Source organism: Sarcophilus harrisii, chromosome 5 (assembly GCF_902635505.1).
Source record: "Sarcophilus harrisii chromosome 5, mSarHar1.11, whole genome shotgun sequence".
NCBI classification, from domain to species: domain Eukaryota; kingdom Metazoa; phylum Chordata; class Mammalia; order Dasyuromorphia; family Dasyuridae; genus Sarcophilus; species Sarcophilus harrisii.
In genome coordinates this window covers 18,522,556-19,099,271 of record NC_045430.1, presented here as the reverse complement: position 1 = coordinate 19,099,271, position 576,716 = coordinate 18,522,556, and the positions used below count along the sequence as shown (strand labels likewise).

Sequence of the window (576,716 nt, the reverse complement as noted above, 5' to 3'; positions counted from 1 at the left end):
GTGAATGAAGAATTCAATAATGTTCAAGAAGGCAAAAATGGAATGCTGTTTCACTATGGAAGATGATGAGTGCCAGACAAGAGTTTGAACTTTTCCTTAGTATGATAGGGAGCCCTGGAAAACTCAGAGCAAAGATTTGAGCTTACACTTTTCTGTATACATACACAAAACACATGCATATTATATATTTGCATATATACATAGATGGAGAGAAATGACAGAGAGAGAGAGACAGTCAGAGAGAGAGACAGAGACAGAGAGAGAGGAGGGTGGTTGGATTGGACAGACACACACACAGAAAGATGAATGGACAGATGAATGAATAAACTGATGGATGGATAGATAAATGAAAGGATAGATAGATGATAGATAAGTATAAATAGATAGGTAGGTAGCTGGAGGGATAGATGGATGAAAGGATAGAGACTGATAAGTAGAAGGATAAATAGGTAGATAGATAAATAGATGGATGTGTAGATGGATGGAAAAATAAATAGATGAATAGGTAAGTAGATGGATAGATGGATAGATGAAAGGATAGATTAATGGATAAAAAGATAGATGGATAAATAGATAAGGAAATGATAGATGGAAGGATGGATAGATAAACAGATTCATGATTACATTCTTTTGGTTCTTGATGGCCTTATCAATGGGTTCTCTATTACTATCAAAGACAGAACCTTCTTCCCAGTTACTCAAGCCCCCAACCACAGTTGTCATCCCCAGTTCCTCAGTGTCCCTCATCCTGCACATTCTTGGCCAACTATATGACAGCAGCATTCGTGTAACCAAAGGTTCAGAGAGTGGGAATACAAGGGATACTAGATGCCTTTCAGTCCAGCTTCTTTTTGTATGGAGGGAGAAACTGAGGCTCAGAAAAGAAAAGAATCCAGGTGTTAAGTACCTAGACAAAGATTAGAAGGTAGATTCTGTCCATAATCCATCATGCTCCCACCACAGCAGGCTGCCACCAATGTCCTGAGCCTTTAAGATCAGACCACAGCCTTAATCCATGAGGAGAGGAAGCACATCCTCGGGAGACGAGAGTCCTGGGAGTCAGGAGACCTGAGTTCAAATCCTGGTGTGAGCTTGGGTAAGTCACTCAATTTCTCTGGGACTCAGTTTTCTCCTCTATGAAATGGTGGGATTGGATTAGATGGCCTGGAAGGTCTGTCTCAGCCAGAAATTTATGAGCCCGTGAATGGCAGATAGAGCCTTATGTGCTGGAGTAGAGACCTCCGCACTGGAGCCTCACCAACTTGGTCTTGAGATAGTCAGAGGGCTCCTTCAATGTTGGACTTCTTCTGATCTGTACCATGAAGCTGGTCCTAAGAGGGCACCTCCTTCTCAGGCTCACGGCCAGGCGCCAGTGGGCTGGCGTATGTGAGCACTGGTGAACCTGAGAGCTCTATGGAAACATCAGCTGTTTTCCTCTGAGTCCTTTCCCCTTCTTTTAATGGTATGGCAGACACTCTGCAGGCAAGGATGTTTTCTGCCCGTGGGATTGGAGAGTAACACATATGTGCATGTGTGTGTATCTAGCAATCTCTCATCTATCTCACTATTGTCTCTTATCTATCTTTCTTCCAAGTGCATCCATCCGTCTATTCATCTCTATTTATCCATACACTTCTTTACCCATCATCTGTCTGTCTATCCATCTGTCTGTCCATCGATTTATCCATCGATTCACCCATCCAGCCATCCAGCTGTCCAATAATTCATTTCTCTCTCTGTATCTATCCATCCATATCTAGCTATTATCTGTCTGTTTGCTTATCTATCCAGATCTATCCATCTATCCATCCCTACTTATCCATCCATCTCTTTACCATCTATCTATTCTTTTGTATTTAATTTATTTTTTCACAGTTAAATTTACAATTTAAAAAATTTTTGAGTTCTAAATTCTCTTGCTTATCTCCATCCACAATTAAAAAACCATATGTGAAGTTGTGCAAAACATTTCTACCATCTTTTTATTTATCTATCCATCTATATCTATCTATCCATCCACCCATCTATCCATATCTATCATCTATTTATCTATCCATCCATATCCATCTGTCTGTCTGTGTCTGTATGTCTATTTACCCACCCTTATCTATCTGCCCATCTATTCATCCATCCTTATCTATCTATCCATTTATTCATCCATCCATCCATGTTTATCTATCTATCTGGCTGTCTGGCTGTCAGTTTCTTCATTCATCCTTTATCTATCTATATCATCTATCTATCTATCTATCTATTTCATCTCTCTCTCTCTCTCTTTCTCTCTCTCCTTTCTTTCTCCTCACACACAATTACTTAAAATGCACACATTTTTACACACTCAGAAGAAGACAATGAAAAAAAATCTCTTGCCCATTTCCAGCTGTAACTACATAGTTACTGCAGTATATGATTATCCACTCCACAGAAAATTACTATTTTGGCTTTTACTAAGGAATGGTTTTTCATGCTGCAAAGAATTATGAGAGAACTGAGCTTAGGGGAAGAGCATTCAATGAATGATTAACAAAGAATGCCTGCTTTTCTCCATTCTGTACAGTTATCTGGCATACTGATTCTTTGAACAGTGTCTCAGTGAATCCACAAGTATTTCTGGAGCATCTAGTATGCAGGGGGTTAGAGAGGATAGAGAGGTGACTTCAGAACCAGGGAAAGCTGGATTCAAGACCTGCCTCTGACAAATCTTGGCTGTGTGATCCTAGGCAAGTTGATCAATTTTTAATTGCTCTTGGAAACTTGATAAGAATATAAATTTACAGAGAAGGTGCTGATCTGTATTGAGGGGGTTTCCTTATTGAAGCATTCCTAATACTAATGAAATTAAAGGTCCAATCATTGTGCTCCAGATCTGACCGTCTATTCTGTTCCTGCAGCCCCCTCTCCAGATTCCTGGGTACTTCCTTGGGTCTTCAGGGAGTCATGGACCTTGCCCTTTACTCTATTGCAGCACCCTTAGAACATCTGGTCTTGACAGCCACCTTGCAGATAAACCCCAAATCTATTGAGAGGTTTTATTTTGTTTTGTTTTTCTCTTCACCCTAGGGAGCTGGTGGTGTAGTAGATAGAGTGTTAGTCTTGGATTCAGAGAGATCTGACTTTGAATCTTGCCTCAGGTACTTGCCATCTCTGTGACCTTGGGCAAGTGGTGTGACATCTCAACCTCAATTTCCTCATCTATAAAATCAGGATTACAATAGCACTTTTCTTATAGGGTTGTTGTAAGGTTGGAATAAGATAATGCAATTTGCAAACCTTGAAGTACTGTATAAATGCTATTATTATTATTATTATTATTATTATTATTCTAGCCCTTACAAATGAGAAGAGCTATAGGAAATTACAGGAATATAGCTTTAGAGAAGAAGGTCCTAACAGGTAGGGGGGGTTACTGGTAAAAGTCACCCACAGAAGGTCAAATTTGAGCTGAGTCTTGAAGGAAAATTTGAACAATGAAGAGAGAATAGAGAATATTCTGGGCATGTGAAACAGAGGAGGAACTTTGGATAACTCTAATTATTTTTCCTGACATTTGCCCTGCAAATGTCCCTCACCATTATTCCTTCTGCCCTCTGGCACCACACAGAACATGAGATAATCCTTCAAATACCTGAAGAGTGTTATTATATTCCCCATTGTCATTGGCACTGGGGCAACTAGGTGGCACCATAGTGGAAAAGCCATTGGGCTTAGAATCAAGGAGACTCATCTTCCTGAGTTCAAATCTAGCCTCAGATATTTATTAGTTGTGTGACCATAAGCAAGTCACTTTATCCCATTTGCCTCTGTTTCTTCAACTGTAATGAGTTAGAGAAGGAAATGGCAAACGACTTCAGGATCTTTGCCCAAAAAATCACAAATGGGATCACAAAGAGTTGGACATGAATGAGAAACTAAACAACACTGTTTTTGAGTCCAATATAGTCATTTACAGATGGGGAAACTGAGGCCTAGAGGAGGGAAATTGCTATTACTATAGAAGTGGGTTACCTCCTGGGCCACCACTCTATAGGATGGAGAGAATTGAATGTCAGAATTTGCAAAAAGCAAAGCAGCAGTCAGCATTCAAGGCCCAGGTTTCCCAAAGACAAAAGCTGGAGAGTCAGAAGTAGAATCCACTATAGTATTCTGAACACAGAGCAGGAATTGGAGGAAGAGGAAAGAAGCTAGGTTGAAAGCCCAGGAGTAAGGCAAAAGAGGTCAAGAGAAACAGAGAAAACAGACAGCTGGGAACCTCCAAACACCCTGTAAGGTTGCACATACTCAATTGTAATGTCTTTCTTTCCAGATCTAACCTATGCTTGCCACTCCCATTCTACCCCTTAAAAAGGCAATATTAGTAGTTAGAAGGAGGATGGAAGATAAGGGAAGGCAGAATTGAAGGGGAGTTTACACTAGTATGAAAGGCAAAATGCCTGAATCAAAGTGGAAGGATGTAAGCAGCTGTGTTTATTGCCCTGGGGAAATATTTCTATCCACAGGGAGGCTACAAATAGGCTACATATTAATGCAATAGAATGCATGGTAGTCAACAAACATTTATAAAACACTATGTGTTATGACTTTCTGTATTGATATTCTATTTTCTTTCTAGCACATGAGAAGGATTGTGTCTTATCTGAACCCCTCACATCCTTCAGCACCCGGAACAGCATTTTGCATGTAGTAGGTGATTAATAAGTGCGTGTTATGTTGAATCACAGTGACCTTTAGACTGGCTCTTATTGCCTTGGGAAGCACTGATCAGGTATACAGTTTTTGTCAAGCTTGAACATAGATTCAAGCGTCAGAGGCCACTAACTACAGTGTTCAGACCTCAAGGCAGTCAATAGCTTAGCAACATGAGATGTTCTAGGGAGACACAGTTGGAAACGCCCTATACTGGTCTTCCCACCCTGAAATGAAAGATTATTAGCAAAGCACATACACGTACACACACATGTGCACATGTCCATATACAAACACATGCCCGGGACCTTAAATAATCTTCTATTGTTTATACCTAAGACCTCTCCAACCCACCTCTGACACTATATATATCTTGATTTTATATATATATATATATATATATATATATATATATATATATTAATATATATTTATATACATTCATTTTCCTGGACCCTTCTTCCCTCTTCCATGACCTCCTATTTCAGGGGTCCTCAAACTATGGCCGACGGGCCCAGATGCGGCAGCTGAGGACGTTTATCCCCCTCCCCCAGGGCTAGGAAGTTTCTTTATTTAAAGGCCCACAAAACAAAGTTTTTGTTTTTACTATAGTCCGGCCCTCCAACAGTCTGAGGGACAGTGAACTGGCCCCCTATGCAAAAAGTTTGAGGACCCCTGTACTATTTTCTGCTTGTGTATATCTTGAATATAGATGGTGTTTTGCAAATTGTCTTCCTCATTAGAATTTGAGCTTCTTAAAGGCAGGAACCTTGATTTTTGTCCTTTCTAAGTATCCCCTGTGCTGAGGGTTGCATATACCATCAGAAGCTGGCATGGGGCCAGCTAGTTTTGCTTAACTATTTTTCTTTTTGAAAAGGAAAGGTTCTGTTAGGGGAGAGAGATACCAGGAAATGTCTCAGATATAAAACACAATAAAATTTTTAAAAAAACTTAAAAAATAACATTCCTTGCTTTTTTTTTTTTTTAAACTTTGAGTCTAAGGTAGAAAAGCGAACTAATATGTATTTAGGCAGACTTTCAACACTAAGAGTTGAAAGTGAGTGGTTAACCTGGAAACCCAATTAACCTTTTGGTTAATTGGTGTTCTTGCTTTTATAATACTGGAAGACGATAAATTATCCCATGGAAGAGTCATGTAGCACAAAAGCTGCTGAGGTTTCCAAGGCTGACAGAACTAAGAAAAGAAATCACAGTAATGGAACGCACCCAATTTCGATGTATTTTTCGACCTTCCCCCTAAATGACGGGTGCTGTGCCAAACTCCCATCTGAGCATCTTCCAGAAACGCTCCCTCCAGACCAGCGACCGCAGCATTGCAATGATGACTAGACCGGAGCTCAGAGAGTGCCTCCATCTTCTTCTGCAGAATCCCTGTCCTCCTGCCTTCCTAATTAGAAGCCAAGTCTTTCGGAATAGGTGGTATTTGTGTCTAGCCGGCTGCTCTTGTTTCCATGTACACAGACATCGGGGATGGCACCTTGTCCTGGCTATGCAAAGGACCAGAGGAGAGTGGGATAAATTGGCAATTTGTAATCTCCTGGTTAATTCCCCGTTTTCTGCCAGTGTGTGGCTGACCTGTGAGAGCAGCATTTCCTAGCTGCTAATGATCTGCTTTGTTAATCTGTGCCCTCCGTTAACATTTTGCCTTGGGTTCCTCTGAGGAAGTCATTAGCTTCCAAAAAAAATGCCCTCCTTGTCTTCAGTCCCAATTTCTCTTTCCCTGGCATCAGAGAAAGCAGGGTCTCCAGGGACTTGTCTCTGTAATAAGAGAGGGACCCGAGAGAACCCAGCTGGGTACCTGCCACCCATCCATGGCACCAGAGGGTGAATGGCATAGAACTCCCCGAGGAGGGAAGATGCCTCCGGATGCACGGCTCAGAGTTTGCTGGCCGCAGAACATGGCGTCGAGGGTTTCAATGGGGAAGGAAATAAATGACAGCGACATTGTTTGTCCCCTTTTCTTTCCTCTTCACTTCTCCCTGTAATGGAACAGCTGACACTCTGCACTTGGAGTTCCCTCCAGGGGCGAGAATGTTTGACAGTTTCATTCTCCAAATTTCCATGGTCCCCAACCGCCCTCAGCATCTTTCCCTCCCAACCCTGTTCCTTTTCTTAATTTCCCCATTTCTGCTAATGACATTGAAATTCTCCCACTCACCAAGATGTCTCTGACAACTTCCTCTCCCTTAATCCCCCCATCCCCAATCAACTGTCAGCTACTATAGATTCAATCAATCAATCAATGAACAAAGGGCTCATTAACTATGCCCTTGCTATGTGCCAGGTGCTGGAAATACAAACACAAAAATGAAATAATCCTGCCCTCAAGAAACTTGGAGAAAAGCAGGCGGTTCAAATCCTGTCTTAGACATTCCCTAGCTGTGACACTGAGGGAGCCACTGGTTCTCTCTTGTCTAAGTTTCCACATTTGTAAAATAAGAGAATTCGACTTGATGGCCTCTAAGGTCCCTTTTAGTGATAATAGATAGATGGAAAGAGAGAGAGAGAGAGAGAGAGAGAGAGAGAGAGAGAGAGAGAGAGATGAATGGATAGATAAATGAGTAGATAAGCTGGTACGTAGGTAGGTAGAGAGGTAAGTAGGTAGCTAAGTTGATAGGTAGGTAGGTAGATAGATAGATAGATAAATGGATGGATGGATGGATGGATGAGTAGATAAACTGGTATGTAGATAAGTAGGTAGATACATAGATGGATAGATGTATGAGTAGATGGATGGATGAATAGATGAATGAGTAGATAATCTGGTAGGTAAATAGGTAGATAGATAGGTAAGTAGGTAAATAAGTAGGTGGATAGATAGGTAGATAGATACTTAGGTAGATAGATGGATGGATGGATGGATGGATGGATGAGTAGATAAGCTGGTAGGTAGGTAGATAGGTAAGTAGGTAATAGATAGATAGATGTATGGGTAGATGGATAGATGGATGAATAGATGAATGAGTAGATAATCTGGTAGGTAGATAAGTAGATAGGTAAGTAGGTAGGTAAGTAGAGAGGTGGATAAATAGGTAGATAGATACTTAGATAGATGGATGGATGGATGGATGGATGAGTAGATAAGCTGATAGGTAGGTAGATAGGTAAGTAGGTAATAGATAGATAGATAGATGTATGGGTAGATGGATAGATGGATGAATAGATGAATGAGTAGATAATCTGGTAGGTAGATAAGTAGATAGGTGGATAGATAGGTAGATAGATACTTAGATAGATGGATGGATGGATGGATGGATGAGTAGATAAGCTGGTAGGTAGGTAGATAGGTAAGTAGGTAATAGATAGATAGATAGATGTATGGGTAGATGGATAGATGGATGAATAGATGAATGAGTAGATAATCTGGTAGGTAGATAAGTAGATAGGTAAGTAGGTAGGTAAGTAGATAGGTGGATAAATAGGTAGTTAGATAGATAGATAGATAGATAGATACATGGATGGATGGATAGATGAATGAGTAGATAAGCTAGTAGATAGGTAAATAGATACATAGATGGGTGGATGAATGGATGGATGGATAGATATGTGTATATGTAAACATATATACATATATACATGATAAATATATGTGTGTGTGTGTACATACATATTTATTTATTTGAGGCAATTAGGGGCATAGTGAATAAAGCAATGCAGTTGGAGTCATGGAGAACTGAGTTCAAATCCTACCTCAGACACTAGTTGTGTGACCCTGAACAAGTCACTCTTTGCCTCAGTTTTCTCATCTGTAAAATGAGTTGGAGAAGGAAATGACAAACTACTTCAGGATCTCTGCTAAGAAAACCCTAAATGGGGTCATGAAGAACCAGACTCACCTGAAAAACAACTGAATAACAGATATCACTTACCTTGCTGGATTGTTGCGAGGATCAAATTAGTTAACATTTGTAAAGCCCTTGGCATATTACCTGGCACACCATAGGTGCTTAATAAATACTTATTTCCTTCCTTAAATAAATTAAGGATCTTAAAATATAGAAAGAAGATCATCCCAAGCTTTGGGGAGCACATAGATATACAAGGGAAAGAACAGAGATGAGAAATGGAATGTGCAGGCAACAAGAAGACCACTTTGACTAAATTATAGAGTGCATGAAAGGGAGTAATATATAATAAGGTTAGAAAGGTGGGTTGGAGTCAAGTTGTCAAGGACTTTTAATACCCTCCAGAGATATTTGAATGTGATCCTAAATCCATTTCCTCAGACACAACCCTAACTCAGGTCCTCATTATTGCTAGCTAATCTAAAAGATGCTCAGTAGTTGGGTGATCTTGGGCAAGTCACTTAACTTCTCATAGATTCAGTTCTTTTATCTGTAAAATGGGTATGATAATAGCAACTACCCTAAAAAATCCTTATGAGATCATATGAAACAAAGTCTAGGAAGTGCTTATTCAACTTTGAAGTACTATACTTTTATTGTTGTTATTATCATTATCATCATTGCTCAGGCTCCACTCTTCTCCTCTACTCTAATGTACAAAGTCCTGTTAGATTAATCTTCCTGTTTTATAACTATCTCATTACATCACTCCTCTGTCCATACCTTCAATGACTTAAGCTCGCCTACTGAAATAAAGCCCAGCCCCCTTAAATTGGTCTTCAAGGTCCTCCACAATTGGATTCTCAGCTTTTCCAATCAATTATATTATTCCTCTCTATGCTCTTGTCCAACTCAGGTATTATTATTGGGTACTTAATATCTATTTGGTGAATTGAATTAAATTCCATTACTTTACCTTGTGATTCTCAGACCCAAAGGGAAAATCTCTTCTCTTTTTCTCTTGCTTTTTCAAAGAATGCCTGCTCATCAAAGCAATCGTATGTCCCTGAAAAGATGACTTTTTTCTCAGACATCCTTGAAGGATGGTTCAAAGGCACTCCCTTGGAAAATGAAAAAAAGGAAAATGTCCAATTTTTAAAGGAATAAAGTGAATCAAAATGGGAACCGAGTCATCTCTTGGTGGCCTTTTTTGTTCTTTAAGCGTGTAGTCCCTCTTCATAATGAACTTAATAATAGCAAGTTTGGGTGAGAAAATTGCAATACCAATAATAATGTCTGCTACTCATTTTGTTGTTCTGTTGTTTTTCAATCATTTCCAGTTCTTTGTGATCCCATTTGAAGTTTTTCTTGGCAAAAATACTGGATGATTTGCTATTTCCTTCTTCAGCTCATTTTACAGATGAAGAAACTGAGGCCAACAGTTAAGTCACTTTAACTTACCCAAGATCACATAGCTAGTGAGTGAATTTTACTCACCCCAAGTCCAGTGCTACTGCACCACCTAGTTTTTAAATTTACAGAGAACTTAATGAATACAATTTAATAGGATCCTCAAAACAACCTTATAAAGCAAATGTTGCAGATGATAATTATTTTATTTTTGACTAAATCTATGATTTGACTAAACCTTATAGAGAGTTCTAGATAAGAAATCCCACCAATTAACACCTTAGCAACATACAGCTGTCTGAGACTCTTAAGCAACTTACCAGGGATAATATGTCAGAAGTAGAACTTGAACTCAGGTCTTCCCGCCTCTGAGACTGGCTATATATTCACTATGCCTTTGAGATTTAGAGAAAAAAAAAAGCAAGTGACATCCTTTTCTACAACTGTGTTGTTTTATAGAGAATATGGGAGTAGAATAGACAGTTGATAAGACAATAGACCTATAGCCAAAAAGGCTTCAGTACATCTTTTCCAACCCCTTTATTGTACAGATTTGGAAATTGAGACTGGATTTGACTATGAACTGAGATTCAGAGTATCATAAATATAGGTCTAGAAGAGACCTCAGAGACCCTTTAGTCCATTCTTCTCATTATGTAGCTGAGAAAACTAAAGTCCAGTTCTTCTCAGGAAACTTGCTGGGAATTAAGATCTTGCATGTTTCTAGGTCCAGAACCATTTTTTCTACACCATAGCCATTCATCTTTGCACAATGACTTAAGGTTACAAATGATTTCTCAATTACCTTATAAGATTACTAGGGCGAATATTACTTAAATACTAAGCTGAATCTGTGAACGCTTAGGTATGGACCCTCCTTCCCTTAGTGTAGATTTCAGTCTTTCCAACTTTTCTCAGACTTTGGGATTCTTGTTCATGTTTTTTAATGAATCTTCCATAGATTCTCTATGGAAGATATAGTTGACATACTAAACGACATTCTCTGCTATTAGTAGATAAATCTCATGGCTCTCAAAGTGTCATTTGGGCTGGTGATTATTATGTTTGCTTGATTTCTCCCCCCCACACCCCTTTTCTGGTCATGCAAATTCATTATTATGTTGTTTTGTTAGCAAATCACCACTGGGAATAGTTTCCACCCATTTCCATCCAGCATTGCATTATTCCATTGTCCTTTGATAAAGAAGAGAGGGTCTCCTTTTTTGTCTTCCTGTACCCAATGCTTGGACATTATAATGATTTAAAGTGTGCTTTTGGTGGATTGAGTAGCAATTGGGTTCTTCTGAGAGGGTGATATTCTGTTTCATTGACAAATAGCATCAGCTTGGAAAGATTTTGATCTTGAACTCTTTTGATCCCCATTCTATAGATGAAAAACCTTAGAAGCACAAGCTGGTAATTGTTGGGGTTGAAATTTGAATGTTGACATAAACACAGTCCAATTTTCCATTCATTCAAGGCTTGTTGGAGACACTTAGTGGATACATCTATTCATTCTGTTTAGGAAAATATCTGTCCCAGGTAGGATATTTTCTTTAAATGTTAGATGATAATTTGATTCCTCATATTTTCACATTAAATCTTTTCATTCTAATCACTGGTCACACAGTGGAAGAGGAAAAGCTGGCATAAAATAGGTGCTTAATAAATGCATGCTGATTCACTGATTGCATTTGGCCTACATCCAAAATCTGCTGCTTATTACCTCCTCTTCCCCTCCTCTTCTTATTATCTATGTAATCTTTGGCAAGTCAAGTCAACATTTATTAACACCTATTATATGCTACACACTGCTGGAGATACAAAGAAGGGCAAAAGACAGACCCTTCTCTCGTAAAGCTCACAATTAAATAGAGAAAACAACTTGCCAACAACCATATAAAAATAGGGTCTATTCAGGACAGATTAGATTTAATTGTTGAAGGAAAGCTCTGGCAGGAAGGAGGTTTGGGGATCAGCCTCCTTTGGGTCTCAGTTTCCCCATCTGCAAAATGAAGGGCTTTGGGATGATTAGCCTCTCTGTTTCTTCCAACTCTAAATCTCTTCATTCAGCCTCCGCTTGTCATTATATTCCGACTTTCCAAGTCTTTCTTGGGTTTCACCCTCTAGAGCCAATCTGGCAAGTTCTAGGGGACTCTTTGTAATCAGAGGAGAAGAGGGGAGAGAAGGCTGTCCCAGCTCTTGATGAAACCCTAATGCACATCCTTGAAAGAAATTACTTGCTGTTCACTGATTCCTTTACATTCTCAAAAGAAAAAAAAAACTAATCTTTTTCAAACAAAGGCTATTCCCATAATGTGCCTTAGCCAGATAATTAAAGTGTGCATATATATTAATTATACTTCCCATTTCTCTCTCTATCTCAGCTGTTTTCTCTCTTAGGGCAAGTAGTTGAGATAGGACTGATAAAAAGTCTAAAGAGGGTCCTCGAGGAAGGAAGGCTGTTTCCTTCTCCAGTAAATTTCCTTCTCCAGGAATATGCAAGTAATTAAGTCACCTCCATCAGTCAGTAACTAATTTTTGATGAAGTTGCAGAAGCAGCTCTAATAATAATAAATGGGTTTGATTGTCAAAGGACCAACTCTCCCCTATCCCTCTAGGAGAGAAAGTGTGGAGCGGCTAAACCCATTCCTTTTCCATGAAAGCTGGTCCTCCCAGAAGGAACCTCAAAGCCCTCTTGTTCTTTCTTAACATGGCACGGAATTGGTTCACTTTATGGAAATACCCCTGGATCTGTAGTCAGACAAATCTCACGTCTGCCACTTACCAGCTGTTTGACTGTAAGTAAGTCTCTTAAAACCTTCTGAACCTCAGTTTCCTTACTTGTAAAATAGGATGGTCGAGATGCTTCTAGCTCTGAATCTATTATTTATGAACCTCCCCAGGTAAAGTGAGGAGTTTGATTAGATGATCACTAAGATCTCTTGTAGCTTTAGAGCTGTGATCAAAGGGTCTGGGTTCAAATCCTGACTCTGCTCCTTTCCACCTCTCTAATCTCGAGTAGATCACTTATCATCTCTGGGTCTCAATTTCCCCAGTTGTAAAATGAAAGATCTGTTCAGGATGACCTCCTGAAGTCCCTATTCTTATTTCTCTTTGGGATGAGGCAGTAACGCATTCCACATGAGCTGAACCCCTAGGCTTGGTCTTGACAAGGGGGAGCTCAGACTCAGACAAACACCAGCCCTAAAGCAGAGATGGTTTAGAGAGGTCTGTCTGTGCATTCACATCACTGCTCCAAAGAGAAAGAAAGGGAGAATGGGCAAGAGGAGATGGTAGAAAGATATTTAGCCTTAGCTGGCTCACAGTCCACACCATGTGACCTTTCCCCAAAGAAAGGAGGATGGGTGCAGCAAAGGAGACAGAATATGTACAAGGAACCCAGACCCTGAACTTTAATGAGGCCCATCCGGGGCAGCAATATGGTGACATGTACCATGCAGATCCCAGGGAAAGACTGCTCCTCCAGAAGGAAGGAGTTGCTGTTTGAATTCCGAGGGACTATCTGTCCCTAAGGGGATTTCTTTCTCCTTGTGGGGGAACCTCACCAGAATTGCTTTGCAAGTCTAGAGAACATTATAGATCCCCAAAAGAAGAGTGATTTGACTTCTATCAGTCCTAATTTCTTTCCCACATTAAGGCTCACCCAGGCAGTTACTATAAATCAGAAGGATCATATAAGTTTCTGGAGGATTTAGGGCAGACCTGAAGAGAGGATTTTCTCAGCTCTTTAGGGTTCAGCTAGAATGCAAATAAAACCTGTCCTCTACATGATGTTTGTTGAGTGCTTGATTACAAAAACTACAAATGAACAAACTCATCCATTTAAATAAAGTTACTATTTCAGCTCAATTCAATAAACATTTATTAAGTACAAGCTAAATGTTGGGCAAAAAATAGTCCCTTGACCTCAAGGAGCTTACAATCTAACGAGGGAGACAGAATGCAAACAAATATATACAAAGCAAGCTATATACAGGATAAATAGGAAATAATTAACAGAGGGAAGGCACTGGGATTAAGAAGGGTTAATTGAGGTTGATCCCACACAGCTATTGTAAGGATCAAATAAGATAATGGAAGAAAAGCAGTCTGTGAATCATAAACCCATTTATAAATATCAGCTATTATTATCTTTGGTCATTTTTAAATAATTTCTTTGTTTAAAATAAAATCACCTTAATTTCATCTCTAATTCCTTTGGACCTTATTGTCTGCCAATGAAAAGTAACAGGCTGGGGTTACATTAATATTTGAATTCCATGAGGTGCCGTGGTCTAAAGAATTCATCCCCTTAGGAAGGCACCAGACTCCAGGTAACAGCCTCTCCTGGCTAAACTTGGTTTGTTGCTGGAAATCAGACATGGCTCCTTCCTTGGATCGTGCAGGAACCCTTTCTAACATGGCTGAATCTTCCAGGATTTGTGTTCTGTTCATCCAGCCGTCTTCCACCACTCACGTGCATCTCCGTTCCATAAGGAGGCATCAGAAGTAACTGAGTTGTTGTAGATGAACAATGAACTAGGTCTAGAAATAAGGAGAAAGGCAGGATGGATGGATGGCCTCTGGGAAATTGTGCATCTATTTTAAAGGCCTGAAGTTTCTCTTAGAAACAGAAACCTGCTCTTTTAACTCCTATATTCTTTTGGCATTAAAAAGACAGGGTAGTGGATAAAGCACCAATCCTGAAGTCAGGAGGACCTGAGTTCAAATCTAGTTTGAGATACTTTTTCTTTTTAAATAAGGCTTTTTATTTTCAAAACATATGCACAGATACTTTGAAAACACTGACCCTGCAGAGCCTTATTTCCGATTTTCTCTTTCTTCCTCCCACCTCCTCCCCTAGATGACCCCTCAGACACTCAACAGCTTCTTAGCTGTGTGATCCTAGGCAAGTCATTTAACCCCAATTGCCCCAGCAAAAGAAAAAAAAAGACAGGCTAGTTCTCAAATAAATCAACCAGCCAGCATTTTAAAAGAATTTACCATGTGCCAAAAAGAGAGTCTTTTCCCAGGTTTCACTGGAGACCATGAAACTGGTTCTTAATGGGTTCTTAAATGCCATGGAAACAGGAGATAAGCTCTAGCCATTTCTACGATGCTGGAAATGCAATCCTGGCATTCGAGTCTGTTTTCTGAGGCCAGTCTAGTTTTGCATAGCCTCCAAGGGTCATGGATTTAGTAAAGGGAAGAGCCTCGAAGGCTGCTGTGATGTTTATATTTAACAAAAAAGGAAACTGAGGGCCACAGAGATGAAGATCATAGATTTAAACCAGGAAGAGACCTTAGAGGTCAGATAGTCCAACTCTCTCATTTAGCAGATGGGGAAACTGAGGCACAGATACTTGAAGTGATTTACCTAAGGCCACACAAGGAGGATCACAGGGTCATAGATTTGGAGGTGAAAGGGACTGCAGAGGCCATGTAGTCTGTCCTCCTCATTTAACTGAGGAGAAAGTGTCTTACTAAGGTTATACAGTTAGGATCTGGTTCTGGATGGGGACTGAGAGGCTATGTAGTCTAAATCTCTCCTTTTATTCAGGAGGAAGCTAAAGTTGAGAGAAGAGAATTGACTTGCTCATTGCTTTTATTATTCCCATTTTATAGAAAAGGAAACTGAGGCTGAGAGAAGTGAGTTGATTCAGCCATTTCTGTTATTATTCCCAGTTTACAGAGGAGGAAACTGAGACTGAGACAAGCAAATTGATTTGCTCATTGCTATTATCATTCCCATTTTACAGAGAAGGAAACTAAGTCTGGGAGAAGTGAGTCGATTTGCTCGTTGCTATTATTATTACTATTTTACAGGGAAGGAAACTGAGGCAACATTTGAAGCCAGCACGTCCAGCTCCATGCTACTCACCATGATGCTCCCTTGAGGATGGACACTTTGTCAATGAAGTTGATCATGGTTACTCAGGAAAAATAGAAACCCTCATTTCTGGTCCTCATTCGGCTTCCCCTAGCACAGCAGAGAGCAGGCAGTAAAGGAGGTGGAGAGCGCTAAAAACCACCCATTTTAGATTGTCTATAAATATGGATTCAACTTCTGTTATTTGACGTGTGAGATCCTTGTTCTGTAACTAACGAAAGAGCGTATTCCTAGAGGACCTGGTTCAGATCAATAGTGACATCCTTCCTATTAAACCAGAAAACAAAACAATGTGGTCACAAAATGGAATGATGGCGCAGGGGATCTCCTGAGAGCAGCAGGGAAAAGAGTGGTTCTCCCTTTGCATCCCAAAGCAACCTGAAAGACCGTCCCATGGCCAAATTCAAACCCGGCCTTGGACACTCACTAGCTGGGTGACCCTGAGCAAGTCATTCACCCGATTTGCCTCATTTTCCCAGTGAATCAATAAATGGACAAATCTGTTTCATGTCTCAAACATAATAATATAGGAAGAATCCCTTTGCCTACCTTAATGCCCTAGACAAATGCTAGCTACAATGGTGATTATGATTCTTGATCTGTTTATGGTCAGGGACAAAAAGCACTTTGACTATTTGTTGTATTTGTACAGAACCTTTTTAATCTAATGTAATCAAAATTATTGCATTTAATGTAATTAAATTAAACACCATAATTAAACACTAAATTGGAAATCCTAAAAATTAGAGGTGAGATTAATACAATTGAGAATAAAATAGCCCATTGAATTAATAAATAAAACTAGTAATTGGTTTTATGAAAAAACAAATAAAACCGATAAATAATTGGCTAATTTGACTTTTAAAAAAGAGACAAGAAACCAAAACACTAGTATTAAAAATGAAAAAGGTAAATATATCACATTGAAGATGAAATTAAAGCAATTATAAGGAGTTATTTTGCCCAATTATATTTCAATAAATTTAACATTTAAGTGAAATGAAAGAATATTTACAAAAAATATAAATTGCCCACATTAAAAGAAGAGGAAATAGAATATTTAATTAGACTTATTTTAGAAAAAGAAATTGAACACGCCAAAAATAGCTTCCTAAGAGAAAAGCACCTGGATCACATGGATTTACGAGTGAATTCTATCAAACATTTAAAGATCAACTAATTCCAGTATTAAATAAATTATTTGGAATGATAGGTAAAGAAAATATCCAAATTCCTTTTTCTGAAACAAATATGTTACTGACACCTAAACCAGGCAGAGTAAAAACAGAAAAAGAAAATTAGTGAATATAGATGCAAAAATCCTAACTAAAATACAAGCCAAAAGATTACAAAAATATATTACATTATAATCAAGTGGGATTTATACCAGGAATTCAGGGATGATTTGGCATGATAAATTTTAAATTTTACTTCACGTTATTGATATTTCCTGAATTACTTTATTTTCTTAAGTCTAAACAATCAGCAAACTTATGAATCAATCTTGATTCTCAGTTTGCTGATTTCAGAAGTATAAATGCTCACAATGAAAATTTAACAATTGTCTCTGAAGTAGGTTTGAGCTGATTACAGCCTACCCCAGCCAGGCTTGTACTGGAAGTCTTTCCAGCCTAGTGGGATCCACCATGGTATATCCTCTGTGGCTTTAGACATCAGGAACCAATCATCCTCCTATTGGGTAAAAATCTACTGGGTGAATAACTTCATGGCAAGGAGCCCTGCTTCTGCTTCCTCAATCGGTGCTTTGGCCCAGGGAGAGAAGGGCAGGGACAAGAACCAGAGACATTTGGGAGGAGAGGCTTGGAGGGGCCAGGGCAAAGTACCTGGCTACTTAGATGCTGTGGCTCAGGTGAGGACGGGAGTCCTTGACACAGTCCTGACCTGTGGAGGTCTAACTACAGAGCCTTTTGTTCAGAAAGCCTGAATGTGGCACTAAGCATAATAACTGGTATTTACAAAGGCCTTCAGGGTTTATAAAACATTTCATGTACAGTAACTTATTTTAAGCCTCTCTTGGCTCTGGGAGGTTTCTGGAAAGTATTAGGTCCCAGAAATGAAACTTTTAAAGGGTCACACAAAAAACTCTCCCTAGCATCTCTGAACAATAACTTTACTTCTTATTTATTCTGTACATAGCTTGTTTTGCATGTATTTGCATACTGTCTCCTCCATTAGATTGTAGGGTCTTTGAGGGAAGAGAATGTCTTTTGCCTCTTTTTGTATCCCCACCACTCAGCACAGTTCCTGGCATCTCGTAGGTACATAATAAATATTTGTTGGATAGAATTAAATTTAATTAAACTCAAGTCTCAAAAGTATGTTAAATACAGCATTTTTTCCTTTATATTACCATTCCTGAGAGCAGAGATTTAGAGATGGAAGAGGGCCATATAATCTTTGGTCCTGAGCTGAAAGGGACCCCAGGGATCCTATTCTCCAACCCCCGGATTTCACAAATGGGGAAACTGAGGCCCAGAGACATGAATCCACTTGTTCAAAGTCTCACAGGTGATAGAATTGGAAGGAAAATCCTTCCCTCTCATAATAAATCTGGTGATCATTTGTATCATAATGACTCTCCTAAGAAGTCATTTTTCTTTAGGGCTTAAAGTTCATGAAGGACTGACTCAAAATAACAGTACCGGGTGGGTGTTGTGAGTATTATAATTCCCATTTTAAAGATAAGGGAATGGAGGATGGGGTATGGGATTTGATCAGCATCACACAGTTGATAAAAAATCAAGAACAGAATTTGAACCCACATCTTTAAATTTCAAATCTAGGCTTTAAGATCTTACTACTCTACTGTTATTGCCTCTCCTGAAAGCTACTGGGTAGAGCTGGGGCAATTCACTTCTATTAAATCCAATAAATATTATTAGGCGCCTACTAGGTATAAGGCATTTTCCCTCCCTAGATTTATTACTTCTGAAATAAAGGGGTTGGGCTGAGTTCCCTTTCATTAAAAAATAATAATGAAATTTAATTTGAAAAATTCTTATTTAGAGAGAATTGTCGGAAGATATTAATCTTCTGTGGCTCTCCCAAATTCTATCTCCTTCCCCCCAAAATTAAAAATGTGCTTCTAAGGGAGCTTTAATGTGGCAGTAAAATTATAAGTCAGGGTAAAGCAGTGGTCCAGCCTAAGACAACATGGGCCGGGAGACTGTGGTGATCTCAGGGTGCTGCTGCAGCCAGATTGAAGTGCAGATGGCCCTGAGCAGAATGGGCTGAATCAACAAACAAATCCCCAGGGACCACTGAGTAGCAGTAGTCTCACCTTTAGGAGTTTTCATCCCTTGGATAGTTAGAGGGGTTATGTAGTTGATGAACAGAATGTGGGTGGGGAGAGGGCCCTTTGCTAGAGCTGGATGCAGGGTCCAGCCCACTGACCAGTTGGGGTCCCAAGCTATGTCTTCAGGTAAAGAGGAGCCAAGACACCCTATGAGTTTAGTCCTAGAGGAACAGGTCAGCTGGCTCTGGTCATTCCTAGGAGAGCCAAGTCCCTGCTTTCCCTTCTGGGGCATAGGTGAGCTAATGTTTGCAGCCTTTGCAGCTGTTGGAGGGATCTCAGGAAGCAAGAGTGTTTGGGATGACCCTAAAGCTGGGGACACTGGTCAAGGATCAGAGGCAGAGAGGAGTACCTGTAGTTATTCCTATAACAAGGCCTGAGCCACAGAAGCAATGACCACCCTTAGCCTTGGATCATAGAACACTGGAAGAACCAAGAGGTCAAAAGCCCCCAGGTAAAGCTTAGAGAATAATTACATGAAAAATCTGAAGCATGAGTACAAGTAGAGTTTTATGGTAACATAAAGTTATCAACCAAGAAATAGACTGCCAAAAACAGAGTAAGAGTAAGTAAACTGAGAAAGTACTGAAATAAACATAGCTATTATAATAATAGAGAAGATCAGAGTCTTCTTTCAGAAGAAGACAATTGTAAAACTTCAAAGAAAAATGCAAAATCATCACAAGCCCCAAAAACGTTTTGGGAAGAGCTTAAAAAGGATTTTAAAAACCAAATTAGAGATTAAAGAAAAAAGGGAAAAAATAAAAGTAATGCAAGAAAAGCAAGGAAATTATAAAAAGAAAATCAATCAATTGGAAAAAGGGATCCAAAAACTTACCCCCCCCAAAAAAAAAACTTCTTAAAAATTAGAATTGGACGAAACTAATGATTCCATAAGATATCAAGAAATAATAAAACAAAAATCAAAAGAATGAAAAAATAGAAGAGAATGTGAAGTATTTCATTAGAAAACAGATTAATCTAAGAATTGTTAGACTCCTCAAAGTTATGATCAAAAAAAGAGTCTAGACAGTACATTCAAGAAGTTAAGGAAAATTGCCCTGTAGTTCTAGAATTAGAGAGAAAGATCTAAATTGAAAAAGTTCACCCCTCACACCCTACAAGAGATCCCCAAATGAAAATTCTCAAAAACATTATAGCTGAATTTCAAAGCTCCCAGGTCAAGGAGAAAATATTACAAACAATTAGAAAGAAATAATTTGAATATTGTGGAGTCACAATCAAGATAACATGAGATTTAGTTTCTACATGAAAAGGCCAAAGGACGTGACATATAATATTCCAAAGAGCAAAGGAGCTGAGTTTGCAACCAAGAAAAACTTACCCAAAAAAGGTGAATATAATCCTATAAGAAAAAACAATGGATATTTAATGAACCAAAGGACTTTCAGGTATTTTTGAGGAAAAGACAAGAATTGAACAGAAAATTTGATTTATAAGAATCAGAAGAAACATTAAGAAGGTAAACACAAGGAAACTAATTATAGGAGATTTAATAAGGTTAAACTGTTTACTTCTTAAAAGGGGAAAATGATATTTGTGACTTAAGAATGTTACCATTACTAGGATAATTTAAAAGAATATGCACAGATACAAAGCTTGTGTTTTAGTTGATTATGTTGAGATGATCCTAAAAAATAAAATTAGGTAGGGAGAGGTAAAATGGAGCAGATTGATTCATATAAAACAAGTGGAAGTGGAAGAACTGTTGCAGTGGAGGGGATCAGGGGATGGAGTGTGGAGAATGTGGATAGTATGGGAACTTTATTCTCCTCATATTTAGTAGGATGTAAAAATCTTAACTTACAAAGAAATAAGAGGCAAAAGGACAGGATAAGGAAGGATTTTTAAAAGGTGATGCAGATTATAGAGATAGTGATCAGAAATAAATTAGATTTCTAAGAATGGATAGCAGAGAGGAAGTTGGAGAGAAAGAGACACACAGAGAAAGACAGACAGAGAGAGACAGAGACAGAGAGAGAGAGAGAGACAGAGGGAGGGAGGGAGGAAAGGAAAGAGGGAGGAAAGGAAGGAGAAGGGGGGAACGGAGAAAGCTGGATCTGAAGTCCAGAAGATCTGCCTCTGACACTTACTAGTATTTCAGGCAATTAACCTCTTAGAGCCTCAGTTTCTGCATTCATAAAATGGAGATAGCAATGTACATACACATATATACATACACACCTACATATATATATATATATATATATATATATATATATATATATACATACATACATACAGATAAGTAGGTACTCTGTGTGTATGTAAATATATACATATACATGTAGGCAAAGTACATATGGTGGGAATAGGTGGCAGGGGGAATAGAATGTGGAGCTTGAAGTCAAAAAGATCTAAATTAAAATCTAGCCTCAGACACTTCTGAGTGGAATGATCCTGGGCAAGTCATTCAACATTGTTTGCCTCAGTTTCCTCATCTGTAAAATGAGTTGGAGAAAGAAATGGCAAATCACTCCAGTATCTTTGTCCAAAAAAAAAAAAAAAAAGCAAATGGGGTCATGAAGAATTGACATGACTGAAACAACCAAACAACAAAGTACATATAAAACAGCTTGAGTTAGGGAGAGTCTTAGTACCGGGGGAGATCAGGATAGGTTCCATGTAGAAGGTTGCACTTGAAATGAGCTTTGAAGGAAGGAAGGGATTTTAAAGATCTTAAAGAGAGAGTACGTTCCAGATGTGGTTTGTGCATAGTCTGTACAATGACATGGCAATTCAAGATGGAATATGGAAGGCTTGTGCGAGCTGATACTGCCATGGAGCAAGGAGAGAAGTTTTCCTAGAGGAAGAAGAGGGTTCCCTCTATTTAAAGGCTGGCCTGGGGTCTGACTTCTAATCCCAGTCCTTTAACTGGATGCATGTGCAACCGTAGAAAGACCAAAGACTTTACTCACTGTGCAAAGCTCCAAGGGTCATTTGGCAGCCCAGGCCAGCTTCAACACAGCAGCAGCCTCCAGACCCATCTCTCTGTCACACCCTCCCGCACCCAGAATTCCCCCGTGAGGGAATGAGGTCATGCCATCCACCTGTCATCCTTCCCTGACAGCTGGCTGCATGATTCATTACGCTGGTGCATCAGCCCTGCCAGTGCGGTCCACGAAAATCCTGTAAGAACCCTTGGCTCATCTCTGCAATTTCTGGATCTGTTTCTACTGCTCTGCTGTTCTGCGGAAGAAGGCGGTTATTTCTCTGTCTCTGCATGGAGCCGGGGTTCCTTCCTGGTGAAGACTGTAGAACTGAAACAAGGAGGGGAGGGTGAGATCCTGGGCAAATGTCAGTAATTTAGGGTCTGAAAAAGGTAAAAGAAGGGGCTAAGTTAGGCATTAGGGAGGGAGTTTCCTATTCTGGGAGTTCCCCATACCAAAACAAATCCCAAGCTCAGTCCCTATCTTTTCACTATTCAGAGTTTCTGCCTCTGACCATAAGCAGATTATGATAGGGATCATAATCGTCATTGCAGCTAGCATCTGTCTACTGCCTTAATGTTTGCAGAGGGCTTTCTATGTTCTTGTTTTTGACCCTATGTCCAATTTGTTGATTTGCCCAAGGTCCCAGAGCTAAGTGTCCGAGTGAGGATTTGAACTCAGATTTTTCTGATTTCGTGTCCCAGTCTATCACTCCATTCATTGTATTGTTTAGCTGCCTCAGTCATATCTTTAGAGCCGAAAGAGACCTTAAAACACTTAATCTTGAAATACTGTATGAATGTCAATCTATTACTATTATTTGTATTAAATGCATGTGTGTGATCTTTTGTTGTTCAGTCATTTTCAGTTGTGTCCAACTCTGGGACCCCATTTGAAGTTTTCTTGACAAAGATAATGGAGGGGTTTGCCATTTCCTTCTCCAACTCCTTTTACAGATAAAGAAACTGAGACAAAGGGAGTGAACCTTGCCCAAGATCATACAGCGAGTCAGTGTCTGAGACCAGATTTCAGCTAAATAAGTCAGATCTGACACTCTGTTCACTGTGCTACCTATGCCATCATAGATCATATTATATATTATGTGATATATTGCATAATAATAATAATTATTGTTATTATTGCAGTTGTAGTTACCAAGGATTGGGATCCCTGCCATAATGTAAGTCCTTTGAGGGCAGGGATTGTTTCTGCTTTTGGCTTTGTGTCTGAGAGCAAAAAGAGAGAAAAAGCACAGAGAAAAAAGATGCTTAATATTCATTAATTTTGTTTTGTTTTGTTTTTATCATGGGTTGGACTTAATTACCAGTCAATTCAGAGTCTTTGGGTTCCCTGATCCAAGAGGCTCACCATTTTGGTGTCAGATAGGTCCAGTTGACTTTAATCAAGCAGTTCAGAACTCCTGAACTGAAGTGACCCATCAGTCTCAGTCTCTGCTTACAAAGGGATCAGTCATATACCATCATGCTCAATTTACAGATGGGGAAATAGAGGCTGAGAGAATCGATTTGCCCAAGACCACATAGCTACTAAAAGGGTCTTTCTAACTTCAAACCCAGCTGCTATCCACCATACCCACTCTCTCCATTTAACCCCTTGGGGTCTCTGGTTCCTCAACTGTGAAATGAAGGGGGGGTTTGATGATCCCATAATACCTGGGCTTAGTGCACCTGCCCTATGCCCTGGGTAGGACCTTGTTAACAGCATCCTCCAAACTGTTCTATGGCGTTGGGGCCATCCCTGGCAGTTTCCCAGATCAGCAGCACACGAAAGCGGAAACCCACGTGCCACCTGCAGTGTTGTGTGCATATAGATGAGCCAGGATTTATACTTTAATAACAGAAAGTGTCAAAGTCACAGGCAGCCAGTCCGTAACTCTCAACATATGAAAAACAATGTGGGGGCCCTTGGAGGTCCCTCTGAAGGCAAACTCATGACGAAGAACTTAACCTGGATCCAAATCGAAGGGGGAGGAGGAGTCGTTTTCCAGGAGAAAACGGGGGAGACTCTAAAGGAGGGGTTCTTAACCTGGGGTCTGTGAACTTAAAAAAAATTGGACAATGACATGTCAATAGAATAGATTACCTTTGTAACCCGATGGGCTTTATTTAATGTATCTGAAAATATGATTCTGAGAAGGAGTCCATAGGCTTCCCCAGATTGCCTGCCAGAGGAGCTGGGGTAGAGGCTGAGCTTAGCGGCCATCCAGTCAATAAAAGGGCACGGGCATACTATCTATTGAAGCCTTAGAAAGGGGAAGAAGAAGGAAAAGAGTGTCTAAATGCATTAGGGGGGCTCTCCTTTGCAGCCCAAGGGGAATTACATCTCCTGTCCTGGCAGATACATTCTCTTTTTTTTTTTTTTTTAAGGCATTAAAAATAATCTTTTTTATTTTTTTTTATTTTTTTTTTTTATTTAATAGCCTTTAATTTACAGGATATATACATGGGTAACTTTACAGCATTAACAATTGCCAAACCTCTTGTTCCAATTTTTCACCTCTTACCCCCCCCCCCCTCCCCTAAATGGCAGGATGACCAGTAGATGTTAAATATATTGAAATATAACTTAGATACACAATAAGTATACATGACCAAAACATTATTTTGCTGTACAAAAAGAATCAGACTCTGAATTATTGTACAATTAGCTTGTGAAGGAAATCAAAGATGCAGGTGTGCATAAATATAGGGACTGGGAATTCAATGTAATGGTTTTTAGTCATCTCCCAGAGTTCTTTTTCTGGGTATAGCTAGTTCAGTTCATTACTGCTCCATTAGAAATGATTTGGTTGATCTCGTTGCTGAGGATGGCCTGATCCATCAGGACTGGTCATCATCTAGTATTGTTGTTGAAGTATATAATGATCTCCTGGTCCTGCTCATTTCACTTAGCATCAGTTCGTGTAAGTCTCTCCAGGCCTTTCTGAAATCATCCTGTTGGTCATTTCTTACAGAACAGTAATATTCCATAATTTTCATATACCACAATTTATTCAGCCATTCTCCAACTGACGGACATCCATTCAGTTTCCAGTTTCTAGCCACTACAAAAAGGGCTGCCACAAACATTCGTGCACATACAGGTCCCTTTCCCTTCTTTATAATCTCTTTGGGATATAATCCCAGTAGTAACACTGCTGGATCAAAGGGTATGCACAGTTTGATAACTTTTTGAGCATAGTTCCAAACTACTCTCCAAAATGGTTGGATTCGTTCACAACTCCACCAACAATGAATCAATGTCCCAGTTTTCCCACATCCCCTCCAACAATCATCATTATTTTTTCCTGTCATCTTAGCCAATCCTGGCAGATACATTCTCAGAACCATTGGCAATGACTTTGGAGAAAACCCAGGGAATGAGACTCAGAGTCTTAGGAGTATAGATCTAGAGTAGGGGACTGGAAGGGGCAGCAGGATGGAGTCAGGAAGACTCCTCTTCCTGCATTCAAATATGACCTCAGACACTTACTAGCTGAGTGACCTTAGGCAAGTCACTTCACCCTGTTTGCCTCAGTTTACCTATCTGTAAAATGAACTGGAGAGGGAAGTGGCAAACCATTTCAGTATCTCTGTCATGAAAACCACAATTGGGGTCACAAAGAGTAGGATACCACTAAAAACAACTGAAAAGCAACATTGGAGCTAGCCTGAGAGGAAGCGTTCCAGAAATGAGATGCTAGTTTAGACAAAAACCCTATAAAGAAAATCCTGACCCTTTAGAAAGCCGTGACAAATTCACTTGGAACAAATTATGCTAAACTAATCTTATTAATTTTTAAAAATAGGATTACTAGACAGGCAAAGCTGCATGTTGTACTTCGGTTTTAGCAAAGCATTGGACAAATTTTTCATGATACTCTTTCAGATTAGATAGTGATAAAATAGGACTTTTATCCTGCCTTTGTGGTTAAGGAGATGATGCTGTTCTTTCCTTTGTATTAACGGTTATTATTGTTTTACTAGTGAAGATGAGACACAATGTGGTTTAGTGGTTAGAGGGCTTGTCTGGGAGTCAGGTTCACCTGGGTTGTTCAAGGTCTGCCTCTGGCATATCCTGGCTGTGTGACCTTGGTAAATCCCAAGGCTCATGGGAGATCAGCTCTTCCTCTTCTCTGGCTCAATGAGCTGGAAACATCAGGAACTGATTGGCTGATTGACAAGAGGAATTAGCCTGAGATCTTTTTTTCCAAGAAGTCATTCCAGACATGTCCTCCTTTTATGAGCTGTATCTCCATCACTGTAAGCCCAGAAAATAACAATATACATTTTTAAAAATAAATTTATCTTGCTATTTTTAATCATCTACATTTCTCAACATATTCTTTTCCCTCTCATTTAAAGGAGTTTTTCCTTCTCAAAAGAGAAAGAAACATCTAAACAAAATCAACTCACAGATCAATGAAAGCTGAACTTATATGCACTGTTCCATACCCCTAGACCTTCATCTCTGCAAAGAAAAGAACCCTTTATTAGTCTGGTGTTTCCAAAGCAGCAATGAACACCCTGAGACCTTTTTATTTAGAAACTATTGAGGAAGATGGATTCAGTGATTCTGCCTTGTCTTGTTATTGACGTGTTATCAATCAACAAACATTTATTGAATATTAACTATGAACTAAATAGCATCAGACCAGCTGTCAACCAGAAACAATCAAGTAAAAACATAAAAAAAATTACAGTCTGGTTTGATGCTGATTGATGGCTCAGATTGAGAGAGAGCTCCTGAACCTGGAGTCAGGAAGACTCCGAGTTCAAATCTGGCCTTAGACACTTCCTAGCTGTGTGACCCTGGGTGAGTCACTTAACCTTGTTTGTCTCAGTTTCCTCATCTGTAAAATGAGCTGGAGAATGAAATGGCCTCTGCCAAAAAAAAAAAACAAAAACAAACCACTAGGGTCATGAAGAGTCAATTATGACTGAAAAAGACTGAAAATGAGAGGGTTGAATTCGATGATCACTGAGGACTTTTCCCACTCAGATTTATGATGTAGGATGCTCTGCCTTAGTCATTTTCATTTTCTGAGCCTGATTCTCTTCCTCTGTAAAATGAGGGGGTTGGACTAGGTGAGGGAGAGATCCTCTAGATTGATTTTTCACTAATCCTATAGTAATAGGGTTATGAGTCACAGAACTTCCAGGCTCCAAAGAACTGAACTTAAGGCCCATCCACAGGGCAGTGGGGAGGGCAAGAGGAGAGACAGCATGGTACAAACAAGGAATTACAGAGGAGAATTGGACAAAGAATGGCATCAAATACACGGGAGACCGAAAAAGAGGATTCATAGGTCCATCCCTTGGGTGAGGGATAAACAATGAGCTGGTTCTGTTCTACTGCGTCTTCTGGAGGAAAGCAGGGAGAGCCCCTGCCCAGGACACTGATCTGTTACTTTCCAGGATGAACTTAACAATCACTTAGGATGAGTCTGCTGGGCTACAAGGTGCAACTGGAGTAAAAGCACAGCATCAATAGTAATGATTTCTTGGACCAAGGATAACAACTGCTACTCTGTTATTATTACCATAGCAACTATTTCTGGGATTGTTTTGGGATGATTTCTGGGACCCCATCAGAGCAAACCCCTTGTCCCCAGTCCTGACTGCAGGGGAGCTTTCTGGGATGTTGGAACAGCTGAAATGCAAGTCCGTGGAGGTAAAGCTAAACTCTTCCATCACCTGCATATAAAGTGTCTCATTTCTTTTGTAAACGACAAAATCACAGTCCTTTATGTGTCACTAATATGCGTCTCTGAAAAATGACACAGCTTTCACCATTCCAAGGCAGTTGTTTCTGCTCCAAGAAAATATAAATAAAATGATTTAAGTCACGGTAATGATGAAATATCACTCCATCATTGGTAGAATCAGAGTTAGTTCTTTCCTCCCTCCCTACTAGAGCCTTCCCTTCAAGGTTATATAATTTCTACCTCTTCTGTGTTTTTTTTTTTTGTGTGTTTGTGTGTGTGTGTGTGTGTGTGTGTGTGTGTAGGATTGGATTTATATATAAGGTTATTTATAGGATTGGATTATGCATTTAAGATTGTTTTGTGTATGTGTGTATGTATGATTGGAATTATATTTAAGGTTATTTATAGAATTGGATTATGTATATAAGATAGGTGTGTGTGTGTGTGTGTGTGTGTGTGTGTGTGTGTGTAGGATTGTTTTCTCTCCTGATTGAATATAATGAGATCTAGCTGCCCCGATGCTTATTGATTGAGTTATTGATGGGGATAATTTGCCTCCCAAATATGTCCCCCACCAAAAAAAAATCCCACTTTGCATTTCCATCCCCTCCCTCACACTGTTTCTTATGCCTGGAATACCCTTCTTCCCCAAGCTCCATACCTTGCTTATCTCTTAACTGACATTCTACCTATTCTTTATAGATGAGGGGCTCATAGGACAGGTGTTAATGGTGCAACAAAATGGATGCTGGATTTGGAGCACAGGTAAAACCAGGGTGGTGCAAGCTACCCTTTGTCTCAGGGTACTAGAATTGAGAGGGAGCCTTAAAATTTGTAGTCTCTTCTTCAGCAGATAGAAACAATTGGTTTTAGTACCTAGTATGCAAGAGTAATTCGTTAAACTAGGAAGCTTGGGGACTTTCCTTCTCTTCAGCCTCCCATCCTTAGGTGATTTTCCTTGGCCAAATTAAGAATCAGTTCCAAACTACCATTCTTAGAGAGGATGACCCAACTTATTTTGCTATGGCTTCACTCAACATGTCTGACTCTTCAAACCAACCAATTCATACCCCTGTCCACAGCCCTCCTCCTGACCCACATTCTCCTATATGTACTACTCCCCCCCCCCCCCCCCCCCCCCCAGTAGGATACAAGCTCACTAAGGCCTGGGTCTCTGTTGCTTGTTTGAATTTGTATACTTAAAACCTAGTAAACTCTGGGCCTGGAATCAAGAAGACTCATTATTATGAATTCAAATCTAGCCTCAGACATTTGCTAGCTGTGACCCTGGGCAAGTCACTTGACCCTGTTTGCCTCAGTTTCCTAATCTGTAAAATGAGCTAGAGAAGGAAATGCAAACTTTAGTATCTTTGCCAAGAAAACCTCAAATGAGGTCACAAAGAATTGAATATGACTGAAACAACACAACAAAAACCCTTAACACAAGCTTTTTCATTAATTCATTTGTTCCTTCATTCAGGTCCATGACCTGATTCCCTGGGCCCCATGCTCACCCAGGAGGCTAGTATCTCATGCGGGTCATCCCCTCCTTTTCTGAGCTTCTTAAGACACTTGAGGAGAGTCATGTAGAGTCAGAGGTGAATCAGGAATGCTTCCCTTCTGTCCAATCAGACAAGCCACATCAGCCATTCTCTCCTCTCCTCTTTGATAGCTACAGAGCTGACATCTGCTTGGGTTGGGGGGAGGGAGAGTAGTATGAACAGGGGGAGAGGGGAGAGATAGACAGGGAGACATGCAGAGAGATAGGTAAGGGGATGGGGTTGGAGAGGAAGGGAAAGAGAAGGAAGAGAGACAGAAATGAGAGAGAGAACAGAACAGAAGAGGAGAGGGAGATGGAAAGGAATGGGAGGGGAGGTGGGGAGGAGAAGAGGGAAGGATGAGGGGGAAGGGAGGAAGAGAGAGAGAGGAAGATGGAGAGAGGAAGAGAAGAAGAAAGAAGAAAAAGAGGGAAAGGGGAAGGAAAAGGAAAAAGGGAGGGGGAAGGAAAAAGGGAAGGGGAAGGGGAAGGAGAAGGAGAAGGAGGTGAAGGAGAAAAGAAGGAGGAGAGGAGGACAATGGGAAGAGGAGGAGGAGGAGGAGGACAATGAGAAGAAGAGGAAGAGGAGGAGGAAGAAGAAGAGAGAGGGTGGGGGGAAAGGCAGAAGATTGAATATACAGGCCATTGAAAGACCCTTTTATTGGGAAGGGTAAACAGAAATCCTTATCTGTCTTCTTCCCTCCCACAGAGAAGTGATTACAGTAACCAGTCCAGTCCTGATGGAAATAGCCTGTGCATAGATTGATGTTGAGGAGGTCCCCCCATAAGCTCCCCCATGCCCCCAAATCTCATTTCATTTCATCTCAGATTTCATCTGTCCTGGGGAGATATACAGAAAGGACATAAAGGTCCACCCATGCACAAATAGACAGTATGAAATAATCCAAGAAGGAGAGTGTGCAGTCTACATTGAAGAGTCGAGGAAGTGCTAGAATGAGGCAGCCTAGAGCAGGGAAGAAAGAGGGCTTAAAAATAAAGTAATTAGCTTTATCGATGTTGTGTTTTTATTTATTTTATTCAATATTTCCCAATTACATTTTAATCTAGTTGAGGAGTAAGTTTTGCTAGCAGTGAGTTTGATACTTTGATAGATGGCTGCTGAAGCCATGACCTATGGAGACAAGTGGGGTCAGTTGATCGCATAAAGTCTTGAGTACTGAGTAGGGCAAAGAGCCAGCTACAGCTGCTCTGTGCTCAGGACCAAGGCCAAGGGGTGGGTGGGCAAGGGCTAAGTCAGGGGTCCTCAAACTTTTTAAATAGGGGGCCAGTTCGTTATCCTTCAGACTGCTGGAGGGCCAGACTATAGTAAAAACAAAATCTTTGTTCTGTGGGCCTTTAAATAAAGAAACTTCATAGCCCGGGTGAGGGGGATAATCGTCCTCAAATGCCACATCTGGCTCGTGGCCCGTAGTTTGAGGACCCCTGAAAGTGATAAGGAAGCAGATTTTGACTTACCATAAGGATGTACTTTCTAACAACCAAAGCTCTCCAAGCCTGAAATGAGCTACTTGAGAAACTTGGTGGGTTTCCATCAGTGGGGGTTTTCAAGCTAATGATCACTTGTCAGAAACATTAAGGAGGATATTCTTATTGGGGAGGAGGTAGAGGGCATTACATCTATGAGATGATCTTTGATCCTTTCCAATTCTGTGAACTCAGAGGTTACTATCCTTTATATTAATATCTCTCAAATGACTCAGACATTATGGACCCTATGTTCAATGTACATGCTGATGTTAAATATGGCTAGAACACACACACACACACATACACACACACATATATGTATATATAGTTGTCCATGTGATGTGATTTCAGAGTTATTGATAAGATCTCTACCGGTATCACCCCACCCCTTGCTACGTCTCCACAGATTCAGAGGTACCTCACATTCTACAGTTTGATTTCCCTTGCTAAAGACTTTGTTCTATATTCTTATGAACCTCCCCTTGTAATGAGTGTCTTAAATTTAATTGATCATTTATAGTGAAGTGTGAGTGAGTTTATTGAATATTCCCAAGAGAAAGAGCAGTGAAGGGGATACATTATAATGAGTTTTTGATGGAGGTAGTTGTGAGGGGAATGGAAAAGGAATTCAAGGTAGAGGAAAAGAATGAATAGGAGAAGCCTGAGGCCTTGAAAGTGGCAAGTGGATTATGGGACCGAGAGAAATTGGGGAAAAGAGGCTGAGGGCTGAAGACAAACTATATCAGATTCACAATTTTTCCTAGAGTCAGGTCTGCCATAACGAAAAGAAGCAGTGGCATGACTGTCTCCAATAATAGGAGCATAGGTTTAGGGCTGGAAAGGGCCTTCAAAATTATCTTGTGCAAGCACTATATTTTACAGATGAGGAATTCTGATATTCAGAAAAGTTAAATGATTTGCAAACGGTCACACAGCTGGTATCATAAGCAGAATTTGAATAAATATCTTTCAGCCCTTACCTATAATAGCTCGCCGTACCCTACTACCTCTTCTTCTTTCCATTTTTATTGTTAGAGTTATGGTACCTATTGACTTCCTGTTTCTGTTTACTTAGTTTTTCATCAGTTCATATGTTTTTTCATAGTTTTTTGAACTCTTCACTTTTGTGATTTCTTATATAATATTCCCCTATATTGCTATTCCATGATTAATTTAGTCTTTCTCCAATCAGTGGACATCTACCGCTATGAATATTTTGGTGTATGTAATTTTGATCTCTTTGTGTTAAATGCCTAGCAGTGAGAGCTCTGCATCAAAGGATATACATACTTTATTCACTTCATCATAATTCTAAATTGTTTTCCCAGAGAGACCCATTAGTAACTCCACCAACAATGCATAAGTGTACCTGCCTTGCTACATCTCTCCACTGTTGATTCTTTCTATCTTTTGTCATCTTTGTCAGTTTTCTGTGTGTGAGGTGAAAACCCAGAATGATTTGGATTTGTTTTTTCTTTATTAGTGCTTTGAAGGAACTGTTCATATGCTTGCCAATGAGCTGCAATTTTTCTTTTGGGAACTGTTTGTTGACTACTCATCCATTGTGGAATGGCTCTTGGTTTTATGTGTTTATATAAGTTCCTTTTATATCTTAGACACCAGACCTTTTTCAGTAATAGTTGATAACAAAAATTTGTTTCCAGTTGACTGCTTTCCTTCTTATCATTTTTGTTGGAACAAAAGCTTTTCAGTCTCGTGGAATTAAAATATGTTTCATCTTGGGTGACTGCCTCTTTGTATTCTTCGTACGGTTAAGAAATCTCCCCCTAGCCATAGCTGTAAAAGGTATCTGATTTCATTAATTTTTTAAAAATGATATAACTGTTTAATATTAGAGTCATATATCTGTTTGGAGTTTATTATGGTATATGGTATAAGATCTGGTCTAAACCTAATTTCTACCAAATGACTTTCCCATTTTTCTATCAGTTCTTGTAAAGTAATTTATATTCATGAGATTATTGAACACTGGGTTATTGATTTAGTCTGTTTCATTGGTCCACTTTTTGGACTCCATGGAGTCAAGGGGGATATGGTAGTAAGCTATGTCCCTGCTCTTTCTTCGTTCATCCCCAAGACGTCCTCTTCCTAAGACCAAAGAGGGTAGTGTCGGGGGCTGCATCCTCTCCAGGATTATATGGAACTTTCAATTGAAATCCATCCAAAGGACATTAATCAACAACCCTGTCTAAATCAATTTTCACTTAACCACCTATAGGGTTATTTCTTTGTAGTCTTTTTAAAAGCCACAATTTGATCTATACTCATACCTCACTTGATGCTCTTTATCTGCAGAGCATCTTAAAATTATGGAGTTTTCGAGTTGGAAGGAATATTAGATGTCATCTAGTCCAAGCTCCTGCTGAAATGAGTCTTTTCTATAACATCCCCTACCCAGACTCTTGAATACTGGGAACTAGATGCTTTCTAAGGTGATCACTCTCATTGAGTGTTAAAAATTTTCTTCCCCCCCCTCGATCTTTCTTTCTTGTAATATTTTGGTTTTTTCCCCAATTACATGTTGACAATTTTTAATATCAACTTTAGAAAAAAATTGGGTTCCAAATTTTCTCTTTCCCTGGTTTAACTCTCCCCTGCAGAGACAGTAAGTCAGTTTTAGGCTTTAGGAAGTTATTTCTTATAACTTAAAAAATCCCCCCATTGACTCCATTGTTTAGTCCTTCTTAATCTAGGGTCTGTGAACTTTATTGTATCTTTCAAATATTTTGGTAATTATGCTATAATATACTTGGTTTTCTTTCTAATCTTCTGTATTTTCTTTTATGCATTTAAAAGACATTTTGTGAAAAGACATTGTGAAAAGACATCTATGGGCTTCATGAACCAAGGGATTCATGAAATAAAAAAAAAATGAAGGATTCCTCCAATCTAGAGTCACAGTGTCAAAATTGAATAAAAAAAGGAGGCGGCACCAAATTGTAATAAATATTCCTATGAGGCATATTGATTCAAAAAATCTCAGATTAACATTATCTATCTTCTGTTGTATTTTAAATTTATTTTATTAAAATATTTCTCAATTACTTTTTTTCTTTTTTCTGAGGCAATTGGGGTTAAGTGACTTGCTCAGGATCACACAGCTAGGAAGTGTTAAATGTCTGAGACCAGATTTGAACTTGGGTCCTCCTGACTTGAGGGCTGGTGCTCTATCCACTGCACTACTAGCTCCCCCTCTCAATTACTTTTTAATCTGGTTCTATGATATGAGTCTCATGCATTTGCATCACTTGTTTGATACTTCTGGTCTAGAACCACAGAAAATGACTCTAATTTCTTTCCCCTATGACAATTCTTGGTGAATCTGAAGGCTTTAAGCCTTCTCTTTTCCAAGCTAACTATTCCTATTGCCTTCAACTAAACCTTACGTGGAGAACTCATATGATCATAGGGCTATGGTTCTTAGCACAATGTTTTGTACATATTAAGCATTTAATGGTTTTTCATTGAATCATTTATTTTTCTTCACTCGTTTATTGATTCATTCTTTTTTCATTCACTCATTGATTCATTCTTTCTTTACTCCTTCATTGATTCATTCATTCACCATAGATATAGAACTGGGTAGAGATAATCCAGTTCTACACTTTTTCATAAAGGAGGAAACTGAAGTCTAGAGAGATCGTATGGCTTATATAAGGTAATATAGGTAGTAAATTAAAGCAAAGAAATTCAAACCTAGGTTTTTTCCCCTCTAAATCTGCTCTTTTCATAGTATTTTATAAACTGAATTTATGCAAATCAACTCTTATTTCAAATGCTTGGTGTTGAAGGAATCCTGTGGTGAACTTTTTTTTTTTTAATTAAATGAGAAATGTTTTTGAAAGGCACGACCTAATTTACTTTTTGGCAATCCAAGGAGCTCATATCAGATTTGTTTTAATCAGGGCATCCTTGTATTTCAAGTAACTAAAAAGACATGTCAGAAGTAGCATGTTAAATAATCATTTAAGAAAGAAAAAACAGCTTTAAAGGGGAAAAAGGGGAGTCAGTTGTACAAACATTTTCCTAGCTGTGCCATTTAAAATAGTCAAAAGCTGGAAACAAAACATGTATCCAAGAATTCAAGAACTACTAAATAATTATGGTTGGTTAATGAAAAGAAGGCGGGATTTCTTCAAATGAGAGTTCTGTACTCCAGTGGAATCATAGGTCCTGCCCCTATTCTCCATTTTTCAGAGAGGTAGCATGGTTTAAATGAAGGAGGAAGAAGAGGAGGAGAAAAATAAGAGGAAAAAAGAAGAAGGAGAAGAGATAGAAGGACGAAGAGGGGAGAGGGAGATAAAGCATACAAGGTGATGTAGAAGAAAATCAGTAGACTGGAACTTACCAATTATAACTCTATTCTTATATATATATATATATATATATATCATATATATTTGTTATATATTCTTATAATGAAACCTAATACTTAAAAAGAGCTTTAATGTTTTCAAAATACAAATATTATTTTAATTGATTCTCACAATAATCCTGGGAGGTCAGTACCATTATAATCCCCATAATTCAGTTGAGGGAACTGGACATGATGAGGTGATTTGCCCAGGGTCACATAGAACATAAGGGTTTATGACTGAATTTGAACTTGGGTCTTTCTGACTCCATTTTCAGGGTTCTACCCAATGTGCCATCTAAAATGACTCATATATATGTACACACACACACACTGGACACACAGAGTTTCCTATAGTAGAATGTAAGCTCCCTGAGGGTAGAAACTGTTCCATTATTTTCTTCATATCCACAGTGTTGGACACAAAGTTTTCAATGTATTTTTTTCCTGCCAGTATATACACATAGTTTCTCTTCCTTTGAGCTTTAGGATTGGAGTTAACCCCAACTCTTGAGTATAGTAATTGTTTCCCTTCTTTCCTAGCATGCCTAAAACAGAATGTGGTAGCTGTTTAGTAAATGTTGATTCCTTTATATGAGAAGACAAACAACAGTTGGTGGAGTTGTGAACTCATCCAACCATTTTGTGAAGCAATTTGGAACTATGTGCAGGCAGATATAAAACCATGCATACCTTTTGACTTAGCGATATCACTACTAGTTCTCTATATCCAAAAAGTCAAAAAGCAAAAAGGAAAAGGATTGAGAACACAGAAAAATATTTATAGCAGCTCTTTTCTAGTGGCAAATAATTGGAAATTGAGAGGATGCCCATCAATTGGGGAATGACTGAACAAAGTGTCTTGTGTGATTATGATGGAATACTATTGTGCTATAAGAAATGATGAATAGGATGCTCTCAGAAAAAGATGGAAAGACTTAGAGGAGCTGATGCAAATTGAAATATACTGTACACAAAGTAACATCAATATTGTAAGAGGATCAACTCTGAATGACTTAGCTATTCTCAGCAATACAATGATCCAAGAAACTCTGAAGGACTTATGATGAAAAATGCTATCTATATTCAGACAAAGAATTGATAATGTCTGAATACAGACTGAAGCATATTTTTTTTTACTTTATTTTTCTTGAGGGTTTTTTGTTTTGTTTTGTTTTGTTTCCCCAACACAACTATTATGGTAATGTTTTGCACGACTACACATGTATAACCTATAAAGAATTGCTCACTTTCTTAATGAGGAGAGATGGGAAAGGAAAAAATTTGGAACTCAAAATTTTAAAAACATGTTAAAATTGTTCTTATAAATAACTGGAGGAAAAATAAAATACTAAATAAAAAAAGAAGACAAGCAAATAAAAAGATAGAAAGAGGGTTAAAATGGTAAGATTTAGAATAGGAATAGAAAGGGCAGAACAAGAGCTTCCTTGAATGACTTGAAAGCCAAGAGATTTGGGAGAACATTTTTCCCCTTCTTTTATATGCTCATTGGATGATTTCTGCTCATGCCTATTAATATATGATAGAATAATTAATATATAATTAATATATCATAAAAGATTAATTTTTTAAAATTATAAATGTTTTTTTTAAAGAAACTAATGCCTTTATGCCTCTAGCTTTAGCAAAAGAGATATAAACAATTCAGAATGTCTCATAATTCCAAGTTTCTCTTCATTTCTCTTCCTCTGGAGACCCAAGCTCTTGATTTATCTGATTTCCCAGCATGTACCCATCACTTGGGTCTTCTGAGACTGCAGACTTTTTTCGGGCTGCTTCATGTAGGTTATCTTTGGGGCCTCCAGATGGCTGCTACCACCCATAACCATCCAGTCCGGTGTGGTAAAACAAAGCTGTGAGACACATAGAGTCAGATCCTGGACATGAGGTTGGATTCTTGGTTTTGCAAAATTATAGTAGATGAATCTTTGAAATTTGTTCATTTGGATGAGTTGGAGGCATTTCTTTCAAGCTCCGAGATATATCCAAGGCCAAAATATATCCCAAGATATATCCACTATATATATATCATTATGGCAGTGGCTGACATTTAGAAGGTAGTGTTTGTAAACCTTATTCAAAAGCATTTATTAAGCTCTTGCCATGTGCCAAGAACTGTGTTAAGTAAGTAGTCCCTGGGGAAAAGGGCGAAAGAAAGCAAAAAGAAAAAAGAAAAGCCTGTCCTCATGGAGTTTACATTCTAGTGGGAAAAACTGGGAAAATTTTTATTTTGTATTTAGAGTAGATGGACAATAACTTTAAGAGGGAAGTAAATGGGAATGTGGCAGAGACCACTTACAGAAGGCGGCGTTCAAACAGAATCTAAGCTAAGAGGAGGAAATAAGGAGAGAAAGCATTCTAGACATGGGGTACAGCCAAGGCAAAGGTATGGAGAGGAGAGATGAAGTGACGTATATGAAAAACAGAAAATTGATCAATGTGGCTGGATCATAGTTTGAGGAAGGGAGAAAAGTATGAAGGGAGGCAAGAAAGACAGGAATGGGCTAGGTTTGTGAATCACATTTTATGTTTGATCCTGGAGGAAATAGTGAGCCACAGAAATTTACTGAGGAAATTACATCGAGGTAGAAGAGTAACCAGTTGTTGTTCCCCCTTCATAATGGGAGCTCCCCAAGGGCAGGAAGCAGCTTCCCTTTCTATTTGTATCTACAGGGCTTAGCACAATGCTTTAAAGGTAATAAGCATCGAATAAATCCTTTAAAAATCATTCATAAATTCATCTTGAACATTTTTCCCATGTTGCCTTGAGCAGGGATAGTCTTCTTTATTGGGTGGGAACCAATAACTGGAAGTCAGAGGCTGGAAGTGCAAATCCTATCTGAGCCCTTTGTTCCCTGGTCCCTCATTTCAAAAACAGAGAAACTGAGGTCTGGAAGGTCTAAGTGACTTCCCCAAAGGGGCAGACCTTAGATCCCCCATCTGTAAAATGAGTTTAATAATAACTCTTACTTCAATGGACTTTTTTGAGAGGATCAAATGAGATTTTACATGTATACATAGATATATACGCAAATTATACATACCCACATACACACATACCTCTGAAAACCTTGAAGTAGGGCAATTAGGAGACACAGAGGATCACTAAACCTGGAGTCCAAAGGAACTCCTGAGTTCAAATCCAGCTTTAGACACTTACTGATTGCATGAGGGAGTCAGTTAACCCTGTTTGCCTCAGTTTCCTAATCTGTAAAATGAGGATAATAATAGAACCTCTCTCCCAAGGTTGTTGTAAAGATCAGTTTAGATAATATTTATAAAATACTTAGCACATATTACAGCAATAGTCAGTGCTATATAAATGTTAGCTTTTGTTGCCTCTGTAGTGAGGGGGGAAGACAGGCTTGGGGGGAAGGTTATCTTGACATCAGTACATTTGGAGCAGTGAAGGCCTTGGGCTGAGTGAGTTGGGAGGCTTGCTTCCTTTCCTTAGGTGTTGACATACCTTGGATTGGAAAGGACAAGGAACATACTTCTTGCCAAATGACGGCAGCCATTCTAAATGAAGAGAAGAAGATTGTGTCCATACCCTGAGCCAAAGCTGCAGTGGCCTTGTCCTAGTTCCAGTTTTTTGTATGAACCACCCTAGGCATTTGCAAACATCCTTGTGACTAATGTGTCCTCATTAATCTTCGGTTTTTAATTTGTTTTCCTCTTTTCAATGAATTCTTTGGAACAATTTTGTGAATGGGCTCGCTCCTAGAATTTTACCACACCTTGGGTTTCCTGAATTGGGACAATGAGTCTAGAGATTGAGAAGGTCCCCACCCTCCCTGACTGTACCTTGGCTCTTTGAATTAGGGGAGTCTCTCCCCTCCTTTTCATAAATGTGTCTCCCCACTGAAGTCTGACATCGGATAAGACCAACACCCAACTTCAGAATGGTTTTCTGTGTCCTTCAGTTGAAGTTTTGCCCTCTTCCTATGAAATGCAGGTTGAGTCAGGCTTCCCGGTGAACAAGCCCTAACAAGCTCGGCCTCCATCATGCTGGGAGGAAGGTAGTATCATCCATTGACGCTCTCCTGCCCCAGGGATGTCAAGACCCAGCATCCCCTTGGAGCAGCTTCTCGGTAGCTGACTAATAAGATACCTGACACTAACCAGGATGTCTTGGATTTATTTACTCTAATGGAATGCCCACAGCCTGAGGCTCAGAAGCAGCTCTGCCTTAGGTGGGGATTTTTTCTTCTTTAAGGTAGAAAAGACTTTCTGCACCACTGTGGGAAAGATGGAAAATTAATTATAGAATCATCAAGCTTCAGGAAAATGTGAGATGTTGTCAAGTTCAATGTCAGGACTTCAGGTGGGGCCACGCCCAAGTCCATTAATCATAGGTATGAATCTGTTTCATTTTTAAATATCTCCAGAAAAGGAGAGTATGAACTCAGACCATGAAAGAATTATCCTGGCTGCCATATATTGATATCTTTCATGTAGCACAGGGCTAGAAGACAGACCTTCAGGGTTATCAGGATCCCAGATCTAGACCTGAAAGAGTCCTGAAGATCCATCTATTCCAATTCCTTTGGTTTACAGAGGGAGATGGAAGGCAGGATTTGAACCCAGGTCTTCTGACTCCTGTCAGTGGTCTTTCCCTTGGATCCCAGTGCCTTGAATCTTGAATCCTCCACTTTCCAGCCACATGACCATGGGTGAGACATTTAATCCCTGTTTGCCTCCCCTTTAAAATCTGAGTAGCATTTATCCAGTAATAAAAATGGATATTTATACATTGCTTTAAAGTTGCCAACTTTGCCAACTTTGTATCTCTCTCATGTGAATTTTTCCAGGAATCTTGTGAGTCAAGTACTAAAAGTATTGTTTGCCTTCATTTCCTAGTCAGCAACTAGACCAAGAAGTCAGGTGACTTGACCATCATCACACAATTTGTTGGTGGCAGAAGCAAGATTTGAAGACAGGTCTTGTGATTATATTTTTAGAAATGGAAGAAATTTTCAAAGCCATCTAGTCAAAACCAGATGAGGAAATTGAGCCATAAAGGTTAAATCACTTGACCAGGGACCTCTACCTAGTAAGTGTTGGATATGAGATTTTAACTCAGATCTTCCTGAATCCAAGTCCATCACTCACCATTATACCACACTGCCACCAAGACATCTTGGCTTTCCACCAAGCTAACGTAAGCAAAAAACTGGGTACCTTTTAAAAGGCCATAAATATGTGAGCTAATTTATTTTTATTTTTGCTAGCCCAAGACCGAAAGCATTTTAATAAAGAATTCAGTTCTGCTGCAGAGGCGTCAAGAATGAAAGCTAGGAATCAAATTCGATGTGAATTGAACATCTGACTTATTTCTTCCTTTTGCTTTAATAATGATTTCTTCCTCCTGAATTGATCCCATTGGTAGCAGTTCCCCCAATGACCAGGGGCCTCTTGAGTAAAGAGCAGTAATCATTAGATCCTTTTTACTGGTATCCCCAGTGTCTAGCACAGTTCCTGACACATAGTAGGTGCTTAATAAATATTTATGGACTTAACTCTATATGCCTTTCCATCGTCCTCTGTGTGACATTCATTCTCAATTCTGCAGAGACTGATATATTCTTCACTACCGGTAGAATATTGTTGTTCAAAAGATGAGCCTTTGCTTTCAAGGGAAGCTGGGAGTCAGTAAAGATTGGGAATTTCCCCAAGGTCCCCCAGCTAAACTTGATAAATACACCAAATCGGTGCCTTTGTACAAGTCACTTGTTAAAATATTGAACAGAACGGGACCAAGGGAGCCCCAGAGCGCTGGAGGCCTCCCTCTAGTCAGACACTGATCGATTAATAACTACTCTTTGGGACTGGTCATTCCATCAGATTGAGCCCAGCCATCACATTCAGCTCATAAGGATACTGGGAGCAACTCTGTGAAATGTCTTGCTGAAATACAAGTAGGAGATGTTTCCTGACTTACTAGTATAGCAATGCCATCAAAAGGGGATCTCCATGTATAAAAACCGGGGCTGGGATATACATTGTATGAAAGGAGGTTCTATCTATCCTGGTACAATATTCTTTCTTTCTTTCTTTCTTTCTTTTTTTCTTTCTTTCTTTCTTTCTTTCTCTTTCTTTCTTTCTTTCTTTCACATTGTATGAAGGGAGGTTCTATCTATCCGGGTACAATATTCTTTCTTTCTTTCTTTCTTTCTTTCTTTCTTTCTTTCTTTCTTTCTTTCTTTCTTTCTTTCTTCCTTCCTTCCTTCCTTCCTTCCTTCCTTCCTTCCTTCCTTCCTTCCTTCCTTCCTTCCTTCCTTCCTTCCTTCCTTTTTTTCTGCTGAGGCAATTGGGGTTAAGCGACTTGAACACGGTCACACAGGAAATGTTAAGTGTCTGAGATCACATTTGAACTCAGGTCCTCCTGACTTCAGGGCTGGTGCTCTAGCCACTGCTCCATCTAGCTGTCCCTAATCTATGATTTTCTAAGTAAATAAATGACCAGCAGTGATGCTTCCTGCACAATTAAGTGGCCCATTTTCTGAGTCTGACATCAGGAGCCTAGGAAGCAATTTGGAGAGAGGCTGGGAGCTTGTAAGAGTAGTTATTATTTGATACAAATTAACTCTGTGAGCAAAAACGACCTGAGAGTATGAAGGAGTCGGTTGCCAGAGAAACCTCCTCCTGATTGGAAAGATGGGAAAGATACTGCCATGGGATTTTGTGCAGACCCGAGAGAAGTAGCGAAGCTCCCATCTTTCTCTCTGTTTTCTCACAATGGATGGAAGGATGCAGGTTACAGGGAAAGGTGGCCAAAGTCCCTCCCCGGGAGGAGCAGAGATCCTGTTCTCCTTCCAACTGAGTGAGATTGGGTTGTTAAATGCTCCCTGGCTAATTAGGAGCATCAAGGAGGTAAATGAGCACCTTCTTTCTGATAGGTTGTGAGGAAGTAGTTAAATGACTTTTGATGCTTCTCTGAAGCCCCAAATAAAGCAGCCAACAGCCATCAGCACACTGTATATGCCCCAGGGGGCTTCTAATGCTAATAAAAGATTCAGGCTGAATTTTCTTCTCAGGACTGGAAAAATACCAGAATTGGATTAATCAGTGATAACAGCAGAAGTTTAGTATATAAGTATGTGACATATGGATAGGGTGTCTGTGTGTGTGTGTGTGTGTGTGTGTGTGTGTGTGTGTGCTCATATACACTACTGCTCAGTAGGTCTTCCAGGTATCATTCTAGATACTAACTTCTTAATCTATAGAAAACCAGGGTATCTCTTTAACATAAATTAATCTCAGATTATATTTGAGCACCAAGTTGGGTGCTCTTTTGCTTCCCATCAGTCAAATGGTCCTGTTAGGATTGTTAAGGTCTCTTTGCCACTTGCGTACAGGATTTTTCCTTTGTACAGATGGAGGAAAGCCAGTCCCACCAAAGCTGGGAGAAGTGAAGCCCTCTTTGACTGGGTTCTGAATTTGTGCTAGAGGGTCGAAAAAGAAAATGTTGCTCTGAAATATTTAAGGATATAGAATCTATGGATTGCTGAGCTCCTGGGAAATTTCCTAGCTCAGCTTAGTGCTCTATATTTATATTGCACAGGCAATCAACTTTCTTTAAGCACATGGTTTATTAAATGTGGAAGAATTACAAGAAAACTGTCAAATACCCCCGCCCCTTCCATAGGGCATGTGGCCCAAATATCTCCCAAAAGGGAATATCTTTGCTGCCATGCGAGACCCAGATTCTGGTCTTGGACTCTAATGGGGAAGATGAAATGATGAAAAAGGAGAAAATTCTCTCTTTTTTAATCTTTTGTGAGGCAATTACAGTTAAGTGATTTTGTTCAGGGTCACACAACTAGAAAGTGTTAAGTGTTTGAGACCAGATTTGAACTCAGGTCTTCTTTGCAGGGTTGGTGCTCTATCCACTGAGCCCAAAGGAGAGAATTCTCAAGGTCTGAATGATCTTGGGATCTTTTTGCTGTTCCCATGAGTTTCCCCAATTTCTTGCCTATAATAGATTGTTTCTATCTTGGAGTCTCTGACTCCATTCCCAGGTTGTGCCTTAGCCTGTCCTCTCAGGATGAGCCACAGGAGCAGTGTCAGACATCCACCCCTACCTGCAAGACCCTAAGGGGAAGTTTCAAGGACAAAAATAGACCTTCACATGTACCCATGTGGGTAGAAAGCTGAGGGGCTTCTCACCTTCTCCCATATAAAACCATTCTTACAGAATCCCATCAGGGCTGCAGAGTGACTCCCATTCTCTCTAACACAACTATATCTTGGGAGGAAATGTCTAGGAAATCATAGATAGAGTTTTTAAAAAAAGATGGAAAATGCCCCTAAGCCTCCCGGGGAAGGGGGGGCAGGAAGGATGGGAAGCCTAGAAGTTATAATAGAACAATATCAGCAATGCGTTTGTCTTTGATCATTGAGTTTCTTTTATCCCTTTAAATACCACGGCTCAGAGCAGAGACATCTGTCTTCTAAATAGAGATTTAATAAAAGCAGGTAACCATCCAGGGCGACCAGGTTTCAATAATTGCTTAAACATTCAATTCCAGAATCTCTCTGGGCCTGAAGGCTCAAGTCGAGGTTATGGCATAAAACACTTGAGCTTCAAGTCAGGAATTAAATTTCTTTCTGTTTTAGTAAAAGAAGAGCAGGGAGGAAACTCTAATAAATGAATTTTGGATGTGGAGCCAAAGCTTTCCCTCAGGGCCACACTGAGGAGCCCTCCTTTCCTAGTGGTGCTGGGTTTGGGTCAGATCCTGGCTACAGAATGGTTAAGGTTAAAAATGAATTAATTAACCCTAATTCAATTTCTTATCAGCCATGTGACTATGGAAGATCACTTAATAATTCTGAGTCTCAGTTTCTTCAATTGTAAAAAGGGGAATTGGAAAGAAACTGCCATGTTTTGTACAGTAAATAGTACAGCACTCACTGCCTACCATACAAAGCTGTTGGGAGGAAAGTGTTTTGTAAACTTTAAAAGGGCTATAAAAATAGGAGTGATGTGATTTCTTTTTCAGTTCCTGGAACCATAAATTAATTTATTATAGCTTTTTATTTACAAAACATATGCATGGGTAATTTTTCAACAGTGACCTTTACAAAATCTTCTGTTCCAAATTTTCTCCTCCTTTCCACAACTCCCTCCCCTAGCTGGCAAGTAGTCCAATACATATTAAATATGTTAAAGTATATGTTAAATACAATATATGTATACATATTTATACAGTTATCTTGCTGCACAAGAAAAATAGGGGCCATAAATTTAGAATTGGGAGGGACTGATGCCAGAGGGCCCCTCCCTTTGTAGATGAGGATCACAGGGCAAATTGACTAACCCATTGAAGGTGATAGGGAGAGTTAGAAGCAGAGGTGGGATCAGAATCCATGTTTTTTGGCTCTAGATACAACCTACTTCCCATTCCAATTAACAGGCATAAATTAAATACTTTCTATGAACCAGGTGCAGCTAGGTGGTGCCATAGAGCATAGAGCACTGGGCCTGGAATCAGGAAGACTCATCTTCATAAATTCAAATCCTATCTTAGTAGTTGTGTGACTAGGCAAAACACATCACCCTGTCTGCCTCAGTTTTCTCCTCTATAAAATGAGCTGGAGAAGGTAATGGAAATCCACTTTAATTTCTTTGCAAAGAAAATCCCAATGAGGTCATGAAGAGTTGGACGCAATAGAAATTGTTGAACAACATGTATCAGGTACTAGTACTAGGCAAAGAATACAAAGACAAAAATTTTTTTAAAAAGCCCTCAAGGATCTTATGGTCAATTACATCAGTTCTAAAATTCTTAAAAAATCCCAATTGGCACTTGGCCAGTCCCTGCTGTATGGTCTGACTTTCTTTTAGTTCTTGTTTATCACCATAACATTTCATTCCCAGGGGTGGACTTACTGGTCTTTGAAGTTGAGCCTAGCATCTCACCAGATAAAATCATAAAAATGTAAACAACTCATTAATGTAGTGATTTCAGGTTTACAATGTATTGTTCTCATAGGAGCCTTGTGAATTTGTAGAGCAAATGGCATTATTATTTATATTTCTATATTATATTATTTATTTATACAAATTAAGAAACTGAAATTCAGATAACTTGCTTCACTTCACTTCAATTCAATTCTGGTCCAGTTCCATTCAGTTAAATTCAACAGATACTCATTATTCATTTCTTCTGCATCTCCTCTGTATAAGAGTAGGAGCTAGATGTCAGTGATCCAAATCAAAAACAACAAAAAGGTCCCTGCTTTCAAGGAGATTACATTCTACAAAAGTAATTTGCCTTGAACGGAACCTAAGTGAATAGAACCAAGAGAAGACTGTACAGAACAATAACAAGATTATACAATGATCAGTTCTAATAGATGTGACTTTTCAACAATGAGATGATTCAGGCCAATTCCAATAGATTTGTGATGGAGAGAGCCATCTACACCCAGAGAGGTGACTATGGGAACTGAATGTGGATCACAACATAGTATTTTCACCTTTTTGTTGTTGTCTGCTTGCTTTTTTCCATTTTTCCCTTTTTTGATCTGATCCCTTTTTCTTGTGCAGCATGATAAATGTAGAAATATGTTTGGAAGAATTGCACCTGTTTAACCTATATTGGATTATTTGCTGTCTAGGGAATGGGGAAAGGAAGAAGGAAGGAAGGGAGAAAAAATTGGAACACAAGGTTTTGTAAGAGTGAATGCTGAAAACCATTTTTGCATGTATTTTGAAAATAAAAATCTATTATTTTATTTTATTTTATTTTATTTTATTTAATAGCCTTTAATTTACAGGATATATACATGGGTAACTTTACAGCATTAACAATTGCCAAACCTCTTGTTCCAATTTTTCACCTCTTACCCCCACCCCTCCTCCCTAAATGGCAGGATGACCAGTAGATGTTAAATATATTAAAATATAACTTAGATACACAATAAGTATACATGACCAAAACATTATTTTGCTGTACGAAAAGAATCAGACTCTGAATTATTGTATAATTAGCTTGTGAAGGAAATCAAAGATGCAGGTGTGCATAAATATAGGGACTGGGAATTCAATGTAATGGTTTTAGTCATCTCCCAGAGTTCTTTTCTGGTATAGTTAGTTCAGTTCATTACTGCTCCATTAGAAATGATTTGGTTGATCTCGTTGCTGAGGATGGCCTGATCCATCAGGACTAGTCATCATCTAGTATTGTTGTTGAAGTATATAATGATCTCCTGGTCCTGCTCATTTCACTTAGCATCAGTTCGTGTAAGTCTCTCCAGGCCTTTCTGAAATCATCCTGTTGGTCATTTCTTACAGAACAGTAATATTCCATAATTTTCATATACCACAATTTATTCAGCCATTCTCCAACTGATGGACATCCATTCAGTTTCAGTTTCTAGCCACTACAAAAGGGCTGCCACAAACATTCGTGCACATACAGGTCCCTTTCCTTCTTTATAATCTCTTTGGGATATAATCCCAGTAGTAACACTGCTGGATCAAAGGGTATGCACAGTTTGATAACTTTTTGAGCATAGTTCCAAACTACTCTCAAAATGGTTGGATTCGTTCACAACTCCACCAACAATGCATCAATGTCCCAGTTTTCCGCATCCCCCAACAATCATCATTATTTTTCCTGTCATCTTAGCCAATCTGACAGGTGTGTAGTGGTATCTTAGAGTTGTCTTAATTTGCATTTCTCTGATTAATAATGACTTGGAGCATCTTTTCATATGACTAGAAATAGTTTCAATTTCTTCATCTGAGAATTGTCTGTTCATATCCTTTGACCATTTTTCAATTGGAGAATGGCTTGATTTTTTATAAATTAGAGTTAATTCTCTATATAAAAAATCTATTATTTTAAAAAGTGATCCATTCAGGGTCATATAGTTAGCAATTTAGTGACATGTACATATACATATAATTTATGTTATATATGTATATGTATGTATATAATTTATATGATATATGTATGTGTGTATATATAATTTATATTATATATGGATGTGTGTATAGGTATGTATATAGATGGATAGGTAGATAGATAGGACATAAACCTAGATATTTTGTCTCCAAGAGTAATGTTTTTATCAATACAACATGATGCTTTCCTACTTTATTAAAAATTATAACAATCCCTAATATTTCCCTGAACACAGGAAAACAAAAAGTTTTAAATCTATATTCTATGAAAAACCTTAGAGTCCATGGATATATTTTAGGGACCCCATGAAATTGGACAGGGAAATAGTTGCACCTTTATTTTCACTATTCTGTAATTGAAATATCTTTAATTGTTTTAAAACATGATTCTGAGATACATAGTCCCTAGGCTTCATCAGGCTGCCAAAAAAGGTCTACATGACAAAAGTTAAAAGTCCTATAGAATATGATCCATAAATGTAATTACTGATTGACTAATTTTTTTCGATACAATGAATAGAAAAAAATCACTTTTTCTTTTTAAAAATATTTTTAAAAAGATTATAAACTTAATCATCAATAAACACAAATATTTCCATACACAAAGAACAAAAATAGATGGTGTATGGAACCATACCATTTTGTTACAGTGTATTTTTTAAAATAGTATATTAAATTTAACAAGATAATAACAAAATTGCCAGTATTCTTCTCCAAAACCTATTTGCCATTTCATCTTTCAGGCTTAAGAGAGGAGATATTAATATATTAGGGTCTAAGTCCCTGACCCAGACTAATAGGAACTAATCTTTAAGTTTTCATTTGTGTAATGATGATAGTTAGAATTTATATAGCATTTTAAATACTTTGCAGACATTTTCACTTTTTAACCTCACAATGACTATGCAAGATGGGTGTTCCCCATTTTTTGATGGGGAATTGAGAGTGAAAGAAATTGCGATTTGCCCAGAATCACACAGATAGTCAGTATCTAAAGTGGGATTTGAATTCAGGTCTTCCTAAGCCCAAACTCAGCACTTTATGTCTTGTACTAGCTATATATCTCTGATATTTCTTCTTCCCTCCCTCTCCTTCCTTCCTTCCTTCCTTCCTTCCTTCCTTCCTTCCTTCCTTCCTTCCTTCCTTCCTTCCTTCCTTCCTTCCTTCCTTCCTGTCTTTATAGCTCTGTCTCTTTTTCTCTGTGTCTGTCTCTCTGTCTCTGTCTTTGCTTCTCTCTGTCTCTGTCTCTCTCCATTAAGACTTAGGAGGTACCATTCAGAACAACAGTAAGAGTAGGAGACTTGATTTTGAGTCTTGACATTCTGCTCTTTCTGCTCCTTCTGCTCTTCTCCTTCTGAATCTCTTTCTCCTCCTCCTTTTTTTTCTCCTTCTCTGTACCTCCTCTTTTTCTCCTCCTCCTTCTTTTCCTCCTCTCTTCTTTCTTCTCCAACAAAGGAGTTGGATTAAATCAAGCAGCTCTTAAGATTCTATGATCTAAAGCATTAAGGGAAAATAAAAGTTCTTTCTTAAACAAATTCATTCCCTAGTAAAACCAGGATAACATCATAGCCTTGGGAGGAACCTGGATGCAAGAATCCAGACATTAAGCTTCCCCCCGCAGGCAGACACCTTCTCTGTAAGGCAGGGGCAAGTGGGAAATAAAGTGCTGGTCCTAGAATCAGGGCATACCAATCCAATGCTGGAAGTTCCAGAGTCTATATCTGTAAAACAGGAATATTAAGATTTGTGGCACAGTTTTTCTGAGGTTTGAATGATACTATGTAAAGCCTTTTGCAAAATGGAAAATTGTAGAGGGCCCCAGATAGTGGGGAACTCTGGATAAGATATAAGACCCTTCAGCCCAGAGGGAACCTGTTGACAATGTCTGGTTCGGCTCCCCATCTCCCCTAAGGGTTCTCAGCTTTCCTGAGAAGTCAGGGAGGGTGTGTCCACTTGTGTTCTACTTGAAGCAAGGGATACTTACAGTAAAGATGCATTTACATATCAATAGCAGGGGCTTATAGTTAGCACTTGAGCAGTGTGCTGTGATGATGTAATGGTTCTCTAGTTGGCACATGCTCAGTGTGCTCTAGTGATGTAATCCTACTAAGGTATTTAAGGGCTGAGAGGACTTGAAATAAAGGACTCCATCTTTGACCATCCTCGTGGGTCTCCTGCCTCCTTCACTCCCCAACTAAGACTAAGGACTCGGGCTGCTCCCAAGATCCTCCAGAGAGCTAGTCCAGATGGTGATATTCTAGAGCTAGTGGGCTCTAGAAAGCACACTACAGAAAATGTTCCATAAAATATCAGCAATTTCCCTGTTGGAGACTTTCAGGGGTCAGCAGAGATGGTCCAGGAGTATCTCTGGGCACAGGAAGTTCTGTGAAACCCCACTCTGAAATAGCAGCACTCCATTGATAAAGCATTCAACCGATGTCTCAGTCTTCTATTACACAACTTCTTCACATCCTCTCAGGACCACTCAACCTGGTCTACTCATTCCCTGAATATAACCTGTACTTTCCCGCCTTTGCTTATATTGTTCTTTTCTCCCACAAACCCTATCCCATTTTCTCAACATACCAACCAGAAGAGACTCTTAGAAAATTATCTTTTCCAATCTTTTTATTTGACAGATGAAGAAATGGAGTCCCAGAGTAATTAAGTGATTTGATCAAGATCATAGAGGCAATATTTCTTTATCTCCAAAAACTATTGCCCTGGCCTGCCATTCTTCAAGGACTGGCTCAAAGACCACTTGGCTTTGTAGCCTTCCCAGATCCTTCCTTCCTGACATCATGATCCTCTTCAAGAATGGAGGACAAACAACAGTTCTTTGAAGAACAGTAGTTTGTATATATATATATATATATATATATATATATATATATATATATATACATATATATATATGCACACACGCGCACGTACACACACACACACACACACACACACACACATACTATTGAAAGTTATTGATTCAGTATCCCATTGTTCCCAGCCCTGCTTATTAATCAGCATGGGACAGGAAACACTTAGTCTGCAGATTTTTATATTAACTGCTTTTTGCTACCAACTCTATGCAAATTGTCATATTCTTGCTACCTTGGTAAGGAGGAATTGAGAATCAAGGGCTCAATGTCTTCTGCTGAGGTGATCCTATCTGAATAGTCTTAGAGTTACTTCTAAAAGCTGTCCCCTCCTTGAAGCCATTGGTGATCTTCGGTGATCAGCCCATAGCAATTTATTGCTACTTTGACAACTTTTAATAAACTCCTTTTAATTCTCTTTGCCTTGAGTTTTGTCCAGTTGGGGTGACAAGCCCAAATGAAGAATTTTTCTTTCACTAACACATATAACACACACACACACACGTGTCACCATACATATATGGTGACATCACATCCTAGTGATGTTTGCAGCTGTGAGTAATCTGTGAGCAGCAGTTGGGTGCCTGTAGCAAACAAAAACTACTTCAAGTTCAGAGATGTGGCTTCTGAGCAGGCTGAAGAGTGAGGACCAAGTTTCACAAAGTGGAAAATTACTGCCACTCCCTGGAGCCTCATGTAAAAAGTAGATCATCAGATTAACCTCAAACCAAAAAAGAAAATCCCTTAATTCACCAAAACCTTTCACTGCCTCAGAAAGGAATTACACATTAAAAGCTAATGGAAGAATTTGCTTTCTTTTCTTTTTTCCCCCCAGAAGACATTTGGGAGTCTCCCTGACAACAGATACCAATTTGTTTTTATTGCCCTAAAGACATCAAAGAATCTTTTGACCGAGAGGAAATTCAGGGATCATGTAGATTGTCCTCCCACTGGCCCAGTCGCAATAGCTCCCAGTTCAGATACACATCTACGATTTACACAGTATTTCCATAGTTTCATTTTATTTCTGGTCTCAGGTCAGTTTATTCTGGTTTTTGGTTTAAATGATTCTCAGAGATAAAAAAGAATCCTCCCAAAGACATGCAGCCCCAGATGGAAGGAGGATGTCCCTGCCTGTGCTGATGAAAACATGGCATTCACTCTCGACCCATGTACCACATGAACTATGCAAAGACTGTTGCTGAAAATGAAAATCTGACAATGTTACCCCTACTCAATAAACTCCAGGGGTTCCTGATTGCATCTAGAATAAAATTCAAACTTGCCTTTCCCAGACTGGCCCCCAGTGTCTGTCTCTATGGTACAGTACATTTCTTCCAGCACTCAACCTCTCCGTTTTGCCTTTGCTCTGACCATCCCTCATGCTGGTATATGCTTTTTCCTCTCCATTGCCTCACAGAATCCCTGACTTTCTTCAAGGCAGTTTAAGCACCATATCCTACAAAATGCTTTCCCCTGTTCCCTAGAACTCTGACAGCCAGTCCTTCCTGCCTAACTACTTTGGGATTTATTTTGTGTGTATTGTATATAAAACTCTGTGTGTAATATAGTATACCTAGAATGTTAATTTCCTTAAGAGCAGGGATTGTTTCTTCTTCTTCCCTTCCTCCCCTTCCTTTCCTTACTTCCTCCCTCTCTTCTTCCTTTCCTTCCTTCCTTCCTTCCTTCCTTCCTTCCTTCCTTCCTTCCTTCCTTCCTTCCTTCCTTTCCTCCCTCTCTTCCTTCCTTCCTTCCTTCCTTTCCTCCCTCTCTTCCTTCCTTCCTTCCTTTCCTCCCTCTCTTCCTTCCTTCCTTCCTTTCCTCCCTCTCTTCTTCCTTTCCTCCCTCTCTTCTTCCTTTCCTTCCTTCCTTCCTTCCTTCCTTCCTTCCTTCCTTCCTTCTTCTTCCTTCCTTCCTTCCTTCCTTCCTTCCTTCCTTCCTTCCTTCTCTCCCTTTCCTCTTCTTTCTTTCTTTTATTCTTTCTTTCTTTCTTTCTCTCTTCCTTCCTTCTCTCTCTTTCTCTTACTTCCTTCCTTTTCTTTCTTTCTTTCTCTTCCTTCCTTTCTTCTCTTTCTCTCTTCTTTCTTCCTCTCTCCCATTCTTTTTTCCTCACTCCCTCCCTCCTTCTCTCCACCTCTCATCTTTTTATCATTGGTTTTTGGCATATCAATTTATTATCCCAATAATAATAAATGTAGAGCCAAGAAGGACCTCAGAGGCTATCTGGTCTAGGGCTTCTTAAACTTTCCCCATTCCTAATCCCTTTTCATCTGAGCAACTGAAAATAAATCATAAAGAAATTTATTTTGAAACAATTCTTTGGTATAAGTACAATTTTGCCATTTTATATACTAACAAGATGGATATGTTTGTTTATTTTTACTCAAAGAATTAAATCTTGGTAGAATATTTGATGCCTTTTATTATTGCCAAATTTTTCATGGCCCCTACATTCAAGTTATATGACCCCATATGAAATCATGACTCACAGTTTAAAAAGCTTTGATCTAGTCCAACTCTCTCATTTTACAAATGAGGAGCCTGAGGCTAAGGGAAGCATAGATTCAAAATCTAGGGGGAAAAGACTAGGACATTGAAATATAAAGGGATCACTGATATTTTAGAAAGCCACTTGAGGCTGAATAATTTAGATAACCTAATAGCATATAAAAAGATCTGAGGTGATGAACTTGCCCTAGGAGCATAGACTGCCTCTATTTCTTTTCCCCAGCCCCTCATCTGCAAAAGACCCAGCTATATTTTGGGAAGTATCACCGTAAACAAAAGGGGAGTATTTCCCTGGGGAATCTTGAGTTGAGGCCAAATGATTGTCAGATGGAAAAGATGAATTTTTCTTACTTCCTACCAAGAGATAAAACTAAATCAAGGATTAGAGAGTTCCTCTGATCAAAAATTGAAAAGAACAGTCATGTTATGCTCAGTGAGGGTAGAGGATACATGTGGTAAAAACTGTGTGTATCCATCTATTAAGCAAAAATGATGTATCCTGTAGAAGAGTCCTACTGAGGGCACTGGTTGGGACTTCTGAACTACTGTCAAGGGATGTGGCCATTTACAATATTCCCCCTAGAATTCAAAGAGACATTTGTATACCTGAGGACTCCAGATGTCAGAATTGGGGAAGTGAGCATTAAGGAGTATTTATTAAACATTTGCTAAGTGTCAAGCTTTGTACTAAGCACTGAAGATACAGATACAAGCAAAAATAGTTTCTGCCCTCAGAGAACTTACATTCTGATGGATGCAGATAATGCACAAAAAAGGTTGACAGGTAGGGATGAAGGAACTAAGTCTGAAGGGACACTGACCAGAAAAAGAGAGTGAAAGACTGGCCATCTTTCCACAAAATGGAGACTCCAGGAGTAACTTACCAGTGGGAGAAGGGAACAATTCCTACAGTCTGCATGTTCCATTTTGGGAATACTGTAGGGGGAGTTGGACTATCCTAGGCACTTAGGGGAAGCCCACGATAAGACAACACAGCTTTGAAGTCTGAGTCAAGAGGAAGAGTGAGAGGAAGAGAATCCTATGGCCAACAATTCCTATGAAAAAGATACTGGGGTTTTAGTGGACTATGACAGTGTAACACAGCTACCAAGAAAGTTAATGGGATTGTAGACTGCCTTAAGAGAGGTATAACTTCCAGCACTAGGGAGATAATAGTCTAGTTGACTTCTAGCCTTATCAGACTATATCAGCTATATAGTCTGCTAGCTATATCAGACTATATTTTATAGAGAATTAGATTTAGTTTGGTGATAGGTACCATGTTTTAGGAAAGAAACTGATCAACTGGAGGATCGCTTCGAAAAAAAAGACCACTAGGGAGATGAAGGCCTTGAGGTCATGCTATATAAGAGTCAGCTTAAGGAAGGTAGGAATGGGTAGCCTGGAGAAAATAGGACTTAGGGTGAGACATGATAGCTGTTTTCAGGTATTTGAGATACTGTCTTGTAGAAGGGAGATTAGATTTGTTCTTCTTGGTCCCTTATGGTAGGGACAGAGTAGCTCGTAAAAATTACAAAGATAATGAGTAAAATTAATTTTAATGCTGAATCATTTTATTATAAATATTATAAATAATATAATATTAAATATAATAAATATTATAATTATAATAAAATTATAATTTATAATAAATATTATAAATTATTATAAATCATATAAATAAATATAATAATATAATAATTATAATTTATAATATAGATATTATAAACAATATAATTATAATTATAAATATAATATAAATATCATATTTCCTTCTCTGACCTCCCCCTCCCTCTTGCCCTTTCCATTTAGCTTTTAGAGAGACCTTTCATTCTAGTAAAGGATGTGATCCCATTCTAGTCTCTCCCAAAGCCAGTCTAGGCCTTTCTGTTTATCCCATAAACTTATCCACACTACCTGGCTTTTCCAATTAAAAGTTTGGGGTGATCTGACTCACAAAGGGAAAACTTAATCAGACAGATCCCAAATGGAGTGGTTTTCTTTGCTAGGATTGCTAGAGGGGGCTTGAATCTCAAGATTGAACCACATTCTTTGTTTTTACTCCTCTCTACAAGAGGAAGAGTTGAGTATTCTTAGCCCACCTTCTCATTAAATACCCACCAATCAGGGTTGCCTTTCACTTGTCAGGGGAGGTCCTTGTCAAAAGGAAAACACTAGATTCAAGACGTTCAGGTACTTCCTTTGCATCTTTGATTAGAGAGACACACAACACAGAAAGAGGAAGAGAGAGAGATAGAGAGAGAGAGAGAGAGAAAAAGAGAGAGAGAGAGAGATCATTGATTTCATTTTATTAATTGTTTGCTAGTCTAATTAATAAATTGATTTTTCATATTTGGAACTTTGTTTCTGGGAATTTTATATGCCATAATGCAGATGTGTTATCAATGTAAGGAGAGAAAAATCATTAGAAACAATGAGAATGGTCTTTGTTGGAATGGACTTTCTCTACAGATAGCGTGGGATTTCCTTTCCCTTTAGGTCATTAGTCAAACTAAGTGACTTAAGCCAGGTGATCATTGAGATCCTTTCTAACTGAGATTTTGAAATATAGTAAAAAGAACACTAGGTTTTTTGCTTAGCCTCTCTAAACCTCAATTTTCTCATCTATAAAAAGGGATACATCCTTCCTCTCAAAACTGTCCTGAGAATCAAAAGTGCATAAAGCCTTATATGAATGAACTATTATGATTAATGATTGCTTATCTTTAACAGGGTGAACTTCATGAACATTATTGTTTTAATCTTCATTAACTGAAGGTTAAACTTTAGCCAGACTTTCCTGGCCACCACTGATGTTAGCTGGAGCTCTGACATTAGTGGGGATGTATGCTGTCTCACCAGTGTCTGGTTAACCAAAGCTAAATAAAAAACCCTTACTCTGGAAATACGAAGCACCCTTCATTTGCTAGCTTTCTGTTGAAGTTTGTTTTGGTCACTTTTATGAGAGGCAGTGTAGAATAGGGGCTAATATGCGAGACTTGGAATCCAAGAGAGCTGAGTTCAACCCCCATCATTGTCATTTACTAGCTATTTTAACCTGAACAATTTCCCTTCACCTCCCTTAACCTGTTTCCTCATCTTAAAAAAAATGGGGCAACTAGATGGCCCTGAAGTCAGGAGGACCTGAGTTCAAATTTGACCTTAGACACTTAATACTTCCTAGCTGTGGGACCCTGGGCAAGTCACTTAACCCCATTTCCTCAGCAAAAAACCAAAAACACAAAACTCTCTCTATCAAGGTTATTGTGAGAAGAAAGTGAGATGTAGTAAAAAGGCTTTAAAGTGCATTCATGTTAGTCTTTTCTTCCCCATTATCAATATTATTTTTGTTATGCTAAATGACCAATAAAGATCTTTTTTAGCTTTACAAAAGATAATCGTTTGATCTACAAATGTTTGTTGACTGATTTACTGATTCTGTGCTCCCAGAATCTGAATCTGAATCCCGAATCTGCTTCTTGATAGCCACGTGACCTTGGATAAGCTGCTCCTTCTGTGTGTTGGTTTTCTTATATGTAAGATGGAATTGGGCACAAAGATCTCTGAAGCCCTTTCTAGTTTTAATACCCTCTGTTTTAGTGACAAGTACATAGAATAAAACTTATACTATTATCGTAGAGATGATCAATGAACCACACATATAGTTTTGTCTTCCTTTTACAAAATAAAAATCCAAACTTAACAGCAGCAACTTTTAAACCCTTAAATTTCTCTGTTTCCTAGTCTTGCTTTGGTCAGTGAGGTCAGATTAAGGATTACTGACTTTAATCCTTCTAGAAGGACTTGAGTCTGCTTGTTCTTTTTTTTCTTTTAAATTAAAATTATTTTCTTTTTCCAAATACATGCAAAGATAGTTTTAAACATTCACCTTTGCAAAACCTTGTGCTCCAAATTTTTCGCCCTCTCTCCCTACTCCTATGCCTCCCTTAGACAGCAAGCAATTTGATATAGGTTAAACATGTGAGTCTGCATGGTATAATTCTCTTTGCTGTCACTGGGACTAGAGGAAAGAACTCTTGATTAAGATTCAGGAGACTTGGTTCAAGCCATACCTCTACTACCAACTAGCTGTGTAACTTTGATCAGATTACTTGCCCTATGAAAAATACCAGGTAAATATTCCTTGTCCACTTTCCTTGTAATGTTGGGAGAATTGAATTGAGATCACGGAGATGGAAAAGTTCTGGGAAAATTAAAGATTTCTATGCAAAGTTTTCCCTTCTGTTCTGAATAACTTCCCTAATGTTCCACTCTGATCATGTCATTTCTTTATAAGCAAAGACTTTTATTATATAAATAATATATATAATAAGTATAAATAAAAGTCTTTGTATTATATATACATCTACTGTGGGCCAAGGGTTCTCAAGTCATTGAGGAAGATAAGAATCAGAGAAGGGAATTATCAGGGCCTAGTAAGCAGAGAGCCAAGATCAAAACTCAGGTTGGCAGGTTTCATAGCTGACTGTTTCTGCTGCTTTTTAGCTGTTTCTTGCAATTTTGTGCCTTCAAGGAAATCCTCAGGGATCCAGTCCTGAGATTGGATGGCCCTCGGAAAGAGGGGGCAGAGGCAACTTCCTCTGGACCCATTCTCAAAGACAGGCCTGCAGGAATAAATTGTCTGGAAGGGAGCTGTTCGTTAATTATTCAGCGATCAATTAAAAGATGAAAACTGAAGCCCAGGGATGAGAGGGAGCATAGGCTGCCTGGGGACTGAGCAGACTCCATGGAATGCACAGTCTGCTGGAGACCACTGAGTCATCTCTCACCAGGCCTTCTGGGAGGCTCCTGGCCTGCAAAATCAATTTGGAGTGGCTGTTTTCCCTATTCCGGGCTGCAAGAAATCTTCCCTCTCCCCTAAATATAGGCTTCAGGAAGACTGAAGTTCCCCCAAGTGGCAGGGTCTCCAGCAGGCTCCCAGACATGGAGGCAGGGGAAACATAGGGGAGCCTTCCTGGGAGGTCTGAATCACACCACAGAGGACTTTAAATTCATAGAGTAAAATGGATGTTTTCTGGATTATTCCCTGGCTGACTTGACGGCAGACCATCTGGTCACCATACTTATATAGCAGCTGGGGATGGATAGATCAAGAGAAAGAGAAACCCCTGGAAAGGAAGGAGTTCAATTTAATTACAAGCATTTATTAAGCACCTACGGTGTACTGGTACGGTCCTAGGCACTAGTGATACAAGGACAGCAGAAACAATCTCTGCTGTGAAGGAGCTGACATGAATCAGCAGTATAACAGGTGTGTATTAAATTTTACATGGAAAAAATGGACAAATGTGAAAGAATTCTTGATTTCAAGATTATACTCTACTAGAAGGAAGCAACCTTATACAAAATTGAAACAAAATGAACCTCTCTCTGTTACAATAAATTGAGTTTTAAGCCATGGATCTTTATCCTGAAGAAATCATAAAAAAGGAAAAAGACCTGCGGGTACAAAAATGTTTCTAGCAGCTCTTTTTGAGGTGATAAAGAATTGGAAATTGTGGGGATCATCATCAATGGGGGAATGGCTGTGGGTATATGGATGTAACAGAGTATAAGAAATGATGAATAAGTGTATTTCAGAAAAGCCTGGAAAGACATATATGAACTGATGCTGAGTGAAATGAGCAGAACCAAAAAACACTATATACAGTAATAGTAATATTGTACTATGATAGACTTAGTTCTTCTCAGAAACACATGATCCAAGATAATTCCAGAGGACTCATGATGGAAAAGGCCATTTGCATCCTGAGAAAAAATTATGGCGTTTGAATGCAGATCAAAGTATACTATTTTCACTTTTTTTTTTGTTTTTTGTTTTTCCCCTTTTCGTTCTAATTCTCCTTTCATAACATGCATGTTTAATATATTTAACATGATGGTATATATATAAGACTTTCAAATCTGGTCTCAGAAACTTCCTAGCTATAGGACCCTGGGCAAATCATTTACTCCTGCTTGCCTCAGTTTCCTCATATGTAAAAAAGGGATAATAATGGTAATTTCCTTCTAAGATTGTTACAAGGATCAATAATTTGTAAAGGGCTTACCATATTTAGGAACCATTTAGGAACCAAGGAGACCTTGGTTCAAGCCAGACCTCTATCACCAACTAACTCTGGAACCTTGATCCGATTATTTGCCCTATGAAAAATATGAGGTAAATACTCCTTGTCCATTTTCCTTTTAATGTTGGGAGAATTAAATTAAGATCATGGAGATAGAAAAGTTCGGGGGAAATTAAAGAATTCTATGCCAAGTTCTCTTTTTTATCCTTTATTTGGCTGCCTGGGTAGCTTTCTAATGTTCCACTCTGATTATGCCATTCCTTTATAAATAAACACTTCCCCTTCCTCTTTCTCCTCACCAAGAATTCAAAAGAAAAAATGCAGGCATCAAGGAGCTGATCATGTGGTCTCAGGGATTTGGCACAGGGAGTAAAGAAGTTGCCCTGATCTTCCTAGAGACCTTGGAAAAGTAGCTGGTGCTCATGGTCCTTTCTGAATGCCTCTGAAACCAATCCAAGAGCATTCCCTTTATCACAGCAAACCAAAATAGTTATGGACCATCTGTGCTTGGTCTCCAAGGCACTTCCCTAATATGTTATATCAATTAGTAAGATCCCTAATTTCTGCACATGGAGAGGTGACATCCTAGTCACTCCTTACATGCTCTAGACCATTTTGTGATTTTAAAGTATTGTTCTGAAAAAAGATCTATAGACTTGGCCAGATCATAAAAGGGCTCCACAACACAAAAATATAAGGGCTCTAAATACAAGCTATTTTAGGACAAGATGATTGACTCCATCAAAGCAACAGGGCAGGACTCTCAGACAGACTATCCTGAAATGCTTGATTGCAAGGTCCATGGGAGGTCGGAAGAGAGAGAGACAACAAGAACTTGAGGGGGTGGAGAAAGCAAAAAATCATTTCCCCCTTGACATTCTGGATCTTCCCAGTTGCTTCCCTAATAGAGTTGTTGTTCTTCTTTCTCGAAGAGGACCATGACATCAGGGAGATGATGCCATGACATGAAAGTCAATTGGATTGAAATGAGGGAGGACTGGGCAAGGTCACCTACCTCACTTTCCCCTTCCGAGCCATCTGCGTCCAGTGGCCAGATATAGATCAAGTTAACTCTAGATAGCATTGAATGCAATGGGAAACCTTGACCTTTTTAAGCTAAGGTCTTCAATAGGTCTTAGCCCCAATAAGGAGCTTCTGCAAAACCCACCTGTCTCCTGATGTTGCCTCCAGCCCATAAAGCCAAGTTGTGGGCAGCTGCAAAGCCGTCATCAGCTGATCTGACCCCCAGAGAGATCATCACCTTATGATGATGAAAATAAATGAATTCCATATTAGAATGAGCTCACGTAGAACCCCACTCACAGTCCTTCCTAGAATCCATTGTAATCAGGATTGTAGTTATCATTATTTATGTCTACCCATTGCTTCATCATTGTGTACAGGGGATTCCCGGGTCCTTGAAGCTTATATTGGTCACCCATGAATTCTAGCAGGTTTGACCAAGCTAGAAAGGTTTGGGACCAAGAGCAGACTGAATATCTGTTACCCAAGAGCCATTCTACCTAAATTGGAAGAGATCCATCCCTAAAAGAATAGCCAGTCAATGACAAATTCTTTTAGACCATATTGAACCTTGGAGTTCTGGAAACATTGTACAATGAATGATTCAGTGGAGGGATTAACAGCACAGATTGAATGATCAATTCACAAGAATATACAAAATGGTAGCCCCAAACCCAGGAACAGCAAAGAAGGATCTGCAGATCCCTCCAATAGGAAAGGCATCCATTGCTGGATCTGCAATGAAAAAAAAAATTAGTCAATACATTAGTAAGAATGTATTAACTGCCTTCTGTGTTCCAGGCACTATGCCAGGACCTGGAGCTAAAAAGGCGTGCAATCCCTGCCTTCGAAAAGATTACAATGGTGGCTTAGTGGATAGAAAGCTAGAAGTAGATTGAGGAAAGCTCTGACTTCAAGTCTTGATTCAGATTTTTGCTAGCTGGGTGAACAAATCATTTCATTTCTCTGTGCTTTATTTTTCTCACATATAAAATTATGTGTGTGTATCATTTAATCCCCCTAGAACTCTTATGAAATAAATAGAGATTATTACCCTCCCTTTCTAGTTGAGTAAATGGAGGCTTAAAAAGATTAAGCATCCTTCCATGGATCACACAACTAATAAATGACATAACTGGGGGCTTTGAAAAGATCTTTTATTTTCAGATATATAAATTAATTTTTTCCAACAACCAACTGCTTTTTAAAAAATACAATTGTAATTATTAACAATTATTACAATGCAAAATGCGTTAACAATTATTACAATTAAAATTATAAAGCAAAATTTGTGTCATTTCATTAGATAGTGCCTTGGCACTAGGAGGAGCTGGATTCAGATCTTCCCCCAATGTCTACTATGTGACCCATAGCAACTCTGTGTTCTAGGTATTTTCCTAAAACTAAATTTCAGGGAAGGGGCCAATCTGGCACCCACCTTGATACTAAAAACTTCCTTATCAGAGAATTCTTTATGCCAATTAAATCATAAATTCTTTCCCTCTAGGACCAAGATTAAGCCTTCATATTTGACCAGTGGTTTGTTTTTTGTCTTTTAGCCACTCTGACCTAATTTACATTTGTAGAAATCTTGTAAATACTATTTTTTAGCTGTTTTCTTCACTTTATATATCTTCATGCAAGACTTCCCTTGATTCTTAGAATTCTCCATATTTGTCATTCTTTCAGCACAGTAATATTCCATCATAATCATAGGCAATAATTTGTTCAGTGATTCTGAAATAATTGAGCAGTATTTTTTTCAGATTTTTTTAAATCTCAAGTAATGTTCTGAATATTTTTGAACCTATAGATCTTTGCTGGCTATTTGCAATGTTCTTTTGTCTTTGCTTCAGAATTCCAAATTGTTTCTCAGAATGGCTGCACCAATAAAAAATCTGATAGAAGGTAAGCTTCTTGAAGACAAGAACTATGCATTTTTGTCTGTGTATTCCCAGGGACCTTCAGAATCTCTGTCACATAGTAATGATCTATTATATGGCTTTTAATTGATTCTACCAATCTACAATCCTATCAGCAATAAGTCTTTCCATTTCTTAAGCATCTTTGCTAGATTCAAGAGTATAAGGTGATGCCTCGTGGTTGTTTTAATTTGCATTTTTTCTGATTATTTCTGACTTTAAACATATCTTTGAAGAGAATTTATAGTTTATATTTTTTTCTTTTATTTATGTCCTTTGTCTCCTAGGGAATGATACTTACTCTAAAGGGATTTCCTAAAGATTTGGAAGTTAGACCATAACTCAAAGTATTTATTTCCAATCTGTCATGGTTCTACTGATTTTAGGTGCATTGATTTTATTTGTGTAAAAGTATCTGTAGTTTATATAGTTATAAGATCATGGAATCATCTATCAGACAATTGATAAGCATTTATTAATTGATTTCTATGTGCAGGCCCTATGCTAAGCTCTGTAGGTACAAAGATAGGCAGATGACAATCCCTGCCCTCAAGAAGCTTACAATGGAATGGGGAACACAACAAGCAAACTAATATGTACAAACAAACTGTACACAAGATAAATAGGTAATAATTAATAGAAGAAAGGGGATTAAGAATTAAGAGGGACTAGGAAATGCTTCCTTTAGAAGGCAGGATTTTAGTTAAGATTTGAAGGAAGCCAAAGAAGGAAGGAGACAGAGATGAGGAGGGAGAGCATTGCAGTAATGGAGGACAAGTAGAGAAAATGGCGGGAGCCTGGAGATGGGATGTTTATTTTTGTGGCAATAGCCAAGAGGCCAGAATCACTGGATTGAAGAGTACATGTTGGGAAGTAAGATAGATGTAAGAATACTGGAAAGGTAAGAAGGAGGAAAGATGGTTATGAAAGGTTTTAAATGCCAAACAGAGCTTTTTGTATTTGATGCTAGAAACCAAAGGGAACCACTGGAGTTTACTGAGTTTATTATGGAAGTGACATGGTCTGTTCTCACTTTGGAAGCCGAATGGAGGATTACCTGGACTGGGACAGACATGAGCCAAGCAGACCCACTAGGGGCTACCACAATAATCCAAGCATGAGGTGATAAGAGCCTTCAGCAGTGTGATAACAGTGTCAGAGAAGAGAAGGGGCATATTGAGATGTAGCAAACTCCTACATTTTACAGAAGACGAAACTGAGGTCCACATGTTATAATAGCATGATAGATTTTGAACTTGAAAGGCCACCTAGTCCAATCCTTGATTTTACAAAGAAAGAAACTGAAATCTATGGAGGAAAAGTGAGGAACAGTTAAGTTACTCAGCTAGGATTATAGTTCTAGCACTAAAAGTCATTGAATCCAACCTCCTTATTTCACAGATAGGGAAACTAAAGGCCAGAGAATCTGACATGCAGATAATAATACTTGCTATGGTAAGTATTCCCTCCCAGCTCTAGAACTGAAATCTAATGATTCTGAGAAATCTAGCAGGTAATTGCTGCTTCCCAGGGTATCTCAGTGAATTTAACCTCTAGTACTATTCAACCATAGGTATTAAGAAAATAATCCAGATTGGGAGGAAGAATCTTGGGAAAAGCAATGGAGTTCACTTCAGAAGGCCTGGGTTTCAGCCCCCTGTTATGCTTTGTGATTTTGCTCAAGTTACTTAGCTCTAGGCCCCCAGTTTCCTCATCTGTTAAATGAAGAATTTGAGTCACGTGAACTCTAAAGTCTCTCTCAGCTTTTGATTTATGAGCCTACCTGTATTACTAGGGTAAGTCACCTTATTGTACTGGGCCTCAGTTTCCTTTTTTTTTTAATAAGCATTTAAAAAATTAATTTATTCCTTCTTCTCCCCATCCCCCATTTAGTAATTAAAAAAAATAATCCTGGAAAGAGGATGTTAGTTGGTGTAGGGGATAGAGTACCACCCAGAAGTCAGGAGGACCTGAGTTCAAACCTGGACTCAGACACTTAACACTTCCTGGCTGTGTGACCCTGGGCAAGTCACTTAACCCCAATTGTCTCAGCAAACAAAACAAAACAAACCTGGAAAATACAATTCTCAATATACAGCTGCATATTTGGGCAAATCAAATTTCCATATTAGCCATGTCTGAAAATATGACTTGTCTGTATTTTAATTTCATTAACTCTTTGTCAGAAGATTTCATTCTTTTGAATAAATGTGGTTTATCTCATTTTCAAAGTTTTTCTCTATAATATTGTTATCAGTGGAAACATGATCCTCTTAGCTCTTTTCACTCTGTATCAGTTCATAAAACGTTTCCCAGTTTCCTTCAAAATAATCCATTATAATAATTTCTTATGGCACAATAATATTCCATTACATTTGTATGATGCAATTTATTTAGCTAATTCCTAATTGAAGGACACTTCTTAATTTCTAAATTTCTATTACCACAAAAGTGCTACTTTGAATAATTTTGTATAAATATAGATCCTTTCCCTCTTTGATTTCTTTGGGGTATAAACTTGGTAATTATATAGGTGAGTCAAAAGGGATTCATATTGAAAATTACTTTCCAGAATGATTAGACCAATTCACAGTTCTACCAACAGTAGTAAATGGTGAGAAAATAGTTTACCTGTTTTTTCCCTAGTCCCTACAACATTTGTCATTTTTTCTTGTTCTATTTATGAGTCTTACAGGTGTAAAGTAGAACCTCAAAGATGCTTCAATTTGCTTTTCCTCTAATTATTAATTCTTACACCATGTTTTTCATATGATTATTGATAGGTGGATTCCATCCTTTTAAATCTTGCTGTTTATATCCTTTGATCCCTTTCTATTGGGGAATATTAGTCTAATAATCACTTCCTTATTTATCTTGGATATGAAACTCCAATCAGAGAAACTTGACGCAATGATTTTTTTTTAGCCAGTTGCCCATTTTCCTTCCTGATTTTTATTATTTTAGATTTGTTTGTTCAAAAACTCTAAAATTTCATCTTGTGTGATGACATCATAATTTGTTTATTCGTGAACACTTTCCCTATCCAGAGATTCAAAAAGTAATTTCTTCCTTATTTCTTGAATTTGTATCTATTTGGCACCTATCCTGGTGTGTGATGTGAACTGTTGGTCTAAACCTAGTTTCAGTCAGACTGCTTTCCAGTTTTTCCAAAATTTGTGAAAATAGGGAGTCATTCTCCCAATAAATAGGGACTTTGGGTTTGTTTGCTTCCATATGTTGAATAGCTAATCTGTTCCATTGCATTCCATTTTTTTGTTGGTATCTTCTCTCTGTCTCTATCAGTCTGTCTCTGTCTCTGTTTCTCTGTCTCTGTCTCTCTGTCTCTCTCTCTCTCTCTCTCTCTCTCTCGCTCTCTCTTTCTCTCTCGCTTCATTTTTCTCTTTCATTCTCTTCTTGTCTCCCTCCTTCCTGCCTCTCCCTCTCCCCTTCTCTTCACTTCCCTTTACCTCCTTTTCCCTCTCTCTCTCTCTCTTTCTCTCCCTCTCCCCCCATCTCATTTGAAAGATGACTGCTTTCTGGTTTGAAATTGGGTACCGATAAGGGCTCACCTGTTAAATCAGAATTTAACCAGGGTCCTTTCTGATTCTAGTTCCTAGATTTTGGTGAAATCTTTGGGATTTAAAACTGCTTTGGATAGCAAAGCATATAACCAGTTAAGTAAGTCTCTTAATTAATGTCCTAAAGTAAAGGGGAAAGTATATGGCTTGGACCCTCAGCTAGTCTGAGCCTCCCACACATTTCCTTTTGTTTTCTGAATAGGTCTTTAACTCTAATTCCCAAGGGAAATGTAATTCCCAAGGCTGGTGACCTGGAAAGAGGGGCTGGTTGCCTAACTGCTCCAAGGACTAAAATAAAGAGAGATATTGAGAGTCTGAAAACATTGCAGTTCAATCCAAGAAGGAAGGGTGTGTTTGGAGCTTGGGGATGGCAACAGGAGATAGGATGGGAGTGGGACATGCAGAGGGAAAGAGAACTGTGGTTATAATGTTCCTCAGTGTGTGGCTCAGTGGATGGACTTCCTCTTCTGGGTTAAAATTCCCCTAAGATGCTGCTTGTGTGTTCCTGAGCAAGTCACCTCCTTTATGGGTCCAGGAATAGTATTAGTACCTACTTCACAGGGCTGCTGTGAGGGCCAAATGAAATACAATGATAAGATAGGTAAGTGATCTCCCCAGATGAAGTAGTAACAGTACTGGGTTTCACTGTAGGTCTTGCAACTTTCCCACTCACTCATTTATTCAATAAATACTCATCAGGCACTGACTAACTTGGCAGTGAGGATGCCCTGGGCTCTGTCTTGCCTCTGACTCACTCAGATTTGTGAGCTGGGCAGATCAGCCTCTCCATGGCCCTAGCAACTCCCTAAACCTGTCAAGTATAGAGTGGGTACCTCTCTGCACTGGTAAAGAGAACGTACTCACCTGGAAGTTTCTTCTTCCAAGGAAAATGTAGGGCTGGTCACCAAGAGAACCAACAAGCAAGTGCTAGATCTGGGGAGGATTTTAAAAGGGGGGAGTCCCTTCCCTCAAGCAATTACCCTTGTGTTTAGGGGTTGGGTGATAGGCAATATACCCAGGAAAGTACAAGGATGATCATGCTTTGGAGCTAGAAAGCATCTTAGAGGTCACTGAATTAAACCTTATTTCACAGATCAGAAAACTGAGGCTTAGAGGAATAAAGTTATCTGCTCAAGGTTACACAGCTAGGATCTGCCTAAAGTAGGATTTGAATCCACAGCTTCCTGGTTCTATGCTATGTCAACTACAATGCGCCCTATTATCTGGGTGTGTGAAAGGGGATTGACTCAGTGAAAGGACTCAAGGAAAAGATGGGGGGGGGGAAGATCTCATCTCCAATTCTGAGGAACAAAGATTTCTTAGATCTTTTAGCATGACTGAGCTAAACCTTGAGAGAAGTTAAAGGTAGAAGTGGAGAGTTAATTTCAGGCAGGCATGGAGAGTGCTCTGGGCAAATATATAGTGGTGGGAGATGATCTATGGCTACTAGATCGAGCCACAGAGAGCTGGGCTTGTCGTCAAGAAGACCTGAGTTCAACTGTGGGAACATTTCATTCTGTTTCCCTCAGTTTCCTTCCCTGTAAAATGAGCTGGAGATGGAAATGGCAAACCACTGCAGCATCTTTGCTAAGAAAACCCCCACTGGGTCACAAAGAGTTGGACACAATTGAAAAGCAATACAGCAATGGGGGGTGTTGTAGCAAGACTGGAGAACAGCCACCAGTCCAGTTTGATTGGAATATAGAGTCTATGAAATAAGGATGGAGAGGGGGTGCAGCTAGGTGGTGCAGTGGATAGAGCACCAGCCCAGAAGTCAGGAGGACCTGAGTTCAAATCTGACCTCAGACTTCCTAACACTTCCTAGCTGTGTGAACCTGGGCAAATCACTTAACCCCAATTGCCTCAGCAAAATAAATAGATAGATAGATAAATGAATGAATAAACAAATAAATAAATAAGGCTGGAGAGATACTGTCTGATTCTTGATGACTTTGAATGCCAAGCAAAGGAATTTGTGCTTTATCTTTCAAATCCACTGGAAATCCTCTCTCTTTGACTAACTTTGTGGAATTGACTGATGTGACATTTTCCCACATCAGTTTGTTTGACTTTGGGGATTCACTCTTATATTTGAAATCTTGACTCTGGCTTTTAAAGCTTCCTTTTGAAATATCTAGTATCTCATGGTGGGGGAGGGAGTGAAGGGGAGAAAAAATGATCATTTATCTAGGCTGAAGGCAAGGTTGGTTTGGTGATATCTTGGTTTACCAGATACACAGCTTAGATCTTGGGAAGACCTCTATGACCTCTCTCCCTTGATCCCTTGGGTTTCTTTTGGAGTCCAGAGGACCCACTATCAAATTACTTAAGATGTATTGCCCTACATCCCCATCCCAAGAGGTCTACTTGACCAAAAGGTACCTGTCTTGTAAGGAACTGTAATTTATACTTGATTCTTTTTCTTCAAACATTCAGAAACTACATCTAGCAATTTTTCTACCCCAGGATAGATCAATTTGGAGAGAGAGAGAGAGAGAGAGAGAGAGAGAGAGAAGAAAAGAGAAGAGAAGAGAAGAGAAGAGAAGAAAAGAAAAGAAAAGAAGAGAAGAGAAGAGAAAAAAAAGAAAAGAAGAGAGGAGAGGAGAGGGGAGAGAGAGAGAGAGAGAATCTGGGAGACTGCTCATCTACTCTCTTGTAGTTTCCTGTTTAGCTAATTATTCTTGCTTACTTGATGCTAAGATCAGAGGGCACTCTCTACATCTCTGTGCCCTGTGTCAAAGGCCCTAGTTATTAAATAGGGGGCACACAGATAGAGACATGGAAACATTTGTCTCTTGGGCTAGTATACGTCACAGGTGTCCTCCATACCCCTGCCCGAGTAAGCTTCTTAGAATCATTCCTTCCCCTAAAAACGTCCAATGTTTCTTTATGACCTAACTGAATAAAACATTAGCTCCTGACTCAGTAGACTATAAAGTACTTGAGGGAAGGGATTATTTCATTTTTGTCTCTTTCAAGTCTAGCCTGAACCTCTCTTTCTAGTCAGCCTCAGGGTCTCACACATAAATGGAGAATCATTAATATTTGTTCAAATGAATTAAATAGAATCCTAGATCCAGAGGTAGAAGGAAACTCAGAAGTCAATTAGAGCAAGCTCTTCATTTTATAGTAAGGAAAACTGGGGTCCAGGGAGGAAAAACGACTTTATAACATCATATCTATAGAGCTGGAAGTGGTCTCAGAAGCCAGTTCCCATTTTACAGATGAAGAAACAAAGTTATCTAATTTACTTAGACTCATACAGAATCAGGGGTGGGTTTTGAACCCCTGATGGAGAAATCACTTGATTTTAGAGAAGTCTAGTCTCTAATAACAGACTGGATTTTCAGGTTTTCTGGGCAGGTAGTGCTTTCAGGTACCCAGGACCTTTTGTTGGATTTTCTGAAAGAGGGGCAGGGAAGGGGGCTTGTGTGGAGAGAAGTCCATAAATACCTGTGTTTTCTCACGCTGTTAAAGTAGTAGCCCAAGGTATCTCCGTTTCATAGACCAATGAAGCAGATTAATGGAATAGTGGGAGGCTGGTAGCAAGGGTACAGACTTGCTGCCTTCACAGTGGCCAGCCCCATTACTCCTTCTCTTCAAGCTGTGTCTTTGGATTCGGAACCACAGTCAGAGGTAGAGTTCACCTTGAGAAAGGACTGTGATCCTTCTTTCACTAAAGCTGCTTCCTTTTAGCATCCTCATCTCCCTCCTTCTTCAAGGGTGCATGCTGGTGGGAGGCGAGGAGCAAATGAGCTAATTGGGACAGGAAGGCAAAAGGAAAGGCAAATGGGAAGGCAAAGAAGGTTTCCGGGGATGAGAAAGACATTGCATTTGCTTCTAATTAGGTTCCTTGGTGGGTGATCTTTGGTGTAAAACCTAGGTGTGAGAAATATGACAGACTTCTGCAGCATGGATGGGACTGATGACATACACAGAGCTGTTCCCTGATATTAGAGAGCCCCAACATGAAGAAAGATCTGCAACTCTTCTATTTGTTTTTTAAATAATCTAAAAATGTAGAAAGAAATATATGACTAAAAATAAATACGTGACTATAAAAATATGACTGAACACTGTGTTATTCCTTTTAAAAATTTATAATATTTTTCCAATTACATGTAAAGTCAATTTTCAACATAAATAACTGAATATAAAAATATTAGACTGAACACCATGTTATTCTTTTTTAAAATTAATAGCATTTTTTCCAATGACATGTAAAGACAATTTTCAACATTCATTTTTTATTTGTTTTTTTTTGCAAGGCAATCAGGGTTAATGACTTGCTCATGGTCATATAGCTAACAAGTATCAAGTAACTGAGGTCAAATTTGAATTCAGGTCCTATTGATTCCAAAGCCAGGACACTTTTTCCTCTCTCACATCCCCAAGATGGCAAGCAATTTGATGCAGATTATACACATATAATCACATAAAACAGATTTCCCCATTAATCATGTTAATATCAAGGAATTCTAACAACTAAGCCTGGTGCTAGGAAAAAAGGTACAGTTCTCCTCTGTCCCTTCTTTGCAGAGATAGCGGACTGCATGTAGACCCTGCATATGCTTGTGTTTTGATTAATCAATGTACTATTAAATTCAATGTGTTGGTTAATTTTGCTAAATTGATTTTTTTTGTTATTCTGTTCTCCAAGGAAGAGAGAGAGAGAGAGAGAGAGAGAGAGAGAGAGAGAGAGAGAAATCAACAAAAAATTAAGATATCACTAAAACTCAAAACTACCAAAAAGATTTGTTTGAGGAGGCTACTTCTAGATTATGACAAACACCCTTTTAAGATCATTCTTAATTTCTTGTATGACTGAGCAAGTCACTTCTTATTTCCTCAGTCTTTGATTCTTAATATGTAAAATGAAGAGATAGGAAGAGATGTCCTCGAGGTCCCTTCTATGATCCTGTCACTCTATGCCTGGCCAACATAATGCAATTTCATCTTCTAGGGCCTCAGTTTCCTTGGCTGTAAAATGAGTCATTTGGACTAGATGATTCCTCCCAGCTTAAATAATGCATGAGGTCTATTCTGAAACCTTTTCAACTAACAGCTTATGATTATGATTATGATTTTTATTACATTTTAGTGGCAGAAGGGATCATGGATTTAGAGGGCATCTAGCTTCAGACTTTCATTTTTCAAAGGATGGGAAGTAACGTTCCAAGAGTTTGTGTGATGTGCTCAGGGTCACACAGCTAGGAAGCAGCCTATTCTGGGAGCAGCTTGCAAAACTTAAAGCCTGTTCTGAGATTCCAGAATTCTAGAATCCAGCTGGCCTGGCTCCCAGGTCAAGGCACATTTTTACAGCTCCTTGCTGCCCCTCCCTCACAGAAGGGAGAATGATCTGTCTCCCCTACAGTCAACTTCACCATATGTTCCTGACTTCTCCATTATCAAAGATGTCCCAATAGCTGCATTAGACCAGGTTCTAGGCCTGTTAAAAGGGGGGTTATAAATTAGGTGACACTTTATTGAAAATATAAAACCATAAGTCTAGAATAGATGCTCTTAAATTGGAGTCTATGAATTGTTTTTAAATATAGAGCATCCCAAAAGTCTGAGTATATTTAAAGCTACCAGAACTTTGACCAACACTTTGACACTCTGTATTTTGATAAATATATTGCAGTAGAATTGACTTTCTTTGAATTTTATTTTGTGAGTTTAAAAACATTATTCTGAGAAAGGGTCTCATTGTCTTCACTGTATTCTCTCTCTTTTTTTTATTATAACTTTTTATTGACAGAGCCCATGCCTGGGTAATTTTTTTTTTACAATATTATCCCTTGCACTCACTTCTGTTCCCACTTTTCCCCTCCCTCCCTTCACCCCCTTCCCCCAATGGCAAGCAGTCCTATACATGTTGAATATATCACTGTATAGCTTAGATACAATATATGTGTCTTCACCATATTCTCAAAGGGATCCAACATGTAAAAGACAGTTAAGAACCCTTGTAATAGAGCAGAAAGGGACCTCAAAGATCATTGAATCTGTTCCTATTTTAGAAATGAGGAAACTGAGATCCATGGTAGTTGGGACTTACCTAAAATAATAAGTATCAGACACAGGATTTAAATTCATGGCTTCTTAAGTCCAGAAACAGGTGTCTTTAATTATTAATTGACTGATAGCTTAATAGATAAGCCATAGATTGCCCCTTGACATTCATTAAGGTTGTGATTTGCCTACACAGTAAATCCAGTAAATTAACTAATTAATTAAATCAATACATATGGTTTTGGTCCAGACCTGTGATTGCATTAGGGTGGGAGATTCCTAGTGTGCAAATTCTCTATACTGGTGCATGTCAGCAAATTATCTGTAACTTAGAGTCTTAGTCTTAACCCCCTAAGGGTTAGAGTGGGGAGGGGGGAGTTAATAGTGACTTAACAGAGTGGAGCAGCTACTGTCAGAAGCCAGATTTAATTCCAGGTCTTCCTGACCTCAAGTCTAGCATGTCATCCATTATACTGGGCTGTCTCTCAATTTTCAAAGATGGTGTGTGTGAGTAACTAAGATTTAAAGAAAAATTGAAGGACAAGATGGAGGAAGTAAATGAAAAAGATCCCTCTCATCTTCTCCTCCCCCATTTTATCTTTTCTGTCTTTCTTTATCTCTCTTCATTTCTCTCTCTTTCTCCTTCCTTTCTTCTTCCTGTTTCCTCTTCTTCCTTCTCTCTCTCTCTCTCTCTCTCTCTCTCTCTCTCTCTCTCTCTCTCTCTCCTTTCTGCTCTCTTCCTCACCTCTCTACCTCTCCCTTCCTTTTTGTCTGTCTGATTATCTCTATTTCTCTTCTTTGACCCCTTCTTCTTTGACACTATCTTTATTTCTCCCTTTCTCTTCCTTCTTCTTCCTCCCCTCTCTTTCCCTCAAACCTTACCTGAGTGAGGATAAAGATCCTCAGAACTTACATGGATTACATATAAATAAAATTCTTAATTTTTAAAATTCCTAGTTGAAAAAAAATCAACTTCATTTGAGTTGAATCAGCTGAAGAAAGGAGAGATTATTTAGCTGGAAAAAGCAATTTATAGCAACATGCCTACTCTTCTATCTTCAAACATAATAGAACTGTGTAAATGGAGTAGAAATGTTCTATTATACCCAGAGGGAAGTTTTCAGAGCACCCACTTTTAGGAAGTGTTCCTTAAATAGAACAGAAGTCAATCTGTAACTTCCATGTTCTATTTAAGGAACACTTCCTAAAAGTTGGTGCTGTCCAATAATGGAATGAGTTGCTTCATGGGAGGAAGTGAGCTTCTCATTACTAGGATTGATTCAAACAGATGCTGGATGGCTCCTGTCCAGGGATAATGTAGAAGGAATTAATGTATTGGGACTCAGAGACTTCTAGGGTCTTTTCCAAGTCTGAGATTCTGTAAAGCAAAGGATCGTAATTCATAAGATCTTGGATTTAGGACTGAAAGGAGCCTTCAAGGTCACTGAGCCAAATCTCATTTTATAAATAAGGAAACCAAGGACTAGAGAGGTCAAGTGATTTGCCTAGCGTCACACATTTGTCTGAGTTAGGATTAGAACCCAGGGCTTCCCAACTCTGAGGCCATTGCCTTACTCGCTCCAGTAGGTTGTCTTAATATGACATTGATGAAGGACGTGTACATTTTCAGAAGAAGAATTCTTTTGAACCTAATGCAGCAGAAAATTCTCACAAATTCCAAGTTGGTCGTGTTTTCCTGTATCTTGACAATCTGGAGAGGTTTAATATATATGGGGGAAACTCGGTACCCTCAAGGTTATTGAATTGTCCCCCAAATAAAAGATCACCATGTTAGCTTCACTTGTATGGAAATGTACTTTGACAGTTGTCCTTGACAGAAAGAGAAAGCTTTCTCTTTGGAAACTGACAGAGGGTATTTAGGAGTGAGCTTTGGGTTTCAGACCCAGAGTGGTATTTCCTCCTGATGTAGATTACTCAGGGAATTTGTTCCTTTTTTGTCTCATCAGAGTGGTGAGCTCTTGATGAGGAAATCTTCCTTTTCAAAATTGGTACCTATCCTGCAATTTATAGCATCATAAATTCATAGATTTAGAAATGGAAAAAACCTCAGAAATTTAGTTCAACTCTCTCCATTTTACAGATGAGGTAAAGTAACTTATTTGCCCAAGACCACAGAGCTAACTTCATAGAATCATAGACCTCAAGCCATAAGAGACCTCAGAGGCCATCTAGTCCAATCTTCTCATTTTGCAAATGAGGAAACTGAGGCTTGGGGAAGTCCTAGACTCCTTTCCTGGAGCACTGAGAGTTTGTGTACTTTATGCAGTCATCTAGGTAGAATATACCAGTGATGTTAGTGGTAGGACTTGAATCCAAAGCTTTCTGATTTTAAGGTTAGGTCACTTACCAACAAAGGGATCGACAGACCCGAGTTCCAAATCTGTCACTTTTTATGATTTTGGATGAATCATTTGATCTCTTTGGTATCAATTTCCTTATCAATAAATTGGAAGATTAGGATGAGATTGCCTCTGTAAACTTTTCTACCTCTAGAGCAATGAGTTTATGAATCTGCTCTCTCAGTTCTTTGGGACTCAGTTTCCTTATCTGCCAAATGAAAAAGTTGGATTGGAAAGTGTAAAGAGGAATTACAAAAATAAATCCAGATGGGTCCCCTCATGGAGCTTACATTTTATTGGGAGCGGGGTGGAATAAAGACAAAGAAATGCCAGTAGCTACAGTGTTCACTTCACCTTGAAAAGAATCAAATGAGGGGCAGCTAGGAGGCACAGTGGATAGAGTACCAGCCCTGAAGTCTGGAGGACCTGAATTCAAATCTATCCTCAGACATTTAACACTTCCTAGCTGTGTGACCTTGGACAAGTCACTTGACCCCAATAATAAAAGAATCAAATGAGATAATATTGATAAAGCACCTAACACAGTGCCCAGCACATGATAGGTATTATATAAATGCTTATTCTCCTCTACCTCTTGAAAACAGAATAAAACCTCAATATTCCACAAAGAGAAGTCCTCCCTTCTCAGAATCTATATGTCTGCTGCCCCTATGTGCTTCCTTATTTGTTATTAATGATACTACCAATGCTGCACTCCTTGTCCATTATTGATTTTTCTTTCTCCCTCTTCTTTATCCTGCCATATATAATCAGCTGCCAAATCTTGGATAGAAAACTTTTTCTGAGAAGCTTGACTCTGAACAGGAAGAGAGAAATGTGATGGTAGCTGGATAGAGGAGAAAACTCAAAGGATGGCTTTTAATTCTTTTTTAAATTATTATTAGCATTAGAGAGCCCTGAGTATGTTTTATAGACAGATGGAGAGGGGCCTGCAGAGAGGAAGAGATTGATGATGGAGGAAAGAGACAGAAACAGAAACAGTGAGAGAGAAGAGAAGACTGGAGAGAAAAGGAGACAAATGGGGGAGAGAGAGAGAGAGAGAGAGACAGAGAGAAGAGAAGAGAAGAGAGAAGAGAAGAAAAGAGATGAAGAGGAGAGAGACAGATTCAGAGGCAGAGACACACACAAAGAGACAGGGACAGAGAGAAAGAGACAGAGAGAGAAAGGGCAGGGCAGGAGAGGATGGAGACTGGACCTGTGTTTGCATTGAATTTCTGAACAAGGGAGCCATTTCTACCACTGTAGTCTGCCCTCTTCTCTGCCATTAATGCTCTAAGAGAATTGCCTAGATAGAGCCTGGAGAAGCTGAATGTCCTGCCCAGGATCACTCAGATAGAATATGTCTGTGGTAGGAATTGAGCTCAGGGGTCTCCCTGGCACAGAGCCTTGATAACCACTCTGCAACACTGTCTGGATTAATAAATGCAAACCACTTTGCAAACATTAACAAGTCTTATCGTTATTTGTGGTGGTGATGATGATATTGAGAAGTTGGAAGAAATGGAAGGGAGGTGAGGGGACTTCCATCAAATGGCCTCCATCATCTCTGTCTCATAGAAGGATCAACCATCTGCTAAGTGATAAAATGTAAGCTTCTTGAGGGGAAGGGCTGTTCCATTTTTGCTTTTTTATCTCCCTTCTCAACATAATGTCTGGCCCACAGTCCACAAATATTCATTAAGCACCTACTATGTGCCATTCTCTGAGCTTAGTCCTGGGGATACAAAGAAAGACAAAAGCATAATCTCTCTTCCTGACTCCAAGTAAGGCTTTCTATCCACTTAGCTGTAACCAGGGTTACAAATACAATAAAAAAATTAAAACAAAACCCAGTCTCTGCCCCCAAGGACCTTCCATTCTAATAGAGGAAAAGTGGAGCGGGTAGAGAGAGTTGGGGGTATAAGGCAGCCACTTATCCTGATTGCCACTTCCACTGTCACTTGTCACTGGGGAACATAAGGGGATAAGTTAGGGATATAAAGGCTATAGAATCACTTGCATTGATTGCTACATCCATCTCCTCTCCCTGCCTTACACGTGGTAGGCATTTAATAAATGTTTGTGGAATTGAATTAAAAGACTTAGTAGATCATCCTTTTCACCAATAGAGAGTAGCAGATAATGTATGTCATTCCGCAGCTGCAGAAATTAAAGAAGCAACTGATCCCGAATGTTCTAAGCTTAGCACAGAATTCTGTAGCCAGAAAATATTTAGATTCAGGCTTGACAAGGTACCAGAACGATGGCTCAGAAGACAATGAACTTGTCAGGTGAGTGGGAGTCCAGAGTAACTGCAAGTGACCTTGAGGCTAGCAAAGCTCTTTGAATATGGAAACACTGAGCATTAAAAAGGAGCTCTCTCTCTCTCTCTTCCTAGGAGCACCAAAAAAACTTCAGTGCCTATTGTATTTGTGAACAAGAACTTTTCATAGATTTGCAAGACCATTTACACAGATTTTTAGCTGGTTTCCTCCTCTCCTACTCAGGAGGGAATCATTGGATTAAGAGATAAGAGAAATCAATGCCCTCAATTTACAGGTGATGATTCGTTAAAGATCATACAGCTAGTTAATAGCCAAGCCAGTATTTGAACCCAAGTTTTCTGACTCTAAATTCAAATAAAAGAGGAGCCAAGATGGTGGAGTGAAGGCAGGGACTCTGCTGAGCTCTCCTACAAACATCTTTAAATAATACTTCTAAATAAATTTTAGAGCATTAAAACACACAAAAATAGAGTGGAACAATTTTCCAGATGAAGACAGCTTGGAAGATCGGCAGCAGGGGTACGTTGAACCAGGGTAGGACTGGCCATTGTAGGCTCCATCAGCACAGTCTCTGCCCCAGCAAGCTACAGCCTCTGAATCAACAACAGCCAGGTGATCTCCAGACCTCTCAGGCCAGAGACTCTGAAGATACCTTGGAAGGTCAGTAGGAAAGGTTTGTTGCGCAAGTGTGAGGAGAGCCGGGCAAAGCAGGAGCAAGCTTTGGGAGCCACTGAATTAACAGTGGTTGCTGTGACCTCTCAACCCATAGGTAGGGGTCCAAATGGCTGGTCAGAGGGAGATTTCAGGGGCTTCTTTCCTGGTGATGACTCAGAACTCTGTTGCTCTGCCCAGACTCAGATTTGGATTGCAATGTTGGCTTACAGTACAGGTCCCTAGAAGGATCTCTAACAATAACAGCACAAAAGCCCTGAAGCTTAGAACAGTGTACTCTCCACGTTGGAAAAAGAGCCCTACTTTAACAAAGTCCAGTAATAGGCTGGGAAAATGAGCAAACAATAGAAAAAGACTCTCACCATAGAAAATTACCATCGTGACAAAGAAGATCGAAATACTCATTCAGAAGAACATAACAAAGTCAAAGCTCCTACACCCAAAGTCTCCAAGAAAAATAAGAATTGGTCTCAGGCCATGGAAGAGCTCAAAATTTTGAAAATCAAGTAAAAGAGATAGAGGAAAAATTGGGAAGAGAAATGATGCAATGATGCAAAAGGAAATACAAAAAGCTAATGGGGAAGACTGAATTAAAAAGCAAAACTGGCCAAATGGGAAAGAAGGTACAAAAACTCACTAAGGAAAATAATTCCTTGAAAATTAGAAGTGAGCAGATGGAAGTTAATGAGTTTATGAGAAACAATAAAACAAGCAAAATGAAATGTACTGTGTACAAAGTGATAGCAATGTTGTGGGATGATCAAATATGAATGACTGCTATTTTCGGTAATACAATGATCCAAGACTACTGTGAAGCAATTATAATGAAAAATGCTATCCATACTCAGAGAAATAACTGATTGTGTCTGAATACAAATTGAAGCATACTTTTTTTTTCTTCTTGAGGGCTTTTTTTTTTGCTGGGGAAAATCTGTTTTCTTTTGCAACATGACTTTTATGGAAATACTTTGTATAATTTCATTTACTTCACCCCTTCTCAATGGGATGGGGAGGTAAGGAGGAAGTGTGAGACTCTGGAATGCAAAGTTTTAAAAATGAATGCTAAAAAAAACCTTTTTACATGCAACTGGAGGAAATAAAAATATTAAAAAGAAAAAGAAAATAAGCAAATTCAAATAGGAGACACTAGAGTACTCTTTCTACCACCCTGTTTCCTCTTTTCAAAGTGTTTTTATATTTGTCCAGTGTTTTTTAGAACTCTTGTCCCAAAATTGTTAAGTCCTCTCTTTCCTTGGTTGACTGTGAGCACCTTAATGTCAACGTTTAAATAGGTTTCTTGTAAATTTGGTGTCTAGCATACATAGTAGGTCAGTTGATTGACAAGTATTTTTCAAATGGCTACTGTATGCCAGATACAAAGATAAAATAAAAAGTAGCTAAGATCCGCCCTTAGGATACTTACAATTTAGACATCCTTAATTTTTTCACATAAGCTCCCTAAGTCTTCTTTTCTTATGTTATCCAATTCCTTCCATCTTGATCAGTCTCTTCAGGACACACTCCAACTGGTCAAAATCTTTATTAAATAATTGAAAATTTTAAAATTAAATGAAATTAACTCAATACCCCCATTGTGCTCTGAGCAGAGAATAGAAATCAGCACCTCTTTTATTCAGGACACTAAGCCTCTCCATGAAGTTTAGGTTGGGAAGGACACTTGTGGGATAAGAGGGAGACCAAAGTTACTGGAGTAGAGGGATAGGAAATAATAATGGATAAACAGGATGGGATCAGATTATAGAAACCCCCTTGAAAGAGGAATTTGGGCTTAACATAAGAAACAGGGAGCCACAGAATGTTCTTTCTAGTACTTTGTCTTTGGACTTAGGTGAAGAACAAATTCTCTTATTTGATTCATTTTTCATCAGTAGGTTTCAAATCTTTTCTAAATTAAGAAGATCACAGGGCCTCGGTATGAAATCTGGAAGAGGAGATACAAGCAATGACTAATTTCTTGTCCCAGCCAAGCCACAGCTGGAGCTCTGCCTCTCTCATTCAAATCTCCTTGACCAGTGAGTGAAGTAGGTTGTTAAAGTGACTGGTGCCTGATGAGGGAGTGACAAAGTCCTTCCAGAAATGTATACCTGTGGCACTAGGACATGAGTCTGGGGGCAATAGGCCTGGTTCTTGATAAGTTTTGACATTGATTAGCTGTGTGACCCAAGCTAAGGCTTGAAATTACATCCCCTGCTTTGTCTCCCACTTCATTTCTCACTTCTTTTTCCTTGTTTTTATTCATTCATCAATGAATCAACAACATTTAGTAAGACTTAATTCTGTGGCAGGTACTGTCCTGGGTATTGGTGATATAAATTCAAAGGATGAAACAATTCTGATTTTCAAGATACTGATGGAGATAGCTGGTGGCAGAACAGATAGAATGCCAATTTCAACATTTTATTTACTATTTAATGCTGGGCAAATCATTTCTCTCTCTCAGTTTCTTGAGAGGAACTGAGGAAAATAATTGCATTGTCTTCTCAAGAGTTGTTATATAAATGTAAAGTGTTTTGTAAACCTGATGATACTTTATAAATGTGAGCTATTATTGTAACAGGGAAACTAAAATTAATCATAGTACTGAGCATTAATAGAGCACTTTAAGTTTTGTAAAGCAATTTACAGATGTAATTTCATTTGATCCTCACAACTACAATAGACAGTAGGTGGAATTATTATCTCTACTTTTAGATGAGAAAATTGAGGCACTAAGATGTTAACAAAATTAGTGTCTGACAGAATTTGAACTCAGGTCTATATTGAACTTCCTGGATTTGAGATAAGACCTCCATTTACATATATGAATATATAGAGAATAAATATAAAGAAAATAAATTACAATAAATCCAGGGTAGTTTTGATAAAATATAAGCTCCTTGAGAGGCAGGGATTTTTAAAAATTTATATTATAAATGCCTAGTATAAGTGTCCAATACATATCTTGTTGAAATGAATTGAATTTGAGGTCCAGCTTAAATATATCTTGTCCTTGAAGCACTTCCTCCTGTCTTCTGCATTATCGCTACCAAACTGAATATGTTTCTCTTCTCCCTTTTGAGGCCTTCAGTCCCAAAGTGCTTAGATTTTCTAGGGGATGCCAATAAAGATTTAATAACCAGCTTTCAAAAACTTAAGTTTAATCTCCCTCACTTTTGTAAATCTAGACAGCTACAAAATTATAAATCAAGCTCCAATTGCTACCTTTCATTGATTTTGCAAATGCTCACTCTGGAAAATTAATAGTTATGATGAGCTTATCAAGATATTTGGAGACACCCTGTTTCTCAGAGCTAAAGTCCAGCAAATATACTGTGCCCTGAATTTGACATAACAACAATCCTTTACACTCTGGATGATCTTGACTTCTGGCAAAGTATATTGATTTGACTGGCACAGGTGTTTACTGAGGGATTTATTATTTTCAAGTTAATCAATACCTGCTTAGATTTGTTGGAGCGCTCTCTTTTTCCCAGGGACCTGAAAGCCAAGGTGCCCAAAATCATCCTTTACACCTCCTGACACCTGTGCGTAAGTAACTGCCAAATGAACTTAGCCCAGGTCCTGCACTCCTGTTCCTGCCCCACTAACTCTGGTTCTGTACCCTGCTGAAAGATCATGAGTCACAAGTGTTCATCATCTTGATCCAAATTCTGAAGTCATTGCATGTGCAATAAGATTCTGTTATAATCCTGTACTACAAGTTGGCCCTTTCCCAATTTGTTTTCTGTTCTTTTATTAGGACAGGCCAGTAGTCTTAGCTCTCGAGCCTTTCTAAATGAACAGTGAATGATAATAATGAAAAAGAGCTAAAATAGGGGATGTGCCACAACCAATTGTTAATCAAAACAGAAATGTCTTTAACCTGTGGATGGCCAGAATCACCCAAAGTAGACTAAAGTTAGGAGAGTCAGGAATCAAACAGAAGTTTAATTTCAAAGTGAGGGAAAGGCTTGCAAGCAGAAGCCCCTTCTTCCCACCATCCATCGTCCACCAAGAAGGAGGGCTGAGAGTGCTGGGACAAAGGTGTGGCTTACATACATAAAAGATATTAATTGGCTGGACCATGACACAATCATTCTTAGATCTTGAGTAGCAGTTCCCATGGCAGTCTCATGAATGGATAATATAGGCATTCCTATATCCCATAGAAGAACTCTCCAACTTGATTGTTTCAAATTATTGTTCTTTGTGATTTCTTTCTTGCTTCCTTGCTTTCCCAGGAAAGTGTCAACGGCTAGATCTGAACTCAGGTTCTCCTAATTCCAAAGCTGGTGCTCTGTTCACTGCATCATTTAGCTGCCCCTAGCCACAGAATCTCCTGAAGGCTTATCCCAGGGTATGGAAAGTCTGCAACATGTGCTGGGGAACCCATCACATATCTAAAGGAAATCTCATAAGTGGTTGGAGTTGAACAATCAAATAAGTATCCAGAATGGTTTTTAATTGCACAGAGCTTGAAATCATCAGAAATCTCTTCCTGTCCCTAGGCAAGAAGTCACCTCACAAATTGACCTCAAATCAGAGCTGAGAAATCAGAGTTTTCAATGTAAGAGATGTGTGTGTGTGTGTGTGTGTGTGTGTGTGTGTGTGTGTGTGTGGAGTGTCTTTGTCTTATCTTCCCAAAGTTGGTTCTGTTCTCAGATGTTAATTATAATCATTCCCTTCCTCGAAAGTGTGCAAACTTAATTGTGTGAATTTAAGTCTGAATAATTTAAACAGAGCAGTTAATTTAACTTCATCATCTGCCCTTGTTTAATAAGTTCCACAAAGGATCCAAAGACATTAAATCCTGCAAACTATTGTAAAAGTTCATTGCCTTTATTAAGCATGAGCTTCCCAAGTGCTGGCTGCAAACAGGTTCATGGGAGAATGGTTACTCTAGTCCCCAAAGGGCTTAAACATCTCATTATTATTAAGCATTTAGGCAATAGCATTTACTGCCATTTTTAACTAGTTATAGTCTCAGCCTATGAAACTGGGCCCTAATGTTCCTTTAGAGAGCCAAGAGAGGAAAATGGCTTTAGATTAGTCAACAAGCAGACCTTTAACCAGGGTAGGGCAAACTATCTTTCCAGGCCACAGAAATTTAGAGGGCAATTCAGGAGGCATAAACAATTGAGCTCAGCACCTAGTTCCTAAGGACAAGGATCTCAGTATCTTATAGAAAGGTAATTTAGAAAGGGCTTGGTTAAAATAGGAAAATAGAATAATGACTGCCTTCCTCTCCCACTGAACTCTTCTTGTTAAACTCTTCTCCAGTCCAAACTAGACTAGCCTGGATTGGCTCTGCTCCTTCCCCTGCAGTCTCTATATAGAGGCCTTATTTGTTCCAGTATCTCTGTCTCCCTGATTTCTTTCTCTACTTTCTCTAGAAATCTTGGTTAACACCTGTAAAGCCCCAGATATGCCAGCCTGTCTTCAAATTCCAAGTGCCGTGATCTTTCCCCTACATCCTGACTGCTCAATAGGAAGAAGGAAAGTCAATTGGCTTTCTCCCAGTTTCTCTTTTTTCATTTTCTTAAATATTTTTCAAATTAAATTTTTTCCAGCCTTTCACACGCCATTTCCCCTCTCTAAGCTTTTGTATGGATTCTCTCCCTTGCCTGCAATATACTTCCAGCCTCATCTTAGAATCTTTGGGGGTTTTGTCTGCATTATCCAAGAGAAACGGCGGGGAATATCGGATATCTCCTTGGCTTTGGAGTCAAGAAGACATCTATTTTCTGACTGGAGTGGGGACGTGATCCTGGGTAAATCACCATCTCTTCATTGACTCCCAGAAAAGTCTCCAAAACTATAAATTGCAGAGATGCTGACAGTTCTATATTAGTAGTAGGGAAAATTATTTATTAGGAATGCCCTAGGCAGATAGGATCACAGATCTGGTGAAAACAGAAAGATATATCTATCTCCCCATCCTATCCATCTGTTTACCATCTATCTATCTATTAGTATATCATCTACCTACCTATCAATCTATCATCTATCAATTTCTCCCTCTATCATCTATTTATTTAAATATCTATTATCTATCATCTCTCTCTCTCTCTCCCTCCTTTTCCCTTTCTCCCTTTCTCTTTCTCCCCTTTGTCTCTATCTGTCTCTGTCTGTCTGTCTGTCTGTCTCTCTCTCTCTGTCGCCCTCCTATCTACCTCCCCCCATCTACATATCAATCTTTCTATCTATATCTATTTAACTATCTGTCATCTATTTGTCTGTTTATCCTTATATATATATATATATATATATATATATGCATATATATTGATTTTCTCTATAAAAGAACATAAGTTCCTTGAAGGCATGGTTTGTTTAATTTTTGTCTTTCTATCCTAAGCATATCATAAATGCTTAATAAATTCTTGTTGATTGATAGATTTATTGAGTGTTATGTCCCACATTTTAGGAAGGACATCAGTAAACTGAAGAGCATATAGAAGTATCTTGGTGTCAATCGAGTGTGAGTCAGGAGACCTGAATTCAAATCTCTCCTCAAATACTTACCAGATTGTGATCTTGGGCAAGTTGTTTAGCCTCTGTTTGCCTCGGTTTCCTCATCTGTAAAATGAGGATAATAACATTCATCCATAAAATGTGGGAGTTGAACTTCATGGCCTTTGAGGAGCTAGACAATGCCTAAGGTCTCTTTCACCTTTTTAATTCTATGATTCTACTATATAGGTCTCTTGAAATCCCATTCACTAGCCTTTCTGTGGACGTGTCTACATATTTATAGGTGATTTATGACCTTGGTCAATATATCTCTGACATATTTAGAACCATTGGGATTATGTCAGGCAGTATTTTTGACAGTTAAAGAATCTTGACCATTGCACCAGGCCGACATGAAGCATCCCTGGATAAATGCCTGCTCTGCCTTGTCTGGAGGACACTTTCTGAGCTTCTTGTTTGATGGAATTCCAGTTGCTAATTGTTTCCTTAAGTTATCTCAGAAGTGACTTGGAATCAAGCCATCGCCATCAGAAAAGAAAAAGAAAATGCCTCATTCTCTGGCCCTTCTCCTATGACACTTCTGATGGAATAACAATAAATCAAGATTTCCAACCAAATTTCATTTCATTTATGAACGTCATCAAGTTTTCAAACATTCATTAAGTGCCTAATACGTGCCAAGGCACAACTAAATGTTGAGGGCAGAAAGGAAGGGGGAAATAGTCTGAAAATACCCATCTTGTGATAATGTATGTGAAAGTACTTAGAAAAACAAAAAGCCAATTTGTGCTCAAGTCTGGACTCCATATTTTAGGAAGGACATGAACAAAGCAAAGCGTATCCAGACTAGAATGGTGAAAAGAATGGCAAATGTGGTAACTGAAGGAAATGGGCTTGTTTAGACTAAAAAGGAAGGAAGTTTTAGGATGGGGGAGGGAAAACTATTTTCAAGAATTTGAAGACTGATCATGTGGAAGAGGAACTGGTCCCATTTTACTTAGTTCCATGGGCTTAGTACTAAGAATAGTGAGTATAAGTTTCAGGGAGGTTGATTTTTTTCTAAGTGGGACAAAATGCTTCTTAATGATGAGAAGTAGCCCAGGAAATCATGATTGCAGATCTTTATGCAAAATCTGAACTGATACTTATCAGGAATTTTGTTGGGGGAAAGCTGGTTCAGGTGCATGTTGGAGTTGATGATATCCAAGACTCCTTAAGGATTTCACATTCTGAGATCCTAGTATAGGATGTTGGGACCGTGGATAACCCAAATCAAAAGAGACCAAATGATGACTTGTCCTTTCTCATCTTAGTCTCTGAACATCATCCAAGCTCAAGACCACTATTGGACTTTTAAATTTTTGTTGTTTTTATAGAAATTCACAATATTGCAGATTTAGAGTCAGAAAGAACCTTAGTTTTTCTATAATCCAATAGTATCCTTTTGCAGATTAGGACACTGAGTTCCCATTTGGCCAAAGTCACTCAGGTAGTAAGTGATAGAGTAAAGATACTACCCTGGGTCCTCTGCCTTCAAATTATAGCTGTCTTCATTATTCCAAGCTTCATGTTAATTCACCTTCCTGCCTTCAGTCCATTCCAATCTTTCTAATGATATGTTATTTTAATACATCAATGTATTTAATACATGACCCCAAGGATACGAACATTCCTTCCACCAGTGCCAATCACTGCCTATCCATTCTTTCTCATCTTGTCCTTCCATAAGTCACAAGATTACAGATTTAGACCTCGGAGGGACCTTAGAGGTCATAGAATCCAATTCACTCATTTTACATATGAGGAAAGGAGACTGATTTGCCCAGAGTCACCCTGTTAATAAATTTCTGAGGCTGAATTTGAATTCAATTCTTCTTGACTATAAATCCAATATATTGACCACTGGGCCACCTAGCTGCCTTCAAGCCGGGAAGCCCACCCAATTCTTTGGAAGCTTTCTTTTAGTGCAGTCAATCAATGAGCATTTATTAAATGCCTACTGCATGCCCATTCCTTTGACATCGAATGGAGGCCATTATAATATTTGGATTTCAAATTTAGTCTCATGACAAGGTAGAATTGGACTACTTTCTTTTCCAATCAAATATCTTTTGTATGAGATTTTTTTTACCACTTTAAAAAAATGAATTGCCATGATATTAAAAAAAACTGCATTTTTTCCATTTAAAATTCTCCCTCCACCCCTGTAGATCAAACACTTCAGTGTGCTCTTGAATAGGAATGTAAGTTATTATCATTAATTATGCAGGAGCTGTGGTTTATGAAGGAAATCATTCTGGTTGCTAGCATGTTGGATTTTTTTTTTTTTCTGAGGATACAGAGGCTTATGAAACATTTTATATGATTTGCAGATTTTCCAAACTTATTTGCTTTGATTTTCTTAGCTGGAAGGAGAGGGAAATTTCTGAAACTCCCTCTGGGCCAAATGAGGCAGGGAGGCCCAGAGGGACAGGTGGTTCTGGGATTATTGCTGACTTTTACTTTAAGTGCAAAACTTCCTTGGTGGTTGCCAGCACAGCATTATTGAAACTGTGCCTTAAACATTTTTAATTGTGCAATCTAATTGTATGGGTGGTGATTTTTTTTTAAAGAGAAGGCACAATTTCTAAATTATTTGAGGCCCTGAGAGATTGATAGATTTGCCCAAGATCATGTAGCTGCTTATGGGAAGAGACTGAATTAGAACAAAAATTCTCCTTGGTGGATCAGACCAACATTCATTCCATTCTGCTTGATTGAAGAAAGAGGAAATGACATTTTGATCACATAAATAAAGGATGACTTGTTCCATTCTGTGTGCCATATTGCAGCCATAAGCCAGTCTAGTGGAGATCAAGGAAAACTGCCTTGGTGGGAGGAGGATTGAGTCCCCTTTTTCTCATCTCCCCATTGATCAGAGGACAACTTTGTGAACTTTCAAAGTTAGAAAGATTTGTACTTCCCATGGATAGGAATATCCTCTGAGAGAAGTGTCTATACCAGAGGCTGAAAGTCTTACTAAGAATAAATTAAACCCCAAGGAAAGGCAGTTTCAGGACTCTATAAAGAAAACAACCCTCAGAGCCCATCAGTGAGAAGAACTTCATCAAGACTCACCAAAGAGAGAAAATATTGTTGATAATAAGATGCTGTGAGTTTGCCCTTTGGTGACGTGAACTTTCTAAGACTAAGTCTGTTCTCCCCAGGACCTTTGAATACAAGGGGCAACTATACCCTTGGTTTGGGAGGGTTTTTCTGTAACAACTATCCTTACTTATTCAATACTCATTTGTTATAGTTCAGTCGCTTCAGTCACGTCTGACTTTTCATGACCACATTTGGGGTTTTCTTGGCAATGATCCTAGAGTGGTCTGCCATTTCCTCTTCCAGCTCATTACAGATGAGGAAACAAAGGCAAATACAGTTAAGTGACATATAATCAGTAACTGTCTGCAGTTGAACTCGGGGAAATGGGTCTTCCTGAATCCAGAATTCCTGATTCCTAGCTGCCCTCAAATACTCATTTAAGTCTGGCTAACTAAACAATAGGAAACACACCAGATGGGGGGCTTATGAGCAAACTCTGAACCACTGAAAATTGTCTCTAGAACTCTGAGGGGAGAGTCAGCTAGCTTTGAGGGAGCCAGTTTACCGATAGTCATGTAGTTGGGGATGTATCCCCAAAGGGGTGCAACATATATCTTTCTCTTAATCCTGCTCAGATGATCCAACCAGCAAGTTGGAGGTCTTCTTATGGTTTTTAAACTATTTTATGGATCCTTAAGAAGCACATGGGCTTCTTTTTTCTCATAAACAGCTCACTGTTTTATATTATTTGCTTACCTCCTTTTCTGATTTAGCCTTATGGACTAAGAGAGTATATGAATGAATAAATGAATTAAAAAGCACTTATTAATCACTTACTGTATGCTAGATTTATACTGTGGTAGGTCTACAAAAAAAAGCGATGAATACTTCTTATCAATAAGTTAATATTCTAATTAGAGTAAGTTAAGACATGGGGGACCAATGGCCACAAAAGGAAGTTTTGGTTTCAGGAATCACAGGGATGGCTGATCCAAAGCCATAGCAGCATTGGTTTAATTATTATACCTAGATAGTTATCTAAGGGCTTGAATTATGTATTGTGACAGAATCCTTAGGAAGTTGACCTAGTTGAATGATTAAATGATAGATAAAGGTCTGGAGTGACTAGCTATATTGGGCTAGTCTTTTACTTTACCTTCAAGGCATTGTGGGTAATCTTATTATTTTTGTAAAACTTTTTCATTTTTTCTTTTTTTTTTTTGCTGGGGCAATTAGGGTTAAGTGACTTGCCCAGGGTCACACAGCTAGAAAGTATTAAATGTCTGAGATCAGATTTGAACTCAGGCCCTCCTGACTTTAGGCTGGTGCTCTATCCACTGCGCCACTTAGCTGCCCCTGATTTTTCATTTTCAAAACATATACATGTTTTCAACATTCATCCTTGCAAAACCTTGTGTTTCAATTTTTTTCTCCCTTCCTTCCCCCCACTCCCTCCCCTAGACAGCAAGTAATTCAATATATGTTAAACAAGTATAATTCTTCTATAAATATTTCCACAATTATCATGCTGCACAAGAAAGATCAGATCAAAAAGGAAAAATATGAGAAAGAAAACAAAATGCAAGCAAACAACAACAAAAAAGCGATAATACTATGTTGTGATTGTGGGTAACGTTATATATAACACTTATGCCCACTATGAATTTCTCCTTTGAGAATTGGTGTTTGTTGGTTCAGAGTCATATACTATGTTATGGCATATTAATTATATTATATTGTGCTATACTATTCTATTCTATGCTATGCTATACCATACCATACCATATCATACTACACTATATAGTACACTTCCGTACTACTATACTATATTATACTATACTATATTATATTATACTATACTATACCATAGATTCTTATGTTAAAGAGACAGCCTTTTATAACAATGAGAAATTTAGGACCAATTTAGCTCAATTCAACAGGCATTCATGAAGCACCTTTTGTTTGCTGGAGATACAAAGACAAAAACGAAATGCTTCTTGCCTTCTGAGAGTTTACATTCAACTGGAGGGATATAATCATATATAGAGATAATTAAAAGCAAAATGTATTCAAATGAACTTGGGTAGCATGAGAACAATTTCACAAATAGGATCCAACTTAATCTTTCTCTTCTTTTTAATTTCTGGAGCTGATTTATTGAGCAGTTATAAGGCTTGTCCGCCATATATGCACGATGGACTAATACCAACAGATTAATCTCCCATCTGTATATCATAATATGGGCAATATGCATTCTTTATCCTCTTTGTATTTCTTGTATAAATTGTTAGACCAGTATCTGTCTATATCATAAGGTCACAATACCCCCACAAATGGCTTTCTGAGTCTATTTTTTCCCATAAGGACTGAATCTGTTTTGCATCCTCTAGGCATCTTTCTTATTTTTCAATTGTGCACTCATGGAACGAATTACTGATCATACCTAGCTTGACAAAACTGTCAGTGGAAGTGACTGCTTCCCAAGGTTGAAAGCGTATTACAAAATTGAGAGTATGATTCTCTGGTGTTTAAGAAATGGGAGGGAGAGGTCCTTCCAGTAATTGCTGCATTGTTAGAGAAGGAAAAACTACATCAACAGTTCTCAAAACTAGTTGGTTTTTTCCCTCATAGAATAGTAATAGGTATTATAACAAAATAACCAGCACTCCCATATCCGTACATGTACATGAGAGTTCACATTATTTTGAGTCCACTTTTATCACATGTAAAGTGAATGGGTTGGACCCCACGATCCCTAAATTCCCTTCTGGCTCTATAATTCTGTGATTCTGTAGCTCTGACAGAAACTCTAGGCCAGTGGTTCTCAAAGTCTGGCCAGAGTATCCTTGGAATCAGAGAGTCTACAAATTCACAATTGGTTTTTATTTTTAATGTGATCAATATCTACAACTATAACCCACATAAGCAAAAACTCTTTGGACAGATCCTCAATCATTTTTAATAGGATAAAGATATCGAGAACAAAAGTTTGAGGACCCCTGCGTCTAGGCCCTGTGTTGTCATCTGGGTACTCAGATAACAGCAGAGAACCCTTGATCTCAATGTGTGAACTGATACTGAGCAATGTCAATAAAACAAAGAGAATGGTCCATATAATAACATTAGTTTATAAATGGAAAGGGAAAAAACATTTGAAGACAGTAGAACTCTTCACTCTGAGGATCAAACATTTAGAACTAGAAAGATTAATGCAGTCCATCATCCCTCCTTTTGGATATAGCCCCTTATCAGCAAAAGGGCTAATGAGATGCAAAGATTTTTCTGTCCAGAAAAAGGGTCTATAGGATCATGGCAGACAGAAGTCATTAGGAAGGGAAAAGGAAGTCCGGGAACTTTGGAACCCAGTTTGCACTTGCATGCTAGGTAGAGTCCAGTAAGGGATGAGTACTATTACCCCAATTAGAAATAATCATGAGCACTTGAAGCTTTGACTAACTCATTGACGCACTAAGGGAGTGATCTCCTGGCACAGAACTTGCTATCCCTTTGGAACTTGGTGAATTTGTTCTCTCTCCTCTTCCTCCCTTTTCTCTGTCTTACTGGTAACTCACAAACTGGCCTTCATATTCTAGGAAATTTCCTGCCCTGTAAAGAACTTAGTTGTTGACTGCATTTTTCTAATGGATTTTATGCCCGGGTAAACAAAAAATGAGTGCATTCTGAGTAATCACTTACTATTTTTTTCTTTAAAAGCTATGGTTTTTGGACCATGAAAGGAAGAAGAGGAAAAAGGATCCCCTCATCCAGGAGCCCTAGACTTAACCATGAACTATTTTGAATATCTGTGTGCATCTCTCTCTCTCTCTGTCTCTCTCTTTCCTCCCCTGTGTGTCTTTGCTCTGTCTCTGTCTTTGTCATACACACACACACACACACACACACACGGCTTTCATCCAGATGAGGAAACTGAGGAACAGAGAGATTGGATGACTTGCCCAGAGTCACACAACTACTAAGAGTCTAAGGTGTGATTTGGACCCAATTGTTCTTGACACCAACTTTAGTGCTCTATCCACGACACTAAGCTGCCTCTCTGTTCTGATTATTATAGAGGGAGGGAGGGTCAAGCATTCCTCCTTCCTTTCAGCAGAGGGCACCAGCCTGTAGCTTTGGAATGATCAAGCCAAAAGACCATAGCTTTAGAGCTAGGCAAGGACCGTAAAGGACAGCCCTCTGGTTTTGCAGATAAAGAAGCTGGGACACAGAATAGGTAAATCACTTATTCATGGAAGTACAGTTAGTGTCTAAAATAAAAATTGAACCCAGGTCTCCAAGTTCAATGTCCTCTCCACTGCAACATTGCTCTGTTAGACATAGCCAGTGTATTGCTTTATTTTGCTTGATTAAGATTCCATGGGAATAGGATGGGAAAACATAAGGAAGTCACTGAGAAGAGGCAGAAGTATTTTTTAAAAAAGAGCATCCCATGAGATGACTCTCTGGGGGACAGGGAGGAAAGGTATGCTAGAAGAAATTTAGTGATATAAAAACAAAAGATCTTAATACCAATTTCTAAAAGAGAGCATCAATAAAAAAAAAAAGGAAAAAGAAATGTGACTACTTTATTTTCTCTGGAGTTACTTCCTTTGAAATGAGGTGATAATGAAACTCCTTGACTTGTCTAAGGCACGAAGTCCTCTCCCCATCGTGGCCATTGCTTTGGGTACCCACTTCTTTGATTATTGTTCGTTTGATCCAGTCTGTATTTAGATAAATAAATAATGTTAAAAGAGCAAGCAAGAAAACAAACAAACAAAACATATCATCTTTCAAATTGCCTGTTGGTAATGCCCAAGGTACTCAAATATGCTTCAGAAAGTTATCTCTATTTGATAAATTCTTCCTCTGATGTCTTATTCTGGTATAAAGGAGACCTTAGGTTCTCTGAAGAATAAATTAGCAGAAGGAAAAAAGTGTGATCTTGATTGAGTTATTTTATACTCCTTTTCCTCATATTAGACGAGGTGGCCTCAAGTTCCTTTCTGTTCAAAAATCAATAATTCTGTGAAAAACTCCCAACTGTCTGGATCCCATTTTCCTCACCTGTAAAATGAAGCAGTTGGATTTGATAAACTCTACTTCCAGCTCCAGAACTATCATCTCCACACATCTGGGAAAAATTCATTTATAATAACACTTTCCATATATGATCTCATTTAATGCTCAAAATAACCCTTTAAGTCAGATGCTATTATTAATTCTCATTTTATAAGTGAGGTGACTGAGGTTGAAAAGTTAAGTGACTCGCTCCATGATCATATAGCTAGGAAATATCTAAGTGACAACTCAATGGGATTCATCCTCTTGATGGTGAATCAATAGCATTCTGAAGAAGACCATTATTATCCGATGGGTGACAATGATTTGAAAAATTTCAATATTGGCAAGAGCCCACATAATCTAACTAGGATTTGAACCCAAATTTTCTCTATTAGTGTCTATAGTTTCTACTTTCCCTTCCAAGGAGGGGGAGCCCAGTACCTCCCAAAGCTATCAATTGCACTTTAAAATTGCTCAAATTGTTAGGATGTTTTTTTTTTCTTGGCACTACCCTTAAAAGTGGAACAAACCCAATTTCTATAGGTTCCTAAATTGTACTAATGCAATAACATATCCATATCTGAGAACCCTATTCCTGGACCAAGTATGGAATGAGTATCTGATGTCTTTATGAAGGGAAGACATAGGTAAGTAACTACTACATGCCAGGAACTATGCTTTACAAATATTATCCCATTTGAGACTCGCAATAAGCTAATGAAGTCATGCTATCATTAGTCCCATTTTACAGTTGAGGAAAGTTGCATATATGTTGCTTCTCCAGCATAAGCGTATTGAGGATAGGGCTCATCTGGATTCCATCCTAGTCCCTGCTGAACTGGGAAGATCTTGAACATTTTACCAAAGGCTGGCCTAGGTGATCTCAGGCCCTTTTCATTTCTGAGATTCTGTGATCTGCCAAGGCTTCTAGAATAAAATTGAGCTTTTGCTGAATTGAATTGGCTCCCCAATGGAATATAAGCTCCTCAAAGGCAGGGATAACTTATATTTTTGGCTGTTTTTGTGTGTCTTAGTGCCTATCCAAGCACGTAGAAGACATTTAAAATTGTCTGTTGAATTGACTTTTCCCAAAATGAGGGTTTATGCAGCAAAACAGGCTGATGATACTTGTCCAAGGGGCAGAACTAGGAGCAAATGAGGTTTCAAAGAGGCCAATTTAGTCTCAATATGGGAGTTTGGGGGAAGCTTTTCTATTAATTGTTGTCATTGAGTCAATCCAATCATGTCTGACTCTGTGACCCCATTTGGGATTTCCTTGGCAGAGATACTGGAGTGATTTGCCATTTCCTTCTCCAGTTCATTTTACAGATGGGGACACTGAGGCAAAAATGGATCACATCATCTGAGTGGCTTTTTGAAGTGTCCTTTAATGCTAAGGAAATTCTGATTTTCTCCAGGGACATCTGAATCCAAGTAGTAGATTTATCCTTTGGGCTTCCCAGCAAAAACTTCAGAAAAGGCTCCCTTACCTTTTCAAAAAGGTTGTACTGACAGTTTTGTTTTAATGTTATACTCAAAAGTCTCTTTCTCTGGTACCTTCTTCCTCCTTCATAAGGAAAAAAAGGGAAAAGAAGAAATAAAAACCACTAATTAAAACCAAGGGACATATTCCATGGCATAGAGTATATATAGTAATTCAAAGTCATAGCTTATCTCTCCCTCCCACCCCAATTTTTCTAGTGAGAGGAAGGAGCTTCCTTTCCTCCTTGTTCTTTTCCCTTATTTTTTAAAATGTTTTTACCTCAAAGAAATAAGCAAGAAAAAGAACTGCAAAACTTCTCCCAATATCTCAGAGCACATTCTTATCCATACCATCTCAGACTCTGGGCTGAGATTTAGCCCAATCTCTACTAAGCATTTATCCCATCTGCTCCATCTCCAGATACCTTTTCTCAGCTAGCAGAATCCCAAAGGTCTCTCCTTGTTCCATGAAACATCAATGCTGGGCTGGCTGCAAAATTCACAGATCTGGAAAAGAATGACATCTGTACCCAGGCCCATTTCACAGAGACCTAAGTCAGTCTTAGTGGAAAGGAGGTTTGTGGCCTCTCCCCTTGTCAAACCGAGAGCAGAGCAGCCAAGAGAGAACACCTCTTATCTTTTGTCAAGGATAAACTCTCCAGGGCTCCAGGGGGAGAAAGACTTCCTTCCCCCATCTTTGACGGGTCCTTCTGCTCTGTGGAGGTTACTTTGAGCAGAAGCATGAGCCGCATCCCACATCTCCAACCTCCTTCTCCTGTGCCACATTTGGAGATCTAACTAATTACTCTGTTTTGTGAGTAATTGCTTCAGTCACAATATTTGGGCAACAGCAAAAACAGAATAGAATGGCGTCTGGAATGAGACAATCAGAGCCTGCCTGAAACCCACAATCAACATTGAAGGGAAGGATTGTCCTTGGGGAAAGGCAACATGAAGGGTATTGAAAACAGGCCTGCAACACTTAGCTGAGATTGCATTTAAAATCTTTTAAGGACCGCTCAAGCCAGTAAAGCCTTGAAAAGGTTTTTCACATTGAAAAGAATTCTCAGAGTGAATTTTCCTCCACAGATTCCCCCATTCTCATCGCCTTGACTTCCCCAAGAAAGGACATGAAATAGGGTTTTTGTTTTAATTGTGTCTTATACATTTCACGTTTAGTCTTGTGCGTCAAAGGGAAATGGGAGAAAAAAATGGGCACCTCACTTGTAAAAAGTGTGGAAATAGATCAGAACTGGATTTGACCCGTGAGGAAACCATTTATCATGGAGAGACAAAATGCCCTAGATTTGGGAGTCAGATGACCAGTATTGCTGCCACTTGGGATCTGTGTGACTTTAGACTTAATGTTTTTGGAACTCATCTGGAATGTTGGGGTGCGAGTTCTGGAGCTCATCTGGAATTTTGGGGTGTAAACTCTGAGTTTGACACCAAGTTCTGCTTGCTCCCTGTGTAACTTGAGAACTTTGTGTAACTCATTTTGTGATTGATAAAAAGGGATAAGCCATTAAGATCTCTAAACTGCCTTCAGATTTAAAATCCTGTAACCTCTTCTTGCCTAGAGCTATCCTTCACATCTGAAATGCCAGCCCAATGATCTCCTCCATTTAGTTTCCCTAAGACTCAATTCAGATCTTACCTGGGATAACCAGGGTCTTTACCCTTCTCCCAGCTATGAAAGCCTTCTCCCAGAGGACCTTCCATCTACTCTGGCATCTAAGATTAATTTATATTAGAATGCAAGCTCCTTGAGGGCAAGACAAAGAAAGAAATGCCTATTTTCTATCTCTAGCTTCTTATCCTAATGTCTAACAGTAAACTTCAATAAATGATTGCTGACTGACTCTCTTGAGCCTCATTTCTCACCTGGAAAATTATTGACAATAAAATGGAAACTCTTTGAGGATAGGGGGTGTTTTTTTGCCTTTCTTTGCATCTCCAGTTTCAACACAATGCCTGCTATCTGGTAAGGGTTCAATAGATGATGGTTGACTTGATATGATCATTGAAAGATAATTGAATGGATAATATTAGACGTTTTTTTTTTCTGCTTGATTCCAGAAGGGAAAATTGGGAGTTGTGGGTGAAATACCAGAGATGTAGATTTTGGCTACTTATAACTGTGATAGCTGTTTTAAAGAAAAATAGACTATCTTGGGAAGTAATGGGTTTTTCCTCCAGGAGGCCTTCAAGTGGAGGCTTGTTAGGGATGTTGAAAAGGGGATTTCTATTGTCACACAGGTTGGATCAGGTGGCCCTTGGGTCTCTTCCAACTTGGCTGTTTGGGGATGATTTTGTGATAAAACATATTGTTTCTTCCCATTTCTTCCTCTTTCTTCATTTTCTAAATCTATGATCCTATAATCTAGTTTCCTGCTGACTCAGTTTCCTCAGCTATAAAAGGAAAGAATGGATGGCTCTTGTGGTCCTTTCTAGATTTAGATTCAGAAGCCTTGCTCTATTGCACCAGGCTACTCTGAATTCAGAGGAGAGAACCCTGGGCTATGGGCGATTCTAGAATTCCTTTCCCTTCTCTCCTCCTTTTAAAAGACCATCTTGTCTTTAGCCTCAGCCTTCTGCCAGGAAGGAAGGAGAACTCAGCATGCAAGGTTGATGATGATGAATTCAAATTGCAGAGTTGTTAGCTTTTTTCCCAGGTCCCAAAAATCAATTTTTATTTTGAGGCCAAAATAAACAAGGAGAAATGGATTGGCAGGAGAATTTATGAGCTCCTGCTGGGAGTTTCCATAAGAAGAGTTAGACAGGGGTACAAAGAGAGAAGGACCCACAGTGCAATTCTGAGGGATCAATGACCAGATAAAGGGGATACACATGCTCCTCTAATTCTATTTCTACCCATCATCTAGGACCATCTCCAGTCATTCTGATCTGCATCTGGCCACTGGACCCAGATGGCTCTAGAAGAGAAAGTAAGTCTGGTGAGTTTGCAGAGCCCAATTCAATCCAATTGATTTGCATGCCATGGCATCACCTCCCTGGTGGCATGGTCCTCTTCGAGAACAAAGAACAAACACCATTCCTATTCATCCAACTCCTTCAGGCCTTGGACAGTGGCCCAAATTTTGGGACCTTATTATGATTCCCTTATTTCCCATCTGCATGCATTTACCTGTGCTGTTCCAGATTCCTGGATTGCCCTTCTTTTTCCTCAATCCTGTTGGATTCATAGAAATAGAGATTTTTGAAATCCAGCATCATCACTTTATAGAAACTGAAACCAAATGACTGAACCAGGACCTGGTTCATTTCATTAGTTAAAAATGTCCTTTCTCAACCAGCAGGACGATTTCAGATAGGAGATGACCTACATGAACTGATGCTAAGTGAAATGAGCAGAACCAGGAGATCATTATGCATGGCAACAACAAGACTATAACAATGATCAATTCTGATGGACGTGGCCCTTTTCAACAATGAGATGATTCAAACCAGTTCTACTTGTTCAGTGATGAAGAGAGCCATCTACACTCAGAGAGAGAACCGTGGGAACTGAGTGTGGATCACAACATAGCATTTTCATTCTTTCTGTTGTTATTTGCTTGCATTTTGTTTTCTTTCTCAGGTTTTTTTCTTCCTTTTTGATCTAATTTTTCTTGTGTAGCAAGATAACTGTATAAGTATGTATACATATATTGGATCTAACATGTATTTCAACATATTTAATATGTATTGGACTACCTCCCAGCTAGGGGAGAAGATGGGGAAGGGGGAAGGGGGAAGGAGGGGAAAATTTTGGAACAAAAGGTTTCTCAGGGGTCAGTATTGGAAAAATTACTTATGCATGTGCTTTGTAAATAAAAAAGTTTTAATAAAAAAAATTGTTTTAAAAAATGATTTTTCTTCTATCAGATTTCACCTAGCTTTTCTTGGACTTCTCTGTGTTACTCAGATATTGTTTCCTTCTCCAGTTACTTGTGTAGCAAATATTCTATATCAAGTCAAGAAGCAATTATCAAATATTTACTATGTGTCTTAGCACTACTGTGCTAAGAACTAGGGATACCAACATAAGCAGAAAGACAGTCCCTGCCTCTCAAGGAGCTTACATTTTAATGAGGGAAGATAACATATAAAAAAAAGCTGGAAAGATAGGGAGGGTGGGAGAAAGATGAAGATGCCAGACCTATTGTAGATAAAGTTTAGGAGAGTCAGGTGGACAACCTGGAGAAGAATGAAGAATGAAGAAGAATGGTATATATAGTGTGTGGCTGAAGAAGGAAATGGCAATCTATTCCATTATCCCAGACAAGAAAACCCTGTGGACTAATTGTCACAAACTGAACAACATCAAAATAATAAGAGCAGCTAGATGGCACCATAGGGTATAAAGCACCAGTCCTGGCCATAGACCCTAGATGTGGTACCCTGTGCAGATCATGTCATTACCCTGTTTGCCTCAGTTTCCTCAAACATAAAATGAGCTAGAGAAGGATATGGCAAGGATATGGACACTGTGTAGCGGTATCTCTACCAAGAAAACTCCCAATACTATATATACCACTTCGGTAAATATCCATTTCTAAAAGCTGACTTGGTCTATGTGGTTAATTGATATCATTTGATAATAAGGGAAGCACATTGATGGGGGCTCGTGAGCTATAATAATAGAAAGAAATTCCACAGTCACCTCCTGAATGGACTCGTAATGGGTCCCTTTAACTGGCAATAAGCATGAGTAATAATTAGGAAACTTCATAAATTGGAAGTAACATCTACCTCTTAAAAAAAAAAAAAAGATAAAAAAGAATTGGAATTGACTAGGGGCCTAGATTCCGGAGGCTTCTGTTCAGATCCTGCCTCTGACACATACTTCTGTTAATATGGGTCAGTCACCCACCTTCAGGAAACTTTTGGGATTACTTATATTATTATGGAAGTGTGGTTCATCTTGATCTCTGATCCTTTTTCAAAGGAGGATTGCCAGGAGAAAACGTGGTACTGGGTAACATTTAGCGTCCTAAATTTCCCTTCTGATATTAACTTTCTTTCTGATACTTATTGGGCAAGCTGTTTAATTTCTCTGGGCTTCAGTTATCTCATTTGTAGAAGCAGACTAGATGGCCTCTAAAGTCTCCCCACCCCCATATATATATATATATATATATATATATATATATATATATACATAATATATGATACCTGTCATATTGATATGGCAAGTTACCCTGTTTTTAAAGAGAACCAATGGTAACACATGAGAATATGTATGAACATATACAAGGAATTTTTTATTTTTAAAGGAAGGATTTTTTTTTTTAAGCTGCAAAGTGATCACGAAGAAAGAGGGGGTCTCTTGAATGTGAGTTTCATAAGTCGGATTGGGGCCTATTGCTTCCTGCTCAGCTCCCAGAAGATGACACACCCCAGAGCAGGTCCAATATTGCGCTGGGAGCCACGGGCAGCAGCCTCGGCTCTGGTGGAGTGTCCTGCAGCCTAAAAGATGCCCCGAAAATCATGGTTGGGATGCTGGTGGGCCGGAGTCCCTCCGCAGGGAGAGCAAGAGATTCCTTCGCAGCTGCTGCTCTCCAAGATCTAAGTCGCTCTGTCCGGGTTTCCGATTTCTTTCCCCAGGGGGTAAAACCTGCTCCTGAATTAGCCTCCCTATTCCTGGAACGCAGTTGTTTGTCTTGGGCGCCCGGGACGGGGGAAGGAGAAAGGAACCTCCCCGCCGGTGAGAGGTAAAGTTGGGAACCAAAATAGCCGAGGTGGCGGCAGAGGCAGGCGAGGAGCAGACAGAGCAGGGACCCTGCAGGCCAGACAGACCGGGCTGGAGTGTCTGCGTCCTCGCCTCTGTCTACGCTAACCGGAGGATGGCGTGTCAATCAGCCTCAGACCGAATGGGCAGCGGCCAACAGCAGCCGCCGCTGCACCTTCCCAAGCGGGCGCTGGGGCCTGATCCCACCTATCCCTGAGCGCCAGTGAGGCGCCTTCTTCCTGCCTCTTGGATGGAGGGGTAGGGGACCAGAGAGGCAGGGCTGGGGTGGTGGGTGCTGCTGCTGGTGGCGAAGGAACTGGCGAAAAAGGGAGGGGGGCAGGGGGGAAGGAGGAAGAGAGGTAGCTCATTAGCATGCTCCCCTCCCATTGGCTCTTTCCGCCGCCCTCCTTTCTATACGTCCTTCCCCAGCTGGCTGGCTCGCTTTTGCGGGTACGGTGGAGAGAGGGTGGCTCGCGCCGCCGCCGCCGCTGCTGCTGCCGCCGCCGCTGCTGCTGCCGCCGCCGCTGCTGCTGCTCTCCCCGCTCCCGTGCAGTGCAGGGCTCGGGCTGCGAGACTGCGCCCGGCGGGCGGGCCGGCCAGAGGTGCTGCAGCGGCGGCCGAGGCGTCTGGCTGCCGCTACCGCTGCTGTCGTCGTCCGGGGCCGCCGCCGCCGCTTTCCGCCTGAATCGAGCCGAGCTCCGGCCCCGAGGAGGACGCGCAAAAGACTTTTCGCTTTCTTTCTTCTTTCGTCTTTTTTTTTTTTTTTGGAAGGTGGCAAGTAACTGCGTGTGATTCCCACCCTCCCCGCCCCAGGCTGCTCCGGCCATCCTCCTCCTCCTCCTCCTCCTCCTCCCCTTGCTCGTGCGCCTCCGATCTCGCCCTCGCGCCGGGGCCGCGGAAGATGGTTTGGGGGTCTCCTCTGTGTGCGCAAAAGGAGGCGGCGACGGCCCAGGAAAGCGGAAAGTAGTAACACTTGGTAGTTCTGCAGTGGGGAGGAAAGTGAGCCTCCGAGGCGGCGGCGGCTGCTGCGGGCCGGGCTCCCCTGCCTCCCCCCTCCCCCCTCCTGCTGCTCCCGCTGCCCTCCTCACGAGCTGCCTTTCTTTTTCTGGCTTTCCCTGCCCCGGTTGGTTTTTCGTCGGAGCAGCATGAAGTGCAGCCGCGATGGCCAGGAGAGGTAAGAGCGTGGTCAGGACGCTGGAAGATCTGACGCTGGACTCGGGTTATGGTGGCGCGGCGGACTCGGTCCGCTCTTCCAACTTGTCGCTGTGCTGCTCCGATTCACACCCGGCGTCGTCCTCGTACCCTTATGGAGGGAGCTGCTGGCCGCATCTAGCTGACTCCATGCACAGCAGACACAACAGCTTTGACACCGTCAACACTGCCCTGGTGGAAGACTCCGAGGTGCTGGACTGCGCGGGCCAGCACTGCTCCAGGCTGCTGCCCGACCTCGAAGACGTGCCTTGGACCCTGCCCGAGCTGGAGGCGCTGCTGCTGCTGCGCCCCCGGGAGCCGCGGGCCGGCCTGGCGACCGCCTGCCTTCCGGCGCCCGCGGCGGGCCCGGGCCTGCCCAAGGATGCCCTGGCCCGCCTCTCCACGCTGGTGAGCCGGGCGCTGGTGCGGATCGCCAAGGAGGCGCAGCGGCTGAGCTTGCGCTTCGCCAAGTGCACCAAGCACGAGGTCCAGAGCGCCATGGAGATCGTGCTGTCCTGGAGCCTGGCCGCGCACTGCACGGCCGCCGCGCTCGCCGCGCTCTCCCTCTACAACATGAGCAGCACCGGCGGCGACCGCTTCGGCCGCGGGAAGTCGGCCCGCTGCGGGCTCACCTTCTCCGTGGGCAAGGTGTACCGCTGGATGGTGGACAGCCGCGTGGCGCTGCGCATCCACGAGCACGCAGCCATCTACCTGACCGCCTGCATGGAGAGCCTCTTCCGGGACATCTACGGCCGGGTGCTGGCCGCCGGCTCGCTGCCGTCTCCCCTGGCCCTGGCCCCCGGTCCGGCCCCGGTCCAGCCGCCGCCGCCCCCGCCTCCCGGGGCGCTGCCCCCGCCGCCCCCGCCCCCTCCGCCGCCGCCGCCACCCCCGCTGCCCCCGCCTCCCCCCCGCGTCCCGGCGGAGCGAGAGCGGGAGGCCGGGGCAGGAGCGGGGGTCGGGCCCGGGCCCGGGCCCGGGGCCGGAGGGGGCTGCAGTGCGGGGAGCAGCACCAGCGGGGGCAGCAGCTGCTGCGCGCCCCCCGCAGCTGGCGCCACTGCCCAGGCGGCCGCGGCCGTAGCCGCGGCCGCCGGCCACCACCTCGTCCACCACCACCACCACCACCACTACCACCAGCCGCAGCACCACCACCACGCTCCCCACGAGCCTCCCAAGTTCACCGTGGAGTCCCTGGAGCAGACTGTCAACAACGACTCGGAGCTCTGGGGGCTGCTGCAGCCCTACCAGCACCTCATCTGCGGGAAGAACGCCCACGGTGAGTGCCCAGGGGCCACCCCCACCCCCCACCTTCCCCTTCTCCGGACAGCCGGCTCTCTGCCGGAGTCTTAGGCACCTCAGGCACCTCTTGCCCTCCCCTTCCCGAGGTCTACACCCTCGCAGGTTCCGCGCCTTCCGGGGTCGGAGCGCCTAGGTGCCGGGGAGTGTGGTCACGCCCCCTCGGGAACCGCTGTGGCATCCCTCGGGCCGGCCACGCAGCTCCCGGGCCTCCGGCCTCCCGGCTCCTGCCCAGCGGGGGCGGGGCCTGCCTCATCTTTTGACAGGTTTGGGATTTTGCGGCAGATATTTGCTCCCTCTCTCCTCCCCTGCCTTCCCACCCCGGTGCCCAAAGCGACGTTTTGACCTTGAAGCTGACAGATTCGGGGGCGCCGGAGAAAGAGATGGTCTCGAATGAACGAGGGAGATGGCACGGTTGCCCTGCGTGCCCCCCTACTGTCTTTCCGGGCGCCAAGCTGGGAGGACCGGGGGGCGACAATCGGGGGGCGGAGTCAGAGCCAGAGAAGAGAGAAAGACAGCCCCACAGTGCTGAGGGACTTCTAGCTCCGCAGTGCCCCCTCCCCCCTTATTTGGGGACTATAAGGAGTCCTTATTTGGGGGACATTATAGCGCTGGGAAAGTGAGAGCATCTCAGAGGCTACCACTGACAGCCTCCAATCCGGGGGCTGTAACTACAGCAGTGCCCACTCTGGGGAAAGGGCTCTGTCTCCCCAAGATCCGGGTTGGAAAAAGGGGTGAAAGGAGAAGAGATGGACAGGGCGGGGGACAGCTGTGGCTGCGCTAGGGCTTGCGTGTCCAGCCAGTCTTTCCAGCAGGCTTCTGAAATTGTTTTCTCCTGACTTCCTGTATTTTGAAGATTAGCCATTGGCAGAACCTATGTTGGCATGGCAAGCCTGGGGAAGGAGGGGGGACTACGATCAAGTATGGAGATTGGGGGGATGAGCAGTATCTTTTTTCATGCTAGAGAAGAGGATAAGGAGAGAAAGAGACAGAGACAAAGAGAGACAGAGACAGAAACAGAGAAAGACACAGAGATATAGAGACAGAGATAGACATAGAGACAGACAGAGAAACAGAGACAGACAAACAGAAAGACAGAAAGAGATAGAGAGAAAGACAGACAGAGACAGACACAGAGAGAAAGAGACAAAGAAACACAGAAAAAGGGACAAAAACAGAGAGACAGACTGAAAGAGAAATGGAGATAGAGATGAAGAGACAGACAGACACAAAACACACACAGAGGAGGGAGAGAGAGAGAGAGAGAGAGAGAGAAACAGATCTAGAGAGAGAAAAACGGAGACAGATAGAGAAAGACACAGAGAGACAGACACCGAGATAGAGACAGAGACAGAAACAGAAAGATAGAGTTAGTTCTCAACTGTCTCACCCATCTAAGAAAGTCTGAGCTAGATACTTCAAAGCTTCAATTTTCCACAGGAAATGGTATAAGCGTAACCAGAGACTCCCCAAACGAAAGAAAACTTTGTTACACATTCAGTGGTTTGGCCAGAGGTTGCCTGGTGGGGACTGAAATGCTGTCTTTCTGGACAGATTTCATTCATGTTGCTGCATGTTTACCCTGGAGGCTGCTACAGTGATGGGTCTTAGTGCTGCATACCACCCCCCCAATATTTCCCATGAGTGTTAAGAGAGAGAGAGCCTGGAAATGTCGGTGCCCATGGAGAAGAAAGGTGCCTCCAAGATCCTAGAATTCTCTTGCTAAGGGAAGAGGGGAATATTTTCAGACTTTTTTGTTCAACTGTCAATCCATCTGAGAGCAAGCATTTAGATATGTAGTGAGTAAGCTTACTATATGCATGGCACTATGCTATCCTTCAGGGGAGGATTGAGGGGACATGGTAGAAGGGCAAAAATCCAATCCTTACCCTGAAAGCTTCCATTTCTTTGAGAGTACTGCAAGTACAGTCTTCCTCATCTGCAGGTGAGAAAGCTGAAGCTTAATAGAGTCAATCAGTGAGCATTTGTTAAGCTTTAATCCTGTACTGGGCATTGTACTAAGCAAAGAGATGCAAAAAGAAGCAAAAACACAAATCTGGCCTTCCAAGAGCTCATGTTTTGACATGAGTTTACTCTTCTTTCAAGAAGAATAAACTAAAGCTCAATCAGACAGGCAACAAGCATTTATTGAGCACTTACCATGTGCCAGTCACTGTTCTAAGTCCTAGAGATACCAAGAAAAGCAAAAAAAACAGTCTCTGTTCTCAAGGAGCTTCCATATTCTGGCAGAGTTTGGCAGGAGAGAGCAGGACCAGTTTGGGGAGTGGTTTGGTGGCAGAAAACCAAGACTTGACGGCTGACCAGAACTCCCATCAAAGCTGCCTTTCCCCCTCTTTGGGCAGTGCAAGACACATTTTCTGGAGACAAGGAATCTAGCTTGTCCTACCTTCCTGTCTTTTTCCCATTCCCATTTACTCTGACCTTTAAAATCCCAACCACTTGGTGAATTTCTGGGAGAAAGACATTAGAAGAGACTTTAGGGGCCAAACTTTCATTTTACAGATAAGGAAACAGGCCCAGAAATTGACTTTTCCAACATCATATAGTTATTTGGTATAATGACATCCTGACATTTTAAATGAAAATGTTATAGATGAAGAAATGGAGGCTTGGAGGTAGTGTTTTAACTTCCCAAGTTAGTGTCAGCTGGTTAATTCCAGAAACTAGACCAGGACTGATGAGAAACAATAGACTAGTGCATAGAGAGCTAGCTTCAAAGTTTGAGTGATGGCCAGGGAGTCACAGTCTGTCAGTGTGACTCTGAGTAAATGTGACTCAGTGGTCCAGGCAAGTCTTTAAGGCTAAACATTTTCAAGAAGGTGCTGATCTGCTTTGCTGCAGGAAATTTCTTTTCTGGGAGCTCCCTATGCTAGGTCTGATGATTTTTTAAAAGAAAGGTCTATTTCTCCATCCCCCGACTTTGAGCCATCTAGAAGACAGTTAAAATACTGTCTAACATAAAAGCACAGAGAAGAGAGATACCCATTAGAACAAGGAGATGGTTAAAAAGCTGACCTTGACTCCTCTAGTTTGACTCTGCTGGACAAATTATTTGAACACAAATGGCCTTGTCAGGCTGGGTTCCTCTCTGTTTTGATGGGCTTTGTTTAATGAAAGGCTGAGGGAGTGAGAAGCTGAAGGTCAATGGGACTTCCTTTGGTTCAGGCAATGCCTTCTCTGCAAATTAGCTGATTGTATTGGAAAGACCACTGGTCTGGCAGTTAGAAATCTTTCGATCTAGCCCTGGCTCTGCAACTTAACGGTTTTGGACTGTTGGGAAAGCCATTTTGCCTTCTGGGTCTCAGTTTCCCCATCTCTACACAATGGGAGGGTTGGACTAGATGATATCTTAAAATTCTGGATCTAATGTTGTTTTCCTAGACTCTTTGTTCTTTCTCTTTAATGAGTTTCACTTTTATAATCTTCATTTAAAAAAAAAACAGATTTTGTGTTTACTTTTTTTTTTAAGAATGGTTATAATTTAAGAAGAAGGAAGACCACAGAGTCGGTTAGGCCTGTTTGAGTTGGCGTCGTTTCCCACTCTGTTCTCATTACAGTGTATTTTCTCATGAAGTCTGATGTGTTCATTTTTAAATCCCATTTATCATCAAGGGTATAAGCTTTTCCTTAATTTCACCTTCCCCCACCTCCTAGCCAAACTGTTTCCTTGGATTTCTTAAGGCAACAGCTCCATTTGTCCAATATCTTCAGGGAATAAGGTTCTCTACACAAATGGGAAATGTATTAGCCACTTCCCTGCCTTATTAAGCAGAGTATAATGAATGTACCTTAACCATTTATGCTGATAAAGGCTCATCATTGTGGCCATCCAATATTGTACACTGCTGGGCTCTATCTATTAAGTATATAGGATACTTGGCTCCCACAGTCACTGGTCCTAGATTGCTTTTTTCATGTCTGTGCCTGATTTTTACAATTTTTCTTTCTTTTCCCTCCCTATAAGGTTTTCACTTGTTATCATCACTGTGTGTATACTCTTAGCACTACCTGTTCCTCCTCCTCCTTTTTCCTTTGATCAGCTAGTTAATCTTGAATTAAATATGAAATAAACATAAACAGGTTCTGAATAAAGGCCTGTGGGAGTTCACCTTAAATAAAGAATATTAATTTGTGAACTCTCTTCTGGATGTTTAGAGGTCATATTTTAATTTCTTCACTTAATAGTTGAAATATCTACAAACCTCTGCATAAAGTGAGGAACTATCACGTGGAGATTTTCTTTTTCCTCTAAATTTGTCAAAATTCCTGTTTCCTTTGTTCTTAGAATTATAGACTACCGGATAGAAACTTAAGTAAACATTGAAGTTTATTCTGAAGATCATAGAATACTGTGGTTAGAAAAGATCTTAGTGTCTTCATTGTGTCATGGTAGATAGAGGGATGGCCTTGGAATCAGATTAGATTCAGATCTTGCTTCTTCCTAGCTTACTAGCTGGTTTGATCCTAAGCAACCTTTGGAGAACTCAAAAAAGGGCACGGATATGAGATTCTTTGGAGATCTGTTATTATGACCTTGTCCAATCAACTGTATTCATAACTAAGGTGATCATTCCAGGTCACTGATGGAGTAAGTGGCAGACTTAAACACAGATCTTGTGACTCTTGGATCCAGGGCTTTGCTGCTGTCTTCCCCCACAAACTTAATTCAATCCCACAAGCATTTATACAACACCTACTAACGAGTGGGAGATCCAAAGACAGAAATGATACAGTTCTTGCCCTCAAGTGGTTTACATTTATCTTAGATGAGATGAGATGGACACTGATCAGTAAACATGAAATATGATTGAAATCATTTGGAAGATAAAGAGAGCACTGATTCCTGGGAAAATCTGGAAAGGATCTTTGTAGGAAATAGCACTTTAAGAAAAAGGTGCTGGAGCATTTAAGAAGGAAAGGTGAGGAGATGCCCTCCAGGCTTAGGGTGGAATGCAGGGAAAGGCTACAAAGTGGGAGATGGAATATGCCGTGGAAATAACAGTTGGATGGCATAGAAGATAGAACATTGGATATCAGATCCTACCTCAGACATTAGCTATAGCCAGTCACTTAACTTCTCTCAGTCTTCATCCATAAAATGGGGCTAAACTATCTCATTGGATTGTTCTAAGAATCAAATGGAATTTGTAAAGTGCTTTGTGAAGCTTAAAGCTCCATATAACTGCTTATCATTGTTATTATTAATAGAATATAGAGTGCTTGAGGGAGAATGTGTGATCAACTTTGAAACAACAGTTGGATGCCCTGGGAGAACATGGACAAAGGTCATATAGGATAGGAAGAAGTGGATGGGTTGTAAACTATGTTGTTGGAAGGAATTTCTAAATCTGTGGGATCATAAGTGTTGAGTTGCCCAGAAAGTTAGGCTGGTTCTAGATTGTAAAGGGCTTAAATGCCAAACAGAGGAATTTATATTTTAGCTGGAGGCAGTAGGGAACCACTGAAGTTTCTTGAGATGGAGAGGGATGGTGGTCAAACCTGTGCTTTAATTGTAACAGAAGATAAGATGGCTGGACAGGGGAGAAGATGGAGGCAGAGAGATGAATTAGAAATTTCCCTATGAGGATATCAAAACTACCTCAAAATATCAGTATCATTAGTCTATCTTTCTGAATATTTGTGAAGATACTATTAGAAATGTCTCTGTTTTGACCAACCCATTTATTTAACCTCCTCTTGTGGTTAGGATTAGCAGGTGAGACACACACACAGAGTAAGAGAGTCAGATAGAAAGATAGAGAGACAGAGGTCGAAAGCCCTTTCACCTTCCTTCCTTTTCTTAGTCTCTTCCTTCTCTCCCTTCCTCCCTTCCTTCCTCTGTTCCTTTCTCCTTCCTTTCTTTTTTCTTTCCTCCCTTCTTCCTTCTCTCCCGCCCTCCCTCCTTCCTTCCTTCCATTCTTCTATTCTTCCTTCCTTGCTTCCTCCCTCCCTTCCTTGCTTCCTCCTTCCCTCTCTCTCTGCCTTCTTCCCTCTCCCTTCCTCCCTCTTTCCCTTCTTTTCTTCTTCCTTCCTCTGTTCCTTTCTCTCTCCTTTCTTCCTTCTTCCTCTCTTCCTCCTTCCTTCCTTCTTCCCTCTGCCCCTCCCTCTTTCCCTTTCTTCCTCCCTCCTATCTTTCTTCCTTTCTTTCTTTCCTTAAATCCTACAGTCTTAGGATTTGAAGTTCCTCTTCAACTTCCCTGGCAAGTAGTTGTCTAGCCTCTGCTTTGAACACTTTGCTGTTATGAGCAGCTCACTACCTCATTTTATTTGATGTGATGTATGAATTTGTGTCATTAATCCAGACTTGATTTTAAATGAATTACTCTGTAAGTGGAGAGAAGAAATGCTCTAGTTTTTTTTATGGTCTTTTTACAGTCTCAGGATATTAAATCACTTTTGGAACATTAATTAGCCTAAGCCATCATCATCCCTCATATTCTCTCAGACAGCCTTTTATTTTCCTCATGCTTGCCTAACTATGTTCCCTCTCTGTCTAAAAACTCACTTGACAGTTGTCTTTGTCCCAGCTCAGTGTCCTGACCATCCTGCAGAATAGCCAGGCCAGGCCAGGTGTCACCAACCCTAGATGTGCACACGATGCTTTCAGAGCAGCCCTTCAGTGGTTACTCCCTTCCAGGAGCATGTTTTCTAATGAAATCATTGGGTAAAATTTAAAACTTTGCATCTGGGTCAGAAGAGGGTTACTAGGGGTTTTTGAACCCTGGTGTCATTTTGAAGGCCCAAGTAATTATTATTGTGACTCCTCACCGTAATCAAACAGCAGAGGTTCAAGGGTTCTGATGACTTTGGGATAAGAGGTGAGGAGGTTCTAATTGTGAGTTTTCTGTTGTCTGCCTTTGTGACATTGGGCCAATCAAGGGTTCTGATGACTTTGGGATAAGAGGTGAGGAGGTTCTAATTGTGAGTTTTCTATTGTCTGCCTTTGTGACATTGGGCCAATCACTTAACTTCTCTAGGGAGGAGATTATAAAGACAACATGTCATATCCTGGACAACATGTCATTTCCCTGACAAGGGATTCTGGCTAGATTAAGTTAATTATTAGGCATAAAGCACCTGGGTAAGTGACATGAATGAAACTATGATGTAAATAATAATCAGTGGCCCCAAGTCTTTGTGGGGTCTAAGACTGTTCTCAGTTGAGTTAGAGACTGTGTGGTCATCTCCCTGCCCCAGCACGTTTAAGGAGGCCAAGAAAAAAAAGTTGAAGTGAACAGAAAAGGAAAATCTCAAGGGGAAACAAAGTCACAAAATGACATTATGATGATAATAACAATAACCACAATAATAATACATTTAAGAGCATTTTAAAAGTTAATTAAAAATTTTAGTACAGTGCATTTTATTTTATTTTAATTTTCTAAGAATCTGTGATCTGTGAGCGGCGTATGTATGTAGACATTCTCTGTTAACTGTAATGTTTGGTCATCCAGAAAACCTTATCAAATAGTCACTTTAGGTATACAAGACACCAATAATCTTAAATAAATGGTTGGGTAAATATTGTGTTCTGAGTAAGAGAAAACTTTTGTCTACTTATTCCTCCCTCCCTCCTTCTCTTTGTCTCTCTGCCCATCTCTGTCTCTGTCTCTCTCTTTCTCTCTTGCACTCTCTCTTTTCTTCTCTCCCTCCCCTATCTCTGTTTCTTCTCTCAAATTCTTTCTCTCTTCTCTTCTCTCTCTCTCTCTCACTATCTTCTCTCTCCTCTCTAATTTTTCTCTTTCTTTCTCTGTCTCTCTTCTCTCTTTTTCTCTCTCTCTTCCCCTTTCCTGCTTCCCCCTCTCTCCATTTATCTATTTAGATTTATAATCTGTTCATCTATATATCTATATATATCATCTATCTATCTATCCATCTATTATCTATCATCTATCCATCTCTGTCTATCTATCTATCTATCTATCTATCTAATCTTCCATAACTGTCCATCTATCTATCTATCTTATCATTTAAAAATTCATTTTTCTTTTCAATCAGTTTTTAAGCATCTCCCATGTGCTGGGCACAGTGCTAGATGTGGAGAATAAAAGGACAAAAATGAAACTAAAAGGAAACTCCCCCCAAAAGTGTCACTTTGTTCTTCAAGTATAGGTCTGATCACTGTATTTCCTGTTCAGAGCACCTTTAGTAGCTTCCTATTGCTTCCAGGATAAAATACTGACTCATCTGTGTGGCCCCTAAAGCCCTTTACAATATGGTTCCAGTTTCATTCCACTGGATGCACTCTTTATCCCAGCTGAATGCGATCTCTGAATTTTTTTATTCACACATTTTTTAATATGTGATGCTGCACCCAATATTCACAATTCTAGTGTATTTGGTTTGAAAAACTTTTAAATTCTAGAGGTGTAATGGGAAAAAAATCAAAACCAGGTGGGGACAGGATGAGCCACATTATAGTCCTCATCCTCCTCATCCTCCTGACTGCTTCTGGGGGTTGTACTGATGATGCTTTCAGCGAATCCTACAAAAGATGAATTTACATGCCAACATTTTTATTCAATTACAAAAAGCAAGCATTTTCTCCACCTGTGTAAAAATTGGCTAAAATTAAGTAGTGTGATAGTGACCTGACTCTGGAAAGGGAGTTTCTATCTGAAAATATGCTATGATTTGAGTGGTACGGGCAGTAATCTGTACTAGGTGAGGGATCTTTCTGCCAAAGCTCATCAGCCTCCCTCCTTGACAGATTTTAGACATTTTCCTAGAGTAATAGCATGAAATTAAAAAGAAAGGGCCACATATTGACTTAGAAAATCACAAATTAACATGATCAGTATTGGATTTTTATATATTTTGTTAAACATTTCCCAATTATATTTTATCCTGGGTCTGGCAGTACTGGGGAGTTTTGCAAGTACATGTAGACTGGTCTCCACTTTGACCTCTCTGGCCTAGAGCACTCACAGGCTTAGTCATTTGCTTAGAATCACACAGCCAGAAGGAGTCTGACTGGTGCAGTGAGGAGAGAGTGGTGATCATAAAAAGCAATATAGCACTTTATAAATGCTTATTTCCTTCACTCCCCTTTACCCTACTTGAATTAAAATTTGCAGAGTGACTTCTGAATATAAGCTGGTGATAGTAACATGATGAGGGCTGTTTTCCTCCCTACAACCTGATCACTTTGAGCAGGGGTCCTCAAACTTTTTAAATAGGGGGCCAGTTCACTGTCTCTCAGACTGTTGGAGGGCCGGACTATAGTAAAAACAAAAACTTTGTTTTGTGGGCCTTTAAATAAAGAAACTTCACAGCCCTGGGTGAGGGGGATAATCATCCTCAGCTGCTGCATCTGGCCCGCGGGGCGTAGTTTGAGGACTCCTGAGTAAGAAAAGCTAGATAATGAAATGGACAACTTGTCCAGAGAAGTATGACCAAGAATGGATCCCCTCGCTGCAATATTGTGACTTTTATGATATGTACACCTATATATCTCTCATCCAAATACATGCTTCCTTTCAGGAAAGGAGGCATCCATTATATGATGGTAGAGTCAGCCAATAAAGAGATAAAGTAGGAAATTCCAGTGTGCCAAGGACAGAGTCCACAGAGTTTTTCCCAAGGGTATATTGGGATGTTCCTAGAGATAGCAAAGAACAAAGGCAACTCAACCTTTTAGAGAGAAAGGGCAGGATTTGAAGGTTATGGGGCTTCTGGGAATTGTTTTTGCAGTTAATTCAAATGAGATAATGTATGTAAAGTGCTTTCCACATCTTGATATCCTATGAGCATGTCAGGAATAAGGAGTCACTCTAACAATAAAAAAAAAAAGTAGATGAAAAAACCCAATACTTTTTCTATTGAAGTCATTAAGAAATGGGTCCTCCTCTTCCAAATCCTTAATAAACCCATTTCATTGACTTTAGGGGTTGGACACCAATCTACCACCAGAGTCTACTTCTCCTATTACACACACACACACACACACACACACACACACACAAGCACAAACATATATATATATATATATATATATATATATATATATATATATATATATATTATGTTATAGGTAAGGACCAAAGCCTAGATGGGAGTCAACTGCTCCACCATTAAATGTATGTTACTATAAAGTTTTATTGTTGCTTTTGTTTCTTGTTTCTATACAATGTTATCTCCCCTTAACAGAACCTCTCCTCCTACCACTGAACTATCCCTTATAAAAAAAGGAAAAAGAAGTTTGCATAAAATCAACTGTTAAAACTATTATTCTTGCTAGTGCATACCGTATTCCACACCCCTAGTTCTCCACCTTTCTACTAAGAAGGGGGAGTATTTCATCATTGTTTCTCTGTGACAAATTCGTTCATTACAATTAATGAGCTTGATTGCCTTTTAATGTTTTCCATTTTATTCTCACAGTCAACTTGTCTCTTGTTCTCTTGTTTCGGCATCCTTTTGTTCTGTACCCTTTTACAGAAGCCTTCCCCTCTCTCTCTGAATTCATCATCTTCATTGTTTCTTCTATAGTACAATTACATTCATTTTTATCACACTGTTCGATCAACAGATGCTCATTTTGTTTCCCGGTTTTGCTATCACAAAGAGCGCTGCTATGAATATTTGGATAGATGTGGGATCTTTGTGCCGCTGCCCCTATATTTATAGGTACCCAGTAATGATGTGAATAGTCACTTTTCTCAAGTAATTCCATGTGGTTTTCCCAAATGGCTGAACCGATACACAGCCCCACCACCACTGGCGGTAGGATTAGCCCTTGGCCATTGATTCCTGTTAGATGTGTAGCTGGCCGTAGCCCTGCCTGAGCCAAAGCTTTTCTCTGACATGGCCCCATTGTACTGGTTTGCTGTTCTTGTTATATAGCTCACAGCATATATAGGCTATAAGAGGAAGGAAGGTAGGGAAAAGAGGGAATTGGGGATGGGGAAGACAGACAGACAGACAGACAAAAAGACAGAGAGAGGAAGAGACAGAGAAAGAGAGAAACTGATAGAATGGTGACTGAGGGGGAGGCAGAAAGATACAGTTCAAAGAGGAAGAGAGAATCCGGTAGAGCAGAATTTGGGGGATGGTTAATAGGGCTGACTACATGAATGCCAGTTTCCTTCTTTGTACAATGAGAAAGGTAGGGTGCAGAGCAGGAACATTGAGTAAAGAAATCTTCCTGGCTTGATTTTTCTTAATTCCACCATCTTCTTTTTCTCTACACAATCCCTCTCCAGCTCTTCCTCCTGCTCATTCCAAGACTGAAGCTCCAAATTCAAGTCTAGATAATGGGCTTTTCCTCAGTCATGCTGATTGCGAAGGACTCAGGACTTTGTGCAGAGGTCTCCCAGATAGGACCCTCCACCACTATCTGGTTCTCCTGTTTCTCCCACAGTACAGCTGCTCCTGATTTTGCTGCTCTTTCCCTGCCCCCTTTTCTTCTCAACTTTTAGATAGGCTGTGGATTCAATGAAACAAAAGGAGAGTTGGCTACTTGATTCCTCAAGAGAGCTTTGTTATTATTGTTCAGTCATTTCTGACTCTTTGTGACCCCATTTGAAGTTCACTTGGCAAAGATCCTGAAGTGGTTTGCCATTCCTTCTCCAGCTTATTTTACAAATAGGGAAACTGAGGCCAACAGGGTGAAGTGTCTTGCTCAGGGTCACACAGCTAGTATCTGATGCCAGATTTAAATTGAGTTCTTCCGTCTCTCCAGGTTTGTATCTCTATCCACTGCCTGTGAGATAGCTTTGGGGTCTCAACAAACCAAGAGGGTAGTAGTGATCTTGGGGGGGTGTGATTTTAGGGGCTGGGATAAGGCCAGGGAGTTAGTAGTGAAATGTGTTTTGGTTTTAATTCAGGATTTGGTTTAGCTGTTTGCTCCCTGTGTGTGACTTAGTTCCCTCCCTGGGCCTCTATCCTTATCTGGAAAAGGAAGTTATTGGATTAAGTGGTCTCAAAGGTCCTTTTAATTCTGTGAATGCAGAGGACCCAGGGAAGGGATAATGAGACCAATACATGCCCATGTGACACTCTACAGTGGAATCCCAAAGAGGGCTTGGCTCAGACATAAAGGCCAAGCCAGTCAAAGATGGCTTTGAAGGTCCCCTTTGTGCAGAGGAAAGCGGGCGATGTCAGGTGAGAGATGGATGGGGTCTTCAGTATGGCAGTGGGGAAGGTCGGCATATGAAGCATCAATCAATCACTAAGCATTTCTTACTCACTTAATTAGATGCTAGGTGCTAGAGTTACAAAAACCAAAAGGAGATCACCTCTACAGTAGCCTCTAATAGCTCACTTTCCAATGGAAAGGCAGGAGGATCTGGGGGATCCCATGGCCTGGAAAAGAGAAGTTTAAAGGAGACATGATTTGTGTCTTCAAATTTTACACTGCTCTAGACATCTTAGGAAAGGTATTGATAAACACGGGGCAGTTGAATGGCACAGTGGATAAGGCACTGGGAAGGTTCATCTTCCTGAGTTCAAATCTAACCTCAGACACTTATTAGCTGTGTGACTCTGTAGAAGTCCCTTCACTCTACTGACCTCAGTTTCCCCATCTGTAAAATGAACTGGAGAAGGAAAAAGCAAACCATTCTTTGCCAAGAAAATCCCAGATGGGGTCATGAAGAGTCAGGTGGCTGAAATGATTCTATAACAATAACTGATAAATTGGGGAATGTCCAAAATAGGGCAGTATAGATGATGAAGGGCTTGACTTTATCGTATGTGAGGAGCAGTTGGAGAAACCAGGGCCTGGACAAGAGAAATGAGCTATCACGTGGGAAAGGGATTGCTAGATTTGTTCCTCGGTCTTTAGGGGGTTAGAATTAGGAGTTTGGTGTGGAAGTTGCAAGAATTTCAGCTCTATGTAAGGCTAGGAAAAACTTACTGCTACTTAGAGATGGCTAGACTACATTGGAGGGAGTGAGGTCTGCAATTGTTTGTCTCAGTTTTCCCATTTATAAAATGGGAATAATACTGTCACCTACCTCCCAGGATTGTTTGTGAAGATTAAATGAGATGATGATAGTAAAGAACATAGCACAGTGCCTGGAACATAGTGTTACATCAACATTAGCTATTATTATAATTATTAATATTATTATTGTTGTTGTCATTGTGGGTGTTCTGGTAGAAGCCACGCAACTTCAATCCAATCTTTAACAGTTATTACTGTGTGCCAGGTGCCAGGTTGCAAAGACAAAGGGGGAAAGAGCCCCAGCTCCTCAAGGAGTTTCCTTACAGGTAAACAAGCAAGTTCATACAAGATCATTAGAGGTGGGAGAGAGAATTGACAACTGAAGACTCAGGAAAAGCTTCACATGAACTGAACCTTGGAGGAAACTATGGAGTCTGAGAGGTGAGGAGGGAGTGTGTGCTTGGCATAGGGGACAGCCTATGCAAAGCATGGTGGTGGGCTGATAGAATGGTGAGTTTGGGGAACATCGAGTGGGTAAGTTTGGCTGCAACTGGGAGTTACTGGAAAAAAAACTAATGGTGTATGTGCAGAAGTGGAGACTGTGAAGAGTTCATGGCCATGCTGTGGAGGGTTAGCTTGAAGATCAGATTTGTTCTGCTTGACTCAAGGAGAAAGAACTAGGGAGCCATGGGAGAAATTGCAAAGAAGGACATTTAGATTTGAGGTCAGGAAACACTTCAGAACAATAAATGGCTTCGTAAAGAGGAGGAGTGGAGACTGCCTCAGGAGAAAGGGTTGGATTCTCACTGGAAGGCATCATGAAGAAACTGGACTGACACGAGGATTCTTTTTAAGGAATAAGTTCTAGACGAGATGGCTGCTGAACATTCTCTCCAACTCCCCCTCTTAGGATTGGCATAGAGAGCCAGTCTTGGAAAAAATAGAAAATTAGACTCTGAATCAGGGAGATGAGGGTTCACATCTGGCCTTAGACGCTTCGTGGCTGGGTGATTCTGGGCAAGTCATTTCATCTCTTCCTGCCTCAGTTTCCTTTCTGTAAAATGGGAGTAAACTAGCATCCCTCAAGGTTGTATGAGGACCAAAGGAGATTTGTGAAGTTCTTTGTAAACCTTAAAGCACTATACACACATGTACATATATATATATATATATATATATATATTTATACATATACATATACATATATATGATATGTATTATATATCCATCTACCTGGATCTATTTCCATCTATCTCTATCTCTATTCATCCGTCTATATCTATCTACCTCTCTATTTCTATCTATTTATCCATCTATCTCTATCCATTCTTCTATCTATATCTATAATCCATCTCTATTTCTATCATCAATCCATCTATCTCTTTCTATCTACCCATTCCTTTATTTTATCTCTCTCTCTCTCTCTTTCTCTCTCTCTCTCTCTCTCTCTCTCTCTCTCTCTCTCTCTCTCTATATATATATATATATATATATATAGCTATCCATCCATCTATTTCTATGTATTGATCCCTCTATCTTATCTAAGATATCTGTCTCTCTATTTCTGTGTGTCTCTATTTCTATCTATATCTGTGTCTCTCTATTTCTATCTATCCATCCCTCTCTCTTATTTATCTATCTCCATAATCTATCTCTATTACTATCTGTCTATCCATCTATCTATCTACATACATACATATGCACATGCTAACTATCCTTCTTATTATTAGTAGGGGTTTTTGTCTTGGGGAGATCTGGATGACCTCTACAGACCTTTTTAACTATAAGATTACTTAGTCCTGATTCTTTGAAAGAAAGAACTTGTGATCTCTTATCTGTCTAATAGAGGAGGCAGGACGAGGAGAAACACTAAATCCTTATAAGCTTCAGTAACCTCACGTTTAATGTCAAGGAGCCTTTATTTGTCATCTAATTACATCTCACTCTTGGCTAAGAGCTTCCACATGCAGAACCAATAATAGCTGTGACAATATAGATACTTAAATGTTGGGTAAAGGGACAAGGAATAGAAATGGGGCTGAGCTTCTGTAGGGACTGGGTCCAGATGGGGGAGAGAGAGAGAGAGAGAGAGAGAGAGAGAGAGAGAGAGAGAGAGAAAGAGAGAGAGAGATTGACAGAAAGAGACAGAGACAGACACAGACCGACACAGAGACAGAGACAGACAGAGAGAGAGTATGTGTATATATAAGAATGTGTGTATGAGAAAATGTAAGTATGTGTATATGTGTGTATATGGATGTGTGTGTGAATGTGAGTGTATGTGTATAAATAGGTATATGTGTGTGTGAGTGTGTGTGTGTGTATGTGTATATGAATGTATGTGTATATGTGCATGCATGAGTGTGTATATGTGTATGTGAGTGTGTATATTTGTGCTTATAAGGAACAGGGCTCTAAAGGTCAAGGTCAGCTGCAATCCTCTGCCTTGACAGTGACGGGATAGGAACGAATCCCAGGATCATACATTTGGGGCTGAAAGGGACTAGATCAGCCCCTTCATTTTATAGATGAAAACGGCTTGGAGAAAAGAATCACCCACAATCATATAGATAGTAGGCCAGGATTTGAACCCAGGTCTTTAAGGGTTCCATTCTTTCTGCTCTACAATCTACCTGAGACTGTCAGGAATCACTTTGGATCCAGTGACAGTATTGTCTCAGAGGAGCTTCTGTGGGAATAATAGCCAATCTTTAAGATTTAACATGGCCCCAAACAGTGGGTTAGGGAAAGAAGGAAGAAACCATAAATTCTGTCGGAAAGGGGAAGGAGCCAATAGAAATATAAAGGCAAGTGAACAATAGACTGAGAACTGGAAAGGAGCTTGACAAATCCAACCCTCATGTGTCATAGATATTAACAGTGGCCCGGAACTCAGTTTTCAGTTTCTGCCTTCCTGTTCAATGCTTTAATTGTTATAATCTACTTTCCCCTGGATTCTACTCCTGGCTCATCACCATTTAGCTATTGAGAGACAGCCCAGATCATGTGGCTAGAAAATGAATGCCTGAAGTGGGATCTGAACGCAACTCTTGTGACTTCAAGTCTGGTGCCATGTTGGATTGGAGAACCTGAGGTCCTTGATAGCTCTGAGATTCTGTGTTGCTGGGTCTTAGGAGATTCAGGGTCCAAGAAGTCAGTGCTTACTTATGGCTGATTTGCGTTTGGTTAGTCAGTCCACTTTTATTGAAGGCCTGTGTCTCGTTAAATGCCCATGAATGAAATGGACCCTAGAAATAAACTCCTTGCTAGAGATGCCTCATTTCCTACATGATATTTCTGACCCTTTAGCCATGTTCTCAGCCATCATCTTGTATCAGAAAATACAAAGCCCCTGGATCCAGCAGACCCTCCCAGAGGCTCATTTCAACATTCTCCCTTTAATTTGGCCTAAGCCAGTTTATTCACCCACGAGCTAAGAAGAACGTAGCTCAGATGCGCACTTCCCTCTATACCTGATGAAGTGTGAACTCCTTGACAAAATCAATTTTATGTGAATGCAGAAACAGTTCCCATTCAGAGTAAAGAGCATCAGCTCTCTATGGTCCTGAATGTTTGAAGAATGTTCTCATTTCCAGCTGAGGGTGACTCTGGGATATCGGATGCTTAGGATCATGGGATTGAGCGTTAGAAAGATCCTCAGAGATGATCTGATCCTATATCATTTTGACCGATAAGGAGACCCTTTCCTTATCTTTAGCCACCCAGGTAGAGTGTGACTGTGGGATAGCTGGATAGATAAGATCATAGGACTGGGAGTTGGAAAGATGCTCAGAGATGATCTGTTTATAGATGAGAAAACTAAGGCCCAGACATGGAGAAGGGACTTGCTGAGGGTCACAAAGGAAGTGTATGTCAGAGTCTGGTCTTTGAACCACGTCCTCTCTCCTTTGCTGTTACAGAAGACCTTTGTTTGTGGTATATAATATGCAGACTCATATTTACTATCATTTTGAAGATGTGAATCAATAAAACTCTATTAGAATGCCAGGAGCTATATAAGTAGGTTATTAATGCATCAATTTCACAAGTCATTAAACCAAGGATCAGGCAGCAAATCAAAGGCTAAGGTGCTGATGGACCCTCCTGACTCTTCAGTCTTTGCAAACAAAGCTGTAACTAGGGTGGACCAGTGGGAACTTTGGACCAGGACTTTAAATTGGAAGAGAGCACTTTCCTGAGGGGGCTTCTTCCCTTGGTTCCCTCCTCCTATTTCTAGTCTTATCTTCTTCTGAAGTAGAACTGTGCTTCTTCCTCTTGGAGATCAGACTTTCAGCATAGTAGGAACCTACAGGTGGGGTAAACATGCTTCTTCTCTTACCTTTAGGCCAGAACCAAGTGAGCCTCTTGACCCTTTCTCTGCTCAAATCAGCTAATGATATTGTAAGTTAGTCTGATAGCAAATGCTTCTCTAGAAACTCCTCCCTTCCTTCTCTTTGAAGGGCACACTAGGAATGACAGCTTTGAACTGATTATTTGTTTTAATTCTAAGGTTATGTCTGCTTGGGATTGTAGATCTGAAAATCTAAAGGTCATCTAGTCTAGCCACCTGCTTTAGGGAGGCAAAATATTATGCCCATTTTACAGATGAGGAACCTGAGTGATTTACCCAAGTCATCAATTTGGAAAATGGTAGAAGAGAGACTAGATCTCCTTCTATCTAGCAGTCTTCTTTCAGCTCTGTTTAATTTCATCTCATAAGCTTTCATTACTATTATTATTATTAGATAAGATTCATTATTATTATTAGATTAGATTCATCAGTGTAAGGTATTTTTTATGAGGAAGCTCCCTTTCCTAATGCAGGTCAGTAACTGTTTCATAACTTTATTATTATTATTATTTTGGCAAGGCAGTCTGTGTTAAGTGATTTGTCCAGAATCACACAACTAGTAAGTCGGATTTGAACTCAGGGCCACCTGATTTCAGGGCTGGTGCTCTATCCATTGTACCATCTAGCTGCCTCAACAATTATCTGAGGCCCTAGAGGCTGAGTGATTTGTATAATGTCACATAAACATTATATATTAGAGGCTGGATTTGGACCCATCCCTCCCTGATTCTTAATCTATTCCTTTACCCTATATTCTATGTTATATCTCCTGGCCATAATTTTTATTAAGACTTTTATTTTCTAAACATTTGCATAGATAGTTTTTAATATTTATCCTTGCAAAACCTTGTGTTCCACATTTTTCTCTCTCCTTTTTCCCTGTCCCTAGACAGCAAGTAATTCAAAATATGTGCAATTCTTCTATACGTATTTCCATAAATATCGTTCTGCACAAGGAAAATCAGTTCAAAAAAGAAAAAAAATGAGAAAGAAAACAAAAAGCAAGGAAACAAGCACAAAAAGTGAAAATACTATGTTGTCGTCCACATTCAGTTCCCACAGTCCTCTCTCTAGGTGCAGATGGCTGTCTCCATCATAAGACTATTGGAACTAGTCCTGGCCACATTTATTATTGACTTAGCACTGTGTTAGGAGAAAGACAAAGGTAAAAAATGGTCTCTGGTGGCTGGGCAGTACAGTGGGTAAGGAGTCAAGAATCCACGCTCAGTTACTTACTTAACTATAGGGCCACTTGGACAAGATATCTCTGGATGCATCAGTATCCTCAATTGTGAAATGGGACAATAATGGCATCTAACTCCCAGAGTTTTGGGGAGGATCAAATGAGATATTTGTAAAGCTCTTGGTGTTTAATAAATTCTCCTTCTCTTTTCTCCCCTTCAAAGAGTTTACATTCTATACATGATTCTTAAGCAAAAAACTAATTCAGTTTTTTGTTTGGGGGGGATGGTCTTTTTTTGGGGAAACGTAGCACCGATCAGCTCGACTAATCAATTTCTTCACTCCCTCCATTGACATTTTCACTACTGGGCAGATATTTTCCTGCTGGATTGATTCAGCCTTGTTCAGATAGAACTTCAGTGTCATTCCCACATGCTCGAAGAAACCTCATTTGTCTTGTCAAATGGTCCATCAGTTGAGGAATACAAAGAAGTAGCTAGAATAAAGAAAATGTAACCTGTTTCTTGAGTCTCTGAAGGCCATGTTGAAGTTGAGAGACCTGTGTGCTGAGGCTTGGGGCTCCTGGTTTAGATGACCTTGAGCAAATTATGTGACCTCTGTCTGTACCTTGGATTCCTCATCTGTAAAATGAAGGTCCTCAAGGTCTCTTTCAGTTTGGAGCTTATAATTCCACCCTACTGTTATCCTAAGTTTAGAGGAGTCTTATTTATCCGTCACTCACACTTTGAGATGTAGATGGAGACATCCGTGTTTGTAGGGATCACATCCCACTATATTCATCCGCATTTCTGCCAGAAGGAAATTGGACTTTTATTGACTTGGACGAAGAATTGGGTCCCTGTTTGTGTCAATACTCTGCTATTGCCCCATCATCCATCAGCAAAGATTAATGATTTTCTTCATCAGAAATCCTGAGATGATTTCCCCCTTGGAAAGCCTGTTCTCAGAATTCCGACCTCAGGCTATGGATTCAGAGATTGTAAAAAGGCAGTGATTCCTGGGTCTTGGAATCAGAAAGCTGGGTTCCAATCTTCATTCTGCCATTTTCTTCCATATGTGATCTTGACAAGTAATTCCCCTTCTCTGTGGAGTTTCATCATTTGTAAAAATGAGGGGGTTAACTAGGCTGCTAAGATTTCATCCAACTGTAGATCTTTGATTCTTTGAAGTCATTTGACCTTGGGCCCCAGTTTCCTCGTCTGTAAAATGTTGAACTAAATGGCCTCTAAGGTCCCTTTCAGCTCTAGATCTATAATCATATGATCCTGTAATAGCTGGTCTCAGTTTCTCATCTGTAAAGTAATACTAGATGATTTCTAAAGTTCTCAGGTCTAGAGCTATAATCTTATGATATCTGGCCTCAGTTTCCCCATCTGTAAAAGGAGGAGGTTGTACTAGATGGCTTCTAAGACTCCTTCCAGGTCTAGAACTACGACTGGGTGACTAGATTAATTCAGCCAGTCACCTCATTGTACAAAGGGGGAAAGTCTGAGCTCCCAAAGAGGAACTGATCTGTCCAGGGTCACACAGGTCATGCACACAATTGGCAAGGTCAGGGATAGAAATCAGCTTTTCTGATACTTGATTTATTGTTCTTTCCAATGCCCCAGAACTGCTTCCCCCTGCATCAGTTGCAAAATCTCCATTGCTATCTTGCCTGGCGATCATTTCCCAAGCTATTTCTGTTCCTGGGCTGGATTTGCATGTCTGTTTTAGGTTCATTCTCCATCTATGTGACTTTGGACTTTTGGAAATGTCAGTTCCTAGCACGTGCTGACCCACTGTCTCTGTGTGGAGGGTGATATGAATGCAATTATATGGGATGCCCAAGAAGAAGAGTCATTTTTGGTGGTGGCGGTGGCAGCAACAGCTTTTGTAAAACAACAACAATAACAAAACAAATCTTAGAATCTTAGAAGGAACCTCATAGATCGTTTAGGACAACTCCAGTCTACAGATTAAGAAATTGAAGTCTATGGAGATCGGGGTACTTAGGATCTGAATCATAGATCTAGAACTGGAAGGAACCTGTTAGACCAACTTATTCAACCAACTCATTTTACAGAGTAAATCCTTTTCAGCTCTATTCATTTCTACCTAAAATTTAAAATTTTATATAGAAGATACACCCTTTGTAAAGGTTTACTATGTGTTGGGCACTATACTAAGCCATATGTTCATAAGATCATAGTTTACCAAGCATTTATTATGTGTTTACTATGTGCTGGGCTCTATACTAAGGCAATAACATGGTCCTTGATGTCAAGGAGCTTCCATTCTAATGGGGATTTGGAAGACAATAAGCAAACAATTTTATATAGAAGAAATATACCCTTTGTAAAGGTTTGTTATGTGTTGGGCACCATACTAAGCCATGATGCAATAACATGGTCCCTGACCTCAAGGAGTTTCCATTCTAATGGGAGTTGGAATACAATAAGCAAACAATTTTGTATAGAAGATATACCCTTTATAAAGGTTTACTATGTGCTGGGCACTATCCTAAGGCAATAACATGGTCCCTGACCTCCAGGAGCTTCCATTCTAATGGGAGATGGAAGACAATAAGCAAACAGTTTTATATAGAAGACACACCTCTTGTAAAGGGAAGATAATCTCAGAAGGAAGGCACTGTGGGGATAAGATATGGGACGGGGATAGGAATGAATAGAGCCAAAAAGTATATCACTAAGGCCTTCCAGCTCAGTGTCCTGATTTTACAGATTTGGAGGTTAGTAGGATCATAGAAGTAGAGCTAGAAATGATCTTAGGGAACACTGAGTCCACTGACCTCATTTGACAGATGAGGAAACTGAGACCCAAGCAGTTTCAATGATGCATATAGGGTTACTCAGGTAGCATGCATTAGAATTGGAATTTGAACCTTGGTTCCAGGGCCATGTGCTTTTGACTGAAACCTGTTTTCTGATTGAGGATGCTTATTCTCTCTAAAACTGTGTCGAGATGCCCCATCGTTCAGCCTCTTCCTGAAGCTAATCCCTTTGAATCCTTATGTCTATACTCTGATCATTCAGTGCTACCCAGGCTTTTATTTGAGAAAACTGGATCTTGAATTGAGCAGGATCTAGAAATTTGACCCCTCCTTCCCAAGGTGGGACTTAAAAGTTTCTGGGTGCCTGCCGAGAAGTAAGGGAGGGGAACCTGGACAGTAGAAATGTCAGCATTGGGCTTGGCCCCGGCTCAGGATGGAGGGGACTGGAGGAAGGGAGGCAAAGGCTGCCGGGCTCAGAGTGTGCTTTCTGATGAAGCTTTGGATGTTTGCCAGGCAGATAGAGGGGAACAGGGAGAGGCAGAATGGGAGAACGGCTTGTCACTGGACCTTCCCTTCCTTGGCAGCTGTGATGGGGACAGCTGCATCCAGATAATTCTTCCCTCTGGCCCCAAGAGGTAGTGGGTGGCCAGAGACCAGAAATCTGAGCCTTCTACTCCCAACCAGGAACCCCAGTCCCCCTTTCCCATCAAACGGATGCGTGGTTGCTGGTTCCATTGCAGGTGATTTGATTCCCTTTTCAAGGAGTTTGGCAGAGGGGAGTAAACCCCCATGAAGCTCAGCTGCCTTGAATGAATGGTCTTTGTTACAACCAAAACATCCAATCCATCCCCCCCCACCCCAAGCTGCCAAAAGGATCATCATTTGGTGAACCTCCAAAAAACAAAAAAGAGGTATTCGGCTCTTATTTGGATACAGATGGAGAAGTTGGAAACTAGAAGAGATTTAGAGGCAATCCAGTGCAATTCCCTTATTTCACAGAAGAGGAAATTGAGAAAGATGAAGGCTCATCCAAAGTCACTTGTGTGGGAAGGGTCAGAGGGTCTTGATCTTTCAAGACCAATGCTGCTGACTTCAAATTCAGCGTGATGTCCAATGAGCTTCCTAAGATGATCTGACTCTCAAGCTCTGGTCCTACTCCATGATAACAACTCTTTGGTAGGGTTGAGATGGTCTGTTCTTGTAAGAGAAGATGACTTGTGGTGCAGTGGATGGAGCACCAGCCCTGAAGTCAGGAGGACCTGAGTTCAAATCTGACCTCAGACACTTAACACTTCCCAGCTATGTGACCCTAGACAAGTCACTTAACCCCAATTGCCTCAGCAAAAAAAAAATGGCACCTAAAAAATTAAAGTAAGTGAAGATCTTTGTTCTCTATCGCTTATCCCCATAGCTTTTGGGGGTTCATTGCTTTGGCAATCCTCCATTGGAGGTAGATGGTTTTGTTCTATACATATTTGCATTTAGGCATCTGGAAATCTGGAAAATAAAGCTATTTTGTATATAAGCTGTGGGATCTCAGCTTGAAGAAGATAAATCTCAGAGAAGGGAGCTGATTTGCTTTAGCTCACACAGCTTCTAAGTGCCAGCCAGAGGCAAGATTTGAATGCAGGGCTTCCTGACTTAAGGTCATCATTTTATCTAATATGCATGCTGCCTTTCTGGGAGACAAATGATTAGTCCTCCCATTCTAAGAAAAGGATCATGGGGTCTTAGATTAAATACTGGAAGAGACTTTAGAGAAGAATTGGTTCATCCTTATTATTTTACAGACAAGGAAACTGAGGCTTAGAAACATGTGAGCTCCTTGAGATCAGTGACTTCTATTCTCTCCTTACTTAGCTTAATGAATGCACAAAGCAGGTGCTTAATAAATGCTAGTTTCCTTAATGCCTTGTTCACTTGAAGTGACTTGTCTGGGGGTCACACAGGTAGAAATTGACAAAAATAGCATTTGGACCCTGAGTCTTCTGACCCCAGAGGGAAAATACTATGAAATTAGCACAGAAAAGTCAAATTTGTTCAGCTTCTCCCTGGAAGCTGATGAAATTGGCATCTCCTCAGTTAGGTTTCAAGGGAATGGGTACAAGGATAGCTTAAGGCTTCTCATGTATGTGAGGCTTCTCAGGTCTCCTTAATAGCAAACTGAGATTTTGCTCCCTACCAACTGTTTCCCAGAAATATGGCTTTAAGTTCGGATGCCACATGCTGGAACAGCCGGGTGAACAGCAGTGCCAGGATAGGAGAGGGTTGGGCTTGGGTGTGACTGGCAGCCATTCCTTAGTCCCAGTACAACAAATGGCGGCAGAGATCTCGAGGGAGATATCACTAGAGTGAGAGATTTGGTATTTCAGAGTGAGTGTGTGTGTGTGTTTGTGTGTGTGTAAGGGATCCTACTGCCATGAACATTAGCCTCTCTTCTGTACCTTATAGCTTCTGAGTTAACCAAGTTAACTAGAACTCTTAAGAGGAGAAATGACATCAAAAATCACAGAGCCAGGACTTTCTGATTATAAGATGGGCTTATTGTACTTAAATAGGACACGTTAAAAATAAATAAGAAGTAATTTTGAGATTCACAACTGGGAAGAATAGGGAAAGGTCTTTTCTTTTTCTTCCTTCCTTCCTTCCTTCCTTCCCTCCCTTCTTCCCTCCTTCCCTCCTTCCCTTCTTCCCTCCTTCCCTCCTTCCCTCCTTCCCTCCTTCCCTCCTTCCTTCCCTCCCTCCTTCCTTCCCTCTTTTCCTCCTTCCTTCCTTCCTTCTTTCCTTCCTTCCTTCCTTCCTTCCTTCCTTCCTTCCTTCCTTCCTTCCTTCCTTCCTTCCTTCCTTCCTTCCTTCCTTCCTTCCTTCCTTCCTTCCTTCTGTTATAATAATTGTCAAGATGAGACTGAGTGATTGAGAGTCAGGGAAGAAAAGGTTTAAGATAGAACAACCCAATAAGACTCACAGAACCAGGAGCCTGTGCTCCTTCTGCCAGGAGCATTTGAGCAAGCAGAGGTTAAAAGGCTTTGGCTTTGTGGGCCACTTCACCAAATATCACTATGAGGTAATATTTGGGGCTGATACAGAAAGGGCAGAGAGGCAACAAAGAGATGGCTTTTTGTTCTTTTAGGAAAGAAAACTCTAGGCTTCTGGGATCAGTCAGGGAAGGGAGGGAAAACTAAAGAAAAAAGAAGGATGAGAAGCCTGAGTTGGAAGAATCTCCTTAGCAGTCTCCATGGTGGGGATGCCCAACTTCTCCTTGAACATTCCTGGTGACAGGGACCATACTTCCCAGCCCCAGAGGCAGTTAGTTTCACTCTTGGGCAGCAATAATAATCATTTTTTTCCCTTAAAAATATATGCTTCCATTCCAATAAGCTTCAGATGGAAAATGCCATTTGCATCCAGAGAGAGAACTATGGAAACTGAATGCAGACTAAAGCATTTCACCCTTTTTTCCTCCTTCTGTATTCTTTTTCTCTTGTTTTTTTCTTTTTCCTCTGATTTTTCTCTCCTAACATGATTCATATGGAAATATGTACAAAATGAATGTATACATATAACCTAAAAATTAAAAAGTATAGGAAAAAAGTAGTGAATCCATGTCATTAATCAATTATTAAGGTATAGTCCCTTTCATTTTTTATTTTGCATTATGATCTTTTCTTGAAAATGTATTAATTTCATACATGAGATTTTTCATAAAAATCAGTATATATGCTTCCTTGTCTCTTATTGATTTGATGACTTCAGAAGTCATTAAGTTAGGAGACCTTGGAAACAGACGACCTGGACCTAATCTGGACCATAAGGGCATAGATTTATGGCTGGGGAGGGAACTTCAAGTCATCCCATTCAACAATCTCATTTTGTAGGAAATGAAGAAGCTGAGAAGTGATTTGTGTGAGAGTTCTACAGCTAGTGTGGGTCTGAAACAGGATTTGAACCCATCTCTTCCTCCTAATTCTCTTCAGCTGTGATCATTGCCCCAGGTGATCTCACTTGGCAATTAGGACACACCCTGCATTTCTTTTTCATAAATTCCACTCTTGGGGTCATTCCTTGTTTTTGAGTTTCCAGATGAGGGGGGTGATAATGGTATCCAACAATTCTATTGATGCCTGTCTTCAGGAACTTAGAGAAGGCTCCTCTCTCTGGACCTGACTCTGTGGTATAGTGGATGTTGTGATGGGTTTGGAGTCAAAGGTCTTGAGCTTGAATTATGATTCTGCCACTTCCTTACTCATGTGACTTTGACCAAGTCACTTCAACTTCTAGGCCTCTGTTTACCCAACTGTCAAATGCATGGATTGGACTTGAAGTCTCCTCCCAGCTCTAAATCTATGATATTATGATTCTTTTGGTACTTAGTGATTGATGTAAGGCAAAACTTCTTAAACTTAAGCATATTGAATGTGAGGGTCACAAAATTATGAATTATTATCAATAAATGTTTGATTTGTATATATATTTTACATGCATAAAAATTGAAAATTTCCCAGGTGAAAAGGGGTCACAAGTGGAAAAAAATTAAGAAATCTTGATATAAGGCAGTGTGTTGGGAGGGAGCGACAGATGTTTTTATGGAAGAGGAAGGGGGGATTGCCCAGAACCCGCCCTTCCAAGCCGAGCAAAACAATGGCCTATGTTCCCCAGCCTGGCCCAAAGTAGGTGCTTCATAAATCTTGTAGATTAATTTGATTGAATCAGATTTGGGGGTTTGTGGGTAGGGGATAGCTATAGAGTGTTCCCTTGATAGCTCTACCAATATCCATTCACTAGTCGAAAAGTAAGGAAGCATTTAGGGAAGGGAGTGGGGCAAGGAAGGACTAGGAAACATGGATTCAAATTTTGCTTTGATTTGAATTGAATCTTTAAGGTTCTTTCCAGTGTTAACATTCTACGAATAACCAATCACAAAGCATTTTGAAAATCACCTACTGTGTGTGATACAAATGTATTGAATGGAATAATCTCTGATCTCAAGAAATTCATATTCTAAGAGATGGGAGAGACAAGTCCACGTACAAATATATGTGGAATAAATATAAAGAGATTAATTACAGGGTAGTTGGGGGCAGTAGTAGTTGGGGATGGGGAGAACTAAGGAAAAGAGTCAGATAGAAGATGGTTCTTCAGCTGACCATGAATGAATGACTTGGTCCATGGCCTCAGGAAGCCTGAAATGTAATGGCAGCATGAGGACAGACCCATGAATAAGCCTAAACATAAAAATGGAAGGCCATTAAAAATAATATCTGCATATTGAGCAGCTGTTGAATAGAGATATAAATTGAAGCTTGTGTATAGACACAGTGGATAGAGTGCTGGGCCTGGATTCAGGAAAAACTGAGTTCAATTATGAAATCAGACACTTAATAGTAATATGTGATCCTGGGCAAGTCACTTGACCTGTTTGCCTTAGTTTCTTATTCTGTAAGATGACATGCATAAAGAAACAGCAAACCACTCTAAGTATCTTTGCCAGGAAAACTCCAAATGAAGTCATGATGAGTTGGAAGTGACTGAAAGATATAGGAAGAATGATAGAGATGTTACTAAAGGAACTGGTTTGGACTGGATGGCCCTGGAGGTTCCTTCTAGTTCCAAGACCCTGTGACTTTCTGTGAATTGAAACAAGAAGCATGAATCATGAGGGATGAGTATTGGATATGGATCCCCTGCTGCTCTAAACTTGGGCCAGTCGATTTTCTTCAGACTTTGTTTTTTCCTTTGTAAAATGGGAATGAATTGTCTTTGTTTGGACTATCTAAGTTTGAGGGTCCTTCCAGTTCTTATACTATAACCTATCTATAGCCTAATAGGAAGGAATTATCTGTTGGGACTCCTTCCCTTCTAATATTCCCCCATCTTAAAGTCGTTGGTCTCTATGTTCCCTTTCAGTGCTAGGTAGTTCTGCAGGTGAGGTGAACCTAGGAGGGATTTACTAATGAACTAACCCTCAGGGAGATGTTTGAAGAGGAGAAGGAGAATTCTAAGTTGAAGACATGTTCTGTGTAGTGGACCAGAGAGTGTTTCCAATCATTAAAGCCTCTCCTGCAATTAAATGAGATGTCAGATAACTTGAACTCTTTCAAATTGAAGATCCTGCTTTTTTCCTTTTCAGCCTAATAAAGAATTTGTCTGGGAAATGAGGGTGTCAGAAGAGAAGGACCTCTGAGTCTCTTCCAGGTCTCAGGCTGTGGGCCATCAATTTCACTTTCTTTTCCACCATCTTTAGCTGTGGTTGGTATAAAGGCAATCCATTCTGGGCCTATCAATGTTTGGAGGAGGAAGGGATGGATCTTTGATGTGCAGCTAGGGCTTGAAGCTTAAGGATGAGGAGGAGAAAGAGGGGGAAAGAGAAGGGGAAAGGGAGGGAAGGAAGAATGGAGGGAAAGAGAAATGAAGGAAGGAAGAGAGAAATGTATAGCAAGATAGACAGACAGACATACACAGAGAGAGACAGACATATTAACAGAGAGACAGAGAAAAACAGAGAGACCAATTCATACAGACAGACATAGACACAGATATAGCACAGAGACAGACAAGAGACACACAGAATGAGAGAAAGATAAAAAAGATAGACAGACAAACAGATAAAGAAAAATGTTTGGAGCAAGGAAGATTTGGGATACATGGGATAGATGGTTTTGAATTTCATTCCAGTCTTCCACTAGAACTATGAAAAAATAACTAACACAAACTTAAGAGTTCTCTGCTGATCTGTAACCTTCATTAATAATCCATTTGAGAATTTTGCCAGGGGGTAACATCAAATTCACTAGTCTGTAATTTTCAGAATGTCTCATTATCCCCTTTCCATTTTTCTCTCTTAAAAATCAGTCGATCCATTGACAGCCATAGAGCAGTCTTGGGTTACAACAAGGCTAATGGGTTTGGAGCAAGGAAGATGAACTCATATTCCGTTTCTGATACTAGCTGTGTGACTTTGGACAAGACTTTAATCTCCCTAGGCCTCAGACAACTCCCTAGGACTTATTTACTAAGCCATAGATGGACCGGGATGTATGTTAGTAGAGAGAGACCCTGTTCCCAAGAGGTCCCCCACTGCTAACAATTAGTTGCAAATTCACCTTAAAGAATTAGTGAGATTTTCTTGTAGGGAGACTCTGGAACCCTGCAGGGCCTGCTGGAATGTATTTCTATGTGTCTGTGATTGGTTTTCAATAAAAAGTAACCCACGGGACTCTATATATAGCACCTTTGTTGTTAGAATCCCAGATTTCCTTGAAAGATCAGCTAAAGTGTCACTGCCTACATGAAGCCTTACTTGATTCCTTAGCTTCTATAGAGTCTTCCCTCCTCACCCTCACCCTGCAATCTCCTGCCTTCTGATTACTATTTATTTTGTATATATAAGCGTGTGTGTTTTCCCTCTGGAGAATGGAATCTCTTTGAGGGCAGGGCCCATTTCTCATTTGCCTTTGTGTCTTTACAGTGCCTGACACATAGTAATCCGATAATATACATTTGCTGATAAGTTGCTTAATTTGTATTAACTTATCTGTGTCCACACTGTAACTCTCAGGAGATGGGGAGGAAGGACCATCTCCAATGACTAGCAACATTGTGTCTGGCACAAAGATTTCTCAGTTGTTTGATCCTCAGGAGGAATAAAGAGCATCCCAGCTTCTCCATTCTAGGCTCAGAAAGAACATCATTCTAGATCAGGTTTTTATGGTAATTGTTGTAATCTTCAATGCTTCTAAAAGTTAGTAGGAGTAATAACAGTTTCATTTTACACATAATATATTTCCTTTGGCAAAGCATGGCGTGTGCTATAAATCTCCGGCTGCCCTGCTTGTTCTTCCCAAGGGTGGGAGAGCTCATGTTGCCAGAATGCTTTACAGCTAACTCACTGAATGGTTTCCTTCATGAAAACCCTCGCTAGAGTTAGGTAGTACAGTAGGATCTCCCTCATTTTACAGAAAACAAACTGAGGCTAAGTAACATGTCCATAATCCTATAGTTTATGAGTGACATAGCCTGGATTTGACCTCCAAATCTAGTGTGTCCTTTCTACTGATTGCCAGGTCTATTTTTACTTTAATTATTGAAATAAAAGGAAGCATAGTAGAATGGATAGAAGGGCAGAATCAAGAAAACCTGGGTTCATACTCTTAGATGCTTAGTAGCTGTAGGACCCTGGGAAAGTCACAACTAACATGTCAGAGCCTCCATATTCTCACCCATAAAGTGAGAGGTTAACTAGATTACCACCAGAGTTCTTTTAGATTCTATATCTAGGATCCTTGGAATCGTGTGCTAAGGGGCAAAGCTGCCAAATCTGTCCCTTCAGAAATTGTCACTTTCTGATAATGTGGAAAATACCAGTCCTTTATAACTGGCATTTAGTCTAGCTCAGGGTTACTTCCCTTCCCCCCCTTAATAGTATTTTATTTTTCCAAGTAAGTGTAAAGATTGTTTTCATTTTTATAAGATTTTGAGTTTCAAATTTTTCTCCTTCCCTCCTCTTCCTCAAGACAGCAAGCATTCTAATAGATTATATATCATGTTAAGTATCATGTTAAACATATTTCCTTATTAGTCATGTTGGGAAGGAAAACTCACAACAAAAGGGAAAAGACATAAGAAAAATAAACCAAAAACAAACTAAAATAGGTGAAAATAGTATGCTTTGAACTGCATTGAGATTCCATGGTTTTTTTCCCTTTAGATGTAGTTAGCATTTTCCATCACAAGTCCTTTGGAATTGTCTTGGAGCATTCAATTACTGAGAAGGATTAAATCTATCAAAGTTGGTCATTATATATGGTTGCTGTTTTTCTTCTGGTTCGGCTCACTTCACTCAGCATCAGTTCATATAAGTCTTTCCAGGCTTTTCTGAAATCCTTCTGCTCCTCATTTCTTATTAGCTCAGGATTTCTCAAGCTGGAGAGTAAGAAAATTCTGTCCTTTTGTTCCTTCTCTTCATCCTTCATTTACTGAGGACCTCCTATGTGCAATTTACTATGCTGGCTGCTTAGAATACAAGGAAAAGGTTTAGAACTATGCCTGGCCTGCCCCTAAGGACCATGGGGCCCTTTCTAGGTGACTTGCAGCTAAAATTTTCCATATATTAATTCATCTGATAAACATTTATTAAGTACCTCCTATGTATTAGTCATTATGTCAGGCAGTGGAGATACAAAAAGAAGCAAATCCCTGATTTTAAGGAATTTACAATTTAATGGAGTTGTCTTCCCCATTCTAATCCTGAGATTAGGAGCTATCTCAATTCTCTGTTTATATTCCCAGGATTTAGCACAGTGTTTGGCATACAGTCGGTGCTAGATAAATGCTTTAGTCATTAATTAATAAAAGTTTATTGTTTGATTGATTGATGACTCAAGGATCAGTGAGCATTTAATAAGTGACAACCTGTGTATCAGACACTGAGCTAAAAGCTGAGGATCCCCTCCTCCCCAAAATGGAAAAGGTCCCTGCCCTCAAGGACCTTACATTCCATGTAATATACAAAAAAAGTTATTAAACAGAGATAAAGTATATAAATAAATTGATTAACAAAGAGATAAATTAATAATGCATGACTGAATAAATAAACAAATGAACTAATAAATATCTGAGGGAAGGGAATGGTGAGAGTTAGAGAAATTTAGCAGGAAAAGTTTTATGTAGACCGTACTTGATCCCAGGTCTTTTTGATTTCAAGACTGGTGTACTATCCACTAATCCATACTGCCTCTTGGGAAATTTTCTATTCCTGCTTATTTAATTTTGTCTAATTATTTTTTGTTCTATTGTTCAAAGAGTTAGATCTTTGGATTTCTAAACCAGACATCCAGTGGGGTTGTCAACTATCTCAACTTTGTGTCAGCTTTGATAAGCCTGTCATATATATTTTCAACTAAGTCATTAACAAACATTTAGACGAAATTAAAAAATCCTTCCCCCCTCCCCTCCACCTCATGAGCTTTTTGTTTGATATCTATCCATTAATCAGAATTCCTTCGGTAGATAAACACCGTCAGCCAGCTCTGAATCGACCTCATTATGCTTTGTTTCTCTATTTTTATCCAGAAGGGTATCATGAAAGGCTTTGCTGAGCACTTCATTTGTAAAATGAGCGAGGCTGTACTAGAGATGACCTCAGAGGTCCCTCTGAGCTTGAAATCTATGAGCCTGGTTAAAATGCAGCTTTACCACCTCTGCATCATTTCCCTGTTCTATCAGTCAAGTAACCTTAACCAAAAAGGAAATGAGGTTAATTCAGCATGACTTGTTCTTAATGAACCCATGCTGGCTCCTAATGATCACAATTTCACTTTCCAAGTGCTTTCAATTCATCCGTTAATAAACCGATTCTAGAATTCTGCCAGGACTTGAAATCAATTTCACTAGTCTGTAATTTTCAGAAACCATCAATTTCCCTCCTCCATTTTGAAAATCAATCAATCAGCAATCAATTACACACCTATTATGTACCTATGCAGAAGATGGGGAGAAATTCTGATCTGAAACCTTGGATCATAGGACTTTTAGTCCAGGGCTTTGAGAGCATCTTGGCCAACAAAAACCATGGCTGGGGAAGGGTAAGTAACTTTGGTCATAAGATTACAAAAACAGATCTGGGAGGGACCTCGGGTGCCATTTTGTCCAGTGCTCTGATTTTAGAACACAGACCTTAGGACGTTTCACTCACACAGATAGTGAGCATTAAAGGTAAGATTTGAACCCAAACTTGTGTTTCTGCTTTTGTAGTTATGGATAGAAATCAATTTGGGAGAAAAATAATTATAATTATTATATAATTATAGTGATAGTTATCATTTACATAAGGCTTTATACATGTTAGATGATATGCTAAGTGCTTTACAAATATTATCTCATTCGATTCTTAAAACAACTCTGAGAAGTAGATATTTTTATTATTACCCATTTTACAGATGAGAAAACTAAGACAAATAGAGGGTTAAGTCACTTGCCAAGTTTACACAACTAGTAAGTGTCTGAGACTGGGTTTGAATTCAGGCCCAGTATTCTATACACTATCACTGAACCACCTAGCTGATTTGGAGGTACTAGTTTGAATGTAGGAATAGAGATTTCTGAAAAGATCAGAAGGAAGATGTCAAGCCTGGGGAAACATACCCACATATGAGAGGGAATGGAGGAACGAAGTGACAGAAAGAAGACAAGAGGCAGGACCACCCCCACCCCAAGCCTAAACAGCTGTTTGGTGGTGGCAGCTGCAAATTGAGGGTGAAGGGGAATGCATACATTGGCTCTCTTCCTGTCCTGGGCTTTCCCCACAATCCAAACTCTCCGGCTCCCTCCAGACTTTCAGATTTGTGGCTTTTCCAAGAGGGAGTAAAATAAACTGTCGGCTTCAAAAGTTTGATGTGAAATAGGAGGGAGGGAGGTATGGACTCTGCCTTTCTCTGGGGATGGATGATGTTTAATGAAAAAATTTGAAAGTCATCGATTTAGCTCCCCATATATTACTCTAGCCCCGGGGAAGGAGGAAAAAGTGCTGTTCCCTATTTATTTTATGACTCATATGCTCCATGAAGGCATCTGCCCAGTTGCTTCTTATATATCACAGAATCATAGGGTCTTCTTTAGATATTTATTAACTCATTTGTTTACTTATTCAGTCTTTCATTATTAATTTATCTCTTTGTTAATCAATTTATTTATGTACTTTATCTCTGTCTCTCTTTCTGTATTGTGTCTCTCATTCAACTCTATGGGCCTCAATAGTCTCAGAATGAAGGACTGGGAAGAATCACAGGGTGCTAGATTTAAGGCAGGAAGAGACCTTAACTTCTTTTTTTTTCCAGATGAAAGCACTGAGGCTTCAGGAACCTGAATAACTGGTTTCTCCCCCTGAAAGGTCACATAGGTAGCAAAGATGGGATTAAAACTCCAATCCTCAGGTTGGAAACCCAGCATTCTTTCTACTAGTGATGTCACAAGTCAAATTGACCATGTGAATTTAGACAAATCACCCCCTCCCCCCATGGAACTCTAGATCATCAAGAGCTGGATGACCCCCGAGGCCATCTCTAGATGAAATGTCTTATTTTTTACAGGTGAGGAAACTGAGATCCAAGGAAGTGAAATGCTGCCCAGAGTCACATGGGGATAAATGACAAAAGCAGGATGGCCCTTAGAGGTCATGTGGCTTAACCTTTTTTGGGTCTTAGACCCCTTTCACTGCCTGATCAAGCCAATAAGCATTTATTAAACACCTACTGTATGCCAGGCACTGTGCTGAGAGTACAAATAAAGGCAAAGGACAGTTCTTGGCCTGGAGAAGCTCTCCATCCAAAGTGGGAGACAACATACTTCATACAAATAAGACCAAAACAGGATAAATTGGAAATAATCTCCAAGGAAAGGGATCGATACTAAAGGGTAGTGAGAAAGGCTTCTCGAAAGAAGTAATATTTCAAGTGATATATGAGAGCATCAGTGGGGAGGGAGAACTTTTTAAGTATGGGAGATCACCAGTCAAAAGGCACTAGCAATGAAGTCATTGTCACTGGATCATCTGATGAAACCCAGGGACCGCCCCTTCTCTGAATCATATTTTTAAGCGCATTGAATACATTAGGATTGCCAAGGAAACCAATTCTATTGAAATACACTTCTCCAAATATTCAAAAGTCAATTTCATGGACTCCGGGTTAAGAACTCCTGATTTAGCTCGACCTTCTCATTTTTCATCTGACTAAAGTAAAGCTCAGAAAAGGTAGTTCATTTGCCCAGGTCACACAGCTAATTAATAATAGAGTAAGAAGCCAAGTTTCTTGACTGAAAGTTTAATGTTCTTTCTTATTCACTGCAAGTCCTTTGAGATGAGCTGCCTCATTTAACACGAGGAAAATGAGAAAAATGAGGGACTATGACTTCTCTACGATGACACGTTGAATTTGTGGAAGGAGGAGGACTAGAATTCAGGTTTCTTGGCTCCCGGTATCAGCGCCCTTTCTACTTAGCCTCGGTATTTGGAATGAATTTAAATCATTATAGACCAATGAATTATGTAGGGGAAGGGAGGGGGAACCTGGCTTCCCTGCCAGGACCCAAAGTATTGCCAAGTCTAGAAGCAGCCACATAGCTGTGCCCAGTTCCAAAGGCTTGCCCCTCCCCTCTCTTTGGTGAGGGGCCAGGCTTCTTCCACTGTTCCTGGCATCGGGATATTTATTTTCCTTTATGGAGAAAGCCCTTGTTCCTGCTCTCCTCGTTGTTGACGGAGAAGCTCGGTGTCCATCAGGGGACCGTAACATCCCCAGAAGGAAATTTACTAATAATGAAGGAATGCTATCATCCAAAAAGTGAGGGCATTGATACCGGACAACATGTGCTGGAACGGGCTTCCCACACTCACTGGGCAATTAATTTTGTGGATTTCTCTGAGTTACTGCCGGACCATTAAGGATGGAAATATAATAAAGTCAACTACACTAAGGCAAGGCCTTCAGGAGACCTAGCAGATTTCCCACCATCTTCCCTCCTCCACAACCTGCCCCTCTAACCCACCGAGTTCACATTTCACCAGCACAAAATGTCAGCACTTTAAGTGAGACTGATGGGTTCCTGTTGGTTTCTCCGAGTCATACTGGATGATGGGCTCAATTTCCTTCCCCCTCTTATAGAAAATTGACTTTTTCATTTTCAGGCACATGAAACGGACAGCTTTGACTTTGGCTGATTGTCCAGAAAACATTTAAAAATGAAATGAACCCAATATATGTCCTTCCCCTACCCATATACCCCCAAATCACCCCTGTTAGGGGACTTTTTGGAAAGCACATTTCTCCAGTGAAATGCTAATAATTCATTGTTCTGAATCTCCAGAGGATGAGCTAAAATTCTCAGACACTGTACAGGAACTTAATAAGAGGCACAGAATTGGATTCCCTGTCACTGAATGAAAATGGACTCCAAGTGTCTCTTTCACTTAAGGCTTAAGTCTCTAGCTCCCAGAACTGGCCCACCAGCTGCAGTGGGAGGGGTTCTGTTGAAGCAGGTGGTTTCTGAGAGAGCCTTGTCACACAACCAGCAAAGCTATGGCTCCAGAGTCAAGCGGTTTAATTTACACTAACTTCCCGGAGGCTCTGTCTTTCCAAACAGCAAAATTCAATTTTGGATTCAATCGATAAACAAAATCAATGAATCGATCCATCTAGCAACAAACATTTATTAAACACCTAGAGTATACTTGGTACTGTGCTAGGCTCAGGCAATCAGTTATTAAGGCCCTAGTATGTGCTAGGCATTGTGTTAGGTTGCTGAAGATACAAAAACAAAAAATGAAACATTTCATTCTCTGAAGGAATTCATATTCTACTTGGGGATTGATAGTAATTAAGCAACATGCATTAAGTGCCTACCGTTTACAAGGTGCTGTAATAGATAGATATTGAAGATACAGATAGAAAGAATGAAGCAATCTCGAAAGAAAAGATCTTTGTGTTGGGAGAGAACATCAGATGGTCAGAAGCATTTATCAAAACATATTTTCATTTTTATTTATTGTTATTGTTATTTATAAAGACAAAAATGAAACAGACCTTATCCTCATGGAGCTTATAGTTCGCTGCATTTCATGGCCAATCTTGAAGAGGCATGTGCCAATTTTCCACGTATTGTGAGAGTGATGGTGACAGCATCATCGGTGATTTTGGAATACACGTGCTTATTTGGAGTCTTGGGGATGTACTATTTCTAAGTGCATGTGGAACTAATGGCCAAAGCTCACATCAAGTGCTCCAGGATTCTCCTTGAGGGCACCATCTGTTTCACTTTTGGTTTTATATGAACCAGCTGCTTTCAATGTCTCTATTCCTCTTCAAAAATGACCACACTCTTTCTGACTGACCTGTCTTCAGAAGATGAGTCCAGGGATTAATTTATTTTATTTCTCCCCACTTAATAGTATTTCATTTGTCCCCAATTATGTGTAAAGAAAGTTTTCAACATTCATTTTTATAAGGTTTTGAGTTCTAATTTTTTTCTCCCTTCCTCTCTTCTTCCTTCCCCAAAATGTCATGCAATCTGATATATATGAGCAATTGTGTTAAACAAATTTCCACATTAGTCATGTTGTGAAAGAAGAATCAGAACAAAAGAGAAAAAAACATGAAAAAGGAAAAACAAACAAAAAAAGTGAAAATAGCAGCTTTTATTTGCATTCAGACTTCATCGTTCTTTCTCTGAATGTGCTCAGCATTTTCTATCACAAGTACCTTAGCATTGTCTTGAATCACTGCATTGCTGAGAAAGACCGTCTATCGAAGCTAATTATCCGCACCATGTTACTGTGACTATGTATAGTGTTCTTCTGGTTCTGCTCACTTCATTAAGCATTAATTCATGTAAATCTTTCCAGGTTTTTCTGAAATCATCCTGCTCATCATCTCTTAGAGGACAATATTCCATTACATTCATATATTGTTCACAACTCGGTCAGCTATTCCCAATTGATGGGCATCCCCTCGATTTTCAATTCTTTGCCACCACAAAAAGAGATGTGTAAGTGTTTTTAGACATGTGAGTTCTTTCCCCTTCTTCATGGGGATCTAGAGATCTAGTAGCAATATTGCTGATCAAAGAGTATGCACAATATAGAGCCCTTAGGGCTCCAGAAGGATTAAATCATTTTACAATTCTGCCAACAATGCACTAGTGTCCCAATTTTCCCACACCTTCTACAGCATTTATCATTTTCCTTTTCTGTCATATTAGCCAATCTGATAGGTATGAGGTGATACCCCAGTTATTTTAATTTGCATTTCTCTAATCAATAGTTATTTAGAAGATATTTTCTTATGACACAGAAAGCTTTGATTTCTCATATGAAAACCACCTGTTCATATGCTTTGACCATTTATCAACTGGGGAATGACTTGTATTCTTATAACTTGGACTCAATTCTCTGAATATTTTAAAAATGAGGCCTTTATTAGAAACGCTGACAATAAAACTTGTTTCCCATCTTTCTGTTTTCTTTCTCATCTTGGTTGAATTGGATTTGTTTGTGCAAAACCTTTTTAATTTGATGTAATAAAAATTTTTCCTTTTCCATTTCATAATGTTCTCTATCTCTTGTTTGGTCATAAATTCTTCCCTTTTCCACAGATTTGACAGATAAACTTTCCCTTGTTTTCTTAATTTGCTTATGGTATCATGCTTTATGTCTAAATCATGTACCTGTGTTGATGTCATCTTGGTATGCAGTGTAAGATATTGGTCTATGCTAGTTTCTGTTGTATTATTTTCCAGTTTTCCCATCAATTTTTATCAAATATCCCAGAAGCTGTAGTCTTTGAATTTATCAAACAATAGATTACTACAGTTACTGACTACTGTGTCATGTGTACCTAACCTAATTCACTGATCCATCATTCTTTTTCTTAGTCAATAGCAAATAATTTTGATGACTGCCACTTTGTGATATAATTTTAGATCTGGTATGGTTAGGCTACCTTTTTTACCTTTTTTTCATTAGTTCCCTTGATGTTCTTGAACTTTTGTTCTTCCAGATGAATTTTGTAATTATTTTTTCTAGCTCCATAAAAAATTTTGTATAGCACTGAATAGGTAAATTCATTAAGGCAGAATTGTCATTTTTATTATATCAGCTCTGCCTATCCATGAGCAATTCATATTTTCTCCAATTATTTAGATCTGGCTTTGCATCAAAAATGTTTTGTAATTGTGTTCATATATTTCCTAGATTTGTCTCGACAGGTAGACTCCTAAATATTTTATATTATTTACAGTTTTTTTAATAAAGCTTTTTTATTTTCAAAACATATGCATGGATAATTTTTCAGCATTGACCTTTGCAAAACCTTGTCTACAGTTATTTTAAATGGAATTTTTCTTTCTATCTTTTGCTACTGGACTTTATTAATGATATGTAGAAATGCTAATGATTTATATAGGTTTATTTTAAGGACTGTAACATTGCTAAAGTTGTTAATTATTTCAAGTACTTTTTAAGCTGGTTTTCTTTCTTTTTTTAGATATCAAGATAACAAGTTTATTTGGAGAAAGCAGAGAATAAATAGGCCAAAGAGGACATATTACCATATGTCCTTCAGGGACTTCAGGGGCAAGAGGACGATTTTCATATTGAGAGAATTATGGGGTTCTTTGTGGAAAGGGGAGTTGTTCTCTTCATTCAGCATCATCTGGACTAGCTCTTCATGGTTGATTCAACCGTTGCTATCCTCATGCCTTGCCACCAACATTTCCACTTCTGTCATCTTCTCACCCAGGGTGATGAGGACCTATTGGATTTCAGCTCCTATGACTATGCCATTCCCTTCCTTATTAAACACCCAAAGCCCCTCTACATAGTCCTCATGGATTCCCTGGTCCTTATTTTTTACTACAGTTTGCAGCGTTGGCAGAAAATGTTTGAAGTCCAGCAGCTTCACATTCATCTCATCACTCTTGGGATGCCCAAAGACCTTGAGTGCCTCAGTATTGGTAGGATTCTGGCCCAGGGCTTGCATCACATCCCCACACTGGTTGTATAATATCTTTTCATCTCCTGTTTGGTCAAACAGCTGGAAAGCTTCCTTGAACTCTGCTGTCCAATTTTCCATGAAGTTACACATCTTGGCTGTGCAGTCCTTTGCTCTTGCTGCTGCTACTGCTTTAGTTGATTTTCTAGGATTCTCCAAGTATACCATCTGCAAAAAGTGATAGTTTTGTTTTCTCATTGCCTGTTCAACAATTCAATTTTTTTCCCCAGTAATTAATTTCCATTTCAGCCTAGGAAAGAAAGCAGGAAGTAGAGAGGAGAGAATGAACAGAAAAAGTGGAAAGTGGAGGGAAAGAAGGAAAGATGGACAGAATAATCAGAAGGAGGAAGAGAAGGAAGGAGACAGGGAGAAAGAAGGAATCAAGAAGCTCAAGAAGAAAGGGAAAAGGAAGGGAGGCAGAGAAGGGAAGAAAGACATAGGAAAAAAAGAGAGAGAAAGGGAGGAAAGAAAGGTGAGTAAATTATGAATCCCAGCACCATTTAGTTACTTTACATATCAATAATAGTAATGTTCCAAGATAAGAACCGGTGTTGAGACAGCAATAGTGTTTTTAATGCTCCCTTTGTGACTCCAGTGTAAGTTAGGATACCCATCCAGCCTCCCTCTCCTTTTGATGACAGGTTTCACTCTCCAAACTTGTGATTCCTAAGGGACATAGTTCATTATATTTCATAAATGGGTATGGATGAAAGTTGTCTTGGTCTTGTATCCTCCAGACACTCTAAGACAAGTGACTGATGTCAGACAAAAGAGCTCTCGATGAAGTCAGGACTTTGGTATGCTATTTATCCAAGGAGTCCTTTTCCCCAGGGTAGATTACATCTAAATGCTGAGAATGGATATTAGACACTGAGATGTGGAGGAACCTGTTGAGCCTCTTATCCTTCTGGGTCTCATTCTCCTGTTCCTCACCTCTTGGTTCCCAAAGGAATCATTCCACATTCTTATCTTTCCCAATGGGAACCACTCAGATTTCTGGGCGGGGATGGGCAAAGAAAGAAAATAAAAACTCATTCCTTTATTCTAGTTATAATAAACACTTATATGGCTCTTCATATTTATGTATTGGGAAACCGATCTCAAAGGCATTTTTATGCCCATTTTATAAAGGAGGAAGCTGATATACTCTGGGAGGTGGTGACATCTAGAATTTTACAGCTAATTAGTATCGGGCATTAGATTTACACCTGCATCCCTCCTACTTTTACCTTTGTTCCTTTTGTCACTGCCTTTATTGAGTTTTCATTTTGACGATTCAATAAATATTTTAAAAATATTATTGAAAACATGTTTTATATTGCCTCAGTTTCCCCCTATATCCTAACGCAGCTTCCACTGACTCATCTGATGTGACAAAAAAAGAATTATAAAGAGGAGAAAAATACTAATCAATCCATCTGACAATGTACACGATGCTCTGAAATCTTAGACCCTCCCAGCTCTCCAGACGAATAGAAGATAAATTCTTGTCTCTCTTCTTTGAGCTGGTTGGATTAATTAGACCCCCCACTTTGGATTATTTTGCCACTGATCTTTCTCTTTGCATTGTTATCCTTATGTAGGTACTGACTTCACTCTGCATCAGTTCATGCAAGTCTTTCTGTGTTTCTTTGTTTTTTCATCACTTTCATTGTTTCCTTCCACACGGTTGTATTCCATTACACTCACAAACCCTAATTTGTGGCTATCTCACATTTCAAAGTGTGAGACATTGCTCATGAACATACATCTCTCTTTGCATGTGTTTTTGTTATTGAGCCATGTCTGATCCTTCATGACCCTATTAGGGGTTTTTCTTGGCAAAAGCACAGAAGTGGTTCTCCATTTCCTTCTGCAGCTCATTTTACAAATGGGAAAATTGAGACCAACAGTGTTATGTGACTTGTCCGGGGTCACACAGCTAGTAAGTGTCTGAAGCCAGATTTTAACTCCGTTAGGTGAATCTTTCTGATTTCAGACCCAGAATTCGCTGTGACCATTTTTTGACTAGGAGCAAGTCAACCAGTTTTCTCTCTTCTTCAGTCTTTTTCATAATTATAATTTCAATGTCAAGGGGGTTGATATAGCCCCGTTGAGGTGCTTCCTTTGGGTCAAAAAACCACAAATAGCAATCTAGGAGTAATTGTTTGTTCTTTCAGGAGGGAAAAATCTGCCTATTATTTGGATCTTCTCACCCATCCCAATCCATCTCACCCCATCCTCTTTTCCCCTCCTCTTTCCTTCCTTCCCTTCTCTATCGATACAGAGCTGGAAGGGAAAGACTCCAGAGGGCATTTAGCCCAACCCTTTTCATTTAAAAAAATAATATTTTATTTTTCCAGATACATGCAAAAATAGTATTCAACATTCCTTTTTTCCCCAAAATTTTCACCCTTTCTTCTCCTAGACAGCAAGCAATCCGATATACTAACCCTCTTCATTTTACAGAGAAAAAATGGAAAACTAGGGATGCTTTAAGGTCATATAATGCTTCAAACTTTCCAGATGATATTAAAACCAAATCATTTCACATGTCCTTTAGTCCTTTGAGCCAAATTGGGAAGAGTTCTTGATCCCCATTTTAAAAGTCAGGAAACTGGATTTCAGAGTGGCTGAGTATATCACTCAAGGTTACACAGCAATTTAGTGGTGACTGAGTTGCCACAAGATTATAGGATTATCAGTTTAGGACTGCAAGAGAAATTCAAGGTCAACTAAGCAATTGCATAAATCCCTTAGAAACCCCCAGGCCTCTTGACTACCAGGTCATTGGTGTGTGTGTGTGTGTGTGTGTGTGTTTTACCACACCTGCAAGCTAGACTTCTCAGCAAAGTTGGCTTCATTAGGCCCACAGTTCCCTTCCTTCAGTCCATTTTCTCCAAGCCTTTCATGTGATTGATATCATCACCATTACAAGGAATAGGAGCCAAGAATTCTGCAGCCAGCATTACTGCCATTTAAAGCTTTGGGGCTTATTCACAATTTTAGTGACTCATGACCAGGTTTCTCTTCACCATGAAGCCTTTGGGCTCAGAGGAGATCAAACAGAAGCTGAATTTGTAAAAACGCAGGCTCTCCAACTGTATAAGCTGGTAATCCTTCAAGTTCTGCCATGGGCCCATAGAGTTATCTAGTACAACTCCCTCCTGGAAACCCTAATTCAGTCAATCATTTAGTCAATAAACATTTATTAAGAACCTACAGTGGGCTAGACTCTGTGCACTTAGTTTGTGTTACCAGTGACTGGGAGCTTGCTGCCTTGCCTCTTCCATCTTACAGCTTTCATAGCTTGGTTTAGGTCCTTCTTTCTGGAGTCACACAGAATGTCTTCCCTGGAACAGGCTTTCCAATACTGGAAATCCTAGCTCTCAGTCACCTTCCAAGTCTTTTCTTATTTAAGTGAAACATCCCTAGTCTTCAACCAACCTATAACTCAGTGTGATGGAAGGAGATCTGGAGTCAGGAGACTGGGGTTCAGATTTCTGATTCTCTTACAATCTGGGTGTCTGCAGGAAAGTTAGTCAGCTTCTCTCTGGGCCTTCTGGGTTGGATTTGTTGAATTCTAATGCCTTTCTCCAAGCTGAGTCTCTGGGGTTAGGCCCCTTCTCAATCTCAGTCGATTTCCTCCATGGAGTTTTAGCTTGATCTTTGCTCTTTTTGTAGGTGGTATCCATAGGGGGAAGAGGGGGAACCGACTTCCTCTGACCCTTCCTTAAAGATCGTTGACTGCCTCGATCATTCTACAGCCTTGTGTGGCTATTAATGTATGTGTATCTTTTTTTCTTTGGTAGATTTGAACCCTCCTGAAGGCAGGTACCCCAGCTTTGTACTCTTTGTTTCTCTGGTACTTAATACAATGCCTTCTGGAGTTACAGATATCGGATCTGGAAGAAAGAACTGAAAACAGAATGTCTGAGTTAGGAGGATCCTTAAAACAGGGAAGGTCAGGGCTGGGAAGGAGCTTAGAACAGGGGATGTCAGAGCTGGAAGGGGACTTAGAACAGGGGATGTCAGGGCTGGAAGGGAGCTTAAAACAGAAATGTAAGATCTGAGAGGGATTTGAGAACAGAGAATGTTAGAACTAGGAGGCCTTAGAACAGAATATCAGAACTGGGAGGGAGCTTAGAACAGGAGATGTCAGTGTTTGGAGGGGCCTTAGAACAGGGGATGTCAGCCCTGGGAGGCCTTAGAACAGGGAAGGTCAGAGCTGGAAGGGAACTTAGAACAGGGAATGTCAGAGCTGGGAGGAGCCTTAGCACAAGGAAGGTCAGTGCTGGATTTGAACTTTATCTCAGCCACTTTGGGCCAGTCAGTCACTTAATTCCCTCTGAGCCTCAGTTTCCCTTTTTTTAAAATGAGGAATTAAACTAGAAGAATTTTAAGGTGCCTTTCAGGGCTTGATCGATGATTCTACTCAAGCTGTTCCTGAATTTGGAATAACCCTAGCGGCCAGAAATCATTTGTCTGAGCTACCTTAATTGGCTTTGAAAAGAAACCACTTAACAAGCTCTCCTAAATTAATGTGAGCTGTGATTAAGGAGGACTGCACACAGCAGAGAGGGTTTTTACAAGTGCTGTTACTTCAAAGCTCTTTCTATAAGAAGTACTTATGTTTTGTATCCCTTTTAATGGTTTAAGTGTGATTGGGGCTGGGAAGGAGGGACTGGAGTAACTGAACCTGAGCTTTAAAATAATATGACAAATTGGATGCCAAAGTAACTTGACCAAGAATGGAAAAAAACTTGGGAGCATTTTAGCTGTTTTTTTGTTTTTCTTTTTATTTTGTTTTTCGGTGAGAAGGTTTTATTTTTGACTTGTATATTTGTCCTTGGTGGGGTAAAAGGAAACAAACATTTTTGTTCTGTAGAAGGAATAAAGGAAAGTGAAATTGACTCTAGGGTTAAGAGTGGTTTTCCTTTGCCTACAAAAAAGTCCCAAATGTCAGCATTTATGTAAAAGCTAATTTCATTTTAGTGATATTTTTACTTTCACTGATTATACTGGTACAAGGAAGCATTTGGTTGTTTTTGTCATTGTAATTTTTAATCAAGTAATCTGGATTTTTTTTTTAATTAAATAACTTTTTATTGACAGAACCCATGCCAGGGTAATTTTTTACAACATTATCCCTTGCACTCACTTCTGTTCCGATTTTTCCCCTCCCTCCCTCTGCCCTCTCCCCAAAGATGGCAAGCAGTCCTATACATGTTAGATAGATTACAGTAGATCTTGGATACAATATATGTGTGCAGAACCGAACAGTTTTCTTGTTGCTCAAGGAGAATTGTATTTAGAAGGTATAAATAACCTGGGAAGAAGAACAAAAATGCAAGCATAATCTGGATTTTTCAAACATTTCTTTGGATTGTAGATTTTAAACTGGAAGGGTCATTGAAAGTAATGTGGTCCCACCATTTCATTTTATAGCTCACTCAATCAACATTTATTAAGTGCCTGCTATGTGCCAGACACTTTGCTAAGCCCTGCCTGGGAAATGATGAAATGATTAAGAAAGTTCAGAGCCCAGAGAGGAATTTTGTTTTGAGATAGCCTAAATTTTCCCCCTTTTCCTTCTTCCCCCTTCCTGGAAAGCCATCCTTTATAATAATAAAAAAAATGATAAAAAATCCAACATATATATATATAAATCTGAAAATATTTATGGACCTCCTGCCTCTGCAAAGGAGAATTGAGGGAGTTATTTTCTCACCTCTGTCTCTGGAGCTGGGCTTAATTGTTCTTTGTGATTGTGCAGCCTTCATTTTCAATGATTTTGTGGTTATTTTTTCATTTATATTGTTCTTCTTTTTCATTTTTTTTTCCTTTGCCTCTGTTTACTTCACTCTTCATTGGTTCATGTAAATCTTCCCAGGCTTCTCAAGTATTTATCTTTTCTCTTGCATGGTAATATTCTATTACATCTACTACAATTTCTTCACCCATTCCCTAATTGACAGGAATCTAGTTTTCTTTCAGTTCTTTGCTACTACCAAAAATACCGGTATATATAATACCTCATATATGGAGACTTTATTATTATTATTATTGTTATTATTATTATTATTATGGTTTCCTTATGAATACATACCTAGTATTAGAATCTCTTCATCAAAGGATATAGATATGTTAGTTATTTACATAGTTCCAAATTGCTTTCCAAAATGGTTGCACTGATTTATGTCCACTGACAATACACTAGAAATGTCTAACTTCTCCTTAGAACCTCTGCATCATTGACTGTTTCCATCTCCTGTCATCTTTACCAGTTTCCTAAATTTGAGGTGAAACATTATTTTGATTTAGATTTTTCTTAATTGTTAGGGATTTGGGATGTTTTTCATATTGTTAGCAATAATTTGTAGTTCTTTTGAGAACTACCTATGTTCTTTGACAATTTATCTATTGTGAAGTGGCTTTTGGTCATATATATATATAGTGTATATATACATATGTGTATGTCTATGCATATATGAATATATGTGTCAAAAGTCACTTCACTATATACATATATACATTCACAGATATGTCTCTGTGTTTGTCACAAATCTTTGTATCAAATTTCTCAGAGTTTTGGTGTCCTAGTTATAAATATAACATATAGATATAAATAGACACACATATATACACAGACACATATAAAACTATATATGTGTGTGTATTTATATATACATATATATGTATAATTCGTGTATGTGTGCATGTTAGTTATGACTATTTCCCTTCTTAGCCTGGATACATTACTTTTATTTGTGCCAAAAACCTTTCAATCTCATGTAATCACTTATCTGTTTTAGCCTTTATATTTGACTCTATTCTTTGTTTGATAAAGAATATATTTCTTATCTATAACCATGAAAGGTATATGATGTTTCTATTCTATTTATTCTATTCTGTTTGTTAATAATAATAAGTAACATTTACATAGCATTTGCTATAAGCCAGGCATTGTGCTAAGTGTTTTACATTTATTATTTAATTAATCCTCATAACAACTGTTGGAAGTAAGTGCAATTATTAACCCCATTTTATAGATGAGAAAACTGAGGTAGACAGGTTATGTAATTTGCCCAGAATCACAGAGCTAGTGCTAAGGCTCGATTTGAATTCAAGTCTTCCTGACTCTAGACCCAGTGTTCTAACCACTGTGTCACCTAGCTGCCCTTAATATTAATATTAAAGTCACGCATCCATTTAGAGCGTATTGTGGAATGTGGGATAAGGTGCTGTTCTAAACTTAATATCTGCCAGATTCCTTTCTGGTCTTCCCAGAATGTTTTTTTATTATTATCAAATAGGTATTTCTTTCTTAAGTATTTTTAAAAAATATATTGAAGATTGGGTTATTGAGTTTACTCTGTAATATAGTTCTACAACTTGGGAGCTTGGGAGAAGAAATTATTCAAGAGGAAAAACAAGGCTGAATTGCTATCACCATTTCCTGGATTGAGGGGTGATCCTAGACTTGCTAATAAAGTTAGTTGCTTTCTTTTCATTCATTATTCCATTTTTTCCTGTTTTGCATCCTCCATATCCAAGTGGTTTTTGATTTACTGGGGACCCCTCCTTGCCACTGAGAGACTGGATGAATAAACTAATTCACACTCAGTTGATTTCTTGTGGTTGTCTCCCCATTACCTGTGAAGTGCCTGAGGAAAGCGATGAATAATCAAATCAAATAAGTGCCTCTGAGTAGAACTTCATGAGTTAGTGAGGAGAGCATTCTGGGAGTAGGGAGTGGGCCTTCCTGACTATGACTGAGCCAGCCTCGGCTGGGCTGAATCACACACAACACCCAAGGGAAGATTCAGGACGTTCCCCAATTCTGCTCGCGATTAGAATCATGGAATGGAATCCTACTCCATAAGCAAAGGCAGCCAAGAAGGTTGAGGTTGCTATTCCTGACAGAGGCAACCTAACCTTTAGTACAGTCTGCGATGTCTCGCAGAGCAGGAAGAGAAAGGCGGCAGTTTAAGATGAACAAGTCAGATTAGGTATTCTTATGATCCCTGCCATGTCTAGATCTCAAGTGCCCACATGTTTATGGAACAGATATTTTCTTCAGAAGACTCAGAGGAACTTGGATCCAGACAGATGTGGGCAGCATGAGCTTCACAGCTTATTAAAAATAATGTGACAGGTTCTTAACCCGAAGACTATGAACTTAAAAACATTTTTTTGGCTCTCTTTTAGTATAATTGATCTCCTTTGAAATCCTTTGGATTTTATTTTATATATTGAATACCATTATTTTGGGAAGGAGGATGCCAAAAGGATCGGGGAGATAGAAAATGTTAACCTCTGATACAGTGCTTTAAGGCTGGCAAAATCCTTTGCATTTGAGATAGATTCCCCTTCAATGAAGTTTGATTATATTCAGTTTATCCACCTTCTTGTTTGGATCAATCTTGTCTGATTCTTTGTGTATCAAATGGGGACACAAAGAATCAGACAAGACTAAACAACAGTAACACGTAATTATTGGATTGTAAGCTCCTTGAGGGCAGAGACTGCATTTTAGCTCCTTTTGCATCCCTGGTTCTTAGTATATAGTATTTATTTAGAATAATAATAATAATAAAAAATCTAATAAATATAAAAAATAATATAATAAAATAAATATTGATTGATTGATTGTTTTATTGATAGTTGCTTGCCTGGTGTCTCTCTCATGTGAGTTTCTTTGAAAACAGAGATTAATTATTGCCTTTCTGGATAACCTCAGCATTGAATATATTGCCTGGCACATAGTCAGTGCTTAACAAATGTTTACTGAGTAATAGTTCCTTGAATCTTGTCTCCCTGTATACATATATTATATTTAACATATACTTCAACATATTTAACATGTATGGTCAACCTGCCATCGGGGGAAGGGGATGGGGGGAAGGAGGAGAAAAGTTGGAACAAAAAGTCTTGCAATTGTCAATGCTGAAAAATTACCCATGCATGTATCTTGTAAATAAAAAGCTATAAAAATTAAAAAAAAAAAAAGGAGAGAAAAAAAAAAGAATCCTGTCTTCCCCATTAGAGTGTGAGCTTCTTGACAACAGGGATGGGCTTTTGCCCTTTGTCTTTTCAGCACTTAGCACAGTTCCTGGCCCATAGTAGGTGCTTAATAAATACAGTTTACCGACCAGGTAGTCATAATAGATTTAATAGTAGACCTAGAGTCAGATGTGTCATAATAATTATGTGAACTTGGACCCGAGGTTTGACCCCTAGAGCTTCCATTTTCCTATCTTGTAAATGGAGTGTAAATTGGTACCTCCCTCCCTGGTTTTTAATGAGACTACAGAAATCAGGTATAGAAAGAGTTTTTTCCTAAACTTTTATGGTATCCTGTAAATGCCAGTTATTTTTCCACTACTTCTTTGAGGGAGGGGGTTCTTTAAAACTTAGGCTGAGGAAACTAAAGCTAGAAAGGTGAAGGCTGGTGGTTAAGAGGCTCTTTATGAATTATATAGCTTTCCCCCAATTTGAGTCATTCCACACACGTACGGTGCTGGTCGTGTGTTTTTCTGTTAGGTCTGTTTGCCGGTCACCGGCCCTCCCCTCACCCCAACCCAAACACTTAATGCTCAACAGCTGTTTGTTCCAGAGGCTCAGACGAGGTCAGTGAATTGAGGGCCATTTGGCATGGGAATGCCAGGTAACACCAGCTGTACCCGGGGTCAGGCTGGCCGGCTTTTCTGCCAGCCCGTGGAGACTGTTATGGGATCCTCATTAGTGCTTTCTAATTATGCTGTAATAGCACCACACGGATAAGGGCAAATTCGTCTTCCTTCCATTACCAAGGCTGTCTTTCCTGATTGCCAACTGTGGTATCGGGGCCCAGGTCTCACTGGCTCTTCTGAAAGGCCTTTTTGGATGTCCATGGGGGGCTTCTTAGCAAAGAGATTGGCTCAAAGTCACAGGGAGCTTCTGGGATCTGCAAGGAACGCCCCAGAGCTCCGTGGGTGACGGAGGGAGGAGACAGACAGCCCAGACAGCACGAGGATGTGACTGGTCAGGATGCAGGGTTTTGCACCAACATCCTCACTCTAGAATTCTGCAGATTTCTCTGGCTGCGACAATCTTCTCTGCAGAGAAAGGGGCTCATTGGATCACCAGCATCTGGAGAGCGACCATGGCAGAGGTGCTGCTTCTGGCAGCCAAAGGGACTAAGCTCCCTGTCGAATCACAATATGCTCTTGCTGATATTCTGCTACATCCCTGGGCCTTCCCTCCTTTCTGGCCTCTCATATGTGATTCCCTGAGAGTTAGAAGGTCTGCAACCCTAGATGGGACCCCCTATTTCAGCCGTTTCAAATTGTGGGAGCCTAATGGAGAGCTAATTAATGTCTCTATGCCTGTTTCCCCTTATATGGAATGACAGTGATAACACAGAACGATATATTGAAAAGAGCATTAAGATGGGAGAGAGAAGACCCGAGTTCAAATTCTGACCATGTTGCCCATTCTCTCTGCCATTTTGGCCAAGTCGCTCAGCCTTGTGGGCCACCCTTCCCTCCTTTGGAAAACGGGGTGGGGTAGATCCGATGGACCCATCAGTCTGTGGAGCTGTGAGCTTGTGTCTCCCCTCCCCATCCCTTACCTTGCTGGGTGGTTGTGAGGCTCCTTAAGTGCGCTAATTATTTAAATGGTTGAAATCCTTGTATAAATGTGGGACATGATTACTCCTAAGCTCCCAATGGCTGTGGTATAAACATGAACTATTAGCATATCTTTAATTCAATCCCAATGCAGCCTTGCATTGATATGCAGATGAAAACCCAGTCAGTAGAAGAGCTGCCTTTCTAGCTCAGGGAACATAGGAGCTGGGAGGAAACTTAGGACAGGGAGGGCTGCACTGGGAGGGGGCTCTGAACAGGGGATGTCAGGGCTGGGAGGGAGCTTAGAACAGGGGATGTCAGAGCTGGGAGGGGGCTTAGAACAGGAGATGTCAGGGCTGGGAGGGGCTTAGAACAGGGGATGTCAGGGCTGGAGGGAGCTTAGAACAGGGGATGTCAGAACTGGGAGGGGATTTAGAACGGGAGATGTCAGGGCTGGAGGGGGCTTAGAACAGGGGATGTCAGAGCTGGGAGGGGGCTTAGAACAAGGGATGTCAGGGCTGGGAGGGAGCTTAGAACAGGAGATGTCAGAGCTGGAGGGGGCTTAGAACAGGGATGTCAGGGCTGGGAGGGAGCTTAGAACAGGGGTGTCAGAACTGGGAGGGGGCTTAGAACAGGGGAAGTCAGGGCTGGGAGGGGGCTTAGAACAGGGGTGTCAGAACTGGGAGGGGGCTTAGAACAGGGGAAGTCAGGGCTGGGAGGGAGCTTAGAACAGGAGATGTCAGGGCTGGGAGGGGGCTTAGAGCAGGAGATGTCAGAGCTGGGAGGGGGCTTAGAGCAGGAGATGTCAGAGCTGGGAGGGGCTTAGAACAAGGAATTTCAGGGCTTAGAATAATCTTAGAACAAGAAATGTCAGGGCTGAGGGGAACATTATAACAAAAAACCCATCCCCCAGGGTCATATAGCTAAGAAGTGCCAGAGAAGTGACATTGTTTCCAATGCTGTGTCCTGTGCTCTTTCCACAAGAGGCTGTCCTTTCTAGTCCAGGCTGCTTTTGATAGCTGGGAGGTATATTGGGGAGCATATTAGATCCGAAGTCAGGAAGACGCCCTCCCACTTACTAGCTGTGTTAAGTCTCTTCTCTAAGTTTCAGTTTCCTATCTGTAAAAGGGGAATAATAATAGTACCCACCTCTCAGCGTTGTTGGGAGGATCAATGAGATAACAACAACAACAAAAAAAAACCCTCTTTGCAAACCCTAAAACTGGTATAAATGCTAGCTAAACATATTCTTATTCTCATTATGTGCCATAGTACAGAGAGTACCAAACCTAGAGTTCCAAGAGCCAATTGGGTTCCTGAGTTCAAATCCAGCCTCAGACACTTACTAGCCATGTGACCCTGGTCAAGTTACTCCATCCTGTCTGCCTCAGTTTCCTCATCTGTCAAATGAGCTGGAGAAGGAAATGGCCAGCCCCCTCCTGTATCTCAGTCACAAAAACCCCAAATAGAGTCCCAAAGCTTTGGAGAGGATTGACAAAGACTGAACATTATTAAGTCATTATTATTATTAGCTTATAAAATGCACAGCTACTCCCAGAGAATGGTGGTATGAGCAGTATCATCTCCATGTTACAAGGAGATAACTGATCCCAGAGGCACGAAGCCCCTTGCGTAGTAACGTCTCGTCTCAAAGCTAGTCAGTGGCACGAGCAGGATTTCGGCCTTGGCCTCCTGACTCCAAGTTAAGTAGTCTTTCCGGCCTCCCTGCCACCTCCTTAGACAGCCGCCCTCCGGATGGCCGGATGGATCAAGTAGCCTGCCCCGGGTCCGCAGGACGGCGCTTCCTAAGACTTCCAGGCTCCAGCCTCATCATTCCATGCATTCCAGCTGTCCGTCGGTTCTTAATTGGGAATCTCCCAGTGACAGACGGGGCATTCCTTACGTGTCAGTCCCCCTAGGGGGGATAGCTGACCGATAAGGACATCAGACTCAGGTGGCCAATGCGTCTCCCTCACCCAGGATTCCCCCACGCCATCCAAGTCTGCAGCTTTGTGCTGGCCAAGTGGCCTACAGGGCCAGGGAGAGATGCCCTTCGTTCTGGAGGTTGGCAATCAATCCCTCAAAGACTAGGGAGGAATCTTGTGGATTGTGAAGGGGGCATTCGCATTTGGCCGGCTTGGTAACAGTGACTGGTTATTAGAGAGGTAAACAAATCTTAAAAAAAGAATTGTTTTTTGTTCAGTTATTTTTCAGTTGAGTCCGACTCTTTTTGATCCTATTTGGGGTTTTCTTGGCAGAGATACCGGAGTGGTTTGCCATTTCCTTCTCCAACTCATTTAACAGATGAGGAAACTGAGGCAAACAGAGTGAGGTGACTTGACCAGAGTCACACAACTAGTAAATATTGCCATTTCCTTCTCCAGCTCATTTGAGAGATGAGGAAACTGAGGCAGAGTGAAGTGACTTGACCAGAGTCTCACAACTAGTAAATATTGCCATTTCTTACTCCATCTCATTTGAGAGATGAAGGAACTGAGAAATGGTGAAGTGACATACCCAGAGGCCCATAGCTAGTAAATATTGCTATTTTGTTTTCCAGTTCATTTGAGAGATGAAGAACCTGAGGCAGAGTGATGTGACTTGCCCAGAGGCACACAACTAGTAAATATTGCCATTTCCTTTTCCAGATCATTTCACAGATGAGGAAACTGAGGTAGAGTGAAGTGACTTGACCAGTGTCACACAGCAACTAAGTGTCTGAGGCCAGATCTGAACTCAGGACTTTCTGATTCCATCTGAACAACAACAATAGGTATAATCGGTGCCCATTTTGCAGAGGAAGATTTGAGATTCTCACATCTGAAGGATCTGTCTCTGCTCACACAGCTAATGTCAGAGCCCAGCCCATACCTCCTGATTCCCAGGTTCACATCATGTTCAGGAAACGCTGCCTAATTGATATTACGGTCCCCCCACCTCCTTTTCTTGCCTTCTCTTTCTACTGTCTTTTTAAATCATAGTTGTCTCTCCTCCTCATCTCTTGTTCTTCCCATTAAAAATCCCCAGAAACCAACCGGCTACAAACAGCTGGATTAAACCACCAGATTGGAGAGAGCAAAGCTAAGCCCCGAGACTGCCCAGGCAGGTTTCTGGAATCCGCGGACCAGCGGGCTTCTGCCTGGTGTGGGGCGTCGCCAGAAATAGCTGGCATCCGATGCTCTCTGCCCAGCAAGCCGGCCGGCCTTTTTCATTCCTCCTTTTGGACTTTTGTCGTTTCGGCTCTGACTGCCCTCATTCCATTATCCCCACCTTCCCAGACTCCTCTGGGGGTGCTCCGAGACTGGCTGCAGCTGCACAGTCTGATAAAGCTTTGCTTTCTCTCATCTACAGCCTCAGCTATTGTTTTTGCTTTAAAAAAAAATCTCCTGCTTCCCACCTTTAAATGGCACCAAATAGAAGGGTCTATTACTCGTTAGTAAAGAAACCCAAATGGCAGCCTCTCCCCCTTCGCCTTCCCCACGTACCCCTCCTCACCAAAACACATGCAGTTCATTTCTTCTTGGGTTACCGGCCAGCCTGCAATAGCCTGGTGTTTTTCTCATAGATGCTGGGAGATGAAAGCTACTTCATTTCCTGCCCTGTACAGCGCTGCATCTGTTACAAGCCATCCTTGCTTGGGAAAAGGTCTATTTGTCTCTGAAGGCTTTGCTGTGGTTGAACGCCTGGGATTGGGGTACAGGGGGATGTTGGATCGGCCCCCAAAGGGGGTCTGTGGGGAAAAAAGGGATCCATGAGGCAGGGAAGGGAAGGGATCTTCAGGAGAAAGGCAGCTCACTCTGCCCGGGATCTGGGGCAACAGGGCAGGAGACACAAGGCTGTTGGATCAGCCCCCAAAGGGGGTCTGTGGAAAAAAGGGATCCATGAGGCAGGGAAGGGAAGGGGTCTTCAGGAGAAAGGCAGTTCTTTCTGCCCGGGATCTGGGCCAGCAGGGCAGGAGACACGAGGCTTTTGGGATCCATGGATCTGCTGGGGGTGGGGAAGCTTCTACCTGGCCAACACAGCTCTGGGATGGACTTTCCCTCTGGTGGCTCACAAAATGGATCTCCCATCATGCTCCCTGCCTGCAGCACTGCATCCCCAAGTGGCAGAGGTTTGATGCCTATGGGATTTTGGTGTGATGAGTGCCACCCAATAGACCTGCCGATTGGCCCCCAAATATTTATGCGCCACAGCCAGACCTGCTATCGCACACTTGTCTGGTCCCAGGCCAAAAGCCACGGCTGTGCCCTTGCAGGGGCTTTATTTACTTCCCCTCCCTCATTATTCAGTCCAAGTTAACCCTGACTGGAAGCTGGGAGTTGCACTCTTTCTTTCAGCTCTGGTTCCCCATTGGGTCTGCCCAGTGGTGTCTGGGTACCTGGCATGGTGGGAAGAACACTGGACTTGGGTTTTCTCATCCCCGCACACTGCCGCCCATTAAGCTGGGTGACCTTGGCTTTTAGGTTCAAGGACAGCCGCCCGGTTTGGCACAGTGTGACTCCTACCTTCCTGAGATGATCTTTCTATCTTTAATAAATGTTTGTTAATAATAAGAATATCCCAGTCTGTCCTATTCATGTCTCCCACTTGCCTGCCGCCTTGGGGTTGTTTCCTTCTCCTGGGATGCTCTTGGAACCCCCAGCTTCTTTCAAGGCTCCACCCCAAAGCCACCTTCTGCCTTCCATAAATGTCCCTCCCCATTAATATGCCTTTATTACATAAAAATCCTATTCTATTAGCTACCAGCATGCTCCTTGCCTCTATCATCAGCACTAGGGATAGTGCACACAGTAGGCACTTAGAAAATGCTTCTTCATCATGATGATCATCATCCTATATAGAACATTAAATAGAGAAGAATAATTGTGGGATAGAGAATTGTCCAGAGAAATTTCTCACTGTATCCCGTTTTCAAAAATAGCCATTTTAATAATGTTTTGGGTAGAACACCAGCCCTGAAATCAGGAGGATCTGAGTTCAAATCTAGTCTCAGACATTTAACACTTCCTGGCTGTGTGACTCTGGGCAAGTCACTTAATCCCAATTGCTTCAGCAAAAAAAAACAATAAATAAACAAACAAACGAATGAATGAATGAATAAGTAATGTTTCTGTAGAGCTTTGAAGTTTGCAAAAACATTTTTACAAATATCTCAGTTGATCTCCACAACAATGCTCTTATTATTCCCATTTTACAAAGGAAAAAACTGAGGCAGACAGATTTTTTTTTTTAATGGTTTGCCCAAGGTTATACAGCTAATAAGTACCTGAGACAGGATTTGAATTCAGGTTTTCCTGATTCTCAAATTCATCGCTGTATTCACTGAGCTGCCCTTCAAGATTAGGATGAGATGATAATAATAACAAATAATAAAACTCAGCTCTCCAGGTCTCAGCTTGTTCATCCATAAAATGGGACCAAGGACACTTGCCTCACAAGAGCATTGTGAAGAAAATTCAGTTGTGAACTGTAAGACTGTGAGGTCACTGTAGCATTGTAATAAGAGTCCTAACTTTGGACTCGGCAGGCATGGGTTTGAATGGTGATATATAGACTCCCTGTGACCCCTTTTGGACTTTTCTTGGTGAAAATACCCTAGTGGTTTGCCATTTCCTTCTCCAGTTCATTTTACAGATGAGGAAACTGAGGCAAGCACGATTAAGTGACTTGCCCAGGGTCTCATAGCTAGTAAGTGTTGCCATTTCCTTCTTCAGCTCATTTTACAGATAAAGAAACTGAGGCAAACAGGGTTAAGTGATTTGTCTAGAGTTACACAGCTAGGAAGCATCTGAGGCCAAATTGAATCTTCTTAACACTAAGCCCAGCATTCTATCCACTAGCTGCCCCAGGTTATAGCCTCCTCCTGAACCTCAGTTTCCCCATCTATAAAATGGGAATAATAATAATAATAATAATAATAATAATAATAATAATAATACCTAGGAGTGTTGGGAGGATCGGTCAGTCAGTAAGTATTTTATTAAGCCCTTCTATGTGCCAGGCACTGTCCTAAGTGCTAGAGATACACGCCTGCCATCAAGGAGCTTACAATCTAATGACAGACAATATGCAACCTGGGTCAAATAGGATGAACAGGAAATAATTGAGAGAAAAAAAGGCTTCCTGGACAAGGTGGAATATTTGCTGAGTCTTAAAGGAAAGTAGGAGGCCAGGAGATCAAAATGAGGAGGGCTTGTGGGGGAGAACGCCCCAGGCTGAGAGATGAAGCCTGTTGTTTGAGGAACAAATGGGATAGCCTTTGTAAACCTCAAAATGTCATTTAAATCCTGCCTGTTATTATTATAGAAATGTACTTTGTTGACCTATATGATTCTATAAGTGATCCTCCCTGAGCCTCAGTTTCCCCATCTGTTAAAAAGGGGGGATGGTAGTAGAAGGCCCCTGAAGCTTTTTCTAGCTGTAACTCTATGATCTCATCCCTTGCTCACTTCTATCATCTCTCTTGAAATGGGCAAAAAGTCAGGCAAGAATGGAAAAATCTGTCAGCACACCAGAGAAAAGCTAACATCTCGGGCCCACCCCCACCCCGAGAGCCTTCCCAGCTCCTTTGACATTCAAGGAGGGACACAGGAGTGCCCCAGCCTTGACTGAGGATTTTCCATGGGACGCGTCCAGGCAATTGCGAGTCCTACACGCAGACAGAGGTTGCACTCGCTGGATGGGGAGACTTGGGGCTTGGGCTCCCATGATACATCACTGCTCCATCACTGCTCCCCCTGCTCTGTCTCTCTTGCCTCCTTCCTGAACAGGGTTTTTCTTCCCTTCTCTCCCTCCCTTCTTTTCTTTTTATTCAGCAAGAATCTCTGAGAGATTTAGAGACCTCAGGGACTCGCCTCTCTCACCCAGTTCCTTCTGGTTCCCCACATCCTGCCCCTGACCTTCCAGGAGAGCGCACTTCCTGGCAGGTCATTCTGCTTCAGAGACTGTCCTAAATGTCTAACCTAAATTCTCTTTGCCTGCTGTGCCTACTCAGTCTGCTCTTCCTGGGCTGGAAATAATTTCTCCCTTGCCTCTGCAGTTGTGAGTTCAGAGCTCCTTGCAGCTGAACACTCTCTCTCTCTCTCTCTCTCTCTCTCTCTCTCTCTCTCTCTCTCTCTCTCTCTCTCTCTCTCTGTCTCTATGTGTCTCTTTCCATATTTGTCTCTGTCTCTCTCTGTCTTTCTCCATCTCTCTGTCTTTTTGTCTCTGTTTCTCCCTGTTTTCTGTTTCTTCTTTTGTGTGTCTGAATATCTCTCTGAATCACTGTCTCATTGCCTCTCTCTATTTTTCTGACTCTCTCTTTGTCTCTGTCTCTCTCTGAATCTCTCTTTTTCTTTCTGTCTCTATCTCTCTGTGTCCATGTCTCTCTCTCCATTCTCTCCCCTTTCTTTTCAGCTTCTTCTGTACCATTTTTGATTAATTATCTTGGGGATGGGAGAGGGCTTGGGTTTCTGCTTTCTCTGCTCTGTTCCAGCCCAGGTGCTGCCTGTCTAAGGCAGTGGCTTCTGAGAGGGCTCCTCGATTTCTCTGCCTCACAAAGACAGTTTCAGTATGTAAAACAGCCCCTCCCAGAAAGACTGCAAACCCCTCTTGATTCTCCAAGAAGACATTGAGCCCAAACCCAAGTTGCTTCTCTGCTCACCAACTCCAAATTCTTCTCAAACTTCTCAAGGTGGTTACTTTTCCCAAGCTTAGGTTGAATTATTTTATCTTTCCACACTTTGGCACTTAATACATCCATGGCTCATGGCTACCATCCCTGACCTAATGGTTGAGACCCATGAGGCCTCATGAAGCCTTCTTGGACCACTGCAAGATCTTGAATCCTGGGGACAGAGCTGACCTGCGGGAGACAGGAATGACCCCTAAAGGGGGCAGAAACCACAGCCACATAGAACCCCTGTTCTCACCTGTCATTTTCCCAAGGGAAATAGAACTGCATCGGGGTTAAAATTCTGAGTTTAAAACCTGGCACAGCCATTTATTGCCTGTGGGACCTTGGGCAAACCATCTCTGAGCCTTGGTTTCTTTATCTGTCAAATGAGGAGGCTAGACCAGAAGCCTCCGAGGGCACTTCCAGGGAGATTCCTCCCAAGCAGCCTTGATTACTAGAGTTGTGACGATCAGAGCTGCAAACCCTTGGTCGGGAAGGCCAGGGTCGCTGGTGATTGCTTCCTGCCTGCATCATCCCTTTAGGTAACAGGTAGCAACCGACTCTTTGGGTTCCCGGCTCCCAGGGACCTTGTTGTAGTACAACAGAGAAGTATCAGATTGTATATAATATTAGAGCTGGGGGGAATCTTAGCATAGAGAGTGTCAGAGCTGCAAGGGTCCTTAAAATGTGGGATGTCAGAGCTGGGAAGACTTTGGTCTGGGATGCCAAAAGACTGGATTCTGGGAAAGATGCTAGAACATGGGATGTCTGAGCTGGGAAGGACTTTGGAAGAGAGAATACTGGGAAAGATGTGGGATGTCTGAGCTGGGAAGGATCTTAGAACAAAGAATGTTGGGAAAGACCCTAGAACATGGGATATCTGAGCTGGGAAGGACTTTGGAACAGAGAATACTGGGAAAGATATGGGATGTCTGAGCTGGAAAAGATTTTAGAACAGAGGGTGCTGGGAAAAATCCTAGAACATGGGATATTTGATCTGGGAGGGACTTTGGAACAAAGAATGCTGGGTAAGATGCTAGAATACGGGATATCTGAGTTGGGAAGGACTTTGGAACTGAGCTGGGAAGGACCTTGGAACAAAGAATGTTGGGAAAAGAAGATGGGATATCTGAGCTGGGAAGGACCTTGGAACAGAAAATGCTGAGAAAGACCCTGGGATGTCAGAGCTGAGCAGGACCTTTAGAACAGTGGTTCTCCAAATATGGTCCAGAGAATTCTGGGGATCTCTGAAACTCTTTCAGAAAGTCTATAAATTCAAAATTTGTTTTAATTTCTAAATGGTAAATATTCATAAATATAACCTACATAAACAAAAACTCTTTGGACAGATCCTTGATGATTTTTAATAGTAGGAAGATACTAAGAACAAAAGTTTGAGAAGTTGAGGAAAGTTTTAGAACACAAAATGGTAGCATGGGAAGGGCCTGGATTCAGGATTTCAATCTCTTGAGTTCTGTTTTCTAATCTTGACATGATACTACCTAAATGGCTCTTTGCAAAGCTAGATTTCTCTTTTTTATGTGTTCCTAGATGTGCATGTTGGTTCCTTGAAGGCAGAGATGTTTCCTGTATCACCAGAGTTTAACACAGTGCCTGGTAAACAGCAGACACTTATTAAATGCTTGTTGATCGATTAGTTGGTTTTCTTGTGGAACTTGATTTCTTTTGAGAGTTTAACTTTGAGTCATCCCTCATTCCTTCATTTTGTGCCTGCTCACACTTCTCTGGAGAAGAGCTTTCTCCCCTCCCCAATCCATACCTCTCCTCTCTTCATCCATGTCTCTCTCCTATCCATTCCTCTCCCCCATCCATGCTTTTCCCCTTCCCCATCTTACCTAATTCCCCATCCATGCTTCTCTCCTCTCCCATCCATTCCTCTGCCTTCCCTCTATCCATTTCTCTTACCCATTTTTCTTCCTCCCTCTCTCCTATCCCTCTCTCCTATCATCTATCCCTCTCCCTTCCTTATCCACCCCTCTTCCCTTCTCTTCCTCATCCATCCCTCTCCTCTCCCTTATTCCCACCCACCCTTCTCCTTTCCCTTCTGTCAACCATCTCTCTCTTCTCCTCCCCATCCATCCCTCTCATCTCCCCATCTACTCTTCTTCATCCCTCTCCTCTTCTCCTCTCCCTCTATCCATCCCTTTCCCTTCCCTCTGTCAACCAACTCTCCTCTTCTGCCTTCTTCCCATCCATCCTTCTCCTTTCCCCTCCCTCTGTCCATCCCTCTCCCCTTCTCCCCATCTATCCAGCTCTCCAGATTCAAGCTCCAGTGGCCCTGGGCCCTTTTCAGTGCCTGAAAGAAGACCTGCTTTTCCCTGCCTCCCTTTCCTAAGGCCCCCTGCCTTGTCCTTGGCTGCAGGCCCAGCCCAGAGGATGGTAATTAGAGTTTCCCAGGAGTATTTGAAGCAGGTGTGCCAAGTTGCTTCTGCACAGCTGGGGAGCTGACTGCAGGGGCCCCATCACGCTTGCTTTATTGGCTCCGGAATGGCACCTCCTGTCACGGCGGGCCCTGGGGTGCCCCCCCCAAACCAGCCCCCGGCCATGGCAGAAGGCAGAGAGTGCTGGCCCCCACTGCTGCGGGAGTCACCACAGCCCCTACCCTGCCCCCAAAGTCATTCCCGAGGCACTGTGATTCAGCCAAGAGTGGCCTGGAAGCCAGGAAGGCCGCCTTAGCCACAGACTGGCTGTATGACCCTGGGCAGCGGAAAGGAGGAGCTGATCTGCCTGGGGAAGGGGATGTCCGCACTGGGACTTCCCCTTATTAATGACTCATAGATTCAGCCCTAAATATACCCCCCACTTATCACACACTTACACATACATCCGTACTCTGATACATCCCGCAGACACACAAGAGACCACGTATATCATGCACGCTTGGGCTCATGTGGAAACACTCAAACAAAAACAAAACCTCAGGCACAAATGCACCCCACTACATACACACATTCTCAAACACCGTAAGAGTGTGGTCCTTATGCACAAACACACTCCTATAAACACACACTCCTACCTACCCACAGCACTCACACGCCCATTCTCACTCACACTCAAACACACATAGGTGGAGAGTTTCTATTTTCTCATTTATATCCAGGTTTTTTTTTTTTTTTTTGAGGCAATTGGGGTTAAGTGACTTGCCCAGGGTCACACAGCCAAGAAGTGTTAAGTGTCTGAGGCCAGATTTGAACTCGTGTCCTCCTGACTTCAGGGCTCATGCTCTATCCCAGGTCTTTTTTACCAGGAGAACATAATCTCCTCAAGGATGGGCCTTGCTTTGTTTTTACTTTATATGCTCAGCAACTGGCCCTGTTCCTGGTATTTAGTGAGAGTTTTAATAATGCTTATTGAATTGAACCAAATCTAGGCTTTTCCTCCCCAAAACATGAATCCCATGTGTTATAGTCCTTTCTTACTGTGAGTCTTTGGGACCCTTTTCTCCTCAGAAGCATTTATTAAGCACCTACTTTATGCTGACAGCTTAAATGTTGTGACATTTTTCCCTCAAAATTGCTCAGCCTTTATTAAGCACCTACTCTCTGCTGACAGCTGAGGTTTAGAGCTAGGAGGAACCATGTAAAGTATCTAATTGTTTTATGTATCAGTGAGGAAACTTCAGCTCAGTTTAGGGGAAAGGACTTATCCAAGATCACACAGTGCCCATGGCAGAACTGGCCCTCAGGCTCTGGGCCCCTTATTTTTCCAAGCTGTTTTGCAACTGATGTTGCACTCACTTAAATTGCTTGTTTTTCAGATTTTTCTTTTACCAAAGCTCCTCTGAGCCTATGCTGATGTTTGACTGAAAACCCCCAGATAGTCCCTGATAAAGCCACAAGTCAAATTCAGAACCTTTGATCTCACAGCCAAGGAAGGCTCTTCTGTTAGAACAGTAGTTCCCAAAGCAGGGTCTGGGAGCCCCATTGGATCCCTGAGATGCTTTCAGTTTGAGGTTAAAACTATTTTAAAGTTTTGATTGATATAAACCACATAAAATTATATATATATGTATAATATATATATAATATGGATATCTATATATAGATAGATATAAAATATATAGATATATAGGTGTGTAAAGATTGATAAAAACTGTATAAACAAAATATATAGATAAATATATGTATATATTGATCAATATAAACTATATAAACAAAATATATAGATAAATATACCTAAAATATATAGGTAAAATGTATAGGTAAATATTGATCAATATAAACTGCATAAACAAAATAGATATACCTAAAATATATGGATAAATATATATGTAAATATTGATCGATAGAAACTACATGAACAAATATATAAATATACCTAAAATATATAGATAAATATCTATGTAAATATTGATCGATAGAAATTGCACAAAGAAAAGCTTTTCTAACAGTTCTTCATAATTGATTGTTAAGAGGTTCTGAGACCAAAAAGTTTGAGAAGTACCACATTAGACTGTGTTGCCTTCTAGATACCTTGGTACCTGAGACATAGAGACACAAATGAAACAGTCCCTGCCCTTGAGGAGCTTTCTTTCTTCTTGGACTTTTCTGGGCCTCAGTTTCCTAATCTGTCAAATGAGGAGATTAGGCTTGATTAGATAGAAGCTATTTCACTTTTGCCTTTGTATCCTCAACCACAATGGAATATAGTAGGTGCTTAATAAATACTCATCTAATTGATGAATAAATAGGTTAAATGAATACTAGCTAAGTTTAAATGGTGTCATGATATGTTGTTTCTTCTGTGAAACAGATGTTTTAGGAATTGTTGTTTGTATTATCTGGATGAAGATGCCTCAGGAATTGTGACTCACATAAGGGTTGGAGGCATAAATTAGACTCCCAATCTGCCTTGATTTTAAATTCATCTCTCCCCTCCCCACTAGCTTCTCTTCTTCCCAAACTTTCTGGATATGAGGATATCATTTCTATAGGGAAATTTTTTTTAAAGTAAGTACCTACTTAATAATTTATAATTATAATTTATAATTTTATACAAACTTTTATATATTATATAATTATAATTATATATTACATACATTATATTATACAATATATAATATATTATATATAATTATTATTATATTATATATTATATAATTTATAATCTTATACAAACTTTTTCCACTCGTGACCCCTTTTTGTTCAAGAAATTTTTATGCACTGCTGAGTATTCAGGTACATAAATAGATACACAAATCAAACATTTACTGATAATAAATCATAATTTTGCAACCTCCATAGTTATGTGACCCCATGTGAATTTGCGGCCTATAGTTTAAGAAGCTTTGTTCTACAGGGTATACCAAAACTGTTAGTACATTTTTAATCTAGTACGGACGTCCTCATACACTCTGTATACTGTATCTTATACTAATCTCATCTAACATCATAAGGATTATGAGCCCCATTTTTCAGCTGAAGAAACCAAGATTCAGAGGCATTGAGTAGCTTGCCCAGGTTCACAGAATAAATGTTTGGGGTCAGGATCTGAACATCCTACTTAATTGCCTATTAATATTATATACTTACCATTGATTAAGAAAATTCAAGACTGACTATGGGCCAGCAGCTTGAATGGTCTCAATGGACTGGGCATCCTAAATTTGAATTTTGATTTTTGCCATACAAAGTGTATGACTTTCCTTCTGTGTGCCTCAGTTTCCTCATCTGTGAAATAACAAGACTAGATGCTTTCTGAGGTCAAAATCTGTGATCTTCTGTCAGGTCGAGGACCTCCAAATTAAAACGTGATTTCCACTTTCCCTCCTGACTCACTTATTCTATCGATCTTCTCCACCACAAGAATTTATAGATTCAGAGGATCAGGAACAAATAAATGTCCCTGATTATTTGGCTCCGATCCCCGCGTTTCCAGATTAAAGGGGAGACTTAAGTTGCTTCAAGAGAATGAAGAAGGGGAAGTTTTTTGCTATTCGACTTTCCTCCCTAATGCTTTTGGAAGATGGCGATTATTCTCTGAACAAATACGTTATGGTTTTCATTACTCTTGGAAATATCTGCATAATTATCTCTGATTGGCGAGGCGCCGGTCCCTTGTCTGCATTTTTTAAAGCTAGTAAACCTGATAAAGGCCACATGTGGACATGAGGTCTGCAGTGGTACCTATGGATTGTGGCGGCAGCTGAGTCTGGAAATAATATGAGAGGTTGGGGAGAGGTTCTTAGTTTAGCATAGATTTCTATGGGCTTGTGATTTAACCCAATTCCAGAATGGAAGCGATGGAGCGACTTTAGGGAGCATAGAGTGTAAGTTCTTAGTGAACCAGTGCTTAAAACATAGTAGGACCTTTAAAATGCTTGTTGATTGATTTGGGCCAAAAGGAGAGACATAGTGTTGACTTGGAGTCAGAAAGATGTTCTTCAGAATCCTGCCCTTTATTAGCTTCAGTGACCTGGGCAAGTTCAAACACTCAGATGGAACTAATAATCATCATTCTCATAGTATTTGTTCCACAAGATTGTATAAAGCCGAAACGAGATCACCTGAGCCAGATGCTTTGTAATTTCCTTCCTCCCCAGTAGAAGGTAAGCTCTTTAAGGGGGGTGGGTACTATTTCTAATCATCTTTGAGCAGCTATACAGTATCTATACATAGTAGGTCCTTAATGAGTGCTTGCTTAGTTGAGTAGGTTAGAGTAGAGAGAGCAAATAAGCATTTATAAGCACTTACTATGTGCCTGTGCTAAGCACTTTCTGCTTCATTCAGTTCTTATAGCAACCTTGTGATGTAGATGCTATTATTATCCCCATTTTACAGTGGAGAAAACTGAGGCAATAAAGGTTGCTCAGGGTCACCCAGTGAGCAAGTGTCTGAAGCTGAATTTGAACTCGGATCCTGTGGTTCCAAGGCCTCCGCTCTTGTAGCCAGATCACATCCCGGCCATCTCTATATTCAAATTAACTACATGTCCAATTGTCTTTCCTTTGTATTCCTCTACTTCCCACTAACTCTTGACCTTTCAGAAATGGGTCGAGGCTTGGTGGGCCAACTCTTTGAAGACCCTCCGAAGTGAGGGGCTGGGGAAGGATACCCCGTAATACCTTCCCTGATGTCTTGTTGGGTTGGGCTTGTTGGAGGGAGTTGATTTATGGAAATGGCCCCTCCCTAGGTAGCCCAGAATTAGCAATAAGCAGATTTCAGGCAGATTGGGTAATAACAACAATGTTTCACATTTGCCTAATGACTTCCCTTTTGAAGGCTCCCAGAGGGTCTGGAGAAATTGAGCTTGGCAGGAGATCATACATTCATTCAACAAACAGTTAATGATTGCCATTGATATGGAAGGCAAGGCTTCAGGCAGGTGAGGGATGGGAAGTAAACATAACAACAGCACAGCTATGGGGTTTTATGGTTGCTTTCCTTTGATTATAACAACCTTGTGAAGTAGGTGGTACCACGGCCAATGTTTTGTTTTGGTTTTTTGAGAACCGGGAGTGGGAGGTGGACAGAGAGAAGGTTGTGACCTTCAGATCAAGACTCTTACAATTAATCATTAATCATGTTAAAGCACCTACTATGTGCTAGGCATTGGGCTGAAGGGAAGGATGGGATGCAAAGAACAAGCAAGTCCTGTACAAGTCTGTTTGTACACGGTGTTGACTGGCCAAGCCCTAGCCATCCAAAGACTGGAAAACTACCGGATTGGCATGAGGGCAGGGAGTTTCCACACTGGAATTCTCCTTTCCCCACACCCCGAAATTCACAGGTCTAGAAAAGACTGCATCCCTGCCCCTCACCGTTCCACAAAATCCCTTGGAAACTGAGACAGTTCTGGGACACATCCAAAGTCACTGCTGTTCCTTGGTCTGTATCTCATCTCTGGGGGACATCCACCATGGTCCAGTGGAAAGAGAACCATATTTTTGCCATCAAATTCTGCCTCAGTTTCCTCATTACTAAAATCAAGACCTCTTCCAACTTTAGCTCTGTGATCCTATGATCCTACTTGTGTCACTTGAACAACTCATTTAGAGCCTGTTTCCTCATCTGTGAAATGGGGATACTGGGTGCATGCCCCACTAAACTGAAAAGTTAATTAAGAGCAGGAACGATCTAATTTTCAAATGCTTGGAATAAACCTTCTTCTCTCTTTTCGCTCTCTCTTTTCCTCTCTGTCTTTCTGTCTCTTTCTCTCACACTCACAAAGAACTTTGCAATTTTAAAATACTATGTGTTAGTTATTATTATTTTTGTCATTATTATCTACGACCCCATGAATGTCCACATTGTACCTGTAAGGGCAGGAGGGGCTTGCCAGGGCTCATTTGGAATTTAATCAGAGGTCAGAAAACCTACTGTTCTTTTGGGACACTGGATGTGGGGATGTTGATTTAAATATCATCTTTAGAAAAGAAGGAAAGGGCGGGGGCGGAGGAAGAGAAAACTCATTATTCCTTTATATTTCCTTCAACTGAGGCGTGGTACCTTCTGACTCACAGCTGCTGCCTTGACCCCTCGCCTCCAGGTGTTCCTTCAAACATTTCCCATCTCTGACCTTGCCTGGGCCCACCCAGAAGCTTCTGGGCTCATGACATCTGCCAGGATTACTGCACAAAGTATCAGACTGCTGTGTCAACTCTCCCAAATTTCCCCCCAAGCCATCGGGGCTGTGTTTGGAAATCTTGTGAGAACTGGGCCACGTCCCGAGACTTCTGGTATTTCCTGCTCCTGGCTGTCTCTTTGGGGACAGCCTCTCTCCTGTTCGGTCATTGTCCTGCAGCTCTGTGGATCTTAGAACTTGGAGAGAAAAGCATCCCAGAGATCAAATGAAGTTTATAGGATCCCAGACAGAGAACTGGGAGGGAGCTCAGAAGCCATCTTAGCTCACCCCCTCATTTTACAGTTAGGGAAACAGAGGCATGGTGTGCAACTCAAAAGCCATCTCCTATTGAAGGCTTTTCCTGATCCTCCACCACCGACTAGTGCCTTCCTCTCCAAGACAGGAGTTCTTAATAATTTCATGGAACCTTTGGGCAGTCCGGTGAAGCCTGTGGACCCTTTCCCACAATACTATCTTTAAATGCATCAAATAAAATACATAGGATGACAGAAGAAATCCAGAATGTTGGAATACAGTTCTCAAAATAATTTTCAAAAATTAAATTCACAAATCCCCGGGTTAAGAATCCATACTCTGCAGTTACCAGCCATTTACTCTGCAGGGATCGTGTTTATATTCATAGCATCTCCTCCATAGAAGGTAAGCTTCTTGAATCAGGAATATTTTTTTCTTTTGTGGTTGTTGTTGTATCCTTAGTGCTTTGTATACAGCAAGCGCTTAAATGCTCATTACTTGATTGACTAATTGAAAGATTGTCTCATTTATCCTCCAAAGGGAATCCATCCAACATGGACCTTCGATTAGGGTTTCTGGACATTAATACCACTGGCGACGTGCCAATGGACATGGTCCACTTTCATTTCTGCCCTTCAATTTCTTTGATGATATCTTTGCTCTGCTTCTCTTTTACAATTCATGGTGAGGGATGTGTTAGAGCTTTCTCATATCTGCCATTTATTGACCCTCCCTAAGAAAAAAACAGACCCTTATCTTTTCATTAATTTGCATTTGATCATAGAGATTTAAGCATCTGAGGTAGGGCTTGAATCCAGGGCTGCTGAAAGAATTGAGGATATTTAGACTGGAATAGAGAAGACAGAAGAACTTGAAGATTTTATGCAAGTATTTGGAAAAGATCTTAGACCTTTGGAGCCTGGAGGACAGAAACAGGAAAAGTGAGGAGGGCACAAATGGAGGTTTCATTCCAGAAATCTTCCTTGCCATTGGAGCTGTCTCTTAGTGGGATGGTGAATTCTACCTCCTCGGTGACTTTCGAGCAGAGGCTGGATGACCCCTTGCTGGGGATGCTGGACCTGCCTCAGCATTGCCTTTTGGGAGATCTCTTCCAAGCCTCAAATTCTGTGATTTTGCAAACATGTCTTTTGTCTCTTAAGTCAAATGACTCAGTAAGGAAAGCTTTTTGCAAACCCTAAGATACTGTAAAAATTGGTTGTTTTTATTGCTGAATTCCTTCACTTGTGCCTGACTCTGTGACCCTATTTGGGATTCTCTTAGCAGAGATAATGGCGTGGTTTGCCATTTTCCTTTTCAGTTGATTTTATAGATGAGGAAACTGAGGCAAACGTGTTAAATGACTTGTTCAGTGCAACAGAGATAGTTAATATTTCAGGCCAAATTTGACCATGTGACTCCAGGTCTGGAACTTTATGCACAATGGTACTTCTTAGCTATCCAATGAGCTATCATCATTAGCATCATCCCTAATATGAACTTTTTTTTTTTCCTGCAGAGGTTCATTTTTATATTTGTGAGGTTTGGGAGGCAATTGGGAGGCAAACCGAGGATCAAGACCAGATCTACAGGCTAGTTAGTCGAGAACAGGACAAGGTTCATCCCTATAAGCTGTGATGGTCATATGAAACTAGGTAAGATGAAAAATTCAGCATTTTAGAATTCAGAACTTAGTTGGAAAGAACCGCTCGAACCATCCCAATAATGGGTTTTCTGGAGGAAAAGAACATTAGATTTGGAATTTGAAAATCTGGGTCCTATTCCCTGTTCTGTATTCACTTCCTGTGACACTGGGTCACTCTCGTCACTGAGCTTCGATTTCTTTCTCTGTAAATTGGGACTTTGGAAATGAATGAACTGACTCCTCCCAGCTCTGGATCTACAATCCAGAGCCATGAGCTGATGACTAGCTGATTTCCTAAGGTCTTGCTAGTTCCTGTGGATATCATGATCTCATTCTCTTCCGAGTCAGCCCCTTCTATAATTGGACAGCTCTCATTGTTAGAAGTCTGTCCCTGTGCTAGGCTATGATCTGTCTCTCAAGGGAAGATTTCTGTATTGAGGAATTTGGGGATTCTGAATTCCCCCATTAGACTATATTCTCCTTGAAGGCAGACACTTTATTGACTTTTTTTTTTTTTTTTTGTATCCCAAGAGTTTAGGGCAGTGTGATTTAATGTCTTGCTCTGCATGATCTCATTTGGGGGAGTTTTCTTGGCTGTTTTTCCTTCTCCAGATCATTTTATAGATGAGGAAACTGAGGCAAACAGTTAAGTGACTTGCCCAGGGTCACAGCTAGTAAGTATCTGAGGCCAGATCTGAACTCAGGAAGAGTAGAATTATTAACTTCAGGACTTACATTTAACTATCCTGCTTAAGAAATACTAATTGGCTTATTAACAGAATAGCCTATAAAGCATTAAAGTTTGCATTTTTCCTATTTTCCCATGGCCATTAGTCCAGAAAGTAGCCTTGAATAAGAACACTAGTTTTTTTTTTAAATAATATTTTAATAGTATTTTATTTTTTTCTGAAAAGTTAAAAAGTAGAGGGGCTGACCATATCCAGGCAGTGTCATTCAGAGAAAGGGCCAAGCCTGTGCTTTTGCCACAGGATTTGGTAAGGGAGTGGTCATTGCTGCTCAATCCAATCTTTGATTTTGTATCTGTATCCCTGGAGCTTAAACTTGGCACATTGTAAAGTTTAACAATTAATCTTTCATTCATTCACTCACTTATTCATTTATTCATTCACTCTTTCATTCACTCACTTATTCATTCATTCATTCAGGAACAAGGATCTTAGGATCATAAGTTAATAGCTACAGACATAAAAGGGATCTTCAAGGCCATTGAAAACAACCCTTTCATTTTATAAAAAAGAACACTAGGACACAAAGTAATTTGCTTGAATTCATGCAGCCAGCATCTGGGGCATGATTTGAATTCTAATCTTCTGAACTCTGGGTCCAGTGCCCTATCTCCTCTACCAGAAATCTGATTTCTTGCTCAGATAGGTAGTAAGTGTCAGAGGTAGGATTGGAACCCCAAATCTTTAATTCTAGAACCAGTTTTTTCCCTGAAAATTTTATAAAAACAACTGTTAAAAATTGTCTATAATTGGAAAAAATAAAATACTATTAAAATATAATTTTTTTTAAAAAAAGAACTAGTGTTGTTATTCAAGGCTACCTTCTGGAGTTTGTAGAACTGTTGATTTGAGTCTGGCAGGGATCTTAGAGCTCCTATAGTCCAGCTCCTTCATTTTTTACAGATTAAGGAAATGGAAGCAATCGGAGGCTAAATGGCTTAATATCATGTAGTCAAAGCCTGGATTTGAACCACTTCCTCTGACTCCCAGTCCACTGTCCCATGTTGCCTGCCATTTTTGTAAAGAGGATTCCCAAAACAGACAAAGACTGGGTGACTGGCCTCTGAGGCTCCTTCCAATTCTAGAATTCTGATTCTGGGATTTAGAGCAAAGTCCTACCTCAGTTTCCTCATCTGTAAGAACAGTTTCAGCTTGTAGCCTCTAACCAGTGTCTCAGAGCACAGCTGGGACTCTAAAGGACCAGTTTTGTATTACCCACAAGAGGAGCCAGAGGCAGGCCCTGATAGGCAGCCACCTGTTCCGAGTGTAAATGATTCCAATGGAGTGGGGGAGGCTTTGTTAGGAGAGGGCGCAATGGGTTATCCTGTATTTGGATCGCCGCGGTCACAGCTCGTCAGCACTGCTCCCACAAGGCAGGCGAGGCAGCCTGGAATCACACATATGTGAGGGTCATATGTCTGGCTTTGAGATCTCCCTATAAAGGGCTTTATATACATTTATTCTGACCTAAAAGCAGACCATTGAAAAAACAAGTCAATAGACATTCTCACCTGCTTCTTTACAGCTGAGAAACGTAGGATTCAGGTTTCTGAGCTTCAGTTTTACCATCTGCAAAGTAGGTGCGATAATCCTTGCCCCACCAATTTCGTAGAGTACCTGTGAAGAGAGCGAAGTGCTTTGTAAATCTCAAAGCCTTATGGAAAAATGAGCTCTGGTTATTTTAATCGTTATTTATAAGGTGAGCATTGGGGGAGCTCTCAGTCCCTTGCCAGCTCAAAATCTTCTTCATTTATGAAACTCTTCTTCCTGGCTCTCTCATCTTCTTGACTGGGGAAGACAGAGTCCTTCTTTGAATGACCTCATTAGAAAAGCCCAGAAGGGTTATTTTTAAAACCAGGGGCCTTATTTCCTCTTTTCAGATTGGGAGCTGTGATCCTCAGCATCCCCTTGCCTCTGGGCTCCCTCCAGGATGCATCTCCTGATGTACCAGAGCAAGGTAAACCGCTGCTGCTCCTCTGGCTGCCAACTCAGGGGGTTAGTGCCAGTTCTAAGGCACAGGACAGGATTTGACATTTGACAGGGGATGTGACATTAGATTGGGACTCAGAATCCCCGCCTGTAAAATGGGGGTTTGGATCCTGACCCACTTTCCAACCCCGAACCCTAATTGACTTCAAGGAAGAAGGGAAGGAAGGGAGGAAAGAGGGAAGGGAGAGAGGGAGGGAAGGAAAGGAGAGAGGAAGGGAAGAAAGGAAGGAAGGAAGGAAGGAAGGAGGGAAGGAGGGAAGAAGGGAAGGAAGGAAAAAAGGAAGGAGGGAAGGAAGGAGGGAAGGAAGATAAGAAAGAAGGGAGAGAAGAAGGAAGGAAGGAAGGTAAGAAGGAAAGTAGGGAGGAAAGAAGGAAGAGAGGAAGGAGGGAAGGAAGGGAGAGAGGAAGGAAGGAAGGAAGTTAAGAAGGAAAGTAAGAAGGAAGGAAGGAAGGAAGCAAGGAAGGAAGGAGGGAAGGAAGGAAGGAGGGAAGGAAGGAAAAAAGGAAGGAGGGAAGGAAGGAAGGGAGAGAGGAAGGAAGGAAGGAAGTTAAGAAGGAAAGGAAGGAAGGAAGGAAGGAAGGAAGGAAGGAAGGAAGGAAGGAAGGAAAGAAGGAAGGAAGGACATATTGAACCTGAGTAAAGTTGTTAGAATTCTGCCTCTAGCACTGGCTGTGGGCTCTCCTAGACTCAGTTTCTTCATCTGTAAAATAAAGGGACTATCTGGCTTGCAAGGTCCCTTCCAGTTCTCAATCTGTGGTGCTCGGGTCCCATGACTCAGTCCCTGGGAGCAGCCCTGTGCTGGAATTCTGCCTGTCTGCCCCCATCCACCTGCCTAATGAACGCTCTGTTCTGGGAAAACTCCAGGCAATCATTTCCACTCTGGCTTCCTCAGGAGCCAAACGACTCTGACAGAGTTTCACCCATTATCTTCCTCAGTCCAAAAATGTCTTTCCACTTTATTCTGCCTTTTATCCTGTTTTTTTTTTTTTTTTTTTTTTTTTTTTAAACAGGAAACTAGCACTCCCAGACCACAGAGAATGTTGTTAATGTGATAAGATAGGGGCTTTTTTTCTCCTTCGGTTCTCTATCCTACCCCCATCTCTGAATTCGGATACATGGTTATTCCTCCCAGAATCAGCTCACTCATTTGACCTGCTGTGGGGCTGTCCATCACTCAGCATCACTTGTGGGTGGGAGGCTGGGGCGGTCTTGTCCATTAGAAATGTCTTGGAGAAAAGTACTGAAAGTAAGGAAGATGAGGAAGGAAAAAAAGAAAGGATAATATGCAGAAGACAGTGTGTGTGTGTGTGTGTGTGTGTGTGTGTGTGTGTATACCTACACACATATATATAGCATAACATATATTGTATAACATTAGGGATTATATGTATATATCTTCATTTGCTTATAGCAATATATTTGGTCTTCTGATTTCATTGATGCAAGTGATGAAACTTGCGACTATTTTTTAAAAAGTATTAGAAAGAAGTCTGGCTGGGTTTGGGGTAAGGGGCAGCTAAGTGACACAGTGGATAGAGCTGAGGACCTGAGTTCAAATCTGGCTTCAGACATGAACTATGTGATCCTGGGAAAGTCACTTAACCCAGATTGACTTCAAAGAAGAAGGGAAGGAAGGAAGGAAGGGAGGGAGGGAGGAAAGGAGGAAGGAAGAAAGGAGGGAGGGAAAGAAGGAAGGAAGGAGGGAGGGAGGGAGAGAGGGAAGGAAGGAAGGAAAGAAGGAAGAAAGGAAGGAAATATTGAACCCAAGTCCCTTGCATGCAATACACTATTGCGCCAAAGGAATCCATTCCAGGTAGGATAGCTGAATTTGATGTGTGGGGAGGATAATGAAAAGGGTTGTTTTTTCCTGAAAATCTTCAAGGTCAGCAATTTGGCCAGACCTTTTTGTATGCTCCTCTTTCCTCCATATTACTTAAGACAAAAATGATTTCTTTAAATAATTCCCCCCCCCCCCAAGCCTTGCAGAATGTGCAGAGGTGAATCATATTAGCCTCTTGTTAGATTTTCAAATACAGATCTAATAAAACAAACCAGTTGTAAATCAGGTTTGTGATCCTCGGCTAGACAGGTACATATTATAGAAGATTATTTTTCAAAGTATTTATTTAAAAGTGGTTATTTTTATGACAATAGGTATAAAGGATTATTGTAAGGTTAAATGTCTACCCCAACCTCCTCTCCTTTCCTCTGAATGAGGAAATCAGGGAAAACCAACATCAGACTTAGAATTAAATCAGTCAATCAGTTGGAATCCTTTCTCCAGGATGTAAAACTGTGAAGGTGAAAAAAAAATATAAACTCTGTGATAGATTTCATTAAGTAATTGATTCAGGAGGAGATGGATCTTAAATAGCCAACAGAATCATTGAACTGCAAGGCTCAGACAACGCCTCTCATCCGCGTCCTGCTCGTTTCTTCCTAATAAAAATGAATCTGTAGATATTCATTTGCAATTCTATTCATGTAGGATTGAACTGGATGAGGGAGTGAATGAATGAAAATGCTTGTGATGTGCCTAGCACCAAGCTAGGTATGGAGGCTGTGTAAAGTAAGACAGCTCCTGGCCCAAGGGAGTTTTACATTCTAATGGGGTTTGTTAACCAGAAGTCATGGGGCTGGTGAAGGGAGCCAGAAGGCAGTCAGTTGGCACGCCCTATCCAGGAACAATAGTAGAATTGTTTCCATCATCATTTCCAGAATAGAAGAAATCCAAGGTATATTTAAGGGGTAGGAAAGGGGAGGAGGGTGGACTGTATGCCTAGTGGTCAAGCAGATGGCAAGATCAGGTTCTGGGTTTTTGATGGATGTTTGGGTTGATCTGTAAGGTTCTTACAGCTTTGAATCCCAGAATTCTATTATGTATTTGTATGTGGCAAAGGCATAGATGAGGGGCAGCATGACATAGTGGATAGAAGGCCAGCCTCAGAATCAAGAAAACCTTTGCCCAGGTCCAGTCTAGGACACACCCTGGCTGTGTGATCCTATGCAAATCACTTAGCTTCTCTATTTCTCGGGCAACTCTATAAAAAGGATAACAAGTGTCATATGCCTCAATGGAGGGAACTTCCATACTGGGAGAAATCACAGATTCAGACCAAAATCAAGAAAAAGAATCCTAATCTTAAATCTTAATCTTAAAACCTTAAATCTTAAAAGTGATTGTTAAAAGTGAAAGAGGACCTTTTCTATCTCATTGGGTATCTCATTCCATTTCCTACTCAGTACAGGAAACTCTCCACGACTGACAAATGGTCATTGAGTCTCTGCTTAAACACTTCCAGTGAGGGAAAGCTCATAATATCGTGAGACAGTCTACTCGTTCAATCAATAATTCTTTATGAAATACCTACTATGTGCCTGGAACTGCCCTACTATGAGGAGGGGGTAGACAATCTCATCATCCTAGCTGGCATTTAGGCAATACATTCGAATTTTCAAAGAGCTTTACAGTGTGATTTCATTACTGGCACACATACCTACTCATACACATATGTAAACATGAACATACGTGTGTGTAAGTAGTATTTGTTTAAGTATATATATATATATTTGTTTATATTTATATTTATTTTATTTTTATTTATTTATATTATTTGTTTAAGTAAAATATATATATTTTTGTTTATATTTATTTTTATTTTATTTATATTTGTTTATAAGTGTTTATATATATGCTATATAGATATAGATATATACTATATATATAGTGTGTTTATAAAATAATCTGTACTATTGCAGCTAGAATTATTAGGAAGTTCTTCCTTCCATTGAACTGAAGGGAGATAAGGGGTTAAGCTGGCTGGTGGCCACCCCAGAGATTGGCAGGGCAGTTAGGTCCCAGGCTAATCTAACTCACTTTGAGCTGTGACTGCCGACCAGCTGGGGATTTGGTACGGCCAGCTGGGGCAGCGCCAAGCCCTTGGAAGGGCCAAATTTCCTAGCCGGTGTCATTACCGGGAAGGCCGGCCGAGCTCAGGTAACAAAAGGGTGATGGAGGTGTCAGCTCTAAGGTGTAGACTCAAGTATATTGAAAATCCCCTGCTGAGTCAGCTGGAGCGGGAGCCCAAGAGGAAAAGGGATCTGAATGAGTCAGATGAACCAGCAGCTCTGAGCCAAGGCTTCCCGAGGCAGATTTATGGGGATACTAAAGGGAACCGAGGCTGGGTCACCTCTGAAAGGTTTGGGGGTTCCTTTTGACTTGGGAGCTCAGAGCTGGAAGCTTCATTCGCTGATCTTGGCTCTTGGATTATGGGAATCTTTCCAAGCCACTTTATATGTAGTTATTGTGAGTGGGTAGTTATTTATACTATGTTCATATTTCTATATGTACTTCTCATCTCTTCCCTTAGAATATAAATTTCTTGTGCTTAGGGATTGTTTTATCCTTTGCACTTGCGTCCCCAGGGTTTGCACATAGTAGGGCTTTTAATAAGTACTTGTTGGTTGATTTTTTTTTTTTTTTTTTTTTTTGGTGTTCAATGAAATAGCCCAAACTCCTTCCCCTATCTCCCTGGGATGAAATATCTGCTTGTGCCTTGTATGTCCTCTCCTGACACATCCTTCTTGAAATTCCCTTTCTAATTCCAACACCCCCAACACCCAACACACACCCCTTTTGACACCCAGGAGATTACAATATTCTGAATATTTAGTAGACAAGAATAGGAGAAATAATCACACACAATAAATAACTAGCATTTGTTAAATGTCTGCTACATGGCAGGCACTGTGCTAGCTTCTAGGATTGATGCACACATATACATATATCAGTCAGTAAACATTTATTAAGCACTTATTGTATGCCAGGTATTATACATGTGTGTGCAATATAAACACATATCCAACTTGTAATGCACACATGTGCATGTACATACAAGTACACGCCAATATATACATACATATTATACAATATAGGCTTGTTTATACATATATGTATATATGTATATGTACATACATATATCAGTAGAGTGTTAAATTTGCAGTGAGAAAAACACTCGTGTATATATATACCTATGTAATACACACATATGTACATGCAGCTATATCATACATGTGTGTGCATGCACATAGTCTCTTTCATACACACAAACACACACATATTGAGGAAGTCTTTACCCTCAAAGACCTTACATTCTCATAGGGAAAGTTAAGTGACTTGCCCAGGGTCACACAGCTAAGAAGTGTTAAGTTAAGAAGGCTGAATTTGAACTCAGGTCCTCCTGATTCCAGGGCCGGTGTTCTATCCACTGCGCCATCTACTTAAATTCCTTACATTTTTACTGGCAGCTCTTTATTCTGGGAATCTAGAGTTGAAAGGAATCTTAGAAATCACCTAAACCTTCTTCCACTGGAGTCTGTCTAGCATTCTGGAGTCAGGAAAACCCGAGTTCAAATCTGTCCTCAGACATGTATAAACTGTGTGACTTTGGGCAAGTCAATTAATCTCTATTTTTCTCAGCTTTCTCATCTGTAAAATGGGAATAATGATAGCCTCTATCTCCCAGGGTGATTGTGAGAATCAAATGAGACCTTTGTGAAATATTTTACAAACCATCAAATGCTATATAAATGCCAGCTGTCATTGTTAAACTCTTTTAATTATTTTAATATGGTTAATTTTCTTTGTGATCCTTTGTACTTGGTGAGGCACTGAAAACCATTATTCTGAGAAGGGGAGTCCACAGTACAAGAAAGGTTAAGACTTTGGGGGCAGCTAGGTGGTGCTACAGCAGATCAAGCATCAGCCCTGGAGTCAGGAGGACCCAAGTTCAAACCTCCTTCAGATACTTACTAATTGTGAGACACTGGACAAGTCACTTAACCCCAGTTGCTTCAGGGGAAAAAAAATCCAACTTCCTCATTTTATGGATAAAATTCAAAGCTTGGAAATTTACTGAAAGGCCCACAGGGTGCAAGCAGCTCAGGTGGAATTCCCCTCTGGGGCTTCAAACTCCTAATTCCAGCCCTGAATCTATTATCCTGCATGGTCTTCCTGCGGATCTACTTTCTCTTTTGAGAATGCTTCAGGCAGGGGCAGGTGTTATTATTCCCACTTGAAAGATAATGATGTACATGATTTATATCATATGGTGAATTACGTATATTATTTCATTTGGTCTTCACAAGTGTCTATTATTCCCATTATGTAGATGGGGGAATGGATGCTCAGGGAAGGTCCTGTCTTAAGGTCACATGGCAAGTCTACCAGAGGTTAGCCCCATGCTCCTTAGTCAACAGGTATTTATTAGGGACTTAAATCCTCCAGGCATCGTACTGAGTGTTGGGAATACAAACAAATAAACAAACAAATCAGAACCCCACTGGCCTTTCCAAACTGAGTTTTGAATAAATGCTTCCAGAGAAGGAACTGCCTCATCTGCTTCTTTGTAAGCTATAAAACACTTTAAAAAAATCTTTTTTTTTGGCAGTCAGACTTTAACCAGTTTGATTGATAGCTTGATGGAGAGGGGGCAACTAGGTGGTGGTATAATGGCTAGAGATCTGAGCTTGGAGTCAAGGACCTGAGTTCAAATCCAGCCTACCTGTGTGATCCTGGACAAATCACTCAATTTTATCTCATTTTCCTCATTGGTAAGATGAATCAGAGAAGGAAATGGCAAACCACTTCAATGTCTTTGCTAAGAAAACCCCAAATAGGGTTTTTAAGAGTCAGACAAGACTGAACGATGACAACAATAGCAATGGACCAAGTTGTGAAGATGTGAATTCAAATTCTACCCTTGGTGCCTTCTGGTTGCCTGACAGTGAAGAAATCACTTAGCTTTACAATATCCTCTAAGATTATATGTTACTCCTGAAATACCATTCTGCGTAGATGGAGGGAATTTCCATACTGGAAGTTCTTTACACTAGTGAAATCGTAGGTCCACATCAAAAAATTTTCCCAGAGGGCAATTGGGTTTTTTTTTTTTAAATGCACCTTCACGTAGGGAAGTGAGCCTTGATCTGAAGTTTGAAGAAAGCTGAATAATATCATTGATTATTATTGTCATTATTTACATGCAGTTATGTTGGCCTTCCCTCTATTCTTTCCATCTCCATAATTTCACATTAGCTGTTTCCACACACTTGGGATGTTTTACCTCTTACCTCTTTCAAATTTTAGCTCAAATCCAACGTTCTGCTGGAAGCCTTTCTGGGAGTTTCTGTTAGTGCCTTCCCCTTTGAGATTTCCTTCCATTTACTCTCTATGTAAGTTCTATGTCTCTATTTACATGTTATCTTCCTTGTTAGGATAGAAGCGACTTGAGGGCAGACTCCATTTTTTGTTTTTCTTCGTATTCAGCACTTGGCACACCATAAGTGCTTAAGGCTCTTTATAGAGTTTCTAGATGGAAGATACCCCCTCCCCAAGTTCTCAGCACATTTCTCTGCATCCAGTACCCTCTCCCCATTACTGCATTACTGACTCCATGATGGAGTATAGTTGACATCTTTATTTTCCAGAAGGTAACTTTGTTTTCCTCCAAGTAGGTGGGTAGCAATTATGGATGCCTTTAATTATATTGTAACGATCTGTCATAGCCATCTTAAGTGGCATCTGTGACGGAGAACGAAAAAAAAAATGTTTGCCATTAAAAATAAACTCGGCTTGTGCTACAGTTACAGATGTTGGTCGGAACGCCCAGGCTTGATGTATGTGCCCAGCTCGCCCCGGGCCTGGGGTTTGAGTTTGGAACTCAAGTCCCATATTTACCCAGACTATCCCTTGGAGTGATCGAATCAAATTTCAAAGCCATTTAGTCACCACTACTGGGGCCACATCTGCAGAGATTAGATAATTCAAACATACGCGCACATGCACACACACACACATCGGTAGACATTTCCCGAGCCAGGCAGAAAGTTTAAGAGAGCCCTGGAAAGGATCTGGAAGAAGAAAAATGAACCCAGCCCATAAATATGCTGAGCCTGCTGCTTCTTGTGGCCAGGGCCATAGCAGAGCTGTTTTAAAATGAAAAAATAAAATATCTGCAAGCATTCAGATTGCACTTTGTATTATTACAATGAATATGAAGGGTTGTTTTGCCCTTCAATTGCCAGAACCCCTCTCTCCATCTCTCTCTCTGTCTTCTTCTCTCCTTCTCTCTCCTTTTTCCTCCCTCTTCCTCTCTCCTTTTCTCTTCTTCTCTCTCCTCTCCCCGTCTCTGCCCTTCCCTCTCTGCCTTCCTTCCTCTTTCTCTCCCTCCCTTCCTCGCTCTCCTTCTATCCCTCTCTGTCTCTGTCTTTGTGTCGCTTTCTCTGTCTCTATCCCTTTTTGTCTCGGTCTCTCTTTTTGAAAAACCTTTTGACCTTGAATGCCAAGGCCCTGCATTGGTGGCCTCTGTTCAGTCCAACACATTTACTATGTGGTCTACAGATAAGCTCCTATTTAAGAACACCTAACTATGCTGTGGTACCTTGAGTAGACATAGTATAGTAGAAGAGTGTGTATGAACTAGAGGCAGGAAGACCAGATTCAAATCCTGCCTCTGATCCTTGTGTTGTGTGATCCTGAGCAAATCAGTTTCCTCATCTGTAAAATGGAAGTAAGAATAGTTCTTAAGCTCATTGGGATGTTGTGTAGAACAAATGAGAGAGACGGTATATAAAATGCTTTGTCAAAGCTATAGCAAAACTCTTATAGGATATAAATCATGATAATGAAGATGATGATAGATTTGGAATCTAACGAACTAGAGTTGAGTCCCCTTTCTGTTGCCTCCCTTCTTTGTGTCCTTAATCTAGTGACTCAACCCCTCTTCTCTTCAGTTTCCTTATCTATAGAATAGGAGGATTGGGGGAGAGTTCAAGTAGGTTATTGCTAAAATCCCTTCTTTCTCTAGATTGGGGATTTTTAATTTGGGGTACATGGACTTGATTTTTAAAAATCTTTTTGTACCTGTGTTTCAATATAATTCAAGCTTTTTTTTTTTTCTACCAAGGGCCATTTGGATATTTACAACATCGTTCTTGGGTCATACATAATGATCAATTTATAGAACTCCAGCACTGGGAGGTTGTTGTAGCCAGCTTTCAGCTCACCATCACCTGCAGTTGCCTTAGCAAATGGTTTCAGGGGCTTTATATGGCCCAGGGGCCAGATGTTCCCCACCCTAAAATCGATTTCCTTTGTGATCTTAGTGGTTTTATTTGATTTTTAAAAGTCTTTGAAAACATAATTTTTGAGAAGAGGTCTATAGATTTTTACCAGCCTGTTATCAAAAGGTTTCAGAGCACAAAAAGGTTAAACTTTCAATGTCTAATAGTAGGACCTCACCTCTTCAGGGACATAACTAAAGCTTTCCTGTCCTTGCATCTCCCGGGTAGTATGGTCTCTCCCAGTTTATTCCCCATCTTCACTCCCTGGAAATGAATTGGCAGAGAATCACATGCTTCCTGTCTCCAAGGAGGCCTCAGTTCAAATGTAGAAGTTCTAGTGAAATGAATATATATTCATTGACTTTGCCAACAAATGACGGTCTCCCCTTGCCTGCTGTCCTCTCTAAGCCAGATGGGTAGCTGTGGTCTGATAAGAGCCAGAGCAGAGCTTTTCCTGGCCTCTTTTACCTCCATCTTCTGCCTTTGCTGGCCTACCCTCCTAGCCTTCCTTGGTGTCAATTCTAGAGACAAACAAAGGCCTGGTCTCATGTTCCTGAAACCCTTTCTTTTCTTGCCCATGATTTTATTTCTCTGCTAAAGGGACTTAGTCTCAGAAAGCCAAGCAAGTAGAGACTAGACAACGGAGCGAGGATTCTAGTGTAGATAGAGGTTGGACGATACGGTCACTGAGGTCCTTTTCAATATGGCACTCAGCGTAGCGTCTGGCACATAACATGCTTAATAAATGCTCGTTGACCAATGGCTGAGTGATTCAGCTCTTGATATTCTGTGCTTCTTTGTCTGTACTGTGCATTGATTTATTTTTGCATGTCTTGTATTCATGAACTCCCTCCAACCTCCAATAGACTGTAAACTAGAGAACAGGGATTGTTAATTATTGTGGGTTTTTTCCCTTTATGTCTCTAGCATTTCAAACAGTACCCAAGCCAGAGCAGGGAGAAACAAGGGAATAAACATTTATATAATGTATACTATGTGCCAGGCGCTGTACTAAGCGCTTTATAAATATCTCAAATGATAATTCACAACAACTCTGGGATGTAGATGGTATTATTTCCTTTTTACAGCTGAGGAAACCGAGGCAAACAAATTGAATAGCTTTCCCAAAATCACAATTGAGTAAGTATCTGCAGTTGAATTTAAATTCAAGTGCACTATGTATTACGTTACCAGCTGTGTCAGAGTGAGCACTTCATAAAATATCTTTTGAACTGAGTTATTCCATTACTTTATCCATTATTCTCTCTATAAATATATTTTATATTTATATATATGTTATATATATGGAAATGGATTGAATTGAATTCCCAGAATTAACTCCTATTGTTAACACTGAATGCATCCAAATCGTTAGATTCCAAATCTATCATCATCTTCATTATCATGATTTATATCCTATAAGAGTTTTGCTATAGCTTTGACAAAGCATTTTATATACCGTCTCTCTCATTTGTTCTACACAACATCCCAATGAGCTTAAGAACTATTCTTACTTCCATTTTACAGATGAGGAAACTGATTTGCTCAGGATCACACAACACAAGGATCAGAGGCAGGATTTGAATCTGGTCTTCCTGCCTCTAGTTCATACACACTCTTCTACTATACTATGTCTACTCAAGGTACTACAGCATGGTTAGGTGTTCTTAAATAGGAGCTTATCTGTAGACCACATAGTCTTGTTCCATTTTTTGGTATTTTTTACATGCTATGTATTTATTACATATTATATTTTAATATTATTACATCCATATTAAGGATGGGATAAGGTTAGGGACTTCACTTATCACTTCATCAATATAGGAAACCCCTGGAAGAGGAAACTCCCTCCACTAATGCAGGCCAGCCCCTCCTTGGTAACTCATCATCTTAGAGAATTTCCTATGCCCAGAGTCACCTAGCCAGGATGTGAAAGAAGTTGGATTTGAATCAATGTCCATCTGTATATCCATTGCTCAATGCTTAGTAATATTCGTGGGAGTCAGTCTTCCATTTGGATCATTCAGTCACTCAATAAACTTTTATCAGATATCTACAATGTGCTGAGCACTGAATGAAGCTCTGGGGATACAAAAAGAGGCAAAAGACAATCCCTGCCCTCCAAGAGTTTATAATCAAAGGGAGACACAACAGGCAAACAGATGTCTACAGTGTAAACTATATACTGGATAAATAGGAAATACTTAGTAGAGGGAAGACATGAGAATTAAGAGATTGGGATTTTACCTGGACCGTAAAAGAGCCCTGGAAGACCAAGAGGGAGAGTCCTCCAGGAATGAAGGACAGCCAGGGAGAAGGCTGAGAGTAAGAGATAGAGTGAGTTATTTGTGGTGCAGGATGGAAGCTGGTTTCCCTGGATCAAAGAGCACCTGTTGAGGAGGAAGGTGTAAGAAGCCTGGAAAAGTGGGAGGGAGTTGGGATATGAAGGGTTCTAAAAGCCAAACCGCATTTGATATTTGATCCTGGAGGCAATGGGGAGCCACTGGAGTTTACTGAGTGGGTGGATGATACTGTTAGACCTGTGCTTTAGGAAATCCCTGGGACATGATTGTTATTTGTTAAAACTATTAGAGAAGGTGCCGTAGTGTGCCAGCAAGCCCTTATTAGCACCCATCTATGTTATAAACACACTGGGAGAACCTGGAGAAATAAAATGTGATCCATGCCATTAAGGTGTTTGCCTTTTGCCTAGAGAGACAGAATTTATCTTGGAGGAATAATTACTTCAATCCATTAACATGTATTTTTATGAAGTTCCTGTTATGTACCAGGCCTGACATACACATCCCATTTTTGGAGTAGACCCTCCATCTGTGTAGATCACCACCCACTGCTACCTTCTCCTGTTTGATTATTAATGTCCTTCCAAAAATATCCATAAAGGGAGATCATAGGACTTGGAACTGGAAGTGACTAGACGGTCATATAATCCTGCCCGCTCCCATTTTACAAATCAAGATACTGAGACCCAGAGAGGGGATAGTGAGAATCTACACTGGTTCTTTTGTTTGGTTCTTTTAGTTGCCTATAAATATCAAAGCAAGCCTGGTATCTCTTGTTCCTCCATTATGACCTCCCTTTTTGGTTCATGCATGGTCTATGAAATTCTTAAGTACTAGCTACTTCATAATAATACAAGATCCCAGATATACAGCTAGGGGACTTTAGGGGCCATCTGGTCCTATCATCTCAATTTACAGAAAAGAAAACTGAGGCACAGAGAGATTGTGGGATTTGCCTAAGGTCACATTGGGTAACAATGGCAGATATGCTGTAGCCACTGTGCCTTCACCATGAGACTTTCCATTGTTCTCTGTATTCTCCTTATATTTTATGTCCCATTAATTCTTAGTTGGATTCATCCTCGGGAGAGGACTTTTGTTGCAAGAGGCAGATTGTAATCACTGAAAATCCGGCTCAGTTTTCCAAATGGAGTCCCACCTGTTCTTTTGCTCTTTCAAATTCTGGGCTCGGCTCATTTTCCATTGGCTGTGTCAACCTAAGGTATTCACCCTAAGGGCTAATTCAATGGGCAATCCTTCCAACTGGGTGACATAATCTGAACATTGAGTCTTCCACATCCACTTGGGTTTCTCTGCTTGGACTATTAGACTTAGGAACACTTGGAGGATAAAAATGACAGGATGGCAGGTAGAGTGACATTTATTCTCCACACAGGGTAGTGTGAACTATTGGATAGAGAGCCAGCCTCAAAGCCAGGAAGAGTTGAGTTCAAGTGCTTTCTTTATCACTGATTATGAAACCCTGGGCAAGTTGAACAAGTTGGGCAAGTAAGTCCCTTAACTTTCCAGGGTTATAGACATACATTTCTTTTTTTTTTTTTTTTTTTGTAAAGCAATTTATTATTATTATTATTATTAAAGCTTTTTATTTTCAAAATATATATAGAGAGAATTTTCAATATTCACTCTTGCAAAACCTTGTCTTCCAAATTTTCCCCCCTTTCTCCCTACCTCCTCCCCTAGACAGCAAGTAATCCAATATATATTAAAGATGAGCAATTCTTCTGTATATATTTCCACAGAAATTGTTTGTTTGTATTTTGTTTTTTTTTCTCATTTTTTCCCTTTTTGATCTAATTTTTCTTGTGCAGCTTGATTTTAACTTATTGTAATCAAAATTATCCATTTTGTATACAATAATGTACAGGTCTTCTTTGGCCACAAATTCCTTCCTTCTCCATAGATCTGAGAAGTAAACTATTCATTGTTTTTCTAGTTTGTTTATAATATCACTCTTTGCATCTAAATAATGGACTCATTTTGACCTTATCTTGCTATAGTGTATTAGGCATGTGTGGATCAATGCCTAGTTTCTGGCTTATTAATTTCTAATTTTCCTAGCAATTTTATGTAGTCCTTTTTTATTTAATGATATTTTATTTCTCCAATTACATGTAAAGATAGTTTTTCACATTCATTTTTGTAAGATTTTGAGTTCCAATTTTTTTCTTCCTCCTTCCCTTCTCTAAGACAGCAAACAATCTGCCTTTTACAGTCATTTTAAACATATAATCCATATTAGACATATTGAAAGAAAACTCAGAAAAAAAGGAAAAGTCACAAAAAAGCAAACAAATAAAAAAGGTAAAAATAGTATGCTTTGATCCACATTCAGTCTTCATAGTTCTCTCTCTGGATGCAGATCGCATTTTCCATCCCAAGTCTATTAGAATTAAGATCATAAATTTCAAAGAGAGTACTTAGCTGCATTAGGGAAGGGAGTTTCCTTGCATGGGAGTTCCCTACACCGCTGAAATCAAAGCTCCAACCTATATTCTTTTTCTTTTCTTCAAATTATAACAAATTTCTGTTGCTTTTTTTAAACTTTGGCCTCAGATTCAGACTCAGTTCCTAGAGGGTTTTGGGATGGAGAAGTGTGAGGAGAGACAGGTCCCAGCTAGCAATCATCCTTGGTCATCCTCAATCTTTCTTAAATGGCGATTTGAGAAATTCTCAAAAACAATACTCTACAACTGAGGATTTGGAAATATCATCCAATTGTGGAACAATTCACTCATCAAACCTTCACATAGCTGCCTGTGACCTCCTTCTTTTATTGAATCAGCATGGGAGCAAAAGCCAAGTTCATTATCCATCTTTCCTGCATCTCTGTTGCTGTCTAGCTGGCTGTTGATCAGACATCAGTCCAGTCAGCTTTAGTGTAATAATTAAGTTAAACCATTCTTGGCTGAGCTAATGCTATTGATTGTTCAGCCAACCAGTGACATTGATTGGAACGAGGAGAGGAATTGAATACTTTCCCCTCACTCAGTTTTTTTTTTCTTTTTCATCATCATGAACTTGACAGAAATAAAGAACATTTCCTTATATGAAAAAGAACAGAGAAAAGGGATTGTATGTGAAACTATTACTTATTACTTGTTTTTAAAGTATATTTTAAATTTAAGATGGTACTTCCCAGATAGCCTTAACTTATCTCAACATCCTTCTTCTCTTTTCTGTGTATTTTAAATGTTCCATGAATGTTATTTTCTTACTTTTCTTCCCTTTTTAAAAGTATCACTAGCAAATCCTAAATGCCAACATCATTCTCCCCACCACCAAAATAATTTATGCCCTCCCTTCTAAAGCAATGTAATCATGTAAAAGGAATCGACACATCTGAAACTGTAGGTCAAATTTTATATCTCTATTCCACCACCTCTCTGCCATGAAGTGAGAAGAAGGATTTTTCCTTCCTTTCTTTCTTTTGTTATTTTCCCCAGTTACATGTAGAAACAACTTTTTTGGTTATACATGTACATTCATTTCCTTTTTACACATTTCCATATGAATCATATTGGGAGAGAGAAATCAGAACACAAAAAAGAAAAACACAAGGGCAAAAAAAGAAAGAAAAAATGAAAATAGCATGTGTTGATTTACATTTAGTCTCTATAGGTCTCTCTCTGGATGCAGATGGTGTCTTCTATCCAAAATTTATTGGGATTGCCTTGGATCACTGAACCACTGAGAGGAACCAAGTCTTTCATAGTTGATCATCACACAATCTTGCTGATGCTGTGTACAATGTATTCCTGGTTCTCTTTGTTTCACTCAGCATCAGTCCACGTAAATCTTTCCAGACCTTTGTAAAATAATCTTGTTCATCAATTTTATAGAGCAATAATATTCCATTGCTTTCATATACTCAACTTATTCAGCTATCCTCATTTGATGGGCATCCACTCAATTTCAAGTTCTTTGCCACCACAAAAATAGCTGCTACAAACATTTTTGCACATGTGGTTGGATCAGTTCACAACTCTACCAACAATGTATTAGTGTCCCAGTTTCTCCACATCCCCTCCAACATTTATCATTATCTTTTTCTATCACCTTAGCCAATCGGAGAGGTATGAGGTAATATCTCAGAGTTGTTTTCATTTGCATTTCTCTAATCAATAGTGATTTAGAGCATTTTTTCATATGCTATAGATGGCTTTAATTTCATCATCTGAAAATAGTCTCTTCATATCCTTTGATCATTTATCAATTGGGGAATGACTTATATTCTTGTAAATTGGACACAGGAGAAGTATGATTTTTCAGCAGACTTCTAGAGTTGGGACTGGTTACTTTATCAGTTAAGTCTTTCATAATTGTTTATCTTGACAATGTTGTTGTGGTTCTCCCAGTTCTACTTACTTTACACTCCATCAATTTATAAGAGTCTTCTGAAGTTTCTCTGAATTTGGCTCTTTTACTAGTTCTCATGGTGCTGTAATATTCCATTGTGTTACTATGCTGTTCATTCCTCAGTTGATGGACATATACTTTTTATTCAGTTCTTTCCTACAACAGAAATAATTCTTGTAAATATTTTTGTGTCCATAGATGATTTTCTTTTCTTTCTGATTCCTTTATATTTTAAGGAGCTCCATGATAAATTTTGGTTATTAATACAAATCCCTATGAGAGGCAACCCTTGGGGGAGTAGATAGGGAGTAGGCCTTGGAGTCAGGAGTTCAAGTACCTAAACTGACACATATTGGCTAAATCACTTAAGTTCTCAATGCTCCAAGCAAGTTGAGTAGGTACTGATCAGCATTGTTGGGGGAAGTTTCCTGATCTGAGACTTCTCTATACTTATGAATAACTTAAATGCTTTTTTTAAAGTGTTCTCTCTAAGACTTATTTTTTTTTGTCTCAAATTTTTTTTATTATAGCTTTTTATTTATAAGTTATATGCATGGGTAATTTTACAGCACCAATTTTCCAATTTTTCCCTTCCTTCCCCTCACTCCCCTCCCCCCCATGGCAGGTTGACCAATACATGTTAAGTATGTTAAATTATAAATTAAATACAATATAAGTATACATGTCCTAACAGTTATTTTGCTGTACAAAAAGAATCGGACTTTGAAATAGTGTACTATTAGTCTGTGAAGGAAATCAAAAATGCAGGCAGAGAAAAATAGAGGGATTGAGAATTCTATGTAATGGTTCATGGTCATCTCCCAGAGTTCTTTCGCTGGGTGTAGCTGGTCAATTCATTACTGCTCTATTGGAACTGATTTGGTTCATCTCATTGTTGAAGAGCCACGTCCATCAGAATTGATCATCATATAGTATTGTTGTTGAAGTATATAATGATCTCCTGGTCCTGCTCATTTCACTCAGCATCAGTTCGTGTAAGTCTCTCCAGGCCTTTCTGAAATCCTCCTGCTGGTCATTTCTTACCAAACAATAATATTCCATAATATTCATATACCACAATTTATTCAGCCATTCTCCAATTGATGGGCAGCCACTCAGTTTCCAGTTTCTGGCCACTACAGAGAGACTACAGAGAGAGTGTCAAACATTCATGCACATACAGGTCCCTTTCCCTTCTTTATGATCTCTTTGGGATATCAAAGGGTATGCACAGTTTGATAGCTTTTTGAGCATAGTTCCAAATTGGTTTCAATTTCTTCATCTGAGCATTGTCTGTTCATATCCTTTGACCATTTATCAATTGGAGAATGGCTTGATTATGACTTATTTTTTATCCACAATCCCAGGAGCTGAATCTTGATTCATGGATTGGCTGTCATTCACCAAACATTTGTTGAGGGCCTTCTGTAAATAAAGAACTGTATATTTATAATATATAAATATTATATATTAACTCACAGAAGTGAGTTATCCAAAATCACACAGAGCTGAGATTCAAACCCAGGACCTCAGCTGCCAAAACTCTTTCCCCTGCCAAATTCTAAATTGCACATGAGCAGGACAGAGTGTACTGTGTTATGGGAGTATAGAGGAGAGGGATTGATTCCACAAGAAATTGGGATGTCCAGTCCCCACCTTCCCTCACAAAATCCGGGCTCTCTTGTCGGATTCAACCCCAAACCATCCTGTCTACAAAATTCCTAATGAATTATGCCTTCTCTTGAATGATGTGAACCATGATGAAGAACTAAGTGTCGGTGATGTTGAGAACTAACAATGATGGAGAGCCAGCGATGGGGAACTAAGTGTTTCTACCCCCAAGCAGACAATTTCACTTTTGGACAGCTCCCATTGGCAGGCAGGAAACTTTTCCTCATGTTAAAACAGACTCTCCCTCACTCTAATTTCCATCCATTTGTCTTAGTCCTGCCCTCTAGAGCTAAGCAGAGGCTTTGGTAGATAAAATATGTATTAAGTGCATACAGTGTGCCAGACTATTCATACAGATGAGTGACTGAGACAGCCCCTGCACTCAAGGCACTTATATGATAATAACTGAAAATAGTACTAAAAGCAACCTGGAAGATTTGGGAGTTTATGAGGGAGAAGGAAAGCTGGTTCTAGGCAAGATATGGTGAAAGCTTCCCTATGAGAGCCAGAGGGATCCAGAGATGGGTCAAATCCTACATCTGTGACCTTGGACCTCAATTTCCCTATTTGAATCTGTCTGCTTTTCCCCTGACATTTCACCCTAAGAACCCCCCTTTTTTTGCCATCCACCCTACAATATGCATTTAAACATTGTGTTCTTTTTCTTTGTAGTCCCGTTGCCTGACACATAGCAGGTAAAATTTATCCCTTTTATTGTTATCAAAATAAATGTTGTTTCTCCTATTCATTCGTCCATGTATAAGGTCCTTTCCTACTCCAGTAGGATTTATTTACTTATATTAAGATATACAAATCTATGCTCCCAGGATCCAACTCAAGTCTCATTATTTTTTCAGTATATCACAATGGTTCAATATGACGCTCACCTAGGGTCTGTGTCCACATTCAGCCTATGGATGTAGGTGGCCACCTCCGAATGTAATTTGTTGCCATGTAGACCCAGTGGTTTTATATAGCACTTAACACACAGTAGGAACTCAAGCTGAGAACGCTATTCTTCATCTTGATAAAGCATGGCCAGCTTTCTGGGCTGTGGAGCTGACACTGATAGAAGTCCCAATCACTCGATCTCAGCCAGAAGCAGACGTTTCTTAGAAATCCCAGGAAACCCCGGTAATGTGGTGCTATTCTGCAGTGAAATATTCATAAGAACCATCGAGATATATGCAAATTCTCTTCCTGAGCCCCTAAGATGTCCTCAAACCCACGTTAGAAGTGAACGATGCTTTTAAAAAAAATTCAAATACTCCAAATAGTTTGAAATTTATGCAGAAAGCCTAAGATGGTAACCAGATTCTATAATAATGTTCTTTGTCCCATCTGGCAGAGATAATTTTTTCCACAGCTAACATTTTCCATATTCTTCTAAGTCCTAAGAATCGGGGCTCGGGGGCCTCCCCCTAACTCCCTGAGGAAATCGTTCTGTACTGGAGACTCACAAATTCTCAGCTCTCTTATCTGGCTCGTGACTAGGACTGTAACTCGATCGTCTCTCTTTGTAGACTGTTTGCTGTAATCAAACAGCATATTAAATACAGACTGGCCAGGAGGTCTTTCAAAACAACTTCTGAGTTCCAAATGGTACCCAGAAAGATGGGGGAGGATGCGAATCAGCTGGTCGGCTTCCATTCCCCCCTCCCCCCGGGGACTCCCGATGTCTTCTGGGAATAATGCTCAGGACCCCTGATCCCAGTTTGGGGAAGGTTGATTGATGTTACTCTGACACCCTACCTGGTGGAAGGCATTTACTCACAATCGACACCCTTTCCTGATGAATGAGACAGTTTATTTCTTGGCTGAATCAGCTGAAACTAGGGCTCCCTCCTCCATCACTCTGCTTGTTACTGAGGCTGATGGGGGTTTACTAGCTCAGGTGATGATGAGACCAGGGTCAGAGTTTCATGAAGTGAGGAAACCAAAGCCCATATGACATTCTGTCTCCAATCCATGCTCTTTGGAAATGGATCACGTCATGGTAGGAATCCACTGATTCCTTTTCTCTTGCTTGTCCTGGAGCCAGCAGCATTCTCTCCTTATGCTGCTGCTTTGTAAAGGCAAGTGGAGCCCCGCCATGTTCCACGTCTCACATCTGATGCCTCATCAGCCATTTCCATTCCTCCCCCTGGGTCCATTGACAATTTTGCGACGCCTCTGTGAGCCCTAACAGTGAAATCATCCCCAGAACAATGAATAACCATCAGCAGGCAGAAAGTACTTGTTGGTGTGATCCTTGAGAATGCCTCCGACTCCCCTTGATGGGCTCCAGAAGGCCATGATCCAGTCCCTGTTTGCTCTTCTCTGCCCTGTGATCAACCAGAGAGACATCAGGGAGCAGATGTACATTGTCTGGAGCCTCTCGGCCCATCGGGCAGATGGATGTGCCCCAATGTTTGCTTTGTAGAGATCTTGGGGAGAAACAACACATCGGCCTCTGTGGGATTTACATAATTAAACAAAAAGATCATAGGGGGTCTCGATGATTGGGTCGTATTGGCAATGAGATAGTAGCATATACACTGGGAGAGGGAATTTACAGGATATACCCTCAGATCCTAGGATCTGAAAGAAGAAGGGGGTTCATTGGAGTTATCTTGGCTAGTTCTCATTTAGAAAGGAAAGGTCTAAGGTCAAGAAAGGGTATGGCTAGACCTATATCTCATAAGGAGTAAGTGATGGATACTAAACTTCAGCACTTTTTCTGGTGAACTTTCGAGATCATCATCCCCCGGTGTTCTTAACTTGGGGTCTCTACACTATTAAAAAATTTCTTTAAGTTTTATTTTTTGCATTTAAAAACATGATTCTGAGAAAGAGGCCCTTGGGCTTCACCAGTCAGCCAAAGGGGTCCATGACACCTACAAAAATCATAACTTCTCTTCCAGTCTAACCCGCAGCTCTCTAGCTAAGGAAAATTAAGCCCAGAGGGGGGAAGTGACCTCCCTGGGTTTTTGGAGGTGCCTGTTTTTATCAGTATAATGAGTCTCATGAAGTGGCAGGGATTTTTTTAAACAATCAATTTTATTTTTATTTCCCACCTCCGAATTCTTTCCCTCTTTCTTCCTCTCTACTTTGAAGGGGCAAATTCAGAATCATAGATCTAGAAGGTGACGGGACCTCAGAGACCATCTAGTCCATCTCCTTCATTTTACAGGTGAGGAAACTGAGGTTCAGAGAAGGGGAATCAAATAGACTGTAAGTGTCACAGGTGAGGGTTCTTCACTAATGCCAGGATTCTTTCCATTGTATCTGTATCTTTAAAATGGATGCCCCAAGCTAATTTTTTTTTTTTTTGCTGTGTATTGATCTTCATGTACTCTGCTTTCCTGACCACTGTAAGTGCTGGTGATGATGGGAACGTGTCCAGCATCTGAAGACTTGCTTTCTTTTGGGTCAGGTTGAATGAGGACATTGGTATCCCTCAGGAGGGAAGAACTTGGCAAACAGAGGTGTGAGGTGGGGACTGGAGATCAGGCAGGTGCCGCGTGCCAGTTTGCCCGTGACCATCAGGAGGGATGCAAGGTACGCCCCCCACTCCCCTCCACCCTCATCTCTCAGCTGAGACCGTTCCCTTCAGCACTTCCACTTTGTACCAGGCCAGAATATCAATGAGGCAGCGGGCTCAGAATAGGAGCGAGCCCATCCCATTAAAGAGGCAAAGCCCTAAAGTAAGATGGGAGCCATTGGGTGGGCAGCATTCATAATGCCCAGGGATGGTGAGGGTGCATGTCCTCCTGCTCCAGCTGGGAGGATCCCAAATTAAGCAGGCATCGGCTCCCTTGGGATCAGGTCACTCTAATTAGCTCCCAGAGAAATAGCATCCCCTGTTACTGATTGCTGTCCAAAAGAGACCCCATGAATCTTGCTACTTTCTCAGTTCATAAAAAGCAGCCCCTGCTTTTTCCTCTTCCTAGAGGATGTAAGTGCGATTGGAATAGAGATTGAATCTGGGATTGAATGGGCAGAAGGAACTTCCAGATGAGAAACTGCCCTTCAGTAGCATTTCTATCTCTGAAATGTCTGATCTTAGAGAGCTGTCCAGGGTCCCAGTGCCAGGATCTGTCACAGAGGAGATTTGAACCCTGAGCCTGAGGTCAGCTTGCTAACCACTGCACCACTACTGCATAAGAAAGTGCTAATGCTAATAAAAACACTTCCATCATCCTTGAAGATTGTAGGGAAATATAATTATTATTGTTCCAATTTTAAAGATGAGAAATATGAAAGACTTTGCCTAAAGCCATAGTTAGGAAAGGACAGAGTGGGGAGTCTTAAGAATTAGGAACAAGGCAGGTCAAGAGGATGAATCTCTGTGGGAAGACTACGGCGTCAGGGATTTGAAGTAATAATAATGATAATGGACATTTGCGTAGAACTTGAAGGTTTGCAGGGACCTTCACAAATATGAACTCATTTAATTTTTCACAACAACCCTAGGAGGTAGGTGTTGTTATTATTATTATTATTATTATTCCCATTTTACAGATGGGAAAACTGAGGTAGGCATTAGTTAAGTGCTTTGTCCAGAGTGCCTGAAACCAGATTTGAACTCAGATTTTCCTGGCTTCAGGTCCACAGAACCAACCAACCGACTTGAAAGCAGGCAGTGAGTCAGGAGTCCAGGCAAAACTGGTTGAGGGTCTGAAGGAAGGAGGGTGGTGATCCTGTAAGCAGAAAGAGGGATGCAAAAGTAGAGAAGCTTGTACAAGTATGAGCAGCAAGATTTGGCAGCCAGGTGAGAATATAGGGGGAAGGAAGCAGCAGGAATTGAGGATGATTGAGATAGAAAACCCCGGGAGACCTGGAAGGTGGTGGTAGCCTTAATAGTAATGAGAACATTTGCCCGAGGGAGGGTTGAGGATATGTGGAGCAGCTAGGAGGTGCCATAGTGCACAGAGCACAGGCCTGGAGTCAGGAGGACCCACCTTTCTGAGTTCAAATCTGGCCACAGACACTTACTAGCTGTGTGACCCTATGCAAGTCACTTAGCCCTGTTTACCTCAGTTTCCTCATCTGTAAAATGAGCCGGAGAAGGAAATGCAGACCATTTGCCAAATAAATCCCCAAATGGGATCATGAAGTCGAATGGGTCCGAAACAATTGAATAAGATAAAAAACAACAAAAATATTTACACAATTTATATTTTATATAGACATATGTGGCTGTGTTCCATATGTCCATATATGCATAAATGTGTGTCATATCCATCTATACTATATAATATACACAGATACATATAGGTTTATATCATCTTATTAATTTACGTATATTTATGTCATTATTTATAACATTTATATTATTTATATTATTTTAGACACAGTTGATATGCTCCTTATTTTTACTAAGTTGTTCGCTAAATTGTTTTTTCTCTTCTTAAGAAATCTGTGTTCCAAGGTATAGCTTGCTGAGTAGGGGAAGGGAGGAGAAATATATTCAGAAAAAAATGTGATATAAGAACAAAAGTTAGAAATTACAAAGAAGAAAGGGACAAGATCTGTGTTTTCAGAAAAACTCCTTCTAACCAATGTAGGTTATCCCTTTTCTGCAACTTCTATTCTTCAAGCATTACCTATAGCACTGAGAGGTGAAGTTACTTACCCAAGGTGGCACAGTCACTAAGTACCAAAGGGAGGCCTTGAACCCAGGAACTCCTGCCTTGTAGGTCAGCTGTTTCGTGCTCTTTCTCCATCATTGGAAATAATTTTTTCTTTCTTTTTTTAACTTCACAAAATAGATTTTCCTTGACCATGAGTATTTATTACAATTTTTTTCCTCTTCCAGTGGATGCGCAACAGGTGTGATAGAGAAAAGAAATGTTTATTCATTTTGAACAGATTAACAAACATATGTCTGCCAAAGGAAGACACATACAAAACTCATTTGCACAAAAATAAGTGTGTTTTCGGTAGCTTCCTGAAGATTCGACAGGGTCTAGCCGGCATGGTGGACAGCTTGCAGAACTTGATTAGCTCTTGGGAGTAGTGTTGGAGGCCCTAGGTTAGTAGAGTGCCCAAAGCTGCAGGGGATCTCTGGGTAGCAGCTGGGCTGGAGGACCCGCAGAGGAGCCTGGGAGCCAGAGCCACAGAGCCAGAGGCATTGTAAAGTGACCAGAGTTTGGAAAGCCAAGTCTGGCTAGCCCCTTGATGGAAGCATGGCTCAGGCAAACTGGAGGCAGATGCTGATTTCAGAGAGAGCTGCTTTGCAAATAAGCATATGGCACTTCATGCATATTATCTAAACAAAACACTCCAAACGCAGCCTGTTTTCCTAGGTCCCTTTACCTTCTGCCGTTCTCCCTCCCTCTGTCCTCTCCTTCTTTCCTTTCTCCTCTCAACTCAAAATAACCCTTTCATTGTTTTTGTCACCCTCACCCAAAGCAACCAGTCAACAAGCATTAAGCACCTACTGCCTATCAGGCACTGTTTCAAACCTCTGTCCTCGAGGAACTTGTAGTTCTGATGGAAAAGACAACAATTACAATGTGTGTGTGTGTGTGTGTGTGTGTGTGTGTGTGTGTGTGTAAAGACAGAGAGAAAGACAGAGGGTGGAGAAGAGAAAGACAGAAGAAGGAGATGGGGGGAAGAGACAGATGGGGGGGAGAAGGGAGAAAGACATATACAGAGAAAGAGGGAGGCAGGGAGAGAGAAAGAGACATCGAGAGAATAAAGACAGTGAAGAGAAGAAAGAGGCAGAGAGAAGAGAAGGGAGAGACTGAGGCAGAAGAAAAGGCACATACAGAGAAAGAGGGAGACAGGGAGAGAGAATGAGGGAGATGGAGAGACAGAGACAGAGAGAGACAGAAAAACAGAGGGTAGAGAAGAAAGCAACATAGACAGAAAAGGGGGGAAAGGAGGAGAAAAGATAGAGAAAAACAAGGAGATTGAGAGAAAGATAGAAAGACAGGGTGGAAAAGAAAGAAACAGAGAGAAGAGGGAAACGGGGGTGGGAAAAGGGGGAGAAAGACATACAGAGAAAGAGGAAGACAGAGACAGACACAGAAGGACAGAAGATAGAGAAGAAAGAGACAGAATGGGGGAAGAGACAAACAGAGGCAGGAGGAGGAGGGAGAAAGACAGAGAAAGAGGGAGAGAGACAGAGAGACAGAAAGAGTGAAGAAGAAAGACAGAGAGGGAAGAGGGAAATGGGTTGAGGAGAGGAGGGAGAAAGAGGGAGACACAGAAAGAGACAGAGAGAGAGAGACAGAGGATGGAAAAGAAAGAGACAGAGAGAAGATGGAGACAGAGATGGGGGAGGAGGGAGAAAGACATACAGAGAAAGGGAGGCAGAGAGAGACAGAGGGACAGAAAGAGAGTGGAAAAGAAAGAGACAGAGACAGAGAGAAGAGGGAGATGGGGTGGAGGGAGGAGGAAGAAAGATATACAAAGGGAGACAGAGAGAGAGACAGGGAAACAGAGACAGACAGAGAGACAGAAATCCAAAGGGTAGAGAAGAAAGAGGCAGAGATAGAGAGGGGCAGAAGAGTGAAAAAAACAATACAGAGAAAGAGGGAGACAGACAGAGGGTAAAAGACTCAGAGACAGAGGTAATGTCAGAAGAGAGGTCATTTCCCATACTACCAAACTTCTCCCTTCTGTGTGCATGGTACATACTCCAAGCATCTGATCACCTAAACCTTGCATCCGAGGCTGGATTTCAATGTGCTGTGTGACTCTGGGCAAGTTTTCTGTCTGAGCCTCAGTCTCCTCATCTGTAAAATAAAGACTTGCTTGGGCGCAGCCATTCCTGGAGGAAGGTGCTTAAAGATTCTCTCCTTTCATTTTACTGGTAAAGAATGCCCAAATTGGGACACAGTCTTGCCCAAGGGCTACTGGGATGTAAACCCAGGTTCTTGGGGTCCTGATCCAGGCTCCTTTCCATTATTTCTGTTTTTATAAGATCATGGATTTTTAGAGCTAGAGCCTTTTGACCGTCTCTAGTCTTAGCTCTTCATCCAAAATCACACACCTAGTTGGTGGCAGAAGCAAAATTTCAACCCAGGTCTTTAGGCTCTCTTCAGGCTCCCTAGCCCATGATCTTGCCATTTTCCCACTCTCCTTCCCCCTTCCTCTCTTTCCCTCTTCTCTGTCCCCCTCCTCCCTCACTTTGCAGTGTTTATTCAGCTGGTTGCTGTTTAAAGACGCCTGGCTCTCTGTAACTTAGATTTCTGTCCTTGGCTCAGTTATTCTCACAGCTTTGGTGTTCCGCTTGTTTTTTTAACCTTGGCCATCAGCACGGCTGCTTTATACGGTTTTCATTACTTCTCCCAGGACCGCAAGATTGGGCTTAAATAAGGAGCAATTATTTGTCGAACATCTGCTAGCTGCTAGATATAAAGTTTGGGATATCCTTGTACCCATGATTCAGATGAGGTCACTGAGGGCTGTGGAGGTCGAAATGACGTTGTCCAGAATAGAGAGTTAATCATGAGACAAACGAACAGCTGCTTCCTTGGACTGATCTTTCTTCTGCTAACATCCTCTTCTTCCCCCTGAGCTTTAGTCTTTCCGTAGCTCACAGTTGGTAGGCTAGTAAATGTTTAACAACCAGCTCTCCTCCCAAAAAAATGTGTACAGGACCCATTTCCAAGGTTAATCTGCTTTATTAATTTTTCTCTATCATTTTTTTATGTCACAACAACCAGCAACACAATAAATCATTCCCTTATCTGTAGCATTGGCTGATTTTTCAAGATGTAAATGCTCACACTGAAAATTTAACAATTAGCTTTTCCATTAGGAGCAAACTTTAGCACGACCTTCATATATCATCTTCTGGTCCTCCCCTGACTTCTTCCCACATTCCCTTCTGAGATCGTATGACCCACCAATTATCACTCCATTAACAAGCACTTATTAAGCCAGTGAACAAACCTTAAATGCTTATTCTGCGTCAGGCACTGTGCCAGGCACGTGAGATACACAGAAACAAAACAGAACAACAGTTCCAAATCCGTCCCTGACCTCAAGGAGTTCACAGTCTAATAGAAAGATGAGACCTAGAAATAATTTTGTATATATGTGATGGAAACAAAGTAAATGCAAATGGATGTCTGAAAAAAGGGAGTAGCACGAGGAAAGGGTCAGGAAAGGCTTCTTCTGCATTTGACTTGAGTCTCCAAGGAAACTGCAGAGAAGGTGAAGAGGGAGAGCATCCCTTGTATGTGGGACAACCAGTGGAAACCACGAACCGTCCTTTGTGTTTATTGCCGAGCTCCTTGGATGGTGGTGATGGGAGATACGTCAAGAAAACTGCGTCTCTGTCCCCAAGGAGTTTACAGGCTAGTTGAGAAACAAGACTACCACGTCTGAAACAACTTGAAAGAAAAATGGGGTGTTTAGCTCGGAGAAGAGTAGACTCAGGGGGAACATGATGCTTGGGTTCAAGTATTTGAATAGCTGGTACATGGAAGACGGATCTTTTTTTTGTTGGCTGTCGCAGGCAGACCCAGGAACGATGTGTAGAATAGAAAAAGACGTTTGTCTTGATATTAGGGGAAATTTTTTGTAGCAATCGGAAGTATTCCAGAGTGAAGAAGGAATAGGTGGGAGGATTGGATTCCTCTCCTTTGGAGGTCTTCCTTCCTTTGGAGGGCTCAGTGGAGTTCCAGTTTCTGGACCTTGTTCTCTTAAAGTTCTCCTAGCTCTCTAATTTCCAAGATGGCTGGATGTGTATATTACAGAGGGAGTCTTTTGAGTAGGATGGTTTGCTCTAGATGGCTTTTGAGGTCCCATCCAAGATTTAGGGTCTACTATTACTTGCCTCAGTTTCATCTTCTGTAAAGTGAGCTGAATAGCATTCCAAATCTTTGCCAAGAAAACCCCAAATGGGGCAGCTCGGTGGCACAGTGGATAGAGCACCAGCCCTGAAGTCAGGAGGACCTGAGTTCAAATCTGGTCTCAGATAATGAACACTTCCTGGCTGTGTGACCCTGGGCAAGTCACTTAACCCAATAGCCTCAGGAAAAAAAAATAGGGTCACAGAGAAAGGAATCCAACTGAACACCAACAAAATGATCCTTTGACCTCTCCTAATCTTCAACAGTTTAGGTTGTCCCTTGGAAGAGAAGGCTGATCTATTACCGATGAATGTAACCCCATTACTTTAGTGCAAGGAGCCTTAGAAATCTTTTGTTTCACACACACTTTTGACAGGTTGATAAAGCCAGACTTATCATTCACCCCATCTCGTAGTTCAAAAAATTTATAATTGCTTTAAAATTGTTTTAATGGTTTTAAAAATTTTAGGTTTTAAATAATTAGGTTTTTAAAATTCATACTTGAGGGAAATGTTAAATTTTAAATGTAAATGAAAATAAAGATATGGGTTTTTCTCCCATTCAAATTGATAGACAATCTGAAATCTGTCCACAGACCCTTAGGATGTCAGAGATTAAGAACATTTGGCTTAGAGCAATGCCAATCGGTACCATGGCCAGGTGCCAATTCTCTGTTTTTCTCATTAAGGAAAGCCAGATTACCTCGGCCAAAAAAAGTTGATCGGTCAGCCTGGGTCAGTTAGCTGGTTTGCCAGTCTGCCCAGGGCCAATTAATAATGTATTTCTTCTCTTCTGAGAAAATGCCCTCTCTACCTCCACTCCCCTTCCCTAGACTCTCACTGAGTGATGCTGCAGGGCTCCAGGATGACATGGGCTCACAGTGTGGGCCCGGTGGAGTTCCAGCTTCTGGAACTTGTTCTCTTAAAGTTCTCCCAGCTCTCTAATTTCCAAGATGGCTGGAGCTTCCTTTTTGGTTTTTGCTTTCTGGTCACATAGGCTTGGGAAGCCTGGGATGGCTAACCAGAGAGAATTCTCAGAACCCAATCATTCCCAGCCCATTTCTGTAAGAACTGACCCTATTTCAGGGGTTCAGTCACTCTTAAGTACCTAATGTGTATAGAATACCCTGCTAAGGAAAGGGGGAGGAACAATCTCCCTGCCCTCATGACTCTTACAATCTAGGGATTAATCAGCAAGCCTTGATGAAAAGCTCCATCTCTGCCCTCATGAATCTTAGTCTAGTGATTAATCAGCAAGTCTTGATATAGAACCTAAGCCAGGGGTCCCCACAGGCCAGATGCGACAGCTGAGGACAGTTATCCCCCTCACCCAGGGCTACGAAGTTTCTTTATTTAAAGGCTCACAAAACAAAGGTTTTGTTTTTACTAAAGTCCGGCCCTCCAACAGTCTGAGGGACAGTGAACTGACCCCCTATTTAAAAAGTTTGAGGACCCCTGGCTAAGCTGTGCCCTCTCTGCCCGCATAAGTCTTATAGTCTAGTGATTAGTCAACAAGCCTTGATGAAGAGTCCAATCTGTTCCAGGCTTTGTGGATACTTGTAGAGGGCTAGAACTCTGAAAAAGTGTACTTAAATCTAGGGCAGCATGATGCTTATAGCTAAGTACCTATTCAGTGTGAGGTAATGGTTCACGATGGTGATGTAATGGTTGCCCGTGCTCAATGTGGTATAATGATGTAATCATACTGAAGTATTTAAGGGCTGGGACAACTGGGAACGCTCTCTCAGCCACAGTTCTCAGCCACAGACACAAGAGAAGATGTCCATTATAGATACTAGAATAAAAGGGAAGCCATTGCCGATTTCCAAAAGCTTCCTAGCAAAGCTGGGCACTTTTCGGTGGGGGGTGGGAGGATGGGGGCAGGAGTGGAGGGGCTGGGGAAGGGACACAAGGGTGAAGTTGGAAGGAGGTCTGAGTTCAAATCCCATCTTCAGCAATCTCTCTGAACTTCATTTTTCTTATCTGCAAAATGGATATAATATTGTCTGACTCCTACCCTCTTAGGATCATTGTGAGACTCGAAGTGTCTTATGTCTGCATAGTACAGATTTTAAACAGTCCCATGATGTTAAGCATGATAGAAATGTCACTAGCATCATTGTTCTCCTTTGAGAGATCACGGGAGCATACATAGAGCATTTATTAAGCACTTACTGTGTGCCAGGTATTGATGCAAATAAAAGTAAGCAAGGTAGTTCCTGCCCTCAAGGAGCTTATATTTTTAGTGGGGGAGAGGGACACATAAAGGAGAACTGGAAGAGGAGTGGAGTGGAACGCCCCCACCATGGTTAGGAAGGATTTAGAGGAGAAAATCTTGAGAGTACAGTAGAGCAGGCTGGGAACCCTCCTGAAATTTCTAGGCAAGAAATCACTCAGGAGAGGGGATGTCAGGGAAATCAATTATGGAAAAGGAGGGTATTAGAAACCTGGATCCAGAGCTGTCAGGGAGCTCTATGCTACTCCCTCATTTTAGAGGGGGAGGATAATGAGGTAGAAGGAGATGATTTAATGGGGAAAGTGCTATGTCTGGACTCAAACAATCTTGATTTAAATTCTGGCTCTGCCACTTACCTGTAGGACTTTGGGCTTCCTGTTCCCTTCTATGCCTCAGTTTCCCCCTCTGTAAAATGAAGGGGTGGTGTTATTGAGCTAGGTCTCTAAGATTCTTTCCAGGTTGAAATTTATGATTCCGTCATAAAAGAACTTGCCCGAAGTCGCACAGGTAGGGTTCATCAGAAATCGGTCAACAAACATTTATTTAAGTGCCTACTACATGCAGAAGGTGAAACTTCAACCTAGGTTGTTCTGATCCCTAGAACATCAGTCAGTCAAAGTGCCCCAAATGTTGAAATTCTGTAGTTCTGGTATTCTGCAACCTGAACCACTATATGGGACATTATTTCTATGGCGAAATGCATTTCACGTCCCTAAGTACTGCCAGTTGCCAATGGATATCCGAAGCTTTCAAAGCTGGGATTGGACGTGTTTGGGATAAAAATGATGACAGCAGATTCTAATGCTAAGTCAATTCTCTTAGCTGGAAGGGGCTTTAGGGACTATGTTATCCTCCCCTTTAAAACAATTGCATCAAAATTTTAAATTAAAATAATTTTAAAACAAATTTTACAGATACTAAGAATAATTATAATAATGAGCATTTTTATTACTTTAAGATTTGTAAAGTGCTTGATAGATATTCTTCTCTTTTAAAAAAAGTTATGTTTAAGTTGATTTTAACAAATTTTACAAATAATCATCATCATTTTAAAATCACTTTAAGGTTTGTAATTCTCTTTGTAGATATCTTCTTTCCTCTTTTTAAAAAAATTTAAATTTATCTTAAAAATATTTACAGATAATAATAATAATTGTCATTTTAAATCACTTTAAAGTTTGTGGCACTCTTTGTAGATGTTCTCCTCCTCCCTCCTTTTAAAAAATGACCTTTAAATTTATTTAAAAATATTTACAGATAATAATAATATTAGCTGTCATTTTAAATCACTTTAAAGTTTGTAGTACTCTTTGTAAATATCCCCTTTCCTTCCTTTTAAAAAAGTTGCATTTAAATTTATTTTTAAAATATTTACAGATAATAATAATAATATTAGCTACCATTTTTTTTTTTTTTTTTTTTGCTGAGGCAATTGCAGTTAAGTGGCTTGTCTAGGGTCACACAGCTAGGAAGTGTTAAGTGTCTGAGGTCAGATTTGAACTCACGCCCTCCTGACTTTAGGGCTGGTGCTCTATCCACTGCCCCACCTAGCTGCCCCTTAGCTGCCACTTTTTGTAGATATTTCCCTTCCCTCCTTTTAAAAAAATTTACATTTCAATTCATTTCCCATAAAATTTACAGATAATAATAGCAGTAGTAATAACCATCATGTCAAAGTTTCTTAAACTGTGGGTTATGACCTCATATGGGGTCACAAAATTATGATTTATTATCAGTAAGTGATTGATTTGTATACGTGTTTTATATACCGGGGGGCTCATAAAAATTTCTCGAGTGAAAAGGGATCAAGAATAGAAAAAGTTCAAGAAGCCCTGATTTATGTCATTTGAAGGTTTGTAGAATTCTTTTACGGACACCATCTCATTTGAGCCTTGAGACCACGGGGTGGGGCAGCTGCCGTCAGGATCCTTCCTGTTTTATAGCTGAGATGTTTGCTGATCTGACCCACGTTTGCCCAGGTAGTTGGCGTCAGAGGCAAGATTTGAATGGGGGCCTTCTTGACTCCAAGCCCATCCATCTCCTCCACTATTTAAGGCCCTGCATAAACAAGTCAACACCGACTCCCCTTGGCTCCTACGATGTCAGCCCCAGCATCCTGAATGCCATATTCACATTTCCTCCTCCAGGTAGGACCGGGTTCTTGACAGACAAGGCCCTTATTACAAATCGTTTACAGCAGCCTACTCTGAAAAGTCCCATTACCGGGACTGCAGATGTGGGGGATACAGGCTGAGCACCGAAAGGCTCCGCTGCAAGGCAGGGAAATATTTTGCTGTCAGACCTGTTCTTGTGAAGAAATAAACGGAACTGTCAGCAAGAAAAATGAAGGGGAAGGGGAAGTCTGGCCAGAGCTAGCCGGCATCTCCTCCTGTGGATCAGACCTTGCCTGATAAAACTGAGCACGTACCGAACATGTGGGGGCCTTTATGGGGAGACAAGCCGGCCCTGTGGGGTGCGGCTTTTCCCCAGAAAGGTAATTTGACTGCGGCACATCAGGAGAAGGAATATCCGAGAGCAGTGATGGAGAAATTGCATACTGGTTGATAATAAGAAAAAAAACAAAATAAAACAAGAAATTGGAGCTGGGCTATGGCTGGTCTGCTCTTTAGCTTTATTCAAGGCAAATGGTGGTCTTTTCAATTTGCATGTTTAAGGAGCCTTATACAAATGCTGGGCTATCGGGCAAGGTTGGGGAAATGTGTGTCTTTTCAGAGATGTCAGTCTTGCGTAGGAAATGGAGAAGATGAAGCTCTAAAAGACCTTTGTTGAGATTTAGTTCTGACCATTGAGTTCAATCAAAAGCGTTTATTAAGGACCTACTATGTGCCAGATACAGACACAAAACCTAGGATAAACCTTATCCAGCCCTTAGCAGGCACTCAGTAGGCACTTAATAAATGTATATTGGATTGGATTTCAGGCAATCCCTTTCCTTAGAAGGCATGCAGATCAGATATAAAAAGAGGTTTCCATCTATGGAATATGTTACAAGTTCTCCTTCAACTTTGGCTTGATGACTCCACTGATGGGGTCCTCCGTGCTACCCATGGCCCAGATAAGATTATCCACAAAATCCATTTTATTTAATTATAATACTAATAGCATTTATATAGTGCTTTCAGGCTTGTGAAATACTTTGTAAATATTATCTCATTTTTTCCTCATTATAACCCTGAGAGATAGGTGTTATTATAATGCCTATTTTTGTAGATGGGGAAACTGAGGCACCATATAAATATTATTTTTTCTTATTATAATTAAGTAAACTCATTTTGCAGATGAGGAAAGAGAGCTCACAGAGCTAGCAAGCATCTGAAGCTGAATTTGAATTCAGGTCTTTGGACTCAGACCCAGATCTTTCTATTATACCTTCTAGCTGTCTCCAACTTCAGGAGGTTTTTTGTTTGGGGAGCTCGAAAGGATCTCTAATGGAACTGCCTCATTTTAGAACGGAGGAAGCTGAGGTGACAAGGAGACGATGGATGTCACTGAAAAGATTTTGCATTTAAATCTCAGTCCTGGCATTTACCTGTGTGACCTTCAGAACTCACTCCATGTCTCTGGGCCTCAGTGGTGGGAAAAGAGACCCTGGTTACATAAAATTTTTTTTTTGTATTTTATTTATACAAACACTAGATTTGCTTTGCTCCTTTTGACATTTAAATTAATATATTGCAGTTCAGAAAGTCTTTCCATCCAATTCAGGGTCTCCCCCCAGGTTGCTGGAGGGCTTCTTTGTCCCTCTATTCTCTCCTTCCCCCCCCAAGTGATGATAATTGGCGTGTACTCTGCTATTGTTCCACTTTTCCCCCCGTGGTATTATTTCATAAAGTTCTAGCCAGATTTCTTTGTGTTTCTGTTTATGTGCATTTTTATTACTTGCAGGGGATGCTAATAGAAATCCTAATGGCTGTCGTTTCCGTGATGTTTTGTACATTCATTATCTGTTTGGATTCCGGCACCCGGAGGCCATGAAAGTGGTATTTTAGCTCCATTTTTACAGAGGAAATTGTAGTACCTATCGCCATGGTCACACGCCAAGTCAGTGGTAGGATTATAACCCAGTTCCCTACTGGTTCTATATTCACCATTCTTCCTCCCACCAGCAGGAAGGGGTCAGGCTGTGACCATGTGGTTCTGCCATTCTGAGTGAGCTTGGCCAACTCCCTTCACTTCTTCAGGTTTCCATTTCTTCATCTGCCACTGGACCCAGAAGCCCTGGAGGGGAAAGTGAGGCAGGTGACCTTGAATAGCCCTCCCTACTTAAACCCAAGTCACAGCATCGCCTCCCTGATATCATGATTCTCTTTGAGAACGAAGAACAAGCAATAACAGTCTCCTCATCTGTAAAAAAAAAAGACAAAAAATGAGGGTTATTGAACACCTTTATGAGTTCAAATCTGACCTCAGATACTAACTAGCTGTGTGATCCTGAGCAAGTCACTCATCAGGGCCACAAGGGACCACATCATTAAATAAAGATTGGACCAAGCTACGATGCGCCATAATGCCAATGGGCCTGGAGTCAGGAAACTCATCTTCATGAGTTCAAATCTGACTTCAGATACTAATTGTGTGATCCTGAACAAGTTACTTCACCCTATTTGCTTCAGTTTCCTCTTCTGTAAAATGAACTTGAAAAGGAAATGACAAATATTTTTGCCAAGGAAACCCCAAAATGGGGTCAGGAAAAGTCAGACATGGCTGAAGAACAGCAATAACCCAAGTACCCAGAGTCAGGTGCATTGTGATGATGTTCTGACTCCTTAAAAATTGGTCATCTAGGTCTTTTCTAGTAACTCTCCACCCAAGAGAATATTTGGAGAATTGGTAGCTTCCATAGTCAGTCAATTAGCCATGACTTGGAACTTGGTTGGTCTTTTCTGATCCCTATGTAGCTGAGCTGGGCCTGGAGAAGATTCACTGGGGCAGATGTGAGGTGACCTGAGGGATATTGCAGTGATCCAGCTGTTAGGATGTGAAGGAAAATGGTCTGGGACTCCCTGATTGGTTAGCTCTTGGAGAGGGAGGACCCGAGTGACAGTGAAATTTTTGAACCTGGTCAGACAGCCTCAGTTATGACCATGAATCAAGTCAGATGAACTTGTTGGGATCAGAGACATAGAGCTGAGGCCATCAAGTCCACTTTACACCTGAGGAAACTGAGGCAGACAAAAACTAACCAACTCTCTGGTAAGTTTCAGAGGTAGAATCTGAACTCCCTCATTCTAAGCTCAGCACAGTATCCATTACACTGCACTGCCTTTAAGTGAATATTATATAGGACCAAAATATATGGCACACACATCAACAGCCAGGGAGAAAAGAAATTAATGTGGGTTGGAGTTGTTGAAGAAATTTAGTCATTTATAGGATTATAATTTTGTAGGGGACCTTAGAAGCCATTGGATTTTCATTAGGGGAAACTGAGGCACAACAAAGTTAAGTGACAAAGAGAGGACAGTTCAATAAAACTTCAAAAAATATCTACAGAATATTATTCATTCATAGCTCCTCACTTCTAAGAAGAAAAGGCAAGTACCTTCTCATATCTTTTCTTTAGGGCCAATCTTAAGTCTCCACAATTTTGTGACATCCCTTATGATACTCTAATGATCCTGTAATGATACTCCTGAGTGATGTCCTGATGAATAACTAATTATAACCAGCTTTAATAGTCTAAATCTTAAGACTGGGGGTAGTTAGGGGTTCCAGGGTCCACGGAACACCAGGCTTAGAGTCAGGAATTCATCATTTGAGTTCAAATTCAGCCTGAGACACTTATAAGCTGTGTGACTCTAGGCAAGTCACTTAACGTGTTTGCCTCAGTTTCCCCATCTGTAAAATGAGTTGGAGAAGGAAATGGCAAATCGCTCCAGTATCTTTGCCAATGGGGTCATAAAGAGTTGGATGGGATTGAAATGACTTGACAACAAACATTTTGGGTTTGCTGAACCTGTCTGACAGCCCTGAGAAACAATTACCATGGTTCTCGGGATCCCCATTTTCCAGATGAGGAAACTGAAGCTTAGATGGACAGCTTGGCCAGTATCACACAAATATTAAACGCCAGGGGCAGGGTTTAAACCAGGGAGTCCTCAGTCTCACCCCAGCTTTCTCTCTTAGGTCACTGACCCCTTGCAAAGCCAGTAGTTAGATCGTAAAGGGATGTTAGAGGCCATCTAATCCAATCTCCTCATTTTACAGATGAGAAAACTGAGGTCCAGGAACATTAAATGACTGGCTCGGGATCAGAAGTGTCAAGAATGGGATTCCAATTGGATCTCTATGTCTTTGATTCTTGCCTTGGAGAATTAATGAGAGCATTCACGCCTTGGATAATGAATAGGAAAAGTAAATTTCCTTTCCTAGACGACTCAGAATCTCCCTCCTGTTCCACATCCCAGTGGGCCTAATATCAGGCATTCTTCAGAATCATTTTCAGAGCCTGCATCCCTTTTGTCAGCCTGGTGTAGGTTGTGGGCAGCATCTCAGAGCACTATTTTATATTTTAAATGAAATAGATTTAATCAAAATAAATGTGGGGTAGAGCTAAATTTCAACTAGCGATTAATGAAAATAAAGATGGATTTTTTTTCCAAGTTCAGAGATTCTCTGAAATCTATTACTGGAGCCCCGGATTAAGAATCCTGCTCTAAACAAGAGTGAACATGAAATTTGGTAGCCGTGCTATTTTTCTGCCTTCTCCCCCACCTGTTACTTACTCAATGGAGCATCTGTCTGAGTTCCCCAAGGCCAGATCTCTCCAGATTAACCCCCATTCTTGTAGCCCGTCCAAATGGCTATGGATGCAGTCTTGCCGGGCCACCGATGTTCTTTCAACACAGAGGATGGATAAAAGTTGGGAGAGTTGAAAGGTGGCGAGGGGCTGATGTTGGAACGAGCTTCATCTGGTCTCCAGACGCCTTTTAACAGACGGTTTGCCTGTGCCCGTCGCAGGGCGTCTGGCTCGGTTGGCATCCGGAGGCCTGTTTTTCTGCCAGCAGAAAATGATCATCCGGCTGTTGGAAGGCGGCCTTAATCCCCACATAGAAGAACCCCACCTTCCTCTTCTGTGTGTGGAGATAGGATGAAAGCACCACAGGGGTATAGGAAATAGCTGACAGCAGAAGAGACCCCCCCAGTAGTGAGGACTGGCCCTGGCCATGGAGGACAAAGGCAGAGCAAGCCCCAACTGGAGGATTCTGGGGTTACCCAGCATTGAAACATTCTGCTGCGTTCCAACTCAACGGGTCGCTTGGTGTTTCTTGACCCTGACGTGGTTTTTCCTGGCTCTTCATATCTGGGACGTTCTCCCTTCTTAGAATCTGCCATCTAGTCCCACTCTCTTATTTACAATTGAGGAAACTGAGGCAAGAGATGATTTTTTTTCCTGATTTCCCCCTCCCACATCCTATCAGTCGTTAGCACTCCATCCCTCTATTACTGTGCATTTACTTTAGTTCTATTTTGTATATTTACTTCATCTTATAAATGCACTTCTCTTCTCCTTCTCTCTCCTCCCCGAAGACAATGTAAGCTCCTCAAGGGCAGGGGCTATTTTATTTTTGTCTTTGTTTCTCCGGTGCTGCCCAGTTTAGTGCCTGGCACATAGTAGGTGCTTAATACCCAATATATTTGCTGGATGATTGGACGACTGTGTGCTCTTGGGCAATCCTATTGACCTCTTTGGCCCCAGGCTTATTCGCTATAAAATGAGGGAGCTAGACCCAACAATGTTTTGTAAGTCTTTGCCAGTTCTAGCACACTTTCATTCTAAGGCAGAGTATGAAGCGAGTCCTCGCCATTTTCCAACACAGAGATTTTTAATCACTTTTTAAGAAGTTTTAATTGGGTCTGTCAAAGGCAATGCCTTGAGAGAAAGGGGACACAGTGCATAAAATTGGATTCAACAAGGACAAATGCATCATGCTGGGGGAAGAATAGAGAAGACTACAGGAGACTTGATGAGATTGAAGGGATGTTGGGGAGGAGTAGAAAGCATCATGATTGGCGTGGCGGAGAATTACACCCAGTGATGGATTTGTTAGAAAGTCAGCCCGGTGTGGGCAAGAGGGGATGTGGAGGTAGAGGAGTCCAGATCCTACCCCTCCAATATATTATTTTGTGACTTTGGGTATGCCATCTTATATTTTGCACCTTGGTTTCCTCATTTGTAAAACAGCAAGCATTTTATAGCACTTTAAGATTTTTTTTTAAAAAAGGACCTTAGCATTTGAAACTTACAACAATCTAGGAAATTAGTGTTCTTACTATTTTATATATTATATATATACATATATAATATATATAAGTATATATATATATTATAAATTATCCCATTTTACAGATAAGGAACGAGACTGAGAGAAATTTAGCTGTTTGAGCCCGTTGGGAAGGATGTGAGGTAGGATTTAAATCCAGGTTTTCCTACGCCCCACACTCAAGCCCTCAGCAGCATCTAACTCTATAAAATGAGGTTAGACAAGATGTTTTTCAAGGTCCCTTCCAGTGCCAAACTTGGGATCTCTTGATTTTCTCAGGTTGTAGGACTTTGGGCAAGTCTGATGCTTCCCATCTATAAAATGAGGATTGGACCAGGTGGTCTTCAAGGTCCCTTCCACTTCCAAACCTAGAATCTCTTGATCTTCTCAGGATGTAGGACTTTGGGCAAGTCTGATGCTTCCCATCTATAAAATGAGGATTGGACCAGGTGGTCTTCAAGGTCCCTTCCACTTCCAAACCTAGAATCTCTTGATCTTCTCAGGATGTAGGACTTTGGGCAAATCTGACGCTTCCCATCTATAAAATGAGGGAGTTGAATTAGATGAGCCTCAAAGATCCCTTCCAACTCAAATTATTATTATTGTTCCTCCTTCATTTTTGAAGAGGATCAATGATATCATGAGAGTGATGTCTTGACTTGCAAGCGAATTGGATTTAAGTGGGACTGAATTGCACACAATCAGTCATCAGCCTTATTCTTCTATATCATCAAAGTCCAGTGGCAGGACATAAGTCACGACCCCTGGTGTTATCCCTGTGAATCTTCTAGTTGAAGAAACCCTATAGGACAGTCGCCCCCCGCCCATTGCGGAAATCTCTCTCTGGCATTCTTCATTGGGACCAGTGAAAATAATTCTATGAATGCATCATACATCTATGCCGATGAGTGCAAAATGTATTTTTAACTGGTTTATCTGCTTTTCTATTATAAGTGCACCTTGCATGCTGTAGTATGTCCTATAAGCTGTGTGTAAATAGAAGTTTTGTAAATAGAATAATTTAAAATGCATTAAGGCAGAGTGCTATTATTAAAGGATGCCTATGGGCAATCACTACCTATGTGGGTGGCTTTGGAGAGCGCTGCTCGTTAGAAAATCCCTTTTAATGTGGTTCCTAGTTCTTTTTGCTAGAATCCATGGAGGAACTGTCAAATCCCCTTTGGAGGACTCGGCATTTGTCATGTCCAGGGCTGGTGCTTGCCAAAATTGTGAAGTTCTTGTTTCCAGGAAAAGACTTAATCCTAATTATTCTGCAAAGGTTTGTTGAATGGAATAATAAGAGCAAGGATTTAAAAGGCCTCTTCAGGTTTGCAAAGGGCTAAGCATCTGTGTTCTTATCTGACCTACCTAGCTAGCACACCTGTGAATTAGGTAGAAACAGGTATCATTAGCCATTTTGTCAGATGAGGAAATTGAGATAGAGTAGTTAAGAGACCTGCCTAGGGGTCAGAGACACAGCTATTAAGGGTCAGAGATAGAATTTGGACCCAAGTCTTCCTGACGTCTGGTCCAGTCACAAGCCACATGGGCTCCACAGTCCAGGTCTTGTATCCTGATAACCTATAGGGTCTTGAAATTTCCTTTTGAAGAATTAATTAATGTATTTATTACCTTCTATTTTAATTTCACATTGATTTGTTAAGGAATATATTTCTTCTCTTTAATTAACACCTTATGTTGTATCAGATTTTTAAAGTAAGAGAAAAAAACTAATCAATATATTTAGGCTGTCAAACAGTATATACGATATTCTATACTCATACTCCCCTCATATATACACCCACTATGAAATAAAGGGAAACAGGGGTCATTTTCTCATCTATTCTCTATGACTAAGCCCATTATCATGACACCATTTTCCTTCCTTTTCCTTCCCTTCCTTTCCTTTAACTTCCCTATTTCTTTCTTTCCTTTCCCTATTTCCTTCCCTCTTCTTACCTTTCCTTTCCTTCCCAGAATGCTGTCCTCCCTTTCTTCCTTTCCCTCTCCCTTTTTTAATCTCTCTCTCTTCTTCTCCTTCCTTCCCTCTTTCTCTCTCTCTCCCTCCTTCTTTTCCCTCCCTCTCCTTTCCTTCCTCTTCCTTCCTCTGTCCCTCCCTCTTCTTCTTTTTTTTTTTTGTTGAGGCAATTGAGATTAAGCGACTTGCCCAGGATCACACAACTAGAAAGTATGAAGTGTCTGAAGTCAGATTTGAACTCAGGTCCTCCTGACTTCAGGGCTGGATGCTCTGCCACTGCACCACCTAGTTGCCCCCCCCCCTTCTTTTCTCTGTCTCTGTCTCTCTGTCTCTCTGTCTCTCTCTCTCTCTCTCTTTCTCTCTCTTCTTCCTCCCCTCCCTTCCTCTTCCCCCAGTCTCACCTTATTTATAAAATATGAACTCTTCAGTCCTTTCCAGATCCTAGTCTATTATTTCTCTGCTTCTGGAGAGATCTCAATCCAAGGATTCTTTTTTCTTGTGAGATCCCCACCTGACAGCCCTCCTTCGTAGATATGCTTTTCCTGTTTATTGATGGCCTTGCCACACGGAACAGCATCAGAAGCCAAGCTCAGATGAAAACAGGGTCTGACTATTGCCACATAGAACAGGCCTCTCTCACTTGAAATTAAATCAGCCTGACAGGACTCATTCTTTACAGCAGGATGCTGGTGCTTGCTCAGTAATTCCCTGCTGCCTCCAGGGCTTCTCCAGATGGGCTTTGAGCAAGAAACAGTGTTTTGCTTTCCTTTGAGAGCTGGTTCCATGAGCCTTAATCTACTGAGCAGCAGTCACTTACCTGGAGATCTGGGTATGGAGAGTGGAGAGCACGGGCTACAAGTCAATGATGAAACCTTCCATTCTAGCCTGGCTCTGCCATTGACTGGCTGGCTGTGGGATCTTGGCCAAATAACTTCTCTCTGGCCTTCAGTTTAGCCCAGGGCAATGTAACTTGGGTGAACCCTGCAGCTGGTGTGATTTGAGGGGCAGGGAAAGGCCTGCCTATCCCCCCCAATCCCTCTAAAAAAGTCCCTTCCATAATTAGAATTACTCCTAGATTAGCTAGCAAAGTACAGAGAGCCGCTGTCTCCAGAAGGTCCAACTTGTTGAACTCTAAAGTCCAATTGACATTTAATTGAATAAACATTTATTAAACACCTACTAAGTTCAAGGCAGTGATTTTGGTGATAGAGACAGAAAGGTTAAAAACACATACACGGTTCCTGCCTTGAAAGAGCTTACATCCTGTGTGAGGATGTACAGGTTAATGGCAGGACAGGCCATGTATGCAGACGTGCTGAATGCCAGGTAGATTGTCAGTGCTGCATCTGTTATATCTGGGAGGGAAAAGAAAACTTTCACTTGGAAGAGATGAGAGATCCTCATAAAAGAAAGAAAGAAAGAAAGAAAGACCTTCATTTTACAGACACAGAGAAAGAGACAGTGACAAACAGACGGGGGAGAGAGAAAGATGAAGGTAAAAAGGGAGGGAGAGAGAGAGGGAGAAACAGAAAGAGAAACAGAGACTGACAGAGAGACAGAAACAGAGGAGAGAAGGATGAAGGGAGGGAGAGAGACAGAGACAGAGAAAGAGATAGTGACAGAGAGAGAGAGAGAGAATGAGACAAACAGAGACAGACAGAAAGGAGATCACCACTTAGACATACAAAAGTATGAGTCATCCACATAGAAATAATTCCTCAAATTTAGGAATGGATGAGATCTCTGAAGCATGGAGAAAAGAAAAGCAGACTGAGAACAGAAAAGTTGTGAGTTCATTTTTAGACAAGATAGGACAGAACAACTTGGGGAAAGGATAAGGGCCATAACAGAAAGTATAAATTGAGTGGCTCCTGGACCCTCAACATAGGATCATTAAATTATAGTGAGTCCCTTTGGTGGAGGACTGATTACCTAAAGTCCAGATCTTTGGCACCTTTCTAGGTTTTAGAACATCAGAGTGAGAAGAGTCCTCAGAGATCATCCAGTTCAAGCTATTCCTGAACAACAGCTAACATTTACATAGCACTTACTATGTGCCAAGCACAGTGCACAAAAGCCTTGGGAGGAAGATACTATTATTACTTCCATTTTATAGATAAGGAAACTGAGACAACACAGGTTAAGTACATACAGCTAAGGTCACACAGCTGATAAGTGTCAGAAGCTGAATTAGAACTCAATCTTCATGGTTCCAGACTTAGTGCTCTATCCACTGTGCCGCTTGGTGGTCCCAAGAATCTTCCCAATAACATCATTGACAAGGAATTAAGTCTCTGCTTGAAGACCTCTAGTGAGGGAAAACCTACTGCTCTTTCCTCCTTAGTGAGCTTTTACTTCACTTTCTTGGGCTTTACTATATACCATGAGTGCCATAAACTATAGATGGTCTCAAGGTCCCTTCCAACTCTAAATCTGTGATCTCTGGAAGTCATTTTCCTTCTGTGCCTCAGTTTCCCTACTTGTAAAATCAGGGGTTTGTTTTTTGAGGTCCCTTCTAGCTTAGAGTTACAGTTAGAGCTACAGTGTGATGCTATGACCTTTGAGACAGCCCATTTGATTTTTGAACAACTCTAGGTATTAGAGTTGTTTTTTTAGTAGTTTTTAATTCTGACATCAATCCTAAATTGCCTCCATAGTTTCTCTCCTTTGTCTTTATTTTGTTTTCTGGGGCTCAGCAGGACAAATCAAATCCCCTTTCCACATATTCTTCTTCGACACCCCCTCAAATACTGCAATGTAGCTCTCACATTCCCTCTAAGTCTCTTCTCTAGGCTGAATATCCCCATCTCCTTCAAAGTTGTTGTATGGGAGAGTCTTCAGCGACCTCATAGTCCTGAGTACCTTTTTCAAAAGGTGAACTTGCCTTTTAATTTTCTTCTGAAAATGTGGCTCCCAGAACAGAACCCAGTCTCATGGATGTGGGCTGACCTGGGCACATCTGGAATAGATTGAAATTCTGAATGAGGCAGGTCAGGTCTGCCTTGGCTCCCATCCAGAGAGTTCTGGTTTCTTAATCACCAAAAAGCACCTTATTATACAGCAGACTCACACTGTGAGAGGGACTTTGTTGTAATGGAAAATCTACTGGTTTTGGAGTGGGAAAATTTCCTGACTCCAACACTGATTTTCTCTCTCTCTCTTCTTCTCCATTGTTTTTTAGCTATCTTATTAATTCATTTCAAATGAACATTTGCCAAGTATATCTTCATATGCCAGACCTTTTTCTGGGTGCTGAAGGCATATGAAGATAAATAAAACATGCTCCTTGCCCTCAGGGAGCTTAACATTTAGAAGAAATAATAATATAATTCAATTTTGAAATTGTTAAGTAGCTACTATGAATAAATGTTCCAGAAACAACGCAAGGAGATGGGGATGCTAAGTCAGAAACAAAATATCCCTGCCAGCCAGGAGTTTCCATTCTTTTGAATGTTGGGGTGGGGTGTGGATACAACATGTGTGAAGATAAATAAATTGAAAGGAGGAAAAGAGGGAGAGACAGTGACAGACTGACAGAAAGACTGAGAGAATTAGAGAGAGAGGCAGGACCGTGAACATATAAACAACCAGGTAATAGGGGTGGAAGGTGGGATTTGAGGTGTGCATTGAAGGAAGATGGAGATTCTAAGAGTTGGAAGTCAGGAAAGAGTTTATACTAGGGAATGAGCACAGTGTGTACAAAGACATGGAAGCCAGAGCTGAAATGTCATGTAAAGGGAAAAGCAAATAGGCCACAGAGGAGAGCATTGTACATTGAAACAAAAATGGAAATCTAGAACCGATGCCAGCCAGGGGAGTTTGTATTTGATGCTAGAAACAACTGGATATTTTTTTGTGGAGCAGGAGAATGACGTGGTCAGACTTGCTCTTTAGGAAAAGCAATTTGGGAGGGTGGATGGAGGATGGGTCAGAGAAGAGAGAGCTCCTGAAGGCAGACACCAACTAGGACACTGTTGTAATAATCTAGGTGAGAGGTAATGAAAAACTGAGCCAAGATAGTGACCATATGAATGGACAGATGTTAGAGATGTGTAGGTCACATTACCTTAAAGCTTTACGGCGGCAGCATATCTGTTTCCAATCCTCACCCAATCTGTATCCCAGAGGAAACCCTTCTCTATCCAGCACAGAACTCTCCCTGGAGAAATACACTCAAATGTTCTGGAGAATTAATGGGGCGCCCTTTGCATGGCTCTTTCTCCAAAAGATGGTGGAGATATCCTAGACCCAAACCTTACATGGATCACAGAAAGTCAATTGCAAATGGTCTCATTCAGCTAGAATACTTGGAGAAAGTCATTGGTCTTTCTGAGATTTCTCCAAGTGAAGGAGGAGAAAAGGGACAAAGGTGAATTCTAATTTTGATTCTATATGTCCATAGACATTAATCTCTTTGAGGGCAGGACTCTTGGATGTTGGTTTTTGTATCCTCAGCATGAGACATTTTTGGTTGGGGTCCAAATCTGTGATTTCACTGGTGTTGAGATTTTTTCTTCTACCAACATCCATGGCCGCGTCCTCTGAAATGTAAAAGTGTTAGGGAAGTTGCTTATGAGCGTGTGGCTTGCCTGGAGTTATACTGTAAGTATGAGTCAGAGCCAAGTCACTGGAAGAAGAAGAAGAAAAACCAGCAATTTAAGGTGAGATGAAAATTTATAAAATCATCGATTTAAAGCTGGAGTGGACCTCAGAGGTCATTCATTTCAACACCGCATTGTTTAAATTAGGGTTTCTTTTTCCACTTACAACCTCTTTTCACCTGAGAAATTTTTTACCCAACTCTGGGTATATAGGCATATTAAATAGGTATACAAATCAGACATTTACTGATGATAAATCATAAACAGATTTATTTTAAAACAATTTTTTGGTATACAAATGATTTTGCCTTGAATTAAGATGAAAGGAAATTTGTATACTGATGAGACGGATGTACTTTTTTATTTTTACGTAAACAATTAAATCTTGGCAGAACATTTGATACCTTTTACTGTTGCCAAATTTTTCATCACCCCAACATTGTTATGTGACCCCATGTGGAGTTGAGAACCACCATTTAAAAAGCTTTAGTATAGATGAAGTAGAGACCTATGGCTTCCTGGAGGAAGGGATGTGGGAGTAGAAGGAGGTAGATTCTGAAGAACAAAAGAGGAAGAAGGAAAGGGAATGTACTCCTGGACATAGAGTGTTCAATTCAAGAAATAATAGCAGTTTAAATAGGACAGAGAGACAAAAGGGGAAGGCAAGAGAATGAGGGGAGAAGATTGCTTCCTACTCAGAGGTTCTATGAATTAATGATCCAGCCTTCATTGGAGTACAAAGGTGATTCAGGCAGCTCATAACTAGGTGGGAACAGAGTGCAGAGTTGTTTTTCTGGTGGTAGGGATAGATTCTCCTAGTGACTGAGAGGCTGTGAATCACCAAATATCATGATCTCAGCAGATTCCCAATGGCAAGGTTTACAAAGGGCAATGGAAGAATACGTGTGGTGGGCGGAAGTGTGTCACCAATGAAAAGATGCCAGGTAGGCAAAAACAGGGCTGCAGTGTGTCGTCCGCAATGACGTGCTATCGAGAAATGGCATCAGCTGTGTCATTAAGGACGTGTATAAACAGAAAAGGCGACGAGCTAGTTATACAACAAGAATACGGGGTAGCCAGACTTGCTGATGGCAATGAAGGTTTCTCCAGTGTTGGCTAGATGGTCAGAGAGGACTTGGGAAAAGTCACCAAGCCTGTAAGATATGAAGCAATGGAAGAATTGTAACCTGTACCTGGGAAAGGGGTACACATGTTCAAGAGAGGATGGCCTAATCCAATATAGTATGAATGAATGAAAAAGCATTTGCTAAGGACTTACTTGCCCTGTGCCAGGCACTATTCTAGGCACTCAACATATGAAATAGTCTCCATCCTTGAGGAACTTATTTAAGGGAAGGGGCAGACCACAGAGAGGATTAATGGTGGGGAAGGGTGTTTTGCTTTGCAGAAGGTTTGCATGGGGGTTAGGGAAGGACCAGAGATGAGTTACTCCATGGTAAAATTCTAAGAGGCAGTGTGGTGCAGTAGTTAGTTCTTTATATTCTAAAGGCAATATGGTATCAGACGCTAAGTTGGGTTCAGATCCCACTTCTGTGTGCAACTTACTCAACCTTAGTTTCTTCTTCTGTAAAACAGGGATTTTGGCCAGTGGAAATACATCTGACTCCAGGAAAAAGTCCTGGGTTTAATTCCCTCTGATACATACTAGTTCTGTAATCCCTAGCAAGTCATTTACTTTCTCTGAACCTCAATTATTTCATCTGTAAAATGGGGATCTGAGCATGCTAGATAGGGAACTGGTTTTGTAGTTCCTAACTCTGACACATATTAGCTATGAGATGATTAGCAAAGTGATTTATCTCTAGAATAGATAAGCTCTAGAATTCTGCCTCTGTTGTTCCTTCAATTGGATTTCCTATCATCAATATCATCACAGGTCAGAACTCCCCTTTCAGCACTCCCAGTCCCCCCAAGAACTCCCCAACCTAGTTGGTAGTCACTAATAAGGATGATGATGATGGCTAACACCTATGATATGATATAAAACACCTATCAGATGTTTTATGATTATTATCTCAATATTATCCTCACAACCACCCCATGAAGTGGATAATACTGTTATCCCCATTTAATAGATGAGAAAACTAAGGCAAACAGAGGTGAAGTGACTTACTTAGCTAATAAATATATGAGTCTCTGCACTCGGGTCTTCCTGACTCCAAGAGTAATGTGCCACCTCCTACCATGTTGTACATTTTAGATTATAGATTTGGAACTGAAAGTATTTTGGATGTTATTCTTATAGAGGAAGAAACCCAAGGAAATAACATCACTTGCCCAGAGCCACACACCTAGAATTTGAACCCAGATCTTCTGACTCCAAATCTGTTATACTTTCCTCTGTATAAAATATTTTGCAAAATTGGAAGCCTATGCATGTCATTGATAATCATTAGCCTTTAGAGCTCATTGGTACCCTCTTATTTTACAGAGAAGGAAACTGAGATCCAGAGAAGGGTCATCAGATCATAGCTCTAGAGTTAGAAGAATATCTAGAGGGCATCTAGCCCAATTGCCTCATTTTACAAAGAAAGGGAGAATGATTTGACCAAAATCATACAAATTTCATAGTTACAATTTTGCTCTTAGATTTAGATTGGAGAGAACTTTAGAAGTCATTAAATCCAACCTCCTCATCTTCCACATGAAGAAACTAAGGCTGAGAGATGAAAGGACTTGGGTCAGCTAGGTGGTGCAGTAGATAGAGCGCCAGCTCTGGAGTCAGGAGGACTTGAGTTCAAATGTGACCTTACATTCATACCAGCTGTGTGACCCTGGGCAAGTCACCTAACTCTAATTCCCCAATATCCCCCAAAAAGATATGTGAGGATTTGTCAAAAATCAGTTCTTCTAACTCTAAATACAGAGCTTTAGCAGCAGAGCAGAAAACCTTTTTGCTTTCTAATTCATCATACCCTGGGCTGCTGACTCCTGAGACCTCACAGTGATCATTTTCACCATTGTATGCCTGGGTCTTCTCCATCCATAAAACAGTGATACAGAGTTAATTTCAGCTGAAGTAATTGCTTTTAAAGAGAAAAGATGAAAGCATGTTCAAATTATATGCATCTCAGGTCCCTTAGCTCCTTGCTCGTTTTAGCAGCTTTTGAAAAGAAAGGAGAGAGAGAGAGAGGGTTTTAGTTTTCCTAGAACAGTTGTAAATTGTTGGAAACAGACCGGAGATTTAGCAAGTCTTTGTGGGTGGAGAATAAAAAGACACTAATATATGAATGTTATGGAATATTATTGTTCTATAAGAAAATGACCAACAGGATGATTTTAGAGAGGCCTGGAGAGACTTACATGAACTGATGCTGAGTAAAGTGAGCAGAACCAGGAGAAATTGTACACGCTAACAACAAGATGATGTGATGATCAATTCTGATTGGACATGGCTCTTTTCAACACTGAGCTGATTCAGGTTGGTTCCAATGGTCTTGTGATGGAGAGAGCCATCCACACCTAGAGAAAGGATTGTGGGAACTAAGTGCGGATCACAAAACAGCGTTTTCACTCTTTTGTTATTGTTTGCTTGCTTTTTTCTTTCTCATTTTTTCCTTTTTAATTTGATTTTTCTTGTGCAGCATTATTATAGGAATATGTATAAAAGAATTGCACATGTTTAACATATTGGATTACTTGCTGTCTATGGGAGGAGTGGGGGGGAAGGGAAGAAGAAAAAATTTGGAATGCAAAGTTTTGCAAGATTTAATGTTGAAAACTATCTATGCATGTATTTTAAAAATAAAAAGCCAAAAAATAGATAGATGGAGAGAGAGACAGAGAGACAGACAGAGAGAGACAGAGAGAGAAAGACACACACACACACACACACACACACACACACACATATATATATATATATATATATATATATATATATATATAGAGAGAGAGAGAGAGAGAGAGAGAGAGAGAGAGAGAGACAGAGACCCAAAGGCTACTTTATCTTCTAGAAGTAGAGAAGGAGGGTAAGACTCCCAATTCTGGTCTCCTTCCCATAAGTCAGGTCTGGGGAAAACCATCTCCCAGAAGAGAAGTAATTAATCCAGAGAGGGGAAAAAACAGACCCACTAAAGAGCATTTTAATTGACTATAGGGTATGGATTCTTTGTTTCTTTGATTTTTGAGTTTAACATCATTGGTGCTAGATTGCTATTTGCAAGTTTGGGGGAAATAACAAGGTAGGGGAGGCACTTTGGGGTGGCTAGGTTGCATGAGGGCATATTGCTGAAGAAATTTCCAGGATGGGCTCAAGCATGGATGGGCTTTTCTGCTGGGAATATCCGAGCAGTGAATTGAGACAACCAGCAAACTGCAGTCAGATAATGTATGGACACTGGCAGCAGGGAAATTGTTTCTCTGTGTTTCTCTGGTGAAGAAAACTTGTTATGAACTTAGTCTTTCTTGAATTTAAGGCCGAAAAAAGCCATACCCCAGGTTCACATTTTCTTCCCTAATAACAGTGTAAGCTGCTTGAGAGGGACAACTGTTTAATAAATGTTCGTTGATTGCTTGCAAGGCTAAATAGTGCAGAGAGCACGTTATTAGATAAGACCAAATAAATAAAACAGTTCTAGCCTTAAGGAATTGTTTCTTTCTGTTTCCATAGTGAAGAAAACTTACATGAGCTCAGTCTTTCTTGGAATTCTAGACGAAAAAAGCCAATGCTTGCCATACCCCAGTAGAAGTAGAAGTTTCTTGAGAGCAACAGCCGTTTAATAAATGTCTGTTAATTTCTTGTAAGGTAAAATAGTTCAGGGAGCACCTGGAGAGGTAAGACTGAATAAATCAAACAGTTCTAGTCCCAAAGAGCTGACAGTCTAGCATGGAAGATTAACCGAGTATTACAACTAACTATATAAAAGGTAGAATGTGGCGTGTGCTGTAAGAGAAGTGCCATGAGATTTTAAAGGAGGGAGGAATTAGAAAGCAAGGAGGAAGGAGGAATTAGGAAAGACTTCTTGGAGGAGGAGGCATTTAAGTAGGTTTTGAAAGACAGACATTATTTGAACAGGCAGATATGAAAGGGAAGGCAGGAGACATAGGTCCTTGAAGTATTAAGATTTCCAATCATAATCTGATATATATATATATGTGTGTGTATATATATATATATATATATATAAATTTATCTATCTATCTATCTATCTATTCTATCTATCTATATTGCTGAGGCAATTGGGGTTAAAGTGACTTGCCCAGGGTCACACAACAAGGAAGTGTTAAGTGTCTGAGGCCACATTTGACTGGCTTCAGGGCTGGTGCTCTATCTGCTGTACCACCTAGCTGCCCCATCTGATAGATTTTTTCATCATCTCCTGTCATAGTTTTAATATAACAGATCAAAAGATAGAAAAATAATTTTGCCAAGAACCTGAAATTCACAAGCTTTTATTGGGTAAATTTTTGACAGGCATAGGAGAGGGAACTTCAGGGAATATTCAGAACCATTTGGCCTCTTTCTGAAAAACTCCTCTGGGTTTGGCTGTTGTTTGGCAGAAGATATAGGAATCAAAAGATCAGGTTGGTGATCTTTCCATGTTTAATAGCAGAAAGACTTTTCTTTCTGGAACTGTCACCCAAGCAGCACCAGCAGCTTCACTCTTGGTCCACTCTTGGATCAAGACATACTTGATTGAACCTTTACTTGATGAATTTTCCATGACTTGATTTCTTACCATGAAATTACCACACAATCAAAAAGCCTCTGAGGTTTGACTTTCAGGAGGTCCAAACTCAAATGCTCATGGAACCTGTGATCCTCAATCTATATTATCAAGTCTCCTTTTGTCTCTGACTCAAACCCAAGTCACAGGATTATAACAATGGATCAAAACCATCACTAGAGGCCCCTTTCTCCCTTTTGTCAACTATTTTTAAGTGTCAAAGTGATATTTGACTATAAAGTAGCAATATTTCTCTTCCCTTCAGAAAAGTCCAGAAATAATCACCTTTACAAAAATTGAAAACACACACACACACCCATATTTCTGGAGTTTTGCTTTTAGGATTTCCTTCAGAGACAGTTACCAACCATGCAAAAAAAAAAAAATCAGGTCCATTCTTTATTTATATAGGACACACTTCCTTAGTTCAGGACCTTGTCCTCACCTCAGCCCTTTTTTTGCTCAATGTAACTCTGTCTTCTCCAGTGTGCTTGAGTCAATAATAATAAATGGGTGCCCCAGTGGGGAGCTGAACAGGGACTGGCCCAGAGCCACCATCTGTGTTAGAGAAAGGAGCTGTGGGGGTTTGAGCCTGGAGGGGAGCAGCATTGCTACCTTGGATTTTAGATGGCAAAAAAGACCCTTTTACCTGTCCTCACCTGTCACATGTTTCACAGAGTATACACTCACACACACACACATATAGGTACATATGTGTATATGGATTTTAGATTACAAAAAAAGGTCTTTAACATGTCCTCACCTATTCTTATGTTTCACAGAGGGGAGAATACATACACACACAAATAGGTATATATATATATATATATATATATATATATATATATACACATACATATATATATATACCTATTTGTGTGTGTATGTATTCTATACATACTATATATATATATATATATATATATTCATGTATGTATATATAGCCACATGCATATGTCCATACATTTAGATTAGAAGGGACTCTATAGACTGTGTAGTACAACTCCTTCATGTTACAGATAAGCAAAATAAAGCCCAGATCCAGTAGAGGGTGGATTTGAACCCACATCCTCTGTCTCCACACCCAGAACCCTTTCCATTGGGTTCCATGTTGTCTCCTACGAATCTAGGAGTCCTGATTCTCAGGTTGGATTTTTGTACTACACCAGTAGACTTATGCAAATTAATCCTCGGTCTGCCGATCTGACATCCCAACTCTTGGTGGGTACAATTGGCATGAATATATAATGCTGGAAATGAAATTATAATAGTCAAGGGCATTTTGCAGGAAGAGGAACAAGGTGAAGGTAACCATTAGTCATTTCCCATCTTGTTGTAGCAGAGATGATAATATTCTGAGACCTCCCAGAAGCAAGATAAAAGTTCCCGTAGACTTCTAATTTAGGATGTTCCTTCCAGGAAAAAGTCAGTACCTGGGGGTGAGGAGGGGGTTCAATTCAGGAAGGATCTATTAGACACCCTGCTGGATCCTAAGCTTACAAAGAAGCATAAGAATGAATCCTGCTCCCAAGGAGCTTCCAATCTATTTCAATCAATCACCCATCAATAGGAAGTTAAAGGTGCCCACTACATACTGGGCATTGAAAATGCAAAGATAAACATGAGGGAATTCCTGCCTTCAGGGAGCTAATATTTTCTGGGGTGTGGAATTCCTGATAAATATATAATACATTTGAGATATATATATATATATATATATATATATATATCGAATTATATATATATATATATATATATATATATATAAAATTTTGGGAAAATTGGAGGGGGCTCTAATAACCAGAAGAATAAAAAATTAATAGTTGGGGTCTCAGATTGGCAGACCGTGGATTAATTTATAACAGTCTGTCTAGTGTAGTACAAGATTGCCAACCTGAGAATCAAGACACCTAGGTTTATAGGAGACAACATGGAACCCAATGGAAAGAGTACTGGGTTTTGAGATATAGGATGTGTGTTCCAAGGCCTGTCAAAAGCACAGAGGCAGAGGATAGAATGTCATGTGCAGGACATGGAAGTAGAGTGTGTGAAGAAGAGTAATATGTCATCTACCTAGAAAGACAGAATGGAATCAGGTCATTCCAGGCTTTAAATACTAAAAGGGGACTTTGTGTTTTATCCTAGAGGCAATGGGGAGCCAGGGAAGCTTGCTTGCTTGAGCAGGGGTGGGGTGCAGCCCTGTAATTTAGGAATATCATTTTGGCAGTTGTATAAGAGGTGGATGAGACTGGATGCAGAAAGACCAATCCGGGAGAAATGGCATAAACTACAGACTGGTTAGCTTGACACTCATTGCTGGGAAGCTTCAAGACCCAGTTATTCAGCAGATGATTTGTGGGCACTTGGGCAGAGAAGTGACCCTCTCTGTCTGGGAAGCATCATGTACTAGGGTTGAAATTTACTGCAGCTACACTCCAGAATAGGAACATTCTCCACAGATAGTATATAGAGGATCAGGCATGGAGGCAGGAAGATTCAACTTTTTATGTTCAAATCCTATCTCAGACATTTACTAGCTGTGTGACTCTGAGCAAGTCACTTAATTCTGTTTGCCTCAGTTTTCCATCTGTAAAATGAGCTGGAGAAGGAAATGACGAATCACTCTAGTATTTTTGGCAAGAAAACACCAAAATGAGTTCACAAAGAGTTGGACACAACTAAAAATGACTAAACGATAACAAGCATTTTATAATTCCATGATATGAAGAAAAAAATCCTAAGGAACAACTCATAGAAGATTTCAAAGAAAAGAGAAATTTTGAGTGGATCAGAGCAAAAGTGGCTAGCACAGCACTTCTTAATGGGCTTGAATTAAAATGTCATTGGGAAATATTTAACAAAATAAATAAAAATACAATAGAATGTAAATTATACTAATCTGTGGCTTCTTAAGTGATATGCTACCAGTGGGGATGATTCTGTTTATGTTTTGTGGACCCTATTTTCACAGCACTGAATTAAAAAATAGAGAAAAGGGAGAGAGAATACCCTACTTGGGACATTAATAATATTAATATAAATTGGAGACAGCAGAGTGTAATAATAGTTTAGCATTTATACAGTGCCTTGAGGTTTGCAAAATATCTAATTTGAGCTTCACAGCAACCTTCCCCAAGAGGCAAGCAATGAGCATTTTTCAAGTGCCTACTCTATATTAGTCATTGGGTTAAGCAGTAGAGGGCTAATATGAAACCTGTTTTATAGATGGGGAAACTGAGGCAGGGGTGATTTAAAATGATTTACCAGGGTCACATGGCTAGTAAATATCTAAAAAAGTAGTTAAACTCAGATCTTCTGACTTCAAGACTAAAACCCTATCTAGTCAAGTCACCTAATAATTAATAAGTGCCTTCTATGTGCCAGGAAGTGTACTAAGTGCTGGGAATATAAAAACAAACAAACAAACAAGCAATGATATCGACAATGTCCAGAACTAAAAACATTATTAGCAGGGCAGAACATAGTGGGACTAGCAAATTTGCGATAGGTTCATCTGGTAGTTTAGTGAATGGACAACTGGTCTCAAACTTGAGTTTGAGTCACGTCATTGATTTCTACTGATTTTGGCCAGTTGCTTAACCTCTTAATGCCTCAAGGCAATCCTTTTGCAAAGAAAAAGTGTCACTCTGCAAAGAAAGAGTAAGTTTCCCAATTTGGAAGGTCCCTATACCAATTAAATCTCAGGTCCGGCTCCTGTCCTTAAATGATAGTTAACCTGTAGCACCTCCCACTCCACCCCAACTTTTATATCCTTGGGATATAGATCCTGACCTCTTCTGATAGATGGACCCTTGCTATAAGGCATGCATGTGCAGAAGCTTTTGGTTGACCCCTCTGGCTCTGTCTCTCTCCTCCATGTGCCCTGATCAGTTCAAGTACTCATATCACTTGACTCCAGTTAAGTTTAAAATATCTCTCTGAGCCAAAAGATAGAGGGAAAGATGGAAGTGCTGCGCTAGCCATTTTTGCTCTGATCCACTCAAAATTTCTCTTTTCTTTGAAATCTTCTATGAAATGTTCCTTAGGACTTTTTTCTTCATATCACAGAATTATAAAGTGCTTGTTATCGTTTAGTCATTTTTAGTTGTGTCCAATTCTTTGTGAACTCATTTTGGTGTTTTTTTGCCAAAAATACTGGAGTGATTCGTCATTTCCTCCTCCAGCTCATTTTATAGATGGAAAAACTGAGGCAAACAGAATTAAGTGACTTGCTCAAAGTTACACAGCCCCATCTCTCCTTGCTCTGTGTCCAAGCCTCAAGATAAAATACATTAGCTTTGCCACTTTGATGGCTGTTCTCTCTGCTGAAGCAGATAGCAGGTCCTTCGTGTTTCTTGACTTATCTTAGCTGAAAAATTGATTTCTTCTTGTTGATTAAGCCTTGTCTCCATTTATCGACAGACTCTCAGTCAGCCCGGGGGTTTGTACTCAAAGCTTTCCCAGCCAAAGAGGACTTGCCGCAGCTTGCCTCCCATTGGGACAGCCTCCAGGAACCTGATGGTATCCTTCTGCCTTGTTAATATGCTGCATTTATAATACAGGCCAAAGTGATAGTTCCACTGTCATCTGCTCAGCTTAGATCCCATCAGAACACTGTGTTTATTTCTGGGCATCCTAGATCCAGAAGGCTATTGATCACTGGAGAGAATTCAGAGATGGACAGCCAAAATAATGAAGGGTCCGTTGTCATTACCATATTCTTTGCATACATGTCTCATTTGATCTCTGTACTCTGGGTGGTAGGGAGATTATTTATCCCCTACTACTGAGATGTTAGTCCCTTGTTCAGGTTCACAGTTAGCATCTAGAGTCAGAATTCAAATTCAGATCTTTCTGACTCCCAAGTTGAATGTGCTATCCATGGTGCCATCTAGTTGCCAGGGTCGCACAGTTAATGAATGAGGAAGATGCTTCTATCATCTTCATATTACAGACAATGAAACAGAGATTAAGTGATTTTCCAGGTTCATCGGCAGGTTGGCATCTGAGGCAGGGTTCAATCTCAGCTCTTTCTGGGTCCAAGCTGAATGCGCCATCCCTTAGACCCAGCAGCAATCACATGAGTATCAGTTGAAAGAATTGAGGATGATTATTATATGCAGTTAAAAACATTATTCTGAGAAGGGGTACAAAACTTTTACCAGGCTGTTAAAGGGATCCATGATGAAGAAAGGGTTAAGAATCCTGATCTAAAGAGAAATGCAAATTAAGACAACTCTGAGGTACCACTACACACCTGTCAGATTGGCTAAGATGACAGGAAAAGATAATGATGAATTTGGAGGGGATGTGGGAAAACTGGGACACTGATACATTGTTGGTGGAGTTGTGAACAGATGCAGCCATTCTGGAGAGCAATTGGGAAATGTGCTTAAAAGATTATCAAACTGAGCATACCCTTTGATCCATCAGTGTTTCTACTGGGCTTATATCCCAAAGAGATCTTAAAGGAGGGAAAGGAACCCATATGTGCAAAAATGTTTGTGGCAGCCCTTTTAGTAGCAGCAGAAAACTGGACACTGAGTGGATGCCCATCAATTGGAGAATGGCTGAATGAATTATGGTATATGGACTGTTATGTTCATTATGGTTCTGTAAGAAATGACCAGCAGCATGATTTCAGAAAGGCCTGAAGAGATTTAGATGAACTGATGCTGAGTGAAATGATCAGAACCAAGATTTCATTGTAAATGGCAACGGCAAGAATATACGATGATCAATTTTGCTGGACATGGCTCTTTTCAACTGATTCAAATCAGTTCCAATGAATGATCTTGTGATTGTGAGAGCCATCTATGCTCAGAAAGAGAACTATGGGAACTGAGTGTGGATCACAACATAGCATTTTCTCTTCTTTTGTTATTATTTGCTTGAATTTTATTTTCTTTCTCATTTTTTCCCTTTTTGATCTGATTCTTCTTGTGCACCAAGATAATTACATAAATAAGAATGCCTATATTGGATTTACACAAATTTTTACCATCTTTACTAGGAAAGGGCATGGGAGGAAAATTGGAACACAAGGTTTTGCAAGGGTCAATGGTGAAAATTATCCTTGCATGTGTTTTAAAAATAAAAAGCTTCAATAAAAAAGAACCCCTGATCTAGTCCAACCCTCTCACTTTTTAGTTGAGTGAACTGAGACTAAGGAAAATTAAATGATTTTTTTCCAAGTTTCACAGGTAGCAACAGGAGTGGATTTTGCAATCAGGTCCTTAGATTATAGAGCAATTCTCTTTCCACTGGACCACACTGTGATCTCCCTGATACCGAGTAACAGTAAACATTCAGGAAATTAGGGTCTCAGAGCAAGGAGCTCCAGATGACTCAACCGGTCTGTATCATAACTGAGTCATGTGCTATCATTCCCAAGGTAGATCAGTGGCCACAGGGCCCATGAAGACTGCCAGAAAGGCTTTTTCTCTTTGGCCCAGGCTGGGTCAGAACCGTTCTGTACTTATTTCAAACAGCGTCTACAGGCAAGCTGATTCAAATGATTCTCTCCCTCCTCCTCCTCCTCCTCCTTTCTTTTCTGGGGAAATGATACCTGCCAATTTCTCCAGTCCCCTGATTGGGGGGAAGCTGTGTTCTTGCCTGACTTTTGTTTGCCTCCAGGGCTGGTTTCATCTTGACAGTTAAGAAGATCTCTAACACCTCAAATTTGTTTTTGAAATTGTTCATTTGTACCTTTCTCTCAGCAGCAGCTTTATTAGACTATGCTGTGAGGCTCAGATAAAAGCAACACTCACCATTACCTTGAGGATCCCAAATGAGACTACTGTTCAGTACTGGGTTTTTTAATAATCCTGATCATAAATTCCACACTAACAGATCTTTGTGGCCTTGTCTACCTTTCCCACTCCTACAGAGGAGTGAGAAGGTATCGGGGAAGCTAGAAATGTCCTTGATCAAAAAAATAGCCTCCTTTTCCTTTTCCCTCTTCTCCCTTTCCTCAGCTTTTTAAGAAAAATGGATTATTATTGACGATTTGCATTGTTCATTCATTTCAGTCATGTCCAGCTCTTTGTGAAATATCACTTGGCATTTTCTTGTCAAAGACATTAAAGTAGTTTGCCATTTCCTTTTCCAACTCATTTTCCAGATAAGGAACCTGAGGTAAACAGGGTTAAGTGACTTACCTAGAGTCATATAGATAGCTTGAGGCCAAATTTAAACTTGGGAATATGAGTCTTCCTGAGTCCAGGCCCAATACTCTATCCATTGGGTCACCTATATTTGTTCTTTTGGTTTTTATCACCTAAATTTTTCTTCTGCAGCTCCCCCCTCCCACTTCCTCATAAAAAGCCATCCCATGTAACAAATAATTTTTTATTTGCTTTTAACAAATTTTATTTTCAAAATATATGCAAAACAAGAGAACTGTTCGGTTCTGCACACATATATTGTACCTAGGATATACTGTGACATATTTAACACGTATAGGACTGCTTGCCATCTGGGGGAGGGGGTGGAGGGAGGGAGGGGAAAAATCGGAACAGAAGTGAGTGCAAGGGATCATGTTGTAAAAAATTTAGGGTTAGGTATGGCATAGGTTCTGTCAATAAAAAGTTATAATTATGAAAAAAAATTTTAAATAAAATAAAATAATTATAATAAAAAATAAAAATATATGCAAAGACCATCTTCAACATTCACCCTTGCAAAAACTTATGTTCCAAATTTTTTCTGCCTCCCCTAGACAGCAAGTAATCCAATATATATTAAACAGGTATCATTAACAAAGAATTGTTTAGAAAGAAGAAAGATCAGCAAAATCAATGAACCGAATGAAAAAAATATATCATGCATTCTCTACCTCTAGACTTCCATCTCTGCATATCTGTTCCCACTGCCATTTAACATCTGTCCATCTTGGGAAGAAATAGTCTAGCCTGGTTGTTGGAGAGCTGGAATAAGGAAAACGTGAGGTCATCTTTCTTTTAATATTTACTAGCTGCGTCACCCTGAGCAAGTCACTAAACAGACCTCTGTTTTCCCATCTGTTCAATGGGAGGGTTGACTTTCTCGGTAGTCTTTGAGGTGTCTTCCAGCTCTATGATCTTGTGATCCTATGATTGAATTTCCACCTTCAATGCTTTCCTCCTACGTGATCTTGAGCAAATCACAGGCTGGAAAGAAGACAAAATTAATACAAGAAGATTCTTGCCCTACTTCCCTGGCCAAGTTATTGTGAAGAAAGCACTTTGTAATCCTTTAAGAATTAAAGGACTGAAGGCCATTTCTATCATCATCATCATCATCATCATCATCATCATCATTATCATCATTTGTGCATTAGAGAGGGCTATGCAAGGTTGTAGGGGAAGAGCAGTGAGATCTCTTGATATGCAAGGGGGAGGAGGATTAGAGAAAGTTTCCTAAAGGAAGTGGTATTTATGTTGGACTTCAAAGAATGGTTTGGTATTCAGCAGAGAGGCAACATGGCAAAAAAAAAAGAAAGAACTGTCCTCAGAACCAGGACGTTGGCTTCAGATTCTACCCGATAGTTCCTGGTTGTGTTATCCTAGGCAAGTGCTGATTAATGGCCTTAGCTGGAACTTTTCTACACTAATGAAATAACCTTATATTTATCCGTCCTTGGAATTCATCAGGTGAAGAGATTATGTTTTCAGCTAAAGGGAAGATTAGCGAGAATTCAGAAATGGGAAATATGGAAAGACAACAGTTCAAATTCTGCTACAAGTCACTTCTTGCCCAAACCTCAGTTTCCTTATTTTTAAAGTGGAGGGGGATGGATAAGATGAATGCTGAGATTTCTTCCAACTATAATTTATGAACCTCCCTGGGCCTCAGTTTCCTCACCTGGAAGGTATCCATATTCTCTTCCCACTCTGGCCCCTTGAATCTTACATGTCCTGGCTTGGAGAGTTGTACCAGCAGAAGAGTTCTCTCTAACACCCCAGGTAACGTTAACATCATTAGTGCCTGTTTAGCCACCATTGGCTTATTCTCCAAAGGCATTGGTTCTGCACCCGTTCTCAGGTGGTACGATCCTGCAATGTTGCTTGGCCCTGGCCATTTTCAGAGACCTTGCCTCATTACAGAAGTGGCTGGCGGCCCATTCTTCTTCCTTTCCTGAGATTCCACTCGCAGATGCTTTTTATTTACAGCTCCCCTCTGGGTGGTATCACCAGCAGCTTGGTTGCATTATTGCTGGTTTCCCAAAATAATTTATAGAGTTTAGAAGTCATTGTAAGAACCAGATGAGAAAGAATCAGCCTGGAGATTCTGTTCTGTCCAAATGAAGCAAATTTGCAGGCAAAAAGCTCTCTGATGGGGAGGGGGAGAAAGAAGAGGAGGGTGCTGGGAAACATCACACTTCTGCTTCTTCATTCCTCCATCTATCTGCTTCAGTTCAGCCTGCCTTAAATCAGGTTAAGCTGAATGTAGATCTGGAACTGAAAGGAAATGTGGACCAGGGAAGTTAAGTGATTTAGGGTCATCAGCCTAGACTTGAAAGGAGCCTTGGAAGCATGTATTCAACTTCCTCATTAAAAAAAGAGAGACAGAGAAAATAAGGCCTAAAGAGGTTTAAAACATTTCTTTCCAGGTAATCAAGGTAGTGATCAGTAAAGGGAGGATTTGAATCCAAGTCCTCTTGATTAGGAAATCCCTAGACCATACAATCTTTCTTGCAACAGAAACAGGATTGGGGCATAAGATCATGGATTTAGATAGGGCTCATAGGAAACTAAGATCCCAAAAGATTGTGAGTTAGAATTATAGAATCATAAATCTCTTAATGGAAGAGTGTCTAATTCAGCTTCCATTAAGGAAACAAAAACCCAGAGAGAGACAATAATTTGCTTAAGATCACACCATTGGTAGGATTTGAACTCAGATCTCCTAATTCAAAATCCAGAAATTCTCTTTATGTTTTACATATGTGATTTCATTTGTTCTCTTCAACTGTCTTACGATGACAAGGACTACATGGCTATTAATATCCCTATTTTTCCAAGGTGATTAAGAGGCAATCTTAGAGCCAAAAATGTTTGAGTTCAAGTTCTGCTACAGGCTGTGTGATGGAGGGCAGGCCATTTAACTTAATTATTTAAATATATAATATAGAGAAGGTGCCAGTATCCATGTGGTAAAGAGAGTTTCCACATCAGGAATTCTACTGAAATCATGAATCTAGTCCCTGATTCCTAATGCTGTGTTGCAAGCACTGTGTTAGGTACTGAGAATACTCAATGTCAAGAATTATCCTTATATATATTTGGAAAAATAAAATACTGTCAAGAAAAAAACCAAAGAAAGAGTTTGATATATAACTTGTAAATAAGCAGTCTATACTTATTAGCTTACTCCAAGGTTTTTATTTTCTGTCCTGGCCTTCCTTCCCCTCCTGGAGACACTGAGGAGATGAAATGTGAGTCAGCAATTGTCTCTACTCATCTGTGTCAAGATGCCACTCTCCCTTAGGGTAGAGCAAAAGGATCTGTTTATAAGCTTTGGGCTTTCAGATCCACAACGTCTGCCTGATGGGAACAACTAATACCCTTCTCTGCTCTGGCCATAATTTTTATTCATTTAACAAACATTGTAGTGGGTCGGAAACATTAAGACAAAAATTAAAATAAAAAAAATAAATTTTAAAAATAAAATAAAAATTAAAAAAAATAAAACAAAAAAATAAAATAAATAAAATAAAAATAAAAATAAGCTTTCTAGGAACTTATATTCTGGGGTTGGAGACTTACCTCATACGCACTAATAAGTAGTATTCAAAATATATACAAATTACAAACTAATTTAGTGAGTGGGCAGGAATCAGAAAATGTATAGTGTAGGGAATAATATTTGGTATGAGCTTTGAAAGAAGCTAGAGAATCTTCATATATATATATATATATATATATATATATATCTATCTTTTTATTTACAAAACATATGTATGGGTAGTTTTTCAGCATTGACCTTTGCAAAACCTTCTATTCCAACTTTTCCTCTCCTTCCCCCCACCCCTTCCCTAGATGGCAGGTAGTTCAACACATGTTAAATATGTTAAAGTCTATGTTAAATACAATATATGTATACATATTTATACAGTTATCTTGCTGCTCAAGAAAGATCGGGTCTAGAAAGAAGGTTAAAAAACATTTGAGAAGGGAAACAAAAATGCAAGCAAACAATAACAGAAAGAGTGGAAATGCTATGTTGTCGGCCACATTCATCTCCCATAATTCTCTCTCTGGGTGTAGCTGATTCTCTTCATTATTGAACAATTGGAACTGGTTTGGATCATCTCATTGTTGAAGAGAGCCACTTCCATCAGAATTGATCATCATATAGTATTGTTGTTGAAGTGCATAATGATCTCTTGGTTCTGCTCACTTCATGAGTTCATGTAAGTTCATGTAAGTCTCCCCAGGCCTCTCTGACATCATCTTGTTGGTCATTTCTTACAGAACAATAATATTCCATAACATTCATATACCACAATTTATTCAGCCATTTTCCAGCTGATGGACATCATTCAGTTTCCAGTTTCTGGCCACTACAAACAGGGCTGCCACGAACATTTTTGCACATATGGGTCCCTTTCCCTCCTTTAAGATCTCTTTGGGATATAGGCCCAGTGAAGCTAGACAATCTTGAGATGGAGGTCAGAAGTAGGTATGGAGGTAGGAAAGGTGCAATCTGGTATGTGAGAAAGAACAACAATCTTTGTCTCAGGGATAGTCTTCTAACCACGTTCCTCTATAATCTTTTTGTTTATTTATTTATTTTTTTTGGATATGATTTTCTGGCTAGGAAAGTTTTTTTAGACAGCACCAATTTTTGTAACATAGTCTTGTTAGGACATTAAGAGGTTAAGGAACTTTGAGAGGGCCACCCAATACATCTCCAACCCCAAAATTCTTGGGGGGAAGTAGCGGGCACACCGAAGAAGCCCTTGAGAGAGAAATGCTTAAAAGATAGGACCCTAGAGTATTAGGCAAGGAAACATTGGTGGCTGGAGAACTTCTGTGTGGAGGAAGCAAGACCCTTATCTTCCACCTATTCCACATTAGTCTCTTGGGACAAATTCCCATTTCCCCCAATCTAGTGACAGCTCCACTCCAAGTTCTATTGGACCCTCCTTTAGAAGCCAGCATTATCCCTAATAAGAACCTCTTTCTCTCAAGGTGACATGGGAGACGGGTTCAGAATTTTTTACCCAGTTTGAATCTGTGCTGGAGTCACAGTCAGTGAATTGATAGTCTGGAAGGTCCTCATCCAAGCTTTCTCGGTAGATGAGTCAGCGCTCCCTTGATGAAAAAAAGTGGGTGGAAAATGATGTCAGAGCTCAGGGGTCAACCAAGATTCACTGTCCGTCAGTGGAGAGAAACTGACTCACTTGGCACCCTTTTCTATGAATGCAATTCAGTAAAAAGCTCAAAGAGCAAAAAAGGGAATATTCAACAGTCTAATAATCCCTGAATCCTTGGAATATGGCGAAAAGAGGACTGGTTTAGGAGTTTATTCTCCCCATTTTGCAGATGACTAAATTGAAGTTCAGAGAAGTAATTCTCCCAAGTCTGAAAACTAATTCTATTCCCTTAATAACAATCTGACTTTGAACAACTTCCTTTGGAATCTCAGTTTCTTAAACCATAAAAATGGAAATGATAATGTGATTAACAAATCATAGCATGATAAGGATCATAAATCTTTAACCAGAAGGAATTCTAGAGGCCATGTAGAAAGTGCTAAATCCACATCCAGCAGACCTGGTTTCTAATCCTTCCACTACTGTTTGCTTCCCATTTGGTTTTCACTTAACCTTTCTGGGTATCCTCAGTTTATTTGTAAGATGATGGATTAGACTTAAATGACCTCTAAGATCCCTTGTAGCATTGAATCCAATACTTCTGCTATTTAATATTAATTAAGTGTTAATTCTAATACTTCTGTTTAATATTGAGTGTTGATTCTATTACTTCTGATGTTTAATGTTAATTAAGTGCCAATTTTGCTACTTCTGATGTTTTCCTCCTAGAGTGGGTTGTGAAGAAAGTGCTTTGTGAGCACTTCACAAATTCAAAATATAATAATGCCCTGATTAATGTCAAAAAGGCGAGGGAGATTGCTAGAGTAGCTAGAAAGCTGGCCTAGCAATCAGGAAGACCTGAGTTCAAGTTCTACCTCTGTCCCTTCCTTTCCCTGTTTTCTTTCCTTCCCTTCCCTTCCATTTCCTTCTCTTTTCTTCCTTTCCCTTCCCTTTTCTTTCCTAACTTTTCCTTCCCTTCCCTTCCCTGTTTTCTTCCTTTCCTTTCCCTTCTCTTCCTTTCCTTCCCCTCCAGGCTCTATCTCGGACACTCTTCCCTCTCTTCACATCTTCTTTTCCAACCATTCCTAACTTCAAAGCTCAGTTCATCTCTTTAACTGTTGTCAGGGGGATCCTTGCTTAAATCATCTTGTATTTATCCATTTATGCACATGTTGTTTCCCCAAGTAGAATGTAAGCCTCATGAGGGCAGGGATTGTTTCATTTTTGTCTTTGTACACCCAACACCTAGCACGATTCCTTATTGGATGGGTCTGGCTTGACTTGGTTCTCCCAGAGGGAACTGACAGTCTTGTGGGTGATACATCTCTTGTGTTTACGCAAGCTACCTCATTTACCCTCCCACTGATTTCCTTGCTTTTTCTTTCTTTCCAATGGTAACATATTCAAGACTGAAAATCTAATAAGGAGAGGGAGGAAATCAGTGGGGTTGAGGGTGATGAGTGCTTCAGAGAAATTATAATGGAATTATCCAAATCATAAAGACTTAGTTGTAATGAGGGATTGTAATTACTCAGACAGCTGTTGGAGAAACAGTCAAGCATGACATGTAGACAGCCCAGCCAGTCTTGGCAGAGTTTGACAGAGACAGGTCCAGGTAGAATTGCCATAATGGAGTTTGAACTTAAAACGAGAAGACTTGAGTTTAAGTTATAATCTCCCTCCTTCACTAGTCGTATGTCTGTGACTAACACACTTGGTGTCTCTGAGTGTCAATTTTCTCACATCTGTAAAATGAATTTATTGCCGTCTTCTGTTGCGTAATTAAATACTGGATTGCTCTTAAGCCAGGAAGACCCAAGTGCTAGCTTTGTGATGATGGGCAGGTGTCACCTAATTTCCCTGGATCTCAGTTTCCTTATCTGTAAAAATCTGGAGTTGTTATTGAGCTGTTTAGGTGGTGACCAACTCTTAGTGATCTTATTTGAGAGTTTCTTAGCAGAGACACTGGAATTGTTTGCCATTTTTGTCTCTAGTTATTTGACAGATGAGGAAACTGAGGCAAGGGTTAAAAGACTTGCCCAGGATCACACAGGTGGTAAGTATCTCTGGTTATATTTGAATTCAGGTGCCCATTCCACCATTCCCTCCTCGACTTTCAGTCTGTTTTTCTAACTTTTATCCTAGGGCCGTTCTCCCCTGATTGATGAAATTTAGGAAGCCCCAGATATATCCCCTCCCTCTCCTTTTTTTACTTCTGCCCCTGGAAATACTGGGAACAGCTAAGTGGTGCCACAGATAGAGTACCCAGGGTCTGGAAGCAGGAAGACTAATCTTCCTGAGTTCAAATCCAGTCTCAGATACTTACTAGCTGTGTGACCCGTGTGACAGGATAAGTCATTTTATCCTTATCTGTCAATGAGTTAGAGAAGGAAATGGCAAACTGTTCCAGTATCTCTGCCAAGAAAACCCCAAATAGGTTACAAAAAGCCAGATAAGAATGGAATGGCTCAACAAGAAACTGAGAGCAATAATTAAACCAACTTTCCTATCATTGGAAAGAGGAAGTTAACTGATTGTATTATAATTCCATTCCCCATCTTTGTGACTTCTTCTATATATCATCTCCTTCTTCAGATATAAAGTTGTTGAGACCAAGTCTATTTGGGCCTTTTTCTTTATATTCTTTAGTGTTATGGGCATGCCTGGTACTGTTGCCTTAGCTTTAGAGTTGAAAAGGGCCCTTGAGGGCATCATCTTCATTACAGGATGTCATATGGTTGTTTGTCCTTCGTTTTTGAAGAAGACCATGATATATATTAGACTACCTGCCATCTAGGGAAGGAGGGGAAAATTTGCAAAGGTCAATGTTGAAAAATTACCCATGCATATGTTTTTTTGTTTGTTTGTTTATTTATTATTATAATAACTTTTTATCGACAGAACCCATGCCAGGGTAATTTTTTACAACATTATCCCTTGCACTCACTTCTGTTCCGATTTTTCCCCTCTCTCCCTCCACCCTCTCCCCTAGATGGCAAGCAGTCCTATATATGTTGAATACCATGCATATGTTTTGTAAATAAAAAGCTTTAATAAAAAGAAGACCATGATATCAGAGGGATACCATGTCATGCAAGTGAATTGGATTTAAGTGAGGGAGGGCTGTTCAAGGTCACCTGCCTCACTTTCCCCTCCAGAGCCCTCTGTGTCCAGTGGCCAGATATAATCAGGATGCCTTAAGATGACCCTCGATGAAATGGGAGACTTTGACCTTTTTAAGCTAAGGTCTTCAACAGGTCTCAGTTTAAGGCTAGTCCATCTAATCCAAAAAAATAATAATCTAAATAAATGAATGAATGAATGAATGAATCTGGGAGGGGAAGACCCTTAGGGTAGAAACTGAGTCTTAGAACAGAATAACGTAAACTCTTTAAGGGGCAGGGACTCTTTTTGTGAGTCTGGCATATAACTAAGTGCTTAATAAATGTTTGAAGGGGATGAGTTTTTTATTTAAATAAGTTTTAAAATATTTTTTGCATCATGTTAATTTCCCCAATATCTCCTCAGAACCATCCCTTAATAAATGTTTGTTGATTGCTTAATTGATTGATTGGTTGGCTGATGGATACAGCACAAACAGCAATGGTGCTAAGTTTAGCAAGGGAAATAAGAGGCCCCAGAAAAGCCAAACCTTGGAAAACCAAGCCATGAACAACAGAGAATTTGCCACAGGCTGATGTGATCTTTGAACACCGTGAATAATCTATTTCTGAGCTGGCAAAGCCAGATTCAGAGGCTGAAGGCTCGCCTTTTTTTCTCAGAACTCAGAAAGCACGTAGGACTAGAGGTGGGTAATTGGTTAGGTATGCCTTTCAGGCTTCCAACACAACACTGACAAGTTTTTACTAAGTGTATGTAGGTAGATTTTCTGTTCTCATGGAGGAGGGGAGTGGCGCAGTGTGGCTGCTATTAAGTAAGGGTCATCTCCTGCATGCATTTCCCTTTCTCTTTGGTGCTTTCTTGGGCTGTCATGCATCTGAACACCGTCTTGAGAAGCATTTAGATTATTCTTTTCATATCCAATGGCTCATGCTCAGGAGAAATGCAAATACATTTGGAAACATTTTCTGACAGTATCTGTCAAGCCCTCAAAGGCACCTCTCTCTCTTTCATTTTAATCAGGTAGATAGTTTTTGTTTTGTTTTGGATTTTTTTTGGGGGGCGGGGGAATGGCTGGGCAGTCTTCTCCCATGAGTCTTTGGGCATCTGCTGAAATTATAGAATTATAGTTGAAGAGGGTCCGACTTGCTTCATTTTGTTGTTGTTGTTTGGTTTCTTTAGTCACGTCCAACTCTGTGACCTAATCTGGGATTTTCTTGGCAAAGATACTAGAATGGTTTGCCATTTCCTTCTCCAGCTCATTTTACAAATGGGGAAATTGAAGCAGACAGGGTGAAGTTGTTGAGGTTGGGAAATGGGACCCCAAAAGTTTGGGGTCCCAGACTGGCATTGTGAGATGTCTCAAAAGAATTTGCAGGTTTGAACCCATTTCCTTGTCAAGGGGCAAAGTTTATTGCAATTGTAACACCATTACAAGTATACCAAGTTCCAAAAGAAATCCAAAAGAGAGAGGCGAAGTCTCTTCCATCTATAGATCTCTGTTCACTGTTCATAACACAACACGGATCCCTCTACAACCCTCCACTCCTACCGCTAATTGATCTAAGGAGCCCATAAAAGTAACAGAAGAGGACACTCCCTTAACAAACACCCACTTAGTATATGGCCAGAAATGGGAGAAATTCTTCAGTTGGTGGGAGTCACGCTTGCCTTTTGTTCTCCAGAGATGTTTATTTATCCATTAACTTCCTTTGGGAGACCAAGTTATAACTTAAAATGAAGAATTCATCTAGCCCAGGGGAGGAAAATCACATAGCGGCACAAGAAGAAATAAAAGCTTGAAGAGGAGGGTCCGGGGTCGCTGTCCAGTGAGTCAGGCTGTCCGTGGCCACCGAGTCAGCACAGGCTGACCCTCTGAATACTGTTTGCTTCCATGTGCACCAGACCAGCTCTGTTTGTTGGCCCAGCTTGCCTCCTGTGCTGTGTCTGTGATGTATAGATACCCCTCTCGGTTTATTTTCAGCACTCCTCTCCAGACCTTCAGCTTATCAGTGTGTGAGCCCCCCACCCTGCTGTGATCCTCAGGTTCAGATTATCCTTCCTGACTTCTCTGCTAAACGGCCTTGGGCCCTGATAGAAACCTCATTAAAATGGTACATTTTGTTAAATTCCATGGCTCTTAGGAACAGAGTTAGGAAGGGATCTTCTAGATCCTTTAGACCAATCTCTTTATCTATAGCATAAATAGCAGAGCTGGATTATGAACTCAAGTCTGCTGAAGCCAAATCCAGAGCTTGTTCCTGATAAACAGAGTGTGTCCTTAGAGATCATCTCAGCCAATCGTCCATGTATAGGGGAGAAGTCTGACCCCAAGAGCAGGAATTTTAGCTTATTTTGTGACTTAGACCCTTCCAACAGTCAATCTGGTGAATCCCATGGACCCTTTTTCCGGTTCATGTTTTTAAATGCCTAATAAAATAAATAAGATTACAAATTAAGCTAATTTTCATGAAGTATGTTCATTAAAATATTTTTCTCCCAAAAATTCATGGTTGTCAGGTTAAAAACTTTCAGGTTAAGACCTAGAGGATCATAGATTTAAAGAAGATTTAATGGAAAGACCACTGGATTTGAATTCATTATTTCCCAAGTGACTTTGGAGAAATCAGTGTCTATTCTTTCAATTTCAGTTTTCTCATTTGGAAAAGGAAAAGGTGGGATTGATGTCCTCTTCCTTAAGTACGTCGCTTCTCTCTGAGCCTCAGTTTCCTTGTCTGTAAATTGAACATACTGGAGAAGATGACCTCTGCAGTTCCTTCCATCTGGGTCACCTAGGACTAATCAATTTAATCTCTTTGCATCTGTTTCCTCATCCAGAATATGAATTGATTAGGCTACCTTTTGCAGCTCTAAACCTATGGTCATAAAATTCTATTTGCAGAAATAGCTAACAGTCTGCCTCAGTTTCCTTTTCTGTCAAATTGGGGTTGGCATGGGAAGTAGTAGAGGTTGAACTCAATGGCCTTTGAAATCAGTTCTCTTTCTAACTCTAGGGTCAGGTAAGGAAAAAAGACATTGGTCTTACTAATTTTGTTCCATTGGGGAAAAAATGGGTGTGTGGAAGGGATTGATGTTTTATGCCACCAAATTGCAAGGGCTGACTTTTAAGATTTGTTCTTCCTTTTCCAGACCTGAGACTTAATCCGTATGAGCAAGAGCTAATGAGGAAACTCCCTTTCCCAATATAGATGAGTGCCTTCTCTCTACCTGATATATAATCTTAGTTGCCTGGACCACTGCAAGGTTAAGTAACTTGCATAATCACAAATCAGGGTGATCCTAGGTTTTCCTGATTTGGGGGGGCCATTACTTTCTGTCAACTATACTCATCTATTTCAGAAGATTTACTTAGTATCATTCATTTCCCCCAAATAATAGCATTTCTTTCTTTCTCCCCCATGCTTAAATACAAACAAGTTCTACTTGGAAATGTGTGTGAAAAGATTTTTTTATTCCCCTCTCCCTGATTTCTCTGCCTCCTCACTAATGATGTTCCAGTATGATCAGTCAGGGACTCATAAAAAGATTATACCTTTCCAAACCTGTTAGATAATAGGAGTTCTTTGGACACTCAGGAGTGTTCTTAGACACAAATCATTGGCGTGGGAAGACGTGTCCTGCTACAGAGGCTGAAACTTCTTCCTGAAAAACCCATCCTCACAGAATCTTTTCTTTCTTTTCCTAGAGAATTGTTCACCAAAAAAGAAACTTATTTGCTTGGAGGAAGTTTAAGAAAATGGCGTTGGGTCTTCCACTTGTTGTAGCTAGTCCTCCACTGGGGAAAGGGACAAGCCACAAAGAGTTTCGTGCTATAAGACAAGCCACCCAGTCCTTAAAGAAAAAGTGGTTTTGACACTAATTAAAAAGAGTAACAGAGGATTGGAATTCCTTTCTCCATAAACAGTGGGATTGGTGGCTGAGTCATGAGGGCCATTGGGCTCGGAGGGAGAGTTGGTGAGACAGATAACCACTTCAAAGGGCCACCCGGGGGGAGAACTACATGTCATCCAATTGGAGAATCCCAGTGTTGGATGAGGGGCCCTTAGGGGCCACTTAAGTCAACCCATTCCTGCAGGAATCCATAATTTAACATCAGGGGAGTATGATGAAAACACTGATCCTGAAGTCAAGACAACCAAACAACAGCAAAAGAAATCATCGAGGTTAAGAGAAAAATATTAGTGCCGAGTAACTCAGTTTCTCTTGCTAATCCAAGCAAGGATATGTGTAAAATGAGGGAATTGCACCCAAAGTCCCATCCATGCATGATTCTAGGAGTGAATGAATGAAAAAACAACTATTTCGGGCTTCCTATGTGCCAGGCTTGGTGCTAAGTACTAGGAATACATGCACAAGCAAGTATAAATAAAACCAATAAAAAGAGAGCTAGGATATGGGGTCAAAGGATAAAGACCATAGAACTATAAATAAATTTTACATATATATATATATTTATATATATATACACATTACATATAACATATAATTATATAGAATGTATAAATAGAAAGAATTTTAGAAATTATTAATTCCAACTTCCTCATTTTACAGAAGAGGAAACTGAGACCCAGAATGGTCAAGTGACTTTGGAATGTGATTCTTTTTGGTCCTATTTAGGGTTTGCTTGGCTGAGATATGCTAAGATATACAGATGGTTTGCCATTTCCTTTGCCAGTTCATTTTACAGTTGAGGAAACTGAGGCAAGTAGGGTTAAGCGACTTGCCCAGTCTACCCACTGTGCCATCTAGATGCCCCTGTCCTCATATTTTCTTATCTTAGGGAAGAAGGAATATAGTAGAAACAGCTTTGAACTTGACATCATGGGTTCAAGTCCCACAGCAGCTATTTAGAACCCATGTAATATTGGGCAGTGTGGGTCACATCTTAGGTTCTCAGGCTCCTTCCCTGCAAAATGGGGGAGTGAGTGGGGACTAGATAGCTTCTAATTCTTTTTCAGCTCTAACCTAACCTGCCTGCCAGCTATAATACTGATGAGTCCCTCAATTCAATTCCAATCAAAAGCCCAGTCAGGAAAAGCTTCTCCTATCAATCAAACCTGACATTGTTATCATCATTCTGGAGTGGGAGACTGAGATGGATGGGGTTGGAGCCAGATCCTGACAAGCGTTCCAGCGTCTCGGAACAGATCAGGAACATTCTCTGCTTCTTTCAACCACATTAAGGTTCTTCTCCGCCCCTCCTAGATCAGGATCCTTTATGGGGGGTCCCTAAACTTTTTTTTTTACATTTTGATAATTATTTCCATATCTTTGGCTTCCTCTGTAATCCTTTGTATTTTATTTTCTGCATTTAAAAATGGAATTCCAAGATGGTGTCTGTAGACATCATAGGAGTTTCAGAGGGATTCAGAATGCAATAAAAGATTAAGAACTTCTTAGAAGGTGGGAGGAGGACTAGGCAGTACAGTGGATGGTAATATTTATATAGCATTTATATAACACTTTAAAGCTGGTTTAATCTCATAATAACCCTGGAAAGTATGTGCTATTGTTATCCCTATTTTAAAGCTAAGAAAACTGAGGCAGACAGTACTGAAGTGACTTGCCCAAGATTACACAGCAATTAGGATCTGAAACAGGATTTGAATTCAGATTTTCCTATCTCTAGATCTAGATCTCTAGATCTCTATTCACTGGATCCCTTAGTTGCCTAGATAAAACACCGGGTTTGGAATCAGAAAGATCTGGATTCAAAAGCTGCCCAAATACTTACCATTATGGGACAGCAGCTTGACAAGTCATATGACCATTCTGGACCTCAGTTTATTCTCCTGTAAAGTGAGGGAGGTGGAGACTGATCTCTAGAAAATTCTTTTTAGCTATATTTATACATATCATATAATTATTTATTATGTTATATTAATAATAATTATTAGTAGTTCATCATATAATGATTACATATTTATTATATTTGTTATTATGTAATTATTTGTTATTACATTATATAATATATGTATATATATTTATAGTTCTACGATTCTACTTCTTTTAAATCACCTTTAAGTTATCTCCAGTTGTCCTGATCTAGATTTGGCCCCTGGACCCAGATAGCTCTGGAGGGAAAAGTGAGCCAGGTGATCTTGCACATCCTTCCCTCATTTAAGTCAAGTCACTTTCATGTCATGGCTTCACCTCCCTGATATCATGGTACTCTTTGAGATCAAAAGACACAGAACAATGACAATAGCATTGAACTCAGTTCTGGATACAAAGAATAGGGTGATTCTCGAATCGAATAGGACCTCAGTTCAAATCCAGCCCCCTGCCCTCAGGAATATGACATTTATTCCGATGATTGTTAGAGGGCATCGGGCCAATGGCAGAGCTTGAAGTCCATCCTTTATTATCTAGTAGATAATGGCTGGAAACCTACAATGGGTTGGTAGGAAATGGTGCAAAAAGCTGTTTAGGAAAAATCTTCCCTTCTCAATTTCTTTTCTGTTCTTCCTTTTATCTGCAGTCTAAGGTCTATCATCACAGTTGGATGGAGTGTTCCTTTCATCCTTGGCTTCAGAATAGTGATAGCAAACAAACAAAATTATAGGTACCTAAAACCCCTAAAATAATCCCGTGTATTCTAGGAGACCTTAACATCAAGAAATTCTGCATTTCTTTAGATTCTATACTGCCTGTTCACTTGCTGCAAAAGCGGCCAGTTGGATTTCAGTGACCCCTGAGAGGTTATGTAATAACGATGCAGAACATACATTTCTCTGATGGATTTCAAAGCAGTGACATGAAAAGAGAGAAGAAATATTTGGTCTAAAAGAAGATTTTTTTTTGATCATTCTATCAAGACTTAATCTTCACCTAGATTGTTCTTTCTTGATATCTTTCCACTCCTCCTCCTCCTCTCTTCCTTGCAAAAAATGCTATACAAAGACCTCTTTTCTCTCTCTCTCTTGAAACTTTTGTCATTTTAATGGTAAAAGGATGGTGTGCAGAACACAGATGGCTAAATTTTCTAAGGCAACCTCCTCAACTATCCTGTGTTGTATAGTGTTTGCAGAAAAGTTTACTATAATACAGAGATGTGTTCCCTGGAGTTAGTAAATCTCCATCTATTCAGTGAAAGAGAGGAATCAATATCTGGAGTTTCTAAGGTTACCCCGGGCATCGGGACAGATATCAGTCTGCTAGAGAGCCCTTCCTTAGAATTCCCACTCAGAATGGCTCCTGGGAAGGAGGAGACTTCAAAAAGTGGAGCAAAAGATGCTGGCTCATCTCTGGCTTTATAGATCAAACCCAATGTCAGGATCTTGGGAGCAGAGGGGAAGTCAGGTCAGGATATGGAACACAGATGCATAATGCCTCATGGTTTTCGCCCATTTTCAGCAACCATGCCATTGTGGGCTCCTCTCTCCAAAGCTTTCTGGCCGGCTTTAAAGGTTATCCCTTTCATATTGGAAGACCCAAGTGACATCGGTGCCCTGAAATTATGGTTTAAGGGAAAACTTATTCTGAAAACTCAGCTCAAAGGGATTTCCTACAGCCTCTAGCTACCCTTGAGAGGCTGTAGAGCTCAGAACTAGCAGTGAAGGACACAGGAAGGAAAACTGAATCTACAGTCCTTGGACTGGTTCAAATCCAAATTTTTCTACTCTCTATTTGACCAAGACAACTCAGATCTCTGAGTTTCAGTTTCCTTAACCATTAAATGGGCACAAAAATACTCATGAACCATTGGAAGAAAGGTTCTTTGTAAAATTTAAAATATATATCAGCTGCATGAACTATCTAAAATATAAACTGTCTAAATTGATATAAAATTTATATTGAGAATTGTCCTAAAGAAGAAAGGATGTCACAGAAAGTTATCTTGAAGGCTTGGGGGTGAGGATGGAAATCCCATCTCTTTACCTTTCTGATGATAGGAATTATGAACTGTACCTATTTGTCTTTGTATATCCAGGTTGCTATAGGCAAAAGAAAAGAAATAATGATTTGCTCAAAGTTTCATCACAAGTCAATAGTGTCAGCAGGATTTGAACCCAGTTCCTCTTAACTATTTTCCATTCATGCACCCAGGGACTTTTTTTTTTTTTTTTTTTTTTTTTTTTTTTTTGCTGAGGCAATTGGGGTTAAGTGACTTGCCCAGGGTCACATAGCTAGGAGGTGTTAAGTGTCTGAGATCAGATTTGAACTCAGGTCCTCCTAACTTCAGGGCTGATGTTCTATCCCCAGTGCCACCTAGCTGCCCCCCCCCCCGGGACTTTTTTTAAAGGGCTGGTTGATAGATTTCTATCCTTTTGTCCTTGAATTATTCCAACTTTCTCCAATTTTCAAAAACAGACACTTTTTGCTTGGAATTTGGAGGTTTGGAGGGTGGGAATTAGAGATGGGGCAACTCCATTGTGGTCCATTTGAGAAAGGAGGATTTCCCAAGACTAGAATCTCTCCCATTGCCTGGTGATGGAGAAAACTGGTTGAAAGCTAAGCCTTGAAGTTTTATTAATTGTAGCCATAGCAGTCTCAAAGCCATTGGTTATGCCAAGAAATTTCTTGACACTCTATGTTCATAATGGCCCGAGTGTGTCTGAGCCAGTGTTGATCTATATGGCTTTTAATCAGCTAATGGATTGAATCTCTGAACAGGAATTCCTGGCAATCAGTCTTGCTGGAGCAAAAAGGATTTTGCTTCCTCATGTTCAACACGGGTGCCAGACTTTGGAGCCCATCTGGATGGGTAGGTGATAGCACCTGGAGTAAAAAAGAAACCAAAAGCTTCATTTTCACCCATTTTCTTGAGCATTTCAGCCATACCTCCTGGGCAGATATCTCCAGCAGAAAGAGACAATAAAATGCATTTTTAAGGACTGCGAAGTTTCAAGTAATTGGCCTGGGGAATAGTTAAGTGGAGCTGGGTTCAGATCCTGCTGATACTATTGACTTGTGGTGAGACTTTGAGCAAGTCATTATTACTTTTCTTTTGCCTACAGTAACCTATCTCATATTTGAAACCAGTCTGCAAGGTGCTGGATATACAAAAACAAACAAGAAACAATTCTTGCTCTCACGGAACTTACATTCTACCAAAATAAAACAACTTATATAGAGGCACAAAATTACAAGATATATACAAAATAAGTGTGAAATTTGATGAAAAACATTAAGAACTTAGGAGAATCAGGAAAGATCTTATGCTGAGTTTGTCTTAAAGGGACTTAGCAGGGGATGGAGTTGAGTAATATGGAAATATGTTTAACATAATTGTATATATACATATATGTACATATACACACACGTGTGTGTATGTAAAATATCTATATCAGTTGCTTGCTTCTTAAGGAAGAGAGAGGGAAGGGAGAAAAATTTGGAGCTCACAGTCTTACAAAAACAAATTTGAGAATTTGAGAAACAAAATATCATTAAAAGCATTTGGAAAAAAAAAGAGATGGAGTTAAGAAGGGAGATCCTTCCCAAAATAGGGTCAGCTTGTTCAAAGACCTAGAGAAAGTTGATAGAATATTATGTATATGGCTGTACCATAGGATGTATGAAGGGGGAAAAGTAATAGGGAAATAAGCATTTAATAAGTACCTATTGTATTCCAGGTACTATGCTAAGTTCTTTGTAAGTATTATCTTATTTGGTCCTCAGAACAAGTATGACATAGATCCTATTATGACCCCTAGTCGGGGAAAATGAGACAGATTCAGTAGCTGGCTCAGGGTCACACAACTAGTCACACATCCAGAGGACAACCATCAAGATGGTGATCCTGGTGATTCTTGCATCCATGTCTTATGAAGATTATTTCAAGGAACTAGGGATTTATGACCTGGAAAAGAAAAGATATAGGAAAGACCTGGAGCTGTCTTTAAGTATTTGAAAGACTGTTATGTAGAAGAGGGAAAAATCTTATTCTGACTGGCCTCAGAGAACAAAACTTGTAGTAATGGGTAAAATTTGGTGAGAGACAGAGTTACTATCAGGAAAAACTTCCTAATAATGACACCATCTAAAAGTGGGGCTGAACTGCCTTCTTTGCTAATACCTTCCCTTTGCCCCCTACTAAGAGGGCTTCAAGCTGACCAGATGATCATATTTTAGAGAGACTTCTTTAGCTACAAGTCATACTAATTAGAGATCCCTTACAACTCTGAGAGTCAGAAATTCTTTATTGCCAATAAACATTTTCCTTGGAAAGCTTGAAGTTCTATTAGGTTGGAATTCAGATAGCAGAAGTGACATTGTATTAGAATAGTATGTGTTACAATTGGAAATCAATAGAGGGAGGGAAGAAACTAATACGTGACCTATTAGCTCTCTAATTAGATTTAAACATTGCTTGTCAACCCTAGGAACACCAATTTGTAAATTATAGTCCTGTATAAATGCTAATGAAGCACAGGAAAAAAAGACGACAGGAAATAAAGCAATAGGAACTATTAGATATCAGAATGTATGTCCGATGGTTCTGTTGGGGGCTTTGTCCCAAAAGGCTTTTTGGAATTGGACAATGTGATTCAGAATTGAGAAGAACCTTGGAAATCTTCAAGTTTTAGCTCCTCAAGGTCATGGGAACAAAGGTCCGGAGGAATTAAGACACTTGCCCAAAGTCCTACAGCAAGTAAATGTCAGAGCCAGATTTGAAACTCAGATTTCCCCTCCCTTTAAATCCAAGGCTTTTAACATTCCCTACATCGTTTGGCTTCTACAAGATAAACATCCCTAAGTCTGAGACCACTTGAAATTTGGTACAGTTATATTTGCTCTGGCTTTGCCCTTTACTGATTCTGTAATCTGGGATGATCCATTTTCCCTCTATCAGTCTCAGCTTTCTTATCAGAAAAATGGGAAAGGGATTAGACAGGTTCTGAGGTTCCTTCCGGTTCAAAATCTATGCCCTCATGATATGAGGAGAATTGAAAGTTTGCAGCGAACTTTATATATATTCTTTCAGCCCTATGAAGTGTTTTTCCTCTTTTTTACAGAAAAAAATCAGATTCAGAGAGATTATGTTTTTTATATTTTAAAAGATGTTTCTTTTTTATTATAGCTTTTTATTTACAAGATATATGCAGGGGTAATTTTTCAGCATTGACAATTGCAAAACCTTTTGTTCCAACTTTTCCCCTCCTTCCCCTCACCCCCTCCCCAAGATGCCAGGTTGTTTAATACATGTTAGATATGTTAAAGTATATGTTAAATTCAACATATGTATATATGTCCATACAGTTATTTTGCTGTACAAAAAGAATTGGACTCTGAAATAGTGTACAATTAGCCTGTGAAGGAAATCAAAAATGCAGGCAGACAAAAATAGAGGGATTGGGAATTCTATGTAGTGGTTCATACTCATTTCCCAGAGTTCTTTCACTGGGTGTAGCTGGTTCAATTCATCACTGCTCTATGGAACTGATTTGGTTCATCTCATTGCTGAAAAGGGCCACGTCCATCAGAATTGATCCTCATATAGTATTGTTGTTGAAGTATAAAATGATCTCCTGGTCCTGCTCATTTCACTCAGCATCAGTTCATGTAAATCAGAGAGATTAATTATTGACTAAAGTCGCATAACTACAGAAGTTGGCCTGGGATTGAGGTCATGTGGGGCTCTACCCCTTATGTCACAGTGCTTCTTAAAGATGAGCTTTCAAGGTCTCTTTCCTTGCTTGTGCTCTTGCTCTCTCTGGGTGTCTCTCCGTCTCCATCTCTCTATCTCTGGCTCTCTCTATCTTTGTTTCTCTGTGTATCTCTATCTCTCTGTGTCTCTCTGTCTCTGTCTCTCTCTTTCTATTTCTCTCTGCCTCTCTCCCTCCCTTGAAAGACTTTCAAGATCAGAACAGAAAGTCACTGATCTGCCTTGGCTGATTGAGATTATGAACTTGGCAACTTTTCAGAAATGATGAAGCCTCCCATTCTGTGTGAGGTGGCCGCCCACTGATTGTTCCTTCCATGCTGGGTACAGCTGGCCAGCTGAGGCTATTGGCAGGAGTTCATCCAGGGACACCCTGGGGAAACCAGCCATCAGAACTTGGAATCAATTCCAGACATGGAGGTGGGGTGAGGGTGGGAGAGTGATTGGAAAAAGAACGGTTAAGATGGGCTCTCTCTTCAGGCTACCAATTTCACAAAGCTCATCTCTCTTTGCACTCTGGGTTTTTCCTCCATACCAATCTGTCACCCCCTAATTTCTCATCTTGAGGAGTCTCATTTTAAAGCAAAAATGAACCCCAGGGAAATGACACCCTTTAATGGCTGTAGCTGCCATTTTCTGTTGTTCTTTATGAATTAGAAAGAACTTGATACATCTTATAATATATTGATTTAGAACTGGAAAGGACTGTTAACCAATCTTCTTCAACTCCCTCATTTTTAGATGAAAAAAAAACAAAACAAAACTGGGACCCAGGAAGCTAAGAGACACATAGAGAGTCTCATAAAGAATAAACATCAGAAGCAACTTCTAAATCCAGGACTTTGGGAAAGAACCAGTGCTCCTTTATTCTCTTAGCTCCTTTCCATTTCCTTTTTAATATGCATAGTCATATGATCTTTGTAATAGTCTGAGATGGGTAAAGAGGAAAAGATTATCCCCCTTTTACAGAAGATAGTAAGACTCAGAGATGAAATGATTAGCCTAAAACCATATAAAGAAGCAGCTAGGTGACACAGTGGATCCAGCACTGGGACTGGAGTTCAAATCCAACCTCTGACACTTACTGGCTGTGTAATCCTAAGCAAATCATTTAACTCTGTCTGCCTCAGTTTCCCTATCTGTCAAATGAGCTGGAGAAGGAAATACTCCAGTATGTTTGCCAAGAAAACCCCAAGAGGGCTCACAAAGAGTCAGAAAAAAACTGAAAAATGGCTGAACACTCTAATAAAAGCATATAAGGATAATAATAAGGGCAGAATCAAGATAGAACCGAAAGATTATATGATAAAGTTAGGCTGGAGAAGGGGTTTGTGGGAGATAATGTGGATGCGTATTTGGGTTCCGATCCCAGTTCTGCCGCTTCATTACCTCTGTGACTTTGGATAAATTATTCAGTCTCAACTTCCTCATCTGTAAAATAACTTAATTGCTCTATAGGATTTCTTCAGCTCTCAGTCTATGACAATAGAAAGCAACCAGACAATTTCTTCACCAGGAGTCCCCTATTCCTATAAATTTCAAAGTCAAGGCCCAAAAAAAATGTTTTCTCTTATCTGTCTATCTCCAATAGAATATAAGCTCCCTGAGGAAAGGGACTGGTTTTTGTTGTTGTTTTTCTTCCATATTTCTATCTCTGACACCTAGCACAGTAATCATGCTCCAAGTTGACAGGTAATAAGTGCTTTTGGGATTTAATTGAATCCCATTCCATTGAAAGTAGAGTTTTTTAGTGTGCTTATAGTGGATGTGCTCTACACCTGGTTGAAAGCTTTCCAAGTGGCCCACAACTGGTCTCGTGGCCATTCTCTGATTGGTGCTCCTTCTTCTTTGGCAGGATGCTCTTGCAGGAGTGCTTGCTGTGAGAGCTTAATCGCTCTTCCATACTCACTGTTATTTCTTGCATCTTTCAACTTACTGCAGACTGTTAAAGCAATAATTTTTTAAAAAAAATTAAATTAGCATTTTGATTTGGGTCCCTTCTGAAATGACAACTGCTAAGAGCTAAGAAAGCCATTTCAGGGAGAGGATAATTGCCTCGAGAACATGAAAGATGACTGGAAATACATTGTTGTTTTATTTAGTAAAGGAAAGCAGCCTGGTGCCTTAGCATTGGGCGGCACTCACAGTGTGACCATATATTAAAATGCAACCTTTTGCCCTGAAGTCTTCCTCTCAGAATCAGTTTCTGGTTGTATAATAAAGCACTTCATTTCAGGCTTTTGGGTTTGCAAGGGACAGTATATAAATTAGTAAATTGAGGCAGTGAAGGCAGGGTCACAAGTCAGGATTTGAATTTATGTGCCCTCAAGAGCCATGCTCTCGCTTATATCCATGATCCTCTCTGCCATCTTCAGATTGGTCAGAATGAGGTTTGAGGAATCAGCGAGATGTTCAGAGAAAATAGTCTCCCCTTCCCAAATGAGGTGAAGAAAGAACATAAAGTGATTAAGGAAAGACCTGAAAGAAAGATATGAATTCAAATCTTACTTCAGCTGCCTAATAATCAGTATGATCCTGGGCAAGTCACTTCTGAGTTTATTCATTTGTAAAATGGGAAAAATGTTAGCCCCTCCTTCAAGGGTTGGAAGGATGAACTGAGGCAGCGTGGGTAAAGTGTTTTGTAAATCTAATGGTAGTACATAAATGGTAATTATTAGCTATAAGTAAAATGTAGCCTCTGCCCTCAAGACATATACAGTAATGTTAGACATCCAATCGGGGATAGGCGAATAAGAAGCATGGCTCAGAAGAGTTATTATCTCTGTTGAAATCTTCACAATTCCTGTGACTGGTTCCCATCATGGATGCCCTCCCCCGGTCAGACTGATTGGGCTATGGACACATTGGACAATGGATACCAGCCTGGACCATAGATTCAAAAATCTCTGAGTGGAAAATGACCTCAGTGGGTATCATGTATAACCCATGTCCAGCAAAGACTTCCCTGTTCAATAGTCTTAACCAGTGGTCCTGAGGATGTCCAATGAGGAATTATTTCCCAAGATGACTTTTTCTACTATTGCAGGTAAGGGATGCCATAATGCTCAGAGCATTTGATCAGGAATCAGGAAGACCTGAGTTCAAATGCAGATTTATTAGCTGAGTGATCCTGAGCTAGTAACTTAAATTCTACCTGCCTCAGTTTCCTCATTTGTAAAAGGGGGATGATAATAGTACTTCCCCCTCAGGGTTATTGTTAGGCTCAAATGGGATGTTAATTATAAAGCATGTAGCAAAGTGCCTATCTGACATATAGTAAATACTATATAAATATTAGTTATTATTATTGTTTTGCATCTGCCTCATTTCACTTTCCTTTTCTTTTTGGAGGCAATTGAGCTTAAGTGACTTGTTTAGGATCACACAACTAGTAAGTATCTGAGGTTGGATTTGAACTCAGATCTTCCTAACTCCATCCACTGCCATGCACCCTCTCCTATTTCAATTTCCACCCAATGCTCCTGGTTTTGCTGAAAAGAATCTGATCCTTCTATATATAATAGCCTTTCAAACACTTAAAGACAATTATTATCTGCTCTTCCCAAGTCTTTTCTAGACTAAACATCTATTATTCTCTCAGGCAATCCATTAAGACGTACATATTTAGGAATGTACTTAGGCTACCCCTCTTCCCATCCTTCTTAAGTTACCTTTCCTATGCTGTCTTCCCCCCTTAAAATATAAGCTTGAGGGCAGAGACTACATCTTATAGCTAATAATTACCATTTATGTGCTACCATTAGGTTTGCGAAACTTTACCCACGCTGCCTCAGTTCATCCTTCCAACCCTTGAAGGAGGGACTAACATTTTCCCCATTTTACAAATGAGTAAAATAGAGAGCTCATTTTTTCCTTTCTCCTTGTATTTGTATTCCCACTATTAAATACAATTCCTGGCACCTAGTAAATAGTTCTTAAGTTGACTCATATATCATAGTTTCAAGGCCCTTCATCTTCCTAGCCATCCTCCACTGGACTCTCTCCAATTTAGTATATTGACCTTCCTAAATACAGTATCTAAACCCAACTCCTTGTGAGTGGGGCAAAATATAGTGAGATTTCCTCTTCCCTTGTTCTAGGAACTCCTGCCTTCTTTCATTCCTGAACGCCTTACCTCTCTTCCTCCTTCTCTTTTGACCTCTTTTTGACTTCTGAGTCACAAGTAGGCAGCCATCCATCCATCCACACCATTTCCAGATCTATTGTGACAACCTGGGAGGGTTGGGAAGGGGGAAGCGTGAGGAGGAATGAAATAGATGATCCTGGAGCTCAAAACCTAAACCACACAGAAATGCCCCGGTAACCCTGCGGTCCCCAAACAGAGCCAACAATTCAGTCCTTTTAGTCAGAGAGATTTAGCGGACGCTTTCCCACCTTAATCAAACGCTAACCCGTATGGAATCAATCAGAGAAACCACACATTTAACAGTGCTAATGAATAAGTCAAGCAGGGGAAGCCAAAGCCAAATCTTTTCATCAAAATCACATCTGCTTCATTCTTGGTCTCTCGTGGCACTTGGTCTGCAGGAGTGGGTTACACATAGGATGAAGAGCTATCGATGGGGATATCTGCCTCTTCCTCCTCTTGGAGATATTTCCATGGCCCTCGGTTTTTAAATCTGTAAAATGGGAGTAAGAAGAGTCACTCAAAGGGAATATTTGTAAGAAATCAATCAGTCTGAAATATACGTCTCACACCTCTTGGTGGAGAGGTGGTGGACTATGGGTACAGAATGAAACATACCTTTCCTGACACCATTTTTACAACACAAATTTATTTTGCCTGACTATCCTTGTGTTAGAAGAGAAGAGGCTTTTGGCTCATCGTTTAGGTTTTGATGATTTAAAATGAGTGTAAATAACAATTATTTTCTCTTTTGACTAGAAATTCTGAAGGTCTTCGCTTCCCGACTGATATTTTTTGATGGTAAATTAGGCCATTTTTTATCTCAGTTTTAACCTTGCCTTAAATCACTGAATGGATGTTGCCTTAGATCAACTGAGACCTGGGAAAGAGCTTAATTTAGAAAGGCCAAGGTCACCCATTCCATCCTGGCCACCAAGTCGCCTTGAATTTTGTCTTGCCACTGGACCTTTATGATTCTGGAAGATAGAGTGAGGCTGAGGACTTTGCATAGCTCTATCTCACTTAAATCCAATTCACTCACAAGTCAGGACATCACCCTTGGGATGTCATTGGTCCTCTTTGAGAATGAAGGGTGAACAACAATCATAAGGGAAGGCTTTTATGAGGGGTGAGGAAGGAATTGGGGGATAATGATAGAGATGTAAAAAAAAAAAAAGGAAAAGAGAAAAGAAATGAATGTCAACGAAATTTAAAAAAAAATAGAGGAGCTGGACATGATGACTCCAATCTACAATCTATGCTACTAGGAAATTGAGGCTGGTGGATCTCTTGAATACAAGAGTTCTTAGTTGCTGTGGGCCCAATTGAGGGACCATACCAAGAATCATTATGGCAATGGAGCACAGTATCCTGTACTGATAGAGTGGGATCATGCCTCTGAGTGGTTACTGAATTTCCAATCTGGATAAAATAGGGAAACCCGACCCCTCCTTAACCAAATACATAGAGGAGACCAGAGGGCATTTAGAGGAGTAGTGTTGGTATCACCTTTTAAAAGATAACATATAGTAAAAGGCACAAATTATGTATATTTATATATCTATATATTATATTATATATATATCATCAACAAATATTTCTATAAATAGTAGAAAATGGGGACTGCATATAAAGCAAAATATATTCAATTATATATAATATATTATGGTTATTTATATTTCTATATTTTAGTATACTTATAAATTATATTATGGTTATTTATATTTCTATATTTTATCATACTTATAAATTAACATATATTAATTTTTAATTATAATATCATTATATTATAGCATACAATAATATTATGATTTTATATATATTATGTTTTATATGCAATCCCCATTTTCTTCTGTTTATAGAAATGTTTGTTGATGATTTTCTAACTTCTAATAAAAATACATTTTAAAAAAGAAATCAATCAACAAACATTGTCCTAAGTGCTGGTTATATGCAGGCTAATCCAAATCAGATAGTGCTAAGGTTAGTCCTTTTGGATGAATTCACGTTGCCTTCATTTCAATTCACTTCACACCTTATTATTTTCAAATAACACTACTAGAATCTGGGGATACAGCAGAAAAAGTTTAAAGCATTTCCTGTCCTCAGAGAGCTTATCTTCTACTCTTGCTGCTGAGTCATCCTGGTGGTGTCTTGACTCTTCAAGACCCTTCTCTGGGGGTTTCTTGGCCGAGATATTGGAATGATTTGCCCTTTCTTCTCCAGCTCATTTTACAGACGAGGAAACTGAGGCAAACAGGGTGAAGTGATTTGCCTAAGGTCAACACAGCTCAAGCAAGACCTCCTAACTCCAGTGCTCTATCCACTGTGCCACCTAGCTTCCTAAGTTCACTACTTTTAGGCCATGGAAAATTTCCTTGATTTGGACTTAGGAGAATATAGATCCTAAGTTTGAAGAGACCTTGAAGACCATCTAGTCCAAATCTCTCATTTTCCAAAGAAGTCAGAGGCAGTATCTGAACCCAGCCAGAACTTCCACAAGATAATATCTATAAAAAGCATTGGGTAAAGTACTACTTAAATGTACTACACATTTTAATGATTATTTATCACCAATAAGATGATCGTTTAAGGCAATTAGCAATGATTTATCCCCATATTGTTACTTTTCATATCCCACATAATAATAATCCAATGGCCCAATCCTTTGCCTTAATTAAGAGCACACTGAATACACCCAGGGACAGTTTCCCTCTTTGATCATAAATATACACCTGCAGTCCATGACTGCCTGAGGTAGGAAGGAAGATGAGATGAGAGAGAAAGCAGTGTGGGTCCAGGATGAGTTTCTTGCTTCCTGGGGCCATTTTGCCTGAGTCTCTGACTTTGAACCACTAAGTAATCCCTTGTTTTGATCTCTGGGGGATTGATGGCTCGCCTGCTTGGGTTCTGTCCACCCATTTTTGTCTCCCTCCTACTGATCCTGGCCTTGCTGACTCTCCCCACCTTACTGTACACATCGCAGTGATACCTTTCTGTGCCCTTTAATGCCCTTCAGGAATTTTGAATGGATGTAGCAGTGAAGGTGAGATATATTCTGAGGGACAGCCATGGAGAATTAAAAACCTACTGATTCTGGTGACAGAATTCTTGGATTCAAGTCCCAGTTCTCACTTATTCTAGCTGTGTCAACTTGAAAAAATGTTTTCCCCTTTAGGGGCCTCAGTTTCTTTTTCCGTATAATGGGGATAATTATAATATTTATAATCACTCCTCACAATAGCATTTGGAGAGCAGAGATTCTCAAAAATGTGATCCCAAGACCATTGCCTTTTGGGAAGCCATCAAGGTTAAAATTATTTTCATAATAATATTAAGAGGTTTTAATTTTTAATGTGGTGAATGTTGATTGCTATAATCCACATAAAAACTCTTTGGGGGACCTTCGTTGTGATTTCGGGGTCCTTTCATAATAATTTAAGAGATTTTAATTTCTAATTTAATTTTTATTTCTAATATAGTAAATATTGTTAGATTATAACACATAAACAAAAGCTCTTTGTTGGGGGGGGGGAGTCCCTCAATAAATTTTAAGAGCATAAAGGGGTCCTGAGAACCAAAACCTTTGAGATCTGTGCTCCTAGAGGAATTGTTCAGCAGGCATCATGGTAAATGCCTCTATTGTAGGTTAGGGACTGTGCGGCACTGAAGGAATCTAAAATAATATTATTCTATTAAGGTGTGTCACCATTGTGCATTGATGTTTTTGAATGTGGTACAAGGGCATGGGGAGGCTCCCTAGACCTCTCCATTAGCACGGATGTCTGGTGTTGTTGAATTCTAAAGAGCGTGTGTATACAAGCAAGAGCTGTGTTCATGCCCAGGAGAGGTTAGTTGTAGGTCGCAATCATGGTACAGGGGGAAGGTTGGGTACCGCCTGTGCCCTCTCAGCTTACACATGGACAGACTGTCTCTCAAGCCTTTGCATTTTTTAATAGCTCACCATTTGGCTCAGAAAAGGGAAAGTGGCTGAGTCTGCCATAATCTATATTCTGTGGGAGCCTGAGCCCTCTCATCTCAAAAATGATCTCACCCCAGAAACACTTAGAAATGAAATTTCCTCTCTATTTCCTCCTTTGCCAAATAAGAAAATTGGTAAATGGGATGGACCTGTCGCAGGATAGTCCAAGGGAAAGAGGATCTGGGCTCTGAGCTTGCTTCTGGTGCTTACAAGTTACTGAGCCTCAGTTTCCCCATATGTAAAATAAGAAGGTCGGACTAGATGGCTTCTAGAATAGATTCTAGTCCTCAATCCATGTTTCCAAGTCACTTAATCTTTCTAAGCTTCAGTTTCCTCACCAGTAAAATGAGGTGATTTGACTGGATGGCTTCCAGATCCCTTCCAGTTCCTAATCTGTAGTCCCAAATTACATATTCTTCCTGAGCCTCAGTTTCCTGAACTGTAACAAGAGTGGAATAGATTACATCAGATGGCCTCGAGGGTCCTCTTCTAGTTCTCCACCTGTGCTCTAGATCTTATGACATTTTACATTAGAAACCCATCCTCAAGGAGAGCAGGTTTTTCTCCCAGTAGAGAGAACATCTCAGAAGATCATATATTTAAACTGTAGTTTTTCCCTTTCTCTGATTCTTATTTTTTAAGTGATAAATTTCTCACCATTCTGGAGCATCTCCCCAGCTCTCCTCCTTCTGTCTGCTGATAAACAAGGACGGAGGTAGATTCAGAAGCCCCAGGTGCCTCCATCTGATTCTGCTAGACTCCACTTGCAAACATCATAGAAAAAAGAAACCCCAGCAGCTTGAAAGCTGTCTTGGAGAATCAAAAATAAGGGACATTCAAAAAGGCTCCTCTGAAAATCTGGGATGTGATTTCTCTCACCTCCGATGACTTGTGCTTCGGCTAGAACGTGTCTCTGGCAGTGAAGACCTGGGAGCAGTAGATCAGTCCTCTTCCCTCGATTTAGTTGGATTGGAGAGATGCTAAAGCTCTTTAGCCCAGTGGTGTTAACTAGAGACAGCTGTGGTCTTGTGGAGTGAGCCCTGGATCTAGCATGAAAGGATCCAGCTTCAATTTCCAGCTCTGTTACTGATGATCTTTGTGAGTTATCTCCCTGGTTCTTCAGTTTACTTATCTGTAAAATGAGGGCATTCAACTAGATTATCTCTAAGGTCCCTTTCAGCTCTGAATCTGTGACCCTATGACTTAGTGCCAAGACACCTTGTAGAAATCCACTTCATCAGTGAGTAGAACCAAGAGAACATTGTACACGGCGACAAGATTATATGATGATCAATTCTGATGGACGTGGCTCTTTTCAACAATGAGGTGATTCAGGCCAGTTCCAACAGACTTGTGATGGAGAGAGCCATCTGCACCCAGACAGAGGACTTTGGGGACTGAATATGGATCACAATATATAGTATTTTCACATTTTTGTTGTTGTTTGCTTGCTTTTCTTTTTCTTTCTCCTTTTTGTTTTTGTTTTTTTTTATCTGATTTTTCTCGTGCAGCATGATAAATGTGGAAAGATGTGTAGAAGAATTGTATATGTTTAGCATATTACTTGCTGTTTAGGGAAGGGGTGAGGGAAAGGAGGAAGAACAATTTGGAACACAAGGTTTTGCAGGGGTGAATCGAAACTATCTGCATATATTTTGAAAATAAAATGCTATTATTAAAAAAGAAAAGAAAAGAAATTCACTTCATTTCTTTGGTCCTCAGTTTCCCCATCTGTAAAGTGAGATTAGATTAGAACAAGAATTCATTTTTTATCATATTGGCCAATCTGATATTATGATGTGGCATCTCAGAGTTGTTTTAATGTGCATTTCTCTAATCAAAAGTGATTTAGAGTACTTCTTCACGTGCCTTTAGATAGCTTTGGTTTCTTCATCTGAAAACTGCCTGTTCATATCCTTTGATCATTTATCAGTTGGGTAATGGTTTGTATTACTATAAATTTAACTCATTCCTCTATATAGTTGAGAAATGAGACCTTTATCAGAGATACTTATAAATATTATTCATCAGCTTTCTGCTATTCTTCCAATCTTGGTTGCATTGGTTTTGTTTGTACAAAAGCTTTTCTAATTTAACATAATTAAAATTGTCTATTTTGCATTTCATAATGCTCTGTATCTCTTATTTGATCAAGAATTACTTCAGCTAAAGCGTAATAGATTCTGCTCCCATAGGCCAAGAGTTCTTAACCTTTTTTGGATGTCTCTTTGGATCTTTTGATAGTCTGGTGAAACCTAGGGACCCCTTCTCAGAATAATAATGCATAGAGTAAAAACACACAGTATGTCACAGGAAGCCAGTTCTATTGAAATAAGGATGCAGTTATTCCCATCCAATTTTAGAGACCTCCTGAAATTGCACCATGGACACTTTGGGGGTCCCTTCTAGCTTCATAAATCCTATGAAAAATAAACAAAGAAACAAAAGAGGTATATCAAGCAGCTTTCTTCTATTAACCAAGCAAAAACAATAACATCTGAATAGCAAGGGCTCCCAGGAGGGGGAGATGGAACAGGAGCTGGAGAGGAAGACATAGCCAGTGCAATTTTTTTTTCTTTTCTTTTTTGCAGTGTATGTTTGTCTCTCCCTCTCACCCCTCCCCACTCCCCATCCTTGCAGCCCTGGCAGATTGACAATGCCGTATAATTCATGAAGTGAAACGGCTCCTTCCCTCATTAGGTTCAGGGAGAGATCCATTCCCCTGGCAATCAGACAGAGACGCTTGGCATATTTAAAGTTTAAAGGGACTGATGCTTTCAGCAAGTGAGATAAGCAAGCTTCCATAGATGCATGTAGGGTAGGAGTCAGGACCGTATGCTACCCCAGAGTCAGGATTGGAGGGAGCTGCCCAGAGGGTCTAGATCAGGATCACCTTACCGGGGGAGGAGAGGCTCTAACTAATTAGTCTTTGGTGATGGATGCTGCTTTTTTATGGGCTGCTGCATTAACTGGTGGGGCATCTCCTTGGGGGACAATAATCTGTACAAATGAGAATCTCTAGATCAGGTTTTGAGGTTCTGGTTTTTTTCTGTTAGAATTTAAACCAGCCACAAGTGTGACCCTTGGAATGTACCCTAAGGCCCTGAATTAAGAGATATTCTTTGTCATTTCTTTCTCTGTCTCTCTCTGTGTATCACTCTCCCCTCCCCTCCAACCCTGTCTCTTTCTCTTTATCTCTGTCTTTCTGTTTTTTCTCTGTCTCTCTCTCCTCCCTTCTCTCTCTGTTTCTCTGTTTCTGTCTCTATGTCTCTGTTTCTATCTCTATCTGTCTCTGTCTCCTTTTCTCTCTCTCTCTCTCTCTCTCTCTGTCTCTGTCTCTGTCTCTCTCTCTGTATGAACCATAGGTTCCTAGCCTGTTTTTTAAAAATATTTTCAAATCTATATTTCAACACAATTAATTTCCTTTGCAAGCACATACATTTTATTTTATGCATTTAAAAACATGATTCTGAAAAGGGGTCTATCACCAGGCTGACTGTCAAAGGCATCCATGAAATACAAAACCATTAAGAACCCTGAGTCAAGACCCAACTTCTGACATAGACATCCCCATCTCCTGATAGATCTATAATTCAAGCTTGCTACAGTGAAAAGAACATTGTGTTCAGATCCCATATTTAATGCTTAATTACCTATGTCACCATGACAAGTCACTTAACTGCCTCAGTTTCTTCATTTATAAAATGGGAAGACTAAGACTAGATGGCCTTTGAGATCCCTTCCAGCAATAGATCTAAGATCCTATGACTTTTGCAGCTAGGATGTGTCAGAGGCAGACCCCAAAATCCTCCTGACCAAACTCAAATCTCCATGACTCCAAGGCCGCTCTGCTATCCAGCATACCAAGCTATCTTATTCTTTTTCCTAACATGAACGTCCCCCTTAAATTGAGAGCTATATAGGTGGGTGGTAGGGCAAAACTGTCGAGTATCTTGTTCTGATACTTCAGCTCAAGCTCCGAGTTCAGATTCTGAAATTTCTATATAACTTTTACCTTTGATGTTTCTCCTCTCTCTTTCCCTTCCTACTGAAAAATGGAAGCATTGATACTTGTTCACTGTTGGGAGTGGGAGTCAGAGAAAATAATACTCCTAACCCACAGAGGGTTGTCCAAAGGCAATATTTGGTGACCATTCAGTTCTATATAAATGGGAGCCTTCAGGATTCATAAGATGACAAAGTTACATCTGGAAAAGATCTCAGAGGTCATCTAGCCCCCACCCCCTTCATTTTGCAAAGAAGGAAAATGATGCTCAAAGTTTATGACTTGTCCAAGGTAACACATGCAGAGTAACTTTCAGAGGCAAAATTCCTACCCAGTCTTTCTGATTGCAATTCCAGTATCTCTGCCCACAATCCCAACTTGCCTCATCTCCAGATTTGATTCATCATGGTCCCCATACATAGGCAGTCTCGTTTCTGGTAGAATGACTTTGCTTCCAAACCTGCCTTCCCATTTTGCAACATCCCAACCTGATCCCAACCTAGGACAACTGAGAAAGATTTTCACTTTGCTCTTATCTTAATAAAAACATAATTCCAGTTGTTACCAATGGCTAGGGAAGCCTCTGTCCTTTCTTTGGGTCTCTGAATGTCTGCTCCCTTTCCTGGGAGTAGTACCTGGTGGTCCCTTTCTCCCAATACCTCCGGTACCTTGGACAGCGCACCGACTGAGCCACAGGGAGACTTGGCAATTAGACTAGAGTAGGTTTAATCTTTCTTTTAATTAGAGGACACACTCAAGAGGCCCTGAGTGGCTCGCAGATGTCCATTGGCACTGAGTGATTAATTGGAGAGCCTCACTCTCAGCCTAGTTCCGAGTCCAGGCTGGAAGGCAATGGCGCCATGCTCACACCCAGGCTGCTCATGCAGAGCTGAGGCCATGGGGAACCTTCATCAAGCACATGCTGTTCTAAGGTTCCTTTTCCAAAAGCTGCCCTGCCAGCTGCCCATAGGATGCTAGGCAGAACTCTCAGCTTTCCCGGTCGAATTGGCCCAGTGCAAAGTGGAGTGGTTTTTTGGCTTTGGACCAAGGGGCTCCATGTTAAGCCCATTTGTGTGGCACTTAAAAAAATTTGCAGCACCTTCCTTCCCAATCATCCAATGAGGTAGGTAGGGCAAGTATTATCTCATTCTACAGAAGAGGAAACTGAGGCTCTGAGAAAGGAAATCACTCAACCAAAGTCACACATGTAGTAAGAGATGAAGGCCAGATTCCAACTCAAATCTCTCCATTACTCTCTCTTAGGAGGAAAGCCTTTCCTCCTATCTTAGGAGGCAGTCTGCCACAGAGGAAGGAATACTAAAGAAGAAGTCACAGGATCTGAGTTTGAATCTTTAAACTCCTTCTATGACCCCAAACAAGTTACTTTTGCCTCCCTGGGCATTAGCCCTTCATCTGAAAGGAGGGGATTGGACTAGATCACTTCTTAAATGGTGGATCGTGACCCCATGTGGGTCTCATAACCAAATGTGTCACAAAATTATGATTTATTCTCAGTAAATGTTTGATTTTTATTCATATTTATATGCTTATGTAGCCAGGAACATGCAGAAATTTCTTGGGTGAAAAAGGGGCCATGAGTGGAAAAAGTTTAAGAAGCCCTGGAGGCTCCTCTGATTCTATGAACTTTAAACCTTAATTTCTTCATCTGGAAAATGAACTTGCTTACAACATGAGACTAGAATGTTATGGTCCTAGTGATCCTGGTTCCACTGCTTCTTCCTTAATCAGTGTCAGGTGTGCCTTTCTGTCCTCTGACTTTATGCAATGATTTCCATTGCCCACAGCCAGCAGACAATTTAGAACAGAACAAGAATCCTCTGCATTACACCCCTACTCCACAAACTTTCAGAGATGCTCTATTGTCTATCAAGCAACATACAAATCTCTTCGTGATCCTGGCACTCGAAGTCTTTCATGATCTAACTCTTTTTTTTATTTAATAGCCTTTTATTTACAGGTTATATGTATGGGTAACTTTACAGCATTAACAACTGCCAAACCTCTTGTTCCAATTTTTCACCTCTTACCCCCCACCCCCTCCCCCAGATGGCAGGATGACCAGTAGATGTTAAATATATTAAAATATAAATTAGATACACAATAAGTATACATGACCAAACCGTTATTTTGCTGTACAAAAAGAATCAGACTCTGAAATATTGTACAATTAGCTTGTGAAGGAAATCAAAAATGCAGGTGGGCAAAAATATAGGGATTGGGAATTCAATGTAATGGTTTTTAGTCATCACCCAGAGTTCTTTCTTTCTCTGGGCGTAGCTGGTTCAGTTCATTACTGCTCCATTGGAAATGATTTGGTTGATCTCATTGCTGAGGATGGCCAGGTCCATCAGAACTGGGATGATCTAACTCTTGACCTCACCTTATTCTCCCTTTTCTTCCAAATGAGAATTCTTTTCTCCTTTTCTCATTCAGTCAGTTTCCATCTTGGTTCCTTTGTTTATGTCTACCCATAGTCATCTGTCAATAATCCCCTTCCCCATTTTACTCAAGGTGCCATTTCACCTTGAAATTGTGTGGCCCCCAATTCAGGAGGCACTTCTCTGCATGACCTCCCCAGACCCACCTTCGCTCCATCTGTCCTATGCCTTGCTTTTTCACAGCCCAGGTGAAAATGATCTCTCAGTATGGCAATCTACCCTAGATATCTTCTTAGTGCTTCTCTCTCTCTTCTCCCTCTCCCTCGTTTTCTCCCCCTCTCCCTCTCTCCCTCCTTCTTCCTCTCTCCTCTCTTTGTCTCTGTCTCTCTCTGACTCTGTTCTGTCTCTCTGTCTCTGTCTCTGTTTCTGTCTCTGTCTGTCTCTCTGTCTCTGTCTGCCTCTCTCTCTGTCTCTGTCTCTGTCTCTCTTTCTCTCCCCATCCCTTTCTCTCTCCTCCATCCCTCTCTCTCTCCCCTATCCATCTCTCTTTCCTCCCTGTCTTCTTTCTCTCCCCCCCTTCCCCTCTCTTCTCTTTCTCTCTTTCTCTCTTCTCTCCTCAGTCCTCTCCCTCCCTCTGTCTCTCTCTCTCTGTCTCTCTGTGTCTCTCTTTCTCTCTCCCCATCCCTCTCTCTCCCCCATCCCTCTCTGTTGCTCATCCCTCTCTCTCCCTCCCTCCTCTCTTTTCTCTCCCTCTCTCCCTCCCTCTTCATCTTTCCTCTCTCATCTCTGTCTCTCTCTGTCTCTCTCTGTCTCTCTCTCTCTCTCTCTCTCTCTCTCTCTCTCATATCACAGGGTGCACGCCTTTCCTCTCATTAACTTATGAGCTCCCTGAGAACTGAATTGTTCAGTATCTTTCTTTACATCTCCAATATATGGAACTGTGAGGTTGAGTTGAATTAATTAGGCTTGGATTGGATTGAATCACACCCAGCTAGCATCTGCTGACCTTCTTGATTCTGTCTGGTTAGTTACCCAGACTCACCCCTCTTCTGATTGGACCTCACTAAATTATAGCTTCAATCAAACCCCCAAAAGAACCTGGGAGCTTGAATTGTACTGATCAAACCAAATAACTTATCACACAATGTTCAGACTGAAAGGTACCTTACAGCTTGTCTGGTGCAGCTCATTTATTTTATTTTAATTTTTTGATCCACACTTTTGATTTCATCAGTGTAGGGGAATTTCTAGTACATACACTGCTTCCATCAATGTAAAAGTAAAACTCTAATATGACTTAAAATCTTAGAAAACTGTCTGGGGGTGAGAGGTTAAGTGACTTGCTTAGGGTCACATAGCCAGAAGATTTCAGAAGCAAAATTTGAACTCAGATGTTTCTTGCCATTGTAGTAGAGTAGAAAGAACACTGCTTATGGAGTCAGAGGAGATGAATGTGCATCTCTGACACTATCATATCACTTGGATAAGTCATTTTACTTCTCTGTTAAAACCAGGGGAGGTTGGACTAGATGACCCCCAAGGTTACTTCTAGATTCAGATTTTGTTTAAAGTTTGTATCTCCTGCTTATTTGTACTACTCTTGTTGCTAGTGTGGTTCAGTTGGTTTTCAGCATTCAGTCATTTTTCGGTTGTGTCCAACTCTTAGTGACTCCATTTGGGGTTTTCTTAGCAAAGATACAGAAATAGTTTGCCATTTCCTTCTCCAACTCATACAGATGAGGAAACTGAGGAAAGCAGGATTGAGTGACTTGCCCAGGTCATAGAGCTAGAAAGTGTCTGAGGCCAGTCCTCAGTTTACTACTACTACTACTACTACTACTACTACTACTACTACTACTACTACTATTAATACTACTATTACTACTACTACTACTATTATTACTACTACTACTACTATTACTACTACTACTACTACTGCTGCTACTACTACTACTATTACTACTATTATTATTATTACTATTACTGCTACTACTGTTACTTCTACTATTACTACCACCATCACTATTACCCAGATCTTCATTTCTCTTCCTCAACTCTTCATTCATCCATTTTCATATTTAGGTTCCCAAATTCTAGATTCCCACACTTGATCCTCAGACATGGTTTCTTTTCTTTAGAGCTGCTCTGATGATCTTGACCACCCATCATCTTCCATCTCCATTTAAAATCCTAAATGGAGAAAAGTCCTGCCAAGTCTGGTATTGGACTGACTGTTGAGCACCGGGGAGGCCTGAAAGGACCTCCCTAATGTTAGATTAGGAGGTTGAGAAATGTCCTCAAGCTCCTTTGGGGAAGATTGATTTTTCATCTATTTGGGAGGATTGAAAGCTTTGAAAGCTTCAGATTGAGCTTCTTCTATAGCTTAAAAAGGAAAATAAGAATAGACAGCTGCACTTTCACATTCAGCCCTCTGCTTTTGTTCCACTCTGAATATGGAAAGGCCCGTTCTATTTGGCATTTGTTAAATTTGGAGGACTTTTTTTTAAAAGAGTGGTTCCAGCTAGAAGTAGGGGGTGATGGGCAATGGCAGGGCTCCCCAGACAGTTGTTTTTAACAGATGGGCTGATCCAGCACATTCTGGGGTTAGTAGTGACCACTATCCTTCCCCTTCCTCCTCCCCACCATAGCTCTAGGTTATTTTTAGCAAAAGGCAGCATAGCGGTTACTTGATAGCAAATTTCCTTCCATTTTTCTCTTTGTATCTCTTCCTCCCCTCCTTCTTTCTCTTCCCATCTGTTTCTCTCCTCCTCCTCTCCATTTTCCCCTCCCTCTTATCTTTCTCTCTATCCTTCATTTCTCTTCTCCTGCCCCCTCTGTCTTCCTCTCTCTTCCCTTTTCCTTCTCTCTGTCTCTCTCCCTCTTCTCTCTGTCCCCTCTCTCTCCCCCCTCTCCCTCTCTTTCCCCTTCTCCTTCCCTTCCTCCCTTCTTTTCTCCCTCCTTCCCCCTCTTTCTTTCCTTCCTTCCCTCCCTCCACTGTCTCTCTTTCTCTCTCTCTCTGTCCCTCTCTCTCCCTCTCTTTCTCTCCTTTTCCTCCATTCTCTTGTCCCCATCTCTTTCCTTCCCTTTCTCTCTCTTCCTCTTTCTTTCTTCTTCTTCTATCTGTTTCTATCTCTCCCTCCCTCCCTCCCTCTCTTTCTCTTCAACTCTGGCTATCTGTCTCTGTTTCTGACTCTATTTACCTACTTCTTTCCCCCTTAAACCACCCCCTTCTTTTCCTCTCTCCTCATCGTCCCTCTAATCTTTCCCCTTCTCCTTAGTGAACTTCAGACTTCAGAGAAATGAAAAAACCAGATCTTGCTTTGTCCGTGAGTCACCGCTATCCCCCCTTCTCCCCCTACTCCAGGTGATCTTGGAAGATTCTATATGGTGGTGGGCTTACTGCTGTGCTTTTGGGTCTCACTTCTCTTCATGTGCTAACCTAGGCTCCCTTCGCAGCTGTAACTGCAGTAAGTGCTCAGTCCATTTCCTCCCCTTTGAGACAATTAAAAAATTGCCAAACACCAATTATCTCTTCAGAAGGGAGAACTGCTTCCACAGGCATCTGTGACAGGAATGCCAAACCCTAGGGAGGTTGGGCTTAGTCCCTAGAGGAAGACTTTTCTCTCTGTCTGCTGAGGGGGCCCTGACTGGTGAGGGGGCCCTAACTGGCGAAGGGGCTCTTTCTTGAGCCAGCTTGCTGCCGTTCTGTGCCCAAACAGAGAGCATCCTTAGAGAGGGGATCAGGGCTGCCTCTGATGATTTCTTTACCCTGCACCTTGCTGAGATGAAAAATGACTTTCAGACTTGAGAAATTTTCTGAGGGAATGCTGGGTTTTTTATTCTTTCCTATCTTCTTTGAAACAAGCTTCCTGATCTGCACCTGAAGAGGAACAGATTATTGTAATAGGAAAATATTCTTTTTATTCGGGAGACTAAAGTGATCAATCAGCTCTCCCATGAATGATGACTTATGGGAAATAAATGATTGGGATAGAGAAGTAGCATAGAGGAACTGAAGCAAAGAGTTTCCTGCCTTCTCTGTAGAGAATGTTAACATGAGTAAACAATAGTTGATCATTTGCTTTCCTTAATTTGATTTACTTACTGTTCTATTTGATCCCTACATTAATCCACTGATGTATTATTACTAATTTCACTTTACAGTGGGGGAAAGTAAGACTTAGAGAGGGTAAGTGAAAAGAGGCGGTGTGATATCTTCAGAAGAGTCAGAGATTTAGGTTCAAATCCTACCACCGATGTTTATAAAAGTGTTTGGAAAATACTAAGCTCTCATAAATGCTTGTTGACTGTCTGATTGACCTTTGACAAATCAATTAATCTCCTTTGACTTCAATTTTCTCTTCTGTAAAATTAATTGATTGAGCTAGTGGCTCCAGAAGTCCTATCTGGCTTAAAACCAATAGCCTATGAAACAGAAGACCCAAGTTCTAATATTGGCTCTGCCATATTTATGAGGCAGGATTTGAATCCAACTCCTCTTAGCTCCAAGTCTAACACACTGATATGACCCAGTTAGATGACATTTAGTCCTTATTTACCATTGAGCAAATCCTTTCCTTTCCCTAGGCCTCAGTTTCCCCATCTGTTATAAAAGGGGGCGGGTTGGACCAGATGCCTTCTGAAGTCTAAAGATATAATGACTTTAAACCTCAGTTTCCTCATCTGTAAAACTGAAGGACCAGATGGCTTCTGGGGTCCCTTCTGTCTGTCAAACAATAACTCTAGGACTTTCTCAGAGCCTCAAAGTGACTAATGTCAGAGACAGGATTTGAATCCTGCTCTTTCTTACTCCTATACTAGCAATTTGTCCACTGATACCATGATGATCCTCACAGTAACAATAGTCATTTATTTAGTGCTTTAAAACATATAAAGTTCCTTGCATACAGCAAATAAATCAACATATGTAAAGTATTTTGTAAACATTTTAAAATTATATAAATCCTAGCTATTATTATCATCATTGTTATTATATCATCTTTGATTCTCAAAATAATATGAATATTCCTGGTATTATTCTTTTTAAATGTTTTCTCCTGCTCTTTCTTTTTTTTAAAATAATATATGACTTCTCAAGGACATCATCTTCATCCTCATCATCATCCTCCTCCTCCTCATCATCATCCTCCTCATCATCATAATTATTCTTATTTTAGAGATAAGGATGTTGAGTAGCAGATACACAGTTAGTATCAGAGGTAGGATCTAAACCTGATGCTTCCCTTTCCAGCAGTCATTTCTTCTACCATCATTCCATTCTTTGCATTTCCAGGAAGTGCCCCTCATAAAAATGTATTTCACCCCCCCTCCCAGTCCACCATTTTTGCAGTTGCATACAAAATGAATGGAGTAATCCCTAGCTTTTCCTTGTCCCCAGTTGAACCTGAAAGCTCCATAAAGGCAGAGACCATCTTTTAGGCTTTTCTTTTTCTTTCCCCACGTCTTGCACGGCACCTTTCTCTTAGAATAGATCGAGACTTCCATTTGTGATCCCTTTTTGCCCAAGAAATTTTTATGTGACCCTTAGTATATAAGTACAAATCAAACATTTACTGATAATAAATCATAATTTGTGAGCCCTACGTTCAGTTACATGACTCCATATGACATCACCACCCACAGTTTAGGAGGCTTTTGAATAGAAGAACCTTCAAATATATGTTGTTTTCACACATGCTCAACATATATGCAAGAGTGCGTTGAGTCCTTTGCCATAGGGAAGGAAACCCCCCAGGGTTTTTTGAGGCTGAACTTTTTATCAAATGACTGGACTGCATTCGCTTTGCTATTTATCTTTTTGGATAAATAATCACAGTTTGGGATTTTAAAATTTGGATTAAAAAACCACAGCTCAGCCATGATGTTTTTCAAGGGGATTCTGCCCAGATGGGAGAGGTACTGGTGCTCAGGGAAATATGATCCCCTGAATGCAAAATGGCTTTGCGAGAACAGAGTTTCTGCATAGAACCAGCTCTGCACAGAGCTAGTTAACCCCTCCTCCCCCAAATAGAGGCCAAACACGTTCATTTGGGCTAATGACTCAACCAGTAGGAATCCATAAATTTAAATCATAGCATGAGATGAATGAGTGGTCTTGGAGCCACAGGGTCACGGATGCTGAAATTGAAGGGATTTAGGATGATATACCTAATTCGTGGGTTCTTAAAGCAGAATTCCATGAACTTGGAATGAGGGGGAAAAGCATTTTTATTTTCATTAACCTTTGTTTTCCTTCAGAATCCTGTATTTGGGAGACATTGTTTATTTGGTTGGTTGGCTTTTTCTTTTTGCTTTAAAAATATCCTTCTAGACTGCCCAAAGGGTCTATAACACAAAAAAGTTGGAAAATCTACACCAGTTTCTTCCTATTACAGATGAGGAAAGTGAAGAAAGTGAAATCTCTTCCCATGGTTACACAAATAATAAATGTCAAAGTTGCATTTTTAACTCAGGTCACAATTCCTCAGAACCCAGGGCAATCTGGAGAGTAGTCAGTCAGTATCAGTGGATGGAAGTTCCACACTGGGAGTTCTCCATACTAATGAAGTCCCATATCTGCTTTCACCATTCCCCAGCACTGGAATGGGGCAATAAGGGGAAAATCTGATCCTCATTTTGACCAAAAAAATAGTAATTGTCTGCTGATTCAAAATGATCAGACCTAGCCCTGAAGTCAGGAGGACCTGAGTTCAAATTTGGCTTCAGACACTTAACATTTCCTATTTGTATGACTCTAGGCAAGTCACTTAACCCCAGTTGTCTTAGCAAAGAAAAAATGGTCAGACCTTTGGTAAGAAGTAAATGATAGGTCAAAGTGATTTAACACTTGCTACTTTTGTAATCTTGGAAAAATCACTTAATTTCACTGGGCCTCAGTTTCCTCCATTGTAAAATGGGATCCAATACCCATATTGTCTCTCCTGCAAGATTTTTGGAAAAAAGTAAATAAGATACAGACAGTTCTTGCCATTCCACAGGCCTCTTTTAAAACGATTTTTACATAATGCAAATTTGCTTCCTGGCTAAGGAAGGGAGAGGAGCAGGGAGAGGACTGGCACATGGTTCAAGGACGTGTGGTACTGAGCCAAGACTGACACTGATGAAAGACAGATGTTTGGGGACTGGGAACCTGGGTAGTTGCTCTGGGTAGTCAGAGCAGGGCAAGGGTCTCTTTTCTAGGAGCCAGAAGTCTCAAATTAAGCCTCTCATTTGTCTCATTTGTGGGAGTGGAGAGCTCTTCACACTTCCATTCTTCTGCTTGGACTTGGAAGTTTTTTTTTTTAAGGGTTTTTTTTTTAATTGAGATATAGAGTGGGAGACCCAAGGGCCAGGAGTGGAGAGAGAGAGAGAGAGAGAGAGAGAGAGAGAGAGAGAGAGAGAGAGAGAGAGCCCAAAACTATACAGTAAAGTTAGCATATTTTTAAAGAATATAGATTTCTTTCGGAATTCTTTACATAAAGTTGAATTTACATGATACAAATTTACATAAAGCAAGAAATGTCTGTAATACATAGAAAGTGCTCTACAATTCTTAAAGTACTGTAAATTTGCATCATGTAAATATGCTATTATTACTAGAAAAGGGGAAATATTGTCTGCATTTATAAAAAGGAGAGGAAAGTGAATTCTTCACAGAAATGGTTCATGACCCTCAATTCCAGGCCGATTTTTAGAATGTGTTGTTCAAGGGATGACTTGTGAGCACATAGAAAGGAGGATGATTAGTTGGAGTCACTAAGGGTTCATTAAGAAAAAGTTTTATGAAACTAACTACATTTCTTTTCTGGTAAGCCTTATTAGGCTGGCAGATCAAAGAAATTCTGGAGATACAGAATATCTGGGTTTTAGATATTCTTTATATTATATATATATATATATAATTATTATATTTATTTATATATTATATTTATTATATTATATAATTTATATTTGTTTATATCATATTTATTATATGTTAAATATATATTTATGTTTTATTTATATCTGTTTATATTATATATTTATAATAACATATATATATATATATATATATATATTTTTTTTTTACCAAGTCTCTTGGCTGGGGGGGAAGGAGAGAGGGGGAAAGGGAGACAATACACATATGCAGCTGGAGGATGGAAGGACCTAGGAATTCACAGACTTTTATTCAATCCTTTTTTTTTCAAATGAGACCATGTTTATATCTGACACAAAATTGGGAGGAATCGCCAACATACTGGATCACAGAAACAGAAAAAAGATCTCAAAAAGGATAGACCATTTCTAATAAGACTTTTAATAGGATCCAAATTTAATAGGAATAAAGGTAAAGTTTTCCACTTATGTTCAAATTTCAATGGCACAAGATGCAGGTCTGGAATTTTCAGCAAAGAAATAAAGAAAAGGTAAGATTTGGAGGTAGATGGAATTATGATAATAGAAAGAAGACAGAACTACTTAATCCCTATTTGTTTTCTTTTCTCTCTAGGGAGACTTGGCTTGGTTGGATAGAACAAAAATTATTCAAAAATACTCTGTAGAACTCTGTCTCAAATTTAATAATGATAATTATTACTGACAATATTAGCTAAGACCTATATCCGTATTTGGTTTCTTTTCTCTCTAGGGAGACTTGGCTTGGTTGGATAGAACAAAAATTATTCAAAAATACTCCATAGACCTCTATTTCAAATTTAATAATGATAATTATTATTGACAATGTTAGCTAAGATCCATATGTGCCAGTATTGTGTTAAGCACTAATAGAATCTATAGTGAGATGCAACACCCCAATCTTAATGATATTTTCAGAAGCATAGTGTCCAGAATGAAAGATGCCATGGTCCTTATATACTTTGCCTTTGTCAGACCATATGGTGATTCAGTTCTTTGCACTACATTTAACAAGATATTTTCAGAAAACAAATGGGGAGATCCAAGAGGATGAGAGGACTTGAAATCTTGCCATATGAAGATCATTTGATTAAACAATATTTAGTTTGGAATAGAAAGGATGAAAGAGAAATTTATGTAATACGTATTATATGCCAGGTATTATGCATTATTTCAATTGATCTTCACAACAACTCTGGAGGTGGTACTATTATTATTACATTTTATAATTGAGAAAACTGAGGCTCTTATGCCAAAGGTCACTTATGCCAAAGGTCATACAGATAGTAAGTGTCTGAGGTCGGATTTGAATTCACATCTTCTTGACTCAGCAAAGTCTCAGCAAAGACTTAGGACATGATAGCTATCTGCTTGGGAAAAAAGGAATAAGGCAACATTGTACAGTGAAAAGAGAATTGATTTGCAGTCAGAACATCCAGGTTCAAATTTTGATTTTGCCATTTACTATGTGACTTTGGATAAATTAATCAATCGCTCCTGATGTTTGAATCATCCAATTAGTCAACTAGCATTTATTAAAGACTTATTGGGTACCTGTTTTGCCTTTTCTTTGGAGCTCTCCAGCTGCATTCATGTGTTTTCTCCACCCCCCCCCCATCAAGAAACTTTACCAAATCTTGCTAAAACTCAGATATTCTCTATTTCCAGAATCTCTGTGATCCACCAGCTTAATGATGCTGCCCAAGAAAGAAGTGTAGTTACTTTTGTAGAACTTTTTTCTTAATGAACCTTTAGTAGCTCCGAGTGATCATCATTTTCCTTTCTATCGCTCACAAGCCATCCTTTTAGTAACATTCTTGTAGTTGGCTGAGCATTGTGCTAAATATGAGAGATACAAAGAAAGGCAAAAACAAGGACCCTGTCCTCAAGATCACATTGTAATGGAGGTGACAATATGTAAACAACTATCTATATATTTAAGATATATACAGGACAAATGAAAGGGAGTTACCCCTTGGCAAGGGAAGAGATCAGGAGGGAGGTCATATGAAAGCCTCTTGTAAAAGGTGATATTTCAGCTGAATATTAGAGAAAACTAGAGAAACTATGAGGTAGAGATGAGAATTGGGAAGAACATTCCAGATACGAGAGAAGATATGAGAGATTCCCAAGTGGGGAAACGGAACGTCATATATGAAGAACAGCCATTATAGTTGGACTGCATAATGTATAGAGGAGAATAATGTATAAATGTAGTACAATATATTATATATATTGTATTACATATGGCATATATTATATAATTATATAATAATAATATGGCATATATTATTACATAAGACTTTATATTAATATACAATAACATTATATACATTTAATAATATATTTCCTATAAATAATAATAAACCTGGAAAGATAGAAAGAGGACAGGTGGTAAGAGCTTTAAATATGAGACAAAAGAATTGATTTTTCATTGAGGGTAATAAAGAGATACTTATTAACTAGAAATATGACATGGTCAGACCTATACTTTAGAAAAATTCTTTTGTGAGCCTTGAGAAAGATGGATTAAAAAGAGAAAATACTTGTGACAGATTTATCTATTCATATATATATATATATATTTATACACACAAATGTATGTGTATATACACACATATGTATATATATATATATATATATGTATGTATGTGTATATATGTGTGTGTGTGTGTGTGTGTATGTGTGTGTCTGTGTCTGTGTCTGTGTCTGCCTTCTCCACAATTTACTCTAGGACTTCTTAACCTTTTCTACTTGTGATCTCTTTTTACCTGAGAAATTTTTACGTGATTCCAAGTATATAGGTATATAAAAGAGGTATACAGATCAAACATTTACTGATAATAAATCATAATTTTCATTCACCTATAAGACTCCATATGGAGTCACAACCCACAATTTAAGAATCTTTGACTTGGAATCTCAGGGAATACATACATATATGTACATGCACACACACACACACACACACACACATACATCTTGAGACTCTTAAGTTATAGAAAAGGCACTTATCTGCTTTAGTCGATGGAATTTTCTTTACCAATCACACATCTGTTCTCTCTTGCTTTGTGCTAGATCTCTCCTAAAAGATTGAAAACTCTTCAAAAGATAAAAATGGTAACTGTGACCCACTCAATCACTACATATGTGGTAGGTACATGGTTACTGTTTGCTGAATGAATTAATGAATGAATGTTCAAGAAAACTAGACTCTTTCTACTCCAAAGATCTATAGTTCACGTGGAACCGTGCCAGGTACAAGTACCTACAGAGAGGTCAAGGATTTGAAGAGGATTTAACTTTATCTGTCAGGTGGTAAGGTCAAATGGAGAGATGCAATCATAATTAAAATTAGAATGCCCCTTGTACCTGGGAGAGGAGTTAAAAAGACAGTAGAGTTCACCCCTGGAAGTCACATTTTTTAGGAATGCATTAGCAGGAATAAAAGCTGCCTTGCTGGGACCAACCTCCCCCTCCTTTCTCACCTCTATCCCCCATCGCACCCCACCCCAGAAGACTCAGGAATCATCTGCATTGGACTTGCCTTTGTTATCCCCTTGTCTTTAATCTCTTTGAGAGCTGGAACCAATCCCCCTTCCCATTTATATTCCCTGTATTTACCCCACTGTTTGGTACCTTATAAAGATTTAATGCAGAGGCTCTGTACTTGGGTTGTATTTCTTTAAACAAGATTTTGGGTAGCTGCATTTCAATATTATTGAATTCAATATTATTGGTTTCCTTTGTAATCATGTGCATTTTATGTATGTAAAAAACATTATGCTTAGAAGGGGTTTATTGACTTCCCCATACTGCCAATATCATCCACGATCCATAAAAGGTTAAGAACCCTTTGGTTTAATCAGTGATTTGTTGTTGCCTTTCCCCTTCAGTTACTGTGCTCATAGACTAGTGCTGATAGGAATCTAAACAGTGATCATACAATTTATGACTTTGATGGACCCACAAGGCCATAGCTTCCTAGATTTTGTGCTCATGGGAACCCTACATAAATCATCTCATCCAACGTCCCCATTTTACAGATGAAGAAACTAAAGCCCAGCCTGAGATCACACAAGGCTAGAATTTGAATCCATGCTCTGATTCCATTACCACTGAGCTTTCCGTTCCTCTACACTGCTTCTGATGGTAGTAAGTGGAATTTAAATTTCTAGAGGTGGTTGGAGTTCCCTAGTCTGCCCTACTTGACTGCTTGGTCTCTCCAGGGGCTTTAAGGAAATCTGGCAGTGATAGGATGGGTAAGGCTGCATGCTGTAAGCTATTTAGATTCTTTTAGATTCCATGTCAGCAGCTACCATTATTCTATTTAGTTTTACACTTATAGCACCAACTTTCTCATTTTTCTACAAGGGGCAGTGATGAAATAATATTAAAATTGAATTAAATTGAAAACAACATGAAAAGAACAGAAATAGGAATGCTACTTTTAGCTCCACCTCTAAATCAATGTAATCTTGCACAATTTATACCTCTTGGGACTTCAGTTTCCTCATCTGTGAATTAAGGATATTGGACTGGTTGATTAGTACGGTCCCATGATTCGATATTACTGAGAAGTCATGGGCCAGATGGATAGTCCCCCTTTCCTTGAGTCGGGAAAACCAGAATTCAAATCTCATTTCTGTTTCTTCTTAGCTGCATATAATCATGCCAAAGTCACAAAACTGCTCTAAAAGTCAGGATAAGACTGTAGCAATGGGTGGAAAGAAAGTTTATAGATGGTTACATAACCCCCAGTTTCGAGAATTTTGTTCATAAATCTTAAGACTGCATTTTGATTACCGATTAAATTTTGAATTGGTTCTTTTCCCAGGAGGTAAAAGATGGTCACCTTGAGATGGTCCCTTGATCTCAGTTATAGACCCAATCTTTTACATAATGGGCATTTAATAAATGTTTATGTAATTGGATTAAATTTGGGGACAGTCTTCAGATCTTACTATGTGACTGAATTCTCTCTTCATTTCTTTTCTATCCATAAACCAACTAAAGACTACTAGAAGGAGCCTTTCGCAAACTCTTAATTCTAGTGCCTTTTCTCTGTTAATTATTTTCTATTTATCCTATCACTTATTTGGGTCTGTTTGTTGTCTTGTTGTCTTCCCCATTAGATTGTAAGCTTCTTGAGGTCATGGATTGCTTTTTGCCTGTTTTTGTATCCCCAGCACAGCACGGTGTCTGGCCATAAAAAGTATTTATCACCTGAGTGGTATGTGTAGAGTTGTGTATCATTTTACCATAAAGACTGGGGCTTTGTAACCTGAATGTCTTGTCCTAGTTCAGATTTCTTCCTCAAGAATCTCTTTCCATAAATGAGCGTGGACTGCTTGCATGTTTGTTTTTCTTCCCAGGTTATTTTTACCTTCTGAATTGGATTTTTCTTGTGCAACAAAAGAATTGTATAAATATGTATACATATATTGTATTTAGGATATACTTTAACATGTTTAACATGTATGAGACTGCCTGCCAGTTAGGGGAAGGAGTGCAGGGAAGGAAGGGAAAAGTTGGAACAGAAGTGATTGCAAACAACAATGTTGAAAAATGACCCATGCATATGTTCTGTCAATAAAAAGCTGTAATAATAAAAAAATAGAGTTCGAAAAAAAAGAATCTCTCCCCATCCTAAGTTTTGGCTTACATCTGAACCTATAACACTCTATTCACCGACTCCAATATCCTCTTATGAATCCTGAGTGGAAGATAGAAGAAATTAACCTATTTCCTCAAAAGGTAGGAAAAAAACAACTCAGCTGAAGTATTGTTTCCATCAGTTTTTCCCAAGCTGTTCTGCAGAACTTCAGTTTTCACATAACAAAGTGATTCAGAGTAAAAATGAGTCTTAGTGATAGCATTAGGACAGATTTGGGTTAGGAATAAGCAGAAGGACCTTATGGGTCTGTATCCCAAGGAAATCATAAAAGAGGGAAAAGGACCCACGTGTGCAAAAATGTTTATAGCAGCTCTTTTTGTGGGAACAAAGAATTGGAAAATGGGTAGATGGCCATGAATTGGAGAATGGCTAAACAAGTTGTGGTATATGAAGGTAATGGAATATTATTGTTCTATAAAAATGATCAACAAGCTGATATTAGAAAGGCCTGGACAGGTTTACATGAACTGATATTAAGCAAAACAAACAGAACCATTGTACACAATAATAGCAAGATTGTGCAGTGATCAACTATGAAAGGCTTGGTTCTTTTCAGTGGTTCATTGATCCAACACAAACCCAATAGACTTTGGACAGAAAATGCCCTCTGCATCCAGAAAAAGAACTAAGGAGGCTGAATGTAAATCAGCACATGCTATGTTCACTTCTTTTTTCTGTTTTTTTAATCTCTTCTATGATTTTCCCTTTTGCTCTGATTTTTCTCTCCCAACATGATTCATAAAGCAATGTGTGTTAAAAATAAAGTTTTAAAAGAGTTTTAAAAAGGAATAGGCACAGGGGTGAAACATATGATATCACAGGAAACTCCAAGATTCAGAAACCTGTACTAGTAAAGGTCAGCACCTTCTCCCCTAGACTGAATTTCTAAAGAACAAGAGCTATTTTTTTGCCTTTCTTTGTATCTCTAATATTTAATAGTAAAATAATAATAATCATATAATAGTGACAACAATATGGCATTTATAAAATACCTACAATGTGCCAGACCCTTTGCTAAGTACTTTACAAATATTATCTTATTCATCTTCACAACAACCCCTGAGAGATAGATGATATTATTATTCCCATTTTAGAGGTGAGTAAACTGAAGCAAGCAGAATTCAAATGACTTACCCAGAGTCCCACAGACAGTATGTGTCTGAGGCTACATTTAAATTCAGGTCTTTCTAATTCTGAGGCCAGTTTCCTACCCACTGTCCCACACTACCTCTCCAATAATATTTTACTTTCCAAAATAGTATATATAAAATTGCATATACTTGACTAGACCAGTGTTGATGGTCTCTCCCATCAGGATAGATTATTCTGCTATCCACCTTCTTCCCATGAGACTCTTGTCCACGTTCTTTTGTCAGTCCTCCATAGCAAATCTACTCATTTGATCCAATCAAAGACCTTCCCGAGTTCTGTTGACTTTGGGTGGTTAGCAGTATAGCACATGGTATGTCCATCATTTATCTCTTACTTCCTCTGGGTGACTTTTCTGCTTTTTCTGCTTTTCTTTTCTGCTCATACATGTCCTTGATCAAGATGTTCTGAGTTTTTCCCCTTGAGACATTTGGGGTTAAGTGACTTGCCCAGGGTCACACAGCCAGGAAGTATTAAGTGTCTGAGGGCAGATTTGAACTCAGGTTCTCCTCTGTCCACTACATCACCTGGCTGCCCCTATTCTGAGTTTTTTAATATCATTTCTTGTAAGCAAAGTTTCCTGGGTAATCCAGTGCAGCCTACATACACTACTAGCCACCTTTTCATTAGGTAGTTCAATATACTATACATGGATCAAGGAGCTATCATTTCCTAGGCGTGATTGATTACTCTTCCCATCAGTGGAGATAACAGCCTCTCACTTCTTTGATAGATGGCCAGATAGTATAGTCATTGAGTCAAGTAGAATTTTATTAATCACTTACCGTGTGCCAGGCATTGGTGCAGTGAATAGAGGCTGGTCTTGGAGAATCATTCTCCTTTCTAGAGTTCAATGCTGCCTCAGATGCTTACTAACTTGTGACCCTCAGTTTCCTCATCTGTTGATTGGGAATAATCTTCCCTCCCAGGATTTAGGAGAACCAAATGCTATGTATATGTATAAATATTTATACATATACATATATTATCATTTATATATATCATTATATATAATACAAATATATATAATAATATAATATATACATATAATATAAATTATAAAATCAGTTAATCTAAGTATTTACTAAGTGCTTATTTATGTCCCAGGCAAATGCTTACACGGTTAAAAGATTTTGCGAAACTTAAAACGCCAGGGGCAGCTAGGTGGTGCAGTGGATAGAGCCCCAGGCCTGAAGTCAGGAGGACCTGGGTTCAAATTTGGTCTCAGACATTTAGTACTTCCTAGCAATATAATCCTGGGCAAGTCATTTAACCCCAATTGCCTCAGCAAAAAAAGCAAGCAAACAAATAAACTTAAAACACTATACAGATGCTCTTATCATCATCATCATCATCATCCAGTCTTTGAGAGTTACTGCCGTCCCCCAAAAATCATTCTCTTGTAACTAACCTGGTAACGAAGGAGACATAGCCTGTCAATGGAACCATTTTAAGCCCGTGGCATACAACCGTGGGCTTGGCATGGCAAGAATCACTTAATAATATTGAGGTTGGGGAATGCCCATGGGAACTAACTGGGTACCCCCATGATCGGTGTGAGATTGGAATGAGATGATCAGAAAATCACATGACGTTAGATTTAGAGATCAAGCTTCGACTCAAGAAACTCAGATTCAAAGCCTAACTCTGACAAGCTGAATGGCCCTCAGCACAAGTCCCTTTCCTCTCTGGCCCTCAGTTTCTTCATTTATAAAGCAAAAGGGTTGCAAAAATTGGACCCTGAAGTTCCTTCGAGCTTTGCATCTATGATCCCGGGACTTTTCTCCTAGAATTGGCCCTGGCTCTATCGAGCCATTGAGAAAGAAAGATTTCTAGAGTTTGTTGCCCAGGAAATCTCTCTCAAAGTTACCTACGACGCCTGTGTCCATCACACTGTGGAAACCGTAGCCTCTGTACCTGACTTACCTCCTTGGCACACTAGGCCCTCCATAAGAGTTATTGCCACCAACTCTGCTTGTGTGACTTTGACACATAACTTTGCCTTTCTCAACTTGTTCCTTCCTCTTTCAAATGGAATGGTTGGACTGGGTAATGCTTGAGGGTCCTTCCAGCTGGAACAATCTTGGATTATTACCTAAAAGGATAATAAAAATCCAGAACGACTCAATTTGTTCAGGAATTCTTCCCAGATTTAAAATCCTCTCCACCATGACCTCCTTGCTCCTTTTCTTTCCACAAAGGCATATGAAAACAAAAGATATTGGCAACATTTCCAAAAAATTGAGGGTTTCAGAAATTGCATACAAATTTCTCTGGCCCCGAGAAGGGCGGAACCATCTGGGGACCAGATGTTGTGAGGATGCCGTCTGAGAGGTAACCAATCCCAAGTCTTTGCAGAAGGAATTTTAGACTAAACACATAAAGAAAATGTGCCACCTGCTGAACATAATGAGCCTTTTCAGAGACTCCACATCCCTACTTTCCTTTTCTTCTCATCCTTGCTCTAGAACCAAGCACTCTTCCCCTTGCCCTTCTTGCCCCCAAAGGACTTTCCATGGAAATGATTCTCATCGTCAGACACCCTAATAGCTCTATGATTGTGTGGATTTGGATGTTCCCTCCAACGAGACACCAGAACCCTTAATCACATATTCTTGTTTCTCTTGTCACTATCTCTTTCCTATAATTCCCTTCCTCTGCTCACACAGAATAGTGTAACCATCATAGTCACCTTGGTGGTTGCCCTCATCCCCTCTCACCTGGACTATTGCTATAATCTTCTAACCTATCTCCTTGCCTCAAGTCTTTCTCCTCTTCAATCCTTCCTCCATTCACCTGCCAAACTGATTTTTCTAAAGTGCAGATCTGACCACGTGCTATTCTCCTCCTCATTAAACTTCTGTGACTCCCTATTATTCTATCTCTATCAGTGAAAAGTTAGCTCTCTTCAACAATGAGATGATTCTAACCAGTTCTCACTGTTCAGTGAAAAAAAGATCCATCTACACCCAGGGAGAGGACTTTGGGAACTGAGTGGGGACCACAACATAGCATGCTCACTCTTTTTGTTGTTGTTTGCTTACATTTTATTTTGCTTCTCTTTTTTTCCCTGTGCGGCACGATAATTGTATAAATATGTATACAAATATTGGATTTAACATATATTTCTATATGTTTAACATATATTGGACTACTTGCCAGTTAGGGGAGGGCATGGGAGAGGGGGGGGATTGGAACACAAGATTTTGCAAGGGCTAATGTTGAATAATTGTCCACTGTTTTGAAAAATAAAAAGCTTTAATTTAAAAAATAAAGAATTGTTAGCTCCTTGAGGGCAGGGCTTGTCTGTTACCTCTCTTTTTTTATTCTTAGTGCTTAGCACATTGCCTAGCATTTAATAAATTGTTTATTGATTGATAGATTATAACTTCCAAGCTCAAATATAAAATCCTCCAGTTGAACTTTAAAATTCACAGTCTAGCTCGATCCTTCCTTTGCAGCCTATTTTCTCTCTATTCTCATCCATTACTGTACCATCCAACAATATAGACTCTAGTTATTTCTCACATAAAAACCTGCTACCAAACGTGCTGGGAGGTTCACCTTAGTTTCTCCCAATATTGAGGAGAGAGTAGAGCACGTGGGCTTGTCCATCTGTCATCCTTCATCTTTACTAGATGACATCTTTTATTCTAGTTCTTTAAAGCCTTTAAAGTGTGTGTGTGTGCATGTGTGTGTGTGTGTGTGTGACAAAACAAAACAAAACAACTCCAGATCTACATGAAGAATTAGGTCTGAGTGGGCTAGACAGAGTCGAAGGGAATTTCTCAGCCTCCCCCTTCGTGTAGTTCCCTGTTTTTTGTCTCTCAGGAGGGAAGAAAAGCTCTCAGACCACAGATAGACTTACTCTTGTGCACCGAGGGGAATGAACCATGGAGAGGCTGTTCTGAGAGTTTGCAGATTAATAAGCTAACCTTGCAGATAAGTTTAAAAAAATACCAGCCAGAGAGAGCAGAAAAATAAATAAGATCCTTTTCCCCTCTATATTCTCTTGGGCAAGTAATGTTCCAAACCAGGGCCAAGCAATAGATAATGGGTTTGTTTCTTTTTAATTGGAGGAGAGGGAAGAATCTGCATAGCAGTGAAAATAAATTATTTTATCTTTTTTTTTTTTTTTTTTTTGCTTTGTTTGCTATTTTTTTGGACTAGACCTGTGAATAGATTGATTCAGGAAATTTCTGGGGAGAAAACTCCCTCTACCAAGGCAGTCTTAGATGTCTCTTGGGGGCACTCAGGAGTTTAAATGACTTGCCCAGGAAGACACAGTAGATGTCAGAAGCAGTATATTAACCCATGTTCACAAAACTAGACTGCCATAATAATAATCGTTATCATTATTATGACAGTAATAATCATGATCATGATCATGATCATGATGATAGGGTTTGTACCTGTGATTTCATGGTTTAGGGAATTCTCAAATGAGTAAATTCTTTCTCCCTAGGCTTTTCTACCATTTACAGACTTAGAGTTTCCTGGGAACAATTAAGGATTAAGTGACTTACTCCGAGTGTGAATTAGGATTTGTACTTAATCCAGGTCTTCGGAACACCTAGACTAGTGTCCACCATGTGTAGATGAATCTCATATATACTCTTACACTTACACTGTCATAGCCCTTCATGTCTCTCTGGAAAGCTAATGTTTGTAAATCACTTTATTCACAAGAACCATGTAAGATATATAATCAAATGTGATTATCATCACAATCATCACAATCAAATGTGACTATCTGTGTTTTACAGATGAGAAAATGGAGATTTAGAGGGGCAAATAAGTTAAATGATTTGGTTAGTTAAGTGACTGAGCAGAGATTCAAACCCAGGCCTCTTTACTTTAAATTGGGTCTCCTGAGCTATTTTCCTGTCATTAAAATGAAGATAACAAAGCTCAAAGATCATATATTATATTATGCTCTATTATTTTATAGTGAAGCATTTATTATTAATTTTCAGACAGTTTTTATGCTTTTTAACATGTGCACATACATACATATAACATTGGACATATATCTTACATTCACATATGTGTGTATACATGTATAACCCTCATTTTTTCATTTGTATATTTCTATACATATCCACATATACTATAAATATATAGAGAAACTAGACTTTATATACATACTAGGTGTGATTTTTTTGTTTTTATTTTTTACTGAGGAAATTGGGACTAAGTGACTTGTCCAAGGTTATACAGCTAGGAAGTGTTAAGTATCTGAGGTCAGATTTGAACTCCGGTTCTCCTGACTTCAGGGCTGGTGCTCTATCCACTGTGCCACTTACCTGCCCCTACATACTAGTTTTTTTATACTCTAGAATATTTATTTTATACCCTAATATACTCTATTTATGATCTAGTATATCTTCATTTGGACTAGGCTATAAAAAGTATAAACCCAACCCCAAAGTTAATAAAAATAATTTATTATTGTTATTATCACTTTTTTTTTCTGTTGTGGCTCAGGAAGGAATTGTAGTTCACTAGCCAGATAACATTCTCATGTTTTTCATGTTCTATGACTGCTATTGCATGGTGGGTAAAATAATTTCTTTTTATATGATTATAAGAGACCCAGGTTGTCAGTGCATCTTCTTTAAGCTCACTAAAAGTATCTTCAGGCCAACTGTAGTAGCTGTCAGGACAGTGAGAAGAAAAATTATGTCTCTTATCCTATTTCCACTTACTTTTATATTTTTATCCAGGGCTCTAGATCTTGGGAGTTTTTCATGCCATGTAGTTTGAAAAGTGATAGGATTATATTACTGAAAAGCACTGTTAGATTTCTATGGAGTAATGATATGCCCAGGCACTTGTGAACAAATTTTGTCTAGGATGAAGAAGCCTTTCTCAGTCCTTGTCAATCCTCTTGCCTTCCCTCTGAGATTTTTTTTTCCATTCTCTCTTGTCTTTATTTGGTTCATACATAGTCGCTTGTATGTTGCCTCTTTTATCATACCGTGAGTTCTTTGAGATTAATAAAGACTATCTTCTACCTTTATATTCCCATCACTAAGCATAGTGGGAGCTTAATAAATGTCTATTGGCTGGCTGAAATTTTGGTTCCAGTATGGTTTACTTATTGACTCCCCAGAGATATTTTTAATTTTGTATTTATGCTATGCTGATTTGTTGTTATCTTATGATGTAGAATTAATTTTCAGCATGTAATTCCTGCCACCTGATCACGTCTAGCTAAACATCCAATAAATGTTAAATTTTTGCAATCTGCAGCAATTTGCCAAAGTTTCTACCATTTCACTGTGTAATCTAGGTCCTTCATTAAGTGACTGCATGAAAAAAATAAACCCTATAATTTGTAGTGGCAATGACCCGATGCTGAATCGCTTTCACAAACCTCTCATTTTTATAAGCAAATCTGCAGAACTGGGCCATTTAGGGGAAGCTTCTTTGTAGGTGTCTGTTATAATTGTGTATTTCTGTGTATGAAAGGCTAAGGCTGAATAAAAAATAAGGATCCTGCCCCCAGGAACCTAATGTCTTTATTTTGTTACACATTTGCATTGGGATAGAGAGGGCAAGTATTATATACCTTGTTCTCGCATCCATCCATCTGTATTTGTGGCTGAGTTAGGAATTGGAACAGATTCTAAGATTCTCAATTCTGGGACCTCTCCTAGCTTTGATGTTCCATGTTCTAAGGCCCCTCTCAGCTCTGACATTCTGTATCCAAAAGCTCCTTCCTGTTCTGACATTCCATGTTCTAAAGCCTCTCCAATTCTGATATTCCATGTTCTAAGACCTCTTTCAGCACTGACACTCCATGTTATAAGGTCCTTCCTAGCCCTTACATTGCATATTTCAGAGTCTCTCCCAGCCTGACTTTCCATAGTCTTGGGTCCTTTCTAGCTCTAATATTCCACACATAAAGAAAGCCCCCAGCTCTGATAGTCTAGATTGCAAATTCCCTCCTAATGCTGATATTTTAAGGTCCCTCCCAGTTCTGTCATTCTGTGTCCTAAGTCTCCACCTACCTCTGACATTCTGTTTTGAGGAACTTTCCAGTGAAATATTATATGATTTTTGCAATCCTCTTGGAGAAATATACACTACAAAAACATCAGTCAGCAGGAATCTGGGCAGTGCTTTCCAATTTGGTTCTAATAGAAGGAGAAGCAAAAGAAAATAGTTCAGTTTGCTTCTCCTCCTCCCCCTTTTTAAAAAAAGAAAAAGGAAAGGAAAGAAAATCATCCTCATAGCATCTCAGAGATAGTGTCAGGGTTTAAATGGCAAATGAACCTGGTTTGCATTGTCCATGAATATTCATGACACTCTCAAGCTGTGTTCCTCTCCTTTTATGAAGGAGTCCCTGGCTCATTCCCCATTGTAGCAGCTTAGAGGTCTGGATTTTTCCCGTCTTCCTTTTCTGTGGAGTAAGTGGCAGCTCATCCAGAACCCCCCTGCTCCCAATCTCTTAAAAAAAAACAAAACAACCCAAGTTTGAGATTTCGACTGCTTGACCACTGGGAGGATTCAGGACCATTGGCTTTCAATTTCAAATGAGGAAGAGGTGTCCACACTCCTGGAACTGACTCTATTTAACTTAGATTCCCAGAAGATCCATGGAATTTACCTGCTGCATTAAGGACTTTGGGATTTTCCTTGGCCCAATCTTCAAAGATTATTCTGATTGAATTTAGGGAGGAGTAAACAGAAAGTCCTTGAATGCCCAGAAATGTTCTTTGAGTGTTGAGGCTGATCCTTTCAAAACTTCCTCTGAGACCAGGGTTATGGTTAGACTTCAAATTCATTGAAACTTTCAGCCATTTCTTTTAATGATTTTTTTTTATGAATCTGCAAGTAACACAGTGCCTGGCACTTAGTAGGAGCTTGGTCAGATGCTTTTTAGAATTAAATTGAAAGGCAATGTACTCTATCTTGGGGACACAATAGAAAAATAGAAAAAGAGAAAAAGATTATATATATATATATTTATATATATATGTATATATATACATACAATATATATGCACACATACACACTCATATATACATATACATATATGCACACATACATTATATACATACACATATATGCCTCTCTCTCTCTTTCTCTCTCTCTCTCCATATATATATATATATATATATATATATATATATATATATATTATACTTCCAAGATATGTGTGTATGTGCACATGGGTGTGCAGTTAGGTGTTACAGCACAGACCACCAGACCTGGAGTCAGGAAGACCTGAATTCCTACCTGAGACACTTACTAGCAGAGTGACTCTGAGCAAGTCACTTGACCCTGTTTGCCTCAGTTTCCTCATCTGTAATCTGAACTAGAGTAGGAAATGGCTAACCACTCCAGTATCTTTGCCAAGAAAACTTCAAATGGGGTCACAAAGAATTGGACATGACTGAACAACAAAACAATTCTTTCTTTCTCTCTCTCTCTCTCTTTCTCTCTCTCTCTCTCTCTCTCTCTCTCTCTCTCTCTCTCTCGCTGTCTCTCTCTCTCCCCCTTTCTTTCCAGCATAGAAAAACAAATCTTTCATGTTACCCACCAGAGGAAATCTATGTGACTTGTAGTTGGGTTTCAAGATTTTCTCTTTCTCCTTCTCTCTCCATACATACAAAATACATATATAACATATACTTGTGTGTACACATACTGTAAATAGGAAAAAATCTCAGAGGAAAACTTATCATTTTCACTCAGTTCAATCCTACAAGTATTTATTATTAAATGCCTGGTGTATACCAGTCATTGTGCTAGGGATGATGAGTAAAAGCCAAAAAACATACAAAAACCATAATTTATATTCTGCTTGGATATATGAGTTCTTTCTTTTGAAAAGGTTTACAAGTTGAAAAAAGAGAAGATTAAACTGGGGGCAGGAACACATGAATACCCTACCCTTTCCACAAGCCATTTCACAGCCATGGGCCTCAGTTTCCCCATTTGTCAATGTTCGCAGTTGGATAAGATGACCTCGAGTTCCTTTGAGCCTTAAACCTCAGATCTTACCAATGACCTTGGTCTTATAAAAAATGAATGTTCACACCCTTAGATAATTTTGATTTTGGAGGAGTAAAGGAAGCAAGAACAGAATGATTCATATCGTTCGGAAAAATGAAGATCTTTAATATTTTCTTTAAAATCTTGAAACCCAACTGCAAGTCATATATCAAGGAATGGACTTCTCTTGTTTCCAAGTGGGGGCCTTACAAGGCTCCCCATCCAGTGCTTTCCCATGTTCCCCTCCTGCGGCTCATCCTTGCCCTCTCTCTCCCTGTGCATTGCAGAATTTCCAGGTCGAGATTTCTTCTGGTGGGTAACATGAAACACTTGTTTTTCTATGCTGGAAAGAAAGGGAACTTGATGTAAAGGACAACAATTTAAGTAGAAACAAAAGTGCTGCCAGATACCATCCCCTGGCTGCCAGAGCTCCGGGAGCCTGGCTGAGGGAGCAGACCTAGAGGCTCAGGTTTCTGTCACTCACATGGGGTGCCAGGGACACAGGGAAGCACTTTGCTTTTGGCAAAGGGCATGGGAAGTCTGGCCGTTATTTGAGAGGGAACAAATCATCCTTCTCCTTTAATCCTTCCCCCCCCCCATTCCTCCAGCTTGGATTGGATGGGGGGAAGAAGGGAGGGGGAAGGGGAATGACTTAAATTAATATCAGGGAAAGCTAGGTAGTGCAGTGGATAGCGCATCAGCTTTGGGATTAGGAGGACCTGAGTTCAAATCCGCCCCCCACTTATTAGCTGGGTGACCCTGGGTAAATCACTTAATCCTGATTGCCCCCCCACATACTGTATATATGTAGATATATATTCACTTATATGTGTATTATATACCTATATAGATATATATATAGACCTACACACATATATACACATAGACACATACATGTGTGTGTATAGATATCTAAGCAAGTCCCATCCTGGTTCTGCTGACATATTTTATCCAAGTGATGTACCTGCCAGATTTGAACAGACCTGCCTGCCCAGCCAAGGGTCAGCTTGGAGCACATAGAGACAAAGAAATCAAAGGATGATAACACTGCAGAGATGCTAGGGACTTCCCAAACCAGGTAATCCAATCTATACTTGGACCAGAGCCAATGGGAAAAAAAAAAAAACTTATTATATATTTCAATATAATGTAATCTCCTTAGGGGCAGGGATTCGGGGGTGGGGTGTGGGGCTTTATATCTGCTCTGAAAGAGAAATTCATGGAATATTAAGTGCTGGCAGGGAGTTCTGCCTCTTTCTACATATCAGCCTCCCTCCGCTCCAGCCTCCATCTCCATCCGTGCCCCCAACAGAATCTTGGACTCTTCCCCTAGGACCAGACATTCATAGATGATGAGAGCATTCATCATGTCTTGCCTAGAACCAAATTCTTCTTATTATTAATAGTGACAGCTAGAGATTATGTTTCCTAAGGTTATAATGTAATGTCTATCTGAGACAGCACGGCGCGGCCCCAGAATCCAGAAGTCTGGAGTACGAGCTGTGTGATCCTCGAAAAGTCCCTTAACTTTTCATAGAGTCAGCCCTCCCTTTGAGACTGCAGAGCAGGTGCTGATCTGCTTTAATGGAAGCATTTCCTCACTGGGAGTTCCTATATTATCATAGGGCCTAGTAAAAAGCAGATAAACAAAAACTCAGTCTACCCTAGAGAGTCCCATCTCTTTCTCTCTTTGTTTGATTGTTTTTCTTTCTTTTTCCTTCTTCCTTCCTTCCTTTCTTTCTTTTTTCTTCCTCCCTCCCTCCTTTCTTTTTATTTCTTCCTTTTTCTTTATCTTTCTTTTTTCTCCCTCCCTCCTCTTTTCTTTCTCTTCCCTTCTTTCTTTTTTCTTTTCTTTCTTCCTCCCTTCCCTCCCTCTCTTTTTTTCCTCCCTCCCTCCTTCTCTCTTTCTTTCTTTTCTTCCCCCTCCCTCTCATTCTCTTTCCCCCTTCCTTTTTATTTCTTCTTTCTTTCCTTCCTTCTTCCCTTCTTCCCTCCCTCCCTGTCTTTGTCAGTCTCTCTGTGTGCAGTATTTCTGCCTGTCTCTCTGTCTCCATCTCTTTCTCTCTCTCTCTCAATCAATTAGGATTAAGTGACTTTTCCAGACTCACTCAACTACAGTATTTTGTCATTTTTTTGGAGGTCATTAGGGTTAAAATGTGACTTTACCCAGCTATTAAATGTCTGAAAATGGATTTGAATTCAAATCCTCTTAACTCCAAGGCTTGTGCCTAGATATCCCTTTTTTATGTAATCCTTAAAACGATACATAGATACCAACTGTTATTATTTATGACCCACTCTGGGTAACCCATTCAGTGTCTCCTTTCTGAATGGAGGCCAGACCAGAGTTGCATTTAAGAAAAATGTAGAAAACATAGTAACCCCAGCAGCTACAATAAAGATTAGACAAATGGGAAAGAAAGTTCACTCTTAGTTGAGAATGGAGATCGTTTTAGGGATCTCCACAGAGTTAAGCTTCAAGGCTTAGGAGCTGCTTCCCAGTTTAAAAAGCAAAGAAAATCCTGTTACGTATCCAGACCAGAGCACTGCATTGAGAAACTTCCACAGTCAAGATATCCCCCCTTCCCTCTAAAGAGAACGGTCAATGTAGCCATTTCTTATGTCCAAATGCCTTCTTCCTTTAGGGATCTGGAGAGGGCAGTAGATCGATTTACTGTCAGAGGTCCTGGATTCAATTCCTGACTCTGCCATACATACCTGATTTTCAATAAGATCATTTAACTTCTCTACGAGCCTCCATGGGGAAAAGGATAAAAGAGGAAAAGGACTGAAAGCTTTTTGCCTATAAAATATAATTTTTAAAAAGTTCCAATTTCTATTATCTGTAAAATGAGGTAGGGGAAGAGAAGAGGGGTGGCTCCTGAGGTCTCTTTCAGGTCTAAATCTATGCTTTTAAGATCATAGATTGGGTAGTTAAATAAAGTGCAGGTCAAGTCAGGAAGGCTCATTGTCCCGAGTTCAAATCTGGCTTCAGACACTCCCTAGCTGTGTGACTCTAGGTAAGTCCTTCAACCTTGTTTACCTCAGTTTCCTGAGCTGTAAAAAGATGGAAAAGGAAATGGCAAATTATTCCAGTATTTTTGCCAGGAAACCTCAAATGGGTTTCCAGAGAGATATCATTTAAATGACTGAAGAACAACAAATAAGATCATAGTCACAACTAGCATTTATATATTGTTTTAAGGTTTGCAAACAATTTTACTTCTATATTATTTCATTTGGTACCCACAAAAGTTCTATGACATAGGTACCATTTTAATCTTAATTTTACAGATGTGAAAACTGAGGCACATAAAGATAAAGCATTTGTCCAGGATCACATAGCAAGTATCTGGGGAAGGATTTGAATTCAAGTCCAGCAGATTATCCAATATGCCCCCTAGTTTAACGACTCTGCCTCAATTTCCTTATCTGTAAAATTAAATGATTGGACTCTAAGGTCCTTTCTGACTCTAAATCCATGGTCTTAACATAAGGCTTTGGAAGACCTCAGAGTGACTTTCTTGCAGAGCTTCCCTGACTTTGATCATGGAGGTGTTTCTCCCAGCAAGACAGCTGCTCAGTTGACCTGAGGTGAAATTGCCACTGTGATCTAGCAGCAGCAAAACCTGTTTTTGCCAATTAGAGAGATGAACTTAAGAAGTTTATTAAAATGGAAAATGTGGGCAAAAGGGGAAGAGCTCTGATCAAGCCCTTGACCAACAGCAGCTTCCAGCCTTCAGCCCCCATAACCTTTAACAGCAGAGCCTCCAGGACCTACTTTCTGAGATGCAGTCCTCCTTGAGGCTTCTGGGATCTAGGATCCACAAGGCTCTTGTGCCCTGTCCCAGTCATACCAAGGAGATCCTAGCCTTTCTTCTCTCCATAAAACAGGAAGTAGATAGCAGAAATCCAGGGTTTCTTAGCCTAGGGTCTGTGGATTTTATCTTTTAATACTTTGATAACTATTTCAGAAACCTGGCTTTCTTTCTAATCCAATTAGATTTATTTTATGAGTTAATTATTTTTTTTATTTTATGCATTTCAAATTCTGAAAATGCTCCACAAGATTGGCTGCCAAAAGGGTCAGTGAACTAAAAATAATCAAGATCCCCTTCAATCCTGGGAATCCTGGGAGCCCAATCACTTTGCAGGGATTGGGAATACACAGGTTTCGAGGTTCGACTATGTGAGAATCAGTTGGAGGATTTTGGAGCGTCTGGAGCCTTGGGAGTGGGGCAGGGAAGGGGAGCACACAAGCATATAAAGGACTGTTATGAATTCAGCTTAATCTGTTTACCCCAGAGAGTGGGGATTTGAGGCAGGGAGAGGGAGGAGTTGAAATAACAAATTTAATGTCTTCATTCTTGCCATTACCTCTCTCCCTCCCCCATCATAAAATAATAATGTTGTTGTTCAGGCAGTTCAGTCATGTCCAATTTCTCATAACCCCTTTTCAGAGGGCTTTTCTTGGCAAAGATACTGGAGTGTTTTGCCATTTCCTTCTCCAACTTGTTTTACACAGGAGGAAACTGAGGGAAAGTCAAATGACTTGCCCAGGGTCACATAGCCAGTAAATATCTGAAGCCAGATATGAAGTCAGGTCTTCCTAACTCTAGTTCTATCCACTATACCATATAGCACCTCCTCAAAAAAAATATTAAAAACATTATTATTGATAATAATTAATAATATTAAATACAATAATATTAAAAACAATAATATTAATAGGTGGCATTTCTATAACACTTTAAGGTTTGTTAAGTGCTTTAGAAAATACCTCATTTTACTCTTATAGCAACCAGGGAGGTAAATGCTATCGCTTATCTTTGATTTTTTTGTTTAGTATTTTCTTTTTCCCCAATTACATATAAAATTAATTTTAACCTTTGCTTTTAAAACTTTGAGTTCAGATTCTCTCCTTTTCTCCATTCTTCACCCTCATTAAAAAGGCAAGCAAGATAGATAATACATGTGTAGTCAAACATATTTCCCTATTAGTCATATTATGAAAGAAAACAAACGAAAAAAGAACTCAAGAAAAATAAAAAAGTAAAAAATATATATGCTTCAATATGTATTCAAACATGATCAGTTCTTTATCTGGAGATAGAATTTTTTTTCATAAGTCCTTCAGAATTATCTTGGGGTAGATGCTGTTGTTATTCCCATTTTACAGATGAGGAAAATGAGGCAATTCAAGGTTAAGTGACTTACCTAGAGTCACACAATAGTGTCCGAGGCTAGATTTGAATTGATGTCCAGTACTCTATCCACTGTGTCACATAGTTGCCTTCCCCAGAGTCCCTCTGGATCAGATTTTGCTTTAGTTTTCCCAGTTTTAAGCCTCCATAATCCTCCCCTAACATGTGCAGCCCTGCCACTCCACCTGCCTCAAAAATCCTCTTTATATGCTTTCTTGCCCCACTAGAATAAAAGCTATAGGGGGGAGGAACTGTCCAGCATCCTTTTATCTTATCACCAGCACAGTCTAAGTGCTTAATAAATGCTCAATTATCCATCACTATCATCTATATTCCTCTATCTCTATGTATGTATCTGTGCATTTATGTTTACAACTACCATCTCAAGGAAATGTCCTCATCAGTGATAATTTTACAATAAATGGAAGGAGTTATCAAAGGAGATAGTGAGTTCCCCATCACTGCAAGTATCCTAAGAAAAGCCAGATGAACACTTGCGAGACATGTTGTAGGGAGAAATTTCTCTTCAGACATGGGTAAGAGCAGCAATTCTTAATCTTTTTTTTTTTTGTATTATGGATCCCTTTGACCATCTGGGGCAGCCAATAAATCCCTTTTCAGAATCATACTTTTAAATGCATAAAATAAAATGCCCAGAATTACTAAGAAAACCAGTTCTATTGAAATATAGTGATCAAAATAAATTGAGAGACAAGTTCAAAGATCCTATGCTAAGAACTCCTGTAAGTGATTGGCAGTGAAGACCTGGACTTGAATCCCATCTTAGACATGCTAGACGGGTAAGTCGCCGACTTCCTCTCAGTCGAAGTTTCCTCACCTGTGCCGTAGGTTTGAGATCTATCACTTTTTGCCCTTGCCTCCGGGTCTTTTTTCTTCCAAATCTGGAGTTCTTTCTTCTGTGCTTCTTTGAACTGAGGATCTTACCTAGCTACTGTAAAGATTAAATGAGATGATGAAAATGAAATGGTTTGTGCCATAGAATGCTCTAAAAATGTCAGCTCATGTTATTAAAAATTTCCCATTTGGTAGGAGCTCTGGCCATGGACAGAAAGCGTGATTTGATTCCAAGGGGCACGCCTGTTCACACTGGCACCAAACTGATTCCCCAGGGAACACAAGGACCTAGGAGGCAACCCACCCTAGCTGAATTTGTGTCCAAGGAATTGACCCTAGGAATACACTAGCTGCATAGAAATACCCTCAAACATGAGGAGACCTAAACTGGTTCTGATTCACTCACTGGGCCAGTTCACAGGGTCTTAGGGTTGGTAGGGATATATTAGGATCACATTTAGAGACAAAAGGGATCTTACCCAAGAGAACTGATGGGGCCATGTCATCCAAGACAGTTGGACGGGATTGTGTCATCGAAGACAGTTGAAATGACCTACTATGTGCTAGGCAGTGAAGATACAAAAAGAAGCAAGAGCCAGTCCCTGCCCTCAAGGAGCTTCTGGTCTAAGGAGGGAGACAGTTAACATTAAGCACCTACTATGTGCCAGGCACCATGCTAGGCATTGAATACAAAAAGAGGCAAGAGAAAGCCTCTGCCATCAAGGAGCTTCCAGTCTAAGGAGGGAAACAGTTGACATTTATTAAGCACCTACTATGTGCTAGGCACCATGCTAGGCACTGAATACAAAGAGAGGCAAGAGAAAGCCTCTGCCCTCGAGGAGCTTCTACTCTAAGGAGAGACAAAACATTTATTAAGCCCCTACTATGTGCCAGGAACCGTACTAGGCATTGGAGATTCAAAAAGAGGCAAGACCCTGCCTTCAAGGAGCTTCCAATCTAAGAAGGGCAACAACAAGCAAGCAAATATGTGCCAACAAGCTATGGAGAGGATAAATAGGAATTATATAACAGAGGGAAGGCATTTTGGTAAAGGCTTTTCCCCGTTGGCAGCAGTGGGAATCTGTGTTCTTTCTGTCTCTCAGGCTTTCCACGTATTCCCTGAGTAACTAACTATATGTCTACACAATGTCTCTCTCATTAGAATATAAGTTTTGGGGGAGAAAGGGGCTGCCTCGTTCTGGTCTCTGCGCTTGGTGCTTCATGCGTGCTTGTTGACTGATTATTGGATTGTTTTTCAAGGTACATTTCCGATGGCAGCCCCAAGCCCTCTTCCTTTCCCTCGTCCTCGTCCTCCCCCTCTTGCTCCTTTCTTCTCCCATCTGTATTCAAGCCATGTTCCCTATCCTTTGGAAGCGTACCTCTCCATCCCCTTGTTCTTTTCCTGCTCCCTGAGCATCACCTCCCAGCTAGCTCACACCTGTTTCCCCATCTTCCACCCCATCCTCTGACAGCTCGTCCTTTGTCCCCGTCTGCCCCTTTCCCATTCCTGCTATTGCCCCCATAGGAAGATGGGAAGGGGGGTTAATTAGCCTCTCAAACAATAGCACCAGCAGCAGCCAACCCGCTGAGGAGGCTTCTTAATCAAGACATGAAAAGATGTTACTGTATTCTCAGATCCTGCAAAGCTCAGCTTTGGAACTAGCCCTCCCTGGAGCAGGCTCTGGGGAAGCTGGGAGATTGGCGGTAGCTGGGGGGGACCAGACAAAGCAGCGAGGTACATGTAAAGCTCTCTGCCACCTCCACCGGTGTGAGGTTAATTTGAGATGCCAAGGGCCTGTGTGTCCAAGGAACTGGCAAACGAGACCCACTTCTCACCTTCCATGCTCATCAAAGGAGGGCCCGGAGACATCCGTCCTGAGGAGCTGGAGGGATGGCAATGGACAGGAGGTAGACAGTTCCGATGGAGGTAATTACATCCTGCTTCAGGACAGTTTCCCCCGCTGTTTTACTTAGTTGGCATCCAGCGGGCTCACAGAGCTTTCCCTACCCAAGATTGGTGCCTACCACGTTGATTACATTCCAGTGGATAGGAAGCTGTTTCAACAGCCTTGATTAACTCAGAAACAAAGGTGGGAGGGAGAGGGAAGCAATTTGCCTGAGTGACTTATACAGGTAAGCAATGGAATCAGAAAATTATATCATTAAAGCTAAAAGTACCTTAAGAGACCATCCTTTTTCACTTCACAGATGAGGAAATGAGCCCAGAGAAATGCCCACCCTGATGGTCTCGTCCAGCCCATGATCTCAGTTTTCTCAACTATAAAGTGAGGGGGTAGACCAGATAGCCTCTGAAAGTCCTCTTATTTCCAAATTTTGTTGACAACCTCCATTTTCCCATTTATTCAAGCTTTCTGACTTATCTGAGAAAAAAAAAACTAGATCAGAAAGATTAAGAAGTTCACCTAACACAGCTAATAAATAGCAGAGCTGATTGGGGTGAAGATGATGATGATGATGATGATGTTGATGATGATGATGATGATGATAGCCAATATTTATTATTTTTTTACTGAGGCAATTGGGGCTAAGTGACTTACCTAGGGTCAAACGGCTAGGAAGTATTAAGTGTCTGAGGTCAGATTTGAATTCAGGTCCTCCTGACTTCAGGATCATTGTACCACTTAGCTGCTCCCAATAGCCAATATTTATACAGCATTTTATGTTTTCATTCCTCAGATTAGTATAGTGTTGAGCATACAGTAGGTACTTAATAAATGTTTATTGATCAATTGATTTACCCATGAGGCTTCTTGATAGGAAGCTCCTTATGTAAATTCTCTTAGTCCTCACCATAACCATATGAAATAACTACCTTTTTACACATAAAGAAACTGATAGTGAGATAAAGTGAATTGCAGGGTGGGCATATAGCTAATGTCTGAGGTAGAATTTGAACTCAGAGTTTTCAGATTTTCATTCTAACACTCATTCCAATACCAATTTCATATGTCTCTTGAGGCTAGCCCAGTATTCTTTCTGATTTACCAGACTTTCTTTTCTATGCTTTTCCTCCTCATCCTTGTTCCCCACTGCCTGCATTTTAAATTAAATTTATTTTTTGATGAACAAAAATCTATTTTCTCTATTTCCTTCCTCCCCCCTCATTGCTAAAGAAAGAAAGAAAAAGCTTTTGTAACAAATGTGTACAGCTAAGCAGGACAGATTTCTTCAGTGACCACATCTATAGCATGTCTCATCTGAGTCCACATTTCATGTTTCATCATTGGTCCTTTGGAGTCATGGTTCATCAGTCAGAGTTCCAAAGATGATTTTCTTGACAAAGTTGCTATTACTGGCTAAACTGTTCTCCCACTTCTGCCTATTTCACTCTGCATCAGTTCATGCAAGTCTTTTAATGTTTCTCTAACAGCTTATTCTTCCATCATTTCTTAGAATATGTTATTTTTCTGTCATATTCATCTACCATATTTTGTTCACTCATTCCCCAACTGATGGGCACCTTCTTAGTTTTCCCTTCTTAGCCACATGAAAAGATCTGTTAGAAATGATCTGTTTCCTCTTTCTCTGGCTTCTCTCGGGATAAAGATCTGGTAGCAACACTACTGGGCTTTCTCTGCATTTTGTACATGCAGACCACAAAAGCAGCCTCTCAGACCTGAATTCCCCAGAAACCATCACCAGGATCTGTTCAGAAGCCAAATAACAAGCAGGAGTCCCCCGTGATGTGGGAAAAAAGTACACTAACCTCCAAAGTCACGTCTTCAATAGCATGTGTCCATTTGTCTGAAAGGAACAAAGCCCCAGGGGCATTTCTGAACTAAGAGACGGAGAAGCTGACCAGGGGCCTATGGGAAATGGTTGAGGGGCCAAAGAAACTCCAGGTATCAATTCTTTCACCACTAACAGGGCACGTATTCCCCTCATCTTGAAACTAACAGGCAACTGCCATGTCTCAGGGGATGTCTAGAGCAGTGGTTCTCAAACTTTTATTTTCAGTATCTTTATCCTATTAAAAATTATTGAGGATCTCTCCAAAGCGTTTTTGTTTATCTGGATTATATTTATAGACATTTACCATATTGGAAATAAAAACTATTTTTGAATTTGTAGACCCTCTAAAAGGGTTTCAGAGATTCCCAGGATTTTCTAATGATTTGAGAACCACTGGTCTAGAGCATACCTGGCTGGTGAAAGGACTAGGGGAAAGCCTTTGGGACATCTGCATCCCCTTTTCTCTTCCCTTAACATCACATACGATTTAATGGGCGGGCTGGTTTACACACATCCAGCCTCATGCTTGGTTCAGATTTATTGCCAGGAAACTGGTTGAGGTTCAGACATGGTCCTTGAACACACATCTGGCCCCAAGCTGGCCCTTGTTCTCCCCTAGTCCAGTCATCCCATTACCAGGGGTTTCCAGACAGCTTAAAAAGGAGCTCCTCCTTTCATCTTTGCTGCTTTACATTTAAATGTAGATTTCTCTCATTGCATCACTGATGGCAAACAATCCATATCATATCTTCTTGCTCAAGCTGGTCCAAGATCACGATCCATCGTTCCATCTCTGCAGCTACTCTGTGACCTTGGGGAATGAGACTTTTCTGCAGTTCACAAGGGCAGGAGGGTCTTGAACAAGAATCCAGCATATAGCAGACATTTACAGTAGACGGGCTGGTATATCAAGGTGGCGAGCCAGCCAGGGCAATCTGGGTTCTAGTCTTCCCTCGGACACCCAGTGGCTATAAAATCTGGATATAAGTCACTTTTCTCTTGGACTAGACATTGCCAAGAAGATACTCAGGCTCTACTGATTGTCTCCAACTTCATTTGTAGATAGGGGTTTGCATAATGTCTCCCCATGAGGCAGGAAGCACCCTGATAGAGAGGTCTTCTATCCCCTAGAATGGCACAGTACCTGGCAGATAGTGGGTATTTAATACGTGTTTATTGCTTGATTGTTGTCTCCCCATAAGGTTGTCAGCTTCTCGATTGAGAACACGTTCTCTATGTTCTAGGCACATAGTAGGCACTTACTGAATTCTTATTGATTTGTCTTTATAGAAGGGGTTTCTTAAATCAATGACATTTCAGCTCTAAGCTCTATGTATTTAGAGTACATCTGAACACAGGTTTGAGAAGGGTAGGGATGGTTTCCTTTATTATTTTCTTTGTATCTCCAACATTGGTGGTTAATAAATGCTTGTTGACTGATTAATTGGAGGCATAGTGAATAACAGTGAATAGATGCTTCTTAATTAATTGGAGGTATAGTGAATAATAGTGAATAACTATTGTAAATTGATTGATTGGAGGCATAGTGAATAATAGTGAATAAATATCATTTAATAATAAATACTACCAAATAATTAATTAATTATTTTATATTTATTAAATCAATTAATTTATTAGTTGATGCTTGCTAACTGATTAATTGGAGGCATAGTAAACAATAGTGAATAAATATTTGTTAATTGATTGATTGGAAGCATAGTGAATAATAGTGAATAACTGCTTCTTAATTAATTGGAGGCATAGTGAACAATAGTGAATAAATATCATTTAATAACAAAATCTTATCAAATAATTGTTTTATATTAATTAAATAAATTAAATTATTAATTAATGATTGCTAACTGATTAATTGGAAACACAATGAATAATAGTGAATAAATGCTTGTTAATTAATTGGAGGCATAGTAAACAATGTGAATAACTGCTTGTTAACTGATTGATTGGAGGCATAGTGAATAATAGTGAATAAATTCTTAATTAATTGGAAGTATAGTGAATAATAGTGAATACTTGTTAATTAATTAATTGGAGGCATAGTTATTAATGTGTGAAAATAGTGAATAAATGCTTGCTCACTGATTAATTGGAAATACAGTGAATAAATACTTGTTAATTGATTGATTGGAGGCATAGTGAATAATATGTGAATAATAGTAATAAATGCTTCCTAACTGATTAATTGGAAACAGTGAATAATATGTGAATAATGGTAAATAAATGCTTGCTAATTGATTAATTAGAGGCATAGCGAATAATATATGAATGATAGTGAATGCTTGTTAATTGACTAATTGAAAGCATATTGAAATGAAAGCGAATTAAGCTTGGGTTTGAGCCCTGATTGAATCACACTGGCTATTGGTTCATGGACAGTTCCTTGAGCAACGTTCTAAAGCCTATTTTTTAAGGCAGTGGGGTTGAGTGACTTGCCCAGTCACAAAGCTAGTAATTGATTTGAAATCAGGTCCTCTTGATTTTATGACCTGTGCCCTATCCACTGTGCCATCTTAGTTATTACTCAGGCCTAAGCTTTTGGAAAATCCTCTGACTGCCTTAGCTAAGGGCATTCTCACAATGGGAAAACTACCAAATATTTTAAAAACAAACCAAAACCAAAAAAAAAAAAAAACCCCACCTTATGAAGATAATCTCATTTAAGTCTTACAACTACCACTTCCATTTTCCAATAGGGCGAGGTGACTAAAACTCAGTAGCTTGATGGTCCAAATATTTTGTCTTTAGACATCTTTTTGTGGATGAAAACAATTAAGAACAAATCACTTCTTCCATCTCTCCTTTCTTGATAAAACTAGTAAGCATCAATGGGAAAATTCAAATTCAAGCAATCTAATTTCAAGTCAGGAGTGGATAGGACAGTGGGCCTGGAATCAAAAGTCCTGAATCCAAATGCAGCCTCAGACCTTTCTATCTATGTGCCTCAGTTTCCTCACCTATCTCATAGGATTGTTCTTAAGAACAAATGAGATAATAGTTGTTAAAAAGTGCTCGGTTCAGTCCCTGGAGTATAAGCTGTGTAAATGCTTATTTATTTTCCTTCAAAAGTGAAGAAGTCTGGCAGTCTTGCACTACATCACCGTGCATCTCAGCTTGGGGTTTAAAAGACAAGATTTGATTTGGACCTCCCTTTATGAGGGGAGTATTTTATAACCGTGAGTATTCTCTTTCCAGCCAGCTCTCTGGGGCCTTGTGGGGAGGGAGCAAATGTTCTAAGGATTCCATGAGCATCCCCTGGCCCCTTTCACCTTCACTCACTGTTTTTTTGGGGCAATCTGGTCCACACATGTGGTTTTTAAGTGCATATAGTTTGATATATGAACATAGAGCAATGGAGAGGGACTTCTGGGCTAATTTGTGTCTGGGCTGGGTCTGCAATCCCAGTTTATACTGTGCTGGGGGAAAGCTAGACTCCCCCCCCCCACCTCAACTCTCAGCAGAGCACTAATAGGAAGCGGTGTCTAGTCCCCAGGAAGCTTTTCCAGGTGTTAAGCTGCTCCTGGGAAGATCAAGGACAGCTTCACCTACTCTCCCATAAACCTGTTAGGTCATTACCAATTGAGGAGCTTTTTAACTAAAAAAAATACATTTTAGTCTCCTTGTGAGTTATAGATCTGTAGCCAATTTGTTTTGTTACGATAGGTTGTTTGCCATGGGCAGAGAATAGAGGGAGTATCCATTTGGAAATCTCTCTATTTTATGCCTGGCCTCCAATTCATTTACTTACCCGTGATTATTTTGTACTTCCTAGTGGAATGAATAAGGCATCTAGCTAGGTACCTGGCCTGGAGTCAGGAAAATCTGAGTTCAAATCTCATCTCAGATACTCACAAGCTAGGTGGCCCTGGACAAATCACTTAATCCTGTCTACCTCAAGTTTCCTCATTTAAAAAATGAGCTAGAGAAGGAAATGGCAAATCACTCTGATATTTCTTCCAAGAAACCCCAGCATCACCAAAAAGGGGGTCATGAAGAGCTGTACCCAACTGAACAGCACCAGTAGGGTGGTCAAACTCCTCGAGGAAAAGGGCTGTCACAATTTTGTATCTGCTTCCAATATACTTATGAATATATAGTAAGTGTTTTATCAAATGCCTTTTGATTAACTTATTGACTTTCAGGCTCTATGTCAGGTACTGGGGATACAAAAATATTTTTTTAAATGCACGTCCTGTCCTTATGGAGCTTATCTGCCATATTGTATGATTGAAAAGCGGTCTGCTCAGTGACACTTGAGCAAAAAATAATAATAATAATTCTTCCTACTTTCAGATTCAGGTACCTGCAATTACTCAATTAGTAATCCATTCTTTTGAATTAAGATATGTGCTTAGGAGTCTTTCTTTGGGCCTCAGTTTCCTGGTGAGGAATTTGGCCTAAATGATCTCTAAGAGTCCTCCCTATTCCAGAGCCTATGCATTTGTGCCTCGAGGAGCAAGAAGATAATTTGTTAAATCATTAGCTCTTACTTCCTTGATAAGACACAATCTCTTGGAAATTTAACACATAAGGGTTTAGGGATCATTCACCCCAGAATGTTGAAAGAATTCCCTTCAGGTCAATAACCCAGCTATTTAGGAGCAAAGCCAGACCTAGAATTCAGTCTCCTAACTCTTGAGTTCAGGAGACTTTCCAGGATTTCACACTGCTTCTCTAATAGGTGATTTCTAGTATAGTAGCGGTAATCAGGGTCCTAACAAGATTGGGGAAGAAAAGATGAAATTTTGATGGGAAATATATGGAGATATTGGTAAAGTATGACAAGTGGGGAGAGATGATGGGGAGAATACTGTGACTTTAGGGATCTGGGGGCCAAAAAATAGCCCTGGAAGTGATTTCTGTGAAGTAGGTTGTTATTAAAGGCAGATTGGCCAATTTTCTAAGTTTTCCTAGGGACGACTCCAAAACATACCAAGAAAAAAATCTACCAAGCCATGATCATTCATAAGAAAACAATTAAAGCATAAAGGTCTAGGCAATATAGGAGTTTCTCCCAAAGTATAGGGCCATCTTTGTTGGACAATGGATTATTACCTTCTCACATTAGCTCTTGGTTCCAATGTGCCATGTTGTTAAAATTACAATTCCAGGTTACACATTAGAGCTGACTTTCTCTGAAATAGAGGTATTTTAAACAGATGTTTTAATCAGGATGTCTAGAGGAAAGAGCTAGGCCCATGGGGTGGAAGCTAAGGGGGAAATAGGAAGAATTAATTTTCAACTCAACAAAAGGAAGAATTTTATAACAGTTAGATGTATCTTGAAATAGAAAGGCCGAGCTCCTGAAGAAGAGAAGGCAATATTTCAAGGGAGAAAAGTTTCACTAATATCTTTAGGTCTAAATGATCGGGGTGCTGAGACCAGAGTCGGGCAAATAGCTTCATGATGGCACTAGCCAGAAGGGGACACTGATGTCCCAAGGTAAAGGCTATTTGCTCTCTGATGTGTTTTATAGTGCCCTTCAGGTATAGTGTTTCTTCTTTTAGAGAAAGGACCAGAGATACTGGATGATATACTGGGCACATCACTGGAATTGGAATCATGAAGGCCCAGGTTCACATCTCACCTGTGACATTTATTAGCTTGGTGATCAAATCTCTTTCCTTCTTTTTCTCATCTATAAAAATAAAGGGAGGGGAGATGGACTAAACATCTTTAGTATATTTCTACCTCTAACTCTAAAATCCGAATCCCTATCATCTTTTTGGGCCTCAGTTTCCCCATCTATAAAGTAAGGGGTTTGACTTGATGTCTTCTAAGATCAGCTTTAAACCCATGATCCTAGAGGACAGGATAGCGTTTCTCTTTTTAGAGGAAGGACCAGAGATATTGGATGAGGTAGTAGACACATCACTGGAATTGGAATCATGAAGGCACAGGCACATGTCCCTCCTGTGACACTTCTTAGCTCGGTGATCAAATCTCTTTATTTCTTTTTCTCATATAAAATATAGGGGGGAGACAGATTAAACATCCTTAGTACATTTCTACCTCAAGATCTAAAACCTGAATCCCTATGACCTTTTTGGGCCTCAGTTTCCCCATTTGTAAAGTAAGGGGTTTAACTTGATGTCTTATAAGGTCAACTTTAAACCCGTGATCCTAAATCTTAATATATTGATGAGGGGCGCTGTTCCCAGCTTGATAAGTGGCCAAAAGAATATCACGCTCTCTTGGTCAACCCCACCGGATCTCCCAGTGTGCACTTCATTATGGAACTTTTAGTCCCTGAGACAAGTATCACATACTCGAATGTCTATGGGCATTTAGATAGAGCTTCTCTCCCATACACCTGGAACTTTCCCTTCCCACCAAGAATGCTTCATTGCTGTTTTCATCGTTCATAAATGACATGATTCCCTCATGAATGCTGGTGCAAGACAGGGATCCTTGACATATTAACAAAGAGACAGGTGGCTGGCCCTGCCCCTCCAGGAGCTGTCCAGCTTGGCTCTCTCACTGGCTCACTTTCTCCCTCTGCTTTGTGCCGGAGCCAGATAGCCCTCTTAATTACTTGAAGGATTTTAACAAGTACAGGGCCCCATGGTGACCAGTTGGAAACCTGATCAGATGGCCAAAAAACCTTGAAAGACAGTCTTGACAGCAAGCTTGTCTCCCCCAAGCTCCCAAGCAAAGTATTAATAAGAATAATAATAAAAAGATAGTTGAAAAAATGAGTTGCTTGGATGTCTGGGACCACTGGTCTATGAAAAATTTGGTAGATTTTAAGTGAGATGTATGTTGCCCCTGGGATATGAACAGGAAGATCTGATTCTAGAGACCCTGTGGGGAGGGGAAAGCAAGATAAAGTGGGAACAAGGAGGGTAGGAACCGAGCTCAGAATCTAATAAACCTTTAACTGCACTCCTGAATGGCCGGGAAGGAGAGCAGAGGGTTAGAGGTAGAAGCTGTTATGTCCGGGCTCGCTTTCTGGAGGGTCTCTGGGCAGGCCTTGGTCTTAGCAGGAGAGTCACCATCAGGGATAAAGTCTGGAGTATGGAGTCTGAGATCGAGCTCGAGCACACACACACACTGTCTCCAGTCCTCTCAGCCCTTAAATATCACTATAGCACACTGAGCATGTGCCAACTGTAGAACCATTCCATCACCATACTAAGTATATGTGAACCAGAGAACCATCATCTCATCAATCACACTGAGTAAAAACCCTGCTGTAAGTATCTTTGTTTCAAACATACTTTTCCAGAGTTTGGCCCTCTACAAGAAGCCAATTTAGAGATACTTTGCAGGTTTGAATAGCTCAGTGGCAATGTATAGAACCTTTTAAGGTTTGCAAAGTGCTTACAGATAGCATCTTATTTGATTCCCCATGACAACCCTGTAAGATACTACTTTTATTAGTCCAGTTTACAGAAAAAGAAACTGAGGCAGGCAGTGGGAAAGAGTATGGGATTTGCAAATTAATCTTTTCAGTAATGACTGACTCTTCATGACCCCATTTGGAGTTTTCTTGGCAAAGATACTAGAGTAGTTTATCATTTCTTTTTCCGGTTCTTTTGACAGATGAGGAAACTGAGGCACACAGAATTAAGTGACTTGCCCAGGTTCACACAGATAACAAGTGTCTGAGATCAAGAAGATGAGTTTTCCTGATTCCAAGTCGGGGGGCTACATTCACTATGGCACCCTCTAGTTGTTGCTTTGCCTAAATAACTTCTCTGAAGTGAAAGGTTTAGATTAAATAGCCTCTAAAATTTTCTGGATTTAGACCTTTGTTCTTTCTTTCTATCCCAGAAACTCAGTTTCCTCATCTGTAAAATGATGGGGTTGGACTGCATACTTCCAGCTCTAAATCTAGGATTCTATAAATGAACAGGGCAGGCAGGTGGTGCAGCACATAGATTGCTGGATCTGGCGTGTACAGAAGACCTGGAGAGAGCCATCTGCAGCCAGAGAGAGAGGACTATGGGGACTGAATGTGGATCACAACGTAGTAATTTCTCCTTTATTGTTGTTTGCTGCTCATTTTTTTTCTTGTCCATTTTTTCCCCTTTTGATCAGATTTTTCTTGTGCAGAATGATAAATGTGGAAATATGTTTGAAGAATTGCACACGTTTAACCTATGTTGGATTATTTGCTGTCTAGGGAAGGAAGGAGGCAAATTTGGAACACAAGGTTTTGCAAGAGTGAATTTTAAAAATTATCTTTGCATGTATTTGGAAAAACAAAAAGCTATTACTATTATTTTTTTAAGTAAAAAAAAAGAAAAAGAAAACCCCAAATGAGATCACAAAGAGTCAGATATGACCAAACGCCAAAATGAATGAACAGAACTTAGTCATGAAATTACAGCCCCAGAGATGGAAGCCCCTTCAGAGGCCATTTCTTCTAACCTCATTGTGCAAATGGATCAGATCAAGGGACTTGTCTAAGGTCACACAATAAGTGAGGAAGCCAGAATTCATTCCCGTGATCTCTGATTTCCATATCAACGTTCCACAGACCTGAGAGATTTATAGATAAGATTATTCGGACTTCCTTTTGCTCGATTTCACACAGCCCCATAATACTTAATTTTCTTATTTGCATTATTGATTTCAAAGCCATGCTGCCATCAAATAGCCTCCGGGTACCTTGTACAACATAATAATGCAGTCATAACAATAGAGTTACCATCTGTGCCTGTCTGTCTCCAAGGAGCTAGAGCTGCCCCTCCCCAACCTGGAGTTTAATTAGAGCTTCTCTCCTGAGCTGCCTGGGTAGTAGGTGAGCCTGTTGTTCCCTGCTGAGTCCTACCTTGGGGCTATGTGCACGGGAAGGAAGCCTTCTTGAGTCCCTTCAAATCAGCTCCACGATTGCACAAAAAATTATGAAATGACCACTCTGTGCTAGGCACTGGAGGTTCAAACAGAAAACGAACATTTTTTGCTCTCAAGGAATTTAAATTCTACTCTCTGCCCAGTTCGTTATAGAAAGTGGGAAAAAACTGGTTCTACAATCAGTCTGTCAATTAACAAACATTCACTAAGTGCTTACTATGGGCCTGGCATTGTACTTAAAAAAAGGCAAAAATAGCTGCTGCCTTCAGTGCTTATATATAATAAGTCTGATAAATGTAAATTACTTAATACATACAAGATATACTGAGCATATGGGTCAGTTTCAATCTCCCCATAATACTTATTATTTCTGTGATTTGGGTTAAGGCATTCATCTCCTTGGGCCTCAGTTTCTCTGTCTGTAAAATAAGGGGTTTGGACTGGATGGTCTCCGAGATCACGTCCAGTTCTAGACCTGGAATCTCTTGGAATCAGAGACACATGGGGGTATCAGAGAAAGAATACTTGGAATCAGGAAAGTCTCAAGTTCAAATCTTCCTTCTGATATGAGTTTCCTGGATGCATGGAAACCCATGAAAGACTTCCTGTGGGGTCCCTACTTCCAACTGGTAGGCACTGAAAAGAATGAGCAAAAATTGCCCATGCATATAACTTTTAAATAAAAAGCTATTAAAAGAAAAAAATGAAAATAAATGAAAATAAAAGCATGAATTGGTGGGGGGAAAAAAAAGAAAGAAAAGAATGAGCAGTCAGACCTTGGTTTGAATCCTGTGACACTTGCTTGTTGTTAAAATTTCTACCTGGAAGAGTGATGATTGTTGGGGAACTACAGTGGAAGTAGGAGCTTTCAGTAGCCCAGGTTGGATAGCTAGTTGAGCTGGCAGTAGGACAATATGCTGCTCTCTTGGGTGGCTCCAAGAGCCCCTACAGGGACTGCTGCCAGGAAAGATAATAAGACTGGGATAAGAAAGGTCTTCTCTGCCTACTGAGGAAGCTCATGTTCCCAGGCAAAGAGAAGAAAATTAAGCCAGATGGGTTCCTCCTCCCTGGGCCTCTTTACCCCATTAGTAAGTAAGATTGTGCTAATGAGGTCAAGGTCACGTCTTCCATTTCTGTGTGGGCCATTGTGTTTGCTTAGGCCCATCAATCAGCAAGGATATATTTAGCCCTAAGACTATGTCAGTCACTCTGGAATATATATATATATATATATATATATATTTATTATTTATTTTAAATGAATGTGATAAATGGTGTGGGGGAAAGAGTGCTGGCCTTGGGGTCGGTAACATGGGGGTTAATTTCCACTATGCCCCTTACCATCTTTGTCTCCTTGTGCAAGTCCCTTAACCCCTATGGACCTCATTCTCCTCCTCTCTGGAGTGAGAGTGTTAGCCTCTGAGTCCCTAGTGCAACCATCCTGAGAGAGCCTATGGTCCAATTGGATATACAGCTGACCATGCTCCTTGAAAACAAGGACTGTTTTTTGCCCTTTTTTTGTATCCTCAGTGATTAATTAGCACAATGCCTGACCCATACTAAGTGCTTAATAAGTGTTTATTGATTGGTTGTTGTCTTCCTTATTAGACTGTGACATCTTTGGGGGCAGGGATTATCTTTTGCCTCTCTTTTTATCCTCTTGCTTTGCACAGTGCCTGGCACATAGTAGGCACTTAATAAAGGTTCATTGATTGATGGACCTCAAAATCAGGAAAGTTTGGGTTCCACTTCAACCTTTTCCAATTTCTGGCTATGTTACCCTGAACAAGTTCACTAACCCCTCAGTGATTTTGGGAAGCTCTGTAAAATCCTAAGTTACAGAGAAAACACTGACCTGAATTGGTAGAAGGGAGTTTCCTCAAAACTTTGGTATTTCCTGACTGAGGGCATGGTTCCTTTCTCATCTATTTGGCATATTATACTTCAAGAACATTCTGTATGTTGGTCCATCAGTCCCTAAATAAAGTTCTTAGGACCAAAGCTTTAGAACTGGAATAAACCTCAGACATTATCTAGTCTTTTGACAAAAAAAGGATACTGAGTCTAGGATAGAGTAATCTATTTGTACAACATCACACAGTCAGTTAAGGGCAGAATAAGATTTTAAATCTAGTTCCTCAGGAGTCTTTCCAGCATCCCATTGTCCCTGCCCCATTGGAACCCCATAACAGTTCTAGATTTTACCCCATAATACTTATGGGGGGGGGAGAAAGACTTTAGGATTGTGTCCAAGGGCATTTTACAGATGAGAAAGATGAGAGTCTGAGAGATTCATTCCCTTTATCCTAGTCCCAGGACTGGGACTCTGCAGGGCAGGCGTAGAACTTGGGCTGTGCAAAGCCAATGCTCTCCACACCAAGGTAGTCTGCCTTTGTCTCTTTTGGGCTAGGTGGCGTATCACCCTTTCCGGCACCCTTGCATCAGAGCCTGGTCCTGAGGAGTTACTAGGTGCATGAAGCTCTCTCTTTGTCTTTACCACATCCTAGTCATTTTGATGGTTTGGCAAGGAACTGCCTAACTTTCTTTCCCTTTGAATGTAGATCATTCTGAAAAAATGCAGTGTGGGGTATGATTAGCATAATTGGGATCTGGCTTGGTGCCCCCAGATGAATGAACTGGTTGGGCTGGTCCCAAGTCTGTTTTCCATCCCAGTACCTTTTAAAATAAAGATCCTTGTGATCTGGCCCCCAGCCAATTATCATAACGAAAGCAGAAAGAGAAAAATTCCCCATTATCCTAAACATTCCCTTTTTTAAAAAACACTATTTCCAATGAAATGAAGTGTTCTGCCATTATGTCTGTTTCTAAAGTATTTTTATGTGGTTTTAGGTTTGTTTTCTGTTTTTGGTGGGGTAGGCGGATCCCAACCTCTAAATTTAATTAGTATAGGATCCTTGTGCAAACTCCTTGTACCAGTAGAAATTGGCCACTTGCCTGCAAATTATAGTACTCTTAGAGAATGGTCTGACACCTTGAGAGGTTAAATGTTCTGCTCAGAGTGGCAGGATGGATCAAATGCTAGAATTGGAATTAGGAAGACCAATGTTCAAACCCATCTTTTTTTTTAAACAAGTGTTTATTAAACTCTAGCTATGTGACAGACACTATTTACAATTGACATTAGAGTTGGGAGTTCTTAATGCCAGAATCAAGGCCTATTTCTTACAGTTACTACTTATAAGATGGTGGACAAATCACTTAAATTCCCTGGCCCTCAGTTTCCTTAAAAATAGGATAAAAGGATTAAACTAAATCAGTGACATCTGAACTTCATTTTAGATCCTGTGACTAAATTCTAGTCTCTGAAGTCCTTTCTAGCCCTAGATCCTATGACCACTTTTGACCCTTTTTCTTTTTAGCAGAACTAGTATGAGACTGGAATCCTGGGGCAGAGGAGAAGCCATTAATTGCTGTCTTGAAATGAACACATGAAAATCACATGTTGAAACTGTAAAGGGACCCAGAGATGGCAGCTTCTTGGTCCAAGAGATAGCAGCAGGTGGGACATGGGTGGACACGTGCCTGGGGGAGCCAGTAGCTAAGGGATACATATTCTCAAACATGAGTCAGGTGAGGAAAAGAGAAACAGAGGTTCTGAGTGGTGAGAACTCTTTGAGATTCAGTTTCTGGAAGTATACTCAAAGTTCTGTAGGGTGCCAATGGAGAATTCCATGATGTGACAATCAATTTATAATGGTTAAACTTTTGGATGAAATTGTAGTCAGAATCGGTGTCATTTCTAGTATCCATTTGTCATTTTTAATAACTTGGTTAAATTTAGGATTAAGTTGTTTCTGTTATGTGCTATAATTTGTTTTTATTTTCTTGATTTTTGTTTATTTTTGTTTAAACTAATTCTTGTTTTGGTTGTAATGAGTGTCTGGTGATGAGTCCCCAGATAGCTGATTTAGAGACAACTACTACATCACTAACAAATATTGAACTTGTTGTTAGGATAATATGGATATATAGGCACCAAGCTGAGAGGGGCAGTCAGATAAAATGAGGAAAGAAGGAAGAAAACCAGAAAGATAGGGAGGGAGAGAGGAAAGAAGGAAGAAAGGGAGTGAAGGAAAGAGGGAGTAAAGAAGGGAAGAAGAGAGGAAGGGAGGGAGGAAGGAAGGAAGGAAGGGAGGGAGGGAGGAAGGAAGGAAGGAAGGAAGGAAAGAAGGGAGGAAGGAAGGAAGGAAGGAAGGAAGGAAGTGAAGGAAGGAAGGAAGGAAGGAAGTGAAGAAAGGAAGGGAAGGAAGGAAGGAAGGAAAGAAGGAAGGGAAGGAAGGAAGGGAAGGGAAGGAAGGAAGGAAGGAAGGAAGGAAGGAAGGAAGGAAGGAAGGAAGGAAGGAAGGAAGGAAGGAAGGAAGGAAGGGAGGGAGGGAGGAAGGAAGGAAAGGAGGAAAGGAGGAAGAAACAAGAATTTCTTAATCCTGGAAGATAGATGATATTATCTCCATTTTTCCATATGATAAACTGAGGCAGACAGAGTGGGTGGGACTAGATGGCTTCTGAGGTCCCTGCCAGCTTTGAGTCTTGGTTCTTATGGCTTGGAATAGAGAAGAAGATTTGGCAGAAAGCTGAAGAACAGTCACTGTTATATACAAGAGGGGTTAGCCTTGTTCTCTTTGGCCCCAGAGGGCAGAACCAGCAGAGCTGGCTACGGGTAACAGAGAGGCACATTTTGGTTGAAGGTAAATAAGGAAAATGGCTTTATAATGACAGCTGTTCAAAAGTAGACTGAGCTGCCTTGGGAAGAAGTAGAGTGAGTTCTTCCTCAATAGATATTTTTAAAGCAAAAGCTAAGTGGCCATTTATATGTCAGGGAGGTTATAAAGAAAATTCTTGTTCCGGCAAAGGCCGGCCCGGATGGTCACTGAAGTGCCTTCCAGCCCAGAAATTGTCTGACTCAAGTGGCCCCTTTATTAATCAATACCAGTTCGGCAGCCGCACTGAACACAATATGGCCCGAAGTTAAACAGGAACTAGATTGATTTTAGAAACCTAGTCCCAGATCAGTTACAATTCACAAATTTAAAAAGAAAAACCCAACAGCCTAGCAGCACGTGCTTTCTGACATCAGGAATCAGACCAGCAAGAAGGGCCAGTGAGTGACCTTTTGGAGAGTCAGAAACCCATTTTATGGGTAAGCAAATGGAGGCATTCTGAAAGGAAGTAATTTAAGTCCCCCTGGATGGGCAGTGAAAACTCTTAGATGATCCCTATCACCCTAAGCTTATGATTTCTCCGTTTCTTCACCAGCCTAGTGACTCTCTCAGCTCTCAAAATGTGCGATGATTAATATTCCAGAAGCATCAGACCACCGCTGACATTAAAATATGATGATGCATATGACATCTTATTGACCCCGTTGATTTGCCTATAAAGATGTCACAAGAAATGTCTCCTTACACAACCAAATATAGTCTCCAAAAAAAGCTAGGACATGGTCCTTGAATAATAGATCAATTACAGGTCTCCCACGCCCAAGCGATCTGTCATTCAAGGCTTTCTCAGATAATCATATTTTTTTACACTAAGTTTCTGGAGCTTGTTTTTTTGCAATTTCTAGGTCAATTCTTCTTAACAACCAATTATTAAGCAGCTACTATACGAGAGGCCCTGGGATGAGTGTCGAGGGGTCCTGCCAACATCCTTCATTCACCCAGGTCGCCAATCTTGGAGTCAAACCTGGAGTCTTCCCTTCTTTCTCAATAATCACAGGTGATAGTAAGATGGGTCAGTGGAGAGAACACTAAGAATCTGACCTCAGATACTTCCTGACTTTATGACCCTGGGCAAGTTGCAGCCTGTCTGCCTCAGTTTTCTCAACTGTAAAAATGGGGATAATGATAGCACCCAACTCCCAGCCTTGTCATAAGGATCAATTGAGATAATGCTTATAAAGTGCTTAGCGTGATGCTTGGTATGCAGTAGGTGTTTAATAATTGCTCATTTCTTCCCTTTGCTACATGAGATCAGTGGCCAGATCTTGTTAATTCTACCTTCTATCTTTCAAGCACATCTAGTTCTTTATAAAACCCCATCCATCTCTCCTGGAATACCACAGTAGAGCTTCTAATTAATTAGTCTCCCTGCCCCAGATGTTTCCCTTCTCCAGTCCATCTACACTGATGACCGAGTGTCATTGATAAAACATGGATTGGACCAAGTCACTTTCCTACTTTCAGAAAAACTTGCTGTGGCTCCCTAGGATAAAATGCAAAATCTTCCTCCTGGCATTTCAAGCCCTATTTCAGTATTTTCTTTTATTTCTCTTGATTCTGGTGTCACACTGTCCTGTGAATTTTTTCCCTGCCCATCATGTCATGTCTCCCATCTCCGTCTTCTGGGATAACTCGCTCCTCTTTGAATCCCCAACCTCTTTCATAGCACAGTCCATGGGACACTGCCTACATCTTGGGATGCTGTTATTATTGGTTGAAATTCTTTTTATATATGTTTTACATTTATTTAATCAATCCATCAATCATGAAGTACTTAGCATAATATTTGACACAGAGTAGGAGCTTTATTAATGTTGACTGACTGACAGTAAGCACTTATTATGCATCTACTGTGTGCCAGGTGTTGTGCTTATGTAATATTTTATTTTCCTTCCTGCCCCTCTCCCATAAAAGGTAAGCTCAGTGAGGGTAAGGACTGCTTCCTTTTTTTGTCTGAAAATTCCTTGCACATAGTGAGTACTTTTAAGTGTGAACTGACTCGTGGTATCTCATAGTATCAGAGATTTAGACCTGAAAGGATTCTTATAGATCATGTTCATTTTGCAGATGGAGAAACTGAGGCTGAGGGAAGTTAAATGACTTAGGATCCCAGCTGTAGAACTGGAAAACACCTCAGAGAGGTCATCAAATTCGATCTTTTTAACTTGACAAAGGAGGAGGCTCAGCAAAGTTAAGTAACTTCTCGAGGCTGTACATGAATTAAACAGAGATACAAAAAAAAAAGATATTTAATAAGGACCTTGGACTGTGAATTTAATAAGCACATGGAATTTCAGGAGAATTTCTAGCTCAGTACAAACACCCAAATCCATAAAAAATGACTTTCATAAACTGAGGCTATAAATTCTTAACAATAACCCCAACCAGAGACTGCTGCAGAGAAGATGCATCCAGATTGCAAATCCATTTCAGGAGGCAACATCTTATCATGGAAGGAGCAACGGGGTCGAGAGCGGTGGGTTTGAATACCCAGTTCTGTCACTTGAGCGACCGTGGGCAAGTCTGTGAGCCTCAGTTTTCTCATCAGTGAAATGGGTGGGTGGGGGGGTTGGACTGATTGATTTATAAGGTCACCTTTCGGTCCTAAAATTCTATAGGCTTATGATCCTATTATAAACACAAGAGGCTGTAAGGAGGGAGAAAGCCCCCATAACCGGAAGCATCAGAGTTGACACAAGAAAGGGAATCTCCAATGAGCTTTTGATTAGATTGTGATCCCTTTGAGGACAGGGACTGGCTTTTTGCTCCTTTTAAATTTTGTATCCCCAGTGCTGGGCGTGGTGTCTAGCACATAGTAGGGGCTTAATAAATGTTTATTGATCGACTGAGATTTGAAGAAAGATATGGATTTTGTGACGTGGAAATGAGGAAGGGGGATAAATTATGCATGGAAGATGGCTTATGGAGATGTACAGAGACAAAATATAAAAATATCTATATTTGGAAATAAAAAATGGAGATAAAATGGAGATAAAAATGTCTACATTATGACATCGGTAGAATAATCTGCAACGAGATCTATACGGCATAAACCAGATCGAGAGATTTGATTGAACCAACTTTGTCCAAAATCTGATCATTTATAACTCAGAATCTGGAGACAGAAGGAAATTTAAGCGTCTACTCACTGATTGTATAGATTAATACATAGAGGCCCAGAAATTAGGTCATTCACTTCCTAGTAAGCTCATAAGTACTTAGTCAACAAGCATTTATTATGCAACTACTGTGTGCCAGGCCCTTAGCTACATAGCAGCAACACGGAAACTTGAACCTTAATCTTCCAGCTCCTAATTCAGAACTATTTTAATTATAAGTGGTACAATGGATAGAGCAGTGGGCCTGAAGTCAGGAAGTCAAATGCTACCTCACATATTTAGTAGCTGGAGGGAGGGAGGCAGGAAGGGAGGAAAGAGTAAAGTATCCAACACAAACAAACAGGTAGGTTTTACAAAGGCACTTGAAATAGAGCCCTAATTGTTGGCGTTTGATAATTGTTTGTTTCCTATTACTAGTATGAGACCTAATTAGTCCCAGAAAGAGAACTTTTTGTTGTGTGACTGATTGAATGACTTAGTCTGCATTTCAGTTTGCTTCAGTTTCCTCATCTGTAAAATGGGGCTATTTAATAGCACTTCCATCCCAGGGTTGTTGTGAGAATCAAATGAGATATTGCATTTGATTAAGCACTTAGCGTAATGCCTGGTACATTATAAGTGCTATATTATTATTATTATTATTATTACAACTATGTCCAAAACATAATGGCACCCATTTATATAATGTTTTACATAGTTTATCTCATTAATTCTCATAGCAGCCTTGGGAAGAAGTTGCTATTATTATTATTATTATTACTACAATTATGTCTACAGCTTATGGCACCCATTTATATAATGCTTTACATAGATTATCTCATTGATCTTCATAGCAGCCTTGGGAAGAAATTGCTATTATTATTATTATTACTACTATTACTACAACTATGTCTGCAACATAATGGCACCCATTTATATAATGCTTCAAAATGGATTATCTCATTAATCCTTATAGCAGTCTTGGGAAGAAGATGCTATTATTATTTTAATATAATGGCACCCATTTAAATAATAATTTACATAGATTATCTCATTGATCCTTCTAACAACCCTGGGAAGAAGTTGCTATTATTATTATTCCCATTTCATAGCTAAGGAAACTGAGGTTCAGAGAGAAACTTCATTGATCCTAGATTTTGAATGCAATGCACACACACTCAAGAGACAGGGAGTCCAACCTTTTCCTTTTGCAAAAAAAGGAAACTGAGACCCAGATGGGTTGTCAGTTGCCCAAGGTTGGACGGGTAGAAAAGGTCAGAAAATTGGAACTGAAGTTCTCTGCCTCCAGAACTAATGTGCCCTTTCTACTGAGGTATCATGGTCCATAATTTGGTCAGGGTCAGGGACAAGATGGGAATCCTTGTATTCCTGATGCCATGTTGAACACTGAATCCAGACACATTGCCCAACCAATCAAGTTATCTCACTGGGAAGTAGAATCATGGAATCGTGGATTCAGAGTTGGAAGGGACCTTTAGAGATTACAGAGTTATTGAAAATTGAGATAGCAGTGGTTTAAGTGCCTTTTTCAGGGTCATGTAGCTACTGAGTTACTACAATGACTATGTACAAGTTCATCCCTCAATTGACATGAGCAGCCACACTCAAGGTTAACAGATTGTCAACTCTCCAAGAGACAGCTCAATATAGTAAAAACAATCATGGATCAGCAGACAGGACTTCAAATTCTGACCCTAAGCCATGTACGGCAAAAGGATTCAACTTTTCTGAGCCTCAGTTTCCTCATCTGTAAAGGAGATATAATAACATTCGCCTTTCCTGTTTATGGGGTTCAATCAAATGGATTGCAGTCTAGAACATGTTTTTTCAAGCACAGAGTGTTGATGGGTATGTGTAAGTTATTACAGGAACCAGATTTGCCCCCAATTCTTTTGTCTCATTCTCCCCAAAAGAATTTGCCACTTTATTCCCCAAATACATACAAAAATAATTTTCAACTTTTACCTTTGCAACACATTATGTTCCAAATGTTTCTCCCTCCCCAAGACAACAAGCCATCCATTATAAGTTAAACATGTGTAGAATTGTTCCATCTTTAAAAAAAAAGATGCTCTATCTCTGGACTCCAGACATTTCTCAGGCTATATTTCATGCATGGAATGGTCTCCCTCCTCGTCTCGGTCTCCTGGCTTCCTTTAAGTGGCAGCTAAAGCCCAGAACCTATAGGAAATCTTCGGTCTTCCTAAATACTAGGGACTTTCCTTTGTTAATTGCCACCAACTTATCCCATCTATCTCCCTTTTGTACATGTTGTCTTTCCCATTAGTCTGTGTCTTGTACCCTTCTTCAAATTCCCAGTGCTTAGCACAGTAGCTGGCACATAGTAGGTATTTAATAAATGCTTGGTGATTGACTTTTTCTTCTTTGGGTTGTCACTGAATCTTTGATCTCACACTCTCTCTAGTGGTTTTACAAAGGCACTTGATATACAACTCTAGTGAAAGGCGTTTGATAATTAATTGTTCTTCTCTGATGTTGCCATGAGATAATACGAGGACCCGTTTAGCTCCAGAAAGAGAATCTTATGTTGAATGACTGAGTTAGGATTAGAGCACCTTTACCGCCAGTTAAACAAGACAATGTCCCCGGTGGTCCACCCAGATGTATGGGGGAATAGCAAGGTCTTTTCCAGGGGGTGATTTTAGATGGCATTGGCCATCCATTGGGAAAAGAAGGAGAGATGACCAGGAAGGGATCTCAGTGGGATCATCTGTGAGTGTTTTGAAACAATGGAGATGAGGAGTAGCTGGTGGGCAAGGTTATTGAAATCAAGAAATGATCAATTTGAGGAAACAATTTATGTGTAGCAGTTAGGTGGCCCAGAGTGGGGAAGTCAGGAAGACCTGAGTAAAAATCTGGTCTCAGATACTCGATAGCCCAGGCAAGTCATTTAATTGCCAGCCTCAGTTTCCTCATCTGTAAAATGAGCTGGAAGAAGGAAACGACAAATCGCTTTTGTATCTTTGCCAAGAAAATCCCAAAATGGGACTATAAAGAGGCAGACACAATGGAACAACAAAAATGTATGTGTTTATTGAATATGTATTTATATATGTAATTATGGATACATTTATCTATATGTTGTATGTGTATGTATATGTATATACACATGTATATATACATACACATGTACATATATGTATATACAATACACACATGCAATTAACATATAGCTAGGTATCAATTAGTGAGAATAATGAATCCTGGGAAGTATTTACATAATTTGAATCTTCATTATATATTTCCATTGGGCTGAAACCAATTACCATATTTTACATATAATTATACCTCAAGTACTTTGAATTCAAATAATACAAACTGCTTCAAGAGACCTATCTGGGGAGCCAATCTGTGATTTTATTAAAAGAGGGAGTTTCTGCTACAGAAATCCACTCTCTCAGTGAAGAACACTAATCTTAATTGCTAGGATGCAGAGAGATAAAGTGACAGATCCAGGGTCACATATATAGTACACATCAGAGGCGAAACTTGAATCCAGGTCTTCTTGACTTGGAGCACAGGTCAGAAAATGTTTATCCCCAGAAGGGACTTATAAAAGCAACTTGGATGAGTTCAGTGCATTTACATGTGCTCATGCAAATATACACTCATACGTATACATATGAATATGTTTATATGTTTGTATATTTTTTATTATATATTATATAATATATACATAATCGATGGTGTTCATTGATGTTCTAAATCTCTAGTTGAGAGGATTTGGGGGGACAACACATCAGGCACAATACTGTTAGAGGATGCTGTGAAATTGTCTAGAATAAAGGGCTAAGTTTTATGGAACAGGAGTTAGGAAAAACACCATATAGAGGGAGAAATTGAGTTATGGAGGCAGGAAGGAAACTGAGGTAACTGCAGGAGAATTTCAGTTGAGGAGTATTAGGAGATAAAAGGATCCTCCAGACATTTTCTCAGGCTATATTTCACGCATGGAATGGTCTCCCTCTTCATCTCAGTCTTCTGGCTTCGTTCAAGTGGCAGCTACCCAGAACCTATAGGAAATCTTTGGTCTTCCTAAATACTAGGGACTTTCCTTTGTTAATTGCCACCATCTCTCTCCCTTTTGTACATTTTTCCTTCCCCATTAGGCTGTGTCTTGTACCTTTTTTCAAATTCCCAGTGCTAAGCACAGTAGCTGGCACATAGTAGGTATGTAATAAATGCTTGTTGATTGACTTTTTATTTTTTGTGTCGTCACTGAATCTTTGATTTCACTTATAGAGCTACTCTCTCTAGTGGTTTTCCAAAGGTACTTGATATACAACCGTAATGGCGGGCGTTTGATAATTAATTGTTCTTCTTTGATGTTGCATTTCTTTGCCTTGGAGAGGCAAGAGACTACAAGGGCAGGATGTCACATGCACTGTCAGACCTGATTGCTGTGTCCATGTATTTTCCTTAACTGTCTTTTTTCCTTCTTCCTTTCCTTCCCTCCTTCCCTCTTTCCTTCTTCCCTTCCTCCTTTCCTTCTTTCCCTCCTTCCCTCCTTCCTTCCTTCCCTCCCTCTTTCCTTCCTTTCCTTTCTCCCTCTGTCCCTCCTTCCTTTCCTCCTTTCCTTCCTTCCTTCCTTCCTTCCTTCCTTCCTTCCTTCCTTCTTTCTTTCTTTCTTTCTTTCTTTCTTTCTTTCTTTCTTTCTTTCTTTCTTTCTTTCTTTCTTTCTTTCTTTCTTTCTTTCTTTCTTTCTTTCTTTCTTCCTTCCTTCCTTCCTTCCTTCCTTCCTTCCTTCCTTCCTTCCTTCTTCCCTTCCTTCCTTCCTCTCTTTTTTCCTTCCTTTCTTCTTCTTCCCTTCCTTCCTTCCTCCTTTCCTTCCTTTTGTCCTTTCTTTCTTTTCAAAGAGGGAGGGAGGTGACAGAAATCATGATATATATGAACCAAAAGCATCACTAAAACATCAATTTTTAAAATAGTTAAATAATTCATTTTTTGAATTTGGAAAAATAACCTTTCTCTCTTGTTTTGTTCTTTCTCTTTCCCCCCCTTCCTGTTCTCATGATTCCAGGCGTCCTCTGCCTGCCAGACAGCCTGACCCTTCACCGAGACCCCCAGAGACCAAACAAGCCCGGAGAACTGCCCATGTTCAGCCAGTCAGAGCTAAGGACCATCGAACAATCCTTGCTGGCCACCCGAGTAGGCAGCATTGCAGAACTGAGTAAGTAAAGGAGGGACTCAGTTTCCTTCCAAACTAGCCAAATCTCTTTTTTGTCTTGTTGCAGCCCCTCAGAATGCCCGTATTCAGAGTGTAGGGCCAGGAGGGGGTATTTAAAGCAATGAATTAATCAGCTTCTATTTGTGGGCCTCTTATAAACAAAGAACTGTGGGAGATAATAATAACAGATTCTCATATAGTCTCTTCAAATTTTCAAAGCAATTTATAAACATTATGTCATAAGGTTATAGACTGAGGCTAGAAAGGACATCAGAAGTCAAAAATCCAATCCCCTTATTTTACAGATGAGAAATCAGTTGGATCTCAGAGAAATTAAATTATTTTCCCAAGGATACACAGTAAGTAAGGGTTCAAGGCAGAAAATTAGCCCAGATCTTCCTTATCCCAGGTCCAGTTCAATATTCCCTCTCACTGGAGCCTCACAAGTTTCCTTCATGAAAAGGTTGGGCTTAAAAAGATGTGATGGGCAGCTAGGTGGCACTGCATTAGAACACTAGGCTTGGAATCAGGAAGACTCGTCTCTCTGAGTTCAAATCTGCCCTTAGACACTTATTAAATGTGTGACTCCAGGCAATCCACTTACCTCAGTTTCCTCATCTGGAAAATGAGCTGGAAAAGAAAATGGTAAATCACTTGAGTATTTTTGCCAGATGAGGTCACAAAGAGTTGGACATAACTGAAACAAATGGACAACAAATTAATGGATGTATAAGAGGTCAATAAAACAGAAGGGGATCATTCTTGGCATAGGAAAGAATATCCTGAGCAAAGGAGAAGCATGTGGAAGAGACAGAAAAGGTCTTGAAAGAAAATAATAGGAGATGTGGCTGGAAAAATGGAATAGCACCCACATTGTAGAGTGCCTTAAATGCTAAGCTGAAGAACCTCAACTTTCTCAGAAGGCAGAAAAGAATAAAAATTTTGAGAAAAGGGATGAGGTGACCAAGTCTATGTAATAAAAAAGCACATGTTTTCTTCCTGTGTACAAAAGCATTTGGAGAAGTTATTTTTGTAGTGGCAAAGAACTGGAAACTAAGGGAGTTCCCATTCACTGGGAAATCGCTGAACAAATTAGTATACGTGAAATTTTGATAAAATATTATTGTGCCACAAGAAATGGAGAAAGGAGTAGTTTCGGAGAAAACCTGGAAGGATGTGTATGAACTGATGCAGAAGGAAGTGAGGAGAACAACTTAGGATAACAACACCCTAAAAAGGAGCAACTTTCAAAAACTCAAGAAATCCAATCAATATACTGATCACCCATGATTCCCAAGGATATTCTTTCATTATCCCTTCAGGGCTCCTCAACATGCTACCTACTTTTCTGACTGGCCAAGATAAAGAAACTCAAATTGTTTTTACTTAAGATCCCATTGCTTGGTTGGTAATTAAATGGTGCATTAATTCCTAATGAAATTGGAACATTGATCCCAAGGATAGAGTAAGCTTACGGGAATTTACTCCTAGTACAAGATTATCTCTGTACCTTAGGTTACAAGGGTCCTTGAACTTCTTTCTCAGTGGGCTAGCTATGTAGATGGATGGATAGATTAATGGATGGATGGATGGATAAACAGGTAAACATATAGACGGATAGATACAGATTAACAGATAGGTAAATGAGTAGGTATAGATTGGAAGTAGTTAGACACCCATATGTAAAGAGATACATAGATAATCCTCGTGTGTGTGTGTGTGTGTGTGTGTGTGTGTATACACACACACATATATCTATGTGTGTGTATATATATATATATATATATAAAATGAGTAGACCTCAGTTCTTGGTGTGTACACACATACACAATCATATACTTCATATATATTTATTTATTTCTTATTATATTATGTTATATTATAGAATCTTATAAAGGATCTCAGTATCCCCCAAATCAGATATTCACATAGTCCTAAAGTTAGAATCTCATTAGTCTGTGAGCTCCTTGGTGGGAGACCATCTTTTCCCTTTCTTTATATCCCCAGCAATGAGCACAGTTCCTGGCACATTGTTGATGCCTGATAAGTGCTTATTGCTGACCTGATCAGAAGAGATCTTAGACCTCTAATCCAGCGAGTACACAAACTGCTTGCCTAGGCGGTGTGTCAAGGGCAAGGAAGAAGTCCAAGAGCGCTCCAAGCATATGGTGATACCATCCTCCAGGACCATTGTTACTGTACTGTGAAACATTGATGGATCTGCAGCTTCACCGATGTGGAAATGCCTTCCAGGGGGACCTATTAGAACCCTTCTGTGCGTTTTCATTCTCTGTAATTCTTGTCCACCTCTTTCTGAGAGCCCTATCTAGGGGATCTCCCCGTGTCATGAAATCCTTGGGCTCACAGGATTAGTGCTTATGGCCGGAAGGGTCTTCCAAGCCTTTCTGCTCCGGATCTCTCATTTAATGGGAGAGGAAACCGATATTCAGTGCCTTCTCCAAAGGCATCCGGGTCATAGGAGACCAACTTGGCATCTGAACCCCTGAGCTCCTAACTGCAGAGCCACAATTCTTTACCTAGGACCCTCTTCCTTCCTCTGATTCCCTGGATATTTCAGAGTTGCCATCCCTGGGCTGACTCCCTCCCTTATATTATATGAATAAGAGACAGACAGAGACAAAGAGAGAGGGGGAGAGGGAGAGACAGACAGACACAGACACAGAGACAGAGAATCAGAGAGACAGAGAGAGATGGGGGGAGAGAGAGAGAGAAACAGAAAAAGAGAAAGGGGGAGAGGGAGACACAGACAGAAACAGAGAGTCAAAGAGACAGAGAGAGACAGAGACAGTGAGGGAAGGAGAAAGGGAAAGAGGAAGTGAAGGAGAGAAAGGGGGAGGGAGAGAGAGAAGGAGGGTAGAACAGAGGGAGAGGGAGGGATGAAGGGAGGGAGGGAAGCAGAGAGGAAGAGGGAAAGAAGGGAGGGAGAGATAGAGATGGAAACAGAGACAGAAATAGAGAGCAGAGAGACAAACAGAGACAGAGAAGCAGAGGTAGACTGAGAGATACTGAGATGGAGATTGGAAAGCGAGAGCAAGAGAGAGAGAGACAGAGGGAGATAGAGAGAGAGAGAGAGAGAGAGAGAGAGAGAGAGAGAGAGAAGAGGTGAGAGAGGGGGAGGAAGGAGGGAAGAAAGAATGAGAGAGACAGAGAGAGAGAGGAGAGAAAGGAGAGACAAAGAGAGACAGAGAGAGAGAGAGAAAGAGACAGAGACAGAGGGAGACAGAGAGACGACAGAGAGAGAGGAAAAGGGAGAGGGAGGGGAAGAAAGGGGAAGAAAGGGGGAGATAAAGGAGGAGAGAGAAGGGGAGAAGGGGGAAAAGAAGGAGAGAGAGGGAGAGAAGGGAAAAGAGGGGAAAGCAGCAGTTATTTTAAAACTCTTGAAGGAGGTGATTCAAGAGGTGAGGAAAAGGGAAAGGTCAGAGAGCAGGGAAAGAAGGAACCTTAGACTTCTAGCACCAAAAGTGTGACTGTGACTAGGAGAAGGAAAAATCATAGAACCTGTTGGGAAAGATTCTCATCCCCCACTTACCCAACATGGAGACAAAAAGCAATCTTCTCTGGTTTGCTTTCCCTGGGGTAAATAAGCACTGGGTGAGCCCCCACCCAAGATAATGTTTAGGCTTTGTGGAGGATTCCAGAAAAGCAGCAAGGAGCTCACGATCTGCCTGCATGGTTAAGGCTACAGATGGGTGAAAAGATATCAGATGATATGAGGCAGTACATGATAAGTAACTTAAGGTAATCTAGCAGAACCAGATCATGAAGCGAAAACTGGAATAAATTGGACCAATTTGCTGAATCATGAACTGATTTGAAATTTGATCTGCAGAAATAGAGTATATCGGAGGTGAGACAAGCGGTAGAGCAGGGAAAGTCCCTGTTGGAAGGGACCGGGGAGCCCAAGAACAGAAAATGTCATAGATGGAAGAGTTGTGAGAACTTAGAAAGAAAAGAAAGAAGGAAAAAGGAAAAAAAGAAAATTATATATTAGTGTACATAACAGAAAAGAAAAATAATCTTTGATATAAATTGTAATAACCCAGCGTACAGAGTAGGTCTTTTCAGTATAAACAAAACTTGTCTATTATATGCATTTACTAAACTTCCAAATAAATCAATCTTTGAACCTACAGAGCCCTCAACAATGGGCACAGTGTTGGAGCTGGGAAGTCCTTTAGTGATCCTTTAGTCCGACTACCCAATTTCATGGGAATTAGCTCAGGGTGCCGTGCCAAGGTCAGGTATTGAGCCAGCTGTGTCCCTTATCCCTTCTTAACTTTTTTGAATTGAAATTGAATCTTTCTAATACCATGGAGGTTGGGGAGAAAAATAAAAACAGCAGGTCATCATTCTGTCATTTTATTTGGCTCAAGCCCCCAGGTAACCCACAAGTTACATCACAATTGAGGCAGGGAGAGGGCAGCTGTGACTTAGCTGTGTGAACATTATCAATTCACCTATAATTTCTCTGTGCCTCAGTTCTCTCATCTGTCCGATGGGTATGATAAAATGACTCACACTGCCTAACTTTCTTGTAAAGGAAATACTTTCTGGGGCAGCTAGCCCTGAAGTTAGGAAGGACCTGAGTTCAAATCTGGTCTCAGATATTTAACACTTCCTAGCTGTGTGACCCTGGGCAAGTCACTTAACCCTAATTGCTTCGGCAAAACAAAGACAAAAAAACCTCAAACAAACAAAAGAAAATACTTTATAAACCCCAAAGGATTACAGATGAACTAGTTGTTATTATTGGTTCATGATTGAGTTGGCATCAATGTGTGTGTCTCTGCACCAATGACACAGGGAAATTGGTGTTCAGGCTTCCTACCATGACTGCTAGTCTTAATTGAAGACTTGAATGCATGAATGATAATGGATAATCAGTTTTTTGCATCCTCTTTTTGCTACATCAGCTGTTTTCTCAATCTTCTTGAGAACATTTTTAATGCAAAAAAATTTTCAGTCGGTATCTCTCCCTCGCCTCCATAATAATAATTGGACTATTAGGATTCATTGGTTGAGAAAATATATGACTGAAGGTCATAGTTTATATGTTGCCTGATGTTGCTGAACTAATTTTTTTCTTTTCTTTCTTTTTAGTCTTTGTTTCAACTTCCTAGGAAGAGAAGAAGGGAGGGATACATTCAGAAATGGAGATGATAGAAAAAAAATTTAAACAGGAATAAAAACAATATTTTTAAAAGAAAATATATGATTAGATAAAGATCATGGTGATAACTCCATGACCTCTTCAGGAGGCTAGGATGCATAGGCTGGACATCACTCTCCACACAGGAGGGTCTTAATTCCCTTCCAAAGGCAAATGTCTGCCATCTTGGCGTTTAGAGCAAGAGTTCCTCCTCTGGATAGATTTGAGGACATCTGTGAACTTGGACATGAACTTATTTTAACTAACCTTGAACTAAGATTTGGCATTTCCTTCAATCATGATTTTTTAAAAGTTATTCTGAGAGGTTAATTTTACCTTTTATCTAAATCCGATTTTTCTTGTGCAGCAAAATAACTGGACATGTAGACATATATTGTATTTAACTTATATTTTAACATATTTAACATGGATTGGTCTACCTGCCATCTGGGGGAGGGGGTGGGGGGAAGGAGGGGAAAAGTGGGAACAGAAGGTTTTGCAAGGGTCAATGCTGAAAGATTACCCATGTATATAACTTGTAAATAAAAAAAAATAAAAATTAAAAAAAAGTTATTCTGAGAAGAGATCCCTAGGATTCACTAGATTGATAACAAAAATAAATCAAGAACAACACTTGATTTGGAGGAATATTCAGAGCCCTCAGTCCAATTCGTCATTTTTCAGATGAGGAAACCGAGTCTCATCCAAGAAATAAGTGGTCAAGCCAGACTCAAAGCCAGTTCCTCTGGGTCAGCATCTTTTAAATGTTACATGGCCACAAATCAAGGAACTGGCAGAGCCCAGAGCTGACCCCGGTTGCCAGCCTCCAATCCACTGCTTTCCACGGCTCCCAGCAGGGAGAAGCTGCCCTTAGTTCCCTATTCCAGTCCCCCCAGGCCCATCCCCACAGCTAACCAGCCAAGAGAGAAGAGGGAAAGGTTTTTAGCTGCTCCTGGTCAGGATTTCCTGTTTAAGATGCAAATTGGCTGATTCTGAGATTTCCTGTCATCTCCATTTACAGGATGCTCGTTCCTCTCTCCTTCTCTGCCCCGCTGCGCAGCCCAGCTGCCTGGGCAGATGTGCATGGGGCCCTGCAGCAGCGGCTGCTCAGAGGCCGGGGCCTCCCAGGGCCTCCCAGGGCAACCGGTCATGCTTGGCTGCAGGCCCCACGCTGCTCAGCTGCCATTTGCATTCTCCGCTCTCCTACTTTTTATCCTTGCTTTCCCTCTTCCCTCATCCCTGCCCATAGGGAAAAAAACCCCCAACAACCTGACCTCTTTAATCTGAGGCTAATTTTCATCATTATGCATTTAATGTGGATCTCTTTGGTTTCTTTCTTGGACATCAGAGAGAACGTAAAGAGCTTTAGAGACTGTCTCATTCGGGTCCCTGTGGCCATCGGGGGAAGCCCAGTGGATCTCTTCTCAGAATATTGTTTAATTCTCAGTCTTTTTTTCCTTCTTAATAGTTTTTTTTTAATTTTCCAAATACATGCAGAGATAGTTTTCCAAGATTCCCCTTTGCAAAACCTCATGTTCCAGATTTTTCTCCCTCCCTCCCTCTCCCCTAGACAGCAAGCAATCCAATATAGGTTAAACATGTGCAAGAAGCATCTATATTTTTAAATTTTTCAATACTATTTTCTTTTCCCAAATACATGCAAAGCTAGTTTGCAAAACCTTGGGCTCCAAATGTTTCTCCTTCCTTCCTCCTTCCCCAAGACAGCAAAGCAACCCGCTACAAGTTAAACATGTGCAGAATTGCTCCATCTTAAGAAAGATGCTCCATCTCCAGACTCTTGGCATTTTCTCTGGGTGCACTTCTTGGTTGGAATATAGATTAAACATGTATAAAAAAATAACATTTTTTTTTACAGTTTCCAATACTTTTTTATTTTTCCCAATACATGCAAAGCTAGTTTTCAGCATTCACCTCTGCAAAACCTTGTATTCTAAGTTTTTCTCCCTCCCCACTCCCTTTCTTCCTCCCTAAGCAAGCAATCTGACATAAATTAAACATGTGCAAGAATAATATATTTTTTAAATTTTTCAATGATATTTTATTTTCCCAAATACATGTAAAGATAGTTTTCATCATTCGTTTTTTATTAAAGCTTTTTTATTGACAAAACATATGCATGGGTAATTTTTGACCCTTGCAAAACCTTCTGTTCCAAATTTTCCCCTCCTTCCCATCATCCTCTCCCCTAGATGGCAGGTTGACCCATACATGTTAAATTTGTTAAAATATACATCATTCATTTTTGTAAGACTTTGTGTTCCAGATTTTTCTCTCTCTTTCCTTTACCTCCCCCATCCTTAAGACCGTAAGCAATCTGGTTTATGTTAAATACGTGTAATTGAGAATGATATTTTTAAATGAGTAACATCAAATATATAAGTTTACAAAATAAACTAATTATATTGAAATGAAGGCAGCAAAATTTTATAAAAAAAAAACTTTACAGTCTCCTGGTTAATAACCTCTGATCAATTCCAATCTCTTTAAATGAGGAGGCAAGATAGGACAAAGGATCTATTTAAAGACACTTGGTGAATCGGTGATGGAGATAAGGTTAGAACTGAGATGTTCTGTGGCAGCCCTGAAGTCAGGAGGACCTACGTTCAAATCTGGCCTCAGACACTTAACACTTCCTAGATGTGTGACCCTGGGCAAGTCACTTAACCCCAATTGCCTCAGGGAAGAAAAAAAAAGAAGAAGAAGAACTGAGATGTTCTGACTCTGGTCCAGGGATCCTTCCTTTGTACACAAAAAGCTGCTGTACCTCACTACTAAGAGTTTGTGTTTTGAGAATTGAGATATTGTGCCCTTAAACAAATCTATCAGCATTTATCAGGCACTAATATATCCTAGGCATTGTGCAGACAAATCTAGAAGGAAGCAAACTTTTATTAAGTGTAAATGTTATTGTAGTTGATCCTCCAAAACAACCCTATTATTATCCTCAGTGTCCTCATCTGTAAAATGGGAATAATAACAGCACCTACTTCTCAGGATTGTTTGGAGGATCAGCTTTTACTCAGCTGCTAAGTATCTGAGGCTGGATTTGAACTCAGGTCCTCCAGGACATGTACCTATCCACTGTACGTCCTTCTCCACATAATAGACTCTTAATCAATGCTAGTTGATTGACTCACTGCCAAAGGGGTTCCCATCATAAAAAAGATGAAGAACTCCTGCTCTAAAGGAATTCTGCCAAACCCCACTGAGCTCAGTGCTTTTGTAAGAGACTCTAGGTCCATTTTTGTCTATCAGTGTTAAACCCCAGAGCCCCTAATAGCAGTGGTGGTCAGGCTGGGGATGGAGCAGTCATTCCTCTGGGTCCTCTGTTTTTCTTTCACTTTGTGCTCCTCCTTCTAGCAGTCCCTTTTTTGTTGTTATAAGAGAAGAGGATGAGAAGAGGAAATAGAGAAAACCAAATGGGAGCCATTAGGGGTGACATGGGAGAAAGAGGGGAGGGAAAGGAGTGAATGTGGGAAGAAAAAAGGAAGAGACAAGGAGGAGGCTGGGAAACAGAGAGGATCTATCTGACACTTATTAGGCAAGCCATTTAACTGGTCTCTGTCCCCCAACTCTTTATTTTCACCGACTGTGCCCCAGGCCTAAAATGATCACTCTCCTGGTCACCAAATCTGAGTTCCCCTGGCTTCTTTCTAATCTCAGCAAAAACCCTGCTTTCCTTTCCCAGCTCTCCCCACTCCACTGTATTGCTACTACCTTCTCTCCAAGACTGGCTCCAATCTACCTTATTTATGTCATGGTTCAGCCATTTTCAACCGTGTCTGATCCTTCATGATCCCGTTGGGGTTTTCTTGGCAGAGATACCGAAGCGGTTGGCCGGTTTCTTCTCCGGCTCATTTTACAGATGAGGAAACTGAGGAAAGTGACTTGCCCAGGTCACACAGCTAGTAAATGTTAGTGTTAGAGTATTTGAGTATTTGCTGGAAAGGGTATCACTGGTATCCCTCCAAGAAAACCTCAGAGGAGATCAGATACAACTGAAGACAACAAAAATAATGGGACACTTGAAGTAGTGATCTCCCTGTTCCTGAGAGTATTTAAGGACAAGTATATAATTAGACTTGGTGAGTCTCTAAGATCCAAGATTTTGGGTTTCTGTATATAACTATTTTATATTTTAAAATCCAGCATATTTCCCCCATCCCTCATGCCCCTTGCCCATATGTCCTAATAGAGAATGTCATTTAGAGATAAAATTATCCCACCGGACAGGAGCCTTGGAGAACATCCCAGTGGAATTGCTTTGGGGGCTTAGGGCCTCTCTCCCCCTCTTTCCCCACAATCCTTTGCATTTCAAGCTCTTTCCTTCCAACCCATTTCTGGCCCTGTATTATCCCTGAAGGACGCCCTGTGTGTTACTGTCCATCAGAAGTTCTTAGCTTTCACTATAATACCTACAGCCCGACTTATCACAAAATAAATACCTTCGGCCCGAGGAAAGCAGGATTTTTCTGGCACTAAAAGATGTACGTTCATACAAAGCAATATTAGAAAGTGTCCATCTTCCTTCATCCCAGCCTGCCTTGTCTAGGAAAGACTAATTTCAGGAAAGAACCCTATGTTTAGAATTGGAATTGTGACTCTGACCTTTCCTGGCCGTGTGACCTTGGAAAAAATTATTTGGCTGTTCTTATTTCAGCTTTTAAAGACAGCCACAGATATGCAAGGATAGTTAGGTGGTACAGTGAATAGTGCTGGGCTTGGAGTCAGGAATATTCATTTTCATGAGTTCAAATCTGGTCTCAGATACTAGCTGTGTGACCTTGGACAAGTCACTTTAACACTATTTGACTCAGTTTCCTCATCTGTAAAATGGACTGAAGAAGGAAATGAAAAACCATTCCAGTATTTTTCACACACACATAAATGACCTCTAATTTCATAACATAAAGAATTGTTGGGTAAAGCTGACAGAAGTCCTGGATTGGAGTTTCTGAGAAGTATCTTGCACCTCATTTTTGATGGCTCATCTTTAGTCACTCCAGAGTTAACTCATTTTTAGCTTCATCCCATTGGCTCCCACCTCCCAACCCCATCATATACTCTATAGTATCTGGTTGGTAGGAGTTTCTATCTGGTTATTGTTTGGTGCCCACAAGATCTTCCCATTAGAGTTTCATGAGAGCTCAGGATCAGGAAGCTCCCACTGCATGCAGGGCCATCTCCAGCCATCCTGATCTATATCTGGCCACTGGACCCCAGATGGCTTGGAGGAGAAAGTGAGACAGGTCACTTAAATCTAATTCACTTGCATGTCACGGCATCCCCTCCCTGATGCCATGGTCCTCTTGGAGGATGAAGGACTAAACAATAACAACAAGTTGGGAAGGAAAACTTGGAGAGCATCTAGTGAATTGTGATTTTCACAGCATCCCTGTCAAGTGGTCTCCCCATGTGGAAAGCTGACCCTTTCCATCTTGTGTAATGGGGGAAGGAAAATCTTGAAAACAAAGTATGGGGGCACAGTAAAGGGGAAAACTAGATCAGCACTTACCTAGGGCTTTCACGCAATGGTTATAAATCCCTTACACAGAAGTGATTACAAGGAGACCCTTCTCCAGACCCCACCCACCTTCCCCTAAACTTTTCCCATGGGAGACTCCTTATCCTCTCTAAATGAGACATTTTTCTCACGATCTTAAAATTGTATAATTCAAAGGACAAAGGCAAAGTTTTATAAGCCAATGAATAGTAACCAAGAAGTCAGGAGAGCTGGACTCAAGTTCCAGCTCTGTTGGGAATTTGCTGTTGGCAGTCGAGCTCCGTCTATAAACATTAATTAAGCTCCAATGTGACCTCAACTTATTGCTTCAATTCTCTGAATTGGATCTTGTATTTCCTGAGCTGGGATTTTGGAAAATATAATCTTAAAAAAATCTTCGTAGATAAGACGGCTCCCTATATTTGCTTGGTGACCTCAAAAGGATTTGGTGGAAAGGATACCAACACAGGGGACCAAGGATCTGAATTTAGATCCTACCTCTGGCTTTTACTCTCTATGTAACCCTCAATTTCCTCATCTATAAAATAAAGGGGTTGGCATAGATGGTCTCTAGGTTGATGTCCTTGTGATTTAATTCCTATCTCTTGCACTTATTATCTAAGTGACCTTGTATAAATCAGACTCCCTGGACCTCAGTAAACCAATCTGTAAAATAAGGTCCCTTCTAGCTCCAGGCCCATGACCATTCATCTGCTTTCTTCCCTCAGGTGACCTGGTATCCAGAGCAATGCATCACCTGCAGCCACTCCATGCCAAGCAGCATGGCAACGGGACGCCCATGCACCACAAACAGGGGGCACTGTATTGGGAGCCCGAGGCGCTGTACACCCTCTGCTATTTCATGCACTGCCCCCAGATGGAGTGGGAAAACCCCAACGTGGAACCATCCAAAGTCACCCTCCAGATCGAAAGGTAAGAACTGCCTCTTTTTGGGGTGGAGGTGGGAGTGATGGGATCATGTTCGCTCTTTCATGGCCCTACCCTGGGCAGTTATGAGCCTCAGGTGATGATAAGAAGGAAGGATGGAAGGATGGAAGGATGGAAGGAAGGAAGGAAAGAAGGAAGGAAGGAAAGAAGGAAGGAAGGAAAGAAAGAAGGAAGGAAGGAATGAGCAAGGAGGATGGAAGGAAGGAAGGAAGGAAGGAATGAGCAAGGAGGATGGAAGGAAGGAAGGAAGGAAGGAGGAAGGAAGGAAGGAAGGAAGGAAGGAAGGAAGGAAGGAAGGAAAGAAAGAAAGAAAGAAAGAAAGAAAGAAAGAAAGAAAGAAAGAAAGAAAGAAAGAAAGAAAGAAAGAAAGAAAGAAAAGAAGGAAGGAAGGAAGGAAAGAAGGAAGGAAGGAAGGAAGGAAGGAAGGAAGGAAGGAAGGAAGGAAGAGAGATACAAAGAAAGAAAGAAAAGAACTGTACACAAATGCAGGAGTGTGTGTATATGAGTATGAGTATGTGTATAAGGCTATGAGTGGGTGTAAGAGTGCATGAGTGCATGTGTGTGTGACTGTGTAAATGTGCATGTGAGTGTGTGTATGAATAGGTAAGGGGGAGTGGGAAATGAGCCTTGCTGCCCCCCACACACACCAGCCAGTGTTATTTTTCACCGAAGGGTTTTATGGACTTTGCCAGAGCCAGGCACCCGAGTCAGCTTTCCCTTGTTAAAGCTTTTCCAGACCTTTGGCTTCCATCGCTGAAGCTCCTCGGTGCTTGCGATTCCTCTCAGGCAATTGTGTTTTCTTTTCATGTCTGAAAGAAAAAACATACATGCATGTGTGCACACACATAGCCCTTGGAGAAACTGTTTAAAAAAAAAAAAACGTGATCTGGAATTGGGGCCCATCCCAAATGCAGAACTCTCCTTGGTGATGGAGGCGGGGGCTGCTGCCCCACGGGCGGCTTCCCGCCTGCCCAGGGTTCTTTGGGCTGGGTCAGCAGGTCTTAGATGTGTTCTATCCTTAGTTCCCAATTAGCCACTGAAACACTTGCCAGTAAAACATCTCCAGAAGCTGTGAGCCGAACGATGCTGGTTCGATCCATCCATCCGTCCATTCATTCAGCAGGCATTTATTGAGATAGTCCAGTGGTTAGGTACAAAGGTACAAAGCATGGCATCTGTGGGGAGGGGATGGGGAACAGAGCATGGACTGGGAGTCAGGAAGCTCCGAGTTCCAATGGTCAGACGCTTACTGGATGATGGACCCCAGCCAAGTGACTCAATCTCTGTCTGCCTCAGTTTCTTCATCTGTATAATGGGATAATAGTAGCACCTCCCTCCCAAGTGAGGAGAGTTTGAATCCCGGCTCCGAGATGAGTTGGGTGATTCTGGACAAGTCATCGAGTCTCTGTTTTCTCATCTGTAAAATGGAGCCGATCGCACCACAGTTGCCCTTCTAGGTGGGGTTGGGAAGAATGGCCTCTCCCAGCCATGAGGAATAAGAGAAATGGTGCCGTTTTTCTGAATTTAAGCAGAAAGATAAAGTAACTCAGCCAGTGAGAGGCAGCTTGGCTCCCTGGGTAGAATGCTGAAGCAAATCCTGTCAGACGCCAGATGTATGAACTTGCACAAGTCACCTCCCTGAGCCTCGGCCTTTTCATCTGCCAAAGGAATGGACCAGATGCCTCCCAGGCCTAGATCTGGAGTTCTACAGCTGTAGGGTCTCCGCCAGGATCTGTCCCAACTTGCCTGATTTCTAGCTCAGGACTGTTTCCACCGGGCAATCCCAGAACGAGATGAAAGATGGGGAAATAAAAGTGCATCGTGTTCAGAGAGCCTGGGGCAGCTGCAAACCCAAGGCAAAAAGCAGAACATAATGAGCGTCCCTTGGTTATTCTAACACATAACACTGATAGCCAATTAGTGTCAAACTGACAAGAAGGGAAGATAAGGCAAGAGTTGACAAGTGCGTGCCCAGGAGCACATAATCACCCAAGATCCTTCTGCAGTAGGGCTCCTAAAGACTTCCCCTCCTTGCAAGATACGTTCTGGGGCTTTGGATTCACCTACCCAGGACCTCATCACAGAGTCAAGGGATGAGCCTGACCACAGCTGGCGGCCGGCCTCCTTCCCAACCTTCAGACTTCACATCACTCCTAGCTTCTTTTCTGGTCAAATCAATCTGGCTCAGCAAGCATTGAGCAAGCACCTACTATGTGCCAGTCACTGTGCTAAGTACTAGGAATATGAAGACAAAAATAGGACAGTCCTTGCCTTCAAGGCGTCCCACTCCAGGCGTTCATAGACTCCTAGACTTGGAGCTAGAAGGGGCCTTAAAGCAGTCCATCAGCAAGCACCTACTGTGTGCCAGTCACTGTGCTAAGCACTAGGAATATAAAGACAAAAACAGGACAGTTCTTGCCTTCAGGGAGTTTCTGCTCTGGGGGTTCATAGACTCATAGACTTGGAACTAGAAGGTGCCTTAAACCAGTCTATCCATGAAGCATTTAGCAAGCGCCTACTGTGTGCTAGCCACTGTGCTAAGCACTAGGAATGCAAAGACAAAAACAAAACAGAGAGTTCCCGCCTTCAGGGAATTTCCACTCTAGGGGTTCATAGACTCATAGACTTGGAATGAGAGACTTTAAAGCAGTCCATCAGCAAGTACCTGAGCACTTATTCTGTACAAGAAATACAAAGGTAAAACTGAAAAAGTCCCTGCCCTCATAGAGCCACCCCTCCAAAGCACCTTGTGTTTATTTGCTGTGCACACACAGATGCGTACGTTGTCTGCTCTGATCCAAAGGGAGCAGCCTGACTCCAGGGGCCACTGGCTCCCCCAAGTTTGCTTCCCCAAGGGTCACTGGCCACCAGGTGCATGATGTACCCCACCCTGCTTGGGGGACGCTTCGGGCTGAGCTGGGAGAGGGGCTCACTGGGGCACTCGCCAGAGAGACGTCTGCCGAGGCTGGCGCTTGTCTTTTTCTGCATCCCAACTGGCCGGAGGATGGAGGACCCACATCATCCCCCCGGCTGCCCCCAGTCAGCACTCCCAGACACTCCCAGTGGCAAGGACACCTTGAGAGCCCTCTCCAGCTCAGAGAGACAGCTTAGCCAGGCCACCGAGAATGGACCAAAGCCATCAGCGTCACTCATTCCTTTAAAAAAAAATAAATAAAATGATGTGGCATTTACTCTGCCTTGTTCCTCAGGGCCCATAAATCTACAATATTTTTTTGCTGACAGCTAAATCCCTTTCACTGTGGAGTTTTCTTAAAGGTCTGGGATGTGTGGAATCCAGACTTGCTGAGCTGTGCAAAGAAATGGGCTCCAAGCAGGGAAGAGAGCCGAGGGATGAGCCTCCTGGGGCTTTTTTCTCCTCATTTCCTTGTTAACTCCAGTCTTACTGGCTGGCTTCATCTACTGCTAGAGTAGCGTTCCCCCATTTAATTGTCTCTCCTTCTCCTCCTCTTCCTCCTCCCTCTCCTCCTCTTCTTTTTCCTCCTCCTCCTCCTTCTTCTCCTTTTCCCTCTCTCTCCGTCTCCCTCTTTCTGTCTCCTCTCTCTCTCTCTCTCTCCCTCTCTCTCTCTCCCTCTCCCTCTTTCTCTCTCTCTGTCTGTCTCTTCTCTCTCTATCTCTTCTCTGTCTCTCTCTGTCTGTCTCTTCTCTCTCTCTTTCTCCTCTCTATCTCTGTCTCTATTTCTCTCTCTCTCCCTCTCTCTCTATCTCTCTTTCCCTCTCTCAACCTCTCTCCCTCCCTTTCTCCCTCTTTCTGTGTCTCTGTCTCTTTCTCTCTCTCTCCCTTTTCCCTCTTTCTTTCCTTCTTTCTCTTTCTCTGCCTCCCCAATCTACCCCTCTCTTCCTCTATCCTTCCTTCCCTATCCCCTCTTCTTTCTCTATCTCCCTCTCCCCTTTCTCCCTCTTCCCTATCCTCTTCTCTTCTTACTCCCCCTCTGTCCCTCCTCCTCTTTTTCCCTCTTTTTCTTTCCTATTTTCATTATCTTCCCCCTTCTTATCTCTCCTACTGCTCATTCTCCTTTTTTCCTGCAAGTTCTCAGCTCTTTCTTTACTTACATCCCAACCTGGAGTTATTGCAACTCTGTTCTCTGAGGTTATGGGTCCGAAGCACATGGCAAGGTGGGAAGGGGTAGCCACAGCGAAGGTTCCCACTGAGAGTCATCAGAGTACCATCCCAGCCACTAGGAGACGTACAGTTTGGTCATAGTAACAAATGGAGACCACACGCTGAGAGATGACGAGGATAGGAGAGAAGTGGTCATATACTTTAGGACTAGATAGACCTTAGAGGTCACCTAATCTTACCTCCTCATTTTACAGATAAGGAAACTGAGGCTCAAAGAAGTGACAACCTCTCCATCAGGAGGAAGGAAACATCAGCCCACTGAACTCACAATTGGTTGACACTCTGGTGTCTTTCAATATCTTGACCTATTTTATAGATAAGGAAACCAAGGCCCAGAGAAATGACCACCTCTTCATCAGGAGGTGGGAAACATCAGTCAGCTGAATTCACACTGTGGTGTTTTTCAATATTTGGACCCATTTTACAGACAAGGAAACTGAGTCTGAGTGACTGGTTCAAGATCACACAAGTAATTTGGGATTTGCACCCCAGTCTTCCAACTCCAATTATAATGTTCTTTCTACCACACCATAAATATGAAATCCTCTCTTGAAATATTGCATAAGCTTTAGGTAACTCAGCCCAAAGAGAGACTGTTGCCCCCTCAGACTTAGACTTGACTTTATTTATTCCATCCTAAGCAGCACAAGGGGAAGAGCATCCCCTCTGACTGACTTTGGGCAAAGCCCTGAACTTCCCGCCTCAGTTTCCTTACTTGTAAAGTGAGGGGGTCAGGCCAGACGACTTCTGAGACGAGAACTCGAGTTCTTCCAGCGGCCCAGACGAGGAGACACTCCTGAGGTCATTAATGGGCTTGAAAAAAGCTAAGCAGGGTTTTCAGGAATTTCTCACTTACCTTGTAATAACAACACAGTCCAGGAACAGCTCCTGACATCTGCGCTGTCTGGAGTTTACAAAGTGTTTCCACATCTATCACCTCATCTGATCTTCCCAACAAACCTTGTGAAGTGGAGAGGTCTGATCTTCATTTTCTGAACAATAGCTATAAAATCTGGTGCAAAAAACAGCCGGGGGAGAGTCTGAATATGTGGACCGGGAGAAATGGCCTCGCTCCAGAGAGTCTGGCGTCCAGCCTCCGGGGGGTCACGGCAGAAGGGGGAAGGGGCCAGGAAAAGGGCAATCTGGGGAAAGGAGTTAATGAGGGGGGTCCAGGAGGCCCTAAAATCAAAGCCCGGGGATTGTGGGAGCCACGGGGAGGAAGTAGGTTCTCCCAGGGAAGGAGGGAGCCCCTGGCCTTGCCACAGGAAGATTGCCGGCTGAATGGTGGGATTCTGGTGCTATCGTGGATGTCACATTTAAATAGAAAGCATCGCCACTAAACTAAGCATGAAGATCCCCGTGGGAATACATTGATTCAGAAAACCACTTACTGACATTGTCTGGGTTTTACTGTATTTTTATTTTGGTAAATATTCCTCGATTACATTATAATCCGGTTCTGGTTGTACACAGGGCGTTAGATATCTCAGCTTTAGAGCAAAGTCCCATTCGTGGTGGGAGAAGGGATGTTGGGGCACACTCATAGAAGGGGAGGCTGGGGAAGGCCCCCAAGATAAAGGGATGGTGATCATCCAAGGGAGCATGTATAGCTCCCCCTACCAGGAAATGTGCTTTCCATCTCTCGGGAAAGCCCCACGGAAGTCAACTTGTCCACATGGAAAAAGCAACGGGCCTTGGTTAGGGCTGTCGTCCAGTCATTCCGGTCATTTTTCTGGCTCTTCATGACTCCATTTGGGGTTTTCATGGCAGAATATGAGAGCGGCCCAATGAGACAATAATAATAAATAAATAATAATCAATGAACTCCAGCTCATTTTGCAGAGGAGGAAACTGAGGCAAACGGGATGAAATGGCTTGTGCAAGATCATACAGCTTGTCTGAGGATGATTTGAATTCAGAAATATGCGCTTTGTCATTTTGGACATCAAGGACTTGGGTTCAATCCTGTCTCTGATATATGTTATATGATCCTTGGCAAGTCACAAAATTTAACCCTTTGTGCCTCAATTTTCTCATTCAAAAAAATGAGGGAGCCGGACTCTGAGGTCCCTTCTAGCTCTAAAGCTACAGTCGTTTGACCCTGGCCAAATCCCTTCTCCCTGAGCCTCAGTTTCCCCATCTATGGTTGGATTTAGTGGTCTGTGAGTTCTCCATCCATCCTATAGCAGAGAAAGCCCTAAGTGCCGTGACTTACCCAAGACTACCCTGCTGGGGTGTGGCCAGACCCACAACATCAAGCCTGGTTTTCTTACTTTGGCTCCTGCTGTGCCCATTGCACCACCCTGGCTGGCTCCCTTCATGCCGTCGCTCTGGAAGGCAGATGCTTCCTGATAACAGAAACTCAGGTTTCCGTGGCACTGGCTGGTCCGCAAAGCCCCGAACACAGGCTGGAAGGGGTCCGGCTCGAGCCATCTCGGAAGCCACCTGTTGGACGTCCCCTTCCCCTTCTCCTCCCCTCGGACGCGGGGCCTTGGGACGGCACAGAAGCTGGCTGCAGCCCTCTGCGAGCTCAGGCTGCTCTCAAGCACCCGGCTCAGCTGCCAAGTTTCCACTCTTTAAAAATCCTTTCAGAAATAATGATATTGGCAGCTGCCAGCAGAGCTCTGGGTTTCATATGCCATGGAAAACAGCCCAAGCAGTAAATCTGCTAACCCGCCTGCTAGACGTGTCTCTGGGCTGAGCTGATGATTTCCAGGATCAGCTTAACCAGCTCCCTTTAACACACACCCAGAGTGCTCCTGGTACCTCCTGATTACAGGGGCATTTTCTCCCCTGAACTCTCAGGAGGGCAAAGGGTTTGGCTTCAGAGGCAGAACCAGGGGGAAGGGGTAGGAGCTGCAAAAAGAGTTTAATTTAGGCTGGAGGTCAGGACAGATTTGTGAATAATTATCCAGAGCAATCCAGAAGTGGCCAGGGCTGCCCGGAGGAGGGCTGACTGCCCTCTCACCTCCCTCTTCAAGCAGAAGCTGGATGGCCCTTTGTCCAGGGTGTTATAGGTGGGTTGGGCTGGATGGCCACTGAAGTCCCTTACAATTCTCATTCTATGCTTCTCTGATTGTCTCCCAGCCCTGACATCCCCCGTTCTAAGCTCCCTCCCAGCTCTGACATCCCCCGTTCTAGGCTCCCTCCCAGCTCTGACATCCCCCATTCTAAGCTCCCTCCCAGCTCTGACATCCCCCATTCTAAGCTCCCTCCCAGCTCTGACATCCCCCATTCTAAGCTCCCTCCCAGCCCTGACATCCCCTGTTCTAAGCTCCCTCCCAGCTCTGACATCCCCCATTCTAAGCTCCCTCCCAGCTCTGACATCCCCCATTCTAGGCTTTTTCCCAGCTCTGACATCCCCTGTTCTAAAATTGCTAGACCATGGAATATCAAAGGTGGGAGGAGCCTTAGAACATAGAAAATTTAGGGCTCAGAGGGACTTTCTGGGTCAATAATGCAGGAATTCTTAACCTGGGGTCCCTGGATAAATAAATTTCTAGAGGCTTTAAACTTGAATGAAGAAAAAAAAAAGCATCTTTATTTTCTCTAATCTTTAGTATTTCCTTCAACCAAGATTTTTTTAATGATTCTAAAGAGAGGTGGGAGTGGCTTAACCAGGCTGCTCTAGGGGTCCACAACACGGAAACAATTAAGAACCCCAGCCTTGTCCAATGCTCTCATTCTGTAAGTAAGAAGACCTGTCTAAACAGGAGCAATTTCCCGGCCCTAAGAATGGACGCTCCAGGCAAGACCTTGGGCCTCCCATCCAAGATGGCACCCAGAGTTTCTCATTGTCTTTGGCTCATGCCATTCCAACACACAAAAAACCTGCAAAAACTACACAAATACCTTCTATTTGGCACTTGACCTCTGGTCAGGAATGAACCAATTAACTTAGTCTCTGGAGGCTGGTGAGGAAGTAAATCATGCTTCCCTCTCGGGGGGAGACCCAGAGACAGAGTCTTGTGCCGGGCTGTGTCCTGCTTTTTCTAGCTGAGTGCTACGTTCCCTTTTGTAGCCCCATATTCCAGGATATAATCCAGTGGATGGTGGATATAATCCTGAGGCAACTGGGTTGGAGAAAGCGCGATTTCCCACAATCAAATAAATGGCATGTATTTTATAGAATATTAACAGGGGCATAATTGAATCAACTTACCCAGAATGACGTTGGCTATGAGATAATATGTAAATTTGCTTAAACCTTAATGTGTTATATGAATGCTAGCTATTATTAAAGCTCTATCAGTGATGGTGCAGTAGCTGACCCACATATCCATTGGGTATTTCATCCTCCCCTGCCCGTCAGGACCTTTCCAAGCCCATTCTCCATGGGCCCATCATGGTGGCCATCTTGTCCTGGCTCGTGGCTGCCCTGATTTCAGTTCAGTGGTGGTTGGCCAAGAGAGAACCAGAAAAATGACACGGTCCTGATCGTTGGGATGATTGGTGCCATTTCCTGAATGCAGCTTTATAGAGATTCCCTACTTCTCTGACTTTGCACCTGTGACTCTGCTTTTGGAAGGCTGGATCCAGTAGATCCCTAGTTTTGACTTTGGATTGACTAGTGATTACTTTCCTGATCTCGAGAATGGGATCTTATCTTTATCCAACACTCAGATTTCCCTTTCCCTACTTTGATCTCTTGCTTGTGTTAACCCAATAATTCTCAGCACCCACTTGCTTCAGAAGGGGAATAAACACAAGTGAGGCTATCCTTGACATTTTCCATGAAGTGGATCCCTAGCTTTGATCTTTGGATTTACTGATGATTACTTTCCTGATCCCAAGAATGGGATCTCATCTTTATCCAACACTCTCCTTCCCCTTTCCCTACTTTGATTTTCTTGCCTGTATTAACCTAGTAATTCTCAGCACTCACCTGCTCCAGAAGGGCTGTCCTTGCCATTTTCTGTGACAGTGGGAAATTTGTTTGCTTTACCATGATGCTAATGCAATTTGGCAGATTCTTCCAAGATCCATTCATCCTGTGTTCCCGTCTTCCAGCTCCTAACCCATATTACACAGTATCTTCATCATGATATATCCAAGACTGGAATCACATGAGCTCTTAGCTCAGTGCCTGGCCCATAGAAAGGACCTAATAAGTGCTTCTTTATTGATTAAATCCATCAATCAATATATAAACAATTATTAAATGCCTGCTGTGAGCCAGTCTCTACCATGAGCCTTCTAAAGATCAAAAAGTCCCACCACTTCATTTTACAGATATCTAGAGAGGGTAAGTGACTCTTAGGGGAGCAGAGACAGGATTTGAATCCTGGTCCCTTAATCCCCTGACAAACAATTCATTGCTCTTTCCACTGTTCTATACTTCCTGTATATGCATTAGTGTTCCAATTTTCCCACATGCCCTCCAATATTTATCATTTTCCTTTTCAGAGTAATGCAAGGCTATTAGCTCCATTTTTATTAAAAGCATAACTTCTTTCAGAGTCAATTCTTTAGGATCATTGAAGTTTAAGTAGGTTATTGTGGTGGAAAAAATAGTTGTCTATGAAGGGAGGATATCTGGACACTGATGCCCAATTCTGGCAGTGATGGGCCACAAGAACATGGGCAGATCACATTGGCAGAACTTTGGCACTGGGGGGGGGGTCACGGTGAACAAAATGCTGCACTTAGACTTACAAAAACTCAAGTTCAAATCCAGCCTCAGACATTTATTAGCTGTGGACAAGTCATTTTACCTCTGTCTTCCTCAGTTTCCTCAACTGTAAAATGGGAATATTTAAACCTGCCTCTCATGGCTGTTGTGAAAATCAAGTGACATAAGAATAAAGCCTTAGCACAGCACCTGGCATATAATAAGTGCTGTGTAAATGTTACTTATAATAATAATTATTATTATTATAGTTATGATTATTATTTCACTTGGCAATTTTAAGAGTGCTAGGTAAAGGTTAGTTATTATTACTTTGGCTCTCCTTAAAGAAGCAACAGAGAGTTTCCACATTTGTGGAAACCTTTTCAACAGAAAGTCCCAACTCAGAGTCAGAATGGACAAGTCCTTTTTCAAATGAGCCTCAATCTTCTCATCTGTAAAATGGGGTGGAAAGGGAAGATGAGCTAGACGATCTAGGCACAATTCACTCTTCAATAGCGCTTTGAACTAAGAAAAAGGGCATTGATTGGATTCATCACATGCCTGCTGTTCTCCCTACTGCTGTGCAAACACTTTGTAAACCACAATGATTTTTTAATGGTCCTAATGGCTTCTCCATTCAACAAATTAAATACCATGCTTTTACTGAGCAGCCACAGTACTGAGATACCAGAGATATACTCTGTGATGAACATGCAGTTTCCAAATAAAAACATGAAAAAAAAATGATCTAAATCACTATTGATTAGAAAACTGCAAATTAAAACAATTCTGAGGTGCTGCCTCATGCTTATCAGATTGAGTGATATGACAGAAAAAGAAATTGGGGGGCACGTTGGAAAATTGAAACACTAGTGCATTGTTGGTGGAGTTGTGAACTGATCCGACCATTCTGAAGAACAATTTGGAACTATGCCGAAAAGGCTATATAACTGAGTATACCTTTTGATCCATCACTGGATCTGCATCTCAAAAAGATCATAGAAAAGGGGAAAGGACCCATTTGTTCAAAAATATTTATAGCAGCTCTCTTTTTGGTGGCAAAGAACCGAAAATTGAGGGAATGCTCGTCCTCATCCATTGGGGAATGGCTGAACAAATTGTGATGTATGAATGTGATGGGATAGATGTCAGAAAAACCTGGAAAGATTTACAAGAACTGACGATGCTGAATGAAGTGAGCAAAACCAGGAAAACATTGTACCTAGTAACAGCGATGTTGTGCGATGATCAACTATGATAGACTTCGCTCTTCTTAGCAATACAGTAATCCAAGGCAATCCCAATGGACTCATAATGGAAAATGCCATCCACATCCAGAGAAAGAACTATGGTGTCTGAATACAGATCAAAGCAGAGTATTTTCACTTTTTCTGGTGGTTTTTCCCTTTTGTTCTGAGTCTTCTTTCCTAACAAGACTAATGTGGAAATATGTTTCCATGACTGCAGATGTATAACCCACATCAGATTGTTTACTGTCTTGGAGACTGGAGCTAAGATGGGAGGAAAAAATTTTGAAACTCAAAATCTAATTAAAAATGAATGTTGAAAACTACATTTATATGTAATTGGAAAAATAAAAGTTGGATTTCAATAAATCCAGGTTTTCCTAATCCCAAATTCAATGTGTCATTAACAGACACCATGATTTTTAAAAACTTAAAAATTTCTATTAAAAAAAAAAGCCATTTTGTCCTCTAGGTCATAGTTTGAGTATAAATCTACATTAAAAATAGAGTTGGAGGGGGGTGTGGTTAACGGTGCAGAGATTAAATGACCCAGGAAGCCCCTTCTGGTTCTTTGTTTTTCTCATGTGACTGTGGTGACCCTTTTAGAAGAAGAATCATGTGTTTACCCCTCTTCTCTCTTTAGCCTTTTTTCCCCTGTGGGTATTTTTTTTCCTGGGGATCTCTGCCCTCTCTTTTCTATAGCTGTAGCTAAAATCAGAATTCCCTGGCAGAGGCTTACTCTCTCACTTCTAAAGTCCCATGCATAATTTATGGCCTGGAATTACAGTCTCCCAGGGCCTATCCATGTATCATTGTCATGCTCTTCTTTCAATCTGGTTACTTCAAAGAGGCAGAGTTCAATACTAGTCAAGTCATTTTAATTATCTTCCCTTTGGATTTTTCAAGTTTCTGCCCCTAAACAGCAAACAATAGCACTCCAGACCTGGACACCAAGAGACCTGAGTTCAGATTCCAGCTCGAGCACTTGGTCCCCCCAGTAGAATATAAATATATTGAAGACTGTGACTATTTTTGTCTCTTTATGTCCAGTATGCAGCAGGTATTTAATAAATGCTCACTGGTTGATTGATTGAAACACAAGCACTGGAGTATCTCCGCTCAGGGGCATTATAAATAATATAAATAATAAATAAAAATATAATATAAATAATAAGGAAATAATAATACAATAAAATTTAGCATTTTCTTCATTTAAAAACATAATTCCAAGAAAGAGTCTCTAAGTTTCACCAGACTGGTGATCATCCCCAAAGAAATGCCCGAGGCAAAAAGGGAGTTGGATAATCTCTAAGATCCCATTAAACCATCTAAATATCTAATCATGTGAATATGCATCAGAGGGTAATAAAATCTTAGCTGGACAGGATGTTGGAGGTCACCTAGTCCATTCCCCTCATTTTACTGAGGCCCTAGAGATTTGCTCAAAGTCTCACATAAGATCATAGATTATATTGGGGAATCTATCTGCCAAGGGAAAGTCAGGAACAAAACTACAAAACACTTTCCACAAAAATAAAGTCAGATCTAAGCAATTGGAAACATATCAAATGCTCTTGAATAGGTTGAGCAAATATAATAAAGATGACAATATTACATAAGATCACAGATTTTAAAATCTATGTAAATCTAAGGTAAGGGGCCTAAGAGGATATCTAGTTCTCTCTCTCTCTCTCTCTCTCTCTCTCTGTCTCTCTCTGTCTGTCTCTCTGTCTCTCTCTGTCTCTCTCTCTGTCTCCCTCTGTCTCTGTGTGTGTGTGTCTCTGTGTTTCTGTGTCTCTCTCTCTGTCTCTGTCTCTGTCTCTCTCTCTCTCTGTGTCTCTCTCTGTCTCTCTGTCTGTCTGTCTCTCTGTCTCACACACACACACACACACACACACACACACACTTTACAGATGAGAAAATCAAGGCCCACAGAGGAGAAATGACTTGTCCAGAGTCACTCTGTTAGTGGCAAAGCAGAACTCTAAACCCAGCTCCTCTGAGTCCAGCAAACTTGGTTGCTCTCCCCTCTCCCGACTGCCTTTATTCTTTGCCCTCCATACCCAGCCCACTCTTCAGCCCTCCAAGGAACCTCTTTAAGGATCACTGCCAGTAGAGTTAATGACCACCATTTTCCCATGCCCCTACTCACTCGGACGCTGACATTGGCAGAAATCACCACTCAGCAATTATCAAGTCAGCTTTTTGTCTTTGTTCCATTGGCTCGTGTAACCATCCCCCAGAGACCTGGATGTTCTCATTGTGAAGGAGGTCTCCCTTTTCAGGGTAAAAGTCCTTATCCTTTCCTCCAAAACACCTCCAGCATTCAGCAAATCCAAAAAAATATCGCCTCTTTTAGTCAGCAAACACGTCAGTGAGGCAATGTGGTGCCTTAGAGCAGATTAGAATTGGATCTGGAGTTCACAAACTGGGAGGAATCTTAGAGTCTATATAATCCAAACCCCTAATTTTGCAGATGAGGAAACTGAGACCCAGAATGATTGTATTCTTCTCCCAACATCAGATAGTGTCAGCTGTGAGATTTGAACTTAGAATTGAAGAATTGAGCTCCAACTCTGCCAACTCTGTCACGATCTGCATGATATCAGGCAATATCATTCCCCTCTCTAGACCTCAATCTCTCAAAATAAGTTTGGACTAGATGATCCCCAAAGTTTCTTCCATTCAAAATCCTATGATTTGAGCTTCTTCCCTTAATGTATGCTTAGCACAGTGCCCGGTACATAGCAGGTGCTTAATAATTGTTTACCGAATTGAATTACATAGATTGACTCTGTCAGCCTCAGTTTCCTTCCTTGTAAAAATGAAGGAGTTAGAAGAGATGAACTCCCAGGTCTTTCTGAGGCTTAAATCTGTGATTCTATAATTTAATCAGCACAAGCCCTTCTTGAGTTTTTGACAATCAATCCACGTGGTCAATTTTGTTGTATTTTATTTTTCGGAGGGCAAAGTTGCTGATGATTGTGGCATGGAAAGGACAGGTGATGGTGAGGGTAGGGTATGTTTAACCAAGGACATAAGGTCCAAAGGGCTTAAGGTTCAAGTGATGGCTTGGACATTTACCAATATCTTACTTAGTATGGTGGTTCTCAAAGTATGGTCTAGAGAATCCTGGGAATCTCTGAAACCCTTTTAGAAGCTCTACAAATTCAAAAATAGCTTTTATTTCCAATATAGTAAATGTCTATAAATATAATCCAGATAAACAAAAACCCTTTGGAGAGATCCTCAATAATTTTTAATAGGATAAAGATACTGAAAACAAAAGTTTGAGAACCACTGCTTAGTAACTAGGCTAGAATCCAGTTTTGCTGATAACGTCCCGTGACCCTGACCATATAGTCTTTCCTTTGTCTGGTTTTCATCTTCATCTTCCTTCATCTGCAAAATGGAAGAATTGAACTGCATAATCTTCAAAACCCTTACTGGCTCCAAATCCTATTGATTCTAGCACTAGCCATTACTGTAGTTCCCTTCAGAGCCTTAGTTCCCATTTTTTAAAGTGGGAAAAATAAACCTTCTGTTTTCTGCCTGTTTCCAGGAGGGTTTGTAAGGAAATCTCTTCAGAAAATTAGGAATTTGGAAAAGGAATACGGCCCAGTGGAAAGTGCTGGATTTATGATCATGGAACGGGTTTACGTCCAAACTCTAAGACTTGCTAACTGTGTGACTTTTGGCAGACCTCTTTCTTATGCTTGGAAATTCATTTTCTTCATATGGAAAAGAAAGGATTGAAGTGAATCCCCCCGAGGGGCTTCAGCTCTAAATGTGTGACACAATAATGCTTTGAGCCTAGAAATTCTGGCTCGAATCCCTCCCACCACCCCCGTTCCCACCTCCAGGATAAAGGAGGGAAATTTTAGAGTCAAATGAATAAAACCAAACCTATTTTAATATCTTAAATGGCTCCAAAAAGTAATAGGTATTTTGTGGCACATAATTTCATATTTAGTATTATGCTGTGTTCAGAAGACGTTTGGAGGAAAATGTGATTGACAGCAAAGAGTATAGAATGGACAGAGCCATTTGAGCCAGCATTTATTAGGGGCCAACTGTATGCAAAAGACCATACCAAGCACTAGGGGGAGGGGAAATGATCTAGCCCATCCCAGACAAGGCCCTCGTGCCATCTTCATGAATTGCTTCTCCAAATATTAGAGGAAATAGCCAGTTCAGATACTACCTCCCTCTTGAGGCCTTCTTGGATCTCCCCCCAGCCAGAAGTGATTGCTTTCTCCTCTGAATTATCATCACAATTTGTCCATTCCCTCTCTTAGCTCCTTACTACATTCTGTTTCCTATTTGAGCTATCCTGGCATGTGACTTATGTCCTCTATTAGGTTACTGGTCCTTAGAGTCAGGGACAGAATAATGTTTATCTTTGTATTTCTGTCAGGACCAAGCATGGAGTGGTTGCTCGGTAAATATTTGCTTGAATATCGAATGAACCATCATAGTTTTTGTCTTTTGTTCTGGAAAAGGACCCTGACATCGGGGAGGGGACACCATGACATGCAAGTGAATTGGATTTAAGTGAGGGAAGTCTGAGCAAGGTCACTTGCCTCACTTTCCCCTCTAGTGTCATCTGGGTCCAGTGGCCAGATACAGATCGAGACAATTGGATACTTGGGAGATCTTGACCTTTTTAAGCTAGTTTTGAACTAAAGATTTACTGAAAAAATAAATATTTAAGTTTCTGCAGTACATCTAGCTTTGTGCTAAAATCTGGGACAGACATAAAAAAGTGAGATGGTAACTGCTCTCAAGCAAGATAACATTTCTTTTCTTTTCTTTTTTGCTGAGGCAATTAGGTCTAAGTGACTTGCCCAAGGTCACACATCAGGAAGTGTTAGGTGTCTGAGACTAGACTTGAACTCAGGTCCTCTTGACTTCAGGGTTAGTTCTCTATCCACTGCACCACCTAGCTGCCCCTAGAAGAATACATTCTAATGGGAAATGCAGTTCATTGAATGGGATGCAAGAGAAGGAAATGTTAGCTTGGAGAAGCAGAAGATTATGATTTTCAGATTTTGTTGCAGGTTTCTCCCTTTTATGTGTCCAACATATTCTAGTCCAACTGGTCTGTCTTCTCTTCCTTGAACCTGAAATTCCACCTCCCACTTCCAAGCTTCCACTCCATGTCTAAATTTAATTCTTCTTCACTTATGCTTTTTTGGCTCCCTAGCATCCTTTAAAGTTCAATTCATGGGTCACCTAAGGAAGTCTTTCTTGATCCTCTTAGTTATTAGGGCTCTCCCTCATCAAATTTTATACACATACACGTACATGTCTGTATATATGTACATACACACACATAAACACATGTAATTGTTTAATATACATTTACTTATTAATATTTATTTATTTATTAATATAGACAGACATTTGTGTGTATGTGTATATTTATTATACATATAATATATTTAATATTAACAAATAGCTTTATATATATGTATGTTTAATATATATATACATATATATAAAGCTATTTGTTTCTGTTTACAGTAGAATGACAGCTAATTGAGGAAAAGGAATGCCTTCTGTTCAGTTTTTTTGTGCCTTAAGCACTAGAATGATGCTTTTGTATTTTTTTGCTAACCAGAATGGTAATTATATGGAAGAGGGCATTCCCTGTGTGACAGTTCCCTCCACCAAGCCAGATAAATCAAATTCTCAGTCATTTACAATGCAAGACCTGCTGACTTAGCTAGAGTCACTCATCCATTATGTGTCAGAGGCAGGATTTGAACCCAAATTTTCTTGATATTTGGGTTTTCTCTTTAGTTTACGACACTGTGTTGCTTGTGCATTTTGCATGCAGTAGCTGCTTAATAAATGCTTGTGAAGGTAGATTCAAATGTAGGGGAGCAACAGCAACTTGGAAGCCCTGTCTGATGAATGGGCATTGTGGGGTTTGCTCATTCTGTTTTGAAGAGCATGTGTGAGTGTGCGTCCGTGTGTGTGTGTGCACATGTGTGTGTGTGAATACAATCACACCTCACTCATCCAGAACTCAGCTCTCCAACAACTAAATTTGAGAAGACACAGCATAATGGAATAGGAGTTAGCCTTGCTGTCCCAGGAGGAAGGGTCCAGTCCTGACTGCCATGTGTAACCATGGGAGAACCATCTCACTCCTTTGTCTCAGTTTCTTCAACAGTAAAATGAAATAATAAGTTATGTAGCTAAGAATTATTATGCAGAAAGCATTTTGTGAGCCTTAAAGCACTCCAGAATGAGAGTTTTTCACATCAACCTGTCTAGAACAAAGCAAAAACATGGTGGGTGAAAATGGAGAAAGGCTTTGGAGCAACCAATAGAGACATAACAAAAATATAGTGGAAAAACATTGTGACATTGGAGACAGAGGACCTGAGTTCAAATCTTAGTTTTCACAAGGTATGATTTTGAACCAGTCTCTGGACCTCAGTTTCCTGGTCTGTAAAGTGAAGTGATCCTTTCTAGTTCCAAAGCTGTGATCCAATGAGGTCTATGCACCAAAACCCATATATTTTACACATAGTAAAACTTTCTCAAGCCCTCATTCAGATCTATTTACTCTTATTTTAGATATATGTTTAACTCTCAGGTCCAGAGATTAGGCTCAACCAATCAGGACTCTAAGATTCAGAGCAGAAGGGGCCACTTAGACTAACCAGCACAAGGCAGGAATCTCCTCTATAATGTCCAAGCTCCACGTGGAGACCTCTAATGATTGGCGCTCGCTCCGTCCCCTCTTTCTCGTTTATGGTATTTTTGTATTGTAAAATCATGATTTGGAACTAGAAGGATCTAAGCCACCTTCCTCCCCAACCTGACACCAGTAGTGAATGGAAAGCCCACTCTGGGACAGCTCTATGGCTGTCCTGAATCATCAATAAGCCTTGATTATCTAAGTAAATAAGAGAATTGGCATTTTAGAAAAATTTGTGTTGATCCTATCGAGCTTGGAACATTGCAGAGCATCCTGGATGAGACCCATAATTCCTCAGGAAAGTTCACCTAATTATCCAACTGGGAAAAACAAGTAGATGAAGAATGTCGATTGTACAGATCATCCTAAACAGCTGGATGGACTACCTATCAAGCTCGTCCACAGTATAAGATACCTTGAACAGACACTGCAAGTGGATAGTGAGCTGGACACATAACTGCACAGAAAGACAAAAGGAAGTAGGACTGCTTTGAGATATTGTATTTTAATGACCCCAGATGTCTACTGGAAACAAAATCCATCTTCTGATGGCCTTAGATGGTTGTATAACATATTTCAGTCTCAGGGAAAAAAATTAAAAATAAGTACCCCCCCCCAAAGGATAGTGGAAGGGGAGATATGTTGGGCACGAACTAGCTGTATGACTTTATATACTAGGAATTACCGTGGCAAAATGAAGGCCATCTTCAAAGAAATGTATGAGAAAAAAATACCTGTTCAAATGAGGAGAATTGAGAGTACCATAGACAACTCCCAAGGCACCATGGACAGCTCCTTTAGGACCATAGATAGTTCCATGGGCTGGGTGTGGTGATATCCAGGGAAATGGAGGAAGCATCTTGGAGAGCTAGGTCTAAAACCCAAGGACCTGTGTTCAAATCCCACCTGGAATACTACCAACGTATCCCAGAGTATACATTTCATATTTCCAAATCTGACTCTACTCCTTTATAAAATGAAGATTAAGTGATCTTCAAGGTCCCTTCCAACTCTAAAGCTCTGATCCCCATTCCCACCCCACCCCCAGAAACTTGTAGAGGGACACGAATATGAGTTACCCAAGATGGGCTGCAATCTCCATCACTGAGGGAATGCCTGCATCAGCAGAGTCACAGATCCACGATGGATTTGCGTATCTCCACCCAGAATGCTTAGATATTTGGAAAAGGCAGAGAGGGAAGAGTGCTTAAGACACTGGACCCTCAGGAATTCAGAAAACTACCCATAAAAGCTCCTTCCCAGAGGTTTCCAGATGGCCCAGGTATCGCTGTGGTCCTGCCCTGCCTGCAGTGAATTCCTCTATCCCTAACCTCTATTTGCATACTGATGTCATGTAATTACAGTGGGTATTGCTATGGAAACCAGAGCTACACATTTTCTCCTACCAATTTATCCTTTTTTTCTGCCACTACCTATTTCTCTGGAATTAACGCATTGCTCAAACTGCTGTTGACCTTCTAATTCTCTCTCTCTCCAATCTGGAAAGGATCCAGAGAAAACAGCAGAATAAGGAAAGGACCAGAAAATAGAGGCATGATTCAATTCGTGCAATCCAGTAAATCTTTATTGAACACGTTGGACATTTAGTTCAACAGATGAGGAAACTGAGGCTCGAAGGGATTAAGTGATTTGTCCTAGATCATGAAGATAGCTAGGGCAGTGTTTCATAGTATAGTGATTTATTTGGTTTTTGTTTTGTTTTGTTTTGCGAGCCCAATTGGAGATTCTTCCATTCACAGCTAGAAAGGGCGTTAGAATCCAATTTTCTCGTTTACAGATTAAGAAACCAAAGCATGAAGAAATAGAGTGACTTTCCGGGAGTCACACAGCTAATAAGAGTTTTGGAGTAGAATTTGAACTCGGGTCTTCCTGAGTCTAAATTTAGTGCTTTAGTTACTAGGCCCTAGTGGCAGGAGAAACTTTCTATATTATTGCCCAGAGTCATGCAGCTAATGAGAGTCTTGAAGTAGAATTTGAACTCAGGTCTTCCTGAGTCTAAATTCAGTACTTTAGTTACTAGGTCCCAGTGGCAAGAGAAACTTCCTATATTTGAGTTCCAACTTTCTGGCTTTACTAACTGCATGACTTTGGACAAGTCACTTAATAACCTTTCTGTGCCTCAGTTTCTTCATCTGTAAAAATAGGGAAATGTTTGCTAGGAAGAGTAGATGGGCTAGGCACACAACAAGGGACAAAGAATGACAGGTTGGCATCCTCACAATGTCAGGAGAGAAGAAGATCATCATCATCATCATCATCAAAATTTTAATCATCACAATAATCTGGAAAGTTATGTGCTGTTCTTATCCCCATATCCCAGGTGAAGAAAGGAAGGCAGATGGGAATTAGTGATTTATCCAGGTTCACACAGCTTTGTGTCAAGCTTATGGGATGGTGTGAACAAAAGTCACCCACGAGCAGCCGGCACAGATGGGTTAAAATCTATATCCTTGGAACAAATTTCCACTCTGAGGGATATCATGGTCACTAGGGAAGGTGGTAGGCTTAAGAGAAGGAGCTTGGGAATTCACCAATCCAATCACCTCATTTTACGGATGAAAAACTGGGGTGCAGGAACTTGAAATGATTTGCTCCAAATCGCCCAGAAGATAAATCCCCCAATCAGCATTCGAGCCATATCCTTCTATCCTTGTTGTTCCCCCTGCTGCATGTTGCTTATCTTGGCTGCCTTTATGAGGGTTTCATGAAGACAGTAGAGAAATGGGAGTTATTCTCCTTCTCAGACCTCCTCCAACTTCCAGTCACCACCGTGGCTTTCAGAACAAAATAGGAGAGACATGGAGCACCACCTTCACAGGAAACTAGACAGAGGAGGTGAGAAAGGGGGATGTCTTTTCTCCATTTGGTCCCCATGCTTGGAATGCTCCCCCTCTTCACCTCCATCCCTTGGAAGCCTCAGTTTCATTGGAGTCTTGGTTCTGGTTCCAGTTCCCAGTTACTTCCAACCTATCTTGTATTGCTTTTGTAAAGAATAGGGTTGGAGGAGCAGCTGGGTGGTAAAGTGGATAGAGCACTAGCCCTGAAGTCAGGAGGATCTGAGTTCAAATCTGGCCTCAGATTTGACACTTCCTAGCTGTGTGACCCTGGACAAGTGACAACCCCAAGTGACCCAGCCAAAAAAAAAAAATTGGGATAGAGATTGGACCTAAGAATTCAGTGGGAAGGAACTCTGATGAGGAGATTTCCTGCCCAAGGCAGATTTGCCCCTTCTCTGCAACTCCTGTTCATAGAACATTCCCTGGGTTACTGAGGTTAAGTGATTTGCCCAGTCAGAACAACCTACTGTGTCTGAGGCACGGTGACATAGGGGAGAGTGTCGGACTTGAGTTTAGTGAGGCTAAAAAAAAGCTCACCTCAGATGGAATGAGCTATGTAACCATGACCTCTCAGCCTCAGTTTCCTTATCTGTAAAATGCAAAAGTTAGATTCCATCACCTCCAAGGTCCTTCTAAACTCCAAAGTTATGTTCCTATAATCAACCCAGATCTTCCTTCTTCAAGCCCAGATGTATATTCGCTCCACTATGAGACCTCTCATTTTGCATCCAGTTCACATATATTTAGGCATTTATCTGTTGTCTTCCCCATTAGAATGTAAGCTCTTTGAGGGGAGGAGGGTCTGATTCCATTTTTCCTTTACACAATTAGTACTTGGCACAGAGCATGGTACATAATAGGTGCTTAATAAATGTTTATTGATTAATTAGTTGGTTGTTTGTATGATAGACAGCCTTCCTAGGTTCTGCAGCTGAAAAACTCTTCTCACTTTCCTACCCTACCTGCTCCTCCCTCTGTCTCCTCAGAGAAAAGGGAAAAGAAATAAAAAGAAAAATTGTTTCTTTGTATGCCCATGGATGGGTTTTTTCTCCCAAAAAAAAGGAACTCAGCAAAGGATTTAATGAACTCGAAGGTTCATTGAGGTAGAAGTGACAGAAATAATAAAGTGACATCAAAAGAAGAGATAGCTTCTGGTTCCACAGAAGAGCAGGGAGGATGCTGAAAACTGGGGGGGCCAAGATTCCATATCCAGGGATTCAGTTTCTGCCTTGGCAGAGGGGAACCCTGCATGCATTGTGTGGTTTTTCTCTTCTCCTGGAATCATCAGACACGGGTTGTGTAATCCAAGCAGTGCAGGGGGGTTTGTAGACCAATACCGGACATGAAAGGCAGCTGCTGAGAGGGAGGGACTGAGGGTTTGGGATGTGAGATTGAGGGGGCAGGGAAAGAGTGACCTCTGAAAGTGTGTGTGTGTGTATGTGTGTGTGTGTGTGTGTGTGTGAGAGAGAGAGAGAGAGAGAGAGAGAGAGAGAGAGAGAGAGAGAGAAAGAAGAGATAGGAAAGAGAAAGAGGAGACAGAAAAACAGAGAGAGGAGAAGTAGAGACAGAGAGAAGAGACAGACACACAGAGAGGGAGGGAGAGAGAAAAGAAGAAGGAGGAAGGGAAAGCAAGAGAGAAAGACAGACAGGACAAAGAGAGTTAGAGAGATGAAAAAGAAAAAAGAGAGTAGACAGAAAGAGAGGAAATAGAGAGAGAAACAGACAGGGAGAGGAAACAGAGACAGAGAGAGGAGAAAGAGAGAGAGAGAGAGAGAAGAGACAGACAGAAGGGGAAGGGGAAAGAGAGAGAAGGAGGAAAAGGGGAAAGCAAGAGAGAAAGACAGGAGAAAGAGAGATAGAGAGAAGAGACAGAAAACAGAAAAAAGAGAGAAGACAGAGAGGAGATACAGAGAGAAACAGACAAAGGAAACAGAGAAAGAAAGAGACAGAGAGAGGAGACAGAGACAGAGAAACAGAGACAGACAGAAAGAGAAAGGGGGAGGGAGGGAAAGAAGGAGAGAGAGAGAGAGAGAGAGAGAGAGAGAGAGAGAGAGAGAGAGAGAAGAGGGAGGGAGGGAAAGCAAGACAGAAAGACAGAGACAGAAAAACAGAAAAAGAGAGACAGAGAGAAACACACAGAGAGTCAGAAAGAGTTGAAAGAGACAGAAAGACAGAGAGTAGACAGAGACAGACAGAGAAAGGAGAAGGGAAGGAAAGAGGAAGAGAGAGAGAGAAGGAGAGAGGGAAAGCAAGAAAGACAGACAGACAGAGACAGAAAAACAGTGAGAGAAGAGAGAGGAGAAAGAGAAACAGAGAGAGAGAATGACAGAGGGGGAGAGGTTTCTAAGAGGAAAGTCTCCATCCTGGGGGTTGGGTAGCAATGAAAGAGGTCAGCTTAAAGAAAGGCAAGACTTAGAGACTAAACTGCATCTTCTCCCCTCCCCTCCCCGCCAAGGCAGATCATATGTTCCATTAGTTAAGTGACAAAACTTGCAGGTGACTGTGGTTCTCTATCCTCACCTCCGGGTGCTCTGCAGAGGTGCCAGGATGGTCTCAGGACATGAAGTAAAGCTTAGCTCGTGTGTGTGTGTGTGTCTGTGTCTGTGTATGTTTGTGTACAAAGTAAACTAAGCTGGGAAGCCTAAAGCATGTTGGAACAAGAGCCAAGCCCATCATTACCCAGAGTGAGGACTTGAGGGCAGTTATGGGTCTTGCTGACCTGAACCAGGCAGATTCAATATGGTTCCCAATCAATAGGCATTTACTGTGCGCACACGCTATCTTGGGGAGAGGTGATAACTCCGCTCCGTGGTAATCTCCGTCTGTCCTGGCTGCGCTATCTCCGCTGTACTCTTTGCTATTAAAGGCAGCCAGGTGTGGTGGGCCAAGGGACCGGGAGCAGTCAGTCTGGCCATGATACGGAATGGAGGAGAATTTAATGTGAATGAGGTAGAAATTGAGCTGAGCCTCAGAAAGGCAGGAGAGATAGAGAAGGAGGAGCAGGAGCAGGGATGATCACAGAATCCTTGGGGGCACTGAGCGGGAAACCAACCCAACTGGAATAAGAGGTCAAGGTTTTCCTGCGAGATAGGGTCGGGTAGGCAAGGACTTTAAAAGGAAGGCTTGTCTCGAGACCCTGGAAAATCAGGACTAGGGACAAGAAAAGATCCATGGAATTTGAGAATTCTGGCAGGTTTGTAGAGGGAATTAATGATCATTATTAATATAATAGAATGACATTAGAATGTCATTAATATGATATTATAATTACTAATATAATTGTGATATAATCAATTATATAATATGACAAATAATATATAGTTAATTGATTATATCACAATTATATTAATAAATAATAACAGTAACAGCTAGCATTTATATAACTTTAAGGTTTGCAAAGGACTTTCCATATGTTAACTCATTTGATCCTTGCAGTAGTCTTGGGAGGTAGGTACTGTTATTATCCCCATTTTACAGAAGAGGATACTGAGATTGAACCAAGTCAAGTGATTTGCCCAGAGACACACAGCTAGTAAGAGCCTAAGGAGGTCTGGATTTGAATTCAGGTTTTCTGAACTCCACCTGCTCTCTCCACAATATCAGATAAAGAAGTGTAACAGAAGCTCCTTGAGGACAGGTGCTGTCCTGTGCCAGTCTTGCATCAGAGAGACAGACAGACAGACAGACAGAGAGACAGAGAAAGAGAGAGAGAGAGAGAGAGAGAGAGAGAGAGAGAGAGAAGATAGGTGCACCTCGCACATAGGAGGATATTAATATATTGCTATAGAATAATATAATTGCTTGGTATAGTCCAGTAGCATGGAACCGAACTTGAAGATGTTCTGAATTCCTAGAACCCAGACTCAGACATACCCAGGAATTGGTCACTCGGCCTCTCCTCATCCTTAGCAAGTTTGTCTGGCCTCTGAACCCAAGTTTGCCTCTCAGGAACTAGCCTCCACCCAACAATCCTAGTCCCTCTCTCTGGATTGGGTTAAATGGCCTTCTTCTGTTAGACCTGAGATCAAATCCCACTCTGGGGTTCTTGGACCTCAGGTCCTTCATCTGTAAAAGGAAGGGCTTGATCTAAATGGTGGCCATGGTGGCCAAGGGTCTTCCCCTTCCCCAAGCACAGCAGGACCCATGGGCTTCCCCCTTCCTGGTCTTCTACTTGCCTTCCCAGTCCTCCCTGCTGTCATTAGGGACTTGGTCTCCGAAGGAGCTGAGTCAGTGTACAGCGTTGTAAGACTTTGATGGCTTCCATTTACCTTCCTCCTTGCCCTCCCGCTCATATCATGGAACCTTAAGATAAGAGCTAGCTGGAGGCTGAAAGAAAATGAGACCTGCAGTCACAACCTCCCTCCCTCCCGTTCCTGGGGGGTTGGGGATATCCCCCATCTGAACTAGCACCAACCATGATGGATCCCATCAGCAAAGTCACCTTTTGTTCCTGCCTTGAGAAAATTAGAAAGGAAAGGGAAAAAAGGCATGAAAGGAAAGATAAAAGGCAGAATGAGACTGGCTGGCACTTTGTTTTATAATGGGAATGTCTGCTGGGGTTGGGCATGCTCTGGCCTTACAACGCTGGCTTTTGAAGGGATGCATTAGCTATTTAGCATGGCGGGCTAGGCTTCGGAGACCCAGGATTTAGCAGCCTGAGTACGCCAGGGAGTAAAGGGGAGCAGGACCTCAACAGCCCAACCACCCCCAATACAGAGTACTGGTCCCCAGCATGAGACCTTTGGTCATGACCTAGATGGCTCATCCATTGGAGGAAACTCCCATCACACATGGTACAGTGGGAAAGGCATGGGATTTGAAGTTGGAAAGGCTAGGTTTGAATCCTACTTCTTCCCTTTGCTCTCTTTGCAAGTCCTAAAATCTCTTAACTTTTCTGTGCCTCAGTTTCCTCATCTGTAAAATAGAGGCATTGGATTAGAAGGTTCCCTACAGCTCTAATATCTTTGATTCTATTGATTAAGATTGGTGACTAGTCCAAGATTAATTTAGACTAAGTCAGCCAGACTAATGGGCCAAAGTCTAATTTAGGATTTTCCAGGGCTTTGAGAAGTCAAGTCATATGTGGAGGGTCACAGCCAGTTATGACAGAGACAAGATTTGGGCCCAGACCATTGTACCCTGAGGCTTTCTCTCTAACCACTAAACCACATTGTCTTCTTGTCCCATGGCCATGACACATAAACGCTGTTCTCACCTGTTCTCCCCCAAAATCCCATACGATTGATTTTTACTAACGATGTGACTTCAGGCAAGGCCTTGCATATAAATTGAGGGGGATGGACCCAAATGGACCTCAGAGGCCCTGGAGTCCAATATTCTCATGTTACAGAGGAGGATGCTCAGGGAGGCAATGGGATTCAGGATCATGAATCATAGAACTCTAGCTAAACATCGGAGCTCATTTTGTCTGATACTTCCATTTAGAGGTGACCCATCCAAGGTCACAAAGGGGGTATGTGGTAGTGTTGGATTGGAATCTAGATCTTCCCATTTTAAATCCAAAGAGCTGTCCATGGTATCATAGCTACATAGATAGTTAGATAGCTCCCTGGCTAGATAGATGGATAGATAGGCAAGTAGATAGATAGATAGATAGATAGATAGATAGATAGATGGATGGATGGATATGGACAGACAGATGAATTAGATAAACAGATGAAAGGTTGAATGGATGAATAGATGGAGAAATGGATTAGATAAAAAATATAGTTAGGTAGATAGATGGATAGATAAATGCATGGATAGAAGGATTAGATAGATAGATGGATGGATAGATGGGATGGATGGATTAAGTAGACTGATGGTTAGATGGGATGAATGAATTAGATAGGATGGATGGATACGTGGGATGAATAAATAGATGGGTGGATTAGATAGACAGACAGATGGGATAGATGGGATGAATGGATTAGATAGACAAATGAATGTATAGATGGGATTGATGAATGGATAGATGGGTAGATAGACACAGACAGATAGATAGATAGGTAGTCATATAGACACATATAGACAGACATTCAGATAGATAGATGGATGAATGGATGGATGAATAGATAGATAGGTAGACAGATAGACACAGACTGACAGACAGACAGATAGGCGGATTAATAGATGGATGGATAGAAGGACAGACAAATATATATATATATGTATAAATATGTGTGTGGGTGTATATATATATATATATATATATATATGTATACATACATGTGTGTGTCATAGAGATGATGTCAGATGTTTTATCACCCATGAATTATCCCAGCAAGCTGATGGCTCTAGCTTAGCAAGCTCACCCGACTAGGAGAAAGCAGGGAGATGGGCCCTGGGAAGGAATCAGAGCAAGGTAAAGAAAAACTGATGGGAATCAGTGGAGAAAGAGGAAACCTATTTGGCAGGGACGGAGGGAAGGAGCCCTAAGGCCAGAGGCAAGCTGCCTGTGTTTCCAGAGAAAGGTAGAAGGGAAGCAACCAGAGAACCAGTGAAGAGGCAGGAGGAGGGAGGGGAAGGAGTGGGCTCTGTCAGAGCAACACAAGGAGAAAGATATTTTCAGAATCAGCGGTCTTCCTGATAGACCGCATCTGTATTCTGCTCCTGTGTCTGAGACCCACGGGGCCCCAGGAAATGGAGCTCCAGGCCACGGGGGAATTGGAGGCTGAGAAGCGATCCGCCCGGCCCTCACGGCCCCTGGGATGTGCCCGGACTTAGAAATGCCAGTGCTCACGGCCCGCCTCCCCCTCCTGTCCCTTCCAGGCCCTTCCTCGTGCTGCCCCCTCTGATGGAATGGATCCGAGTGGCCGTGGCTCACGCTAGTCACCGACGCAGCTTCTCCATGGACAGTGACGACGTCCGCCAGGCCGCCAGACTCCTGTTGCCGGGCGTGGACTGTGAACCCCGACAGCTCAAGTAAGTCCTTGGCAGTGGGAGGGGATGGGAAGGGAGAGGGCGAGGAGGAGAGAAGGACCAATAATGGCATCCACAAGCCGGCAGCCTCTACCTGTTCCTTCCTCGGGAAAGCTGGGCACTGAAAAGCAAAGCCCACTCAGACGCCGCTTGGAGCTGGCGGTTCCACTGCCTGACTGAGCCCGAGCCCGGCCCCCCATTAACACATGTCCAGCAGGCAGCAATCTTTCTCAAAAGCCAACCCTTGGGTCCTGTGTTGGGGGGGGCAGATTATTAATGACGAAGGGCACTTGAAACAGGGAATCGTTTTCTCTGCATTCACTACCCAGTCCTGGGAGACAGTTTATAGGCATTCAAATATTTTTCATCACTCCAACTGCCCGTGAGGATATCTTGGACAATAGAAACACACGATCCAGAAAAAAGGCTCTTTGGTCCCCGAAATAAAATACTAAAGGGGAAGAATATTTATTATGTCTATTTGGGCTGATGTCAGTTTGGCTTTGTCCTCTATTTTTTTCTCTGTTATCTCCGTCTGTCTGTCTGTCCCTCTGTCCCTCTGTCGGTCTGTCTCTGTACTCCCTTCTTAAAACTGTCTAACAAGGCCCCTAGAGAAAAAAATGCTCAGTCTGTAGCTGAATGTGCTAGAACCAGCTTTCTAGAATGTACATGATGGGGGGACACATGCCCCAGGGCATCTCGGGATCGGCTCAAAGTTTGTTCCTGAGGGCACCAGCCAAGGCTCTTAGGCTTTGACAATAGCAATCTGTCAACGGGGAAATTATTCATAGACTCAACTTGCTGGCCGCTGTCCTTTGGGTCTGCTGCAGACTCCCTGGCATGCGAATGAGGGCTCATTTCTCCTCAGGTGACAGATGCTTGGTCTCCGAGCACAATGCTCTGAAAGCCAAGCTTGGCAGGAGCCATTTCTCACCTTAATGCAAAGGAGGGGGAAGGAGGTAGTGGAAAGAAGCTGGATTTAGAGCCTTGGGACCTGGATTCAAATCCTAATCCAGGGGGACTCTCCTTAATCTCTCTGGGACTCAGTTTCTTCACTTGTAAAAGGAGCCTGTGAGGTCCAGCTCCACATGTAGGAGTCTGTGGTCCAAGTGTGTTCCAAGTTTGACAATTTAAGGACTTTTTTCCCATAACAATTTTGAGATAGGCAGAATAAATATTTAATAGGTAAGAAAATAATTTGCAGAACTGTTATTAAATTTCAGCATGTGCTATGAGATCCATACTGTGATCATTCCCATTTTCCAGATGAGAAAACTGAGCCTCAGAGAGTAAGTAGTTTGCCCAGGGGATCTCTGTATCTCTGACTCATTCTAACTAAAATTCTAAAATTCAAAAATTCATTCTAATTAGCTCTAAATGTTTAAAAAAAAAAAAAAGTTTTCCTCATTAGGGAGAACTAGACTTCTGCCTTCCAAGGATGACTTGGCTGACTTTCAGGTCAGGGTTATATGGCTAACAAATGTCAGAGGTAGGTTTCATTTGATTTGATTTTGCTGGGGCAATTGGGGTTAAGTGACTTGCCCAGGGTCACACAGCCAGGAAATGTTGTGTCTGAGACCAGATTTGAACTCAGGTCCTCCTGACTTCAGGGCCGGTGCTCTATCCACTGCACCATCTCTCTGCTCCTCAGAGGTAAATTTTTGAGCTGAATTATGATCATCATTAGCATTCCTAAAGCATTTTAAAAATCTTCAATGCTTTTTCTATTTCTCATTTGATTCCCTACTACAGCCCAGGGAGGTAGAAGCTGTGCTATTACTATCCCCATTTTGTAGATGAGAAAAAGGAGGTACAGAGATGTGAGGCTCCTCCCTGAGATCATACAGACAATAAATGTCAGAGGCTGGATTTGAACCCGAGACTTCTGGCTCTAAATCCATTGTTCTTTCCACCATACTAAGCAGGAGTCACCAAGGCTGTGCACCAGACGGTTATCACCCTGTCCCCCTTAAGTTCTGAGCCCAGAGCGAAGGTGTCCTCCTTGGAGAAAGGGTCCTCAGACTGCCCCTTGAAAGGTCAACCAGTCAGAGCACGTGGCTCTCCCCTACACCCACCCTACCCAGAGACTTGTGGGAATGGCAACTTCTCACTGCAGAAAATGGGAGGGGGAAGACAGAGCCTGTGCCCAGAGAAGTCTCGTTCTCCTTTCTGGGCCACATTTTTCTGCAGAATTGGGGGTGGGAAGGTGTCTAGATTACTATCCCCAGAACCTTATTATTCCTCTTCATTCCCTAGCTGCTGCCTTTTTCTCTCACCTATCCGATTCCATCTTCCCAGCCCCATACCCAGAATGCTCTCCTCCATTCCCCCCACTTCCTAAAATCCCCGGCTTTCTTCTGACCTAGAATTAAATGTCCTCCACAACTCGAGTCTTTCCTGATCTCCTGCCCTTGGTACTAAGGACCCCTCCAAAAAATACTTTCCCTTAAGAGCATTAGAGATTCTGTGAACATTAGGAACTCTGGGTAAGGACATTCGGGCTACTGGGTCAGGCTGACATCTTCTCTGAACCATGGAGATGCGATAAGAACCAAGATGTCCAACTCGGATATGAATGGGGACTGCTAATATGCACACAAGGTTCCTTTAGGGACACATATTGAATAAGTTTTAAAATGTAATGTTTATACATATATTTGCACATATATATTTACACACATATATATTTACACACATATGTTTACACTCATATATTTACACGCATATGTATTTACACATATATATTTACATGCATTTATATTTACACACATATTTGCACACATATGTTTACATGCATATATATTTACACACACATGTATTTACACACATATATTTACACATATATATGTACACACATATATTTACATGCATAGATATTTACACACATATATTTACACACATATATTTGCACACATATGTTTACACGCATATATATTTACACACATATGTATTTACACACATAGATATTTACACACATATATTTACACATAGATATTTACATGCATAGATATTTACACACATATATATGTACACACATGTATTTACACACATATATATTTACATGCATAGATATTTACACACATATATGTACACACATATGTATTTACACACATATATATTTACATGCATAGATATTTACACACATATATTTACACACATATATATTTACACGCATAGATATTTACACACATATATATTTACACACATATATATTTACACACATATATTAATATATATATATATATATCTTTTTATATCTTTTTTATATTTTATATATCTTTTTATTTACCTTGTTAAACATTTCCCAATTACATTTTAGACTGGTTTGGCTGCAGGAGTATGGGAGGTACTGTTGTAAGCCACATGTCCCTTGTCTGAACATTAAATGAGACTTGCCCATAGTCATACAGCCCAAGAGGCAGAATTTGAACTCAGCCCTTCCTCTCTCCATCCTGCACTGAGTCATGGTGTCTACTTTGTGTCTATTTTGTATTTAATCATCAGAACCATTATACATATTGTATTTCTCCGATAGAATGTAAACTTCTTGAAGGCAAGATTATTTTTGTTTCAAAGAGCAGCTCGGTGGTGCCATAGTGCAGAGAGCACTAGGGTTGAAGACCTGAGTTCCAATGTGCTCTCAGATATGTCCTAGCTGTGTGACCCTGGGCAGGTCATTTTACCTTATTTGCCTCAGTTTCCTCATCTGTCAAATAAGCGAGAGAAGGAAATGGCAAACCACTCCAGCATCCTCGCAAGACAACCCCAAAAAGTCATGAAGATCTGGGCATGATTGAGAATGATGCAACAAAATTGACAGCCAGCTAATCAATAAACATTTTAAAACACCTACCCATGCTAGTCATTACGCTAAGCTCTGGGGATGCAAGAAAGGCAAAAGATTGTCTCTGCAATTAATTGAGGAGCCCACAATCTAATTAATGGGGCAGACAGCATTGGCAGCTCGGGGGCTCCATAGTGGATAGAGCACTGAACCTGAATTCTCATTAGATTCAAACTCCTGCTAGCTGTGTAGTTCGGGCCAAGTCATTTAACCTCTATCTGCCTAAGTTTCCTTATCTTAAAAATGGGTATAATAATAGCACCTATCTTCCAGGGTTGTGGGGATCAAATAAGATCATATGGGCAGCTAGGTGGTGCAGTCAGGAGGACCTGAGTTCAAATCTGGTCTCAGACACTTAACACTTCCTGGCTGTGTGATCCTGGGCAAGTCACTTAACCTCAATTACCTCAGGAAAAAAAAATTTTTAAAAAAAAATATTTGTGAAAACTAATAGAGCTCTAAAAATGTTAACCATTATTATCCTTGGTACCTAGTACAGCACCTGGAGCTAGGAGATCCTTAATAAGTACAGATACTTAATAAATTTTTATTGTATAAATGAATGAATGAACAAATTTTCCTTGGTTTGTGTGTATGTCTGTAGGTGTACATGCAGACATACATACACACTGGAGTGGTTTGCCATTTCCTTCTCCGGCTCATTTTACATATGGGGAAACTGAGGCATACAGGGTTAAGTGACTCGCCTAGGGTCACAGATAGTAAGTATCTAACATTAAATTTGAACTCAGGATGAGGAATCTTCTTGACTCCAAGCCTGGCATTCTATGCACCTAGCTGACCCTTAGATCCAGAAGATATGGATTTAAATCCCACCTCTGCTACATACTACCTGTGTGATGTTGGGCAAGTTCATCTGCAGAATGAGGAGCCTTATAGCTCTAATTTCATGAATTTTTTTTTTTTTTCTGAGGAGGTGATTAGGGTTAAGTGACTTGCCCAAGGTCACACAGCCAAGACGTGTTAAGTGTCTGAGGCTGGATTTAAACTCAAGTTCTCCTGACTTCAGAGCTGGTCCTCTGTCCACTGCACCACCCAGCTGCCCCTCTAATGGGCAGGTGCTGCCCGGCTGGGCACTTCATCTAGCTGCTAAGTTCTTTGCAAGGTATGGCATCTTTGTGAGACAAATAAGTCCTCTGGACTTCCTCTTCATTGGGCAGAGGCATTTTTTACAAATCCGACTCTGCTGAGTGATGTCATGCTCTCTTTAGCTAAAGTGTTACAATGCCCCATTCAAAGACCCCTAGCCCTCGATCTGCAGAAACTTCTCCTCTTTGACTTTGGATTACAGGTTTGTCATCTTCAGGCAGGAAATGTGAGAAGTCGACTCTCCTTTTTTAATTTTTTTAAATTTATTTTTATTGAAGTTTTAAAATTTATTTTATTTTTTTTCCTTTGGCAATTGGGGTTAAGTGACTTGCCCAGGATCACACAGCTAGAAAGTGTCAAGTGTCAGAGACCAGATTTGAACTCAGGTCTTTCTGACTTCAGGGCTGCTGCTCTATCCACTGTGCCACCTAACTGCCCCAAGTATTTTTTTTTAATTTTCAAAACATATGCAAGGATAATTTCTCAACATTGAAAAAACTTATGTTCCAATTTTGTGCCTCTTGCCTTTCCCTCCCCTAGATGGCATGTAATCCAATATATGTTAAACATGGCAAAAAATATATATCTATATCTATATCTATATCTATATCTATATCTATCTATCTATCTATATATATATATATATATATATATACAGAGAGAGAGAGAGAGAGAGAGAGAGAGAGAGAGAGAGAGAGAGAGAGAGAGAGATGAGACTCTCCTTCATGAGCAGCTTTCTTGATAGAGCAAGTCCCCCTAAGGAAAGCCTTCACCTTTGTCTATGGGAATCATTTTTGACTCAGCCAGGTACATTTCCCAGACTCCTACTGGAGTCTTATGAAGAATCTAGAAACCAAAGTATGAATCCAATATGGGCCGTGCAGGTGAGTCCATTCTCTCACTGGTCTTTCCACGGCCCAACCCAAACCCGAACCTTAAATGCAACTGAGCTCTTCACACCCCAGCCTCTTTCGAAAGTTTCCTTCATAACTTTGACATTTAAAGTCTGGTTTCTGCTCCCTTCAGTTTTGCTAAACCTCAGCTGGACAGACAGATCAATTTGCAGGAGCCTCAGTTTTCTCATCTGTAAAATGAAGACCTTGAACTTCAATCTAGGATTCAACACCTTCGAATTCTACTCGGTAAAATGAGGGGGTTGTACTTAGAGAGTCCCTCAGGACCCTTAATAGCTCTCAAGACTCTGATCACTCACTGCCTTCTTTCTGGATAGATTTTTGATCTACAGGAAGAGAGTGGCCTGAAATTGGCCCCTAGCTCCCGCTGTGGTCCCCGTAAACGGAGTGTGGGCCGGCCCCGTCCATGGGCTGACCTCTTTCCTCTTTCAATAAATGGCTCTCACTGAGCATCTTCGCACCGTGGCACTCCAAGAAGGGGACTTTGAAACTGGTGTTTGACCCTGGAGAGCGGATGGCTTATGTAATTACCCACCAGCTGCCAACCCTGTCCCCGGGGGAGGGAGGCCACAAAGTGGAACACGGGCAGGAGCAAGTCAAGTGTTCTGAGGCACCGAACACTCGGTGGGGGCTGCTGGGGTGACCTTGGTCAGCCGCCTCCTCTCTGTTCTGCTTTTCTCAGCTTCAAGAAGACCTTGTGGAGAGGGTGTGAGCTTGTTCCCAAGGAGGATAATTGGTTGCAGCTGCAGAATCTCAGCTGATTAGGCAGTTTATTGATCTTTGATAAAAATATCAAAAACCTAAATCTGCTCGCTCAGAATCCCTTTTTTGGTGCTTTTTATTTGAAAGGAAACTGTGTCCTATGAAGCAGTAGGACACAGAAGAGGGAATGTTTATTTTGAAGGAGAGAAGATGGGGTGGGGGGGACAATGTCACTGATTATGCGGGCGGAGGACCCCAGTTCAAAATCTCCCTCTCGTGTGTTGTACATACCTAGCTGTTTGCATATTGTCTTCCCCATTAGAAGTTCCTTGAGAGGGGCAGCTAGGTGGTGCAGTGGTTAGAGCACCAGTCCTGAAGTCGGGAGGACCTGAGTTCAAATCTGGTCTCAGACACTTAACACATCTTGGCTGTGTGACCCTGGGCAAGTCACTTAACCCCAGTTGCCTCAGCCAAAAAAAAAAAGTTCCTTAAGAGAAAGGATTTTCTTTGAATCTTCAAGGCTTAGTATATTGGCTGGCTTATAATAAACATTAAATGAATGTTTCTAAACTCCTAAATGACCACTTACCTTCCTAGACCTCAGTTTCTTCATCTGAAAAATGAGGGAAGGGATAAATGGGATCTCTGAATGGGATAAATGGGATTCTCTGAAGTCCCTAAAAATCTCTCTGAGTTTCAGTTGGCTGGATGGGCTCTAAAGACCTTTTTATTCAATCATTTTCTATCATGTTCAACTCTTCTAGATCTCATTTGGAGTTTTCTTGGCAAAGATCCTAGAGTGGTTTGCCATTTCCTTCTTCAGCTCATTTGACAGATGAGGAAACTGAGACAAATGGGGTGAAGTGATTTGTCCAGGGTCACACAGCTAGGAAGTGTCTGAGGTCAGATTTGAACCCAGGAAGATGATTCTTCCTGATTCCAGTTAGAGCATTATGTGCACTATGTTGCCACCTAACCAACCATCTCTGGAAACTAAATCCCTGACCCCAGGATCCTCCTTTGGTTTCCTCAATCTATAAAAAGAGAAGAGATTAGGTTAACTTCCAGCTCTAAATCTGTATTCTCTGATTTATCTTCACTTTAATGAGCCCTGAAACTAAGTATCAGGAGAGAGTAGCCATGGTCCCCATCTCTATAACTGATTAGTTTGGTTACTTTTTTTTAGTCAATTAGTCAATAAGCAGTTATTGAGCACCTACTGGATACCAGGCATTGGGGGTAGAAAGAAAATAAGAGATCCTCCCTACCTCCCACGAAGCACAAAGTAGCAGCCCTAAGGTAAACAGTGCAGATGTTAATTTTAATAAGAAATCAAAATCCAGAAAAGCTATATTTGAACCCCAGCCTTCTTGGGGTCTGGGATGGGCATGAAACTAGGGCTGGGTTCAGATCTCAGCTCGGTCACTTAATAGCCTCTTTGAACCTCAATTTCTTCATCTGTGAAATGAAGGTGTCAGACTTGGATTAGTCCCTTTCAACTCAAAATCTGTGAGTTTTAAGGACCCAACGCTCTCTCCCCTATTTCCCTTCTCTGGATCTGCGTTTGACAATCTGCTCAATGAGACAGGATTTAATGATTCTGAAAGCCCTTTTCGGTCATGTTGTCCTTGAGGGGGGAGTGTTTAACCCTCTCACAGGACCTGAGTTTTCTCATCTGTAAAATGAGTAAGTCACCGGACTCAGTGATCTTTCGTGTCCTCTCCTGCTCTACATTTAGGACTTGATACAAGGTGCCAGGCTACAGATGGCAGACTCTGCCAGCCACTTCTCCAGTGACATTCGATTTCCAGTTAGTGCCAAGCAAAGCCAAGAATAGACACAGACCAAGTAACGCGCTACTTTAGCGGCATATCCTCAAAACTCATCCCCAGCCTCTACTTTCCCAAGAAGAGAAGGAAATTCATGGGCAGATTCTGGGAACAGGAAGAAGGTATAGCACAGTGCCTGGCACATAGTAGATGCTCAATAAATGATGATTGATTGATTAATTTGCTTGCTGATTGACCATGGGTCTAATGGACTTTACTCAACCATAATTATCAATCAAATATTCATTAAGAGCTTTTTGCCTGAATTTAATTGGATTCAATGGATCCTTATTAATCCCCTTCTGCTATATAAAGCACAGAAAGAGGTGTTAGAAGTACCAAGTAAAAACCTCCAACTGGCTTTGCCCTCTAGTAGTTTATATTCTAAAATCCACCATTTAAAGAGATTATTATAGAATCTATATATAATTGTGATATAACATAATTGGAAAAGAGAAAGAGTGTGATATTGGGGGCCACTCTCCCTCCGTTCTAACCATCATTCCCAACTTCCCCTACCCCAGAGGAAAATTGAACTCTGACCCTCGAACCACTCTGGACTCTGATAGACCAACAATGGCCGAACTTCCCAGGTCTCCAGCACTCTTCTGGCCATCTTCACACCATGCCGTACACCCTTTCACTTAATCTTCCATCTCCCCTTTCTATGTTCTCTTCTTCCATTAGAATGTAAACTCTTTGAGAGCAGATACTATCTTTTCTTTCTCACTTTTCTATCCCTTACATTTAATACAGTAAGCTGGGTAGCTTAGTGGATAGAACCCTAGGTCTGGAGTCAAGATCTGAGTTCAAATTCAGCTTCATGCACTTGTTAGCTGTGTGAACTGGACAAGTCACATACCCTTTGCCTTAATCTACTGGAAAAGAAAATGGCAAGTCACTTCAGTTTTTCTGCCAAGAAAATCCCACAGGTAGTACTGGTGTGCTCTGGTCCACAAACATCAGACATGAATGAAAGACAACAAACTCTATTTTTCTTTAATATAATGAATGCTGGAACCAGAATTTGAATCCAGGTCCTAGAAGACAGGTCGGTGGTTTTTTCCATTGAATCATATTCTTTCTTTTGTCCATAAGGTATCTCCTCTAAGTTTCATGAAGGCAGAGACGATGTCTTAGGTTCATCCTCTGCCCCAGTTCCATTGCAGGTATCCTCCACAGCAGAAGGATTTAATCAATCAATCGATAAACATTTATTTTTTTAAACAATAGCTTTTTATTTTCAAAATGCATGCAAAATAGTTTTCAATATTCACTCTTGAAAAACCTTCTGTTCCCAAATTTTTTTCCCTCCCTCCTCCCACCCCCTCCCCTAGACAACAAGTAATTCAATATAGGTTAAACATGTGCAAACCTTCTAAATGTATTTCTACAATTATCATGCCGCACAAGAAGAATCAGATCAAAAGGGAAAAAAAGAAGAAAGAAAAAAGCAAACAATAATAAAAAAGTGAAAATACTATGTTGTGATCCACATTCAGTCCCCATAGTCCTCCTTCTAAATGCAGATGGCTCTCTCCATCACAAGTCTATTGGAATTAGCTTGAATAATCTTTGTTGAAAAGAACCACATACTTGATAAACACTTATTAAACACCTACTGTATGCCAGACACTGTGCTAAACACCAGGGATACAAAAAGAAGCAAAAGATAGTCCCTATCTTCAAAGAGCTTGAAATCAAACAATGATACTAAAAGCAACAAATTTTAATGTGCAGTGCATTTTCCTCATATAAGGGAAGACCTTTACTTTTGATACATCTATGTATGAGAATCAGGGCAAAGAGAAAAGGAGAAAGGATATACAAGAGTGATTAATGCTTGAGAGACAAAAATACAACTACATTAGATTTGGGGTCAGGAAGAGTTGATTTCAAATATCCTACCTACTATTGATACTTATTACCACTGTGTGTCTGTATGTGAGTGAAAATGAGAGAGACAGAGAGACAGAGACAGAGCCAAAGACAAACAGACAGAAAGGAGAGAGTGACAGAAGGAGAGAGAGAGAGAGAAGCAGAGACACAGAAAGAAAGAGAGAGAGGGACAGAAAGAGAAAGAGAGAGACAATGAATAGAGAGGGAAATGGGAGAAGAGAGAGAGACAGGGAAAGAGAGAAAGAGAGAGAGACATAGAGAGAGAAAGACAGACGGAGAGAGAGAGAGAGACAAACAGACAGAAAGGAGAGAGACAGAAGGAGAGAGAGAGAGAAGCAGAGACAAACAGAAAGGGGGGGGGACAGAAAGAGAAAGAGAGAGACAATGAACAGAGAGGGAAATGGGAGAAGAGAGAAAGAGACACAGAGAGAAAGAGAGAGAGAGACAAAGACAGAGACAGAGAGTCAATTAAACCCCTTGGGCCTCAGTTTACTCACATGTAAAAGAGTTTGGTTCAGGGATCTGGCACCCAGAGAAGTTGTAATTTGCCTATAGTCACAGTGTGGGACTTGAAATCCACATCCTCCCACCTCCAAGCTGGCTTACTTTTACCCAAGGAGCAGACTTCATGACCTGGGAACACACTTCTACCTCTCCTTTCCCCTACTCCCAACATTAATCTAAGTCCCTTAATTCCATCAGTTAGTCATTCAACAAGGACTTCTAAAGTACCTACTACACGGCAGGCATCCTTCTCAGTGCTCTGGGTAGACAGTTGAGCCTTCAAGCCCTTGTCCTTATCTCTCCCCAGATCTGGATGCACCCTCAGTATCCGGTGGACAATCCAGCCCTTCCCCTTCACTTCAGAAGGTCAGCTCCTAAGGCTGAATATCCCTGGGCATATTTTTTGGCTGACTTTAAAGCTCTCTGGAGCACCACAAATAGAAAAGCAGCTCCCCTTCCCAGCCTGCCGCCTGTCCCCTTGAGTGTCCTTGTCCTGCAGATTTGGATAAAAACCTCAACATGCTGTGGGCAAACCAGTCTGGGCAACCTCCATAGAGATGCCGGGCCCTTCCCCTCTAACATCTATTAACTGGGTTCTGACAGCCCAGCAGTAGCCCGTCTCTCCTCCCACTCCCCTTCTTCCTCCATGTCCAGGATGCACGCACATTGGCACCTTCTGGATAACTTGGAAAGTTTCTTCCCTTCTGTGTTCCTCTGTCCTTCCCCAAGACACTTTGCTTAAAAGCTTCAGGGGGGCCAAGTGGCCGTGGAAGGGACGGAGATCCCAGGGCATCTTCAATCATATATTCGAAAAATATCACACCCTTTGCCTCCAGAGTGTGAAAAGCACATTGCAAGCACATTCTTGGCTTAAAACCATTCAACCGCCCTGTGTCTTCAGTGACATCTTGACCCACTTTCGAAGGAGGGCTCAGGGTCTGACACCAACAATTCCATTTCATTTAACAGCATTTACGGAGCGGCTGTTAGGTTGCCAGACTGGGTGTTGGGCATACAAAGGCACAACCAAAACTATCCCTTCCTTTGAGAAAAGTAGGAAACTTTACACTTAGGAAGATTACTTTGATAAGTCTGTGAAGAATGGAGTAGAGAGAGGAGAGATAGCAAGCAGGAAGATCAATTAGGATTACAAGGTTGTTGCAATAATCCATTTGTGAGTTGATGAGAGCCTGAAGTTGGTGAATAACCACGTGAGAAGAGAGAATGGGAGGATTCAGGAGATATTCCCATTTCTTGATAGAATCAATAAAGTTTGATCAGTAATCGGATCAGAGAGAAGGTAGAGTATAAGGAGATTGGAGAGCTAAGGATGATTCTGGAGGAATAAATTCTTTTTTTTTCTTTTTAAAGATTTTTTTTTTATTTTCAAAACATGCACAGATAATTTGATAATATAGACCCTTGCATAGCCTTGTGTTTCAGATTTTCTCCTCCTTCCCCCTAGATGGCAGGCAATCTGATATATGTTAAACATGTTTAAAATATATGATAAATCCAATCTGTGTAAACATATTTATACAATTCTCTTGCTGCACAAGGAAAATCAGATAAAAAAAGTAAATAAGTAAGAAAACAAAATGCAAGTGAACAACAACAAAAAGAGTGAGAATGTTATGTTGTGGTCCATACTTGGTTCCCACAGTCTCTCTCTGGGTGTAAATGGCTCTTTTCATCACAAGATCATTGGAACTGGCATCAGTCATCTCATTGTTGGAAAGAGTCATGTTTATCAGAATTGATCATCGTATAATCTGCTTGTTGCCATGTACAATGATCTCCTGGTTCTGCTCATTTCACTCAGCATCAGTTTGTGTAAGTCTCTCCCGGCCTCTCTGAAATCAGTGTATCTTCCCAAATATATTTTAACTGCTTAGCAGCTCCCCAATATCAGATACCTACTTGATCTCTTCTCAATATCAAGTCGACCAGTTAAGATCAATTCATTTTTTTATACTTTCCCCCACTTAATACTATTTTATTTTTCCGAGTACATGAAAAGATAGTTTTCATCATTCACTTTTATAAGATTTTGGATTCCAAATTTTCCCTCCCCAAAATACCAAGCCATCTAATAAAAGTGGTACATGTACAATCATGTTAATCATATCTCCACACTAGTCATGGTGTAAAAGAAGAATCAGAACAAGACAGGAAAACCACAAGAACAAAATGGAAATAACGTCCTTCGATCTGCATTTAGATTTTATAATTCTTTTTCTGGATGTGGATAACATCTTTCATCATGAGTCTTTTTGATTTATCTTGGATTATTTCATTGCTAAAAAAAGAGCTAAATCTGTCATAGTTGATTATCACACGATGTTGCTGTTACTGTATACAATGTTCTGCTTACTTGTCCAGCATCGGTCAGTACATGTAAGTCTTTCGAGGTTTTTCTGAAATCTGCCTTTTCACCATTTCTTATAGCATAATAGCATTTCATTACATTCTATCAATTAGTTTTTACAAAGGGATATTTATTGAGAAAGCACAGCAAGGACAAAAATATGAAAACATGGGGCAGCTAGGTGGCGCAGTGGACAGAGCACAGCTGATTTGCTGACAATAGCAAAATTTTAACTTGGAGCACAGGACAGAGAGAAATAATTGAGTGAGGGGACTGATCATTGAGAGCCCAGCTCTTAGTGCATGCACACTGTTCTCCCTTTGCTGCAATATTTACAGCAAATGGAAGGAAGGAAGGAAGGAAGGAAGGAAGGAAGGAAGGAAGGAAGGAAGGAAGGAAGGAAGGAAGGAAGGAAGGAAGGAAGGAAGGAAGGAAGGAAGGAAGGAAGGAAAGAAGGAAGGAAGGAAGGAAGGAAGGAAGGAAGGAAGGAAGGAAGAAAGAAAGGAAGGAAGAGAGAGAGAGAGAGAGAGAGAGAGAGAGAGAGAGAGAGAGGGAAGGAAGGAAGGAAGGAAGGAAGGAAGGAAGGAAGGAAGGAAGGAAGGAAGGAAGGAAGGAAGGAAGGAAGAAAGAAAAGAAAGAAAGAAAAAGAGAGAGAGGGAGGGAGGGAGGGAGGAAGGAAAGAAGGAAAAAGAAAGGAAGAAAGGAAAGAAGGAAACATACTCCCTGGAAATACTTACAAGAGAAGCAGAAACAGAGGAAGCTCCATGGATTCACAGCCATGTGGCAGTCAGGTGGAGAAAGTAGGCTTCTGATTGCTACCATCACTACCACTACTTCTCCCCCATCTCAAAGCCATAAAGTATATCTTCTTCACCAGGAAAAAAGAGAGTTTTTATCTGTTCAAATTTTTGAATGCACATTCAATTTTATTTCAGATGTCATTTTAAAGGTTTTTTATTTGTCACCATAATTATGCTGACTGAACCAGAGAATATCTGGACATACTCCAAGCTAGGGAGAGAAAGGGCCTCTCCATCATTCCTCTCTAACATTTCTGGAAGCAGGCTCATTGACACTCCATTGACACTCTCTCTTTCTCTTTTTATTTCTCTCTCTTTCTTTCTTTCTTTCTTTCTTTCTTTCTTTCTTTCTTTCTTTCTTCCTTCCTTCCTTCCTTCCTTCCTTCCTTCCTTCCATTTGCTGTAAATATTGTAGCAAAGGGAGAACAGTGTGCATGCACTAAGAGCTGGGCTCTCAATGATCAGTCCCCTCACTCAATTATTTCTCTCTGTCCTGTGCTCCAAGTTAAAATTTTGCTATTGTCAGCAAATCAGCTGTGGTACTTCTTAAACTCACTGTTTATATTCCCAATCCTAAACAGTTCTCTGGGGTTCCAGGGAGATATGGATATTGTTTCATTTACTTCCCAAGTGAGAAAAGATACAAAACAGTCAATGTAGCAAAGTCCTATCTACGCAAAACTCAATCACCATTACCCCCTAATACAGAGTCCCTGGTGATAAAAGGGTTAAGTTTTCCATTGTTCTTGGTGGCTGATGAAAAGATGGAAGGGAAGTGATGATAGCTGAACTCATGGGAGCTGATATAATCAGAGTTCTAAGTGGGGGAGAGTCAGAGAGATGAAAAGAACATTTAATGGCCAGGAGGCAGTCGGGGCACACATGCCCATAGCTGCTGCTTATTCTCTAGCCTTGTCTAGTTCAGGGACACATGGAGCCCTCATACTGGTGTAAGAGACCTCTGGGTGGGAACGAGCCCCTGGGAAGGGTGAGGAGGAACATTCTGGACAGAGGTAGCATTGTCTAGAGTGAGTCAGTGGTGCAGGAGGAGGGAGGTGTAGGAGAAGAGAAGGTGAGAGCATGTCTGGGGAGCTTGAAGACCAGACACCTGTGTGGGAGAATCTGTATGGACAAGAGGGGCTTAGTCCCTGGGGAAGTGGGTAAGACCGTGTGAAAAACAGCAGGCATGGAGTGTAGTGTATGAGAATCAGGGGTGTGCAGGAGGGAGTGTAACTCAGGGAGAGGGTAAAGAATAGGGAGGACCCAGGTTCAAAATCCTGTTCTGCCACATGACAGTGGTGACGATGATGATGGTGGTGGTGAAAATGAGGAAGTTGGATTAGAGGAAAATCTATGATCCTAAGTCACCTTAATACTCTGGGCCTGTTTCCTCCTCTATAAAATGAAGAGTTTGGATCATTTAACCTCAAGTACCTTCCACTTCTAGTCATCCTAAGACACTGCATTTGGGGTGTGGTTTTTTCTTCTATATGACAAAAGGTTTGAATTAAGTAATCTCAAAGGTCTCTTGCAGCTCTAAGCCAATCTTCCTATGAAAGCTGAAAAACTCAGCATGCAGGAAGGCTGAGAGACTCAGTGCATGTGGCAGCTGGGACCAGCTACCATAAGGAATATAAGGAATATTCAGCATGAGAGTAAGATGGCAGCTGGGACCGGCAACCAAAATGAATACAAGGAATATTTGGTATGAGAGGAAGATGGCGACTGGGTTGAGTTGTATTTATTTCCCAATTTCTTCCTGGATTTGGCTCTTCTAATATATGGGAGCCCTGGGGAATGATCAGCAATTAGGTCCACTGGTCTGAATTGGCATTTTTCTGTAGTTCCTGCTAGAGAAAATAGATTCTACCTAGAAGAAGAGAAGTAGTACAGCACAAACCAACCTAGGGCTTAAATGGGATTGTGACCCCATCTGGCTAGAAGTCCTGCAAAGTCCAGGGCTCCACCCTGAATGATCCATCAAAAATCAACAATCAGTCCTGGAAGGCTTCTTGGAGGAGATGCACCAGAAGCAGCTTCTCAGAGAAGGGAAAGCTATGGATTTTATGCATAAGAGGAGGAACAAGGAAATTTAAGGTAACCTGAAGACAGATGGGAAGTCATATGAAGAAGGTTAGTGAGAAAATGGGCCAGGTATGATGGAAGTGGCAAACCATTCCAGTGTCTTTGCCAAGAAATCCCTAATGGGGTCAGGAAGAGTTAGTAAACCAGTGAGGGTTTGGGGGACATGGAGTGTGGTAGAATAAAGTCGGATCCCTTTGTCCCCTTAGTCCCTTATCTTAGCACCTGGGATGTTTTCAGCCCACTTTAGTTATCTTCCTTCTGTCACTTATCCCTGCCTTCCCCTCATTGTCATGGAAAGAGTTTGGCACTAGAAAGCCTTGAAGTCAAATGCCTGTGACACCACCATTTCATAGGTCACTGGACCTTGGTTTCCTCATCTATCAAAGTCGTTAGACAACATGATTTCTAAGGCCCCTTTCAGTTCTAAGGTCAAGGATCTATGAATGTATATGCTGTGTGATCTCCCCTGGACCTCAGTTTCCTTATATATGTAAATGAGAAGATTGTTATTTGGTTGTGTCCAACCATTTGTAGCCCCATTTCAGGGGGCTTCTTGACAAAAATACTAGAGTAGTTGGCTGTTTTCTTTTCCAAATCATTTTACAGATGGGGAAACTGAGGCAAACAGTTAAGCAATTTATTTGCCCAGGGTCCTGTAGCTATTAGGTGTCTAAAAGTCACATTTCAACTTGGGTCTTCCTAATGTCATGCTTTGTGCTCTATCCATTGTGACATACAGCTGCCCTTTGCAGACTTTAAAGTGCTCTATAAAGATGAGGTTATGATATCATCATTATCTTCTTCTAGCAAGATTACAGCCAGTCTCTCATTCTTAAGGAGCTAGGTGGTATGAAAGAGAAAGAATAGTACCTGGAAACAGGGAGACCTGAGTTCAAATGTTGCCTCAGACCATTACTAGTTTTGTGATTGTGGATCAAGTTTTTTAATCTTCGCCTCCTATAAATTAGAGATAAGAACAATTGCTTCCTGGGATTGTTCTGGGAATAAAATGAGATAATATTTGTACAGAGATGTGCAAATCTTAAATCATGATGCTAGCTGTTGTGGAGAGAAAACAGATGAAATGCTGATTTTCTCTTCTCTTTCTTTCTCTTGAAAGTCATGAATACTTGAGTCTAATTTGCCCAACTGATCAAATCCAGGGGCCTGTGAAAGCAAAGCTGAGGAATACAATGAGCAGGCAGGTGGGCTATTCCTTCCACCGAGTCCCCACTCCTATCATGGTCTGCCACGGTCAACTGGACATGCTTGGAACATGAGCACTTTGAGATCATGTTTTCCTCCTTCTGATTTTAATTCTCTTTCCTCCTCAAAGACTTTATAAATCTTGTCCAGGAATCTGCTGTCCAGAGCATCTTGTCAGCTTTTGCATCGGTCAGCTTGTGTTTGGCCCCATTCTCAGGAATTCACAGGAGTGAGGATGGGCAGAAGCTGCTAGGTCCTTTGAAAGTGCCAGCCGTCACACATTTCCTTAGCCTTGTTATAAGAGACCAGTTAAAGAAAAGCTAGGATGGAAAGACAGTGGGAGAAACCCCACTGTCTTTCCCTCCTAGCTCCTCTTTAACTGGTTTTCCCCCTCTCCTGATGTTTTTGGCACAAGCTAAATAGTTTGTTTTTTTTAAGTAAGAGGGAAAATAAGAAGGCTGAAAAGGAAGTTTCATCACATAGGACACAGTGAGCTGCCCAAGAGGAAAAGGTCTGGTGCTGAGATGCCACAGAAACCACTCACTGCATCAGTGTGTTTGCAGAGGGATCCTGGAGACCATGGTATCGTGACCACAGACCTGGAGAAGATTTTGAGTCAATTCTAATGATCCTGTTTAAAAGAAAAGGAAAATGAGGTCCTAAGATCAAGGAACCCGAGCTGAAAGGGACCTTGGAGGCCACAGAGATTCTTGCTTCTTTGAACATCCCTCATAGTTAGTACAGTGTCTGGCACATAGGAGGAGGAGTTAAATGTTTATTGACTGACTGAATGATAGAGCCAACTCCCCTACAAACTAGGGTCCAGAGAGAATATATATTGAAAATCAGGAGGTCTGAGATCATAGACTGAATGCTTAAAGTGATCTCAGAAGCCCATGTAGTCAAGGCCACTTATTCTACAAGAGGGGAAACTGAGGTCCAGAGATCATGCGATCCTGGACCTAAAGGTAGAAGGACCTCGTCTAGTCCCACCTTCTCATCTGACAGATTAGAAAATGGGGGCCTAAGGAAAAGAAGTGAGAAGTCAGGGGAGCGAGAAGATGCCCTGAATACACTCCCAAGCCGAAGATCATTAACTAGATCTGCAAAAATAGAGGAAGAAAGACTAGTAAAGATGCCTAGAAAGTAGACAAAAATCCCCCAAAAACTATTTTTAAAAATCCAAAAATTAGCTATTAAGCCCATGACCTCAAATGTCAGTCAACCTGTCAGCAAACACTTATTAAGTGTTTCCAATATGCCAGGTGTTGTCCAGAGTGAGGAATATACAGGAAATGTCCAAAAACTTATCCTTGCCCTGAAGGAGCTCGTGTTCTATTGGAAGAGACAACGAGAAAAATTCTGCGAACTAGATAGATAAATGAGGGGAGGAAGGGAAGAAGAGAGAGGGAGCGAGACAGACAGAGATAGGAAGAGAGACAGAGGAGAGAGGAAGATGGATAGATAGAAGAAAGAGGTGAATAGACATAGATAGATAGATAGATAGATAGATAGATAGGTAAATAAGAGAGAGGGATAGACAGACACAGAAGAGAGAGGAATAGACAAACAGACAGAAGAGAAAGACAGGAATAGACAGAAGAGACAGATAGATAGACAGATAAGAGAGAGGGATAGACAGACACAGAAGAAATAAGAATAGTCAGAAGAGAAAGAGGAATAGAGAAGAGACAGACAGAATGAGAGAGAGAGAGGTAGAGACAGAGACAGAGAGACAGAGGAGAGAGAGAGGGAGATGGATAGATAGAAGAGAGAGATGAATAGACATAGACAGATAGATAAGAGAGAGGGATAGACAGACATAGAAGAGAGAGGAAGAGACAGACAGAGGAGAAAGACAGGAAGAGACAGACAGACAGACAGATAGATAGATAGAAGAGGTATAGACAGACAGAGAAGAGAGAGAAAGGGGCAGACAGACAAAGAAGAGACAGACAAAGGCAGACAAATGAGTTAGAGGGGGGAGAGAGAGATGGATCAATAGATAGATAGACATATAGAAGAAAGATAGGAGAGATAAATAGACAAATAAAGACAGATTGACAGGAAATCCAGAGACAGAAAGTGTAAATGAAAATTCTCAGAGAATGTTGTGTGTAAACAAATAGAAAACATGGATAATAAGCAAGGTTAACTCAAGATTCTACTGCAAGAAAACACTGATCTCTGAGTATCACTAAGACTTAGTAAAATGGAACCTATTACTAGAATGTGGCTCTTGAAATATTGTAAAGGAATAAAATAGTTAAAGGGGGCAAGAAGAGGAGAATATAGGATAATATAAACTAAAATTTACTTGTATGGAAACTCAAGAACCAAAAAGGGAAGTATGAGTGAGGGCATTTGGATAAAGATAAATAAAAGAAGAAATAAAGCCATTTTATTATCAAGGTCTACTACAGATCACCTGGACAGAAAGAGGAAACAGATGAGATATCTGGGAAATAGAGAGCAAGTCTGGAATGGAGGTAGTGTAGTGATGAGAATTTTCTATTATCTAGACATTTACTAGATGTCTCTCTTCTTTTTCTTCTTCTCTGCCCTTTCCCTTTCCCTCTTTTTCTTCAAAAGAAGAGATGCTATGAGCTGCCCTTTCTCTCATCTCGTATAAGGTAAAGAATTCTGGATTTCAAATCAAAAGAGCCTTGGGTTTCAAATGCAGCTCTGCAATTCTGTGACCTTGGAGAAGTCACAACACCTCCTTGGGTCCCAGTTTCTTTATCGACAAAAAGAAGGGCAGGACAAGGTAACCTCCAAGGTCTCTTCTTATCTCCAAATTGGTGATTCTGTGAACTTTGCCATCAAGGCTAATTTTCCTTCAGTGCTATTATCGGTCCCTGCTAGAGATGATATGCCTTCTGTAGTGCTAAGTTTCCTCTAGTGTGACATTCATCACTAATGGGACAGACACACTAGCACCATTGTGCTCTTTCCCTTAGATTTCATTACTTCTATTGGACTACAAGGAGCCCACTACCACCATCAGAGTACATCTCTTCTCTTAAGTCTTTGCTGCTCATACTCTCATCTTTTAAGACATTATTCTTCTCGCTTTGTTGTGTGTGCAGCTGATAAAGGGCTCACAGAGAGAGAAAGGCAGAGATGGAGAGACAGAGAAAGATGAATTGGAAGTACGATAAAGAGATATGGAGACACAGAGCCTGATCAGAGATAGAGACACACAGAGAGAGACAGACAGAGGTAAGGAGGGAGAGACAAAGAGATGGAAGAAAGGGAGAGAGAAATTCAGATAAAGACAGAGATATAAAGAAGGCAGGAAAGACAGAAGGAGGAAGGGAGAGAAGGAAGGAAAGGAGGGAGAGAGAGAGAAAGAGGGGTGAAGGGAAGAAGGAAAGGGGAGAGAGAAGGAAAAAGGAAGAGGGAGGGAGAGAGACAAAATCAGAGACAGAGAAAGGCAAAGAGAAACAAAAACAGAGAAAGACAGAGACAGAATCAAAGGGAAAGAGGAAGAGAGAGAGATGGAAGGGAGAAAGAAAGAGATTCAGATAAAGACAGAGAAGGTGAGAAAGACAGAAGGAGGAAGGGAGAGGGAAAAAGGGAGGGAGGGAAGGAGAGAGACAGACAGAAAGAAAGAATTTGTTTACACCTGTGATTTCCATTGATGTAGAAACGAGCAAATAAAGAAACTCTCCACCAATTATTGTCCTGGGCTTGTAATTGGTGAGCCCACCTGGCTACTTCCCAACAATCTTTTTGTCATATCAAAATACCAGTCCCCCTCATAATGTCCCACCCCACCCCCATCAGATCCTTCACCCAGCTTTCCCCTTCTCCCTCTTAGAACTCTCAGCACCACCATTCAATACCACATAGTATGGACATGTCTATCTAGTTCTGTGGCTTCATTACTATTCCTGTGACTTGCCTGTCCTAAAAATTCCTCCCTGGCTACTCTCCCCTTGTATATTTTGTCTGTACCTATTAAAATGTAAGCTTCTTGAAGGCAGGAAATTTTTTTTGTATTTTTGTCCCTCTCAACTTGTCAAACACCATTTCCTTCCTTTTTCCTTCCTTTTTCTTTTCTTCCTTCTTTTTCTATCTTAGTTTCTTTTTTTCTTCCTCCTTCTTTCCTTTATTATTTCTTTCTTTCGATGATCCTTTTATTCATTCATTGTTCTACCCACTTCATAAAATCAGTGAAATTGTCTATCTTATTAACTCTCTAAATGAACTGTATTTTCCCCCCAAATCCTCCAAAAGCCCAGTGAAAACTATAGAGTCAATCCCCTCTGGCAGATGGGTTAGATTTCATCACCAGACAGAAGTTAAGTACTTTGGGAAGGAGGCTCTTTTATTTTGAGTATCAGGGGACCTGTGAGTGTTCAGCAGTGATAAAGCATTTGGACTTTATGAGAGAAGCAGTATGATGGACAGGATAAAGTCTGGGGACCAAGGTCAGATTCTACCTTTGCTACTGGCTAAACGTTTCAATGCAGAATTGTGGTGTCTTGTATATTCTCCTCTGCTCTGCGCACTCTGAGCTCCAGCTCCCTGGCCGTCTTGCAGGATGTTTCATCAGTGTATTAGGGTTAGCGCCTGTATGTTTGCCCTGTATGTCCCCAACTGCAGCAGGCCCTCATCTCCACCTCTTAGATTTCTTCACTTCGTTCAAGACCTCAAATCCACCTTCTGCAGGTTTTTCCCCCTCACGCCACCCCAGGATCTTCCTTCTGAGAAAATACTATTCCACCTACTCTGCCTGTAATTCACATGCACAGTTATTTAAATGTGGCGTCATTAAAAATGAGAACTTGAAGCTAGGATCCTTTGTGTGCTCACTGTTTCGTATATAGCAAGTGTTTAATAAATTCACTGACTTTTTTGAGCCTTAATTTCCTCATCTGTAAAAAAAAAGGGGGGTGCACTATTATACAACCATCAATTCTGATGGGCATGACTCTTTCCAACTATGAGAAGATTGAGGACGGTTCCAATAATCCTGTGATGATGAGAACCATCTATATCCAGAGAGAGGACTATGGGAACTGAGTGTAGATCACAACATAGCATTTTCACTCTTTTTGTTGCTGTTCACTTGCATTTTGTTTTCTTATTCATTTTCTTTCCTTTTTGTTCTGATTTTTCTTTTGCAGCAAGATAATTTTATAAATGTTTACATATATTGAATTTAACATATATAACATATATTGGATTGCTCGCCATCTAGGGGAGGGGGCAAGGGGAAGGAGGGGAAAATATGGAACACAAGGCTATGCAGGGGTCAGTGTTAAAAATTATCCATGCATATGTTTTGAAAATAAAAAGCTTTCAAAAAGAAAGAAAGAAACGATGGTAGTAGAGTTCTACTAATAGGAAGAAAAGAAATTGATAAGTAATATAAGCATGCTCCTCTGTAGGCTACGTCTGAGTATTTACTAATATTTTTGATTGTTCATTCATTCAATAAAAATGTGTTAAGTCAAAAACAAATAAAAAGTGACAGACACTGGGAAAAAAAGACTAAACAAGAGCACACTCAGTGGTACATGATGAATGCAGAGAACCAGAAATCCTGTGTTTTTACACATCCCAAATTCATTTTTCAGAGCCTTTATCATCACAATCATACATAATTTATCCATGATTTTGAAAGTATGACACCCAGAAGTAAAGAACATATCCCATGGATGCTGTCTAATTGATAAGTGCGCAATTAATCCTGTGAATAGCTAGGAAATACCAATTGTGCATTTCTTTTGAGACCAGATGAGAATTGAGGATTTGCTCTTGTTGTAGAGAGCACCCAGCCCCAAGGCACACTGAAGCGACCCTGTAAGGCACTTTAGTGCCAGCATCCCCTGACCTCGGACTGCCAAAAATTCTCTGACCTCTGTCATATGCCCCCAGCAAAATAACTAAGGATTCAAAAAGTGCTGTCGGGGATGCATGTTTCTAAGACAAAGAATACAAGGAAGCCAAGATACAATCAAAAAGAAAAAGTTAGCTATGAGCTAACCCCCTATGCCGAGAAACAGTATCATCTGGCTCTCTCTCCTTCCAGCTCACATGGAAATAAGATAAAATAACCTAACCATCACGCCAGAAATCTGGGCTCTCCCCACAGACATCATCCAAATGGGAGAGAGGCTGGTACCTTCCTTGGGGATATTAGCAGCTGCTGCTGCTGGCAGGTCCTACAAATGCACTGTCTTGCTTCTGTGGTTTTTGTAACACCTAGGATTTGCATGCATGATGTAGAGGGAAAACAGGACTGCTTTTTTGTTCATTTGTTTGTAAAAACCCACAGACTAACAATATATACTGTCAGACTTGATTGATGTGTTGTATAAACTGCTTACTTTGGATAAACTACTTTTTCCCCCTTCTTTTTTATTCATTAAGAAATGGCTCTCTGGCTGACAGAGGGGCTATATTAGGAAATTAAATGATGGGACAAATATGGAAATATGTTTGGAAGGATTGTACTTGGTTAACTTCCATTGCGTTGCTTGCTGTCTTGGAGAGGAGGAAGGGAAGAGGGATGGGAGGGAGGGAGACAAAATCGTTACACAAAATCTTGCAGAAATGAATGCTGAAAACTCTCTTTACATGTATTTGGAAAAATAAAATATTATTGAGAAATAAATAATGAAAAAATTAAATTACATAAAACTAAAATATCACTAAAATATTTTTAAATTAAATTTTTAAATAAAAAATTACATTTAAAACAACACAATGCTTTGTCTAAGGTATCTAGGCTTGAATAGGGGAAATGTCACATTTGCTTTGATGACAGTGCCCTCTTCTCTCATCCCTGGCTATGTCCCTAACCTCCTCTTCAGGAAGAGAGCCCTTTCTCTTATCCTACAATGAGAATAAGAGAGCCAGTTTTGTTAAAAGTCATGTAAGATCTGGCTCTGGTTGGAGCCAGAAATAGAACTCAGGACTCCCGATTTCTGGGCCTCCATTCAGGATCACTCCTGGCGGCTTTCCAGCAGGAACCTAGATCAATATTAAATGCTCCCATCTGGGACAGCCGGGAGTCTAGCTGGCAATGGTACATAATGCAGTCCCTGAGCAGGCAAGAAAAAAAATGAACATCCACAAAGGAGAGATGGAGAGTAACCCATATGGTTACTGTCAGAAGATACAAGTACTTAGAGTTAGGATGTGACTGAGGCAGCTGTGGCCCCAGCGATGGCACTGTGGACTTGGAAGCAGGAAATCCCAAGCTGCCTCATCCATAAGCTTTGCGACTTTGGATAAATAGCTTCAGTTCTCTGACCTTATGTTTCCTCGTTTATAAAATAGGGAAAGTAATAGCTCCTCACCACTAGGGTAGGAGGAACAAATAAGGAGGATCAAATAAGATAAGCTATGGAAAGTGGTTTGTAAATCTTACATGTGACTTCACTTAATTATTGATTGACTGATTAATATAAGTAAAGTGATTTGTAAACTTTAGAGCACTCTATAAAAGTTCTATACATCATTTATGTACACACACATTAATATTTATTATGCTATATATTATACATCTAATATTAAATTTTCAGTATGGAAAGGTAGCATTGTATTCCTTAAAGCCCTGTGCGACTTCCAGGCTGGAGTTGGTTATTGGTCCAGATGTTATTATTTCCATTTTGAAGAGTAGGCAACTGAAGCACAGAGAAATTATGTATATTATCCAGGATCACTCATCTAACAAGTAGAAGAAAAAACACAAGATCTGAACTCAGATCTTCTTACTCCAATTCTCGTGGTCTTTCCTTTGTGTTAAATTGAATAGACTTTATTTATTCTTAGTACACTAAGAATACTTTAGTGTATTTCGGTTCCTCTAGCCATACAACTTCAGTTATGGAGCTATAAAGGCCTTAGGAATCATCTAATCCAACGCTCATTTTATGGATGAGGAAACTGAGGCACAAACTGGAAAGGGACTGGTCTGTGCTCATACAGGATAATGAAAAGAGCCTTGAAAAGAGCCCAGCAGAGCTTGTTGTATTAATAGCCCATCTCCCACTTTCTTAAGGGCGGATGACTGTTTCTGTGCCTCTCGAAAACTGGATGCTGTGGCCACTGAAGCGAAATTCAAGCAGGACCTGGGCTTCCGGATGCTGAACTGCGGGCGGACGGACCTTGTGAAGCAGGCGGCATCTCTGCTGGGTCCTGATGGAATCAATACAATGAGTGAGCAGGTACAGTGGTGTCTGATGATGGAAGTGTGGGCTTCTGCCTGGTGCAGAACACACACATGCACATATATGTATATAACATATATACATACATATATATATATATATGCATGTGTGTATATGAACAGAATAATAACGGCTTTCACTTAGGTCTCTCCTTTATAACTCCACTAAGTCTTATGACAGCCATTTTTTTGGTGGATTTGTTTGTTGAATTGCTTTTTTTTGTCCCAGGCTTGCTATTTCATTATGCTCTCTCTCCCAAGGTAGACCGGTGCCTTTTCTGCCCTAACACACCTCAGAGAGCTGCCTAGGACACTGAGAAACTAAGAGACACAGCTAGCATGTGTCACAGAGGTGTCATCTGTACCTAGGTCTTTCCAATTCTAAGATGAACGTGTCCTCTCATGAGGCACAATAAAAATACTTTTATTCTCACTTTATAGCTAAGGAATGTTAGGAAGCGAATACAATGCCTGGCCCCAAGCCAAGATTAAGAATAGGAATTGAACCTGGGATTTCATTGGTACATGATGAAAACCTCTTTATTTATAAGTTGGTGCAATGCAATCCAGGTTTAGAAAGAGACTTATAAGTTAAGAGACTTCCATAGGATCCCATCCAATGCATTTCAGAGGTGAGATTTGAATTCAGGTCTTCCTGATATCAAAGCTGACTCTCTATATCTTATTGTCTTAGAGAGTTGTCTGGGACCTTGAAAGGTTAAATTACTTTTCCAGGATCACACAACTTGTATGTTTCAGAAGTGGGATTTGAATCCAAGTCTTTCTGATTCTGAGCCAGCTCACCATCCACTGTGCACACCATTTATGCTTAATAAATATTGATTGATTGATTGATTTATATGATCCCCTTTAACTGATTAGAGATGCACCTTCCCTTTCAGAAGCCTAAAATATCGAATCGAAAAGGTCCTGCCTCATATCTATGATAGGAAGTCATTACCTATTGCAATGTATATTTTCTTGTTGGCCAGAAGTGATGCAGAGGGTTGAACTCTTCCACTAGCGTGTTCGCCTTAGGCTGCGAGAATGTTTCAGCCATTAACTGTGACTTCACGAGTGATAGTAGACCTGGGAACATGACTATGGGGTGTCAGTGATTAATTATGACATTACCAAGGAGAGTGGAGAGCCTAGGACACTGCCCAACATTCGCATCATTGGAGGGTTGATGGTGCCTATCATCATATCCACCATATTGGAGCTGACACAAGATGGTCCAATACATGAGAGGGGTCAGCACCATGGATAGTTCTCTGGATTCAAAACCACTGAGCCCATCTGGGCTTGGTTATTTACTACTTGTGAGAGCTTGAGGGATTAGCACCATGGATAGTTCTCTGACTTTGGATTCAAAACCCCTGAGCCCATCTTGGCTATTGGTGTGAGCTTAGGGAAGCAAATCCTCTGGACCTTAGTTTCCTCATTTGTAAAATGAGGGCAGTTGGATGAGATAGCACAGTGCATAGAGTGCTGGGCTTGGAGTCAGGAAGTCCTGAGTTCAAATCCTGCCTCAGGCTACTTGTGTCACCCTGATCAAGAAATTTAACTTCAACTGTAAAATGAAGATTAAAAATAATCCCAACTATACAGGATAGTTGTGAAAACCAAATCAGATAACATATGGAAGTATAAATCTTATAGTGCTATCTAAATGCTAGTTATTGTTGTTAGTATTAGGGAGGGGAGCATCAGCAAGTAGACGGGATCAGAGAAATGTAAAAGGTAATGTTTGAGCTGAAGCTTGAAGGAAATCAGAAAATTGAAAAGACAGAGTGGAGAAAAGAGAACTCTAGTAATATGGAGTGGCAATACAAAGATCCAGAGGCCAGAGATGGAATAATCCAACTACAGAAGTGCAAATGGGGCAGTATAACTGAATTATAGTTATATATAGGAAGATTGGGAAGGTTCCAGGAGGGGGCAGATTAGAGACTTTTTACATTTGATCCTAGAGGTAATAGGGAGCCAGTAGAGTTCATCGATTTTTTTTTTGCCAAGGCAATTGGGGTTAAGTGACTTGCCCAGGGTCACACAGCTAGGGAGTGTTAAGTGTCTGAGGCCAGATTTGAACTCAGGTCTTCCTGACTTTAGAATTGGGGTTCTATCCACTGCACTACCTAGTTATCCCTATTTCATCGATTTTATTGAGTATCATGATCAGACCCACACTTGGAGAAAATCATATTGGAAGAGGAGTGAAGGGTGGATTAGAGTAGGAGAGAGTTTTGTGGTAGGAAGAATAATTGGAGGCTCCTTCAGAAGACAGGGAAGAAATGATGAGGACCTGCACCAGAGAGGTGGCCATGTGAGTTTGCGAATGGAGACTAGTTTGGATAGGAGAGGTAGAAACAAGGTTTTGAAATGGCCTGAATATGGAGGTGGGGATCAAGGACATGAGGATGACATTAAGGTTGTGAACCGGCCTGACCAGAAGCAATGTCATCGACAGTAATGAGGAAGTTTGGAAGTGAGCAGAGTTTGGGGGGAAAAGAATGAGATCTGTTTTGGACACATCAAGTTGGAGATGCCCATGGGACCTTAGATGTCATTGAGTCCAATCTCCTTGTTTTTGACAGCTGATGAAACCGAGCCCAAGAGAGTATAAGTGATATACCCAATATCACACAGGTAGTGCAGCCATGTAGTGGCAGGAGAATGTGACTCATCTACAAAGATGAATATTGAAAACTATCTTTGTACATAATTGGAAAAAATAGTATTGAGAGAGGCAGAAACACAAACACAGAAAGAGAATATGTGACTTGTCAGACCTTAGAAGAGAAAACGTCAAGGAAACTACCTGCCCTTCCTTTGTTTAACCCTCTTGACAGAATATGCTTCAGAAAGGCTCCCAAAGCCCCAAAGGGAACCCAGATAACAATGATTTCTTCTGTTACCCATTCAGAAAAGCCCACAACACACATGGACGATAACAAACAACTTAGTTCCCTTCTTAGAACCCTGAAACATAGTCCCCAACCCTGTGAGACCCCCTAGGCTAGAAATGAACTTGATTTCCCCAGCCTCCCAGAATATTTGGCTTACATTCACGGATGTCCTTCTCCCTCATTCCATCTTTATCTGTTAATGAGCAGTCCATTAAAATTCATCTTATGCTCCCTATCCTTCCAAGAAAACTTCCTTGATGTCCCTAAATATGGCATAATAATTTGAGATTAATCCCTAAGTCATTGTTCCCATATTATTGTGTGTTAGAGCTGTCTGTGCTCTGTGAGCCCTGCTCCCTTCCATTAGGCTTCCCCTCTCTCTTTCACCTTTCCCAGTTCATATAGAGACAGAAATTAGGCATATTTATTGGATTAGATCCCTGGTTTCCATCAAAGTTCAGTTTGTGTTCCCTCCTATATGAAACCCATCCTGCCACTCCACTCCTCAAAAATCACTTTCTATTTATTTTCTTGGTACCATCTAGCTCCTCACAGAATGTAAGGTCCTTGGAGAGTAGGTACTTATTACTGACTTCATACCTAACTAGCATTAGTAGGTGTCTAATAAGTGACTACTGGTTAATGATCAAACAGTCAAATAATTGTTAATTTGTGTCTTCCCCCAATAGATGGAAACTTCTTGAGGACAGAAATTGTTTCCTTTTTTTGTCATTGCATCCCTAACATTTGACCCAATGTCTGGCACATAGTAGGTACTCGATAAATGCTCATGATTGATTGATTGATTGTTATATCTCCAATAGAATAGAAACTTAACGAGGACAAGATCTGTTTCCTTTTTGTCTTTATCTCTAGCCCTTGGCTCATAAATGCTTAATGGCTGGTGCAGATGGCCACTGGCATCCCTAGATTGATGGCCCCTCGGTTTTTATAATTTTAATTGTACTAAGGGCTGCACATCTTTTAATTAAGACTTTTTGATTCTTATACCCACAAAAGTTTTTATAAATCCAATAAAGCAATACTAAGAATATATCACAGTTAGGTGGTCTTTCAAGTTGTACAGAACACTTCGCACACATCATCTCATTTAAGTCTCACAACAACCCTGGGACACAGGTACAATTATTCTCCTAACCTATAGGTGAGGAAATGGAAGTTCAGGGAGATTAAGGACCTTGCCAAGGATCACACAGCTAGTCAGTGTGTGAGGTAGGATTTGAACCCATGGTTTCTCAATTCCAAGCCCAGCCTCTAAGGAGAGGCAACAGTAGCTGCTTTGTCAGTGTTCTCAGCTCCTTGGTTTGTCACCTGCTACAGGGCATGACCCCACTGATGTACGCCTGTGTCCGAGGGGATGAAGCCATGGTACAGATGTTGCTGGATGCCGGAGCTGACCTGAATGTGGAGGTGAGCATTGCCCTGTTGGCCTTCACAAGCCCCTCCCCGGTTTAGTCCCTCACACAGACAAAGTAGTTATTAAATGGTGCCTGAATTAAAAGTCACCAGAAACTGCTTGATGCAGTGACCAATTTTGGTCTAGATCTACAGCAAAATAGACCTCCTTATTTCGGGCAGAGAGGTGGTGTCCTACATGTACAGAATGAGGCATCCATTGTCAGACACAGCCAATGTGTAGGTTTCCTTAACTCGATTTCTTTGTTGTAAGAGAGGATTTGATAAGAAGAGTCATTGGGAAGCAGCAATAATGTTTTTGGAAAGCACATAAGTAAAAGCATTTATTTTTAAAAGAAATAGAAATGTTGGTAGAGATCAATGGAAGGAAAGCAAGGAAATGGCCGATCCAGGGCTGGCTCATTTTTCCTTGGAGCCCAGAGAAAGGGGGAAGAAAAAAAGCAAGTTCTTCCTCTTTCCCTTCTGTCATATGTATCTGGAAGGAGGTTAACAATGCCCTCTTCCAATGCTCTCCCCAGAGAATCCATATGTGTTTCATTTATGAGCAACCAACTACAGCCGAAAGCTGACTTTCCCTGAGTTTGGCGACACTCTCACTGCTGCTCTGTCTTCTGGGAAACTAGGATCCCGTCCCTGCCCCCCTATCTTGGTCATCCCTATGGGATCTCTAGTCCACCAAAATATCAAAGGGAAGAGACGACCTGGCTCCTGGGTCTTCAGTTGCTCCCTTGTTCATCTATTGGCTTTCCTTCCTAAGTTGGCTAAGTTGAGATGGCAAACTCTTCAAGATATACCTTGTGGGGACTCATCTTGACAATGCCCTGAGTACCCACTAAGGCCAATTCTTTTCCTCTCTCAGACCTCCAAGCCTGGGAAGCCTACACACCATGGTATCAAATTTTGGGGAGATTCTCAGGAAATTTCTGGAGCTCTAAAAGTAATATCTGGAATGGGTTTCCTTCTTTCTTTTAAACAAATGGAAAGAAAGAGTAATCCCCACTTGGAAGTTCTGCCCTCTTTTGGAATGGAAGCAAAGGGACACAAAGTGATACAGAACCCAGGGTTCCAACTAATAGTTCCAAGTCTTATGAAAGCAGCTACTGCTTCAGGGATTTGGGGTCTCCTCACTCCTTATTTCCTGTGAGTCCCCAAGGATAGGTGTGAATGATTGAAAGGGATCATATTTGTGATCATGTGTCCTGCTAGAACGTAAGCTCCCTGAGGACAGGGAAAATTGTATCTTTGTATCTCTAGTATCCAGACCAGTGCCTGGCTCTTAATAGGAACTTAATAAATGCTTGACAGATGGAGTAGGGGTCCTCTGAGGTCCTTGGATATATGCTCCTATGATTGATTGAATTTCATTGAAAGCCATCCCCGGCACTTAGTACAATGCCTTAATTTATCTTATTCATTGATGGCCTGATTTAGTTTGATGAAGAAAATGTACCCAAGATTAGAGTGCCCCAAAAATTATTCTTTGAGTGTCTTTTGGCAGAGATCATTGAAACATACAACGGGCATCGATCATTTCCCAGTCAGCCTTGCTTTGGGGCCCCTCATAATCGCTGGATTAAAATAAGGTTCATTAGGCATAAGAATTCTTACTCATGACCTACTTTGAGGTGGATTTATACACAGAAACTAAAACAAGAGTGAACTTTGATTAAAGCAGATAGTTTTAGGGGAGAGAACTCATTTTCTTCTCCTAGCAAAAAGGTCAGCATCCTATCAACGGCTATTTTCAGGATCTTGGTTTTTATGGGGATATGTGTTGAGTAAAACTTACCTGGCATATTTTGGAAATAAAAAGTGTGGGCCCATAAGTCAAACCCTTTTAAGACATTTGACTTCCCAACTTTCCTAAGCTTAACAAATCATCTTGGACCTAAGGAAGGGACACAAGCATAGAAGGAACTCAGCAGAAGCAATCATTTGGCCTCCAGTGAATGTCAGCCAGCTTCTGTTTCCATGGATCTAAGCAACAGGAAACAGCAGAGAAGATGGAGAGGGAAATGGCAAACCACTTTAGTTTGGGGGTTCACTTGGGGTTGGGTTTTTTGAGGTTTTAGTATGTTTATTCGAAAGCTATCTTTTGTTTGTGTAAGAAAATCACCGATTCTCTCTGTGGAGTAGAAATCCACAATGAATTTCTTTTGTTCTCCAGAGTATTTGACAGTCCAGAAATGGAATCGTCCACTGAGCCACATTCTCCAACTATCCCTTTGTCAAATCCCCGGGCAGGTAGCTCTAGTCTCACTCCCAACAAGAAATGTTTATAGATTTGGTCACAAAGACACAAAAAGAACCCTTCTAACCATTTTATTTCAAACCTTTATTCTATCTTTCTTCTTGTGAATCCGATGTACACAGAAAGATAAACAGAAGTCATATTTGCGATGCAGAAGTATTTCAAAGATCACCTTTTGAAAATAATTTCAATTTGTTTGTAGGTAATCAGTACTCCTCACAAATATCCATCTGTCCACCCTGAGACCCGCCACTGGACGGCTCTGACATTTGCTGTATTGCATGGACATATTCCTGTAGTTCAGGTATTGCTATATTCTATTACCCACATCCCTAACCTGTGATTTTGCCCCTTGCATTTCTCTCTCTCTGGCTCAACCAGCATGCATTTCTCTGAGGATGGCCATATTGGTTAGGTGTAGTAGTAATATAGCATATTCATATCATATAAATGAAGATATCATATGTAATTATCTATATTACCTAGCTTTAACCAATATGGAATGGCCACACACAAAATCACCATTATTTAAAAAAAAAACTAAATTGAAAACCTGGAAAAATTCTTTCCAAGTTCTCCTCTTGATCAGTTATATTTATGTACTTGTTCCTTCCATTTTCTTAAGTAAAAACCAAAACCCTATGAGTTTTAATATAATGGAGCTTCATTATGAAACTGTCAGGATCCTTTGATCACTCAAAGGAAAAGGTCTTAAATAATGGCATTAAGATTATAGCTTCCGCTGAACTTACGGACAAGGTCCATCACAGACTGACCAATCATCCATAGCCAAGGGCTTCAGGAAACGAGGCACCACAAGCATGTCAGAAGATCCTCCTGGGAACATTTAGAGGACAAGAGAAATCCATCTAACAGATAAATAAGGAAAGATTTGCATGAGCATCCTAAAGACTTAGAGTCTGCTGAAGCAATTTCCCATCTCTTCTCTCCCTCCCTCAGTCGATGACCTGCTTCTCTCTGCCCAAATGTGCTAGCTTGGAAGACATCTAGTAGGGTGGTAGTGGTTTAATGCCAGTGGGCTGCTGGTAAATGTTTAACTGAGTCTCCAGAAGGAACTAATGTAAGCATGACATGCTTGTATGTTTAATTTGCATCTTTAACACGTTCTCTAGACAGTCAACAAAATAATCAATTAAACTCTGATTTGTAGCATTTGCTTACTTTTTACATTGAAAATTTAATGGTTGGTTAGTATAAATAGGTTCCAGCACCCCCCTCGGTTGTGCCCTCCTCGGTATCCTTGGCCATGTTTGCTACATATTTACTCCCTACTGTTCAGTTGCCCTGCCTTTCCTTCTGTGCTAACAGTAACTGACTTCAGGATCCATGTAAGGTGAGCACCTTACAACTTTGAGGTTTTACCCTGCTAAGGGATAGGAAAAGGTCTTTGATTATCTTCTGTAGCACAGCCATAGAATGCTTTCACCCCCTCACCAAAGAAGAGTAGCAATTTATAGCAAGCGAATGCAAAGGAGTACCGATTTCTTTTAGGCAGTGATGTTGACAAATCGACGGAGCAATTTCATATTCACTCAAGAAAGTTTTTACAAGTCAATCAGTGCTGTGTGGTACATTCTCTTTGTCCATAGCTCTGAAATAGGAAGTAGGAACATTACTTCTGTCTTCAAAGCTCTTATTGGTCGTCCTTCATTTTTTTAATATAGCTTTTTATTTACAAGACATATGCATGGGTAATTTTTCAGCTTTGGCAATTGTCAGTGTTAAAATTTTTCCCCTCCTTCCCCCCACCCTTTCCCCCAGGTGGCAGGTTGACCAATACATGTTAAATATGTTAAAATATAAGTTAAATACAATATATGTATACATGTCCAAACTGTTATTTTGCTGTACAAAAAGAATCGTTGTCCTTCATTGTTAAAGAGGGCTAATGACATGTGTTCCAAATGAAAACAAAGAGCAAGTGCAGAGGAAGCTTAACTCTTCTGGGTACATGGGAACAGTGTAACATAAGGGTTAAAATAAATATCTGACCTAGGGATCAGAAAGACCTGGCTAAAAGTCCCACCTTTTCTTACCCCAGACAATTATCTGAGTCTCTACATAGGTGGTGGAAGTTGAATCGGTAGAGGGAGTTTCTTCACCTAAAATTCCCTACACCAGTGAAATCAAAGGTCCTAACCCAAAAGAACAGGAGCACACAACTAGAATTGGACCAGCTTTCAAGTCAGGAAGACTAGTTCCTCCTCTGATAGATTGGCTACTTGATACTGTTCAAGTCATTTAACCTTGAAGTATCTTCTGTAACTATCTAAGGTGGAGAACAATTGCTGATTTCCATTAGTAAAGAGAGTTTGCTCGCTGAAAGTTCCTCAGAACCAGTAAAGTCACATGTCTTCCCCCCCCCCAATAAAAAATTGGGGGAAAGAGGCTGAGAGAGTAACCTGTTAAAACTTTTTGCAGGTTAATTTATTTAATGTATTTATTTGGAAAGTTGTCCTTACATATCCCAAGAATATCAGAGCTCAAAGGGAGCTTAATGACTATCTAGCCCAAGGGTTCTTGACTTTTTTGTGTCCTGAACCCTTCTGATAGTTTGGTAAAGCCTATATGGACCCCTTCTCAAAATCATATTTCAAAATGCATAAAATAAAATAACAGGATTACAGAGGAAATCAATTCCATTAAAATAGATATCAAGGAGGCAGCTGTTTGGTGCAGTGGATAGAGCACCAGCCCTGAAGTCAGAAGGACCGGACATACTTTTATAATAGACACTTAACACTTAAGTGTCTGGCCTCAGACACTTAACACTTCCTAGCTGTGTGACCCTGGACAAGTCACTTAACCCCAACTGCCACAGCAAAAAACAATTAATTAGTTTAATTAAATAGATATTTTTAAAAATTTAATAGGTTCATAAATTGGGCCTGGTTAAGAACCTCTGATCTAGTCCCACATCCCATCACTCACTTTTTTATGGATAAAGAAATCAAGAATTAAAAACAGGTGACTTGCTCAAGGAGAACACAGTGGCAGAGCCAAAACTCAAACTTAATTTTCCTAAGACTTCCAGGACAGGATTCTTTTGGCTCCACCCTCATCAGGAATGTTACAGAGAATTCTAAGACCCCCAACTCTGGAAGGGATCTCAGTGGCCATTGAGTCCAATTCTCTCATTTTACAGTTGCAGAAACTGAGGCCCGTGGAAGTGACCATTAAGCGTCAAAGGCAGATTTTGAATCCTGATCCTTTGGTTCCAGAGCCAATGTGATTTTTTCTCTGTATCACATTCACAGTGGGTAGGAAATAGGTCGAAATGCTTTCTAACTCACCCTTCCAGCTCCAAGAGAGCCACATAACTTCTCCTTGGGTCATTTTGTGGTCACTCTGGCCATGAGAAGAGGGTATCGCTAGAAGATAACAGAATATCTTTTAAAATTGTCGAAGGATTCTATTCTGGGACAAAGGGAATGGTGCATTTGAAAAGAAATTAACATCTCATATATTTCTACTACTTACTATCGAACTTTCAGTTAGGTATTTGCCTCCCTTAGCCTCAGTTTCCTTTTCTGTAAAATGAAGAGATTGAACTAGATGGCCCCTGAAGTCCCTTCCATTGTTGCCACAATCAGATCTTCCAAGGATTCTGAATGACCTTCGGAGCTTTGGAGTGTATGAATCTGGAGGAACTGTCCGTTCCCTAAGCACTTCCAAATGACCGCTTTCTCTCCACAGCTCTTACTAGATGCCGGGGCCAAAGTGGAAGGCTCTTTAGACCACGGGGAGGAGAACTATTCGGAAACACCCTTGCAGCTGGCTGCCGCTGTAGGTAAGGAAGAAGAGGGCTTCTTTCTCACGAGGGGAGGGTCCCGTCTCCCCTTCCCTGCCCCATCCCCCTGAAGTTGTATGTGCATAGGATGCTATGTTCATCTTCTTGGATAAAAACACACCCTTCTCTGGGCTTACAGGAAATTTTGAACTGGTTAGTTTGCTGTTGGAGCGAGGAGCCGATCCAGTGATAGGAACAGTGTACAGAAATGGCATTTCTCCAACCTCACAGGGCGATATGAATTCTTTCAGCCAGGCCGCAGCCCACGGACACAGGTAGGCTAGGAAGAAGGATCGATAACAGCAGACTCCGAGCATCACGGAACACCAAGAAACCACATCAGGGACTTTCCACCCCTGCCCCACCCAACCCTTAGACATCTCCATCAGCTTTCACCAAAAGCCAGCTCTCTGTAGTCCATCAGATTGTCCCTCTTGGGGCCTCACTTTTAACCGCATGAGTGCCTCCCGTGCTCACCTTCAGGAAGAGATCCCTTGTGCATGTTTTAGCTCATCAACTCCAGGGAAGAGGATGGAGCCTTTTAAAAATAAGAAGAAAATGGAAGTATATATTTTTAACATAATGTATATGGGCATCCATTTTAAAATTTCCAAACTCGGATTTTAAGCACTGGGTATTTTGCAAATCAAATTCCCCTAGAAGGGAAAGCATAAAAATCCTGGCCTAAGGGTAGGTTTCCAATCTTAGGAGAAATTGCTTACCGTGAGTGTTCTGCGTAAGTTCGGTAGGACCATCCCCCCAGGAGGAGATGCTACAGAATCCCTCTGCAGACAGTCCCACCCGAAGATTTATAGCTCTCGTTTAAGGGGAGGTGGCAGGAGGTCCCCACGTACCCCTCAGGCCGCGGCCCATAGGCCTCCTCTGCCCCTCCCCTGCCCCCCAGCGTGGCAGGCCCCTTCTCTGAGTGTCTTCCTCTCTCTTGGGCTTGTGATTGACAGGAATGTGTTCCGCAAACTTCTTGCTCAGCCAGAGAAGGAGAAGAACGACATCCTATCCCTGGAGGAGATTTTGGCCGAGGGCACTGACTTGGCGGAGACAGCCCCGCCGCCCCTGTGCGCCAGCCGCAACAGCAAGGCCAAACTGAAGGCCTTAAGGGAGGCCATGTATCACAGCGCTGAGCATGGCTACGTGGATGTCACAATTGACATAAGGAGTATAGGTCAGTCCTGCTTCCCTTTCCCCCGTCCCTGGCCCTCCTAGAGCTGGGCTGATCAGTCTGGGGCCTCCCAGGGCCAGGCCCTCCTGGCTGGAGCGCATGCACTGGCTGGAGAGGCTAGTCCGAGGGCCTAACCCAGACAAGGATGTCGCTACTGGCCGCTCCCCTAATCGCAGCAGGACAGAGCTGAGAAAAAAAGGATCATTAGAAAACATCTCCTGGGCCATCTCTTCCCCCACCCAACCCCACAATTGGGTGGCGGCAGGCAGAGGGGTCACAGCAGCCCTACTGACTTGCCTCTGCACCCCCGTGGTAGAAAAGGAAGGTGTGGAGTGGCTCCTGCCCAGGACAGTTCATACTCCATCTTTATCTAGGGTGTGAGGGGATAAAATTAAGCCACGGAGACCAGCCGAGCTTAGGAGCCCGCCCGCCTTAAACCTGAAGACAGAAATTGGGACAATTAGAAATCACTGGGCTAAGAAAGTGGGAAACAGCCTCACAGCCTAAGAGAAGGGTGTTGCCTAATGGATGTGAGCTGAGCAAGCTTGCCAAGATTTCTTTCTTTCCTTCTTTTTTTAAAAAAGTGTTCGTTGGGCAAGCTGTGCCCCTTCAAAAAACCTCTCTGTCTCTCTCCTTTCCTTCCCCCCTCTTTATCTTTCCCCTTTCCTTTTCTTGCTCTCCCTCTTTCTTTCTTCCTCCTTCCTTCCTCCACTCTCTTTCTCCCTTCTACTTCCTACATTTCCTCTCTCTCTCTCCCTTCTTCATTCTCTCTCTCTCTCTCTCTGTGTCTCTCTCTTGGTCTCTCCCCCCTTTTGTTTTATCCCCCCCTCTCTCTTTCTCCTTTCCTCCTTCCCTCCTCTTCCTTTTTTCCTTACCTCCTTCTCACTCCCTCTACCTCCTACACTTCCTCTCCCTCTCCCTCTCCCTCTTTCATTCTCTCTCTGTCTCTTATGGTCTCTCCCTTTTCTCCCTTCCTCCTTCCTTCTCCTTCCCTTCTTCTCCCTCCCTCTACTTCCCACACTTCCTCCCTCTCTCCCTCCTTCATTCTCTCTTTCTTTCTCCCTCCCTCCCTCTTTCCCTGCCTCCCTCCCCCTCCTTCATTCTCTCTCTCTCTCTCTCTCTCTCTCTCTCTCTCTCTCTCTCTCTCCTGTAGTTTAATATATGAGAAGCTACATGCGCTTGCATGGAGAAGTCATTTTGCATGATTATGCAACTTAGATTCAAATAGGCAGCTTGGTGTGAGATGCTCTCTCTCATTTGTGCCCTTAAATCACAGGCTGATTGTGGGGAAAGGGAAATTGCAACTATCAGATGCTTGAGAGTGTCCTTTTGGGGTTGGGGAGGGAGGGATATGCAATGTAGGAATGTTGGATTATAAAAATCTTCTGGTAAAGGAGAATCGAAGAAAATGGGTTCCACCCTTCTGATTCCTATGGGAACAGTTGTGGTGAAACACACACACACACACACACACACACACACACACACACAGAATATATATAGTACCTCTTCAAGCAGGCTGTGACCTAGTTAAATGGCCCATTAGTCATGCTCATACATGATCAGATCTCTGTGCCTTAGCACAAATGGGCTTCCATGTCAGGAATGAGTTTCAGGACCTACCCCTTACAACATTCTCACTGAGGCCATTGACCTCACTCTCTATGCAACCGCCAAGAAATCAGAAGATTTTGCCCTCTGAAGTTAGAGGAGTTCTTAGAGAGAAGGCTGTCCAAGCCCCTTATTCTACAGGAAGAGCACTAGAGAGCCTCAAAGGTCAGACAACACGCTTTCGGCAGAAGCCATATTGGAGCCCATGGCTCTTCCAAAGTACAGAAGGGGCAATTATACCTGGAAGGGCAAAGGGCTAATTAACCCAGAGAGAGGGGCAGCTATGTGGAGTTCCCAGAATCTCAGTGTTATGAAAGGCCTGAGTGTCCAACCCAAATTAGACCAAGATTCTCTCCCGCCATATGCCTAAAACAAAATCGATGCGAGTTCTTCTCCCTCTCTGCTTGAATATCTCAAACAAGAGGAAACTCGGTAGAGCAGCACCCTCTCTTCTGGGACAGCTCATTGGCAGGAAGTTTTTCCTGCATAGCCATCTGCCTCTCTTGTTCAGTGGTCCAGCTTCTCCTTTGGGTCCAGCCGAACAAGGTTAACCCCTCGTCTACATGGCAGCTTTTCAGTTACTTGGAAACAGCTAGAACAGTCCTTGAGTCTAACAGTGAACAATTATATACATCGATATATCAGTCTGCACATCCACGCTCTGTATTATTAGCTATAATCATAAGAAGGGGGAAAGAAGAGAACATTAATGAATAGAAAGATGGCCTTGAAGTAGATTCAAGTCATAGTGGTTTTAGTCTATGGCCAAGTCACCTAGCTCCCCTTTTTAAGCTTTTCCCACTCGTGACCCCTTTTTGAAAGCCCAAGAAATTTTTACACAAAATTTTTACACAACCCTGGGTATATGGGCATATAAAATAGGTATGTAAATCAAATATTTACAATAATAAATCATAATTTTAACATTCAGTTACACAACCCATATTGCATCATAACCTATAGTTTAAGAAGCTTTGCTCTAAAAGACTATAAGTTTCAGCAAAGGAAATAATTTTCATTAGTAAAGGGCATTTCCTCACCGGGAGTTCCCTCTTCTGAGTGTGCACTGATGGGGATGGAGACAAGGATACTGTTACCATGGGGATGAAGGATAGTCAGATTTGGGACACCGAGCAGGGGACCAGTTGTTAATAATAGCTGAAGTTTCTCTAGCTCTTTAAAGTTTGCCAAGTTCTTGACTTCCTTTCTATGTGTGTGGGAGCCAAAAGGGCACTGGAGCTGGCAAGAAAGCCCTGGACTCAGCCACCTCAGACATTTACCAGCCAGGCAGCCCTAGGCAAGTCACAACTATTCTGCCTTATTGTCCCCCTCGATAAAATGAAAGGACTCTTTCATTTCTAAATCAGTAATTCTATGAGCCTCCATATTTTTGCCTACATTTTACAAGAGAAGAAAGCAATATCCACAGGGAAGAAGTGACCACATTGGAGGACAGGGGCTGTCTTTTGCCTCTTTTTTGTATCTTCAGTGTTTAGCACAGTGCCTGACACATAGTAGGCACTTAAAAACATCCACAAAGAATAAGTGACCACATTGGAGGACAGGGGCTGTCTTTTGCCTCTTTTTTGTATCCTCAGTATTTATACCAGTGCGTGACACATAGTAGGCGCTTAAAAATGTCTACAGAAATGAAGTGACCACATTGGAGAACAGAGGCTGTCTTTTGCCTCTTTTTTTATCCCCAGTATTTAGCACAATTCCTGGCACATAGTAGGTGCTTAATAAATGTTTACTAAGGATTACACTCTAAAGCAGAATTCAGAGTATTCTGTCTCCAAAGTGAATGTACCTTCCATTAGGTCACATTGCCTCTTTAAGATAGATTGAAAGACAATGCAGAATGCTATCTAGTTTTATGAGGTAAAAATCAGAGGCTTATGGATTTAGGGCTAGAAGGAATCCTAGAAGTCATCAAATCCAAACACTTCATTTTACAGATAAGGAAACTGAGTCCCAGAGGGTTTAGTAATTTGCTCAGTTATGTAGGCAGTAGGCAGCTAGGTGGCACCATATTGGATAGAGTGCTAAACCTGGAATCAGGAAAACTCATCTTCATGTGTTCAAATCCATCCTCAGGCACTAGCTTTGTGATCCTGGGCAAATCATTTAACCACATCTGCCTCAGTTTCCTCATTTGTAAAATGAGCTAGACAAGGAAATGGCAAACCATTCCAGTATCTTTGCCAAGAAAACTCCACAGAGAGTCAGACTGAACAACAAAATAGTATGGTGCAGCTAGGAGGCACCAAAGCGCACAGACCCCTGGTCCTGGAGTCAGGAAGACTCATTTTCTTGAGTTCAAAGCCAGCCTCAGTCACTTACTAGCCGGGTGACCCTGAACAAGTCACTTAATTCTGTTTGTCTCAGTTTCCTCATCTGTAAAATGTACTGGAAAAGGAAATGGCAAACCATTCCAGTATCTTTGTGAAAAAAATTCCAAATGAGGTCATAAAGACTGAGACATGATGGGAAAATGACTGAACAACAACGTGTAGGTTGTAAATTATCTAAGGCAGAATTCAGACACAGATCTTTCTGACTTCAAATCTGATTATCCACTCAATCACACTTTCTCTCATTCTTATTTAGCTCCATTCTCTAGAATGTATATTCCTGGAGGACAGGGACTAACTTTAGAATTTTTTTTCCTTATTCCCACTACAAATAAACTCTTGAGGAACTATTTTTTTTTGTATCCCCAACACTTAGCACAGTACCTGGCATAGAGTAAGCACATAGTAAATGCCCGTTGATTAATGGTTTATAATTCTATGGTAGCTTGAACCAGCTCAAAATCAAATCTTCTTGTGATTGTTTCTTCTTCCCTTCCCATTCTCTCCTGTCCCCTTTGTCACCCTTGCAGGAGTGCCGTGGACTCTGCATACGTGGCTGGAGTCTTTGAGGGTGTCTTTCCAGCAGCACCGGAGGCCATTGATCCAGTGTTTATTAAAAGAGTTTAAATCTATCCAAGAAGAGGAATACACAGAAGAACTTATTACCCAAGGTCTGCCACTGATGTTTGAGATCCTGAAGGCAAGCAAGGTATGGATGAAAGGGTGCTGGACCTAAATGCCCAAAGAGAGAACACGGTGGATGCACCATTCACCTGAATGGTCCTGTGCATCTGGTAGAGAAGCAGCTTTGTGGGGCTCCTCCTTCTTAGAAATCAGCAGTACCTGGGTGACTTGGCCAGAGAGCATTGATAAAATTAAGGGGTTGGACTCAGTGGCCTCTATGGCCCCTTCCATATAACCCTATGTAACCTAACATAGATTCAACCCTGGATTTACATGTGGATCTCCAGTCCAATTTTCTCATAAGTAAAATGATGGGAGTTAGATTCAGTCGTCTCTAAAGTCTCTTCCATTTCCAAATTTTTGATATTATGATCATATGCTTAGCACTGATACCTACTAGATACCTAATAAATGCTTTTTGACTTGTCTTGACATCATGTAACCCTTTCTCCAGCTGCTATTGGCTGCCTGTGTGACTTGACTTTTTCTCTCTAGAATTCAGTTCTCCTATCTATAAATTGAGTGGATTGGAAGAGATGAGAAGATCAAGTCAACAGTATTTATTAAACACTTACTGTGTGCTGGGCACTGCATATGGACTCATAGCATTGGAAATTCAGAGTTGAAAAGAATCTCAAGGGCCATTGAGTCCTACTCCTCCCCCCATGGTTTTATGTATGAGAAAAGGGAGCCTGAGAGAGAATAAGTGATTTGTCCTGAATTGTATGGCTAATAAGGGTCAAAGGTGGGATTTGTATCCAGGTCCTTGACCACCACTTAAGTAATTCCTATGGATTGTTACAACTTAGACAAGGGTATCTCAAAAAAGGGTATCCTGAAGAGAAAGAGTCTCATGGTTACATACTATGAGGATCAGTTGAAAAAATCAGTGTTGTTTAACCTGGAGAAAAAGTAACATAAAAGCCATCTCCCAATATTTGAAAGACTGTGGTATAGAAAAGAATCTGGGCTTGCAGTGAGAAACTAGCGCCAAATGGAATGAGGTACCTTGGGAGATAGTGAGTTCTCCCGCAGTGGAAATCTTCCAATAAAGGCAGAGTGACCTGTTGTCAGGAGTTGTTATTAAGAGGATTCCTGTTCAGATACTTGTTGATTTCCCTTCCATCTCTGAGATCCTGTAATTTCAATCAATCAGGAAACATTTATTAAACTCCTAATGTATGCCAGTCACTGCGCTAGATATGGGGGATAGAGCTCCAAAGAAGCTAATGATGAGTTAATCAGGAAGGAGTAAATGGGAATTCCAAAGTGATCCATGCAAAACGAGGTTATCAACTTCATTGACATTGACAAAAATGGAAGGAAAAAACCCCAGCAGACAATATAAAGACCACATAATGGGCAGGAGTAAGATGAACTGTGTTAACCAAGGTGATTTGAGCTCTAGAAGGGATGTAAAAGATGCTCTCTTTTACAAATGAAGTCAGGAAGGGAGGCGAGATCCATGAGGTAGGTAGTACAAAGAGGCAGCCAAACAAAAATCAAAGACCAGGAGAAAATATCCTGTGCTAGGGGTGGAACAGATCAGAAAGATATAGGGAAAGAAAAGACAAGAACATCACGGGAGGAAAAGGAGCATGAACTAAAAGAGGGAAAATCCATCCTGATAAGCTTAAGTATTCATGAACACCTGACCAGTTTCCAAAGCTGACAAAACTATGATCTTGTCAGAGAACGATCCAGTCCTTTTCCCTCCACTTTTTCTAGGTCTCAACTCTTCCAGTTGTGAAATAGAAGGTGAGGATGTATCCCCTTCCAGAATAAGGCAGGATAGGATGTCAGGACTCAGAAACTTTAGGACGTTGTCTGATATAGTCTTGTGCTTTCTGACAATCTTCCCTCTGAGATATTCTGGAATTTTCAGATCTTAGAAAATTGTGATCCATGTGAATCCACAGAATGTGTTGGCCATATTAAAAATCTCCATTGGCTCCATTGTTATCTCTAGGATAACAAACAAAATTAACAGCCAGACATTTAAAACCCTCCACAACCTGATCCCCACCTACTTTTTCAGTATTATTTCATATTATTCTCCTATTAAATTGGCCACTTCAGTGTTCCCTTTATATGACACGTTGGATCATGCCTCCATTCTTTTGCAGATAGATCCTTGTGCCTAGAATGCATTCCCTCCTGCTGCCGTGCCCCAGAATCCCTGGCTTCCTTCCAAACACAGCTTAGTCACCATTTCCTTACTTTTCTATATACATAACTGTATCCCTGCAATAGAATGTTTTACTTTTGTTTTCATTTGTCTAGCACTCAACACAGCAAACTTTGTATCTTTCTTATTATCTTCCTTCTTCCTTCTCTTTCTTTCTCCTTCATTCTTATTTTTCCTTCTTCATCCTCATTCTCCTTCTACCTCTTCCCCCATTCTTGTTCTCCTCCTGTTCCTTTCCCCCCTTTTATCCTTCTTCCTCTGCCTTCAATTTCTGTCCTTATCTTCATAATCTTTATCATCTCCACTATCTTCTTCTCTCTCATCTTTCACTATTTCTATTTCTGGGATTTTATCAGCATTGAATCACTTAGTGATGTGGAATCTTCCTCTATGAAATCTGTTCTACATGTAGACGTAGAAAGTTGGCTTGCAGGAAAGAGTAGTTGAATAGCTTGCCCATGATCATATCCTTACGGTGTCTCTGAAGCAAGATTTGAATCCAGATCCCCTGACTCCAAAGCCAACTTCTTCCACCATATCTTAATACAAGTTGAATCGCTTTGATTTAAAGAACAAGGACAAGAAGAGCAGGACATTGTTCCAGCTGGAGAACAGAATTCTAGTAACCTTTCCTTCCTCTCAAGTCGCTTCTGTATATCTATACAGTTAAGAGGCCCATGGACCCGAGTCCTCCGCCATATATGTGCATCCTGCATTTTCCTTGTGCAGATGGAACGCCAGGTACAGCTTGGCCGTGTGCTGCTAACCGTTACTAACAGAATGCCATGTCCCCAACAGCCCAGCTTGTTAGAACATGATTCCATAGCTCTTCTGCCCTTCTGTTTGCGTCAGCTGGCTGAGCCCTCAAGAGAACCAAGTTGAGCTAATGGCCGAGACTACATGGCTGTCACAGACCTGCCCTTTTCCCAGTTCCTCTCTAGGGATAGAGCCTAGTTTCAGAAGCTGCCATTTTGGCCACTTGGACACATCTGTGCCCAAACCCACCTCTCTAAGGAGACTGCTGGCTTTTTGCCCAGACAGAGACATAAGTGCTAGTTTGTGGCTCCCCTTTGATGAATTCCAGGTGGTGACAAAAAGACCTTGGTCCGGAGCTGACAAGATCCATTTGGGAGTACAATCTGTGGTCACCATGGTTCAAACTCTCCAAGCTCACCCTCCCTCCTCTTGGGGCTCATCTCTTTCACAATTATTAACTGGTGCTAATTACATACATGCCTCTTACCTATAAAGGCAATTCACTTTAAGCTCAAGTAGAATTAATTATGGAGGTCTCTAATTTTAATTCAATAAACATTTGTCAAGCTGCCTCTCTATTCTAGGGCCTAAGTAAACAAAGGAGGAAAATAACACTGTCCCTATCTTCAAGTAACTTCTGTTTTACTAAGGGGGAAGTGATTAACAATGACAGCATCTGGATACTTACAAAAACAAGAATCCTGAGAAGGGGAACCAGAAGAAATTCAGAGCAAGGATAATGGAAGACTGAAATAGTCCAGGGAAAGAACCCTAAGCTGGGAACTGAGAGGTCTCTGTTCTAGTCCTACCACTCCCTTCAACAAGCCATTTTATTCTTCCTGAGTCTTCATTTCCCCATTTTTAGAATGAGGAATTGGTGGGACGTGATTACCACAATTTCTTCCAGCTCCTAACATTCTATCAGTCAGTCAGCAAGCATATCTTAAGGCACCTACTATGTATCAGTCACCAGAGACATAAAAGTAAAAAATGAAATAGCCCCTGCCTTCAAGGAGCTTACATTCAATCTATAAAAATAGTATGTGCCCAAATAATTACATACCAAAAATGCAGAATAAATACCAGGTGAGAGGCAGTGTGGTGTGTTGTGGGCAGAGATCTGGGCTCCACATTAAGAAAATCTGGATTCATGTCCTACCCTGACACATAATGGCTCTTGACCCTAGACAAGTCACTCAACTTTTCAGTGTCTGAAGCAATTCTTTAAGACCACGAGCCATTAAGCAGGTACTGAGAAGGAATTTACTCCCAAAGAGTTCACTAAGCCTAAGAAATGACAAATCTGGTCCCAAAATATACTTAATAATTCTGTAGAGGCAACACTAGTACCGAGAAGGAGTCTACTCCCAAAGAGTTCACTAAGCCTAAGAAATGACAGAGCTAGTCCCAAACATATATTTAATAATTCCACAGGAGTGACACTAGAACCTAGGAAGGAGAAGAGGTGATCAAGAAAGGCCTTACATAGAGGGCTTGCTCTTCTCTGAATCCTCCTGGGGGAGGTTAATGAACAGGAATGACCATCAGTCCACCGAGCAAGTAGTAAATGTCAGGAGCTGTCCAAGGTGATGGGAATATAAAGACAGAAGTGCAACCATCTCCCTCCCTCAACTTCTCCCTCCACCTACCTTTAAGAAGCTAACATTCTATCAGTGAATATGTTCAAATAAGTCCAAAAGCTAGTCAGTAGAATAGTGGGAAGAGAAAGAGGCAGTGAAGGAAAAATAAAGAGAGAAAGAACAAAATAAGGAGACAGAAGAGAAGGGTCTGAATAATCCAAATTCTAGTAAATCTGCCCCTGAATTATTTAACAGATGCTTATACTTTAGGATACCAATTTCAAAAACTTGTCCTCTTTATGAAGATCTTGGGATGTGAAGGACCATAGATTTAGAGAAAGAAAAGACTTCAGAAGCCATCTTCCCCAGTTCTTTTACTTATACTTGGGCCTAAGAGGTTCAGTGATCCCAGGTCATACAAGTTATGGGTGATATCTGGGTCCACTGACAATGCTTTTTCCACCATCACACCATGTTGTGAAATCACTGAGCTCTCCAAGATCACTGGCCTTATTTTTAGGTATTAAGGGCATTAAACTTGTGGTTATTTGTATCTTATTCAGAGAGAACCTTGACTATGTGCCAGAAGCAATCATCCCCTATTATTGAATGGGGAATCCCTGTTTGCTGAAACCCAGGAGCTGTTATGACCCACAAAAATCTCCTTTCTAATGGATGATGAATAAATAGAATGAGAGAGTGTGACTTACTAGGCTATCAGGTCCCCAGTAATCATACCTCTTTTCCCAGAGACCTCTTAGCAATAAGTTCTAGTAAAATAGATCATGGGCAGCTCAAGAAAGTGCACCCATGTCCCGCTGGGACGAGAAAGAAGTTTTAATGGCAAGTTCATTTCAGTTTCCTACAGAAGACTCTGTAACATTTATAAGGGAAAAGAGATTCTCCCTGTCCTTGCCCAGGATTTCACTTTTCTTAAAACTGAGTGAGGAGACCCTTGGAATCATTCAGTTCTTAGAATCCTTGTTTCTCTTCCTTAGAATGAAGTGATCAGTCAACAGCTGTGCGTCATCTTCACTCACTGTTACGGACCTTATCCCATCCCCAAACTGGTGGAGATAAAGCGTAAGCAGACTTCCCGCCTAGGTAAGTTACCACCCAGAGGCTGCCTTGCAACTTGAAAACAGAGGAAGGAGATCAGATGGAGGGGAGGGGAAGGGAAGGAAAGGAAATATGCTCACCTACTTTCTAAGTCACATCTTTAGGGAGTTTTGCACCTGGAAGAAATATCATATGGAATATCTTAGCTAACTTGGCTTATTCCATTTTTATGACTACAAAGAAAAGGTAATCTAAGACTCGTTGATCTGAAAATGAGAGACTTGATGGTATCTACCTTAATTTTCTCATCTATAAAAGTAGGGATTGCACATGATGGTGTCTGGTGGCCCCTTCTAGTTCTCATCCAGTGAGTGCTAAGCCTGGAGTTAGCAAGAACTGAGTTCAAATTCAGCCTGTGGGATCTTGGACAGGGCCTTCATTCTGTCTGCCTCAGTTTCCTTGTGTGTTTAATGAGGATAATAATAGCCCCTAAATTGCTGGTTTGTATGGATTCAATAAGATAATGGTTATAAAATACTTTGCATATCTTAAAATGTTATATAAAGTCTAGCTATTAGTTATGTTACAGCTATGGGCCTATAAGAAACTGAATGATGACATTTTTACAGAAGAGGGAGATAAATGGAAGAGATTTTATTTTTCAAATCTTAACCAGGGGCAGCCAGGCGGTGCAGTGGATAGAGCACCAGCCCTGAAGTCAGGAGGACCCAAGTTCAACTCTGGTCTCAGCACTTAACACTTCTTGTCTGTGTGACCCTGGACAAGTCACTTAACCCCAATTGCCTGAGGGAAAAAAATTCTTAAAACCAATTGGATTCTGACTCTAGGTGAGGATTCAAAGGTGATGTGACATGTCTTCCCTCTGACAGAAAATAAACCATTCCAGGCTTCATATGAAAGAATTCATGTCAGTGGTTTGAAAGAACCTTTGGCTGAGTTCTGTTTCCCATCCTAGGTAGCAATCTGTAGCTTCAGAGACCAATCCCATAAGCCCCATCACTAACAGAGCACCATCACTGTTGATATGTAAACCAAAAATATATATCTTCCCTGTGCTCTGGACTAATTCTGCTCTCCCATTCCTTTTCCTTCTATCTAGATCCTCATTTTCTCAATAATAAAGAGATGTCTGATGTTACCTTTCTGGTGGAAGGAAGGCCATTTTATGCACACAAAGTATTGTTGTTTACTGCATCTCCCAGGTAAGTGCTCATTTTCATCTTGGAAGTCAGTCCTGTTCACTGCTAAGACTAGACTGTAACTATTCACCATTTCCAGAAAGTAAAAGGAAGTGGGTGGGAGGAGTTTTAGGGATTGGATCACTTAGTTAGTGAGAGAATTGAGGACCCATGTTCATGGGATCAGCCTCCCAAAGGCCAGTAGAAAGAGAGCTGACCTGTTTCCAATCTCTGAACGGAGATGTGTTGTACAATAGGAGTGAAATGAGGCATATATTGTTGGATATGGCCAGTGTACATCCTTATTTTTAAAAAAAAGGCTTTATGATATGTGGGGGAAGAAGGAAAGAGAGTATCATCATTAGGATCACTCCTAGTCATTATGACATGTCAGCAATGTAGAGGGTAAAAAAACAGGAAATGGTGGTGAAAGAAATGGAAGGAAGGAAGGAAGGAAGGAAGGAAGGAAGGAAGGAAGGAAGGAAGGAAGGAAGGAAGGAAGGAAGGAAGGAAGGAAAGAAGGAGGGAAAGAAGGAGGGAAAGAAGGAGGGAAGACAGAAAGATGAGTTGCCCTGGCATTCATGAAACATAGGATAGTTTTTAGTTCTTTGAAAGTCTTCAAGCAAAGGCTGGATTCTCACTCATTCATGAGATTTTATAGAACAGAATTTTATTCATTAAGAGTTAGAATGATGACCTTCCAATTCTGAGATTCTTTGAATTTGTTTTCCCATATTTTAGGCTTTAAAATACTTGAAGATAAACATGACGTCCTTCCTTAAGATTTCTATTCCCTCAACTCATTCTCGTGTGACAAGTTCTTTAGTCATCGATGCAGAGGATTCTTTCCCAAGTCTGAGTTGGAAAAGCTAAATTGACTAGCTCATGCCTTGTCCACTTTTCATGCCATTAGTGGGCATTGTCACATACAGAATGTCTCAGAAAGTCTATTTAAGCTTAAAACTGCCCTAAGACTTTTGCGTACACTCCATCATAGGGGCACAAATGAGGCATATTAGAAAGAGAATGACTCATGTGCATTTAAGACAGATCAATGAGCCCATCAGGGCAGGAACTCCTGGAGAGAGAACACACCCCCTTCCGTACTAATCCCCATCAATCTATGACTTTGTAGATTAATCTCAGGGGCTCAGAAAGGTTTTTGACTTTTTACCCAGGTTCACACAGTTAATGGGGATCCAAAGTGAGATTTGAACACAGGTCCTGCTGATGGCAAACCATGCTCTCTATGTGTTCTGGTACATAGAGGTTAATACCTCTATATTTTCAGATATTAGCATGAAAAGGAACCAGCATTGTTCCCTTTGTTCAATGATGAGAAATCAGGCTTTCATTCATTTTTTTCTGCTCTCTTTTCTCTCTTGTCTAGGTTCAAGGCACTCCTGTCCACCAAACCAACAAATGACAGCACTTGCATTGAGATCAATTATGTGAAATACCCCATTTTCCAGGTAACTTAACCGTTCTTGGCACCAGGTACCTCCCAGCAGAGGCAGCATGAATGCAGCTGGCTCCCAGTTATCCATTTGGGAGCTGGGGGGGTTTACACCAGCTGCACAAACTACCGATGGACTTTCATTAGTAGAAGTTTAGAGAGTGCATCTTGTTTTTAACGTTAACCCAAGCAAAATGCAACAAAGGAATATAAATCTTTTTTTTTTCTAACAATGTGGAATCTGTTCTTCCTGAGTTCAAATGTGGATTCAGATACTAGCCGTATGACCTTAGAAAAGTCACTGAATCCCGTTTGCCTCAGTTTCCCCATCTGTAAAATGAGCTGGAGAAGGAAATGGCAAACCACTGCAGTTTCTTTGTTAAGAAAACCCCAAATGAGGACACAAGGAATTGAACATGACTGAAACAATTGAACTACAAAAGAATACATTCATTTAGTGCCATAGTGTACAGGGGAAAGAAATCTGACTTTGGTATCAGAATAGACAGAAAAGTGGGCATTCTGCACAAAGGAGACAGCCCCAAAAGAAGCCTGGAATTGGGAGATTAAATGTTGTTCATGGGATAGCAAATATATGTCAATGAGGAAGATGTGAGAAGACTAGAAAAGTCAGGGTAGGGAGAGGTCCTTTAGGTGTCCATCTGCCTTTTCTCACCACATTACCAGCCTGTTTTCTCTTCTTGGTACACAATTTCTTGTGTACTACTTCTGGTTTTACAAATAAACTAAGGATCTGAGAGAGGTTGGATGATTGGCCCATTGATCCAAATGTCAGACTGAGGACTCAAATTCAGTTCTTCTTGGCTTCAGGTCTAGCACTCTATCTACACATCTCATACTTAGTAACTGGATGACACTGCTTTCCACCTCAGTTTCCTCATCTGTAAAATGGGGATCCTAATAGTACCTACCTCATAGAATTCTTGGCAGTCAGCAAACATTCATTAAACACCTGCTGTGTACCAGGCAATGTCCTAAGTTCTGGGGATTCAAAGAAAAGATAAAAACATAGTTCCTGCCCTCAAGTAGCTTACATTTTATTGATAGTGCCATAGATGTTATCTTTCTGATGTTGTTACCGATGAGAAAACTTCATTCAGTCAATTTGTTAAAGTTTTACTATGCATTAAATACATGTAGTAAGCTCTGAGGATATACTGAACCAAAAAAAGTCAAAAAATATGGCCCCTCTCCTTATGGAGCTGGTGTTCTTACTCAGGAGTTGCAAACAACTGTGTGAATAAAATATGTGTGTGTATAAATAGGAAGTAATATCAGAGGGAAGGCACTGAGGAGGGGGTCAAAGGGGCCTCCAGCCAGAGGTCAGGTTTGAACTAAGTCTTGAAGAAGTCAGTGAAGCCTGGAAGCAGAGACGAGGAGGGGGAAAGATTGCTATGAGGATCAAATGAAATGACATATACCAAATGCTCTGAAGACCCTCCCAGGCTCTCTAAATGTTGGTTGCTGTTGTTATTAATATGTTAAGTCAGACTCCCATCCTCTAAAAGCCATGTGGCCCAGAGGAAAAAGTCTTCTTGTCCAATGGAGATCCCAGAAGCCCTTGAGAAGTAGAACCTGACACCCTCTGCATCCCTCCTACGCACGCTCACACACACACACACACACACACACACACACACACACACACTAAGCCTGTGAGTGCCTACAACTACACCATTAAGCATGAGGCTAATTGGGAAGTTCATCGTCATAAGTATTGGAAGAGCTGGCCCAGATTAATCATTGCAAGGATAATGGCTTTTGACTGGGCCTGGGGTTCCCTGCCACATTAGCCTGAAGTTATAAAAGGAAGGGACAAGTTAGTGGAGCTCTGGGGATTTTCTTGACCCACTCTCCCCCCCCATAAAAGGAGTGATCTGTGATTTGTGGCTCAAAATAGCCTGAGTGGAGCCGAAACCAACCCTGGAGGAGGGTCCCAGGTGTCCTATTTATTTCACTTTCACACTGATGGGAGAATTTTAGTAAATGAAACTGTGCTTTTTGTCCCCGGGATGTTTTAGTACCATGTGAAGTGGGGGTAAAAGGGGGGATGCAAAGCCCAGCTGAGCCACGATCTGAGGCCCCAGGCTGAACAGGAGTTTGAATCCCAGCCCTGGTTAGGTGAGAGGCTGCCAAGAATAATGGCCTCTGGAATGAGGGACCTTCACCTCATAACCGTTCACTTGGTTCCATCCAGTCCCTTTTCTGGAAGCCCTGAGGATGGCAGGTCAATTAAAATCCCTTCTCCCCTTCCATCCAAAATCAACTCTGCAGGAAACACTGGCTTTGCTACAGCTCTCTGAAGAATCCTGTGTTCCAGGAGAGTGGGCATCTGGGCTAGCGGCAGAGACACTGAGCTGGCAGTTACAGGATTATAGGGCCAAAGAATTCAGTGTCAAGAGAGCCCTGGTCCAACTCCCTTCTTTTAAAGCTGGGGAAACGGAGGCCCAGGGAGGTGATGTGACAAAGAATCATAAACCTAAAAGTGGAAGGGACCTAGAGTTTATGTGGTTTAACTCTTTTAATTTATTGTTGAGGAAACTGAGACCCAACCCTTTGTTCACCTGATGAAGAAAGGGAGGCCTAAATACAAGAAAGTGATTTTCTGACGAGGATCCAGGTAGCAAGTAGCTATGGCAGGTCCCTTGATTACAGGCTCATGCCCCCCTTATTAAATCCTTCATTCCTTCACTTGACACCTGCATAACCAAGGAAAGCTGCTCTCCCCGCTCTAATCTCTACACTGACCAACTGTATGGCCTTGGAGGTGAAGGTCACTTTCACTGACAATAAACCAGTTAAGATCCCCTTCGTTGACAGTTGACCCCTACACGGACCCTATGTATGGCCTTGGGGGTGAAGGTCACTTTCACTGACAATCAGTTAAGGTCCCCTTCATTGACATTTGACCTCTACACTGACCAACTGTATGGCCTTGAGGGTGAAGGTCACTTTCAATGATAATCAAACCAACTTACTAAGAGTAACAACTTACTAAGAATCACAAGTACAAAGACCAATGTAATCCCTACTTACAATGAGATTCCATCCTAACGGGCGAGAGAACAAATACATTCCTAAATAGATCCAGCATGAATATGAAATGAATAAAAATATCAAGTCATTAAATACAAGGCAGTGGGGAAGAGTGGGAAAGACTTCCAGCAGAATAATAATGAGGTAACATTTATACAGCACTTTCTATGTGCCAGGCACTCTGCTAGCATTTAAAAATATTATCTCATTTGATCCTTACAGCAACCTTGTGAGGCAGGTGCTGTTATTAGCCCCATTTTACAGAGGAGGAAACTGAGGCAGGCGGGATAAGTGATTTGCCAGAGCTGACACAGCTAGTAAGTGCCTGAAGCTAGATTTAAATTTCAGGTCCCCAATGCTCTGTCCACTGTCCCACCCAGTCAGAAGATGATACCTTAGATTTATCCTATGGAGAGGGAGACTTTGAAGCAGAGGTAACAAGGAGGTGCATTTGGGATTTGGGGAACAGCCGAGGCAAAAGCTTAGAAAGTGGAGATACGCTGTCATCGGTGAAGAACAGAGAGAAGGCCAGTTTGCCTGGATTGCAGAGTGCAGCGGGAGAATGATGTCCAGTGGGGATGGGAAGACAGGCCGGGGCCAGTTTCTGAAGGGCTTTTAAAGCTAAACAGAAATTTCTATTTTCTCCCAGACGCAATAGGAAGCCACTAAAGTTGATTGATTCACACTTTCAGATCGACGCAGAAGCAAAATTACTTTGGCAACAGTATTAGGGATGGAATGGAGTGGGGACAGACTTGAGGCAGGGGAACTCATTAGGAGGCTGTCTGCGTGAGATAAGAGCCCCAACTCAATGGGAGCTCTGGGAGTGGAGAGAAGGATCAGATGGAGGAACGGTTGAAAGATCTGGCAGCGGATTAAATCTGTGGGGCAGCAAAGAGCAAAGTGTTGAGGATAAACGCCAAGCTATGAACCTGGGAGATTAAGAAGGATGATGGTGTCTTCTACAGAAGTAAGAAAATTTAGACGCAGGGAAAATTGGAGGAGGGGAAATAATGAGTTCGATGGGGGACATAATGAGTCAAGCTATCTACGATCATCCAATCCCAAGTGTCCAATAAGCAATCGGTGATATGGAAATGGAAATTGTGGGAGGGACTGTTTGATAAAACAGTGCCCTCCCCACCACCCCCCTCCACTGTGGCAAAGCCAGAAGCTTTGCTGAGTGGACCCTGGGCCTGCCTGATCTCATAGTAAATAGGTACCTCAACATTTTCTGAATGAAGGTCATTAGGGAGAAATCAGCAGACCCAAAAGGTGCAGAATACTTTAGATTGGGTGTTTGTCCATAACACTGAGAAGTCACATCACCTCTAGGACCCTCTGTCTTTTCATCTGAGAAATAAAGAGAATAATAATACTCCTAGAATATTTCCTCAAAAGGCTGATGACAGGAGGAGGGACTTGATTAAATGTTACACTTGGGGTTTGTGAGCTAGTTCTAGAGTAAGTTATTTGTATTAGGAGGGCTACAAAGTTTCTGAGGCTGCCGGCCCAACATTAACTGATTCCTTCTTGTTTCCTGGGCTACTGACTTAAAATAGAGGAGGGACTTGATTAACTGTTACACTTGAGGTTTGTGAGCTTGTTCTAGAGTAACTAAGTTATTTGTGTTAGGAGGGCTACAAAGTTACTGAGGCTTCCGGCCCAACATTAACTGATTCCTTCTTGTTTCCTGAGCTACTGACTTAAAATGGGGAGGGGGGGATACAGGAATATCTGGTTACCATTTTACAAAAGCCAATGCACTCAGGCCCGGTGGGAAGTAATCAGTGAAGGTTGAAGTTGGACACATGGCAGGAGCAACGAGCTGTTTATGGGCTCGTGTAGACATTTAGCAGCACAGCATCTGTCAGGGGAGCCGGTGGGGAAATCTCCCAGGAAACAGGCAGGTTTGACTTCTTTAGGGGGTAGGGCTTCTACACACTTAATTTGACGATGCCTTTATTCATCAGAAGTGAGTTGTCTTGGTAGAGTAAGCATGAAAGGGAGAGTTGGTTAGCTCGGTTTTATTCATAGAATCCTGGAACATAGAGCTGGAGTAAGGAGGGGGTGGCCCTTACAATAGGGAGTGTCAGCTGAGAGAGCCCTTAGCGCAAAGAATATCAAAAGCGGATGAGATCTTAAAACATAAAATATTAGAGCTGGAAGTGACCTTAGAGAGAAGGTGGGAAGGAAGTTTAGAATTTGGAATGTGAGAGCTGGGAGTAACCTTAGAACAGGGACTATCAGAACTGGGAGGGAGCTTAGAACAGGGAATGGCAGAGTTGGGAGGGAGCTTAGAACAGGGGATGGCAGAGTTGGGAGGGAGCTTAGAACAGGGGATGGCAGAGTTGGGAGGGAGCTTAGAACAGGGGATGGCAGAGTTGGGAGGGAGCTTAGAACAGGGGATGGCAGAGTTGGGAGGGAGCTTAGAACAGGGGATAGCAGAGTTGGGAAGGGGATTAGAACAGGGAATGGCAGAGTTGGGAGGGAGCTTAGAACAAGGGATGGCAGAGTTGGGAGGAAGCTTAGAACAGGGGATGGCAGAGTTGGGAGGGAGCTTAGAACAGGGGATGGCAGAGTTGGGAAGGGGCTTAGAACAGGGAATGTCAGAGCTGGGAGGGAGCTTAGAACAGCAAATTGAAGGGGATCCTTTAGAATAGGAAATGTCAGAACTGAGGGAGCTCTAAAACAGAGCTAGAAAAGGGACCTTAGAACAATAAAGGTCAGAGCTGGAAGGGGCCTTAGAACAGGGGATGTCAAAGTTGGGAGGGAGCTTAGAATGTCAAAGCTGAGCGATATCTAGAACAGAGAATGTCAGAGCTGGGAAGGGGAATTTAGAATAGTAAAGATCAGAGCAGGGAGGATCTTAGAACAAGGAATGTCAGAGTTGGGAAGGAGCTTAGAACAAATAATGTCAGAGCTGGGTTGGGGTGGGGGACTCAGAACAAAGAACATTGAAGGTGGGAAGGAAGTTTAGAATATACAATGTCAGGGCTGAGAGTAGCCTTAGAACAGACAATGTCAGAGCTGAGGGAAATCTAGAACAGAGAATATCAGAGTTGGGAAGGAACCTTAGAACAGGGAATGTCAGAGCTGAGAAGAAGCTTAAAACAAAGAACGTCAGAGCTGGGGGGACGGGGCTCAGAACAGAGAACATTAAAGATGTGAAGGAAGTTTACAATATAAAATGTCAGGGCTGGGAGTGGCCTTGAGACAGAGAATGTCAGAGCTGGAAGGGAGCTTAGAGTAAGGAATGTCAGAGCTGGGAAAGAGAATTTAGAACAGTAAAGGTCAGAACTGGGAGGGTCAGTCAGAGTAGGGAGGGGCCTAGATCAGGGGATGTCAGAACTAAGAACAAGGCACTTAGAACAAGAATGTCACATCCAGGTTCGATTTTAGAACTGTTAAGAGTCATGAAGAACTCTAGAACATGGAATGTCAGACTTCAGAACTACAGAAAATATACACACATATACATATTTTACAGAAAAGTAAAGCTAGCAGATATTAAGTGACTTCCCCCATCTTCATACAGCTAGTAAGAGAGGGAGTCCAAATTTGTCCTCAGGTTTTGCTGACTCCAGGCCCAATGCTCTATCCTATTATACCACACTGGCTTCCATCCCAAGCCCAGGATTTCCTGAGAATGCATTGTGTCATTTGAAAAAATATAGACTCTAGGGTCAAAGAAATTGGATTCAAATCTCACTTCTGATGATGTTGGACTGGGTACTTAATCCTCATGGTCTTCAGTTTCCTTAGTCAGAAAATGGGAGAGTTGTACTGCATAACCTTTAAGTCCTTTCTAGGTGCCCCATCTTTGATCATATTTTTTATTAAGCAATGGGTGGTTCCTCCTTAGGCCATCATGTTGTGGTTTGGATTAACCTCCTTTTTTTTATTCTCTTCTAGCTGGTCATGCAATATCTTTACTATGGCGGTCCAGAGTCACTTCTTATTAAGAACAATGAGATAATGGAGGTTTGTGAAGCTTCATCTGGGATTTCTATAAGCCCAAGTTGCTATTGGGCCAATATTTTGCTCCTGGGAAGGAGATTACAGTATTGCCTGGGAAGGAGACATACAATATGTGTATATTGACATGTGCAGGAAGAAGCCTTCTCCAAATGTGTTTATTTTTGGATTCCATATGGGAACAGAGATGTTCTCTTAGGAGAGGTCCCTGATACACACATGTATGTATGAATATGTGTATCAGTGTATGTATGTATACTATGTTTATATTATTTAATTATCTAAAATATATGTAACACTTCTGTACATTATCGATATATGGACATATACGTACACATACACAGACATATATGTTACATAGTATGTGGGGGGAGTGTATGTGGAATTCATGGCTGTGAGCATCAAAACCCTCAAATGTAGCCTGAACCAGATTAAAATATTATTGGGAAATGTTTAACAAAATAAATAAAAATGTAACACAATGTAGATAATGTGCATTTGTGTTAACCCACAAGGACCCACTTCTAGTGGAGATTGACCTCACTGGTGTGTAGAAATAGCCAAAATATAAGCCAGGGTGTGAAAAGCCCAACTCAATAAGAGGAGTTCCAGAGAGGGAGACATAATGGCATCCTGTCAGGACATGGAGGAGAGGGTCTTTGAACTGGGTGGAATGTCAAGATTTAGGGATTTTATTTGGACTTTGGTTAGAAAGGGAGGGATCCTTGAAGGTTTCGAGTACTGGACTGAGAAGATCAAAGCATTGTCTTGGTGATGTTTTCAGATGAATTAGAAGGGAAAGGAAGAAAGGAGGTGAGTAGATCTGTTGGGAAGTTATGGAAATAGTTCAAGTGGGAGCCGCTGAGAGCCCGGACTAAGATGATAGCTGTAAGAACAGAAGGGAGGACATGAGTGCTTCGAGAAAAGACTCAACAGATGAGGCTAATTAAATGTGAGCAGCAAGGGCCAAGGAGGAATCGGAGGTGAAACTGAGGTTCCTTTTACATCCAGTGAAAGTCAGTCTGACTGATAGCCTCCCTTTTGTAATTTTTTTTTATTTTAGCTCCTGTCTGCCGCCAAGTTTTTCCAGCTCGAAGCTTTGCAGCGACATTGTGAGATCATCTGTGCAAAAGGGATCAACACAGAGAACTGTGTAGATATATACAACCATGCCAAGGTAACACCCACAGCCCCTTTCCTGGGTGCAAAGAGCATAGACAAAGGAGGAGTCTTGTTTGTACAAACGCCTGGGACCTGGGACTTATTGTTGGCGAATCAATGAGAGGAAGAGTGATTTGGGTTGGAGACGTGGTCCTTAAAAAAGAAATCTAGCCCATATGCCCAAGATATCTTAAAATAAGGAAGGGAGGGAAGGAAGGAAGGAAGGAAGGAAGGAAGGAAGGAAGGAAGGAAGGAAGGAAGGAAGGAAGGAAGGAAAGAAAGAGAGAGCGAGAACGAGAGAGAAAGAAAGAAAGAAAGCCAAGTTTATTCATTGTCAATGGAAAAATCCTCCCCCTTTACATAGTTCTTACAGCAGCAGGATATTATGGACAAAATGTGTATTAAACTACAACCCAATGAAATCAACAGTACAGTTATTATCATCCCCATTTTACAGAGGAGGAAATTGAGGCTGAGAGGTATAGTATCTCCTGTGCCTGCCCCCAGTGCCATTAATCCTCCCCCTCCAGCCCATAATCCAGCTTCACAGGATTCCATTTCTGGCAGATGGCCCTCCAAGTGGAGAATTGTTTAATAATGACTATGGGCTGGGGAAGGGAACCAGCCCTTGGCCTTGAACCTTGGGAAATATGAGAAAGCAAATACAAACGTAAAAGGGGCCCCGGCAACATTAAATGCGAGCCCTTGTGACAACTTTCCATATAGGAGGAGGTCAAAGATGAGCTTGTTTTAGCCATCCTGGTTTTCCAGTCAAGTTGTCCAGAATTAGAGAAGCTGCATCTTTCAGCACATTTTCTTTATTTACAAAGGAGGAGGGGTGTGTTGGTAATGTTTAACAACCAGCTTTCCAGGAAGAGGGGTGAGGAAAATATCTGCGTGACTCATTTTTAGGGTTAATTTGCACCATTAACATTTTCTCCAGCACTTGCTTAAGTCTAGACAATGAATAAAATAATCCTTTGGGTCCCGATTTCTTGTGTTTGCGGATTTCCAAGGTGGAAATAAATGCTCACAGTGAACATTTGACAATTGGCTCTCTGGTGTGAGCTGGCTCTTAGCACACTCCTGCAAAAAAAGCAAGCAAAGATGTTTCTCCCAAATGGAGTGAGCCAGAGGTCAGAAACATCAGGAGAACCAGGAGTGGAAGGAGACCAGGATCCCATTAATAATAATGATGATAGCTAACATTTGTGTAGGGTCCTTTACAGGCAGCTAGGGGACACCATAGTGGTCAGCACTGGCCTTGGAAGAAGAAACATTCATCTTCCCAAGTTCAAATCCAGCCTCAGACACTTACTAACTGTCACTCTGGGCAAGTCACTTAACTCTGTCTGCCTCAGTTTTCTCATCTGTAAAACGAGTTGGAGAAGGAAATGGCCAACCGCTCCAGTGTCTTTGCTGAAAACAAAAATATACAAAATGAGATCAGGAAGAGTTGGACAAGACTAGAACAACTAAACAATAACAAAATATAGGAAATTTTACTAATAACATAATTAAACTAATAATGTAGCATTTATGGTTTATAAAGCACTTGGAAAATGTTATCTCATTTAATTTTCACAACCTCCTTGGGAGGTAGGTGCTGTTATTACCCCCATTTTACAATAAAGTAAACTGAGACAGACGAATGGAAATTGAGTTGCCCAGATCACACAAATGGTAAATGTCTGGAGTTGGACTTGGACAACTTGTCAGGTGTTCTGAACTCCAGACATGATGCCCTGGGTTTGAATCCTTGTTCAGTAGCTTTACGACAAGTTGGGTTGGAGAAAGGACTGGACTGGATAGCCTCTAGAGTTGCTTCTCTCTTAACACTCTATATGTTTCTAAGGATCTGGCAGATCTAAGGATCTAGTGGATCTAGTATGGATCCAGTAATGGAAGTAGCTCTAAGGCTGTGAGTCATGGGACCTGGATTCTAATTCTGCTTCCACCACTAGCTGGGTAGTCTAAAGAAGGTCATTCTTCCTCTCTCTGGCTGCCTTCTCTCACCTGCATAGTGAAGGGCTTGTGTGATCCGGGCTTTCGGACCCTTCTCACTCCACAGTTTATGAGTCTATATGGGCCCAATCTCCTCTTGTTTGGGCTGAATTAATAGTCGTACTAATTCATTCAAGCCATTAGGATACCACTGAGCACCTTTCCGGTTTTATGTCCTAAATGACACATCCTTTTTGCTCGCAGATGGTTAGCTCAGTGGGTTACAGCTCTGTGCTAAGGAGGCCAAGGTCATGGGCACACTTCCCATCTAGGCCAGGAAGCAATTCGCTTTTAAAAAAATAATAAATTTGTCATTAATGATTTCTTCTTTCTTGAATCATGGTTCTATCTCAGTGTCTCCTCCCCACCTTTGCCCCATCTGCCCCGGGGGACGAGGATGCCCAGTCCTAACAGCAAAGTACAGCTTTACAGAGTAACTGAGCTCGCTTGCCAGGCTGGCAAGTACCCGCCTCATTTCTGCCCCATCTTGGCCAAGAGGATAGCCAGAAGCCCTCTACACCAGGGCTGGAAAGGACCTTGGAAGTCATCATTTTGTATTAATTACAGATGAGGAAACTGAGGCAAGAAGATACTCAAATCCTTGAGATAGAGCTGGAAGGAGCCTCCAAATCCATCTGATTCAATCTCCTTGTATTATAGATGAGGAAACTGAGGTCAGGAAAGGGAAGTGGTTACCCAAGTCCCTCAATGGAGCCACTTTTGAACCCAGATTCTGATTATAAATCTAATACTTTACTCAGTACCACACTGTCCTTGAGTCATTATCCTAAAGTTCTCTTCTCTCCCTGGAGATCACTAATCATTAATCCATTTAATCAACAATTATTAAGTGCCTATTGTGTGCCAGGCACAGAGCTTGATGCTCTATAAAAGCAAATGTGAGAGCAGACGACCTCAGGAAGCTTCTGTTTTACTCACCAATTTCATCCCCTGCCCATTGACCCTTAGGCTCCATCCCCTCCATTTCTGCCTCTACCTGCCCGATCCCAGCTACACAGGTCATGGCCATCTTGCATCGCAAGTAATGTGAGAGGCTCTGGGCATTTGCTATGTTTTAACCCAGGGGTTGGCCATACCTGAGGACATGCAGCAGGGCACCCTACAGTGGGTCAGCAGAGAGCTGACACAGTGAGAATCAAGCTCAACAGTCAGATGAGCTGGGTTCAAATCCTACCTTTTGACTTATCTTCACGATCTTGAGCAAATCATGTTGTTTCTCTAGGTCTCAGTTTCCCCATCTGTAGGCTGAAGGGATTGGACTAGATGGCCCAAAGATCCCTTCCAGACCCAGACTTGTGCTTCTGAAAATCCTTTCCCCTTACCAGCTCTCAGTGTCCCCAGCTGTAAAATGAAGGGGTTGAACTTGATGGCCCCTGATATCCCTTAAAGAAGCAGGTTTGTGTTTCTATAAATCCCTCCCCCTTGCTGGGTCTCAGTTTCCCCATCTGTAAACTGAAGAGGTTGGACTTGATGGCCCCCAAGGTCCTTCCAGATTCAAGCTTGTGCTTCTATAAATCCCTCCCCCTTACTGGTCTCAGTTTCCCCATCTGTAAACTGAAAGGTTTGGAAGAAGTGGTCCCCAAGGTCCTTCCAGGTTCAAATTTATGTTTCTATAAGTCCTTCCCCTTAACCAGGTCTCAGTTTTCCTATCTTTTAAACTGAAAGGGTTGGATTTGATCGCTCCCAAGATCCCTCCCAAATTTAGGCTTGTGCTTCTAGAAATCCCTCCCCCTTACTAGGTCTCAGTTTCCCCATCTGTACAGCGATGGTTTGGAAGAGACAGCCCCCAAGGTCTTTCCAGCCCCAGCTTACACAGGTATCATGCTCACGCCCTTCTTTTCCTCCTTCCCCAGTTCCTCGGCGTCACAGAGCTCTCGACCTACTGCGAAGGCTACTTCCTCAAGAACATGATGGTCCTCATTGAAAACGAGGCCTTCAAGCAACTTTTGTACGATAAAAACGGGGAAGCATCAGGTCAGGATGTACTCCAGGACTTGCAGAGGACGTTGGCAATCAGGATACAATCCATTCACTTATCCTCTTCCAAAGGCTCTATCGTCTAACCCCCCGAGACTAGAGGGCACTCCCGAAGGACCTTCCACATTCTCTGGCTGCGTCAGCTTCCGATGAATACACACGATTCCCACCGGCATGTTCTTGTCTGGACCCAGGGGCTTCCTCGGCTGCCCCGGCTCCTCCTGGCTCAGTGACTGTGTACAGCTCTCGTGCATTCCTGACACCGGGGAGATCCTGCTGATGGCTGGCTAGCGACTGGGTCCTGATTTGGAAATCCAGTGAGGGGACCATGGAGCTGCGACCCCACTTTGGACATCCCTTGAAGTACGCCCATTGGTGCTGGGGACCGCTGATGGAAACACACCCACGTAGAGATGGTTGGGCTTCCTGAAGCCTGATGAAGAACGGTCCGGTACCCATCCCTAAGAGCATCCCCGTATGCGCTTCCAGAGACTGGTGGTTGCAGGTTTAGTGAGTTTCCATCACACCCGAGAGACAGTTAGAAAGATTGCAATCATGAGGAACAGTCTAGGCAAATTTATAAGGGTGGGGACTTTTTAAAAAATATATGTTCATTAAAAAAAATGGGGTAGCCTTGTAGTTTAAAAATATATTTCTAAAAAGCTTAAAAGTTCCTTTTCAACAGAATTGTGTATAAGGATCCAAGTTTGGGATTTTTCCTTGTTTTTTTAAAGGTCAAAGGTACTCCCTGTGTCAGTGCAATAGACAAGATTTCCACTGGTGTTGTTTATCAGCCGATTTAATCTTGCCTCGCCAACCACAGTGATACACAAGAGGTACACTGCCAACAACCACCTCCAGTTCTGCCATTGAAGAAACAATCCTGCATGCTATCGTTATTTGGGGTTCGAATAAAGGAGCATCTTCTCCTCCTGCCCTGCGAAGCCTTTGCATGGGGCTGGACCTGGCCCACACGATATCCACGCTACATAGTTGCCAAGGATTCCACGGGACGTCATCGTCTCTCGCTCCGCCGCCGCCGCCGGTCCAGCCGATGCTGCCCATTCCTTTTCTGGTGGAGCCTCATAGTGCAATCGATGGTTTCCGTGGGATCAAATTGGTAGAAACTGAATTTTGAGGGAAGCCAGGGTGGGTCGGGGGTGGGAAGGGGCTTGGGGAGGGAGACGTGAGAGCATTTAGCATTTATCCCGGGGCTCTCTTCAATTCTAGTAAGATATCAGTACTTTGCTACCGACCAGAGAGCGTGACTATGTTAGACTATTTGTTATGACTAAATATGTAATATAGAATGATTTCCCATTGCACCCCACAAGTGGACGGTCTAGGACTCTGGGTCGTGGACATTTATTTACTGCTGGGTCTCAGTTCCCTTTGCAAGTCAGTAGCTAGCAAGAGAGATAGGTGAGGGACCACAATAACTTCTTAGAACTTTTCACACATCCTTGTTTTAAAATATCCACGAGTGCAGCAAAAACTCTTCACCATTTGGGGCGACATCTTGATATCAGCTTCCTTCTCTCCCAGCATGCCTCTTCAGAAATTACCGCTGTCCCCCAGAATCTGTTTCAGGAAACCTTCCCCCACGCCTCTGTCGCGCGAGGTAATTCTTGGGTCCATCGCTCAGAATGTTTGATGTATGTCAGTGGCTGCTTCATATTTCCTCCTCCCGGCACCCCCAGGGCTCCCTGCTCCCACTCAGCCCATCAGCTAGGAATCGATTGGTCTCGACATCGGTGTGGATCACTCGGAAAGCCTCTCAGATTCCCTCTGGACACAAAGGGGTGAACGCAAACGGCTTCCCACCCGCCCCAGGGGAAGATCCACAGCATGTGATCCGGCAGGAAGCCTCCCGCTGTGTCCGAGATGTAGCCCTCCTGGCCACTTCCTGTCCTTGAATGTTCAATGCTAGAGCAGAGCAGCTCCGCCTTGGCTTGTGTGATGGCAACCCTTCCTCCCCCCGCCCCCAATGGTGTTCATGTTCGAGCTTGGTGTGCTTTCTCTGTCATTAAAGCAAATATGATTTTTTTCCATGCTGTGATCTGTTTTGTATGATGGGCAACTACCCCGAGTGGCCACTCCAAGGTAGATCTTGTCTTGTTACAGACTTGACAATCCTCCCTTACCAAAAAACAAAAACAAAACAAAAACCTTGTTGTCCCTTAAAACTCTGTGGGAAGTGAACAATGATACCAATTGAGCTCTCATAACACCTAACAGAGAGCCTTCCTCCATTATTCATGTGCCAGGGCTTTCAGACACAGTCCCATCCACTTTCATGTCATTTCCACTGGTATAATTTATTTTTAATTATTAAGCATGATTTTTCATTATTAATTATTTATTATTAATAATAATTTATTTTTATTTTTGGGATTTTTAATTTTTAATTAATTTGGATTTTATTATATATATATAATTATGAATTAATTTAAAATAATAATCATTAAGCATTTATTATGTGCCAGTTACTCTGTCCTGAGCCCCAAGGATTCAAAGAAAGTCCAAAAAATGATCCATGGCCCCCAGGGGCCCACCACAAACAAATGGCTACGTATAGGCAAGATCTAGTCAGGATAAATGAGAGAACTGAGAGGGCCTGGGTGGGTGGAACAGTCCAGGCCTCCTGCAGAAGGTAGGATTGGAACGGATTCTTGAAGGAAGTGAGGAGGAAGGGAAGTCGAGGAAAAGACGAGAAACCATGAGAAATCCAGTGTCCCTGGAACATGGGCTGATGTGGAGAAGAGTAGGAAGTATAAGGAGACTGGAGAGGTGGAAAAAGCTGGGATCCAAAGTGATTAAGAGTCAATTAGGGGTAGCTAGATGTCACAGTAGATAGAGCGCTGGCCCTGAATTCAAATCCAGACTCAGATGCTTAAAAACCACTTCCTGGCTGTGTGACCCTGGGCAAGTCACTTAGCCCCAATTGCGTCACCAAAAAAATAAATTAATTAATTAATTAAAGAGTTAATTGGAGGGTTTTTTACACGATGTCCCATGCTGAAAACTTCACTAAGACTTTTGGGACACTGATCCAGGAGGAAATGGAGAAACACTGGCATTTAATGATTTGGGGGGTGATGTGATGGTGGCTATGCTTTAGGAAGATCACTGATAGCTGGACTGAGGGTGACCGTAGCGGGGAGAGAAGAGGCAGGAAAAGCAGTTGACATCTGTTGCCCTAATCCAGATACAAGATGGCGAAGGGATGGATACATGCATGTGGAGAGCCTGGTGCTAGGTAGATGCTGGAGATATAGTAAAATTAAACAGGCTCTGCCCTCGAGTATACAGAAAGAAAGCACATAAAGGAAGAAGTAGCCAAGGAAGGGAGCTTTAAGTTGGGGAGTAGGGGCGTTATTGATCCATCTTTCCAGTAACAGATGAACATATTGATTTGATTACACAGTCAACCAATCAACAAATTTTAATCAAGAGCTTACTACTCTGTGCTTACTCAGTGCTATATGCTATGAACTCTTCTAAATGCTAGTAGGGATATTCCCCCCCCCCAAAAAAAACCCACAAAAAATCAAAGTTGTCCTTGCCTTCAAGGAGCTACAAAAGAAATAAACATTAACGGAAAAGCAAGCATGGGGAGGTGGTAGATGCGGGTCCTTTGGGAACATCCCAACTGCTCCCAGACGAAGGACTCTAGGGAAATATGGGTGAGCTGAACCGGGACATTTTAGATCGGGCCCCAGGAAAAAACAAGGGGGTTGATTTATTTCCATGGTGAATCTCTCTCTAAAAGTGTCTTGGGAAAGGGAGCTGCTTGGTTTATTTTTCAAAGATAAATTGTCAATCCCTTCTACATGAAAGGAGAGGGATGGCTGGAGTAGAGAGGTGTTGTTTAAAATTTTCAATTACCAGACAATTTCTCCAAGCTTAAGTCACCAAATTCAATAATCTGTATGACAGGGCCCCCTAGTGTCATGGGTTAACCCTAATCCCCCGTTAAGTTCCAATTCATTTGTAATTAATTCCAATTCAATTCAACAAACATCCATTGGACGCTCACTCTGTGCAGGATAGAGACCAACCTTGACATTGGGACTGAGTGGTAGAGTAGGCAGAGCTGCCTTTCGAGGGGAAGATGAATTGGGATTTTGGCTCTGCTGCTTGGTACTTGGATGCCCATGAGCAAGGCTGATCTCTTTTCTGGGCCTCAGTTTGCTCTTCTGCCAATGAAGGCCTACAAGGTCCCTTCCAATGCTTCCAAGGCCCAAGAAGACCTCAGCTTCATTTCACACATTGATGACACTGGAGATGGTTCCTCATTCCAGCTCTAAATCTTTGCTTCAACAAACATTTCTAATTCTGACCCTTCTACCTAACAAACTTTAAATAAGCTACTTCATTTCACTGGGTCTCAGTTGCCTTATTTGTCAAGGGAGGAAGACCAGACTAAATGTCCACTGAGGTCCCTTTCAGTTCTATGGTCCCAGGACCCAAGAGTACTTAGGTTCAATTTCATTCATTCTAGTTTAATAACCTTGAATTTGACCCCTCGGGGCAATTCCTGCAACTTTAGTTTAAATGCTGACCCTGCTAACTAACAAACTTTGAATAAGTCACCTCATCTCACTGGGCCTCAGTTGCCTTATTTGTCAAATAATGGGAATAAGGTTAAAGGACCTTACTCGAGTCATGGAACCTCTGGGATTAGGGGGAAAGGCCTATTCTCTGAATCTGTAGGTTAAAGACAATGGAGAGAGTTTCCCATCTGGAAGTTCCTTACACTGATGACATTACAGATCCAGACCTACTGTGGCCACCACCAAAAAGAAAATGGCAAGACACGCAAGGCACATGACTATGAGCTGGCAATATAAAGGAATAAAACAATCCCTGTCCTCAGGGAGCCTACCCTTTACTGAGGGGTGTAGGGGGTGGATGATATGGATGGCTGTGAACCCCCTTGATAACTATCCATAAGAAGAAAGCACAAAGTTCCAAGTGGGACTTCTGTAACCTCTGCCCTTCCTGTTCTATCCCCATTCACACAGATGTAGAGCATTAAGGCTTAGAAGGCTGGGAATAGTGGAAGGAACAAATCCTGCCTCTTGTCCTTCCTACCCATGTAACCTTAAACAAGTCACTTCCTTCCTGTGCCCCAATGTCTTCAAATGGGGACTAGATATGTCCCAAGTTCCCTTCTAGCTCTGGGTCTGTGACCCTATGTCCCCCCAAATATTCAGAGTTTGACATCTGGTCCATTCTAGAGGACCGACCAAGGAGCCACTTAAGGGTCCCAAGAGAGAAGGTTTTTTTGGTGTTGTTACCCATGCTATCGTTCCAAGGAACTGTGTTTGATAGAATAGGAACAGAGAGAGGAAGAGGGATTTCTTCAGTTCTGGAACTGGAGCAGGTCAGATGAGGAAACCCAGGCTGAGTGACCCAGACAATCAGCACCTGAGCCATGCCGAGGAACCAGACTTTCTGGCATCTGGCCCAAGACTCTCCACATTACTAATTCACAGCCAGGATCCCTTTTCGAGATCTTCCATTCCAATCCCTTCTTCTTACAAATGAGGAAACTGAGTCAGAAACTTGCCACAAAGGTGGTAAGTATGTGAGGCAGGATTTGAATCCCTTTCCTTTCCAAAGCCCAGACTGTTTCCCTTCCACAGGGCTGCCTCCTACCCTCTACCACACAGAAGGGTCTTTGCTGAGCCAATGACATCATCAGGGTGATGTTGTAACCTTCTGATGTCTCGACTTGCCAGTGAATTGGATTTAATTGCACAGGATGTGCAAAGTCATCCACCTCGCTGTCTCCTCCCGGTCACTGCAGTTGGGTCTTAAGAGCAAGAGATCCATTGTTTTTGCTCAGACAGGTCTGGGGAAAGGTGACATTAAGACAGATGATCTGGAAATCGATGTGACTTTGGCCAAGTCACATCCCCAAGACCTTCCTTTTAATATCTCCCACGCATCTCTGTGTTAACCGATAGTAGCTGATTGCCACCCCTCAAAAACACTTCCTCTTCTAAGCACATAGAACCCCACTGTCATTAAGGGTCTTGGGTCTAAGAGAGCAGTCCAAAAAAACCATCTTTTAATTTTTATTTTTATAATAACCATTCTTTTATTAACACTCTGCTGGCCTGATTAATTAAATGGATAAATGGCCCAGAAAGAAAGACCAAGAGACAGGGTGTCTCAAGCACAAAGCCACTGAGGAGTATTTGCCAAACATCCCCATCAGACACCAAGTGGAAAGTTCCACCATCACTCCATTTGCGCCTTGGAACAAGAGAGCTCAAGAACATGCAGTTCCCCAGTTCCAACTTCCCCCCCACCATGAACCCAAATTCAAAAAATCTTTTCTGGGAAACAGGATGGAGAACACTGACAGCTTTCCACACCCTCATCCCCTCCCATCCCCCAGTGCCTTGGAAGCCAATCCCCTCAAGCAGAAGCGGGTGCGAAGGCCTAGCTTGTCAAGCCTTAAAAATAATAATAATAACAGAGTCAATTTTCAACTTCCTGCAGATAAAAAGAAGAGCATACACACCCACCCTGCAATCATACAGAACGGAATCTCTCATTACTGAACAGGCAATCATATTATTAGTACCCCCAGGAAGGACAAGTCTCTAAGTTTAGCTCTCTGAATTTGAAAAGTCAATCAGCCAGCATGAATAGAGAATTAACAGAGGTGCCTGAGGCTGCCTCACAGTGCCTGGGCTGTTTATTTGGAAACAAGTTTACCTTTCACGGGTTCCTGGAGTTTATGGCAGATTTCCCAAGGAAGGGATGGAAAGCTGAGGCAAAGGAAAGTAGATGGCCCTGAGAGTCTGAGGATCCTGGATTTGAATCTCAGTTCTACTGCTTTCTACCTTGGGTGATGTAGGACAAATCATTGAATCTCTCTGGGCCTTGGTTTACTCATCTGTCAAATGGACTCAAAAGTTTCTATTATCCATTCTATTCTATAATCCTATCTATGTGATCTTGGGCAGATGATTTCTTATTTCTGGGATGGAAGGAAGGAAGAAAGGTAGGAAGGAAGGAAAGAAGGAGGGAGAGAAGGAGAGAAAGAAGGAAGGAAGGAAGGAAGGAAGGAAGGAAGGAAGGAAGGAAGGAAGGAAGGAAGGAAGGAAGGAAAGAGAGGGAAGGAGGGAAGGAAAGAAGGAAGGAAAGAAAGAAAGAAAGAAAGGAGAGAGAGAGAAAGGAGAGAAAGAGAGAGAGAGAGGAAGGAAGAAAGGAAAAAAGAAGATCGAAAGACAAAGAGGAAGAGAAGAAGGGAAGGAAGGAAGAAACAAACAAAGAAAAAGTTTTTTTTTTTTCATAGACCTCTTGAAATTATCCACGGGCTCCAGGATGAAAAGTCCTGTTTTAATCAGTGAATATTTACCTACCATGTGCCAAACCCCTCCTCGCCTCCTGAGATCCCAGAGCACCCATGGTATGTCCTGACTCAGAGGAAGCTCCGTGTCCTGGCAAGAATTCCCATCAGTGAACCCAGGGTTCTGCCCTTAGCTGAGGGAGGGCCTTGACCTGGGTGTCTGGACAGCTCTCCAAGGCTACCAATTGCTGAGTAACCTGTTAGCAAGGGAGAGTTACAGTCCCGCCCAGAAGGGCTCCATAGACCTCAGGTCCTCTTGTGTAAATGAAAGGGTCAGATTAGACCATCTCTTAGGGCCTGGCTTCTGGTGTATATTACCTATGTGTCCCTGACCAGATCACTCACCCCTCTGGATCTCAGATTCCTCATCTGTTAAGTCTGAGGACCCTTCCAGGGCCAAATCTGTGGTTCTCTCCACCCTCGTGTAGCAGGAAGGCTCCTATTCACCCCCACCCTGCTTCTACTCCTCACCGCAATTGGTTTCCCAATGCAAGCATTCTCTAGCCCTAGAAGGTGACTCCTCCATCTTTAACCCCAGGGCCCAGCTGGAGGCTGAGTCCATGCTGCTGGTGAGCTGTGCTCCCTCTCCCTCCCTGGGTACCAGGATGTGGGATAGCGGGCCTGGGTGAGCTCTAAGACCTCACCCACTTCTGAATCTTATGATGCAATTGTTCCTCCTGGCCTTAAATCCCCTTTTTCATTCTCTCTGCAACAGAGTTTAAGATGGATGGGTCCACCTTGGACCCCGTCCAAGAAGGTTTGTTGCCAAAGGATTGAAAACAGCTCATTAAGAGATGGTCTTACCTGGAAGACAGGCCCCAGCATGACTTCAGAGGAAAGTCTTTGAGCAAAGCTTCAGGGTAAGGACAGACATTGATGTTTTATTAGAGGCAAGAAATTTAGACCAAATCACAGCACTTCCTGCTACTGCTGATAGAATATGATAAGGACTCATTAAATCTACCCAGACCTCCCTCCTGGGGCAGCTTAAGATTACAGATAAGTCCAGTGAAAAGTCGAAAAGATTTTTCTTTCAATTTTGTTGTTGTTCAGTCAGATCCAACTCTTTGTGACCCCGTTTGAGGTTTTCTTGGCAAAGATACTGCAGTGATTTACCATTTCCTGTCCCAGCTCATTTTACATATGGGGAAACTGAGGTGAACAGGATAAAGTGATTTTTTTTTTTTTTTTTTTGCCCAATCACAGAGGTAGTAGACATCTGAGATCAGATTTGAACTCAGGAAGATGAAGTTCCAAAAGGGACTGCCTCATTTTTGTCACAATAGTGCCTACTGTGGTACCTAGCTCATAGGAAATGTTTCCTGAATTGGGTTGTATGAAGAAAAGCTCCATGAGAGTAGAGATTGTTTCATTCTTTATATTTAGACCTCCAGCATCTAGCACAGAGCCTGCCACATAGTAGGTGCTTGATAAATACTTATTAAAACAGGACTTTTCATCCTGGAGCCCATGGATAATTTCAAAAGGTCTATGGAAAAGAAAAAAAAAAGCCCAGTGTTTTATCTACTGCACTGCCAAGCCACCCTGCTTATTTTTCTATACCCATATTGTAGTTAATAAGCCCATTGTTCATAATAAATAAATGATGAGATCGTCACTCTGGGATTATGGTGTCAAAGTCATGTAACTTATCAAATTCCCCTACAATGCAAAGTGATTTAGGGGACACGATAATCTCAAAACCTATAACTGGGCCAAATCCATAGACTTCCTGTCCATCAGCAGAAATAGGATGGGGGAGTGGGTAGAGTTTTGACTTATTTAAGTCACTTTCAACTCTTAACAGCAAAGTCACTCACCTTCTCTTTGAACACGTATTTCACAGAATCATAAAATGTGAGAACTGGAAGGGACATCATCCTATACATGAAAGGAATCATTTTATCATCTGTAAAAATGAGACTCATAATAACACTTACCTCCTAGAGTCAAGTAAGCATTACATGAAATATTATAAGGAAAGCTCTTTGAAAAGCTCAAAATGCGATCCAAATAACAGTTATTTTTATGAATTTACTTCTGGGAGCCACAGGGAGATTCTTCTTTCTAACCCAGCCCCCAAAAGCAGATGTGAGAAAATATAAAGATCCCATTGGGGAGGGGGAGGCAGTTAGGTGGGGCAGTGGATAGAGCAGCAGCAGCCCTGAAGTCAGGAGGGCCTGAGTTCAAATCTGGTCTCAGATACTTACCACTTCCTACCTGTGTGATCCTGGGCAAGTCACTTAACCCCAGTTGTCTCAGCAAAAAAAAAAAAAAAAAAAAAAAAATCCCATTGATATACTAGGGTCTTCAATTGTAGGGATCATATATAGAGGTCATCAGGTTAACCCCTCATTGTACAGATGAGGAAGCTCAGTCATTTTTTCTCCCACTTGCAACATCCCTGAAATTTCATTTTCTTTAACCAGTAGGAATTCGATTTAATCCAATTCAATAAATATATTAATTATATATTAAATATACAATAAATATATATTACATAATATATAATAAATGTATAACATTTAATATTATATAACATATAATATTATATTTGTATAATATAAATTATATAATATCATATTATATAAATATATAATATGAAAGTATCATATATATAAAATAAATATATATTAAGTGCCAACAATGTGCCAGGAACCCATAGTATAGTAGGTAAGAAGTCAGCCTTAGTGCCAGGAAGACCTGTGCCAATCTATGGGCCAATCACTCTCCATGTGTCCAGTCAACTCTCTAAGACCAACAATGCAAGTGCTAATAATCTACACTGGTAGAGGAAATCCTCTCAATGGAAAGTTGAAATCTCTAGTTCAATCTCCCTCTTCTCTTAAATTTGTCCTTGCTAAGCCCTGGAGATATTAAGGAGAAAATAAAGCAATTCCCACCCTCAAGGAACATGTTTTCTCCGTAGAGTTTGACCAAACCTGGGAGCAATAGTGCCATACATAGGACACCCATTCCCAGGCTCACTGATCCTACCTGTGCCTGGCATTGATCTAAACATAAATAGTCAGACAGTGGATTTGCACCTCAGGTCCTGCTCTCTCCTCCTGTGACATTAAGGAAAGATAGCAGCCCATCCACCTTTGGGTGAACCTTTGGTATCAAGAGAAGGATAGGGAAAGAAAGAAAGTCATCACTTTTTCTTTAAACTTTACTTCTGAAGCTTGATAATTTTGGGAACATAAAATACATCGTATTTTATTTTATACATTTAAACCATGATTTTGAGGTGTCGGCAGGCTTGCCCAGGGTGACTTCCAAAGGACATAAGGGCATAAAACTGGTTACAAAGTCTGGATGAAGCCCTCTGACTCCCTTCAGGAAACTCTGGACCCAAACAGGGTTTGTTGTCGATCTAAGCTTCTCTCCTCTCAATCTGCCATGCTGCACAGGTTCCACTGTGTCTAGGACAAAATCCAGTCTGCAAATCTTGGTGAGAGAGTGATAAATCCATGGCCATGCTCTGAAAGGAGCTGTCAATTTCTAATTCAAGACTAGTTTTGCATAATCCTGGGGCTTCTGCTGCCCTCTGAGCTACAGCCTGAGATGTTGTGAATATGATTTTATTTTTCTTGATGTTTTGACTTCCAATCATCTCACCGCTGATGTCCATAACAAGGTGTTGTTCTATTTTTTCTCTTTGACTAAAGTACTACATGTACAAATTTGTGTGTGTGTGTGTGTGTGTGTGTGTGTGTGAAATTCACCCTGTTCCCTTGTTTTCCAGAACATAGGGGTCTCTCCGATGATGACGTTCAAACACATCCTCTGAGACAATGATGTTTGAGCACAATGGGGGAGAAAACCAGTTTCAGTTCTAATGGCCTGTTGGAAAACAAACCAACAATAACATAAACAACAGGCAAGAACACTTAGTGTCTTGAGTGTCCCTCCATGACACCTCTCCTTTCCTAGAAGAATTGATGTGCAATTCCAGGAGGAACAGCAGCAGTCCTGGTGGGCACTGTGCCCAGTACAGATTGGATTAGCCCTGTTCAATTCAAGTGGACTTATCATAGGACCATGGAATTAAAGACTAAGGCCCCTGAGAGATCACAGAATCAAAATCCTAAATCACTTGCCCAAAATCAGTTTTTCTAACTCCAAATTCAATGCTCTTTCCATCAGTGGTGTTAAAACTCTGTGGGCAGTAGATTGACTTGGAAAACCATAAATTAACGCTATCTATGAACTATTGTGTTTTTATTGATTTTGTTAAACATCTCCCAATTACATTTTGATTTTGCTGCCAGGAGAAAATGACACAGCTTCTCTATACCCATAATCCCTTTCTTCCAAGGCTGGTCATTAAGAAACAAATTTCTCAGCCATAGTAATTCATATAAGATGGGAGAGACAAATGGTACCCAAGCCAATGAATAGTAGATTTTTTAGTGTCAGAGATTAAATATTTGATATCTGCTCCCCTTAATTTGGGAAAGCTAAATGGTGCAGTAGATAGAGCCCTGGGCCTGGAGCTAGAAAGACCTGAGTGATCATTTCTTAGCCAATGCTCAAGCCCCTTTTGGGATTCAGGTAAAGAGTTCGACCAGCTTCCCCACTACTTATTTCACAGGGTTGTTGGGAGGAAAGTACTTTGTAAACCTGAAAGCCTCTTAGAAATGTTGTTACTGCTGTTGTTAATGAGTTTATTTTCCAAACATTACATGAAAATTATTCCTTCTTGGAAAGAAAATCGAAAGCAGAAAAAGTTTATGGTTGAAGGCAGGTTAATGAACTGGCACATTATTGGGTAGGGTTTGCTAAAAATACGTGTAATGGGATGGGGAAGCCTCTAGGGGAAGCCTCTAGCCCCAGTGCCATTACACTAATATTCTGCCATGGCTTTATTTGGCCCTTTGTCTTCAGCGCCTGATGCAGCTCCCTCCAGCCGCTGGCAGATGTTTGCCATGCACACCAGCCCCCGGGACCAATGAAGCTGTGTCAGAACATCTCCACGCTGGCAAAGGGGGGAAATGTGTCCCACCACACCTGTTATCCAAGCTTCCATCTGAGGCGGTATAAACAGGGACATGAACATCGGAAGAAATGGGCAGTTAATGGAACAAGCATTTATTGAAATTTGCTCATCTGTGGAATAAGGAGTTGGGAATAGATGGTCCTCCTCTGCCTTCCAGCTCCAGATCTACCATCCTATGACCTCTTGGCCTTCATTTTCTCATCTACAAAATGAGAGAGCTGGGGTGAAATCTCTTCCAGCTAGAAATCCATGATTTTATTAAGTACTCACTATGGGTAAGGGAGGAAATCTGCCTTAAGCACCTACTGTGTGCTTCTGTGTGCCTTCATCCAGTGGAAAAGGAAATGGCAAAGTCCTCAAGTTTCCTTGCCAAGAAAACCCCACTGGGCCCCAAAGAGTTGGGTGGGAATAACTAAACAATAACAACAACCGCCAGGCACTGTGCTAAGTACTTCACAAAAATCTCCTTTGGTGCAATAACCCCAAGAGGTTAGTGCTGCTGTGATGCCCTTTTTACATTTAGGGAAACTGAGACAGAGAAAGTTGCTTTTTAAGTGACTTGCCCAGAATCATCTGGCTAATAAGTGTTTGAGGCCAGATTTGAACCTGGGGTTTTATGACCCTCATACTATGTCCCTCGCCATATGCAAATAAGCCAATGGGCAATAATATCGAGTCTGAAAGGTATTCACATTAAAGTATCTATGCTTGTTAAAGTTCCCCCCAAAAAATAAAAATAAAAACAAACCTAGGAGAGTATGCTTCTTATTCTAGCAGAAAATGGAAGAGTAAAAACAGGGTGATATTAAAAGCTCCTAGCTTGACCAATCTTTCAACAGAATCCTTTCCTTCCTAGAAAAGCAACCATCTGTTCCCAAGGCGTGTGGCCATATCTCCACCTCTGTTTACATCATCACAAAGAAAAAGCATCAACTCTTTGTTGACCCACCAATCCCCAAGAATTTTTGTAAAAAGCCTTTATTAAGCACCTGCTGCATACCATGCATTGTGTTGGACAGATACAAATCTTGTTGTTCAGGTTTTCTTGGTAAAGATACTGGAGTAGTTTGCCATTTCTTTCTCCGGCTCATTTGACAGATAAGGAAACTGAGGCAAACAGGATGAAAGGACTCAGGGTCACATAGCTAATAAGTACCTGTTGAAATCTTCCCGACTCCAGGCTCAGTGCCCTATTCATTGCACCACTTAGCTGAAAGTAATAAGTGAAATAGGAGACAGTGTTTTCATTTCAATCCACCATCAATTATTACCTCTATGTTATGATTTACAATAAATATTGTTTACAGCTATTCTTTATTATTTACAATAGTATATTTATTTGTTGTTTGTAATAAATATTGTTTACCATTATTATTCATTGCTTACAATAGCAAAGATATTTGTTGTTTACGATAAATACTGTTTACCACTATTATTTATTATTTATAATAAATATCATTTGCAATTATTACTTATTGTTCACAGAAATATCGTTTACAATGATTATTGTTTACAATATCATCTATTTCTTAAGTACTTACTATATGGACATACACCCTCTAGAGCACTGGGGATACAGAAACACAAGTGAAGCAGTCCCTGCCCTCAAGGAGTTAATATTCTATGGAGGGAGAGGATGTGATTGGCAATAGGTTCTTCAATTAACAAACATTTATTCATCCCTAACCATGTCCCAGGGGCTGTACCAAGGTATAGGGATTCAAAACCAAGAAATATACAGCCCAACATTGCCAGAAAGATCTGTTTCACTGTTTCATTGTGTTGTTTCATTTGGGGACAATCTCCATTCTCCATTTGTCTTTGTGTGACAATCTGGGTCTTGTTGAGGGTAGTTTTCTATGATGGGGAGAAAACATGCTACAGAATTGCATTTACTTTCATTGAACCATTATGTATTTTCATCCTGAGGCAATTGGGTTAAGTGACTTGCCCAGGGTCACACGGCTATGAGGTCAGATTTGAATTCAGGTCTTCCTGACTTCTGGGCTAGTGCTCTATCCACTGCACTACCCAGCTGCCCCAAACCATCATTTATTTAAGGACCTATAATATGCAAAAATCGTCTCCACTGAGGAGTTCCAAGACCCTGCCTGTGAGAAGCTTACACTCTAAAATGGAACTGATAACAATGTTTACCTTGTATTGAACCATGATTGCAATAAGAGATGCTTATCTTGTGTATTTTACCTTTCCTTCTCTATTAAATGAGGGAATTGGACTGGAGGGCCCTCCCAGCTATAGAGCCTTAAGCCTTTTCTGGGTCTCAGTTTTCTCATCTATATAATGAACAAACAGCCTCTAAGTCTCTTTCAACTCTGAGGCTGTGACTGAGATTTTAAGCAAGAAGTTTGCTATAAAACTCAACCCTGAAGGTCTCTGCTGTGCATTTTCAGAATACAGGAGCGAGGGAGAGCAATGGATGGGCTCCAGCTGCCCCACAGAGTTGGGCTTGGCTACTCAGGGATACCTCTGGGGGCCATGGTTTTATCCCCAGCAATGAAGCTCTGATAGATAACAGCTCTGATGTTATTCAGTGGCCATGTCGATGCACCAGGAACATGTGATGCTTCCAACATTCCCCACCGCTGACATGAGCAGCCTGACAAATCTGGATTCACAAAATCTGGATTGTTTGTTTTATTTTCTTTAGTGGAACTCAGAAGCACTGAGTCAAATTCTCTTGAACGCATCCTCCCTTTTGAAGCCGCTAGGAACTGGCCTTCCTGCTCCCTGCCCTCCCCTCCCTTTGTTTTCCCTTCTGGCTGGCATCAAAGAAGCTAGAAAAAAGGAAGCAGGTCTTTCTATCTGCCACCAGTCTGTGGGTGATCCTTCCCTCTAAATTTGAGCCTCAGGATCAGAAGAGAAAAGGTAGCAGGCATCAAGACGTACTATGGAGAGGAGAGAAGGCTGCCTGCCCATTTTCGGTCCAAATCGGTAGGATCCTCTTCCTGCATATCTGGATGACAAGGAAGGTCTAAAATAAAAAGTGGGCCACATGGTGGAGTGAACATCCTTCATCCCCCGCTCTTAGACCTGACCTCCCAATCCTGACCTTTGGAAACTGATGGAGAGAGAGAAGGAGGAAAAAAAAATCCAGTGTCTATCTCCCAATAGCTTTGTGTTTCTAGAAGCAATCATAAATAATGCTGATTTTTCCTGACCATTATTGCTATGAATTATGCTTGCATGAATTCTGAATATAATTCCTTAAAGGAGAAAATCTTTAAAACCCAAGCTTCTCTGATATATCATAGTCATATCGTAGCTGAAAATTTTCATGGACAGCCACATTTCCTGGAAATTGTTTATTCTTGGGAGCAATATTAGAGTATAAACTTTTATTAGTCAATGCATTAAAATGTGATTCTACTGATTGTCTGTGGAATCAGTCGGGAGATGTTTGGGCATGAATGTGAGGAGTTTAGGGTTCAGTCCAGTTACCCCCCCCAAAAAAAAAAATTAACAAGGACAAGAAATACGCCCAGTCTACCTGGGCGCTGCTACTTATCTCCAGGTATTTTACATCCATTGAAAATACACGTTGTTGCTATGGCAACAACATGAATCCCTGGCAGGACTAGGGATGGGTGGAGAAGGAACATTAGACTTTGGGGAGGCGGTTTTGTTTTCATTTGGGTGAGGCCATAGCCAAAGGCCTAATTCTTGATTCTCAGCAACTAACCAAACCTGTTGAGTCAATTCAGTTCTGCAATCAATCAATCCACAGGTATTTATTAAGCCCCCATTCTGCCCTGACCCTGAGAACACAAATACAAAGAATAAAAGAACCTCTGTCCCTTAGGAGCTTCCATTTTATCTGGTCAGGTCAACAATGCAATCCCCATTTATTAAACACTTGCTGGATGCAGGCTCCTATGTTAAGGACATGGTGATGGAAAGCCGGCACAGTTGCTTCCTGGGAAGTTTACATACAGTCTAATTGGGTAGGATCATCAGATCCATTTTGATTTGACTTTAACATTCAGACTCATTATTTGGCAAAAAGGGAGAATTACTCAAAGTCATACAGTTATTAAGTGGAAGAGAAGGGGATACAAATCCACGTCTCCCAACCCCACCCTTCCATGCTGCCATGAATACAACAAGCAGCTTGTGTAGGAGATTGATGAAAGAAGAGTCCAAAGTGCTCTGGGAAATTCTGAGAATTTGTCTTCAGATATCAGGAGGAAGAAGTGATTTCTGAGCTAAAGCTGGAAGGAGGAGAGGATTGCACCAGATGGAAATGAAGGGGAACAAGTTCCAATAAAGGGTTAAAAAGGACATTGGTGTTGAGCCATGTCCAACTCTTCATGACTCCATTTGGGGTTTTCTTGGCAGAGGGAGCAGAGTTTGCCATTTTCTTTTTCAGCTCATTTTAGATGAGGAAACTGAGGCAAACAAGATTAAGTAATTCATCCAGGGTTGCACAGCTAGTAAGGCCACTTAAGAACTCAAGTCTTCCTAATTCCAGACCTGGCATTCTAACCACTATGCTACCTAATTGTGTTAATAAAAATGCAGTGAATCAAATATCCTCTTTCTTTACACTTTAAAGGGGTTAGGAATGGGGTGGTACATAGGCAGTGTTGCCTGATGGATAGTGGCCCAAATATCTGGATTTGTTACTTGACCTAGATCAGGGATTTCTATCCTTTTTTTCTGTGTCATGCATCCATTGGGCAGGTGGGTGAAAATATCGGCCCTTTCTCAGAATAATGTCGTTAAAGGCACAGAATCCATAGGTTTATAAAAGAAACCAAAGTTTTTTTTTTTTTTACAAAGATGTAATTTTTTCCCATCTAAGTTCTCGGACTCTCCCTGGATCCCCCTATTTAGAGAATCTTTGGTAATTTGCAGCTCCCATGTTAAGAACCCCTGACTGAGGCAAACATACACCATGGGGATTGAATAACTTTTCTTTGTTTTGGCGGGGGGGGGGGGGGGAAGCAAGGGATGTGGTAGAATGGGTTCAGCTAGGTGCACAGTAGATGGAATACAGTGTCCAGAATCAGGAAGATTCATGTTTCTGAGTTCAAATCTGAATTTACTAGCTGTATGATCCTGGGCAAGTCACTTCAGCCTGTTTACCTCAGTTTCCTCATCTGTCAAATGAGCTAGAAAAGGCAATGGCCAACCACTCCAGTATATGTGCCAAGAAAAATACAGATGAGGTCTTGAAAAGTTGGACACTACTGAAATATGACTGGACCCGTGATTTCTTTAGTATAAGAAACTCTTGATAAGAAAACTCTATCCATCAAAGCAGGTAGGTACCTGCCTTGCAGTTTATATTTTTAAACAGTTGTCCTAGGCCCTGAGGGGCAAGCGGCCTAAGGAAAGGTCACATAGCCCGAATGCTTCAAGAAGGGGTCCTTCAATGCCCGATTCTTAGGCCCACTCTCTAACGAGGCCATTTTCTCCTTTTCCCTTCTAGGACATATCTGGAATTGCCCTTTTGTCCCAGAAGTCAGTGTATGTAGTAGACCCAGAAGCTAACCCAATCAGCTTCTGTTGTCCTCAGAGACGCTACCAGCTGATTTCATTACATTTCTATATCCAACCACCACCCTGTCCATCCCCGATAAATATTTCCAGGAGCTATGAGTAATTTGTTTTTCTCTTTACGCACGAAATCCAGCAAATAAATAGGAAATGGCTTTTATTTGTCCTTCCAGCTGCCCATGACCCTGTTGGCCCTTTGAGGTGATGTTCTGTCTTAGCTTCAAACTGGAATGCTGGTGTAGACCCCACAGCCTCCAACCCCCCCTCACTCACTTCCCTGTTGTCATACACGAGGCCAGAATGTCCAGAGAACCAGGTAAGAAACATCAATATGGATGGCACAATCGTGTATGTGCCCATGGAGGCCAGGGGGGTCCTTCTGTCCCTCTACATGACACGGGGATGTCTCTTCCTTGGCTGTTGGGGGATCAGTTTAAGTAAGCCAACTTTTCACAGTGTGTGGATCTTCAGCACTTGGAGCACAAGGGGAGTTTCCCAGGGGAGCCTCCTATCATAGCTAACAGTGTTCTGGTTGGAGATGTCAGCAAGATCCCCTTTCCCATGATGCTCCCTCAGGCCCCTTTCTTCCTGTAGGTCAGCTATCAACCAACAAATATTTAGTGAGTGTCTGCCACAGGTTGGAGTTCTGGGATAGGGGGATGAAGACATATATAAACCTGGAAAGACTGTGACATCAGGTACTATGTAAACAAGGTCTGTGGGTCTGTGAAGGCAGAAGTCACCGAAGTTGCTTTGTCTGAGCCCTGAGGAAATCAAAGAAGTTCACAGGTTGAGGGCTGAAAGGGACCTTAGAGGTCATTTAGGCAAAACCTTTTATTTTACAAATGGGGAAACTGAGGCAAGTGACGGGTTCATAGGATCACAAGTAAGAGCTAAAAGGGACCTTGGTGGTTAAAAAGTAGAACTCCCTTAGTTTACAGATTGAGGAAACCGAGACCCGGAAAGGTGAGGTGATTTAGGATCACAGTATGCTAGATTAGAGGCCATCTGATGCAACCTCCCTCATTCTAAAGAAATCGTGCTCTCTCTCCCTCCTACTCCACCCCTCATTGAACAGTTTTCAGGAACAACCTTCGACACAAACACGCATGGTCCAACACAAATTGGCCATGGCCAGAAATGTGTGTCTTCTTCTGGACTTTAAACCCAGAAGACTCTCTGGCAAGCGCCAACCCCTTATTTACAGATAAGGAAACGGGGGCCCATGGAAATGACAATCACAGAGCCTAGATTTGGGGCTGAAGCTTTCCAGTGGTCTTGTCCGGCTCTCCCCTTTAACAGAGGGGCAGATTGAGACCCAGAAAGGGAAAGGCCTTCCCAAGGTCACCCAGGAAGCACAGCTTAAATTCAAACTCAGTCCTCCCAGTCCCCATATAATTCTCTTACCACTGTGCCAACCTGCCCCCTGCAGGATATACTTGGAAATGAAGGTCGTAAAAAAAAATAAAACGTATCAATACTTTATTTCTTTTTTAATTAGAGGGTTGGACTGAAACATCTCTAAGGCTCCATCCGGCTCCCATTCCTATGCTAACGTAAGTGGCACAGACAGGAGTTGAACCCAGATCATGGGGAAAACAAACTAATAGTCGACTTTTAGGGCTGGAAGGGTCTTTGGATAATACCCAGCCTAACCCTTCACTGAAAACAGGAGGTAACTGAGAACCAGGGGTAAAAGTGAATTTCTTCTGATAGAGAATAGCCTCAATACCAAAACTCCATGTTTCTTTTTTTTTAACTTTAAAAAAAAGTATTGATTTTAAACAAATACAAAATGAGAAAAAATGCCATGTACACAGCAGAACATAGAGAGAATACAAAATAAAACCATGGATTTCTATTTCAGGCATTTAAAAAAATTCCACGTTTCCTGGCCCTGATCCAAAGCTCTGCTCACTTCCTAAGGCATGGGTCAGATCACATCACTTCCCTATTCACTGAGCTTGCAGTGGCTCCCTATCGTCTCCAGGATCCAACATAAAATCCTTAGCTCGTTATTCAAAGCCCAACATGACCCCTCCTGCCTTTCCAGGCTTCTTCCACCTTATTCCCTTTTCCATAAGCCACTGATACTAGTATCCTGGCTGTTCCACCCACAAGCCCCTCCGTCTCCTGACTCACGCTGTTTTAATGGTTTCTCCCCAAGCCTGGAACGCTCTCCATCCTCATTTCCAACTTCCCATTTCCCTGGCTTTCTTCTGCTCTCAACTAAAATCCCCTTTCCTCATCCCCCTGAAGTCTTGAGTTTCCCCTAAACTGAATACCTTCAATTTCTCCCCTTTTATCTTGTTTGTACATAGTCATTAACATATTAATATTATACTGTTATAAATGTTATATTTATATATATATATTTTTATATTTTTTAATATTTATATATATATAAATGTTATAAAAATATAAATGTATAATGTTATTAAAAAATAATATATTTGTTATCCTGTGAGCTCCCGGAGGACAAATATTGTCTTTTTGTTTTTCTTTGTGAACCTTGGTCTTAGCACTGTGCCCGGCACATAGTAGGTGCTTTTCCCTTTTTTAAGGTTTCAGAAACAATTTAGGACTGCAACATAGGTCTAGGTACAGCAGGTGGCGCTCCTCCTCTGTGTTCAACGATTCCCCCATAGGATTTCTAAACTTCCAGTCTCCAAGCACAGAAGGATGCTTTGAGATCACCCTTTTCTCTGGTGATGGGCATTATGACTATGCCCACCCTGTTTAATCTTCTTCCTAACAAAGTTGTTTATTTTTAATCATCATCAACGTATTTAAACTCAAGGGAGTTAAAACGGACTTTGGGCAGGGAAATAATTTCAACTCTCAGGGCTTCAGTTTATTTTTTTTTTTAAATAATTACTTTTTTTTATTTTTATTTTTTTATTTAATAGCCTTTTATTTACAGGATATATGCATGGGTAACTTTACAGCATTAACAATTGCCAAACCTCTTGTTCAGTTTTCACCTCTCCCCCCCCCTCCCTAGATGGCAGGATGACCGTGTTTAAATATATTAAAATATAAATTAGATACAAAATAAGTATTCATGACCAAAACGTTATTTTGTGAAAAAAGAATCAGATCTGAAATATTTACAATTATTTGGAAGGAAATCAAAAATGCAGGGGCATAAATATAAAATTAAATTCATTAATTTTTTAGTCATCTCAATTCTTTCTCTGGGCGTGCTTGTTCAGTTCTTACTGTCCATTGGAAATGATTTGGTTGATCTCTTCTGAGGATGGCAGGTCCACAGAACTGGTCATCATAAAATTTGTTGAAGTATATGATGATCTCCTGGTTCCTCTCATTTCCTCAGCATCAGTTCGTGTAAATCTCTCACCTTTCTGAAATCATCCTTTTCTTTCTTCAGAACAGTAATATTCCTAATATTCTATACCCAAATTTATTCAGCCATTTCAACGTGGACATCCATTCAGTTTCCAGTTTTTCGGACGGGCATTATGATTATGCCCACCCTGTTTAATCTTCTTCCTAACAAAGTTGTTTATTTGTAATCATCATCAACTGATATTTGAAACGTGCGGAAGCGAGTTCGAAACTGGACTTTGGGCAGGGAAATAATTTCAACTCTCAGGGCTTCAGTTTAAAAAGTTAGCTTTGATGACTTCCAAAGTCCCTTCTGGGCAGTTAAGCGGTGCAGTGGTCAGAGCCAAAGCCTAGAGACATTGAGGAAAGTCACTAATCTCATTTTCCTCATCTACAAAATGAGCTGGAGAAGTAAACAGGCAAATCCCAGCATCTCTGCCAAGATGATCCCAAACGGGCTCACAAAGAATTGGTCATGATTGAAGAAGGGGTTCAGACTGTGATCTTTTTAGTTTGTTTTCTAGAGTAACTTTTTTTCAAAATCTTGTCTTCCAAATTTTTCTCTCTCCCTCCCTGCTACCCCAGAAAGCAAGCAACCCAATATAGGTTCTGGTAAACATGCTTCCACATTTATCAAGCTGCACAAGAAAAATCAGATCAAAAAGGAGGGGGAAAATGAAAAAAGTAACAGCAAAAAAGCTTGAGGTTTTCCATCATGATTATGCTGTGGTCCAACTTCAGTCCCCATCGTCAGATGGCTCTCTCCATCACAAGTCCATTGGAATTGGCCCGAATCGCCCCGTCCATCAGAATGGACCACTGTGATTTCTCCCGCACAGGGAGGACCTTGGAAGCCACGGCCAGTGCTCTGGGGCTCTCTTATTGAAGAGCCGTAACTTGCTTGCATCCTTCAGGCAGGAAGAGGCAGAGGAGACATCGGAGCCCGGCTCCTTCTGATTCCAAGCCCAGCCATCGCTTGCCCGCCCCATCAGGGGTGCTTTGGTCCCGCTCAGACAAGAGAGCTCGTGGAGTGACGTCTAGTCTAGCTGGCGTGGCGGGGGACTGGATTCCCAGGAAGAGGGATGGAGATGGAGAAGGGGACGCAGAGCATCCCACTGGGGGAAGGCAGGCGCCGATGGATCCCCATGACAACAAACTCCAAGGCTCCAACGTCAGTAGGATTGGCTCCTGGCGCCCCCCGCGGAAGGTTCAAACTCTCCGTTGACGTCACTTCCGGAGGCGCGGCCTCTTTCTGGTTCCAGATTCAGCCCCGCCCCCCTCCGAGCCTCGCCCCAATTACTTATGAGCTGGACCCTCCCGTTACCCGCTGCAGGTACCCTCGGGGGCACCGACATGGCCGCGGCTTGGCGCTGAACTGGGGGTAGACGAGCCCTTTCCTGCTCTAAAGCTATGTCCTCCCGGGGACTCGGTTTCTCTCCCTGTAAAATGACCGGCTCGGAGCAGATGGCCCCGCCCCGGGACTCTACGCCCCACCCTTGGACCCGCCCATCACACCCAAGCTCCGCCCCCCCGCGCTCGCGCAGGCTCCACGTGGTGCCCACTTCAGCGTCTCCCATCTCCGCTTGCCGGCCCGGCGCCTGATGGTGACGTATGTAGAGGGCAGGCGGAAGATATCTGATTCTATTGGGGGAGCCCGGCCTGTGACATCATCAGGTCCGCGCCAGGAAGCTCCAGCTCCCTCCCTCCCTCCCCCGGAGTGCGGCGCCGAGCTTGCCACCGGCTCCATGAGGCGCAGCCGGCAGGTGACGTGCGCGGCGTGGGTCCGCAGGGGCGTCGCCAAGGAGACCTGGAACGGAAAGTGGGCGGCCCCCAGGGGCCTGCGGGAGGGGCGCGGGAAACTCCGGCACCCCGGCCTCCTCCGAACCTTCGCCGGACGGCGCCGGGCGCTCGGGAGGCCCCCTCGTCCGCAGCCTCCCCTGGAGCCGAGGCGCCCCCGGCGCCGCTCCCGGAGTGAGTCTCTGTCTGAGAGGGAGGAGCGCCGCCGAGCCGGCGCCGGTCCGCCCGCGGGGCCTGGGGCTCCGGGGCTGTGCGCGGCGGGGGCCGGCCCGGGCCCGAGGGAGGGGCCCCCCAGAGGGCGGGGCCGCGGCGTCCGGGCGCGGCCTTTAGGGCCCCGTGGTCAGGCCGGAGAAACGGGCCGGAGCTCGGGTGGGGAGGGGTCGGGAGGGGCGGGCACAGCGCGGCCGGGCGGGGCCTTGGAAAAAGCAGGGTGAGAAAGGGCGTGGCCTTGGAAAAAGCAGGGTGAGAAAGGGGCGGGGCACAGCTGCGCCGGGGGCGTGGCCTTGGAAAAGCAAGTGAGAAAGGCGGGCACAGCTGGCCGGGGAGGGGCCTTGGGAAAAGGGTGAGAAAGGGGCGGGGCACAGCTGCGCCGGGGGCGTGGCCTTGGGGAAAGCGGGGAGAGAAGGGGGGGAAGTGTTTGGAAGGGGCACCAGGCAAAGGCTTGGGGGTGGGAGGGTCACCAGGGGAGGGGGGACCGCTCTTGCTGCTGGAGTGAGGGAGGAGGAAGGAGGAGAAGGCTGACGGGGTGAGCTGGAGAAGTGGGGGGAAGAGGGGGCTCAGGGCAGGAGGCTTCAGTTTCCCGGCTAGGATGCACAGGGAGACCCTTGCCAGTTCCTGGGGAGGGGGGGAGAAGGATTCTGGGCCTCCCTCAGAGACCTCCAGTCCAGTGTAAGACACTGAAAGCCCGGGGGGGGGGGGGGTTACCCAGCATCCCCAGTCCTAACGGCAGTGCCACAGGCTGGGAGGTCAGGGAGAGAAGCTCTATTTAAGGCTCAGGTCAGGCAGCTCCTTTCCTGCTCTGCCTCGTTGTCTGCTATTGCTGCTCAGTCGGCTCTTGATGACCCCTTGGCAGGGATACTAAAGGGATTTCCCATTTCCTTCTCTAGAATGAGGAAGATGAGGTAAATAGAGACTTACCTGGGGTCACACAGCTAATGTGTGTCTGAGGCAGAATTTGAACTCGGGTCTTTCTGACTCTGGTGCTCTGTTCACTGCAGTATCCCACTGGAAAAGTGATGGGTGGGAGAGACACCACAAAGGAATAACATTACATTCATATAACTGTAAGGTTCCCCAAATGGTGTCCCCACAGTGGCTCTTGGCAGAAGCCATTGCATTATTCCCATTTTGTAGATGAGGAAACTGAGGCAGCACCATGAAGGGAAGTCACTTGCCCAAAGCCAAGGTGGATTTAAACCCAGATCTTCCGGTTCTTGTCACTGAGCCACCTTAAGGGATTATCTGATTCAGCCTTGAAGCAGAAGCTCCTGCCTTCAGACCAGGACTCGGGGTTCTGCAGAGGGGCCCTTTCGGGGGAGTGCTGGGGTGCACGATGGCTCCTTGGCTTTCAGAGGGGAAGTAGGAGGGGCTTTAGAAGTTCTCAGTTTCACAGTTTCCATTGATATTTATTGCATTGTTGTTTGCAATACCCAAAAATGTCTTTCTAGGTAGAGCTAAGCAAGGATGAGGTCAAGCGTCTCATTGATGAAGCCAAGGAGAAAATAAGGTGAGTTGTTGAAGGGTTGTGGCCACAAGGGCTGGAGCATCCGTTGGCCTTCCAGGTCACTGCCTTAGGTGCCAGCCCTGTGCCCGTACCACCTCCCAGCCCTACTCCCAGCGCTGGCTGCCTTAGGTGCCAGTCCTGTGCGCATGCCACCTCCTCCCAGCACTCACTGTTTTAGGTGCCAGCCCTGTGCTGCTCTGTAGCCTGGTCTGCCCCTGTCCCTCCAATGACCACTCCTCTGTGGGATGTCTTTCTCCCTAATCCCAGCCTCCCCTTAAGAGCCTCAAATCCCAGCCTCCCCTTAAGAGCCTCACGTCTCTGTAAGCCCATGAAGGCAGGAGTTTGGCCCACAGGATTCCTGCATCATCCCCAGTGTAACACTGTGACTGAGAGCCCCAGAGGTCGGTCACTTCCTGACTCTCAGTTCTCTACGCAGAGAAATAGACAGTGATGGAGAAGACGCTGCTGAGGAGGACCCGGGCTGCGTCCGCATTCAGGCACCGGCGGCAGAGCCCCCATCGGAGGGCGTCCCTGAGGGAGAGGACGGCCTGGAGGATGACGAGCTAGCCGAGTACGAGCTGGACAAGTACGATGATGAAGACGCGGGTGAGAGTCTGTTCTGTCACACCCCGGAGGGTTCTCCCCGCTTGTAAACATAAACTAGCCCATTACCAGAACTTCTCTTCTACTGGCCCAGGGCCTGGGCTCCTCTAGTAAGAGGTGGAAGGGCCTGCCCATTGTACAAGGAGGCATCTGAGCCCCGTGCTGTAAGCATTAGGGGTAGAATTTGAACCCAAGCTTCTAGCTCTAGATTCACCATTTGGGGAACGTGTACGTTATCTGTGCCATGCACTCAAGGAAGCAGCATTTGGGTGCACACAGCAGTGAGAAGGACTTGGCCCCCTGGGCCTTGGCTAAGCCCGTGCCAGGGACAAGCACTCACAAGGATCCACATTGATGCCAACCTGACTGCAGATCCCCGGGCAGCTCCCCGCTCCCACGATCCCTGGCCTCGGCCCCTTCAGATGCTCTTGGAATGTCCTCCCGGCTCCAGTGTGGGAACGCCCGTCCCCCTCAGAAACCCCCAGTGGCTCCTTGCTCCCCCCAAAGGCCCCAGTTTAAGTTGGCATTTCTGGCCCCCAGCCCCAGCCAGCACAGAGGAGAGCTTGCTGCTTATTAGTGACACTGGGTTCTTGCTGCTGCTGCTGCCACTGCCCCCTCCTACAGTGGAAGCGAGCTGCACAGAAATGGCAGCTATAGGAGCTGATCATGGATGCACAGAGAGAAACAGATAGAAAGAGGGACATGGATGCACAGAGAGAGAGGGAGGGAGGGAAAAAGAGATAGAGATAAAAGAGAGAGATCCAGGGAGGGAGGGAGACAGAGGGAAAGGGGGAGAAAGAGAGACATCCAGGGAGAAACGCAAAGGGTAGGACAAGCAAGAGGTTTTCATTCTCCTCTATTCTACTTGCGGGGAGCTGGACACAGGTGTGAGAGGTGGGGGTTGCTGTTTGAGGCCGGCACGTCTTAAATGGCTGATCTTGGGCCTGTGCTTTCCCTCCTCCAGACACCGAGACTCTCCAGGAGTCACTCATGGGGCTCACAGTCTATGGGAATAACGACGAGGACCCTTACGTCACCCTCAAAAATACGGTGAGTGCTGAGCTGCGTCCCCCCGCCCCCGGTGAGCATTGTTGTGCCCTCCTTGATGTTCACTTCTCTGAGTCATTTTTCTTCTGTTTCCCAACTCTCAGGAGCAGTACGAACATGAAGATTTCCTGATTAAACCCAGTGACAACCTCATTGTGTGCGGCCGGGCTGAAGATGACCAGTGCAATTTGGAGGTCCACAGTGAGTGAGCGGACGAGGCCGGGGGGGTGGGGAGCCCCATCACTAAAAAGTGACCCAAGTGGTCACGGCAGCCAGATAGCGGGGCCGGGTCCAGTGGGACCCCTGAGCCGATCGTGGCTCCCCCGGGTCCCGGCCTCTCTGGGCGCCCCCTGTCCAGTCTGCTGTTGGCACAGTGGGCATTAGGCTTCCGGAGGTCCAGGAGTGACAAGGCTGGACTTTGTCAGGAAGACGCTGCCCTTCTCCCCTTTTCTGCAGGAGCTACAGGTCCCAGAAGCTGGGAGTGACCCTCATGTCATCCCTAGCTGGGGAAACAGGCCCAGAGAGATGATCTGTGGCAGGTGCAGCAGCGAGGAAGGGCGGGCCTGGAACCCGGCGCCTCTCCCCTAACCCAGGCTGCCTTGGACTCCTCAAAAACAGAATTTCTTTAGACTCGCACCTTTCTAGTCCCAGAGTCGAGTTTTTATGACAAGAGAGACCTTTCATAGTTTTGTGTTTGCTATGAGCAGTGGAGCCCTCAGCCAGCACCAGCCTTGGGTGTGTGAGTCAGAGTGGCTGTGCGAATCTCTGCCCTGTCCCTGGGACCTGTGGCTTTGGCCTCCGCCCGTCAGCTCCCCGCCCCCCAGCACAGTGAGCCAGCAGCCCCCTGGGGGGAGCTCCTTTTTTTTCACTCCTTCCACCCCAGGACGGCCTCGCCTGCATTCCCTTCCTCCTCCCTCGTGACACTCGGAGCCCGGGCTATGGTTGTTCCTGGTGCCGCTGGCCTGTCAACCCCCCCCCCACCCCCACCCCCAACCCGAGCAGGAGCTCTTCTTGCTACTTGTAGTCGGCCCCTGGCCTGCTCGGTCACGTCATTAAATGGCCACCGAGGTCTCCGGGCCCCTGCTACGAAGCGTGCCCAGTGAAGGGCCCTCTGAGGCACTGGCTGGGAGGGCGGGGGAGAGGTGGGGGGCCCACGTCACTCAACAAGCCCAGATGCTGGTTTCTATCTGAAAGCACAGTTAGGCTGACTTTGGGAAGAAGCCTTAGCAGGGGCCGTTGCTCCAGAGCCCACCCAAGATGGAGCCTGGAGAGAAGAGACCTGTTCTGGCCTCGGGGCCCAGGCGCACTGCACCCAGGCTTCCCTCCTGCTGCTGCTGGGAATGGTCCTTCACAACTAAGGTTTACAGGCTGCTTTCCATCAGAGCCCGGTGGTGCGAGTGGGTTTGTCCCCATTCTCACAGCCTGAGGCTCAGAAGTTCCTGACTTGCCTCACCCAGCCAGAAAGAGGCAGGGCCTCTGGGCCCCGGAGAGCCTGGCCCGCCCGGGTGCTGCCCATTGTCCTGCCCCATCCCGCTTGGCTGAGGGGGCTGGGGCCTCCTGACTTTTCAGATCTCCGCCTCTGGCTAAAGTTGGTTTCCTCTTCTTCCAGTTTATAACCAGGAAGAAGACTCGTTTTATGTGCACCATGACATCATCCTGTCTGCATACCCTCTGAGTGTGGAGTGGCTGAATTTTGATCCCAACCCCGATGAAGCCCCTGGTAAATAGGGCGCGTCTCACTCATGGGGGGAGGGGTCCCTGTGGTTGGGAACGATGCTGTCTGAGGGGCCCCTGTGTGCGGGCATCGGCCTTTGTTGCAGTCCAGACCTTGTAGACACGGGCGCTCCCGTTTCTCAGCTGGCCCGTGGGTTTGGAGGAGGGCGACGGTGCGGCGGTCAGATTGTGGGCACCGGAGGGGGAGCTGGGAGCAGGGCTTGGGACGGTGAGGGGCTCGAGGCGGCCTCAGTGGGAAGCCCCCAAACAAACCAGAGTGCAGTCAAGGTGCAGCATCTGGTGACCCTGAGTGAACGGGCTCTAGCAGAAGCTTGTGCGCCCGGGCAGAGCTGCCCACAGAGATGGGCACTGGGTGCAGATCCGGCTGCAAACCTGGGGATATCCACGATGTAGAAAAAAGCCGCAAGGCCGTCGTCGGCTTCGCCCATGCATGGGTGGCGAGTGCCACGCGCCCGTCGGTTTCAGAGACGTCAGTAACGGACGCGTTTCTGAGGCGTCGGGGCCTCCCAAGCCAGCCCGTGGATTTTAGCTGGAACACGCTCTGCCTCTTTCAGGAAACTACGTGGCCGTGGGCACGATGTCCCCTGTGATCGAAGTGTGGGACCTCGATATTGTGGACTCTTTGGAGCCGGTATTCTCACTTGGAAGCAAAGATGGGAGGAAGAAGAAAAAGAAGAAAGGGAAAAAGGTAAAGGGAACGTTGAAAGCCCCACGGGGCCAGTGTCATCACAGGGCAGGCCAGATTTTTGATGAACTTGAGGGGCAGCTCCTTCACTCTGAGTGCTCCCTTCTGGCAGTGGCTGGCCAGCAACCTCCACCTCCAACAGCTGCTTGGGTGGGCACAGGTCCCCATTGGTATTCTTAATCCTTTCTTGGACTTTAGAGTGAATGCTCAGGGTCAGCGCCGCCTCGCTGGTGTGGCTTCTCATTCCTGTGCCGGACAGTAGATGTTAAGTGTGTCTGGCAGTTACCTAAGCATGCTCGGGTCGAAGACAAGAATGAAATCCTGCATCTTGGTTGTGAGAGACATGGCCTCCCCGTGGAGTCAGGGCCAGAGAGGACCTTGGACATCAGTTATTGTCACTGGTTCCATCTTACAGAATAGCAAACTGAGACCTGGAGGTTCAGTGACTGAGGGAGGTCACCCAGCTGACCTCTCTGGGCATCCTGTAGACCCTATGAGCACTTTATACACCTAGTCCCATTGGAACTTCATGCGGCCCTATGAGAAAAGGGGGTCACAGGTCTCATCCCCATTTTACAGGGCACAGCGACCTGCCTGGAGATACACAACTGATGGGACTCTGACCCCGAGCCTTGGGCCCTTGCTGCCTTTAGTCTGTAAAGCCCCCATTCTTATTCACTACGAAAAGACTTCCTTTTCATAAGGAATAAAGTAATTGAGGGTCGCTACCTATTACAGAGCCGAACAGCCGAGGAGGCCCCAGAAGGACACACTGATGCTGTTCTCGATCTCTCGTGGAATAAACTAATCAGGTAAAAATATTTTTAAATAATACACCTTGACAATTCATTTTCCCTGTTAATGACACCCCTCTGCCTGCCATCTCAATCTCTCTCTGCATATAACAAGGGTTCCTGACCGCTGGGTCACGGACCCCTGGCAGCCTCTCCAGAATGATAATGGTCCTTCTTAGAACATTCTTAAGTAACCAAAGGAAATGCTAAATCTCAGGTACATCTCAACATCAGGCTCCCAAGCTTCACTGAGCATCCCAAGCACCCACGCTCATTGCTGATGGGGGCTTGGGTATCTCCTGCATTCTGCCTCCCCACCATGTGAGGGCCCACCTGGCCATGATGGGCCCTGGGGAGTCTGGTGTTTTTCCCATGAGGTTCTCAGATCTTCCCATCCTCTGAACTTTTCACTACCTGCCTTCCCTAGGCAGCACTCGGCATCTCATGTTGGCACTACATTGGCACTGTGCTGCACCTGTTAGCCTGGGACATAGAGCAGTGGGTCTGGAACCAAGGAGACCCAAGCCCGAGTCCAGCCTCAAACACTGTCTGTGTGATCTTGGGCAATCGTTCCTCTTTCCTTTTCACTACTTCCCTCAGATAGAAAATGGAGATAATCGAAGGTCTCACCTTTCAGGTGGTTGTGGGGATCCAGTGAGATATTCATAAAGCATTGAGCACCTGACCCACAGGAGGTGCTTGTTCCCTTCCCTCCCACCTCCCACACATGGGCCTGTCCCAGACACACAGTCCCAGAAAGACAGTCCTGGGATCCCAAGATACAAGCAAGTCAATAACTCCCTACATCGCTCTCAGCTTCTTTTCCCAAACCGTAAGACCACGGCACATGGGGATCTGTCTGCCCAGAGCTCCTGCAATGAGGAGATTTTTCATCTGTTTCCCCCTTTGCTACATCAATAGATGGGAGGCAATACCTCAGGATTATTTTGTTTTGATCTGAAAATTAGTGATTTTGAACAACTTTTTTTTTCAGATGGTTGTTGGTTTGTTGGTATCTCTTCTTTGGGATTCTGCTTGTTCACACCCTCTGCCCATTTGCCCTGGAGGTGGCTTGTGTATGCTTTTACCTAATTCCACACATTTGTTTCCACTTCATTCTGTTCCGATTTCACTTCCTGTAGCTCTGAGGTTTTCCTTTGCCATCAGAGTTAATCTCCTTTTCTTTGTTAAAAGGGCCTGGAAAAGGAGATGTGGTCCTTGGCAGGATCTCTGCATCTGCCCACCTTGGTTTGGGGTCCTTGCCAGGATCCCCTGATAACCGAGTGGCAGTAATAGTTATTGGATGAAAGAATGGTTTATGGGTTCTAGAGCAAAGGCATTGATCTTTTTTTTAAATAATTATAACTTTTTATTGACAGAACCCATGCCTGGGTAATTTTTTACAACATTATCCCTTGCATTCACTTCTGTTCTGATTTTTCTCCTCCCTCTCTCTACCCCCTCCCCTGGATGGCAAGCAGTCCTATACATATTAAATATGTCACAGTGTATCCTAGATACAATATATGTGTGAGAACCGAACAGTTCTCTTGTTGCACAGGGAGAATTGGATTCAGAAGGTAGAAATAACCCAGGAAGAAAAACAAAAATACAAACAGTTTACATTCATTTCCCAATGGAATGTAGCTGCTTCTGCTTTGGGTGTAGCTGCTTCTGTCTATCATTGGTCAATTGAAACTGAGTTAGATCTTCTCTTTGTCAAAGAAATCCACTTCCATCAAAAAACATCCTCATACCGTATTGTTGTTGAATTATATAATGATCTCCTGGTTCTGCTCATTTCACTTAGCATCAGTTCATGTAAGTCTCTCCAGGCCTTTCTGAAATCATCCTGTTGGTCATTTCTTACAGAACAATAATATTCCATAACATTCATATACCACAATTTACCCAACCATTCTCCAATTGATGGGCATCCACTCAGTTTCCAGCTTCTAGCCACTACAAACAGGGCTGTCACAAACATTTTGGCACATACAGGTCCCTTTCCCTTCTTTAGTATCTCCTTGGGGTATAAGCCCAGTAGTAACACTGCTGGGTCAAAGGGAATGCACAGTTGGATAACTTTTTGGGCATAATTCCAGATTGCTCTCCAGAATGGTTGGATTCGTTCACAACTCCACCAACAATGCATCAGTGTCCCAGTTTTCCCACATCCCCTCCAACATTCATCATTATTTTTTCCTGTCATCTTAGCCAATCTGACAGGTGTGTAGCGGTATCTCAGAGTTGTCTTAATTTGCATTTCTCTGATCACTAGTGATTTGGAACTCTTTCATATGAGTGGTAATAATTTCAATTTCATCATTTGAAAATTGTTCATATCCTTTCACCATTTATTAATTGGAGAATGGCTTGATTTCTTGTAAATTAGAGTCAATTGTCTATATATTTTGGAAATGAGAAAGGCATTGATTTTTAATAAAATTCTCACCATCTCTTTACTGCTATATTAAACTTCCTTTGAAGGTCTTTCTTGAGAGTGGACAGGGGGAATTCTGGTATTTAAGAAAGATAGAAAAGCATCTGTAGTGATTGGGTTGGAGAAGTTTTGCCATCCAACAGTGAAATCATTGATGTGCGTTGTACTGGTGTGAGCGCCCATGGGATCCATGACAGTGTCACTGGTTCCAGATATTCATCATCAAAACATCAGAACATTCAAACCTCTACAGCTTATTCAGGAATCGCTAATGTAAACAAAATCTCTAAGTGAGCCTGGGACATGAGAGGTTTCCCTCCGTCCCTGAAGTCGGTTGTGGGGGCTGTGCAGGGCTGATCGCTGGGGTTCTCGCCGGCAGGACTCCTTCCCCTGGAGAATGGCCCCCCCTTCCCCCCCCCCACGTCTATTGCATTTCCCACACATGGTCATGCTGCTTTCCAGTGACTGATTTTGTCTCCCACAGCAGCACTGGCAGAGATGATTTGGTTCCATCTTGTTTTTCTCTTAATTAGATTCTTTTAATGTGCCCAGCTGAAGATTTAGGGCTCAGTTTTCAGGAAAATATATTAAAGATGGCTCTTTTTTAATGCACAAAGAGAAGTCATTTTTCTTTTTCATATGTTAGTCCAGAGTAAAGTCTCTGGGTTTTTGTGAAGGTGACTTGCTAGGTTTTCTCGTCTCCTTTTCCAGAAATGTGCTGGCCAGCGCATCCGCCGACAGCTCCGTCATCCTGTGGGACATGTCTTTGGGGAAGCCCGCGGCTAACCTGACGTTACACACAGACAAGGTACTTGATTAGGTATTGTCCTTCTGGGATCCAGGGAAAAAGCCACGCTACCCCCCGGTGAGACAGACTGCCTCTCTCTCACACACCCTGAGATTCCAAGCCCAGTGTCCTTCAGCTGCTGAAGCGTGCCCCGAGAGGCTCCAGGGGTACTCGTCCCGTGATTAGAGGAGGTCACCCCGAGGGCCGGCTGGAGTCTGTCCTGGCATCGGGGCGCAGATGCACATGTTGTAAGAAGTGCTCTCACCCATCCAGGACGGGGATGTCACTGCACAGACTGCGTGTCTCTAGTCTCACCCTCCTAAGGATGAGACCGTTATCTCCTCTTTGTTAAAGGTTTCATTTTTATTGATTTTGTTTTCAGTTTGTTTCCAGGTTCTTTCAAGCTACCTCTTATAACAACAGATTTAAAAAAGAGAAAAGTCAAATAAGCAAAATCAGGTCCAAGTTAGATGGAATATGCCCCTTTTCACCCCTTCCTCAGGGCCCGGCTTGTCATTCTAATGCCAGGGGCTCGTTTTGAATCCTCTCCTTTCTCAAGCTGCATCCACAGTTGTGCATTGTTGTGTGACTCCTTCAGGTGCAGACGCTGCAGTTCCATCCGTTTGAAGCACAGACCTTGATTTCTGGGTCCTATGACAAGTAAGTGTCCTCCCTGGTGCAGCGGCACCTCGGGAACGGTTCTGGTTGGGTCGTGGTGTTCTAGGGAATCTTGTCAGAGCTGGTGAGCAGACCAGAGTGGGCCTGGGTCAGTGGGTGTCTGTCACATAAGTCGGCGCTCTTGGGGAAAGGTACACCTTTGCTTTCAAATGGGGATGATGAGAACATTGGTCTGAGACTCAGTGAAATGACAAAGGCCTGGAGTTAAAAAGGAATAAAGCACCATTGGGGAAACTGAGGCCCAAGAGCCTGGCAAGCAGCAGAGGGGAGATTTGCACCCAGGACTTGGGACTCCACAGTAGCTAGCAGTGCAGTTCGCTAGGAGCAGATATATTTATGTCCTTTGATCTCCACAACCACCCTGGGGGGGGGGAGTTGTCCCCATTTTACAGATGAGGAAACTGAGACAGGCAAAGGTGAAATGACTACCCAGGGTTCCACAGCCAAACATGTGTGTCCCACTCCTCCCTGGGAGCAGCATGTTGCAGTTATTAAATACTGATCTCATGCTCCCAACGGTCGATTATCTCCATGTTACAAGTGACGTTCATTTAGTCAAAGGGACTTGCTCAGTGTCGTTATGCTAAGAACATTAGTAAGGGCTGGAACCAAGGATGCCAAGTCCAGGACGGTGCCCACACAACCCTGATGCCCAGGGCAGAGAGGAGAGGCTGGGGGAGGAAAGGGAGAGTCAGCGCCCCTCACCTCCCTGTGTTCGGCCCTCCAGGTCCGTGGCCTTGTACGACTGCCGCAGTCCCCAGGAGAGTCACCGTCTCTGGAAGTTTAGCGGGCAGGTGGAGAGGGTCACGTGGAATCACTTCTCGCCTTGCCACTTTTTGGTAAGAACCTACCCAGAGCCATGACCTCAGAGAGGCTGGCCCTCTCACTGTGTGGACAAAGAGCCTCGGATGTGTCTGCCCGTCTGCCAGCGGGGCCCGGGTCTGGTGCCCAGGGTGTTGGGGCGGCTGAGGCCGGGCAGATGGAGGGATAGGAGCCTGAGCTCTTCTAGTCAGGACTGGCCCGGGAGGGGGGGGGGGGGGGGGGGGGGGGGGGGGGGGGGGGGGGGGGGGGGGGGGGGGGGGGGGGGGGGGGGGGGGGGGGGGGGGGGAGAGGAGCGCCTGCCCACCCACCCACCCACCTCTGGGGAGCGTGCCCTTGGCTGTTCCCGCATGTCACCCCTGTTGGAAGGTGTGTGGCGAGGGCAGGCTTGCTGCTGCCTTTCTTACCCAGCCAGCCCCTGGTGGCAGTGACACAGTGAGAGCCAGTCATACCATAACACGGTCCTCAGAAGCACGCTGCGGGGGAGGAGGAGGAAACTGAGGCAGGCCAAGCTATCGAGCCAAACCCGGCTTCCCGGCTTCGGGCCTTGAGCTCTGTCCGGGGCTGGGCACCTCTGCCGTGACCCCGACAAGAGTCTCCTCGCGGCCCAGAGTCCCTTGGGCTTTTTCCTCCTGCCCACCTGGACACCTCCATGGGGAGTGAGTCTGTCACAGTGGCTGTGTGGTGAGGGCTTGTCGACTGACAGAAGGGGACACTAAGCCCTGCAGCCCCCGGCCTCCTGGGCCCTCTGCTGATGGGCGCCTTCTTGTCCCCCCAGGCTAGCACGGAGGACGGCTTCGTGTACAACCTGGATGCCCGCTCAAACAAGCCCATCTTTACGCTCAAGGCCCACGATGAGGAGGTCTCCGGTGAGTGTGTGACTGCCCGCTTCGGTCCCCGGGATTGGGCGGGGGCTTCGGGGCAACCACTGAAATCCTCTCCCCTTGGGTGCCCGTGGGGCCGCCCTTTGCAGGACTCGAGCTGAGCAGCCAGATTAAGGGCTGCCTCGTGACCTCCTCCTCTGACAAATACGTGAAGATCTGGGACGTGTTGGGAGACAAGCCGAGTCTGGTGCACTCCCGGGACATGAAAATGGTAAGAGGCTCGCTGGCCCTCGGGCCCCGGGGAAGGCGTCCTCCTTGCCAGGGGCCCTGCACTCCCTAAAAGCGCGGGTCCTTACCTCGGGCCTCCCTGTCCCATCTCGGAGAGCAGGGAGCCAGCCCACAGCAGGTGGGGCGGGGGGACATCTGGGACAGAACAGGGAGAGGGCATAGAGAGGGCTCGGCTATTGTCGCTCTGCCTGTGTCTGTCCATGGGCGGGGTCTTCAGAGGGTGGCAGGAGATGGGCAGGGAGTGGGAGCAGACCCAGCACCCACGGTGCCCGCTTGTTCTCCCTCAGGGTGTTCTCTTTTGTGCCTCTTGCTGCCCGGACCTGCCTTTCATGTACGCGTTTGGGGGGCAGAGAGAGGGGCTCCGGGTCTGGGACATCAGCACCATCTCTTCAGGTAAGGCTCCCCTCCACTGGGGGCGAGCACAGGCAGCCCCAGGGGCTGGCCCGCCCCCGTCTCTCTCACCTTCCGCTCAGTCCCCCCACTTGGTGACAAGGTGACGCTGGCACTCCTGAAGGGGCAGCTCCCTCCCCCACCCCAATGGGCAGCCGCGTGGCAGTTAGCGGTGTCGGAGAGAGCCAGGTGCCACCCAGGCGGGGGGGCTCTCCTGACTCCGTGGCCATTGCCACCTTGTGAATGACTCTTTATGGAGTTTGATGAAAGCATTAGGAACACTTAGTAAAAAAGAAACCTACCAAAACCTGGATCCTCTGGGGGTGCAGCATGGTGTGTGAGCGGCTAGCCAAAAGTCGGGGTCTCAGCAAGTGGGCGGGCCCGGCCCCTTCCTTGGGAACATTGCAGACCCCTCCAGACCCCCCCCCCCCCCCCCCCCACACACACACACAGCCCCTCTGCTCATACCAGGTCTTGGCTCTGAGGGCGCCCATTTAAGTCCTTCCACAAGGAGCTGTCACGGCACAGTGCCAGGCTCAGGGGAACAGCTAGAGGGGCAGGAGGGGGAGGGATGGTTCCCGGCCTCCAGGGGTGTCTTGGCCCTGATTGCAAAAGGAGCATTTTGGGTTTCAGGGCTCATTTCCCTCCTGGCCACTGGTCCTGTGGGAGATCGTGACCCTCAGGCTCTTGTTTCCTTTTCAGTGAATGAAGTTTTTGGGCATCGAGAGCGGCTGATGGTCACCAGCCAGTCCCAGTCAGGGGTCAGCGGCTCCCTCACACTCCCGGGGAGAGACAGCGGGGACATGGACACGGCCATGGAATCTTAATAAATTTTTTACCTCATGATCTCTCACGGGGTGTCTGTTCACTCGTTGCCGAGGCTGGTCATGCAGGCTGATGGGGCAGGGAAGCTTTGCCCGCCAGCTGAAATCCTCCCTTTCTGGAGGGTCTGGGAGTGGGAGTGGGGGGGTGGGTAGGTGTGAGGGGAGGTCAGTGCGTCATTGGAGATATAGGGTAGTCTGGGGGTGACTGTGGGAAGGGGGTGGGTAGGCCTGCACCTACCATCTGCGTTGGGCCAAAGCCCAAGTCTGAAAAGCGGGCTCCCTTTATCCCCCCTCCATCCTCTTGTTATCAAGCTCCATACAGCCGGGGCCCTGGTTGTGGCTTTTAAAAACGGTTTCTGCTGCCCATCTGTGCTTCCCGGGGGTCCCTGCCGTTCCTCCCAAGCTCCTCTGGGGCAGCAGTCCATCAGTCAGGATTTCCACTCCAACTTTGAGTCAGCAAATAGTTTCTCTGTCTGTGCACAAGGTCCCACGGTCCCCACAGAATAAAAAGACAAAAGGCAAACAATCCCTGCCCTCGAGCTCACAGTCCACCCAAGGACACTGCCAGGGGGTGCTGCTGGCCGGGATTGGGGGAGACCCATGGTCAAGGACAGCCTCAGACTTGTAGCTGGGGGATCTGGTGAGTTACATCCCTGCAGCCTGGCTCGGTTTCCTCATCTGTAAGAGGGGGGGCCTAATAGCAACCCCTTCCTCCCAGGGTGAGGGTCAGATGAGAACCTTCTGTAAAGCCCTTCCACAGGAGGGTAGGGATGTCGTTACCCCTGAGGGCACCAGGTTGGCAAGGACATCCAGGGAGGTCAGCAGTCCTGAGATGGAAGTGTCAGCTGCTGCTGGTCTGAAGGTGAGTTTGAGAAGACCTGAGCTCCTCCAGTGCCCCCACTTTACAGCAGGAGAAACCAAGGCCCAAGGGGGGCGGGGGAAAGCATACACAGACTCGGAGCTGCAGACCCTCCTGGGCTCAGGACTAGGAGGAGACTGGGCCAAGTCTCTGAGGAGGCATTCGAACCCAGTATCTCTGACTCGAGAATCCCTCCACCCTATTGCTGCCCTTCCCCAGCTCACCCCCACCCATCATTCTTGGTGCCTCCCCTCCCCTTGCAGACATGGGCAGCCCCTCCCTCTGTCCTGGCGACTTCCTCTGAGGTGGGCCTGGGAGCCTTGTTTCTGCCCAGGGCACAGCTCCATGGGCCAGACAGAGCCACCAGCTTACAGCGCACCAGCAGCCAGAGGTGGTTGGGCCCAGCTCGGAGCTCGCCCTTGCCTGCACCTGCCTCCACAAAAGGGGCCACCCAGGGAACGACCTGCTCCAGAGCCTCCCATTTGTGAAAGTCCTCCCTCCCTCTCTTCTCCCTCTCTCCCTCCTCCCTTCCTTCCTCCTTCCCACCCTCCCTTTCTTTCCTTCCTTCTCTCCTTCCCTCTCTCCCTTTCTACCTTCAAAGAAAAACCAGTTAAACAAAACTAATAGCAAGACTGCGTCCAATCCTGAACAGAGTACTCGTCATCCCCCACCTCTGCCCTCTCTTTCTGGTTCCTTCTTGGCTTTCTCCATCCCTGGCTGGACTTAAGCTGTCTCTCCGTGATCCTTCCAGCCACTGCCCCTTGGCCCTTGGTTCTATTCGCTTCTCTGGCTCTGCCTCATCCTACCAGTACCGGAAAGGACGTACTCACGTACCTTTTGCTGGGAGGCACTTGTCTCCCACACCATCCATCTGTTAAAGCAAAGAAGAGAACATTTGCTAGTGATTAATCTAATTATGCTTATCTACTAGAAAACTCCATTAATTCCGTTAAATTAATGGGATTTTACTGTTCTTTGTTAAAGGGGTCCTTCTTCATGTATTAAAAACAAATTCAGGCCATTGGAGCTTGTCACATAAAATACTTTGCATTTATTTCAGGGAAGTAATGAGCAGTATCTAGAGCAGTCCCAGTCAGCATGAGTGATCAGGTAACAATAATTTGAGTCCTGATTATGCAAGAGTGTTGTTCTGACTCCAGGCCTGGTCGTGTTACCGAATAACGTCATTAGGTCTGGGACATGGCCGAGTCACTTTCCTGTGCCTCAGTTTCCTCAGCTGTCAAAGAAGAGGTTGAACTAGATGGTTTCTAAGGTGCTTCACAACTCTGAAATCCTCCCAAGTCTTCAAATGGAAGGCTTAGGGAGAATATTGATGGGAATACTGAGGTACGGAGGGTTGAGCTGTCCATGGTCCCACTAATTAAAAAGTATCAGTTGTGTTTCGTGGCCCCTGAAGTATCTTTGATGTCAAAAGCCTCGACCTTCACTTTGTTTCTCCCCAACCAGGGGATCCAGAGCACCAGGACTTAAGTTGGCACATGTGTATGTACCTGTATAATATGTGAATCTACTGCAAGTCCTCACAAAGTATAAACTCAGTGAATTAATCAGTTACCCACCCCCTTCCCAAAAAACGTAAAACTTTCTTCTTTAGAAATCCCAGCAGCAAAATTATTTGGTTTTTTGTGGTTATTCGTTTTCTGAATTTTCTATCTGAGCCAGTTCCTGAAAAGTCCCTAACAGCATATTCCTCGATCATCTTCGGGCCTTTTGAATAATTTATATCTCACACTCGAGTGCCCGTGTGCCCTAACCAATTAAAGGCAATGGGCCACAAAAGTGTTCTCTGCTTATAAACGCAATGCCCACAATCCCCCTGCAAACACACAGATCCTGGAACCTGCCATGTGGTCCACAGCGGAAGGTAGGGAACGGGTGGGTTAGTGGGGCAATAAAGGATCTGCATGGTGTCGATTAAATCGGAAGAGAGCCCTGGAGGAGAGATGAGCGCATCTTAAAATATAATAAGGCTCGTGATACCACAGAGATAGCAGAGTCTATGCACGTAACCAACATAAAAGATGAATCCCATTTTAATATTAGCTGCAGCCAGGACCGGAGAGGAAATCTGCCCGACAAAACCAAGATTCCTGGACATGGGAATTAACTTGAGGTTTGGGATCTCAGTAAATAAGAGAGGGATGTGTGTCAATCTGTTTTTTTGTCTGGGGGACCAACGGCGACGAGCGGTCCCTTAACAGAAAAAAAAGCTAAGGCCACAGCTTTGTGAACTGAGGTTTGCTTCTTAATCCTGTCGTGTGACCCGTAAGCTTTTGTTCATTTCCGTAGGGCCTGTGCCCGACTGCAAGTGTGATTCTGTTTAGTTGGCTGGACCATATTCTGAAAATGTAAATCAAGATGGCCAACTGGGAATGCGTCAACAAGCATTTATTAATGCCAGGGGACTGTGCTGGGTGCTGGGCACACAATTCAAAGACTGAAACGGCTCCTCCTTCCAAGGAGCCGGCATTCTGATGGGGAGGAAAAGGGGCCAGCAAGCACAAATAAGGAGAGGGGGATTGAACTCGATCTGAGATTTCTTCAGGAGAGGGAACCTCCTCCACCAACACAAGGGAGCATGGTATGATTTTAGAGACTTACCTGGAGGGATGAAAGTCTCAATGATTTGCTCTGGGTCACACAGACAAGATGGGGAAGGAGGCACTTGAACCCGGGTCCTCATGCCTCTGTCACTGCCCCCACATGGCATCTACAGGATTTCCCACAGGTCTCGGCGATGGTTTAAGCCTTAATGGCTAAAAGAAATCTATCTTAAGAGAAAAACCGAAGCCTTAATAGCTTAACTATACTGAGACATTTGGGACACTATATGCAGAATAATAAACATAAAGGGAATAAATGCAAATATAAAGGAGTCAAATTCAAGGTCATTTGGGAGTTAGAAGGAAGCAATTGTTCTTAATAGTAGAAACATAAGTAGAGTGACAGAGTCTAATTCTCTTTCCCTGCTGCGAATTCTAAGATTCAGAGATGCATGGGAGTATAGATGAGTAGAAGAAAAGGGAGAGGGAGGGAGATTCCTAATCAGCTCCTGGGCACTTGTTCCACCCTATGTAAGGGACAACTTCCATGGACCCCAATTTCTTTTGTGAAATGAGGATAATAAGCCATTTCTGCCTCGCAATGGTATGAGGTGAGGGGTGTTAGCAACTTTGAAGTGCCACAGAAATATGGGTTATGATTTTGTGACCAGATTAATCCTCTGAAAAACACATTAGCTCTGAGTCGTCAACAGTTAAGTCATCAACCCACCATTCTCTCTCTTTGCTCCCAAAGGTTAACTGTTGATTTTAAACGTGGGATATGTTAAAGGTCCTTCGCCGAGATCAAATATTCCCTAATATTGTTGCAGAAGTTGGTCTTTGTACTGCTCACCAGATTTGACTCTAACTGAGGGGTTATTATACAAGGATCTATAAACATACACACAAATGGATGGATGGATGGATGGATAAAGAGTAACAGGCAAAGATGGGTGGATGGATAGATAGAGTCAGACAAAGCTAGATGGATACCCAGGCAGATGGATGGATGGATAGACAAATGGACAGACAGACAAATAGAGAAATATAGTTTCATAGAATGTAGATTTATAAGGTTATATATAATTACAGATTTATCTATATCTCAATGTACTTTTCTTTTGTAATCCTCTTTTAGCGCATCTAAAAAAATTCAGAAAAGGAGATCCATGGACTGATGAAAGGGTCTGTGATCCCAAAAATGTGAGGAAGCCCTGCATTGACTAACCAAGGTAGGCAAGCCATGGAAATATTTAAAGTAGGGAAGGGTCTTCTTCAAGCCTTCCATGCATGGAGGTAATCTCTCCTTCAAAGCATTGTGCCCACACACTATTTCTGTCCTCTCGGTAAAGGAATATTGAGATAAATGTTTTGTCTCTGACTTCTTTTCCAGGAGTATTTTTCTCTTATCTCATCTAGTCCCTCACATCATCTCCCAGTTTAGTACAGCCATCCCTTCCACATTGTGGGAGCCGGGGACATGGTTCCTCTGTGATAGGGAAAATTCACCTATAATTTTTCGGCCCTTTATACCAGATAAGTCAATTATTATGTTACTAAAGGTAAAATATATTGATGTGACACAATCCTATACAGATGTTATTCATTTCTGAGTTTCTAAACTTTTTGTGTTTTCTGCCGGCCCTCACGTCAGATGCAGCTTACACAAAACTCCCAATTTTTTTTTTTTTTTGGTTGATCCACGATATATCTAAACTGCAATAGGGAAAATCAACATGTGGAAAGGATAACTTTCATTCTGTTTCCTCTTAATTAGGGACCAGATCTGCAATTTCAATAAAATAGGGAACTCTCAAAGAAGGAAAACCTCTTTTATCCACGGAAGTCGCCAGACATAGTGGTTAAGTGAGTTAACCTTTAGCCAATGCGTCAGCATGTCCTATCAGAATTCTTTAATATCGCTGAGCAAATCGCCTGTTATGTGCCGGGCACTATGGAAGCAAATGAAAATGGGTAATTAGGTTGCTTTGGATGAGACTGTGTCTGAGCGTAGAATCGGTTTATCAAGAAGCTTAGAAGATGGCTAGCTATGTTTATCTGCAAAGAGAAGAAATACAGATCCAGATCTCATGATGGCAAACCTCAAAGACTATTGTTATCGTTGTCAGTCCTGTCTGATTTTTGTAATCCCATTATGGGGTTTTCCTGACAGAGATATTGCCATTTTTTGGCCTTTGTTTTTGCCATTTAGAAATCTTTGCCTTTGTTTTTGCCAAAAGTTTACCATTGCCTTCTCTAGGTCACTTTACAGATGAGGAAACTGAGGTAAAAAGGAGTGTCTTGACCAGGGTCAGCCAGCTAATTAACTGTCTGAGGTCAAATTTGAACTCAGCTCTTCAGGTCTAGTGCTCCACTGCACCTTCAAAGATTGCTGGCCTTTATCTGTAGGATAGAGCATTGCTTAAAATGAATGGCTGGTTGACAATTATGGAAATATGTGTTTAACAATTAACAATTTAACAAAAAACACATAAATTTTTTTTTGTAGTTTGCAGTTATAAGGGAGGGAGGAGAGAGGGAGAAAAATTTGGAATACAAGGTTTTGCCAGGGTGAATGTTAAAAACTTTCTTTACAGGTATTTGGAAAAATAAAAAGCTATTAAATGAAAATGAATGCTGGGAGCATGATAAATGTGGGAATAGGTATAGAAGAACTGCACATGTTTAATATATGTTGAATTACTTGTTGTTTAGGGGAAGGGGGCTGAGGGAAATGGAAGGAGAAACACTTGGAACACAGGGTTTTGCAGGGGTGAGTGTTGAAGACTATCTTTACATGTATTGTGAAAATTAAAAGCTATTATTAAAAATTGAAAAGGAAATAAGGAGTAGCTGGGAAATAATGCTAACTTTTTGGTTATGAATAGACATTTTTATTACATCTTTGAGGCTGTCGCACCACCATGGGGCCATTTAAAAAAATATCATCCTTCTATGGTTGACAGCAAGTAAATAATTAACTTAATATAGTTGGTAAGGAAGTAAGACCTAGAGAGATTAATTTACAAGCAAATAGAGATGAAAGCTTGAACGGAAGCTGATTATCCTGATTATCTGGGATTTCTTCTTAAACTTGTAGAGCTATGAGGCCTCCAGAAGGTGCCCTAGTAGAGTCCACATTAGCATATTTTAATTCATTTCTAAAATGGGGGGGAGGGGACCCCTGCTAGTTAGAAAAAGATGCTAAAACACAAGCCATGTGGCTGCTTAGATATGGCCCATATAAAAGGGGCCCATGCTGATTGGCCAAAGGCTTAGCAGGCCCTGTATCCGTAGATGCAGAGCCGGAGCTGTGCAAACAGCTAGAATGAAGGGGTAGTGGGCAGCTCCGTGAGGCAGAGCACAAAGCACTGGTCCTGGTCAGGAGAACCTGAATTCAAATGCAACCACAGCCACTTAACCCCACTGCCTCATACCTCCGCCCCCCCCCAAAAAAATAGAATGATGGTATGTTTCTAGATTAAGCAGAAAAATTCCCCAGGGGAATTTAGTCTAAGGAACGTTTCCTGTGCTCCCAAATTATTCTATCTGAAGATGCTTGTTTCTATAGGGAAAAAAAAGAGCCGTAACTTCCTTTATGTATCCTCTTCAGGCCTATTTTCCAAGGAGAACATTTTTACTCTTTCAGCTTAAGAACTCTTCCCAAAGGGCAGGTAGGTGAAGTCAGAGGACTGAGTTCAAATGTGATCTAGACCCTTAATACTTCCTAGATGTGTGACCCTGGGCAACTCACTTAACCCCAACTGCCTCAGGGAAAAGAAAAAAAGAAACTATCTCCCCCCTTCCTTCAGGGGGGCCTAGCCCAGTGCCTGTTACATGTTCATGGAGATGCTGATGGTTGGGTTCAGTTGTTGCACTTTTATCTGACTCATTTTGGGTCTTGGTAAAAATACCAGAATGATTTGCCACTACAGCTCATTTTACAGATAAGAAAACTGAGGCAGAAGATTAAGTGCCCTGGGTCACACAGCTACTAAGTGCTGAGGCTGGACTTGGACTCTGGAAGGTGAGTCTTCCTGACCCCAAGCCCAGCGCTCTGGCCATCATGGCGCCATCTCCTAAGAACATATTAATGTTTTGTCGAAGGAATGAATGCGTTTGGATAGAATGTGCGGTCCTTTCTAGGGACCGAGAATATAAGCTCCTCAAGGACAGGAACTGTTCCATTGTTAAAATGTTTATTTTTAGTCATCTTCTAGTCCCTAAAATGTTATATGATATACATACAAAATATATAAATAAATGTTTTTTGGAATGAATGAATGAGGGTCTGGCCACAATGAAAACTCCTTGAATATAGAATGATTTCATTTTTTTCTTTGCATATCCAGTGCCTGACACATACTGCATCATAAATGTTTTGTTGAATCAATGGATGAGGATCTAGATAGAATGTAGGCTTGAAGGAGGGAAGGAAGGAACATATGATGCCCTCAAAGGAGTATATGCTTGTGGAGGACAGGAAGTCTTCCCTTTTTTCTTGGTCTTGGTGTCCCCAGTGAGCGCCTCGAACCTCCTACTAATGGGCGTCTCGTCTCCCCGAGGTGGCCGGCAGCCAAGTCGCTCGCCCAGCAAAGCTGGGAGATGGCCGTCTGCATTCCGCTCGGAGCCTGTGCCCTGGCACAGGGGCCTCCTTCCCATGCTCTGGATTTCCCGTGGCTCACCCACGGAGGGAGCCTGGGATCCGAGTCGTCTTTAACGTCCTTCACATGACTTTTCTGGAGTATCCTCTGTCCCTGCCAGATTACCAGCTCACCTTATACAGAGCAGGGGCTTAAATCAACCTTCAGAGAAAAAATAATAACCAGTTGTAAATTAAGTTGGATATTCTGAAATTCTCAAAGTCTGTTATTTTAAAAATGGTTTCCTTCTCTTAAAATATACTCCCTTCTCCCAAATTAATTAAAATGGTTGAAATATAGTGTATAGATGGATATTAACCTATTCACAATCTCTCTCTGCCTCAGTTTCTTTATCTGTTAAATGTGGGGGTTGGTCTTGATGTTTTGTAAGATCTCATTTAGCTCTAGATCAAGGGTTTAACTTCCTTTGTGCCATGACCGCCTTCTAGCTAAGCTTACGGATGGATCCTTTCCCAGCATGTCTTTAAATGCATAAAATAAAATGTACCATATCACAAAGGAAACCAGTTCTATAGAAATAGTGGTCAACAAAAATAAAAAGGAAGTTCCAGAAGCCCAGGTTACCCACCCCGCCTGGATCTCTGATTCTCTTCCAAGTGCTCGATGAGGATTTGTCCCCTGGATCACATGCACCTTGGATGCTACCCATGTGGGTACGACTGGAGGAGAGACGGAAGTGGAAGCTGTGCTCTCCTCTGGTCACGGAGCAGCCCTGCCATGGTGGTCCCTGGAAACCCATGGGGGCTTGGTCCTGGACTCTTTCCCTAGGGCCTCTCACTGAGCTAAGTACTAGCTCACCCCTAGGAGCCACTGAACCTAGATCCCTGGCCCACCGCCCCTAGCACCAGGATCCCACCCAGAGAGGGAGGGGTGCTAATGTCTGCTTTCCCCACCTCGATGCCACTCACTTTATAACCAATACCTGTAAAATTAAGTTTGGCTAAACTGGGGCAAGCCATCAACCCTTTCTTCAGGCTGGCAGCGCCCCTTAGTGTCTTGCTTGGAGAAAAGTTGCCTCAGTCTACCTTTGTTGGATTTCACGCCGGCGCCCCGAGTTTGACGTTCTCACCACCTTCCTTCCTTCAGAGAAGCTCAGGAGTGGAGGAGCCGAGACAGGAGAAAAAGGAGGCAGCAGTGGGGGGTGGGGGTGGGGGTGGGGGTGGGAAGGACGGCCTCCAAGGTAGAGAGAGCACTGTCTGCCTGGGACCCCGTTCGATGCTGATGGAACAACATCTGCCTCGGCTGGGATTCACACACACACAATGCACACACGTGCACACACCCTCACACACACTGCAAATGGGCCTCTTCTTTAAAAATTGGTTTTGATTTAATTTTTTCCTAGAGTACAGGTTTGAATGAAAAACATTCATTCAATAAATAGTTTAGCAGCAACACCTTCCCGGTCACCTCCGCGCCCAGCCCAGAGAATGCCATCTCTAAGAAGCAATCTGTGCCAGACAGTGTCCCCTCCTCAACGGCCAAGAGGCGCTACAGGCCCGGGGTGCAGGGCCCCTCATGCTTGAAGAGCCTGGAAGCAGTTCTAGGGCCCTGGAGGGTGTTGGTTTCCCCAGAGCCCCAGAGCCACACTTGGAAGTGTGGATGATAAAACCTCAAGGGTCTGCCTGAAATGCTGCAGACCCTTCTCTGTTCCTGCCTGGCAGGTCTCCCAGTAACCACCTCCCTACTCAGAACCCTGCAGACCCTGCAGGTGGTACCCCTCTTTAGTCCCTGGTACCCCCCACTTTTGGCAGAGCCCCACTTCTGTGGCTCCAGCCTCGCTTCCTTGGCCTCCCCTATGAAACATCAGTGCCCCCAAAACCCTGACGGTGGGTGTCACAGGTGAGTCCAGATCCAAGGAGAAAGACTCATTTCTGGCACCCACGTGGCAGCCAAGATTGAGGCTGCAGCCCCGACGGGCCTTCTGGCTGGGGGAGCGACGATGCGCTGACCATAAAAGGGGGAGCCACGAGGCAGGAGAGACACTACAGAGGATCCAATTCCCCACTGGTCGCTGGGCCCGGAGGCTCTGTGTGGCTCAGATGTGGCTCAGACGTGGCCCTTTGCAAGCTCTGTGTCTGTGGTCCGGTCTTCCCTCCCAAGGTGGGCCGGAGGATCCAGGCTTCTCTAAGTGCTTTGCCCCTTGTCCTTTAGTCTGTCTCGGCTGCTGGCTGGGTCCCCCTACTCTCCCCGCACCCGCCCGGTCCGGCCTCACTTGTGTCCAGGGAGGACCTCCGCGGCGGCATACACGGCCCTGCCCAGCCGACAGCCCTCGGCCCCTGCGGCCTCTCCTGGCTCCTCTTCCTCTGACTCTTCCTCCTCTTCCTCCTCCTGCGCTGAGGAGCTGGAGGCGGGGCCTTTGCAGATCTTCAGGTGGCGGGTCAGGTGGTACTTGGTCAGGTAGGCCTTGGAACACTTTTCACAGATGTAATCCCGCTTTCCCTCATGGGAGTTGAGATGATTCGTCAAGTGATTGGTCCTCAAGAAGAGCTTCTCGCACTTGGGGCACTTGATCTGCCTTTCCCTGGGGGGCACAAAGGCCAGAGCTTGACTGAGGGCCCTCCCATTCCAGGGCCCTGACTCTTCCCTGCCACCCCCACTCCCCTCACCTTCCTTCCCCTTGACCCCCCCCACCCCAGCAAGCCCCAAAGATCTAGTCCAATCCCCCCCCCCCCAATTACAAGAAACCAGAGGGCGGGGCCTACGCACTGCGTGTGAGTGAGCACGTGCTGCTTGAGGTCCTGCCGCCTCATGAAGAGCTTGTCACAGTAATCGCACTTCAGGTTCTTCTCCCCAGTGTGGATGACCATGTGACACTCCAGGTGAGCCTTCTGGGTGAAGGACTTGTCACACAAGGCACACCTGTAGTTCTTCTGGCCTGCGCAGGGGCACAAGGGAAGGGCCCGTGAGCCTCCCTGCCCCCGGCCTGGATGCCCCAAGGTGCCCCAGGGAAGGAGGAGGTGGCGGCCCCTTGCCCCGGCCCAGCCCCTTACCCGTGTGTATCTTCAGGTGCGTGCGCAGGTTGCTGGGGTCGCTGAAAGCCTTGCTGCAGAAGTCACACTTGTGGGGCTTCATTCCCATGTGGCCCATGAAGTGCACGTGGAGCTTGGAGGGCGAGGTGAAGGCCTGCGGGCACATGGAGCACTTCCACTTCCTCTCCTTGCTGTGGGTGGGCCCGTGGCCGCCGCCTCCGTGGCTCTGGCTCGGGAGGTGCTGCTGGATGTGGCTGCTCAGGTGGGCCTTGAACTCGGCGTAGGAGTTACACTCCTTGCCACAGGTACAGACGTGCATGTCTGGGTGCTCGGGAACCCCTGCGGGCAAAAGCACAGGGGTCAGGCCCGGTCTGGGCCCCAGGCTGGCCCCGGGACAAGAAGCCTGTGCTGCATTCCCCAGGTAACTCTCACTGCCAGGAGCCCATGTCAGCACCGCACCGAGGCTTGTTTCTGCTGCTCCCATTATTCCTACGCTGTCACTTAGGAAGGAAAGGGACCTGGGGTCAGCTTACCGATCTGCTGGGCATAATCCCGGCTGTAATAAAAAAGCAGCTCGTTCTCCGGAGGGATATCCTGGGAGGTGCAGAAGTAGATCTTCCCGTCGTGAGGATAAGCCACCAGATTCTGCTCCTCCCGGTTCCTGAAACACCACATGTGTGACAGCCCGTCAAGCTCGGGGTCGGGGACCTCAAAAGCGCTGCTCTGACAGGCCCAAGAAGCCACCACATCAGGCCCTTCTGCGACTGCTCCCCAACATTTACCCACAGAGAGGACTCCCTAGGGTGTTGGTGGACCGCTCCTGAGATCCCCAGGCCCAGACCACCCCAGCAGCATGAGGAGACCCAGCTCCCAGGAAGAGGGAGGCGGGGCCCAGAACTCTGTCCCCTCCTCCCTGAGAGGGGCATGGTGTGTATATAGTACCGGGTACAGACAAGCAGGAAGGTGGGCAACCACACATCTACGTCTATATCACCTGAGGATGGGCTGAAGACAGGGGGAGGGAAGGCTGGGGAAGAGTCCTGCCCCCCCAAGATGGGACATGGGGACCTTCCCACTGTTAGAAGGGCTGTCCCTGGAGGAGGGATCACAGCTGTTCTTTTTGACCCAGGGGGAGAAACCAAAGTAAAGGGACTGAAAGGGTATAAACTGGGAACTGAGCCCAGGAGCCTTCAAGCAGACTGAGGGCAAGGCCAGGCTGGGGCTCCCTGCCAACACTCCCAAGTCCGTGACTTGGGAACACTTAGGGTTTCCCCCACTCAGGAAAACACACTCCAGGATAACTAGGGGTTTCCTTACTAACTTCAGAAAGTAGCTACATTGTTCACAGCCTAAGGGAATGCTTAGATAACAGTGAGTGTAGCCAGCCCCTCACACTCTCCCCCATTTTGTCAGCTCCCACTTCTCTAGAGCAGACACAGTCCCTCACTGAGGGATCCCAGCAACATCCTCGCCTCCCAGGGCATCTGGGCCAGGCTGCCAGGAACGATTCTGTCCAGCTGCCTCCTTGCTGAAACTAGGAGTGACTGGGTCTCCACAAGGAAGACAGAACCAGGGGGATCCGTTTGGGACGGTTCTGGTTTTCTAGCCAAGGTTACTCCAGCCAGCTGAAGCCCATCAAGCAATTAAAACTCCTTAATTGCCAGGAGAGGAGCTTGAGCATTCCCACCTGAAGGCTGGCCTACCTACCCAGTGGGCCGATCTTGCCTCTGAGAGCCACGTGATAACCCATCTGGCCAATCAGAGGGAAGACACCCTTGGCTTTCAAAGGCCCTATGGGTCTTAGTCAGGGTCTGGGGTCATCCAGAAAGGCCACTGACCAGTTGATGGGTTACTGCTGGATCCTGCTCCCATCCTGTCTTTTGGCTGAGGGACCAGTTTACTTACAGTCCAAGTGTCACTGTGAGTAAAATGTTCTGTTGCCCTGGAGAAAACTGGGCTTCAGCATCATTTTTACTTATTATTGTTTTGGGGACTTAAGAGGAATTTTAGGGTGAAGGCCAGATCCCCCAGGTCTCTTAAATAAACAATCTCTCACTTGTTTGGGCCCTTGTGGACACTGTCCACCTCTCAGGAGTGTTTTTCTTCTAGGAAACTGTGGCTGTGACCTGACTCTCCCCTGAAACCTAGGATCTCTGGGCAAGGAGGTAAGGACCATCTTGGGGATATTTTTGTATTAAAAATTGCAATTCCGTGTATATGTTTGAAATAATTGGCATTAAAAAGCCAGTTAAATTCCCTGGACTGCCTTTGAAGGGAATTGTTACCTTCAAAGATCTCTCCAAGTAGAACTGAGAGAGAATCGGGCTGATTTGAGCGTGCACCAATTTTCAGCATTCTTCCAAGCTTACACAAATGAGAACCCCATATTTCTACCAGAAAAGTGGGAACTACTTTGCTTCCCTGGTGATCTCCAAGACTTTTTGGAGAACTGAAAATTTCCCAATTCTAGCCAGAGAATCACAAAGTATCCTAGTGATGGATTTTGGGTTTTTGTTTTTGTTTTGTTTTGTTTTTTTAGTTTGGGGAATGGGGAGTGCCAATAGAACTATTCCCAGCTGGTATCCCAGTAGGGCTCCTATGGAAATGGAGAAAATTGGTTTATATCCCACTAATGGCGTAGAGGAGATGATGATGATGATTTTTTTTTTTTTTTTTTTTTTTTTTTTTTTTTTTTTTTTACCTCTGTGAGTGAGTATATGTGTATGAGTGTAAAGAAAACCCCTTTCTCTTATGGCTGGATCAGCCTGTGGAGTGTGGTTATGGCAGATCACTTTTTTTGTTGTTCTAGCTGTAATTTCATTAATGTTACTGAGTGACATTACCTCTTTAATTCACTTTGGAGACTTCTCTATTAGCTTTTAAACCATTTCCCTAAAGGATGGAACCCACTGGCAGTGTATTGAACATACACTGGGAAAGCAGGGGTGGAAAATAAGAGTCAGTGGGTAAATCCTATGTCTCCTTAAGAGAGACACAGGATCTGTCTTTGTATCAAAAGTGGGAACAGGTTTTTCCTTAGCTGTTAAGTGATTGGCTAATAATTTTGGTGCTAAAAAATTGGATGTGTGTGTTGTGTTTAGGCAAGGTAAAGATCTTAAACAGTCAGGAATGGGTTCTTGCTAGGGACTTCCAAGCTCCCATTAGGGTTGTAAACCAGATTCATAAACTGAGCATCAGACATGTGACTAGGCTGGGAAAGAGAAATGCATGATATTAAGAAATCATGAAAAACAAGTCAACAGCTTGGTAAAGGAGTGACACAAAAAATAATGACGAAAATAACAACTTAAACAAAATAAGCTAAACATTGAGGTACAAAAAGCCAATGAGAATGCCTTGAAAAGTTGAATTGGTCAAAAGAAAAAAAAAGGGGGGGGGGGATAATACAAAGATTCACTGAAGAAAAAACTCTCTAAACAGTAGAATTGGCCAAATGGAAAAAGAGGTACAGAAGTTAACTGAAGAAAAGAACTTAAAAATTGTAATTGAGCACAAATGGAAGCTTTGCCAAAAAAACAAAACAAAAAAAAAAACCCAAGAAACAATAAAACAAAACCAAAAGAATGGAAAAAATAGAAGACAGTGTGAGCTTTCACTAGAAAAACAACTGACTTGGAAAATAGATCCCAGACAGATAACTTAAAAATTAATGGACAACCTGAAAGCCAAGATCAAGAAATCATCTTTTAAGAAAATATCAAAGAAAAACTTCCCTGATATTCTAGAACCAGAGGCTAAGATAGAAATAGAAAGAATCCAGTGATTACCTCCTGAAAGAGATCCCAAATTGAAAATCCCAGGAATATTGCAGCCAAATTCCAGACCTTTCAGGTCAAGGAAAGAATATTGCAAGCTGCCAAAAGGAAAGAGGATAATATATGACTTAGTATCTTCTACGTCAGAGGATTGGAGGGTTTGGTATATGATCTAACAAAAGGTAAAGGATTTAAGATCAAGAATCATTTGCCCTGAAAAACTGAATATAATTTTTTAAAGAAAAAAAATATATTAAAAGAAATAAAGACTTTCAAGCATTCCTGATGAAAAGACCAGAGCTGAATAGGAAATCTGACTTTCAAATACAAGACTACAGAGAATTATAAAAAAGGTAAATCAGAAGGGAGAAATCATAAGGGACTTGATAAGGTTAAACTGTTTATAGTCTGACATGGGAAAACAACACTTGTAACTCATTTTTAAAAGTTCTCTTTATTAGAGCAGCTAGGAATAGTACAGAGGGTACAGATGTGAGCTGAATATAAAGGGACAGTACCAAAAAAAAAAAAAAAATCAAGGAACGAGAATGGAAAATGAGCTGGGAGAAAGAGAAAGAAAAGTAGAATGGGGTAAACTGTCACATTAAACTATGAAAGAAAAGTTTTTACAGAGAAGGGGAGATAAGGAGAGAAATGAGTGAACCTTAATTCTCATCAGAATTGGCCCAAAGAGGGAATAACATACAAACTCAATTGGGTATAAAAATCTATCTAATAAGAAGTTTGGGCTGGGGGTGCCAGTGATAGGGAAGGTAGATTGAGGGAGGGAGTAGTCAAAAGCAAAACACTTTTGAGGAGGCACTAGGTGAAAAGAAAGGGAGAACAAACTAATAGAGTGAGGGGAAAAATAGGATGGAGGGAAATACATTTAGTAATCATAATTGAAAAAGCTTTTGAAGATCAAAATACCATCTCAGAAAAAGATAACAAAGTCAAAACTCCAAACATTCAAAGTTTCCAAGAACAGTATGAATTAGTCTCGGGCCATGAAAGAGCTCAAAAAAGGATTCTGAAAATCAAGTAAGAGAAGCAGAGGAAAAAGTGGAAAGAAAAATGAATAATGTAAGAAAATCATGAAAAATAAGTCAACAATCATGGTGTTCATACCAAAATGACAGAGTCAAAATGGAGAAAGAAAATTATAGAACAATTTCCTTACTGAATACTGATAGAAAAATCTTAAATAAAATGTTAGCAAAAAGATTACAGCAAATCATTCTCAGGATAATTCACCATGACCAAGAAGAATTTATACCAGGAATGCAGGGCTGATTCAATATTAAGAAAACTATTAGCATAACTGACTATGTCAATAACCAAACTAACAAATCATGATTACCTCCATAGATACAGAAAAAACATTTGACAAAATCCTACACCCATTTCTATTAAAAAACACTTGAGAATATAGGAATAAACTCTTCCTTAAAACGATCAGTAGCATCTATTTAAAACCATCAGCAAGCATCATATGTAATGGGGACACACAAGAACCATTCCCAATAAGATCAGGGGTGAAATGAGATTGCCCACTATCGCCATTAATATTCAATATTGTATTAGAGATGTCAGTTTTGGCAATAAGAGAAGAAAAAGAGATTAAGGAATTAGAGTAGGTAATGAGGAAACCAAATTATTACTTTTTTGCAGATGATATGCAGATCCTAGAAAATCAATTAAAAAACAACTAGAAACAATTCACAACTTTAGCAAAGTTGCAGGATACAAATCCACAGAAATCATCAGCAATTTTATGTTGTCAATAAAGTACAACAGCAAGAGATACAAAGAGAAATTCCATTTAAAATAACTAGATAATATAAAATATCTGGGAGTCTACCTGCCAGAGCAAAGTCAGGAACTATATGAACACAACTACAAAACACTTTCCACATAAAGTCAGATCTAATCAACTGGAAAAATATCTATGATATGTCTGTCTGTTTGTGTACATATAAGCTCACAGGTAAGCAGAGTGAATATAATAAAAATGACAATACTACCTAAATTAATCTACTTATTCAATGTTATACCAATCAAACTCCCAGGAAATTACTTTACAGATCTAGAAAAAATAATAATAAAGTTCATCTGAAAGAACAAAAGGTTAAGAATCTCAAGAGAATTAATGAAAAAAATGCCAGTGAAGGTGGCCTAGCTGTGCCAGACCTGAAAATATACTACAAAGTAGCAGTCATTAAAACCATTTGGTACTGGCTAAGAAATAGTGTTCGATTGATGGAATTAGGTTGGTTCACAGGACAAAATAGTCAATGACTATAGCAATCTAGTAGTGTTTGACAAACCCAAAGACCCCAGCTTTTGGGATAAGAACTCACTATTTGACAAAAACTGCTGGGAAAATTGGAAATTTAGTATGGCAGAACCTAGGCATTGACCCATACCTAACACCCTATACAAAGATAAGGTTGAAATAGGTTCACGACTTGGACATAGTGATATTATAAGCAAATTAGAAGAACATAAGATAGTTTACCTCTCAGATCTGTGGAGAAGGAAGGAATTTATGGCCAAAGAAGAACTGGAGTTCATTATTGAACACAAAATATATAATTTGATATATTAAGTTAAAAAGGTTTTGTACAAACAAAACCAATGCAGACAAGATTAGAAGGGAAGCAGTAAACTAGGAAAAAAAAATTAAATTCAAGGGTTCTGATAAAGGCCTCATTTCTAAAATATATAGAGAATTAACTCAAATTTTAAGAATTCAAGCCATTCTCCAATAGATACAATCAAAGGATATGAACAGACAATTTTCAGCTGAAGAAACTGAAATCATTTCTACCCATATGAAAAAGGTACTCTAAATCACTATTGATCAGAAAAATGCAAAGTAAGACAACTCTGAGGTACCACTACACAGCTCTCAGATTGGCTAAGATGACAGGAAAAGATAATGATGTTGGAGGGGATATGGGAAAACTGGGACACTAATACATTGCTGGTGGAGTTATGAACTGATCCAACCATTGTAAAGAGCGATATGAAACTATGCCCAAAGGACTATCAAATTGATCCAGCAGTGTTTCTATAACCCTTTGATCCAGTAGTGTTTCTACTGGGCTTGTATTCCCAAAGAGATCTTAGAGGAAAAGAGACCTACATGTGCAAAAATGTTTTGTGGCAGCCCTTTTTGTAGCGGCAAGAAACTGGAAACTGAGTGGATGCCCATCAATTGGAGAATGGTTGGGTAAATTGTGGTATATGAATGTTATGGAATAATATTGTTCTGTAAGAAATGACCAGCAGAATGATTTCAGAGGGGTCTGGAGAAACTTACATGAATTGATGCTAAGTGAAATGAGTAGAACCAATAGGGCATCATACACAGTAACAGCAAGATTATACGATGATCAATTCTGATGGACGTGTCTCTTTTCAACAATGACATGATTGAGGCCAGTGCTAATGCTCTTGTGATGGAGAGATCCATTTTCACCTAGAGAGAGGACTGTGGGAACTGAGTATGGATCACAACATAGTATTTTCACTCTTCTTGTTGTTTTCTTGCATTTTGGTTTTTTTTTTCCTCATTTGTTTCCTTTTTAATTTTTCTTGTGCAGCAAGACAATTGTATAAATATGTATACATAAATTGGATTTAATTTATATTTTTAACATGTTTAACATATATTGGATTACTTGCCATTTAGGGGAGGGGGTGGGGGGAAAGGGGGAAGAAATTTGGAATACAAGGTTTTTGTAAGGGTCAATAATGAAAAAATTATCCAGGCATATGTTTTGAAAATAAAGCGCTTTAATTAAAAAAGAAAAAGTGGTTTCACTTACAATCTAGACACTGTTAGGTTGTAAACTCAGTTGCTATTAGGATTTAATAATAATTTCAAAGATATGTTTATTTTATAAGATGTTTGAGCCTTGCTATTTAGGCACAGTGATAAGTTCATTTTAGTTTGGCTGGTGATATAGTGTAAGGTTCTATGAGGTTCACCTGAGAGCTTCAACATTCAGAGGTGGAAGCCTTCACATCCAGCTGGACTGGGAAAGTTTACACATCAGCTCATATTAACAAAGTAAGTTCTACCTACATTAAACTTTATTAAAGCCACATCTTGGTAGCAAAATCTCATCTTCTGGAGTTATGAACTGTAACCATCCCCAGAACTTAAACAAAAGTCCTGACCAATACTGGCCTGATCTAGCTTTTCATCTTAGAAGAGAGAAGAAAATAGCCCCAGATATTATGATCTGGTCCTTTACTTCCTCCATCTGGTGACTTACTGCTCTGCCTGGAATGACTGCTGCTGCCTCAAGGTTCCCCCCATAGCTTGGAAACATTAGAATGTGGTCATGAAGAAAAGGCGATCATCTCTTCTATGACTGATAGGCTTTTACAAAGTTTATATTATAGTAGCAGTAAAAAGGATGATGGAGTTATATCTGTAATCATGCATATTGAGTTATATATTAAACCCAGACTGACAGGACTGATACTGGTTTTATTCTGAGTCTGATTCTAGGTGGGATTGCTGGGAAATGTCACCTAGCCAGTGGCCCATAATACCAGCATCCAATGGGAGTGATGAATGTGAACTGCTCCAGGTGGATTTCTGCCTCAGGGAAAACGGACTTTTGGCAGGGGCTGAGGCAGGACTCTCCTGACTTACTACCCTGTGATTCTCCCTTTCAGCAGAACATGTCCCCCTCTGGCTGTTCCATTCTGTTAATACAAGCAACAGCTTCTATGAATTCTGCTTAGAACTGACATTGAGTTAGGGGGAGCATATATCATAGCTATGTCCTTTTCTCATTTTATGACAAACGTCAATAACCATGGCAGGTGGTCAATAGAAGATAAGAACACAATTAAATCTTTAATACTAGGACTAATGCTAGAACATATCTAAGTTACTATGATAAGATGGAGGTATGTAAGATCTACGTTATTTAACCTGAAGCTGTCCTTTCCACAACTTAAACAACTAGGTAAAGAAGTACTTGGGTTTCCCATGTGACTACTAATAGTTCCATGTCCAGGTATAAAGATAAGTCTTTGGCACGAACTTGTATTTGGGCCGTGCTTGGAAATGCAAGCAAACTATACAAGCCTTACCTTAAAGGTGGCCTTATGCATAGAGAGGATTCAAGAGCAATGGTCAGTGTGGGTGAGATACCTATTTTCCTTTGAACGTGGTTAATAACTGAACATGTTTTACTATAGACAACTAGTATGATACGATCTAGAATTAATTACTTGATCTAGTGTAAATATATGTTTCCTTCCTAAGTCTTCTGTTACAATGGGAGTAAAATAAGTATCTCTTAGGTAAATTCATTTGGGTGGCCACTAAATTTAGGCAATGAAGGGATCTACTTACAAAGAGTCAGGTTACCTATGTGCTCATCATGTATAGGACTAGATCCTTAGCAGCACTTCATCCTCCTAAGGGGGGGAATGGGCAGCTGGAGGGAATAGCTGAAGCTAAAAAAAATTTTTCGAGAAAGCAACAAGATCGGATGATTATATATTTCAAATGTAAATGATTTTAATGGGATACCAACATCTTGAGCATAGTCTAATAAGCAGTTCTAAAAATTGGGTTCAGATTTTTATACATGCAACTTTAAGGGGATCAAATATGATTATCAATTGTTATTTGCGTTTCCTAAATATATCAACATCACAGTTTACTAACTCTCTTCACAGGGCAGTCATAGCTAATAACATTGAAGCTTTTCTGTCTATGGAGCTTGAATCTGGGCTCAAGAATGAAACAGATGAATGTCAGTCCAAAAAGATTAACTGATAGTGGAGTCAATGCCAAGTTAAAAAGCTCTAACCTCAGCTTACATGTCTACTTTAGTGAACGTCACATCTTTAAGCAGCTTGGGCTGAGCCCCTCCCAAGTGGGACCCCGGCTTCTGCTTACCAGCAAACAGAGCAATGGCATGGGCCAGGCCCCTCTCCAGGGAACTATTCTGTCCTTCTGCCTTGTTGCTGAAAGGTGGGGTGACCTGGTCTCCACAAGGAAGACAAAATTGGGGGGGTCCCCCATTTGGGATGATTCTGATTTTCTAGCCAAGGTAACTAGGGCCAGTCCTTAACTGCCAGAGAGGAGCATAAACATCCCCACCTGAAAGCCAGCCCAACTCCCAACTGGGCTGGTCTTATCTTTGCCAGGGGAGGGCCAAATGATGACCCTTCTGGCCAATCAGAAAGAAGACCCCCTTGGGTTTAAAAGCCCCTGTGGGCTCACTGAGGGTCTTGGCTCATCCAGAGAGGCCACTGACCCAGTTTATGGGACCCCATTGGCCTAACTATTAAATGCCCAGGCTCACATCCTGGCTTTTGGCTGAGGGGCCAGAGGATCATTTTACTAACAATATATGTTACTATTTATAAAATGGGATCTTGACCTTGAGAAAACATCCTCAGCATTATTTTTACTTGTTACACATCTTGTGGTCAGTTTTAAAAACTTTAAAGATAGCCCTTTTGTTTGGAAGAATGCATGAACCTGGAATTTTCTATGTATTTCCCCTAAAACTACCATTCAAGTAAAATGCAATAGTGGAGAAAAAGAAAAATCCTGTATCTGGAGTCGGGAGGAAAGGGCTTGTCACCTGCCCCCTCATCTAAGGAATAGGAGTGAGAACCTGTAGACCTCAGTGTGTTGTGGCAAGGAAAGAGCCTTCAGGCCTGCCCAGAGGAAGCACCTCGGCGGCCCCAGTGCTCCTCACCCCAAGATGTCTCACCTGGCTTTGCGCACAAACATCATCCAGTTACATTCGTTTTCGTCTGTTGTAATGATACAGAATTCGAGGACACCGTTGTGGTATATCTGGCAGCAGAACACACAAAAAAGAAAGTGAGAAGTGGTTATGGGTAGGAGAGATCATCACTGACCAGGGCTGCTCAAGGACACCTGGTAACTTCAGCTGCATCTCAAGCACAGCCAGAACACTAGGATGCAAACCCCCAGTGCCTGCTGTCCAGCTGGTCTCTGTGGGGCACACAAAGCCCTGATGTTTCACCAGGACACGCCTAGCCCGTGGTCTGAATGGAGGAGCAAACCCTGGGTACTGGCTTGGCTGCCTCATCAGAACTTTGGGGGCTTTCAAATTTTCCCATCAGATAATATCATGAGTTAAGAAGAGGGAAGAGTCTCAGATCCCAATTTTAATTGTCTACAAATCAACTTAAATGGGAGGAATTCCCTGTTGAAACACATTTGGTTGCAACAATAAAGACTCCAAGCAGTGGGGCCCTGGGACTGTACAGGGACAAACGCAGGCTGAGCTTTTCCACCCCATCTGGCTGGTGTCAAAGTCGAGGGGGACTCGCCACATCCCTGAGGAGCACAGCCTCAGCTCCAGCCTGGCTCAGCTCCCCAGAAGCAGCTGTCTTCCCACTGACCTGCAGATGTATACACACATTCCTGGGGCTGATTGATACTAGGAGCCAAGGGAGAGGAGCCCTACCTGTGAACATGTTCCCAGTGACCGATCCCATTAGCAGTCCCTTTCACACAGGGAATCCTCTGCCAAGCCCATCAATTCTCTCTCCCTTCCATAAGGTTACAGAAAACCATGAGGGACAGTGATGAAAGGGAGGTCCAAGAATGCTTCTCCCCAAACATTTCTCCTATTTTCATTACTCGGCTACTACTACCCACTTGAACTAGCGCTAGAGCTAGGACTCACAGGCAACAATCTCAGTGGCAGGAGATGAAAAGGCAGGCAGGGAAGGAGGCAGGAAATAGGGGGAATCTCATGGCAGGGTTTGTAACAGGGCCAGGAGGGCCACGAGAAAAGGCAAATGAGCAACCCTGTTTGATTCAGAAACTTACTTGTCTGTAAAAGTCTGTTCAGGCTCTGCTGACTCCAAAACAAGGTCATGGTGGGAAATAGTATTTATCAATATGACCTTTTTATTTCCCATAACATCACAATCTCGTTTTTTGGATGACTGCCTACATTCAGACCAATATAGTTCCTGAAATCAAAAACGCCCCACAGAAGGGCTGCAAAAATCATTTACTTTCAGAATCTCTTTGCCTGGGCTTCACTCTGCAACACTTACTTGGTAGCCAGGGCTCCAGCAGCAAAGAGAATACAAGAAGCAATCTAATATTTTACATAAGAGAACTGTATAAATGTAAACATTTTGGCTACTTCTTTCCTTCTACCTTTTATACAAGGCTTAAAAAATTCCTTTTAAAAAAATAAATCTTAACTTTTATGGATGATATCTTGTGATTATATCACTTTCCCTTCCAAGTAGTTTTCCTTTTCCCTACTCATCAAGGCATGAAATGTAACCAAAAAATGGAGGGGGACTTGGATTAAAGAAAGCAGTTCAATTACACTAAACAAGAAATCAGCTGAACTGGCCTGCAGAGGTAATGCTCAAAGGCACAGTCCCCTATCTCTTCTAGATAGAATTGTTGCTGTCTGATTCTCCCTGACCCCATTTGGGATTTTCCAGGCAAAGATACTGGGGGATTTTGCCATTTCCTTCTCCGCTTATTTTACAGATGACGAAAGTGAGGCAGACATGGTAAAGGGACCTATCCAGGGTCACAGAGTTAGGAAGGATTGCGACCAGATTTGAACATGGGAAGGCATCTTCCTGCCTCCAGGCCTGGTGCTCCATCCCCAGTTCTAATAGAAAATTCACACACACCAACACCAACCTTCCAGATATGATTAGCTGCCTTGTCTGTCCAATCTGCTACTTCCATAGAGTGACTCTGCTGGCCAATCAAGGGCCCAAAGCAAGTCCGAACAGGAATGGTTTCTCCAGTCCACACACCTAAGCAGCAGAAGAATCCAACAATCAAAGGGACTGAAGCCAGTTCCAGAGGTTCAGGGAAAGAAGGGCAGGGCACATGTACCAAGTCCCATTGGCAGGGAACTTTGGAGCCTCCTCCCCAACACCTGCCAGGTGCCTGGACCTAACTGTTAGCCCCTCTTAACAAATAGTGAAGATGTGATATGGAGATGATGTAGGGTAAGAGATCGGGTTCATCCTTGGCTTGTCTATTCTTCAAAACCTGCTGTTCTGGAGTTAACATTCAGAAAAGAATCTAAAGAGGTCATGCTATAAATGTTTCTGCTCCAAATTATAAAATCAAAGGAAACACTTTGGGTGGATAATTTAGGTTTATCTGTGGTTTTCCAGAAAGTTTAGCAGGTTTTGGGAGAACCTGAGAAGGGGACAAATCTTCTTGTACTCCCTAGTTTAAGTGAAACTTGGGGAAATGTATTTAGCCAGCCATTCTCTTCTTCTGTGACACTCCTGATGTTATTTCCATGTTGCCATTGAGAAGGCTGAGCCTGAAGGATAAACTTGCCCCTGACCTGTCCATGGGGAATCAAGAAGACTCAGCTGGACCAGAGTTATCTTACCAACTTATGAGATGGTTCTGAGAAAGGGAGTTTTCTCTCAATGACTTAAATCTGAGTTACACTTAACAGCTCTTGCCACCATCCCTAAATCCCATAAATATTGCTCCTGGCCAGCTGTGATCTCCCTGAAGCACCTGTCCTTACAACTAGCAGCAGGGAGGGGGGGAGCAGGCAGGTTTATGGCTCTTACCCACATCTGCCACCAGGAGAGACTGGCGGAGGACCAGCTGCTTTGGCAGAGACAGCCTGGCTCGGCTCTCGATTGGGCTGTCTGGAACAAAAGTCACCGGTCCGTGGTCAGGGCAATCTGAGGGGTAGGCTCGGTCACAGAGTGTGCACCCTGGAGATGAGAAGATGAGACAATTTTAATGAGGCCCGAATGGATCATGGAACTCAGCAGGCTTTTCTTTAAGCAACACTTTCACAAAATCTGAGCTGAGTACAAAAATGAGTCATCTGAACTACATCAAGAATTCACACTCCCATCATACCTCATCACCATAGCATATCCTTTTCTAAGGCCTGATATCTTAAATTTCCTTCTGATTCAACAGACAAGACCCTTGTTCAATCTTGAGACCAATAGTTCTCCCTTTATATTCTTAAAAATTGGGGACTGCAAATCAATTTACTTATTCAATGCCATACCAATCTAATTACCAAAAATATTTATCTAGCTAGAAAAAATGGTTTAAAAACATATTCAAAAGAGCAAAAGTTCAAGAATATCAAGAAAATCAACAAAAATACGAAAAGGGAAGGTGGCCTAGCCATACCAAATCTCCAAACTGTATTACCAATGGCACAGTGGAGCAGCCAGATAGAAAATGGTAAATGACCATGGTAATCTAGTATTTGGTAAACCCAAAGACTCAAGCACTAAGGAAAAAAATTCACTATTTGACAAACTGCTAGGAAAACTGGAAAGCAATTTAGAAGAAATTAGGTATACACCAACATCTTATACCATGATTTAGAAATAAAGAGTAGTACTATAAGCAAATTAGGGGAGCACAGAATACTTTACCTGTAATATCTATGATGAAGAAAAAACTTTATGACCAAATAAGAGATAGAGGATCATGGGATACAAAATGCATGATTTTGATTAAAATCAAATTAAAAAGGGTTTGCACAAACAAAGCTGATACAGCCAAGATTAGAAGGAAAATAGGAAACTGGGAAATATTTTGTACAGTAAATTTTCCTGCCAAAGGTCTCATTCTCAAATGAATAGAGAACAGAGTCAAATTTATAAAAGCATGAGTCATTTCCCAAATGACAAATAGTCAATGGATTGGAACAGGCAGTTCCAAATAAAAACCATTTATACTCACATGAAAAACTGCCCTACATCACTGTTTAGAGAAATGCAAATTAAACAACTCTGCAGTACCTGTCAGAATGGCTAATATGACAGAGAAGGAAGACAACAGATATTGGAGGGGCAGGGAAAAATTGGTACATTAATACACTGCTGGTGAAATAAAAATCTGAGAAGACTTCTATGAACAGATATAAAATGAATTAAACAGAAGCAATACAATACTGTACAGAGTAAAAGCACTATTGTACAGTGATCAACTGTGATCACTGACAAAAAGAAAGAAATGTTAAAAAAAAAAAAGAAAGAAAAAAATGTTAAAAAATATTTTTTACTGAGAAAAAAAAAGTACAACCATTTTTAGAATGTTTAAATAAATAAATAAAAGAGGTTTCTCTATGTGTGATGAGGGAGAAACCAAGGATCCTAAGACTGGAAACTTTCCAAGGTCTTTGCTTATGTGCACAAAGGGCAGAGTGCCATTCACAACCTTAGGCAAATATTCTTAGGAGAAGTGAAACGTCTGAAATAATCTTTCAGTCATGTAAGGGGGGGGGGGGGAGCATTACTTGATCACAAAAGCCAATTTGAGCTCAAGATCACATTCCCCATCCCCCCAAGCTGAGCTGCTTGCCCAAGATGGCTACTGTGATGTCGCCGCTCTCCCCTGCTCCCCACCGGGCCCACTCACAGATGGTGAACAAGGTCGCCATGTTCTCCTTGTTGGAATTGGAGTCTTCCATCTGCAGGGACGGCGGCACAAAGGAGAGGTTGTCCGAGGCGACGTCCACGTGGCCTGAGCCCATGGCCACCTCCTGGCTGATGGAGGACACGGCCACGGGTTCGAGGCTGAGGCCCACCTCGTGCAGGGAAACGGACTCCAGGGAGGCGAGGCTGTGTGAGGTAGAGAGGGCCACGCTGACAGAGTTGCTGCTCATGGCCACCGTGTGGATGGAGTCGGCGAGGGCGCCCTCGGGCATCCCCCCGACACGGCCGGCCATGTGGTCCGTCTCCATGACCACGGGGAGCTCCAAGCCATTCCCGTGCAGAGGGATCACGCCCCCGTGCCCCACGGCCTCCGCCGCCAAGTTGTTCCCCACCGGGTCCACAGACAAAGGTTCGTGGCTCCTGGAGCCGTTTGGCATCTGGGAGTGCTCCCCAGTCACCCCCTCCATGGTCAGCTCCTCGGCCGCCATGCCGTCCGTGGAGATGGGGCTGGTCACTCTGGAGACGCTCTCCATGCTGATGGCGGTGTCCAGAGCCACGTCGTGGCCGTCCCCAGGATGGAGACCCTGCGCCCCGTGGGCACCGACCACGCGCGAATCCATGGGCACGATACTCGGCTCCAGGCCGACGCTGCCGCCGGGCTGATAGGGGTCTAAGGCCGAGGGGTTGTTGGGGATGGCCAGCGCGGGGTTGTTGTCCACGCTGATGGAGTTCGGGTGGATGTACTGAGGAGGGGGCCTGTCGGCCAAGTAAGACAAGATGCCTGAGGGAGGAAAGAGAGCAAATGAGGGTCTGGGCGCAGCAGGTGTGCCCGGGGCACACGCCGGACTCACCAAGGACTCTGAACTAGCAAAAAGCCGCACTGTGCTCAAGGCTTTTTTCCACGCTTGTTTCATCACATCCACACAAATGTAAACCCGAGGCTGTTCCTGGGGTCCCTTTGCTGGAGGCGAGAATTAGAGAGGAGGACGACGAATGACCCCACGCTGGGTGTCCTGACAATCCTGTGTGGGTCTGAGACCCAAGGGGTCACCCCAAAAGGAGAGACACTCAGGGGCAGACTGGTGTCTGGCAGAGGGACCCCCACAGACCAAGTGCTTGTGAGCGGACCACCTGAAACAAGGACAGAACGTCCAGAGAGGGACATTTCCAAGTTCACAAGTGGCCGGGCCTCCTTGGAAATACCCCCTGACCCTCAGCAGGCTGGGCACTGGGGAAAACACATTCCCGACTTATACAGCCAGCCCTAGGCTGGCAGGGGGCGGGCAGGGAGGAGAAGGGCCCCAGGAAGGGGCTGCTCCCCCCCCCCCCAACTGTGGTCAGGAACACGCAGGCCGGCACCTGGACACCTGAAGGTGCAGATACTCTGCCTGAAAGCAGGGGCTCTTCGGCACCGGGGTGTCCTGGACCTTTGGACAGTCAGTCTGGGGAGCCTGTAGGCCGTCCCCTTCTCATTTGTCAGTGAATAAAATAAGATTCAGAGGATCACAAAGGAAACCCATTAGATTGAAATAGAGTGACTGCCATTTAAAAGCAGGGTCATGGATGGCTGCCCTGAACAAGAGGAGAGTGTTAGAGGGTGTTAACTAAGCACAAGGCGGCCTTTCTGAAGAGGCCGGAGGACTCACCAGGTAGGATGTGCCGGAAGTAGCTGCTCTCCAGGTGCGGGTACGGCGGGGGAGGGAGAGGGTAGTTCCTCTCCGGTATCCCACACATCACCCCCCGATCACCAATGCCCATCGGGAGCATCAGAGACAAGGCAGAAGGCAGAGAGCTTAAGGAGGGACCAAGGTTGGGAATTGCAACGGGCAGTCCTGCAAAAACAGAGAAGTTCCTTTTATGTTAAAACTTCCAAATAGCTTCTCGGAAAACACTGGTGGAAATCTCAGAAACGTCTTTCCATCCAGAAAAGTCCCAGTTACCTGGAGAAGAAATAACAAAAGCTACTTCTTCCTGTGTAAGAGAGGGGTGGGGACTCCTGGGACAGAACCCTGCATATGTGACCAGACCAGGTGTTTGCATTTGATGCTTTGGCACAACCATTTTTCTTCAAATAAGGCAGAGTTTGGTGTGGAGGAAAAGGGAAATGAGGGTGATACAGAGACCGGAGGCACCATTAAATATATTTTTTAAACTAGGGACAGGGGGTGGCCTGTCAGGAAGACCTTGTCCTAAAGCAGGCTTTTAGAGGCACAGAGAGCCCTCTCAGGAAGCGGGGACTAACATTACTGAACCTGCCCATGACGCAGGAGGGCCTGGGACCCGGCTGTCCTGGCTCGGAGGCCAGCTCTCCCCTCACTGAGAAGGGAGGCTCCTTTGGACACTAGTAAATAATAACTATCCCACCCAGAGCTTTCTTGGAAAAATGACTGGTTTTTATTGGAAATGGAGTGGATGCTCATCAGCTGGGGAATGACTAAATTAGTTACGGTTTATGAATGTCATGATATCATTGTTCTATCAGAAATGATCAGCAGGATGATTTCAGAGGGGCCTGGAGAGACCTACATGAACTGATGCTGAGTGAAATGAGCAGAACCAAATCATTGTACATGGCAACAAGATTATACGATGATCAATTCTGAGGGACGTTGCTCTTTTCAACCACGAGGCGATTCAGACCAGTTCCAATGATCTTACGGTGGAGAGAATCATCTGCACCCAGACAGGGACTTTGGGGACTGAGGGTGGATCACAACACAGCATTTTCACTTTTTTGTTGTTTGCTTGCTATTTTTTTTTCCTTTTTCCTTTTTTTTCTTTTTATCTGATTTTTCTTGTACAGTGTGGTAATTGTGGAAACACCTTTAGAAGAATTGCACATGTTTAACATATATTGGATTATCTGCCATCTAGGGGAGTGGGGGTAGGGAGAAGTGAAGTAGAAAAATTTGGAACACAAGATTTTGCAAGGGTGAATGTTGAAAACTATCTTTACATGTATTTTGAAAACAAAAAGCCATTATTAAAAAGAAAAGAAAGGAAAGGAAAAATGCCTAGTCTTTTGTCTTGAATGGATCCCACAACCAGTGCTGCAGTGAGATCGAGTACAGGCCCAGACCCCAAATCCACATCCTCACTTTCCTGGATTTTAATAATGGTTATACAATAACCAGTTAAGAGTCAAAATGATCCTGACGATTTTAAGACCCAATAAACTGGTTATTCAGAGATGATTCAGATGTGCATAAATGGTGAAAAGCCATACTAAATATGATTAAAAATCTTAAATTTAAACTTGATATGTTTAAGGCCTAGAAGACCATGTAACCCCAAGCCCCTCATTCCACAACAAGGAGAAGCTAAGGCCTAGGAGAGGATGTGACTTGCCCATTGTCTCACAGGTGAAAAGAAGAGGATTTGAACTCGGGCCCTCTGAGAGAATGTAGACATAGTGTAGCTTGTGACCCCTCCTTGTCTCTGTGGCTCTGCCCAATGTGGGCTTCAGGAGCAGAGCACCCCCCACCCCCAGCAGCTCAGCGGGCAGCCGTGCCCCTCCTTGGTTCTGCTGCTCTGCCCGACATGGACTGCGCTCCCCTAATTCTGGAGAAGTTTGGCTGAGAACAAAGTTTTCAGGGGAGAGAAGGGTTTCTCCAAGGCCCTGCACGCAGGAGCTCTTCTGGAGGGGGCTCGGCAGGGTGCCGTGGGCAGACAGCAGAGATACCTCCAGGGCATGGTCCCTCTCTTCTTCCTGTCCCAGACATCCCAGAGTGGGGCAGCCTGGCCAAGTGCTCTGCCCTAAAGAGAATTAGCCAATCTTATGGCCCTCCCATGTGCCAGGGCCTGTGCCAGGGCCTGAGGAAATAGGAAAGAAGGACAAAGTCCTTGCCCCCTCCCCTGTATTTACACCTCTTAGGGATATGGCACGCAGCAGAGAAGCTGGAGAGCAAGAACCACTTGGGAGGCAGGAAAGAGGTGGCCTGGGTGTTGGGAGGACCAGGGTTGTCCGAGCTGAAAGGGCAAGCCTGGCAAGAGCCCTTCAAAGGCATGGGGTGGGAGGCAGGGAATGCCAAGTTTCTGGAACTGCATCTGGGAAAGGAAGACGCAGCCCAGCTCTGAAGGGCCTTAAATGCCAGGCTGGTGCCAGCAGGGCTTCATCACTCACCTGGGGCAGGGATGGCATTGTGAGTAGGTGAGGCGGCCAGGCCGAGGTGGCTTCCTGAGACTGGCAAGGCATTGCTCACAGAAGATGAAGCGAGCTGCTCCATCCCCACGGGACTCAGGTTCATCTCATTCATTCTAGAAAAGAACACAGCAGGTTGGCAGCTAAAGCACTGATGTCCAGGGTATACTGCAGCAGCCCATGGCTCCAATGCCCTCAGACGTCCACCGGACAAGGGAAAAAGAGTCATCCACGGCTCTCATTTCTGAAAGTGGCCTCTGCGCTCTGCCAAACATCCAATTCTACAATTAGGTTTAAAACAAAAATAAACAACCAAACTACCAAGCCTCCTCATTTTTAATCCTGCCCCAAGGCCTGCACCTCTGCTTTCCCCATCAAGAACAAAACCACATGACACAGGAAATCGGGAGCCTCGATGTGGCTGACAAGTTAATAGGCCTTGTCTGAGGACCAGCTCTGAGACCTGGCTTAAGCAGGGGAGGGTGCGGAACCCCAAGCTGGGCTTCCATCTCTGGACCACCATAGGAGAGGCACTTCCCCTCTTTTTCATCTGTAAAATGGGCAGTGACAGCAGCACCTGTCCTACCTGCCTGTCAGAGGTATCTTAAGGCACTGTTTGACTATGTGAGGCACTAGTCTGTCCTCAGAACCATAACTTCACTGAAAACAAAACCACTGGATACTTTTCTCTAACATAAGAATGTTTCAAACATTTCTTTGGAAAGACCTCAGGCACTGCGGACGATCTAGCCCATCCATTCCACGGCCACTGGCATTAACGGTGGGGCAGCTAGGGATGAAATCACAAGACAAAGGCACCGTCACTCACTCACCAGTTCAGATCAGAACCCAAACTCTAGCTCATCCCTTATCAGCATCAGCACCAGAGACCAGGCAGCAGATACCAAGAGAGCGTTGCTAGCAGGAGGAATTCTCCAAGCCGCGGGATCCTGACTCCTTGTCTAAGTGCACACAAAACTTGGTGCCCAAGAGCGAAAGGGAGTCCCAAAGGGGATTTAGTTCTAGAAAGTAATCTCAACAAAACCTCTCTTATATAAACTTTTTTCCCCCTAACAAACTCACAGTACCTGAGGTAGCCAAAGAAAGGGATGGTACAATCATATTGTGGTAAGTGGACTATTTAAATATTCAAAGCTCAGTTAACTTCATGACATTCCCAAGTCATAAAATTTGCCCAGACATAAATATGTGACCTTAGGGCTTTAAATGTGCTTAAACTTTGACCATTTCAATAGGACTTTAGGTCAGTATCTCAAAAAGATCCAAAGAAATGGACCTAGAGACAGAAAAATATTTATACCAGCTTTTTTAGTGATAGTAAAGAATTGGAAATTGAGAGGATGTCTACCAATTGAGGAATGGCTCAACAAATGATAAGATATGATTGTGATGGAGAAATAAGTTTCAGAAAGGCCTGGAGAGACTTGCATAAACTGATGCTGAGTGAAATGAGCAGAACCAGGAGATCATTGTACAAGGCACCAACAAAATGATACGATGATCAGTTCTGATGGATGTTCAACAATGAGATGATTCAGGCCCGTTCCAATAGTCTTGTAATGGAGAGAGCCATCTACACCCAGAGAGGACTGTGGGAACTGAGTATTTGTCACAACATAGTATTTTCACTCCTTTTGTAGTTGTGTGCTTGGATTTTGTTTTCTTTCTCATTTTTTTCCTTTTTGATCTGATTTTTCTTGTGCAGCACAGTATTTATGGAAACATGTAGAGAAGAACTGCACATGTTCAACATATAGTGGAGTACTTGACATCTAGGAGATGGGGTAGGGGGAAGGGAAGGAAAAAAATTTAGAATACAAGGTTTTATAAGGGTGAATGTTGAAAATTATCCATGTATATATTTTGAAAATTAAAAGCTTTAATTTTAAAAAAAATGAAGAGCAGGATGCTCTTAGAGAAACCTACAAAGACTTACACAAAGTGATGAAATGTGGAGTGAAACTAAGAGAACACTGTACACAGTAACAGCAATAATGAATGACTTAGCAATACAGTGATTCAAGACAATTATGAAGGACTTGTGATGAAAAATCCTATCCACCTCCAAACAAACAACCGATGGACGTTGAATACATTTTGAAGCATACTTTTTGTCTTTAAATTTCTTCATTATTCTGGGCAGGGAGGTTTGGTCTGTATTCTTTTTTGTCCTACAGTTAATATGGAAACATTTTGCATGATTACACATATATAATCTACATAAAATTGTTTGCCTTCTCAAGGAGAGGAGAAGGAAGGGAGGAAGAGAATTTGGAACTCAAGTACGTTTTTTTTTTAAGTTAAAAATAGTTATTTACATGTGAGGAAATATATATTTTTAAAAAATTTTTAAATAATTTTTTAAAATGTGCCCCTGTACCCAGGCAATAAACTATGTAAAAATCAGTGCAAACCCTATCCCCCTAATGAAAAGGAAACAAATCCCAAAGCTTCCGGAGATTTATACTTCCCAATATCTTATTATTATCTGCCCCATCCTGTCAGGCACCTGGCTATCCTATGTCCACAGCAGAATGACATCCGTCTTTCCACTTCTATTTCCAGATCACTGTCCATGCTAAGTGCCACCTGCTCCTTACCCAGAAGACTTCAACAGCTTCAGATCTGGTCTCTCTTCCCTTAAACCAGCCTCCAGGCAAGATGAATATTCCTTGTACACAGATCTTAGCGTCCACAACAACCTTCAGGGACTTCTAACTGCCTCCAAGCAAACCCACACTTCCTACTTAACTTGATGTTCAAGGGACTCTCCTATCTGGAGTGGCCAATGTCTTTCTAGTTTTCTCTCATATCACTAATCGTTACCTACTATGTACCATATACTTCAGGAAAAGTGAATACTCCCTGCATCTGTCCCACATTTGCCCTATCCCCTTCCCACTACTTATTTCCAGCTCTTGCTGTACCTTTCCTCTTTGCACCTCTGCCTTCTGAAATCTCATTTATCCTTCCAAACATAATTCAAACACCATCTCCTCCCTATTCCCTGCTTAGAAATGTTCTTCTATTCTAAGGACCTCAAGTAAGACCCCATTAGAATTCCGTTTTATATTGTTTTTCTTCATGTTGTAGTATAGGCCGGCCCATTACAAGTTTACAGGCTCTATGAGACCAGAGACCATGTGCTAATCACTTTTATCATCACCCCTAGAGCTTAGCATAGGACTCAGTGCCTGACACAAAATAGGTGCTATAGAAATGCTATTATTTTGTGGAACTGCTCAAACAGCTTTCCATGATTCAATGTATCCCATGCTAGGATACAAAAATCTCTCACACCCCTCCCCGTCCCTCTCCCCCCAAAAAGACCTGCCCTAACTTTTAACTTTTGGGTATTCTGTGAGATTATAGACCAGTCACATCATTCTTTCACTTTCCAGTGTTTTCTGGAGGATATAACACCAGCAACGTTACAAGAATGCCAAGAAAAGGCTAACGTAATTAATGCGGACTTCTGCCATAAATATGGCTGCGGCCTCTTTGCTACTATTATCCCAACTGGTAAAAGCCCTCAGCTCCTATTCCCATCAAGAAAACAGTCTCCAGAAGGAGGAATGAATTAAGCCCGGTGGGCAGCCTTCAAGCAAGAGAACCAAAATGGGGTGTGGCCTCCAGGGCCTCCTCAGACCTGAGTGCAGAGGGGCAGCTGGGAAGGCTCAGCAGATGGTGTCTGGGAGTACTTTACACACAGGTGTCTTTGTTTATGAAATGAACAACGTGGAGGCCACATGAGCCCTCCAGCCTTCCACTGTCACCCTGGCTGCCTCGGGCAGAAGGCAGGCCCTAGGCCAAGCATCTTTAACCGAGCCCGTGCCTTCCCCTTGCCCAGTGCTAAGTCTGATCCCAACAGGTGTGCAGAAGCCAGGGAGTCTGGTCCTTGAACCCGCACCTTCCCTTCACAAACAGAATGTCAATCACCAACCTCTGATGTCATCGCTACCTACCTGGTGAGAGACAGTTCTAAATAAACACATCGGTGAAGGAGTAACTTACTCTCTTCCTCCAAGAGAGGCTACAGTTACCGGAGCCGGCCTCCGAATGGAGGGACTCGGGTCCCTCCCCTGGCACTCCCCTGGCTCCGCATCCCGGGCGCTGGCGGCAGGTGCCCACCTGCTTTGGCAAAGGGCGCTCCCTCGCAGGGAGCCAAGATCCGCTGGGCGGGAGGTTTAGCCCAAAAGCCTCTTTCCCAGGGCAGAACTTTAGGCTGCCCCAGGGTTACCGCAGAGGGGAGACTGAGGCACGCGGAGCGGCTCCGGCTCCTCCAGCCTCCCAGCGGTAAGTGACCGACAGCACCTGGCCCCGCCTCTGCCTGGCCCCGGCCCAGGGCTCCTGCGGGCCCCGCACACGGTCCCGAGGAGCCCAGGGCCCGGCGCGTCTCTTCCGCGCGGCCTGGAGCCGCTCCCCCCGCCCCACTCCCCGCCCCGGGCTTTCTGCGCCGCCAGCCGTGCTCAGTGAGGGGCCCTGCCCGGCGCGGGCAGCGCAGGACGGGAGCCGGACAAGCGTCCTCCGGAGGGGAAACATTAACGAGAACAGGGGCCTGGGACAAGCCCCGGGGAGGAAGTGCAAAGCAATGAGAACCACGCTCTGCGGCGCCCGGAGGAAGGGGTTAGAACGCCAGCTCCCCGCCGCAGGGTCTGGCCCGGACCCCGGCCCGGCTGAGCCCCTCCCCCGCCGGCTGCGCTCGAGCTCTCCCCAGCTCCCAGAGGGGCTGCGAGGGGAGGGGCAGCCCGAGCCCGGCGGGTCTCCGGGGACGCCCCCCCTGCGGCGCAAACAAAGGCTCCGGGGGCGCCCGCGCCCGACCTCAGCATCCTCGGGCCTGGGGGGAGGGGCCGCGGGGGGCGGGGCCACGCCTCACCTGGGATGCATGGACTCCGCGCCAGGGGTCAGCGCCGCGGGTGGGGGGAAGGGTCAGGGCCCCGGTCCCTCGGCGTGGCCCTCGGGGGGCTCCGGCCCTCCAGCCCCCCGGGGCGGGAGCGCTCAGTCCTGCGGGGAGCCCCGGCAGCGCATCCCCGGCCTCCGCGGGGAAGCCTGGGACCGAATCCTGCGCGCGAGAGAAGACTGCGAGGCTGAGGCGTCGGCCACGCCCCCACCGACCCCTGCCCCGCCCCTGGACACACCCCTTTTTAAAGGTAACTTTGCAAGCGCATCCCTCCGGCCGGAGGGGCCGGGGGACCATGCCAACCCGATAAATATTCTGCGGGCCCTCCCGCGTCCAACCCGCCCACACGCCAGACGGGCAGGGGAAGGGGAAGGGCAAGCGGGCAACTTGTTCCGGCCGGGCCCTTTGAAGCCGCCCCCTTTTCCCCGCCCCTCTCTTCCCCGCTCCCGCCTTTGCAATGCGCCCGGGGTGCCGCCCCCCCCCATCGGGGCGGGCCCTCCCCTCCCCCCGTGAGCCCGACCCCACCCAGCCCCAGAGCCCCCGACACCACATCCCGCCCTAGCCGCAGCAAAGGCCGCCTCCCCCTCCCTTCTCAGACTTTCCCCCCCCTCCCAGGTCCCCTCCCACCCCCCTGGTCGTCTCCTCTGCCCCCAACTCTCCTGCGGGCACGGAAGGCCCAGGGCTAAGGCCAGGAGGGCGGGAGAGACCCGGGTGGAGAAATCGAGCACCGAGTCATCGAACTGCGGTTGCTAGGGCAACGGAGGCGGGTGTAAGGGTCAGGAACTTGAGAGGGTGGGAAGAGTAGCATTCTCCCTTCCTATACTAGCAATCTCTTCAAAGCGTCCCCCTTCCCCCGCATGCGCAGTGTATGTCCTAGATTCGTGCAAGCCCACGTATGCGGTGTTCCCGCCACCAGGGACCTTAGAACCTAGGACTGGGAAAGGCAAAGCTGGGCAGAACTTGGAACAGGGGAGGGGCTTAGAGCGGGGGCTGTCAGAGTGGGAAGGGCTTAGAACTGGGGATGTCAGAGCTGAGAGTGGCTTAAAGTGGGGGATGTCAGAGGGGGGGGCTTGGCGGGGATGTCAGAGGGGGGGCAGGCAGGGGATGTTGGGGGAGGGCGAGCAGGGTGTCAGCTGGGGAGGGAGCTCAGAACAGGGATGTCAGGGGAGGGGCTTAGCGGGATGTCAGGCTGGGAGGGCTTGCAGGGGGATGTCAGAGGGGGAGGCTTGGCGGGGATGTCAGAGGGGCGGGGCAGACAGGGGCTGTCAGCTGGGAGGAGCTCAGAACAGGGGATGTCAGAGTTGGGGGGCTTGAACTGGGGACAGGGGCTGGAGTGGTTAAAGTGGGGATGTCAGAGGGAGGGGCTTAGAGCGGGGGATGTCAGAGGCGCGGGGCTTAGAGCAGGGATGGCTGGGAGGAGCTGGGGGATTCAGAGTTGGGAGGGGCTTAGAACTGGGGATGTCAGAGCTGAGAGTGGCTTAAAGTGGGGGATGTCAGAGGGGGGGGGCTTAGAGCGGGGGATGTCAGAGGGAGGGGCAAACAGGGGATGTTGAGGGGAGGGGCTTTAGGAGGGATGTCAGCTGGGGGGGCTCAGAACAGGGATGTCAGAGGGGGGAGGGGCTTAGAGCGGGGGATGTCAGAGGGGGGAGGGGCTTAGAACTGGGGATGTCAGAGGGGAGGGGCTTAGAGCGGGGATGTCAGAGGGGGGAGCTTAGAACAGGGGATGTTAGAGGGGGAGGGGCTTAGAGCAGGGGATGTCAGCTGGGAGGGAGCTCAGAACAGGGGATGTCAGAGTTGGGAGGGGCTTAGAACTGAGGATGTCAGAGCTGGGAGGGGCTTAAAGTGGGGGCTGTCAGAGGGGGAGGGGCTTAGAACGGGGATGTCAGAGGGGGAGGGGCTTAGAGCAGGGGATGTCAGAGGGGGAGGGGCTTAGAACAGGGGATGTCAGAGCTGGGAGGGGCTTAGAGCAGGGGATGTTGGCGCTTGGAGGGAGCTTAGAGCAGGGGATGTCAGAGGGGGAGGGGCTTAGAACAGGGGATGTCAGAGCTGGGAGGAGCTTAGAACAGGGGATGTCAGAACTGAGAACAAGGCACTTAGAACAAGAACGTCACTTCCAGGTTCGATTTTATTACTGTTAAGAGTCATGAAGAACTCTAGAACATGGAATGTCAGACTTCGGAACACAGAGAATTTTAGAATTAAGAATGTGGATGCCGTAAAAGACAGTAGGACACAGGGCACCAAAGCTGGGAAGGTCCTGAAAACATGAACTGTTGGAGCTGGACAAGACTTGCATGATTTGCTAGTACCGTTCTTAATGATTTGCCCAAAGTCACCCAGCAAGTTCACTATTGTATGACCTCAGTCTCAAAATGCAGAATCATTACCACAGTTCATAGTACATAGAGCTAAAGATCGAAATCTTGCATTTTCAGTTTGTTTGGAGGAAAGATCACTGGCTCTAAAGTCATAGGATCTGGGTTCAAATTCTACCTCTTACACTTACTTCTCTGTTCTGTGTTTTGGGACAAGTTACTTCCCCTCTCTGATTCTCATTTCATCATCAGAAAACTCAGAGGCTGAAGTAAATGACCTATATAACAATGATCTTATTATACTATGTCACTTCACTGTTCTAGACCTCAGTTCCCTCATCTGTAAAATAAGATGGCTGGAATAGATGGCCTCTGAGGTCTCTCTTCAAGCTCCCCACATCAAGCTCCAAGCCCCTGATGAACACTTAAGGCAGTGACTTCTCCGGGATCACTTGTTAAGCTTATGTGCAAAGCTACTACTGAACCTGTACCAATCTATTTGATATTTCTGGGATTCTATTTTCCTTTCTGTGAGATGGGGATGAAAATGTTCCTCACCCAATCCCCCTCAAATCAAACTTACATGTTCTAGAGGACTCTCTTTCTGGCAGTGCGTCCATTTTCCATGACAGTGTAGGGACTGGTCTGTCAATGAGATGGAGAAGATTATTGTGAATGTCTCCCCAGGATTTTATAAAAACCATTAGAAACATGTACCATCTCAAAGGATATGAACAGACAATTCTCAGACGAAGAATTTGAAACTATTTCTAATCATATGAAAAGATGCTCCAAGTCATTATTAATCAGAGAAATGCAAATTAAGACAACTCTGAGATACCACTACATACCTGTCAGATTGGCTAGAATGACAGGGAAAAATAACGTGTTATGTTGGAGGGGATGTGGGAAAACTGGGACACTGACGCATTGTTGGTGGAAATGTGAACACATCCAGCCGTTCTGGAGAACAATTTGGAACTCTGCTCAAAAAGTTATCAAACTGTGCATCCCCTTTGATCCAGCAGTGTTACTACTGGGCTTATACCTCAAAGAGATCTTAAAGGAGGGAAAGGGAGGCCCCTTTACGTACAAGAATGTTTGTGGCAGCCCTCTTTGTAGTGGCTAGAAACTGGAAACTGAGTGGATGCCCATCAATTGGAAAATGGCTGAATAAGTTCTGGTATGTGAATGTTATGGAATATTATTGTTCAGTAAGAAATGACCAGCAGGAGTGAAACGAGCAGGACCAAGAGATCATTATATTCTTCAACAACAATACTATATGATGACCAGTTCTGATGGACTTGGCCATCCTCAGCAATGAGATCAACCAAATCATTTCCAATGGAGCAGTAATGAACTGAACCAGTTACACCCAGCGAAAGAACTCTGGGAGATGACTAAAAACCATTACATTGAATTCCCAATCCCTATATTTTTGCCCACCTGCATTTTTGATTTCCTTCACAGGCTAATTGTACGATATTTCGGAGTCCGATTCTTTTTGTACAGCAAAATAACGGTTTGGTCATGTATACTTATTGTGTATCTAATTTATATTTTAATATATTTAACATTTACTAGTCATCCTGCCATCTGGGGGAGGAGGTGGGGGGAAGGAGGGGAAAAATTGGAATAAGGGTTTGGCAATTGTCGTTACCTATACATATAACATGTAAATAAAAGGCTATTAAAAAAAAAGAAATGACCAGCAGGATGATTTCAGAAAGGCCTGGAAAGACTTACACGAACTGATGCTGAGTGAAATGAGCAGGACCAGGAGATCATTATATACTTCAACAACAATACTATATGATGATCAATTCTGATGGACCTGGCCATCCTCAGCAATGAGATGAACCAAATCAGTTCCAGTAGAGCACCAATGAACTGAACCAGCTACGCCCAGCGAAAGTACTCTGGGAGATGACTATGAACCATTACATAGAATTCCCAATCCCTCTATTTTTCTCCACCTGCATTTTTGATTTCCTTCACAGGCTAATTGTACAACATTTCAGAGTCTGACTCTTTTTGTATAATACTATTTAGACATGTATACTTATATTGTATTTAATTTATACTTTAACATGTTTAACATGTATTGGTCAACCTGCCATCTGGGGGAGAAGGTGGGGTCCTAGGTCCTCGCAGTTGCTAGCTGTGGGACCTTAACCATCCCATAACATCTCTGTGTATAACATCTCTGAGCTCTCTTCCCCTCTCTATGAGGTGACCTTGCATAGATCCCGTCTCTCTGGATCTCAGTTTCCTTCTCTGTAACACACAGTAGTTAGACTAAGAGGTTTCTAAAGGTCCTTTCCCACTCTAAGTCTATGACTTAGAATGGACTGTGACTCATCTTATGACTTCATTTTTAGACCCGTCCACCTGCTCTAAAAAAAGTCCTTCATTCCCCTAGAGCAAGGCTGAATGAATCCCCAGTCAGCTGGAAGCTCTCTTCCTGGGGTCCTTAGCAAACTGGAGGATCATGGAACTCAATAACCAGAAGCATAGAGAAAGCTTTGGGGATGAGCCTGTGATGATCCTCTAGTTGTGACCTGAGGGAAGGGAGAACAATTTCATTTTTTTGTCTGTGCTCAGCTCAAATGACAGCTAATCAAGCCGATAAAGACTTTAGAAAAAATCCTGCCCTCCCTGCCACTTCCTCCCCTTTCTCTCTCTTCTCACTCACAGATCTAACTACACATCTACCTATTGTCTGTTTTTCTATTTCTTTCTGAGATTTGATCAGTCCTTTTTTCTTTTTCTTTCTCTCCTTCTTACCTTTCTTCTTTCCTTTTTTCTTTTTCCCTCTCTCTCCCTTCTTTCTGCTTCCCTGCTTTCTTTCTTTCTCTTTTTTCCTTTCATCTTTCTTTTTTCTTTCTTTCTCTCTTGTCTTTCTGTCTTGTCTGTCTTTTAATGTTTACAAAAGGTATTCTAAATTCTAAGAAGAGCAGGATTAGAAAGCTGAAAGAGGGATAATCTAAGACTTTAGGAACACTTTTTATTTGAATTGGGAGGTAATGGGGAGCCACTGGAATTTAATGAGTACAGGGGTGATCTGATCAGAGATGTGCTTTAGGAAGATCACTCTGACAGCTGGAGAAAGGATGGACTATGATAGGGAGAGACTTGAGGCAGGGAAACCCACCAGCAGCTATTGCCTCATGAGGCATGCTCTCTCTCTATGTCTTTCTGTCTCTGTTGTCTTCTCCTTCTCTTTCCTCCTCCCTCCCTATTTCTCTCAGTCTGTCTCTCTGTATCTCTCAGTCTGTCTTTCTCTCTGTCTCTCTCCTTCAAAGCCAAGTTTTATTCATTGTCAATGGAAAAAACCTCCCCCTTTACTTAGTTCTTACAGCAGCAGGATATTTTGGACAAAATCTCTCTTTAATTACCACCCAATGAGATCAACTATTTAGTTATTGTCATCCCTACTTTATAGAGGAGAAAACAGAGGCTGAGAGGTGTAGTATCTCACTCCTAGTGAGATGAGGCAGAGTCAGCACTTTTCCATATGATGGTCATCCTGTGTCCCCCCAATACCATTAATCCTCCCCCTCCAGCCCATAATCCAGCTTCACAGGATTCCATTTCTGCCAGATGGCCCTCCAAGTGGAGAACTGTTTAATAACAACTATGGGCTGGGAAAGAGAACCAGCCCTTGGCCTTGAACCTTGGGAAACATGAAAAGGCAAATACAAACATCAAAAGGGGTCCCGGCAACATTAGATGCGAGCCCTTGTGACAACTTTCCATATAGGAGGAGGCCAAAGATGAGCTTTTTTTTTTTTTTTTTTTAGCAATCCTGATTTTCCAGTCAAGCTGTCCAGAATTTGAGAAGGTGAATCTTTCAGCACATTTTCTTTATTTACAAAAGAGAGGGGTGTGTTGGTAAATGTTTAACAACCAGCTTTCCAGGAAGAGGGGTGAGGAAAATATCTGTGTGACCCATTTTTAGGGTTAACTCGCACCATTAACATTTTCTCCATCACTTGCTTAAGTCTAGATAGTGAATAAAATAATCCTTCGGGTCCCGATTTCTTGTGTTTGCAGATTTCCAAGGTGGAAATAAATGCCCACATTGAACATTTGACAATTGGCTCTCTGGTGTGAGCTGGCTCTTAGCAAAAAAAGCAAGCAAAAATGTTTCTCCCACATGGAGTGAGCCAGAGGTCAGAAACAGCAGGAGAACCGGGAGTGGAAGGAGATCAGGATCCCATTAATAATAATGATGATAGCTAACATTTGTGTAGGGTCCTTTACATGCAGCTAGGGAGCACCATAGTGGTCCAGCACTAGCCTTGGAATAAGAAACATTCATCTTCCCAAGTTCAAATCCATCCTCAGACACTTACTAACTGTCACTCTGGGCAAGTCACTTAACTCTGTCTGCCTCAGTTTTCTCATCTGTAAAACGAGTTGGAGAAGGAAATGGCCAACCGCTCCAGTGTCTTTGCTGAAAACAAAAATATACAAAATGAGATCAGGAAGAGTTGGACAAGACTAGGACAAGTAAACAATAACAAAATATAGGAAATTTTACTAATAACATAATTAAACTAATAATGTAGCATTTATGGTTTATAAAGCACTTGAAAAATTTAATTCTCACAACTTCCTTGGGAGGTAGGCACTATTATGTGCTTAACACTGAGCTGTGTGACCCTGGATAAGTCACTTAACCCCATTGCCTCATTCCCCCCCCCAAAAAAATTTTTTTTTGAATGATGGTATGTTTCTAGATTAAGCAAAAAAAGAGCAAACCAGGGGAATTTAGTCTAAGGAAAGTTTACTGTGCTCCCAAATTATTCTATCTGAATATGCTTGTTTCTATAGGAAAACAAACAAACAAAAAAGCTGTAACTTCCTTTACATATCGGATAGGGGGGCCTAGCCCAGTGCCTGGTACATGTTCACAAAGATGCTGATGGTGGGGTTCAGTTGTTGCACTTTTATCTGACTCATTTCAGGTCTTGATAAAAATACCAGAGTGATTTTCCACTACAGCTCATTTTACAGATGAGGAAACTGAGGCAGAAGATTAAGTGCCCTGAGTCACACAGCTACTAAGTGCTGAGGCTGGACTTGGACTCTGGAAGGTGAGTCTTCCTGACCCCAAGCCCAGCGCTCTGGGGATCATGGCGCCATCTCCTAAGAACATATTAATGTTTTGTCGAAGGAATGAATGCGTTTGGATAGAATGTGTGGTCCTTTCTAGGGACCGAGAATATAAGCTCCTCAAGGACAGGAACTGTTCCATTGTTAAAATGTTTATTTTTAGTCATCTTCTAGTCCCTAAAATGTTATATGATATACATACAAAATATATAAATAAATGTTTTTTGGAATGAATGAATGAGGGTCTGGCCACAATGAAAACTCCTTGAATATAGAATGATTTCATTTTTTTCTTTGCATACCCAGTGCCTGACACATACTGCATCATATATGTTTTGTTGAATCAATGAATGAGGATCTAGATAGAATGTAGGCTTGAAGGAGGGAAGGAAGGAACATATGATGCCCTCGAAGGAGTATATGCTTGTGGAGGACAGGAAGTCTTCCCTTTTTTCTTGGTCTTGGTGTCCCCAGTGAGCGCCTCGAACCTCCTACTAATGGGCGTCTCGTCTCCCCGAGGTGGCCGGCAGCCAAGTCGCTCGCCCAGCAAAGCTGGGAGATGGCGTCTGCATTCCGCTCAGAGCCTGTGCCCTGGCACAGGGGCCTCCTTCCCATGCTCTGGATTTCCTGTGGCTTACCCACAGAGGGAGCCTGGGATCCGAGTCGTCTTTAACGTCCTTCACATGACTTTTCTGGAGTATCCTTTGTCCCTGCCAGATTACCAGCTCACCTTATACAGAGCAGGGGCTTAAATCAACCTTCAGGGAAAAAACAATAACCAGTCGTAAATTAAGTTGGATATTCTGAAATTCTCTGTTATTTTAAAATTGGTTTCCTTCTCTTAAAATATACTCCCTTCTCCCAAATTAATTAAAATGTTTGAAATACAGTGTATAGATGGATATTAACCTATTCACAATCTCTCTCTGCCTCAGTTTCTTTATCTGTTAAATGTGGGGGTTGGACTTGATGTTTTGTAAGATCTCATTTAGCTCTAGATCAAGGGTTTAACTTCCTTTGTGCCATGACCGCCTTCTAGCTAAGCTTACGGATGGATCCTTTCCCAGCATGTCTTTAAATACATAAAATAAAATGTACCATATCACAAAGGAAACCAGTTCTATAGAAATAGTGGTCAACAAAAATAAAAAGGAAGTTCCAGAAGCCCAGGTTACCCACCCTGCCTGGATCTTTGATTCTCTTCCAAGTGCTCGATGAGGATTTGTCCCCTGGATCACATGCATCTTGGATGCTACCCATGTGGGTACGACTGGAGGAGAGACAGAAGTGGAAGCTGCGCTCTCCTCTGGTCACGGAGCAGCCCTGCCATGGTGGTCCCTAGAAACCTATGGGGGCTTGGTCCTGGACTCTTTCCCTGGGGTCTCCCACTGAGCTAAGTACTAGCTCATCTCCAGGATCCTTGAAGTCCCCAGTTGAACATGGAACCCCTAAGCTCCATGAAGAAGAGGTGGGAAGTCTTAAATTGCATGAGAAGAAATGTGGCTCCTGAGTGTTTGCCTTCTTTTTGGTATCTGATCGTGGGCATTTAGAAGGGCTGTGCCTCGGCCTCCTGGTTGGCGGGATAAAGGCCATTTCTCTTCCTTTCCAGCATGCTGAAACTAGGGGCCTCCCTCTGCCCTCCAAGGTGTCAAGTGTGTGACAACCAAGCCAGATCTGGGCAAGGTTTCAGAATGCTTTCCTGGCGGAGGCTCTGGCAGTGAGATCAGATGAGAAAAGGAGTGCACGGATGCCATTTTTACTACATTTGTTTAGACCTTGAGCAAATGCATGTCAGCCTCTGTTTAAAGGTACCAGTACTGCAGCCAGACAGTGTAGTGAGCAGCGTGTAGGACACAGGTTGAAAGACCCGACTTCAAATCCAGCCTCAGGTACTTACTAGCTATGGGACTCAGGGCCCATCAGACTAGTTTCCTCCTCTGTAAAATGGGGATCATCGTGGTGCCTATCTCACGAAGTTTTAGCAAGACCCAAGTAAGAATAGGACGTGCCCGCCCTGTCATGACTGGTGCCTGGTCTCCTTCAGGCAGATATCCTGAGATTGTGAAAATTAGTGATCCCTATTTCACATTTTTATTTCCTTCTAAAATTGGTTGAATTATGTTATTTTGTATTTTTATAACCGAAGCTTTTCTTTGTCCCTGAGAGAAGCTCATGAATTCAAAAGCTGTCAGATCCCAAAGTTTATTCTATCACCTTTAATTAAAAAAAAAAAAAAAAAACCAAAACTCTGAGCCAAGTTTCAAGGTTTAATATTCTTATAAAAATCTCCAATTCTAAGGTAACTGTTATCCTACCATCACATGTAAACCACTTTGTGCCAAGGAAGTGTGTTCTTCCAATCTCAGTTCCTGAGAAACTCCATGCCATGTGTAAGTTACCTCTGGGAGCACCCCAGCTCACCTGCCCTTTCTTCTGCTACTCCTTGCCCAATGGAGGCCGTCTTAGCTCATTCTGTCAGGAGCCACAAAGCCTAGATCCCTGGCCCACTGCCCCTAGCCCCAGGATCCCACCTAGAGAGGGAGGGGTGCTCATGTCCGCTTTCCCCACCTCGACGCTGCTCACTTTATAACCAATGCCTATAAAATTAAGTTTGGATAAATTGGGGCAAGCCATCGCCCCTTTCTACAGGCTGGCAGGGCCCCTTAGTGTCTTGCTTGGAGAAAAGTTGCCTCAGTCTACCTTTGTTGGATTTCACGCCGGCACCCCAAGTTTGACGTTCTCACCACCTTCCTTCCTTCAGAGAAGCTCAGGAGTGGAGGAGCTGAGACAGGAGAAAAAGGAGGCAGCAGTGGGGGGTGGGGGTGGGGGTGGGAAGGATGGCCTCCAAGGTAGAGCGCTGCCCACCTGGGACCCCGTTCGATGCTAATGGAACGTCTTCCTCGGCTGGGATTCACACACACACAATGCACACACGTGCACACACCCTCGCACACACTGCAAATGGGCCTCTTCTTTAAAAATTGGTTTTAATTTTTTCCTAGAGTACAGGTTTGAATGAAAAACATTCATTCAATAAATAGTTTAGCAGCAACACCTTCCCGGTCACCTCTGCACCCAGCCCAGAGGATGCCATCTCTAAGAAGCAATCTGTGCCAGACAGTGTCCCCCCCTCAACGGCCAAGAGGCGCTATAGGCCCAGGGTGCAGGGCCCCTCATGCTTGAAGAGCCTGGAAGCAGTTCTAGGGCCCTGGAGGGTGCTGGTTTGCCCAGAGCCCCAGAGGCCACACTTGGAAGGCAATGCCATGTGGATGATAAAACCTCAAGGGTCTGCCCAAAATGTGACAGCCAGATGGTACCCCTCTTTAGCCCCTGGTGCCCCCCCCTTTTGGCAGAGCCCCCCTTCTGTGGCTCTAGCCTAGCTCCCTTGGCCTCCCCTACAAACTATCAGTGCCCCCAGAACCCTGGCGGTGGGTGTCACAGGTGAGTCCAGATCCAAGGAGAAAGACTCATTTCTGGCGCCCATGTGGCAGCCTAGGTTGAGGCTGCAGCCCCGAGGGGCCTTCTGGCTGGGGGAGCGATGATGTGCTGACCAGAAAAGGGGGAGCCCCGAGGCAGGAGAGACACTACAGAGGATCCTCATTGGCCGCTGGGCCTGGAGGTTCTGTGTGGCTCAGACGTGGCCCTTTGCAAGTTCTGAGTCTGTGGTCTGGTCTTCCCTCCCAGGGTGGGCCGGAGGATCCAGGCTTCTCTAAGTGCTTTGCCCCTTGTCCTTTAGTCTGTCTCGGCTGCTGGCTGGGTCCCCCTACTCTCCCCGCACCCGCCCGGTCCGGCCTCAGTTGCGTCCAGGCAGGACCTCTGCGGCGGCATACACGGCCCCGCCCAGCCGACAGCCCTCGGCTCCTGCGGCCTCTCCTGGCTCCTCTTCCTCTGACTCTTCCTCCTCTTCCTCCTCCTGTGCTGAGGAGCTGGAGGCGGGGCCTTTGCAGATCTTCAGGTGGCGGGTCAGGTGGTACTTGGTCAGGTAGGCCTTGGAACACTTTTCACAGATGTAATCCCGCTTTCCCTCATGGGAGTTGAGATGCTTTGTCAAGTGATTGGTCCTCAAGAAGAGCTTCTCGCACTTGGGGCACTTGAAATGCCGTTCCCTGGGGGGTACAAAGGTCAGAGCTTGACTCTGGCTGCCTGAGGGCCCTCCCATTCCAGGGCCCCGACTCTTCCCTGCCACCCCCACTCCCCTAGCCTTCCTTCCCCTTGACCCCCCCCACCCAGCAAGCCCCAAAGATCTAGTCCAATCCCCCCCCCCCCAATTACAAGAAACCAGAGGGCGGGGCCTACGCACTGCGTGTGAGTGAGCACGTGCTGCTTGAGGTCCTGCCGCCTCATGAAGAGCTTGTCACAGTAATCGCACTTCAGGTTCTTCTCCCCAGTGTGGATGACCATGTGACACTCCAGGTGAGCCTTCTGGGTGAAGGACTTGTCACACAAGGCGCACCTGTAGTTCTTCTGGCCTGTGCAGGGGCACAAGGGAAGGGCCCGTGAGCCTCCCTGCCCCCAGAGGGAGGAAGTGGCAGCCTGCCCCACCCTGGCCCCTTGCCCCGGCCCCTTACCCGTGTGTATCTTCAGGTGCGTGCGCAGGTTGCTGGGGTCACTGAAAGCCTTGCTGCAGAAGTCACACTTGTGGGGCTTCATTCCCATGTGGCCCATGAAGTGCACGTGGAGCTTGGAGGGCGAGGTGAAGGCCTGCGGGCACATGGAGCACTTCCACTTCCTCTCCTTGCTGTGGGTGGGCCCGTGGCCGCCGCCTCCGTGGCTCTGGCTCGGGAGGTGCTGCTGGATGTGGCTGCTCAGGTGGGCCTTGAACTCGGCGTAGGAGTTACACTCCTTGCCACAGGTACAGACGTGCATGTCTGGGTGCTCGGGAACCCCTGCGGGCAAAAGCACAGGGGTCAGGCCCGGTCTGGGCCCCGGAAAAAAAAACCTGAGTTCCCCAGATGCCCAGTGGGGCTGACGGACTTTTTAGAGCAAAGTCAAAATGAGGCTGACCCTGAGGAGGTCCAGACTGAGACCTGGAGTCTTAACTCCAGGGCTCCTGTGGTGCTTGACCCCACTACCCCTCCCGTGGGTCTTGAGGGTCTCCATGGCCCTCTCAGTGCCGGCCTGTGGAGCTATGGAGAGCAGCACACTGTGCTTCCACTCTGAGGAACGTGACTGTCAATGCTTGGAAATGAACCTACCAAATCCACCCCCTAGGTTCACCTGCTCCTGTAAACAGAAGACTCAGTCATGACCTTTCCTTCCACCCCAGAATCTCAGCCATTCTCAGCCCCCCACCCAGGTTGGGACAGTGAGGGTCATCCGAATTGTGAGGGGAGAAACAGGCTGCCAGGAGCCCATGTCAGCACCGCACCGAGGCTTGTTTCTGCTGCTCCCATTATTCCTACGCCGTCACTTAGGAAGGAAAGGGACCTGGGGTCAGCTTACCGATTTGCTGGGCATAATCCCGGCTGTAATAAAAAAGCAGCTCGTTCTCCGGAGGGATATCCTGGGAGGTGCAGAAGTAGATCTTCCCATCGTGAGGATAAGCCACCAGATTCTGCTCCTCCCGGTTCCTGAAACACCACATGTGTGACAGCCCGTCAAGCTCGGGGTCGGGGACCTCAAAAGCGCTGCTCTGACAGGCCCAAGAAGCCACCCCATCAGGCCCTTCTGTGACTGCTCCCCAACATTTACCCACAGAGAGGACTCCCTAGGGTGTTGGTGGACCGCTCCTGAGATCCCCAGGCCCAGACCACCCCAGCAGCATGAGGAGACCCAGCTCCCAGGAAGAGGGAGGCGGGGCCCAGAACTCTGTCCCCTCCTCCCTGAGAGGGGCATGGTGTGTATATAGTACCGGGTACAGACAAGCAGGAAGGTGGGCAACCACACATCTACGTCTATATCACCTGAGGATGGGCTGAAGACAGGGGGAGGGAAGGCTGGGGAAGAGTCCTGCCCCCCCAAGATGGGACATGGGGACCTTCCCACTGTTAGAAGGGCCGTCCCTGGAGGAGGGATCACAGCTGTTCTTTTTGACCCAGAGGGAAAAACCAAAGCAAGGGAACTGAAAAGGTATAAACTGGGAACTGGGCCCAGGAGCCTTCAAGCAGACTGAGGGCAAGGCCGGGCTGGGACTCCCTGCCAACACTCCCAAGTCCGTGACTTGGGAACACTTAGGGTTTCCCCCACTCAGGAAAACACACTCCAGGATAACTAGGGGTTTCCTTACTAACTTCAGAAAGTAGCTACATTGTTCACAGCCCAAGGGAATGCTTAGATAACGGTGAGTGTAGCCAGCCCCTCACACTCTCCCCCATTTTGTCAGCTCCCACTTCTCTAGAGCAGACACAATCCCTCACTGAGGGATCCCAGCAACATCCTCGCCTCCCAGGGCATCTGGGCCAGGCTGCCAGGAACGATTCTGTCCAGCTGCCTCCCCAAGGGAATGCTTAGATAACGGTGAGTGTAGCCAGCCCCTCACACTCTCCCCCATTTTGTCAGCTCCCACTTCTCTAGAGCAGACACAATCCCTCACTGAGGGATCCCAGAAACATCCTTGCCTCCCGCCTCCCAGGGCATCTGGGCCGGGCTGCCAGGAACGATTCTGTCCAGCTGCCTCCTTGCTGAAACTAGGGGTGACTGGGTCTCCACAAGGAAGACAAAACCAGGGGGATCCGTTTGGGACGGTTCTGGTTTTCTAGCCACTGTTACTCCAGCCAGCTGAAGCCCATCAAGCAATTAAAACTCCTTAATTGCCAGGAGAGGAGCTTGAGCATTCCCACCTGAAGGCTGGCCTACCTACCCAGTGGGCCAGTCTTGCCTCTGAGAGCCATGTGATAACCCATCTGGCCAATCAGAGGGAAGACACCCTTGGCTTTCAAAGGCCCTGTGGGTCTTACTCAGGGTCTGGGGTCATCCAGAAAGGCCACTGACCAGTTGATGGGTTACTGCTGGATCCTACTCCCATCCTGGCTTTTGGCTGAGGGACCAGTTTACTTACAGTCCACGTGTTACTGTGAGTAAAATGTTCTGTTGCCCTGGAGAAAACTGGGCTTCAGCATCATTTTTACTTATTATTGTTTTGGGGACTTAAGGGGAATTTTAGGGTGAAGGCCGGATCCCCCAGGTCTCTTAAATAAACAATCTCTCACTTCTTTGGGCCCTTGTGGACACTTTCCACCTCTGAGGAGGTGGTTTTTCTTCTAGGAAACTGTGGCTGTGACCTGACTCTCCCCTGAAACCTAAGATCTCTGGGCAAGGAGGTAAGGACCATCTTGGGGATATTTTTGTATTAAAAAATGCAATTCCGTGTATATGTTTGAAATAATTGGCAATAAAAAGCCAGTTAAATTCCCTGGGCTTAAAGGGAATTATTTCCTTCAAAGATCTCTCCAAGTAGAACTGAGAGAGAATCAGGGGGCTGATTTGGGTGTGCACCAATTTTCAGCATTCTTCCAAGCTTATGCAAGTGAGAACCCCATATTTCTACCAGAAAAGTGGGAACTACTTTGCTTCTATAGTGATCAAGATTTTTTTGAGAACTGAGAAGTTCCTGATGTTTCTAGCCAGAGAATCTCAAAGTATCCTAGTAATAGATTTGTTTTTTTTTTGTTTGTTTGTTTTTAATTTGGGGAACTGGGAGGACCTATGGAACTATTCCTATCTGGCCTCCCAATAGAGCTCCTAGGGGAATGGAGCAAATTGGTTTATATCCCATTAATGGCCTAGAGGTTATGGCAGACCACTTTTTCTTTTGTTCGGGCTGTAGTTTCATTAATGTTACTGAGTGACAATGCCTCTTTAATTCACTTGGAGACTCCTCTATTAGTTTTTAAACCATTTCCTCAAAGGATGGAACCCACTGGCATCTGCACGTATGCTGGGCAACCATGGCACTAGGAAAGCAGTGGTGGAAAACATAAGTCAGTGGGGAAATCCTGTTTCCCCTTAGAAGAGACACAGGATTTGTCTTTGTATCAAATGTGGGAACAGGTTTTTCCTTAGCTATTAACTGACTGCTAATTTTGGTGCTAAAAAATTGGGGGATGGGATTTAGGCAGGGGAGATACCTAAATAGTCAGGAATGGAGTCCTGCTAGGGACTCCCAAGTTCCCATTAAAGTTGTAAACCAGATTCATAAACTGAGCACTAGACATGTGACTAGGCCATTCACCTAAACCATATGGCCTGTGGGGAGGGATTGCTAAAATACAACTGGAACCTTACAAGGGCACTGTTGGAAAACATCTCTGTTGGCCACCAAAAAGCTGAGCTGGAAAATGAACCAGTAAAAAAACAACTCCACCTTTTAAATTCCTCCAAGTAAAAGCTGTAACTAACCAAGCAATAATTCAATAGAATTTAGTTGTTACACAGCTAAACTAATGGAAAAAGTCACCTGAGCAGAAATGTCCTAAATCATTGAGGAAGTAAATTTAGTAAGCCATTAGTTTGGATTAAACTCTGTGCTAAAGGAAAAATTTAATTCTGCAGATAGTCTGGGATATTATTGAAATATAGAGATTTTAGGAATATAGCAAGTTAAGTTTTAAAAAAAAAAAATCAAAGTTAAGAGGTTTAAGGAAGGTTTCTGGCCTCCATGACATAAGGAGGGATAGAGGAAGGAAAAGCTATTTCCTGTGACCTCCAACCTGTCTCTCACAGTCTGGCAAAGTAATCAGGTGGGGACGAGATCTTGGCCAGACTTTGAGTGATTTCAAAAGAGAGAAAAATGTTATAGAGCTGGGAGTGCCACCTTGTGTTTAATGATTACACTGAGTTCTCAATCTTGAAGGTTGCCAGATATTGAGTTTTTAAATCTTGTCATCAGTAGTTACAAAACCTAGATTTGGTTGACCTATGTCCTGAAATTAAATTAGTTTGTGGTCTAAATGTGTTTTCCTATTAGGATCGTTGTGGTAGATCTGAACTCAAAAGAAGCCTAATACTTTTAAATCTTTGGCAGTAGATTAGGTGGCAAACAAAAATAAATACATGAAGATTCAACTTGATACCATTTGCAAAAACAGATCCAGATGTGATTGACTCTATTCTAATTTCATTTTAAAAGGAATTTGGTCTTCTTGGTAGGAAAATGGTGATAAATCAGAATTTACCATTTGGCATTAAAACAAAATATGAAAAAAGGTCTGAGCCAGGAAAACCTGAGTTACTGAAGAAATCTGACAGCTATTAAAATAAACTATTACTTCAGTTTATTAATCTATACTGCCTAACAAATTTGATGATTCATCATTTTAGAAAGCTTGTTAGAAAAGGGAAAGGTCTTCTGTGAAGTTGTTAATCAAAGTTCTTAAAGTAACCCCATCTGTGGAAAAGCAGAGCCTTAAGATCTTACCAACTCTGTTAACAATTTAAAGTACAGAATTTTAACTTTAGTTAAAAACTAGAGATTACAAAAAGAGATTCAATTCATATGCCTACTCATTATACTATACTGCCCTAAACATTATGAAAACTTAAGTTCTTAGGCTACAATACATGAAATTAGGTGGTCAGCCCATTTACCTTTCAGGATTTTTTATAAGAAATTGTTGTAAGTAGTTAGCAGGGGTCTCCCCTGGCAATACAACAAGCACTATGTAAAATGTTGGTTACTGTGATTCTTGGGGTTCTATGTTGTGGCTTATATAATGCCCTGAATGTTTCCTGATATCAAGCAAAGTAAGAATAACTGTATTAACTCTATAAAAATTCTCAAGGATTTTGGCCTGAGGGTGGAAAAAAGTCACATCCCAAAAGAGTTTGGCCTGACTCTTTAGAGCCTTTTTCTTGGGCCAGAAAAGTTCTATTTTGCTATTAGCCTTCTACTTAGAATGATAAAGCAAGAAATTTTTAATAACAATGACTTTTAATGTTTAACCTGGCTTATTTTGAGCTAACCTAATAATTACAAATCTAAACCAACAGAACTTTCTATTGTGAATGCTGGTTATGGCAACAGTTTTAGAAAAAGTGTTTTCAAGAGATGGAACCAAGCTGGTGGAGAAGAAGCAGTGACTCCCCTAAGCCCTCCCCCAACCGCTCTTAACACCTTTCCATAAGGCCATGAAACAATTCCTGGAGTAGCAGAACCCCACAGAAGGACAGGGTGAAATAATATTCCAGCAAATGACAACTTAGACCAGCAGGAAAGGGCTGTGGCATTTGAGTGAGGAAGAAGCACAGTCCAATGCGGACTGCACCAGCACAGACCCAGGCGCAGCAGCCCTGCAGCAGGCCTTGGGAGCCACTGAAGCAGCAGCTTCCAGAGCTCTCAGCCATAGACAGTAAGGGGTCAGAAGATCAAAAGGGTCTCTTTGCTAGTGCTGAAGCAAAACTGTTTCACTGCCCATAATGGATCTGGGTTACAATTCTAGGTGTTAGTCCCAGGGCAAGGAGGAGCACCAGCATGTCAGAGCTTATGGCCACAGTGGATTGGGGTCCTTCTCACAATTCCAGGGCAGAAAAAAGTACTTGTGATCACTCAAGAGATCAGAGCCCAAGTCAGGAAGGGTAGTAAACACACTTGGCATACCACCTTGGAAGAACTAAAAACTTACAAGTCCCTAGAAGTATCTCTGAAAACAGCTGCACAAAACTCCTGAAGCTTAGGACAGGGCACTCTTTACCCTAGAAGCAGAGCCTTACTTTAATAAAGAATTAAAAATCAAATAATAGGCTGGGGAAATGAACAAACAGAAAAAAAAAATTCTGACCACAGAAAGGTGCTATGGTGACAAGAAAGATCAAAACATCATCTCAGAAGAAAACAAAGTCAAAGTTCCAAACATCCAAAGCTTCCAAGAAAAGTATGAATTGATCACAGGCTATGGAAGAGCTCAAAAAAGATTTCTGAAAATCAAGAAAGACAGAAGAAAAACTGGGAAGAGAAATGAGTGATCTAAGAAAATCATGAAAAAACAAGTCTCGGTAAAGGAGACACAAAATACTGAAGAAAATAACACCTTAAAAAACAAGGCAAATGTTGACATACAAAAAGCCAATGAGAATGCCTTGAAAAACTGAACTGGCCAAATTGGGGGGGGGGGGGGAAAGAGGTACAAAGATTCACTAAAGAAAAGACTCTCTAAAAAAGTAGAATTGGTCAAATAGGGAAAAAAAGGTATAGAAGTGGACTGAAGGGAAAAAAAAAATCCTAATGAATGTAAACTGTTTGCATTTTTGTTCTTCTGCCCGGGTTATTTATACCTTCTAAATCCAATTCTCCCTGAGCAACAAGAGAACTGTTTGATTCTGCACACATATATTGTATCCAAGATCTACTGTAACCTATTTAACATGAACAGGACTGCTTGCCATCTGGGGGAGAGGGTGGAGGAAGGGAGGGGAAAAATCGGAACAGAAGTGAGTACAAGGGATAATGTTGTAAAAAATTACCCTGGCATGGGTTCTGTCAATAAAAAGTTATTTAAAAAAATAAAAAAAAAGAAAAGAGGAAAAAAAAATCCTTAATTGTAATTTAAAATTACACATTCTAAAAATGGAAGCTAAGGGCTTTATAAGAAATCAAGAAACAATAAAATAAACCCAAAAGAATGGAGGAAAAAAAAAAAAAACAAGAATGTGAGATCTCACTAGAAAAACAACTGACCTGGAAAATAGATCCAGAAGAGAACTTAAAAATTAATGGGCTACCTGAAAGCCAAGATAAAAAAGAACCTAGACATCATCTTTCAAGAAATTATCAAAGAAAACTTCCCTGACCTTCTAGAACTAGAAGGTAAGATATAAATGGAAAGAACCCAGTGATTACCTCCTGAGATTCCCAAAATGAAATCCCAGAAATACTATAACCAAATTCTAGACCTTTCAGGTCAAGGAAAAAATGTTGCAAGCAGCCAAAAAGAAACAATTCAAGTATCATGGAAACACAGTCGAGATAATATAAGATTTAGTGGCTTCTACATCAAAGGATTGGAGATTTTGGAATATGATCTTCCAGAAAGCAAAGAATTTAAGATCAAGAATCACTTGCCCAGAAAAACAGTATAATCCTTCAAAGGAAAAAATATACATATTAAATGACATAGAGGACTTTCAATCCTTCCTAATGAAAAGACCAGAGCTGAATAGAAAATCTGACTTTCAAATACAACAAACACTACAGAGAATTACAAAAGGGTAAACCAGAAAGGAGAAATCATAAGGGACTTAATAAGGTTAAACTATTTATATTATGACATGGGAAGACACCACTTGTAACTCATTTAAAAAGTTCTCTTTATTGGGGCAGCTTGAAATAATACAGAGGGTATAGGTGTGAGCTGAATATGAAGAGAAAGTATCTTTAAAAAAAATTAAGGGGTTAGAAAGAAAACTGGGGAAAAAGAGAAAGGAAGTAGGATGGAATAAACTCACATTAAAAAAAAAATGCAAGAAAAAGCTTTCATAGTATAGAAGGGGAGATGAAGGGGAAGTGAGTGAACCTTATTCTCATCAGAATTGGCTCAAAGAGGGAATAACAAACACTCAGTTGGATATAGAAATCTATGTGATAAGAGGTTAGGGAGGAGAAGTGCCAGTGATAGAGAAAGTAGATTGACAGAGAAAGTAGTCAGAAGCAAAACACTTTTGGGGAGCACTAGGTAAAAGAGAGAACAGAATAAATAGGATGAGGGGGAAAACAGGATGGAAGGAAATACATTTAGTAATCATAACCGAAAAAACCTTTTGAAGAAAATTCTCTATATATTTGAGGCCTTTATCAGAAAAATTAGGTTAAATTTATAAAAAATAGCCAATTAATGAATGATCATGAGAAAGGAACAGTTTTTTGATAAAAGTAATCAAAGCTACCTATAGTTATGAGTTATTCTAAATCTATTGATTAGAAGAATGCAAATTAAAACAATTCTGCAGAATACTTCATACCAATAAGATTAGGACAGAAAATAATAATGACAAATGTTGGAAGGGATGTGGGGAAAAATGAGATTAATGCACAGTTGGTAGAAGAGTGAATAGAAAACTATACTCTAAAGACTATGAAACTGTATATAACCTTTGACTGAAGAGTGCTAAAGAGATAAAGAGATAGGTCTGTTTCTAAAAAGAGATAAACAAAGGGGAAAAGACCTGTACATACAGAAATATTTATAGTAACTTTTCTGGTGGCAAGAAATTGGAAAAGGGGGAAAGGGGAGAATTCCCCATCAAATGGGAAATGACTGAACAAATTGTTCTCTGTGATGGAATACTACTATGTTATAAAAAATGAAGAGGATGTTCTCAGAAAAACCAGGAAAGACTTCCATGAACTGATAGAAAATGAAATGTACTATGTACAAAGTAATAACAATATTGTAAGGTGATCAGCTGTGAATGACATTCTCAGCAATACAATGATCTTCTACTGCTGAAGGACTTAGGATGAAAAATGCTATTCATTGTCAAAGAACTGATGGTGTCTAAACACTTATTAAAGCATATTTTTTTAAAATTTGCTTGATTTTTCTTGATATTTTTGGTCTGTTTTCTTCCACAACATTACTAATATATTAGAAAATATGTTTTGCATGACTATACACGTAAGATCTATATCGAATTGTTTGCCTTTTCAATGAGGGGGTGGGGAGGGAGAAAATTTGGAACTCAAAGTTCTAAAAAATGTTAAAATTTGTTTTGTATATGTAACTAGAGAAAAATAAAATACTAAGAATTAAATGATTTTTAAAAAGTCTGTTAGAGATTGGGGGGGGAATTTAATTAAAATTAATAAAAAGTGGTTTCACTTACAATCTGTACACTCTTGGGTTGTAAACTCGGTTGCTATTAACTATTTCGTTAGAATTTAATAATGATTTCAAAGATATGTTCATTTTATAAGATGTTTGAACCTAGATATTTAGGCACAGTGATCAGTTTATTTTAGTTTGATATTATGGTATAAGGTTCTATGAGGCCAAAACTTGAAAGCTTCAAAATTCAGAGGTTTAGAAACCTTCACATACAACTAGTCTGGGAAAGTTTACACATCAGCTCATATTAAGAAAATAAGTTCTACCTACATTTAAAGCCACATCTTAACTTGGTAGCAAAATTTCATCTTCTGGAGTTGTGAACAGTAACCATCCCCAGAACTTAAACATGAGTCCTGACCAACAACGGCCCAAACTGGCCTTATCGAGTCTTTCATCTTAGAAGAGAAGAAAAATGGCCCCAGGCGTTATGACCTGGTCCTTGACTTCCTCCATCTGGTGACTTACTGCTCTGCCTGGAATGACTGCTGCTGCCTCAAGGCTCCCCCCCCACCCCCCAACTTGGAAACTTTAGAATATGGTTATGAAGAAAAGGAGATCACCTCTTCTATGACTGATAGGCTTTTAAAAAGTTTATATTATAGTAGCAGTAAAAAGGATGATTTGGGATTATGAAACCAATTAGAATTATACCTGTAATTGTATATATTGGAGTTATGTTGTTGTACCAAGACAAATAGCAAGTGAGACTTGGTAAATTTTAAGTGGAGTTTATTTTGCCGGTGGCTGCAAGAAGAATAGCAACAGCCAAATCAAGGAGCCCCGAACAACAGGAGGTAAGGGTTTATAAAGGTTAAACCACAAACTAGAGGATCATTAATTATGCAAGCAAGAAGGTACAGAAGCCAAAAAGCCAGCAGTTTCAAGGGATGCTTATTCTAAACAAGGAGTGAGGAAATCCCATGAGGATCAGGTTGTCCTGAACCCAAGATACAGATGGAGGAATGTGCTCATTAAAGGAGACATCAGCAGTTTGTATTCTGGTGATGAGAAGGGAGGGAGATGGGGGTCCCAGCTCAATAATATCCTAAATCCACCTAGTCTTAACAGATTCCAGGCATTATATTTATTTACGTGTGTGTGTATTATATACACACACATGTATATATATATATATATTTTTCATACACACACACACATATATATATATGTGTGTGTATGAAAAATAAACTTTATTCTCAAAAAGATAAGTGTTACAACAACTAAATCCAGCCCCAAGCTATGATTAATGAAACTTGCTATTGAAAGTTAAGGCTGACAGGACTGATACTGGTTTTATTCTGAGTCTGATTCCAGGTAGGATTGCTGGGAAAGTCTAGCCAATGGCCCATAATACTAGCAGCCAACAGGAATGACTAATCTCTGAACTGCTCCAGGTGGATTTCTGCCTCAGGGAAGAGTTGGGAGATGGACTTTTGGCACGAGCTGAGGCAGGACTCTCCTGACTTACTACCCTATGATTCTCCCTTTCAGAAGAACATTTCCCCCTCTGGCTAAATGTGACTCTGGCTGTTCCATTCTGTTAATACAAGCAACAGCCTCTATGAATTCTGCTTAGAACTGACATTGAGTTAGGGGGAGCATATATTATAGCTATGTCCTTTTTTCATTTTATGACAAATGTCCATTACCATGGCAAGAGGACAACAGAAGAGAAGAACACAATATTAAATCTTTAATACTAGAACATATCTAAGTTACTATGATAAGATGGAGGTATGTAAGATCTACGTTATTTAACCTGAAGCTGTCCTTTCCACAACTTAAACAACTAGGTAAAGAAGTACTTGGGTTTCCCATGTGACTACTAATGGTTCCATGTCCAGGTATAAAGATAAGTCTTTGGCACGAACTTGTATTTGGGCCGTGCTTGGAAATGCAAGCAAACTATACAAGCCTTACCTTAAAGGTGGCCTTATGCATAGAGAGGATTCAAGAGCAATGGTCAGTGTGGGTGAGATACCTATTTTCCTTTGAACATGGTTAATAACTGAACATGTTTTACTATAGACAACTAGTATGATACGATCTAGAATTAATTACTTGATCTAGTGTAAATATATGTTTCCTTCCTAAGTCTTCTGTTACAATGGGAGTAAAATAAGTAGCTCTTAGGTAAATTCATTTGTGTGGCCATTAAACTTAGGCACTGAGGGGATCTACTTACAAAGAGTCGGGTTACCTATGTGCTCATCATGTATAGGACTAGATCCTTAGCAGCACTTCATCCTCCTAAGGGAGGGAATAGCTGAAGCTAAAAAAAAATTTTTTTGAGAAAGCAACAAGATCGGATGATTCTATATTTCAAATGTGAATGATTTTAATGGGATCCCAACACCTTGAGCATAGTCTAATAAGTAGTTCTAAAAATTGGGTTCAGATTTTTATACATGCAACTTTAAGGGGATCAAATATGATTATCAATTGTTATTTGTGTTTCCTAAATATATCAACATCACAGTTTGCTAACTCTCTTCACAGGGCAGTCATAGCTAATAACACTGAAGCTTTTCTGTCTATGGAGCTTGAATCTGGGCTCAAGAATGAAACAGATGAATGCCAGCCCCAAAAGATTAACTGATAGTGGAGTCAATGCCAAGTTAAAAAGCTCTAACCTCAGCTTACATGTCTACTTTAGTGAACGTCACATCTTTAAGCAGCTTGGGCTGAGCCCCTCCCAAGTGGGACCCCGGCTTCTGCTTACCAGCAAACAGAGCAATGGCATGGGCCAGGCCCCTCTCCAGGGAACTATTCTGTCCTTCTGCCTTGTTGCTGAAAGGTGGGGTGACTTGGTCTCCACAAGGAAGACAAAATTGGGGGGGTCCCCCATTTGGGATGATTCTGATTTTCTAGCCAAGGTAACTATGGCCAGTCCCTTAATTGCAGAGAGGAGCATAAGCATCTCCCAAAGGGGCAGGTCTTACCTTTGCCAGGGAAGGGCCAAATGATGACCCTTCTGGCCAATCAGAAGGAAGACCCCCTTGGGTCGGCCTCACTTAGGGTCTTGGCTCATCCAGAGAGGCCACTGACCCAGCTTATGGGATGCCATTGGCCTAAAAATTAAATGCCCAGACTCACATCCTGGCTTTTGGCTGAGGGGCCAGAGGATCATTTTACTAATAATATATGTATTACTATTTATAAAATGGGATCTTGACCTTGAGAAAAATGCCTCAGCATTATTTTTACTTGTTACACATCTTGTGGTCAGTTTTAAAAACTTTTAAAATAGCCCTTTTGTCTGGAAGTATGCATGAACCTGGAATTTTCTATGTATTTCCCCTAAAACTACCATTCAAGTAAAACGCAATAGTGGAAGAGAAGAAAAAACCTGCATCTGGAGTCAGGAGGAAAGGGCTTGTCACCTCCCCCCAAATTCTCTGCCCCCTCATCTAAGGAATAGGAGTGAGAACCTGTAGACCTCAGTGTGTTATGGCAAGGAAAGAGCCTTCAGGCCTGCCCAGAGGAAGCACCTCGGCGGCCCCAGTGCTCCTCACCCCAAGATGTCTCACCTGGCTTTGCGCACAAACATCATCCAGTTACATTCGTTTTCGTCTGTTGTAATGATACAGAATTCGAGGACACCGTTGTGGTATATCTGCCAGTAGAACACCAAAAAAAAAAGTGAGAAATGGTTATGGGTAGGAAGGATCATCACTGACCAGGGCTGCTCAAGGACACCTGGTAACTTCAGCTGCATCTCAAGCACAGCCAAAACACTAGGATGCAAACCCCCAGTGCCTGCTGTCCAGCTGGTCTCTGTGGGGCACACAAAGCCCTGACATCGGGCCCAAGCCTGGAAGCTTCACCAGGACATGCCTGGCCCATGGTCTGAATGGAGGAGCAAACCCTAGGCACTGACTTGGCTGCCTCATCAGAACTTTGGAGCTTTCAGATCTTCCCATCAGATAATATCATGAGTTAGGAAGAGGGAAGAGCCTCAGATCCCAATTTTAATTGTCTACAAATCAACATAACTGGGAGGAATTCCCTGGTGAAACATATTTGGCTGCAACAATAAAGACTCCAAGCAGTGGGGCCCTGGGACTGTACAGGGACAAACGCAGGCTGAGCTTTTCCACCCCATCTGGCTGGTGTCAAAGTCGAGGGGGACTCGCCACATCCCTGAGGAGCACAGCCCCAGCTCCAGCCTGGCTCAGCTCCCCAGAAGCGCTGTGTCCCACTGACCTGCACATGTACACACACATTCCTGGGGCTGATACTGGGAGCCAAGGGAGAGGAGCCCTACCTGTGAACATGTTTCCATCAGCAGACCCTTTCACACAGGGAATCCTTTGCCACGCCCATCAACTCTCCCTTCCATAAGGTTACAGAGACCCATGAGGGACAGTGATGAAACGAAGATCCAAGAATGCTTCTCCCCAAACACTTCTCCTGTTTTCATTACTTGGCTACCACTACCCACTTGAACTAGCGCTAGAGCTAGGACTCACAGACAACAATCTCAGTGTCAGGGGGTGGGAAGGAGGCAGGAGATGGGGGGGAAATCTCACGGCAGGGTTTGTAACAGGGCCAGGAGGGCCACGAGAAAAGGCAAATGAGCAACCCTGTTTGATTCAGAAACTTACTTGTCTGTAAAAGTCTGTTCAGGCTCTGCTGACTCCAAAACAAGGTCATGGTGGGAAATAGTATTTATCAATATGACCTTTTTATTTCCCCATAAACATCACAATCTCCTTTTTTGGATGACTGCCTATATTCAGACCAATATAGTCCCTGAAATCAAATACGCCCCACAGAGGGGCTGCTAGAATCATTCACTTTCAGAATCTCTTTGCCTGGGTTTCACTCTGCAACACTTACTTGGTAGCCAGGGCTCCAGCAGCAAAGAGAATACAAGAAGCAATCTAATATTTTACATAAAAGAACTGTATAAATGTAAACATTTTGGCTACTTCTCTTTCCTTCTACCTTTAATACAAGGCTTAAAAAATTCCTTTTAAAAAAATAAATTTTAACTTTTATGGATGATATCTTGTGATTATATCACTTTCCTTTCCAAGTAGTTTTCCTTTTCCCTACTCATCAAGGCATGAAATGTAATCAAAAAATGAAGGGGGACTTGGATTAAAGAAAGCAGTTCAATTACACTAAACAAGAAATCAGCTGAGCCTGACTGCAGATGTAATGCTCAAAGGCACAGTCCCCTATCTCTTCTAGATAGGATTGTTGCTGTCTGATTCTTCAATCCTCAGTTTTGTCTGACTCTCCCTGACCCCATTTGGGATTTTCCAGGCAAAGATACTGGGGGATTTTGTCATTTCCTTCTCCGCTTATTTTACAGATGACGAAAGTGAGGCAGACATGGTAAAGGGACGTATCCAGGGCCACAGAGTTAGGAAGGATTGCGACCAGATTTGAACATGAGAAAGCATCTTCCTGCCTCCAGGCCTGGTGCTCTATCCACTGTTCTATATAGTTGCCCTTCAAAGAAGGGATGTAAGTGCAAATAATTGAATTTTTAAAAGCAATAGAAAACTCCCCCACACACCAACACCAACCTTCCAGATATGATTAGCTGCCTTGTCTGTCCAATCTGCTACTTCCATAGAGTGACTCTGCTGGCCAATCAGGGGCCCAAAGCAAGTCCGAACAGGAATGGTTTCTCCAGTCCACACACCTAAGCAGCAAAAGAATCCAACAATCAAAGGGACTGAAGCCAGTTCCAGAGGTTCAGGGAAAGAAGGGCAGGGCACATGTACCGAGTCCCATTGGCAGGGAACTTTGGAGCCTCCTCCCCCGCACCTGCCAGGTGCCTGGACCTAACTGTTAGCCCCTCTTAACAAATAGTGATGATGTAGGGTAAGAGATCGGGTTCATCCTTGACTTCTCTTCTGGCAGTCGGGAAGCTTGTCTATTCTTCAAAACCTGCTGTTCTGGAGCTAACATTCAGAAAAGAATCTAAGGATGTCATGCTATAAATGCTTCTGCTCCAAAAATAAAAGGAAACTTTCAACACCTTGGGTGGATAATTTAGATCTATATGCGGTTTTCCAGATAGTTTAGCAGGTTTGGGGAGAACTTGAGAAGGGGACAAATCTTCTTTTACTCCCTAGTTTAAGTGAAACTTGGGGAAATGTATTCTAGCCAGCCATTCTCTTCTGTGACACTTCAGTCACTGCCCAAACACTCCTCTGACAAAACACTCCAGATGTTATTTCCATGTTGCCATAGAGAAGGCTAAGCCTGAAGGATAAACTTGCCCCTGACCTGTCCATGGGGAATCAAGAAGACCCAGCTGGACCAGAGTTGTCTTCTACCAACTTATGAGATGGTTCTGAGCAAGGGAGTTTTCTCTCAATGACTTAAATCTGAGTTACACTTAACAGCTCTTGCCACCATCCCTAAATCCCATAAATGTTGCTCCTGGCCAACTGTGATCTCCCTGAAGCACCTGTCCTTACAACTAGCAGCAGGGAGGGGGGGAGCAGGCAGGTTTGTGGCTCTTACCCACATCTGCCACCAGGAGAGACTGGCGGAGGACCAGCTGCTTTGGCAGAGACAGCCTGGCTCGGCTCTCGATTGGGCTGTCTGGAACAAAAGTCACCGGTCCGTGGTCAGGGCAATCTGAGGGGTAGGCTCGGTCACAGAGTGTGCACCCTGGAGATGAGAAGATGAGACAATTTTAATGAGGCCCGAATGGATCCCGGAACTCGGCAGGATTTTCTTTAAGCGTCACTTTCATAAAATCTGAGCTGAGTACAAAAATTACCTGATTGAATATATGAATTGAGATCATCCTTTATTCATCAACAACCTCCCCCTAGTCCCTTCAGTGCCTCCCTCCTGTGCACCATATTAAATATAAGCTGCTCTATGACATCACTCGAGGTTCTCCGCTGCCTGACTATACTTACTTCATTTATGGGTGTTTGAGTCAAACTGAATTATGTCACCCCCATTATCAGTCTTCCTTCTCCATTTTGCGATGGACTCCCTAACATGTCTCTCATTCTCACCACTGCTCCCTCCAATCCTCTACTTGGGCGCCTCTCCTGCACAGCAGCTTTCCTCATCCTGACCCTGCTCACTCTCCTTGAATGGACACATCCTCTGGACCTTGAGGATCACGGTATTCCTTGAAGTGGGGTAGTTCTGTACACCTTGAGGCCAGGGAGGGGGCCTGACGTCACTGCCCCACCAGGACCTCCTAAAAAGCTTTACCTCTGGAAGATATGCTGGAAGTAGCTCTGGGAGGTTCCCCATAACCCTGTTCAACCCAGCATGACTCAGTTCTCCAGAGTTACATTTATCCTTTCTTCACTATCAACAAAGAAGGAACCAGATTTTGATGATGAATCTGAGGTTAAAACTCTGCAACCCAATGGTTCAGATGATGCTAATACTAATCATCATGGCCACCATTTTCTATAGGGATTTACAGTTTGCAAAGTACTTATAGCCAGGTCCCATTAGTGAGGTGGCAAGTATCACTACCTGAACTCATAAATATAAAACATGGTTCTTGGTTTCAGTCCAAAGGAAATAGGTGGTTTCAAGTAAAGCAACTACTCCCGGGGACTCATTCACACTCATCAGGACCAAACTGTAAATAATAAGACACCTCTTTATAATAATACAAAGCTCTTTTATAAGCATTACCCCTGAAAGGTAGATACTAAGATAATCCCCATGTTAGAGAAGAGACTACTGAGGCATAGATCAATTAAGTTGCCTAGGACCAGAAAGCCTGAGTGTCAAGGGCAGCAACTGAACTTGAGTCTTCCTAATTTCAGTCTCAGAAGACCCAAGTTCAAATCCAGCTTCAAATACCATTTTCCCTCTGCCTGCCTCCAGTTAAAATGGAGATTTATATCAGACCCTACTTCCCAGGATTGTTTTAAGAAGCCACTGAGATAATAACTGAGGGGCTGAGCATGTGCCAGGCTCTCTCCCTCCCTTCACTCCTATCCACTCTAGAACCTGGTCTAGCTAATGGCAGGCAGGGCTTCTCAAAGTGAATGCTTTTGCTTTGCCTAGGGTCCTTTTAGGCTTCTCCTCTTTACATTTGTTATAATTCAGCTGTTTCTCCCTAGAATTATTAATGAGGACTTGGAATCAGGTAATCCCGAGTTCAAGTTCTATTTCAGATCCTCACTAGAGGAGTGACCCTGCCCCTCTGCGTGTCTTAGTTATCAAATGGGGGATCCCCCTCCCTCAGACAATGTGGTCTTGACAGTCTCTGAGGTCCCTCCCAGCAGTCTACAGTCTGAAGGGGATTCATGGCACTGAAGTCATGGGGGCCTAAAGCCTCTTCTCAAACAAGATTTGGGAACTAGAATTTAAAAACTATTTTACGGTTACTCAGAAAAGACCTGGATTTATGTCAAAAAATGGACAGTTTCTTATCTCCTCCTCCATCAAGCATGAGCTTTCATGGGCCTAGCTAAACTCCTATCTCACTTTCCAGCACCCACCTCCCCAATGCCAAGAAGCCACTAGGTTCTGCCTCAGCAGTTCTGGCATCACAATCTGGCTTTCTCTGGATCTTTCTCCTTCTCTTAATCATGACTGTGGTCTTCCCTGGCGCAGGGCCCCTGAAGAGGACGCCCTGGTCCCCTCTGAAGGCTCCTGAAGAAGAGTCTACCCTCTTGTATAAGAGACTCCACTAGCAGTGTCCTGGGGAATACATTTCTTCTCACTAAAGCGTCAAAATACAAACAACTTTGACACATTGACTCTCCTTTTTTGCCAGAGTGATATGGCTTCAGACAAAGACCATGGGCCCTGACATGAGCTTCTGGAATTTATGGCAAACAGTCCGAGGTCTTTGCTTATGTGCACAAAGGGCAGAGTGCCATTCACAACCTTAGGCAAATATTCTTAGGAGAAGTGAAACGTCTGAAATAATCTTTCAGTCATGTAAGGGGGGGGGGGGGGGGGAGCATTACTTGATCACAAAAGCCAATTTGAGCTCAAGATCACATTCCCCATCCCCCCAAGCTGAGCTGCTTGCCCAAGATGGCGAGTGTGATGTCGCCGCTCTCCCCCGCTCCCCACCGGGCCCACTCACAGATGGTGAACAAGGTCGCCATGTTCTCCTTGTTGGAATTGGAGTCTTCCATCTGCAGGGATGGCGGCACAAAGGAGAGGTTGTCCGAGGCGACGTCCACGTGGCCTGAGCCCATGGCCACCTCCTGGCTGATGGAGGACACGGCCACGGGTTCGAGGCTGAGGCCCACCTCGTGCAGGGAAACGGACTCCAGGGAGGCGAGGCTGTGTGGTAGAGAGGGCCACGCTGACAGAGTTAGTGCTCATGGCCACCGTGTGGATGGAGTCGGCGAGGGCGCCCTCAGGCATCCCCCCGACGCGGCCGGCCATGTGGTCCGTCTCCATGACCACGGGGAGCTCCAAGCCATTCCCGTGCAGAGGGATCACGCCCCCGTGCCCCACGGCCTCCGCCGCCAAGTTGTTTCCCACCGGGTCCACAGACAAAGGTTCGTGGCTCCTGGAGCCGTTTGGCATCTGGGAGTGCTCCCCAGTCACCCCCTCCATGGTCAGCTCCTCAGCCGCCATGCCGTCCGTGGAGATGGGGCTGGTCACTCTGGAGACGCTCTCCATGCTGATGGCGGTGTCCAGGGCCACGTCGTGGCCGTCCCCAGGATGGAGACCCTGCGCCCCGTGGGCACCGACCGCACGCGAATCCATGGGCACGATGCCCGGCTCCAGGCCGACGCTGCCGCCGGGCTGATAGGGGTCTAAGGCCGAGGGGTTGTTGGGGACGGCCAGGGCGGGGTTGTTGTCCACGCTGATGGAGTTCGGGTGGATGTACTGAGGAGGGGGCCTGTCGGCCAAGTAAGACAAGATGCCTGAGGGAGGAAAGAGAGCAAATGAGGGTCTGGGCGCAGCAGGTGTGCCCGGGGCACACGCCGGACTCACCAAGGACTCTGAGCTAGCAAAAAGCCGCACTGTGCTCAAGGCTTTTTTCCACGCTTGTTTCATCACATCCACACAAATGTAAACCCGAGGCTGTTCCTGGGGTCCCTTTGCTGGAGGCGAGAATTAGAGAGGAGGACGACGAATGACCCCACGCTGGGTGTCCTGACAATCCTGTGCGGGTCTGAGACCCAAGGGGTCGCCCCAAAAGGAGAGACACTCAGGGGCAGACCGGTGTCTGGCAGAGGGACCCCCACAGACCAAGTGCTTGTGAGCGGACCACCTGAAACAAGGACAGAACGTCCAGAGAGGGACATTTCCAAGTTCACAAATGGCCGGGCCTCCTTGGAAATACCCCCTGCCCCTCAGCAGGCTGGGCACTGGGCAAAACACATTCCCGACTTATACAGCCAGCCCTAGGCTGGCAGGGGGCGGGCAGGGAGGAGAAGGGCCCCAGCAAGGGGCTGCTCCCCCCCCCCCAACTGTGGTCAGGAACACGTAGGCCGGCACCTGGACACCTGAAGGTGCAGATACTCTGCCTGAAAGCAGGGGCTCTTCGGCACCGGGGTGTCCTGGACCCTTGGACAGTCAGTCTGGGGAGCCTGTAGGCCGTCCCCTTCTCATTTGTCAGTGAATAAAATAAGATTCAGAGGATCACAAAGGAAACCATTAGATTGAAATAGAGTGACTGCCATTTAAAGGCAGGGTCATGGATGGCTGCCCTGAACAAGAGGAGAGTGTTAGAGGGTGTTAGCTAAGCACAAGGCGGCCTTTCTGAAGAGGCCGGAGGACTCACCAGGTAGGATGTGCCGGAAGTAGCTGCTCTCCAGGTGCGGGTACGGCGGGGGAGGGAGAGGGTAGTTCCTCTCCGGTATCCCACACATCACCCCCCGATCACCAATGCCCATCGGGAGCATCAGAGACAAGGCAGAAGGCAGAGAGCTTAAGGAGGGACCAAGGTTGGGAATTGCAACGGGCAGTCCTGCAAAAACAGAGAAGTTCCTTTTATGTTAAAACTTCCAAATAGCTTCTCGGAAAACACTGGTGGAAACCTCGGAAACTTCTTTCCATCCAGAAAAATCCCAGTTACCTGAAGAAGAAATAACAAAAGCTACTTCTTCCTGTGTAAGAGAGGGGTGGGGACTCCTGGGACAGAACCCTGCATATGTGACCAGACCAGGTGTTTGCATTTGATGCTTTGGCACAACCATTTTTCTTCAAATAAGGCAGAGTTTGGTGTGGAGGAAAAGGGAAATGAGGGTGATACAGAGACCGGAGGCACCATTAAATATATTTTTAAAACTAGGGACAAGGGGTGGCCTGTCAGGAAGACCTTGTCCTAAAGCAGGCTTTTAGAGGCACAGAGAGCCCTCTCAGGAAGCCGGGACTAACATTACTGAACCTGCCCATGACCCAGGAGGGCCTGGGACCCGGCTGTCCTGGCTCGGAGGCCAGCTCCCCCCTCACCGAGAAGGGAGGCTCCTTTGGACACTAGTAAATAATAACTATCCCACCCAGAGCTTTCTTGGAAAAATGACTGGTTTTTATTGGAAATGGAGTGGATGCTCATCAGCTGGGGAATGACTAAATTAGTTACGGTTTATGAATGTCATGATATCATTGTTCTATCAGAAATGATCAGCAGGATGATTTCAGAGGGGCCTGGAGAGACCTACATGAACTGATGCTGAGTGAAATGAGCAGAACCAGATCATTGTACATGGCAACAAGAAGATTATACGATGATCAATTCTGAGGGACGTGGCTCTTTTCAACAGCGAGGCGATTCAGACCAGTTCCAATGATCTTACGGTGGAGAGAGTCATCTGCACCCAGACAGGGACTTTGGGGACTGAGGGTGGATCACAACTCAGCATTTTCACTTTTTTGTTGTTTGCTTGCTAATTTTTTTCCTTTTTCCTTTTTTTTCTTTTTATCTGATTTTTCTTGTACAGTGTGGTAATTGTGGAAACACCTTTAGAAGAACTACACATATTTAACATATATTGGATTATCTGCCATCTAGGGGAGTGGGGGTAGGGAGAAGTGAAGTAGAAAAATTTGGAACACAAGATTTTGCAAGGGTGAATGTTGAAAACTATCTTTACATGTATTTTGAAAACAAAAAGCCATTATTAAAAAGAAAAGAAAGGAAAGGAAAAATGCCTAGTCTTTTGTCTCTAGAATGGATCCCACAACCAATGCTACAGTGAGATCAAGTACAGGCCCAGACCCCAAGCCACCCCCTCACTTTCCTGGATTTTAATAATGGTTATACAATAACCAGTTAAGAGTCAAAATGATCCTGACAATTTTAAGACCCAATAAACTGGTTATTCAGAGATGATTCAGACGTGCATAAATGGTGAAAAGCCATACTAAATATGATTAAAAATCTTAAATTTAAACTTGATATGTTTAAGGCCTAGAAGACCATGTAACCCCAAGCCCCTCATTCCACAACAAGGAGAAGCTAAGGCCTAGGAGAGGATGTGACTTGTCCATTATCTCACAGGTGAAAAGAAGAGGATTTGAACCTGGGCCCTCTGAGAGAGTGTAGACATAATGTAGCTTGTGGTCCCTCCTTGTTTCTGTGGCTCTGCCCAATGTGGGCTTCAGGAGCAGAGCACCCCCCACCCCTAGCAGCTCAGCGGGCAACCAGCCCCCTCCTTGATTCTGCTGCTCTGCCCGACATGGACTGCACTCCCCTAAATTCTGGATAAGTTTGGCTGAGAACAAAGTTTTCAGGAGAGAGAAGGGTTTCTCCAAGGCCCTGCACACAGGAGCTCTTCTGGAGGGGGCTCCGCAGGGTGCCGTGGGCAGACAGCAGACACCTCCAGGGCATGGTCCCTCTCTTCTTCCTGTCCCAGACATCCCAGAGTGGGGCAGCCTGGCCAAGTGCTCTGCCCTAAAGAGAATTAGCCAATCTTATGGCCCTACCATGTGCCAGGGCCTGGGGAAACAGTTAAGAAGGACAAAGTCCTTTGCCCCCTCCCCCAGATTTACACCTCTTAGGGACATGGCACGCAGCAGAGAAGCTGGAGAGCAAGAACCACTTGGGAGGCAGGAAAGGCATCATGGAGGAGGTGGCCTGGGCACTGGGAGGACCAGGGTTGTCTGAGCTGAAAGGGCAAGCCTGGGAAGAGCCCTTCAAAGGTATGGGGGGGACAGGCAGGGAATGCCAAGTTTCTGGAACTGCATCTGGGAAAGGGAGACGCAGTCCAGCTCTGCAGTGCCTTAAATGCCAGGCTGGCAGGTCTGCGTTTATTCTAGTGGCCAAAGGAGCTCTTGAGGCCTTTGGAGCTGGGGAAACATGGTCAGACGTGGCCTTTGGGAAGATCTAAGGCAGCTTCATGGGGAATAAGGAAAACCCAAGTTCAAATCCAGAGTGAGGCCTAGGGAGGGGACTTCAGCCAAGTCACAGAAGCTCCCTGAGGCAGTTTCTAATAAGGAACCAGTCACACCTGCTTCCCAGGCCTGTTGGGAAGCCCAAAGAGGGTAAGGTTTGCAAAGCAAGCCCAGCTGTGCTTTGGCAGCTGGCGGAAGGGAGTGACTGATCTGGGTGAGAGCAGGGAAGGGGATGGCTGGGGTGCAAGGGGATGGAGGTGCAAATTGCTGTAGAAGTGAAAATGGCCAGAGCCGACGTCCGAATGGACAGAGGCCAGGGGAAGGAGGAAGCTCAGACTGCACAGACGTCCTCAAACATTTCTTAGAGTTCCCATGTTCTAGGACACATGCGAAAAAGAATGCAGTCATGGGACCCGAATTCAAGTCCCTGCTCAGTCACTCACTTCCAGCGAGACTTCAAGCAAGGCACTTCCCCCTTACATGGGGCCACTCTCTGCATCTGTATTTTCTAAATTGAAGACCCTACAATCACTATAATGTGTGTATGAGATTTTAAGCACCAAAATCTAAGAAGTGGGAGAACTTAGGACCATAAACTCATTATCTAAGTAGGCCAATTTTTAAAAATTGGTTTTTCTCTGTCACCAGATTTGCTCACCCAGATCCAATATGTTCCAAAGAAATTGGAAAGTCAGAGTCTGGAATTACAAAAGAGGCAGAAGGGCTGAGCAGGAGGAAGAAGTGGAAGCGGCTCTCCCCACAAAAATTACCCAAAGCCATCAGAAACAGGCTCTCGGGGAAGGACAGGAAGGGAACTCCCTCTTGAGGATGCCCTTGTCCTGGGCAGGAGGATCCCTCTCCCACTTTGCGGAAGTATTCCCATGATCCCCTGGCTATCAGGGCATAGCATGCTGGTGTGTTTGCCATCCACATCCCTTCTCACTCAAGGAAGCTGAAGGAGAACAGCCCCGTGTTAGCACAGATGACCTGCGGCCCCAGCAGGGCTTCATCACTCACCTGGGGCAGGGATGGCATTGTGAGTAGGTGAGGCGGCCAGGCCGAGGTGGCTTCCTGAGACTGGCAAGGCATTGCTCACAGAGGATGAAGCGAGCTGCTCCATCCCCACGGGACTCAGGTTCATCTCATTCATTCTAGAAAAGAACACAGCAGGTTGGCAGCTAAAGCACTGATGTTCAGGGTACGCAGCAGCAGCCCACGGCTCCAATGCCCTCAGACGTCCACCGGACAAGGGAAAAAGAGTCATCCACGGCTCTCATTTCTGAAAGTGGCCTCTGCGCTCTGCCAAACATCCAATTCTACAATTAGGTTTAAAACAAAAATAAACAACCTAACAACCAAGCCTCCTCGTTTTAAATCTTGCCCCAAGGCCTGCACCTCTGCTTTCCCCATCAAGAACAAAACCACATGACACAGGAAATCGGGAGCCTCGATGTGGCTGACAAGTTAATAGGCCTTGTCCGAGGACCAGCTCTGAGACCTGGCTTAAGCAGGGGAGGGTGCGGAATCCCAAGCTGGGCTTCCATCTCTGGACCACCATAGGAGAGGCACTTCCCCTCTTTTTCATCTGTAAAATGGGCAGTGACAGCAGCACCTGTCCTACCTGCCTGTCAGAGATATCTTAAGGCACTGTTTGACCCTTTATGTCAGGCACTAGTTTGTCCTCAGAACCGAAACTTAACTGAAAACAAAAGCACTGGCTACTTTTCTCTAACATAAAATGTTTCAAACATTTCTTTGGAAAGACCTCAGGCACTGCGGACGATCTAGCCCATCCATTCTGCCACTGGCATTAACGGTGGGGCAGCTAGGGATGAAATCACAAGACAAAGGCACCGTCACTCACTCACCAGTTCAGATCAGAACCCAAACTCTAGCTCATCCCTTATCAGCATCAGCACCAGAGACCAGGCAGCAGATACCAAGAGAGCGTTGCTAGCAGGAGGAATTCTCCAAGCCGCGGGATCCTGACTCCTTGTCTAAGTGCACACAAAACTTGGTGCCCAAGAGCGAAAGGGAGTCCCCAAAGGGGATTTAGTTCTAGAAATTTATCTCAACAAAACCTCTCTTATATAAACTTTTTTCCCCCTAACAAACTCACAGTACCTGAGGTAGTCAAAGAAAGGGATGGTATCATCACATTGTGGTAAGTGGACTATTTAAATATTCAAAGCTCAGTTAACTTCATGACATTCCCAAGTCCTAGACTTTATCCAGACATAAATATGTGACCTTAGGTGCTTAAATGTTGATCATTTCCATAGGACTTTAGATCAGCATCCCAAAAAGATCAAAGGAAAAGGACCTTTAGGTACAAAAATATTTATAGCAATTCTTTTAGTGATAGCAAAGAATTGGAAATTGAGAGGATATCCACCAACTGAGGAATAGTTCAACAAATTATAGTATATGGTTGTGATGGAGAAATATTGTGTTATAAGAAATGAAGATCAGGATGCTCTCAGGAAAACCTGTAAAAACTTATATAAATTGATGAAAAGTAAAGTGAGTGGAACCAGGAGAACATTGTACACAGTAACAACAATAATGTATGATGATCAACTATGAATGACTTAGCTATTTTCTGCAATACAATGATTCAAGAAAATTATGTAGGACTTGTGATGAAAAATCTTATCCACCTCCAGAGAAAGAACTGATGGAGTATGAATGCATTTTGAAGCATACTTTTTGTCTTTAAATTTCTTCATTATTCTTGGGGAGTGGGGTGTTTGGTCTGTGTTCTTTTTTGCAATATAGCTGATATGAAAACATTTTGCATGATTACATATGTATATCAAATTGCTTGCCTGCCTTCTCAAGAAGAGAAGGAAGGGAGGGAGAGAATTTGGAACTCAGAACGTTAAAAAAAAAAAAAAAAAAAAAAGTTAAAAATTGTTATTTACATATAAGTGAGGGAAAAAATATATTTTAAAAAAATTGTAAACAAAATTGTAAGAAAATGTGCCCCTGTAAAAAACTGGATAAAAAGTCAGTGCAACCTTATCCCCTAAATGGAAAGCAAACAAATCCCAGGGCTTCCTGAGATCTACACTTCCTATTATCTTATTATCTGCCCCATCCTGTCAGGCACCTGGCTCTCTATGTCCACAATAGAATGACATTATCTCTTCCACTTCTATTCCCAGACCATTGTCTCAGGATAAATGTCACCGGCTCCTCACCTAAAGATCTAGTCTCCTCACTTCCTTTAAACCAGCCTCCAGGCAAGATGAAATATTCCTTGCACACAGATCTTAAGAGTCCACAACAACCTTCAGGGACTTCTAACTGCCTCCAAGCAAACCCACACTTCCTACTTAACTTGATGTTCAAGGGACTCTCCTATCTGGAGCGGCCAATGTCTTTCTAGTGTTCTCTCATATCACTAATCATTGCCCACTATGTACCATATACTTCAGGAAAAGTGAATACTCCCTGCATCTGTCCCACATTTGCCCTATCCCCTTCCCACTACTTATTTCAGCTCTTGCTGCACCTCTCCTCTTCTCACCTTCTGAAATCTCACTTATCCTTCCAAACCCAGTTCCAATGCCCCTTTTCCCTACTCCCTGCTCAGAAAGGTTCTTCCGTTCTAAGGACCTCAAATAGGCCTCCATTCGAATTCCGTTTTACATTATCTTTCTCCACGTTGTAGTGTAGGCCCATTGCAAGTTTCAGCCTCTGAGACCAGAGACCATGTGCTAGTCATTTTTCTCATCCCCCCGGAGCTTAGCATAGGACTCGGTGCCTGACACAAAGCAGGTGCTATAGAAGCGCTATTATTTTGTTGCACTGGTCCGACAGCTTTCCATGGTTCCATATACCTGGAGAGAGCCGGCCTCCGAATGGAGGGACTCGGTCCCTCCCCTGGCACTCCCCTGGCTCCGCATCCCGGGCGCTGGCGGCAGGTGCCCACCTGCTTTGGCAAAGGGCGCTCCCTCGCAGGGAGCCAAGATCCGCTGGGCGGGAGGTTTAGCCCAAAAGCCTCTTTCCCAGGGCAGAACTTTAGGCTGCCCCAGGGTTACCGCAGAGGGGAGACTGAGGCACGCGGAGCGGCTCCGGCTCCTCCAGCCTCCCAGCGGTAAGTGACCGACAGCACCTGGCCCCGCCTCTGCCTGGCCCCGGCCCAGGGCTCCTGCGGGCCCCGCACACGGTCCCGAGGAGCCCAGGGCCCGGCGCGTCTCTTCCGCGCGGCCTGGAGCCGCTCCCCCCGCCCCACTCCCCGCCCCGGGCTTTCTGCGCCGCCAGCCGTGCTCAGTGAGGGGCCCTGCCCGGCGCGGGCAGCGCAGGACGGGAGCCGGACAAGCGTCCTCCGGAGGGGAAACATTAACGAGAACAGGGGCCTGGGACAAGCCCCGGGGAGGAAGTGCAAAGCAATGAGAACCACGCTCTGCGGCGCCCGGAGGAAGGGGTTAGAACGCCAGCTCCCCGCCGCAGGGTCTGGCCCGGACCCCGGCCTGGCTGGAGCCTCCCCGCCGGCCTGCGCTCGAGCTCTCCCTGTGCTCCAGGAGGGCGCGAGGGAGGGGCAGCCCGAGCCCGGCGGTCCGGGGACGCCCCCGCGGCGCAAACAAAGGCCTGGGGCGCCTGCGCCCGACCCTCAGCATCCTCGGCCTGGGGAGGGGCCGCGGGGGCGGGGCCACGCCCCACCTGATGTATGGACCCGCGCCAGGGGTCAGCGCCGCGGGTGGGGAAGGGTCAGGGCCCCGGTCCCTCGGCGGGTCCCTGGGGCCGCCCTCCAGCCCCCGCGGAGCGCTCAGTCCTGCGGTGCAGCCCGGCAGCGCATCCCCGGCCTCCGCGGTGGAGCCTGGGACCGAATCCTGCGCGGGAGAGAAGACAGCGAAGCTGAGTGGCGCCGGGCACGCCCCCACTGACCTTTGCCCCTCCCCTGGACACACCCCCTTTTTTTAAAGCTAACTTTGCTAGTGCCTTCTAGGGCATCCGCCGTGGGGCGGGGCCGCGGGAGTACATGCGCAGCGAGGGTGCCCATACAGCCAATATTCTGCGGGCCCTCCCCGCGTCTGACAGACCCGCCGCACACGCGCAGACGAACGGCAGGGGAGGCGTGCGAGCGCCAGTTCCGCTTTGTTCCGCTGGAAGCGGACCGCTGGTGAAGACCCCGCCCCCTCCCCGAACCCGCTCCCGGTCCGTGGGGCACACGCGCACTGGTGCCGCCCCTCCCCAACCCACGGGGCGGGCTCTCCTCCCTCTGCGAGCCTCGACACCTCCTGGACCCTGGGCGACTTTTTCCTCACCTTCCCTAGGCCGCACCCGCTAAAGCGCCTTTCTATCACCGCCTCCTCCGCCTCCGCTTCTCTCCGACTTCCCCCTTACCCCTTCCCACAGTTCCCCCCCACCCCCAAACGGTCGTTCTGCTCTCTACCGCCCTCCCTAACTCATTCCTGCGCGTGCGCACCGAAGGGCTCGGGGGAACGACGCGCAGCCAGGGGCCCTGGGGCGAGGATAGAGAGCGTGGAGAAGTCGAGCACCGAGTGATCGAACTGCGGTTGCTAGGGCAACGGAGGCGGGTGTAAGGGTCAGGAACTTGAGATGGTTGGTCCCATTTGAAGTGCTGCTTTCTCCTCTTTATATAACATTGAAGCGGCCCCGCTCCCCACATGTGCGGTGTATGTCCTAGTGCGTGTCTAACTAGGTTTGCAGTTGGTTCCCGCCATGAGAGACCTTAGAACTAGGACTGGGAAAGGCAAAGCTGGGCAGAACTTGGAACAGGGATGTCAGAGCTGGGAGGGAGCTCAGAACAGGGGATGTCGGAAGTGGAGGGGCTTAGAGCAGGGGATGTCGGAGATGGGAGGGGCTTAGAGCAGGGGATGTCAGAGGTGGGAGGGGCTTAGAGCAGGGGATGTCAGAGCTGGGAGGGAGCTTGGAACAGGGATGTCAGAGCTGGAGGGAGCTGAACAGGGGATGTCGGAGGTGGGAGGGGCTTGAGAGGGATGTTTGGAGGGGGGGGCTAGAGCAGGGGATGTCGGGAGCTGGGAGGGAGCTTGGAACTGGGGATGCTGGGAGGTGGGAGGGCTTGAGCAGGGGTGTCCGGAGGTGGGAGGGGCTAGGAACAGGGATGTTGGAGGGGGGGCTTAGAACAGGGATGTGGAGGGTGGGAGGGGTTGGAGAGGGGATGTCAGGGCTGGGAGGGAGCTTGGAACTGGGGATGTCAGAGGTGGGAGGGGCTTAGAGCAGGGGGTGTCGGAGGTGGGAGGGGGCTTAGAACAGGGATGTCAGAGCTGGGAGGTGGCTTAGAGCAGGGGATGTCAGGGCTGGGAGGGAGCTTAGAACAGGAATGTAGAATGTAGAATGGTACCTTAGGAGTTGGAGGATGCGGCTTTGAATGCGAACTCATCTCTTGTACTTATTACCTGTGTGACCTTAGGGAAGCCCTTTCAGCTTTCTGGGCTTCAGTAGCTAATGGTTCTGGAGACTCAAAGTGGCCAGAGCGGAAGGTTCTCTCTCAAAGCCTTACAATATGGGGCGATGTGGTTATTATTAGTATGTATCTCACTAAAATAGAGGTTGGTGCGGAAGACACGGCGCCAGACCTGGTCTGACTGCGCCACCGGGGGTCCCCCTCTGAAGTTCCGTTTAAAGGGCTTCTCCAGGAAGCAGGGGCAGGAGCGGAATCCTGAGGGATCCCGGGCGCGGCGCTGGGGAGGGCGGGAGCGCGGGGGACTTGGGAGCCAGGATGGACTGGGAAGGGAAAGAGCCTCCTGGGATCTTGCTTCCCAGGCCTCAATTAGCGCGGGGTCCTGTGGAACAGAATCAAGAAGAGCAGGTGAAGGACTTGGCAGCTGATCGGATGCGGGGCTGAGGGGTGGAAGCCGAGGCTGACCACGGGCTCCTGAATCTCAGTGACTGGGAGAGGGGGGCGCTTTGGAGGGGAAGGTGATGCCCTTGCTTGCTGTAAGTGGCGATGCCTCTGGGACCTCCTGGAAGAGATCCCCGCAAGCACTGGCAGCGTGGGACTTGTGGAGCGTGGGACGGTGGGAGCCTCCGCTGCTGAGTCTGGGGCCCACTCACAACTTCAGCCTGCAGGACCTCAGTGGCCGCTGAGTCCGAGGCCCTCAGTATTGGGGCCTGCAGGAACACCGGTGGAAACAGTTCCTGTTCTGAAGATACTCTCACATGCTGGATGAGCTATCTAAGAAAGGAAGGGTGTATGTGTATATTTATTTATATATAGATGCAAATATATATATAGAGAGAGAGATAAGGAAGAGAGAAATAAGAGGCCTAAGGACAAATCGACGAGAAGGCCCCTGCTAAGGGAGCTGGAGAATGACCTCATGGAGGAAGGGGCAATCTGACCTGTGGCAGGAGAGCCAGGACAGAGCGCAGCCTTTCAGGCTTTCAGAGACCTCTGGCCAGTCATTCAGCTCCTGCCCCAAGACCCCAGAAGTGGCACTTGGCCACCGCCTTCCGAGGCAGCCTCATGTACTTTTAGACAGCTCTGTTTGTGAGGAAGGACCCAAGTTTGCCTCTTCACATCTTCTGCTCGTGACTCCTAGTTCTGCCTTCTTGGGCCAGCTAGTACAAATGGAGGCACCCTTCCATGTACCTTATCTCCATTTGTCTTCCCAAATGGCCTTCATGGGGGATGATCTTCAGGTTCTTCACCACATTCATTCCTCTCCTCAGGACACCTCCATGATCAGTATCTCCAGAATGTGTTGCTCCAAACTGAATCCAGTCTTGCAGATAGGGTCTGACCAGGATCGAGGAGCTAAGATCATCATGTCTTATATGTATGTGTGTTGCACATGTATTTTTCTAGATTTGACTCAAATAGAAGCATGAATTATATCTCTGCAGTCACTTCTGCCCACCCTTCTTCAACTTTAATTTTTGAGGGGAGTAGGAGACTGTGGCCACAAAGTTAGCTACTCTGGTATCCTCAAAGAGGATCACTGGGCTAGAACTCTTATCTACCCCTGCCCCATCAAATATAGTCCTGAGAAAAATAAGTTTTAGATTCAAGCCCCTCTCCTGATCATTAGCTCTTAATGGGGAAGGAATGCCCAAAGCTGTATATCCAAAGGCCTGACTCCCTCCCCCAGATACTCCCCATTTATCCACATTGATAGGAAAACGGAAATCAGAGAAGTTCTTATACAGATTAGACTATGTTGATAACACACAGTGAATGTTCTCCTATGGGAAGTGAGATATCTCAGTTCAACTGTTAGAGAGAGTATTGCTGTTTATACTCAAGAAAATATAACAGTCTCTGGCATGATAAATTGGGAATAGGGATATGGTGGAGGAAATAACACATCTCGTGTTGTATTCTTCCTGAAGTCTTTTTTTCTCTCTAATGGCCTTTCCCTGAAGAAATGTGGACCCATTCTACTCCTCAAATAGGATGGAGACCCAAATAATCATTTTCTGTGATTGAAGTGTGTCCTAGAAATAATCTGAGCTATGGGGTCACCAAAAGTATACCAAACTGCACAAATTGGGAAGAGCAACAACTGAGAAAGAAAGATCTACTGAAAAGAAATCAACAGTAGCCATACCTGGAACTGGGTCAGTAGAAGAGTGATCAGGAAGCCAGATTTCAAGAGATTTAGCAGCAAGTAGGTGTGAGTTTGGGCAGTTGCTCTTGGAACTTGGCAGCAATTAATTCCTATATCCTTCATAGGACAATAGCTGGAGGGGATGGCAGAGTCAAATGAAAGTTGTTTTTTTAAGGGATGACATAAATATAACTGATTGTGTTCATAGCTCCCTTGGAGAGAGCCAGTAGAAAGAAAGAGACTAAAGATGAGAGGGAGTATTGGGTGAGAAAGCTCCTGTCGAGCTTTAAACTTTTCACAATCCCCTTTCCCCCCGAGATCCTGGGTATATAGGAATATAAAATATAAAATAGGTATACAAATCAAATATTTACTGATAATAAATTATAATTCTGTGACCCCCACATTCAGTTACGAATCCCCATATGGGGTTATGAATCACAATTTAAGAAGCTGGACTATAAGTGATGGGATTGAAAATGCAGATTGGTTTTTTCCTCTCCTTCAAATAAAATAAAGGAGGAGAGATGAAAATACAGAGGCGTTTGAAAACTTAGAATGCGGGAGAGAATATGGCTTCTCTATTCTCCATATATAATAAGAGAGGAGGATATATTTTGAGTGAAGTGAGAGAGGCATTGAGGTCTTGATGAAGGGAGGGATGGAGTGATCACTAAAAGGAGGTAGGATAAAGAAGAAGGAAAGGAAAAATAAAAATTTGGTAGATTTAATAGCTGTCGTTGAGAGCTCTGGTCCAGTTGAAATTAACATGAATTTGTAGTGGACCCAGTCAATACAATAATGTGACAGTGGTTCGGTAGATAGAGAGTTGGACCTGGACTCAGGTGCTTTGAGTTTAAATCCAGTTTCAGACACTTATTAGTTATGTAACCCTGGGCAAATCATTTAATCCTATTTGCTTTCTTTTTCTCAACTGTAAAATGGGGATACCAGCATCTATATTTCAGGGTTGTTGTAAAGATCAAATGAGATAATATTTATAGCATACTTAGCATAATGTCCAGCACATAGTAGGTACTATATAAATGCCTATCCTCCAACAGTGTCCAGCAACTTGGGTACATGAGAATAGAAGTTAAATAAAATAAGATAAAATATGAAAAATACTTTGCAAATCTTAAAGCATGACATAAATGCTAACTATTAAACACTCCCACATTATTAAATCAGTGCACACATGACAATATTCCAAGTCATCTATCTTACCAACTGGGTCCTCTGACTTGGGATGAATTCCAGATTGTCTCCAGATTTCAAGGTCCATCTTAAAATGAAGTGTCCTAAACTTGGTGCCAAAGTTCAGATGTCATCTGGCCTGACCAAGAGTAAATAACACTCCCCTCATTCTTGACCATATATATTTTTTCAATGCAATGTAAAGTTATATCAGCTTAAAAATGCAAAGCAAAGAAAGGATTGTGTATGAATTTATGAACTTGTATTATATGTTTTTTTAAGTCTGTATTAAATTTAACATCATTGAAAACCAAACTGCCCAACTGTGTCTTCGAAACTTCTCTGAATTTTTTTTGTTTTATTGATATTCTTTTTTTTTGCATTTTTATCATCACCTACCAACATCTACTCTCTCCCCATAGAAACCCTCTCTTATAAATACAAATAAAAATCATTAAGCAAAAAACAAAACCAAAAAAACCACATTGGAATTGCCTGAAAAGCTATGTTTCATAATGCATCTCTCAGGAAAGTAGTGGGCAATAAACATTTATTACATATGTAAATATACATACATTTGTGAAAGAAATCCAGATCCAAAGGCATGACATCATTCTTTTTGTCAAAATTTCCCTATAAATAGCCCCTACAAAAAGTTTTCTATTGACTTTCTCCAAAACAGGTGATCATGTCTTCAACGTCTGGACTCCATTTTTCTCAGGCAAAAGGCAAGAAAGATGATTATTAGTAGCTGAGCTTTATCCAGCATTTTTGCAAAGGAGTCATTTGAAAGATTTTTTTCTATAAAATAATACCTTATTTGAGCTTCACAACAGAATTATAAAATAGCTACTCTTATTCCTATTTTTCAAGGGGAAAGTCAATTAGAGAAACTAAATCCTTTATGGCTTGAAGGTTGAGTATGTGTCAGGAGCATGATATGACCATAAACAAAGTAAATGCAATCTTAGGATGAATTGAAAAAGGAATGGCTTCTAGAACTAGAGAGTGAGTAGCCCTAATGTATTGTGACAGAAACCCAAGAAATGGTCATTCAACTAATTGTGGAAAGTATCTACAATATGGCGACCAGAGTGGGCAAGGGTCATGAGTTCTTTGCCAACAAAGAGCAGTTAAAGAAACTGGAATTTTAACCTAGTAAGAGAAGACTCATCACAGATACATTTGCTATTTTCAAATCTTTGAATATCCATCCTGTGGGAGAAAGTTTAGATTAGACGTGTCCTGTTTGCCCCTTGAGAACTATGACCACTTGTTTCAAAGAGACGAATTTAGGCTTAATAGTAGCATCAGCATCCTAACAGTTAAATTAAAATGGGCTTCCTTGGAAGGCAAAGGGCTCCCCCTTCCTGAACGTCTTTTATCAAAGGCTGGATGACCACTTTTGGGCAAACTGAAGATGGCTTTGTTTTCTAAGTAGGAGAGATGGTCACAGAGGACCTTTCCAACTTTATAACTCATAGGTAGCTAAGGGAATATTCCCTGGACCTCTTGACTACTATTTAATTTTCAAATGTAAGTTTCCAGAGCACTTAAATTATTTTTTTCAAATTTATATATATTTATTTATATTTTCTAAAGTTATTTTTTTATTGAAGCCTTTTATTTTCAAAACATATGCAAAGGTTTTTCACCATTGACCCTTGCAAAACTTTGCTCAACAAGATATATTGAACACATCTAAGTATGCACGATTGTTACGCTGCATAGTAATTAGGAAAATCTATCAGCAGCACACATCAGGGATTGTAATACCGTTTAAATTTTTTTAAAGTTTTATTGTCAACTTTTCTTTTTGTTTTCACTACTCATTCATTTCCCAGTATACTGCCCACTCCCAACTGAGCCCTTCCTTGTCAAGTCAAGTCAACAAACATTGTCAGTTTTCAGTCATGTCTGACTCTTTGTGACCCCCATTTGGGGTTTTCTTGGCAAAGATACTAGAGTGGTTTGCTATTTTCTCCTCCAGCCCTGAGGCAAACAGGGTTAAGTCAGAGTCACACAGCTAGGAAGTGTTTAAGACAGAATTTGCACTCAGGAAGATGAATCTTCTTGCCTCTGCTCCTGGCACTGCATCACTGTGTAACCAAGCTCCCAAAAGCATTGATTAAGTACTTGTCATGTGCCAGGCACAATGCTCAGCATGGGGATACAAAGAAAGGCAAAAGACAGTTCCTCCTCTGAAAGAGCTTGCAGTCTAATGTGGGAGACAACACATCTATGTTTTCAGACAGGATATATCCAGAATAAATGGAGATTATCAAGTTCAACCTTCCCTTAATGTTGTTTTTAATTACAATATTGTTAGCCAATGTTCTCCTGATTTCATTTGCTTTGCTCTACATCAGTTAATACAGTTCCTCCCATATTTCTTTGAATTCCTCGTTTTGATTGTTTCTGTGGCATTTATATACCACAATCTGTTTAACTGTCCTTAGTTGATGGATAACTGGTTTATTTCTAATTTTTTTTTGCTACCACAAAGAAATCTGCTGTAGGTGGGACCTGTCCTTTACCTCCTAATAGTTTGACAATTCTCTGTGAAGTGTTTGGTCTTACTGACTTTCTTACTGGGTAAGTGTTCTTGGTCTCATATATTTACATAGCAAATAAGATCAAATAAGAGTATTTATGAAATGTTTATTTAGCACAGTACCTGACACATAGTAGGTATTTGATAAATCTTGTCCCTTTCTCTTTATTCCCCCTTTCCTCTGAGGATTTCAAAATGTATAGGGTTTTTTTTTTTCCCCAAACCTAGAACATCAAGTAGAGATTTCACATTATAAAACTGATCATGAATATAGTAAAAGAAGAGGAGGAAAAAAAAACTTAACCATGAAAAGATCTTGAATGGTTAGGGGGGCTAAGGATAGGGCCTATGATTTCATTAACATGTTCCATTATATTTTTAATTAAATATATAAGTAATTTTTATTTCACAATTTTTTCCAATTATGTGTAAAAACCATGAACATTTTTTTTAATTGAGTTCTAAATTCTCTCCAAAATTCCCTCCTTCTTTAAAAGCAAAAAAATTTCCCATTACATTTTAATCTGACACTTTTGGTCTAGAGAACTTCTAGATAAAGAAACCTCCTATACTGATGAAGATTGGCATCTTTTCTGCAGGGTATAATCCCAGGAGCTGCCAAAGGCATGAAGAGGTTATAGTGAGCACAGAGGCAGGGACTTGTGAAGCTCAAGCCCCTGTAAAATATATTGATGTTTTCTGAGGATGTGTCTTATATGTTTTTAGGCAGATGTTTGAGTCTGAGAAACTGGGATTAAATCTGGGCTGTGAGCTCAGAGAAATCATTTAATCGAAGTGGGCCTTCATTTTCCTTATCTACAAAATAAACCCTTTGGGTCAGATGACTTTCTAGATTCCGGTTAGTGACCCTGTAATCCTATGCCTGTCTCCTAGACTGACATCCTCCAGTTTGTCAGGACATATCTCAGGGTAAATTAGATCGTTAAAAGGTGACTAACCTGTAACTGAAAGGGATAATTACTTCCCTTTCATTTGCCTTTATAGAAGAATTTTTCAGTAGCTTCAGGCAGATCCTTGAGAATAAACAGTGAAATACAGGGCATGAACAGGAGCATGTTGGGGCCACACCATGAAGGTGACTTACAAGCAAAAGGTCCATGAGTAAAAGTTAGGGTGCATGTGACGCCCCGTGGTCTTTCCCATAGATTTATAAAGTTGAAAATGTTTGAGAAGTATGGAACACACACATATATACACACACAGAGCCCTGGACACTGATGATACAATTAGGTTTTAGAGGACTTTCATCTTCAAAGACCTTCGCTCACACGAATGGACTAATTAGTCATTTTGGATTGTGTGGCAAAAAGTCAACTCTTCAAAGCCAGCCTTGCTTCTCCCTAGAACTGGGGCTCTCAGCCTTTCAAGTAGAGCATTTTCACCCCCAAGGGAAAATAAATTATCAGTGTGTATGTGTGTGTTTAAACATTGAAAAGAAAGGAAATAGTTCACTGTGCTCTATGGAAGGATTCGGGCCCTTGGATTCTGGGTGGGATTAGAGGAGGTCGGAAAATGCACTTAGGGATGTTTACAGTAAGCACCAGGAGAAAAGTCTGGCGGCAGTTGTTACTGTGGGGCCTTTTGATGGTTTTCCTCCCCCTTCTTTCCTCCCTTATTTTCTCTTTCTCTTTTTCTTTTCTATCATCTTTTTCCTTTGTCTCATTCTTTTTCTCTCATTTTCTTTTTTTTCTTTCTCTCTCTTCTCTTTCTCTCTTTCTCCTTCCTTTCTAATTTCTAGAAAGTCATTTGACCTATAGGCCTAATTTTACAGATAAGGAAAAAGATGTTCCAGTTAGATTAAGTGATTTGCCTGAGGTCCCATAGGCAGTAATGACAAAAACCAGTCAGTCCCAGGTCTTCTGACTCTGAAATTTCCCTAAAAACATATCCTTAAGAAAACTTCATTATATGATAGATTCTTGAACTTCATAACACACACTCTCTCACTTTCTCTCTCTCTTTTCCTCCTTTCCTCCCTTCCTCTTTTCCTTCCTTCCCTCTTTCCTTCCTCTCTCTTTCCTTCCTTCTTTCCTCCCTCCCTCCCTTTCTTCCTTCCTTTCTTTCTTTGTCTTCCTTTCTTTCTTTTTCTTTCTTCCTTCCTTCCTTTCTTTTTCTTCCTTCCTATCTTCCTTCCTTCCTTTCTCCCTCTCTCCTTCCTTCCTTCCTTTCTTTCTCTTTCTTTCATTCTTTCTTTCTTCCTTTCTTTCTTTTTCTTCCTTGCTTCCTTCCTTCCTTCCTTCCTTTCTTCTTTCCTTCCTTCTTTCTTCCTTTCTTTCTTTTTCTTCCTTGCTTCCTTCCTTCCTTCCTTCCTTTCTTCTTTCCTTCTTTCTTTCCTTCCTTCTTTCCTTTTTACTTTTCCTTCCTTCCTTATTCTTATATATAACCTAGCTTTAAAAAAAAAAAAAAAAGTTGTCCTGACCCCTTTAAACCTGACTAATTGGCAATAGATTTCCTCCCTGCAGTCACTGCTACAATATATCTTCCGTCCCCTTTAAATTGGACAAATTAGAGCTAGACTTCTGAGGTTGAAGAGGGAGGCCTTGCACTCTCCTTTCCCCTGGGGTCCTCCTGGATTTGACACACCTTACAACCACAAGAGAGCACTCTTTCCTTTGATGATTTCCCCCCTCCACCTCCCTGGGAATGAAAGAGCGAGTTTTAAGTTTGCAAACAGTCTAAAGAGCTCTTCCCATTAGCCCTGAACACCAGAAACCACAAAGGCTCCAGTTGGGTTTTGATTTTCAAGGAGAAAAGCCTCCGGTGAACTCTTTCTCGGCCTGACAGCAGATCCTTGGGTTCCTGGGCGGGGCTCTCCCAAACCCGAAAATTCCTGGGCACTTTGCAAGCTACTCATCTCCCGAAGACCTCGACTCAGTGGATTATAATAATTGAAAAGCATTGGTAGCTGGGGAAGATTACTTTGTGTTGGGTTGGGAGCTGGTATTTCCAGGACAGAATGTAGGGAACCCTTTGTTATCTTTTGAAATCAGAAGATCAGAGGGGGGAATGGGGGTTGAAGGTACGGATTAGTGGTCCTGAAAACTTTGCTCACCAACTCGGCTCAGATTCTTATATATAAACCTCTGAGTACAGAGAACTTTTTAAGTCATGAAGAGTTGCCTTGGAACCTCCATGGGAACCTGAGTTTGCTGATTCCTGTCTGGACGGTAGATCTTCACTTAAGACCCACTGGGGAATAGTGTCTCTCCAGATAACATTCCCTCCTGGTGGCATCAGTCCCTTTGGTGACTCCTTTTTTTTCAGCAAATGATGGAGAACACTAAGTGTAATAGTGCCCTGAGAAGAATACCGTGCCGCCTGACTGCCACCTCCATGAGCGTGCCCCATCGTGCCAGGCTGGCTTTGGGAGAACCCTTCCATTTCTCTTTCCACCTGGACAGTGCCTACTGGGACCAGGCCTACTACAGGGGCTGCTCAGGAAGATTCGCCTGCTTTCCCCTGCCAGGACAGCTGGGAGTCCTGGATTGTGCCTTCGAACCAGCCTTCATCCAGAAGCGGAACGAGCGGGAGAGGCAAAGGGTGCGCTGTGTGAACGAGGGGTATGCCCGCCTCCGGGACCACCTCCCCCGGGAGCTGGCAGAGAAGCGCCTCAGCAAGGTGGAGACCCTCCGAGCGGCCATTGGCTACATCAAACATCTCCAGGATCTGCTCGATTGCCATTCTCTGGGAACTGGCAACAAGGCCAAAGAGAGCCCAGCCATGGCCAATGCCGACCCAAGTCCAGAGTGCAACAGTGATGGAGAATCCAAGGCCTCCTCAGCCTCCTCTCCCTACAGCGAGGGTGAGGAGGTGTGCAGCTAAAAAGAGTCATCCTGAGGGAAGGGCTTCATTTTCCGGACTGGTTTAAATAATTCCCTAAAACTCAGCCAGGGAGTTTCCATTTTGGTGTCTCTCCTTCAAATCAAGACACTGGTGAGGAAAAAAGAAATGACTGTTTTAGTGAAGGGGGGGAGAGATTGTTGTTCTTTTGCTCTAAGGGGTTTCCTCCCTTAAACTTTTTAGGGGGGGACTTTAAAGAAATGTTTTTCCTTGTACATAATTCTCTGAAAAGCATGGGGGTAAGGAAGCAGGGACATTTCTGTGAACATCCCAAGATGAGAGGGGATGGAAGAAAAGAACTGGAAAATGGGGTAGGAAAGGGAAAAGCCGGGCTGTCCACAGAATCTCAGAATCCAGCTCTAATTCTAGATACTTTAAAGAAATAACACCTGGAATTTCCATCTGTAAGAGATGATCATAAATTATAGAGAGAGAGATGGATAGGTCAATGGACGAACAATGGAACTAGGAGATCCTTAAAAGGATTTATCCGGCCTGACCTCTTCTCTGTGTGAATTAGGTTAGAACTCTTAACAGACTCATGGTTTTTGGTGACTGTGACCTCAAGCTGACAGCCCAGAGCTAATTTGCTCGAGCCAGCACTGGATAAATACTCTTGATCAGCTGGGTTGGGAAGCGTCTACAAGGTGCCTGTCAGTGTGAAATGCCGGCCCTTGGGAATTTTGCAGCATGGAACAGAAAATAAACCATCTTGGAATGTTAATGATGTCTTGGGGCTGGGGGGGGGTGGTGAATGGGGAGAAGGGGGCGGATGTTTGAAGATGGGGAAGATAATCAAAATGCATTTGAAAATTTCCTTCCCTCCAGCTCTTTTTATCACTGTCCTCCCTTCCTCTGGGGAGGCGTCCTCTTTCTCATCCTTTTCTCACTTTCATTCTCTCTCCTTCCAACTTCTGATTAAATTAAAAGTTGCCCTAAGGTAACCCAATGGAGATAATTGGATGTGACTTTTTAATCGCTGTAAGGTGCTTGGGAATAGAAGGAAAAGCTTGATGGAGATCAAGCATCAGGGGAAGAGAGAGGGGACATATTTCCAAGTTACTCCTATCCTGAAGACTCAGTGGAATGACTTACATAAAATGAGCAGCAGAGATGCTGGGAGTAAAAGAATAATCAATCCGAGGCGACTGAGTGCGGTAGAAAGAAGGCTGGGTTCAAATCCTTGTCCTGCTTCTTCTTGGCTGTGGGTCTTCTCAGCGAGGGCCTCAGGGGTTTCAGTAAAGGGTCTTTAAATGTGTAAAAGGAGAGGGTGAAATTTGTAACCTGGGGTCTGTGAACTTAAAAAAAGATGGTAACTATTTCATTAGAACTGGTTTCCTTTTTAATCCTGTGTGTTTTGTTTTATGAATCATGATTCTGAGAAAGGCTGCAGAGATTTTCACCAGATTGAGCACCAGGTCACAAAAAAGGGAAAGGTGCCCTTCACCAAGGGATGGCTAAGCTTCCCCTCCCAGCTTTCTATCAGGCTACTGGGTCTGTTGCTATTAAGGGATGGGAGTCACTTTCCCACCTCCGAGTTTGTTCCCTGATGCTTCCATATTGATACTGATACTGATTCATTGTGGCAGAAGCACTATGATGGGGGTCCCCAGGGAGCCAAGGCTGGTTACAGCTTTTTTCTCCCTAGCCCTATTTTCTCAGGTATCAGAATACCTGATAGGGGAACAGTACCTAATTACCTAATTGGGAGTGGGGGAGAAAGAGGGTGAGAGGGAGACAGAGACAGAAACACAGAGAGAGACAGACAGAGAAGGAAGAGACAGAAATAGACAAAACGAGAGAGGAGAGAGACAGACAGAGACTGAGATAAAGGGAAGAGAAACAGAGAGAGAAGGGGGGAGAGAGGGAGAGAGGGAGGAAAAGAGGGAAAGAGAGAGAAGGAGGGGGAGAGAGAGAGAGAAGGAAGAGACAGAGAGAGGAAAGAGAGAGACAGAAATACAGAGAGACAGAGAGGCTGAGATAAAGGGAAGAGAAACAGAGAGAAGCGAGGAGAGAGGAAGAAAAAAAGGGAGAGGAAGGAAAAGAGGGAGAGAAAGAGAGAGAGAGAGCAGGAAGAGACAGAAGGAAGAGAGAGACAGAGAAACAGAGACACAAAGAGAGAGGAGAGAGACAGAGGCTAAGATGAAAGAGAAACACACAGACAGACAGAAAGACAGAGAGAGAAGGAAGAGACAGAGAAAGACAGACAGAAGGAAGAGAGAGACAGAAACAAACAAAAAGAGAGAGGAAAGAGACAGACAGAGGCTGAGAGAGTGGGAAGAGAAACAGAGAAAGAGAGAGAGCAGGAAGAAGCAGAGGGAAGAGAGAAACAAATACAGAGAGAAGGGAAAAGGGAGAGACAGAGAAAGAAAAGGAAGAGAGAGAGAGACAGAGAGGACACATACACACAAATGACAAGGGAGGAAAAGAGGGAGAGAGAAAAACAGTGGAGGGAAAGAATGGACAAATATACAGCAAAACCAGACAGGCTGCATACTTAGAAGCTCCTCTTCACAGGATGGTGAATGTAGGGGCAACAGTATCTTCCAAAGACTACTACTGAATTACAGAAGGGCTGCTATCTGCAGCAGAGGAAAGATTGGGAGATGGAAGGGTCCTCCCCAGAGACCATCTAATCTGGCCTCCTAATTTCACAGAGGAAATGGAGGCTGAGAGGAGAAGTGGCTTGGCCAAGGTAATAGGTGATAAGCCTCAGGAGCAGGATTGGAACCCAGGGTCTCCGGCCCCAGAACACAGGACAGAGCCAGGATTCAAGCCAGATCATTGCTCGTGGCAGTCAGCCGAGTGACCTAACATTTGTTCAGTGCCTGGGACGTGCTGGGCCCTACACCAGGTGCTGGTTCAGTGGAAAGCTCCCTGGACTCAGAGTCCCAGGCTCTTGCTTCAAATTTTGGCTTGTCCCTTCAGTTCTCTGGGCCCATTTCCCAAAGGGGTTTGGCCTAGGTGCCAGCTTTTCCCCTGGGATCTGGAGTAAATGGCATTGTGGGCCGGAGGACATGAGTGGAACACTGGATTTATATCGTGCCAACCCATGCTGGTTCCCTGCTGCCTCACTTGTGTCTTTCTATCCCCCATGCCTAGTATGTAGTAGGTGCTTAATAAATGCTTGCTGATAATAACGAATAAGAAACTGGGTTGTGATGCTCTCATCATTTAGGATAGCTTCTGATTTTCAACTACCCAGACGGAAAGGCCAGAATAATTCTAAGTCAAAGACTGTCTTGCCTAAGAGTTGCAGGTTTTTTGGCTCCAATTATTATATATATGATAGTTATTATGATATATAATTGTATTTAACATTATTTTTGTTTTTCTTATATAGATTCCGTCCCATCCCTCATCATCCCCCCGCCTCATATCCTGTTTCTTCCTCCAGGGAGGATGTTATCCCCCCAAAAGAAGAGGTCAAATGACGAAAGCCAGTGTGTGTGTTATATTTACTAATTAAAAGCAAATGGGGAGAATGCCTGTGTTATCTTGCAGTCTGGGGGAGAGGAGAGGATATTTGACCAAGTCCCGGAGTGTCTGGAGAGTTTTTTAGTGGCTTTGTTTTGGTAAAGAGCCCAGACTTTACGTTCAGGGCAAGGTCATGACTATGAGAAACACTTTGGGGGAATTTTTTTTTTTAAATGAGCTCTTGGGTTTAATGAATATCACTTTTCTTTAAAGAGGAGGCAAAAAAAATCACTGACAAACCTTCCTGAAGGCTCTCAGTGCAAGGATGAAATATTAAAATATCCAGCTTTCTTTTTGTACTGGGAGGGAGCCCTCTTTTAAGGAGAAAAGTAGGGCAGAAGATGCATTCCCTGAATATAAAGGATGAGCCAGCCTTGGAGTGGAAAGGCATCTCCCCAGGAGTCAGGAGACCTGAGTTCAAGTCCCTGGTTTTTGAAAATGCTAGAGAGAGCATCACCAGGTTTGGAGTCAGGACACCTGTGTCTGAGAATGCCCAGTTCTATATCCCTGAGCAAATCTGCAGCCACAGTGTAGAGCGGGTCTCACAGGCCATTTACATCTTCCTTTTACAAGGGGGGAAACTGAGGCATAGATAATCATGGTCCCATAGCTAGCAAGCAACCCAACTGAGTTAATAATAAATCTGGACACAGGATTTTTACAAAGGTGAATGTTAAAAACTATCTTTGCATGTATTGTGAAAAATAAAATACTATTTTAAAAAAGAATAAAAGAAACATTGAAGTTTGCAAAGCACATCACAAACATTATCTCATTTAATCTTTACACTTCTCTAAGATTATTATTCCTTCTTTTCTATCTATTTTTAAAAGTTTAAAAAAAAAAACAAATCCAGATTATTATCCCCATTTTACATACAAAGGAACTGAGGTTAAGTGGCTAATACAAAGTTAATAAATATGTGAGGCAAGATTTTAACTCAGGCCTAGCACCTTATTGACTGTGTCATCCACCTTCCTTCAGGGATATAGTTTCTGTGACTCCAAATCTTTTTTTTTTTTAATAGTTTTTTATTTACAAGTTATATGCATGGATAATTTTTCAACATTGACAGTTGCAAATCCTTTTGTTCCAACTTTTCCCCTCCTTCCTCCCACTCTCTCCCCCAGATGGAAGGTTGACCAATACATGTTAAATATGTTAAAGTGTAAGTTAAATACAATATATGTATACATGTGTGACTCCAAATCTAGTGCGTTTATTACTATGCTTCTCTGGAAAAGAAAAATAGTCCTGAAAATTCAGTATGAAATAGATAGCTTGATGCTATACTGGGATTAGGTCCAACTGCTTTTTTGGTATACTTTAAACATATGTTCTGAGGTAACAATTCTAATTCATGTTGGCCCATGGAGGGAACTTCTCTGTCCCCTTAGGCCCTAGGGAGAAAACTAAGGCTAAAGCTAAAGGATTCTCGTTCTAAGGGACTGCTCAAGGGTTTTAGCTCTTTCTTTGGCATTTGCTGGAATACAAATCTCTGTTACATACTCTAAAAACTTAAGTTTTGTCCTGGTCTGGTTAATTGAGTCACATCTTCAGCCAATCCAAATAGTCTTCTAGATAAACTCACCCCAGTTCATCCAAGGACATTTCCTTCTTAATCTAAAGTACCTGACTGATTGGTTGATTCTTAATCTGATCCAAGGTATAAGGACATCTTTTTATTTCCATATGGTGAGGACTTGTTTAGTTCACTCAAGAATTTCATCTATCTATCAATACTCTTTCATTTCTTGCTTTCTGTTTTTCCCCTTTTCCTTTCCTTTTCTTTTTCATTTTTTTTTGCTGAGGCAGTTGGGATTAAGTGACTTGCCCAGAGTGACAAAGTTAGAAAGTGTTAAGTATCTGAGGTTAGATTTGAACTCAGGTTCTCCTGACTTCTCGGCAGGTGCTCTATCCACTGTATCACCTAGCTGCCCCCCTCTTTCATTTCTTTCATCATTCTCCCTCATTTCCCCATCCTCATTGTGTTGTGAATAAACTCCCCGAAATTCTCAATCTTTTCATCACATACAGAAGTGACATTCGTGATTTAGAACTTAGATTCTGAGGACTTGTCTTTCTCTAATGTGATGTAGTTCATGAGCCCCCCATCAGTGTACTTCCCACCAACATTAGCATTAGCAACATTAGCAGTCTACTTTGTCTCAGCAGCTATCACAGATTCTTGTCATCCTATTGTCAGTCCTGAGGACTCAGACTTCAAACCCATCCATATTCTTATATGGCTCAGAGTGTTTTTCAGCTGCTCCATCAGACTGGGGAAAAATTTCATGTTCTGGGTCAGCCATTCCTGGATCTAAGCAACGGAGGTGGGTTAGCACTTTTCTTTTTTTATTATTATTATAGCTTTTTATTGACAAAACATATGCATGGGTAATTTTTCAACATTGACCCTTGCAAAAACTTCTATTCCAACTTTTCTCCTCTTTCCTTCTCTCCACCCCCTCCCCTAGATAGCAGGTAGTCCAATACATGTTAAATGTGTTAAATACAATCTATGTATGCATATTTATTAAGTTATCTTATTGCACAAGAAAAATCAGATTTAGAAAGAAGGTAAAAATAACCTGGGAAGAAAAACAAAAATGCAAGCAAACGACAACAGAAAGAGTGGAAATGCTATGTTGTGGTCCACACTCATTTCTGTGTTCTTTTACTGAGTGTAGCTGGTTCGGATCCTCTCATTGCCAAAGGGTTAGCACTTTTCAAAAACTTTTCTAAGTTGGTACTGTCTAAAGAAAGGTTCGATTTCTTTCTCTACCCCATCTCCAAAAGTCTCTAAAGTATGTCTTTATCAAGTTCACAAAGATAATCATGATCCCATTTGCCACCCAGGGAGTATGGACTCTGACAAAAATGGAGACCCCAGAAGCCCTTCTCTGTGGAGCAGTTATGCTTCCTCTGGACAAGTACTTTGACTTTATCAGGGGCCCAAGAGCCAAAGGCATCAGTTAGCTTTCATCTCTCAAACAGCTGGAGGAGGAGACACAGGGGAAGAGGGAGGGGAGATTCTCACAATTGCTTTTTAGTTCTCCTATTTGTCCATTAAATTATAGAACTGTTTCCAGCTCTTTGATTATTATCACTGTGTGTCTCTTAAGAAAGTTGCAGGCTCTTCTGGGTGGTGAGATGGTTTTTTAATCCTCAAGCTGCAATTTAACTGGGTCCTTTGGTAAAGACCTGTCAACAGCCTTTTCATGTTACATTACTCATTGTCATTAACCGTGGCCAGAATGAAACCGCAGAGACCGCAGAAGGAAGTGTATTCAGACAGTAAAACCATCACAACTGGTTTATACATTTGAAGCAGGCAGCGGGGATTGAGGGAGGAGGGTGTACCCTTAAAGAGTCCCTCTTTTCCTTGATGTCTTTCTGACGCTGGAAAAGTTGACGACAAAGAACAGTTACTAATGGAGGATAAATTTTCCAAATCAATAGCTCAGTCATTCACACAGTGGATGCCTAAAACTATTGGGGCCCGGGACAGAGAGTAGAAAATATCCCCTCAAATTAACTTTGTAATTTATGATTTATGAAATAATAATAAATACAAAGGCAAAGATGAATGGGAATAGAGATTCTGGGACAATGAAACTCGGGAACTCTGGACGTTGGAGAGAGTTTATTTACTGATCCATTTGAGAAGAGACTCTTGGGAGGTAATGAGGACATCCCTGGGGCTGACCTCTGGAGGGGCTTAGTTGATATGTGGTGGCTGTGACTGCTCTAAGGTTCTTCCTGTATCTAATGTTATGTTTTAATTCCTTCCAGTCTTAAATTTCTATTGAAAGGATTTTCCCAGCCCTGACTTAATACCTTATGCAAAAGAACAAGAACTGGGGCTATATCACAGAGGCTAACATCTGAAGGGGCACAATTTTCTGTCCCCAGGGGATCACCTCCATCCTAGTGCCAACCATACTACCTTATCCCTAATCCACCTGGTTAGAGTTACATTTGCCACTCATTCCTCTACCAGGGCACCTCCTTCCTGGAGCTTGGCAAATAGGATCTCATCCCTTCTTCCTCCGGGAGCCTTCTTGGCTTATCATGGGTACCCCTGATAGGGAGTAGGAGCATAGCAGGGACTGTGCTGGTAAGCGTTTAACCACCTTCACTTGGAGGGGGAAAAAAGGAGGAAATAAGCAAGACATACTTTAAAATTTAACGTGCATTACTAATTTCTTTCCCATCATTTCCCTAAGTCTACACAATCAATAAAACAAGAGTCAAGTGTTGACTTGTAGGATTTTCCAGTTTCCAAGGTATAAATAGTCACACTAAAAATTTAATAATGAGCTCTAGCTACTTAGAACTGGGTGTGTAAGATGCCCAGAATCAGCATAGGGGAATTGCAGTGAAAGAAGCTGCCTGATCCATGGCAAGCACTACCTATTCCTATCAGCCCAACATTAAACTCATCCCTAGCCCCCTTCCTTCTTAGACACTAATCTCCTCTGTTCTGTTTCCATTGCACCCTCTATGACTATCTATTTTTTAAATTTATTATAATAACTTTTTATTGACAGAACCCATCTCTACAACTATCCTTTGCAAAAAGACAGCTGTACTTAGAAATTAGAATCATTTCTTTAAAAAAAAAATTATTACACCTTTTTATTTTCAAAACATATGCATGGGTAATTTTTCACCACTGACCCTTGCAAAACCTTCTATTTCAAATTTTTCCCTCCTCCCCACCCCCTCCCCCAGATGGCAGGTAATCCAATACATGTTAAATATGTTAAAATATATGGAAACATATTTGTACAATTATCATGCTGCACAAGAAAAATCAGATCAAAAAGGAAAAAAATGAAAAAGAAAACAAAATGCAAGCAAACAGCAACAAAAAAGAGTGAAAACGTTATGTTGTGATGCACACTCAGTTCCCACAGGCCTCTCTCTGGGTGTAGATGGTTCTGTAGAATCACTGCTTTATCACATGTCACTTGGACCAAGGATAGGCAAGTTACTGGGCCAGTCTGGGCTCTAGTTTTCTCATCTATAAAATGAGGCATTTAAGAACGAGAGAGAGAATTAGAGAAATAGAGATAAAGAGAGAAAAGAATGAGAGAAATAGAAAGAGAGAAAAAGAGAGCGAGACAGAGAGAGAGAGAGAGAGAGAGAGAGAGAGAGAGAGAGAGAGAGAGAGAGAGAGAGAGAGGAGAGAGAGAGAGAGATGTGATCTTTCATCCTATGTCTCTTCCTTTTATATTCTATCTTCTAGGGCTCATAATTTTCTCCCTGAAACATCACATCTCTTGATGCCTTTTTCAAGGCTGAGTGGTCCTTCTCTCACACTCCAGGACACACAGGACCAAGATGAGTCAGTCAGTCAGTCGGTCAACTTTTATTAAGTACTATGTATAGGGGCAGCTAGTGGATGAAGCCCTGGCCCTGGAGTCAGGAAGACCTGAGTTCAAATATGGCCTCAGAAACTTGTCAGCTGTGTGACCCTAGACAAGTCACTTAACCCCAATTTCCTCTCCAAAAAAGAAAGAAAGAAAGAAAGAAAATCCCAAATAAGATTACAAAGAGTTGGACATGACTGAAATAACTGAACAGCAAAAAATTATGTGCTATGTCACTATGTTATGTACTATGTTAAGTACTAGAAGGGACAGTGAGGTGGATAGAGACCCGAAGTCAGGAAAATTCATCTTGAATTCAAATGCAGCCTTAGACAATTACTAGTTGTGTGACCCTGGACAAGTCACTTGTTGAAGGGGGCCGGGGGAGAGAGAGAAACAGAGAGACAGCAACACTCAGAAAGAGAGAGAAGGAGGGGGAGAAAGAGAGAGAGGCAGAGAGACAGAGAGATATAGAAAGACAGAGAGAAAAGAATGAGAGAAATAAAGATAAAGAGAGAGAAAGAATGAGAGAAATATATATATATATATATATATATATATATATATATATATATTTTTAGAAAGAGAGAGAGAGAGAGAGAGAGAGAGAGAGAGAGAGAGAGAGAACAAGCAAGGTTCATTATTTTCTTTCTCAGCATAAATTATTACTTAGAGTAGGCAATTCTGTTTACAGGACTGGGCATGGAGCAAAAATAAAAAGTGATGGTAATGGTCAAGATAAGTCATTGCTGTGATGAACTAAGTGGCCATTCCCATCCACGCTCCACCCTACTGAAGCTCGTAAAAGAAAAGGTGTGTGCATGAGTCAATGGGCAGGTCCCCATGGCTCCTGGCTATAAACAGAATCAAAGCACTGTTAGATCCACAAGTGAGATCCTCAACCTACCGGACTATTTCTCCCAATAGACTATAAGCTCATTGAGAGCAGACCCTGTTTTCTTTCTTTAAAGTCCCCAATGCCTGGAACTTTGAGCGAATAATAAATGCTTATTGATTGCAGCTGCAAAGGATTTTAGAGTCTAACTCAGTCGTTTTCAGATGAGAAAACTGAAGTCCATAGGAGTTAAGTGACTGGATCTAAGGTACACCAAAGGAGCTTGAACCCAGGTCTACTTATTTCAAAAGCTATTCTCATTACATAGAAGATACTGAGGGGTTTCTTTTAATTTTTTTTTTATTTAAGTAGCTTTTTATTGACAGAACCCCTGCCAGGGTAATTTTTTTACAACATTATCCCTTGCACTCACTTCTGTTCCGATTTTTCCCTCCCACCCTCCACCCCCTCCCCCAAGATGGCAAGCAGTCCTATACATGTTAAATAGATTACAGTAGATCTTGGATACAATATATGTGTGCAGAACTGAACAGTTCTCTTGTTGCTCAGGGAGAATTGGATTTAGAAGGTATAAATAACCCAGGAAGAAAAACAAAAATGCAACCAGTTTACATTCATTTCCCAGTGTTCTTTCTTTGGGTGTAGCTGCTTCTGTCCATCTTTGATCAACTGAAACTGAATTAGGTCTCTTTGTTGAAGAAATCCACTTCCATCAAATTACATCTTCATACAGTATCGTTGTTGACGTATATAATGATTTCCTGGTTCTGCTCATTTCACTCAGCATCAGTTCGTGTAAGTCTCTCCAGGCCTTTCTGAAATCATCCTGCTGGTCATTTCTTACAGAACAATAATATTCCATAACATTCATATACCACAGTTTGCCCAACCATTCTCCAATTGATGGGCATCCATTCATTTTCCAGCTTCTAGCCACTACAAAGAGGGCTGCCACAAACATGTTGGCACATACAGGTCCCTTTCCCTTCTTTAGTATCTCTTTGGGGTATAAGCCCAGTAGAAACACTGCTGGATCAAAGGGTATGCACAGTTTGATAACTTTTGGGGCATAACTCCAGATTGCTCTCCAGAATGGTTGGATTTGTTCACAACTCCACCAACAATGGATCAGTGTCCCTTTTTTCCCCACATTCCCTCCAATGTTCCGCGTTATCTTTCCCTGTCATTCTAGCCCATCTGACAGGTGTGATACTGAGGTTTTTGAAGATTTTAGAGCCTTTTGAGGTTCTAAGATGGCTATATCTTTATATTTATATATACACATATATGTATATCTAAATCTCTGTCTCTATATAAATTGAAATAAAAATATTTCTTTGTCTACACACACACACACACGCACATGGAAATCCTACACCTAAATCAAGTCCAGAATTTTCCCAATGTAACCTGGGGTTCAAACCTGGTCATTTGCATAAGGCTCCTCATTGCAGGAAAGAATGATTCCTCAACTCTGTGCCTGTGAGTTATTGTTCTCTCCACCGATGAAAAGAGACTTTTCATCCCTAGCAAATACACTAGGGGAACTCTGGGTTATTCTTGACCTAAAAATAATGTGCTTCCCATCATGCTATCTCACGTAGAAGAAGTGAAAATAGGCCAAATGGCTTCCTGAGATCTCCAAGACTTCTTCCCCGAGAGAAGATGGTGCTTTAATAGCTATAGGTGATTCTAATTCTAACAGCTAAGCTCTTTATAAACGTCTCATTTGATGCTCTCAACAACTCTGGGAGGGAGGTGCTATGATTATCCCCATTTTACAGATGAGGAAACTGAGGCAAACAGGTTGAGTGACTTGGCCAGAGTCACACAGCTAGTAAGTATCAAAATCTGGATTTGAACTCAGGTCTTTACCCCGTGTTTTATCCACCGTATCACCTAACTGTATCATAATATATACATATATATATAGTTTAATAGTTTGAGTTTTTTTTTAATTCCAAAGAAAATGGGTCTGACCACTTTAAAAATGGGGGACCCATTCTTCAGTAGGGATGGGGGGGAAGCTAAAGGTATGAAGTCACTAACTCCCCAGCCATCTACATGAGGTTGGTCCGTTTATAAAGGAAATTTTACAGTCTCGATGAGAGAAATAGAACAGATGGCTGAGATGTCCTTCACTGGGAGCAATTAAGAGCAATTAGGGCTCAACAAGTAACCGGGAGATATTAAAAACATAATTACACCTGATTCCCTGCAGAGCCCTGAAGATGAGGTCCAGGAAGTTCGGACTAGGACTGGGAAGAGAGCCCGGGGCATCTTGTGGCTGAGGGAAAAGAGGAGTGAAGAATTATTTAGAAGCACAGCCATGGCAGGGATGAGAACGAGACAGATTGGACGGGAAAGGTTGGTTCGTGTCTGGGATGCTTCTCGGCCAGAATATTCTTTTATTTTTAATTAAAGCTTTTTAATTTTCCAAATATAGGCGTGTCTAATTCACCTGTTTCCATCCAAAATGCAAAGTGTGAGCATCAGCTTGGAGCTGCAGCAGTTGAGGTTCAGGTGAAATCCTGGGTTAGTCTGGACTCAAAAGCTAGAGGTCTTAAGTCAAACGAGGGAGTTTTCTTATAGACAGCATCCACCTCTGGGCTGCGTCCATGCTGGACACTCTCCTGACTGCTGACCCTGCTTGCGTCAGCCCTTCCGTTCTGGAGCGTCGGGCTTAGTTCTAGGGACCACATTTCAGGGGGATGTTGACAAGCAGAAATCTGTTCAAGGGGAGGTGACCAAGATGGGGAAGGTCTGGAAAGCACGTTCTATGGGGCCGGAGTCTGGGATGGGAGCTTGGAAGGGAGGATGCGCTATCTGGGAGCACAGGAAGGACTGCCTGGTCTTCTGGATGGAATAATGAGATTCTGCCTGAAAGATGCAGAAATGGAAGGTACTGGTTCAAACATAAAGTGGAACTCTCAATATTCAGAGCTATCAACAATGAAACAGGCTGAGTCCTAAGTCAGTTTTTGGTTTTTTTTTGTTTTTTTATGATGGAAGGTATTAAGATGGGGGCCAACTGGTCCAGAATGTTGGAGAGGGGACTCTTGCCTTTCAATAGGAGGGACAATAAGATTACATCTAAGGCCTCTTATTATTTCAAATTTTGTGATTCTATGAAAGAGTTTGTGAATGAATGAAAAAGCATTTATTAAGAGTTTACACTGTTTAGAATAGTTGTTAAAAGACAATTTGTATTTAAGGGGGGGGTTATTTCTTTTAATCCTTTTTCTAACTGAGAATAAATCACATTTGTATGTTTTTTTTTGTTGTTGTTGTTGTTTTGGTTTAGCTGAGGCAATTGGGTTAAGTGACTTGCCCACGGTCATACAACTAAGAAGTATTAAGTGCCATATTTGAACTCAGGTCTTCCCGGCACTTTATCAACTGCACCATCTAGCTGCCTCTTCTTATATGATCTTTTCAAAAATCCTGTGAAGGATTAGTGTAATTTTATTTTTAAAATTTTAAATGCTGGGGCAGCTAGGTGATGCAGTAGATAGAGCATCAGCCCTGAAGTCAGGAGGACCTGAGTTCAAATCTAGTCTTAGACATTTAACACATCCTGAATGTGTGACCCTGGGCAAGTCATTTAATCCCAGTTTCCTCAGGGGGGGAAAAAAAAATTATATGAATGGTTCTCCTGATTCTGCTCATTTTCCTTTGCTCTCAGTTCATTCAAATCTTCTCAGGTTTCTCTGAAGCCATCTCTTTCATATTTCTTGGTGCACAATCCAGATGCATCCCATCTATATCCCATGACTTGTTTAGCCATCCCCTAACTCATGGGCAGCCCCTCGGTTTCTGGTTCTTTGCCACCACAAAAGCAGCCACTGGAAGCAGAGGTGCCTGCTAGAGAAGGGGAAAGGACCTAAAGAGAGAGGGAATGGGATTCCCCAGAGGTGGGGACGTAGCCCCAAGGGGCTAAGGGAACGGGGAACAGGCGGTAGTCTCCCCTTGGAGTTCTCCCTAACTCCGCCCTGGCCACCCATCGCTCTAGCACCGTCTTTGACCCCAGGCTAAGAAGGCCTGGAACCTCTCCATGACGTGGCTGATGCAGGTCAGAATCTGAAGCTGAAAGATCCCCGAGGATTTATCTGCAAGTTTGGCTGGCTTGGGGCTGCCAGAGATAAAACCGGCTGAGTCAGTCAGGCAGTGGGTGTTCTGTGCCGGGATGCCTCTGACGGGGGTCCCTTTAGGAGAGGAGCATGGGGGAGCCCTGGCAAGAGGGGAGCCCTCCTGAGTGTCCTTGGGAAACACCCGGATGACTGACTCAGTCTTCCCTGCCTCCATGTTGGTGGTACTGACTCATTCCTGCCTGAAGCTTCTTCCAGACTGAAAACTGCTGCTGACCTCCTCATTCTGCACTGATCTCCCAGCATGCTGGGGCAAGAGCGCTTTAATGACATCTGGGAGATCTGAGTTCAAATGCCAACTTTGCCACTGACCTTGTGTGACTTTGAACAGGCAACATCACCTCCCTGGGACTCAGTTTCCTCATCTGTAAAATGTGCCTTTGTGTGTTGGGCTGTTCCCAGGGTGAGGCCATTGAGACCTTGCCTCATGCAAAAAATTTAAATAAATTCTTGCTTCCTTCCTTCTTTGCTTCCTCAGAGTTTCCAGAGGCTGGGGTCTTTCTTCTCTTGCTCTCTTCCCTCCTCCTCTTCCTTCTTCTTTGCCAACAGTTACCAGGCCTTTAGCAGCCTAGAACCTTTGAGTTGTGTTGGGATATCTCACCCAGGGGCATCTCCCCTTCTAGTGTCCTTGATCATAGAATCCAAGAGTTATAATTCTGCCTTGGAGTCATATCCCTCTCTTAACTCCTGTTGTTCAGTCATTTTTTCAGGTTTTTCCCCCTAGTTTTTCAGCTGATTTTTTATTATCCCATTTGAGGTTTTCTTGGCAAAGATACTGGAGTGATTTGCCATTTCCCTCTCCAGTTCATTTTACAGTTGAGGAAACTGAGGTAAACAGGGTTAATTGACTCACCCAGGGTCACACGATAAGTGTCCAAGGCTGGATTTGAACTCAGGAAGATGAACTTCAGACCCAACACTGTGTTATGAAACTGTTCCTTCTTTCCATTTTGAAAGCAATAAGGAATATATTTTTGAGAAATCTCAGAGACATAGATATTAAACAATTATGGGGAAGGAAGAGAAATCCACAAAGGATATTTTTGCCCAAAGTGATTGAGAAGATATCAGTAAATCTCCAGGATGCCCAATCTCGCACCAGTGCCCCAACCACTAGGTTTAATGCTTAATAATGCTTGATGAATTGTTGTTTGTCCTTCCTTCTCAACATCCTGACACCAGGGAAGGGATGCCATGACATGAATTGGATTTCAGTGGCAAAGTCACCTGCCTCATTTTCCCTTCCAGAGCCATCTGGGTCCAGTGGCCAGGTATAGATCTAGACAATTGGAGATGGCCCTGGATAAATTAATATTTGTTAAACGGATGCATGAGTGCCCAGTTTAGCAGGGATTTTTAATCTGGGGTTCTTAAACTTGTTTTAAAACATATTTTAGGGGCAGCTAGGTGGTACAGTGGATAGAGCACCAGCCCTGAAGTCAGGAAGACTTGAGTTCAAATCTGGCCTCAGACACTTAACACCTCCTAGCTGTGTGAGCCTGAGCAAGTCACTTAATCCCAATTGCCTCAGGGAAAAACAACAAAAAAAACCATATTTTGCTAACTATATTTCAGTATAACTGCTTTCCTTTGTGGTCCCACATATTTTCTTTTCTGCATCTAAAACCATGATTCTGAGCAAGGGCCCCTGGGTCTCATGACTTCCAAGAAGGGGATGGATGGTCTAATAAAAGGTTAAGAGCAGACTCACACTGAGAACCCCTTAGGTCAAGGATTCTGTATCCATGGTCTTGGAGAGGCAAGATGTAAATAGGTGAGAAGTTAAATCCGATCATTCTTCTCCTCATCCATCATCAACAAAGCCTCCAACCATTGCTGACTTACACATAGGTAGTATAATTAAGTCATTTGGGGTGTCCAGGGCTTCATATCTCCGTCCTTAGGAGAATATCCCAAGATTCCTGCTGGGATGACTTTTATTCAAGTACCAGAGAATCTCAGGGTTTCAGGGAATCCCACAGAGGTCATTGAAGTAGTCCCGCTTGCACCTGAGCAAAAATTCCCTCTTTATCCGTTCTTCTGTCTAACTGAATACCTGCAATGAGGGGGAACTCACTACCTCTCAGGCAGGCCTTGTGCTACTTATTACCTATGTGACCTTGCAAACCTCACTCCCTGGGCTTCAGTTTTGAACAACTCAAGCTGTTCAGAAGTTTTTCCCAACATGGGGAACCAGGCCTTTACCTGTGTTTTATTATATCGACACATTCATTTTTTTAATATAATTAATTGATCAATTAATTAATTAATAGTTATATCTACACAGGGGGACAAGTCACCTGAGAAAAGAAGAAACATAGTTAAGAGAAACTACAAACTAAGGCAGTGTGGGGCAGTGGACAGAGCACAGGCCATAAGGTCAGGAAGTTTGCTCTTCAGTCATGTCCAACACTTCATGACCCCATTTGGGGTTTTTTAAGGAAGATACTGGAGTGGCTTGTCATGTCCTTCTCCAGATCATTTTACAGAAACTGAGGCAAACAGGGGCAGATGCCTTGCCCAGGATCTTACAACTTTAATGTCTGAGGCTAGATTGGAACTCAGTTTTGTTTTGGTTTTTTAAGTTTTGCACCATTTATTAAGTCACCTTGACTGTTATTGTGGAGTCTAATTTCAAATCCATTTCTCTAGCCATACCTGGGGATGGGAAAATCAATATCTTGTGAAAAAAGAAAAAAAATTAAAAACAAAAAAACAAAAAAGAAAAAAAAATACTATGTGAAGACCAAGGAAAGAAAGACTATTTCTGGCATGAGTCTCAAGGAAGACTTCCTGGAGGAAGTGGTGCATTAATAGGGGTCTTAAAGGATTTCAGCAGCTGTAGGCAGGTGGTAGGGAGGGTTTTCTGTACATTGGGGAGAAATAGTCTGAGCAAAGTTACCAAGGTAGGAAAATACTGATGGAATGGTGAATTATCCCATTTGCTGTAAACTAAGGGTGTGAAGGTAAGCTAGAGCTAGAATGCAGAGAACTTCACCCTGGGCTTTTGCTGTCTCCTAGAAAAGCAGGTGCCAGGTGGGTGGCTGGGAGGCTGAGCCGGGAAAGATGCCAGGGGTTTATATTCATTTCTTGCTGCCGATTCTGAGTGGGGCAATAGCAAAAGCTTCTTGACTTAAACAGAAAGTCTAGGTTTTCACAGGTTCCTCTGGATTTAGACCAAGAAAGGGTTTTTAGAGAGCAACTTATCTCATTCTATAGGTGAAGACCCACAGGGAAATTACTTACCCAGGGTCAAATAACTAGAATGTGTTCGAGGCAAGACTTGAACCTACATTTCCCTGGTTTTGAAACTGCCTTGGTGATTCTGGAACCATAGTTAGATCCATATTGCCATGCCCACCTTTGGGCACTTACAGTGATTTTCCCAACCAATTCTTCCTTCCTGGTCGCCTCCCTCGGGTGACAACTCTTCCATGAAGATTTCGCTTTTCCCCCGCCATCATACACCACTTTCACCACCATCTACCACTCATTGCCATCACCAGCTGCCATCACCACCACCTCAGAGTGATTCCTCCCTCCTCAAATATTCCTAGGGATCTTTGGTTGAAACTCCCCTTTGCCCCACCATTCCCTGTCTTCGGTTATACCCCCTCCTGTATATGTTGTATGTCAGTAAAATGTGAGCTCCTTGAGGGCAACATCTCTTTTTGTTTTTGTATCCTGGAACAAAGTAGGTGATTAATTAATGTTTGTGGAGTGGAGTATATTGGAATAGCCTGGATACAAAGCTAGAAAAATGGCTGGTTCTTGTCCTCAAGGTGCTTACAATCTAATAAAGAACATGTGCAAATATACTAAAAAACATGTGATCAATTAATCCCAAATCTATTGACAGAAAACTCTTTTTTTATCTTTGTATCACTAGATAATAATAATTAATATTTATTTAACACTTACTATATGCTAGGCTCTGGGTTAAGTCCTTTAAATGTAAACAGAAATGGAACTGAGACATTGCCTGCCTTCAAGGAGCTTATAAACTAACAGAGGAGCTGTGTACCAGCCTTGCCCGGATTAGTCACTAAAATATTTGTTGAAATCAAAGGAACAGCATTTCCATGACTGACATTCAGCTGGTTGGGCAGTCCAGAGGGCGTCAGTCTCTGGACTTTGGACTCTGAACAAGAACTGAAGATGAGCCCAAAATTGGACGGAGGGAAGAAAATGTGCTTAGGAAACCATGGAGGACTTCCAACCATCCTGAGCAGCTCCCTTCGGAGAACAGAGATGATCTTCCAAATTGGCACTCTCCCAATGAATGGTATTATATTGCCATGAATCAGGGAACATGATGAGCTCAGAAATAATGATAATAATAATGAGGAGGATAATGGCAGGGATGAGTCAACAGTGACTCCTAAGACCTGGTTACCAACAGCAGAAATAAGGATGCTGGGAAAAGGAGCCAACTTGGGAGGAACTTTCAAGCTGGGAATATTTAGGATAGAAAATGGCAATGGAGCTTATGAATGCAGTTCTACTGAAGGTGTTTGGAGATAAGTGACTGTCCTTTATATGAGAAGTCTTGGATCCATCAGTATTTTCCTCTCTTTCCTTCAAAATCCTATAAGCTTTATTGTTGAACACTAGGTTTTAGGATACTAGAACAAAAGCAATAATAATAACTGGTGTTAATATAGTGCTTTATATGTATCATTCCATTTGATCCTCACAACTACCCTGTAAGGGTCGAGTTATTATTATTCTTATTTTATCAATGAGGGAACCGAGCTTGAGAGAGGCTTACATAGGGTCAGACAGCTAGGAAGTAGTTGAGTCAGAATTTAAATTCAGGTCTTCCAGACATCAAGCCTAACACCCTATTCACATAGGGTGAATATTCACCATATTTATTCATTTATCTATTTATCTATCTATCTATTCATTTATTTATTCATTCATTTATTTATTATTTACATAAGGTGAATATTCACCCTATTACTTAGCTGCCTGATATATGTATTCCCTCCAAGACACAGATCACAACTCGTGCATTTCTGTCCATCTGGTGTGACTCCTGTCCATGGTCTTCCATAACCCTGTCACCGGCAGTCCATCTAACATGCTGGAATATGCCATAAAGAAAAATATAATTATGGTGCAAAGAAGAGAGCCTTGGGCAGCATGATGGCACAATCAATAGAGACTCACCTTCCTGAGTTCAAATCCAGCCTTGGACACTTACTGGTTGTGTGACCCTGGGCAAATGACTTACTGAATTCGGTTTCCTCATTATAAGATATACTGGAGAAGGAATGGCATGCCATTCTGGAATTTTTACCAAGAAAACTGCAAATGGGTTCATGAAGAGTCATCCACGACTGAAATAATAACTGAACAACTGAAATGAATAGGGTGCCCAAGTCAGGAAGACTCATCTTCTTGAGTTCAAAGCTCATCTCTGACACTTATAAAATGTGTGACCCTGTGCAAGTCATTAATCTCTGTTTGCCCCATTTTCTCCAACTGTAAAATAAACATAATAGAGGCTTTGCCAGGTTATTGTGAAGATCAAATGAGATGATATATTTTTAAAGTGTTTTGCACAGTGACTTAACACATGGTAGGTGATATATAAATGCTTATCTCTTCCTCCCTTTCCTTCCTTTCCTTATCTTTTCAGCCTTGCTTTACATTACTCCTTTTTTCACATTTTATATTCCAATCAAACCGATGTCCTAACTTGGCATCCATCACCCACCCTTGGATATTTACAGTAGCCATCCCTTCTGTTTTCAATGTACTTCTTCTTCCTTAAGGATCTATTCCTGATGCTCTCGGTTATTAATGTTTTCTCCTTCCTGAAACCATCAATTATTTACTTTTTTGCAATGCCCTGCATTTCCCAGTTCCTGGCCTTTTTGTAGATCCAGAAGCCTAAAGTTGACGCAATCTCCCAGTTTACTACTCTGTTCTTTACTTAGTTGCATTACCCTATATTTTCCAGTTCCTGGCCTTTTTGTAGATCCAGGAGCTGTAACTAGATGCTATCTCCCAGTTTACTACTCTGTTGATGTCTTTGAACTTGGCTTTGGAGGCTTCTAGGAAGAAGAAGCCTGAAGAGTAGTGTCTGCCTTCCGTCTTGTGCCATATGGCTGGAAGTGCCATTGGCTATATGACTATGTCAAGTTGTGCCCAATTTCTACTCCCCCTCCTCTGGAATTCTGGTGAGATGCACCAGCAGGATAATGTCATTCAGAACAGATGGGATGCTTGCTACTGGTCTCACCCTGATTCTCTCTTGGTTAGAGGAGGAAGAAGAAGAAGGAAAAACAGAATGGACTCCTGCCTCCAACCCTTGTCAAAGCTATCAGTGCAGTCTCATTGCTTTGTATATTTTTTTGTGTCCAGTGATAAACAAAGAATACTCAGCAAATCTTTGTCTTGTATGGGATTAGTGATGGTTCTGGGAGAGATAGGAAATACTCAGCAAATCTTTGTCTTGTATGGGATGAGTGATTGTAAAGGGCAGAACTCTGGAGAAGTATACTTGAAACAAGGTGTTAACTCAGTGGAATTGATAATCCAATGGCTATCTAGTTTAGAATGTGAGTTCTCTAGTTCAGTATGATTGGTTCAATCCTACAACAAGGTGTTAACTCAGGGGAATTGAGATAATGATTCTACAAGTTTACAAGTACTTTGTACTTAGTTCTACGAGTTGACACCTATTGTACAAGCTTGACACCTCCAATGATGTACTTATAATAGAGTATATAAGAGCTAAGAGATCTGGAAGGGGAGACAGATTTGGAGCTCCAGACGACGGAGAAGACCAGAGAGACCAGAGAGACCAGAGAGACAACAGAGAGACAACAGAGAGACAACAGAGACAACAGAGACAACAGAGACAACAGAGACACCAGAAAGAGCAGAAGCTATGGCCTCCTATCACATTTCAAACCTTTGGGAAGAGCTGAAGTGTCCCATCTGCCTAAATTTCTTCACATGCGCCACATCTATAGAATGTGGTCACAATTTTTGTGCAGAATGCATCCATGCACTTATAATCAAGACTTCAAAGTCCAGATTTCGATGTCCCAAGTGTCACAAGAAGTGTACGAAGAATACCCGGCCTAATAGACAGCTGGGGACAGTAGCACAATCCTTCAAAGTGCTCACACTTCATATGACCAGGAACTGGGAGCTGAGAGATGTGATCAGGAGAAAATTCTATGAGGAAATCTTTCTGGATCCTGAAACTGCCTGTCCTGAAATCGTTGTGTCTGCAGATAGGAAAACGGTAAAAAGAAAAGCTAAATGGAAGAAGCTGTTTTGGAAGAGATCTAATCTATGCGGTGCTGTTCTAGCAACTCAGAGCTTCGAATCTGGGAGACATTATTGGGAGGTGACAGTGGGAAACAGTTCTGCTTGGGATATTGGTGTTTGTCAGAACTCTGTGAAAAGAAAGGAGAAAGTTTTACCGTCTCCTTCTACTGGACATTGGCTTTTGAGCCTACGACAAGAAACATATATTGTCTGTACCATGCCTAGGATGAGCATTCCCATACCAAGGAAGCTCTACAAAGTGGGGATCTTTTTGGATTACGAGGCAGGAGACATAATGTTTTATGATGTAGACAACAGATGTCTCATCTATACATTCACCAGCTCCTTTTCAGAGCCTCTCTTGCCTATGTTTTCCATCGGCCTCAGCTCCAAGAATGAAAACGTTCTGACCATAGAACCAGTACCAGTTGAGGCTGCAGAATCCCCAGAACACGCATAACCATGACCACAACAATTGCTTGGACATTTCTTTTAGAAAGGAACTCAGTCCCTGACCCAAATGTAAGATCATTTTTTGGTACTTTTATCTCACTTTGGGAGCAGGGAGAAATTTGTCTTATTTTGAAATAGTCAGGCACACGAGGGGGAAGTCAGATGTGTCATTGGTCCTATGTTGATTTAATAAACTATATGATCAAATTGTATTTTGGTGAACAAAATGAGAGTATTGATTTTTTTTAATAATAGCTTTTTTATTTCTTCAAAATATATGCAAAGGTAGTTTTCAACATTCATCCATGCAAAACCCTCTCTCCCAAGCAGTTAACTTATCTGGTCCCTTCCATTCACCACTTTCTCATCATCTTAATTCTACTGAGTTAACACCTTGTTGTAAGATTAAATCAATCATACTGAACTAGAGAACTCACATTCTAAACTAGATAGCCATTGGCTTATCAATTCCACTGAGTTAACACCTGGTTTCAAGTATACTTCTCCAGAGTTGTTACTTGTAAGAAAGATATGGAAAGAGGTTCGGATGATTTAAGGGATATGAGAAACCCAGTTCTAGACAGATGAAGAGAGGCCAGTAATACTGTAGAGACTTATAAGTGAGGAAAAGCTAAATAATAAATAAACAAATAAATAATAAAAAATAATAAATAATAGGCAAGCATATGTCCCCCAATAATCCAGAGAATGTATAAGCAGATTACCCTAATTTATTTATTATTTATGTTGATCACATATGTATATTATTTACATGCTATGTAATATATATATAAATTATTTATTGTTGTGTCTATTATTTATTTATTACCCACCCTCAACTTGTCTGACATTATGTCAGAGGCACTGTTCCCAGTAGAGTGTAAGCTCATCGAGGGCAGATATTGCTTCATTTGTGTCTTCATGTCACTATCGTCAAACATGGTGCCTTTTTCCTAATGAGTATTTAGTAGCTATTTGGTGTTTTTAGAGCATTGTGGCCACAGTGGGATACCCAAATTCTCTTCCTTGAGTCCCTTTGACTTTCTAAGGATGAGATCTGCTTTTAACTTTCTCTACTTTGTCCCAGATGCTTAGGGTCATAATATCTTAGAATTAGGGCTAGAAGGGTGTTCAGGGTCATCTCATTTACTACTCCCATTTTACACATAAAGAAACTGAGACCTGGGGAGGTCAGAGGATCTGAGATCTAGAAGAGAACTGATCTAATACCCTAATTTTAAACAAGAGGGGACTGGGACCCAGAAAGGTGAAGGGATGGACTGCCTCAATCTGACACATATAGTAGAGTCAGAGGCAGGATTGGAATCCAGAGCTCTTTTGTACACTCAGTGAATTGGGAAGAGCCAAAGGATGACCTTCAATTTCCTTCACCAGTCACTAAGGCACACCTAAAATTCCGAACCCATTGCAAATATGCTATGGAAATCCCTGCATCTGTGGCAGCCATGTGGTCCATTTTCTTTCCTTCTCTACCATCCAAACACCAAGTATGATTCTAGCCCAAGGTCATACAGGTAGGAATTGTCAGAGCTAGAATTTGAACTCGGGTCTTCCTGCCTCCTTTTAGCATTCCAGCTCCTGTACCACCTAGCTTCCTAGAACCCAGACCCTGATCTGTATCTGGCCACTGGATGCACATGGCTCTGGAGAAAGAAATAAGGCAGGTGACTTTGCAAAGCCCTCCCTCCCTCAACTCCAACTGACTTGCACGGCATGGCGTCACCTCCTTGATGACGTGAACAAAGGATAAACAGCAATGGAACAAAGGTAGACATATCCCTGGTTATCGGGATCAGAAGTGCTCTTGGATTTATTCCGTTAAATGTATGTAGCCCAATTTACTGGATGATTGCTTCAGCCCTCACTTTAGATTGTTTTTGAAGCCCCAGCCTCGGTCTGACCTTGAAATGTCCCCTGTTGCAGAGATCTTGAACAGCACAGAAGGAGTTCCTGTGGGGAGCACATGCTCATCTGAGATGAAAGCTCCCAAATATTTTAAGACAGATGCTATAAAGATTTAGCTGTCCTTTACTTCACCCTAGAAACTGCTCGGCTAGATGCAAATGACTGTTGAGAGAAAAAAAAAAAAATCAAAATCCTCCTTTTGTCTTTTTTTTTTTTCTGCTGCTTCTATTGGTGTGGACCCTAAAATTGAATCAAGGGGGACTGGATATTCTGTTCCTTCTGTTGGTGTGAACCCTAGAACTGAGTCAAGGGGGATTGGATAGAGAGGACAGGGGAGATAGAAAATGTCAGGGATGGTGAGGCTCTTGATCCCTTGGAAAGTGAATTAAAAAATGAGTCAAAAGCAATTAAATTCAATGTCGGCAGGCTGAGGGGAAGCAGATACACCCATTCTTTGCTGGGAAAATTTCAAACTAACTAGTATAATCTTCTTTTTTTTTTTTTGAAGAAAGGAAGCAAATTTTTATTATGCACCTATTCTGTGTGAAGGATTTTGTTAAACATCTTACAAATATTAACTTATTCAATTGTCACTGCAAGGTGATTTTTTAAAATAATAGCTTTTTACTTTCAAAATATATGCAAAAATAGTTTTTTAACATTCACCCTTGCAAAACCTTGTGTTTCGAATTTTTTCTCCCTCCCTTTACCTCACTTCCTCCCATAGATAGCAAGTAATCCAACAGAAGCATAATCTTTTTTGAAGAATTATAGAATGAAAAACAAAACAAAACAAAACAAAGCACTTGCTATGTGTCAGGTCATATGCTGGGCATGGAGAATGAAAATATAAAAAGAAGTTCAGTGAATCCCTTAAGCAGCTTGCGTTCTAATAAGGATTCTTGTCAGAAGTCACAAGGATGGGTGGAACCATAATGCAGTTGATTGATTTGTATTTTCAGGAACGGTAGTATTCATTTCATTTTTGAGGCAGCTAAGTGGCTAGGTAGAGTGTTAATCTTGAAGTTAGGAAGATTCAACCACTTCCTAGCTGTGGGATCGTTTGCCTCAGTTTCCTCATCTGTAAAATAGGGATAATAATAGCATCTCCCTCCTAGGGTTATTGTGAGGATCAAATGAAATATCTGTAAAGCATTTAGTACAGTGCCTGGTATATGGCTGATGCTATCTAAAGGCTAATTATGATTATGATTATTATTCTCAGTGATAGAGGTAGAAATTTTGGCACGGAGGGGCAAGAGAACCTAAAAATCAAAGCTAGTGGGTGGGTCTAGGTCTTTCTGGGGACATCTCTCCCTGGCTTCCAGGGTGCTTCCCCTCTCTCCAAATGGTAGATCAAATCTGGGAAATTTCCAGCACCCCTAAATCAAGCTCTAAGAGTTCTCCAGCATCACGTCTCCTTCTGGAAGGGTCCAGGTACCCCCCTCACCCCCACCCCTGCTCCATTCTTAGGTGAAATCCACAGTGTATCTTTAACGTTATGTACTTTGGGGCACATTGTGCAGCACATGTTAAAAGAGAATCATTATTATAGTTTTGAGCTCTTTCTTCCTGGATTCTTTCTTCTTTTTGGCTTTTTCTAATACTGGAATCCCCTGGTTATTTCTTACATATGCAACTTTTCTTCAGTTTCCTTTGCTGTCTTGCTCACAAAGTGTTGATGTAGCCCCGATCTTTAGTCCTTTCTCTCTTTTCATTTAGTGACCTCATCAGCTCCCATGGGTTCAGGGAAACGGTCACCCCCCTTCCATATCACCAGCTGGAGGTCTGATTAATCAGTTTTGATTCATCAAAACAAAATTCGTCATTTCTTCCTCAAGCCCACCCCTCCTCTGGCCTTCCCAATGACCTCCTGAGGACCCCACCAGCCTTCTGGACACCCACATTTCATCCAATGTCTCCTTCTCATGCCCTCCTCATATTCACTCAGTTGCTGAACTTTGTCATATGGGAAAATCACCCCTCTCATGTATTTTCCCTTTTCTCACACATTTAGCTCTCAGCCTATATCAGTTTCTCATCACCTCTGATCTGGGTTATTACAATAAACTTCTAATTAATTTCTGCCTCAGGTTCTGACTTTCATTCCATTGACAAACTGGTATTCTTGAAGCATAAATATGTTCATGTTCTTACCCTTCCCCCTTCACCTCATTAATCACCAGTTGTTGCCTATTATTTTTAGGATCAGATATAAATTCCTTTTTTTTTTTCATCTAAAGACCTCCATAACCTATCTTTCCAGTTTTCTTACACATTTCTTCCTTCCTTCTTTCCTTCCTTCCTTCCTTCCTCCCTCTCTCCTTCCCTCCCTCCCTCTCTCCTTCCCTTCCTCCTCTTTCTTTCTTTCTCTCTCTCTCTTTCTCTCTCTCTCTCTCTCTCTCTCTTTCTTTCTTTCTTTTTCTTTTTCTTTCTTTCTTTCTTTCTTTCTTTCTTTCTTTCTTTCTTTCTTTCTTTCTTTCTTTCTTTCTTTCTTTCTTTCTTTCTTTCTTTTTCTTTCTCTCTCTCTCTTTCTCTTTCTTTCTTTCTCTTCCTTCCTTGCTTCCTTCCTTTCTTTTTTATAATAGCTTTTTAGTTTTCAAAATACATTCAAAGATAGCTTTCAACATTCACCCTTGGAAAACCTCGTGTCCCATATATTTCTCCCTCTCTCCATGCCTCTTCCTTTCCTTAGCAAGAAATCCAATATAAATTAAACATGTGAAATTCTTCTAAACATATTTCCAAAATTATCATGCTGCACAAGAAAAATCAGATCAAAAAGGGGAAAAAAATGAGAGAAAAAACCAAGCAAGCAAGCAAATAACAACAACAAAGGTGAAAATGTAGTGTTCTGATCCACATTCAATTCCCAAAGTTTTCTCTCTGGATGCAGATGCTCTCTCCAACACAAGTCTATTGGAATTGGCCTGAATCATTTCATTGTTGAAAAGAGCCACGTCCATCACAGTTAATCATAGAATAATTTTGTTGTTGCTGTCTTATACATTTCTTAAAAATAAAAAAAAGACAAGTCTATATGATGTTCTGTTTTTGCATTGCAAACAGATTATTCCCACTTTGTTAGAAGTTAACAGTTAAATAAAACTAATAGTACAGTGATCTCATATGAAAATGCATATCACATGGGTAGCAGCCCTTATCTCTTTTTTTGTAATTTAACAGAAATCTATTTTTTCTCCCTTCAACCTCTCACCTCATTGGGAAAAAAGATAAACAATACATTTCTTATATCAAAATGTGCTATGAATCTCTCCATGTCTTGGTTTTCTGATCTGGGTTAGCCCCCAATTATTCTATGATCCAGATGACCTTGTCTAAGTTTCACTTTGATTGGATAGGATAATCTTGTCAGAAGGAGAAATGACATGAGCCCTATTCTTGGATCAGTTCTCCTGCCTCCAAGTCCAGCACCCTTCCCATGAATTTTCCATAAAAAGGAAAAAAAAATTGAAAAATAAGACGCAGCTTCCTGAGTCCTTAATCTTCAAGCTTCAACGATCAACTCATTTTCTACAAGATGCAAAAAAAAAAAAGAGCAAACTAATCATCCTTTCCTCCAGAGCTTGATGATTAGAAAACGGCTGGAGATTAATTTGTTCTAGGACTTTTTTTTTTTTTTTTTTTTTTTTTTGCTGAGGCAGTTGGAGTTAAGTGACTTGCCCAGGGTCACACAGCTAGTGGTTTTTTAAAAAATAATATTTTATTTTTCCCCAATTACATTGTGAAAGACAATTTTTAACATTTTTTTTTAAATTTTGAGTTTCAAATTTTCTGCCTTTCTCCCCCCCTCACTGAGATGGTCAGCAATTTGATATGGGGTTACACATATACATAATTATGCAAAAAAATTTTCTGTATTAGTCATGTGGAAGAAAACAGATCTAAAAGGGAAAAAAAACACACCAAAAATATAGAAAGTGAAAAAAAAATCTGCTTTAATTTCCATTCAGACTCCATGACTTCTTTCTCTGGAGGTGGCTAGCATTTTTCATCATGAGTCCTTTGGAATTAGACCAGGAGTTTTTAAACTGGATCCCATTGACCTTCAAATGGGTCTATAAATAGATTTATTTTTATTTCTTTTAGTATTTCTTTTTTTTATATATAAAGCTTTTTTCCCCCCTGCTTCAAAACACACCCATAGATAGTTTTCAATAAACTTGCAAAACTTTGTGTTTATGGGTAAATTTCAAGAGATCTATAAAATCACATCTTTATTTGAAATTTAATATTTCCTTCAATTATTTATGAACACTCTGCGGTGAAGGAGTCCACAAGCTTCACCAGATTAACTACCAGAAGGATGGATGACATTAAAGAAAAACCAAAAACTACCCCCCCAAAGCCCTTGATCTAGAGATGTTTCGGAAGAGAGAGGATTTTCCTGTGTGATATGATTTTGTAGACTTCTACCGGAAGCAGGGAATAGACTAAAGGTCCTCAGAAGTTTCCTTTTAGCCCTGTCTGAGCGATGATCTTATCTGAAGGGTCTATATAAACAAGTGAGCTAAGTTCACTCAGATGTTACAGCAACATAAACCACTTGAAAAAACAGTTTTCGTTTTTTAATATTCTTACTAAACACAAAGTCTTATGAGCATTCTACAGATGGGGAAACTGAGGTACAGTGCTAAGTATATTATTACATACATGGTTCATTTGACTTCTGTAGGAAGACTGGGTCCTTAATAAAAGTTGAAGAACAAGGACTTTCTCCTTTTGTCCCCAAATCTGGGACTTCTGGGACAATCTAGTCCAAGCCGAATGCAACCACAAATATTTCTATAATGGAGTTAACTTCCTCAGGTAATGCAATTTTGAATAACTCTTATGGTTAGGATATAGGGCCTAAATCTGCTCTTTGGCAACTTCAACCCCTTGTGGAGGAAACTGAGGCAGACAGAAATGAAGTGGTTTGTCCAGAGTTTTCTGGCTAATAAATGTCTGAGAATAGATTTGGATTCAGGTCTTCCCCCTGTACTTTGTACACTGACTCCACCTCCTTTCCCCTTAGATTACAGTAGAATTATACTCTCAGTTCTGGACATTATATCTCTCTTAATACAATTTATACTCTACCTCCATCATCCCACTTGTTTGTAAAGGGTGGGGGGACCAAGGATGTAGTTAACATTCCATATAATTCTTTTTTATTTTTTTGCTGAGGCAGTTAGGGTTAAGTGACTTGCCCAGGGTCAAGTGTCTGAAACCAGATTTGAACTCAGGTCCTCCTGACTTCAGGGCTGGTGCTCTACCCACTACACCAACTAGCTGCCCCCACTCCATATAATTTTTGATTTTTACATATTGGTTAGTTTTGCTGAACTTTTTTTTATAATATAAAAATATTATATATTTTTAATAAAAGTTTATAAAAATGTTTTTTATATTTATATATAAATTATATAAATATATAATTTAAAAACAAATTTTAAAATTTGTTATTAGAATGGATGGCTCTTTAGGGAGAGCATAGAAGAAGGAAGATGATGGAGAATACGTCATTCTTACACCATGGATGAAGAACTCAAGTCTTAGGGAAAGAAAAAGATGAAGGAGGAGGGGGAGAAAAAGAATACAGATGAGATGAAAACAAAAGAGATCAACAGAAATTTATTCTGAAAAATTGCATGAGCTTACTGAGTTGATGCACAATGAGTTTGTCGTCCACTATAACCCCCAGATCTCTATCTGGCAAATTGCTGTCTAGCAATTTCTCTTATCATGGACTAATGAAAATCAACCAATCAACATTCATTAAGCTCCTACTATGTGCCAGGCATTTAGTAGGTGAACGACTTTACATTACATCACTATTCAGTTTCTTTGGGTCTATGACTTTCGGTGATTCCTGCTTTCCCCTTCCTTTGGGGTTTTACTTTTTGATTTTCTGTTGACTCTTTTCTATTTTGATACCAAAGCTTTGGCTCCCTTGGGATTTCTCTGTTGAAAACCACAACCAAAGGGCATCCAGTGTAAGCTGCTCGAGTGGCAGGTTGTTTTGTTTTTTCTTTGTATCCCTAATTTTTAGCACAGGGATAGGAAGAACACATTAAGTGCTTAATAGATGCCAGTTAAATTTTTGTTTGATGAATAAGGGCTTCTTAACCCTTCCCCCCTTTCTTCTGGGGTTCAGCACTTTGATGGTGTCTACACGATATACACTGAACATTAATCTCAACGACCTGACCTGGGAATTCTACAAGACTCTCATTATTCAGAACTTGTCTGATCCAGCTAGAACCTGCAGACCTGCTCTGGGAGGAGTGAAGGAAGGAGCAAGAGGTGAATGCCCCAGCGGATGATTTTCCCCATCTGATTTCCAGGAATTCTGGGGTAGAATGAGAACATTTCACACTTAGGGTTTACAAAGCACGTCCACCTTTTATAATAATCAGGTCAGGGACTGTTATTCCCATATTATGTATGAAAAACCCAAGATTTAGGGAAAGAAAGAGATGGAGGAGGAAGAGATGGAGGAGAAGGAGGAAGAGGAAGAGAAGGAGAAGGAGGAGGAGGAGGAGGAGGAGGAGAAGTAGGAAGAGGAGGAGGAAGAAGAGGAGAAGGAGGAGAAGGAAGAGGAGGAGGAGGAGGAGGAGAGAAGAAGAAGAAGGAAAAAGAAGGAGGCGGAAGAAGGAAAAAAGGAGGAAGAAGAAGGAGGAAGGGGAGGAAGAACAGGAGGAGAAGGAAGAAGAAAAAAAGGGAAGAAAAAAGAAAGGGAGGAAGGGAGAAAAGGAAGGGAGGAAAGAAAGAGAAGGAAGGAAAAAAGGCAAGGAAGGAGGAAGAAAAGAATGAGGTAAGAAAGGGAACAAGAAGAAAAGAAGGCAGGAAGGAAAGAAAGGAAGAAGAAAAGACATGAGGGATAGAAGAAAGGAGGAAAAAAGTAAGGAAGAAAGGAAAAGAAGGCAGGCAGGAGGGAAGGAAGGACAGAAGAAACAAATGAATGAATGAATGAAAACAATTTAAGTGCTTACTATATGCTAAATGCTGGATTCAAACAGAAAACTCATAGTCGCTTCTCTTGTGTGGGACAGTCACATTCTAAATGAGGAACATGGTACCCATGGGGGCTCAGCTGCAGGGTGCGGGTGTTCTTGGGGTGCACTAACAGGCCATCTGTGTCTGAAGGGCACATTTACAGAAGGGAGGGATCTTTCCTGCTTTATGACTATCTTGGGAATTCTGAGGACTCTTAGAAAGATGGCCCATGAGATAGCAGAGGTGAGGAGGGGGGCAATGGATGGGGAGTGGATCGAAGGCCTAGAATGCAGGAGTGGAGGGGGGGAGGCCAATTAGGAAGAGGAGGAGAAGGAAGGAAGGAGAGAGCAAGCAGAGCTCAGGGCAGTTCAGGCTGACTTTGAAGAGCAGGAGGGGAGCCAACTCATTTTATTTATGTTTTGGAAGAAGAAAAAGCGGTTAAAAGAGACCCAGTTCCCTTTGCCAGAGATCTGATCAGAAGACCCGGGTCTCCTGCCAGCAGACTGAACAGTCAAGGGAGACCACCGGCTTTTAGAAGAGCAGACGCCGATGGTGGGGCCCGAGTGGAAGCATTGACGGGAGGGGAGGACACAGGGGAAGGCCCACCAGGGTGGGAGAAATGGTGAGCTGAGGACAAGAACGCTCAGAAATGGGCAGCCAGAACTGGGGGGTTTCCTTGGGATCAGTGGCAAAAGGCCCATAGGACTTAAAAGTCACCTGCTTCAGCCCCATAGTTTATGGACAGAGGCAGAAGTTGCACCTTATCTAAGGTGACGCTGCTAAGTGATGGAACTGGGATTCGAACCTGGGTTATTGCTTTCTTCCATAGAAAGAATGAGATCTCTCATGTGAAGCACTCTGCAAACCCTCAAGGGCTAAAATAACTTATGGGTCTATGGAAATTCTAGTTATTTTTTTTTATTAATATTGAAAGGGAAGAGACTGAGAGAATAAACATTTCTACAGCACCTACTATGTGCTGGGAATTTTTCTACAATATTATCCCCTTAAAATAACCTTGCAAGATACAGGTAGGTCCATCTCCTGCTCAGTGACCATTGTCCATCTCAGAGCTGAGGCTAGGGGGTCACTGTAGTGACCTCTGTAGTTCTGCGCTGTAAGAGAGCTGGAATAACTCTCCAGGGGAAGGGAGCCCTGTTGCACCCAGCCAAACCAATGGCTGGCTATAGTCTAGCTATAGTCCTTTCCAGCTCCGGATTCACCATCCTATTCTTCCTAGCTGCCATTCTAATCCCAGAATTCTTTCCTTTGCACCAGAGCTTGAAGTCAGCGAGACCTGATTCAAATCCCACTACTGAGTGGGTAGTAGAAGTTACTCAGCTCGGAGCCATAATTTTATCAGAAATGAACTGGGAATGAAATGAAGTGAAAAATGAAATAAAATGAATAAAAGCAAAATGAAATAATATAAAAGTAAAATGAAATGAAATAAGGAGGAATAAAAGTAAAATGAAATGAAACGAAATACAATAAAAAATGAAATACAAGTAAATTAAATAAAATGAAAGTAAAATACATAATAAATAAAAGACGAAATGATGAAATAAATGTCTCTGCATTCTAGGCAACTTTAAAAATTACCGAGCAGGAGTTGGTCTTCATTTGGAGAGTTTCCCTTTGGGAAGCACATTTTCCAGTGAAATCTAAGGCCAGATCAAAAGGATCCTTCCTTGCAAAGCTGTCTCTGGGACTTGGATGAGGGAAGGTAATTTAAAGGGCAGTAACGGCCCGGCCGTTATTTGCTGCCCAGTTGGGATGGTCTGGGGCAGTCTCACAGGGCTCTCTCGCCCCCCCTGACCTCCCACTGGGGGGCTCTCCCTCCTACTGCCGCCCTGCTTGGGGCTGCCACTAGCCACCTGGGCCAGGCTGGCAGGTCTAGGTCACTTTGGCTCCGAGGGTGTGAGCTTCCTTCTGCTCCCGCAAAGGCCACTGGGTAACCAGCAGGGCGATTTTTCATGTGTCTCTGCTGACACGAAGCCTCTGTTAAGGACATAAGTTACTCACTAACCACCTGGAGGCCACTGTCAGGGTGAGAACTTTTTTTTTTCCCACCATTTGGGGAAGAGACAAAGTGGATGATTTCATCCTTGATAGAATTCTAGCGTTCAGAGGGTCACTATGAACACCCCCGAACTTCCCAGCAGGCCTCCATTGGATCGGGATCTGCTAACTCCCTCCCCTCACCCCCAGAGCCTAGGGGTGCTCCCGCCCTGTTATATTTTTACAATAACCGACACAGCAGCCGTTTGTTTACCACCCACAGTCGTTTCTGGAAACGCTCCCTCTCCCGACCCTCCACAGCCAGGAGCAGAGCCAGGGTCCTCGTCCCTTGGTCTCCAACTGTAAGCTCAAGGCCTCCCCTGACATGTGGGGCGGGCGTCATGGGAGATGGACATGCGGGGAAAGGCCATAAAGACAATTACATCTTATTGCTCAGTGCGCTCCTCCCTGCTCCTTCTCCATCCCTTAAAGAATGAAAAGGGGAGAAAACACTTCCACAAAAATGATCATGGTACTGATGTCCTATACAGAAGGCCGCGCCCACGGCCAACGATCCCCAGAATTTCCTCACCTGGTGAGGTGTCTTCTGGTATCACTTTTTAGGGCCTCAGATACCCATTTTAGCCAATTATTTTTGTTGACTAGGGAGGAGTTCTCTTTTAAATTCAGTCCCTTCAAAATCTACGCCTTGGCACACAACCCCATTGCCCCATCCTCGTTTCAGCTTTTTCTCTATACTACACTTTAAACAGTTTCCATTTCCATAGCGCTTTCAAGTTTGCTAATTGTTCTATTAGCTTCTGATCTTAATTATTCCTGTTTCCATGCTGTGTTTAGTATTTTGTACTGTATGATTTCCGGTGTCCTAGGGACAAAGCCTCAGTTGCCCCACCTTGGTTCCAGCTTTGCCGGTGGATCCTAGTGGAGGGCAGGCTTCAAGTACAGGCCCTTCCACAGACCAGCTTTGCCACGTTCAGTGTGCGGAGTGCCCCGTAGCACATTTCTTAGACTTACCCACTCATATAAGTCACAGGGGCTTCGTTGAGAGGACTCCATGGCCTATCTTTGTGGATCTACAGACCTTCAGGAGCTGATGCAGGTGTGAGAGGAGCTGTTATTGAGAAAACTCTGAGCAGAGATCTAGGCCGGGATCTATAAATGCATAAAGTCAGCGGGTCTCAGCACTTCCTACATAACGATCCTGCACCCGGGAGGTGCTCTGCCAAAGATCAAACTGAACCCACTATAAACTTGTGGGTTCCGGGCTGGTGAAACACTGATCCTTAGCGGGGTTGAGACAGCCTTGTCCCATCAGTCAAATGAACATCTCCTGTGTATGCTAGGTGCAAATGTTGGGGCTGAACTATTTTTTCCCCCTAAATTAAAGTCAATGAATGAGGCCTACTGAGATGCTTTGTACTTAAAAAAAAAGCGGTTTATTATTTTATTTTATAATATAATATAATAATATTATTATTATTTTATTAAATGGCAAGCAGACGCCACTACAGGCCCTTCGGTTACTTTTTTGGGGGGGTATTAGTGGATAAAGTATGAGATTTGGTATGAGGAGCACAGGGTTTGAATCCCTTGCTGATTTGACAGGTTTTTTTTATGTGAAAAATGGGCTTGATGCTATTAGCAGAACTGATTTTATAGGGTTACTTAAATGAAAATCCTTTGCAAACTCTGAAATGTTATAGAAATATGGTGTCATACTGGATTTTATGTTTGTTTTAAAATAATTTTTTTTGCTGAGACAATTGGGGTTAAGTGACTTGCCCAGGGTCACACAGCTAGGAAGTGTTGAATGTCTGAGGCCACATATGAACTCACTTCTGACTTCATGGCTGGTGCTCTATCCACTGCGCCACCTAGTTGCCCCCTGGATTTTATGTTAATAAATAGATTATTTCATTAGTTACCATTATGATTTAGATGGGACCATTCTGTGGAAGAAAAACATAAGGACAAAGGTGTGGGAATAATGAGAAAAAACCGAGAAATAGGACCTTTATGCCGGGAATTAAAGCCCAGATATTTGAGATTTTGATTTGGGCTTTTAGTCAAACCTCTGTTAGTGATGAGCCCTTTAAGCGGTGTGTCCTTTCACACAGGAAGTCAGTATCAGGACGAGGGTTTTGACTCGGGCCCTTTGACAAATGTAAGCTCTAAAAGTAAACATAAAATGCAAGGTTATGATGTGAGGGGAGAGGAAGGGAAAGGTGGGGCCAGAAAACAAAT

The 576,716-nt window shown here is 42.0% G+C and overlaps 7 protein-coding genes across 7 annotated transcripts; 4 read left to right on the top strand and 3 right to left on the bottom strand.

The window, feature by feature from the left end:
• Nucleotides 1-99,379: 99,379 nt before the first annotated feature.
• BTBD11 (BTB domain containing 11) lies at nucleotides 99,380-421,590 on the top strand. The gene is given in 19 exon segments (XM_031938943.1): nucleotides 99,380-100,236; nucleotides 100,239-100,315; nucleotides 100,377-100,725; nucleotides 317,874-318,023; nucleotides 329,443-329,647; nucleotides 357,006-357,158; nucleotides 382,437-382,602; nucleotides 386,855-386,944; nucleotides 389,404-389,505; nucleotides 392,919-393,012; nucleotides 393,152-393,287; nucleotides 393,972-394,192; nucleotides 398,685-398,863; nucleotides 404,361-404,466; nucleotides 405,542-405,644; nucleotides 407,011-407,092; nucleotides 414,049-414,117; nucleotides 415,175-415,288; nucleotides 419,151-421,590. Coding segments are annotated over 19 exon segments (3,420 nt in total). The 5' UTR covers nucleotides 99,380-99,422; the 3' UTR covers nucleotides 419,361-421,590.
• LOC105750680 (myosin light polypeptide 6-like) lies at nucleotides 139,019-139,609 on the bottom strand. The gene has a single exon (XM_031938942.1). The coding sequence runs from the start codon at nucleotides 139,607-139,609 to the stop codon at nucleotides 139,277-139,279; it is 333 nt and encodes a 110-aa protein (XP_031794802.1). The 3' UTR covers nucleotides 139,019-139,276.
• A 20,594-nt stretch (nucleotides 421,591-442,184) lies between the features above and the next one.
• Nucleotides 442,185-455,979, top strand: PWP1 (PWP1 homolog, endonuclein). Its single transcript, XM_031938095.1, has 15 exons — nucleotides 442,185-442,334; nucleotides 443,982-444,042; nucleotides 444,476-444,645; nucleotides 445,607-445,692; nucleotides 445,794-445,890; nucleotides 447,299-447,409; nucleotides 447,978-448,111; nucleotides 448,847-448,920; nucleotides 452,057-452,153; nucleotides 452,731-452,792; nucleotides 453,538-453,649; nucleotides 454,408-454,498; nucleotides 454,603-454,724; nucleotides 455,029-455,134; nucleotides 455,834-455,979. Exons 1-15 carry the CDS (start codon nucleotides 442,265-442,267, stop codon nucleotides 455,956-455,958), a joined length of 1,518 nt encoding a protein of 505 aa, XP_031793955.1. The 5' UTR covers nucleotides 442,185-442,264; the 3' UTR covers nucleotides 455,959-455,979.
• A 9,371-nt stretch (nucleotides 455,980-465,350) lies between these two features.
• Nucleotides 465,351-491,548, bottom strand: PRDM4 (PR/SET domain 4). Its single transcript, XM_031937704.1, has 11 exons — nucleotides 491,277-491,548; nucleotides 486,362-486,495; nucleotides 483,885-484,070; nucleotides 482,222-483,019; nucleotides 480,397-480,546; nucleotides 479,492-479,610; nucleotides 477,552-477,637; nucleotides 467,548-467,675; nucleotides 467,036-467,353; nucleotides 466,752-466,920; nucleotides 465,351-466,566 (listed from the first exon to the last, which is right to left on the bottom strand). The coding sequence occupies exons 1-11, from the start codon at nucleotides 491,285-491,287 to the stop codon at nucleotides 466,254-466,256; spliced, it is 2,412 nt and encodes an 803-aa protein (XP_031793564.1). The 5' UTR covers nucleotides 491,288-491,548; the 3' UTR covers nucleotides 465,351-466,253.
• Nucleotides 491,549-500,978: 9,430 nt separating this feature from the next.
• On the bottom strand, nucleotides 500,979-528,052 carry LOC100923627 (PR domain zinc finger protein 4). The gene is given in 11 exon segments (XM_031941252.1): nucleotides 500,979-502,845; nucleotides 503,040-503,208; nucleotides 503,308-503,625; nucleotides 504,182-504,309; nucleotides 516,030-516,115; nucleotides 518,040-518,158; nucleotides 518,989-519,138; nucleotides 521,552-521,760; nucleotides 521,762-522,347; nucleotides 523,211-523,396; nucleotides 526,780-528,052. Coding segments are annotated over 11 exon segments (2,511 nt in total). The 5' UTR covers nucleotides 527,027-528,052; the 3' UTR covers nucleotides 500,979-502,532.
• Nucleotides 528,053-540,944: 12,892 nt separating this feature from the next.
• On the top strand, nucleotides 540,945-542,612 carry ASCL4 (achaete-scute family bHLH transcription factor 4). Its single transcript, XM_031938504.1, has one exon. It carries the CDS (start codon nucleotides 541,345-541,347, stop codon nucleotides 541,897-541,899), a length of 555 nt encoding a protein of 184 aa, XP_031794364.1. The 5' UTR covers nucleotides 540,945-541,344; the 3' UTR covers nucleotides 541,900-542,612.
• Nucleotides 542,613-562,680: 20,068 nt separating this feature from the next.
• LOC105750682 (ret finger protein-like 4B) lies at nucleotides 562,681-563,529 on the top strand. The gene has a single exon (XM_012550623.1). The coding sequence runs from the start codon at nucleotides 562,681-562,683 to the stop codon at nucleotides 563,527-563,529; it is 849 nt and encodes a 282-aa protein (XP_012406077.1).
• Nucleotides 563,530-576,716: the final 13,187 nt, after the last annotated feature.

What these genes read in the sequence shown, in the direction of transcription:
- LOC105750682 (XM_012550623.1), top strand. Translation starts at nt 562,681, where the DNA reads ATGGCCTCCTATCACATTTCAAACCTTTGGGAAGAGCTGAAGTGTCCC.
- PRDM4 (XM_031937704.1), bottom strand. An exon ending in ATGTTTGTGCGCAAAGCCAG is followed by an intron (nt 467,676 to 477,551) that starts GTGAGACATCTT and finishes GTGGTGTTTCAG; the next exon opens with GAACCGGGAGGAGCAGAATC. An exon ending in GGATTATGCCCAGCAGATCG is followed by an intron (nt 467,354 to 467,547) that starts GTAAGCTGACCC and finishes TTTTGCCCGCAG; the next exon opens with GGGTTCCCGAGCACCCAGAC.
- ASCL4 (XM_031938504.1), top strand. Translation starts at nt 541,345, where the DNA reads ATGATGGAGAACACTAAGTGTAATAGTGCCCTGAGAAGAATACCGTGC.
- LOC105750680 (XM_031938942.1), bottom strand. Translation starts at nt 139,609, where the DNA reads ATGTGTAACTTCATGGAAAATTGGACAGCAGAGTTCAAGGAAGCTTTC.
- PWP1 (XM_031938095.1), top strand. Translation starts at nt 442,265, where the DNA reads ATGAGGCGCAGCCGGCAGGTGACGTGCGCGGCGTGGGTCCGCAGGGGC. An exon ending in GTGCAATTTGGAGGTCCACA is followed by an intron (nt 445,891 to 447,298) that starts GTGAGTGAGCGG and finishes CTCTTCTTCCAG; the next exon opens with TTTATAACCAGGAAGAAGAC. An exon ending in AAAAGAAGAAAGGGAAAAAG is followed by an intron (nt 448,112 to 448,846) that starts GTAAAGGGAACG and finishes TACCTATTACAG; the next exon opens with AGCCGAACAGCCGAGGAGGC.